At 44.6% G+C, this 554,401-nt stretch overlaps 7 protein-coding genes and 1 long non-coding RNA gene across 21 annotated transcripts; 3 read left to right on the plus strand and 5 right to left on the minus strand.

Annotated features, from left to right (window-relative positions):
- Positions 1-2,444: 2,444 nt before the first annotated feature.
- On the plus strand, positions 2,445-17,529 carry RMND5B (required for meiotic nuclear division 5 homolog B). 3 transcript variants are annotated; one of them, XM_060144359.1, is made up of 11 exons: positions 2,445-2,684; positions 2,843-2,964; positions 7,139-7,285; positions 10,296-10,441; positions 10,570-10,710; positions 13,212-13,312; positions 13,495-13,661; positions 14,619-14,784; positions 16,203-16,305; positions 16,397-16,551; positions 16,639-17,529. In XM_060144359.1, the coding sequence occupies exons 3-11, from the start codon at positions 7,147-7,149 to the stop codon at positions 16,700-16,702; spliced, it is 1,182 nt and encodes a 393-aa protein (XP_060000342.1). In that variant the 5' UTR covers positions 2,445-2,684; positions 2,843-2,964; positions 7,139-7,146; the 3' UTR covers positions 16,703-17,529. The 3 variants fall into 3 exon arrangements, with proteins under 3 accessions (XP_060000342.1, XP_060000343.1, XP_060000341.1); XM_060144360.1 differs by lacking the exon at positions 7,139-7,285 and having other exon boundaries at positions 2,448-2,684; XM_060144358.1 differs by lacking the exon at positions 2,445-2,684 and having other exon boundaries at positions 7,123-7,285.
- A 571-nt stretch (positions 17,530-18,100) lies between these two features.
- Positions 18,101-22,088, minus strand: NHP2 (NHP2 ribonucleoprotein). Its single transcript, XM_060144361.1, has 4 exons — positions 21,803-22,088; positions 21,523-21,592; positions 19,118-19,223; positions 18,101-18,455 (listed from the first exon to the last, which is right to left on the minus strand). The coding sequence occupies exons 1-4, from the start codon at positions 21,960-21,962 to the stop codon at positions 18,330-18,332; spliced, it is 462 nt and encodes a 153-aa protein (XP_060000344.1). The 5' UTR covers positions 21,963-22,088; the 3' UTR covers positions 18,101-18,329.
- A 23,426-nt stretch (positions 22,089-45,514) lies between these two features.
- HNRNPAB (heterogeneous nuclear ribonucleoprotein A/B) lies at positions 45,515-52,444 on the plus strand. 4 transcript variants are annotated; one of them, XM_060144372.1, is made up of 8 exons: positions 45,515-46,020; positions 46,179-46,415; positions 47,153-47,321; positions 48,046-48,204; positions 48,379-48,510; positions 50,614-50,734; positions 51,413-51,553; positions 51,837-52,444. In XM_060144372.1, exons 2-8 carry the CDS (start codon positions 46,201-46,203, stop codon positions 51,905-51,907), a joined length of 1,008 nt encoding a protein of 335 aa, XP_060000355.1. In that variant the 5' UTR covers positions 45,515-46,020; positions 46,179-46,200; the 3' UTR covers positions 51,908-52,444. The 4 variants fall into 4 exon arrangements, with proteins under 4 accessions (XP_060000355.1, XP_060000356.1, XP_060000354.1 ...); XM_060144373.1 differs by having other exon boundaries at positions 45,515-45,935; XM_060144371.1 differs by having other exon boundaries at positions 45,529-46,095.
- A 118-nt stretch (positions 52,445-52,562) lies between these two features.
- On the minus strand, positions 52,563-78,095 carry PHYKPL (5-phosphohydroxy-L-lysine phospho-lyase). 8 transcript variants are annotated; one of them, XM_060144364.1, is made up of 14 exons: positions 78,016-78,082; positions 77,164-77,313; positions 76,835-76,953; positions 75,524-75,683; positions 72,216-72,290; positions 71,358-71,445; positions 71,164-71,280; positions 69,528-69,610; positions 69,048-69,273; positions 56,844-56,998; positions 56,348-56,437; positions 54,360-54,490; positions 53,269-53,346; positions 52,563-52,808 (listed from the first exon to the last, which is right to left on the minus strand). In XM_060144364.1, the coding sequence occupies exons 2-13, from the start codon at positions 77,256-77,258 to the stop codon at positions 53,297-53,299; spliced, it is 1,389 nt and encodes a 462-aa protein (XP_060000347.1). In that variant the 5' UTR covers positions 77,259-77,313; positions 78,016-78,082; the 3' UTR covers positions 52,563-52,808; positions 53,269-53,296. The 8 variants fall into 8 exon arrangements, with proteins under 8 accessions (XP_060000347.1, XP_060000348.1, XP_060000346.1 ...); XM_060144365.1 differs by lacking the exon at positions 77,164-77,313 and having other exon boundaries at positions 78,016-78,095; XM_060144363.1 differs by lacking the exon at positions 78,016-78,082 and having other exon boundaries at positions 77,164-78,004.
- A 4,622-nt stretch (positions 78,096-82,717) lies between these two features.
- Positions 82,718-436,843, minus strand: COL23A1 (collagen type XXIII alpha 1 chain). The gene is made up of 27 exons (XM_060144375.1): positions 436,547-436,843; positions 406,779-406,845; positions 152,709-152,753; positions 128,967-128,974; positions 127,367-127,393; positions 108,184-108,210; positions 106,730-106,756; positions 105,340-105,366; positions 101,879-101,995; positions 100,992-101,027; positions 100,549-100,575; positions 98,773-98,826; positions 97,719-97,763; positions 96,215-96,292; positions 94,113-94,166; positions 93,441-93,485; positions 92,465-92,554; positions 91,095-91,157; positions 90,738-90,794; positions 90,448-90,474; positions 89,465-89,527; positions 89,327-89,380; positions 89,109-89,135; positions 86,520-86,573; positions 86,163-86,249; positions 84,188-84,226; positions 82,718-83,785 (listed from the first exon to the last, which is right to left on the minus strand). Exons 1-27 carry the CDS (start codon positions 436,841-436,843, stop codon positions 83,783-83,785), a joined length of 1,545 nt encoding a protein of 514 aa, XP_060000358.1. The 3' UTR covers positions 82,718-83,782.
- Positions 150,839-153,584, plus strand: LOC132517349 (uncharacterized). Its single transcript, XR_009539714.1, has 3 exons — positions 150,839-150,918; positions 152,730-152,796; positions 153,469-153,584. It is a non-coding gene; the product is annotated as an uncharacterized LOC132517349 (long non-coding RNA).
- An 8,691-nt stretch (positions 436,844-445,534) lies between the features above and the next one.
- Positions 445,535-466,001, minus strand: CLK4 (CDC like kinase 4). 2 transcript variants are annotated; one of them, XM_060144376.1, is made up of 13 exons: positions 465,868-466,001; positions 462,904-463,064; positions 458,112-458,334; positions 456,960-457,050; positions 456,495-456,561; positions 453,573-453,689; positions 453,314-453,480; positions 453,013-453,107; positions 452,633-452,762; positions 449,777-449,859; positions 446,951-447,030; positions 446,136-446,226; positions 445,535-446,054 (listed from the first exon to the last, which is right to left on the minus strand). In XM_060144376.1, the coding sequence occupies exons 2-13, from the start codon at positions 463,062-463,064 to the stop codon at positions 445,914-445,916; spliced, it is 1,446 nt and encodes a 481-aa protein (XP_060000359.1). In that variant the 5' UTR covers positions 465,868-466,001; the 3' UTR covers positions 445,535-445,913. The 2 variants fall into 2 exon arrangements, with proteins under 2 accessions (XP_060000359.1, XP_060000360.1); XM_060144377.1 differs by lacking the exons at positions 456,960-457,050; positions 462,904-463,064; positions 465,868-466,001 and adding an exon at positions 460,874-460,997.
- Positions 466,002-533,031: 67,030 nt separating this feature from the next.
- ZNF354A (zinc finger protein 354A) lies at positions 533,032-536,058 on the minus strand. Its single transcript, XM_060144378.1, has one exon. It carries the CDS (start codon positions 535,113-535,115, stop codon positions 533,505-533,507), a length of 1,611 nt encoding a protein of 536 aa, XP_060000361.1. The 5' UTR covers positions 535,116-536,058; the 3' UTR covers positions 533,032-533,504.
- Between the last annotated feature and the right edge of the window lie 18,343 nt (positions 536,059-554,401).

Consider the following 554,401-nt stretch of genomic DNA (forward strand, 5'->3'; position numbering starts at 1 on the left):
TGGCCTTCCTGGACACACTCTGGGAGGCAAGGAAGGCTGTTTTTCAGGAGAGCACTCCAGGGCTTGTCCTCTCTATCAAGAACCTTTCTTCCCTCCCTCCCTCCCTCCCTCCCTTCCTTCCTTCCTTCTTTGTTATCTAGTATGCTCTTTGTGTACTGGCCTCCCTAACCCCTGCCATTTTTTTTTCTTTTTTCTTTTTGGCGGTACGCGGGCCTCTCACTGTTGTGGCCTCTCCCGTCGCGGAGCACAGGCTCCAGACACGCAGGCTCAGCGGCCATGGCTCACGGGCGCAGCCGCTCCGCGGCATGTGGGATCTTCCCGAACTGGGGCACGAACCTGTGTCCCCTGCATTGGCAGGTGGACTCTCAACCACTGCGCCACCAGGGAAGCCCACCCCTGCCATTTTTAAGGTATAATTTACATACAGGAAAATTCACTGCTTTGACAGTACAGAGAATTGTACAACCAGCCCTACAGAATAGCCAAGATACAGAATAGTTCCATCATCCCCCCCAAATCCCCGTGTACCTCTGTAGTCAGCCATTCTACCCCACCCTCAGGCAACCAATGATCTGCTTTCTCAATAACCTTGTGTTTGTTTTTCTTTTTTGCCCTTTTTGTGAGCAGTGTTTAATCCCACCACATATTAGAACATATTACAAAGTAGTGAGTAAAACAGTATGACATTCGTATAAAAATAAAACTGTGCCTCAGTGGGAAGAATGAAGAGCAAGAAATAGATTTCATTTTGTAGAAAAATCTTAATATTATGGTAACGGGCTTCCAAATGAGCGGGTAACGAAGATTATTTTTTAAGCAGTTCTGGGATAACTGGACAAAAATATGGGGAAAAAAAGTCATATTTTACACCACCCCCTGCAAAATAAAATGGACATGCATTGGGAATTAAATTTTAAAAATCAAATCCTAGGAAACTAGCAAAAGGTAAAAAGACTGTTACTGAGTTAGTGGAGAATAGCTAAGTTTTTCTGCTTTGAAGCAGCCACCCTCCAACAAAATAAAACAAAACCAAACCACACAATCCCAACAAGGAAAGATTGACAAAATCAGCCATGTAAGAAAACATGGTGCAACCTGAAAAGTAACGAAACCATGATGTAAGAAGAGCCACATACTGGGGGAAACAATGACAGACAGAGGTGAAGGAGCCTGACGTATGAGCTGGGCATTCTAAGTTCTGGCAGAAGCTAGGCTTTGCTCACACCCAGTGTAGCTGAGAGGCAGGCTTCCCCAGAGGAAGTGGGGAAGCCTGGGGCATTCGCGAAACCCTGTGAGGTCCTGCTGGCTTGGACTCAGCCTCAACCTCGGACTGTAGCCCCAGGCAAGGCTCACTCAACCCTCCGACCCCCACAACTCCCGCCTGGGCCAGGACCACCCAGGCTCACGGTGCAAGGACAGGCCTCTTCGCCCCCGCGGGCTGCTGGACGGGCTGTGGACCGCCCTCTTCCTTGCGTGTTTCATCAGGTTTGAAACCGGGGTTTCCCCATTCATAAACGGAGGATATCGGCTACTTCAGACTATTTCTGCGCAGCTACTGTGTTCCAAGCACATATTGTTGGGGCTACAGCAGCGGTGAGTACAAACTCCTGGCCCCAATGGAGCTTTTATCCTAAAAGGGAGGGGGGGAGGGGGGAGGTTAGGGGCAGGAAGACAGAATAAACAAATAAACGCTCAAGATAATTTAAAGTCAAATATTATAAGGAAAACAGGGCTGGATTGTGCAAGGGTGTTTTGTGGAGGTGGGGAGGAGGTATGGAGGGTTGTAGGGTAAGATGCCCTGGAATGAGACTGGCCCTAAAAGGAAGCTAAAGTCAGGGAAAAAGAGACCGAGTCTTTTTTCTTGGGCTGTTTCTAGTCCAAGTCCCTGAAGCCTGAGGAGGGGGCGGGAGGCTTCTCTGCCCCTTCCCTGCAGAGCAAGGGGGCCTTGGAGGGTCGTGAACTCAGCCCTGGCCTGGGCTTGGGGTCACCATCTCCTCTCACCTCCTTCCTAACTCTTACCCTTCCTCCTTAGGGCGGTTGTGCAACCCCTGTCTCCCCTCCATTCTGGAAGGAGAGCGACAAATTTAGGGCAGCAGGGCAGGGCCGAGTCCCTCGCAGCAGAATTTAATTGCCCAGTGTGTTAAGTATGGACTTAGGGGAGCAGCAGGGCTGGGGTAGAAAAAAGGGGACTTCTCTTTTAAACATCATTTGATGTTTCAAAAAGGGCATCAAGGAGCCATCGCGGGAAAGCCTAACTGTTGGACCTTACATGCATTGTGTTGTCCAGTATTGTCTTTACTTTGAATGAGGGTGGGAGGGCGCGGACCGGGGGAGGCAGAGTTATTGCTGGTCTAGGGCTTCTGAACGCGGAGCCGCCGCGCGCACCCCCGCTAGCCAGCGAGTGGGTCGCTCCGATTCCTCCCATCAGACGTGCAGAGTCAGGGCCGGGCCGGCGGCCTCGGGCTCCCGGGGGAGCCCGGGCGCAGCCCCGCGACGGTCGGAGGTGCGGTTTTCAGCTGCTGCCCTGACCCTGCGGGCGACTCCACTCGTGCGCAGGAGGGGGAGGCTCGGCCACCCCTCCGCGGAGCCGCGAGTGGGCGAATCCAGAGCCTCGGAGCAACTGTCGCAGGTTCCGGTTCCGTTGACAGCGGCGCCGGAAACCAGGCCACGGGCTGCGGGACCAGGTGAGAGCCGGCTGGCTTCCCTGCCGGGAGTTACGGTCAGAGGGCGGAGCGCGGTGGGCGGCTGCTCGGCTACGCAGGCTCCCAGGCCCCGGGTCTTCTGTAAAGCCGCGGGACTAAGCCCCCTCACCAGTCCACCCTTGGGTTTGTTTTCTCCTCAGACGTCGGCCAGGGCCGGGAGTTGGACTCCTACATTCTCAGAGACCCTTCGGGGAGCCGCCCCTACCTGGGGAGTGGCTCGAACTCACACGTCCCATCCTATTGCGACCCTGCCGAGCCGGAGGTAACCGTTGCGGACGTGGGAGCCAGGCAGGGCATTCGACTAAGGTCTTTTGAAGGATGAGTAGGAGTTTGCCAGTAATATGCATGCTAATGAAGGTGAAACTCCCAGCAGGGGCTGTAGTCCAAGAAGATTGGTGGGCTTTTTCCTCCTTCCAGGTTTGGTTAATGACAGAAGAAAGATTTGAAACTTGAAATAAAGATGTGCAATGAAGAAAAGGAACAGGGTGATATGATAGACTAATAGGTACGGGGTGGGGCAGAGGGGGCAACATTAGATACTGTGGTCTAGGAGAGCATCTCTGAAGAAATGCGTTTGAATCCCTAACAAGGACCCAGTCATAGGGAGATCTGAAAGAGTGTTCAGGCAGAGGGAAAAAGCCCTGAGGTAGAAATAAACTGATGTTCAAGAAATATTAAGAAAACTAGTGTGGTTGGAATATGGCCATTAAGGAAGAGAGTGGTAGGAGATGAAGTTGGAGAGGTGGTTGGGAGTTGACTCACATAGAGCCTTGCAGACCCATCTCCCATACTTATTCTGAGTATGTGGAAATCTATTGGATTTTAAGCAAAGGAGTGATGTGTCAGGTGAAGACTGGATAGAGATGGGGGGTGAAAAGATTAAGTGTTGGGTCGGTGGAGGCTGTCCAGTTCTGTGTCAGGCAAAGGGGACCTTTCTGTGGTTTGCGCAAACTTCCCTTCTTCTCCCCTGGCCCCAGAAGGGGCCCTCTTGTGTTAGGATGTTGAAGACTGGGGACAAAACACCTATGCATGCCTTGGTGGGGATTTCAGTATTGCACTCATGTCTCTTCCTGCCCAACTGAGACAAGTTTGAGCTCAGGGCCCCCTAGTTAGGAAATGGATGTACCCCCCGTGGACCAGGCCCTGGGCTGGGCACTGAGGGGACAGAGGATGAGATTGGACTCCAGCCCTGAGCAGCTCAGTCTAGTGCGGGGAGACAGACGTGTGAATAGGCAGTTTACTGTGCCGCAGTGCTGAGAACTCAGATGTGTGTGGTATAGGCGCCCTTGACAGAGGTTTGGTTTGTGAAGCAGAGGAGGAGGCAGGGAGATTTCATTGAGAGCTTCATGGGCTTCATGATTAAACAGCATCTTGTGTTCTCCGTGCAGAGAAGCATGGAGGGCACTCTATACACAGGAATAGCTTGTGCAAAGGAAGTAAATGTACAATTGCAAAGGGCATGTTATGTCAAACCGTGGCAGTGATGCATAAAGGGGTGACAGGATCTGATGTGTTGTATTGGGGTGATCACCCTGGTAGATAATTTCTGTCCATGTGAGACCTTGGGGAGGAGGGCTTAGGATAATGGAAATGAAACTCCCTGGATTAATCCTGAAGACAAACTCACACTCATCCATCCTTGTGCCTGGTGAAGATGACCGGCTGTGATTAAGGGAGAGTGGCTAACCCTGGACAGGCCGAATTGGCCTCTTGGGCTTTTCGGATGGAATACCTGCAAGCAGTTCTGTTTTCCCATCTCGTTAATTTTATTAAAAAAAATTTATTGAGGTAATCACATTTATCAGTTCAGTGTACATTTAACTGGTCCACACAGGTCCTTTTTCTCCTTTGCATTTATTTACATATTCCCTTTTATCCCATTTTCCCCATTCCCTCCCCCCCACCCAACTGCAGCAAACCACTCTGATGTGTTTGGTACATATCCTTTTATTTGCGTGTGTCCTTGGTTGTATGCATATATTTTTTAAAAACATAAGTGGTATTCTGCCTGGACTTCATTTTGTTTCTTTTTTTTCCCTTCAGTACCGTGTTTTGGGATCTTACTGATGTTGCTGTGGGTATATCCGGAACATGGTTTCTCAGTGCTACCCAGGTTTCCATAGGTGCATCTCCCACATTTTACTTGACTTATCACTTCCCGTAGGCCCCTGGGTTGTCTCAAACTCCCTGCCACAACACAGCACTGGGATGAAAATTCTTGTACCCATCTCCTCCCTCAGCTTTTTAATACAATTTCAAGATGCTGACTTGGGCTTCCCTTTGATAATCCTGGTATTAGTTGATGTCTGACAGGGCCATACTGTTTGACCTTGGTGAGGTTGTAACCTTTCTTGAGCAGTGTTTATTTTCAGTAAATTGTGATTCTGGTTCCCACTCTTGGCAAACATTCTTTTGTACTGCCATCTTTCCTAGCTGATCATCTCACAGGCTCTGTGGTTACTTTCCTGTTTCTTGTCATCATTAATCATTGCTGTACACTCATTCCAACCACAAATATTGGCTGCTTTCCTTTCCTGGTGAGATGGTGGCCTGTTAAGCTGGTCCAGAGAGGACTGTGCTTCAGAGAAGGACTCTGGAGCCTGGAGCCAGACTGCCCAGCTTCGGTTCCAGGTCCTCTACTTCCCAGCTACGTGACCTTGAGCAATTTATTTAATCTGAGTTTCATTTTCTCATCCGTAAAGTAGGTCTAATAATTGTACCTACCTCATAGTGCTTTTGTAAGAATTAAGTGAATTAATGCATGCCAAGTCATTAGAACAGCACCTGTCACATAATAAGCCCCTATAAAATATTAACTATTCATAGCAATAATTATTATTATATTATTTCCAACAGGTATCCCTGTTATATTTTGCCTGTAGTGGTTCATATTCCAGTTATAGGGTATTTCCTCAGGGGGCATGAAGAGGGGGGCATGTCTTCTAGACACCATGATTAACAAATTCTACTGTGATAGTGTCAATCATAGGAGGGAGGGCATAAATACATCTCAAGGCCCTGGGTACCATTTCTCCATTACTCATCCCCTGTCTGATAAGGAGATAGTGGCTATAGGTTGGACCAAGATGATGGGGCCAGGGCTAACAGTACTGGTGGGAATGGGAAGAGAGGCTGGTGAGACTGGGAGAATCCTGATGGTCACTTTGGACACAGAATTCTCTTTGTGATGTTACTCTGTACCCTTCTTTGAGAGAATGAACAACTGGCTAGATTTGAACGTTTGAGAGATGCATTTGACAGAGCCCTCTCACTTTAAATCCCATAGATGGAAAGATGGGGAGCAAAATCAACTCTATCACCAGCATTTTAAGGATTGTCCATGTGTTCAGTGTCAAAGGCTGCTCTGAAATGGAGGGGAGCAGTGGCCCAGTGTTGAAGGGACTTAGGAATGGGACCTTAGTGGTAGGAAAGGTGGGACAAGAAAAGTCAACTTTCTTCAATGGTACCATGAGGAGGAAGAGTTTTACAACCAGAGATGTTCTAGTCTAGTGGGGGAGGCAAGCCCTCAAACAGATCGTTACCCAGTGATCAAAACTGAAATAGAAGGGTGCCAAGTGAGAGTGGAGGGAGCCAGGTGAGAGCAGGCTAGGGACAGCTGCAGAAGGAGATGACCTCTTAGCTGCCTTGGAAAGGATGGGCCAGATTCTCAAGTAGTCCAGGAAGTGAGGGGTGATGGAGAGCATACCAAGGCACGGAGCTGTGAAGGAACAAGGGAATATGAGCTGCCTGTCTGTGGGCAAGCGGCAGGGAGGCTGAGGTAGGAGTGGTGGGCAAGGCCTCTCAGGCCATTGTGGTCAGCATTTGTTCCATAGGCTGTGCTTTCAAGCATCAGCCATTCAAGGACTGCCTTCATGGCTTCTATCACTATAGTATATGGAAAACCAAATCCACTAAGTGAAGAGGTGGCCATAATGAACATATGAAAATACATGAAACATTAGAATATGCGATGTATGTATGGATTTCTACTTAGATAGCATAGATAGTATTGCCTGCTGAGGGCTCTGCAAGGCCTGCTCTCTTTTCCGATTAAAAAAGAGATGAGGGGAATTTCCTGGTGGTCTAGTGGTTAAGACTCCGCGATTCCACTGCAGGGGTCATGGGTTCAATCCCTGGTCGGGGAACTAAGATCCCTGCATGCTGTGGCACAGCCAAAAAAAATTTTAAAAAGAGATGAACAAGGATTCTAATGAAAAGAGTTGAAAACAGAGTAATTTTCTCACCATGATTCAGAAGACCCGTCCTCACGCCTACCTGCACCTCCAATGGGCACCTTGGCTGGAGGTGATGGAAGCTGTGTACAGATATGTTAAGCTGGGAATTTCTAAGCATTGATATATGATATGGGAATGGTGAGGTGGGATCTGGGAGCCCTCCTCACTGTGCCCCTCTGGCCCAGGTGGGGCCTGACACAGTGGCTGCCATGGAGCAGTGTGCAAGTGTGGAGAGAGAGGTGGACAAGGTCCTGCAGAAGTTCCTGACCTATGGGCAGCACTGTGAGCAGAGCCTGGAGGAGCTGCTGCACTACGTGGGCCAGCTGCGGGCTGAGCTGGCCAGCGCAGGTGGGTGTCCCCCCACTAGAGCCCCACACCTGCCTCCCTTGGGGCCTAGGAGACCCCAAGGCTGCTTGATAATAGGGTTCTGGAAGGACGATGGTTAGGGCATTGATACATGGATCCCTAAGCCTCTTCAATGGGGAACAATGGAAGTCTCTGAGCTATTTCAAAAAGCCCAACAGAAATTATTAATTTACCTGAGATTATTTTCACTTACGTTTTGTTTTCAATTTGCTTTTCTATTTTGAGTCTTTAAGACACTTTAAGATCATTTCAAGTTTACAGAAAAGTCCTAAGAACAGTATAAAGAGCTCATATATACCCTTCACCAAGATTCACCAACTGCTAGTATGTTGCCGTATTTGCTTTATCAGTTTTCTTGCATATTCTTACTTTTAAAACCATTAGAAAGTAAGCTGCAGATATCATACAGCTAAGCCTTTGGTGTGTATGTCCTAAGATCAAGGGCATTCTCTTACGTAAGTACAGTATAATTATTAAAATCAAGAAGTTAGACATTAATATTATAACCTAATGAATATAGCTCATGTTTCAATTTGCCACTATCCAATAATTTTTGTAAAACATTTAAATTTTATTTTCCAGTCCAGGATCCAATCCAAGATCAAGCATTGCACTTAGTTTCTTGTGTCTAATCTTTAGTTTTTTAAATCTGGGACATTTCCTCCACCTGCCTTTGCCTTTCATGACATTGACATTTTGGAAACATTAAAGCCAGTGATTTTGCAGAACGTCTCTCGATTTGGATTTGTTTGCTGTTTCCTTATTTTTTTGCATTTTGGGCAAGAGTACTTCAGAACTGATGTGTTTCTCAGTGCATCACATCAGGAGGTACAAGGTATCAGCTTGTTCCATTATGGGTGATGTTAACTTTGATCAAGATCTTTGGTTAAGATGGTGTCTGCCAGGTTCCTACACCCTAAGGTTAATATTTCTTTCTTTAGAGTTAATCAATAAGTAATTTGTGGGGAGGTACTTTGAGACTATATAAATTTCCTGTGCTTTATCAGACTCTGCCCACTGGTTTTAGCATTCATTGATGATTCTTGCGTGAACCAATCATTACAAAATTAGTTGCAACATGGGTGATTTTTCCTGGTCTATCATTCCCTATACACTTATTAGTTGGCATTTAACTATAAGAAAGGAGCTTTCCCTTCCTTCTTTCTTCCTTCCTTCCTCCCTTCCTTCCTTCCTTCATTCCTTCATTCCAAGTTCATACTCATAAATTCTTACATTATTCAATGGGTTATAATCCATTACTGTTATTATTTATTTTGGTGATCAAATTGTCTTAGATTTGACCAGAAAGGAACAGTAACCCCTAGTTCCTTTTTTTTTTGATTGAGCTATAATTCACATTAAAATTCACCCTTTTAAAGTGTACAATTTAGTGGGTTTTTAGTATATTTCCAGAATTGTACAGTCTTTACCACTATCCAATTACAGAACATTTTCATCTCTCTAAAAAGAATCCTCCACCCATTAATAATCACTCCATTTCTCCTTCTCCCCCAGCCCCTGGCAACCACTAATCTACTTTCTCTCTATGGACTTACCTATTCTGGACAGTTCATATAAACGGAATCATATAATATGTGGCCTTTTATATTCTTTCACTTAGCGTGTTTTCAAGGTTCATCCCTATTGTACAATGTACTTCATTCTTTTTTTATGTGCTGGGTCATATGGTAACTCTCTGTTCAACTTTTTGAAGAAAATGTTGGCACACTGTTTTGTGTGCACACTGTTTGGCACACTGTTTTCCAAAGTACCTGCAACATTTTATATTCCCACCAGCAATGTATGAGGGTTCCAGTTTCCTCACATCCTCACCAACACTTATTATCACCTGTCTTTTTGGTTATAGCCATCCTAGTAGGAGTAGGCCCAGCCACCACCTCCTGTTTGTATTTGTCAGGACTCATTCAGTTACAGGTGACAGAAACCTAGTTCAGACTAGCTTAAACAAACAAAGGGGGTATGGTTGCTGGATTTATAGATTCAGGTAACTGAAAGGTCCAGCCCAGTTGGATCTAAGTGCTCATGTGATACCTTCAATCTACACTGGCTTCATTCTCAGAGCAGTGCTCCCCTGAGGTGGCCATGGTGCTCCAGCAACTCCAGTTCACTTTTGTTTGTTTAGCAACCTGGCAGAATGCTTCTCTCTTCCAGGGCTTCTGGTCTTGGAGCTTGAGACGCTCCCTGGCCCTATTGGGTCACGTTCCCTTCCCTGGGTTGTGTTTTCTTCCCTGAACCGAGGTGCTGCCATCTAAAGAAGGGACATAGATGCTGGGCTGGAAGAAGGGACCCGTGCCCTGTCTGCCCTCTCTATTCCAAGCCCCACGTGCTCTTGGTAGTTCGTGTGGCTCATCCAGCCATGGGGGGTGGACACCACTGTAAACCTGGCATCCTGAGCCAGAAATGTCCTTGTGCTTCCCTGGAGGACCCTGGCCTGCCTGGTGTCCTCTGGGTTAATTAGAGGCATTAACATGGGAACAATACTTTACGGTTCAAAGCCTTCCCACAGGGTATCTCCCTCAAGATAATAAGGAGCCATCTGGATGGTGGTGAGGAGCCTGGGCTTCAGATCACTGCTGTGACATCTGGCAAGTTACTGCCTCAGCTTCCTCAGCTGTAGTACAAGATACTAACAGTGCCCACTGCATAGAATGGTGGTGAGGATTAAATGAGCTAAAACCAAATACTTGCCCACAGTAAGTGCCAAATCATCTTCATTTCACAGCAACCTACAAGGCCAGTGCTATCACCCCCATTTTGCAGATGAGGAAATGAAGACTCTGAGAGATGAACCGGCTTGTCCCACTTGACCAATTCCAAGTCATGTAGTTAAAAAGTGGCAGGACCTGTAGTAGAAGCTTTCACTTTGGAGTTCAGGGCTGCTTCCCGGCCTCCATGCTGGCATTTAGAATAAGGAGGCAGGGACAAGGTCTTCTCCTCTGTGTCCTGACTCATTGCCAGTGTTTCTCTGCAGCCCTCCAGGGGACCCCTCTCTCAGCCACCCTCTCCCTGGTGATGTCTCAGTGCTGCCGGAAGATAAAAGACACCGTGCAGAAACTGGCTTCAGACCACAAGGACATTCACAGCAGTGTCTCCCGAGTGGGCAAAGCCATTGACAGGGTGAGCATGTGGGTGGCCCCGGACTGGGGGCGGGAACACCTGCTGCTAGTGTGTAGCAGGGCTTCTCAGGAAGCCAGTGTGAGAAGTGAGACCCTGAGTCACAGGGCCCTGTCTCTTATCCTCGTCAGAACTTTGACTCTGAGATTTGCGGTGTAGTCTCCGACGCAGTGTGGGACTCTCGGGAGAAGCAGCAGCAGATCCTGCAGATGGCCATCTTGGAGCACCTGTACCAGCAGGGCATGCTCAGTGTTGCTGAGGAGCTGTGCCAGGTAACGAGCCCGCTGGGAAGGCACTGGTACCTGCCTGTTCTGCTTTCTACTTGGTAGTTTTCTTTATATTAGGACCCCGTTATTATTTTTTTCTTGTATCCAGACAGATCGGCTTATTTACATGACTTAAATATGTATGTCATCAGCTCTGATTGTCTGATAGGGATACCTCTTCCCAGAGACCTGTTTCCAGTGGACAGTTGGCCTGGCAGGGCATCCTCCCCTCTGGACTGCACATGGGAAGTCCAATGTTTCCTCTAAGATCGCCCCTTAACTTTGCTTCCATTGTAGACCAGCTCCTTTCTGTTGATGCATTCTTTCCTTAAATGGGTTAATAGCTATTTTAAAAATTGTATTTAATTTATTAAAACTAAAAAAAAACAAAAACAGTTCACCCATTTCTCCCACACCCTACCCTGCACCTCTGGTAACCACCAATCTGTTCTCTGTGTTTATGAGCTTGGTTTTCTTAAAAAAAACTTTTTTAGATTCCACATATGAGTTCATACGGTATTTGTCTTTCTCTGTCTGACATTTCATTTAGCATAATGGTCCATCCACAATGTTACCACAAACAATAGGATTTTCCTACTTTTTTAATGGCTGAATAATATTTCATTTTACACACACACACACACACACACACACACACACACACACACCATCTTCTTTATCCATTCATCCATTGATGGGCACTTACGTTGTTTCCTTATCTTGGCTATTGTAAATAATGCTGCGATGAATATGGGGGTGCAGATATCTTTTCAAGTTAGTGTTTTTATTTTGTTTGGATAAGTACCCAGAATTGGAATTGCTGGATCATATGGTAGCTCTATTTTTAATCTTTTGAGCCATACTGTTATCCATAGTGGCTGCACCAATCTACATTCCCACCAAAGGTGCACGAAGTTTCCTTTTTCTCCACATCCTTGCCAACACTTGTTATTTCTTATCTTTTTGATAATAACCATTCTAACAAGTGCAAGGTGATGGCTCACTGTGATGTTGATTTGCATTGCTCTGCCCTGATGATTGAGGTAGAGAATCTTTTCATGTGCCTGTTGGCCATTTTGATGTCTCCTTTGGAAAAATGTCTATTCAGATCTTCTCTCCATTTTTTAATGGTTTTTTTTTGCTATTGAGTTATATGAGTTTTTATATATTTTGGATATTAGTCCCTTATCAGATACACAATTTGCAAATATTTTCTCCTGTTTGGTAGGTTGCCTTTTCATTTTGTTGATGGTTTCCTTTGCTGTGCAGAAGCTTTTAATTTAGTTTGATGTAGTCCTGCTTTTTATTTTTTGCTTTTGTTGCTTCTTTAAATAAATTTTAGAAATCAGTGCCCCTGATATAAAAAGAGAGTAGCTATAAAAATATATACAATGGGGCTTCCCTGGTGGCGCAGTGGTTGAGGGTCCACCTGCCGATGTAGGGGATGCGGGTTTGTGCCCCAGTCCGGGAAGATCCCACATGCCGCAGAGCGGCTGGGCCCGTGAGCCGTGGCCACTGAGCCTGCGCATCCGGAGCCTGTATTCCGCAGCGGGAGGGGCCACAGCAGTGAGAGGCCCGTGTACCGCAAAACAAAACAAAACAAACAAACAAAAAAATATATATATATATACATATATATATATATACACACACACACACAATGGGGGCTTCCCTGGTGGCGCAGTGGTTAAGAATCCGCCTGCCAATGCAGGGGATATGGGTTCAAGCCCTGGTCCGGGAAAATCCCACATACTGCGGAGCAACTAAGCCCGTGCGCCACAACTACTGAGCCTGTGCTCTAGAGTCCGTGAGGCACAACTACTGAGCCCACATGCCATAACTACTGAAGCCCGCGCACCTAGAGCCTGTGCTCCGCAACAAGAGAAGCTGCAATGAGAAGCCCGCGCACCACAACCAAGAGTAGCCCCTGCTCGCCTCAAGTAGAGAAAAGCCCACGTGCAGCAACAGACCCAACGCAGCCACAAATAAAATAAATAAAATAAAATTTAAAATATAAAAAAAATATATATATATATACAATGAAAAGTGAAGTTATTAATTTCTAGGTAGAGTTGGTTGCCAGCCAGAGGTCTGAGTGCCTGGTAATCCCTTTCTTAAAAAGGAAGATTAGTAAAATGACGAAGTAGCACTTGTTAGGTGTTAAAGACACACTAGAAGTGAAAATAAAGGATACTTTCCCTTAATGTAATTAGGGGGATTGAAAAGGAATAATTTTCTCTCCATGCTACTCAGTGTGGGTCTCCAGTACCCCAGCAGGTGGGGTGGGGTTTTCAGTCTGCTCTCTGGGAGGCCAGCATGTAGCACTCAGCCTCCCAGAACTGAACTGGGAATAAGAGGGGTCCAGGTGTCTGGCAAGAGACCATGGCTCCTCATGTAAAACCTGGCCCTCTCTAGCTTGTCTTTGGTGGATGAGGTTTTATTAGGTGTAGAGCAGAGAATTTTGGAAACGCTGTCCTCCAGTGGTGAATTGTTCTCTCTCCCTCTAGGAATCAACACTGAATGTGGATTTGGATTTCAAGCAGCCTTTCCTGGAGTTGAATCGAATCCTGGAAGCTCTGCATGAACAAGACCTGGGGCCAGCACTGGAGTACGTTGGCCCTTGGGTGGGCCCGCGGGGGACAGGGCTTGTCTGTGCTCTTCACCTCACTCAGCGTACTTGACACGTCTCCAGCTCTGTCTCACGGGCCTCACATAGGCTCTTGGAGGCTTTTCCAGGGCCCCTTCTCTCGCCCCACCAGCTCCACACTCAGCTGGCCCCTTTCTTCCCAGATGGGCCGTCTCCCACAGGCAGCGTCTGCTCGAGCTCAACAGCTCCCTGGAGTTCAAGCTGCACCGACTGCACTTCATCCGCCTCCTGGCAGGTGGCCCTAAGAAGCAGCTGGAGGCCCTCAGCTACGCCCGGCACTTCCAGCCCTTTGCTCGGCTTCACCAGCGGGGTACGTGCCCCGAGTTCCAGGGTGGGCAATGCTGGGCTCTGGCGGATATCACGTCTGGGATTGCCCATCCCTGCCCCACGTGGGGCTGCGTGGGAACCCCTCCCCAACTGTCGCCCAGGTGAACTACAAACTCAAGGCCCTTCCTCACCGCCTCTGCCATACCCTCCTAGCTTCATCTCACACCACCTCTGGTCCCCAGCCACGTGCCACACCCCCACCCAGAGCTCACCAGGCCTGCCCACGACACGCGTGCCCTCATGCTGCTCTGCCTCACAGTAGGAATTCCAAACCTCAGTTGTTTGAGCCTCACCTTCCAGATGTTCACAATTAGTAACCACCCGACTACTAGTAACTTTTTTCTTTAGCTCCCCTCACATTTATTACTTCACATTTTATTTAGAGATAAACAACATGAAAGCCCAGCAATGTTATGAAATCTTAGCTAGATACTGCTGCCTCCTGAAACCTTTTTAAGAAGGGAGATTAGGGAATTCCCTTGGAGTCCAGTGGTTAGGACTTCACACTTTCATTGCATGGGGCATGGGTTTGATCCCTGGTCAGAGAACTAAGATCCCTCATGCCGCAAGGCGTGGCCAAAAAAAAAAAAGGCGGGGGTGGGGTGGGGGGATTAGCTAGTGTTGGAGAATAGAGACATGAGCGCTGGCCTGAGCTCACTCCTTGATGCAGCTGAAAGGATGGGAAGGAAACTGAAACCCCTACCTACCTCATGCTGTGGGGTCATGATTGCCACAGAAGCAGGCCTGAGACCCCACTTCCTCACTGGATTTTAGGGAAAACTGGTTTTGCCAGAGGGCATTTTAACCCCCATTTGGTCAGGTCTCGGGCCTGGGAGCCATGGGGCTCATACTGCCTCTGCAGCCCTGCCACCACAGGGCTGGATGCGGAACCCTGGGAAAAGGCTGCCTCCTTGTACCCTGATGCCCCCTTGCCTTGTAGAGATCCAGGTGATGATGGGCAGTCTGGTATACCTGCGGCTGGGCTTGGAGAAGTCACCCTACTGCCACCTCCTGGACAACAGCCATTGGGCCGAGATCTGTGAGACCTTTACGCGCGATGCTTGTTCCCTGTTGGGCCTTTCTGTGGAGTCACCCCTCAGCGTCAGGTACAGCCAGCCCTGTGGGGGCAGCACAGGTGGGAGGGTTGAGGGAAACCCAATTTGCCAAGGCCCTGCCACGTCCAGGAATGGTGCTTGGTGCCTTCACAGACCTAAACTGGCTGTCTTAGTCATTCTTCCAGATAGGAATTACCTTTCTTTCTACAGTTGGAGAAACAGATTTAGAAAGAGTTGTGGCCTGGGATCACCACAAGGTCAATGGCAGGGTCAAGGTTCCCATTTTTTTTTTTTTTTTTTTTTTGGTGGTACGCGGGTCTCTCACTGCTGTGACCTCTCCCGGAGCACAGGCTCCAGACGCGCAGGCTTAGCGGCCGTGGCTCATGGGCCCAGCCGCTCCGCAGCATGTGGGATCCTCCCGGACCCGGGCACGAACCCGTGTCCCCTGCATCGGCAGGCGGACTCCCAACCACTGCGCCACCAGGGAAGCCCAAGTTTCCCATTTTATAGTCTCTTGAGTGAGGTCTGTTTCTCCTGCACCTCACCCCTGGATTATCACAAGACCCTCTGACAGCCTGGCCTTCTTGCCACCTCATCTCTCAAACACGACTTCCCTTCAGGGAGACTTGAGTGGCTGAGTCATATGTGCTGAGAGCTTTCACTCAGAAGACTCCTTTATAGTTAATATTCTTCTCATGGCTTCACAACGAACCAAGGAGTTAGAGGTACTGTTATCCTCATTTTACATGAGAAAACAGGCTCCTAGGGCCTCACAGGGACTAAAGGTCACCTGGACCTGACCCCACCACATACCGCACCACAGTGGTGTATTTTATTTAGGCTGGCTGTGGAATCTCACGCCTTGCCCCACTGTGATAGGCTGCACCCTCCAATTCGTTACCACAGACTCTGGTTATAGAACAGTCTTTCCCAGTGGGAACACCGGTGCCTTAGGACGGTTCTGTTGCACACAACTGCCCTGCGTGTTGTAGGCGTTTGGTACCCAAGGCTCCAGCCAGTCGGCTCCCCACCCCCTGCCCAATCCTTGTGAGGACTGAATCTGCTTTTTCCTGTATCTAAGTGCCCTGGTTGACTGCAGTTACAGAGGTGCACTGTGACAATGGAATGGGGTAGACAGGCAGGATGGGGCCCTTCCAAACATCACTGTCCCTGTCACACCAAGGACTTATCAGTGCTTGGGATGAACAGATTATCTCTCCCCTGGATTTTCCTTTTGTGTTTATTATAGATTCTCAAATTTGGGGGTGCATTAGAATGACTTTTTAGAGTTGGACGCATGACTGCATATGTGGCTTTATGTGTTACCTGAGAGATTTTTAAGTACCGGTTTGATCAAGTGCCACTTTGAAACCTTGTCCCAAGTCACATTCCAACAATGTGCTGGTCCTTCTGTCTGTCTGCTGGGTTCTTGGTCAGGGTCACTCCAGCCCCTGCTCTTTGTTCTGCAGCTTTGCCTCTGGCTGTGTGGCGCTGCCAGTGCTGATGAACATTAAAGCTGTGATCGAGCAGAGGCAGTGCACTGGGGTCTGGAGTCACAAGGATGAGTTACCGGTGAGGCCTGGCAGGGGGAGGTACAGCAGGAGGTGCTGGGGAGGACAGCCGCCATGGGAAGTGGGACTCACACCTCTGCTGGCCTCCCCAGATTGAGATCGAACTAGGTATGAAGTGCTGGTACCACTCAGTGTTCGCGTGCCCCATCCTCCGTCAGCAGACGTCGGATTCCAACCCTCCCATCAAGCTCATTTGTGGCCATGTCATCTCCCGAGATGCACTCAACAAGCTCATTAACGGAGGAAAGTAAGTTCCATGTGCTCTGCTCCACCTTGGCTTGATCCTTCTGCTGGCTGGCCCCCTGAGACATTCTTGGTTCTCCTCCCTTTGTAGGCTGAAGTGTCCCTACTGTCCCATGGAGCAGAACCCAGCAGATGGGAAACGCATCATATTCTGATTCCTGCCTGGGAGGAACTTTGCTGAAAGAGGTTTTTCACCCATGAGCCTTGGTCTGTCTCCGTGGGGGTGGTTGGCTTCTGTGGACTGTGGTTCATTTCAGAGCAACTGGCTGAGGAGTGCCACCACAGGCAGGGGCTGGAGTGGCCCTGTGGCAGAGGCCAAGGAGGGAGATGAAGCAGCCTACATCCGGCAGCTGGCTCCTTGGCTCTAAGGGCAGGGAGACTCTGGCCTCTGTACTCCTGCTCTGTCTCCCCTTCATTATATTTGCTGTTGACTTAGTAGCAACTGACAGAGAAGCAAAGGACTTGGCGGGCACAGCAGATGTCCTCCATCCTGCCCTCAGCCAGGTCTCTTACTGCCACACCAAGGCTTGTGTCCATTCCTCCCACTGTACAGCCTCACAACTGTATGCATCAATTTCCCACTGTAAATAGTCTGGGATAGAACTGAATGCCGTTGTTTTATAACTTTGAGCAAATATATTCACGGGCCTTCTCCTTACTTTGCCCACCTTTAGCTTCACAGGCTAAGAATTACCACGTGCCCACTGCGCACAGGTACTGGGCATGGCCTAACTATTGCTGCTGGTTGGGAGCATGGCAGCCACAGAGCCCAGTCTAAAGAACCCAACCTGCATCTGATTGGGAGAAAAAGCTAGATGGCAGACCCTGGGCAAGGTGCTTTTAGATATACACATATAAAATCGTATTACCTCCTTATTAGAGATGAGTGTGAAGGGATGTAGGAAGATGAAGTGACTTGCCCAAAAAGGCTCACAGCTTATCAAGAAGAGAGCTTGGAGTTTAAACCAGATCCAACCCTCAAGCCCAAGGTCCTTCCAGTTTATTCCGGGGTGCCTGAAGCTTGGCTGCTGTGTGTACTGGGTCCTGTGCTGGGCCTTTGAAAACAGGAAGGCACCATAAGTCTAAAATGTTTGAAGGGATTAGGTTATGGGGCCATTATGCCAAGCAGGAGAGATGGCCTGGGGTTCTGCAATTAACTTCATATATCTATTTAAAATTTACTGTGTGGGTGGGTACATTCCTTCTGTCAGCTTCCCAGTGGCATTTAAGTCTCTTGGGGAAAAAGAAAAGAGGAATGGGGGTGTCCCCGACATAGGAGCTACAGGCTTAGGTGAAGTGGGGCCTGGGCTCAGCTGGCTCGTCCTGCAGCTCCCAGCTACTCTGGAAGCGGGAGTGGAAAGCTCAGGGTGGGCAGCAGGGTCTGTTCTCAGCTTGAGTCTAGCACTGGCTCTGGTGGCCAAGCACTAGCACTGAACATTCTTGAAGTCCTCGGGTCCTCTGAGGAGAAAGGCTGCTTCTGCTCTTTCCTCCCCACCAACTCCTCAGCCCCACCAGTAGCTGCTGCTTAAAAAAACACCCACAGACTCAGCACATTTTAGTTTTAGCATTTATTTCTCCCACGTCATCTTCATTGAAGCTCAACAGAAAATAGCACTGATGGAGAAGATGCTGGCTTTGCTGCCGTGAAGTAGCTGTTGGAGCCACCTGGGAAGAACACGTGCCTCAGGGTACCAGAGAGATGCCATGAATGTGGGCAGCCAGCTGGTGCGCTGCCAATGCAACAGCTTCTGGAGCAGGTGCCCAGGTTGCTGCCTAAGTCCTTCACATGGGCGGGGGCAGGGCCTGTACCTCCTCCAGGCACTCGTCATAGGCCTCCTGGTATTCCTCATGGGGCTTGACCATTATCACACAGGTGGGGCGCTTAGAGCCGGCGGCTGCACCCAGGTCCTGCAGAGAAGGAAATAGAAGGGCTGTTTGGAAAGAAGGCCGCACAACCTGTATACCAGGGAGTCACAAACTGATGATCCACCAACCTAATCCAGCCCACAGACTAGTGCTAGTGTCAATGTTAAGACATGTGCTAGTCAGTCAATGTTAACATTTTGCCACCATTTAAACTCAGCAAACTTTCGAGTTGTGGTCCAGCAACACTGGGCCTACAGTTTCACATGGCAACTGTGAAAGGGCTCCAGCCCAGCAGGGGCTGTCCCCTTGGGCAGTGCCTATGCTTTCCAGGTCCCTGCCATCCCCCACTCCCTGGACCCCAGACCTGGCCTCTGCTGTGTAAGGGTAAGGACAGCTTCAGGTCCCTAGAACATCCCCTCTGAAACTGTACCCACCTAATAGGACTTACATATCCAAGTTCACCTTCTGTTTCATTCCCATAGTCCATGGAGAAGGGGATTCCCATTTTACAAGAAAGAAATGGAAGTGCAGAGAGGTAACTTATCTGCAGTCCCTCGTCTAGGAAGCAGCAGAGCCAAGAATCCATCCAGGCCTGTCTTAACTCCAAAGCTCATGCTCCTTCCCACTATGGCCTGCTGCCACATACCTGATCCCAGACACCCTCCCTCCTGTGCTGACCAAGATCAGGCACACGTGCTCCTTACCGTCTTAGAGGGGATATAGACGTACGGCAAATTCCGGTCTTCACACATAACTGGGAGATGGCAGTATACCTCAATGGGTAATGTGTCTCCTGCCAAAACCATGATCCTGAAATAAGAGAAACCACTGTCATTTCCAGCTTGCTTTTTCCCTCTTTCAGTCGTAAGTGTTGCCTCTGAGCTGGGCCTTGGGGGTACAGAGATGGGTAAGCTGCCCCATGACCTCAAAGAGTCCAATTATTAATGTGTGTCTCCCAACCTTTAGAAATTCATGCAGGTTGGTTTGGTGAGTGCATTCCTCTGGAGAGGTAATCTCTATTGCTTGGCAACAAGTAAATGCCACCAAGTGTGACAAAGCATACCGCGCTGGGACAGATGAGGTATGAGAGAGATGCCAAGGAGTAAGAGCTCAGCTCTCCTTGGAAGATCAAAAAATGAATCAGGAAATGATACTTGAGAGGAAAGCTGAATGATGAACATGTCAGGCAGCCCGTGGAGGGGCTGGAGACAGGGAAAGCATTTAAGGTCGAGAGAATCAGAAGGATACCAGATACACAGGGGCTGGCTATTGCTGGGGAGCCAGGGATGGCTTTGGAGTCCAGGATGGGGATGGGGCAGACAAGACGGCTAGAAAAACTAGTCACATTTAAGGGCCTTGAGTGCTTCCAGGATCATTCCCAGGAGTGACAGGGAAACAGATCCAATGAAAGCTTGCCAGAGAATCCCCAGCTAGGGCTCTTAGCTGGGAAAGTGTTGGGGTTCTGGGACAAGGGCCTCAGCAGCCCTGATGACACAGAGGGAAGGGTCTGTTCCCTAGGGGAGTGAGAGGAAAACACAAGGAAAAAGCTCTTGGTTCAAAGCACTGCATCCACACTCCTCGTTTTCCTTTTGCCTCATATACTCTCCTCCTCTGCAGGCTCCTCTTCCTTTGAGTAGCCTTTATTTTATTTTATTGGCCGTGCCTCACGGCTTGCGGGATCTTAGTTCCCCAACCAGGGATCGAACCCTGGGCCCCCTGCAGTGGAAGCACGGAGTCCTAACTGCTGGACCGCCAGGGAATTCCTCAGTAGCCTTTAAATGCTGCTGTTCCCACAGCCTGGTCCTTGGCTGCCCTGTCAGTACTTTCTCCCCAGCTGACCCCATCCATAACCAAGGCTTCAAGCACCAACTATGTGTTGACAACTCCCAAATCTATTCTTTCCAGCTTGACCCTCTCCCAAACTGCAAACCCTTATAGCCACTTGCCTGTTTGACATTTCTGCTAGGGAGACGGTTCATATGTCTAAAAGGCACCTCAAAAACTTGTCTAAAACCAAACTCATGATCTTCCCATACAAACCCAGCTCCCTCCACTATTCACTATTTCAGTGAGTGTGCCCTCTGTCCATTCGCCTGGAATCCACACCTCTTCACTCCATATCGGAAAGTCCTCTCATCCATCCACTTTAATTCTTTCCATCTCGCCATCACTAACCCAATCAAAAATTGCCCTCGCCTCTACTATGCCACAGTAGCCTCCTATCTCAATTTCCCCATCTATTCTTCCACCTCTGATCCTTTCCAAAGTTGCCAGAAAAATCTTCTTAAGGTGTAAACATAATTATGTCACTCCCTGGCTTTTACCCTCAGTGGCCTCCAAAGCTCTGAGTACAAAAACTAAACTTACCATGGCTTACAAAAACCCCATGCGAAGTTAGCACTTCCGTCCACTACTACCCTCTCCTGCCCTGAAATCCACTTTCTTCTGGCAGAATGTCTCCCCTCCCCCCCAGCCCACAAACTAATTCCTATATCTTCAGACCTCAGCTACCCCACCTAGGTCAGACTCCATAGAGCATCAAATCCCCCCAGCATTATTTATCTCTGGAGCACCTACAATGTACCAGACACTTGTGAAAGTAAAGCAGTGAGAGGCTTTTTCCTATTCTCAAAGAGCTTACTTTCTGGCCCTAGTGGGAGATACAGGGAATAAAAATGCAAGTAAGTTTCAGGTTCTGATAAATGCCAGAAAGAAAAGATGTAGGATAATAAAGTCATTCTCACTGCACCCTGTACTTTTCCTTCATGGTTACCTATGACACTTGTAATTTTGTGTGTATTTGATTACTGTCATTGTCTCGCCATAGTATAGTGCCTGAAAAAGAGGAGTCAGTAAATAGTCGCTGAATGAATGAAACTGGGATCTACCCTAAGTGAGCTGGCTTATACGATTCGCTTCCCCTGGAATTCACTTTCCCCATGGTGTCCCTTTGCGCTCGTGTAAGTGATGTATCAGCATCTGTACGGAAGGGAATTTACCTTCTGCACATGAGGGGGAGTCATAGCTCTTTTACCGACTACCTACTAAGTAGCAGGGATACCTTCGTCATCGTTTAGAAATGCAAAATCCGGCGGGAGGGGGTTCTTACCCTTTCTCGCCTTTGTTGATAAATTTCTGAACTTCCTTCACCCCGCGCCGAATCTGCTTCTGCTTTACGGCTGCAACGACAGAAGAATCGGTCGAGGGGACCTCCGCCCGCCACCCGCGCCCTGCCCCGACTCACCCCGGCGTCCACCCGTACCTTTTTTTTTTATTTTGAAGACGCCACGCGGCTTGCGTAACTTCCCCACCTAGGGGTCGAACCCATGCCCCCTCCACTGGAAGCGCAGAGTCTTAACCATTGGACCACCAGGAAAGTCCCGCCGCACCTTTCTTGATGCATTTGTAGAGCTTCCGCGTGAGGCGGCGAGAAGCCAGAGGCTGCGCGATGGGGTTCAGATTCACCAGCAGCTCATGGTAAGTGCGCTCTCCGCAGCACGCGTCCGCCTGAGCCTCCGGCCCGTCTGGATCTGCCTTTATTTTGGTCATGGCAGCGACCGCGGCAACCGAGTGCCCAAAGTACTAATCCACGCGGCCGGCGCTTCAGGAATCACTTCCGGGTCATGCCGCTCTGCAGGAAGCAGGCAGTACACCATAACCTATTAGGAACTCAGGTCTCCGACTCTGACCAATTCTTGACGCTCAGCTTCTTAAATATACAGCACGGAGGGGCGGGGCCTCGGCCGTAGGGGCGGGGCCACTCCCATAACTGGGGCGGGGCGGGGCGGAGTGGATTAGGGCCGGAGTCAGAGGGTTCAGGAGGCAAGGGGCGGAGCCCTGAGGGATTCGGGGCCTGGAGGAGGTGAGGAGGCTTTGGGACCCAGGCTTGGGCTCTTCTGAGAGTTCGGCGTCACAGAATAGGCGGCGGGAGGAAGAGGAGGAGGAGGAGGCTGTACCTGTAGGGTCGTGACCACATTTAAGGCGACAGGATCCTTGCCTAAAGCGCGGGGTCTGCGACCGGACTGGAAGAATGGGAAGGCTGCTCGGTGTGATTCCAAACCTCCTTAGAATCTGATCCCTTAGGCAGTGCCTAGCCCGGTCAGGTCCCAGGTCCTGAACTGGTCCTGGCTGGTGTAACCTAGGTGTCAAGGTTAAGGTAAAGCCTGACACTGCTAACGATTCCTTCGTTCCAGCACGATTTTTCACACTCTGCTTTCTCTTTCCTGGCAAGGGATGGACCCACTCACTCACTGATTGCCTCGGTCTAGACCGCTGTACCCCAGAGAGCCGGTGGCTCGCTCCCACCCTTCCCGCAGGAATCTGCTCAGATGTTTACCACGGGAGAGGTTCTCCTGACCAAAGTATCTAAAATTGCAGTTCCCGCCAACCTCCCAACGGCATCCCCTAACCCTCTGTTTTCCTTGTAGTTCCTACCGCCGCCTGGCATCACGCCCACGCAAGGCATGGCGGAGACAGCTGGCGGGAGCTGAGAGGGAAGACAGCATGAACACTGGGGTTGAGACTTCGGGGTGTGGTGGGGGAGAGATCTGAGTAGGCGCCCGGTTTGCAGTTAACTCTAGAGGATTAATGGACTGTAACGCTGGGGAGGCGAGCAGGCCTAGACGGGGGTGGATCTTGTACCTCTGACTTACTTCATGTACCCTGTCTTGGAACACTGGATGAATATTAATTAGATCATTGTTACAAATTAGTTGCCTTTGATTATAGGATTGACAAAGGCAACTAATTTGTCAATTAGTCTCGTCATTTTTGTGGTGGCCAAACAGGCCAGAAAGTGGAACTTTAGAAGCCTGCATGTGGCCTTGCCAGCACAAAGCAGTTAAGCCAGCTGAAAACTGACCTTTTAACCCTGTAACCAAGTGCAGTCGTTACATAAAAAACAAGTAGCTTTTAAAAAACTTAGTATTTTAATAAGAAAAAGTAGGATGCAATCCTACTTAGACCCCAAATAATTTCACAAATAGAAAAATATATCAGTTGAACAATGAGAATAGTTATATAAGCAACAAAAAATAATTTGAAAATAAGCAAAGTTTGTATGCACAATGTAACCAAAAATTGACCTTTTAAATGTTTGCACTTTGGAATTTCTTGAGAAAAGATAGTCCCTCCTGAGCTTTAGGACTGGTGGCTACTGTCAGCTTTGCCTTACTGTCCACCACTTTGCTGTACCATTTCTCACCCCAAACCCTCCCCCACCTTCTCCCTCCCCCTAGGTCCTGCAGTAGAAGTTCTGGCCCTCCCTAGGGAACCCTCCCCAAGTGGCACGTGAGGCTGTGAGAGCAGAGCTCCTCTGAACACACAGCTGGCAGGGCTCTGCAGGGTGGTTTTCTTTTCTTTTTCAATCTTAGTATTTTTTTTTGTTTTATTGGAGTATAATTGCTTTACAATGTTGTGTTAGTTTCTGCTGTACAATGTATATGTATATCCCCTCCCTCTTGGACCTCCCTCCCACCCACCCCCATCCCACCCATCTAGGTCGTCACAGAGTACTGAGCTGAGCTCCCTGTGCTATACAGCAGGTTCCCACTAGCTATCTGTTTTACACACGATAGTGTATATATGTCAATCCTAATCTCCCAATTCATCCCACCCTCCCCTTCCCCCACTGTGTCCACATGTCCATTCTCTACGCCTGCGTCTCTATTCCTGCCCTGGAAATAGGTTCATCTGTACCATTTTTCTAGATTCCACATACATGCGTTAATATACGATATTTGTTTTTCTCTTTCTGACTTACTTCCCTCTGTATGACAGACTCTAGGTACATCCACATCTCTACAAATGACCCAATTTCATTCCTTTTTATGGCTGAGTAATATTCCATTGTATATATTTACCACATCTTTATCCATTCATCTGTCGTTGGACATTTAGATTGTTCCATGTCCTGGCTATTGTAAATAGTGCTGCAATGAACTTTGGGGTACATGTGTCATTTTGAATTATGGTTTTCTCAGGGTGTATGTCCAGTAGTGGGATTGCTGGGTCATATGGTAATTCTATTTTTAGTTTTTTAAGGAACCTCCATACTGTTCTCCACAGTGGCTGTATCAATTTACATTCCTACCAACAGTGCAAGAGGGTGCAGGGTGGTTTTCTATTCCTCTTTTAGCCTTGTTGGTTGGGTGACAATGTGTCAGTGTTGCAAAGGGGAAAGGTGCTCCCAGATGTGTGCACTGGGCATGATGAACTCCACAGAGAATTATCATCCCCAGGAAACCCAATTCAAGCAAATGTGCTTGACTGACCTCACCAAGGTCTCAGTTATGAAGACCTCTCAGTTCTCAAATGGAAGGAGGAAGGAATTAACATTTATATGCCAAGCACATTACATGTGATATCTCATCCAGTGCTCACAAAGAATACCTTTATTATTCACAGTTTTCTGAGGCTCATAAAGGTAATAGCTTCATGCAGCTCACACAAAGCTGAATTTGAATCCTTGTCCGCTAATGTCCAAGCTCACGCTCTGCTCATCTCCTGTGACTTGGTATTCAACTTTAGCTCAAAGTTTGTGAAATGTGGCTGGATAGTGAAAGTGTGGGAATCTTGGCTTGGCCAGGTCACAAGTGTCAATTTTTTGAGCCATAAGACAATGAAGTGCCAAGAACAAATCTGTCCTCAGTAAACCACACCGTGTATTTCTAACACCAGTCTCAGAGATCTGTGCCAGATCCAAGGTGGTTTGTGTGACTTCACTGATTTTGTGTGAATGGCCACTCCCACTCACTTGAAGCAGGGTAGAATGGGTGAGAATGTAATGGCTAATGGGTAGTCAGTCAGGGTTCTAAATGACAAATGACAACCTCTCTGGGCTTCAGTGCCTCATCTATAAAATGAGAAAGTTAGACCTAGATGGACTAAGGTCCCTTCTTTTAGAAAACTGGGGTAGATAATTTTTTTAAATTGAGATATAATTCCCGTATCATACAATTTGCCCGTTTAAAGTATATGATTCACTGGTTTTAGTGTATTCACCGAGTTGTGCAGCCATCACCACAGTCAATTTTAGGACATTTTCATCACTGCACCCTTTAGCTATCACCTCTGACCCCCTCATCCTCCCTAGACCTACGTAACCACTAATCTCCCCTTTGTCTCTATAGATGTCCCTGTACTGGACATTTCACAGAAATGGAATCATATAGTATGTGGCCTCTTGTGTCTGACTCCTTTTGCTTAAGATGTTTTCAAGGTTTGTCCATGTTGTAGCATGTGTCAGTGCTCCATTACTACATAACATTCCATTGTATGGGTATACTATATTTTATCCATTTATCAGTTGATGGACTGGGTTGTTTCCACCTTTTGGAAACTGTGAACATTCATGTACTGCTGTGAACATTCATGTACAAGTTTTCATGTGGGCATATGTGGTTTTTTTAAATTAATTAATTAATTTTGGTGGGCAGCATTGGGTCTTCTAAAAAAAGTCCCTGTCTTTTTTTATAAATAAAGTTTTATCAGAAACTCCACACCCATTTGTTTACATACTGCCCATGGCTGCTTTCATACTGTAACAGCAGAGTTAAATAGTTGCAACAGAGATTGTGTAGCCCACAGAGCCTAGAATATTGACTATCTGGTCCTTAACAGAAAACGTTTGCTGACTCATCTAAATCAAATGGACTCTGACACCCAAGTTCTCCCTATCAAGCCCCAAACACTCTCAACCCAGTTTCCTCCCCAGTCTGCTCCACTCCAGCTTGTCTGCCCTCCTCTCTGTCCCTCTTGAAGAAAGAGAAAAATAGATTCCTCCTTCCATGTGTAGAAAAGGAAGGCCCAGATGAAACCGAGTATGGTCAGGTTTCTGTTCCTCCTCAGCAATAGTGGGGGCACAGGACTAGGAAGGGGACCACCAGCTGCTCCCTGAATCCCACCTCTCTCCACCCCCAGCTAAAGACTGACTGAGGGAGAGGGAAGCCTGGTCCCTGGTTTGCTCTGTGGTCTGGGAGAAGTCCCTGCCTCTCCAAGCCTCATCATTCCCCTCCTGTTACCAGAGGAGAGGGAATAGACAGATCCCAAAGATGATTCCAGTTCTCACATTCTAGGACTAGGACCATGACCTCCAAGCCCCTCTCCAAAGGCAAAGCAAGAAACCAGCTGTTAACAGAGCACGGTAATAAAAAGTTCATAAGCCATAGCTGGCCACAATCAATCCTGGTAATTCCTCACTTCTCCAGAGGGTAGGCATACACTCAAAACAGAGGAGATGTGAGCCTGGTCAGACAGGGCTGGACCAGCCCACTTGACAGACCCCAGGCCCAGGGGTTACAGCAGAGCTTGGGCAGTGGCAATGTCACCTGCTTTCTCCATCCTATCACATCCCATGGAATCAACAACTATGGGATAGGTTCAGTGTCTGGAGGCAGCGGCCCTTCTGCAGTAACTCCCAGATCTCCACCTACATCTGGGACCCAGGTCTCCCCACAGTTCCAGCCACACCCACAGTGGCCAACGTTTATCCAGCACTTACTTTCTATGCATTTGATCCTCTCCACAACCTGATGAGGTGGGGATGCTTATCATCAACTCCAACTCCTCCTGGGTGTCTTTTCTCAGCTAGCCTGTCTGACCTGCCCCTCTACCTGTGTTTTCAATGCAGTGAATGATTCCAGCAATTGGTGTGTTCATTTTCTATTGTTGTTGTAATAGATGACCACTTAGTGCCTTAAAACAATATCCTTTTATTCTCTCCCAGGTTTGCAGGTTAGAAGTCCAGGATGGCATGGCTGGGTTCCTTGATCAGTGCTTACAAAGGTAAAAGTCAAAGTTTCCAACTGCTGTGATCTCATCTGGCACTTGGGATCCTCTTCCAAGCTCATTCCTGCTGTTGGCCTGTTTCTGTTCCTTGTGGTTGTAGGATTGGGATCCTAGCTTCCTATTGGCCAGGGATCCTTCTCAGCTTCTTACAGCTGCTCTTTGGTCCTTGTAGATGGCCTCCTCCATCTTCAGGTGCTAGGTTCAAATCTGATTCCCCTTCAGCGAACAGCAGAGGAAGCTCCTCAGGCATACTGTCCATTCCCCTGTTTTCCCACAGTTGCCTGAATGATCTTCCAAAATCATAAAACTAACCAGGTGAACCTGAACTTAAACTCCTGCTCCCCAGTAGCCTCAAGATCTAAAGAAAACTCTGTGAAGTTCATTCATTCAGATGTTTTCTGAGCACTGACTCCCTGCCAGGTACCAGTTCCACAGACAGTCTCTGCCCTCCTGGAGCTTTCTGTGTTGTGAGATGGAGGGACCCCAACAATGAACATGGCTGCGGTAAGTGCTGAGAGTGGCCATTCTATTGGGCCCTGCCACCAGGCTGTCTTCAGCCCTGCCCTCCCCCTTCTTCACCTCCAGGCTTTACCAGCACCCCCTCCCCCCAGCCATTCCACAAATCTCAGTAGGAAGCAGCTTTTTCCCAGATCTCTTCCTAGGTTCCAGTTCTTAGAGTTCCTGATGCTTCCCAGTCATGGAACACAGCAGTAGAGTTCATTTGGAACCCCTGGGGAGGCAAGGACTTTCTCTAGCTCCCTCTGATGCCTGGCACGGTGTTTGACACATACTAGATGCTCAGTACATTTTTTGGAATGAATGGAGAGTCCGATAGGCAATGGTGGAGACACAAACCTCCTCAGCATCTTCTCTACTCCTGACGGTCTGCGAACTCCACAGAAAATGCTGGCAGCAAAAACTCCAGCCGCTCAGAGTTCTAGCCCATGGGTGCCTACGCTGGCATCCTCTGCCCTGGCCTTAGCTGTAAATTGCAGCTGGAGCCCCAGGATGTTGCTGCTTGGGGATCAGCTATTTCAGGACCAGAGCTCACTCCATGGCACGAAGTCTGGCAGGCATGCCAGTGTCAAGTCCAAGGAGAGCAAGGGAGAAGGATGAGATTTTCTGGGCACAAGAACAGAAAATGTGCCCATTAAGCACTCTGCTCAAGAATCCCGTTAAGCAGTGGGAGGCAGCTGGCACCGTGGAGACAGGGCAGGTTTTGCATGCACGTGCATGCACCCAGAAACACACACACACACACACACACACACTCACATCAACACATCACCAACTTCTACCAAAACAGCAAAGAAAACAGGAGAGTCTCCAACAGAGGAGAGATTTCCCTGATTTTTGAGAGCATGCAAAGCCAATGGAAGAGGGTAGCAGATGAAGCGGGTTGGCAGAGCTGCAGCCCAGGAGAGGCTTCGGGGGTGGCGGGGGCACTGCAGAGGGAACTTGCCTTGCATGGCACCCACAGGCCCCGGGACTGTGTGAGTGGGAGTCAGAACTGAAACAGTGGCAGCACCGGCCCGCACCACCTCCTCCTCTCTCCAGGCAGCCCCAGACAAAAAACCCATCTGGGAAAAGCATGGGCTTTCAGTAGGTGTTGGTGGCCCAAAGTAGAGTCTGCCTCAGGCTGCGATTGGGGATCCAGGGCTGACAACGGACTCAGTGGCCACCCTCCCCCTCTCCCCACCACCAACTGGAGCCACAGTCCATGGCCCACAGCAGCTGCCTCAGCACGAAGTGCCCAACCGTAACACAAAGTGTCTCGTGGAACTGTCTCAGCTTCCCATCTGTTAAATGTCTGGATTAGGTGGTCGCTAGGGTCCCTTGGACTTCTAAAAATATCATCCTCCCCACTAGTTTTATCCCTGCCAGAAATCAAATCCACATGCCACTGGCCGCCCCAGGTCACTGGCTGGGAAAGTGGGAAGGAGGGAGAGTCAATGCTGATGCCCTACATTAACCCTAACCCTAACCCTCCTAAGGGCCAGCATTCCCAGTGTCAAATTGTGTCCCCCAAAGCCATCTGTTCAAGTGCTAATCCTTGGTACCTGTGCACATGACCTTATTTGGAAATAGGGTTTTGTAGATGTAATCAAGTAAAGATGAGCTCATTAGGGTGGACCCTAATACAATATGACTGGTGTCCTTATAAGAAGAGGGAAAAATGCCATGTAACAATGGAGGCAGAGATTAGAGAGATGTGTCTACAAGCCAAGGAACACCAGGGATAGCAGTGACACCAGAAGCTAAGAGAAAGGTACAGAACAGATTCTCCCCTAGAACCTGCAGAGAAAGCACAGCCCTGCGGATACTTTGATTTTGGACTTCTAGCCTCTAGAATTATGAGACAATAAGTTTGTATTGTTTTAAGCCAAGCCAGCCCTAGGAAACTAACACACCAAGCCAGTCCCCAGGATATGCTTATTGAACAAATGAATACCTCTCCTCCCCACCCCAATCTATCATCATGAGGGAACAGAAAAGGAAGCAGACCCACCCCTCAGATTGGAAGGGTTCAGGGCAAGAGCATAGATGGAGTCCTGTTCCCTCCTCCTCTATTTCCACCTATCCGTCCCACCCTGTTCTGTATAGTGAGGGACCCACACTCTGTCCACGAATTCCCCCACACACACACCTTGGCCTCCCTTCAGGGACAGCTCTCTCTCTGAATAGCAGATCGAAGGAGAGGTCTGGGCAGGCAGTAGTAATGGACTCAGGGCTGACTGGGCAGGGAATTCCTGGACCTGGAGGATTGGGGGTGGGGAGACACACCCCCTTGATCTTGCAAATGCCTCACCCCAGCCCACTAAAGCTCAGGCCCAGAAGTGAACAGCCACACATCCAGCATGCACCTAACAGCAGCAGGGAGCCCTTTCCTGGCAGCATCTCACTCAATCCTCATTCTGTTTTAAAGGCGAAAAAGCTGAAGCACAGTAAAGTTGAAGAATCTGTCCAGGGCTAAAAAGCTGATAAACTATATATCTGGGATCAAATCCTGATCTGTTTGACTCCCAGACACTTCCTTTCTCCATATAACATGCTTTTCCCTAGACCTGGTTTAATTGGTAAACTGCCAAAACCTTATAAAATAGTTTAAAAACAAACAATTTTTTAAAAAAACAAGCCATCAAAGTAACTTAGTACTAGAGAAAGAATAGAGAGGCTGGAAATAGACCCAAACACATATTAGAATCTAGTATATCACAAAAGCTTTTTAAATAAATGGATGGAAAGGGAAAGAATTCAATAAATGGCATCAGGACAATGGCAAGCCATCTGGAAGAAAGCAAAGCTGGAGCCCTGCCTTGTCGCTCACACTCGCCAGTAAAACTGATGATCAAAATTTTTCATATAAACAATAAAACCACAAAAGCACTAGAAATTTTTCCTTAAAATACAAAAAGGTTTTCCAAAGCACTAAGAGACAACTCTATAGAAAAACTGGACAAGAACAGAACAGAAAGTTCACAGAAAAAGAAACATAAATTACCTATAAAAATATGAAATGTCAGCCTCCTTCTGAACTAAAGAAATGTAAATGAAAACAGACACAACAACCTCCTCCCCCTGAAAAAAGATTGCTAAAACCCAGTCTTTGAAAGCAATGGAGAGACACTGTTAGAACAAGTGTAAACTGCCCCTCTTTAGAGGACAATTGGACCATACTGCATCCATCAAAACATAAATGTTAGGGATTTATCCCCGGAGAGACTCACAAAAGTACCAAAGATAGTGCACAAGATTCACTGCAAACTTGCTCAAAATAGCAAAAACACTAAAACTAAAGTCCTTCAGTAGGGGCTGGTTAAATACATTATAGAAATCCATACAACATGATATGACAACACATTAAAAGAATAAGATCTATCTATCTATCTATGGTGAATAAGATTTATCTCTATCTATGGTGAAATCTATCTAGATTTATCTCTATCTCTATCTATGGTGATTTATCTCTATCTATAGAAATCCATACAACATGATATGACAACACATTAAAAGAATAAGATTTATCTATGGTGAAGTAGAAAAATTTCCCAGCTATATTGATAAGTGGAAACAAGTTGCCAGAACAATATGTTATTTAATGTATATAAACAAACAAATATATATGTATATATTTGCATATATACACGAAAACTTAATAGTGAATATCTCTGGAGAGCTTAAATCAGGGAAGAGGTGTTAGGGAGGAAAGACATTTAACTTTTGCTTTATACTCTTGTGTACTATCTGAAAATGTTTTTAACATAAATATTATCACCTTTAAAATAATACATTTTAAATTCCAAAGCCAAAATCCTGACGCTATAGAAACCCAACTTTCTGAAGAGCCAAGCTGACTTTTCTAAGCTCTCAGCTTTACACAGTAAGGTTTCTCCCAAGCAGTTGTGTTTGAGGAAGCTTCCATCCTCTGGAATCCCACTTGATGATCCCTCTCTCCTTAGCCTCTGTTCTGAAATCTCAGGCTTCACTTTTGGGGAGATACCAACTGCCGCTAAGGCAACTGAACTTCTATTTGAACTTCAGCTCCTAGAGTAAGCATCTAGCTTGATAAATAAAAAGTCAATTAAAAACTCATCCTTAATTTAAAAATGGGCAAGTAAACATTTCTCCTAAGGTATGCAAACAGCCATTAAGCACATGAAAAGTTGCTCAGCATCATTAGCCATCAGGCAAATGCAAATCAAAACCACAGTGAGATATTACTTCACACCCACTAGGATAACTATAATGAAAAAGTCAGATAACAGCCAGTATTGATGAGAATGAGGAGAAATTGGAACACTTGTACGCTGCCGGTACGAATGTGAAATGGTGCAGCCATTTTGGAAAACAGCCTGGCAGTTCCCCCAAAAGCTTAAGAGTTACCACGGACCCAGCAATTCTATTCTAGGTACATACCCAGAGACGAATCAAAAACATATGCCCATATACCCTGAGAAAACCATAATTCAAAAAGAGTCATGTACCACAATGTTCATTGCAGCACTATTTACAATAGCCAGGACATGGAAGCAACCTAAGTGTCCATCGACAGATGAATGGATAAAGAAGATGTGGCACATATATACAATAGAATATTACTCAGCCATAAAAAGAAACGAAATTGAGTTATTGGTAGTGAGGTGGATGGACCTAGAGACTGTCATAGGAGTGAAGTAAGTAAGAAAGAGAAAAACAAATACCGTATGCTAACACATATATATGGAATCTAAAAAAAAAAAAAGGTTCTGAGGAACCTAGGGGCAGGACACGAATAAAGACACAGACGGAGAATGGACTTGAGGACATAGGGAGGGGAAGAGTAAGCTGGGACGAAGTGAGAGAGTGGCATGGACATACATACACTACCAAATGTAAAATAAATAGCTAGTGGGAAGCAGCCGCATAACACAGGGAGATCAGCTTGGTGCTTTGTGACCACCTAGAGGGGTGGGATAGGGAGGGTGGGAGGGAGCCGCAAGAGGGAAGGGATATGGGGATATATGTATACGTATAGCTGATTCACTTTGTGATGCAGCAGAAACTATAACACACAATTGTAAAGCACTTATACTCCAATAAAGATGTTAAAAAAAAAACAAACATATGCCCTGAGGGCTTCCCTGGTGGCGCAGTGGTTGAGAGTCTGCCTGCCGATGCAGGGGACACGGGTTCGTGCCCCGGTCCGGGAAGATCCCACATGCCGCGGAGCGGCTGGGCCCATGAGCCATGGCTGCTGAGCCTGCGCGTCCGGAGCTTGTGCTCCGCAACGGGAGCTTGTACTCCGCAACAGTGCGAGGCCCACATACCTCAAAAAAACCCCAAAAACAAACAAAAAACAAACATATGCCCTGGGACTTCCCTGGTGGTACAGTGGTTAAGAATCTGCCTGCCAATGCATGGGACATGGGTTTGACCCCTGGTCTGGGAAGATCCTACATGCCGTGGAGCAACTAAGCCCGTGCACCACAACTGCTGAGCCTGTGCCCTAGAGCTTGCGAGCCACAACTACATTTAAGCCCATGCGCCTAAAGCCCGTGCTCCGCAACAAGGGAAGCCACCGCAATGAGAAGCCTGCGCGCCGCAATGAAGAGCAGCCCCCGCTCGCCGCAATTAGAGAAAGCCCACACGCAGCAGCAAAGACCCAACGCAGCCAAAAATAAATAAATAAAAACTTATTTATAAAAAAAGAAAGACAGCGGGCTAGATTTGGTGCATGGGCTGTATGTAGCTCACTGTAGTTCCTTGTTTGGATGGTGGTGGCGGTGCTGGTGGTGGCAGCAGCGGCTTCCCCTATCCTCACCTCCTTTTTATCATCAATACCATTATTTGGAACCCAGTTATGGAAGGTTTTAGACACCTAAATAATTTGCTGACAACACAGAGCCATTAAAATATTTTTTAAAAATAGAAATATGATTGTTTTCAGTTTTAAAAAATTTTGAATAAGTAATATATTCACATGGTTCAAAATTATACCGAAAAGTTATACAGTGAGAAGTGTCCCTCCCACCCCTATTTCAGTTACCCATTTTACTAACCAGAAGCAACCAATGAGACCCATTTCCTACTTCGCCTTCTATAGATAGACCATATCTTGTCTATATACAAATGCTTTTCCCATTTTTATAGAAAAAGTAGCATGCTATGCGTAATATTCTGCACCTTGCTTTTTTCAATAGGAGAGTGTTCCTATTAAATGTTTGGTGTTTCTATTAAGATAGCATTAACAAATTATTTTATCACTGTTTACGAGAGGTTTGACATCTTCCTAATGTTGAATCTTCCTATTTGCTCAGATCTTTTATGTGCTCAATATTTCAAATTTTCTTCATCTTTATCTTGATAAGTATATTCCTAGGTGTTTTAGGTCCTTCTTTTATATCTTCTGATTGTCATTGGCATATACAAAAGCCACCGTACTGACTTCTTTTATACTTTAGAATAGTGTTTTGGGCTTTGGGTTTTCCATGTTTATAATCATATTATTTGCAAATGATGATGGTTTTATCTACTCTTTTCCTGTTTTTATACCTCTAGTTTCTTTCTCTTGTCCAATTGCATTAGTTGTACCTCCAGAAAAGGTTAAATAATGATGGAAGAAGACAACTTTGTGTTGTTTCTTACTTTAATGAAAGTGCTTCTGGAAGATGATGTTTGGGTTGTTTTTAATAAATGTTTACCTTATTCTATTTTATCAAGAATGTTTACTAAAAATATGTGTTGGGTTTTATCAATTGCCCTGTTAATATATATTGATAAGACTTTTCCCCTCATTTTCTCTATTAATATGGTGCTTTATATTAGCAGAGTTCCAAATATTAAACCATCCTTGTCTTTTTGGAATAAGCCTTCCTTGTTGATTTAAAATTATTATTAATGTGCTGTTAGATTGTGTTTGCTTACACTTACTAGCATTCGTCCATCACTACCCATAACTGAACTCAGACTGGTTCTCTTGTATTGGTTGTGTCAAGCCTGATGCCTGAGATGGACAAGTGGAGGGAGATGTGGAAGACGTTGTGGGACCTGTGTGTCTGGAGCTCATGGGAAAGGGCCGGACAGAGAGATAGATTTGTGAGTCATTGCATATAGGCGGTATTTTGTGTCAAGAGACTGGATGAGATCACCCAGGAACTGAGTAGATAGAGATGAAGAGAGGAGGAGGGCTGAGACTTGGGGTGCTTCAACATTTTGAGATTCAGCCTCTGACAGGGAACCAGCAAAAGAAGTGGAAAATTATTTGGCAATAAAGAGAAATGAGGTACTGATACACACTATAATATGGATGAACATTGAAAAGATTATGCTAAGTGAAAGAGGCCAGACACAAAAAGCCACATTTTATATGATTCCATTTATATAAAATGTCCAGGCAAATCTATAGAGACAAAAGCAGGTTAGTGGTTGTGGGAGCTGGAGGGAGGGTTGGGATAGGAATGGTCAGGTTAGGAGTTTCTTTTTACATGATGAAAGTGTTCCAAACTGAGATTATGGTGACCAACTCTGTGAATATGCTAAAACCATTGAATTGTACACTGTAAGTGGGTAGGTTTTATGATATGCCAGTTATAGCTCAACAGAAAATATGGGGGAGAAAAAGAAACTGAGAAGTGTCTAGAATGTAGAAGGAAAATCTGGTGACTGGCATGAGGAAGCTGATCCCACCATGGGTCAGGGCTCAAAGCATCACCAGTGGGAGGCTAGTTCTCACCTTTTTGGCAAAATGCAGGAACATTAATTGGGGACAAGAGTACTTGTTGGCAACATGTTCAATTCCAGGACATCGTTCTTTATTGCTGGAAGTAGTTCTGACCTAACAGCCAAAGGGAGGGTCAATTTTAGAAGAAACACTTCCCCAGGAGGAAAAGATTTACTGGCAGGATGTGACAAGGGAAAATATGTGGGCCCTGGGCTAGAGACTAGACTAGCCTAACATAAGCCGGTGACCAGAACGACCTTGACTGGTGAGAGAGCATGAATGGAGTTGGTTCTGGAAAAGCAGAGCCGTTAGGACTGGGCCAGATGGGTAGGGGTGTCCCTGGGAGGAGGCACCGCTGAAACAGGGAGACATCAGGATTAAGATGTCAGATGTCAAAATTGATGAGATTTGAGAATTGATGGAACTCGAGGGGGAAGCTGGCCCAAGCCTCACTAGGCCAGTCTGACGTATTTGTTGAGCCCTTGTGTGTGCAAAGGGCTACTGGGGCTGGGCCTGTAACAGGTCCTCACCTGGAGGGACCAGAGCTGTGCGCATGCCCAGATCACCTCTCGGGCGTGCCGGAAGTGCTGCTGTCAGGCCCGCGGAGGGGCAGAGCTGTGAGCCAAAGGGCACTGCTGGCCGTGCGGGGGTGTCATCTTGGAGGAGACAGAATTTGGTGAGGAAGACGGGAGGCTATTCCAGGCAGAAGGAGGTTTGTGCTGCCAAAGTGATTCAGAAGTCACCAATATGGGGCTCCTGCCAGTGGAGGTAGAGATTGCTGAGGATGCTGGGAGAAGGTGACTGGTGCAGGCGTCACCTGGACGAGGTACTGAGTGAGGTGAGGGGGACTCGGTGGACAGGTGTTGCAGCTGGAGATGTGAAGACTGGAAACTGGAATGAGACTGGAGGACTGGAAACGAGTGAATGAGTGACCAGCTCTATGGTTGGCGCTGGGTTTTCACCCTCTTTACACCCACTTGAGTGCTGACCCGACTTTCAAATGAAGAAAAATGAGGCTCATAAAGGGGAAGTGACTTGTTCTAAACCCCAGAATTGGGACACAGGGGAGCTGGGATTTGAGCTGGCCTTTTGATTCCAAAGCCAAATCTGGAGCTCCTGTATTGAAGTCTAGGGGGCAGGTGAATGGTCTAGAATAGAGCTGGGCAAACTTTCCCTGTACAGGATCAGATAGTAAATATTTCCTGCTATGTGGGCCAAGAGGCAAAATTTAGAGGGTATTAGGAGATAAGTAAAAATATAAGAAGAGATGAAACATATATCCATACATCTTTATTGACAGAATTTAAAACATTACTTATGGACACTAACTTTTGGGTTTCATAGAATTTGTGTCATGAAATACTATTCTTTTGATTTTTTTTCAATCATTAAAAATATTAAAAAATCACTCTTGGGAATTCCCTGGTGGTCCAGTGGTTAGGAGTCCGAGCTCCCACTGCAGGGGACTAAGATTCCTCACGACTCGTGGTGTGGTGCCCCCCACCCCCCCAAAAAAGTCACTCTTTGTTGAGGAGTCATACAAAATCAGACAGTAGGCCAGCCGAATCTGGGCTGTGGGCCATGGTTTGCCAACCCCTGGTCTAGATCTGTGCTGCCCAGTATAGTGACCATTGGCTCCATGTGGCTACTGAACACTCGAAAGGTATGTAGTCTGGATTGAGATGCACTGCAAGTGTAAAATACACAGTGGATTTAAGGCAATCTAAAAAAACCAGCAAAATATCTCAATAATTTTTAATGTTGATTACATGTTGAAATTATAATATTTTGGATAGATTGGTCTAAATTAAATATTATTAAAATTAATTTCACCTGTTTCTTTTTACCATTTTACTAATTGTCTAATAGTCTTTTAATGTGGCTATTAGAAAATGTTAAATTATCCATGTGTTTGCATTTGTGGCTTGCATGTATTTCTGTTGTACAGTGCTGCTCAAGAAGTGAGACTGGGGACATGGGGTGAGATGGCCCCTCCACTTGTGTTGAGGGAGGTGAGAGGAAGTGCAGCCTGGCATTCAGGAGTGGAGTGTGGGGCCATGTTGGGGACATTGGATTTCATTAAGAAGAGGTGGAAGGGCAGGGTGAGGTGGATATGCAGACCAAGGAGGCTTCTGCAGGACTAGGTTGGAGGTGGTGAGGGGGCTTCAGGGAATAGTGGGGTTGAGCTGTTTGGGGGGCAGCTGTGAGAAGCTGGGGGGCAAGGCAGCTGGCAAGAAGCAAGAGGTTCCTGAGCAGTCAGCCAGGTGAGTGTGGGATGAGGACCCTGCCCTGAGGAGCTTCCAACTCTCAAACCCCCTGGATCAGGAGACAGTATGAACTTATCTTCCATTCTGAGCCTACTTGGTGAAGTGGTTTGGCTAGTTCACTGGCAGAATGTGGAGATAGAATGATAAGATACAGCATTCACCCCCAAAATCCTTGCTTTTCACAGCTGGAGAGGGCTCGTGGCTAGAGATCATTCCTCTCTCCTCAGCTATGTGGGCCCCCTCTGCCCAGCATTGGGAGTCCTTTCTACCTGGCCTTGTGCTGGGAACAAACGTGACTGTCAGAACCTTGGCTCCTTGCACTTGGTGTTCATGCCCAGGAGCTGGCTTTGCCTTGCCCTCTGGAAGGAGAAAGGGGTGGGAGGTGCTAAGGAGATGGTACCTGCCTGTGGATTCCTGTTTCTTGGCTCGTAGGAGAAAGGCGGAGTTTCTGTGTTCATATCTGTCATCTCTCATACTCAGCACTTGAGGTGGCAGGATGAAACCCTCAGCATGCCTGTTGTCTCTTGTTTCCCAAGTGCCCGGGGCTTGAGGGAGCGCTAGAGGTGCTGAGAGGACACGGCACATGGAGGCCTGGCTTCTAGGCCTGGTGCCACTGGACATGTTACTCCTTGCTATAGACTGAATGTTTGTGCTCCCCCTGCAAATTCATATGTTGAAATCCTACCCCCGCCACAAGGTGATGGTATTAAGAGGTGGGGCCTTTGGGAGGTGATTAGGTCATGAGGGTAGAACCCTCTTGAATAGGATTAGTGCCCTCATAAAAGAGGCCCCACAGAGCTGCCTTACCCCTTTTGTCAGGTGAGAAGAAGTAAGAGGGAGAAGACAGCCATCTGTGAACCAGGAAGTGGGTTTTGCCAGACACCCAGTCTGCTGATGCCTTCATCTCGTACTTCCTAGTCTCCAGAGCCATGAGAAATAAATTTCTGTTATTTATAAGCCATGTAGTCTATAGTAATTTGTTATAGCAGCTCGAACAGACTAAGGCACTCTCCCTTCTCTGACCTTTGGTTTTCTTCCCTGGTAATGAGGGGTTTGGACTTCATCTTTGAAATGGATCACCTCTTGATCCTTTTCTAGCCATTAGGGACTAAAGTACTAGAAGAAATGGACAAAATAAACTGCGCTGCTAGAGATAGGCATAGGCAGGAAGCGAAGAGTCCGTCACCTGTGGGGGGATGGTTTTCTACTTGAGAGAGGCAGACAGTGCTTCCCTCTGCCTTCCTTGTCAGGCCTGGCATTCGAGGCCTTCCACCTGGTGGTTCTGGTCCAACTTTCCAGCCTTACTGCCCATCCTGCCCCTATGCATGGAGTCAGGGTTGTAACCACACATGTTCCTTAATGTCTCTCATCACCCCCTCCTTTCATGGACCATTGCCATTGCAGTACTCACGGACTTCCTGTTTCCTGTGGATGAATGGAACCCTTTGTCGTGGCATGTAAAGCCCCTGCCCAGCGACACAATCTCAGCTCCTCTCTGTCATGTGGGGCTACTTGCAGTTCTCCAAACAGTCTGTGCTTTCTCAAGAGCTGAGCCTTTGCTCAGTCGGTCTCCTCTGCCCGTACCCACTTCTCCCCCATCCCTGCCTGGAGAACCCCCATTCAGGCTTCAGGGCACAGCCCAAGCGTCTGCTCCTGTGGGAAGCCTTGTCCTTCCTGCCCACTTCCCTAGCTTACTTAGTGTCTCTCCCATGTGTCCCTGTCCTCCTGTACTTCCCTGTTACAGCATTCATCTCACCACGTGGAAAAGTAGACTCCACTCCTGGGGCAGGGGCAGGGGCAGGGGCAGGGGTGGCCTCTGATAGTGGTGGCACTTGGTGATGGTCCCTGAAAGGCAGGTTGACTAAAGGAAAGCTATCCTCTAGAGTCTCCCTTCGCTGTCATTAACATAGAGTTGTTGAAGCCTATTGTGAAAACTAGGCACCCAGTCTGTCCTTGCCTTCCCTGTGCAAGCAGCTCAGCTCGCTTCTCAGAGTCCACGGCAGTAAGGCAAGGCCACCAGAGTTCCAGCCAATGGAAAGTGAGTGAGAGTGACATGTGCCACTTCCAGGCCTGAGCCATCAAGACTCACACCAGCTCCACCCTGTATGTTTCCTTCTGCCAGCTGTGTGCGATGACAAGGCCCGAGGGGCTGGTGGAGCCATGGGAGGGGCCTGGGTCCCTAAACGACCCCATGGAGGAGAGCCGCTTCTCTAGCCTGAACACCACCCAGGACTGTTATCTGTAAGAAACAATCTTCCGTGGCTTTTAGATATATTTGGTACACAGTGTAGCCTTCCCTGACTGATATTCCTGTAGTGCAAACCTGAGTGCAGGTGACAGTAATAAAGGCACGTTCAGGCCTAGGTGATGGATTGGATAGGGGAGGAGTGAGGAGAGGGGTGTTAAGACTGACCCAGTCATGTTCCTGGCCTGCACATGTAGGGTGGTAGAGGCATTCTCTGTGGCCAAGAGCACCGGCAGAGGGTCTGGGCTCAGGGGAATGTAATGTGTTCTCTTTTAGACATGCTGAGATTGTGGTGCCTTGGGGACAGTTCAGGAGAGATGTTGAGGAATAGTGACTCGTGTGGGTTTAGAGTTCAAAAAACAGGTCTGTCCTGAGGGTCATGTTGATGGCAGGCAAAGCCCGAGCTGTTAGTAAATGAGTGAATATATGAATTGTCGTGTAATCAGAAACTGAGGCTCAAAGGGAGAGTCTCCCAGGCCCACCCTGACTTAGTGGCAGTGATAAACCACACACACAGCCCCTCCAGGGCTGCTCTGATGAGCAGGCTGCTGCCTTTCAGCAGGGAGATGGGCATTTCCTGGTTTCATAGGCTCGTCCCCGACCTGGTCAGCAGCAGTGCATCCTGAATCTGTCCCTATCCCAATGCCCCGTGCCCAGCATGCTGTATAAAAGTGAGAATCCAGCCCCAGGGACCTGGGAATCCGAAGTTTTAAAAACTACGCAGGAGATTGTGATATGAAGCCAGGCTGGGCCCCTCTGTATGCCATGTCCACTGAATGCAGCCCTGCAAGCTCCGAGGAGACTGGGAGGTTTAGGTCTGTATGTGAATCACATATTCCAATAAGGTCTGATTCCAGAAGGGTGTCCTAGGCAATTCTGATTGGCCTTTGCTGGGCAGAGGCTGCCTCTGAGACTCAAACTAGGCATGGGTGGCTGTCGCAAGAATGTGACCTTAGCGGGTGTGGGCAGGGCGTTGGCTAGTAGAGCTTCTCCAGATCTTCCACTTCTGTTTTGAGGATTTGATTTGAGACGCGATGGGGAGCTCATCAGCTGAAGGAGTCATCCCTGAGATCTTCTATTGTTACTGTTGTTAGCAGTCCTAGCAGCTGGCATTTATATCTACTACCCGCCTGGTGCTGTGCTAAACTCTTGGCAGACAGTCTGTGAGCCCTGCAGGAGTGCTGAGAGGCAGGTGTTGTCATCCCTGTTTTCAAGAGGAAGAAGCTGAGTTTCATGGAGGCCTAGTTAGGGACTGGCATCCCTAATGCTTTCAGTTGATGATGATGAGTTTAGAGGGCCCAGGAACAAGACATTAGGACCTTGTGAGGGCTGGAGTGAGCTGGACAACACCTGCTCCACCTGCTGGGGGGCAGTGTGACTCAGCTCCCGCTGAGTGTGGACATGTGGGACTGTGGCCCAGTGTGACTTTATCTAAAAAATTTCCAAAGGTACCTGGAAATGTAATGTTTTGTAGAAATATACTTTGTAAATGTTGGCAAATAATTTTTTACGATGTTCAAGACACTGTATAGGCAAGCAAGCACATCTGAAAGTCAGATTCAGCCCACTAGGAACCAGTTTGTCACCTTAGTTAAGAGATCTTTTATTCAGTCTGCAGGTATTGGAGTGCCCACTGGAGGTGTCAGGGCAAAGGAGACAGACCTGGTGCAGGATCTCATTGAGCTCTTGGTCAGTGTCAATATTGTGTGATCTGTGCTCTGAGAGGGGCCCTTCCTTGGGGCCTGACAGAACACTTTCTGGAGGAAGCTGAAGTCTGATGGATGTTGGATTAGTCAGCTAGGGCTGCCATAACAAAGCACTACCAGCTGGGGGGCATAACACAATAAAAATTTATTGTCTCTGTTTACTTGATAACAGGGGCAAGGATAAAAATTGTGAGACAGTAAGTGAATAAATAAACTCAGCAGTACTTGTTTTTTTTTTTAGAAGTTACATTTGGTCATACCCAAAAAATTGCAGTATAAGAATTTGAGGTTATATATCAAACCCAGGTAACAGGAAATTGTACTAGCAAGACACCTAAATAAATGTCTGACAAAGCAGAAAAAAAAGAAAAGAAATTTATTATTTTACAGTTCTGGAGGCTAGAAGACCAAAATCAAGGTGTTGGCAGAGCCACACTCCCTCTGAAGGCTGTAGGGGGGAATCTGCTCCATGCCTCTCTCCTAACTTCTGGTGTTGCTGGTAATCCTTGGTATTCCTTTGTGCTATGGACTGAATGTTTGTGTCCCTCCAAATTCATATATGTTGAAACCCTAATCCGCAGTGTGATTGTAGTTGGAAGTGGGGCCTTTGGGAGGCAGTTAGGTTTAGATGAGGTCATGATGAGGTTTAGATGAGGTCATCATTTAGATGAGGCAGTTAGGTTTAGATGAATGGGGCCCTCATGATGTAATTAGTGCCCTTTTAGGAAGAGACATGAGAGAGCTTGCTTCTCTCTCTGCCCTCTGCCATGTGAAGATACTATAAGAAGATAGCCATCTGCAAACTAGGCAGCAGGTCCTCATCAGACATCTTGATCTTGGACTTCCCAGCCTCTAGAACTGTGAGAAATAAGTTTGTTTTTTAAGGCACCCAGATCATAGTATTTTGTTATAGCAGCCTGAACTGACCAAGGCACTTGGTTTGTAGACTTGTCACTCCAGTCTCTGCCTCTGTTGTCACATGGTGTTTTCCTTGTGTCTTTGTGTCTTCTCTTTTTATAAGGCACCAGTCATATTGGATTAAGAGCCCACCTACTTCAGTCTGATCTCATCTTAACATCTGCAAAGATCCTTGTCCCAAATACGGTCACATGCACGGGTACCACGGGTTGGGAATTGAACAGATCTTTTAGGGGATACAATTCAACCCAAAACAGATAAGTAGAGTAGGCAGGTAAGATTTGGGGAAGAATATTCCAGGTAGAGGGAACAGCAGGTAGAAAGACAGAAGGGTGCAGGTGAGTTCCAGCAAATAAATCAGCACAGCTAGAATGGAGAGCTGGGCCTGAGATGTGACTGGGGTGGCTCGAGCCATGTGGAACCGTCAGGCTTGGCTAGGCTCCAATTAGAGATAAACCCCCAAATCTCAGTGGCTTGACCCAGTACAGGTTCATTTCTTGCTCACATCAAGTCTGATGTGGGCTGAACAGCTCTTCTTTATAATGTAGCTCTGACATGCAGAACACATGGTCTCCAGGGGAAGAGAGGTCTGGGGGAAGCGCCCAGTCTCAACCGCTCAGGCCTGGAAGTGACTCTTCCACTCAAGATGAAGAGAGGTTGGAGGGAGGGGGGCATGGATTTCTGTGAGCCCCATCTGTCCCTCTCACCTGTATTCAGGGTTAAGACTTCATCCTCAGAGTATTGGGAAGCCAGCCACGGTTTTCATGCAGAGTGTGACAAGGTCCAACTTGTGTTTTAGAAAGTTACCTCTAGCTGGAGCCCGTGGAGCTGTGGTGTGGGAAGTGGCCCCCTATGGGAGTCAGCCACAACAATCACAACATATTTGCAGTTAACTCCTGCAATTTCCACCTTGCAGGCTCAGCCAAAATAAGAAAAAAAAGAAAAAGAAAAATTTATGTAATTTAAAAAACTTTCAAAATGCATTTTGTGTCTATCCTCTGTATTCTAGATTGGTGATTGTACACATTCTTACACATATATTGCCTGACAGTCTGAATTCCCAAAGCCATGGGACTTTACTTTGAGGGCCTCTTAAGGGACTTTGGCGGGTAACTGGGCTCCTTGCTGATTTGAGAACCTCATTGTCATAGAAGATGCCCTCAACTCATGTCTGCAACTAGGACCAAATAGCAAGATTCCCTTGTGTCAAAGGGAATTACTGCTGCTTCCAAACAGCATGGTGCCCTGCCTCTGTCAGAAGCACCCTTGCATGCAGTATAAAAGCATTCTGTGCTAAGACTGACCCCTATTTGTCTGCAGTTCTTTACAGTTTATAAAGTATGTTCTAGGCCAGTGCTTTATTTGAGGTTCAAAGTCATTTAATCTCATATGAGATCTAATTTAGACCACGGAACTCAGAAGCTCAGAGCCCCCTTGTCCTAGTCAGGAGTAGTCAGGAGCCCTGGAGACAATGTAGAATTGGAAGTGCTGGCTTTGTGGCCACGATTTCAGCTGTGTGATTTCAGTGTTTTTGTGTATAAACTATGGATAACTGCATAGGAAGGTATTTTGAAGCTCCAAGAAAGCAATGTTGGTGAAAGTATTTTGCAAACTGTTAAGCACCATCCAAATGTTGTTATCCTCAGACTTACATGTCATTGAAAGCATTTCCCAAATTGTGCTAAAGGAATCCATGTGGACAAGAGCAGGAGATTAAGTGAATGTATGCCCTCATTAGTTATGTCCTGTGGCTACACTTGACCTTGATTGCCTGAATTTTCTTCATGGCTTGGGCAGCTGTGCCCATCATTGCCTGTGACCAAAACCCTGGTCCTTATTTCTGTGGGTGGGCAAGGGCTGGGGTGGAGGTGGGGTGGTGAGTTTGTTAGGGACTTCCCTGCAAGCCTCACCACCAGATTTCAGTGACATGACCAAGGTTTTATGGAGATACGTGAATTCCAGTTTATGGAATCTAACCTGAAAGTGAAATGGTCAGGTGAGCCTTGGGATGAACCAGAGGCATTTGCTCATCTTGGGGTGGGTGCTCAGCTCTAGGGGGTTGATACCTTGGGGAAAATGCAGTGTTGTGTGCCTAAATCTTAAGATTTTTTAAAAATTATTTTTTCAAAATGTGAAATTGTGACATTTCACATTCTCATGGCAACTCCACTGGCTGGCTGACTTAGGGAGTGAGCCTTGGGCTGGGGCTCTGGGCTTGTTTTCTCATTTATAAATTAATTATGGTACCACCTTCCATAGGATTGTTAGGAGACCAGATGAGAAAATAGAATGCCCAGCCTATCACACCGGGCCTGGCAGCAGGATTCCAGTGGGAGACGTCAGCTACTTGTGTTCTGCTGTTGTTTGGTAATCCCCAGGCTTCAGAGGTTTTAATCCTGGTTCATTTGGGGCTTGTCACCCATATGATTAAAAGGAATCGTGGGATTACGCAGGCCTTTCAAGCTTGGTGGTCAAGTAGATAAATATTAAGGGGTTTTGTATATTAGAAAAAGAGAACTATTCTTCCCTTCCCCCAAAACTTCATGATTTCAAGGAAGTGGTACATTTCTCTTAAAAATAGATTTTAGCAAAAATAAATGAAAGAGTTTAAGTAATCAAAAGTAAAAATTTGATGTCAGTCGTCAACGTGGTGCCAGGCGACCTAAGATTGGGGAACACCGTGGTCCCACCGTTTCTCCCGCCACATCCCGGCGGAGCACCATTGGCAACAGTCACTCGATGAACTCCGCCCCCTCCTCGCTTCTCACCTCCGGGGGAGGCGGCAGAAGTGGCGGGAGCGCGTGGCTTTGACGGCACCAAGGTCAAGGGGGAGGGCGGGATCCGTCCCAATTTCTCCGAACCAAGCTGAGGGCCTTGGCGGGCACTGCGCGCCCAATCTCGGAAGGCCAGGCTCTGCACTTCCAGTTGGGGCGACTTCGGTTTCCGAGGCTTCCTTGAGTCCAGTTTCCTGTTTTGGGAAACGGAGTGGCCAAGGCTGCCAATGCTGGATTAGGTCGCACCGGGACGAAGGACTACGGCCTCAGAGGGCGAACGGTCAGTAATAAGCCTCTCCGCCCCTGGGCTCGGGCCGCCGGCCGCTCGGGACAGGGTCATCGGACCACCGGACCCGGCAACCCTCTGCAAGGCCCCGGCTCGCGCGAATTCTAAGATGAGGACAAAGCCCGCCTGGATTTACCGTGAGCGCGCCGCCGCGGCCAATGGGGAGCCGGCGCGGGGTTGAGTGACCGGCTGGCGAAGCCAATGAGCATGTGGTTTGTTGCGAGGTGGCCTCGGCTCCGGCATTATAAAGAGCGCCACGAGTCGGCATTGTCAGGCGGCAGCACCGCGCGTGCCTGGTAGAGCTTCTGTGTTGGTGGCTTTCGTGCAGCGGCGGCAGCGGTAGCGGCAGCGCAGGCCGAGGGAGGAGGGCGCGAGGTCGCGGCGGCTCCGTCGGTAGACGGGGGAGAGGCCCGGCGGCGCAAGCGTGAGCGCGGCCGAGCCCGCGGTGCCTTCCCGGCGGGTGGGGACGAGCGGGCCCCGCGGCGTCATCGGCGGCGAGGTGAGCGTCCGGGCCCGCGGGTGGCGGGCGGGAACCCGGGCGGGAGCGGCGCCGGCCTGATGCGTCGTGGCTGCTCGTTGCAGGAGCCGCGCGCCACGGCCTAGCATGTCGGAAGCGGGTGAGGAGCAGCCCATGGAGACGACGGGCGCCACCGAGAACGGACACGAGGCCGCCCCCGAAGGCGAGTCGCCGGCCGGGACTGGTGCTGGCACCGGGGTCGCGGCTGGCGCCGGAGGCGGGAGCGTGGCGCCCCAGGCCGGCAACCAGAACGGCGCCGAGGGTGACCAGATAAACGCCAGCAAGAACGAGGAGGACGCGGGGTAGGTGCGGCCGCGGGCCGACGGGGGGCGCCGCCTTTGTTCCGGGGCCGCCTTTTGTTGGCGCCACGCGGCGGGGGGAGGGGCGGGCGGCCGGGGCCTGCTCGCGGCCCGCAGAGCAGCAGCCCCGCGCCGCCGGCTTTCCGTGCGCGCCGGAGTTTGCAGGAGTTTGTTGGGTCGACTTTGGCGCCGCCCCGGGACCGCTGGCTGGCGCCCGGAAGCGGAGTGTGCTCGGACCCGGGGCCCGGCGGGTCGCGGACTGCCTGAGCTGCGTGGGCGGAGTTGGCGCGCGCCAGGGCCTTCCTCCTCCGCCTCTTTTCCAGGGCGGAGTCACGGCCTGAACTCCGACTCGGCCCCGGAAGCCTTGAGTTCCTTGAGAGCGAGTGCTCGGAGGTGGCAGGGACCGTAGCGTTTTGATACACGGTTGTTAGACAAATTAGTTTCCTTACAGTTGTGAGTGCCCAGGGCCTAGCTCTCCGGCTAGGTTGTGCTTCCTTTTCCCCCACCTCCTTGGGGGTACGGATCACCTGAGGCTTTGTTAGGGTCAAGATTGGGTTTGGAAGGGAAGCGGAGATTTGTTAACATTTTCCAGAGGTAGAACCCTGTGGGCCCTAAGGGTAAACCTTTGTTCCGAATGGTGGCTTTATTTACAATCTTTTCAATGAAAGTTTTGCTAGGGCCAGTCCTTCCGAAATGAGTTTTCTAAGGCTTGTTTCCCTGTTCTCACCCCACCATTTCAGAAAAATGTTCGTTGGTGGCCTGAGCTGGGATACCAGCAAAAAGGACCTAAAGGATTATTTTACCAAATTTGGAGAGGTCGTTGACTGTACAATAAAAATGGATCCCAACACTGGCCGATCAAGAGGGTTTGGGTTTATCCTCTTCAAAGATGCAGCCAGCGTGGAGAAGGTAAGTTGGGTACTTTATAATCAGAAGTCTGTGTATTTTATGAGGATACTATTCTTAGACCATGATTGGCTTATGTGTTTTGCACATGGTTGGGTGCTTTGGGAAAAGCAGAGAGGTTGGGAACTCCTGCTCTCCTTTTTGAATGGATTAAAAGTAGAGATTAAATGGAGGAGTGAGTGGGCAGGAGTGGTCCAGGAAGATTATGGTTGACCGTTTATTATCTTGTGCCTATTCTGGACCCTGCTGAAGCAGACATTTCATTGAGAGGACTAGAAGAGAGTCCAGGGTTGCTAGGAGATAAACATTATTTTACTCATTTTGTAGAAAACAAACCTAAGGCTCAGAAGGTTAAGTAGAAGAGATCACATAGCTAGCAAGGGGTGGAGTGTGAGGATTCCAGCCCTCACAGCCTAGCTCTAGCCTGTGCTTTTAATTATTGCTTTACTTCCGGAGGAGATAGGCCTTAAATTGGGGCTGCCTGGGCAGGAAGAGGGGTGCACGGCATGGGCAAAGACTGGTGGGGGGGGTTGCGGATAGATTTATAGGTGTTTAGGTAAACCAAGTGAAGTTTGGAGATAGGGTTGGGAAGTCAGATTGGGGGTAGAGTTTGAAGGAGGTGAAGCACATTTTGTGTGCCTGTGTTGGAGTCTTGTGGTTCAAAGAGAAGGTTCTTGTTCAGGGTCATGCTGCTGAGTTAGAACCCAGCTCCCTTCTGTTGGAACAGGTTCTAGACCAGAAGGAGCACAGGCTGGATGGCCGTGTCATTGACCCCAAAAAAGCCATGGCCATGAAGAAAGACCCAGTAAAGAAAATTTTTGTGGGGGGTCTGAATCCTGAAGCCACTGAGGAGAAGATCAGGGAGTACTTCGGCGAGTTTGGGGAGGTGAGTGTGTGGCCCCCGGAGTGGTCTGCCAGCTGCACCGAGGTTGCCTTCTTCTTGGTCCTTGGCACCTTGGCTGGCTGGAGCTCTTTTTCACTCTGGTGTTCGTGGACGTTTTCTCCTGTGAGTTCCTTATAGGCTCTGCGGTAGGGTCCTGAGCTTTGCTTACGTTTGCAGATTGAAGCCATTGAGCTTCCAATGGATCCAAAGTCGAACAAAAGACGAGGCTTTGTTTTCATCACCTTTAAAGAAGAAGAACCTGTGAAGAAAGTTCTGGAGAAAAAGTTCCACACCATCAGTGGAAGTAAGGTAAGGTGTCCCCAGCTGTGTGTGCTTGGCATTCTGCTGGAGAGCTGGCCTTTGCAGGCGTGGATTAGGCATTGGGTTACCTCCAAGAGTTCTCCAGGGTATACGTTACTGTTTTCTGCACTGTTTGCTGTCCTCATAGGGGAGGGGCAGGTTGTCCTGTCTTTCACGGAGCTCCTAGGCTGGTAGGACAGGATATGAGGGAGGCAGGAGAATACTGGAGGACGGGAGGCTTATATGGGATAGAGTGTGTGCTGAGTAGCCTCTTCAGATCCTGACTTAAAGGTAGAGGTCATGGTGTTTGGGATGTAGAGTGCAAAGTGTGTAAGTCCTACAGTTAAGGTCTCAGAAGATTCTAAAATTGCCATTTACTGTTTTCTGTGGAGAAGTCTTACCTGCTTTGGACGTTGTTGTAGAGCTTTTATCTTTACCTCCTGCCACAACCAAATCTGTTTTATCTCCATCCCCTTTGGTTACTGGTTAAATTAAGCCCCACCCCAAAGATCCTTTCCAGAGAGCTCCCCAGGGTCCTGGCCACCTTAAATCTAGAGTCAGTTTTGACTTCAAATAAGCGAGAGTCCTGTTCAGTGAGGGGCAACTCTTCCCTCTGAACTCTGGACAGGAGAGAGGGTAGGTAGTTCATGCTCCCTGTGTTCTCCAGTGGCCGAGGCAGTTGGGAGTTGAGGGTGTGGCCCACTGGCAAGGTGTGGCAGGCTCTGCCTGAGCAGGAGTGGCAGCCAGATAAGGTGGGACACATAGGGTGGGGCTCCTGGAAGCCTCAATCCTGGCTGGGAATTTTTGGAAAGATTGGATTTGGGATTGGGCCCCTAAATTTTATGTAAAATGAGATGGGATCATAGGGGCTGTTGGGTGAGACCTCATCCATTAATGGTTACCCCAGTGGACAGTGACATGGAAAGAGATCTTTATCTCTGTGCCATGATGTGAAATGGGCATGAAGAGCCTATTAGGGCACCATTAGTCAAACTGCTAGTGGTTGATCTTGAAATAAGTGTTATTTAGCAGGTTGTATTCAGTATTTTTAACTTAGTAGGATAGAAAACATGAGATCGCATCACTTGATAATTTGCTGATTTTTTGAGTATGCTTGTATGGGGACATCTTGCGTAAAATGGTTTTTTTTTTTTTTTTTTTTTGCGGTACGCGGGCCTCTCACTGCTGTGGCCTCTCCCGTTGCGGAGCACAGGCTCTGGACGCGCAGGCTCAGTGGCCATGGCTCATGGTCCCAGCCGCTCCGCAGCATGTGGGATCTTCCCGGGCCGGGGCACGAACCCGTGTCCCCTGCATCGGCAGGCGGACTCTCAACCACTGCGCCACCAGGGAAGCCCCCTAAAATGTTTTTTTAATTGGTCTTAATGGAGAGGGTTATGTGTCAGTGGACTTTCTTTTAAAAATATACTTAAAGCAGGAGCACTTGAAGGACCCTCATGAGAGTTTTGAGCAAAAAGGAAATTGACTCTCTGGGCCCTAAGAAGACACAGATATCTGGCCCATCCCAACAGCCCACCAGTGGTTGGAGGAGAAAGGGGGAGCAGTATGGCCTTAGGGAAGGCTGCCTTGAGTTTCAGTGGCTTTCTTTATAAGATGAAGGTCAGGTTTGCCACCTCAATAGTGTATTTGAGTGGAATGCTTTTATTTCTTCTGGGGGGGAGAAAAGAACCTTTTTTCTCTAAGATCCCTTACCTGGGAAGCCTTCTCTGACTCCCTTGCCCAAGGTGGCACCAGATTGACACCTGGTGTGGTGTCTTGCTACACTGGACTGGCATTGGTCCAGCTGTCCTTCTCCCACTTGTTAGGGCACCCAAGGGTGACCATCAGTGGACCTATCCCATTGGGTGTATCCCATTGTTTCAAGCACTCTGGGGAAAGGCTTGAGCCAAAAAGCCCATTGTGTGAGTTTTTCGGTCTGTCTAGATTTTAGTTGTGATTCTGAGCTAGTCCAAATGTGGTTTCCTACCCCAGCATGTGTTCTTGAGCAGATAGAGAAGATCTGCCTCCTGAACGTTTGTCAGCGAAGGCCTTCGTGCACACTTCCTGCCCAGGGCTTGTCCCACTGGCATGACCCACTGTTCTCTTGGCTTTCAGTGTGAAATCAAGGTGGCTCAGCCCAAAGAGGTTTATCAACAGCAGCAGTATGGCTCTGGGGGCCGTGGGAATCGCAACCGAGGGAACCGAGGCAGCGGTGGTGGCGGCGGAAGTGGAGGAGGTGAGTGGAACCCAGATGAAGATGAGTCCTGTTTCCCTGCCTGCATGGAGCTTCTGTGCCTGTTTTGGGGGCTCTCTTGGCCTCTGGTGCTTGGTGCAGCAGGGTGGGCAGAATCAGGAATGGTTTTCCTGGGTTGAGGCTATGCTGCTGCTGCTGCTGCTGCTGCTTGGAGTAGAAGAGCCCATTTTTCTCATGTGGTCTGGGGCCCCAGGGCAGAGGGGGCATCTGCATCAAGACGGGGTGTGCTTGGCTCTGTGGCTGTCCTGAGTCTTGGTACACCCATGGGTGGGTGGGCTGAAGGGTAGGGCAAGGCTGTGCCAGGCGCTTAACCTCCTTCCGTCCCAGGCCCCTCTGACTCCAAAGCCTGAACTCCATCCTTTTTAAGGCCAAGCTGCCAGGGAGGGTGGGGGTGAGCAGAGGGTGATTTGAATGAGAGTGAGCTGCCTCGGTTGCCCCAGTGAAGTTAGTTTTCCATCCTGGCCTGGCCTTCTTACCCCCAGCTTGGGTCTCAGGTACAGGGCTGGGCCCAGGGCCCTCCCTCTACACCAGGACAGCAGCCCCTTGGCTTTTCTGAGTTGCCATAGTAACTTCGCCACCCAAAGGGCAGGATTTCCTCCATCCTAGCTCCTGCGTGTGCTAAATGGTCCATGGGCCCCTGTGCCCTGCTCCCCCCCACAGGTCAGAGTCAGAGTTGGAATCAGGGCTACGGCAGCTACTGGAACCAGGGCTACGGCTACCAGCAGGGCTACGGGCCCGGCTATGGCGGCTACGACTACTCGCCTTATGGTTATTACGGCTACGGCCCCGGCTACGACTACAGTAAGTAGGAGAGAGGGAGGCCCCCATCCACTCACCCACCCTGGGAGGCAGGACAGACAGTGCAGGGGCCACTGGCAGCAGGGGCTTTGGAGTCGGACAGGCTGGGCTTTGTGGCCTGGCTTGCTCACTGGAGCTACCCGATTTTGAGCTTTTGGGGCTCAGGAAGGTGGGGAACATGTCCTATCAGAGTTGTTGGCTCTGGTGAGGATGCATATCAAGCGCCTGGCACAGGAGTAAATGCTCAGTAAGTTGTAGCTGCTCTCATTGTTGTTCTTGTCCCTAGGTCAGGGTAGTACAAATTACGGGAAGAGCCAGCGACGCGGTGGCCATCAGAATAACTACAAGCCATACTGAGGCTTTGGCAGGAGTGTCCGACTGACCGCACACGCTTTGTTTGGATATCGAGTGAACACAATTATGTACCAAATTTAACTTGGCAAACTTTCTATGGGCTGTCCCATGTGCGTCTTATTTAAAATTTCCCCCCTGGAAATCACTCTCCTGTTTAATATATCCAGAGCTCTAGTTGTTTTAGGCAGCGTGTGGTGTCTCGAGGCCAGAGCGGCATTATGGGCTCATTTTTATTACCCGGTTACCCGGAGCCAGATTGGAGGGTCTGCTTCCTGCGGCCGCTCTGCAGCCTGGACCTGTGGACCCTGGTTGTAAAGAGTAAATTGTATCTTAGGAAAACAGTGTCACCTTTTTTCACCTTTAATTTTATATTATTTGTGTCATACATTTCCTATAATGGAAGTGTTAATTTTACTGTACTTTTTGGTACCTTTCGGGAATCTAATGTATTGTAAGGTATTTTACACGTGTCCTGATTTTGCCACGACCTGGATATTGAAGCTATCCAAGCTTTTGAAATAAAAATTTAAAAACCCCCAAGCCTGGGTGAGTGTGGGATATACTGTGAAGGGGGGGGGACAGGTGCTCCAGAGCTCCAGTATCCTCCAAGACCACCTAACCTGCATCCTGTCAGGCATAAGCACACACTCTCCACATCTTTGGTTAGTTTCCTTTAATGACTTGGCCCTGCCTAGGACTTGTGCCCCTTCAAAGAAAGTGGAGTGGCTCAGATATTTGGGGCAGCTGTTCAGGGGGGTGAAAACAGTACAGTGAGGGTTACCACCCTCAGTGGGGACACTGCCCCAGTGTCCCCAGGGCAGTTCGAGTCTGGAGCACCTTGGAACACCTGTCTTGACTTGCCATTGGAAATGGGATTCTCTCTCCCAGCAAAGACAGTGTGAACCTAAAGATAAGAGCAGACACACAAAGGGCCAGCTGGATCTGGGCAAGATGGTGCCCCTCCTGGTTGTAACGGCCCCCTGTGGCAGGGCCTATCTGTTGGCCTGATTGGAGCACCCCAAGTCTAGTGGCTGAGGCCTAAGATAGCTAGTTGTAAGACACAGCACTTGGCTGGGGGCTGCAGGTGGATAAAGCCTGCCAGAAGCTCTCCCGTAGAGGAACCCGCTGGAGAAGGGAGGAAATAGCTATATTCTTTGCTTAGCCATCAAATGCAAACTTAAGTACTTTGGAGATTTTTCAGAGATGGGGAATGGGGAGAGCCCAAGGCAGCCAGAGCCTCCCAGTATTAAAACTAACCTGTGGGAAGGGGACATCACTTGGAACAAGAATGTTGAAGGAGCTACTAAATAGGTGGTAAGGAACCCAGTTCTGGTTTTCTAGGAACAAGAAGTAAGGCCACTTACCTAGAGGACACCCCTCAGCAGAGCTGCCTCAGGGCTGGAGCCTCAGTGTCTCGCAACTTCTCACTTTCTCTTCCATGTCTGAAAAAGATGGTCAACCTTTCTCCTCTGCTAAAGACTTCTGCCTTCAGTGTCCAGGCTTCTTGGATGGCAGTGTGGAGACTGGGCCCACTGGCCTGTCCAAGCCCATGTCCCACCCTTTACCCATGTGTACAGGCCACCACAGGGTCAGCAACAATTTCCCAAGAGGATAAAACCAGCCCTCAGATTTTCTGAGGCTTCCAGGCTCAACTGAAGTCCCTTCTATACAGTAACTCCAAGCCAATTCTGTGCCCAGTCAGCTTTTCCTCCGCAGGCTTCCCGAAAATACATTCCCTTCCCCCAGCAGGTTCCGTACCACCTCCAGTTGTGTCTAGTAGGGACTGACCTCAGCTCTAGAGACCTTGTGACAACAGTGAAATAGCCTGGGGGTGGGGTGGGGGTGGTTGTAGCTGGGCTGCTCTGATCTCTATCAGGAAGATAGCATTTTGCCTATTTTGGGGTCCCCCACTGAGCTCTGTACATGCAACATCGCCTCAGTGCATCGATGTGTCCAATTTGGTAATTATAGATTTCCTTGTAAGTGGATTTAGAGGAGAGTTTGACTTTCCTAAATGATAAGGAATGTGCAGAGGGATTTCATTTTGTGTTGAATCAGTCCAGGGTGCACATCTCATTTCAGCCACTTAGCAGCTGAAGAAAGCAAAGCTACTGCCACCTACATCTCAGGGAGGCTTTAAGGACACAATGGAACCTCCCACTAGTTCCGATAGTTGGGCTTAAAAGCCCAGCCCTGCTTCCCTTGTCCTGCATGCCACACTGGTGCCTGCCCAGGCAGGATGGGTGGTGGCTCATTTCCCATCTACCCAGGGCTCAGATTTTGGGGGACACAGGAATAGGGGAGGCCTTCACTTCAGCTCCCTACTCCCTGCACTGTTCAGAGGACACCTGGCTCAGCTGTTGCACCCCTGTCCCTGGGCATGCTGGGAGGTCCTAGCTCCAGGCTGGGTTGTAGAGACACAGTTATCAGCTGCCCCTTGGGTCTCCAGGCTCACCTGTCAGGATGGCATCCAGCTTTGCTACCACGTGTCGTGCGTTGTCCAAGCTGAAACACATCGGGGGCTTGAACTTCAGGACATTCCTTCCGGGGCCGTCGGTGCTCAACAAAATGTAGTTTTCTTTCAGCCTGCAAGGATAGGACACAGCAGGGCCTGCTGCCCACCAGCCAAGGGCACTTCACATGGGCCTTTCAGACCTTCCTCAGCCTGGCTTTGGCCTCGTGGGCGCGACTCCAGCCACACTGCCCTCAGAACCTTCCATAGGCCAGTTCCCACCAGGATACAGCACTGGCCACCCCCTGCCAAACTCCTGCCCAACTTTATGGCCCAGCATCAGAGGCCCCTGTCTGGGGTGCCCTACATCTGGCCCTGAGCCTGCTGCCTGCACCCCCCCCCACCCCCAAGCAGGGGTCTTGCTTCATCCCTCCCTGGAGCCCCAGTTGAAGCCGAGATTGGCCACGGGGCTACAATGTGGACAGCAAGAGTCCTTGCATTTTTCATTTTAACATGGTTTATGTGACATTGTATGGTTTACTTTTTACATGGAAAGTGTCCAACATTCACAAAGAGAGTAGTACAGTGAACCCATGGAGCCCTCACCTAGCTTCTAACTTCCCTGCCAACCCTTTCTCTACTCTGCCCCCAGGTTATGTTGTAACCCCAGACAGGACTATCCAGTTTTAATTTCCAGTTCATTTTGGAAGTTAATTAACATCATCATTGGTATCTAATAATTGTTTTTAATATTCCACATTTACACTTTTAACGTAGGAAGGTATTTTGGCCTCTGAGAGAAGGGGTCTGATGTGACTGTATTTACACTCTCTCTGACCCCCCACTCTCATTCTTTTTTATTTATTCCTTTTATGTAAGTCTTGTCAGGAGCAGGGTGTCCTCAGCCTGCCTCTGGCTCCTTTCTCGCATCCCAGTCTTCCTGGCACTGACAGCATCTGTGCTAGAAAGATCAGGTTCTGGACTTTAAATCCAGCTCTGCCTTTAGCAGGGTGACTGCCACTGAAACACCGTTCCACCTGGTTCCTGTTTCTTCACTGAACTGGAGAAACCACAGGGGTGGTTGTAAGGTGGAGGAGGTCAGGCTTGGCTGAGGATCTGACTCTCTCCTTCCCACAGACCATCCTGAATTTCTGAGTCTTGAGGCTCCCTGGGGGAAAGGGTGGGTGAGCTGGTGGATGTGCCCAACCAGCACAGAGAAGGCAGGGGCTGGGCAGCCACGCAGGAGGGGTCAGCTTCAAAAAACGTGTGGGGAGAACGATTTTTACATCAATACTGTTTACGTGAATTCGAAACAGAATGACACACATTTCACAACTTGAATAAGGACACGCATCAAACACTAGATGGGTTTTCCAAGGTGGGGGAAGGAGGTAGGAGTGAGGAATGGAAATAAAAAGGAAGTAACGAAACAAGAAGGGAAAGGGTCCTGCGGCTTGGGTCCTACCTGGGGTTCAAGTGAAAGAACATGGGAACCAGAACTGGGAGCGAGGGCTCCTGAGTCCTGAGATGCTGAGCCATCCAGACACTCCCCACCCAGACAAGGAACAGGAGTCCTATTTGAAAACCCTCTAGGAATGGAGAGTCTGGTTCTGCCACAGCCTCAGGTATGGCTCTGGAGAAGCTGCTTCCCTCGGGCAGCCTGGGGCTATGAAATGCAGCGTTGGGGCTGCCTGGGTCTGAGAGCTTCTGCAGCTTTGGCATTTTTGGCATAAGTGTCTGCTCAGGCTGGGAACGGACCGCACCCATCTGAAGCCTTTGCTGCCAGGCACTGGGTACAGAGCTGATGGGGCCGCTTTCTCTGTCCGCAGAGCCCAGTCAAAGGGGTGCACAGATTGGCAGCCCTCTAACCCAGAGGCTAAAAGCCACCTCCTTCAGTCAACCCTGTGTGGGCCCAGCGTGCCTGGGAGAGGCAAGAGGGGAGCTCTTTCCCAGTCAGGGCCGTAGAAACAAGTTGTTTCAAGAAAAAATACCTGGACACCACATAGTCAGCCTCTTCGGTTGCTGGCATCCTTGTGGCCTCATCTTTGATCAGATCCACACCAATGAAGAGCCCAACGCCCCTGGAGCAGAAGGTGACATCTCAGGAGGCCAGGCCTGAGGGACCATGGTCCTTGCTCTCACCCTCTGCCTGGGCCTCAGCCAAGCCCCTGTCAGAAAGCCCACCAGGGCTTGCACCTCTGCCTCCTGGGGAGGCTGAGAGCTGTAGGAACCCTTGGAGGGTGCTAAAACAGTTCCAGGAAGTAACTGTGATGGTGAGGGGCCCTCAATGTGACTAGAGGAAAGTTTGATCCTGGCTTCACCCCCCTCCTCCCTCCAGAGGTGCCATCTTGGGCAGTAGCACCTGTAGGTGCTTCAGTTCCTCTGCAGAGTGGAGATAAAAGTTCCCACCATCCCAGGTGGTGATGAAGTGAATGAAGGAATCACACCAGGCCCCTGGGAGGTGGTGACTGCTACCCTGAGCCTCACCTGATGTCCCCAAGGATGGGATGTTTGGCTTTCTGCTGTCCAAGGAGCTCCATCAGGAGGCTGCCCACAGAGGCAGCATGAGCCTGCAGCTGCTCCTTTTCCAAGACATCCAGGACGGCCAGCCCAACAGCGCAGGATACTGGGCTGCCCCCAAACTGAGCCAGGCGACAAAGAGCATGTCAGATGCTCAGCAGAGTGGGCCATGCCTCAGGGACTGTGAAGAGCAGCAGAACTGCCACACACAGTGCAAAGGCAGTGATGAGCACAGGCCTGAACCCCTCAGGGCTCAGCATGCTGGGCAGTAAATGGGGTTCTTCTGAGTCCCCCATGGGTTGTCCCATCTTTCCAGGTGCTAATGTGACTGTAATCCAGGCCAAGTAATAGGATCCCCAAGAACATGCAAAAATCAGAGGAGAGGATGTACTAGGCATTCCCACACAGCTATTTTTTGTCAAAAGGCTTCAGGGCCCCATCTCATGGACTGGACCCAGACCCACTGCATTGCACTGCCCATCACCTCTTTCAAGGAGGGTCAAGAGCAGCATGCCAGAGCCACACCCAGGAAAAGTCACTCTGTGGTTCCAGCTCACAGCTCTGCTGGCTGAGCCCAAGGCAGATTTTAGGGCGCAGACCACAAGCTGCCTGTGAGCCAAATGCGGCCTGAGGATTCATTGTGTTTGGCTTGTGTGGCATAATTAAAAGTTTTGAATTAGGTGCTAATGTCTTAAGAAGAGACTTAACACAAAAATATGTTTGACTTAAAACAAACCTAGCCTATCTGGCTACATTGGCACTACCTGGCCCCTTCAGGCACCCTGAGTGCTTTGACTCACTTCCTCCACCTGGCCCTGCAGGTGTCTGAGGACCTGCATTGCAGAAAGTCAGAAGGAAGGGGTCTCCTGCAGACCATCTTTTTTTTTTTTAAACTATATCTTAAAAAAACCACAAAACTTTATTGAGGTATAGTTTACATACAATAAACCGCATATATTTAAAATGTATGTAGTTCAGTGTGACTTGACAAATGTATCTACCTGTGGAACCTCCACTACCATGAAAATACAAAACATTTCCAGCATTCCCCAAAGTTCCTTGTGCTCCCATCCACTACTGGCCCAGGCAACCACTGACTCTGTCACTATAGTTTTGCCTTTTCTGGAATGTCATGTGAATGGAATCACAAAATATGTAACCTTTTGTGCCTGGCTTCTGCTCAACATGTTTTTAAAATTCATCTATAATGTTGTGTGTATTGGTCGTTTGTTCATTTTATGGCTGCATAGTATTCCATTATATGGACACACTACAATTTGTTTATCCAAATTCCTGTTGATAGACCTTGGGGCTTGTTTTGATTTGGGGCTATTTACGAATAAAACTGTTATAAACATTTATAACAAGTCTTTTTGTTAACATACGTTCTCATTTCTCTTGGGTAAATACCTAGGAGTGGAACTGCTGGACGGCTTGATAAATATATATTTAACTATATAAAAAAGTGAAACTGTTTTCCAAAGTCGTACCATATTACATTCCCACCATTAGTCTATGAAATCCCAGTAGCTCCACATCCTCAAAAACATTTGGAATTGTTGCATTTTTTTTTTTTTTTTTTGTGGTATGTGGGCCTCTCACTGTTGTGGCCTCTCCCATTGCGGAGCACAGGCTCAGCGGCCATGGCTCACGGGCCCAGCTGCTCTGCGGCATGTGGAATCTTCCCGGACCGGGGGACGAACCCGTGTCCCCTGCATCGGCAGGCGGACTCTCGACTACTGCGCCACCAGGGAAGCCCTGTTGCAGTTTTTAATTGCAGCCATTCTAATGGGTATGCAGTGGTATCCTGTAGACCATCTTGAAAATTTGCTTGCAGAACCTCGTACTTGTGATCATAAAAAGCTTCCTAGGTGATTTGCTGTGAGGCAGCTTTCTGATATGTCCAAAGCAAATTATGTGTGGGATGGACACAGGGGATGGATTGAGGCTATTTATTGCATATTATTATCAACTGTGAACTCGTTAAGAGGTCGTGTGTTCTACCCATAGCATCTTTGGTTTAGAATTGTGGCCTGGCCAAGATGCTGAACTAGCATAATAGATAACATAGTTATCTGTTCTGAACTAGTTCAGAAAAGGCAATATACAAACAACAACAAAAAGCATCAACAACAAACCATGAGGAGGGAAAATGATTTCCAATGTTGCCACATTATATTATTTAAAAATGTCTAGTTCTCAACAGAAGATTATGAATCATGAAAAGAAAGAAGAAAGCATGGCCCATATATGGGGTGGTGGTGGTGGGGGGTGTGGATACAATCAACAGAAACTGTTACGGAGGAAGCCCAGATGATGGCCTTATTAGACAAAGACTTTTTCTTTTTTTTTAGACAAAGACTTTAAATCAGATATTATAAATATGCTTAAACACTAAAGGAAACCATATCTAAAGAATTAAAAGCTAAGCATGAAAATGGCGTCTTGCCAAATTTGGAAGATCAATAAAGAAATAGAAATTATAAAAAAGAACTAAATAGAAAGTCTGGAGTTGAAAAGCACTGTAGCTGAAATGAAAAATTAAGAGGCTCAACAGCAGATTTAATCAGGCAGATGAAAGAATCAGCAAACTTGAAGATACGTTGATTGAGACTGTCCAGTCTGAAAATCGGAAAGAAAAAAGAATAAAAAAAATGAACAGAGCCTCAGAGACCTGTGGGACACAAGCATACCAACATATGCAAATAAGAATTCCAGAAGGAGAGGAAGGGGCAGAAAGAATATCTGAAGAAACAATGGTCAAAAACTTACTAAATTTGACTAAAAAAACACCCCAACAACAATCTAAACATCCAAGGAGCTCAATGAACTCCAAGTAGAATAAACAAGTTTCATACCTAGACAAAACATAGCCAAGGTACTAAAAGACAAGAACAAGAGGGTGGGTAAATGGGTGAAGGTCGTCAAAGGTAAAAAAATTCCAGTTGTAAATAAGTCACAGGGATGTAAGGTACGGCATGGTGACTATAGTTAATAATACTGGGGACTTCCCTGGTGGTCCAATAGTTAAACTCTGTGCTTCCACTGCAGGGGGCTTGAGTTTGATCCCTGGTCGGGGAACTAAGATCCCATGTGCTGCACAGCGCTGCCAGAACAAACAAGCAATACTGTATTGTATATTTGAAAGTTATTAAGAGAGTAGACCTTAAAAGTTCTCATCACAAGAAAAAAAACTGTAACTTTATGGTGATGGATGTCAAGTAAACTTATTGTGGTTATCATTTTGCAATACATACAAATATTGACTCATTATATTGTACACCTGCAACTAATATGATGTTGTCTGTCAATTATAACTCAAAAAAAAAAAAAGGACAAAGAGAATATTGAAATTAGCAAGAGAGAAGCAACTCATCATGTACAAGAGATTCTCAACAAGATTAATAGCTGATTCCTCATCAGAAACCCTAAAGGCCAGAAGGCAGTGGGATGACCTATTCAAAGTGATGAAAGAAAAATACTGTCAGTCCATAATTCTCTATAAAGTAAAAGTATCCTTCAAAGATAAAGGAGACAGGAATTCCCTGGTGGTCCAGTGGTTAGGATTCTGTGCCAAGGGCCCGGGTTCAATCCCTAGTTGGGGAACTAAAATCCAACATCCCACAAGATGCATGGTGCAGAATAAAAAAGAAAGGAAAGAAAAGAAAGAAAGAAAGAAAGAAGGAGAAAGAAAGAAAAGAAAAAGAGGAGAAACTAAGGTAGTTCTAGATAATGAAAAAACTGAAAAAATTTGTCAGCAGCAGATCTACTTTACATGAAATACTAACAGTATTTCTTCAGGCTGAAATGAAACGACATCAGACGTAAATCAAATCCACATGAAGAAATAAAGAGCACTGGTAAAGACACAAGTAGGTTGAAAGCAAGAGAGTGAAGGTATGCCATGCAAACAGTAACCAAGAGAGCTGGTGTGGCTGTAGTAATATCAGACATAAAAGACTTGCAAGATTAAAATTGCTATTTAGCAACACAGGAAAACATAATGATAAAAGAGTCAATCTATCAAAATGATATAACCACTACAAATACATATGTACTTAACAACAGAGCCCCCAAATAAGTAAAGCAAAAAATTAACTGAAAGGAGAACTACAGAATTCAATAAGAACAGTTGGAGAGTTCAGTCTCTCATTTTCAATAATAAACAACTAGGCCAACCAGGAAGTAGAAGGCTTGAGCAACACTATAAACCAACTAGATCTAATAGCTATATACAGAACACTCCACTTCAAAAACGCAGTATAAATACTCTTCTCAAATGAACATGGAACATTCTACAGGACAGACTATATATCAATATATTAGGCTATAAAACAAGTGTTAATATATTTTAAAAGTCTGAAATCATAGAAAGTATCTTTCTCACCACAGTGGAACGAAGCTAGAAATAAATAACAGAACACTGAAAAACTAAAAAAAATGTGAAAATTAAATAACATGCTTAAACAAACAATGGGTCAAGGAAGTCACAGGGAGATTAAAAAATATTTAGAGATAAATGAAAAAGAAAGCACAACATACCTAAACTCATGGGATGTGGTAAAAGTAATGCTTACAGAAAACTTCATGTCTGTAAATACTTCTGTTAAAAAAAAATCTCTAATGAATATTTCCACCTTAAGAAAGTATAAAAAAGAAGAGCAAACTAAATCTAAAGCAAAAATAAAGGAAATCATAAAGACTACAGTGGAAATAAATAGAAATATAGAAAAACAATAGAAAAAAATCAACAAAACCAAAAGTTGATTGTCTGAGAAAATCAACAAAATTGACAAACGTTAGCCAGACTGACCAAGATAAAAAGAAGAGTCAAATTACTAAGATCAGGAATGAAAAAGGACATATCACTGCCAATCTTACACAAGTAAAAAGAAGTATAAGGGAATAATGTGAACAACTGTCTGTCAACAAGCTAGATAACTTAGATGAAATGAACAAATTCCTAGAAAGATAAAAAATACTGACACTGATTCGAGAAGAAATAGAAAATCTGAATAGACCTGTGGCAAGTAAAAAGAATGAACTAATAATAAAAAAAATCCTCACAAAGCAAAGCCTAGAACCAGATGGCTTCACTGGTGAATTCTACCAAAATGTTGAAAGAATTATTACCAATCTTTCAGAAAGTCTTCCAGAAAATAGAAGAGGCATGAACACTTCCTGGATCATTTTTTTTTGCAGTATGCGGGCCTCTCACTGTTGTGGCCTCTCCCGTTGCAGAGCACAGGCTCTGGACATGCAGGCCCAGCGGCCATGGCTCACGGGCCTAGCCGCTCCACGGCATGTGGGATCTTCCCGGACCGGGGCACGAACCTGTGTCCCCTGCATCGGCAGGCAGACTCTCAACCACTGCGCCACCAGGGAAGCCCCTGGATCATTCTTTGAGGCCAGTATTACCCTGATACTAAAACCAGACAACGATATCCCAAGAAAACTATAGATCAATATCTCTTAAGAACATAGATGTAAAAATCCTCAAAAATTAAAATAGCAAACTTAATCTAGCAACATATAAAAAGGATTATACACCATGATCACATGGGATTTATCTCAGCAATGTAAAGTTGGTTTGACATGTGAAAATCAAATAATGTAATAAACCATATTAATAGGATTAAGGACAAAAAAAATCACATGATCCTTACAATAAATGAAGAAAAATCATTTGATAAAACCCAACAGCCTTCATTATAAAAGCTCTCAAAAATTAGGAAAAAAGGGGAACTTCTTCAACCTGATAAAAGGCTTCTATGAAAAACTCACAGCTGGTATTATACTTAACAGTGAAAGACTGAATGTTTTCCCCTAAGATTAGGAAGAAGACAAGATGTCTACTCTTGCCATTTGTAGTCAATATTGTACTGGAGGTTCTAGGGCAGTTAGGCAAGAAAAAGAAATAAAAGGCATTCAGAATGGAAAGGAACAAGAAAACCATTTCTATTCACAGATGACATAATTTGGTACACAGAAAATTCTACAGAATCTATAAAAAACTATTAGAGCTAATAAATGCATTCAGTAAGGCTGCATGATACAAGATCAATATCCAAAAATCAACTGTATTTCTATACACCAGCAATGAAGAATCTTAAAGTGAAATGAAAAAAACGATTCAATTTATAAAAGCATGAAAAAGAATACAATACTTAGGAGTAAATTTAACAAAAGTAGTTCAAGACTTTTACAGGGACTTCCCTGGAGGTCCAGTGGTTAAGACTCTGCGCTTCCACTGCAGAGGGTGTGGGTTCAATCCCTGATCAGGGAACTAAGATCCCGCATGTGGTGTGGCCAAAAAAAAAGAAAAAGACTTTTACAATGAAAATTATGAACATGATTGAAAAACAAAGACCTCCATAAATGGACAGATATCTCATGTTTATGGATTAGTACTTAGTACTGTTAAGATGGCAATACTCTCCAAATTGATCTACAGATTCAATGCAATCTCTTATCAGACTCCAAGCTGCTTTTTTGGTAGAAATTGACAAGCTGATTATGAAAATTCATATTGAAATGCAAGGGACCCAGAATAGCCACAACAATCTTCAAAAAGAAGAACAAAGACTGGGGGATTAACAGTTCCTGATTTCAAAACATACTACAAAGTATAGTAGTCTAGACTGTGTGCAACTGGCAGGAGGATAGATTTTTGATCAGTGGGACAGAACTGGAAGTTTACAAATAAACCATTAAATCCATACATTTGGGACTTCTCTGGTGGTCCAGTGGTTAAAGGATCCAATGCACCTTCCAATGCAGGGGACGCAGGTTCAATCCCTGATTGGGGAACTGGAACTAAGACCTCACATGCCATGGGGCAACTAAGCCCACGTGCTAGATCTAGAAAATGCGCACCACAACTACTGAGGCTGTGTGCTGCAACGAAAGATCCTGCATGCCACAACAAAGATCCCGTGTGCTGCAACTAAGACCCAATGCAGCCAAAAAAAAAAAAAAAAATCATGCATTTATGGTTGATTGATTTTTTTAAATTCATTTATTTAATTTTTGGCTGCATTGGGTCTTCGCTGCTGCACACGGATTTTCTCTAGTTGCTGAGAGCGGGGTCTACTCTTTGTTGCGGTGCGCGGGCTTCAGTAGTTGTGGCACAGGGGCTTCAGTAGTTGTGGCTCGTGGACTCTAGAGTGCAGGCTCAGTAGTTGTGGCGCATGGGCTTAGTTGCTCTGTGGCATGTGGGATCTTCCTGGACCAGGGCTTGAACCCATGTCCCCTGCATTGGCAGGCGGATTCTTAACCACTGCACCACCAGGGAAGCCCTGGTTGATTGATTCTTGACAAGGGTGCCAAGACGATTCAATGGGATAAGATATAATAAAGAACAGTCTTTTCAGCAAAAGGTGTTGGGACAACTGGATATCTATATGCAAAGTTAAGTAACCCCACCTCATACCATATTTAAAAACTAGCTCAAAATGGATCCAATACCTAAATATAACAATAAAAACTATAAAATTCTAGGAAGAAAACAGAGGTGTAAATCTTTCTGACCGTTGATTAGGCAATGGTTTGTTAGCTATGACTCCAAAGTACAAGCAACCAAAGAAAAAATAAACTGGACTTCATCAAAATTAAAAACTTCTGTGCTTCAAAGGATACTACCGAAAAAGTGAAAAGACACCTCAAATAATGGGAGAAAATACTTACAAATTATGTATTTGGTAAGAATCTAGTATTTAGGATACATAAAGAACGCTTACAGGGCTTCCATGGTGGCGCAGTGGTTGAGTGTTCTGCCTGCCGATGCAGGGGACACGCATTCGTGCCCCGGTCTGGGAAGATCCTACATGCCGCGGAGCGGCTGGGCCCGTGAGCCATGGCCGCTGGACCTGCGCCTCCGGAGCCTGTGCTCTGCAACGGGAGAGGCCACGGCAGTGGGAGGCCCGCGTACCGCAAAAAAAAAAAAAAAAAAAAAAAAAAAAAGAATGCTTACAACGCAGCAAAAACAGACAGGTAACCCAATTAAAAAATTTGCAAGGGATATATTCTTTGGAATATATATGGCACATATAATGGGATATATATATACACACATACATATGTGTGTGTATGTGTATATATACCTCAGCACCTCTAGCTATGTGTATATATACCTCAGCACCTCTAGCTATCAGGCAAATGCAAATCATAATGAGATATCACTTCACACTCACTAGGATGGCTATAATAAAAGAGAGAAAATAAATGCTGGAGAGGATATGGAGAAATTGGAACCCTCATACGTTGCATGTAAAGTGGTATAGCTGCTTGGAAAAACTTTGTCATTCCTCAAAAAGTTAAACTTAAGAGTTGCCATATGACCCAGCAATTCCACTCATAGGTAAGGTATACGCTCAAAAGAACTGAAAACACATTCCATACAAAAACATCTACACTGAATGGTCAACTGCAGCATTATTCATAATAACCAAGGAGGGGAAACAACCAAACATCAACTGAAGAATGGATAAATGAAACACGGTATACTCATACAATGGAACATTAATCATTCATAAAAAGGAATGAAAGACTGATTCATGCTATAACATGGATGAACCTTGAAAACATTATGCTACGTGATAGAAGCCAGACACAAAAGGTCACATATTGTGTGACTGCATTTATGTGAAATGTCAAGAACAGGCAAATCCATGGAGACAGAAAGAAGGTTAGTGATTGCCAGTACTTGTAGAGAAAAGGCAATGGGGAGTGATTGCTAATGGGTATGGAGTTGCTTTTTGGGGTGATGAAAATGTACAACAATGAAAATTAAGACAGTAATAATGGCTGAACAACTTGGTGAGTATACTATAAAAGACTGAATTGTACTTGAATTAAAAACCATTGAATTTGTATTTGAAAGAGTAAATTTTATAATACGTGAATTATATCTCAACTAAAAAAGAATCAGTGATTTCAGCGTTTTCAACAGCAACACTGCATGCAAGGTGACAATGGAATACACTTTTTAAAAAAAATGAATCCATCAGCACTGACTTTATTTATTTAGGCCTGCTGCATGGCATGCAGAATCTTAGTTCCCTGACCAGGGATTGAACCTGTGCCCCCTGCAGTGGAAGCGTGGAGTCTTAACCACTGGACAGCCAGGGAAGTCCCTGGAATATACTTTTACAGTAACTAGGACCTAGATTCTATTTTTAGCTAAAATAGTTAAATATGAGGGCCTGACACAAATACCCTTAGGCACAGAAGACCTCAGAAGGTTTGCAACATAAAGGCTTCCAGTGAAAGGAATTTGGGATGAAATACTTGTAATACAGATACTTAAATAAAATAGGAAGGATTAAAAGACACAGAAAAGTATGGTAAGCTGAAATTATAAATTAAGATGCTAGCAACAGGCCTAAATACATCAATAGTTACGTTAAATTGAAAGTCATTACTTTGAAGTCAAATATTAACAGATTTGGTCAAAAACCCAAATTCTAGATATATGCTGGTTAAAAGAAATACACCTAAAGCATGAGCACACAAGGTTGAAAATAGAAGGGTGGAAAATAATACATTGGGTAATTGATAGTCAAAAGAAAGCTGACTTAGCTTTATAATATCAGATAAAATAAACTTTAAGACCAAAAACCTTATTAGGAATGGAAACTATTACTCCATATAATAAAAGACTCAATTCTTGAGAAACTGCACAGCCACATGCAAAAGAATGAAACTGGACCACTATTTTACACCATACACAAAAAATTAACTCAAAATGGACTGAAGATTTGAATGTAAGACATGAAATCATAAAACTCCTAAAGAAAACATAGGCGGTAAGCTCCTTGACATTGGTCTTGGCAATGATTTTTTGGATTTGACACTGAAAGCAAAGGTAACAAAAGCAAAAATAAACAAGTGGGACTACATAAAACTAAAAAGCTTTGCACAGCAAATCATCAACAAAATGAAAAGGCAATCAACTGGGAGAAAATATTTGCAAATCATGTATCTGATAAGGAGCTAATATCCAAAATATATAAAGAATTCATGTAACTCAGTAGCAAAAAACAAAGCAATACAATTAAAAATTGGGTAGAGGGGCTTCCCTGGTGGCGCAGTGGTTAAGAATCTGCCTGCCAATGCAGGGGACACGGGTTCAAGCCCTGGTCCAGGAAAATCCCACATGCCACGGAGCAACTAAGCCCGTGTGCCACAACTACTGAGCCTGTGCTCTAGAGCTCACAAGTCACAAGTACTGAACCCACGTGCCACAGCTACTGAAGCCCCACTCGCCGCAACTAGAGAAAGCCGGCACACAGCAACGAAGACCCAACACAGCCAAAAATAAATAAATTAAATAAATAAAATTTTAAAAATTGGGTAGAAATCTGAATAGACATTTTTCCAAAGACGACATACAGATGGCTAACAGGTATACGAAAAGGTGCTCAACACCACTAATCAGGGCAATGCAAATCAAAACCACAATGAGATGTCACCTCACACCTGTTAGAATGGCTATTATCAAAAAGACCAGAAATAACAAGTGCTGGCAAGGTTGTGGAGAAAAAGGAATCCTTGTGCATTGTTGGTGGGAATGTACATTGGTGCAGCCACTATGGAAAACAGTGTGGAAGTTACTCAGAAAACTAAAAATAGAACTACCATGTGATCCAGCAATTCCACTTTGGATATTTATCTGAAGGAACTGAAAATACTATCTTAAAGAGCTATCTGCACCCCTACAGTCATGGCAGAATTATTTACAATAGCCAAGATATGTGTCTGTTGATTGATGAATGGAATGTATATATATAAAATTCAGCCCTAAAAAAGAAGGAAATCTTGCCATTTGCAACAAGATGCTTTCATAACTTGAGGGCATTATGCTAAGTGAAATAAATCTGACAGAGAAGACAAATACCATATGATTTCACTTATATGTGGAATCTAAGAAAACCAAAAACCAAACACCCCAAAAACCCTGAACTTTTAGATACAGAGAACAGATTGGTGATTGCCAGAGGTGGGGGTGGGCAAAATGGGTGAAGGGGGTCAAAAGGTACAAACTTTCAGGTATAAAATAATTAAGTCCCAGGGATGCATAGTGACTGTAGTTAATAATACTGTATTGTATGCTTGAAACCTGCTAACAGATCTTAAAAGTTCTCATCATCATAAGAAAAAAAAAATTGTAACCATGTATGGTGATGGATGTTAACTAGAATTATCGTGGTGATCACCATATATATATATATATATATATATACACATACACACATATATACACACACACACACACATATATACATACACACACACACAAGTACTGAATCATTACGTTGTACACCTGAAATCAATATAATGTTATATGTCAATTATACCTCAATCAAGAAAAAGATTCAATTCCCAATGAACATACAGAAGAAAAAACCATATATACTGGGAATTCCCTGGCAGTCCAGTGGTTAGGACTCCATGCTTTCATTGCCGAGGGCACAGATTCAATCCCTGGTCGGGGAACTAAGATCCTGTAAGCCAAGCAGCGTGGCCAAAAAAACTCAAAAGTGTATATATATACTAGTATATATATTACTTAACAGCCTCACAATATATGAAGCAAAAATTAACAGTATTACAAGAAAAAAATTGATCATTTTTCATCATAGTGTGAGATTTAAACACACAGTTCTTAATTATTAATAGGTTAAGTAGGAAAAAAATAAATCCAGTAAGAATACAGAAGATTCAAACAACACAATTAACAAGTGTGACCTAAGAGACATTCAGGGAGTCTGGCAAACAACATTTAGAGAACCCACGGACATGTAGAACAAGGACATGTAGAACATGTAGGACATGTAGAACAATCACGTACCAGGTCACCTCAACACATTTTACAGAATAAGTATCAAAAGAATAAGTGGCAGTAAGTCAGAAGTTAACAAAAAGATTTGAAAAAACTAGAATTGAATGATAATGCAGTGGTTCTCAAACTTTCGGTCTTAGAATTCCCTTACACTCTCAAAAACTTGTGAGGAAGCCAACGAGCTTTTGTTTATATGGGTTATATCTATTTATATTTACTGTAATATTTACGATAAAACAACTATGTTTACAAAAAAATTAGTGAGTAGTAGTGGCCTTGTTTGTACAGAAGCCACCATGGTGCTTCCTGGCCCTGGAGCCTTCACTCACCGTGTTGAAGTACTCGACGCCGGTGGCTTCAAATGCCCTCGCCACAGCGTGTGTTGTGGCCACACAGGCTACAGGGTGGCCATTGCCAATAGACTTGCCCATGGTGACAATGTCGGGGACAAAGTCTTCCCCCTGCAGCTGGAAGGCCCAGAAGTGCTTGCCTACTCGGCCAAAGCCCACTTGAATCTCGTCTGCAACAAAGACCCCTCCGGCCCTGCGGATGTGCCTGTGGCAGAGGACACACGGCTGATGGGGGACTGTGGTGAGAGGGAGGAGACCAGGAGCTGGGTCTTGGGACTCTGAATCCTGGCTTTGCCAACAGTAAGGTGGGGACCTTATGCAGATAGCTGGCCTTCTTGGAGCCACTATTTCTTCAGGGGCTTTGTCTGACAATTCTGGCAGGAATTGCCAGGCTGAGGTTGGAATTTGGAACAAAGGCTGGCAAACCCCACCCTGGGGCAGCCTCTCCCACCTACTCACCCTGCCACTTCTGGGAAGTAGCCAGCAGGAGGAATGATCTGCCCTCCCACACTGGGCAGAGACTCAGCAAAGAACGCTGCAATCTGTGGAGGAGAAGGGAATGGCACTGCGGAGGGGCTGAGCTGCAAGCTGAGCGCGTCCGCTGATGCTGGCTCAGTGCTGGCTCCAAACATGATGAGTTACTGTCCGCACTGTGCCCCCACTTTGGGCTCCACATCACACCTGAGGGTCTGTGACATAGCTTTTTCAGGCCTTGAACCAATTCTTACCACCTGGATGCCTTCAGACCCCCTGTACTTAGCATGCTCCAGATGAAATCCAGACTTCTCCCCCATAAGCCTGTTCCTTCCCTTCTCCCATATGGTGAGTCCCATCCCTCCCAACTAGGACAGAAATCTGGCCCCATCCTTGATCCAGCCTCCTTCTTCATCTATCAGTCAGCACAGCCTCTGACTCTATCCCTGTAACATTGTCGCACCCACTCCTTCCCCTCCCCGCTGGATACTCCTGCCTCCTGGCAGACCTGCCAGTTTCTGCCTTGGCCTCCTGCCTTCTAACTGGACACATTTTCCAATCCATCCTCCACTGGCCACCAGGGTGATGCCTCAATGTAGACACTGAGCTCATCACTGTCCTGTTTAAAACCCTTCACTGACCCTTTTGCTTATAGCAATGACTTCCAAACTGTGTTCTGCCTTGGAGCTGCTTCAGAGGCTACTGCTGGGATGAAGGAAGGACTGACGGGGTGGGAAACTGGTCACCCACCCATGCTGCCACCACAGGAATCTCTTTTTTGGTTTTATATAAGTAGGTGCAGAGCATCGGAAATGCATGGGCCAGGCTTCCTGGATCTGGCTCTGCCAACCTTTCTGGCCTGTCTTTGCTATATATCCTGTGTTCAGCTGTCACTCCTTCAGCAAAGCCTTCTAGAGAGCCCTAATACCAATCACCAGCTGCCTCCCCTCTACTGCTGCCGTGGCTGCTGCTCTTCCAGGGTATGACATATCTCTCCTGTCTCTGCCCCACAATCCATCTCTACTACGCTGCCCTGGGTGCGTCTCCCCATTGCTCACTCGGGCCAACAGGGCCTCCTCATGTCACCTGCCCTCAGACTGGCCCCATTCAACTGCATCCCCTGGTCCTATTACCTTCTCTCTTAAAACTCTATAAAACTCTATAAAGGTCTCCCATGGCCTCTAGCCCCTCAGCTAAAGGGGCACTTGCAGTCCACGGGCCTATGGTCCTGCCTGCTTCTCTAGGTTCATCTCCTGCCGGCTCAGCCTGGCCCCATACTCACATGGTTCCTGCACAGGCCGCCGCTCTGTTGAGGATGCCTTTCCTTGTCTACCCCGACCCCGCCTTGAATGGCTAACTCCTACTCACCTTGTATTACTAAAATCAGGCAGCACCCCCTCCATGGACCCACCATCACACACACCCCAGCCCAGCTTGGGCCCCTGGAGTCCAGTAACGCCCAGAACATATCTCTACCTAAACTCTCTGCTGAGCACTTAATCCCTCTACTAGACTCCAAAGGGCAGGCCCTGGTTCCAATTTCTCTCAGGGTTCCCAAAATCCAGTCCAGGGCTGGCAACATTTGCTGTTTGCTGGACCAGACCTGCGTGGATGTGGTTACCTTCCTGCCCTTCTCCTGTGCGCTGCTGACCACACGTTTCACCTCGCTGGCATAGGCCACAGCTGGATTGGGGTGGTCCTCCCGGTAGGGGCCCCGGTAGGTGTCTGGGAGAGGTGCCTGTGGGGAGTGACAGCACCATGTCATCCAGGCTGAGGCGCAAGCACCGGCCTGTTGCCCACTTGAGCAGTGCATACCACGTGGACCCACTCCTTCTGGCCATCCAGGTCCCGGAACTTGTAGGGGCTGATGTCGATCAGGGAGCTCAGGTGACCATGATAAGCACTGGGAAGGAGAAGGGAGAGTGGGCTCAGACCCAGGTGGCATGTACTCCCTGGCCTGGCCCTGACAACTGTCTATTCACCTCAGGAAACACTCAGGGAAGACCAACCTTTCAGACACAGCCTGAGTCCTAGGGCCAGGAACGAGCACAGGCCTTGGAGTCAGCAAGCCTTCCTCCAAGGCCACTTACTAGCTATGTAACGGTGGCTAATCGTTAAAATCTTTGGGCTCAGTTCCCTCCTCTGTAAAGTTGGGGGTGGTGGTGTTTCTCCTTCATGGTTGTAATGAACCTTAAATATGATAATGCTCTAACCCTGGGCCTGGGTCTTGTGCACAGCAGATACTCAGTACAATGGGAGCTACTGTTGGAACATTTTTTAATTTTATTTTTTTTATCTTTTGGCCGTGCCACACGGCATGTGGGATCTTAGTTCCCCGACCAGGGATCAAACCCGCGCCCCCTGCATTGGCAGTGCAGAGTCCTAACCACTGGCCCACCAGGGAAGTCCCTACAACAGTTTTAATACCTAATATGTGGGACCAACTCTCACCACCTTATAAAGCATTCTCTGCTCCCCAGAAGCTGCCACCACAGAAGAGACACCCGGGGGAAAGAGCCGCCTGGTGTGTGTGTGGGGGGTGTCTCTGTGGCCAGGTCCTCATGATCCTCTCCAGGCCCAGGCCCCTCATCTTTCCTGCCCAAGGCACCCAAAATCAGAGCCTCACTGATCCCCAATAAGCAGCAGGCCCACGCTTCTGGAAATGGCACTTACTGATCTAATACCACCACGTCCCAGTGTCCTGTGTATTGGCGCGCCAGCCTCAGGGCCAGGTCATTGGCTTCTGACCTATGACAGAAAAAGTGGATACTGCTTGGACAGCTATCCAAGGGCTTTCCCTCCAGGATAACTGCTTTCTACAGAGAAACCTGGAGGGAAGGAAGAGCCCTTCCAGCAGCAAGAAGATTCTTAGGACACCATTCATTAGTCATTCACTTATTCATTCAGTAAACATTTATCAAATGCCTTCAATGTGCTAGGAGCTGGGGGCGAAAATAGTAAGTAAAACAGGCAGGCTCTGGCCCTCCTGGAACTTACATTCTACTATGCGTCACGAAAGCCAAAAAACAAAGACAGAATGATCATTTGGTAAGTGCTACAATGAACACAGGGTACCGAGAGAACCAGGTGGGGCCCTACCTTAGATAAGGGGTGTTATGGGATGAATCGTGTCTCCCCAAATTCATGTGTTGAAACCCTAACTCCCAGTATCTCAGAATGTGATTGTATTTAGCGACAGGGCCTTTAAAGAGGTGATTAAGTTAAAATGAGGCCATCTGGGTGGCCTTAATCCAATACAACTGGTCTCTTTGTAAGAAGATATTTGGACACACAGAGAGACACCCGGGGGTGTGCATGCTCCGAAGAAAGGCCATGTGAAGACAGTGAGAAGGTGGCCACCTGCAACCAAGGAGAGAGGACTCAACGAAACCAAATCTGCCAGCAACTTGATCTTGGATTCTGACTTCCAGAACTGTGGGACAATAAATTTCTGTTTAAGCCACCATGTCTACGGTATTTTGTTACGGCAGCCAGAACAGACGAAGGCCACACCTGTAGAGTCCTGAGGGTGAAGTTTCTAAGCAGAGTGAGCAGCACACACAAAGACCTTGTGAAGGAAAATTGCTCAGGGAACCACAAGAAGACAAGGGAGGCCAGGGGCAGCATGAGAGAGGAAGTGGGGAGATAGGCAGGGCTGCAGAAGGAGCCTGGATTTTCTTCTCAGTGCCATGTGAAGCTACTGAAAAGTTTTAATCAGAGAAGGGACATGATTCAGCTCCCATATGAGGAGGAAGCCTCTCTGTGTATATAATGGAGTAGAAGGGAATTAAAGTGCAAGTGAGGAGACCTAGAAGGAGGACACGAAGGTGAGAGCAGGTGGTGACCACGCAGACAGAGAGAGGTGGAGTTAGGAGACAACCTGGAGACAGACAAGGCAAGCCTGATGCAGGACTGGGAGGAGGGTGCGTTTCTACCTTGAGCAGAGGCGCAGACGGTGCTGCCATTTGCCAGGACAGATAGGGTGAGGGAGGGCCGGTCTTCTTGGGAAAGTCTGGGGTAGGTGCCTGAGAATGTCAGGGAGAGCCAGTGCCATGGTCCCACACCAGGTGTTAGCGAAGACAACTCTTTCTTTTCTTTTTTTAAAAATAAATTTATTTATTTATTTTTAGCTGCATTGGGTCTTCGTTGCTGCGCACGGGCTTTCTCTAGTTGCAGCAAGCGGGGTCTACTCTGTTGTGGTGCATGGGCTTCTCATTGCGGTGGCTTCTCTTGTTGTGGAGCATGGGCTCTAGGCATGCGGGCTTCAGTAGTTGCAGCATGCGGGCTCAGTATTTGTGGCTCGTGGGCTCTAGAGCACAGGCTCAGTAGTTGTGGCTCATGGGCTTAGTTGCTCTGCGGCATGTGGGATCTTCCCAGACCAGGGATAGAAGCCGTGTCCCCTGCACTGGCAGGCGGATTCTTAACCACTGCGCCACCAAGGAAACCTGATGATCAACCCCTGATGTCTTTTGGACAGGTGATGTTAGACCTGTTCCAAAGTCAAGTGGGCAGTTAGAACCTTGAGGCTGGAACACATGGGAAACATCTGGGTTTAAGATACAAATTTGGGGGACTTCCCTGGTGGTCCAGTGGTTAAGACTCCACACTCCCAATGCAGGGGGCCCGGGTTCGATCTCTGGTCAAGGAACTAGATCTCACATGTCGCAACTAAAGATCCTGCACGCCGCAATGAAGATCCCGCGTGCTGCAACGAATTCCTGGCACAGCCAAATAAATAAATAAATTTTAAAAAGATACAAAGTTGGGAGTCACCAGCATGTGGATGATATGTAATACTTGGGAATGGATGAGGTAAGGAAGGCAGAGGGCTCAGAGAGGACCAGCCCTGAGGAATAGAGTAGGAAGAATTGGCATAGGAGACAGGGGGAGTGGCCAGAAGCTGGCAGAAAACAAGAAGCGTGAAATGTTCTGGAAGCAAGACCAGAGAGAGTGGTAACTGTCAATATTACTGAGAAATAGGAAGACAAGGGCAGCAAAGAGACCAGGTCCCCCCACTGTTTCTATGCCTCATAATTCTCTGTACTTTTCTCTCCCAGGCACACTGGGCTGGTTCTGTGTACACGCCATCATCTGCCATTTCTGCCTCCACTGCTACTCCCAGTGTAGAATAACCTATCACCGGTCACTAAACTGGTGCCTAATGGTGTCCATTCTTGCTTTCCTCCAGTCCTGATGACATCACTTACCTGATTAAAACCCTCTGATGGCTTCCCAATGCTCTTGGGATACACAGATTCCTCACTTGACCAATAAAGCCCTGGGTGATGGGCCCTGCCTCCCTCCCCAGTGTCCCCAGGCTCCCACCCTCTGCCCTCCCTCACTGGCTGCCTTTTAGCTCAAGTGCGCTGGGGTGCAAATATTTTTCCTGCCATAGGACCTCTGTACAGGCTGTTCCATGTGGTGACCTTGACAAGAACACTTCCAATGGAGCGGGCAGCACCCTACCTTCCTCCTCATCTAGCTATCCCCTAGTCAGCTCTTAGCCTAACATCACTTCTTCAGGGATGCCTTCCCCGACCCTCTCAGAGCAGGCCAGGTCACCCCACTGCTTCTATGCCTCATTATTCTCTGTAGTTTTCCTCCAGACAATGATTCCTCTTTGTAATTTTGTATTTCTTTGAAGCATCTTTGATGTTTCTGTTCCTTACAGAGCAGGGATTTTGGCTGTAGCTCCCAGCACTGTGCCTGTGTATGCATAAAGCAGAAATAAAGGAACATATTACCTTGGTAAGCCCCAACAATGATCTTAGAAGAGAGGTAATGGCACTCCTTACAAAGAGAACAGGAAAGTGGATCTGACAGAGAAGCAGTGGGGCCTGCAGCTAGGAAGCGTGGGTGCCTGGCCCACTGAGGGCTGCCTCTCCCCACACTCCGTCGGCTACACAATGCTATGCCCATGTGAGCAAATCTCTCCATCGTTGTCTCATCCTTTTGCTGGGGGCTGGCCACAGTGCACTTACCCAGAATTCAGGAAATAAAATACACAGAGCTTCTCCGGTAGGGTCTCGGACAGCCTCTGTGCGTAATCCACGATGTTGTCGTGCAGGTACCGGCTGTTGGTGTTGAGCACCTGGTTCTGTTCATGTGCTGCTTGGACCACGAGAGGGTGGCAGTGCCCAACTGCAAGAGGGCCACCTCCATCACACAGCCGGCCCCACTCAGCCAATCCCTCCGGGCCTCTCCCAGCCCCAATCTGTGAACCCAACTAAAGGAGATGCAGTTATAGAGGCAGAGGTACAGAGGAAAGACGGGAGTCTGAAGACAGAGGGGGTGAGACAGAGGTGCCAGTCTGGAAAGGGAGACCTAGAAAGGAGTCCCTGAGATTCTGGCAGAAGGCAAAGTTCTCTGGCAGAAACCTGATCTCGAAAACCTATGCTCTTTTTTTTTTTTTTAACATCTTTATTGGGTATAATTGCTTTACAATGGTGTGTTAGTTTCTGCTTTATAACAAAGTGAATCAGTTATACATATACTTATAAAAACCTATACTCTTTAGGAAGCTTCTTGAGGCCTTCTGCTCAACAAAGACAGGGGTGTGGGATATGGGGGATGGACAAGGGGTAGGGGTGTCGTCAGTGGCTTGACTTCACCAGGCAGGGGGGCTGGAAGTAATGATGGCCAATGGCCAAGGATTATGATAAGAGAATGAAGATGATTGGGTGCTCACCAAGTGCCAGGCACACTCAAAGCAAGTTACATGAATTAACCCACTTAATCCCCCAAAACATCTGGAGGTGCATACCAAGTATTATCATGTTCATTTTGCAGATGAGCAAACTGAGGCACAGAGACTTAAACTTGCCACAAAGATAGCAAGTGGAGGACAGGGATATGAACCCAGGCAGTCTGAACTCCCTTTCCTTCCACCAGCTCTGGTGGCCTCAACTGGATAACTAAATTCCTACTTCAGTTTCCTTATCCAGGACCTGAGATGATCACATGGACTGAAGCCTTGCCATGACTGCCAGGGCTCGGCCAGGGTCCTGTTGGGTTGCTGGCCATGGCTGGGCCGACTGCTGTTCTCTGAGCTCACTATCAGTCCCAAGTGGAAGTGGACCCTTAGATTTAGGTCTCTGACTCCTGCTGATTTAGCAGAGCTACTGCTTGGAAACTTCTACAGCTACCCCAGAAAGACCGGGTCTCCTCTGCACATGGATGCTGGCTAAGCAGAACCTGAGTTCTCTGTACCTCTCTGAACCTCAGGTTCACCCTTGGACCAGGTTCACAGTGTTGGCATGCTTTCCTGCCCCATCTTGAGGTATGATACTGACCGTGAGCCACATTGTTGATGCAATCGATGTATTCCGCCCCCTGTTCATCATACATGTATTGCCCTTGGCCCCGGACAATCTTAATAGGATCCTCAGGAAAAAAGAGTCTGCAGGAATTGCTGTGGGGACAGACAGCGAATGGACAGCCATGTCTGAAGACCGGAAGGGAGAAATCCACCCATCACAGGCCTCCCCCTACCCTTTCCCAGTTTCTGGAAAGGACAAAAACTTGAAGGGCAAGTTGTTGCGTCCCTGCCTCCACTCCCTCCCCCACTCCACAGGTGGCTGGAAAGGAGAAAAGGATGGGGTAAGAAGTTGCTAAAACAAACTGTTTCTTGGGCTTCCCTGGTGGCGCAGTGGTTGAGAGTCCGCCTGCCGATGCAGGGGACACGGGTTCGTGCCCCGGTCCGGGAAGACCCCACATGCCGCGGAGCAGCTAGGCCCGTGAGCCATGGCCGCTGAGCCTGCGCGTCCGGAGCCTGTGCTCCGCAACGGGAGAGGCCACAACAGTGAGAGGCCCGCGTACCGCAAAAAACAAAAACAAATTGTTTCTTAAGTTATTTTAAGGCTATGTGGCTTCATTCATTCCCACATGTGCCCATTGAGTCGCTCGGGTCCCGGGAAAGGTGGCTGCTCCAGACCCACACGGGCTCCCTAAGGCAGTGTCTCTTTGCTGGGATGAGTGAAGAGGGCACCACCATTTGGTGGCTGGCTCTCGGCCCTAAACAAGTCTTTGCCCTCCAAGCCTGCTGCCCTGCTGGGGGCCAGCCCCAAGCTCTAGCCCAAGGCTGCCTCATGCCCCACGTCCCACCGACAGCCCCTCAGACACAGGTCAAGGGTAGACTTTCTCTAAGGCTGCCTGTGAGCCGACACCCCACCCCACCCTTCGTCTGGACTTTCAGCCCCTTCCTGGGTCACTCTCGAGCCGGGCCCAGGTCCGGAGGGCGGGCCACCACTGGGCGAGGTCCTCCCAGGAGCCCGGCTGCGGGGGTGGATAAGACGCTGCGGGGGAGGCGCGGGATAAGACAGCCGAGACAGGCTGCGCGCGGCGGGGTCTCAGGGGCCAGAAGCGCCGGAACAGGGATAGGTCGTGCGAGGCCGCGGGGGCTGGGGCCTGTAGGCTCGCGCCGGACGTGCGTGCCTTGTGCGCGGCCCCCCCCACCGCGTCGCCATCTCGGTACCTGAGTAGCCGCCTTCTCAGGGCCAGAGTCGCGGCCTTCCCGCGCGGATCAGTGGCCATGGCGCCCGCCAGCACTCGCTCTGAGACACTGCGCGGAGGTCGGGGGTGGGGGTGGGGTGGTCCCGGCTCCGCCCAAGCCCCGCCCAAGCCCCGCCCATGGCAGACCGCGACTCGGAGCTACCATTTGCCCCGCGGCCCCGCCCCCAGGTGGGCCGTTTCGAGTTTGTTCCTTAATTAAGTTGGCTAAAGAGTCTGACGGGCTCCCCACCTCTGCGAAGTTCCTTAGACAACGCCGCGCGGGAGCCGGGTTTGTGCTCGCCTCGCCTAGTGCTGCCCCGGCCCTGGGAACGCACCACGGTCCTCGCCCTCCCGGCCGCTGCTGTTTTCCTCCCCGGGAAGTGACCCCGCCGCTGCTTCAGCACTCGAGGCGGGGGTCTCTGAGCCTCGGCAGGGGCCTCGAGCTCAGTCCCTAAGTCGCCTTCCCCGTGCATAAAATGGGATGAGCCGTAAGCGTTCAGTGGGAACGTGTGACAGGCACCCAGCCTGGTGCACAGCTGGGGCCTCAAGTAGGCGAAGCCCAGGGGCAGGATCTTGGACTTCCCAGCCCCGTGAAGGAGCAGCAGGAAGGGCAGAAGGAGGGCACAAGGCCACTGCTGGAGCTGACTGAGGAGGTCCTGGCGTGACCTCCAGGACTTCTGCTGGAATCCAGGCAGGGTGAACATAAGCTATAGCAACACTAAGAGAATCTTACAGTGTTTAGGTGGGAGGAGAGTTAGGAGGCTTCCTGAGCCTTATACATGGCCAGGAAACGGAGGCTCAGAAAGGGAAAGGGCTTGTTCTTAGACACACAGCAAGTGTGCAGCAGAGGCTGGACTCTTAATTCCAGGGAGTGAGAGGAAAATGCTCCTAAGGGAATGGGAACCCGGGATAGCAGAGAGATATCCCCTCCTGGGACTTTCTGCCTCGGTGAACCCTAGAGCAAGGGTGTAAGACTGCAGCCTGAGCTGGGTGGCCTGGGCAGGCTGGGGAAAGGGAGGCTCCTGTTGTCGCTCCTGTCACTTTTTCATGAGTCTCAGCCCTCTGCTTCACCCCCTCATTGCTGATTTCTTCATCTTTTCCCCCATACAACTGTAAAATGCTTAAGGAATTTTTTTTTTTTTGGTTGTGCTGCGAAGCTTTTGGGATCTTAGTTCCCCAACCAGGGATCGAACCTGGGCCCTGGCAATGAAAGCACTGAGTCCTAACCACTGGATTGCCAGGGAATTCCCGCTTAAGGCATTTATTAAAGAACATTTGGAGTTTCTTTATTGTGGTAACATATATATATATAATATATATATATATATAAAACATAAAATTTACCATTTTAACATTTTTAAGTGTACAAGTTCAGTGGCATTAAGTACACTCACGTGCACCCATCACCACCATCCATCTCCAGAACTTTTTCTTTATTGCACACTGAATGAAGTTTCTTTCTTTTAATTGTAAAGCTGAATTGAACCTTGATTCATGAAAAAAATTCCTCCCAAATTAACCAAGAGAGGTTGCTTGTGGCCTGCACATTTTTTCTGAGGGTCAAGCCCCGCTCCCTGCATGTGAAATGTGAGTGGGAGGTCACTAGTTTTCTCAGTGGATCTGCTCCTCCTCTTTGATAGGGAGACCAATAGGTGTCTGTACATCCTGCAGTTCCAGCTTTTAATGTAATGTGCATGCTTTTGTGTGTGTGTGTGTGTGTGTGTGTGTGTGTGTGTGTGTGTGTAAGAGGGAGTCTGAGAGCTCTCTGTGGGGCCCATCTTTGGCCCTGTCTTGAGCCCAAACACAAGCCTGTCTTGTGGCACAGGCAGCTCAGAAAAGTCAGGTTGGCTCAAGAACTTTTCCTGCTTTAGGGTAGAGGGTAAGAAGGCCGCAGTCAGGCCCAGCTCATATCTCACCCACTCCCGGGATGTCCAGAGTCAGGAGGTTGGAGGTCAGACCAGGCTGGGCCATTTACTGGGCCAAGAGTATCTACAATAGGGGCAGGACAACACCAGGAAGCTTCCCCTTCTTCCTGCTCAGAGAAGCCCAGTCTTTCTTTCCTCTGGCTCTGTGCTAAGCACTCCTCTGTCCATTATCTCATGCCCGACCTTTGAGGTACCATCGGAGGCCAAGAGGGCAGGGGAAGAGAGGAAGTGGCTGAGTCAAGATTTGAAGCCAGGGCACGTCGTTTCTCAATGCAGGCAGCATTGGCATTCTCAGTGAGATGGTTCATCATTGGGCAGGACCGTCCCATGCATTTAAGATGTTTGATGTCCCTGGCCCTACTCACTAATGCCAGGAGTGTCCCCCAATCATTGTGGCAATCAAAAGCATTCCATGAATTTCTAGTAGCATCCTAGGGATTGGGAGAAAGGAGACCTGCGTAAGCTCACTCCTCTCTGGCCTCAGCTTCATCTGCAAAAGGGGAACAGTCATCCTTGTGATTAGTTTAGATGCCATGGCACACAGTGGGGCTCCATAAATGTGCTTTCTTTGCTTTTGAAAGGGGTAGTTTGAGGCATAGCTGCCCTTCTTGGCAGGGGGACGTGAGGCCCTCAGTCCTTAAGGCTCAGCTGTGAGGCAGGGTGCTCCCCTGTGTCTCAGCTGGGACCTTAGCAAGTCACTCTTCTATAGTCTCTTGCCCCCACCCCAAGCTCTTGGAGGACTCTGCAGACTAAATTTTGAAGTTTGCAGACCTGAGAATACACAGCATGAGGCCACAAGGGGGCAGCAATGGGCCATGAATGGCCCTGTCCTGCCCAAAGGAGCAGGAAAGGGACCCCCTTGGGTATCTGGGGAAGGGGGAACACGTGGCTTCTACCCTCATGAGGTTGTGCTCGCCAGTCACCCAGCATCATGGTGCTACCCACAGACTCCATGCTTTGCCAAGCAATTTGGGAAAGATAAATTGGAGGACATCCAAGAGCCTGGGTTCTGTCCCAAGCCTGCTACCATGCATCCTTGAACAGGGGACTAACCCCTTGGAGCCTCACTTTCCCCATATGTAAGATGGAAATAGTGACACCAACCACATAGGCCCTTTACAGGGATGGTGAGGGGATCCAGTGAGTTACCTGGGTGGAGGAAGGAGCAAATTACAAATTGCACAGTGCAGTAGATTTGTGCGGTGATGCTGGAGCTCCAAAGGACACCTGGATGTCCACTGGTCTCCATCAGTCATCACAGCCCCTCTGTGTTTCTGTTCCTTTTCATACTACTGACTTCTCTGGTGACCCACGTGACTGGCTGAGCAGCATGGCCTGCCATTTATTGCCAGCAACTGAGGGAAACAGAGGTGGAGACTTGACCTATTCTTTCTCCTTAGCCAGTGTGTGGCTGGGCCTGTTTTGTTAGTGAGGAGGCCCCTTCTCACTAACACGTAGCAGTGTCTGGGGGGACTACCCATACTGTGGCCTCCTTAGGCCTCAGTTCTTGGAGGGAGAAGGCTGAGACACCATCACTGCAGGCCCCTTCTTGTCTACACCCCTGTGGCCCTTGCTTGGGCTTGGGGTCAGGAGGAGAGAGGGAACTTACAACCATGGTCATTTCCGAGTGCTTGACCTGTCCTAGGTTCTTCGTGTATTCTCACTAAACCACAGTCAGCATGGTAAGCACTGCTGTCCCATTGTACAGATGACGTGGCAGGTTGAATTTTCTAAGATGGCTGTCCATCTCCTATTCCATTTTCTGCTTAAAATATGATGTCGTAAATTTTCCCTTAAATTAGGGTGAACCTCTGATTCTGGCAGGAAGTAACACCATATGACTTCTGAGGCTTGGCTGTAAAAGGTGACACAGCTTCCACCTGGTCCACCTGTGACATTCACCCTGTGAATCCACTAGCTTCCTTCTGAGGAAGCCCAGACCACACAGAGAGGTGTTCTGGCCATCTGAGGTCCCAGAGGACAGACAACATCAACTGCCAGGTGTGGGAAAGCTTGAGTGACAACCGCCCAACTGAGCCCATTACCCCCAGAACTGTAAGAGAGAAACAGAAAGGATCATTGTTTCGTTTGCTTGGCCATGCCGCGTGACTTACGGGATCTTAATTCCCTGACCAGGGATTGAACCTGGGCCCCTGCAGTGAAAGTGCCGAGTCCTAATGACTGGACTGCCAGGGAATTCCCAAGGATCACTGTTTTTTTGTTTGTTTGTCTTTTTAAATTTTTTAATTTATTTTTTTATACAGCAGGTTCTTATTAGTTATCCATTTTATACATATTAGGGTATACATGTCAATCCCAATCTCCCAATTCATCCTCCCCCGACTTTCCCCCCTTGGCGTCCATACGTTTGTTCTCTACAGCTGTGTCTCTATTTCTGCCCTGCAAACTGGTTCATCTGTACCATTTTTCTAGGTTCCAAGGATCATTGTTTTAAGGCAACAAATTTTAGGGTGATTTGTTATGCAGCAGTCATGGGTCATGAGTTCAGAGGAAACACAGGGGCTCACTGACATGGGTGACTGCACAGAAGGCTCAGCTGGTATGTAGCAGGGCTAGGCCTTGAGTCTGTGTCTTCCTAACTCTAAACCCCATCTTTGCTGTGAGCCTGAACTACTTCCTCTGGTTTCTGGGGTGGCTCTGGCCCAAGGAGAGTTCCCTTATCCCTCCCCACCCAGCAAAAGCCAGGCTGAAACCTCACCTAGGTATGGTGCTAGGGGCAGTCTGCAAGGACAGGCATACCCAAGACACACATTTGTTGTTTATTTCACGCAACAATTTCCATCTACACAGAGGGGGTAGGCAAGTGGTTGGGCTGGAGCTGGTGGCCGGGAACCCTTGTCAGAGGTGGGGAAGCCTCTTCTCAGAGCATCACTGGCTCAGGGCATAGGTGCCCTACTTAGGCAGGCCTGGAAGCAGCCCCGAGGCTCTCTTCATTTGCATAGCTCACTCGGAGGACTCATTTTTGGCAGGCTGACCAGAGTTCCCCTGGGTGGAAGCCTTGGGGTCGGTGAGACGCCAACTCTGAGCTTGGGGTCCATCTCCTCAGGCTGGCAAAGTCCCATCAGGTCCCTGCTGTGGGTGGTGCAGAGACAAGAACAACAGACATTCCAGCCTGGGACCTCCACATTTGGGGATCATAGGGCTCCCTGCTGCTGGGTCCATGTGGTAGTTATCACAGTGCTTGGCCTCCACTCCCGGCCAGAGGACACTTGTTCTCACGGAAGGCAGGCTGGTTCCTGAGGCCTACGGAACTTGGCGGGGGCTCAACCCCTTAGGGTGCTTCCCACAGCTCCCCGTGTCCAGCTACAAGTGGTGGGTGGGAGTCCTGTCAGCTGGCTGTGGCTGAGTGCAGAGGCCAGAGAGGCCAGGAGCAGCTGCATTTGCCATTCATGCCCTGAGCCTTTTTGGATGGTGTGGATCCTGGGCTCCAGAGCTTCAGAGGGCAGGCTCTTGCAGGGCAGCGGGACAGCCAGAGTCTCTGCTAATCAGGTGACTGAAGGCCCAACCTGACATCTTTGCAGCCTCTCCTGAGCCAGGCACTTTCACCTTCATCTCCTTCCCGGGAAAGCCAAGTCCTGAGGGTGCCCCTCAAGTACACATTGCCCCCAATGGGCCTGTCCACTTTCCTGGCAGCTTCACGTGCTGATCATTCTGGGGCTGGGCTGGGCACACTCTCAAATGTCAAAAGGCCACAGGTATGGTGGTGCATCCCGTGAAAAAAGATCAATATATTACTGTTTTGTTTTTACAAAAATTAAAAATGTCCACACGGATCTGTACAGGTTGTGAGATGCGTGCTTGGGGTCACTGGAAAAGGAGGGAAAGACTGAAGGTGAGGAGGGGACCGGGAAGCCCCAGAGGCCCTGCCCCTGGTCTGCACGCCCCCAATCCTCTCACCCCAATCTCCTGGATTCCACCCCCTCTCAGGGGGGCGGTATGGACAAAGTCCCAGGGGGTGCTGATGGCTTTGCACTGGCCGGGCCAGGCGTTGAGTGAGCCCTTTATGACCAAGAGGGTGGTCTGTGCACAACCACCTAGGATCACAGCCCTGGGCCTTGGGCCACGTGATGGGAGAGTCAAATCTAGGGTCATCTAGGGGAGACCTGGCTGTTCAGTCACTGTGTGGGGAGCAGCAGGCACCCAGCCCTGAGGCCCCCTGGGCCCCCCACTCCTCCCAGCCTGCCCTGGAGACTCTTCCCTGCAAAGTACCTTATGCCAGCAGCCAGGCACGGGCAGCCCATCAGGGCCCTGGAAAGGAAGAAGGTTTCAATGACAAGGATGGGGGGCTGGTCAGGGCCCTACACACTCCTGCCCCAGGTGTAGGGAGCTGCCACCTCAGGCCACCGGACCCCACTGAGGCAGGGCCCGAATGCCTGCCCTGTCCACCTGGGTAGTCAGGTCATGGGACATGGCAGCCCCTCTCTGTGCTTATTCCAAGTGTGCCCCCATGGGCTTTGCTGGGACATATGTGCTGTAGGCAGAACCAGGACACCATGGAGTACAGGGCATCATGCCAGACATCCACAGGCCAGGAGTAGGGCCTGGCCCTGGTCCTTGCGAGGGGCTGCATGGCTTTCTGTCTGGCAGCTGTGACAGTGGCTCTAACAGCTCACACCGGGGGCCTGAGAGCTCTCAGTCATGTGTCCAAGAGTATTTGAAGGACAGTTTAGGAAATGGGATTCCCTTTTGGCCTGTCCTGGTGCCTGTGTCTGGATCTGAGTGGCAGACAGGGGAGGTTGAGGTCAGGGTGGACACTGGGCCAGGGTGGGGAGGTGTGTGTGTGGGGTTGGGGTGGGGATCGTCTGGAGGCACCAGACACAAGCAGGGGGGCGGGTTTCTTCAGGTGGTCCAGAGGTGGGGAGATGGAGACGGACAAAGGCTGACCCATCAGTCAGCCTAGCGTCCCTGGTGGACGCTGTAGTGGACCACACTTCACTCCGTTCCAAAGCACACAGGCAGACCTCAGGCACGTGGGAGCACACCCCCGGCACTGCCATGCATCCACCAGGGGTAGAGGCTGGGACTCAAAGGGAAGTGGGGAGGAGGGGGAAGAATGGAAAGGCAGGCAGAATGGAGGAAGGCAGGGCAGAGCAGCGGGCACAGGCAGCTCAGAATGCCCAGCACAGCATGGCGCACAGCACACAGCAGGCCAGGCCGCGTACCGCAGGGCAGGGTCTGCTGCCCCTCTCCAGGCCCCTGGAGCCTGGCGCCCCTCGCCTGCCTCCACATTTAAGATTCTCCTGTTTCAAAGACAAAGGCTTAATGACTTGGAGGGAAGTCTTGGCCCAGGGCCCGAGGCTGCGGGGCTGGGCCACCCTGTTCCCCTGCTGTCGCTGGCCCTTTCAGTGTGTGCTTGCCTCCTGCTCTGCTCTTTCTGTTTTTCCCATTGCCTCCTGAAAGCCATCTAGAGCTAGGGATTAGCACCTCCATTGCATGGATGAGGAGATTGAGGAACAGAGGGCCAAATGACCCACTAGAGGTCAGAGGACTGGGCTTCGGGGGTCCCTGCTCCTGACCCCCCTTTGGAAGGGGTACACCACATGGCTCCGTGTCCCTGGCGGGGAAGGCCAGATGTGAGTATCTGGTGAGTTTTAGTATGAGAACTCAGCTGTTTTGTTTTTCCTGTCTTTTCTGAGCTCCACTGGAAGAGTTTGACAAGTAAACCCTCCCTGCCTTCTAGAAAAAGAGAACCAAACTTTGGTTATTTCAGGTACTGAGTCTGGTGGGCCATGAGAGGCTGTTGTAAAGAAGCAGGAGAGGAGAAAGGCTGTGAAGTTCCCTTCACAGATGGGGCTTTGGGGAATGTGGAGGGGATGCAGGGGATGAGTGTGGGGCTACCCAGACCAGCAAAAGCCTCCTCTGGGACGGGAGAAACTCCCAGAGAGGTGAGGGTGGTCCCATCCCCCTTTAGGTCCAAGGAAGCTCTGTCCCTGACCAGGCCTCCCTCTCTATAGACAGGGTGGGTCCTCAGCCTTGCCCATGGAGGGGTCAGGACCAGAGCAAGAGGAGCCACCATGACAGCAGAGACAGCAGGGGTGGCCCTGCAGTGTGGGCCCCCCAGGGTGGGACCCATGGGGCCCCTGGGACTTGCAGCTGAGTTCTGAGTACAGGGAAGACATGGCCCCACCCTGGCAGGAGTCGGCAAAGACCTGGGTTGGGGCTCCCACGTCTCGCCAACACGTACCACTGGACATGGCTGGTCCAGGCCTGGGGGTCCCGGCTCGCCCTTCTGGCCTTTCATTCCTTTCCGACCGGGGACACCGCGCTCCCCCTGTGCAAGAAGGGAGATGGGGTGTGGCGGTGGCTGCCAGGCCCAGGGCACCCCCAATGCCCTTCAGAGATGGGCCTGGGGCCGGCAGCCACCCCTGCCCTGCTGCCCGCATCCCAGCCTTTTGGCCCTATCTCCTCCCGCCCACCTCGCCTTCTCTCTGCTTGCTTCCTGTCTCCCACCTCCTTTCTTTTCTGCCTGCTCTCTCCTTCTCTTCACTTGCCTCCCTCCTTCTTTCCTCCTGCCCTCACCTTCTCTCCAGCTGCCCCTCACCTTCTCTCCACGCTCGCTCCGGTCGCCTTTCTCTCCTCGAGGTCCAGGGAAACCCTGACAAAAGGATTAAAGGTTAAACCTGATGATGAAATTTGAGGTCTGTTCTGCTTATCTGTTCATCTCTGCTCCTCTCCGATCCACCTTTGCCCCTTCCCTCCACGCATATTCGTGGTACAAGCTGGACCAGCCCCAGCTCCTAGGTGACACAGATGCTGGGTACCAGGATGACTTAGAGAAAACATGCATTCAGGACACCAGCACTGCTTCCTCCAAAGTAGAACACTGTTGTTTCTGGATGGAAGCCCTCAGGCAGAACCGCTAGCAAGGGGCTTTCTCTTATGTCAAGTCAGATGCAGCATGCATTGGCCCAGGCTTGGCTGGGGACAGAGACACAGGAAACCCATGTAAGTTTTTATCACCATCTTCAGCAGACCAAGTAATGGTGCCCTCTGTTCTCTACCTTTGGCTCAAACTCATATGCCCACCCACCCATCCATCCATTTGTCCATCTGTTCATCTACCCAACCAACATTTCTAAGCATCAACTAGGAACTGGGCTTTGGGCTGAATGCTGAGGGCAGAAAATCAGATTTGATATGTTCCCTCTTATATTTATTACATTGTTTTTAGAAATATGATACATTGATATCCTCAAAATCTTGCTGGCTAGGGAGAGGCTGCCTCTCCCAGGGGTAGTCAACTCTTACATATAGCAAAGGGCTAGGCTGGGAGCATGCCTTTCAGATGCAAACCAACCAATCCCCCAACTACCCACTCTATCTAACTCACACACCAAGTCAATATTTCCCCTGGCCCAAATCATGCCAGGACCAGGTAGCAGGCAACAAGAGACTATATAGCCCAAAGCCTGCCAGGATTATTTAAACTAGCTAGTCCTAAACTGTTTACTCTGCTCTGCCTTGCTTTTCCCATAGAAACACCAATAAAAGCCCTGGCCTAGGCTTTTTCCTCACTCCTTACTGCCTGCCAACGAAAACTGCTGCGTCTCCATGTGGCCCCATGTGGGACATGCCATTTCCCTGGGAAATGTAAGCTATAAGTTCTTCTGTCAAAGGCATTAGGCCACTCTGTGTCATCACTAAGTCACCCCCATAAATTAAAACCCTGCAGGTACAAAGGTACACAGTCTAACATGGCAGGCAATGGGGTGCAGAAGATGATGATCAATGGTCAGTGACAGGGGTCTGAACCAGATACCATGGGGTCCCAGGGAGAGGGGCTCTTCTGTCCAGGTGTGAGGTCAGGTAAGGCTTCCGAGCAGGCTCCCCATTTCAGCAGGGCCTGGTGGAGTGGGTGCCAGGAGTTTGCCAGGTAGAGCAGGTAGGTGTGGCTTTAAGATGCCACTCTGAGCTCCAGGCCTCCCAGAGAGCAGCTGTGGCCACGGAGTCCCTTTTGCTCCACCCCCACTACCTCCCTGGGTCCACAGCCTGAGCTGGATTCATCAGTGTCTTCTCCTGACCCTCCTCATCGATGTAACGTGGCCCTCCCAGTCAGAAAGTCAGTCTAGAGTTCTTCCTCTTCCTTGTCTGCAGGTGCTTTCCATGGTGACATTTTCTCCTTAAAGTCTAGGGTGGACGCCAGAGCCTTTGCAGCCCTGCCTGCGTCTGGTCACCATTTCCCTTGCAATAGCTACCTGATTTTCCTGGGAACCACCCTCCCTTCTCACAATTCACCAACTCCACCACTAGCTCCAGGATGGAGCATGTGAGCAGGCTGGCCAGTCAGGGCACTGCATTCTTATGGCAAGTGACATTTCAGCATTAACCTAGCTGGGGCCAAGGAGAGTTGATAAGACTTTTTCTCAAAGAGTAGAGAGTGAGGCAAATGCCTTTCTCCAGGATTTGGACCGAGGGGGATGCAGGTCTGGAGCTCTTGGCTCCATCTCATCACCATGTGGAAACTGGAATGATGACTACACAGAGGAAGCAGAGACAAGAGAGAATGAGAGGTTGGGTCATGTTGACACACTTGAGCCCTGGATCTATGTGTCATACATCTGGATTTTTCAGGTATGAGTCAGTTTAAACCAGTTTAAATTGTGCTTTCTGTCTCTTGATCCAATCAACACTGGGTTAATACTTCTCCTTCTCTCCTTCCCACAGTACTGCACTAGCTGAAGCCTCGTCATCTTTCACCAGGATATTGCAACAGGCTCCTCACTGCTATTCCCACCTCCCTACTCCAATGGATCATCCATCCATTCTCTATCCTCCATCCATCCTCCACCATCCTCCATCCATCATCTATTCACTTACTATTCATACATCCATGATCCATGATCCATCATTCATTTACATCCATCATTTATTTATATCCATCACTCATTTACCCACCATCCACCCATCCTTCATCCACCCATCCATCCATCCATCCATCAACAAAGCGCCTACTCTGGGCTGTGTGTTGGACTTAGCAATGGGGACGTGGGCAGAACGAGTCAGTTGTAGTCCCAGCCATGGGGAAGGGGAATACATCCAAGCTAACCAGATCAAGTTACTGTATGGGCAGCATGAGGGCAAAACTTACACATGGGAGGGACCCAGTCACAGTGAACGGTGAAATACTTACATCTAGTCCTGGCTCCCCGGGTCGGCCCTGAGAATAGACAAAGAGGAGATGTGAGAGGGCTGAGAAGGAGGTGCTGGGAACACAGCTGCTGGGAAGTTCAGCTCTGTGAATTGTCCACAGAACCTGAATTCTGGCCCCAGGGACCAGTGAAGTGCAGGGGTTGAGCCCCCAGGACTGAGTGACACGATAGTTGGGGGGCATTAAAGGAAGGATGTTACCTTCTCTCCTTTGGTTCCTGGCAGCCCAATAAGGCCTGGTGGGCCAGCTGGCCCCTGGGTGGAAAAGGAATGGGTCAAGAGGCATGACAGTTATAGAAATTAGCACCTCTAAGGACAAACAAGGCTCATGACACTCACAGGCAGGCCACTGGATCCTCTCTCACCCGACATGCCCTTCTCTCCCTTTGCTCCGTCCAAGCCCTGGAAGCAAAGGGGAGACACCAGTTAAGGGGGCCAGACAGATGGCAGGACAGGAAAGCTTGGGGCCTGTGCGGGAACCGAGGTGTACAGGGCAGAGGGACAGACTCCAAGCTCTGACAGGCCTGGCCCTGGCTCCCTTCTTGTGCAAATAATCAGAATGTGGGTGTGTACATTTTACCTTTTCTCACATGTGGACTTTTTCAGTAATCATGGAAGGTGGTTATGGTCACACCCATTTCACAGATGAGGAAACAGAGGGACAGAGAGGGGCAGGGACAGGCCCAGTTGTACAGCCAGGGAGTGGCAGGGCTGAGTGGCAACTGCATTTCTGAGTCCCAGTCTTGGACCCCATCCCTGACAGCAGCTGCTTCTTCTAAACATGATCTGGGGAGGCCTCGGGACAAAACAGAACCAGAAGCAGCACATCTGGTATGGCCACATGCCCGGCCCTGCTCAGCTCTGGGATTCCATGATTCTGAGGTCCCATTCAGCATCTGAGCTTGGGAAGCAGAGATGTGCTCTCCCCCAGGGTAAACTAGGGAGATGCAGGGAGGCCAGTTGGCCTCTCTGGGACAGGGCACATGGTCAGGCCACACTCACGGCTTTAATTTAAGAGCAGAGGACATGACTTTATGTAATATACACCAAACCCAAGACCTCATATCCAGGTGTGGGCAGTTGAAAGACAGATGTGCACTAGGGGAGGGGGCAAGGAATGGAGAGGCCAAGTGTTGGGTGGGGGGCATCAGCGGGATTATTCTATAGGGGATTGCGAATGGCCAGGCCCTGGGAAGATGCAGGGCTAGTCCAGGGCCGAGCATGGGGCCCTCGCTTTGCCTACTAGCAAGACGTTTTGGAACTGTCCAGGCTGTGAGCCAGCAGCAAGTGGGAGGGGCTCCTACCCATGCTTTAGGACTCACCTTGGGACCCTGGATTCCCTGAAGGCCCTGGAGAAGGAGGGGAAAGCAGGTCAGAAAGGCCATCAGGATGGGTCCAGACCTCCAGGTCAGGCCCTGTTGCGGTGGCCACATAGGCTTGCAGGCCACTCACTGGCCCCTGTGGCCCTGACCTCTGTGGCCTCCCAAGCCCAGACTTGGGCTCTGCCCTCCTTGTCTGATGTGCCCCCCCGCTCTGGGGTATCCTCTCTTCCCCTGGGCCTGAGCCCACCACCCTCTTCGTATCCCAGCTGCTTCAAGCCAAACATTCTTACCATGGGGCCTGGGGGACCAGGGGGGCCTGGGGGCCCTGGTTCCACTATGATCTGGGCCTAGGAAGGGTCAGAGGTGGATTAGTCACCCATCGCCCCGTCATCCCTCACTCACCCACACTTGAGTTCATCGGACATTGGAGGAGCACTGCCTGGGTATGGGCGCCGAGCTCCCTGCTGCCCCCAGGAGGGCTCTGCCTGGTGGGAGGCCCAGTGCTGGCCTTTGGGTTCAAAGACAGGCCTCAGGCTCCCCCTCCCCCTCCCTCACTGCCCTGGGCTTGGTCAGGCCAGGTGGCCCTTGTGTCCCAAGGCTCAGGGCCCCAGCCAGCCCACAGCAGAGATCATCAGCAGCCCCCTTACCAGGCTCTCCTGTAGGTTGTCAGATGCCGGATCTCCCTTCTCCCCCTTGGGGCCGTCGGCACCCTGCAGGATAGGATGGCCTTGAGCCTTTTCTGTCCATCACCAAAATCACCATCCATGGGGCTCAGCACCTCCCCTTCCTTCCCCCATAAGGCTTCTGGGCAGCAGCAATAAGTTGGTCATTGCAGCTTAAAATAGTTTTCCTTAAATCAGTGGGTTTGTTTCCTGTGGGGCGGGGGCAGCCAGGGGCTCTGGAAGTAAAGACCTGGAGTTCAAATCCTGGCACCAGCTCTCTAGCTGAGTAAGCCTCATGGATGGACAATGGGTATGTAGTGGTGGCAGCTCTTCGCACCTAGCCACGCATGACAAGAGCAGTGCTAAAAATGATGGTGACAGAAGGTATTTATCACATGTTAGCCAATCATTCTCAGCCCTGTCCATGTGTTCCCTTGTAGGAGTGGGAGATTATCACCCCCATTTTAATTAAATTAAATTAATTAATTTTTAACATCTTTATTGGAGTATAATTGCTTTACAATGGTGTGTTAATTTCTGCTTTATAACAAAATGAGTCGGCTATACACATACATACATCCCCATATCTCCTCCCTCTTGTGTCTCCCTCCCACCCTCCCTATCCCACCCCTCTAGGTGGTCACAAAGCACGGAGCTGATCTCCCTGTGCTATGTGGCTGCTTCCCACTAGCTATCGATTTTCCATTTGGTAGTGTATATATGTCCATGCCACTCTCTCACTTCGTCCCAGCTTACCCTTCCCCTCCCCATGTCCTCAAGTCCATTCTCTACGTCTGCGTCTTTATTTCTGTCCTGCCCCTAGGTTCTTCATAACCATTTTTTTTTTTTAGGTTCCATATATATGTGTTAGTATATGGTATTTGTTTTTCTCTTTCTGACTTACTTCACTCTGTATGACAGACTCTAGGTCCATCTACCTCACTACAAATTACTCAATTTCGTTTCTTTTTATTCACCCCCATTTTAGAGCTGAGGAAACTGAGGCCCAGGGAGGTTAGGTCACTTGCACAGGGTTCCAGAGTCAGTAAGAGATGGAGCAGAATGCAAACGTGGGCTGTCAGAGCTCCCAGTCTAACCACCAGACACTAGGCGAGGCCTCCTTATTTCACCTTAAGGAGGCCTTGGGAGGTAAGTGGTAGGTCCTTCTACAGAGGAGGAAGTGGGGGCTCAGAGTTAGGGCAGCCCAGAGCTTCCCTTCAAAGGCTCGGTGGGCCAGGGCTGGGCTGAGACTAGGACCGTAGGGCCCCAGCCCCTGGCAGCCACCGTGGGGGACACGCATTCACCTTGGGACCCCTGCGTGGGGCAAGTAGGGTGAGGCCCACCCAGCCACATACCGGGAGGCCTGACAGGCCCATCTCTCCTGCTTCCCCTTTGGGTCCTATCGGCCCAGCTTCTCCTGGGTCTCCTTTCTGTCCTTTGGGACCCTGAAAACCACAGAACAAGGTACAGTAGGCACTTTCCCTCCCCCCAATGCTGGCAGGTCCCCAGAGCTTAGTCCAGGCCAAGCCAGACCCCCACCTCCTCCTTGTGGGTCCTCCCCTCCAGACCAGGTGATGAATGAGCAGAGGGGCCTGGTCGGAGACAGAGAAGGGGCAGCCCCTAGCGTGCCTCACTGCAAGCAAGGGTGCAGGGTGGGGCAGGGTGTGGAGGGGGTAGAGCAAGTGGGACTGGGACTGGGCAGCTACCAAGGGGCGCATATGGGGTTTGGGGCCAACCTTGTGCTCATATCTCAGGAGCCAATGGTGGGAGCCCCACATACAACCAACCATCCCTCAGTCACCCTTCCAGCCACCGTATTCCCTCATTCAACCAATTTTGTAACGTCCACTGTGTGCCACACATGAGGGACCCAGTGCTAAAGCACACCCATGAATGTTAAGTGGTTCTCATGGACACTGTCGAGTCTATGTAGGATCACACACACACATGTACACTTGGAATAATATCAATAATGACAGTGATACTTTTAGCTAACATTCGAAGACTCTTTGCTATTACATGCGGGCACTGCTCTCAGGTGTGTTCCATACACAGTTATTTAACCCTCATGGCAGCCCTGTTATACCATCTTCACCTGTGGGTGAGGAACTAAGGCTGCCAGAAAGTGAGTAGCTTGCCTGAGGTCTACGGGCAGAACCAGGATTTGCACACAGGCTCCAGAGCCCACTCTGTTCTGTTGCCTCTCTCCAACTCTGCGCACACGCACACGCGCGCACACACACACACACACACACACACACACACACACACACACACACACAGTCCGACGCCAAGCACCGGCATCACCAAGGAAATAAAAGGCCCAGAGACCTTCTCTCCGTCGATTCCTGGAGCACCAGGCAATCCGAGTTCGCCCTGGAAGGGAATAGACAGCAAGGGGGGTTATGGTGTCCCACAGCCCCTGGCAGGAATTTGTGGCCAGGCTGCTTCCCCTGACCAGCACACCAGCCCTGGGTTGGGTCCCTGCAGTTGGAGCTTCAAGAAGATGCTCACTGGGTGTCCAGCACAGTGCCAGGCACCAACCACCCTCTCCTCCATTTCCTCAGCACCTATGGGCAGGTGCAGCCCGTGGCTATAGTAGGTTGGTAGGTTACAGATTTGGAAGCTGAGGCTCCAGGCCACACAGCCCAGGGATGATGGCAGAGACCAGACCCTGCCTGATTTCAAAGTCTTGGGCTCCTTCTCCTGAGCCAAGTGGGCAGGTGTAAAGGATGCACGCAGGCCGTAGGAATGCCTATGGAATCTACAGGACTTTGTGACGTCATGAGGGGCCGTTTATGGATTACACGTGTGAATGATCCCAGGGAGAACCCAGGGGCAAGAAGAAAGCACCCAGCTTGGTTAGGAAGGAGCAGGGCCACTTTCTCTGAGCCCCAGAAGCCAGGCCAGGGTGCTGGGAGAGAAGCAGAGGCAGAGGGGAGAGGGGAGGTGGGCCCTGGAGACAGGGGCCTGGGAGGACCACATAGCTACATCTGCACTGACCTTGGCTCCAGGGATCCCTGGTGGCCCGGGGGGCCCCTGTGGCCCAGGAGGACCCTGTGTGTGAAAGTCAAGGGGTCAGTATTCAGGTGGGGCCTCCCCATCACTCCCCACCCACCCCTACATCTGGAGGCAGCAGTGACCCTTATAGCCCCCTTCCCACCTAGTCAGGTCAGGCCTTGTGTCTTGGGGGAGGCCAGGCAGACCGCACCAGGTATCGGGTAAGACGTCACAGTGTCTAATTGCCACGAAGGGCCCAGAATCCCTCTGCCCTCAGTATAGGTTTTGTCACAACACACTACTGCTCAAGATCCTGCGATGGCTCCCCCATTGCCTCTAGAAACAAGTGTAAAACGCTTGCTGGCATTCAAGGCCAGCCAAAGATCACATTCCCACCAGTGGCCTAGCACCGTGCTCTCTGCCTCTCCTGTGAACTCTGGTGCTGTCTGCTGGTCCTGGGCATCCCTCGGTTTCACTGGGAGGAGATGGTGTCTTCACTCCCAAATTCCTGTCCCCACCCAGGTCTCCCACAGGCCCGCCGCCCACCATTACCCGCCATACTCATGCCCCTTCACAAAGGCTGCAGCTGCCCAGCCCCCAGCCCAGCAAGTTCCAGGTCTCTTCCCTCCACCTCCTCTCACTAACCTGCCCCCACTTTTTAACAACTGAGGTATAGTTAATGTACAATATTATATAAGTTACAGGTGTACAAAATAGTGATTCAAATTTTTAAAGGTTATACTCTAGTTATAGTTATTATAAAATATTGGTTATGTTCCCTGTGTTGTACAATATATCCTTGTAGCTTATTTTAAACATAATAGTTTGTACTTCTTAATCTCTTACCCCTATATTACCCCTCCCCACTTCCTTCTCCCCACTGGTAACCACTAGTTTGTTCTCTATATGTATGAGTCTTATTTTTTGTTATATTCACTAGTTTGTTGTATTTTTTAGATTCCACATATAAGTGATATCATATAGTATTTGTCTTTCTCTGTCCGACTTATTTCACTTAGCATAATACCCTCCAAGTCCATCCATGTTGTTGCAAATGGCAAAATTTCATTTTTTTAAAATATCTGAGTAGAATTCCATTGTATGTGTGTGTATATATATACACACACATCTTCTTTATCCATTCATCTGTTGATGAACACTTCCAATATCTTGCAACCTGTGCCTTCTTGTTGGCTCCTCCATTGAGATGCCCCTGGTCTTGCAACCTTCCTCCATTCCACCCACCCTTCTCCAGGTTCAGGCCCAGCACATGCCTCCCTGGTGGCCTCCCTGCCTCTAGCTAACCCCACCTTTCATACCATTCCCTTCACCCATCTGTGTCTGCCCACTGCCCATTGAATCCAGTCATTGTCCCCGGCTGGCATCCAAAATCCACTTCCCGCCTCTCTGAGCTCATAGGGCTTCTCCATGCGGCTCATGCACATGCATGCCCTTGGGCCACGTCACACCACACCACGCCATGCAGGCCTGGGGTGGGCACATTACCATCAGCTTGTGCTTCCCTGAGGCCTGTAGGAGATAACTGAAATTGAAGCTCAGGTGGGATTAGGTGCTGACACCCAGTCTTGTCTCTGAGGACCACCTTTCCCCACCCTAGCTCCCCTCCCTGGTACCTGTGAGCAGCTGGCACCCAACCCCTCACTCTACCAGTGATGGGTCCCAAGTTTGCCCAGCACTGGGGCAGGGCTCAGAGGCCATACATCTCCTGAGCCTCCCAGTACAGGCCTTGCCACACTCTTCTCCCCCAGAGGTCATTAGAAGACCCAGCCCCCTCCAGCCTGTGTTCCCTAGGAAGGCCCCGGGGAGGCCCTGCCTCCTGCTTCTGAAGGGTGAGCTTCCCTTTTTGTCTTGGCCTCTGAGGAGCTCAGGGCCACATGGGCCCCATTTACAGTAGCTCTCTCAGCATCGTGTGGGTCTCCACACAGCGTTGACTTCCATATCAGGCACCTGGTGAATGTGGAGCCTTTTGTTAAGCTGCCACTGGTCCCTTGTGTAAAGAGGTGCAGGACTTATACACAAAGTAAATGAATATTCCCTCAGAAAACAAACAGCAAGGGTGTATCAGGGTCTACCAGGAACACTACCATAAGGGCATCCAAGATCCTGCCATCGTAGTCAATTACCACCGTGTCTCCTTGCTCACCCTTGAGGCCTGGGGCACCCTGAGGCAGAAAGAAGAGGAAGAATTTCAGGGAAAAGCATGGTAGTCATTTCTGTCTTACCCAGAGAACCTAGTAACCAGGGCTGCACACAGGCCAGTGAGCTGTGGGTCAGCTCTCAGCTGTACCCTGGGCGGCCCCAGCATGGTGTCTTCTTGCATTCTCTCAGGCACTGGCACCCTGACTGAGCAATCCAGGGGCCAGGCAGGGGGTGACACAAGGGAAGGGGGATGCCTGGGGCCAACTGAGGAACACACCTCCGCCTAGCCTGGGGGTGGCTGTGATTTGCCTTCACGTGGGAACTGAAGCCCACTGAGGTCCATCCCTGAGTTCTTGAGAGAAAATGGAGAGTCTGATTTTGATGTGAAGTGCTTCAGATTTTTAAATGTTGGCAAACAAACAAAAACACCCAAACCCTCCAAAACACTGCGCGGGCCAATTAAAGACATGCCGGCTGGATGCTGCCCTTGTACCTCAGTTTCTTAACCTCAGGTGGAGACTGCACACACCAGGCACTGACACTCCCATTCGCTCCTGGTTCTGAGCACACCCCCCCCACACACATGTCCACATGTATGTGTTGCACATGCATGTGTTCACACAGGCACGCATCCTCACAGGCATGTGCACTGCTGCTGGAACCTCACCTTTCATCTGAACCTCACCTCCCCACTGGACTCTTCTCTGCTAGGAGAGCAGCGGGGTCTGTGAGCACTTTGGTCAGGCCTGAGGCCATCTGCGCAGGATGGAGAGACCCAGGCCAGGGCATCATTTGCCAGCTGCCTCCACGGTCATGGCCTTCACGGAACTGTAAGGTGTACACTGAATTCCCACACTCAATGCTTAATCCAATTCCCTGGCCACCTGTACGACCAGGCTGTGGGCTTAGACTTGTGTTTTGGAGGAGGAAGGCTGCCTCTGGGAGCATAATGGGGATGTGATTGCCCAAAATCACAGGGCCAATAACAGGGGCTGGGATGTAGTTCTAAAAGTGTGTTGATAGGGGCTCATCACAAAAGATCTGGAACCAGCTGCGGTGGCTGTGCTCCAGAGACAGGGGTGAACGGTGATGTGGGGCTGGGGGAAAGGCAAGGCCCCACAGGGGGAGGGTAATGCCATATGTCGCAAATCGAGGTCTATGTTTGAATACGCCAAGAAAAGAGTCTGGGAGGGCAGACACTTTCCTGGGGAGGAGGAGAAGAGGGGAGAGGACGGGACTCTTATTTTCACATCCATAGTTGAACATTTTACCAAAAGCATGTATTATGAGACTAAAAGCAAAAAAAAAAAAAAATCACTAATGAATTATTATTATTAAAAAAAGACTCCCAGTTCCTGCCAGCTCTTCTGGGGTCTCTGGGGGACAGGGGGCTTCAGAAGGAATCAGGCCCCTGGATCCCACTGGTGTGGCTGGGGGAAGACGGCTTACCCGCGGCCCTGTGGCTCCATCGGCGCCTGGCTGGCCGGGCTCCCCCTGTGGAGACACATGGTTGCAGCCAGGTGTGCAGGGCTGAAGCCAAAAGTTCCCCTGCCCGCTCTAGTCCCCTCTTCCCCAAAGGACACAGGGCCGAGTGGACATGACTGGCATCCCAGGAATGGGGCTCCCTGAGGGAGGGCCTGTGAGACCTTCCTCTGACCCCTCGTTGTGTAGAGATGGGCCACTGAGGCCCAGAAGCCCAAGGCTACACAGTGGAGGCCTCATCACTCACCCAGACCCACTGCCACCCGCCCCCAGGTGGGCTTCTGATTGCCAATCAAACAAGACCCCTGGGCCTGGGACCTCCTGGACTCCCAACTTAAAAGGGCAAATTGGAGGTGAAACTCATCTCCCCCGTGATGGGCCTTTGGGAACCAGAGCAGTGGACTGTGATGTCACCTTGGGCCCCAGGGCTCTGTCCACGCCATTCTCTCCCTGAGGCCCCGCGCTCCCTGGCTTGCCCTGCAACAGAGGCGTGTGCTGTGAGAGAGCGCTGGGGGTAGGCTGGGGGCTGCCTGGGTCTGTGGGCTTCCAGAGTAATTCCTGAGAACGTGCCTGAGCCCAGCCGTGGGCTGGGGGGCATAGGCTCAGTGCAGCCCAGAGGACTCAGGACCAAGGCCCCTTCTGGTTTGGTCTTGGCGTATGGTTGGAGCAGCTCAGGGGCTCAGCCAGTTTGGAGGCAGGCTGGCCAGGATTTGGTGGTTGTCTTAAGGGGTTGGGGAAGCAAGGAAGATACCCAGTTCCTGCCTTGGGGACTGGGTAGAGTGGGGCCACCTAAGATGGGAACCAGAAGACTTGAGGGTGTGAGGGGAGGCAAATGGCTTGGGTGACTTGCCAGGCCCGTTGGTGAGTGGGACCCTGGCCTTACTGCTTGCCTCCCTCTGGCCTGTCCTGGTCATCAACCCATGTGCCATGATGTGAAAGGGCAGCGTAGGGCTTCACCAGGCAGGTGGGAACTGGGGAGGTGGGAGGCAGGGGGACCACTGAGGGAGGGACATGTACCTACCTTGGGCCCTGAGGGTCCTGGGAGCCCTGGCTGGCCTGGTGTCCCATCATCCCCCTGAGGAGAGAACAGTGGAGGCTGCAGCCCTCAACCTGCACACACTGGCTGGGTCCTCTGGCAGTCAGTTGGCCATCCCCCCTCTGTACTCCCCAGCACACCAGTCCACTCCTGGCAGCAGCACTGGTCATACTGGGTTGGGGCAGCACCCCTCTCCCCTCTTTGTAACTCTAGGGCAGGGGTGGGGTCAGATCCACCTCTGTCCCCTGTCCCCACTAGCCCAGAGCACACCTTAGCAGGTGTGTGCAGAAGGAATGGATGGGTGGGTGAAGGAGAGGGAATTCATTCCCTCCATCAGCAAACATCTCTGAGCACCCTCTGCAAGCCAGGCAGATGGGGTCCCTGCTCAATGAGTCAGAGGAGACTGAGGGCAAGGAAATATCCAGATAAATTCATAGCCCCATGCCGGGAAGTAGACAAGAGACTATAAGAGAATGGTGGGATAGAGAGGGACTCAGGGAGAGCATGTGTTTCAGTAGGTGGCTGCGGACAGTCCCCCGGAGGAGGGGGCAGCTTTGCTGAGCCCAGTAGGAGGAAGAGGAGGAGGAGGCCCAGCCATGGGAAGCAATGGGGGAAGATTAATCTGGGTCAGTGGTTCCCAAACTTGAGCACATGTCAGCACCACTCAGGGGGCTGCCTGAACAGAGCACGCCCACCCCCAGTGTCTCTGACTCGGGGCCCCTGGGATGGGCCCCGAACACACATGTCTAATGAGCCCCCAGTGACGCTGGTACTGCTGATCCAGGGATCACTTTTCGAGAACCAATTTGACATGGGAACAAATCTGATATGTTTGAGTAATTGTATGTGTTTGATGTATTTCTCTAAGAGTGAGTGAATGAGTGAATGAATGAATGAATGAGATCCTGGCTTCAGAGACAGAGGTCAGAGCCGCCACCCACAGTCAGGACTTAGGTTGGGTTCCGCCGTGCCCAGCCCCTGCCCTTCTCTCCAGCCACTTCCCACATCCCTGCCAAGAAGGCCATCCACAGCCACCCCCACCTTCTTTCCAGGAACACTGGGCTCACCCTGCAGGGGAGACAGTGGGGATGCAAGAGATATCAGAGCCACCTGGACACCAGGTGCCTGCTCCTCTGGTAGAAGTGGCCCTGATGACCCCCATCCAGCGCAGCCCAGAGACCCCCGAGCCCCTCAGAGAGATGCATGTGGGTGCTGGGGCTGACGGTCTTGGACTCCACTCCGACCCTGACCTGGTCCCTCCCAAGCTGAGTGACCCTGGGCAAGTCACTGCTCCTGTAAGAGGGGCCCTGACTCCCCCAGCCTCAGAGGGTGGTTGTGAGATTAGAGGGAATGCATTGAAGGCCCTTGACTCCCAGCAGGCACTCACTAAAGGGGGCTCCTCTCCCACCTTTCCCTCCTGCTCAGTCCAGGGGCTCTGGCTCCTTCAGGGAGGACCATAGCCTGCCTTCCCACCCTGGCAGGTGCTGCTCAAGGAGGGAAGAAAAGAGAGCTGACAAGCTAATGGATTTTATTATTCGATCCTCACAACTTGCTGTGAAGGAAAGGCAGGAAAAGTTTATCATGACCCCATTTGACAGATGAGTAAACTGAGGCACAGAGAGATGAGGTCACTTGCCTAAGGTTACAGAACTTGGTCTTCTAACCCTGCCACTTTGGCTTCAGTGGGGGTGGGGGAGGGGAAGGTGGTGGGGTGAGGGAGCCCCCCACCCCAGGCTTGAGACAGAAGTGAGAGGAGCTTACCTTGGGCCCTGGGGGTCCACTCGGGCCCTGGAATGAGAGAAGAAGGGGTGTTAAACGTGATCCCAGACAGGGCTCCCGGGCTGTCTTCCATAGCATCCTTGTTTTATAAAGGGTGACACCAAGTCCCAGAGGGCAGGCAGAGCTGTCTCTGGAACCCGGCTGTGCCACCCATTCATATCTTGGACAGAAATCTGCTTTAGATCTCAAGCAGTGACAAGTGGACTGCAGGCTCCCTCCCAGGGGTCTGGGTCTGTGAGAATTCTGCTGGGGCTGGAGTCCTGGCCCATCTGCTCCCCACAGGTGGTGGGGGGGCAAGAGTGCAGGTGTGCACACACATACAGCCGCACACCCAACCCCGATGTGGGTGTGTGTGGGAGAGGGGCTTCTGGGCCTGGAACCACGGTCCTGCCAGCCCGGACCTCTGAAATGCCCTGGATACTGACCGTCTCGCCATCTTGTCCAGCTTCTCCTTTGGCACCCTGAGGAGGCATAAGAGGAGAGCAATGAGGGGAGGCAGGGGCTCACAGTTGACTGAGCCCCCATCTCCCGCCAGACCCTGGGCTGGGGCTGCAAGTACATTTTGTCCTCACCAAACTTCTGAAAAGTGGGCATCACTGTCCCCACCCCACAGACAAGAAAGTTGAGACTCAGGGAATTATATGCCCAACATGATAAGGAATTGGTGAGACAATTGAGTAGCTTCCCTGACAGGGGACCCTGGTGGCAGTTTGGTGGGAAAGTACAGGTTGGAGCCCCTGGGTGAAGGAAAGAGGCAGTACAATGAGATTTGGCCTCCGGTATTGGGGTTAGGACTATGGGAGGACAACTGAGGCTTAGTTAGTAGGAGAAAGAGAGAGAGAGGTAAAGAAAAAGCAGAGAGATAAAAAGAAAGAGAGAGAGACTGAGAGGGAGAGAGAGAGAGAGGGAGAAGAGGTTGGTAGAGATCTGCAGAGACAGCAGCCTCATAGGGGTCTCCGGGTGTAGATTGGGACTGAGACTATAACCAAGGTTAGGGTTAGGGTCTATGAATCTATGTGGGGTTACAGTGTGGGGATAAGAGCTGGGTCAGAGTCTGTAGGGGTGAGAGTTAGGGTCTGGATAACAATCTGAATTGGGGGTGTGGATCTGGATTTGGGAGTGAGTTTGGGGTCAAGGTCTAAATTGGGGTTAAGGACCTGGTTAGTGTCAGATTTAAGGTGTGACTGGAGTAAGAGTCTGGGGGGGTGTTTGGGATAGGGCTAGGGTTGGCATTGATTCTAGGATCAGGGTTTGGAGTTTTGGTAAGTACAGAACCACGTCCTGGGTGGTCCAGCTCCGTGCTCTCTCTTACCACTGGGCCTGGTGCTCCCCTGGGGCCATCTTTCCCAGTGTCGCCAGGAGGGCCCCGGGCCCCAGGGGGTCCTGGGGGCCCTGGAGGCCCAGCAGCTCCATCTTGCCCTTGATCTCCCTGAAAGAGATGGGGCCCAGCATGACTCTGAGGCTGAGGGGAAGGGGTTCTGGCCTCAGAGAGAGGCCTCCTCAGATGGGCGGCAAGATGCCTTCACCTTCCCAGCCCTTGGCAGGCTCAGAGGAAAGGGGTTTGTTATTGGGCCTCTTGCCACTTCTTGGTGGCCACACAAAGGGACAGGTCCCTATACCTCTGCATAAGAGGCCAAGAAGATCTTGTACACTCCACGGCATGCTCCATGTCTCCAGCTCTCAGTGCCTGAAGCCCAGCTACGGTGTTTAGGTGAGAGATGAGACACACTAGGTGTGGGACAAAGCACAAGTGCCCAACCAGCGCCCTTCCTTCTGGAATGGGGACTGTAAGCCTCCTGAAAGACCTTCCTGGTCGGTCAGCTCCTGCTTTATTAAGTGATAGAGGCACACCCTTGGGCATTTGTCCCAGATAAACAGAAACATGTTCACACAAAAGCCCATACATGAATGTTCACAGCAGCTTTATTCATAATAGCTCCAAACAGGAAACAATCCAAATGTCCTTCAATGGTGAATGATTAAACAACTGGGGTACATCCATGTCATGGAATACTGCTCAGCAGTAAATAGAAGGGAACAAAGTACTGACACATGTAGCAACTTGGATGCATCTCAAAAGATTTATGCTGAGTGAAAAAAGCCAATCTCAGAAGTTGGCTACTAGATGACTGCATCTACATGAGATTCTTGGAATGCAAATTTATAGAGATGGAGCACAGATCAGTGGTTGCCAGGGGTTAGGCATGGGGGCAGGGAGGGAGGTAACTACAGCTATAAAAAGATAGCAGGAGGGATCTTTGGGTGGTGGTTGCACAAATCTCAAGGGTGATAAAATTGCATGGAAATAAGTAGACGCACAAATAAGTAAAATGGGTGAAAATGGAATAAGGTTGGCAGATTATATCAGTGTCAATTTCCTGGTTGTGAGGTTGTACTACAGCAATGCAAGATGTCACCATTGGGGGAAACTGGATGATGGGTACACGGGGTATTATTTATTACAACTGCCTGTGAATTCTTAATTATCTCAAAAAAAAAAAAAAAGAGCGACAAAGGACCACACCATCTCTCTCATGCAGCACCAAATCCCTCACTCTTGGCAGTGTTAGTAATGGGTCAGACCTCAGGCAGCCAGAGCCCTCACCTTGTGGCCCCACCTGCAAGGAGGAGAGGAGGAGAGACCACAGTGACCCCAGCACTTCCTGCTGCCTCAGTGGTGCCCGCCCAGCACTGGCTCAGGACACAGTAATGTGGCACATCTGGCTCAGTGCCAGGAGTTCCTAACCTTCCTGTCACCAAGAAAGGAAGAAGCCTTTTGTGGATTGGGCCCCTGCTGTGTGCCCAAGCTCTGAGGAGTGAGGCCTACCTGGAGGTTATCTCACCTAACCCTGCGACCACCTGGCCAGGGCACTGCTATTGTCCCATTTTACAGATGGAGTAGCCAGTGGTCAGAGAATGTAATCATTTACCCAAGGTTACAGAGCTAGGAAAGGCACTGTCTCCTCTGACCACTGAGGCAAGAGTCTCTTTTAGACAGTATTTTTCATCTGTGACCCCACGATATGAGAGAACTTGGTTCTCTAGACCACTGCACTTAAGACATAGCTCACTTGTTTTCCTAATTAAAAAATTAACTGAAGCTCGCAATGTCCACCATGCAGATCTTCTGATCAGTCTGACTCAGCCAGGGTCCTGACCAAGAAGATAGAATTCCAGCCAAAAGACAACTGAGTTTGGTAAGGTCACCCAACCAGAGTGGCAATAGTCGTGGGTCATTTCTGTCTCATTTTACACTGTGTTAGGAATCAGCTGAAGATACTCCGCCCACTGCTGCTCCTTTAATAGCTCAAGGGCTCAGGGTGGGAACCACTGGCCTGGAAGCTCCTTACCAAGGCAGAAAATGGGTGTAGATACTTGAGCAGGTTCTAGAAGAGGTTTAGGGTCTTCTCCTGAGTTACTTGGAATGAGGCTGGTCAGCCTCCTCCTCCTCCTCCCACCAGGATCGGATGGCTGAGGTCTCCCCCGGGAACATGGGGTGAGTCGAGGGGAATGTACACACCAGCAGCCCAGACTCCGCCAGTCTACCTTGAGGATTCGGCGATTGTACACGTGATGGTCTCTACTTATAAATCCTGGACTGAGCCTCGGGAAAACCATCTAGTTGGCAAAGAGGTGTGTGATGAGAAAGGCAGGAGGGTGATTTAGAAACGACCAGGCTATTTCTGGAGGCAAAGCCACTTAACCCCACCTGGAGAGAGGAAGCCTGGTCATTGGAAGTGGCGGAACACATTCTCCAAACATGGGTGCTATCCTTGCTCCCATCCCACGGGCTCCTCTTCAATGGAACCTTGCACTCCCCCAAGAGCTGGAGTCCATTTCTCCACCCTCTTGACTTGGGCGGGCCCTGTGACTGCTGTGACCAATAGAATGCAGTGGACGTGCTACTGTTTCCGTTCTGGAGGTAGCTCTTAACTGGTCTCGTGCCACTTAGAATGCTGCTCTTGGGAAGCCCCTTTAGAAATGCCCCCACCAGCCTGGGGAAAGCCTGAGCTGCACAGAGATCCACGAGTGGGCATCCCCAGCTACGCTCCCCACGAAATTGCCAAGACCTGCTTTGTGGGGCCCAACCAGCAGAGGTCTCCACTCTGCTTCAGCCTCCGTTGAGGAGAACCCTGGTTCGGAACAAGGCACTTCTGGGTGCCTGGACTCAGGGGGCATGAAGGGCTAGAAGTGGGCTGGACAGAGACTCTGATCTACTGTTCCCACTTGGGGTGCCAGGTGCCCACTTTCCTGATTGCCATGAATCTTCACCTCAGTGGCTTGGGGTCAAGGATGTCATCCCCATTCACAGTTGGAGAAACTGAGTCTCAGAGGGGAAGGTGACTCACTCCAGGTCACTCAGCTGGTAAGTGGCAGAGCTGAACTCAGAGCTGGGCTCAGGGCTGCTGGCTACATCCACAGTCTTCCCTCTTCCTGGGTGCCAGCTGCCCTCAGGAAGATCAGTCTCCAGTCTGGGCCCAGTGCCAGCCCCACTGTCTGCCCATCTATGGTGATAAGGGTGACTGGATGTCTGCCAGAGAGTCCCTGTCTGTGCAGGGGACGGCAGCCTCGGCCAAATCAAGGTGTTTGGGGCTTCCACCCAGCGGATGTTGAAGTGAAAACAGGCAGCGAGATAGACCACGGGTGGGGAGGGGCTGCTTGCTCACTTTTTTCTGTGATAAGCATAGGGATCCAGAAGAAACGCTAGGTATACCTTATTATGATATGAAACAAACCATGTGGGATCAGGGGAGGGTCTTGCTCAGTTCTTACCCGGGGGCCAAAGTCTCCTGGTGCACCCTAGGAACAAAAAACAGGGTGATACATCACCACTACTTTTATTACTACTTCACATGTGTGGAGCATTTGCTCTGTGCTCAGTGCTTCATATACACAGTCTCACTTCATTCTACGAATAAAAACATAAAGGTTCTATGTCATCTCCATTTCCAATGAGGAAACTGAGGCACAGAGAGGCTAAGTAACTTCCTCAAGGTCACACAGCTAGTAGATCCAGGGCTTGGAGCCAGGTGGTCTGTTATCTATTGGCAGCCCCCAGACACAGCAGAGTGGAACCCCCGAACCTGGGAATAATGAGGGATGATAACTGATTTACTGTTTTAAGCCACCAAGTTTTGGGGCAGTATGCTATGTAGCAGTAGATGCCAAGACTTCAATTTCTCTCTGTTTTCAAAGCCTCTACCTTAATCATTTCTATGACTCGGTGGCATCAGCCAGAATTGGCAAGAAGGCAATCACTGTACCTGCCAACTGCACGAGTGTCTCATCATCTACAAAGAACATTCAGACGGTTACCTCACGCAGTCTTCCCTATGAGAGGTTGGTTTTAATTTACAGATGGAGAAACTGAGGCCCAGAGAGCTGGGTAACTTGCCAAAGGCCACACAGTTGGTGGTGGAGCTGTAATGCAAACCTGAGGCTCTGAACACCAGATCCTGTGCCTTGCTCAGCCCTGAGGGTGGACCGGAACCCTGGCTGCCCTGACCCATGCGGGCCACATAGCAGTGGCGCAGCCCAGCCCAGCCCTGCCCTGCCCTGCCTTAGAAATGCCCTGTCGGTTCTACCACACCCAGGTCTGTTATGGCCCCTCCCTCCCCTGACTCCACTGTGGGACACACAGGTCTCCCCTCTCTCCTGCTCCCCTCCAAGTCACTTGGAGTTCCCAGCCCTCCAGGAGTCTGACTGTGACATTTAGTGCCAAATGTCAGGGAAGACCTTCTCACAAAGGGCTGCAAAGGGTTAGCTCTCTGCCATTTGTTTTCCTGGGGGGGTGTCCTCCCCACAAAGAATGCCATCAACAGTCAGTGTTCAATTCCACAGGCTCTTCTGGCACCTTCCCCTTTTCAGGATTGATTATTTTGGAAACTCATCATTCTGGGTAGACTGTGCTTTGAGTTTTGTTACACTCTGGTGCCAGGAGAACTCGGATTCAACCCTCCAGGTACTTTAAATTGTCAAATGTAAGCCCTGTAACCACTTTAGGAGGTAGGAACCACTAGCCCCACCTCACAGATGAGGAAAGTAAGGCTCCAGGAGGGGATGTAACTTGCCCAAGGTCACACTCTGGAGCTGGGGTTTGAAGGCAGATTTCTGGCCTCCTTTATCAGCCTACTGCATCTGGACAGCTTCCAGCATCACTTACCTTTTCTCCTTTGGGGCCTGGAAGTCCCTGGAGAAGGAAGATAGAGAAAGAACAGGAGTGAGTGAAGAGCACTAGGCTAGCCCCCTTCTATCTTCCCTGAGGCTTTGAGGGCAGAAGGGCCTGTGAGGCTGAGCAGAGCTGTGGGCAGCTGAGTGAAAAAACATACACGCCTATCAGCCTTTATGAGGGCTGCCTGTGCTGGCCCCAAGGAAGCTCTGAACCTCAGTGCTTGCCACAAGGAGGACAGGAGACTGGGGTGGTCACTGGCTTCCTCTCTGGACAGGGGCACATGTGCTAGTCATTTCCCCCAGAGAACAGAGCCCTCCCTGCTCAGCACCCGTTGTGCCCAGGTACCAGTGAGGAGGTCACTGTCTTCACAGTCTGGGGGTGTGTGGATGTGGAGGTGGCTCCCTGCAGGCCATGATGGCTGCCATCACTCTCTGGTTGCAGGGAAATGTGTCTCTTTCAGTCTTGCCAAGTTACCAGGACTTCTAGGGAAGCTGGTCAGGCCACACACAAGGCACCAACTGTGGAGCTCAGAGACCCTGGGGTGGGGGCCAGGCTGCAGTGGGCCAGCTTGGGGTTCACACTCTTGGTCAGGGACCTCGATCACTGGCCTTCTTCCCAAAACATCCATGTTCCCTTCAGGTAGTGACGGATTCGCTCATTCACTCATCCATCTAGGTAGTGGGTTCTTTCTTCCCCTTTAATAATGCACTCATCATCAGTCAGCTCTTCAATCATTTGTTAATTCACTCATTTTTTTCACTCACTTGTCTGCTCAACCATCATGCATTTATCCATCCACTAACTCATCTACTCTTCCATGCATCCAACTGTGTGTACAATTCATTACCTCATTTGACTCTTCTTCCATCCACCCATCCATTCATCCATCCATCTGTCCATCTGTTCATCAATCTATTCATCCATCTGTCCTTCCTTCCTTCCACCCATATCCAATTATTCATTTTATTATGCTGTCTCTGTGTGCATCTTATTCATTCTGCTAAAGATGCCAGTGGACCATATGCTTCTGGTCCAGGTGTTGAGAACTCTTCAGCCTGATGTCCACCATCTAAGTCTTCAGACTGTATGAGGGGATGCTTTGTGCCTGGGGTCTGCTGGGAGGGCCTTCTGTGTTTTGAGGGCTGACTGGGCACCAGGGACAGTGCTGTTCACAGTTCTTTGCATCCCCAGCATCCCTGTGGGGAGAATTAATATGCCTGTTTGACAAACAGAAGCCTCAGGCTGGGGAGGTGAAGAGGCCTCCTCAAGGTTGCACAGTCAGCAGGTGGTGGAGCTGGATTTAAACTCAAGTCTGATGGTCAAGTAGCTTCTCTCCATGCCAAACCAGGTTCTTAGTGGCCCTTCTCTCTGGCATCCATGGTAACTCCCAACCCCAGGGGCAGCCCCATCCCAGGACCACCTACAACTGCCCTGTTATCACTTACGGGCTTGCCATCCAGACCCAGTGGTCCCTGGAAAACGAGAAAGAGAGAGAGAGAGAGAGAGAGTGAGAGAGAGAGTGAGAGAGCACAGAGGTTACACACAGGAAAGGCATTTCTTCTGTGTTTTACGACCCAGAGGCACAATTGAGTGACAAGAGACCAAAGCCTGCCCCGAGCCCATGGTCTTGGGTACATTTCACGTGGACTCAGGGTGGGGGCATCTCTGTGCTGTTTGTTGCCCAGAATCCCCTCCTCTGATAACAGAGCCCGTTTCTTCTCCAAAGCCACCCCCATCCACCCCATAGGGTTTGGACATGTGACCATATTCCCTCGGCCAGGGTGAGTAGTTCAGGTATGAGTGTCATGCCTGGGACTTTAAATGGTGGAGCTTTAGAAGAAAAAGGATTCTTTTCTCCTGATGGGGCTAATCCTGGAGCTCCTGGGGGCACCACATGGCTTGAGAAAGAGCCAACAGAGAGGAAGGCAGAGCTGAGAGACAGAGAGAAAGGCACGCAAAGGGCCTGAAGCTGAAACTACCTCTGCATACTTCTTTCTGTTTGTCAGCGAATACATTTCTTTCCTTAAGCCAGTTTGAATTGAGTTTCTGTCACTTGTAACTTGTTAGGGACTGAATGTGTCCCCCCCAAATTCATATGTTGAAACCTAACCCCCAATGGGATAGTATGTGGAGGTGGGGCTTTTGGGAAGTGATTAGGTCATGAAGGTGGAGCCTTCATGAATGAGATTAGTGCCCTTATAAAAAGGACCCCAGAGAGCTCTCTAGCCCTCTCTCCCCACCATGTGAGAACACAGTGAGAAGTTGAAAGTCTGCAACCCAGAAGAGGGCCCTCACCAGAACCCGACTGTGCTGGCACTCTGATCTCAGACTTCCCAGCCTCCAGAACTGAAGAGATAGATTTCTGTGGTTTATAAGCCATGCAGTCTATGGTACTTTTTTAGAGTAGCCTGAACTAAGACATAACAAGAAGAGTCTTGAAAGCTCTTTCAGCTCCCTGCACTGCTGTGGTCTTTGAAGGCAAAAGTCAAATAATACAAGGGTGGGTCTAGAGAGCTGGGGCCTCTCAGTGGTCTGGGGGCTTTGTGGTATCTTCAGACGGCTGGTGACCACTGCCCAAAAGCTCCCACTGTCCACCCACCTGACAAAGCCTCACTGGATTCCTCTACACCCTTGTGGAGGTGTAGAGGAACCCAATGGGGGCACCATGGACTGGGTCCACCTGCCTGCTGGGTCCAATGGTAAACAGCCAGTTTCCCTGGCTGGGTCTCCAGACTGCCCTGGCCGACAGCCATCTGCAGATTCCCCAGATGCTGTGAGAGCGACTGCTCCTTGGTGCCCTCACTCAAGGGCCTCACTCCAGGCAGGAAACCAGGGCAATTCTGAAAATTGGTCTCCTAAGTGCTTCTGCCATTCCCTTCACATTCAGTTGAGGGTCTGGATGTCAGGGTGATGGCCTGGGAGCAGCTGGGGTCCCAGGAGAGGGGGAGTGGGGCCATTCCAAGGTCTTGGGGGCCCAGGCTCTGGGGGCTCCTGGTCAGGTGCAGTTTCGGTCCCCGCTATCTGCAGCTCATCAGAAGCTGTCCTAGCTGGCCTGTCTCCTTGGGCCAGCTCCTGGCTGTCCTGACCTGGATCCGTATGAAAAGCCTTTTCCCTTTAGCAGTCCTCTAAAAGTAGGTCCTGCCCCTCATCTACCCCTCCATGCTCAGGCCCTGCTAGGCCTCCTCAGGGCCATGTCCCTCTGGGCATCTCTATGGGGGATGCCTCACCCTAGCCCTCTCAGCTGCCATAACACAGAGGGCCCAGTCCCATCCTGGGTCTCTTCTGGGGGCTATTGGTGGCCTCCACACTCTGCCTGAATCACAACAGAAGCCCTGTGTAAGGAAGGTGTTATCATACCCATCTTACAGAGGAGGAAACTGAGGCCCAGTGAGGGGAAGGCCTGGCCCCAGGCCATGCAGCCAGAAGAAGTGGGGGCTGGAGCCGACATGGCAGGCACTTCAGTTCTGTGTCCACACTACACTCAAGCCACGGCAGTGGTCTTGCCTGGCCTCTGGCCACTCTCCCCTCTTGTCTGCCCTTGCATGCTTCTGTTCAAACCTTCCCTGCTCTGTCCCATTGCCCACTGGATCTCGCCTGTCCACGGGCCCCCAGTCACCTTGTCCAGTGTGGTTGCCACTGCAGACTCTGTGCCCAGGCCCTGCATGTGTCTGTCCATCCTGCTGACCTGAGCCCAAACACAGTGCAAACTTTGCCCCTCTCTATTCTGCATGGATTAAAAAAAGCCATAATGCAGATGGAAATTAAAAAGAGACTAAGATGCAGTTTAGAACTAAGTAAAGCTCCTTCCTTTTCAAGAAGTAACAAGTGTTGGTGAGGATGTGGAGAAAAAGGAAGCCCTGTGTGCTACTGGTGGGAATGTAAATTGTGCAGCCACTATGGAAAACAGTATGGAGGTTCCTCAAATAATAAAGCCACCTTATGATCTAGCAATTCCACTTCAGGGTATTTATTCAAAGAAAATGAAAACAGTAATTTGAAAAGATATCTGTACCCCCACTGTAGCATTAGAAACAACCTAAGTGTCCATCGATGGATGAATGGATAAAGAAGATGTGGTACACACACACACACACACACTGGAATACTATTCAGCCATAAAAAAGAATGAAATCTTGCCTTTTGCAACAACATGGATGGAACTTGAGGTGCATTATGCTAAGTAAAAATGTCAGGCAGAGAAAGACAAATACCACATGATCTCACTTATATGTGGAATCTAAAACAAAACAACAGCAAAAAAACCCACGCTCCTAGATACAGAGAACAGATTAGAGGTTGCCAGAAGGAAGGGGGCATGGGTGTGGGTGTGGGTGTGGGTGAAATGGATGAAGGGGTCAAAAGGTACAACATTCTAGTTACAAGAGTTCTAGGGATGTAATGTACAGCAATGAGGACTCTAGGTTTACACTACTGTATTGTATACTTGAGAGTTGCTAAGAGAGTAGATCTTAAAAGTCCTCATCACAAGAAACAAAACAAAACAAACAAAAAAGGAGACTAAGGTGCAGCTTAGAACTAAATAAAGCTCTTTTCTTCATATGTCAGGAGGGAGAACACAGCAGGCCTCACTGCTAAGTCACCAGCAGCAGCTGTGACATGAGCAGGCCTTGGAACTGGACAGCGTGATGAGTCCAAGGTGTCCCTGATAAAGGCCAGGACACAGAGCAGGGTTCGCTTTGGACTTGACTCTGCATCCCTCACAGGGTTTGCCCTTGCCACAGCCCTGGGAGACAGGTGCCATGCCCCCTCCTGCAGATGAAGAAGCTGAGTCAGTGGGATTGTCCAAGGGCTTGAAATAGGTTCCACTCTCTATGGAGTGCTCCCTCTTCTGCAGCACAGGGTAGTGGGGGTGACAGATGGCTGTCCAGGGAACCTAGGGAGAAGGTTCATAGGCTTTGCCTTCTTTCCAGGATTCCTGGTACATCTGTCTCCCTCACTGAGCAGACCCTCCCTGGGCAAGGGCTCCCTGGACCCTCTTTCACTTTGACCCTCTGCCAGGGCCAGTTCCAGCTGACGTGAAGCATGCAGCGCCATGGTGCCCTGCTTTTCTAGAAGTGTCCACTGCAGAAGGGAGCCTGGGGATGTTGCCTTGGCTTTGACTCCAGAGGGGAAAAAATCAGTGCCACCAGCTGTCTCTGAGAGCGTTAGACCTCAGCTGCCCCTTCCTGAGAGTGAATCCTGCCTTCCAGGCAGGATGCTCCCCTCTGCCAACTCCAAGACTGTCTTCGATGGCACATTGATGGTGCAGCCTTGGTCCCCTACTTTCTCGTTTGTGAGAAGCCCTGTAAGTGGCAGAAAACCAAGTTTCCCACCCAGGGCCCTGCCTGTATGTGGGATCACAGAGCCCTTGCTCCAGGTCTTGGAGTTTTAAAAACATGAATCAAATCTGTAGTTTCTGAATAATGGCAAGAAGGGGCATTAAGAGCAGCAGTCTTGGAAACGCCCATCGCAGGGCTGAAGGAAAGTCACCTCGAATTCCCTGGGAACCCAAGATTGGAGCTGTATGTGGCTAGATATGATGCCAAGAAGATTCCCTTGGCAAACACAGAATGCCCACGTGCAAATGTTTAGAGACCAGAGGGTGCTGGCCCAGCCTTGTGGGTGGAGCTGACCCACAGCCATGGCCTTAGTCTGAGGAGGTGGCTCTGGGCTCACCTCTGGTGACACCTAGGCAAGAAGGCTGTGCCCAGGCCCTTGAATTCTCTCTCTGGGGAAACAGCTGACCCTTGGAGAGGCTGACAGGTGACCAGTGGTGACTGGGAGTCACTGAAGAGGGGACTCACAGAAGGGTTGGGTGGAGGGGGAAACAACCTGGCTTTGGAGTCAGATGGACCTGCCTAGCTCTGGGGCATGATTCTGACCCCTCTTATCCTGGGGGAGGTTGGGCCCTGGGCTGTGAACCTTAGAGGACGGGCCCTGCCTCTACATACTGCCTTTCCCAAACAGGTGTCCAAGGAACAGTGTCTTGCAGGGTGTAACAGGCTTGCCTGGGGAAGGGAATACTATGGTCAAATAAGGGTTTCTTTCCTGCAAGATTTGCCTGAGCCATCATCCTGCTTGTGGGTCTCCCGGAGGGCAATGTTCCCAGCCTCACTGGACTCTCTCATCTCAGGGTCTGGCTGAGTCTTAGCAAAGCAACTCTGATGGCAGGCTGTGTGGACCATCTATGAACCAGGTGTTTCCATGTGTTGGAGGGAGGCCCAAGCCTGGCTCTGGGTGCTCTGAGAGGAGGGAAGGGTCAGGGGCTGGTCAGATGGGAGCCAAGGACAAACATGGGGTGGGTACAGTAGTCAGGCTGGACCAAGGCAGGGCAAGGTCTAGGCTGAGTGCCCCAGCAGCTGACAAGCTGGTTCTGGGAAGCCAGGCCATCTGGATGAGCAGAGCCCCAGACTGGGTGGAGGTATGGCCTTGGTGGCATGGGGTCTTATTCCATCAAGGCAGCCCTCCCCTTCCTCGACCATCAGCCGCTCCAGCTGCTCCTCCCCCTGGGTCGCTTACCAGAGGAGCGGAAGGAACGACACTGGGCAGCCCATGGAGTGAGGGCAGGGCTTGGGCCTTCCCTGGGTTCAGATCCCCTCTCTGAGCCTCAGCTTCCACAGAATGGGTGATCCTGAGAGTCAGATGCCACAGCACTATGCCTGGAGGTGCTCGGTTCCTGCCGGCTGCCTCCCCTGCCTGATCAAAGCTGTGGAATTCACCAGAGGTTTTCATCCCCTTCTGCCCTCCACGGAGCCCCACAGCTGTTTACAAGCCTGGGTTCTGCTTTAAATCACTCCTCCCTGGTGCAGATCAGCTGAGCTCCAGGATGCTTTCGGATGTGTGGAAGCAAACAAAACCCTGTGGTGCGCTGAATCGCATGCCAGGAGGACAGAGCCCCCGTGCTGGCCCATGCCCCTTGCCTCGCTCAGGGACCCGAGCAGCCCAGAGCCTCGGTTTCCTCAGCCATAAAATGGAGGTCTTATCCTTCTCTCAAATGACAAGTTCAACATGGGTCCCAGGTTAGTCTCCTTTGTCTCCTCTTTCAGACCAACCCAAGTCATGAGACCCTACAGGGAAGTGGACACAGAGGTAGAGTCTGCACTGGCTCTCGGGTGGGCAGTGCTAGGGAGGGACCTTTGTGTGGCCTTCCTAGTGGCTGGCAATGGGACGCCAGGCTGTGCCACTGCTGTCATCTCTTACCTTCATGGGTTTGCTCCCTCCCTCCGTCACCCTATTGGTTATTTCCTAAGCAGGGTTCCATGGAGCCATCTTATGAGAAATATTAACTATGGTAAAAGAGGGGAGGTTTCTTGGGGAAGTAAGTATGGGCCATGGAGTATGCCGACTCCATCACTGGAGCTTCTCAATGTTCATCAGGGAACAAAGCCTCGGAGGAACCCTGAGGCAATGAAGTTGTGTCAACCATTTCCTCTGCACAGGGCTGGCTGGTTCTGTTCCTCCCTGTCAGCTATGGCTCAGCCCTCCCAATTGGCAAGAGTATCTGTTGAACTGAAGTAAATCAGTACACTGGTTGTGTTTAGAGGGAGACAGGAGTAAATGCTCAGACTGGCCGGAGCTGGGTGACTATCTTGTTTTCTGTTTGTAATTAATGCTGACAGCTCCCCTTGGGGAATGGAGCCCTCCAATGCACCAGAACAGGGCCCCTGGATGAGGGGGCTTACCAGGATTATCGGTCCAGGGCCCAGTAATTATGGCCCAGATGTTGACAATTCATCAAATTACAAGGCTGTTGGGGCCTGGGGTCCCAGCCTGGGACGTGCACATTCCTGTGCAAAGGCTGTCTCATTAGGGCTGTCCAGTGGGCAAGGGGGTGGGTGGGAAGCCCCCTTGGGCAGGTCAGCACCATGCGGTTCTGATTTCTCAGGCCAGGCTGTTTGCACACACATGGGCCACAGCAAGACTGTCCGGGCTTAGCAATTTCCCAGACTTGGATTCCGCCGTAGGGTAAGGGAAGAAAGGACCCCCAATTTTTACGCCCAGCCTGGCTGCAGCTCGTGCCTTGGTGGCGGCACAGGGTTCCTCCTGGGGATCCCCTTCCTGGGAGCTGGGGCCCTCTGTAGAGTGGGCTCTGCAGTCACCTACTGCATCTAACTCATAGCAAGCTGTGAGGGCTTTAGCTTGGTGGGGACCTAGGAGCCTGCTGAGGTCAGAGCCCTGCCCTTCACTTGCTCCTTGGCCTGCCCACGCTGCCCCCTTCCACTCCTCGTCTGTACAGGAGAGGGCAGGGCTGGCCTGGAGCCAGGTTTGGTTCGGTCCACGCACTTAAAAAAAAAAAAAAGCAAAACTAACCGAATTAGTTGCAACATTGAAAAATTGTGACATTTCACATAAACATCTGGAGTATGGACTTTCCTTGAAAAGTTGAAGATCTTGCACCCTGGGTCCACGTGCTTGGCAATACCTGCTGGGTCAAGTGTTCCTTTAGCTGGGCACTGCCCCAGGGCTACAGGCTCCACCCCACCCTAGTGCCTCACACCTGGCCTGCTATCCTGCTGAGGTGACCTGCCAGCTCTGTAGGGGCATCTGGGTTTGTAACCCTTGGCCTAGAAAATCTCTAGGTCCCTTTAGGTCTATGATTCTGTGAGGCCAGAAAGCCAGTTGGCTTCTATTTTGCAGAGAGGGCATGCTCAGTGAATATCTTGCATATGCACTGGAAGCAATTACACGTATGTCCGTTATACATCGTGGCTAGAAGAGATGGTGCTATGCCTTTGAATTGATCCCAAACTACCTGCTTAAATTACACATTTGCCTGTTACATGATTACCCTGTTAGGTATCATGAAAAATTGTTCCAGGGTGGGGTGAAGGGTAGTGATGGACCTGACTCCCATTGGGTGTGGGAGGATGGAAGCTGGATCAGTGAATGGAGCTTGTCTGCTGAGAGCTGCCTCTAGCCTGGTATCTCCAGCTCAGGCACATGGGGCTGGTCTGATGGAAGGCAATGGAAATAGCAGACAGGCTGAGGCACCCATTTTGGTGGCAGCCTCTGCTAGGGTGAAGATCTAGCAGGATGGATCAGAAGGGTGACGGTCCCATTGTGACTGGAACTACATGATGGAGGCAGTCTAAAGGGGAGTGGCCTGCCTAGGACAGCCCAGCTCAGGCGGTGGGACTGAGACACAGCATTACCAAGACACCAGGGGACAGAGTGACTGAGAGAACTCATAACAGACACAGAGGCGACAGCGGGTGCTCTGCAGGGACCCCTGATGCCCCAGGCCACACTCCTGATCTGCCCTTTTGCCCTGAGCCTTAGTCTGTGGTTCCACTCGCCTGCTTCCTCCCATCCTCACTCATGTTTGAATTTCCAGCCTCTCTGAAACCCTGGGCTTTGGGGTAGGCCCTGTTTGGTTTCCATGGATGACACAATTGTCACCCACTGTTCATGGATTGGTTGGAATCCTTAAGAATCCAAAGATTTTGTATAAAACTTGTATTTCTATCTTCTCTCTCTTTTTTAAAAATAAACTTATGTCTTCCTTCCTCCCTCCCTCCTTCCCTCCCTCCCTCCCTCCCTTCCTCCTTCCTTCCTTCCTTCCAGGCTGCGTTGGGTCTTTGTTGCAGTGTGCAGGCTTCTCATTGCAGTGGCTCCTCTCGTGGAGCACGGGCTCTAGGTGCATGGGTTTCAGTAGTTGTGGCACGTGGGCTCAGTAGTTGTGGCTCGCGGGCTCTAGAGCACAGGCTCAGTAGTTGTGGCGCATGGGCTTAGTTGCTCCGTGGCATGTGGGATCTTCCCAGACCAGGGATAGAACCTGTGTCCCCTGCCTTGGCAGGCGGATTCTCAACCACTGCACCACCAGGGAAGTCCCTCCAGCTTCTCTTGATATGTTAGGAGATGTGGTAATGATCGACCTGCTTGGGCTGAGCTGCAGCACCCCCTTTAGATGGGGCATGTATCCCCCCAGTTCATCCCAAGCCCAACTTTTCCTTACACTCTCCTGCACCCAGCCAGTTTCCCCTATTTCTTCACCTGGCTGGCCCCTGGAATGTATCAATGAGCTTGTGAGCCTGCAATTCTAGCTCTGAACCATCTCTCCAAACCATGTCCACATCCAGTCCCCCACTCACCCCTGCCTAGGACTTGGCCTCTCTTCTGGACCAGTCTCCACCAGCCTCCCTGCCTCCTATCCCCACATGCCCATCCTTCCTACACAGTGAAGGAGTGGGGGTCATTCTGATTGTTTTGTTTTTACCTGGCAGACCTTGGAGTGAACTGCTTAACTTCCCTGGAGCCTGTTTCCTCCTCTGGAGAGTGGGTGTGGTGTGGATGGAATGGTTTCCTATAGATGACAGTGCCCAGCCTGGAGCTTGGCACACAAAAGGGTTGAATGAGTGTGACTGTAATGTGCTGGGCCAGTTTTGGGGTAAGAATCCAGGAAAAGGGGTGGAACTAAAAGACATACACATTTGCCTTCTCATCTGGATGTCACTGACCCTGAGCACAGCCCTGTTAGGCAGGTGCCATTATTACCTCCATTCCACAGATGAAGAAACTGAAGCTTGGGGAGGCCAGGCATGGCCATCTTGGCCTGGGCATAAGCCTAAATCTCCTGCCTAAACCCCGCATGCTTCCCACCTCACCATCCCTCTCTGGCTTCATCAGCACCTAATACAGCCTCACCCCCACCCTCAGGGCAGAGCCGCAGTGCCCCTTGGCCTGACATTCAAGGACCCCTCCTCTGCCTCCATGGTCCTCCTTCCAGACTCACGTGTAACCTCTGAGAAGTCTTCCTCAACTCCCCCTCATCCCACATAGTTCCTCCGTTACTGACCCTCTACTCTGTCTTTCCAATGCCTCCCCTCCCCACTGTGACTGTCCCCGAGGCTCCAGTGCCCACTAGAGGCCTGGCTCTGAGGGATGTCTGTGAATCTTTGAAGTGCCACCTTCCCCGGCTGGGCTCGTGCCACCCTGTCCCACTGAGTTTGGGTCTAAGTAGCCCAAAAGGGAGGACCCATTAGTGGAAGAACCCGCTCTTGTACGGAAGATGACCCACTGGGGCCAACCTCTCCCTAGATGCCCCTCCTGAAAGGTGGGTATGCAGCCCTGGCTTGTATACCTCCAATGACGGGGAACTCACTGCTTCCTGGGCAGCCTGATAGGTTTGCAAAGTTTTTGTTTAAGCCTGGACCTTCCCAGGTTGGATGCTACTGCAAGTTTCCTCCACCCTGTGGTCCCTTAGGGAGGCAACCACTTGCTCAATGAAGTTGGGTACTCCATGGCTGCTGGCCCCTGACCCCACTCTCCTGTTCCCTCCCAGCCAGGCCTGTCTTGGGTGTACCCTCTCTCTGGACATTCCCCCAAAGCTCCCATTTGTCAGCCCCTACTTGGCCTTCCGACCTCGGCTCACACCTCCCTTCGTGGGAGTCGGTACCCCGACTCCCACCAGGCCAGGCTCAGGTCAAATACACTCGCAGCAACCTGTTGTTCCTTCCTGGCCCTGAATTTTGATTCTCTCTCCCACTCAATCACAGCCTCCATGGGGGGAGGGACTCCAGATGTATTTCTCACTAATTGTATCCCAAATGCCAAACAAAGTGCCTCATAAATAGTGAGAACACAGTAAATATTTGTTGAGTGAACCAGCTGTCAAGGGAACTCTTCTGTGAATGAATGTCCAGTTTCCTACTGATGCCTGTGCCTGGCCTGGGAGCACCAGAGGGCACTCTTGACCTGTTGACGGCTGTCATAGGCACCCGCTGACTCCTGCCCTCTGGGCCACATCCTGGGAGCTGGGCACTGGGGACACTCAAGGGCTCCCCCTGATGGGGTCAGTGATCATCACGGTGGCAAGAACTGTCACTGAACCCAGCCTGTATGTCCAGTGTTAGGGCTCTCATGGAGTCAATTACCTGGCTCCCCCAATGGCTGAAGAGGGGTTAGGGACATGCCTGAGATCACACGGTCTGCGGAGCCCCACAGCCCACTCTTTCTTCACTGCATGGGCAGGACAGGGGGCCAATCCCTGATTTCAGGAGGAGCTGGGTGGACCAGTTTCATACCCCAAATAACTGCTTTCTCTCAAATCTATTTACTTGGAAGACCTGAGTTTGTCCCAGTGGCTTAGTGCAGGTCTGTGAACATGTTCTTCCTGTGGGGGGGGGGGTGAGGGTGCTTTGCTGCCTGGGGGAAGTGGGAAGAGGGGCCAGCAAAGATGTTGTCACAGTCACACCTGCAAAGGGCAGGACCAACTTCTGCTGGCCCTCCATGGCCTGTCCCTGCTGATAGCAATCCCAGAGCTGGATGTGGGAAGATGGCACCTCCCTCGGAGCTTTGTATCTGGGGCTGGGGGCTCCCGGGCCACTGCCAGGACGATGCAAAAGGCTGCCGAGGGTAAGCAGGGCATCTGGGAACCGGGGGCAGGAGCAGCAGCTCAGCCCTCTGGTCCTTTGGTTGCCCCACATGTGACACTTGAGGGACATGGGATAAAGCATGGGCCCAAGGCAAGGAGCCTGGGTGAAGGAGCACCTGTCCTGGGCTTTCGAGGGACCCTGGGGAGGAGGGAGGAAAGGTCAGCACGGTGGCCTTTCCCTGGGGCCCGGCTGTGGCTCCCCAAGGTTCCAATCTGGGGGCCATTAGTGGGGCTTGGAAAATCTGCTTTCATCCCTTCCCTGCTCCACCCAGAATCTGGGGAGATGGGGAGAAGCACTGCAAGGCTCAGATGAAAATGAGATGTAGGATGTTGAAATCTAAAAACAGATGAATTTGGGATATTACAGATGAATCATTTAACTAATTATATTATTACAATCAAAGCTGTTTTTGAACTATGAGAGTGCAAAACAGCATATGAATGTGTGGTGCCCTGTGGTCCTTTTTTGTTCACTTGATTAACTCCAAACAGTCTGAGTTATTCATTGCAAAACTGGTCCCAGGCAGAGGCCCTGTCTCATATCCCACATTTCTGCACAGAGCTTATGCTGTCCCCCCGGGCCTAGGCTGTCGATGCCCCCATGACTGATTCTGGAGACAACGTGCAGCTCTGCCTGGCCCCCGCCCCGCCCCAGATAGGTGGTGCTTGGCTCTGGTCCCTCAACTGTCAGAGCCAGCCTGCAACTCCCGCCAGCCCTCATTTCTCCAGTCTGCCCCTTTTACTCCATCCTTACTGGGACATTCTTATTTCAGTGCCTGATATTATTGTAGCTGCCTTCTACCTGGACCCCCTTCCTCCAGTCTCTGCCCTGTAGCCAGGGAGGCCTTTCCAATATACACTTCTGCCCACACCCCTCTGGGTGGGTGGGGGCCCCTCACTCAACATCATCTTCCCACCTTTCCCTGCCCTCCCTCAGAGTCACTGTCCACTAGCACATGGGACCACATCTCACTCCCTGCCGTTTACATTGTGCCTGTGCTGGTGCTGCATGGAATGCCTCCTACCTTGTCTTCGTGCCAAATTCCTACTCATCCCTCAAGACATGCCCCAACTGTCCCTCTTCTATGAAGCCTCCCCTTGTCCCAGGCAGAGTTAGCTCCTCCTTCCTCTGTGGGGTCCGAGGCCCTGTCTGGATGCATTACAGGGTTACCCACTGTGCCATAAATGTCTCTGTGTGGGAAGGTCTAGGGAGTCTTCAGGGGGAAGCCAGGCCCCATGTGCTTGTCACTGTGAGATCTGGAAAAGTGGCATGGCCACTCTAAGCTTCAGTTTTTCAGTCCACAAAATGGGCACAAATCATCATGTCCAGGGATATGATGTACTTTGAAACTGTGAAAAGCTGCACAGATCCAATCCCTAATGTTTTCATCCAGGCCAAGCCTCACACTGCAAATGTGGACAGAAGGGCTAAGTGACTGCCTACCAGCAGGGGTGGAAAGGGACTTGATCATGGCTGTGGTCTCTTTGCTTCACTCAGCTGCTCCTGGCCAGGGAAACGGAATTGGACATTTCACCACGAGGGGGACCCTAATTTCTAATAATCGCTATGATACAGACACATGGATGAGGAATAGGAAAGAAGGTGGAATGAAGAAATTTTCTTCTTCATCTAAGTTAGAACTGGTTTTCTGTTTTTGTTTGTTTGTTTGTTTTTTTAATGGAAAGCAGGAAAGGGTCTTAACAATTTGATAATGGGGGTGGAATGGGGAGAGAGCTCCAGGGCCAGATAAAAATAGGGATGAGGAAGAGAAACAGAAAATTCACCCCAAATAATCTGTTTCTCTGGGTGGTGAGAGGAGAAAGACCCTTCTGCCAATGCACAGACAGTCTGAGCCCTGGTCTGCTGCCACAACCTGCTTACTGATAGGGTGGCTGGTGTGATGGAGAGTCTTCAGGCTGCGTGCTAATCCGGGCTTTGCCATTCAGGTGGGCCTCGTCTCTTGGCCAAGTCCTATCAATGTCTGAGCCTAGCTTCCTCCTCTGTCCAGCAGGGCCGAGACCATCAATCTCCCAGGGTGGGAATGCGGGCAATCACGCCCCCAGCAAGCACTTGGTCTGTGCACTTGTTCCCAGGCCCATTGGAAAGGCTTCTGGGGGATGAGAGTGGACAGTCCTTTTTTCTAGCTCCCTTGGGAGGAGAGAGACTCCCCACCCTTGTCAAGGCAGCTGTCTCTGTGGACAGGTAGTTTCTGTAAACACAGAGCCAAGTTTCCTTGGCCTCCTGCCTGGGTCAGCCTCTCACCGTGGCCTATAAGATTCTATCCCACAGAGCCTTGGAGACCTCTCTGACTTCCCCTTCTACCATTTCCTGGCACTTGCTCGCTCACTCGAGCCACATTGGCCTCGCACGTACCCTGGACACACGATGCTTGTTCCTACCTCATGACCTGTGCACTTGCTTCTTCCTCTGCCAGAAGCATTTCTCAACCCCCCTCAAAGATTGCTACATCTTTTCATCATTTAAGTCTCACCTCAAATGTCATCTTCCCCAAGAGACTTCTGATTATTTAATCCAAATTATACCCACCCATCCACCCAGTCAGCCCTCTCATCACGTCCCCTGCTTTATTCTCTAGCACATTTTACTGCTTGAAGCTATCTTGTTGGCTTATTACTTGTTTGTTTCTCTCTTCCTCACTACAGGGAGGGGCCTTGTCACTCCTGTTTGGTGCTAGTCCAAAGACTCAGAAAAGCACCTGGCACAGAGACAATGACCGATAGTGTTTCTGAAGTGGGCATGCTCTCCCATTCCAGGGCCTCTGTACCACTGGCCCTCACTGGGTTTCATCATTTCTATGTACCTCACAACCTAATACTCTCCTCATACATTCAAATACACAAATCTTAAGCCCTGGAAGATTTACCAAATACACATTTTTCAAAAATGTTTGAATTGTATTCTGAAGGTGTAAAACAAATGCGAAAGTCACTAAAGCTCAATGCTGAGTCAAAAAAGTCCAAATACCAAAAAAGAGGAAATGTGAGGATTTCGATGTTGTAAATAGGAGATGATGAGACTTTTTCTGTGCCAAAGTCAAGATGTAGGCAATACTGAGCCTTGCGTGACAGACAGGTCTTTTCATCCTAGACAGAAGCCACATTTTGGAGTGCAAAAAAAGAGTTTGTGAGAAGAAACCTCTAGGAAGGTCACAGTGACTCCAAGTTGTCCCTCCCTCTCTATCCCATGGTAAATTGGCTGTTGGTCCCCCTCCCCCATAGCTCCCCAAAGGCTGCAACTGGGTCTGATTCTTTTTGTGCTACCCTAGTACACAATACACCTTCTGTATTTGTTGAACAGAGCCAAGCCTGCTATTTATGAGATGGCAAAATCACTTTATCAACATAAATGCTGATTACTACCCTCTAATGTAAGAATGCTGGGCCCAGGGCTCCTCTGCAGGTCCCACCTTGGACTGACAATGTTCTGAGTTCAAAATTCTCCCGTGTGTGTCTGATTGCATGATATCTGCTGTCCCTGGATCAATTGGAATCTGAAAGCTCTCAAATGCTGGTGATCTCTTTAAATTCTATACCTGCAATTCCAAGTTCTACCACCAGATGGCAGTTAGAATTACACAATATTTATCAACACTAGTTTAATCTCTGAGACTGTGCTTCTAACGAAAATACACCCTAAATTAAAACAAGATACATACGTATATCCATAAATTTTTAACTTATGTTGTCATAGATTTAAAAGTATAATACCCATGATTGGCCAGGGCTTGGGGCAACATGCAGCATTCATGAGCTGTTGGTGTGAATGTAAATTAGCACAGCTTCCGGGGGGGCAGTTTGGCAGTACACATCAAAAGCCTTAAACATGTGCAAACCCTTTGGGCCAGCAATTCAACTTCTAGACATTTATTCAAAGGAGATAATCATTTGGCTTCCCTGGTGACGCAGTGGTTGAGAGTCCGCCTGCCGATGCAGGGGACACGGGTTCGTGCCCCGGTCTGGGAAGACTCCACATGCCGCGGAGCGGCTGGGCCCGTGAGCCATGGCTGCTGAGCCTGTGTGTCCGGAGCCTGTGCTCCACAACGGGAGAGGCCACAACAGTGAGAGGCCCGTGTACCACAAAAAAAACACCAAAAAACAAAAAACAAAAGAAACAAACAAAGGAGATAATCATGGAAATAAGCCTAGATTAATTCCCACGACGTTGACTACAAGGGTGAAAGATGGTCAATATAAATAATATAACTTGGAGACTGGTTAAATCAATTATATATGTGATAAAATGCTATGCAGCAGGCTTCCCTGGTGGTGCAGTGGTTAAGAGTCCACCTGCCAATGCAGGGGACACGGGTTCATGCCCCGGTCCGGGAAGATCCCACATGCCGTGGAGCGGCTGGGCCAGTGAGCCATGTCCCCTGAGCCTGTGCGTCTGGAACCTGTGCTCCGCAACGGGAGAGGCCACAACAGTGAGAGGCCCGCATACTGCCAAAAAAAAAAAATGTTATGCAGCTATTACTTTCTATAAGAATTCTTAATGATGTGGAAAAATCTCATGCTATGTTAAGTGGAAAAAAATAGGCCACAAAAACGTATGTCCACTGTAATCCCATTTTTAGAATAATAACTATAAAAACAAATTTGTACACAAAAAGTATGGGAAGAACAAATGCCAAAATATTGAGGGGACTTATCTGTGGGTGGTAGGATTATGGACGATTGCTTTTTCTTTTTTTGTGCTTTTCTCTATTTTGGGAAGGTTTTATAAAAAAACATGCTTCTTTTGTCATCAGCAGAGAGCTATTCATGAACCCTTGGCAGCAGAAAAGGACAGGCTGGCCTCTGTACAGGGAGGCTGTGGACAAGGTGACTGAGGCCCTTTTCAGTCCACAGCCTGCCCCACAGACATGCTTAGCTCCTATGGCCCTGTCCCCCTACAGCCCCTATCGGGTCCATATATGGACCTGGTTTCAGCAGGTCTCCTTACGGGGTGAGGGGCCACACTGGATTAATCCAGAATATGAGGCCGGCACAGTCTCTACCACAAGCATCTTGCTTGACTCTTTTCTTGCTCTTACTTCCCTTTAGGAAGTGACATGTTTTTAGCACAAAGGAAAAACATAACAGAAAACTGCCTGAAGCTGGTCTTGAAGTTTAGTTCAAGAAAAAGAAAGGAGCCTCAAAAACTTTTTCTAAAACTGACTGTTCAAAGCCATTTTCTTTTCCAAATGCTGCCAATGTGTGTTGGTGGATCAGAATGATTTCCTAAGCCTGTCTTTCCTTCCCTCGAGGTTTTGTGGGGTGAGGAAAGATAGAGGTATTATCAAGGGGCTGCCACCTGCCATGCTGCACTTGGGCTCTGCGTGTGTTCCCCCCTTTAAGTCTCCAACTCTGTAGGTGTGATCTCCCCAGGTTCTAAGAGGCCAAGTACCCAAGACCGCACAGCTGAGCCAGGATGGGACTGGGGTCAGACAGACTCAAAGTCCGTGAATACTCAGTACACGAGGTGCCTCTCAGGTGGCCAGGCCCCTTGTGCTGCAGGGGTTGCCCTAACCCTGGGATAAGCGCATGGACCCGTCTGTCAGCAGAGCTTGGGCTGGGAGCCAGGCCCTCTACAGGCTGAGAGAGCTGAATTTCAGCTTAAAACACATGGGTGCCCTGAGCCTACAGAATTCCCTCCCAACCTCCGCCTGCCCACATGGGCCTGCTTCCCTCCTTTGGGGAAAGCCAGGCGGAGTGTCACTTCCACCCTGTATCCCTCCACCGAAGGGACAGCCTGTGCGGCCTGATGGAACAAGGGTGCTTGGAGGCACACAGCTGGGTGAGTCGGCTGGCTCCTGGCACTGGAGGCACAAACACCTTGAACTCAGCAGCAGGCAAGGCCAGCCCAGTCAGGGAAGATGCCCAGATCTGTGTGGAAGTGGAGTTGCATGCAAACTGGGGTGGGCGACCTCAGGAAAAGGGGCAACCCAGCCCTGGGGTAATTGTGGGTATGATACCAGCTTCTCCTCACCCCTCACCGGGCCCAGCCTTCTCAGGGCTGCCAAGTGATGAGAAGCTTAAGGGGCCAAGGGCGTGGGCTGCCAGTGCTGTCTGCAAACGGGCAGTGGGGAAGGCTTGCTGGGCCCTAACCTGCTCCCTTCCCAGAAAGCTCCCAACTTCATACCAGGTGGACACACTGCATGCACATCCCTCCCTTGGCCTCCCCACCCCAAATTCACAGAGCCCTGTCTCTGACCCAGGCTCAGTGCCAAAAACCTCATACACTAAACACCAGGCTTAATTCCCTGACAGCCCTGTAATGGCCTTAGTCACCTGACCACCATTTGCTGTGACCTCACTTTACCTAAATCCCAGCTCTCTTCTTCACATGGAAGGAAACAGATTTTAGGGCTGCTGAGGGTCTTGCCGCCAGCTTCACAGCTTGTGAGGGGATTCAATTCCCAGCTGCCTAACTCTGAAGGAGGACTCCTACTCATCACCCACAGAGCCTGCTGGCCACCCCCCAGCCTGCTCCGTCCTGGGAGGAAGGGCAGGGATGGTGGCAGAGGGGAAGAAGCTCTGTGGGAGGTAGACTGGACCCCTGGCAGCTGGTCTGGAGTCCCCTGACCCTCGCCCAAGGAAAATGATTCCCACAATCAGCCAGCAGCCTCTCCGATGCTCACAGCCTGGGTCATGTGTGCTCAGAGGAGACAACAATGCGCAAGAGGGAAGAAATCCACTCACCCACCCACTCCCCTTTGGACACGGGCACCTACAATCAAGAGTAACCCTGGAGTATAAAAGGTAACTAGGTAATCCCAGGAGTGGTTCTGTCAGGAAGTTTCCAATGCTCCTGAGCTATTGAAGCGAGCAGGCCCAGGACACGAGGCTGAAATGTTCCAGCAAAAGCCTGTGGTTCCCCAAGACTCTAGCTGCCATGTCTAGGAGTGTGGGCCAATCAGGAAAGGCTGCTGGGAGGTGGCGGTGCCCTGATACCCTGTGTGCTCCTGTGGGGTGAAGGTGGATCATGGCCGGCTTCGCATTTCGTTCTTACCCCACACAGAGCAGGATGTTTCTGGTCTGAGGGGCTGGGCTGCTTGCTGCTGGGGGAGCTGCCCTGGCTGCCTGGGTGGGTGGAGCACAGACCACTCGAGACATGACGTAAATGCCCCCCAAAGTTTCCACCAAGAATTGTAGGCTGGGTTTGTGACCCATTTTGTGTAGCCATCACCTCCTCAGTCTTAATTAATCCCAACTCCAGTGCTGTTAGGGAGGCCTTGCATGACCCCATTTCACAGAACAGGAAACTAAAGCACAGAGAACGCCAGAGCCTTCCCCAAGGTCACCCAGCTAGGAGGCAGCAGGGTTGGAATCCATGCCCAGGTCTCCCTGATGCTCAGGGCTGGACGGCCCTCCACAGCCTTCTGGGAAGGTGGCTCCTGCAAGACTGGGGACACCCACCCCCTGACCCCGCCCTCCACTGCCAGCCAATCCTGACTCTGGACAGAGCTGGCCACTAGAGCGTCCTCTGAATCCATCAACATTTCCCTCCCTGAATCCTCCTGGCCTGTGGCACAGAACAAATCTCCCAACAGGATGGTCCTGCCATGCTCTCCTTCACCAGGCTTACCCTCTGCTCTTTCTTTATCAGGATTTCTGCATGCTGCTATCATGGGCCTTAATCTCCGTGCGGGACTGGACAGTGGCACAGCCATATTTCACCTTGCTTCTGAAGTGGTGCTCACTCAGCCCAGGCTGGGAAATCCATTCCAAGTATAAGCTAACTTTTAGGTTTAATTGTAAAAGATCTGAGAAGTAACGACACCAAAAAGGCCAAACTGGAACTAACCAGTCTCTCGTTCTCGAGTGGTGACAGGACATGGTGGGCTGGGACAGGGAGTCTTCTGTCCACTGGAAAGAGTCTGGCAGCCACGCCCACAGGAGGGCACTCACTCCACAGCCAAGGGCTGGACCCTGGGCTCAGGGCTGACACACTGGCCAGGAAGAGCAGTGTTGGGTGGACTCAGCACGCCAATGAGACTCTTTCTTGGAGGCTATTTGATTTGTCTGCAAGGCAGCTAGAGCTGCAGACAGTTCCCTCCAGGCCAGGGCCCTGCAGATCTGCACATCCTGCATCTTCACAGAGCTAACGCTACTCCCTCCACAGAGAGACCATAGCCACTGAGGAGCAGAGGAGGAGGAGGAGAGGAGTGCAGACAGGTAAATAAAGGCACAGAGGAAGAATACTGGCTTGAGAGTAAAGGGCAAAGAGAGCAAAAAAATATATGGCAAATTACCGGGTAGCCATCTCGTCCTGATTGCCCCTGTGGTAATTAATACGTCATTAATAATTAGACTTTCGGCAGAAAACCATATGGCAACACTTAGAACTCAGTCAGGGCCCCAGATCCCCCCAATATCTGCAGGGTTTGCAGCAGAGGCTGCTGGCTAGTAACTGACTCCTTCAAGCGGGGGGATGCAAGGCTCCAGTGGGTTTGGGGGATGGTGCACCCATTCCTCACCTCATAGGGCCAGGCTGGAGGGGCCCCCAGGGCACATACCACATGTGTCCTCCCCACGTCAGCCAAGGCACATGGCAAGGACCTTGTGGGATTGTGGGCTTCTGGAGGGTGGCATCACAGTTACCATGGAAAATGCTCCTTAAATGGGGCCTGATCTGGGGCCTAGTGAGCAGGATATGGGTTTCCCGTCTGTTGCCACTGGGATGGGGTGACCTGAGGAAGACAGCCTTGGAAACCAGAGATATGGGGGCACGTTTACTGCTACTGGATGCTTCTCTGACCCCATGTGCTCGGAGCAGTGGCTGTCCCGCCAGTGTCCCATACATTGGCATCCATCTCAGGTTGCAGCTTGAGAATTCTGCATTTGTTTAATCCACTTAGTCGTTTAAAAGCCAAGTTTAAAGAAAAAAAACACAAAAAACCAAATTTTCTCCATAGCCCTCTGCATTACACACTTCGGCAAGTTCACGCAGGCTAGCCTCCATGTGACAGTCAGGAAGGACTCAACTGTGAAAAACTGCTCGTAGCCCATAAATCTAGACATTCTCACTTTCTGGCTCAATGTGGTGCTGCTACATGCATCAAGAGGTCCAGATTCTGAAGGGTGCTGATCGGGAAATGAATCATGGTAAGTGGAAGTAAAACGAAGCTGCTCATCTGAAAGGAATTCCTTTAGAAGGTTAATTTTGGTTCAAGAGGACTGTCAATGCGCTTTTTGAATTCATTCATCAGGATTTATCAGGCTCTGAAAAACTGCCAAGATGAATCAAAGGCAGACTTGTCACGTGTCTTGGAGAAGGAATGGGATTTCCGGGGCTGCTGTGGATTGGGCACCAATCACACGCTTCTCAAACTCAGCACCCTCACTGGCCAGCTGTTCTCTCAAGGTCTCTGTTGCCCAACCCAGAGAGTCAAATATTTTGGCAAAGAAGGAAAACGGACCCCAGGATCTAGTGGTCAGGCGCAACATATTCCTGGCATAACTGCCTGACTCCAGAGCTCTTTCTGCCAAAGCATGTGAGACGAAAATGTTTACACAGATCAACTGCTGCTGAACATTTAGGAAATATGGGCATGGTGCTTGCATTGCTGTGCATCAAGCTGAGCCAGAGATTTGGTGAGGAGCAGCCAGGCTCATGTCAGCTCTCTTGCAGGGAAAACAGTCACAGGATGCTTCACTGGGCAAGTCAAGCCCATGGAATCCTGTGCTTGCATTCATCTACAAATCACAAAAAAATATGGCCCTGTCTGGGACTGAATTTAACTTTAAGGACAGACCACTCTAATCAAATATTATTTTCATGAAAGTGCTACACAGAGAGAAAACAAAATGTCTTATCTTTCAGGAGCAGAGAGCATAATCCAGGACACTTACGGGAGGACCTGCAAAACACAAGCAGAGAAGCCACAGTCAGCATCAAAGGGAGAGAGGGTCCCCTCGCCCAGGCCGGCCACTCTCTCACACAGCTCCTGGCCACCCCTCCTAGCAAGGCTTTGATGCTGTCATTGGCCCCAAAGCCAAGTGGCAGGGCAGAGGGAGTGCCTCTGTCCTTGGAGTGGCTGGGTGGGCGTGTGCCTGGTAAAGACAATCCAGCAAGTTTTGGTTCCTGCATGCATTACATGAGGCTGCTGCTGCTTCTTGCTTGGGGCCCATCCGTGTTGGGTTTTGGCAGGCAGTGTAGGAATCAGACCTGTTCCTGCTTGAAGAACAAATTTTGGAACTCACTAGGGGTTGGTTCATTTCCGTGGAAAGGGAGAGACTTGAGAAAGAAAACATTCTGGGCGGAGGTGAGAATACTCCTAGGTGCCCTGGATGTGTGAGTGTGTGGCTGAAGCTGACATGTAGGGGGTCGGGGGCCCATAGCCCAGCTCCAGGGTTAGCGGTGCCGAGCCTGGCTGCGCATGGGGGATTTGAAGGGGGCGAGTCTGGAAGCACAGGTGGCTGCTGCAGGGAAGGCTGGTGCAGCAAGCTGAGACTTGCCCCATGGAGAACACTCAGGTGTTCCTCACCTTACAGTGTGCAAGCCATATTGCATATCTATGACAGCATTTGACCTTCTCAACAATCTTTGAGGTATGATGAACATACCCATGTGACAGATGACCACACAGAGGCTCAGAGAGAAAGAAATGACTGGTCGAAGGCAACATAGTTGGTTAGGGGTGGAATTTATCCCCGAAGGAAATCTCCTGACTCTCAAATCCTACACATTTTCCACTAAAGCCATGTTGCTGCCAAACAAGTGACTCCTCTGCTCTCTCCTGGCAGGCCCCAGACCTCAGTCTGGAGAGTGAGGCCGGCACAGGGAGGCGGCCCTCGGCAGTCAGCCAGCCCACACATATTTACGGATCGCCACTGGGTGCAGGTTAATGGGACCAATGGTGAAAGGCAAGATCTCTGACTCACAGAATTTTCCTTGGATGGATCAATACTTAAGAAAACAACGACACAAGGAGGAAGCACAGGAAGCTCCCAGCACGTAATGAGGGGCCAGAGCCAGACTGGGCCGACTCAGGTCGGGAGGCTAGGCTGAGTTCAGAGGGTGAGGAATAGTTATCGGGGAGAGGAACAGGGAGGGAAGCCTGTGGCTAGGAGGGAAAAGCTCTGAACACGCCAAGGTCACTGGGCATCTAGGGTCCAGGCGAAACTGAGCGGGCTGCAGCAGAGGAGAGCCTGGGAGAAGGCAAGCCAGCCAGACCACAGCATCTCGTTTCCACGTCATTGTCCAGCGGAGCATGATTTGAAGGACAGTGGCGGCCACTGAAGAGTTTTGCACAGAGGAGTGATTTGAGGGAGTGTGAGTGGGCATGAGGATGGGTTGCAGTTGTCCCCCTGTAGGTGACAGTGGCCTGGACTTGGGGGCTGGCAGTGGAGAAGAAGAGAAGTGAGTCAGATGGTAATTATCAGTGAGGACAGACAGGACTTACTTGCTCATGGATTTAATGGTGGAGGATGAGTGGAGAGGTGCATCGGGCATAGAGGAAGGAGAGAGATGAGATAATGATTTTTCGCTTGAGAAACTAATGCATGATGGTGCTAATGCCTGAGAACGTAACGTGGCGGGGGAGTGGGCTGTGTGTTCCCTAAGCCTAGACTAGGGGCCGGGCAGGTTGTTGGCCACGTGGACATCCGTACAGCTGGCATCTCTCTTTCAGCCTGCTCTCTGTTTTACAAAAAAGATAAAAGCCACCAGATGGACTTGCCATTGCCTTTCTGATGCCACACGTCCACACCTGCCTGTACCTGCACCTGTGCCTGGCCTCTGCTCCGTGCCCCTCAGGCTAACTCTGATAGAAGAAATGTTCACATATTGAGGTATGGGGAAGTCATTCTGGCTTATACATGAGTTAACTTGGATTTTCTGCTAACTAAAACATCCTGTTTGTGGCCTATCAAACATACACTGTACACCTGCTTTAATTATTAAAGAAAAGGGCACATTGACCAGAAGTAAAGAATGTCCATGTTAAAAATAAAGATTAAATGCCTCCCTTCCTGGGACACCAATGCTGGTACTCCTTTCATGATAAGATTCCCTTCCCAGGTGCCAAAGCCATACTGACTCACTGTTTACTTGCTGATCTGTTTTTTTGAAACCTTGAAGGAATGTATCCCTGACTTGTTTGAGGTTCTTTGTTCTGACAAGACATAAAACTGTGCTGAAAACCATGCTTCTCTAGAGCAGTTTCTCAGAGTTATCTGTGAGGCTGGCTTCTGGGCTATATTCCTCAGTTTGGCTCAAGTAAAACTCTTTTCTATGCCTTTTATAGATTGTTTATTGATTATTTTCATTGACAACTCAGAGGAGATGACCCGCCTCCTCCTTTTGGGACCCTGCCGCCCCCAAGCTCCCCTGGTCAAGCCTGCCCTTCAAGCATATCCTTTCCCACAGCTCTGAACACGAGAAACCATCCTTTGTTCCACACCCTCCTCTGTTCCGGCCCCAGCTCCTCTCTCCCTCACAGCTGCGCTGCTGGAAGGAGGGGGTCTCCTCTCACTCACCTTCCACTCACCTCATGACCCTACGGTTTGGATTCCATTCCTATCCTTCTACCAAAATGGCACTCACCATGTCTCCAACGACCTCCTCCAATCAATAAGCCTGACAGGATTTCTTCTCCTCCTTGGACTCATCTTCTCCCTCCTTCTAGAAGTGCTCTCCTCCTTTGGCTTCCAAGATGACAGACACGTCCTCCCACCTCCCTGGCTATTCAGCTGACTCAGTCTCCTCTCTCAGCCTCACATGCCAAGGTTCCTCAGGGAGCAAGTCTAAGCTTTCTTCTTTTCAGTTCCCTGCTCATCAGTCTCCTCTCTCCATCTTTCCCAAGGAGCTCTTCCATGCTCATGGCTACAATAGGTGGAAGTGTCCCAAATGTAGATCTCCAGTCCTGACCATGCCTTGAGGCCCAAGCTCCCTTTTTGAGCTGCCTGCTTGATTTCCCCTTGAATAATCCCATGATTCCTCAAACAGGGATGCACAGTCACACTCACAATCTTCTGCCCACAAATGTGCTCCTCTCCAGCTCCTGGTCTCTGTGGATGGCATCCCCTCCTGCCCAGCTGGTGAATGGGAAAATGAGGAGTCCTTCTCGACATGCTCTATTGGCACATCCACTGTTTGTTGCTCTGAATCCCATCCCCTTGGGTCTCTCCCCAATACCACAACCTCATCCATGTTACCAGCATCTCCTGACTTGCAATAGCTTCTTCACTCATCACCCTCTTCACTTGTCCCACAGACATTCACTGAGTGCCTACTGTTCTAAATGTTGTTCTGGGAAAGTGGGATACAGCAGTGAACGTGACAAACATCCCTGTCCTAAGCATCCCTGTCCTCTTCTAGTGAGAGGACAGCTGAGATACAATAAACATAATAAACAGTACATCACCTGGAAGGCGATAGTGTCATGGAAAGAGACAGGCAGCAGAGCAGGGTAAGGGGCACTATTAGTGCTGGGAGGCAGATTGGGGGGGCCTTGTAGGTGATTTGTAGGACTTTATCTTCTTTCTGAGATGGGAGCCCTTGCAGGGTTTTGAGCAGAGATAATATGACCTGGTTTATGTTTTAAAAGGGTCATACCATGTGGGGCAGCTATTGTAGTGATGTAGGGGAGAGGTGATGGTGGCTTGCAGCCAGTGGAAGCGGCTGAATTCTGGATTGATTCTGCAGGTAGAGCCAAGAGGATTTCTCTAGACTGTGGAGTCGAAGAGACATGAGTCAAGGAAGATTTTGGCTTGAGTGACTGAAAGGATGCTGTTGCCATCAACAGAGGTGGGGAGACTGTAGGTTGGCAGGTTTGGCTGGAAGTATCAGGAGCTCAGCTGTGCACCCCTGGCCCTCGGGGGCACTCCAACAGTTACAAGGGGGTGCAAAAGAGAAGGAAGTCCTGGAAGCTGAGTGGAGGGAGTGCATCAAGGGGGATGGCAAAATCCCCATGCTGATCAGTGCTGACAGTCATGTGAGGTGAGGACTGAGACCTGATGGCTGGGCCTAGCAATGCAGAGGCCACAGACAGGAAGGGTGACAGGAGTGGACATCTGATGGGAAGGGGAGGGGAGGAATGTGGACAGTGAGAGCTTTCTAGGAGTTCTGCTGCAAAGGGGAGCAAAGATGGAGTAGTTGCTTTGGTGGCGTGGAGTCCAGAGAAGGGATTTCTTCAGGATGAGAGGCACAGCAGCATGTTTGCACAATCAGCTGGAAGGGGAAGACTCGATATGTTGGAGAAAGGGGGATTCCTGGAGTGATGCCCCTGAGGAGGCAAGAAGGACTGGCCCTGGCATAAGAGGTGGCACTGGCTGTGCTCAGGAGCCTAGATAGTCCATCTGTGGCAATAAGCAGGGAGGCAGTGCATGCAGGTGTGTGGCTGTGCAGGTGGGGTTTGTGGAAGTTTTCTTCCAACTGCTCCAACTGTGCCAGTGAAGTAGGAACTGAGGCCGTCAATCACGAGTGAGGTGTGAGAGGCCAAGGGTATGAGGGGCTTCTATGCGGATATCAAGATCCCTAGGAGTTCACCCAGAAGTGGTGTTGGAGAGAGGACTGGAGACCCAGGAGCTGAAACCCACTAGCAGTGAAAGGGATGTACCTGGGATCAGAGATGGCTTCCAATATGCTGGCCCAATGCTCTCCAGTCTCCATTCGGAGGCTAGATGCAAATCTGATCATGGCACTCCCGTCCCGCCACTCCTCACTTTCCCATTGTTCTTAGGACAGAGGCTCAAATCCAAAGCCCCATCTATGCTGTGATCTGCCCTTGCCCCTATGCCTGAGCCCCTCGAACTGCTGGGATGAGAACTGTTATTAATAGAGGGTGGTGGGCAGGCCGGTGGTTATCAGGACAAAGTCAAGTTGGATTCATACCTCCTCATGAACCACGATAAATTCCAAGAGGATCAAAGATTTACATGCCTCAAAAAAATCATAAAAATCCTAGAGGAAAATTTCCTTTCTAACCATGGAGAGGGGCAAACTTTCCCAAGTACAGTTCATAATCTAGAAGCTATGACATAAAGTCTGATCCAACCATACAAAAACAAAAATGTCTGCAAGGCAGAAAGCACTGTCGACAAAGTCAAAAGCCAGAGTGGAAACATATTTCTGACTCATGTCACAAAGGCTAGATACCTTGATATAAAAGTGCTCCTACAAATCAACTCTAAAAACATCAACAATCAAATAGAAAAATGGTCAAAAGATATGAATAGAGAGTACACATAAAATACAGCCCTTTAGGTTGCAAAACAAAAGGAAATCTTCATTCACAATAAAAGAAATGAAAATTAAAACTATAATCATATCAGATTAGAAAGAGTGAAAAAAATCTGATAACTTATATCAAGGGAAATGAGGACAGTCACCTCACACATTGGTTGAAAGGATAAATTGGTACATTCTCTACAGAGAGTAATTTGGCAATACTAATTAATATTAAAAATTTTTGTGCCAATTGCTACAATGATCCTCCTAGAAACGTATTCCATAGATATATTAACAAATATATAAGATGACAGGTGTATAAGAATACTCATTGTAGAACAAATTGAGATGATAAAGACATTAGAAACAGTACAAGTGGAATTGCTTAAAAGAAGGGATGGGGCTTCCCTGGTGGCGCAGTGGTTGGGAGTCCGCCTGCCGATGCAGGGGACATGGGTTCGTGCCCTGGTCCGGGAAGATCCCACATGCTGCGGAGCGCCTGGGCCCGTGAGCCATGGCCGCTGAGCCTGCGCGTCCAGAGCCTGTGCTCCGCAACGGGAGAGGCCACAACAGTTAGAGGCCCGCGTACCGGGGTGGGGGGGGAAGAAAAAAAGAAGGGATGGGAGGCTTATCTAAATGGGATACTATGCAGCTGTGAAAAAGATTAAAGTAGTTCTGTATTTCTGATACGGAATAATCTCCCAGGCATATTGTTACATTTTTAAAAAGGCATGTCTTTTAACTGGCAGCCATTTGTGCTAAAAAAATCGGTAGACTTTTGTTTGTATAAACATGGAACATCTCTGGGTGTGGAGAGAAGAATGTGGTCATCAAGTTACTTCCGAGTAGGGGAACGGGATGGTGGGAGGACAGCAGTGGCAGGGGAGACTGACTTTTCACCATGGACTCTTTGATGCCATTGGATACACGTGTATAGCTACCAAGTCAGACAAGGCAATAAACTTTAACTTGAAAACAGCTGGAGTAAGCGCTGTGTTTCTGTCTGGTCCTTCAGCTTTTGCTGCCTTTCCTCACACTCACTTCCAAGCTCTCTCCAAGAAAGCTCAGACTGCGATTATCATTCTGAGGACCTGGGGTCCTGAGAGTGGAGTCCGGGGCCTGGTGTGAGGTGCAGCTCAGGAGATGAAGGAGGAGCTGCAAGAGTAACCATCACTCACTTAGGGCTCATCACGCACTGGGAATTCCACCATCAGCTTTCATTTAACCCCTGCTGCAACCTCACCAGCACATTTTACAGATGAGGAAACTGAGGCTCAGAAAGGTTACCACGCCCAGGGTCACGTCCTGCTGAACCCAGGCATGACCCAGGCAGTTTGACTTCAAGCCTAACAAAGTGCAAACTATTTTGGCAGAAAGAGCTCTGACATTCACCGAGTGTCCCCTGAGGTCTCCGGGAGGGTGCGTGGCATGTCTGAGGTCACCTAGCTAGTGGGGAGCAGTTCAGGATGGAAGCAGCGCTGTGGGACCCCAAACCTTCCACCTTCCACTTCCCCAGAGGGGTGTTCAGAGTGGGAATGGCAGCATTCCAGAGACTGATCCCATCACTGGTGGGACAGGACACATCTAGCCCATCTAAGAGATTCTAAAACACACCAAGCCACCACCTCTCTTGAGCCCTGCTGGCACCATATCACCAGTCACCACCACTTGGCATTGGCACCATCCTTACAGCCTCCTTCTTCTTGGCACCTCAACCCCACCAACCAGAGGGGCCTTTTAAAGATGCCCACCCCTTCCCAGGGCTTCCCATTTAAGTGGAATAACATCCAGACTCTCAGGAGGCACAGCGCTCCCATGTGGCCCTGCTCCTTGCTCCATCAGCCTCGGCTAAGCACTGGGTCCCTCTTGTCTCTCTCAGTTCCCCAAGAGGCCAGCCCTCTTCTGCCCCAGGACATTCACACCCCCCCTTTGTGACTGCCCTCATGACCCTGAAACTGAAGACATCTCCTCACCCTTCTCACGCACTTGTTTCCATCACAGCTGGCTGCTATTTCCTTCCAAGCACATATCAGTCTTTACTCCTGAAATCCACTTATTTGTGTTTTGTTTATTTTCTGTCAGCCCCACCAGTACGGCAGTTCCCTGAGAGCTGGGGCCCTTTGTGCCTGGCTTCCCGCTGCTTCCCCGAGGCCTAGAACAGGGCCAGGCAGGCACGAGCACTTCGTAAATTCGTGCTGAATGGACGAGAGGGGAGAAGGGAAGGAGTGCTGAGCCCTTGGTTTCTGGGAAATCGGTTCCATGACTCCCCAGGATACCCAAATCCAAGGATGCTCAAATCCCTTGTATAAAATGGTTATATTTGCATATAACCTATACAATCCCCTGTATATTTTAAATCATTTCTAGATTACTTATAATACCTCACACAATGTAAATACTATGTAAATAGTTGCTGGTGCACAGCAAATTCAAGTTTTGCTTTTTGGAACCTTCTGGAAATTAAAACAAAATTCTTATACGTGGTTATTTGAATCCACGGATGTGGGACCTGCAAGTACAGAGGGCCGACTGTACAGGGTTTGTGCTGTGGCTGCCGGAAGCCTCCGGATATGGACTTGCTGGCCAGCCAAGAGTGACACATGGGACGGAGGGCTTGGCTCAGGTTGTCCAGGGGTTCCCTGCTTAGAAAGTAAGGCTGGCTTCAGGGCCTCCAGGAGGCCACGTGGTGGTCTGGCCATGGCCCGCCCCATTCTGCACACAGCTTTCAAGCATGTGTTCCAGGCACCGGCTGGATCTGCTGCCTTTGCTGTCAGGAATGTGGGAGCAATTAAATAAGAGCCAGATGACTTGGAAGATAAATAAAATGGGTCTGAGGGAGTAGGGGGTTCAATGATTCTGGATCCTCTTTAACTGAACTGATGTGGCCCGACAAGGATAGCGTTTCCCAAACTGGGAGCCAATCCTCTCACACCTCAAGGTTCGGAGGGTGCATGAGCTGCTAGTTGACAGGTAAGCAGAAGTGGGTGGAGGGTCTGGGGCCTACAATGCCTCCCTAGAGCTCTTAGTTCTTCTGGGGATGATCTTTTCCTGAGTGTTTCCCAAAGCCTATATTCCTGGAAGAGCAAACTGGGAAGAATTCCCACAGCCTGGCTAGTTTGCAGCCTGCACTCTTGGAGTTGGGGGCTGGCCTTAGTGCCTGAGGCTGCTGGGGTCATTGTCCCTGCTCACAGCCCACACCTGCCCCTCTTGGGCTCTGCCTAGACTCCTGACTCCACTGTGCCTGCTCCCTGATCTGCCCAACAGGCCCTGGCTCAGATCTAGCCCTCTGCCTCTTCCCACTCAGCCAGCTTGGGTTACAGGGTCCTGGCTCTTGACCCTTGGAAACCCACTCACCCATGAGGAAATGACCTTCAGCCATGCTTCTCTGGGGTTTCCCCAGTGGAGCAGAGTAGGCCAAGGCTTTTCAACTGAGTTTGCAGGTAGATGAAATAAGGCTTAGAGGTTAGCAAATCCAGAGCCAATACTGAGTCAGCGAGCCAGACACTTAGGTCAGGCCTCAGGCCCTGGATTTAATCAGGCCGATACTGCCAGGGAGTGTTGAGGCCTTAGAACCTGGCTCTCCAGCTGATGAGCTCTAGACCTTGAGCAAGTGCCTGTTCTCTCTGATGCAAAGTCTGCTTCTGGGAAACGTGGGGAGTAACAATCTCTGCCTCTCTGGACTGCTATGAAGATTGAGTAAGATATTGTGTATACATAAAGTGCCTGGGACAACAGTGGCACATAGGAGGCACCAAAACCCAATGCTGGCTGCAATCACAGTATAGCATTCTTTCTCTTTCTCTGTTTCTAACGCACACACGCATTCTGTGCAGACACACACACACACATGCAGAAAGAAGAGAAACACAGATGGTGGCTTTCCATTGTTTGGCTTCATGTTGCCGAACAAACCCTGACTACACAACAGGTTTGAAGAGTCTCCTTTTGAAATGGCACCTCAGATGGGCCTCCAGCATTTTGGCTGTGATGACTCTCAGGTACAAGGCTGTATCCCTGGAATTCCGGGTCAAGTTGGCCAGCCTTGGCATGGAGGTTTGCTCTGGCAATCACCCTACTCAGACACTGCAGGGTAGACAGTGGTGCTGATTAGAAGCCTAAGTGAAAAGTAAACTCATTGGATTAAAAAAAACCCCAAAAAACTAGTTCTATTGAGATGTAATTCACATACCATGAAATTCACTCTTTTAAAAGTATAAACTTCAATGATTTTTGGTATATTCACAGAATTGTGCAACCATCACCATTATGTAATTTTGTTTATCCTTCATTTTTGAAAGAGAGTTTTACTGGACATAAGATTCTAGGTTCTTTTAGTCCTTTGCATAGGTCAGGTCATCCCACTGCCTTCTGGCCTCCATTATTTCTGGTGGGAAGTCAGCTGTTAATCTTATTGGGGTTCCCTTGTATGGATGAGTGATTTCTCTCTTGCTGCTTTCAAGATTTCCTCTTTGTCTTTGACTTTCAGCATTTTACTGTAATGTGTCTGGGTCTGTATCTCTGCATTTATCTTACTTATAGATCATTGAGCTTCTTGGATATGTGGATTAATGTTTTCAGCAAATTTGGAAAGCTTTCATCCATTATTTCTTCAAAACTTTTTAACGCTCCCTTCTCTTTTCCTGTCCTTCTAGCACCCCCACTGTACATATGTTAGTGTGCTTGAAGGTGTCCTACATTTCTCTGAGGCTTGGTTTATTTTTCTTCATTCCATTTTTTCTGTGTTCTTTATATTGCATACTCTCTATCCATCTATCTTCAAGTTCATTGCTGGTTCAAGTCTACTGCTGAAACTCTCTAAGGAATTTTTATTTTGGTAAAGTCCAATTTATTTTTTTGTCACTGTGATTTAGGTGTCACATCTTAAAAACCATTGCTTAACCCAAGGTCATGAAGAGGTGATGTTTTCTTATAAGGACTTACAATTTTACCTCTTAAATTTAGGTCTATGATACATTTTGAGCTATTTTTTGTGTATCGTAGGAGGAAGGAGTCCAACTTCATTCTTTTGCATTTAGTAGTCCTACCGCTATTGAATTGTCTTGGCATTCTTGTAAAAGAAATTTGATGGTAAAAGTAAGAATTTATTTCTGGAATCTCAATTCTGTTCTGTTGATCTATTTTTCTATCTTTATTCCAGTACCATACTATCTTGATTACTGAAGCTTTGTATAAGTTTTAAAATTGGGAAGCATGAGGCCTTTACCTTTGTTCTACTCTTTCAAGGTGTTTAGACTATTCTGGATTCTTTGCATTTCCATATAAATTTGAGAACCAATTTGCAATTTCTAAAAAAAAAAATCCAAGTGGGATTTTAATACAGATCGCATTGAAACTATAAATTAATTTGTGGAATATTGCCATATTAACATTTTATTGTCTTCCAATCCATGAATATGGATGTCTTACCATTCATTTAGGTCTTCTTTAATTTCTTTCAACAATATAGTTTTCACTATACAAGTCTTACACTTATTTTGTTAAATTTATCCCTAAATATTTTATTATTTTCCAAGCTTTTATAAGTGAAACTGCTTTCTTAATTTCATTAAAAATTCTTCATTGCTAGTGTATAGAAATATGATTGATTTTTATATATTGCTCTTGTATCATGCAATCTTGCTAAACATCTTCATGAGCTCCAATAAATTTTTTGTGGATTCTTTGTGTAAGTAAATAAATAAATAGCATAATCCAAAAGACATTCAACATCATTAATTATTAGGGAAATGCAAATCAAAACCACAATGAGATATCACCTCACATCTATCAGAATGGCTACTATTTAAAAACAGAAAAAAAAAAGACAAGTGTTAGTAAGGAAGTAAAGAAATTGGAAACTTTGTGCACTGTTTGTGGGTTTACTTCTGGGCTCTTGATTCTGTTCCATTTGTCTATGTGTCTGTTTATTACTATAGCCTTATAGTACAGCTAGAAATTAGGAAGTATGATGCCTTCTGCTTTGTTCTTCTTTCTCAGGATTGCTTTGACTATTTGGGGTTTTAAAAATCCATTTACATTTAATGTAATTGCTCAGAAGGTAGGATTTATGTGTGCCAATTTGGAATTTAATTTCTATATGTCTTATACCTTTTTTATTCCTCTATTACTCCATTACTCCTTCTTTTTTTGTTAACTAGATCTTTTCTAGTGTAACATTTAAAAACTTTTTTATTGGAGTATAGTTGATTTACAGTGTTCTGTTAGTTTTAGGTGTACAGCAAAGTGAATCTGTTATACAAATACATATATCCACTCTTTTTTAGATTGTTTTCCCATACAGGCCATTACAGGGTATTGAGTAGAATTCCCTGTGCTATACAGTAGGTACTTATTAGTTACCTATTTTATGTATAGTAGTGAGTATATGTCAATCCCAATCTTCCAATATATCCCTCCCCCTGTAGTGTACCATTTTAATTCCTTATTTCTCTTATATTTTTTGGAGTTATTTTCTCAGTCATTGCCCAGGGGTTTATAATTAGCATCTTAATTTAAAATAACCTGGTTTGGATTAATAGCAATTTACTTTCAGTTGTATACAAATACTTTGTTCCAATATAGCTCTGTTGTTATCTCTTCTTAGTACTACCATTGTCATAAATTACTGTTTTATACATTATAAGCCCATCAACACAGTTTTATCAAAATTGCTCTATGCAATTGACTTTTAACTCAGAAGAGAGAAAAGAGTCACAAATAAATACATATTTTGGCCCTGAACCAAGATGGCAGAGTAGAACGATGTGCTCTCACTCTCTCTTGCGAGAACACCAGAATCACAATGAGCTGCTGGAAAATCATTGACAGGAAGACACTGGAACTCACCAAAAAAGATACACCACATCCAAAGACAAAGGAAAAGCCACAATGAGATGGTAGGAGGGGCGCAATCACAGTAAAATCAAATCCCATAACTGCTGGGTGGGTGACTCACAGACTGGAGAACACTTATACCACAGAAGTCCACCCACTGGAGTGAAGGTTCTGAGCCCCACGTCAGGCTTCCGAACCTGGGGGTCCGGCAACGGGAGGAGAAATTCCTAGAGAATCAGACTTTGAAGGCTAGTGGGATTTGATTGCAGGACTTCGACAGGACTGGGGGAAACAGAGCCTCCACTCTTGGAGGGCACATACAAAGTAGTGTGTGCATCGGGACCCAGGGGAAGGAGCAGTGACCCAATAGGAGACTGAACCAGACGCAGCTGCTATTGTTGGAGGGTCTCCTGCAGAGGTGGGGGGTGGCTGTGGCTCACCGTGAGGACAAGGACACTGACAGCAGAGGTTCTGGGAAGTGCTCTTTGGTGTGAGCCCTCCCAGAGTCCTCCATTAGACCCACCAAAGAGCCCAGGTAGACTCCAGTGTTGGGTTACCTCAGGCCAAACAACCAACAGGGAGGGAACCCAGCCCCACCCATCAGCAGTCAAGCGGATTAAAGTTTTACTGAACTCTGTCCACCAGAGCAACAGACAGCTCTACCCACCACCAGTCCCTCCCATCAGGAAACTTGCACAAGCCTCTTAGATAGCTTCATCCACCAGAGGGCAGACAGCAGATGCAAGAACTACAATCCTGCAGCCTGTGGAACAAAAACCACATTCACAGAAAGATAGACAAGATGAAACGCAGAGGGCTATGCACCAGATGAAGGAACAAGAAAAAACCCCAGAAAAAAAGATAAATGAAGTGAAGATAGGGAACCTTCCAGAAAAAGATTCAGAATAATGATAGTGAAGATAATCTAGGAGCTCAGAAAAAGAATGGAGGCAAAGATCGAAAAGATGCAAGAAATGTTTAAAAAAGACCTAGAAGAATTAAAGAACAAACAAACAGCGATGAACAATACAATAACTGAAATGAAAACTACACTAGAAGGAACCAATAGCAGAATCACTGAGGCAGAAGAACGGGTAAGTGACCTGGAAGACAGAATGGTGGAATTCACTGCTGTGGAACAGAATAAAGAAAAAAGAATGAAAAGAAATGAAGACAGCCTAAGAGACCTCTGGGACAACATTAAACACAACAACATTCACATTATGGGGTCCCAGAAGGAGAAGAGAGAGAGAAAGGACCAGAGAAAATATTTGAAGAGATTATAGTCAAAAACATCCCTAACATGGGAAAGGAAATAGCCACCCAAGTCCAGGAAGTGCAGAGAGTCCCATACAGGATAAACCCAGGAGAAACACACCGATACACATAGTAATCAAATTGGCAAAAATTAAAGACAAAGAAAAATTATTGAAAGCAGCAAGGGAAAAATGACAAATAACATATAAGGAAACTCCCATAAGGTTAAGAGGTGATTTCTCAGCAGAAACTCTACAAACCAGAAGGGAGTGGCATGATATACTTAAAGTGATGAAAGGGAAGAACCTACAACCAAGATTAAACTACCCAGCAAGGATCTCATTCAGATTCGATGGAGAAATCAAAAGCTTTACAGACAAGCAAAAGCTAAGAGAATTCAGCACCACTAAACCAGCTCTACAACAAATGCTAAAGGAACTTCTCTAGGTGGGAAACACAAGAGAAGAAAAGGACCTACAAAAAAGCCCCCAAAACAATTAAGAAAATGGTCATAGGAACATACATATCGATAATTACCTTAAATGTGAATGGATTAAATGCTCCAACCAAAAGACACAGGCTCGCTGAATGGATACAAAAACAAGACCCATATATATGCTGTCTACAAGAGACCCACTTCAGACCTAGGGACACACACAGGCTGAAAGTGAGGGGATGGAAAAAGATATTCCATGCAAATGGAAATCAAAAGAAAGCTGGAGTAGCAATACTCATATCTGATAAAATAGACTTTAAAATAAAGAATGTTACAAGAGACAAGGAGGGACACTCCATAATGATCAAGGGATCAATCCAAGAAGAAGATAAAACAATTATAAATATATATGCACCCAACATAGGAGCACCTAAATACATAAGGCAACTGCTAACAGCTATAAAAGAGGAAATCAACAGTAACACAATAATAGTGGGGGACTTTAACACCTCATTTACACCAATGGACAGATCATCCAGAATGAAAATAAATAAGGAAACAGAAGCTTTAAATGACACAAAAGACCAGAAAGATTTAATTGATATTTATAGGACATTCCATCCAAAAACAGCAGATTACACTTTCTTCTCAAGTGCGCATGGAACACTCTCCAGGATAGATGACATCTTGGGTCACAGATCAAGCCTCAGTAAAATTTTTTTTTTTTTCTGTACATGGGCCTCTCACTGTTGTGGCCTCTCCCATTGCGGAGCACAGGCTCCGGACGCTCAGGCTCAGCCGCCATGGCTCATGGGCCCAGCCGCTCCGCAGCATGTGGGATCTTCCCGGACTGGGGCGTGAACCCATGTCCCCTGCATCAGCAGATGGACTCTCAACCACTGTGCCACTGTAGAAGCCCAAGCCTCAGTAAATTTAAGAAAATTGAAATCATATCAAACATCTTATCTGACCACAACGCTATGAGATTAGAAATGAATTACAGGGAAAAAACGTAAAAAACACAAACACATGGAGGCTAAACAATACATTACTGAATAACCAAGAGATCACTGAAGAAATCAAAGAGGAAATCAAAAAATACCTAGAGACAAATAACAATGAAAACACGATGATCCAAAACCTATGGGATGCAGCGAAAACAGCTCGAAGAGGGAAGTTTATAGTTATACAAGCCTACCTCTAGAAACAAGAAAAATCTCAAATAAACAATCTAACCTTACACCTAAAGGAACTAGAGAAAGAAGAACAAACAAAACCCAAAGTTAGCAGAAGGAAAGAAATCATAAAGATCAGAGCAGCAATAAATGAAATAGAAACAAAGAAAACAGCAAAGATCAATAAAACTAAAAGCTGGTTTTTGGTTTTTTGGTCCAGAGCACAGGCTCCGGACGTGCAGGCTCAGCGGCCATGGCTCACAGGCCCAGCCGCTTCGCGGCATGTGGGATCTTCCCGGACCGGGGCACGAACCCGTGTCCCCTGCATCGGCAGGCAGACTCTCAACCACTGCGCCACCAGGGAAGCCATAAAAGCTGGTTCTTTGAGAAGACAAACAAAATTGATAAACCATTAGACAGACTCATCAAGAAAAAGAGGGAATGGACTCAAATCAATAAACTTAGAAATGAAAAAGGAGAAGTAACAACTGACACTGCAGAAATACAAAGCATCCTAAGAGACTACTACAAGCAACTCTATGCCAATAAAATGGACAACCTGGAAGAAATGGACAAATTCTTAGAAAGGTATAACCTTGCAAGACTGAACCAGGAAGGAATAGAAAATATGAACAAACCAATCACAAGTAATGAAATTGAAACTGTGATTAAAAATCTTCCAACAAACAGAAGTCCAGGACCAGATGGCCTCACAGGTGAATTCTATCAAACATTTAGAGAAGAGCCAACACCCATCCTTCTCAAACTCTTCCAAAAAACTGCGGAGGAAGGAACACTCCGAAACTCTTTCTATGAGGCCACCATCACCCTGAGACCAAAACCAGACAAAGATACTGCAAAAAAAGAAAATTACAGACCAATATCACTGAGGAATATAGATGAAAAAATCGTCAACAAAATACTAGCAAACAGAATCCAACAACACATTAAAAGGATCATACACCATGATCAAGTGGGATTTATCCCAGGGATGCAAGGATTCTTCAATATACGCAAATCAATCAATGCGATACACCATATTAACAAACTGAAGAAGAAAAACCATACGATCATCTCAATAGATGCAGAAAAAGCTTTTGACAAAATTCAACACCCATTTATGATAAAAACTCTCCAGAAAGTGGGCATAGAACCTACCTCAACATAATAAAGGCCATACACGAACAAACCCACAGCAAACAACATTCTCAATGGTGAAAAACTGAAAGCATTTTCTCTAAGATCAGGAATAAGACAAGGATGTCCCCTCTCACCACTATTATTCAACATAGGTTTGGAAGTCCTAGTCATGGCAATCAGAGAAGAAAAAGAAATAAAAGGAATACAAATTGGAAAAGAAGAAGTAAAACTGTCACTGTTTGCAGATGACATGATACTATACATAGAGAAGCCTAAAGATGCCACCAGAAAACTACTAGAGCTAATCAATGAATTTGGTAAAGTAACAGGATACAAAATTAATGCACAGAAATCTCTTGTCCTTCCTATACACTAACAACGAAAGATCAGAAAGAGAAATTAAGGAAACACTCCCATTTACCATTGCAACAAAAAGCATAAAATGCCTAGGAATAAACCTACCTAGGGAGACAAAAGACCTGTATGCAGAAAAGTATAAGACATTGATGAAAGAAATTAAAGATGATACCAACAGATGGAGAGATATACCATGTTCTTGGATTGGAAGAATCAATATTGTGAAAATGACTATACTACCCAAAGCAATCTACAGATTCAATGCAATCCCTATCAAATTACCAATGGCATTTTTTAAGGAACTAAAACAAAAAATCTTAAAATTTGTATGGAAACACAAAAGACCCCGAATAGCCAAAGCAGTCTTGAGGAAGAAAAAGAGAGCTGGAGGAATCAGCCTCCCTGACTTCAGACTATACTACAAAGCTACAGTAATCCAGACAATATGGTACTGGCACAAAAACAGAAACATAGATCAATGCAACAAGATTGAAAGCCCAGAGATAAACCCATGCACCTATGGTCAACTAATCTATGACAAAGAAGGCAAGGATATACAATGGAGAAAAGACAGTCTCTTCAATAAGTGGTACTGGGAAAACTGGACAGCTACATGTAAAAGAATGAAATTATAACACTCCCTAACACCATACACAAAAATAAACTCAAAATGGATTAGAGACCTAAATGTAAGACTGGACACTATAAAACGCTTAGAGGAAAACATAGGAAGAACACTCTTTGACATAAATCTCAGCAAGATCTTTTTAGATCCACCTCCTAGAGAAATGGAAATAAAAACAAAAATGAACAAATGGGACCTAATGAAACTTAAAAGCTTTTGCAAAGCAAAGGAAACTACAAACAATACGAAAAGACAACTCTCAGAATGGGAGAAGATATTTGAAAACAAATCAACGGACAGAGGTTTAATCTCCAAAATATACAAACAGCTCATGCAGCTCAATATTAAAAAAACAAACAACCCAATCCAAAAATGGGCAGAAGACCTAAATAGACATTTCTCCAAAGAAGACATACAGATGGCCAAGAAGCACATGAAAAGCTGCTCAACATCACTAATAATTAGAGAAATGCAAATCAAAACTACAATGAGGTATCACCTCACACCAGTTATAATGGGCATCATCAGAAAGTCTACAAACAGCAAATGCTGGAGAGGGTTTGGAGAAAAGGGAACCCTCTTGCACTGTTGGTGGGAATGTAAATTGATACAGCCATTATGGAGAACAGTATGGAGGTTCCTTAAAAAACTAAAAAGAGAATTACCATATGATCCAGCAATCCCACTACTGGGCATATACCCAGAGAAATCCATAATTCAAAAAGACACATGCACCCCAATGTTCATTGCAGCACTATTTACAATAGCCAGGTCATGGAAGCAACCTAAATGCCCATCGACAGATGAATGGATAAAGAAGATGTGGTACATATATACAATAGAATATTAGCCATAAAAAGGAATGAAATTGGGTCATTTGTTGAGACGTGGATGTATCTAGAGATTGTCATATAGAGTGAAGTAAGTCAGAAAGAGAAAAACAAATATCGTATATTAACGAATATGTGTGGAACCTAGAAAAATGGTACAGATGAACCAGTTTGCAGGGCAGAAATTGAGACACAGATCTGTCTCAGAGAACAAACGTATGGACACCAATGGGGGAAAGCGGCGGGGGGTTGGGGATGCTGATGTGATGAATTGGGTGATTGGCATTGACATGTATACCCTGATGTGTATAAAATTGATGACTAATAAGAACCTGCTGTGTAAAAAAATTAATAAAATAAAATTAAATATATATATATATATTTTGGGACTTCCCTGGTCGTCCAGTGGTTAAGACTCTGTGCTTCCCCTGCAGGGGGTGTGTGTTCGATCCCTGGTTGGGGAACTAAGCAAGGGTGCAGCCAGAAATTTAAAAAAATAAAGACATTTATACTGTCTTTCATATTTACCTGTGTAGTTACCTCACTGAAGCTCTTTATTTCTGTGTGTGGATTTAAATTACTGTCTAGTGTCCTTTAATTTCATACTGAAGGAGTCCCTTCAGTATTTCTTGTAGAGCAGGATGCTAGTGATGAATTCTCTTCATTTTTGTTTACTTGGGCATGTCTTAATTTCTTCTTCACTTTTCAAGTATAGTTCTTCTGGCTATAGATGTCTTTTTTGACAGTTTTTCTTTTTTTCATCACTTTGAATATGTCATACTAACTGCCTTTTGGCTTTCATGGTTTTTGATGAGAAATCAGCTATTAATCTTATTGAGGATCCTTTTTCTGTGATGAGTCATTGTTCTTTCGCTGCTTTTAAGATTCTTTCTTCTGTGCGTGTCGAGAAGTGGGAGGATCCAGCTCTCGGCCATGGAAGTTGCCAAGGTCAGTGGTGAAGTGGCCACCATGGTGTTTTTTAAAAAAAAGATTCTTTCTTCATTTTTTTCCTTTTGGTAATGTGGCTATGATGTACTTAGATTTGGATCTCTTTGAGTTTATTCTACTTGGAGTTTGTTGAGCTTCTTAGATGTGCAGATTAATGTTTTCTTCATATTTGGGAAGATTTTGGCCATTAATTCTTCATATATTCCTTCTGCCTCTTTCTCTTATCCCCTACTGAGGCCCCCATTATATAAATGTTGGCACACTTGATAGTGTCCCACAGATCTCTGTGATTCTGTTCATTTTTCTTCATTCTTTTTTTCTTTCTCTTCCTTAGACAGGATCATCTCAATTGACCTGTCTTCAAGTTTGCTGATTCTTTCTTCTGCCAGCCCAAATCTGTTGAGCCCCTTTAGTGAATTTTTCATTTCAGTTATTGTACTTTACAGCTCCAGAATTTCTATTTGGTTTCTTTAAAAAATACTCTCTACCTTTTATTGATAATCTCCATTTGGTGGCACATAATTCTTATGGTTTCCTTTAATTCTTTAGACATGGTTTCCTTTAGTTCTCTGAACATATGTATAATAGCCAATATAAAATCTTTGTCTAGTAAGTTCATCTGGGCTTCCTCACTGACAGTTTTTACTGACTGCTTTTTTTCCTCTTTTTTTTTTTCATTGCCATACTTTCTTGTATCTTTGTGTGTCTTTGTTAAAAATTGGGCATCAAATAATCTAATATGGCTACTCTGGAAACTAGATATCCCTCTTCCTTTCCAGGGTTTGTTGTTGTTGTTGTTTGTTCAGGGGCTTTTTTGAGCTAATTCTCTGAAATGTGTACTCTTTGTCACGTGCAGCTACTGAATTCTCTGCTTGCTTTGCTTAATTGTCAGCTTAAGACAGAGGTTTTCTTTAATGCCTTGATCTGGTAAGTCTCCCATTCTGTTCTGAGGGGCTCTTTGTGTGTGTTGAGCATAACTTCAACACTCTATTAGGTTACAACTCTGCTTTTGCCTTTACTTCTTGCTTGAGTGGAGACTCAAGGTCAGCCAGAGGTGAGAGACTGGGGCTGTTTTAGGTCTTTCCCTGCATGGGCATGTGTCTTCTAGATCCCCAGGTATATGGGAGCATTTCAAAGCCCCTTTGGACAGCTCATCCCCTAGATTTTCATTTAAGTTTTTGTGTCAGCTTCTTGTTTGCTCCAACTTGTATTGCCACCTCAGGCAGCTGCAAAGTTAAACAACTGCTGCTGAGTGTATTTAGCAAGCACTCTGGGGATAGGGCTTTTCCCAGTAAGTGAGCTCTGCATCAGGTCAAAAAAGATGAGTTTTGTGTATGGGCTTTTCCAGGGAGCTAACAGACAGTGACAAGTTTCAGAGAATGAGCATTTGGGGAGCTTCAAAGTTGTTCTGCCACCTCCAACGGCTGCTAGTTTTCACAGGTACTGTGATTGTGAGGCTGTGATGGTTTTTAAGGCTACCATGGGGCTGGGGAGATGGGCAAATTAAAATGCTACAAACCTCACTGTTCTCAGCAAGTTTCAGACCTTTTTCTTAAATTAACATTTCTTAGGTTGTTACCAGATGTTAATTTCCAGGATTCTGAAAAGGTCAATTTTTCCTAGTGTTCTTGCTGCTTTTATGGAGGAGCAGATTTTCAGAAGTCCTATCCCTACCATCCCAGTAGTGATTCTTCCACTGTATTTTTAGAAAGGGTTTCTTGGGGCCAGGGTGGATAAAAAACCCTGACACTAAAACTGCTGACCTAAGGCTGGCGGCTGCAGAGATTTGGTGAGTACCTCCTTTTGTCTCTGTAGCTTTAGCACAAGCATCAGCCAAGCAGGATTTGATTGTTTTCATCCTTGTCTCTTCCTGCTTCCTAAAAAGTCCCTCTTTCTCTCTCCCTCCTCCCTTCCCTCCCTCTTTCCCGTCAACAAGCATTTGTTGACCATATCTTTAGTGCCTGCGGGTCAAGCTCCTTCTCTGAGGAGCCTGTGCTTTGGTGGAGAAGGACATGTTTGCAGAGCAGACCACCAGCACTGCAGGGAGTGCTGCGACTGAGGGAGGGATCTAGGGGGCTGGGGGAGCCAGGGTAGAGTGATGGATGCTCTTGGGGAAAGGGAAGTCTGGAAGGAGAAAAAATACTGTCTAAGTTCCCTAGAAAGGGAATACCAAGGGTAGTGCTCGGTTTCCCCAGCTGAGAAATAGGCCAGTGGGGAGATGAAAAATCCACTCCACTACAATAGAGACACAAAAACACTGTAGGACCTGTGAGCCATATTCCAGACAAAGGCTCCCACTGGGAGCTGGAGAGAACCCATCCCCACAGGCGGGCAGGGTCGGCTCTGTCTGCAGGTCTGCAGCAGCAGCAAGAAGCCATCTCAGCCAGATATTGTCCCACCAGGCAAAAAAGAGCCTTTCTCCCTGGGGCGAAAAAAAGCCTGGTTTGTACAAGGAAAGGGCCCAAAGCCAAGAGGTGCATGTGTGTGAAACTATCTAGAAATAAACACAAGGCCCAGCCAAAGCTAATCAGAGAGGGACATCTGCTCTGTGCTACTCACACCATTCTGTGACAGGCAGAGAATCAGGACATCGCGTGGGAAAGGGCAGTGAAGGGGAGGAGATGCTGCCCATCCCTTGCCCAGCAGCTGACCTTAGATGAGACACTTCTCCCCTTGGAGCCTCAGTTTCCTTATCTGCAAAATGGGGATAATAACATATTTTTATCTTTTGCAGAGCTCTGTGAGGATCACGTGAGATGAAGGACTTGAAAGGACCCAGGGCAGTGTCAGGGGCCCAGTAAGTCCTTGTCTTTCTTTGACTTTTAGATCAGTTGTAAATTGGAATCATAATTCTAATGGGTTTTTGAGTAAGTTGAGTAATATTATACTTTGTCCTAAAAAAAGTCACTATGTATTCCTCATCTTCTTCCAAAAAGGACTTCAGGAGCTTACAATAAAAGGCAATAAAACATTTTACGAGGGCAGAAATAAGAACTGAGTGATGAAGTGTGTATTTGGCTGATGGTGCAGGTAGGTGATTACACACAAAATCCATTGCAATCAAACACAAAACAGTCCTCAGCTTCTGGAAGTCAAAGCAAACAGAGTGCCAGGAAAGGTGTTTCCTTACAGTGAACTCTGGGGAGTTTATCTGGAGGGCTTCTATGTAGGGACCTAGATAGCGCAAGCACGCAGCAAAACGAGAGGACAAGAGGCCCAAGCCCAGTTTCAGGAAGAAGAGTCTGAGGTTCAGAGAGAACCTGCCCCCTTTCTCCCAGGCTCAATCTGCCTTTACCACCATGCTCTCTTTATGAATTTGCTTAGGGGCTGAGCACATGTGTATTCTTTCATTCATTCACTGTTCTGTGCATTTCCATTCCCTGGAGCCTCCTCTGCACCAGGCTCTTGGCTGGGTTGGTGATAGCCCCAGCCAGAGGGATTAGATATAAGCCTTTCTGGAGGAGATGCTTGAGCTAGACTGAAAGGACAAAGAATAGTGAATTTGGGGTAAGAGTCCAGGTAGAGGAGGAGACATTCTGGGGGTGGGGAGGACATAGGAGTACAGGTTCAGAGTGGGAGGGCCCCAGACATCCACAATGAGGCTGGAGGTAGGGGACATGGGAGGAACAGTGGTGAGAACTGCAGGAGGCTGTGCTGATGAGGACAGTGCTGTGACATACTGAGGAGGAGGCTGATGGGGATTTGGTGGGGGAGTGGGGAGGGAGGGATTAAGGATTATGCCCTGGTGTCTGCATAGGGAAGCAGGCGGCTGGAGGCCCCCTCCCTGCAATGGGGAACTAGAGGAGAGCAGCTGGGGGAAGTGCTGGGTTCACTGGGGCCAGGTCCAACCTCTGGGTCCAGAGGAGATGACTGGCTGGAGGCAGGAAGTGGGGGCGTCATCAGCATTATGGGGGCGCCGGAGCCACAGGGGTGGGAGAGAGAGAAGAGGGCCAAGGGCAGATCCATTTAAGAGGCAAGTGGGCCCCATAGGAAAGGCATACGAGAAGGGGTCAGAGATGTGGGAGGAAACGCAGGCAAGAGTCAGAGGGGGACCCAGGGGAATGGCCAATGTGAGGCCCAGGAAGAGAGACAGCAACGCATCTGTGTCTGCTGGTACGGCGATCAGGTGGTCAGTGGTAACTTTGGTCAAAAGGATGTGAGTGGCGTGACAGTGAGAAGAGACTGGAGGGGCTGGGAGGAGTGGAAGGCAAGGCAGAGGAGATGGGAGTGGGGTAGGGGTGTGTAGCCTCTGAGGGAAGCTTCACTGTGAGTTGGGGGAAGGGCACACGCAGAGAGAGTGCATTTTGGGTGAAATGAAGGTGGCAGGAGGGAGGCTGGCGGTGAGTACAGGTGAGTCTGCAGGTTGCATGGAAGGTATGGAAAGGATCTTCTCCTGGTGCCTCTGCCAAGGGAAGGAGACAGGCCATGTCAGGGGAGGGATGGGGACACACAGGAGAACCATCTTGTGTTGAGGGACCCACAGTAGCGAGTCCCGCAAAGACAAGAGGCCGTTTCAGAGTGGGAGACCAGGGATTAAAGTTTCTGAGGCTGATAATGAGATTTGGGAGGTGGCCAAGGGCATAGAGGGGACTGTCACTGGAATTGTAACACTGGAATGGTGTCAAGAAGCCAAGAAAGGCAGCACTGGGCACTGCAGCTCTGGGGACAGTGGCTGGAATTGGAGGGGACACAAAGACCTGGCCCAGGACCAAAGGTCCTGAGTTATGGGGTGGTGCAAGGATTGGCACCTCCAGCCAGGTCCCAGGTCAAGGGCAGACTTCCAGGCCTGGGTTTAGTAATTAAGAAAACCTGGGACTCACCGGGATCACCTCTTCTTCCAGGCTTGCCACGCCGTCCAGGGGGGCCTAGACAGGAAAACAAGGACGGACTCATTAAGAAAGGAACCCAGTGAGCTTGGGCACAGCCTGCCTGCTGCCAGCACCACCGCATCACCACCCCCCAACCCACACCCATAACAGCAGCCTGGGGGCAGCCAGCTCACCACCTTGCTGGCTGGGGGAGGGGAGAGGAGTGGGGATAAAGCGCCATCTCCTGCGCCTCCCCCCCCCTGCTCCTCTGGATCCTCCCCTGTTGGCTGCGTTCTCATCCCTCACTCATTCATTTAGTTATTCAATTAACTGTTCATTATTTCATTCCCAAGTCCTTTCCCATTCAAAAAGGTTTACTACCTAGAAACTCTTGAGGCAGAAGAGTTTTGCCACTGAGAAACTTCACACTTTCAAGAAAAATAAGGCTGAGGGTGGGAGTTAACTTACAAAAGCCCGGACAAATGCTTTTTAATATTCACTAAAATAAAACAACAGAGACAACGCACCACATAAAGACACTATCATGGCATCTCAAATGTTTAAACTCGGTGGTAACAGGCTCTATCCTATCCATCTACTTCCTTCCTTTTGCTCACTAGACCTTTTGGCACCTCTCTCCCCTCCCCCACAGCTCCAGGGAGCCGCTTATAAATTTCTTGTGATTTATTGCACATAATGTACACTCCAATGCACATTCTTTTCCGCATCCAGTCTTATCCATACATTTTTGCACTTTCTGAATCTGATGCAGATCATCCTGCCTCTGCCTTCTGCCCCTCGGCCCATGTCAGCCCCCGAGATCTGAGTGACTGCGATGCTGAAGAGGAAGAGGGCTCTGGGTCATGGAACCCAGAACCTGGCGGCAGCAGGGCCCAGAGCACAGCTCGCCTGGCCTGGGAGTGGAGGGCTGAGGCCTCAGCCAGCGCACCCTCATCCCGGCGCCGCTCCTGGAGCCCTGCTGCAAACCTCCCTGACGCTCCCTTGCCTTCCCCTCCCTGCCTCCGTTTTCACTCCCTGTTAGTCTAACTACCCCTGATTCTTCCTCCTGTTTTCCTTCTCTGTGCAGAAGTTTTAAAGCTTGATGTAGTCCAATTTGTCTATTTTTGCTTTTGTTACCTTTTTGACCTTTGAGTTAATTTTAACCTTTTAACCTTTTGAGCTAATTTTTGTATATGGTATAAGGTAAGGGCCCAACTTCATTCTTTTGCATGTGGGTATCCAGTTTTCTCAACAGCATTTGTTGAAGAGACTATCTTTTCCCCATTGTGTAGCCTTGGCGCCTTTGTCTAAAATCATTTGACCATATAAGTGATGTACCCCTGAATTCTGGGAGTAGAAATTCATGCCAGTTACATAGCCCTTGACTTTTCCCGAGACCAGACAGAGACCTTGAGTTTTATGCTGGAATGGCTCAGGGCTGTGTTGATTAGCGAGGCTGAGATTCTGGCACCCCCATAACAAACAATAGCTCCTCACACCAGTGTAACAGCTTATGAAGAGCCTCCAGGTCAGTGATCTCAGCCAAGGCCTGCAACACCTGCAGTGCATGGACAACTGCTTTCAACACCTCCATGTGGGTGTCTCACCAACATCTCAGACCCCTCACGGCTAAACATGCATCCTGCTCTCCTCCCGGCTCCTTCATGGGGCTGACAGCGCCTGGAAACCTCGTGAGGCTGGCCGGTGTTTGGCCCGTTCTATCCAGGCACATCTGTTTTCAGGGTGAGTGAGGGTGTGGGAAGAGGGACCCCAATGGCATACCCAGCATCATGCTCCTTTGGTTGTAGGAGAGAAGAGGCCCAGCTTTCACTCACAAGGTCCAGCAAACTGGTCCCTGGATTCTGTGCTCTCACCAGGCTATAAAAGGCCTGTGCTTGGCTCAGCAAGGTCGCTCACTCGCCCTGGGCCTCAGGCTGACGTATGGGGCGTGGCAGGAAAGGGGCCCAAGAGTGGGAGAGTAAGCCAGGCTCTTCCTGGACATGAAAGCTAAAGCAGCGCCATGGTTTTCTAACGGTCATTACTGGGTACGACTGTAAAATTCTCCATCTGGGAAACTCAAGCCAGATGAAGACATTTACTGCCGCTGAGGTGGCTGAACTAATGGATTTTTCGGGGTTGGTCTCCTGGGTGGCATGGTTAGGCAGAAGGCCCAATGAGGAAGATGCTAGCAAGTGGGCAGCTGCCCAGGCAGGGTGGGGTGCCCCGCCTCCCAGGGCCTTTGGGGGAAGCTCCCAGCAGGCCTGGACTGGGTGGGGGTCCTGGGGGCTGCTGAGTGCACAGGGCCTGTGGGGCTGTAGCCCTGGCAGGCTGGACAGGACTCCCAACTGAAAGGGCTTAAGTAAAGGAGACTGAGGCTTGTGAACTCTCTGCAGGCCAATTCAAACCAGATCCTGGAGGCCTCTGTGTGAACAGCTCACAAACTGACAACTGGTCAACCCACTCTTCTAAGGTTCATACTCATCAACTGTCTCCAAGATAATTCTATTGAGAGGCAACATGTCCAAACCCAAAATCATCTCCCAATTCTCCGTGTGCTCCCAACAGCGTTCTCTTCTCTCCTAGGTGTAGGTATGATCAGTACCCACAGAGCCAAGCCAGAAACCACCTGGGAGCTGTCCGAGGCATCCTCTTGCCCCACACTTAACTGAGACCCCTTCCTCCTTGGTGTCAGGCAAAGGCTGCCCCCACACTTAGCCTCTTCCACCCACCCTTCCTGCTGTGATTCGTTTGTCCTCCTCCTAACAGAAGGTAGTCCACTGCAGTGTGCAGTCCGCATCTTGTGCAGCCTAAGGTCCCTCTTTACCATTTCTTGGCAATCTCTTTAAAAGACTGTCAAATCTAACCAGATCCATGGCTTAGAAGAGATGCAAGACTATCTTATTTGATGGGCAAAGCTGTTGAGATGAAAGATACTTTCTCTCCTTTCTCCCTACGGCAGGTGATGGAGGTGGTGAGGCCTGCCAGCCTTGATCAAATAGAGGCCCTGGGAGTGGGGAATGCCAGAGCTGAGTCCCATGCTGACCACTAGGCTCCCTGTCTGCTGCTTTTGCAAACAGAGAGGCCTTGCACACACAAGGCCTGGATTGTGGAACCTGTAGTGGGGAAGGCAGGAAGGACGGCCTTTCATGAGTTTCTAGATTGTCAGGTGCTGAGGGCCGGCCATGGGCAGCAGCCCTGGTTCAGCATCTACTAGGTGCCAGGCCAGCTACTCATCCAGCAAATAGGAACTTGGAACCCTTTGTGCTCCAGATCTCCTGTGGCTCATCCAAGGAGCTCATCTATTCCCTACTCAGCCCTCTGAAGAAGATGCTGGTATGCCCTGTATAGAGGGGAACTCTGAGGCTTAAGTGAGGTGAAAAGGTTTGCCTAAGGCCACACAGCTGGCGCCTTGCAGAGCCCTTCATCATCAGTCTGTGATTCTTAAGGTGCAAGGGCAGCTGTGCCAGATATGTCGAACCCCCAGGCAGGCAGCCTTGACAATGGAAGGGGTGGCCACCCTGGGGCGAGCAGCAGGGCAGATGGGTTGTGGCCCTCTGGCATCTGGGCCAGGCCTGCAGCAGATTGATCTGGGCTCCCAGGGATAGCCTGGCCAGCTGGCTGCAGCTCAGATGTTCTCCGAACAAGCAAAACCAGGCTCCTGGCCTAGCAGTTTGCCTCAGAGCTCTCCGCTTCTTGGTTTTCTTCTGTTCCTTCCTTTCTACAGTGGCAGAATGTTTCCCACTTCTGGCACAGACTCAGACACTCAGGCTGCTCTGGAAGGCACCTGGGAGTCTGTCTTGATCGACCTGCTGATGTATAGATGGAGAAACTCAGGTCTTGCCCAAGGATGCTGCTGGAAAAACCGTCCCAGCTGGAGAGTCTCCAGGTGATGAAGACCAGCTCAGGCTGTTCTCACCTCTGTGTGACCCACACGGCTCTGGGTCAGGGGCTGGCAGCCATGGGGACGCTGGTGTTTCACAGTGGGTGCTGCCATGGTGGCACCTGCAAAGTTTCCTTCCAGAGGCTTTGAGCAACAGATACCAACAGGTGATGCTGGTGCAGAAGGGGAAAAGACATGACTGAAAGGAAGCTGTTTAACCTGGAGCAAGTTACTCAACCTCTCTGAGCTTTGGGTTCCCAATCCGTGAGGATAAAATTTTAGGGGTGATGGCAACTATACCTGCCTTGCAGAACTGTTAAACAGATGAGCTGGCAGCAGACACACCAGCTTGGGGGCACAAAAGAGGGGCCTATTTGGGACCCCAAGAAATAACTGGCTGCAGGGGCCTCTGGGCCATTAGAATTTGGGGACTTGATGTACATTGGTTATGTGCTTCCCAAGGTGGGTGAAGCCTGAGACAGGGCAGCTATATTTCAGTATAGCTCAAGTACGGTATAGAGGGCAGGGTTTGAGTCCAGAGGCTGGCGAAGCCCTCATTACACCCTGACCTTGAGCCCACAGGGGCAGGGACAGTCTGGAGCTTTTCCAGGTCCCTAATCACAGTCTGTCTGTGGACCTAGGGATCAGGATGCCCGGGCTGAGTGGTCTGGGAATGAGATTTCTCAAAGAAATCCTGAGGTTTCAGGCATCGCATGGGCTGTTGAGGGCTCCAGCTCGCTGCTAAATTACCCTTGTGACAACCATCTGCACATTAAGTAACTCCAGGGAGGATGATGCTTTTCTCAAGCACTGTTCGAGGCCAGACAAACTGGAACCATTTCTAACTGATAAAAATCTCATCTCTGGTTGGGCTGGAGCCCTCATGTCACTGACCAACTCCAAAGGGGGCCTGAACGCCAACAGGCTCCAGGGAGGCCTGAGCAGTGAGGACCTGGTTCTCGCAGTGGTGGTCTCCCTCAATCCTTCCCGGCACCTCCCTCCCCTGATGATACCTCCTTCAGCAACGCTTGCTTTATTGCTGTCCTCTCACAACCCTGGGGCCAACCGGGGGACAGCCTGCCCAGGCCCCTCCCTCTCCCTCTTCCCCTGGCTCCAACAGTCACTCAGCAACCCACCCCCTCCCCGCCCATACCCCAGCCCCTGCTCCTCCCTCCTGCCAGCCCCTAAGGGCAGGAGCTTTTGTGCAATTTATCTAATTGAATCTATACTCAGTTCTGAAAAATGCTTTAAACCCTCTCCACACTTTTTTCTCTAAAGATTGGGGAAACTGAGGCTCAGAGAAGTCAAGAAAGGCTTTTTTATAACTTTTAAAACTTTTTTATCTTTTTGAGCAAAGAACTATTCCAGGTGCCTCTTACAGTCTTCCAGGGAATTGAAAATTTTTCCATTAAGAGAATTTTTTTTTTTTGGCTGCATTGGGTCTTCGTTGCTGTGCGTGGGCTTTTCTCTAGTTGCGGCAAGCAGGGGCTACTCTTCGTTGCGGTTCGTGGGCTTCTCATTGCGGTGGCTTCTCTTGTTGCAGAGCACGGGTTCTAGGCATGCAGGCTTCAGTAGTTGTGGCTCGTGGGCTTAGTTGCTCCGCAGCATGTGGGATCTTCCTGGACCAGGGATCGAACCTGCGTCCCCTGCATTGGCAGGCGGATTCTCAACCACTGCACCACCAGGGAAGTCCAAGAGAATTTTGTAAAGACCAAAATGAATGGAAATCCGAAGGTGCAACGTCTGGTGAATACGTCAATGAATCAGAACTTCCCAGCCAAGCTGTAACAGTTTTTGCCTGGTCATCAAAGAAACATGCAGTCTTACCTAGAGGGGTGGGATAGGGAGGGTGGGAGGGAGATGTAAGAGGAAGGAGATATGGGGATATATGTATATGTATAGCTGATTCACTTTGTTATAAAGCAGAAACTATGTATAGCTGATTCACTTTGTTATAAAGCAGAAACTAACACACCACTGTAAAGCAATTGTACTCCAATAAAGATGCTAAAAAAAAAAAAAAGAAACATGCGGTCTTGCATTATCCCGATGGGAGATTATGCGTTTCCTTATTGACACTTTTCATCGACTGTTGCTTTCAGTTGGTCTAGTTGGGAGCAGTACCTGTTGGAATTAATCGTTTGGAAGGAGCTCATAATAGAGGACTCCCTTCCAATCCCACCATATACACAACACCACCTTCTTTGGATGAAGACCTTTATTTGGTGTGGTTGTTGGTGGTTCATTTCACTTGCTCCACAATCTCTTCCGTTCCACATTATTGTACAGTATCCACTTTTCATTGCCCGTCACAATTTGTTATAAAAATGGAATGTTTTCATTACGTTTAAGTAGAGAATCGCATGTGGAAATACACTCAAGAAGGTTTTTTTCCGCTTAACTTACGTGGAACCCAAACATCAAAGTGATTGACACAACCAAGCTGGTGCAAATGATTTTCAGCACTTGATTTGGTTATTTTGAGTATGTTGGCTCTCTCCCATGTGGTGTAACGTTGATTGTTCTCAATTAATGTCTCAATTTGATCGCTATCAACTTCAACTTCAACTGGTCTACCTGACCGTGGAGCATCGTCCAGCGAGAAATCTCCATGAAACTTTGCAAACCAGTTTTGACACGTTCCATCAGTCACAGCACCTTCTCAATACACCGCACAAATCTCTTTTTTTTGCATTCCAGTTGCATTTTTATGCTTCTTGAAATAATAAAGCATAATATGCTGAAAATGTTGCTTTTTTCTTCCATCTTCAATATTAAAATGGCTACACAAAAATTCACCAATTTTGATAAGTTTTTAAAAAAATGCACCGATATGACAGCTGTCACAATACAATCTAACAAAATTGTTTTGAATGAAGTTAAAGACAACTAAGCGCTACTGGCTAGAGCCATCTTACGGAAAAAACAGAGCGAAATTTTGGCCAACCCAAATATTTTATTTTTTTAAGCTTAAAAGCCCTTCATGTGAGCTTTGATTTCCATGAGAATTTCTCATAACCTACATGTTAAAAGTCCAGTCAGAAGGTCCTAGAAAAGAGCAAGTGAGGCCTTCAGAGCATGGCCAGCACGCTGGTGGACATGGACTTAGGAAGTGACCCTCAGGGAAAAGCTGGCCACTCAGCTTATCCCACCTATTCCAAGGCAACTTGACCCTAAGGGCGCTGGACCCAGGCCTCCCACTCCTGCGAACAGGAGAACAGAGCTCTGCTGAGGGAAAGGCATGCCAGCCCCCAGAAGGGCCTAGGGTACTTTCACTTCCGCATCCAGGAAATAAGGGAAGCAAGTGGGCACTAGTGTGACCAACTATCCCAGTGTGCTCAGGACTGAGGGGTTTCCTGGGCCTTTTGGTGCTAAAACTGGGACAGTCCCAGGCAAACCAGATGGTTGGTCACTTCAGTGGGCAGCCTGTGAGCAAGGAGGCTCTCCACACTGCCCCATCTCCCACTGTTCCCCCTCACTCCCCACCTACACCCTCTGCCACACAGCCTTCTTTCTGCTTCTCAAGCCAGCCAGGCCGGTCCTAACTCAGGGCCTTTGCACCAGCTGTTCCCTCTGTCCTGGGGCTCTCCTCGCATGGCTGGGGCTATTCTGCATGGTGGACTCTTTGTTGAGCTTCCTGGACACCTTCACTGATCACCCTCTCTGGCATGTTTTCTTGTTTTATTTTCTTCCAGTCACTTATCTCTAGCAAAATTACCTGGTTTATTTATTTTATTTGCTCTTTAGTGTTTATGGTTTCTCTCTCCTCACTAGGATGTCAGCTCCCTGAGGATAGGGCTCCTGTGTGCTGGTTCATAGCTATCGCCTGATAGGCAATAGTGACACATGGGTTGGTGCTAAACAAATGGTCAGAGCATGAATGAACTCTGTTCTGGTGGTAGGAGGGCACCAAGGTGTCACTGATGAGGTACCTGCTGCCATCACCTGCTGGCACCTCACATAATTCTTGCAGCAGACCCATGAGGCAGGGACACCAGCGTCCCTGTTACAGAGTGGGAGAGGGGCTGCCCAAGGTCAAGTGGCCCCGCAGCTCGGGCTCCTCTGCTGCCTGCTGACAGGACTTTAAGTTCTGAGGAAGCTGCTCCAGCTTCACTGACCACACACCCCAGAGCAGCCAAGAGGCTGAGTGGAAAAGTTCTGCAGAGGCCCCTGCTGGGCTGCTCCCGGCATCCTGGCCCGTGAGGCCTCACACAGTTCCCTGCACTATTGACTCACACTCCCAAGGGGCCCAAGTGAGTCACCATTTGTTTTTCTTGACCTCCAGGGCCAGGGCAAGGACCACGGCTCCCACTGGAGAGTGTCAGCAGTCAAGAGCTGGGTCTGAATTCCCTGGCCCTTGTCCACTGAAGACAGGCTGCTAGGGGGCAACTCTGCCATCTTCCTGCTCCTCCTTCCCTAGTAAAGCAGTGGCTTCCTGTCCTTCAGCCACTGGCCCCTTATGGGGGCCTGGGGGTCCCATGGCCCTCCCCGCACACTCAAATGCTGGGGTGTGGGCAGGCCCATGTGCTTCAACATCTGCAGTTCTTTATCCTGGCCCTGGAAGGGTCGGCACACTGTGTCCAGCAGTGTTATGAGCAGCATAATTTTTTAAAACAGCTTTACTGGGATATAATTCACATACCATATGAACCACCCAATAGTTTTTGGTATATTACATTATATTTTAAAAAATGTTAATATTTTTTAAAAATTGTGATAAAATATACATAAAACTTAGCATCTTAACCATTTTGAAGAGTACAGCTCAGAGGACTTCCCTGGTGGTACAGCGATTAAGAATATGCCTGCCAACGCAGGGACACAGTTTCAATCCCTGGTATGGGAAGATCCCACTTGCTGTGGAACAACTAAGCCCGTGCACCACAGCTACTGAGCCTGTGTGCCACAACTACTGAAGCCCACGCGCCTAGAGCCCGTGCTCTGCAACAAGAGAAGCCACCACAATGAGAAGCCCTCGTACCGCAACGAAGAGTAGCCCCCGCTCGCTACAACTAGAGAAAGGCTGCACACAACAACGAAGACCCTATGGAGCCAAAAAAAAAAAAAAAAAAGTACAATTCAGTGGTATTAAGTACTTTCACACTGTTGTACGACCATCCCTATCATCCCTACCTCCATAGCTCTTTTCATCTTGTAAAACTGAAACTCCATACCCATGAAACAATAACCCTCTATTTCCCCCTCCCCCAGTCCCTGGAAACCACCAGTCTCCTTTCTGTCTCTATGAATCTGCCTACACTAGGTACCTCATATGAGTGGAATCATATAGTATTTGACCTTTTGTGTCTGGTTTATTTCACTTAGAATAACGTCTTCAAGTTTCATCCATGTTGCAGCTTGGTTATAGACTGAATATTTGTGTCCTCCCAGAATTCATATATCAAAATCCTAACTCCCAATGTGGCAATGGTATTAGGAGATGGGGCCTTTGGAAGGTGACTAGGTCATGAGGGTGGAGCCATCATGAATGGGATTAGTGCCCTTATAAAAGAGACCCTAGGGAGTTTCCTCATACCTTCTGCCATGTGAAGATACAAGAAGATGGCCATCTATGAACAGAAGTGGGCTCTCACCAGATACCACATTTGTCAGTGCCTTGATCTTGGACTTCCCAGTTTCCAGCACTGTGAGAAATAAATATTTGCTGTTTAAGGCACTCAGTCCATGGTATTTTTCTCATAGCAGCCTGAACGGACTAAAGCAAGCATGGAGCAGGACTTCATTCCTTTTTATGGCTGAATATTCTTCCACTGTTCACCATTTTGTTTATCCATTCATTTGGTGATGGACACTTGGGCTGTTTCCACCTACCCTGATGCTTCAGTGAACACTGATGTACAAGTATCTCTTTGAGTCCCTCCTTGCAATTCTTTTGGGTATATATCTAAGAGTACAATTGCTGGGTCACATGGTAACTCTGTTTAGCTGGGCAGCATTTTTCATTTCTAGCAGAAAAAAGGCTTGTCCTGTGCTTGGTGTTCCTGTTCATTCCTGGTCCCCTTGGGAGAAGATAGCCCTCCTCTCCCTCTCTGTCTTTCTGGGATCATAGGCCACGCCCTACCAGGCTGTCTTCCCGAGCAGCTGTGGAAGGGTATAAAACTCAAAAGACTGATTTCATCCCCTGTACCTTTATAAACAAGACAGACAGGGTCCCTACCATCACAAAGCCTGTTTTCTAAAGAAGAAGGATTGTGTTTGTGTCTTAGAAATTCTGCTTTCACTAGTATGGCCTGGAGCAAGCCAATTCCTGCCTCAGGGTGTCTGTCTCCTCACCTTTGGACTGGAGATAGTGACCCCAGGTCCTAAGGTCCTTTGAGATAACACATGACATTTAACCTCTCAGACCCTCAGTTTCCTAGGCCCCAAATGGGGATTTGAATACCCAATCCTCAGTCTGTCACTCAGGTAGTCATTCCCGAAACATCCACTGGAGGCCCTGCAGGCACTGGGAATCCCGTGATGGACCCGGCATGGGTCCTGTCTCTGGGTTCTGTGGTCCAGAGATACCGGCCCACTGAGGCGCTAACCATGACACAGTGTGACAGGGTGGGGACTGGCTACGTCGCCAGTGGGACCACCCCATGACACGCTGTCCCTGCAAGCTCAGGTGTGCTCATGCCCTAATTGTGCCACTCTCTATCTGTAAGGACCTTCTCTGTGCCTGGAAACCAACCTCTCCAGGACCTGCTCGACTGTCCCGTCCTCCCCACAGCTGTCTGGAGTCGAAGGAGGCTGGACAGGTCTGCTCCCTGGCTGGCTGGAGGACGTTGGGGTGGAGGACGTTGGGGGTGGAGGATGTTGGACTTATGTGGCACTACCTGAGAGGGAGGCACTGGTGGGCAGGGGCCTGTGGGCTGGGGCAGCTGAAAGTGGGGTGTGGGCAGGCCAGCTGTGCACAGCCATCAAGATTCCTAGGCTCACCTGGTCCCCAGGGCCCCTGGCTGTGGGGACATTGGGGACTCCCTGGGACCATCTCCCATCTATTCAGATGCCACAGTCTGGCCAGAGAGGCCTGGTGTCCTCAGACACAAGTGGCCCCTTTCTTTCCCTCCCGAGGTTCTGTGCTGCTCTGGCTGGGGCTGGCCTTATCTGGAGGGTGGCCCCTGGGTAGGGCATGCAGGAGCCCTGCCTGGGAAGCTGGAAGTCCCCTGCTGAGAGTGGCAGCTCCCATACACAGGCCCCAGCTCCTGCCTACAGCTCCAGGTCAGACTTCTGCCGTGGGGAGACGTCACCACCACTTTGGCTGTTCCCAGAGCTCTGGAGCAGGGTATTGGAATGCCGTGGGAAGCAAGGAAGGTGCTCCTGCTTGTGGACCTGCAACATGCCAGGCATTGTGCTCAGGGCTGTACAGGTGTTCACTCTTCTGTTCTGCTCAGCACCCCTGCCAGGGAGGTGGCATCTACCCTACCCTACAAATGGAGTACAAGAGAAGGGACTTGTCCCAAGTCATACACCTGGTGTGTGGCAGAGCTGGGATTCAAACCCTGCTGTGTCCAATTCCAAAGCACTTGCCTTTTTTCTTTCTTTCTTTCTTTCTTTCTTTCTTTCTTTCTTTCTTTCTTTCTTTTTTTTAAGGAAAAGAACTAGGGACTGCCTGGGGCTTCTCCCCTCTATCCAGATGCCATCATCTGGCTAGAGACGCAGACACAAGGAGCTCCTTTCCCATCCTAGGTCTGGTACTGCTCTGTGGGTGCAGGAGGGCCGGGTCACCCTCCAAAGTGCTCAGGAGTCCTCGGCCCCACCCTTAGTTTCAAATTCAGTGGCGCTGGAGTGATCGAGAATTTGCATTTTTAGTAAGTTCCCAGGGGATGTTGTTGCTGCTGGTCCAGGAAACACACTCAAAACCCAACTGTTTTCTTTCTCTCTCTCTTTAAATATTTTCTTTCTTACGAAAGACTTCAAGCCTTGTACTTTCCACATTACCTTCTGTGTGCTCAGGGGATGGGGGGTTGGAGCCAAGCTGTGAGTTTACAAAACCCAAGGAACACCAGTTCTGGGTTCATAAACCACCAGCAATGATTTCCACTACAACCACCACCGCCACTACTACTAGGACTACTGCAGTGCACACTCACTTAGAATTTACTGTGTACCAGGTGGTGTTCTGAGCTCTGTCATGTCAATCCTCCTGTAATTTTCACAGCCACCCTTCATCTCATTCTATTGAGGAGAAAACTGGACCCAGAGGGGGCAAGTCACTGGCTTGGGGTCACACAGTATCGGTGGCAAGGTCAGGACTTGACCAGGTGTTCTGGTGCCAGAGATCATACTCTGAGCCACAGACTCTTCTGCCTCAGGATTAGATGAGGTGGGACAGAAGCTCCTCACCACTCCTAGTAGAAACTGGCTGAATGGCCTAAACCGAAGTCCTTATCCCCTGCCCCACCAATTCTCCATCTGAATTCCCAGTCTCTGTGAACAGCAACACCATCCACCCAGTAACCCCCAGGAATGTGGGTGGATCCATCCCATTCACACTTCCTGAGCACCCCCTCCAAATACAAAAGACGACAAGCCTACTGGCTGACCATGTCTTGGCCCTGTCCTGGCATTTTACGTGGATTACCGTGCACCACACAACAACTCCATTCGGTGGGTGCTATTATGCCCATTTTACAGTAGCAAGAGGTTAAGGAACACGCCCCAAATGACAGAGTCAGAAGAGAAAGAACCAGAGTCTGCCCCTCTCTATCCGCACCAGGTCTGGTACCAGCATATCTCCCTGGGTCAACGGTCACGGCCTCCTCCGTGGCTCCCTTGTTTGATTTCATTCTCTGCCCCACAGTCAGTGCAGTCCTTCTAAACCACAAATCTGATCATGCCACTTCCTTTAAAGCCTTTCACAGGCTTTCCACTGACCTTGGGCCACAGTCTGAGCTCTTTGGCCAAGGCCCTTCCAGGTTGAGTCAGACTTCCCTCTTTGGCCTGCTCTGCCCATCCCCTACTTGTCCTCCATACATCACTCCTGGCCCGGAACACACCACAGCCCCATGTGTTGCTCATGTCTCCAATGTCATTTCTCCCATTACTTGCCAGAATAACTCCTACTCATCCTTCAAGACCCAACTAAGACATGGACCCTCCCCTGGGAAGCCTTCCTGGCTGCCCACCCTTGGGCCAGGGGTATTTACTTGCTTCAGCACTTAGTGCACTGGGATGGAGCTGTCTGCCCAGCTCTCTCTCTCTCTCTGCTAGACTGTGAGCCCCACAAAGTGGAGACCATATTCAATTTGCCTTGGTGCTCCTGGCCCTGGCTCAGGCCAAACCCAGTTAAACTGGACTAAGGTGGATGGTCACCAGCAGCAATGCGAAGAGGCTCTGGACTCTAGGGTGTCCATCAGCAGCTTGTCTCCGGGTCTGATCTTTGCTGGGCATTAGGAAAGGGAAAGATGTGATCTTGTCTTCTTTATTATTTAGCACATGTGCCTCATCTCTGCCCACTGGGGTAGGAAAACACCCATTGATGAACCAAGGGCAAGCTGCCACAGTCTTTCTAGCTGGGGCTGTTGGAAACCACTTGGGGCAGATTTAGCCCTAGTAAACTGCTCTTAACCACTCTCTGAGGAGATCCATGGGCCCCCAGATAATTAGCCGCATGTGTGTGGGAGACAGGTCTATTTTTTCCCAAGGATTTATGAGAAGGGGGAGTATTCTCATTGACCTCCATTTCAGGAAAGGCCTCTTTCTGGAACTCTTGCCGAGTATTCCATCAACAGTACAGCACATATGCTTGCAGTAAGCCTGCTTGACATCATCATACTCAGCATATGTTTCTTGTCTTATACGCATTTTAGCACTTGCTTTGGGGACTGTATGTATTTCTGAGGGTCCCTAAACACAGCTCCGAATGAAGCACTTATAATTCATCCTTCATGAATGTCACCACTGCTCTTTCTAAACATATTTGGAAGTGGATTCAAAGTTTATTTAGAGAAAAAAAATTTTTTTAGTAGACAGAGAGTGTTTGTGAATTCTTCTCCGGACCCCCTCCCCCTAGGGACCTTGGGAACAGCTCCTTCAGCTCACAGACACTGACATCCTCAGAGGAGACCGTGAACGTGTGAACATGGGCCGTCTGTCCGCCCAGGCATTTCTCCAGTTCCTCCTCGGTTTATTCACCTGTTATGCTGTTTCTCCCTCCATCCAATTTCTTTCTTTCCTTCTACTCATGTGCTCATCCATATATCCTGCTGTAGAAAAATTACTCACTACATAGTTCTGAGTGAATGAAAGACTTTATTCACCCAGACAATCAAATATTCACCTAAATATTTGTTCATCTATTCACCCATCTGTTAAGTTATCCATCTCTGTTTCAGTCATCCTTTTGATCACCCATCCTTCCATCCATCCATCCAACCATCTATCTGTCTATCTGTCCATCCAACATTAACCCACTCTGTGCCAGGCACTGGGGATATTCAAATAAATACATCTGGTTCTTGTTCTTGCGCAGCTCACGAGGAGCTGGGGGATGATATGCAAACAGCCAATTACAGCCCAGCATGGGAAATGATCTTAAAGAGATGTGCAGGCACTGTGGGCGTCTGGGGAAGGAGCATGGATGCCTGGAAGCAGGGCTGGTACAGAAGCAGAGATAAAGCCATCCACAAATGGAAAACCTGCCCGGCCTGCCTATAGCCCAGAACTAATGAGGTGGCAGCTTGGGGTGAGTGGAGTCAATAGCTCCTCTAAGCCTTGAAATTCCACCTCTGCCTTGCAGATATTTTCTGTCAGAAACAGACTTCTTGATGGGGCCCACTCAGATTTATCACAGTCTAGTGATCTTTCATCCCCATTCTGCAGAGGACAACCAGGGACTCAGGAGAGGGGACAGGCAGAGAAGAAGCAGCAGAACCTCCATATCAGAGTCTGAGGACTGGCGGACAATCCCTGTAGGCTGCTGCAGCTGTTGGCCATTGGGGAGCCCTCAGGACAGCACCAGCCACTGGCCTATCTGCTCCCACTTTGAAAGCTTCCATGGTGCTTGGGACCTGGGCCTGATCATTTGGGATCAGGGCTCTCCCTGTACACCATGTGTCCCAGAGTTAAACAGAAACCCCTGGCAGGTAAGTTGTGATCCCTCTCTGGGAAGCAGAGAGCTCAAAGGACCCCTCAAACCCTGATATTTTAGCACCTCCCTTCTCCTGTTCCCATGCCAAGGGCTGAGAACAAGGACCTTGCTTGCAGAGCAGGGACCATGCCTATCAAATTCTAGGCTCTGGCCAGGCCTTAGGCTCTGGAACATGCAGAGAGTGGCCATGGTTCAACAACCATCATGGGAGCTGGACTGACCGACACTGCCTTACCTGGGTGACGATGGCAGGGCCCTCCACAGGGTAGGGCAGTCCCTCTGCCCTCTCTGGCTGAGGGTTCCCCCTTCATCACAGGTTCATCTTCCATGCCTCCCTCTTCCACACACACCCATTCAATTATAAGTCCTGCCCATGGTCTCTGTAATCCCTGTCAAATGGGCCCTCTCAGCCTCACTGCCTTCAACCATCTGCAGCAGCCTCCTCATACGGCCTCCCTTCCTCCAGGCTGGCTTCCCCATCTGACCTCTTCCCTGGTCCCCTCATCCAAGGCACCTTTCTAAATCTGGGCATGCCACTCTTCCCTAAGAGAACAAAATCAAAGCCCATGGCAACTTCCTTAGCACAGAAGCAGGATGGTAAAAAGAGATCTGGGTTCAAATTTTGCTCTCTCACATACTATCCAGTGAGCTTGGGTAACTCTGGGCCTCAGTTTCCCCATCTGTAAAATGGACATATTGATACCTTTCTCACAAAGCAGTTTTTGTTAGAATTATGGCTGTAATATAAAGTAAAGCTTTTTCCCAAAACAATGCCTCAGAAAGGGAGGAGTCATTTTATATTCAAGTCTTTACAGAAGTCTTTCATTTTATATGGTGTGTGTTCAATAATTTATTAAAAAAAATAACAACAAAGTACCATTTGGTGAAAACACACAACCTAAACCAATCCTAATCAACATTAGTTCTAGATGTTTATAGAGGTAACCCAAGGGATCTATTTAAAAAAAAAAAAAGAATCCAGGTATTTAAGGATGGGAGATGGAATGTATACATTTATCTCTACTACTTCCAGAAACCTGAGCTCCAAGGGCAAACAGGTCAGGAGAGGAAATACTAGCAACAATATTTAGGAACCTGGGAAGTAGACAAATGAGGGATTACTGCCTGTGCAGAAATGGGACAGCCAATATATATATTTTTAAACATCTTTATTGGAGTATAATTGCTTTACATTGTTGTGTTAGTTTCTGCTGTATAACAAAGTGATTCAGCTATATGTATACATATATCCTCATATCCCCTCCCTCTTGCGTCTCCCTCCCACCCCTCTAGCTGGTCATAAAGCACCGAGCTGATCTCCCTGTGCTATGTGGCTGCTTCCCACCAGCTATCTATTTTCCATTTGGTAGTGTATATATGTTAATGCCACTCTCTCACTTCGTCAGCCAATATTTTAAGCCAGGATTGGGGACACCTCAAGAGCAACCCAACCTACAACACAGAACAAACACCCAAAGCCCAGGAACTGGCAGCACCAGGTATCTGATGAGCTGGAATCTAGACCAGAGGTCTCAAGCCATGGCCCACGGGCCAAATTTTGCCCACCCTCCATTTTTGTAAATAAAACTTTATTAGGACACAGCCATATTCATTTGTTTATGAACCGTCTATGACTGCTTTTATGTTACAAAGGCAGAGTTGAGTAGTTGTGACGGAGATGGTATTGGCAACTAAAGAGCCCATGTGTTCTGGAGCCCGCGCGCCACAACTAGAGAGAAGCCCGCGTGCCTCAACGAAAGATCCTGTATGCCGCAACTAAGACCAGATGCAGCCAAACATAAATAAATAAATATTACAAACCCCATGATAGCAAAGATTAAAATTCCACTGGAAAGAGTTGTGAGAGAAAGGTTGGGGGAAGTCTCCAAGAAAGGAGAACAAGACAAAGAGATGCAGATGACTGGAAAGAAGAGATAAGAAAATCAGTCCAGAAAATCATGATTAGACAAGGGACTGTCCCCCCTCTCCTTGCCCCTCAATAAAAAACAAGCAAACAAAACAAAACCAAAAACACCCACCCAACCAACCAACCAAACAAACAAAAAAACTTCAGAAAAAGGGAACAAAGAAATTTGCAGGAGAAATTGTTAAAAAAAAAAAATTCAAGAAATTTGGTTTTCTGAGAGTCCAGCTCAGTGAAAGAAAACAGACCTTGGTAAGGCACTTCAAGTTGAAATTTCAGAACTCTGGGGTTAAACAGATGATTCCAAAAACATCCAGAGAGAAAATGGCAGGTTTCACACAAAGGACTGAGAAAAAAGGAAGGCTTTGGACTTCTAATAGATAATGCCTAAAATTGAAATATCAAGAAGTTGCAGGATATTCATGTTATTTAGAGGAAAGTGATAATTACCAACAGATCCCCTCTATTTGTCAGATGCTATGCCAGGAACTGGGGATAAAGTGGGAGTAAGATAGCATAGCCTCCACCATCATTACAGACTAGTGGGGGAGACAGGCACTGGTCCAATAATGTACCAAATTACAAACTGGTAAGTGCTATGAAGGAAAAGTATGGGGACCTCTTACAGTATATGATAGGTGAACACAACCTGACCTGGAGGGTCTGGGCTTCCTTGAGAAACCTATGCTTAAGATGAGGTCAGAGAGATGCCCGGAGCTGACTGGGCAGAGAGGAAGGGCATTGCAGGCAGGAGGAACAGCAGGTACAAAGGTTCTGCAGTGAGAGGAAGTAGCAGGGCTTCAACTTTGCACCCCCATCGGAATCACCTGAAATGATCTTGTAACAGATGGCTGGGTCTCACCCCCAGAGTCTCTGATTTAGTAAGTTTGGGAATTTGAAATTCCAAAAATTCCCAGATGATGTTGATGCTGTTAATCCAAAACCACAGTTTGAGAAGCACTGACCTAAATGTCTGCAGAGCCTAATCGTAAGGAATTTGTATTTTATCCTTCAGGCTAGTGGTTCTCAAACGGGAGAATCGTCTGGGCACTGGTTGAGCTTACAAATTTCCAGGTGCCCCCCCCCTCCCCCTTAGGCTGGGCAGGGCCTGACAATGGGTATTGACTTGGATGCCCATGGTCCCAAAGGCCACTTGAGGGCTGGGGGGCGGTGGGACGGGCAGGCACCTCTTGCAGCAAAGCAGTGAGGAGAGGATGGGGCCTCACTAACCCCAGCAAAGGGACTCAGGTGGAAAGGGCAGGATGGTTTCTCGAGACAGACAGGGCAGGCCTGAATATATAGCTTGAGGACAACAAAAGCCGAAGAGTATGTAGGAACCCAGCCAGCCCGGAGGCTCTGGCCTTGGGGGTCCCAGATCAGATTTCAGGCTCCCCAGCCAAAAAGCACTGTTAGCTTTTTTGTCAGTCACAAAGCCCTCCTCTAGGTGGCCAATTTCAGGTTTCAAGTGTCAGCTGGATTTCTGCTCCTGGTTCCCTCAAACCCTCCTGAAAGTTCACTGCCAAATTGATTTCCAGATTTTGTGAAACAAATTTATTCCCAGGTGAAAACTACTCTATCTGATTTCTTCTGTGGATGACTCAGCCAAGATAGAAATCTGCTGTGTCTGACTTCAGAATCCACCAGAGTCAGCTTCCATTTCTAAGACAACTGGACGAAGCCTCAATTCCAACTGTATCTTATCAGATGGAGTGGGCCAGCCTTGGCCTCTCCAAGACCCAGGCCCCAGGATCCTCCTGCCAGCAAGGAGGGAGTCAACTGCAGACCCTGCAAAGCACTCAAGCCTCCCCAACTTCCCACTGGGAGGGGCCTGCTATTTCTTGGCCAGAATAAGAGCCAACAAAGGTCCAAAAAGGCCCCACACCCATGAGGCCTTTATTGACCCTGAGTCATGCCTGCCCCTTGGACCCTCCCTGGGCAGTCTCAGTCCACCCACATTTGGACACAGGATGAGGCTACAATGAAAGGCTGCCCACATAGCTGCCCATGCGACATGGTGCTATCAGGAGAAAGTTCCAGTAATTGGGGGCCTGTGCAATTCCTCCTGGCTGGCTGGTCCCAGGAGGGCATGTGTTTGATGGGAGATGTGGTTCCTGAAGGCATCTCAGGGACTCTGGGACCCACATACTGCTGTCCTCCCTCTGCAGGGCCTGTGAGAGAAGGGCCTAGGGACTCCTGCCATTTTTAAAGGCCCGCCCCCACTTTATAAAGCACCGACCTCCCTCCACCCCCAACATAGTGTACTTCTGTGAGTTTTGAACTCCTTCTGTTTCTTCAATCCTCAGAGCAACCCTGTGCAGCATTACTCATGCCTTCTATGCCACTTAGCGTAGGTCCTTCTCCTGCTCAAGTGCTCCAAGTCTTCCTCTGCACCCAGGTCAAGACCCGTCACCTTGCCCTGGCCTAACCACACTGTTGAATCTGTCCCATGGTTACATCTTTGACCTCATTTCAAATCCCCCCAGTAAACCACACAGGCCTCCTTCCTGCTAGAATGTAAGCTCCTCAACAGGCCAGATCTTGTCTATCTTATTTCCTAGTGCTTGGCATAGAGTAGAGCTCAGAAATATTTGTTGTGCAAATGAAATGAGAAAACGAAGGCCCACAGAGAAGTGACTTGCCCCACATCACAAGCTGACAGAGGCCTGTCAGGCCTGGGCATTGGCCCAGTACTGGCTTGGCCAGCTTGGGGTGGCTCTGTGTGGCCAAGAACTCTGATGAGTGTTTCCTGGTCAGAAGAACCTTGTGGAAGGCAGAAATGCTGCTTCTGGGCTTATCTTGCAGAGACAGTGGTTGCAGAGCCTGCAAACCAGGTAACAGAGTGCAGTGGTCATGCGCAGAGACTCTGAAGCCAGACAGACCTGGGCTGACCCCTAGCTCTGCCACTCCCTGGCCAAGTGGCCCTGGGAAGGTCACCTAATCTCCCTGAGGCTCAGTTTCCCAGTCTGTAAACCTGGGATCACACGGCATCTACCTTCTCGACTTGTAAGGCTTATGTAAGACTTGGAGTATCAAGCACTGAGTACAGTCCTGGCCCTTAATAACACTGCAGTGAAAGTGAAAACGCTGCTCTGCCTGCCAGGGGCTGAGACATGGAGCTCACAATCCAGGCCACGTGCCGCCAGGGCTCTGTAAGTGGTCTACAGAGAATCAGCAGCCCCCAGAGCAGGCAATGGTGGCACATTGGGAAGGGTCCTTAGGGGAGGGCTCCAAGGACAGAGACAGCCACCAGCAGGAGGGTGGGGCAGGCACAAATGCCACAGGCACAGGAGTGTGGACACATACACTTGGTTTCTCAGTTTCGGGCACAGCTGGGACATCCGCATGGTTTTTCATCTTTTAATTCCATCTGTTATTGGCTGCTGGGAAATAGCCAAGCCCAGTCTCCAAGCTGGCAGAACTTTCCTCTGAATTCCACAAAGAGAACAAAGAGTTCTGAAAGAGTGACACAGCTGTCCAGACTGGCAGGGGCAGGGCCAGGCTGGAGGAAGGCACATGAAAGCCAAGCAAACTCACTTGGCCAGGAGGATGGGCACAACTGCCGGGAGGCTGACCAGCTGGCCTGCCAGGGACAACCCTGGGCTCTGGGACTTCAGGAGTCTGGGAGGTGTCTTCTCTTTGAGGAATACCTTTTGTGTTTGGGAACTCAGGAGGCACCTGGTGGTGTGAAGTTCCTGGTCCAAGACCACCCCAGAATGCAAGGGGGGGTGGGTTGGCTAGGTCCCCTCTGGGTGACCTCCCAGACACCAAAGCTACCCCCTTTCCCAGAGCTTGGAGTAGTCAATGGTCATTGGTGGCTGCTCTAAACCTTCTGATCACCTCCTCACATTTGGATGCTTTCCCACAGCATAAACCCAACTTTCCAACACTGGTTACAAACTTCTCTCCTTTCTTGGGGTTAGGGGTAGGTGAGATTTACATTCCACGGCTCAGACCCATCTGACTCAGAGCTGAGTTAGGTGAGGGCAGAAGCAGTGCTCAGGGCTTCCGATCTGCAGGTGGAGGTAGTGTGATTCTAAGCCAGCAGCCTTGAGGAAGCTTCCTGATCTGGTGGGAGTGCTCCTGGCAGGCTGGTTCAGAGGTGTGGTGCAGGGACCCATTCCCAGAAGCTCCTCCTCCTAGGGCTTCGTATCCCTTAATAAATCTTTTTCCTTTCTTCTTAAATTAGCTAGAGTGGATTCATGTCTGCAACCATGAATTCTAACAAACTCTTCCGACGACTCCCTGTCAGAGTTTCAAGCTCTCCTGCCTATATGCATAAGCAGGTTACAGAGATAGACTCATTTAGCAAAAATCACCAGGTTGCCATTTTGGTCTATATTTGATTTTTTGACAGAGATGTGCTTCAAAGTAGGCTTTCTTTACTAGGAGAAAAGAGAGTGCAAGCTGCAGAGTAAATGGTGACTGACAGTCAATTTCAGGGCCAGAGAGACAATAAGGAGTGGTGGGGACTGTGGCACACTGGAGATGGTATACTCTAAGGGGGCAACTAATACGCAGTCACAACAGACTGTTTCCAGATCCTTCCATTTTCTAAGAGAAGGAGGAAATCAGGATTTTTATGTAAGATGTCCCATATCTTTAATTATTTTGCAAACAGAAGGAAGGTCAAAACCAAAAAAACCCCAGAAGCAACACATTTAAATCTGAGTTTGGCCTGTGGTTGCCCCTTTGTGACTATAGGATTAAGTTCCAGCCTTTTATTATGGCATTTAAAGTTCTTTACATAAATCCAGCCTCATTTCCTCCCACCCGTTCCCTTCCTCCCCTCCCCCACCTCTGCATGCACAGACCCCTTACCCTGTGCCCCATCCTTTCCTTATTCCCCTGCCTGGCAAAACATCTACGCATCCTCTAAGATTATCCGAGTAATCAATCCTTTGTGAAATGCACCCCCATCTCTTGAATCCCAGATATCCAGTCTTGGGGCTCCCACAGTCCCCTATAGGTCCTTTCATCCTGATGCTTCTCATCCTGTGAGAATCACCAGGGCCTCTGTGTCCCCAGCCCAGTGCCAGGAGCGTGTCCACCTTTAGAGAAAGCCCAGGTGGTGGGCTGGCCCTCTGAGGAGGTGGGCTGCTCCCACGTCTCAGAGCATGCCCATCCTAGTGGAATGGGGTGTGTGGGGTTCAGTTTAGAGAACCCAGCATGGGGAAGGCAGACCTGCCCTTCTTCCTGCCTCAATGACATGGGGATCCCCACACCTGGGTGGGGACCTTGAGGGTAGCCACAGGGCAGCTGGCCTCACTGTCTGATGAGTGAGCCCCTGGCCAGCCCTCCTTCCAGAGCTTGGAAAAATCTGAGCACCTTCAAGGAGAGCGTTTCCCTTTCTCCTCTGGGGAGAAGCTGGGCCAGCACATGGCCTTGTCCCTGTCCTCCACCGGCTGCCCTCAAGCTGCAGCCTCAGCAGCCATGTCCCTTCTCTGCCTCCCTCTCTAACTGCAGATTCGCTCTCCTCCTGTTCTGCTGAGTGGGCTGGTGATGCATTTCAGTTCACCCAGCTCTAACCAGGCTCACCTCATATTCATTAAGCTCCGACTCTGTGCTTGGCAGAGTGCTGGGTGTGCTCATATCTCAGGGAAGCCTCACAATGACGCCTGACGTTGGTTTCATGCCTGTTTTACAGACATGAAACCCAGGCTCAGAGCGGTGAAGTGACCTACCCAAGGAGTGCACCTGACCATGGCCCTGATGCCCATTCTGCCCTCTTTCCAAAAGAAATGATTCCCAGCTGTGGGGCAGGAAGGGAGCCACCAGGAGGACTGGCCCACCTCTCCGTGTCTCCTGCTCCCGCACTGAATGGAAACGAGCTCATGGGAACATGTCCAGGTCAGCATTTCATGGGGTGTGGCTCCATGATCGCCACCTGCACATGTGAGAGCCTACAGCTGGGGAGCACTACCTACGTGGCATCCCCAGAGTGCTTTTCCTAAGTTGAGCTTTCTCTTGAACGTGGGAAATCTGAAGGGAGGGACGCTACCCTAGAAAAGCACTACTGGCCCTTGACCTTAACTTTCCTCTGCATTCAGACAACAATGAACCTCACAGATGACAGGAACCAGGAGTCTAGGGTAGTGCCAGTATTTTCAAATGTTGTTTCCTCGAACTCTTAGAAGGTGCGGATATTATTACTAATTTTACAGATAAGGCGATAGAGCCCAAAGAGGAGGCCTTCCTGAGGCCTTACACATGCCGTAAGAGATGGCGATGGGACTCCCAACCGGGGGAGTGGACCTCCAAGCCCATGCCTTCCCCACAGATCCCCAGATCCCCGGACCTGGATCAGCCTGGGCACAGTCCCAATTTTCTTCAAGGCAAGAATTGCTCCCTCAGTAGATGGAGATGGCACCCCCTAAGGCAAGGGGGCTTGGCTGGTGGGAAGGCCCTATGCCAGACCCAGAGCTGGTCATGGCTAAGGACAGATGGAACAAGATGGGAAGGTGAGGCTTCCGATTCCTGAGGGCCAGCCACTGTGCACCAACAAAGAGGGGCTTTCAGAAGCAAAAAGTTTTCTAATTAAATGAAAGGTGGGATTTCACAGGAATGTCACATTTTGAACCTTCTACTCACTCAGACCTTTGAATAAAAATTATGTGCTCATAATTATTTTGGAGTAGATAACATAATTTCCAAATCAAAACTGTGCTTTTTGACTTAAAGTGATAGAAGAACTTTCTGTTACCTCTTGGTGACTAGGAATCTCGTGGGGGCATAACGAAATTTTCATCCAGTGCCAGAGGGAGAACGTGCCCCTTGAGCAGGTGTAAGGACCAAGGAAGACAAAAATTAAGGCGGAAAAAAAAAAAAAAAAGGCAGCAGATGCTGAGATCACATGAATGAACTGGATATACTTGGGCACACACTGGTTATTCCCTCCTGAACCTCTGAGCCAGCGCAAGTGGTCTGGTCTACATTTAATATATGGAGGTCCTCATGCTAGAATTTGCCAATGCTTCCAGACATATATGAGATGGCAGCTTCAGTATATCTCTAGAGAAGAGAAGAGAGTTCAAAAGGAGTTTCTGCCCAGCTGTTGTCAGTACAGACTGACAAATCAGGGGGGAGGGTGTGAAGAAGCCTGGAGGAATCAGAATTACCGTTTGGACACTGATAATTTGCAAAGTTATTGCAAAATGCTAGTTTGCTCATATTATGTGAGCTATAATTAATCTACCATGTCTTTGTAAAGAATTCCAAATGATCCAGAGTGTGCAACTAACTCTCACCTATCATCAGCTTTTTAGGTGGCCATGTCTGGTGTCTGGTTCTGAGCTTTGTGTTGCCCTATACGAGCTGGTACGCTAATCAGGAAAAAAGCCCTCTGTGACATGAGCAGGATATGCTGAGAGGGGCACAGAGTTTTGGTGCTCTGGGGAGGGGAAGGTGAAGTCAGGACTTGGTACAGTCTGTGTCTTAGTCTGTTTGAGCTGTTATAACAAAGATACCATAGACTAGGTGGCTCCTAAACAACAGAAATTTATTTCTCATGGTCTGCAGGCTGGGAAGTCCAAGGCCACGAGCCAGCAGACTGAGTATTGGTGACAGCCTGTTTCCTGGTTCATAGACAGCCATCTTCTGCTATGTCTTCACATGGCAGAGAGAAAGGGTGAGGGAGCTCTCTGGGGTCTCTTACAAGGGCACTAATCCCAGTTTTGAGGGCTCCACCCTCACCACCTAATTGCCTCCCAAAGGCCCCATGTTCTAATACCATTACATTGGGGGTTAGGATTTCAACATATGAATTTTGAGGTGACATAATACCTTCAGCCTATAGCAGGCTAGCACACACACTAGGTGTTAAGTAACATCTAAAAGAATCCAGCTGTTCCTAAAAAAGTTAAACATAGAGTTACCGTAAAACCCAGCAATTTCAATCCTAGGCATATAGCCCAAACAATTGAAAACTAGCATTCAAACAACTGCTTCTACATGAATGTTCATAGCAGTATTATTCACAATAGCCAAAAGGTGGAAACAACCCAAATGTCCATCAATGGATGAATGGATAAAGTGTGGCATATCCATACAATGGGATATTCGGCTATAGGAATGAAGTACTGATACACAGTACAACGTGGATGAACCTTGAAGAGAGCTTGCTAAAATAAAGCCAGACACAAAAGGTTACATATTGTATGATTTCACTTACATGAAAAGCCCAGAATAGGCAAATCTAGAGACAGAAAGTAGATTAGTGGTTTCCAGGGAGTAGGGATGGGGGGGGTAGGGAGTGACTGTTAACAGGTATGGGGTTCCCTTCTGGAGTGCTGAAAATGTTTTTGTACTAGATAGGAGTGATGGTTACACAACACTGAATTGTTGTGTAAATCCCACTGAATTGCTCACTTAAACTGGCTAATTCTGTGTTATGTGAATTTCACCTCCATAATTAAAAAGAGAGAATCCAGCCAATAGAGAGAATCCAGCAAGAAGTTCATCTTGCTTCTGGCAGTGCAGCCTCTGTTTCATCTCTGGCCTAATGATGCTTTTAAAAATAAACAAAAATTAAACTGGGAGAGGGGAACTGGCTAGGATAGAGTGTAGAAGGAAGAAAAGAGCAAAGCCAAAACAAGTGCAGCTTCAGTGCAGCTGGTTTTCCAATCCCTCTGTTTTCCTGAGGGATGGTTTTCACTTGTAAAGAATAAAAATACTTCTCTGGAAAGCCAACGGCTCAGATCAGCAGATACAGGAATCACGCAGATCTCTCCCCTCTGTTGCTGCCCACAGTGGAACTCGATTTTCCAGGGGGGGAGGCCCAGAGGACATCAGGAAATCAGCAGCCTGCAGGGTGCAGCCTCTGGGGGCTGCGCTTCTCAGAGGGGTCTGAGTGTGGAGACATGGGTGTGTGGCGAGAAGGGCTCCTCGGCTGCCTGTCTCGCTGCCAGCTCGCAGGAGGTATGCTTCGTACATAACGGGTTTCTACCACTTTTTCGCACTGGAGGCAGGCTCTAATGGCAAAGTCCAGACATCATCTCTCCCCAGCTTTAAGATTAGTTCCATAAAATGGAGTGAATTCAAACACATGAGACCCTTCCACAAGCTGGGCTGGCTGCCAGGCTCTCCAGAGCTCCAGAGTGGGAGGTGCATCCTTCCAGATCCACAAGCCCCTGCTCTGGGGTATGTGGGTTCTGCAGGGTGGGGGTGGCACTGCGGGGTAGGGAGCACTGAAGGGACTGAGGGCACTGCAGGGTTGCAGAGTTGCACTGCGGTGTGGGGGGCATTATGGGGTGGGGGGCAATGCAGGGGCTCTCCGTGGCACCCGAGGATTGGAGGTGTCTTCCCTGCCCCAGAGACTGGGGCTGCTTCCCCGACTCTCTTCCTCTGGGCACAAAAGCATCATTCACTGTCGACCATTAGTTTTCGGTGATGAAAAGAGGTTCACGGGGTCATGGAGGAGTCAAAATAATAATAATGAGAATTAGGGTACCTGATATTTTTTAAGCAGTTACCATGCATGCGGTGGGCACCGTGCTAAGTGCTTTGTGTGGATCGTTGCATGCAGGCTTCCAGAGAACTCCATGAAGTAGGAACCATTATCCCCCTGTTATCATTGAGGAAATTGAGGATTGGGGAGGTTGAGTGAGGTACTCGGGGTCCTGAATCTTGGGCTCAAACTCCTGAGGTGTGCGGCCCAGGTGTGCGTCTGGCTGATTCCAGGTGGGGGGGGGGAGGGGGTGGGGTTCCACCCAGGCAGTCTCTCTCCAGGGGCCTTGCTCTTAACTACAACTTTCTACACCCAGAACCCTTGGTGCTCCCAAAGCTTCTTTGCACACCACCCTGGAGGAAGCCAGACAGTGCAGAGAGCATAGGCGAGAAAGCCATACAGACCTGCCCTAGGGGGACAGTGACACCTCAGCTGGTCACTCTGAGCCGAACTTCTATGACACTGGGAGGTGCAGGGAGATAAGAAAGGCTAATCAAGCATCCAGATGTACCCCAGGCACAGACACGTGTCCCCCGCTCTTCAGCCTGTGCAACTAACACCAAGGGAAGGCTTCCCCAAACAGTGTGGTGCAGTGGTTTAGATCCAAAGGCAGCAAGTCAGGCAAAACGAGCCATGGCTGAAATCCTCTTGGGAAAGCCTAAGGAAGATGTCCTGCTTGAAGCAGCATCCAACCCCTTAAGGAGAGAGACCAGCAGGCTTTTCCTCCCTGAGCTGGTTGCTCCTGGGTGTGCACGGACACCAGATGAAACAGTCGCTTCTTTCTGGTGGAAACCATGTATTTAAACCCTAAATAATCCCTTGGGACCATACAGAACAAACCCAACCACCCCTCACAAAGGCTCCAAATTGACAGGCAAAGCCACAACCCTAGTTCTGCATCTCTATGAGATGTGTGTTCCTCAACCCTCTGCCATCCTGGAAGCCTTCTTCTAGCCCTGTCCCATCTAATAGCATCCTTCCCTCTACACTGTGGTTCCCAGAATTGAGTCCTCAGGGCAAGCTTCAGAGGGGAGCAGGATAACCTCCCTTGTTGAAGATATTATGCTCCTGTTATTACAGCCTCAGATCCTGCCCTAACATGCAGGCAGTCAAAGCCAAGATGAGTTTCTCACCCAGCCTTTATGCTGCTCCTCTCCGGCTCTCAGCTCATCCATATGTAAAGTGTGCACAGGTCTGCCCTGTTTCTGTCCAGCTGATCTGGTATGGGGGTATGAGTGGGAAGGTGCAGGCTGTAGGAGTGAGCCCCTTGGCATCCCTGGCTGTGCAGTGGAGATGCATTCTCACTAACTTATAGCCAACTAGACATGGTTGGGAGGGTAGACAAGAGATATATGACTTAAAATACCAAAGATTCACTAATGTGCTAGAGTAAACATGAGCTGGGGCCGTGAGTCTGCCTGCTCCTTAGTGGGCCTCGATTTCCACAGACCTGGTGTGGTATGAGAGCCTCCAGCTGGGCTCCTGAGTTTGGTGGCTAAGGACTTTCTAGCACTCAAGGGCTCCTGAATGCAAGCTCAGGCTGTTTTTTATTTTTCCCCCCCAGCACTGGAGCGAACACTTGGCTCTGTGGAGTTTCAGAGAGATGGTGCATTCTGGCATCTTATGGGTACCCTGAGGGATTTTCAGGAGAATTTGGACCATGCAAGATTTTTGCCTTATGTAATTACTTTAGAACAAAAATCCCACCTAAAATGTGACTTTGTAACAATGACTTATTTTGTATCTGCCCCCTGGCAAGGCAGGGGTCTGGGTATTTTGGTTACTCATATCTCTAGGGCACAGTTTAGTCACTGGGATGTCTCAGGAGAAGGGCTGGCTGGCTGGGTGCATGGATGCGTGATGAATGGATGGGTGGGGGATGATGGAATTGGAGCTTGAGGCAAGGATGGGTCTGGCTGAGAATGAGACACCTCTCTGACCAGCATCACCAAAAATGCACCCACATAAGAATAGACAGTTTTCCGAAAGGCGTGTGTCAGAACAGCTTTACTCGTGTCTCCAGAGTGGAAGTCATACAAAAGGTAATGAAAGCTGGTCGTCTGGGCAGTTAACTTTCACTCCCGCTTTTGCCTCGGAGGCAGGAAGAGCCCCACTCAATACATGCACTACAGCAACAAGCCGGCTTTTGGCTGCAGTCGGGGTTGCTCCTCCTCTGCTTTCCCATCCTCTAGGTCAGGGCCTCTCAAACCCATCTGCGGATCTTGTTAAAATACAGGGTCTGGGGCAGAGGTCTGAGGCAAGGCCCCAATTTTCCCAAGAGGAGCTGACGCATGGCTAAGGGCACAGGGGGACTATCTACCAAGATTCCAGGAGTGGCAAACAGTACGGTGCAACTGTGAGTCTCACCCAGGTGAATTGAGAGAGTCTAGTCTCCGAGATAGAGGTGGACATGCCCAGCTTTTCCTAAAAGATGCTCCCACCTTCCATCTAAAAATTCACACCATCATTGTTCTTTTTTTGAAAAAGGACCGTGAGATAAAGCACCCATAGCTGATGTGTACTGGTCAGGGGAGCCGGGATGAAAGTCTGGATTCAAGTCAGACTAGACGTCTCGCCAACCATGCCCACTAGCTCTACTCCTCCATTCTGATGACAAGGAAGCTAAGTCCCTTGTGCTGAGACACTTGGGCTGACCTCCCCCAGGCCACACAGATGGTGAGCAGGGCCTGGCCCCATCTCCCTACTCCCTGTCCCCTGCTCTCTCTGCTGGTCTTTACAGAGAGAATGGAAACCTTGACTGGGGAACAGAAGACAGTTCCTGCTTCTCACTGAAAACAGCCCTTACCCACCCTGAGCCGAGACCCCCTGGCAGGCCCTGCAGTTGCCCAAGGACCACTGGCCCCTCTCCCAGACTCCAGCCCGAATGGCGCTGCAGAGCATTTATAAGCCTCTGCCCCACTGTGCCACAGAGCCCACATTTTGTTTTCAAAACCTACACGTAAACATAGACAGCTGACAAAGACAGGGAGGCAAATGTTTTTCCATGTAAGGCTGTGCTTTGGGCTTTGCTCCAGGTTCTGGGTGGGGGAGGCTGGGGGAGACCATGAGTGTGGACGCTGGGCCCCATGTGTGGCCTGCCTGTGTGACCACAGGCTGGTCCCTCTCCATCTGAGCCTGAGTGATCTGGGCCTCTGTTATCCCCTGACCCCACTGGCCACCACTTGCCTCCCCTCTCCCTCACCTCCAGCACATTATTCTCTGTGCTGTTCCTCTAATACAAGGCACCCTCTCCTACGTCAGGACTTTGCACTCGCTGTTCCTGCTGCCTGAAACACTCTTCCTCCAGATGGCCACCTGGTGAATTCTGTCACTTCCTTCACTTCTTTTCTCAAATGTCACCTTCTCGTTGAAAACTGTCACGTCCTCCCCCGCAGCCCCCCGCCCCAGCACTCCGGCCTGTCTTCACTTTATTTATTTATTTATTTATTATAATGCACTAACCTTCCAGCATATTGAAACCTTCTATACTGCCTATCTTCCCCAACCAGAATACAGCAGGGATTGCTGTCTGTTTTGTTACTATCTCTCCAGGGCCCAGACCTGTGCTGAGCACACAGTAGGCACCCAATCAGTATTTGTTAACAATACCTGCCTGTGATGCCCACATGGTCACCTCTGGGAGTTGACGTTTGTGAACCAGATATAAGAGCCAGAAGGTGTGAGCATGTAAGGTGCCCCGCACGACACGGTGTTGTGTCAAGTATGTCCAGCACTAGTGAGTAGCTGATCTGGCACAGAAAAGGTCTGGGGAGGGGGTGGTAGTTCCCACGTTAAAAACGTTCGATGTGCAGTCTCATTGCGTTGTGCCTGCACTTGGTGGAGTGAAGCTGCCAAGCCCAGCAGGTAGCCCCGGACTCTCCAACCAGTGGGACATGGGAAATGCAGCATCACTCAACCTGGAGCAACGAGCTGTGCTTCTGCCTAGGGCACCCGCAGACATGGAGGGGGCCCTTGCACCCCTGCTTGGGCTGCCCCTGCCTGGCTGGATGGACCTGGGCAGGCATGACCAGGAACAGAGCAGAGACCCGCAGCATCCTGGGAGGCCACCTGCACACCAGTGGGGGCCAGGATGGTGAGACCAGGGGAAACAGGCTCAGGGGGGTAAATACAGGAGAGGTGGTATGGCCCAAGGAGAAGGATGCTTGCTGCTAGAGATTCCACAAAGTGGAATTTCTAGAGGCTGTAACCTGGCCAGAGGGTACTCCTCATACCAGGCCTGCCACAGAGCTCCAGGTGAGAGACACTGTTCTCAGTGCAAATGTCCCTTTGTCTCAGGTCATGGGGGAACCAGAGTGATACCCAGCAGCCCTCAGCAGAAGCAGCTCAGCAAAGGAGTCAGAGAACTTCCACTCTGACAGTCCCCTGCCAATCAAAGAGCTCAGCTGATGGAGTCAGGAGGACAGAGGTGCGTACCCATCACTGCCCATGTCCAGTTGTGTGACCTTGGACAGGCCCTTCACCTCCCAGTGCTGTACTCTCTTCGTCTGCAAAGCAGGACCTAGTATGAGAGGCTGATGTGAGTAGTAACAAGAAAACCCCCACATAGAACCAGCACAGGATGAGGATGGAGCAAGCTCTTGGGAACATTTATTTATTTAAAAAAAAGAAGATGGCTGTGATATGCCTATAATTCTCAACCGTTTCTTTTTGCAAGTCCCCCTTTCTATTTATACGTACGCTTATTAAATAAGAAATCAGGCTTTATTAATATATAATATGTAGACCGCCAATAGTACCTGTAGGAGGAAATGATTAAAACACAGGGGAAGGGCTTCCCTGGTGGCGCAGTGGTTGAGAGTCTGCCTGCTGATGCAGGGGACACGGGTTCGTGCCCCGGTCCAGGAGGATCCCACCTGCCGCGGAGCGGCTGGGCCCGTGAGCCATGGCCGCTGAGCCTGCGCGTCCAGAGCCTGTGCTCCGCAACGGGAGAGGCCACAGCAGTGAGAGGCCCGCGTACTGCAAAAAACAAAAACAAAAACAAAAAACACAGGAAATAATAGAGACAGATTTCCAGAATTAAACAAGATGAACGCTCTCAGATTGCAAAGGCCCACAGAACACCAAATAGAGTTAAGAAAGAACTCATACCTCAACATGTTATAGTGAAACTGAAGACTATCAGAGACAGAGAGAGGCCTAAAAGTCTCCACAGAGAGCAGAGCATGTGATAAAGGAACAAAACACCACCAGATGGACACCACCCTTTCCAACAGCAGCATTGCCTGCAAGATGATAAGGGAGCAATGGTTTTGGGAATCAGTGTGAGTATTGAAGCACTAAGTACTGAACTTTGAACCTTGAATTTTACATCCAGTCAAACTGGCATCCAAATGTGAGGAGATGACCAGGACATTCTCAAACACATAAGGCCCTAGATGGTGTGCCACACAAAGACCCATGTGGGAAACCATCCTGGAGGAAGATCTCAGACAAGAGAATAGACAAACCCAAGAGATGCCCCAAGAGTCGTGATCAAGGGGTGGTCAGATTCCCAAGAAAAGACTGTTGGCTGGCCACCCCTCCCCCACCCCACCACCTAATTAGCTAAGACCAAGAAAGAAAATAGAGGAAGCATGTCCATAATAACATGATGGAAACTGGGTGGAGGGGACATCAGGCACGTGAGGGCACAGTACATTTCTTGTCTTGACAGAGGCACATATGGATTACAATTTTATTTACAAAAAGGAAGGATTAACAAAGGAGCATAGAAAAAGCAGAGACAAACTGAAACCATAAACTTCTCAGTAAAAAAGGCAGACAGTCGATTGGCTAAAACACAAAATCCAGCTAAGGCTTTTTACAAGACAGACGACTAAGCCATAAATCAAAGTAATGAAGAGGAGAAGGGGATATGGATGGGGTAGATTTGAAATTCATTGGAGCTGGATGTGGGTCCATGGGAGTTCATTATGCTATTGCTGTCTATTTTGCAAATGTTTGAATTCTTCCATTACAAAATGCTTTTTTTTTTTTTTTTTTTTTTTTTTGTGGTATATGGGCTTCTCACTGCTGTGGCCTCTCCCGCTGCGGAGCACAGGCTCTGGACGCGCAGGCCCAGCGGCCATAGCTCACGGGCCCAGCCGCTCTGCGGCATGTGGGATCTTCCCGGACCGGGGCACGAACCCGTGTCCCCTGCATCAGCAGGCAGACTCTCAACCACTGCGCCACCAGGGAAGCCCTGCTTTTTTTTTTTGAAGCACGTTTTTGACCAAGATTTCTCTCTTCTCCAAAAGTTCAAGGCAGCTGTAAATTGCTTATTTTTGCACTGTGCCATCACTTGAGCTTTCAGAAATGGTTAAATAGAAATGAGCTCAGGGCTTACCTGGTGGTGCAGTGGTTAAGAATCCACCTGCCACTGCAGGGGACATGGGTTCCAGCCCTGGTCCGGGAAGGTCCCATATGCCGCAGAGCAACTAAGCCCTTGCACCACAACTACTGAGGCTGTGCTCTAGAGCCTGTGAGCCACAACTACTGAGCTCACGTGCTACAACTACTGAAGCTCGTGTGCCTGGAGCCCATGCTCCACAACAAAGAGAAGCCACCGCAATGAGAAGCCTGCACACTGCAATGAAGAGTAGCTCCCGCTCGACACAACTAGAGAAAACACATGCGCAGAAATGAAGACCCAACGCAGTCAAAAATAAAACAAATAAAACAAACAAACAAAAAGAAATGAGCTTAGAGGAACTGGTTTTATTGAGTAATGATATAGTATACCCATTGCCTTTGGAAAAGCCCCCAATTTCTATTTAGAAAGATCATTGTAAATTGTCAGGGATGTTTTGTGTGTTTAAGTTGTGTGTATAAATTGATCTTTTAAAATTAAACACAGATATATACATACATTTAAATACCATACATTTATGCATATTTCTATGTGTGTACCCTCATGCATTCCCCAAAATCTGAATCTTGAGGCTATCAACAAGAATGCTAATAATGGTTGCCTCTAGATGGTAAAATCACACAAGCGTCCTTTTTATTATTCTCCTTCCCCCTGAAAGGATCATGTGTCCCAAGCCGTGTTTATGTACTAACAGTTAACTTATTTTCCCATCATTATTAATCAGAGTTATTTGCAGCTGCCAGTCAGAGCCTCTGATGGCTGCAGATAGGCAGACTCCCACATCGTTGAGAGAACTCTGGCTAAAAGCCAAGAAACCTAGCGTTGGGTTGGCCTGAGAGTCTGATTCCATGCAAGGCATGACTTTCATCAAGTTTTGTTTTTTGCGGTACACGGGCTTCTCACTGCCGTGGCCTCTCTCGTTGTGGAGCACAGGCTCCGGACTCGCAGGTTCAGCGGCCATGGCTCACAGACCCAGCTGCTCTGCGGCATGTGGGATCTTCCCGGACTGGGGCACGAACCCGTGTCCCCTGCATCAGCGGTGGACTCTCAACCACTGCGCCACCAGGGAAGCCCATCAGTTTTTGAAATAGCAAAAATCATCGGTGGATCCCAATTATGACCTCTGGGGACCTGAGAAGGGGATCTGGTTCACGTCTCCTCTTGTTCCTCACTTACTGTCCACTGAGGGCACTCTGGAGGAGCACTGCCCCAGAGAACTTTCTGTGATGATGGACATGTTTGCCAAGCTGTACCATGTGGAAGCTGAAAGCCACATGTTGGCTTTTGAGCGCTTGAAACGTGACCAGCTCAGCTGGAGAGCTGAATTTTTAATTTCATGAACTTTAAATTTAAGTAGCCATGGATGACACTTGAAAACATTATGCTAAGTGAAGGAAGCCAGGCATAAAAGGCCACACACTGTATGATTCCATCTGTATGAAATGTCCAGAAGAGGACTCTGGATTTACAAAGACAAAAAGTAGATTAGCGGTTGCTGGGAGTCGGGAGAAGGGGGGATTGGAAGTGACTGCAAGGGTTTCTTTTTGTGGTGATGGAAATGTTCAGGAATCAGGTAGTGGAGATGGTTGCACACTGTGAATACGCTAAAAACCACTCAGTTGTATACCTTAAAAAGGTGAATTTTATGTTGTGTGAATTACATCTCAATTTTAAAAATATGAAAAAAAATCAATAGCCACACGGGTTAGTAGCTACCGTATTGAATAGCACAGTTCTAGAAGCTGTTAAAAGAGGGGTCCAAGCCTTTGATCATCCTCTCCTGCCCCAAATTCATGCCTCCTAGCCCTAGTGGGGCCATTGGGGGGTCTTCCCTGCCCTCCATGGGCTCCCCACTGCCTCTGTTCCCCTCACACCCCCTTGCTTCCACTCTAGCTCCAGTTGCATCTGAGCCCTGATCATGCCCCTGGGCTCCTCACCTGCTGCCCTTGGCTTGGAAAGGCTCCTCCCACCAGTTCTGCCTCACCTTCAAGTCTACTGCAAAGACATCTGCTCCTGCCGTACTTGGTACAGACAACCTCAGCTACCATCACCTGCCACGTTCTTCTCATTATTTTGCTCAAAACACCCCCTCCCAGTGCTATTTTCCCCTTTGTGCTTACTGAGGAGACTGAAGCCAGGAAGTCACCCTAAACTGGCCCTGGCTAGGTCAAGGCCCTCTCTGACTCCCTCAACCCATGCCCCCTCCTCACTGGAGCCCTGGTCACATTGCTTCCTGATCCAGATCCTCCACTGGTCAGGAGGGGCCTGCTGGGTGTGTGGCCTCAGCGCTCCTCACAGCCTGGGACAGGACGGCATCGGCTCAGATTTGCTGTCAGACAATGGACAGCAGTGATGACATTGTCATGGCTGGTTAACAGTACACAAGGCGCCTTCACGTCCATTCATTACTTGGCTTCTGGGCTGAGCTCTCTGCCCTGGGAGGCGAGGGCTCTCCTTCCAGGACCAGCCCTCATGGATGCTTGATGGCTCCTGCATTCCTAAGCTTAATTTGGGGAAGGGCTTCCTAGAGGTCCCAGGTCCTGCTTGCCACATGCTCCAAATCCAGCATTTCCTATCTCAGACCCCTAGGCGTGCACTGCACAGGGCTCAGTGGGGGGACCATGGGGCCGCTGACTATTGGCAGGAGGGAGGCCCAACTCCACGTTGCAGCTCTCCTCACTGCAGAGGGTCAACCCCCCTGTCGGCACCAGCAGGACAGGCTGACTCCCAAATCCACCTGAATCCAAGCGGGAGTGGGGGTGAGTGCGTGCAAAAAGGTGCTTCACTAAACACACAGAAGGCGGCATTGTTTCCCTGCATCTCGTCAGGCAAAGTCTGGAAGGGATTCTTGGTAGGAGCTCTGATGAGGGCTTACCAAATTCTCAGCACAGCAAGGATCCGGGTGATTGATGTGGAGAAAAACATTTTCAACAGCCCCCTCATCTGGTTTGTATTAAGAGGTTTCCATGCCTGGGTTTTTTTTTCCCCAAGGTAAAAACCCATGATGAGTTGGGAGCAGAGAAAGAGCAAAGGAGACAGGCAGCTGGGTGGTGGTGGTGGGGCGGGGGGAGCTGCGGGGAGCCAGACTGAAAGATGTGACTGAGGTGGAGGGAAGCCCCTCACTCTTCAGGGCTAGTGGGAAACAGAGGCCCAGAGGGCGGGTAACCAGTGATGATGGAGACCCTGGGACTGGCTTCCTTTCTCACATTATTAAGGTCCCAACGGAATTGGCAGCAAAAAAAGTGGTCCCTAGCAGCGCTTACCCCATGGCAGTGCCACCCCCGCTCCTCACCCCACACCTGGCCTGCCATTTCCTCTCCCTTTCCTACCTTATCTTTCTCCCCAGCACCATGGGCATCAGATGTAACTAGAGGTTGTTTTTTGATTTCTGTCTCCCTGCTGTAGCAGGCAAGCCCCACAGGGATGCGGGATCGTTGACTGCATGAATGAATGAATGACCAAGTCCTACTGTTGCCTTTCCAGCCCCCACCTGGGCACCAGGGTCCTCCTCCTTGGGTGGGGTGTCTCATTAGTGGGTGTGGCTTGAAGGAGGCAGCCCCCTGCAGTGGCCCTGATGGGGGTGAGCCTCCAGCTTCCTCCTGGGTTTTTCTCCCTCTTAGGGCTGGAGACGGTGGGTAAAGTTGGGAAAAGCCCCCACAACCCAGTGAAGCCAGGGCACGCCCACACAGGGATCCGGCTCTAATGGTGTCTCTTGGCCTTCTAGGTCCTCAGGCTCTCTGACTCTCCTCTCCAGGTACCCTAGGATCAGGTTACTAAGCAGAGTTGGCTGAACCCCCAGAGACTAGGTCTGGGACCCACTATTCCCCTGCCTAGAATGACCTTGAGAACTTTCCCACTTAGCTAGCCTCAGGGCAGAGTGCTTACGTCACCTCCTTCAGGAAGCCTTCCTGGTCCTGCCCGTCTGTTCCTCCTTGTTCCTGGAACCACCTTGTTCTGAAGCATGGCCTATTTCTTCATCACAGTCCTTGGTCCTTGGATATCATTGGCTCACCCAGTGACAGCTCCCTGGGATCCCAGAACCCATCACAGCATCTGGCACATAGCAAGTGCTCACAGAGGGTCTGCTGGGCTGATGCATGAAAAAGGAGAGTGGCCAGCACAGTGCTCCAGTACCTGGCATGGGGTCAGGGCAGAGCATGGGGCAGAAAACATGACTGGATGAACAGAGGGAGAACTGGGTGGGCTTCCGGCCACCACTCCCTCCCCTGGCCTGTTAGGTCTGTGCATGGCCTGCCCTCTCTGCCTCCCTGGCCTTGACTGAGGATGGCTTACTTCTTGTCCAAGGGCACCTGCTCACAGCTCAGGTCTTTCCCTCCAGTGCTCAAGTGGCTCTCCCTGACCATGGGCTCAGCTGAGTCCAACCCCCATTTTTAAAATACTGAGTGGCACAGCAGCTGCTTGCATGATCACACTGCAGGGCCCTGTCCAGATAGGGACAAAGCCAGCTGTGGCCGTCTCCAGGGGTGCCAAGAGGACCAAAGCTGCTTCGAAGCTCCATGACCTGTCCAGACAGTTTGGTGCAGGAGTGACCTCTGGCCACACAGAGCCTCGGTAACCAGCTGCCTGCACAGCGTGGGACCGTTCAGTGATAAACCAAGAGAGAGACACACAGTCAGCTGCAAAGATGGGGCAAGGAGGATTCTGACTCTAGGTAAAGAAGGAAGGGAGGAGAAACAAAGCATGATAAGGACTGAGGAAGGACAGCTCTCAGCTCTGGTGCCAGCAGTTAACCAGCAGTTTGAGATGAAGAGGGAAGAACTACATTTTCTGCCATCACAGAAGCGAGCCTTCAAGTGAGCAATAGCGTGTGTGCACAGCGTGAGTGGTCTGAGAGCAAGCACCGCCTGAATATCCACTTTGTGCTAGCCCCTGTGGGATCCTGGGGACACATCTCAGTGGGCCTCTGCCCAGGGAACTTAGCTCAGTGGAAAGACATCCCAGATGGTACAAGTGGTGCCCAGAAGGATGTGCATGGGGCTGTCAGGGTGGGTAACCTGGGGCCTGACCTGGTCTTGGGGGTCAGGAAGACCGTGTAGGGTTTGGATAAGGTGAGGGTATTCTGGGTGAGGGATACATGTGGGGGCAAGAAGCAGGAGAGGGTATGGTCTGAGGGTGGATCTGAGAGAAAGTGGTATGTCCGCAGTGTAGGGGAGGCACGAGGCTGGCAGCACAGTCAGGAGCCCAGTCTGGGATCACAATGGGGACCGTGGATTTCATCTCACTGGGGTAAATGCTGATTTCATGATGCTCAGCCTGTGGGCTGCATTTTGTGTCTTAGGCTGTTAGGGACAAAATTGTGTCCCCTCCCATCCCCCCAATTCATATGTTGACGCCCTACCCCAGTGGGCCTTCAGGGAGGTACTTAAGGTTAAAGGAGGTCATAAGGGTGGGGCCCTAATCCATAGAATTGGTGTCCATATAAAAAGAGACAGAGATACCAGAGATATCTCTCTCTTTCTCTCTCTCCATTACGTAAGAACCCAGCAAGAAGGTGGCCGTCTACAAGTCAGGAAGAGAGCTCTCACCAGGACCCGACTCTGATGACACCTTGGTCTTGGACTTCCAGCCTTTAGAACGTGAGAAAATAAATTTCTGTGTTAAAGCCCTCAGTGTGTGGTATTTTGGGATGGCAGCCAGAGAAGACTGATAACGCAGGCCCCAAGTTAGATACTTTCACGCATGCTTTTCTTCTCACTTTCCAGGCAGCCCATTGTCTTCACTGTCCTTGCTCTGAGCAAGGAAGCCAACAGACTTTGAGGGGTCAACAACTTGATCAAGTTTGCAGAGCTGGTTGTAAAAACACAGTTTTTGTGTTTTTAAAACACAAAAGGTGTAAAAACACCTTTGTGCTTTGGGTCTTTTCTCTCTTAAATGGAGAGAGACAATGGCTACCTTTAAAATTAGCAAGATGGAAATGCTATTAAACAAATTTCACAAATAAAAATAGACATCAGCTAATGATGAGAGAAGTTCTGCTAAAGAGAGTGAAGATGAAGGGGGAGGGGATGAGACAAAACCTCAATGGTCTCAAGTATTTATAATGATTACTCTTAAAATGTGTAAAAAGAGCAATAATTCAGTATAAAGAAGGCTTTTAATTAGAGGTAAAATATGGAAGTGCAGTTCTTTCAAACTTCTGTCTCTTTCCAATACAACATGAAGACAAACCTCTTCACTTTCTCCTCCAGAAAGGAAGGCAGCATCCAGCTAAGAGATAAGGGGCATGGAGTTTCTTGTGGCCCAATAGACAATTTATGCTAAAATCTTTTAAAGACATGTTATATATTTGATATTGTCTTTTTGAGGGCAGCCACAGGCTGCCCATCAGGTATCAGGATAAGACAGACACACTCACTAGGCCAGCCTGCTGAGGAAAGTCTCTATCCCAAACATTCCAGCATGTCTGCTTGTCCATTGTCCACACACTGAATATTTTGAGAAGAAAATAAACAAAGATGTTTCTCATTAAAAAAAAAAAAGAGCTGGCAAGGCCTCTCATATACAACTGGAAGGAGGAACGCAGGACAACCTCTTTGGAAAGTAATTTGGCAATATGTTTCAAAATCTAAAATGCACGTACTCTTTGATCCAGCAATTCCACTTTTAGGAATGCCTCCTCAGATATGCTTCCACATGTGCACCAAAGTATCATGTACGAGGGGATTCACAGCAGCATCACGTTTAATAGGAAAAGACTGGAAACAAGCCATATGCCCAATAGCAGAAGAATGGTGAAGTAAATTATGCCATACTCATACAATGAAACTCTATGCAGCCTCTAAAAAGAATGAAGCAAATGAAGCCAAAAAAGTACTAAAAGGAGCCATAAATTTCTTTTATAATCTCTGATTTGAGGAGACCCTTCTATATATGACACATACGTCAGAAGCCATTTAATAGAAGGCTGATAAATGTGACTTACATTAAAAAATTTTTTGCATGCGGGACTTCCTTGGTGGCGCAGTGGTTAAGAATCCGCCTGCCAATGCAGGAGACACGGGTTCGAGCCCTGTTCCGGGAAGATCCCACATGCTGTGGAGCAACTAAGCCCGTGCGCCACAACTACTGAAGCCTGTGCGCCTAGAGCCCGTGCTCCACAACAAGAGAAGGCACTGCAATGAGAAGCCCACGCACCGCAACGAAGAGTAGACCCCGCTCGCTGCTACTAGAGAAAGCCCATGTGCAGCAACAAAGGCCCAAAGTAGCTAAAAATAAATTAATTAATTAAAAAAAAATTTTTTGCATGACCCAAAAGAAAAATAATAGAAAAACCAAAAGCAGTCAAAGAAATAGTATAAAACTGTGAAAAAATATTTCCAACTCATATGACAATTTCCTTAAAGCAAATCAATAAGAAAAAGAACAACCCAACAGAAGAATGGACCCAGGATAGGATCAGGCCATTCGCTGAGAAGAAAATAGAAGTTTCTCTGAAATATACGAAAAAAATGCTCAACCTTAGTCAAAGAGAATTGCAAATTAAAACTCTTCTGGGATATTGTTTCTCATCTCTTAGAATGACGTACAGTGGAATAGTACCATGCTGCTTGGGCAGGTCCTGGAGGAGCATTGAGAAATGAGGGGGGTGGGTGTGGAAGGGGATCAGCACTCTCTCCACAAACGCTTTAACCCAGCAATCCCACTTTTAGGAATTCATTGCTCAAATGTAGTCACCAGCATGCAAACCATTGAATGCAGGCATTCAAAAGAATGAGGCATTCAAAAGAATGAGGAAGCTCCGCCTGAGAGACAAAAACACTCAGGTATTCTATTAAGTAGAAACAAGGGAAAAAACAGTGTGTGTTTTGTTATTACCACTGAGTTAAAAAAGAGCTGGAAAAGACTCTATTTATACATGTGTTTGTTTGCATGGGCCAAAGACACCCTTCAAAGGATGCAGGAGAAATGACTAGGGAGGGGTTGCTACAGGACAGAGGTGCAAGGACTTTCCTCCCTGAATACCTTTTTATACCGTTGGAATCTTGAATTATAATATCTTGCCTACTCAAATTACTAGAGTAAAATCAAAAGAATGAGGCAATGTATAGGTAGGTGATTTATATGTTCTGATATGGGATGATTTCCAACTTATCTTGAAGTACGAACAGCAAGGTGCCCGAACATGCTACTACATGGCTAAACTTTGAAAACATGCTGGGTGAAAGAAGCAGGCACAAAACCCCACATATTGCGTGATCCCGTTTATATGAAGTGTCCAGAACAAGCAAACCTATAGAGACAGAAAGTGGATTAGTGGTTTCCTAAAGCTGGGGGTGGGTAGTGATTACTAATGGGTCCAGGCCTTCTTTGGGGATGATAAAATGTTCTAAAATTGATTGTGGTGATGGTTGCACAATTCTGTGAATAGCCTAAAAAACCACCACTTGTGCACTTTAAATGAGTGAATTGTATGGTATATTGTATGGTATGTGAATTATGTCTTAATAAAGCCATTATTAAAAAAAAAGGGGGGGCTTCCCTTGTGGCGCAGTGGTTGAGAGTCCACCTGCCGATGCAGGGGACACGAGTTCATGCCCCGATCTGGGAAGATCCCACATGCCGTGGAGCGGCTGGGCCCGTGAGCCATGGCCGCTGAGCCTGCGTGTCCAGAGCCTGTGCTCCGCAACGGGAGAGGCCACAACAGTGAGAGGCCCGCGCACCGCAAAAAAAAAAAAAAAGGCTAGGTGCAGAACAGTGTGTAAAGCACACACAGCTTGTCTAAAAGAGGGGAATTTGTTTGTGTAGTTTGGTTTGGCCACAGGAAATATATAGGTAGGTGATCCCATAGCAGAGAAGGAGAAGGCAGTCATTTTCCACAGGCTATGAGAGCCCACTGAGCCCAGAGATTGGCTGCAGTGATGGGAGCCGCAGAGGGAAAGCGTGCCCATTAAGATTCAAAATGACGATGACCTTTTCCAGCAGGGTTAAAAAACGGGGCTCTGCTTGCTGTTCCAGGCATGGCACAGTGTGTAGTCTACAGTTGCAGGCCTTCCCCCGGACCCCTACAATAAGAGTGATAAGGACAGGGTACAGACAACGGAAGCTCAAGGAGGTTAGATGACTTGCCCAAGTCACACCAAAAATTCAGCACTGACCCAGCACGCGACACAAGTCTATAGACTCAGAGCCCAAGCGTCCATGCCACTGAAGCCGCCCTCCAGTTTGCAGACATTAACAGGGTGCAGAGGAGCAATTAAACAACAGGTGTGCGCCCCGCTGCTTCAGGAGCAGGCCCTGACATGGAGGGCACCAGAAAGAGGACCGGGCTACCTGCCTCCCATCAGAGCGTGCCTGAGTCACTGTCCCCGCTGTCCTCCTCTTCCTCCCTCCCCACCTTCATCTTCATCTCCCCTTCTCTCCACCTCCTGCTACACAAGCAGCAGCAGCAACTAGCACTCCTCAGCATGCACTACATGCCTGACACTCGGTACCCACTGCCTTGCTCACCTCCAAGCCTTCATGACAGGCCTTGGGAACATCTCACACAGAGCCCAACATTTGCAGTCAAGGCCTCCACTTCAAGGTATTCGGGAGAAGCTGTGTGAGTCAGGACTTCTGGGAGAGTGGCAAGGAAGTCAGTGATCTCAGGCATGGAGTACCTTCATGGCTGTCTAGGTCAGTCTCCCACCAAGCAGGAAGTGTGTCCATCCATCTACCCAACACTTATTTATTATGTACCATATTGTTAAGCAGCAGACTTTGTGCCAGAGATACAGCTCAGAATTGGCCCCACTCATGAGGCCAGTTTAATGGGGTCCAATTCAGCATCCTTTCTATAATGGGTATTCAGCCTATTTTTGCTTACTTCTCAGGTGGGGGAACTCACCACCTGGTAAGGAATCACATTCCATCTAATGGAACATTTGGACTATTCATCCCCTTCATTTACTAGTTGAGGAAACTGAGGCCTAGGAAGAGGAATGGCATGGCTGAGTTAATACCGCATTCCAGTGCAGAGCTGGACACTTGACTCAAGGCTGCTTCCTCCAGCTTAAAGCTCCCCGAGAGAGAGTGGTGTGTTGCCTGCAGGGACTGTTTGAGATACTAAAGAAGTTTACATTGCTGACTCAAACTTCTATTTAGCATTTCACACAGTGCACTGATGGCTGACTGTTTTAAGTCCAAAGTCAGACAAAAGCAATTTCTCTTTTTGTTAAAAAAAAAAAAATTTTTTTAAAGATTGTTTCTTTTCATCTTATGGAGAAGGAACCATAATGGACCAGGAGCTCACCTCCTTCACTTTGTGATCTTGGTCTCCAGCACCGGGCCTGGCCCGTGGACTTGCTACAGAGCAGGAGAAAGAGTTTGGGCTTCCAGCCTCAGGTTCTGGTCCTGGCTAAGGCCCCAGCCATCTGTCCACCTAGCCTCTATTTCTAAACCAGGAAACTTGTGCTCAATTCTCCAACTAATCTGAGATACTGTGTATCTAAAAAACAATCTAGCATTGAACCTGACACTAGTAAATGCTCTATAAAACAGAGGTTGGGTTTTTTTTTTAAATGCTCTAAATCAAATTATTGTCTAAATGAAGGTAAAGATTTAATTCCCTTTACAGGGTGCTGCCCATTCCCTTCTGCTCTTCCTAAGTGCATTAAGCTCGAGTTCCCTCCCTGGTGACCCTGGGCTGCCCAGCAGGAAGTGACTCTGAGGCCTGCCTGCCTAGAAATCTGCTCTCTGAAGTCCCGGGTGATGTGTCCCCTCAGATGTGACCTTTCCTTCTCACAGGCTTCCTTGTCTGGCCCGGCCTGGCTCTTGGGAGAATGCCTTTTCTGTGCTTTTACAAAAGACTGACCACTTCTGAGCTTGGAGTGGGGAGAAGCAGGCCTGTGCCCCCAGAAGCTGATCAGTGTGGCTGCAGGACTGGGGTTGTAGCCTCGTCACTGACAGCATTTACAATGAAATGAGGGTAGGCAGGGTCAGGCCAGGGAGAGATGGGGGTCTTGCTGGGAACAACACACATTGAGGAATTGTGCCCATCTGAGGTTTTAACTGTCTGCTGGGGAAACTCTTTAGTGAGTTCTTTAAAGGAAAACATATTTTGGAATTTTCTCTGAATGATAGCACAAGGGCAGGCAGTCTTCAGAGGCCAGCCTTGACTCCAGGCTAGAGTTATGCTAATGATGAATATTCCCCTCAATTTCAAAATGTTAGCCCCAAAAGTAAAAGAAATTGCCCACCAGCTGAAATTCTTAGTTTCTATTTTGCTAAATGTCATGTCAAATTTAAAATATGTGAATGTGTGTGTATGTTGAAGCATGACACACCCATGTCAAATTTAGTATATGTGTAAAAACCCACACACATATAAAATATCTACATATATGATATATATATATATATTTTTTTTTTTTTTGCGGTACACGGGCCTCTCACTGTTGTGGCCTCTCCCGTTGCGGAGCACAGGCTCCGGACGCGCAGGCTCAGCGGCCATGGTTCACGGGCCCAGCTGCTCTGCGGCATGTGGGATCTTCCAGGACCAGGGCACGAACCCGTGTCCCCTGCATCGGCAGGCGGACTCTCAACCTCTGCGCCACCAGGGAAGCCCTATGATATATTTTTAAAATGTCTGTTTCTTTATGGAAGTTAAAGTGAAAAAAATATTTTAAATAAAGGGAGAAAATGATTTATGATTCCATTATCTTTACATGACTATGGTTAAAATTCAGTGTGTTTTGTTCCAGGACAGATGTCCCATCTATCTAATAAAGACTTCCCATTTGGTTTGGAAGAGTAAAGGGTGATCTATAGGGAGAGACAGTGCAGAGGGTGCAGCTGTGTGCAGGGTGGAAAAGCGTGGGTTTTCTAGGAGGTTGGACCTGGCTTTGATGCCAGCACTGCACTAATTATTAGTGTGACCTTGGGTAAGTCATTTAACCTCTGTAAGCCTCAGTTTCCACCAATGACCCAGCTGATTTCTGGGGAGAAGATGGAGCAGGGCTGGAATGCTTCCCAGAAATGAACCTTCTTCCTCAAGGGGTGGAGGGAGGAGAGAGCAGAGGGGCTGGATGGAGGAAGAGGGGAGCTGTGGAGAGGGGTCTCAGGGAGCAAGGGTGGGGTTAAGGGTGAAGTTATGGAAGCAGAAAAGCTTTTCCTGAGGCTGGGGCCTCATGTGAGACATGCAGCCATGCCCTCAAAGTCACAGGGCTATGGCGACAGCTCCAATTTCACAGTTCTCTTTCATGGTCCCCATAAACTGCCCAAATGTCCTGGGATGCCAGCCCTCTGACATGTAAACCATGTCTCCCAGAGAGCCCATCCTGCCCAGAAATGGCCTCAAATTCTTTGTTAGACCAAGGGTAGGTTTTTCTGCTTAGGAAAAGTAGTCACTGTGAAGGTGGAACAAGAATAGGAACTGCTAAATTATTTTCAGGGAAATGTACGTTTCTTTATCAGATTACAAAACCTTTCCCCAGTGGGAACAGGTCAATTTAAAGTGGCTGCAGTTATGAAGGGATGACGCACACACCCAGGTTCTCCCGCCTTTGTAAACCATGCAACTCCTGGGGAGCCTGGCTGGGCCTCATGTGAGAGGGCTGGGGTCCCGCACGGGAGCTGAGCCTCTGCTCAGGCAGAGGCCACACACTGCCAGGCAAAGAGCATGAGAACAGGCGGCCTGCAACATCTGAATCCCTCACACAGTCTGCTAGCTGTGTGACTCCAGGCAAGCACCTCTCTGAGCTTCAGTTTTCCCACCCTAAAAATAGGCATAATGATAATATGTACCTAGACGGGCTATAGAAAGGATCAAATGAGAAACATATGAGAAACTGGCACACAATGCCTGGTCCATGGAAGTGTTCAGGAAGTGGCGTCCTTGTCATACTCAGGGCAGGTGTTTCCATTGACTGCTTCTGTTTCTGCAGTGAAATCCTTTGGGAACCAGTAACCTCAAAGAGCTACAGATGTTCTAGGCCCCTGAGCTGGAAATTGGCCACCAGAGCAATGATCTGTGGTCTTTACTAGGTCAACAGGCTAGTCAAGGACAATGGAAGGAGTTTTTGACACTCAGCTTCAGAGTCAGTAAACAGGACTGGACTGAACTTCTCCAGGACAAAATTTGTTCCCATTTTGCCATATCCAACCAAGCAAAGGCTGCCAGGAGCTGCTGTGAGAGTCTCTTTCTGGATATTTAATCATTCTTGTGCCACCTGCACCATCTTTCTAATCTTATTTTTTTCTTTAAACTAGGTTTTCTTACTTAAGTAAATATGTTTGGAAATGAAATTCTATCTCTACCACAAAAGGAAAACCAGTCTTCCATGCCATAAAATGGTTACTGTTAAAAAAAAAATACAATGAAAGCTACACAGTACAACAAAGTTCTAGCCAAAACCCTTGCCTGAAAGTGCTTAGCCTAAAGTCTATTCTCTTTGCAAAAAGGGAGATTAACAAGTATTAAAGGGATGTTAAAGATATAGTAGGACCAAACTGAGATGATCTCTTAGGCCAACTGGAAGGATTGAAAGAGATTTGAAGAAGGGCTTTCTGATATGGAGTCAATGTCTTTCATACTGAATTAATGCTCTTGTGTCCTTGCTCAGAGAAGCTGCCCTGAAACTGTCCTGGTGTAAATGTGGGCACACACGGCCTGAGGGATGTATAAACAAATGCTCTTGGATTCTCATTCATCCTACATCTCCTCGCCACTCCTCTACCATCTCCATCTCCCTCTTATTAGGTTCTTCTCCCCACCTCTACCCCTCAGTCCAAAACTTGGACCCTCATCCTTGCCTCCCTCACACACCTGCCTGCAGAACACATTTCCTCCTGCAGCCTCCACTGGAACCTCAGCGCTGAGCATTCCTGTTTCTCCTACCTCTCCACCCTGCCCCTCTCTCCATTCCTGGGGTCACCCACTCTGTGCTGGATCCTTGTCCTCTTCAGGTACCACAGTCACCCCAAAGACAGATGCTTTCACATATGTGTGTTCACACCTGTGCATGAGCTCTTACTGTTCCCTTCTACAGATGAGAAAAGTGAGGTCCAGTGAGACTAGCTGACTGGTGTGGGTCCCGCAGTTGGTTGGCAGCCAGGTGGTGCCACATCCTGACTCCCGTCCTCCCTCTGGGGTCTTCCCACCATGTCACTCTGGACCTCTCTCTGCAAACCACAAGCTGAAATAACACAGGGAGCCACAGGCATTGCGTAGAAAATACTGAGTGGGCGATAAAAGGGTTTTGATATTTACACAAAGGTTTCCCTCTTCCTCCCAGAGGATATGAGGCCATTATTATTGGCATTGAGGAAGCTTCCTAGGTCCAGCTTCTTCTGGTTGACACACTGTAGGTTTGCAGGAACATGCAGTGGGAAGCATGCTTGGGTGCCCCTTCTGCAACTGACAGCCAGCTGGCTCCGGACAAGCCTTCAGAGCCAATCCTCCTGTCCCTGACTGGGGTCAGTAGGTGGAGACACCTGTCCCATTTCTACCCAGAGCCTGAGGGAATGGAGGGAACCTGAGTTTGGAGCCAGATGGATAAGGGCTTGAATCTCAGCTTCACTGTCGACACAGGGCCAAGAAGAGAAAGATAGGAAGCCTCTATGATGGAGTCCCAGCCTGGAGGTAAACCCGAGGGGGGAGGGTGTGTCCCACCGAACCCTGTGCCCACAGAATCCAGGCTAAGCCACGGCTAACCTCACATTGGGGGTGTCTGGTCTGCCCAGCAGCCATTCTTTCTTTCACCTTTAGCATCTCAATTTTCCTTGGAGAAATCCCTACTCTCATCCCTCCCTACTCTCAGTTCAATGGATTTGGTACGTCTTGACCCCCCACATACACCCTGGCTTCTGGCATGTAACTTTGGCCTGGCCTATCAGCACACTCTTGTTTTTCTGGCCACAGTGATTGGGTCAGAGATGGACATGCCACCAAGGAGACTCAGTCACGGGACTTCTGCTGGAACTGTTAGGAAAGAGAGGTTCTCTTTGGTTGAGCTACAAGAAAGGAGTGAGCTTTGAGGGCCCCACTTTGTGAAGGTAAAGGCAGCATGGAGCAAAGCAGACCCAAGCACTGGGGACAGGGGGTTCTAATGCCACCAGGAGAGCACCCAGACCCGTCCTACTGAAGTCAAATCAATGATCCACCTTTTTCTTCTCTGTTGGCTTAAACCAGTTTGAGTTGGATTTCTTTGACAGACAACAAAACATATCCTAATAGGTATAAGTGGAGTTTTGGCGGGGACCCACATGGCACAACTATCTCACATTAATCATCAGTCCATTACCTACAGTTACAGTTTATCAAGGTTTTAGTAAATTTTAATTCTGTCTTCTGCTACGGCTACTATCGTTGTCTTGTCATATGCAAATGTGATCACTGGATACATTTTACGTCTCCAAGTTGTTAAAAACCATGAACAGGGTAGGCCTAAGTATGAACCTATAGTCCAAAAGAAGAAAATTACCTCCTGGCTGACAGTGGCCCACTCATTCATTCATTCACTGTTTATTGAGTCCTCCTATGGGCCAGTCATGCTGCGATTAGACTGCTGTGACTATTAACCATCTAGTTACACTCCCAGCTTGACTGCAGTCCAAATGACTCCTCAGACAAAAAGACTGGGCATTTTGTCAACCCATCTGAAGTACAAATGCGGTGAGATTAAACACTCCCTTGACCCGCGGTCATGCAGAAGACCAGCTTGGTGAATGGTTTGTACCTGGTGGGCCATGATGCTCACTGTCAGCTAGTCACAGGGCTCATGGACCCTTTGCTTCCTCATCTGCTTGAGACAGCAGCTCCAGGTCCCTGTCTGTCTCAGCCACCTGGAGTTTCTAGAAACCATCCTTCTGAAAATGGGACAGTTCTGACGTTACACCCCATCCTCTATTCATCCTTAAAGACAAGGCCACATTTCTACGATCACACTAGCAAGTTCTTCCTGTGCTCCAGGCACAATTCACCTGGATCTAGAGACTCAAATTCATGCAATGGGATCCATCAAATGCTTTTGCACCTGCCTTGTGACAGAGCCTCTCACAACCGTTCCTGCATGACCCCCTCACTGCTCTCCATCAGATGCTCTCTACCTGGAGCAGAAACAGTAACACAGGACCCGAGCCATCGTCTCTTCTCACTGCTGCCTGTTAATTCCGTGTCTTCGCTCCCTGGCCACATGTCTGGCTCTCTTTTCTTCTCCTTGTGCCAAACAGACTTTTAAAAGCCGAGTGTGCTCTTCTGCACATTTTTGCCATCACTGGGACTGTTCTTTTCTGGGCCACTTCCCTGGCCCTGCTTCTGTTCCTCTTGTCTACACACACACCCTTGCTAAGTCTGAGAAGTGAGTTCTGCACAACCCCCACCCTTGGGAGATGTTCTTCTTTTTCCTTCAAACATCTTGACATCTGCTTTCCCGACTTCCAGGATATAAACCTTTCGGTTTGTGGGATGGCAGCTCCAGGTCCCCAGGATGGTGCACTAAGGGTGGAGGGGGCCCACGAGGGGGCCCCGCTGTGTGGAGAGGTCACAGCCTTGCCCCTGAAATGCAGGGGCTCCTTCACCCTGTAGGGCTGAGGGTGATGCTGGTTCCTCACAGGCTATGTCTCTTTGATCCTGCCCCTCCCATCTCCAACGCTGGGAGACACTGGATTATGGTTCTAGAAGTGGGGAGGAGGCCCTTGGAAATCACCTGGTCCAGCAGTTGCACCTTAATTAGCAAAGTCACCTGGAGGGCTTTTCCTGTCTCTATCCCAGAGACTGAGCCATGGGGTTTGGGGTGGGTCTCAGGCACCTGGATCTATAAAAAGCACCCCCAGCCGCTATGATTCTGCTGATGAGCATCATTGGGAGCCCCCTCACCTGCGGGGTGGTAGGCACCTGGCGCAGGGAACCAACCACTAGGGTTCCAGGGTAAGCTCCCAGAGCCTGCCCAGGACCCAGGCTCCCATGAGTCCAGCCTAGTATTCCCATTACCTTGTGCTGACTGCAGGCTTGGGAACCGGGGCTGGGGGCTGCTTACTTCCACAACCCTCATAAATACAGCCTGGGCTTATTAAGCAACAGGCACCATACAGTCAGGCCAATAAACATATGTACAAACAGATAAATCAATGAAGCAATAAACAGAAGGGGCCACAACGACCTTTTTACAATTCCTCTTTGGGGGTGGGCTTTGCAATGTTACTTTGTTGTTGTTGCTTTAATAAGCAAAATTGTTTTCTTGGGACTCCATCCAAGAACATTAGCTAAATAACTGTGATCCAGCCCCAGCTGCTCACAGGAAACCCTGTTCAGGCAGAGTGTGGGAGAGGGAGGCTGGGCTTTGATGTGCAGTGTGGGGGCGTCCTGGGGGCACCAAGGCCTTTGTGAGAGGCTCAGGCTCCACCGTCTCTGGCTTAGCTTCCCAGTGGCCTCCTTCTTCCCCTCACATGGGTTGGATCTGACTAGGTGCCTCCCCCTTCACCCAAACCCTCTTGTGTCCTCTTGATGCCTGAGGACCATGTACAAGCCTCTTGGCAGGTATTAAGGTCTGGCCTGCGCCTGCCTAACTGCTTCCCAGACTGTACCGCATGGTCCGAGTTCGGCACACTGATCACTCAGCATCCACTGGGGTGTTCGGTGCCCTTTTTCCTCCTCCACGGCTACAGACCCATGTGTTTCCTGTTCTCCTCCTGGACAGCCAGGCCCCTCATTCTCCAAGCCCATCTCTTATGTCACCATCCTCCCACCCTGCCTGGTGATGGTTTCCCTGCCACAATGGGAGCTCGTTGAGGGAGGAGCCTGGGTCCTCTCAGGCTGAGTCAAGGACCGAGGCAGGAAGGGTAGTGGTCAAGGCGGCAAGGGCTTCGGAGACAGACACACTGGGTTTAAACCCTGCTCACACTCTCACCAGCTGGGTCACTCTTTAAAGCCTGCAAGATGATCCGCGCTGTGACAAGCATCATCTGGCACCATGTTTCCTCCACGCCTGGTCCCTCCTTCCGTCAGAGCAGGTATCCCATCTGCTCAAGACCCATCTTTCTGACCATCTTCCCTGTGAGTCCCCACAACAAGGCTGGGTCCAATTCATCTCTTCCCTCCCAGCTGGCCCCAGTGGGCCACTCAGGAGCCCTGCTGGCTGCAGGGGCTACTCTCAGCTCAGCCCAGCTGCCTGGAGAGGAGGTGAGTCCGTGCCTATGCCCAGAGCTCCCTCTGCATCTCATGATGGGCATCGCCTCCTCCGTCCTCTAAGGCACTAGTCACTTTTACTCTGAGCCCCTGCTCATCAGCCCCACCCAGCTTCTGTACCTCTGCTGCCCCTCCTCATCTCCTGAGCTGGCCCCCATTTGGTCCCATCTTCTGTCACATACACTTCCATCCACAGCCTCCTCTGTACCCGTACCCTACCTGACCCCTCCAGCCATTTTCCACCCTGCCCCCGGGAGCGTGCTTTCAGAGCACCCCTCCTCAAAAACCCATCACCACGACTAGAACAAGTCCCGACATCTCTCTATCTGACCCCCAACCACTTCAGCTTCACCTAGAACTGAACAGTGCCCTGCCCCCGACCCATGGTGCAGCCACTCTGAGCTACTCCTGCCTTCCTGGAAGCACTTCCCTCCTCCTTGTCTGTCCCCATGCTTGTCAACATCATATCTATTGTTTAGGCCCAGAGCAGATGTCATAAAGACTTTTCTGGCTCTCTCCTTCACCCAGGGAGCAGGTCTTGCCCTCCTCTGTGGCCCAGGAGACCCATTTTGCGTCAATACTTGGTGTGCCAGGCTTCCTGTCCATACAGCTGGGCCATGCTTTCTGCACCACAAGGCGTCTCATCCAGGTCCGGAATGGGGTGGGCACTTTGCGAGTGTTTGTTGAAACTGAATTTTACACGGTGTGCGTTTAAGACCCTTCTCTGAATGGGTTTTGGTCTGACTATTAAGCAGGCCATTTGCTATCAGACAAAATTCAGTTTGTGGTCAGGTCAAATTTTTTCCTATGGCCAAATCGTTATGCAAGGGTACTGCTGGAATATAAATCAACACTATCTTGATCTGCTTGGAAACAACCAATGGCATTGGCTCCAAGTTGTTTGATGATGTCCAGATGTGGGCTGCTGAAATGCATTTTCTGTAACTGAGCTGACAGGAGCTCCAAGTCTGACAGGGGTGCTTGGCCTTGAGCAGGTCACCCCTCTGTGTGCCCCTGTTTCTCCTCTGTAGCAGGGAGGGAGCACAGCAGGCTTATCGGCAAGTTCACAGAAAACATGAAACAACCTCCATTTTCCTGAAACAATCTACACTTTGAAATCAAGTATTCTGTACATTCACATGGAGCTCCGAGCCCACTGCAGACTGGGTGTGCTCCTTCGTGGGCTTCAGCAACTGGTGTCACCACCATGTTGAATGGAGGGGACCCAGAGGTGGATATTAGATCCTGCTATATAATACAAGCCAGGAGCCCCCAGATGTTAGGGAGGCTGGGGGGCCAAATCTGAGGCCAAGCAGGCTGCAGAGGACTCGTCCTCTTCTGGTTCAGAACAAATGCAGGCTGCCATCCCACAACCATGTCTTTTCCTTTTTTCCCACTATCCAAATGCACCCTCTTCCTACTTTGGGAGACTTCTTGCTCCCAAATTCAGAAACCATACTGGGGCACCAGCAGGTAGATGCACACCTGCGTGCTAGTACAGGCTTACCAGGGGTACACCCACAACTCTCAGGGAGAGTGGAGATGGATGAAACCAAGGAGCTCCAAGCACTGAGGAGTTCAGGGCCAGGCCAGGTGGCAGGCTGTGCATGCAGGAGAACCACTCTAAGGGAAATGCCACAATGTGCTAAGGAAATTTCATGGGGTCAGCGGGCTTCATTTTTGCACAGAGGGGCTCAAGGAAGGCCTTAGCAAGAAGGCAGTATAGGAGCAGGGCCTTGAGGGTGAGAAGGTCTTAGATTTGCTGAGAGAGCAGGCAAGGAACAGCCGTGGGGACAGTATGAGACGAGGTATGGAAGCAGGTAGGCCTGGATCAACTCGTTTTTGTCTAAAACTTGCGGTGTGAGAAAGGTGGATTGGGAAATCAAATCTGCCTGGCCAGGACAGCAGGCTAAGGAGGGGGAACCTCACGGGCTGAGCAGAGAGGATCTAGTGTTTTGTGCTGGGAGCAGCAGGGCCGAGCTGGGCCGTCAGAAGCCATACTCCTCTAAAGTAGCTCAACCAGCAAGCATCGCAGAGGTGAAGTTCCTCCAGAGAGACCTGGTGCATTTGGCATCACTCCAAGCCAAGTATGGCTGTTTATTTGGACACCAGATGCTTTTTTTTTTGCGGTACGCGGGCCTCTCACTGTTGTGGCCTCTTCTGTTGCGGAGCACAGGCTCTGGACGCGCAAGCTCAGCGGCCATGGCTCATGGGCCCAGCCGCTCCGTGGCATGTGGGATCTTCCCGGACTGGGACACGAACCCGTGTCCCCTGCATCGGCAGGCGGACTCTCAACCACTGCGCCACCAGGGAAGCCCGACACCAGGTACTTTTTATTGCTCCTGGGCTATAAGGTCATGAACATGCTTTTCCCCTGACGTGGCCTTGCCTGCTAACAGATTCCCGCTGGCAGACACATGCACACCTGGCACACAGGGGCTGCCCCTCACTGCAGCAAACCCTGACCGGTACAACCTGAGAGATGGAGTGGTAACACAGATGGGCTGGTGTGGGGAGAAGAAAGAGAAATGAAGAACTGCTCACATGTTATGACCCTTCAAGGTTTACCCTTTTGAGACATGGGCCCCCAATTTACAGAGTGAAGTGGATATGGAAAGCCAGCCATTGAAACCTTTTACAACATATATAGCATGAAAATGAACCAGCAGCCCAGGAAAAGCACAGCTAGTCCCAGCACTGAGACCAGAACCCAATTGATGCCAAGTGTCCCCACAGTAGGATCCTACATCAACATCCCTGTGATGAGCACAACATCTCTTGGGCGCAGCCCTCACCAGCCAGGCGGTGCTAAGCTAAAGGAATCATGAAGGGCACATGGGAACATCTGCTAAAAAGACACCCCCCCCCCGCCCCTGCAGGAGTGTGTGGAGCCAGGCTATAGACCTTGAGCATGATTTTTTTCTCCTTATGTTTAAAGTGTCAAAGGAAATGCTCTGTGCAGACTTGATGAGGAGTCAGAACCTGAAACTCACATCCAAGTGTCTGTACTTCCTTATCCTAAGTGGTTCAAGCAGCATCACCAGGAAGCAGCCCCCAAACCAAGACAGGTGCCGGCATCTCCTGCTCATAGGCTGAGAGGGGCAAAATGACGTGCCCAACCAAGTTTACATAACTGGTCCATTTACTCTAAGACCTTTACATTAAGGGATGCTGAGCAGGGAGGACAGCCGAAAGAGGGACAAGCTGTGGGCCTTGTTTTTCTAACTGCAGGTGATGGGTCAGATGGGTCTCCAGGGATTCAGCTCCAGATCCAAGTCCCTGATGCCCCCTGGCTGAGCTAGGTGACGTCAGGCTGGCCAGGGTCACACTGGGAGGCCAGGACCCGAGCAGCCCAAGCCTCCTTCTGAGGTACCCTGGCTTCCTGGGCTGACTGACCCCACCACCCACCTTGCCCTGACTCACAGCTCTCCCACCCACCTGCCTCTCAACGGAGAGCCCCGATTCCGTGGTCCCTTTTGGGCGGTCTGTCTCCTACCAAGGTGGAAACGTCTTCCCCTCCTTGGATCTCTGAGCCCCCAGCTGAGCCTCTACTGTCCTCTCCACACAAAGCCAGACCCCACTCCACCCCACTCCACCAGGGGGTTCCATTAAGTCCAACTGTGAACCTGAGGCTGAAAATGTTTCTAAGTGTTAATTTTATAGCTATTACCAACCTGAGTTAACTTCTTCTGATTTAGCTTAAACTCTGGAACTACAGTTCTGAAGATCTAATAAGTTAGTTAAGAAGGATTTTAAGGAAAAAAGAAAACTGACTAACTTTAAACTAGGAAGTCCAGTAAAAAAATTTTAGATTAGAGGTTGCACAATGATAGCCCACAGACATATTTTGTATGGTCTGCAGAGAGTTTTAAAAACATGTGAATTAATTGCTCAGAGTTAAAAGACAATTTTGCATACAGCTCAGGATTTCTGGTTCCTCTTTAAGAAATAAGTTGGGCAGCAGAGGCTAAACCTCTGAGGATGGGGACTGACTCAGGAGGGTGAAGGTGGGTGCTGAGACGTGGGGCAGCCCCACCAAGCTCGGGAAGCACTGAGGGAGAGTGTTGCTCATGAGAGAAGTGGCGCTGAACATTCCAAGTTCCCAGCACAGACCTGGCTTGGCTGTGAGCCTTGGTGTAATTTACAGACTTGGCAGGAGAGCCATTTCCTCCAGTTTTCTGTTTCTAATTAAAGCTTTTAGGCAAAAGGCTTAGTTGCTGATTTTGGTGCCAGAGTTAGCCCTGGCCTTATTAAATAGAAATATACAGCCAAGAGGAAATGAAGGAGGAAGGACAAATGATGCCAAAGGGGAAAAAATGGGACTAAGAAACCAGAGCAGCATCTATAGGAATAAAATATCAGGGGGTGCGTTTGGGGGGGTGCTGGTAGAAAGAATGGGATGGGAAGCAGGAGCTACAATGACTGCAAGGGGCAAGGAGTATCACAGCTTCAGATTTCTTAGAACTGAAAAGTACTGTAGCAGCAAGAAATCAACCTCCTTGGAAAGAAACAAAGGCTTAAAAGATCCCCAAAACTTCTGACCCAGTTCGAGCACCAGGGCTACGCTCACCAGCTGGCTTTGTACTCTCAGGGCCCGGGTGGATTGGGCACCTCTCTTAGTCTTGATCTTCTCAGCTATCAAATGAGCACAGCAACAACTAGACAGGGGTTGCTATGGGGATGAGATGAATGCATGATGTGAAAGCCCACCATCACCTGAGCGGTGGGATTCGGGTCACTTCTCAGGGGCGGGGCCCTCGCTCTGCACCTGGGTGTGGCAGAACTGAGTCTGCTGTTCCCATCACAGCTGCCTCCAGCTGGAGGGAGCCCTCCAGGCACCAAGCTCCACAGTTTGGTCATATGAGATCAATCTGCACAAAACCCATTTGAAGGCACAATCCCACAAATACTTCTCACCTGTTCTGTTGGGGCCCCCTCCCATGGGAGGGTGAGTACCAAAGTCACCACCTGGGGTAAAAGCGGAGCAGTCGGAGGTACCTTTAAATACAGCTGAGCAGGATGCTCACCGGGGGAGAGGTGTGGCCAGCTCAGGGGCTCATCTGTTGCTTAGGCAGGAGCAAATCTCCTTCTCACCCTCACTCACTCTAGGGACTCCAGGGAGCACGCTGGGGGCAGGAGGGCGAATGGAACGCCAGCGCTAAATAACGTCTGTCTTGATTTTCTGTTGGTCGCACACGGACGAGTTCACTTAGGCTGGGTTCGCACATATGAGTCCTCCATATGCTAGGAGGTCTTCAAATAACTTGTTCACTTATTTTATAATCAGGTGGACCCTGGAGGGTATAATTCTCAGCACACACTGGCTTCTAGTGGAACTGAAATATCTGATCTAAAAATATTCTGCTGAAGTGGGTAACAGAGTAGTAGGATTGTTACGAGGAGGTGGCAAGGGTCTGGCCACTGATCCCCTGAACCAGACCTCTGCTCCGCACACCCCTCTGCTCCTGCAGTGTCCTTCCAGTCACCTCTCTCCACTTGACACACTCCTACTTGCCCTTCCAGGCCCACTTTCACTATCATCCCCTCTCTTCCTCGATACCTCATCGTCCCCACAGGCTTTCCCACACCCCTACACCAGAGCACCTATGGAGTTATCCTGTGGACAGAAGTTCACAGCGTGTCTCCCACTCCTCTGTAAGGTTTTTGAGCACAGTCAGGAACCACACTGCCTGGGTTTGCATCCCAGCTCTGCCCCTTGTGACCTCTCTGTGCTTCAGTTTCCTCATCTGGAAGGTGAGGCTGGGAGCAGCACCTCCTCGCAGGGCTGGATGAGCGAATGTACTAAAGGTGTTGACAGCATCCAGCTTTAGCAAGCAGTGAAAACCTGTTAGCTAAACCCACAGTGGGTACCACCTCCTACCCCTAGGATGGCTAGAATCAAGAAGTCAGATTAATAACAAGCGTTGGTGGTTTGGGGAGAAATGGGCAATGTCATACCCTGCTGGTGGGAATGCACGTTACACGTCCCACTTGCCTTCCTCTATCTGCTCTTTTCCATAGCACACGCCATCTTCTAAAATACTATTCGATGTACTCGTTCTAGTTCTTATTTATTGTCTGTCTCCTGCTAAATGGGAGCTCCACCGGGTCACAGTAAATCCTCTCAGATCCAAGTGGTAAAAACAGTGCCAAAGAGAGGGTTAGAGCTGGAGGTAATTAATGCCAGTCCGAGAGGGAAAAGGCAGCTGTGGAGTTGGGAGAAGTCCCCGTGTGACGATGAGAGTCAGGAAATCTGTCAGGCTTGGGAGCGGGGCTGGGAGACAGCCTGAAGGATGTGTAGGGACAGGCTGCCCTCCCCAGTCCCCACACCACACTCCCTTCACTGCCAGCCCCCAAAGGCCGGGAGAACAGAGACAGTGAGACCAAGGACCGGAGGTGAGGGGACCCTGCCTCAGCTGCGTTTGCCCAATAGAGCTGGATGCGCGAGGACTCCATGCAGAGGCCTGAAGCCCTTGTCTTATTCCGAGTCCCAGAAGCTCTAAGCAGAGACGCTGTGTTCGATTGCTGCAGATTCATCTGGAGACAAGTCAGACTTTATGTGAGGCTATTTAGAGACTTAAGTTATCCCACTTTGGGGGCATGTTTATGCATTTCATTGCAGAAATGTTAGCGTGTCTGATTACGGGTGTTGCCTCGTATACGTCCAACCTTACCTTTCATTATAGAACAGTTTTGAATTCTGACACGTCAGGTCCCAACGGGTGAGATAACAGACTGTGAACGCCTACTAGGGAAGGTTTGATTAAATTACTGTACATCTGTCTGGAAGTCAAAAACAAAACACAGAAAGATCTCTAAGACATGGAGGCAAGTTAAAAAAAATAATTCAACCATGCAACAAAAATTTGCGAAGTGCCTAATGAGTTAGGCACTTTTCTAGGCACTGCTATTAGAAAAGTGAAAAAATGTAAAAATACTAAATAAAACTCTCTACATGCACTGTGCACACATGTGTATATAAATGTATAGAAAAAGGCCTGCATGCACCCACACGAATCTGGTAATAGTGGGACCTGAGGGGACAGAGATCACACAGGGATGAAGGTGGATTTTGACATTTTATTTGCTACACTTTGGTACTGTGTGTATATATAAATAAAATCTATTTGTATATATGTCTATATATTGTACATTATTTGGTATTGTATATATTTGATATATATATTAAAGTGCTACAGACTGAATTTGTGTCCCTCCCAGATTTCTATGCTGAACCTAACCCTAGTGTGATGGTATGTGGTCTTTGGGAAGTGCTTAAGTCATTAGTGTGGAGCCCTCAGGAACAGGATTAGTGTCCTTATAAGAGACCCCAGAGAGCTCCCTCACCCCTTCTGCCTGCCCTTCTCGCTGTGACGGTCATCTATGCACCAGGAAGCAGGTCTTTGCCAGACACCAAATCTGCTGGCTCCTTGATCTTGGACTTCCAGTCTCTAGAACTGTGAGAAATAAATGTCTGTTGTTCACAAGCCAGTCTATAGTATTCTTTACAGCAGCTCAAACAGACTAAGACAATAAGCAAGAGATCATGTATTACTCCTGTAATTAGCAGAGAAAAAAAACTAGTACTATAAAAACAAAAGTAAAACAAGGGGAAAAGAAACCATGCATTGAGTCCAACCTGCTTGTTTTACAAATGGAGAAGCTGAAGCTCAGGGAGGCCCCATGGGCTCAGGTCCAAATTAGAACCCAGATCCATAGAGTCCCCAGGGTTAGCTCCTGAACCCATGCTGCCCGCAACACAATCCCCCAAATAATACAAAGGATGTAAATGTGCTTTGTGAACTGGGATGAGCTCTGCGAGCCGTGTCACCTTTTGAGGGGATAGAAAATTCTTTCTTTTTTTTTTTTCCAAAGTCCTTTTTACCACCAAGGAACCACTCTATTTGTTATCTGTAGTAGCCACAGGAAAGAGGCTTTGAGAGCAGGGGAAGGTCTATAGGTCAAAGGCTGCCCAGAGTCGGAGCAAGATAAATTCTATAACTGGATGGTGGGACCATGACCCTGGGTCATAGGTGACCTTGGGGAGGGAGCCCCAGTGTGCGCTAGTGTAGCTGTGTAAAAATTAACATTCTTGGATTTCCTGCGCATACACTATTTTTTGCGGGTTTCTTTTTCTCTGTTTGCTTTTGCATTTCTCTCCTATTTTCTTTCTTTTTCTGAAAGGGGAAAATATGTTGCCACCCATCACACCTAATTTTAAGCTCTAAGCTTTGACTTTGCAATTGCAGTTGATTTCATTCATTATTCATTATTTTTAATGTAATGTATTAAGTTTTTACATCGAAACATTTTTTTCCAACATTCTGAAAACCAGAAGGGGTGAATGAAAGGCAACATTTGAGCTGGGCCCCAAAGGAATGGCTGGCGGAGGAGGCCAGCCCTGGTAGAGAGGACAGCCTGGACAGCATGGAGGTCCAGGTCTGTGCCAAGTTTGGGGACCAGCCCCAGTGGGAGGGAGGACATAGGACGCAGAGGTGTGGACTCTACCTGTCCCTGAACGACTTTCACATGGACGTTAACATAAGTGCTAGAGACAGGGGAGACCCTCCTAAGGGCAGTGGACGTGGAGACTGAGATGAGGGAGAGTATGGGACGACCATCAGGGGAGAGGCAAGGCAGAGACTGCATCCTGGGGTTTGGCTAGGCCCACTGCAATCTGTGACCAATGCTGTGAAATAGGGCAATTTCACGTTAAAGTCCTGATTTCCTGCTTGAAAAATCAGAAGCTCTGGCCTTCCTGGGCCTGCCAGTCGGTGTGGCCACATTCCCTGAAGTGGACCCAGGCTCTGACTCCTTCTGGTCCCTCACTCACCAGCAACACCCATCTGAGCTGGTGATGTCTGCCTTTAAGAAATAGTTAGGAAGTGGCTTTTATAGGCTCCTTTCAACTCCAGAGGGAAGACAGTACGGTCGGCAGCCAGCTCTTGCCAGGACTTAGGGAGGTATGGAGGCTGCATGAGGTGGGTGCTGCCAGCTCACCTCATCCCCACCTCTACTGGGTAGGCAGGGAGGGCACACAGCAGGCTCCCCTGGCTACCCCCAGACAGACATGGTGAAAGCCCTGTTACCGGGGGATTAGCACCAAAAGGGGCATGTGAGGGGGTGGCTGGGTTAATAATTACCTGGAAAGTTCCTTATACTGCCCAGAAAGTGCAGTGGCCATGGATAATACATCTCTCCAGCACTAACCAAACGAAGGGTGCCCTGGCCCAGGTTTCTTTGATCAAATTGGCACATTCTCTCCTATGGAGAAACCAGGGACTTCCCGGGAGCAGCACAGTCTTGACCCTGGCTCTCCACATGACATGGTCTGACCAACACAGAGATGCCTATTTTGGGGCTTCACACTACACTGGAGTCTTTCTGGAGGAGAATGTGGTTCTGGCGCAGTCCCTATGGGGCTGGGGTTTCTAAACTAAGAGGCTGAAGCCCAGAGAGATTGGGTTGTCTTCCCAAAGTCACACAGCTGGCAGGGACAGAGCCATGGCATCAGCTGTTTGGGGCCAGAGAGCACCTCGGCTCTTGATCAGAGGCACCTACATTGCCTGGAGGGAAAGTCAGGTTATTAGGGTGGGAAGGAAAAGCTCAGGAAAAAAAAAAAAAAGGTCAACTTCCACGTTTTTTGTTTGTTTCCAAATTGGTTCTTTTGGGAATCCAATGCAGGCCTATGAGTTTATGTCATAACAGTGGAATGAGGGTAAAGTTGGGAACCCATCTACTCCATCTTCCTCGTGTGATAGGGACTAACAGGGGCACGGGGTGGGGGAGGATGTGACCCTGAGGAGGTGGAGGCCTCAGGGGGGGAATGGATGCTCCACTGGTGGCCACAGTCAAGGAGCCTGTGGAGCCCCAGCCGAGCTCAAAAAGTCAGGGTGAGGGGCTTTGCCAGTGTGCCCTGGGCTTTACTGAGTCTCATGGAAACTATCTCCACCCAAGGTATCAGTATGTTCTTAAGCCACAGGGGTGTGGAATGGAAACCAGAGTCCAGACCCAAGGACTCAGGTGGTACTGCAGATGGAGAAGCCCAGCCTGGCTTCTACCACTGGGACCACACTCCTCCCACCCACCTCCTCCTAAGAGCCCCTCCACACCCCTGCACCCCCTCCCCCCCACTCCCCGGCTCCCGGGGGCCGGGGAAGTTGTAAAGCTGAATGTCAGTTGTGATTTAGGGCAGCCTTACTTCTCCGCTGGCTGGGAAGTAAGTGGATCCAGCTGGCAACCAGGGCCTGCCAGGGGGAGTGGGGAGGGAAGCGGGAGACGAGGAGATGGAGGTGCACCTGAGTGCAGACCTGGGAAGTGATGAGACCAGGCGGCTGGCCTCAGCCTCTGGCCTGGCTCCTAAAAAACTGGCAGGAGCAGGGAAGGTCTCTGTGATCAGGACTGTTGGCCTCCAGTACAGGGTTCTCAGACTCAAGATGCGTCAGCAGGATCACCTGGCAGACTTGTTCACACACACAATGCTGCCCCCTCAACCTGACCCCCCACCTCCTAGCTAGGTGTGGATGGAGCCTGATAATTTCCAATTCTAATTTTTGGAACCTTCCCACCCCAGGTGATGCTGCTGCTGCCACTGGTCTGGGGACCACACTTTGAGAACCACTGCTCTAGGCCTAATGCTCCGCTCAGGCTGGAACCAGCTCGTCCCACAGGGACTGGTTGTACCTCACCCCTATCCCACCTGATCAGAATTTTCCAACCAAGAGCCCAGCCCTAACCCCACCTGTGTCTGTGTCAGGGAACCCAGGACAAAGTCACTCAGAGGGCTTGAGCCTGGCTTGTTCCCCAGTTTCAGCTGTTCCCTTGCCCTATCTCTGCAGGCCCAGGACTCTGCATGGGCTGGTGGCAACCTTGTCCTCCAGGGACTCTGTCAGCCCTAGAAGACTGTCCTGTTCTTTCTTGGTAGGTGGGCTGGGGATTTCAGAAGTCCCTGCTCAGCTGTGACCTTGGGCCCCAGGACTTTCTGTGGAAACCTGGGCCCCCAGCCCGGAGGCAGGTGAGAGTGGAGGGGGCACATGAACCCACCCCTGACTTCTCGAGGAAGGATCCTGTAGTATCTTCCACACTCCCCGGTTGCTCTTCTGGGTTAGAGCAGAGGTGAGTTTGGACCACTTTCAGGCTGAGGTATGCTGTACGTGTGACTTGGGGGCAACCCTAAAGCTGTTGGCATATTGGAGCCATGAATAAAAGGCCTTGACGAAACAATGTAACTGCTATTTTAGCGTTTTAAAATATAATATGAATACTGATAGTTTAAAATAAAGGAAGTGGGGGAAGCAAAAGTAGAGAAAGAAATGCCAATTTCAGTCCAAAGCTTTATTTGCTAAGTTTTCTTAGGATGAATTTTACCAGGTTATAAATTCTTGTAAGTAGAATCTATAATGGAAATACTGAGAGACTTTTGCCTGAAGTGGCATTATTGGATGCTGCTGTGATGCTACTGTAATGTAATAAATTATTAAATTGTTGCAAAGTGCTGTTTTTTGGCCTTAAATTTTTTTTTTTAGATGTTGGGGGTAGGAGTTTATTAATTAATTAACTTATTTTTGCTGTGTTGGGTCTTGGTTTCTATGCGAGGGCTTTCTCTAGTTGTGGCAAGCGGGGGCCGCTTTTCATCGCGGTGCGCGGGCCTCTCACTATCGCGGCCTCTCTTGTTGCAGAGTACAGGCTACAGACGCGCAGGCTCAGTAGTTGTTTGCCTTAAATTTTTATTTCGTACGTCTTGAAAACTATAGTATTAAAGATGTTGAGATTGTGCAAATGCTGGAAATGCTTGGCATGAGGTCATCTGTTGTTATTTTTACAAAATTGTAATATAACTATGCAAGCGTGTTTATTAAAAGGACACAAACTAAAAAAAAAAAAAAAAAAGAGGCCTTGAGGGTAGGAGACATCAGGACCAACCTCATTTCGCTATCGATGCTCCACCCATCAGCCATGTGATCTTGGACAACTTAATTTCTTTGTACTTCAGTTTTCTCACCTTACAATGGAGATCATTACAGGACCTACCTGATAGGGCTCCCTGAGGTTAAATGAGGTGAGCGGTCACTGTGGCATTACTCACAATAGCCAAGAAGTAGAAATAACCCAAATGTCTCTCAACTGATGAATGGATAGTGGTCTGTCCATCCAGCAGAATATTGTTCAGCCATAAAAAGGAATGAGGTGCTGATACAGGCTACACCATGGATGAACCTCCAAAATGTTATGCTAAGTGAAAGAAGACGGACACAAATGGTCATGTATTATATGGATCCATTTATATTAAATGTCCAGAATAGGACAGAGACAGAGGCAGAGGCAGATCAGTGGCTCCCAGGGGCTGGGGGGAGGGGGTGATGGGAAGTGAGAGCTGGATCTCCCTTTAGGGAGATGAAAAGTTCTGGAACTACATAGGGTGATGGCTGTACAACTCTGTGAATGTCCTAAATGCCACTCAATTATACACTTTAAGATGTCACTGAGGAAGATCTCACCTCTCTGCAGATGCTCCTTATTTCTAAAAGGGAGTGATTTGTAAAGTGAGGCTGATCGGTGAGAAGACCCAGAGGCAGGGTCGGGGGGTGGGTTTAGAAATAACAGTTGTTTTTAGTGATGAGAGGGGTGTCAACCTGGTCACATCAAACACACTGAGCTCGTGACTGCAAACCTACTGCATTAACCAACTCAGGTAGCTTCAAATCCAGCCCCCTCACCGCCTCCACCTGGACTGGCTGTTTTCTCATAAAACAGTTTTCACGAGGTGTTGGCTCCTCTGTCTTGACGTGAGACGAAGCCTCAGGAAATCCCGGAGATGTTCGTCTGGGTCGTAAACAAGGCCATAGCTTTTCAAAGACCGATTTCTCCTCCCTTGCTCCCCTGAGCCCTCGGTCGTATGGAGACCACATGGACGGCTCTGGACCCCAGAGCAAGGGCCACAGAAACGACCCCTCATCCAGACACCCTGCAGGGTCCGTCGCGCCGACTCCACACCTTCCCTCGAGGCCAGGGTTTGCAGAGGGGGAACCAAGGCTCTGGGGGAGTGCCAGCCAGCTGGTGGGAGGCAGAGCCATGTGTAGATTTCAGAGCTGGAAGCTTCCGGGGGCTGTGGCCACCAAGACACAGAGTAGGCGCCCATGGTGGGGAGTGTGGCCGGGCCACCTTGTGCCCATGTGAAAGTGGCCCAGACCCATGCACCACTGTGGGAATGTCCTAGCACAGTCTGGGGCTTGGAGTCCCCAAGGATGGAATTCTCTGTGCCTTGTCCCACAGCAGCAGAAAACTCCTAACAGAAAACCTGGTAAAATCTGTTAGGAGGAAGAGACTGGCTACAGAGACTTGTGTCCTGAGGTGTGTCCAACCTTCCCCGCCAGCCCCAACTGAAGCCACGCTGACTGAGGTGTCCACCCCATCCCCTGCCAGGGGTTCCAGCCCAAGAGCCTGAGCAGGTTCTGACAGGGGTGGGACCTCTGGGACAGTCTGCGGGTGGCTGGACTTGTGCCCACAGCCTGGCAACAACTGGCTGAGGTGGGGGGTTGTCCCTCGAGACCTTCACAGAAGCAGCTCCTGTTTCACCCACAGCCTTATGGAGTGTGGGTCTCACTCTCCCGGGGGTCGCCCTACCCAGGAATTGAGCCACAGCCTCTCCTGCTCCTGCAGCCCGGTTTTCCAGAGTCTTCTCCTGTTCAGGCAAGGGTGGGAGGTGGTAGGGGACCCCATTGCACTGCTGATGCTTCCCTCCCCTGGGGCATGGGCACCCCAGATCTTGGTGACCTGTGGGGGCAGGAAGTTCAGGGAGGGAAGCAGACCCCCACTTTATCAAACATCATCCCTCCACCCATGCCCACACATCTTCGTGTCAATAGGCTGGAAGCAAATGTCCAAAAATGGAAATATTTGTACTATTTCTCCCTCAGTTACTCCTTCCAGGAGTGTGAGCCTAATCTGCCCCAGACTCCTGGGGCTCCAGGAGCCTTGCCTGCCTCCGCCCTGAGGGTGGTCCCAGAGCCTGGATGGCCACACTCTTCCTGCCCTTCTGAGAGCAGTGTGGGCCCACCCACAGGGTTCCTAATGGGAAGTTACTCTTGGGCTCTTCCTCTGAAGCTTTCCACAGATGGGCCATTTGCTATTTGTGGACTCTACCCAAAGAATCTGCTGCAACTTCTTGGTTCACACCTGTGTTCGCAGAGTAAACTAATTTAGGAAACAGTAAACCCAATGTGGCCACTCCCCAGAATCTGGGGCCAGGCTCACCACACCCCCTTCAAAGGTATGGATGACAAAACCAGGAAGGTGGGGTCAGAGTGTCTGCATTGGTTGCCAGGATTTTTAAGAGACATACTCAATCCATTTCAGCCTGGATTGCATATAATATCTTACCAATTTTCCCTACATTCATAATAAACCTGACATTTCTTGGGAAATGAAACTCTGTGTGCCCTGACCACCTAGTATCAAAGCAAGGCACGCAGAAGTTACAAGTTCGTAGCTACGTTAATGGCACCTGGAAAAATGAAAGCTCGTGTGGCTGGCTACATAATACTGCATTTGTATCTAAGGCAATATATTATTCCAGGAAATTTTAGGAATAAGACCCACCCACAATCCCACCAACCTAGCATAAATATTTCCATTTTTGGATATCTGTTTCCAGCCTGTTGACATGAAGACCTGTGGGCATGGGCGGAGGGATGATGTTTGATAAAGCAGGGGTCTGCTTCCCGCCCTGATATTCCTGCCCCTACAGGTCACTGAGGCTTGGGGCGCCCGTGCCACAGGGGAAGGAAGCATCAGCGGCACAGAGGGGTCCCCCCTACCTCTCATTCCTGTGCCATCAGAAGACTCTGGGAGGAAACCTTGGGCTCCGGGAGCAGCAGGGACTGTGGCTCACTTCCTGGGTAGGGAGAGCCCAGGAGACAGTGAGACCAACACTCCATATGGCTGTGAGTGAGATGGCCTTGTTCTTGTTTTTTTTTTTTTTTTTTTAATTTCTACTTCTGTATGCACTACAGTGTGCTCACCACCAAAAATTTATTTTTAATTTTTTTTGAGACAGCCTTCTTTTGCTATAACATTTAATGGCTCCATACTCCACCCTGTAATTTACTTGGCCATTCCCCCTCACCAGACATTTAAGTGGCTTCCATTATTATATTATCAAAATGGGTGCAATAAATGTCCACATGTGACCTTGGTTTTGCCCTTAGACTTCAGCTCTGGTGCCCATCTCTGCTCAGGGTCTCCTGCTGTCGAGGTCTCTGCATCATCCTGATTCCTTCACTTACTGTGGAGGCTTTCCCTCTCCCCCTCTGGCGCTGACATTACCCTAGTCCCTCTTTTCTCTTTCATTTTATCCAGCTTGGTGTTGACAGTCATAACCACCCTGTCCAAGAACCTTCAATGGCTCCCCACAGACAGCCGCCTGCACAAAAGCCACACTCCTTGGTCTGGCGATCAAGCCCCCAACTCCCTGGGCCCAGACTCCCCAGCTCTCATCTCCTTCCACATACCCTTCAAATTTCAAGCTCTGGTCAAACCAAACCACTCACATCTCCATAGACACTGTGCTCATCCAAGCCTCCATGCATTTGCACACACAGATTCCTCTGTTGGGGGTATTCCTCAAATACCCCCAACAAAACCCGCCCACCCACCTTCCTACTTCTCTCCTCAAATCTCAGCTCCAGCGTCAGCCCTGCTCTGCCTCGTGTCCACGACCTCCCTGTGGGATCAGGAATCGTCTGCAGTGTCTCAGTGCCCTATGCACACAGTCCTTTCATGCAGCTCCTCATAGGGACTGTATTTTGGGGTTTACTCATCAGCCTACCCTCCTGGACCAAGAACTCCCAGAAGCCCATCCCTGTTCTTTTATCCTCAACACAAATACAAAGATCAGGCCAAATATCACACTCAGTAAACACATGGTGAATGACTGAATAGAGGAGTGAGTCTGAGTTCTCCCCACTATGTGGGACCGTCCCATCTCCGTGGCATTCCAGCCGAGTGTCCCGCCCCTCTCTCTCCCTGCTTTCACACCCAGGGAAGGAAGCAGGTCTGTGGAGGCCATCAGAAGCCTTGAAGAAACAGAAAAATAGAAAACAATGGGACGTAAGCAATCTGCCTTTGAGGCCTTCTCCCAGGATTTCAGAGCTAGAACAGCATTGACAAAAATTGCCATAATTAAGAACAGAAAACATTAAATGGAAGCAGAATAACGCAGCAAGCCTCCCTGTGGCCTCGCCTCACCCACACCTTTATTCTGCGCACTCCCACCAAACCCACTCTGTGTGGTACAACACTTCTGTGAGGCTGCTTGTGAGGATTACAGCTGGATATTCAGTTCCCTGTCTTGGAGTGTCACATGTTCCCTGGCTTGAAACATACCTTACAGACAATTATTCAGAGATTCTTAAAATGTGAGCCTCCTGCCAACAAGTAGGTCCAATTAAAATGCAAGAAGTGTTTTTAGTGCTGTTCTGATAATCCCATGAGAGGTTCAGTTCTCCACCCCACATAAGAATTTAGAGGCTGGGGTGGCAATGGGACGTATCGCTTTTAATCCTATGTTTTCCCTTTTCTTGAAAGGTGAAGAAAGGCAAGATGTGCCCTGTTGGAAGCAGGTGTCCCCTGGAGCCTTCAGGGGAACAGCTCGGGATACATGACCTGCACTTACGGAACATAAACACACACACTGGCAGTAAGTAAGGACTTTCCAAGTCCTCAGAAGATCCCAGGGGACTGTGGCCACTGACAGCTGCAAGAGGAGGGAGGCTCTGGGATTTAGCATCAACAGAGTCTGGAGACGGTTTCTGCCTTCTTGCTTGCCTTTCCCACCCTCTGTGGTTGACTCTTTCTGGGTCCTTCTCAGACACTGAGGTAGCTACTGAGATGGACCCTCTGACTTAGCCAGTGACCAGCACCCAGTGGTGTCTCTGCCTCCAGCATGGGCCAGCCGTCCATCCCCATCACTGGCATCTGATCTTGTCACTCCCTTGCACTGAAATCTGCACTGGCTCCCTACTGCCTGAGCTGTATGTACTTCCTTTGAAGCACAAAGGCTACCGGATGGTTTAAGGGAAGCCCTGAGTAATCACCCAGAAAGGGTGTTTACTTCAAGACTTCTCAGGACCTTTAGTATGCTAACATTCCTTGCAACTCTCAAAGGTGGAGATTTGGGGGCAGGAGGGAGTTGTATGTGAGATTTCCCAAACTTGTGTGACAGTGGAACTCTGTCCCAGCAGCATACCATGAGTCAGGTGTTCCAGAGACACTGATTTGGGAATCACTAACTAAAGGCTAAAATTCACATTCTTTACCAAGGCAATTGAAGCCTGCATAACCTGGCCTCACCTTATTTTCCCCACAGTCCCACTGCCTCAGTACCTGCTTTATGGTTCTGCTGCCTGGAAGCTCCACTAGGCTCCCTCCCTCCTCCCTCCTCCCCCTCCTCCCAACATAGCTCCCTGGGCACCTCCTCCAGGAAGCCCTTTCCCACTCCCCTTCTGCACCAGGATTTTGCTGCACTCTCTCCAGTGTGACAGTTACACTGAGTTAGACCTTGCTGCGACATTTGCTTTTAGGCACGTCGACTCTTTGGTTTGCATTTAAAGAGCAAGCTGTATGAAAACTTTAGCCCTCACTCAGGTGGTCAGAGGTTCACATGGGCTCTCAGGAGCTGATGCCCACTGTGGGGACTGCAGATTCTTATCCCTCCCCACGGAGGAGACCTGCTGGCAGGGCTTAAATTACTTGTCTCTATTTTTTGCTATTCCATCTGGACTTTTTTTTGGCCTAGTTATATCTAAGTTTGCATAAGTGTGAATATAACAATATTCTGGGGTGTGGGGAGTGGGAAAAATGGGTAAAAGGGCTCAAAAGGTACAAACTTCTAGTTATAAGGTAAATAAATCCTAGGGATGTAACGTACATGTAATATGCATGGTGACTATAGTTAACAATACTATATTGGATATTTGAAAGTTGCTAACAGAATAGATCTTAAAAGTCCTCATCAATACACAAAAAAAATTTTTTTGGAACTATGTGTGGTGATGAATATTAACTAAACTTATTGTAGTAATCATTTCACAATATATAACACATCAAATCATTATGCTGTACATCTAAAACTAATACAATGCTATATGTCATTTATATCTCAATTAGAAAATTCATTAAGAAAACGAAATAAAATATAGTAAAATAAAAGAGCTGACCAAGTGAAAAAGCAAACAAACAAAAACCATATTCCTTCCTGTGTGGAAGTGCCTTTCCCCTCTTATCTGAGGGGTCCTCCCAAGGTGTCTTATTCATCATTTAGGGGCAGGTGAGTAACATGGAGCTGCCACAACATGTGGCTTCCCCGTGAGGCCATGGGGAGCCCAAGGTGGGTGTGAATAAATAAAGGCTGACCACACCCTCAAGGATGGGAACAGGCACACACAGGTAGCGTGGGAAGGGACAGCCACATTTGGCCCTCCTGACGCTTTCTGAAGCAGAGCTGGCAGCCTGGGCCAGGACACTGGTAAGCTCTCTATCGGGGTTAATCGCAAAGACTCCCAGACATTCTGAACCCAAGCCCTTGTTCTATGACTAGGGTGACTGTATTGTTTATCATCCAAACCAAGATATTTTAAGAGAGAAAGAGGCTGATTAATAATTATTTGGGGGACTTCCCTGGCGGCGCAGTGGTTAAGAATCTGCCTGCCAATGCAGGGGATATGGGTTCGAGCCCTGGTCTGGGAAGATCCCACATGCCGCGGAGCAACTAGGCCCATGCACCACAACTACTGAGCCTGCGCTCTAGAGCCCGCGAGCCACAACTACTGAGGCCGCGTGCCATAACTATTGAAGCCCGTGCGCCTAGAGCCCATGCTCCGCAACAAGAGAAGCCACCGCAATGAGAAGCCCGTGCACCACAACAAAGAGTAGCCCCCACTCGCCACAACTAGAGAAAGCCCGCACACAGCAACGAAGATCCAACGCAGCCAAAAATTTAAAAAAATAATTATTTGGGAAGAATAGGCATACATTGGGACTGTCCCAATATAGTGGGACACATGGTCATTTTAGCTATGACCAGCTTGAGGAGGGTGGCGAGGAGCAGTGAGGCACCTGCTCTGCAGCAGGCCACCTGTTTGTGCTCTCCAGGCATAGTGCAGCATCCCCCTGCCACAAATGTGTCCTTCCTAGGCACAAAGGTATAGCCATGTCAGGGAAGAGATGACAGCATCCATTCTAACCAACTCCCCTCCCAAGGGTCTTCCAGCCCAGACCCCACTCTGCCCCCCACCCCAAAGTGCACAAAGCCCCACAAAGGGCTTTGTGGGGCAGAGACAGCTCAACAGAGGGCCCTGTAAGGACTCCCAATGCTATGTGCACCCCAGGCTACCCGTGGGCCATGTCACTGTGGCTGCTGTCCTACACTCAGTAAGCCTCTTACAACCTGTTTGTTCCGACAAGAGTGCCAAGACAGTTGAATGGGGAAAAATCTGTTTTTCAAAAAATGAGTCTGGGACAACCAGACATCCAAGTGCAAAAGAGACACCCATCTCACACCATAGGCAAAAGAGTAACTCAAAATGGATCAAAGACCTAAATATAAGAGCTAAAACTATAAAAATCTTATTAGGAAACATAGGTGTAACTTTTTGTGACCTTGGATTAGGCAATGTCTCTTAGGTATGACCCTAAAGCATAAGAAACCAAAAAAAAAAAAAAAAAAAGGATAAATTGGATTTCATCAAAACTGAAGAAAACTTTTGTGCCTTAAGATACCATCAAGAGAGTGAAAAGGCAACCCACCAACTTATATCCAGAATATATAAAGAACTCTTACAACTCAATAAATACAAATAGCTTACAACACAAATAGCTCAATTAAAAAATGGGCAAAGGACTTGAATAGTCATTTCTCAAAGAAGATAAACAAATGGCTGATAAGGACAATACAAGATGTTCAGCATCATCAGCCATCAGGGAAATGCAAATCAAAGGACACAATGAAGTACCACTTCAAAACTACTAGGATGGCTAGAATCAAAGAGACAGATAACAAACGTTGGCAAGATGTGGAGAAATTGGAGCCCTCAGATACTGCTTGTGGGAATGTAAAATGGTGCAGCAGCTTCTCAGAACAGTCTGGCAGTTCCTCAAATGGTTAACCATAGACTGCTACATGATCCAGCAATTCCACTCCTAGGTATTTACCCAAGAGAAATGAAACATATGTCCACACAAAAACTTGTATACAAAAAGCAACATTGCTCATATTAGCCAAAAAGTAGGAATAACCCGTGTCCATCAACTGATGAATGGATAAATAAAAGGTGGTCTATCCATGCAATGGAGTATTATTTGGAAATAAAAAGGAATGAAGTACTGATACATGGTACAACTTGGATGAACCTTGAAAATACACTAAGTGAAAGAAGCCAGTCACAAAGACTACAAATTATATGATTCCATTCACATGAAAGTCTAGAGCAGGGAGATCTAGAGAGATCAGTGGTTGCCTAGGGCTAAGGGGTTTCTGGGATAATGGGTGTGGGCTCTCTTTTCAGATTGACGAGCTGTTCTAAAATTTGTTGTGGTGATGGATGCACAACTCTGTGAATATCCTAAAAACAGCTGAAGTGTACACTTTCAATGGGTGAATTGTATAGTAAGTAAATTAAATCTCTATAAGGCTGTCACACAACAAAACCTGTCTGAAAGGCTGGGCCAGCATGGAGGTGGCATCATGCTCTGCCCCTCAGGAGTCTCAACGCACATTCATCTCCTATCTTTCCAACAACACACCTATTGCATTTCCCTCCTTCTTCTAAAACATTAAAGAAACTGTATCTATGGGACACATCTTACAACAAACAAACAAACCCCAAACAGGATTGCTCATGGGCACAGGCCACCAATGACTGTCAAACCTGAGCAATTTTTAACACAGGCAGAAGCACAAAGGAACGGAAACTACAAGTTCTCTGCCTTCTACTGTGCTACATGAGTGTAGGGTGACGAAGCATGGGTTAGACAGCATAGTTGATGCTTGTATAGTCAACAGCAGTCCCAGCTGGTCTTCCCGAAATAAGTAGGGAGAAGCCAAATCATCCCACTCAGGACTTCAGTCCCTGATCCCGGTGCATTTAACAAGCAGATCACCTGCCTCTCCAACTGATAACAACTATCAATCAAGACTCTCTTCCTTCTCTTCAACCACTGTCCCAGGGTGCTGAGGAGTAGGGAGGACCCACCGCCCTGCCCACCATGGTCGGTGAGGAAGGAGGGACAGGAGATAACCCCTTTGTTCCAAGGCAGCAGGCGCATGGTGTGGCCACAGATCACTTACACTTGGAGTGAAAGACCTTGGAGGGTAGGAGCGGGGGCTCCAGGGGAGGAACAGAGAGGGGACAGGACCTGCCTAAAGGACAAGGATATCCCCAGGGCTGGGACAGGCAGGGAGGTGGCTCAAGGTTTTGACACCCGCAGAGCCCATGACCATTACCTGCTCATGTCCATCTGACCTGCAAGGCTTGGAGATTCCTGGGGTCAGGCCCTGTGCAGGGTTCACCCCATGCCCTGTGCTTAGCCCAGGGCTGGCACAGAATGGGCTCCTGGCACATGCTGCTCAGTCAATTACTCATAGCAAATCTGCACTCTGCTGCATGTTGCTCCCCCTGGGAAGGCCAAGGCAGGCCTCTACCCACCCTCTCCCAGCTCACTTCCCAAAGATCTCCAGCTAATAAAACTGTATTTACAGGACTGGTTATTATTATGCTCCAAGAAATTAATTCATTTCCAAAGCCTTGGTGTTCTGTCCTAAATGTGGTGTCCCGGTTGTTCAAAGGACCATGTGGCCTGAAGTTTCACATTTTTGGAAAACAGGAACTGAGCCTGAACTAGCAATTCTCACTCACAGGTCAGCTCTTGCTTCCTGTGCCCATCTTGACAAGGAGAGGGGAGTGTAGGCAGCCTTACCCTCTCAGGCTACAACCTGGAGAGATGAAGTGACTCCCTGAATTACAAGCTGCCCAGCAGCAGGGCTGGAATTTCAAGCCCCTGGCTGTCAGGCAAGGGCTGAGGGAGTCAGCAGGGCTGAAGCCCGCTAGGCTGTGCTGGGCTCTCAGCTCCACCCACCCAGGCTGTGGTGCCCCCATGAGGCTCTCTCCCCACAGGCACTCTGAGCTCCGACCCAGCGTGGTTTGGCATGCACTTCAAAGGAGCAGGACAGCTGAGCATCTGGGGCTTCCCTGGGGTCCACTGAGCGAATGCCAAAGATGCAGGCTGTGGGGCCACCTGTCGCACGGGTGGAGGCTTTCTGGGACCAGCCCATCCTGCCCAGCGGCAGCTGTGCCCATAGGCTCCATGAAGGGGTGAGCTTCTGCAGCACATGGCCAGGCTGGCAGGACCATCGAGGGGCCCAGGACCGAGTTCAAGACCCAGTCTGGAAATTCACAGAACATGACTCTGGGCAGGTCAGTGACTATCTCTGAACCTCAGTTTCCATGTGAAGATGGAGGCAGAAACCAGAGGGATTTCATTACAAGCCAAGGAATGTCAAGGATTGCTAGTAACTACTAGAAGCTAGGAAGAGGCCAAGAAGGATTCTTCCCAGGAGCCTTCGGAGATAGCATGGCCCTGCCGATAGCTTGATTTCAGACTTCCAATCTCAAGAACAGAGAAAACACTTTTTTTTTTTTTGTTTTAAGCCACTAAGTTTGTGGTACTTTGTTGTGGAAGTCCTGAGAAACTAATACCTACAGCAACAAGACTTTGCAGATGCAATTAAATTAAATATCTTGACATGGGGATTATATGCTGGATTACCCAGGTGGACCCAATGTAATCACAAGGGTCCTTATGAGAGGGAAGCAGGAGGTCAAAGAGGAGAATGAGATGTGAGGACAGAACAGAGACTGGAGTGATGCAGCCACAGGCCAAGGAATGCAGGCAGCTTCTAGAATGATTTCTCCTCTAGAGCCTCCAGACCAGCCCTGCCGACACCTTGATTTTAACCTCTCAAGACCTATTTTGGACCTCTGACCCTCTAGAACTGTAAGAGAATAAATTTGTGTTGTTTTAAGCCACCAAGTTTATGGCAATTTATTTCAGCAGCCCCAGGAAACAAACATAATTAAATTAAGTCACTTGACAGTGCTGGTGTACACTGGAGGCAACCAACTCCACCCCGATGGGTCTATACCAGGCTAGGTTGCTTCAACTCCTGGGGTGGTTTGTTAAGAAGTGCAGACTCCTAGATTGTATTATAAAGCTACAGTCATCAAAACAGCATGGTACTGGCATAAAAACAGACACATAGACCAACGGAACAGAATAGAGAGCCCAGAAATAAACCAACTCACTTATGGTTAATTAATCATGACAAAAGAGGCAAGAATATACAATCTTCAATATGTGGTGCTGGGTAAACTGGACAGCTATATGTAAAAGAGTGAAGTTAGAACATTTTCTCATAATGTATACAAAAATAAACTCAAAATGGATTAAAGACATAAATGTAAGAATAGAAACTATAAAACTCCTAGAAGAGAACATAGGCAGAACATTCTGTGACATAAACTGCAGCAATATTTTTTTTGGATCTGTCTCCAAAGGCAAAGGAAACAAAACCAAAATAAACAAATGGGATCTAATTAAACTTACAAGCTTTTGCAAGGGAAAGGAAACCATCAACCAAGTGAAAAGACAACCTGCTGAATGGGAGAAAATATTTGCAGATGATATGACCAATTAAGGGGTTAATATCCAAAATATATAAATAGCTCATACAACTCAATATAAAAAAACTGATTAAATAATGGGTAGAAGACCTGAAAAAACATTTTTCCAAAGAAGACATACAGATGGCCAACAGGTACCTGAAAAGATGCTCAACATTGTTAATCATCAAAGAAATGCAAATAAAAACCACAATGAGATATCACCTCACACCTGTTGGAATGGCTATCATCCAAAAGACTGCAAATAATAAATGTTGGAGAGGATGTAGAGAACAGGGAACCCTTGTGAACTGTTGGTGGGAATGTAAATTGGCACAGCCACTGTGGAAAAGTGTGGAGGTTCCTTAAAAACTAAAAATAGAACTACCGTATGATCCAGCAATTCCACTTCTGGGTATACATCAGAAAAAAATAAAAACACTAACTAATTCAAAAAGATACATGCACCCCAATGTTCACAGCAGCATTATTTACAATAGTCAAGATATGGAAGCGACGTAAGTATCCAACAGATGAATGGATAAAGAAGATGTGGTATATGAAATACTACTCAGCTATAAAAAAGAATGAAATTTTGCCATCTGCTATTTGCAACAACATGGATGAACCTGCTATTTATTATGCTAGTGAAATAAGTCAGACAGAGAAAGACAAATACTGTAGGTTATCACTTATACGTAGAATCTAAAAAATAAAACAACTAGTGAATATAACAAAAAAGAAATGCATTCACAGATATAGAAAGCAAACTAGTGGTTACCAGTAGGGAGAGGGAAGGGGGGAGGGGCAAGATAGGAGTGAATGATAAAAGGTACAAAATACATAAGCTACAGCACAGGGAATACAGCCAATATTTTATAACAGCTATAAATGGAGTGTAATCTTTAAAAATTGTTAATCACTATGTGTACACCTGAAATTTATATAATATTGTAAATCAACTATATCTCAATTAAAAAAAGAGAAAAAGACAAGGAAGAAGAACTACAATCCTGCAGCCTGTGGAACAAAAACCACATTTACAGAAAGACAGACAAGATGAAAAGGCAGAGAGTTATGCACCAGATGAAAGAACAAGATAAAACCCCAGAAAAACAACTAAATGAAGTGGAGATAGGCAACCTTCCAGAAGATGGATTCAGAATAATGATAGTGAAGATGATCCAGGACCTCGTAAAAAGAATGGAGGCAAAGATTGAGAAGATGCAAGAAATGTTTAACAAAGACTTAGGAGAATTAAAGAACAAACAAACAGAGATGAACAATACAATAACTGAAATGAAAACTACACTAGAAGGAACCAATAGCAGAATCACTGAGGCAGAAGAACGGGTAAGTGACCTGGAAGACAGAATGGTGGAATTCACTGCTGCAGAACAGAATAAAGAAAAAAGAATGAAAAGAAATGAAGATAGCCTAAGAGACCTCTGGGACAACATTAAATGCAACAACATTCACATTATAGGGGTCCCAGAAGGAGAAGAGAGAGAGAAAGGACCAGAGAAAATATTTGGAGAGATTATGAGATTATAGTCGAAAACATCCCTAACATGGGAAAGGAAATAGCCACCCAAGTCCAGGAAGCGTAGAGAGTCCCATACAGGATAAACCCAAGTAGAAACACACTGAGACACACAGTAATCAAATTTGCAAAAATTAAAGACAAAGAAAAATTATTGAAGGCGGCAAGGGAAAAATGACAAATAACATACAAGGGAACTCCCATAAGGTTAACAGGCGATTTTTGAGCAGAAACTCTACAACCCAGAAGGGAGTGGCATGACATATTTAAAGTGCTGAAAGGGAAGAAACTACAACCAAGATTACTCTACCTGGGAAGGATCTTATTCAGATTCGATGGAGAAATCAAAAGCTTTACAGACAAGCAAAAGCTAAGAAAATTCAGCACCACCAAACCAGCTCTACAACAAATGCTAAAGGAACTTCTCTAGGTGGGAAACACAAGAGAAGAAAAGGACCTACAAAGACAAACTCAAAACAATTAAGGAAATGGTCATAGGAACATACATATTGATAATTACCTTAAATGTGAATGAATTAAAGGCTCCAACCAAAAGACACAGGCTTGCTGAATGGATACAAAAACAAGACCCATATATATGCTGTCTACAAGAGACCCACTTCAGACCTAGGGACACATACAGACTGAAAGTGAGGGGATGGAAAAAGGTATTCCATGAAAATGGAAATCAAAAGAAAGCTGGAGTAGCAATACTTGTATCAGATAAAATAGACTTTAAAATGAAGAATGTTACAAGAGACAAGAAAGGACACAATAGAATGATCAAAGGATCAATCCAAGAAGAAGATATAACAGTTATATGCATATATGCACCCAACATAGGAGCACCTCAATACATAAGGCAACTGCTAACAGCTACAAAAGAGGAAATTGACAGTAGCAGAATAACAGTGGGGAACTTTAACACCTCACTTGCACCAATGGACAGATCATCCAAACAGAAAATTAATAAGGAAACACAAGCTTAAATGACACAGTAGACTAGATAGATTTAATTGATATTTATAGGACATTCCATCCTAAAACAGCAGATTACACTTCCTTCTCAAGTGCACAGGGAACATTCTCCAGGAAAGATCACATCTTGGGTCACAAATCAAGCCTCAGTAAATATGAGAAAATTGAAATAATATCAAGCATCTTTTCTGACCATAATGCTATTAGATTAGAAATGAATTACAGGGAAAAAACGTAAAAAACACAAACACATGGAGGGTAAACAATACGTTACTAAATAGCCCAGAGACCACAGAAGAAATCAAAGAGGAAACCAAAAAATACCTAGAGACAAATGACAATGAAAACACAACGATCCAAAACCTATGGGATGCAGCAAAAGCAGTTCTAAGAGGGAAGTTTATAGCAATACAATCCTACCTCAAGAAACAACAATATCTCAAATAAACCACCTAAATTTACACCTAAAAGAGCTAGAGAAAGAAGAACAAACAAATAGTAGAAGGAAAGAAATCATAAAGATCAGAGCAGAAATAAATGAAATATAAACAAAGAAAACAATATCAAAGATCAATAAAACTAAAAGCTGGTTCTTTGAGAAGATAAACAAAATTGATAAACCATTAGCCAGACTCATCAAGAAAAAGAGGGAGAGGACTCAAATCAATAAAATTAGAAATGAAAAAGGAGAAGTTACAACAGACACCACAGAAAAACAAAGCATCCTAAGAGACTACTACGAGCATATGCCAATAAAATGGACAACCTAGAAGAAATGGACAAATTCTTAGAAAGGTACAACCTTCCAAGACTGAACCAGGAAGAAATAGAAAATATGAACAAACCAATCACAAGTAATGAAATTGAAACTGTGATTAAAAATCTTCCAACAAACATATGTATAAGTGATTCACTTTGTTATAAAGCAGAAATTAACACACCATTGTAAAGCAATTATACCCCAATAAAGATGTTTAAAAAAAAATCTTCCAACAAATAAAAGTCCAGGACCAGATGGGTTCACAGGTGAATCCTATCAAACATTTAGAGAAGAGCTAACATCCATCCTGTTCCAAACTGTTCCAAAAAATTGTAGAGGAGGGAACACTCCCAAACTCATTCTATGAGGCCACCATCACCCTGATACCAAAACCAGACAAAGATACTACAAAAAAAGAAAGTTACAGACAAATATCACTGATGAATATAGATGCAAAAATCGTCAACAAAATACTAGCAAACAGAATCCAACAGCACATTAAAAGGATCATACACCATAATCAGGTGGGATTTATCCCAAGGATGCAAGGATTCTTCACTACACACAAATAAATCAATGTGATAAACCATATTAACAAATTGAAGAAGAAAAACCATATGATCGTCTCAATCGATGCAGAAAAAGCTTTTGACAAAATTCAACACCCATTTATGATAAAAACTCTCCAGAAAGTGGGCATAGAGGGAACCTACCTCAACATAATAAAGGCCATATATGACAAACCCACAGCAAACATCATTCTCAATGGTGAAAAACTGAACGCATTTCCTCTAAGATCAGAAACAAGACAAGGATGTGCACTCTCACCACTATTATTCAACATAGTTTTGGAAGTCCTAGCCACAGCAATCAGAGAAGAAAAAGAAATAAAAGGAATCCAAATTAGAAAAGAAGAAGAAAAACTGTCACTGTTTGCAGATGACATGATACTACACATAGAGAATCCTAAAGATGCTACCAGAAAACTAGTAGAGCTAATCAATGAATTTGGTAAAGTTGCAGGATACAAAATTAATGCACAGAAATCTCTTGCATTCCTATACATTCATGATGAAAAATCTGAAAGAGAAATTAAGGAAACACTCCCATTTACCATTGCAACAAAAACCATAAAATGCCTAGGGATAAACCTACCTAGGGAAACAAAAGACCTGTATGCAGAAAAGTATAAGACATTGATGAAAGAAATTAAAGATGATACCAACAGATGGAGAGATATGCCATGTTCTTGGATTGGAAGAATCAATATTGTGAAAATGACTATACTACCCAAAGCAACCTACAGATTCAATGCAATCCCTATCAAATTACCAATGGCATTGTTTTACAGAACTAGAACAAAAAAATCTTGAAATTTGTTTGGAGACACAAAAGACCTTGAATAGCCAAAGCAGTCTTGAGGGAAAAAAACGGAGCTAGAGGAATCAGACTCCCTGACTTCAGGCTATACTACAAAGCTACAGTAATCAAGATAGTATGATACTTGCACAAAACCAGAAATATAGATCATTGGAATGGGATATAAAGTCCAGAGATAAACCCACACACCTATGGTCAACTAATCTATGACAAAGGAGGCAAGGATATACAGTGGAGAAAAGACAGTCTCTTCAGTAAGTGGTGCTGGGAAAACTGGACAGCTACATATAAAAGAATGAAATTAGAACACTCCCTAACACCATACACAAAAATAAACTCAAAATGGATTAGAGACCTAAATGTAAGACCAGACACTATAAAACTCTTAGAGGAAAACATAGGAAGAACACTCTTTGACATAAATCTCAGCAAGATCTTTTTAGATCCACCTCCTAGAGAAATGGAAATAAAAACAAAAATGAACAAATGGGACCTAATGAAACTTAAAAGCTTTTGCAAAGCAAAGGAAACTACAAACAATACGAAAAGACAACTCTCAGAATGGGAGAAGATATTTGAAAACAAATCAACGGACAGAGGTTTAATCTCCAAAATATACAAACAGCTCATGCAGCTCAATATTAAAAAAACAAACAACCCAATCCAAAAATGGGCAGAAGACCTAAATAGACATTTCTCCAAAGAAGATATACAGATGGCCAAGAAGCACATGAAAAGCTGCTCAACATCACTAATAATTAGAGAAATGCAAATCAAAACTACAATGAGGTATCACCTCACACCAGTTAGAATGGGCATCATCAGAAAATCTAGAAACAATAAATGCTGGAGACGGTGTGGAGAAAAGGGAACCCTCTTGCACTGTTGGTGGGAATGTAAATTGATACAGCCACTATGGAGAACAGTATGGAGGTTCCTTAAAAAACTAAAAAGAGAATTACCATATGACCCTGCAATCCCACTACTGGACACGTACCCAGAGAAAACCATAATTCAAAAAGACACATGCACCCCAATGTTCATTGCAATACTATTTACAATAGCCAGGTCATGGAAGCAACCTAAATGCCCATTGACAGATGAATGGATAAAGAAGATGTGGTACATATATACAATGGAATATCACTCAGCCATAGAAAGGAACGATATTGGGTCATTTGTAGAGACGTGGATGGATCTAGAGACTGTCATACAGAGTGAAGTAAGTCAGAAAGAGAAAAACAAATATCGTATATTAACGCATATATGTGGAACCTAGAAAAATGGTACAAATGAACCGGTTTGCAGGGCAGAAATGGAGACACAGATTCAGAGAACAAACGTATGGACACCAAGGGGGAAAGTGGCGGGGGAAGGTGGTGTGATGAAGTGGGAGATTGGGATTGACATATATACACTTATACGTATAAAATGGATAAATAAATAAATAAATGAAAAAGAAAAAAAGAAATGCAGACTCCTGATCCCCACCCCAGTCGACTGGAGGACAATCTTCTGGAATGGTGTCCAGGAACCTGTGTTTTACCAGCTCCTGGTGACTCTCATGTTCACATAGGTGTGGGCACCCTGGTCTGGAGACCACAACACCCCATGGAGGCAGAGGGGACCCACTGACCCTCATTGCTCTGGCCGCTGGGAGCTTGGGAAAAAGTTTTAGGCTCAAGTGCTAAAGCTTTCCCTGGACTAAAATGTGAATATTTTTACTTCTCCCTGTTTTCATTTTAATTGAATAAACATTCTGCATTTGGCCTTGGGGATAAACAAAGAGTCTGGTGAAGGAGGAAGATATCCCTCAAGGGCAGCAGTGGCATGGTGGCAACCAGGCCTGTGGGGCCTCAGGAAGGAGGAATCAGCCCTGCCAGGGTGGACAGGGAGGACTTCATGGGGGGAGAGACCCTTGGTGAGGGGATCTGGAAGGAGGAGAAGTCAAGGGGGAGGGTGTTCCAGGAGAGGGGAAGTTGTGAACTAAGCTACTGAGATGTGAACCAGCATAGGCCAAGTGGGGAAACAGTCAGAAATAGGACTGGCCAGGTTGGGCAGCTTGTGGAGGCGCTGTGGACTGTGCAAAAAGCTCAGACTTTGTCTTAGGGCCTTACTGAAGGGGTCCTGAAGGACTGAGATTGGGCAGGGGTGTAAGGAGCTAAGGTTGCAATGGATCAGATTTATGTTTCAGGAGAAAGAAACATTCTCAGGCACTGTGCAGGGGGTTCTCACATGACAATCCCATATCTGAGGCTTCACGGAGAGAAACGAAAGTATCACAACACAGAAAGAGTGAGAACTATGCCGATCCTTTATAACCCAGCCCCTGTCAGGCGCACCTGCCTGGTAGCACGAGCGCCTCGGCCCACTCATCCTGTCCCTGTCTTTGTTAGGCTGTGTCTGCATGACACCTGTTTGTTGTAAATGCACCTGCTGTTTGAAGTAGTTATTTGTGACTATAAATAATACGATGCAAATCCACTGCAAGAGGAATTGCAAACCTTGTCAAAAGATGCAGACTTTGTGAAGAGGAGAGGGATTTATCTTCCTTGAGTATTTACAAGAGCTATTTAGTAAGAGATGCTGTAAAGCAACAGAAATTGAAATTAGTAAAGGCAAATATTTCATAGAAAAATCATACAATGTTTAAGAAGAAAAGAGAAGTACTATTTGTTTATCATTTACTATGTACTGATTTCTAATAAATAAAATCTCATTTATTTCTGTATTTTAGTTATCATCACCTCATTTTATAGAAGAGACTTGGAGAAATCCAGGCTATTATGCTAATAAATGTTGGACCTGAGATAAGAATCAAAAAAAAAAAAAAAGATGCAGACTTTCATGAAGTGATGAGAGTGATGTTGGAGGACTGCTGGGATTATATGTCCGCAGATGGGGCTGGCTCTGGCCAAGTCAGCCCGGTAATGACTGAAGCAGAGAAACAAGCCAAGGATAAGGACAAGATGGCCGCTTCAAAAGAGGGGGATTTGGGTAAAAAGAAGATCAAGAAAGACTTATGGGAAAACTGATTATGGCAGCCCTTGAAGACTGGTGCACGAATGATTCTCTTTATTAACATGCTGTGACATTCAAATGTGAAAAAAACTTACGGTGCTTTCACATAACTTTACTGGTAAAATCCAACCAAAAAAGAAAAAGAAAAATTCTTTTTTATTAAAAAATTCTCCCAGAGTTGAAATTATAACTTCAACATAGTTAAATATGAGATAATATTTTTTAAATGAGTTTATTTTTGGTTTCTGTTTTCAAGATTTAGTTCCAATGAAACCTTTTTTTCACTCTACTATGGAAATTAAAAGGCCTTTTTCTGGGCCACAGTATCTTTACATAATAGCACCTCCTGAGCGTGCCTTTTTCTGCAGATCTGTCTCTCTTTAGACCATGCTCTCTGAGCAGGTAGTAACATTTTCATCTTTATTCCTGGGCCCCAGGCAGCCTGGCACTCCTGCAGGGTCTGTTAAGCAGATGAATGAAAAAGAAATGGAGAAACAACTGCATTTTTGTGTCACTCTCTCTGGGATGTTTGCTCAGTCATGATCTAAAGAAGTGGGCTTGGACGGTTCCCACGGGGTGGCATGGGGGCTCCGGGGCTTGTGGACTTAATTAAGCACTGTTGCTGTGTTGAGAGAGAGAACTTGAGGAGGGAGGGAGGCCTTTGCACAAGTGAGTGGTACACACAGGCAAGGGCAGGCAGAAGGGGCCTGTTCCCCTGTCGTGCATGTGGATGCCGGCATCCAAATAGGTCCTAACAAATTGCTTCTCATGAGGAAAATCATGAAAGGAAAATGACCACAGGGAGTGTGGTCAGCTTCCCTAGTGGCTGGCTGAGGAGCTGTGGCTGTGAGTGGTCAGCACAGAGGAGAGAGGCTGGGAGTCAAAGGAAGCACCAGGACCCCGGGAGAGAGAAGGAGGAAAAGACAGAGATGGAGAATCCTAAAGATGCTAATTAGACACTGGATCCAGCCATGCCTGAAGCTAGACCAGCCTGGGCCTTTAAGTTCCATGAGCCAGCACCTTCTCTATTCTGTTGAAGCCAGCCTCTCTCACTTGTAATTGAACTGTCTCTTTTATCTGATCTCTGTGAACATGGGAGGGAGAAGCTGACAGCAGGCTGAACACAGTGGCCTGGAGGACAAGACCCCATACCTTGCCTTGGAGAAGGCCCAGGAGGCTCATGGAAAGTGCTCAAAACATGGGCTGTTTTCCTGGGGTGTTTTTTTGTTTTTTTTCTTTGCGGTTCGCGGGCCTCTCACTGTTGTGGCCTCTCCCGTTGCGGAGCACAGGCTCCGGACGTGCAGGCTCAGCGGCCATGGCTCACGGGCCCAGCCGCTCCGCGGCATGTGGGATCTTCCCGGACCGGGGCACGAACCCGTGTCCCCAGCATTGGCAGGCGGACTCTCAACCACTGCGCCACCAGGGAAGCCCTGTTTTCCTAGTTTTAAAACAACAAATGCAAACAAAAACCAGAGACGGTTTTTAAAACCAGAGCATCAAAAGGAGGCGGATGTGAAGGGCGGCTATATAAACATACTTATCTAAAAAATGATAGTAAAACATCTAGAGCCATGAGATTTCAGAGTTGGTCTCCAAGGGAAAACTTACTGGCATGATTTTTATCAAAATTATACTAAGACACATTGTTCTCATCTCCTCCTGGTCAGCTGTCTCAGGATCCACCCCATGTCCATTCCTGGGGTTCCGGGGACACAGGTTCTTAACACTGTGCCAGTGCACAGGTGGAGTTAATAAATATTCATTTGTTAAATGAAACAGTATGAAGAGTCAGAGCCCAGCTGGAAGGCCTCTATCTTTTTTAAAATTTAATTTTAAATTTACATGGAGTAAAATTCATTCTTTTGGCGTACAGTTCTCTTGACTAATGAATAGTCATGTGACCACAATGACAATCAAAGGCACAGAATAGTTCCATCATCCCCCAAATCTTCTTATCCTACCCTACCTCTCACCCTTAATCCCTGGCAATCACCGATGTGTTCTCTGTCCCTATAGTTTTTTAAAAACTGTGGTAAAATATTCATAACACAAAATTTACCATTTTAAATGTTTTTAAGTGTATAATTCAACAGCATTAAGTATATCCACAATGCTGTGTAACCATCACTACAGTCCAGAACTTTTTCATCATCCCAAACAGAAATTCTGTCCCCATTGAACAATAACTCTTCATCCCAGCCCCACTCCAGCCCCTGGTACGCACCCTTCCACTGTCTGTCTCTATGAATTTGACTCCTCTAGGGACCTCATATAAGCAGAATCATACAGTATTTGTCTTTTCGTGTCTGGCTTGTTACATATAATGTCCTCAAGGTTCATCCATGTTGTGGCATGTGTCAGAATTTCCTTCCTTTTAAAGGCTGAATAATATTCTATTGTAAGTATAGACCACATTTTGTTAATCAATTCATCTATTGGTGGACATCTGGATTGTTTCCACCCTTTCAATATTATGAATCATGCTGCTATAAACATGGGTGTACAAGCATCTGTTTGAGTCCTTGCTTTCGATTACTGTCCCTACCCTTTTGCCTTTTATAGGACGTCACATATATGGAAGCATGCAGGATGCAGTCTGATTTTTTTTTAATTATTTTATTTTTTTATTTTATTTTGTATTTTTTTAACATCTTTATTGGAGTGTAATTGCTTTACAGTGGTGTGTTAGTTTCTGCTTTATAACAAAGTGAATCAGTTATACATATACATATGTTCCCATATCTCTTCCCTCTTGCGTCTCCCTCCCTCCCACCCTCCCTATCCCCCCCATCTAGGTGGTCACAAAGCACCGAGCTGATCTCCCTGTGCTATGCGGCTGCTTCCCACTAGCTATCTATTTTATGTTTAGTAGTGTATATATGTCCATGCCACTCTCTCACTCTGTCCCAGCTTACCCTTCCCCCTCCCAGTATCCTCAAGTCCATTCTCTAGTAGGTCTGCATCTTTATTCCCGTATGATTTGTTTTTGAGTCCAGCTTCTTTATCTTAGCATAGTGTATTTGAGATTCACCCATATTGTTGCATGTAACAATAGTTTGTTCCTTTTTTATTGCTGGATGAGATTCCACTGTACGGATATACCACAGTTTGTTTTTCCATTTTTCATTTGAAGGGCAATTGGATCATTTCTAATTTTTGGTGATTATGAATAACTCTGCTACAAATGTTTGCATACAGGTTTTTGTGTAAACATAAGCTTTCATTCTTCTTGCATAAATACTTAAGTGTGGGACTGTGGAGTCATATGAGAAGTGGATGTTTATCTTTGTAAGACACTGGTTTCCAAAACTGTTTTCCAAAGTAGCTGTACCATTTTGCATCCCCCACTGGCAGTTCTAGGTGCTCCACATCCTCGCCAACACTTGGTATTGTCAGTCACCTCTGCCTTTTTTAAACCCATAAAGTGTCTGTTAATTGCCAGATCTAAGTACTAGTAGTAAGAAGTAAGTGAATGAATGAAAACTGCAACTTACTGAGATATTCTATAAGTCAGACACACATCAAACTATTACTGTGTGCCAGACATGGTCCTCCAAGTTTAAGTATTATCTCACTTAATCCTGATGTTACCCCCAATTTACTGAAGAGGAGACTTAGACCCAGAGAGGAGAAATAACCTGCTCGAGGTCCCTTGGCTAGGAATGCTGAGCCACACTTGAATCCAGGCTCCAACCCACCATGTCATGTACCTGCCTCACATATAGATGGGTGCTAAAAAATGCAACTTCTCCCTCCTCCCCTTGGAGAGTTTAAATGCATTGTCCCTATTGTTGCAACACCCCCTTGAGAGGAGGATTATTCCTCCCATTTTATAGGTGATGTTCACTTGCCAGTGAGAGGCACAGGCCCTGGAGCCTGGGTCACCTGCCTCCCAAGGCCCAGTGCCTTTCTATGGCATGCCATGCTCACAGCGTGCAAACCACTGCTTTCAGACACAAGGCCTGAGCATCAGGTCTGCCCACCAGAAGCAAAGGCCGAGACAGTGAAGCCTTAGAGCCCCGAGTGGTCCCTGTGATTTGTGGCCGGTATGCCTCTCAAATGTACAGTCATTGTTTGAAGACGCTTCCTTGCACCAACTTTGCCCAACATCTGCAACACTTTCCAAGAAAATGTGAGCCCAAGGGAAAGAAAAGAACAAATACTTCTGTGAAAAAATGCACAGATCTGAAGGCTCCTTCTAGCCTTTTGAAGCAACCCAGAAAGTGACAGATGTGGGTGGCTGCCACTGAGGCCTTGAAACCACAGTCTCATGCTACTTCTCACAATGAAAGTCTCAACGAACAAGAGATTTTTCTAAAGGCAAGTTTAAAGGTCTTTTCTTGCCTTTGGTGGGATTCCTGGAGACAGAAAGGCAAAGAAGACAGAGGCTCAGATTGGGGTGTTGTGAGCCCTGTGTCCCATGGCCCTCCACTCACCCTGCCTCTATTCACGTGGCAAGCAGTCAGAACCGGAAGCTATGGCAGTCATTCACTGAGAGCCTACTGTGTGCCAGGCAGGGTCTGCCTCCAATTTTGGGGTTCTCTTCCAGATGCCCCTGGGGATACCGTGCCCATCAGAAGGAGTGTACTGCTGGGTGTTGGCACCCTAGTAATGCGCTAGGTCATAATGATCATCATTCATTCATTCACTTACTTCATTTAACAATGAAGGGTCATGGTCCAGTAAGGGACATGGAGGTGAGTGCAGTGCAGGCAGGGAGTAGAGGCGGGCACCAGGTTTGTGGTAGCACCAGGAGTGAGGAATCAGCTTTTCGGGACATTGCACACTTCATGGAAGAAGAGACTCTTGAGCTGTGTCTGTGAGAAGGAGGAGTTTGCCAGGAGGAAAAGGGCATCCCAGGTAGAGAGAACAACATATACAAAGGCACTGAGGTATGGAACAGCAAGAAATGTGTGGGGAAATACAGGTCATTACTTACGGTGGGAGTATGGGATAAGGAAGGGGGCAAGAGGTGAGCCCAGACCAGCCCCTCCACTGGCTCCTGTGACCCCTGATCCCTACGGCACACAGTAGGCACTTAGTAAATTTATGCTACAAGGGGCACAAAGACCATTGAGAACAAGACCCCTTGCTTCCTCCATCCCCCAGAACAGATGTTCACATGTTGTTGAGGGTGGGGAGGCTCTCAGGGTTCACATGCAGACCTGGGCCCACACCCTCTGCATTCCCCTGGGGGCACCAGCTGTAACTCTCTCTCTCCTCCCTCTACTACTCAGGAAAACATACAAGGACACGGTGGGTGTGAGAATGAGGTCACTATGCTGCTAACTTTGACTTTGCTTTAATTTAGAAAAGAAAAAGGAAATCATTCACAAACCTTGGTCCTTTCGCTATATTGATGCCACATTACCAACAGTGCCCCACTCCAGGTGCCTCTGTCTCGGTGGTCCCTCCCTGAGCTCGACACTCTGAGCATCCCTTACAGCCTGTCTTTACCTCCCTCACAGGCACCACAGGCCACAAGCACTGGCCACAAGCAGCCCTAGGGCCAGAAGCAGAGTGTCCGGTTCTGTGTTTGCTCTGGGAAATCATGATGGACGAATTATGGCCATCCTCTGAGGCCACCTGCACCCTGATGTTTCTGCTGCTTGGTTTTGTGAGTCAATAAATCCCCCCTTTTACTCAAGCTAGTTTAAGTTGTTACATGTTCCAACTTAATACTTCTGATTAATACAGCTCTGTTCTTATTTAGATTACTCTCTAAACACACTGTGATTCAACTTTTGTATTTTCTTTCTGACCCAACAGTTATGTAAGAGAGTGTTTTAAAATCTTCAGATGGCAAAGTTTGTATATGTTTAAACTCTTGTTTTTATATGTTTAAACACTTGTGTTATTCTTATCACAATGAATAACATTGTGATAAGAATAGAAATAGATTAGTCCTTTCCCCTGCGTTATTAAAAAAAAAAGTATCACAAACCACAGTCCAACATGCTACCACACCTAATGCTGAAACACTGAAAGCACCCCCATTAAAGTCAGGAACCAGATGAGGATGTACCACCACCACTTTTTTTTTTTCGTTACGCAGGCCTCTCACTGTTGTGGCCTCTCCTGTTGTGGAGCACAGGCTCTGGACGCGCAGGCTCAGCGGCCATGGCTCACGGGCCTAGCCGCTCCGCAGCATGTGGGATCTTCGCGGACCGGGGCACGAACCCGTGTCCCCTGCATCAGCAGGCATACTCTCAACCACTGCGCCACCAGGGAAGCCCCACCACCACTTTTATTGAACAGTTTTCTGGAAGGCCACAAGAAAGGAAGGAATGCTAATGCTGAAGTGGAGCATGAAAAATATAATTATTTATACACAGTATGATTTGATACCTCAGATGCATGAGAACAAACGAAAAACCACTAGAAATAATGAGAGAATATACTGAAATGGGTAGATGTACGTTTAATATATAAAAATGAATGGCAGAGAAAGACAAATATCATATCACTTATATGTGGAATCTAAAAAGAAAAGATACAAATGAACTTATCTACAAAACAGAAATAGACTTACAGACGTAGAAAACAAGCTTATGGTTACCAAAGGGGAAGGCGGGGGTAGGGATAAATTAGGAGGTTGAGATTAACATATACACACAACTGTCTATAAAATAGATAACCAACGAGAACCTACTGTATAGCACAGAGAACTATACTCAATATCTTGTTATAACCTATATGGGAAAAGAATCTGAAAAAGAATATATCTATAAAGCTGAATCACTGTGCTGTACACCAGAAACTAACATGGCATTGTAAATCAACTATACTTCCATAAAAATAAATAAAATAAAATATATTGAAAAAAATGAATGGCATTCCCATATACAAAGCATAACCAGTTAGAAGGCATAATGGAAAAGTGTTCCATTTATAATAGATACAAGAAAAGGATAAAACACTGAAGAATAAACTCAACAAGAAATCAAAGGATCTATAGGAAGAAAACCTAAAATAACTCTACTGAGGGATACTGAGAATGCAAGCATACTGGAAAGTATCCTAGTTCTTGGAGAGCTAAACAGATATTCAACATTGAAAAGATGCTTATGCTCCTTAAATTAATCTATAAAACTGATGAGATACCTGCAACCATATCTACACTTATTTTGGAACTTAAAATAATATTAGGGCTCACCTGGAGAAAATACATAAAATAGCTTTGATAATTCTGAAAAAGAAGAGTAATGAGTGAAGAGTAACCCAACGAGAAATTTAAAGCATGTTATAAATCTATAATAGTTAAAAGTTTGGCAGAAAGATGGAATACTCCTCCCGCTAAGGACAGCTGGAAACCCTGGGTGCATATATGTGTGTGTGTGTGTGTGTGTGTGTGTATATATATATATATATATAATTTTATTGCACTTTGCTTTATTGCGCTTCACAGATATTGTTTTTTACAAGTTGAAGGTTTGTGACAACCCTGTGTTGAGCAAGTCTATTGACACCATTTGCTCACTTCATGTCTCTGTGTCACATTTTGCTAATTCTCACAATACTTCAAACTTTTTCATTATTATTATATTTGTTGTGGTGATCTGTGATTGGTGCTCTTTGATGTTATTATTGCAAAAAAATTACAACTCACTGAAGGCTCAGATGATGTCATATTTTAGAAATAAAGTATTTTATTTTTTAATTAAGTACATACATTGTGGGTTTTTTGTCTATAATGCTATTGCACACTTAATAGACTATGGTATAGTGTAAACATAACTTTCATATGTTATGAAAGTTACATATGAAAAAAGTTCATGTGACTTGCTTTATTGCAATATTCAGTTTATTGCATTGGTCTGGAAGTGAACCCACACTACCTCTGAGGTCTGCCTGTACACATGAGGAAGACTCTGGAAGATGGAGAGAAGAAGCAGGATAGCTAGGGACCTTGGGGCCTGAGAAATGACAGACAGGTGAGCCCACCTGTGTGTGTGTTTTTTCTTTTACTTTCTTTTGTTTTAGTTTCATACATCCTAAACTGGGTGCCAGGGTGCTGGAGAAACTCAGAAACCCCAATGGATGCAAACAAAAATGTCCTCAAGAAAAGCCTGCCAGAAAAAGGAAGTAGAACAACTACTCTACACCAGGCATATAGCACAGAACAAACTGAGGCCCCACTCCTACCTGCCTCTGCAAAGGCAGAGTGGGGAGCAGACATCCCCCTTTGTCAGATCCCCACTAGGGTGGTATCAGAGGAGGCTGAGTGGGGAGCTGGGACCTTCATCCTCCTGCCATGTGATAATGAGGCCAGACCCCAAGGGGTCAGTAGAAGCCACATGGGGAGCAGTAAAGAGGCACTCCTGCCCCTCCCAGCCAGGGTGGTATAGAGGAGGCTGAGTGGGAAGCCAGAACTCTCACCCCCTCCCAGGGGTAACTCAGAGCCCCTCCCCACCTTGGGTGTCATGGAGGCTCAGTAGAAAATGTCGACTTCCACTCCCACCTGGAAGTAACAAGGTGGTACCCCCTGCCCTCTACCTGACAGCATGGGATGTGAGGAGGCCAGCTAAAACACGAGATTTAAATAAGATCCCAAGTCTCATAATGTAATATCCAAAATGTCCAGGATCCAACTGACAATCACTCATCATATCAAGAACCAGGAAAATCTCAACTTGCATGAGAAAAGGCAATCAACAAATGTGAACACTGGTATGATAGGGATGTTAGAATTATCTGACAAAGATTTTTAAACAGACACTGTAAAAATGCTTTGATGAGCAATTATGAACACACTTGAAACAAATGAAAAAATAGAAATTCTCAGCACGGAAACAGAAGATATAGAAGAACCAAATGGAAAGTTCACAACTGAGAAATACAGTAAAGAAAATAAATAACTAAGTGGATGGGTTCAACAGGAGAATGGAAAGAAAAGAGGCAAGAATCAGTAACTTGAAGGGAGAACCAAGAGAAACTACTCAGTCTAAATAACAGAGAGAAAAAAGACCAGAAAAGAAAAATAACTAGAGCTTCAGGGACCTGTGGGACGGTAACAAAAGATCTAACATTTATGTCATCAGAGTCCCAGAAGGAGAGGAGAAATAGCATGAGGCTGAAAAAATATTCAAAGAAATAATGGCTGAAAAATTTCCAAATGTGGCAAAAGACCAAAACGTACCCATTTAACATGTTGGGTAAATCTCAAACAGGATAAATCCAAAGAAACTCACACCAAGAAATGTCATAGTCGAACTGTTGAAAACTAAAAACAAAAACAAAAATCTTGAAAGCTGCCAACGAGGAGTGACACCTTACTTACAGGAGAAAAATAATTCAAATGACAGCAGATTGCTCAGCAGAAACCATGGAGGCCAGAAGGAAGTGGCACACATTTTTTCAAGTGTTGAAAGAAAACCCAGAATTCTATACCCAGTGAAATTACCCTTTAGGAATGAAGGGGAAACCAAGATATTTTCAGCTGAAGGAAAATTAAGAGGATTCATTGCTGACAGACCGACCCTGAAAGAATGCCTAAAGCAAGTTCTCTAAATGGAAAGGAAATGATGAAAGAAGGAATCTTGGAACATGAGGGAGGAAGAAAACACTGTCATCAAAAGTCTGGGTAAATACAAGAGGTCTTCCTTCTATTGGGTTTTCTAAATTGTGTTTCTAAATTGTGTTTCAGGATCGAAGGAAAAACTATAGCATCATTTGATGTTCTCAATGCATGTAGAGGAAATAGTTAATACAGTTGTATTATAAATGGAGAAGGGTAAGGAATATAAAAGGAGGTAAGATTTACACACTTCACTCACACTAGTACAGTTGCTCTGGAAAATATTTTGGCAGGTTCTTAAAAAAAAAAAACAATCAAATTGAGAGTCAGATAAACCCATACATCCATGGCCTATTAATTCTTCACAAGGGGTCATGGGGAAAGAATAGACTCTTCAACAAATACTGTGGGAGAACTGGATATCCACATGCAAAAGAATGAAACTGGACCCCTACTCACAATGTATACAGAAATTAACTCAAAACAGATCCATGGCCTAAATATAAGAGCTAAGACTATAAAACTCTTAGAAGAAAACATAGGAATAAACCTTCATGATACTGGATTTGGCAGTGTACTCTTAGATCTGACACCAAAAGCACAAACAACAAAAGAATAAATGGATAAATTGGACTTCATCAAAATTAAAAACGTTTGTGCATTAAAAAACATTATCAAGAAAGTAAAATGACAATCTACAGAATAGGAGAAAATATTTTCAAATCATATATCTGACAAGGGTCTAGTGTCTAGACTACATATCCAATATAAAAAGAACTCCTGCAACTCAACAAGAAAATGACAAACAACCCAATACTAAATGAGAAAAGAACTTGAGTAGACATTTCTTGAAACAAGATATACGATGGCCAACAAGCACATGAAAAGACACTCAACATCATTAGTCATGAGGGACATGCAAATCAAAATCACAATGAGATACCACTTCCTGACCACTAAGATGACTATAATAATAAACCAGAAAATAACAAGTGTTGACAAGGATATAGACAAATTGGAACCTTTATACACTTGGTGGGAATGCAAAATGGTTTAGTCACTGTGGAAAACAGTTTGGAGGTTTCTCAAAAACCTAAACATAGAATTACCATGTGACCCAGCAATTTTACTCCTAGATGTGTACCTAAAAAGAATTGAAAATAGGTACTCAAACTAATACCTATATATGAATATACACAGCAGTACAAATAGCCAAAAGGTGGAAACAACCCAAATGTCCATCAGTGGATGAATGGATAAACAAACTGTGGTATATACATACAATGGAATATTATTCAATCATAAAAAAGAATGAAGTATTGATACATGCTACAATGTGGATGAACCTCAAAAAAATTATGGTAAGTGAAAGAAGCCAGACACAAAAGGTTACAGATTGTATGGGTCTATTTACATGAAATATACAAAATAAGTAACTCCATAGAAAATGGGCTAGACTGATGGTTGCCAGGAGCTGAGAGTAGGGGGGAGTGGGGGAGTGCTGCTTTCTGGGTATGGGGTTTCTTTCTGGGGTGATGAAAATGTCCTGATATTGGATAAGGTGGTGGATGTACAACATTTTGAGTATATTAAATGCTACTAAATTGTGTATTTAAAAATGGTTAGTTTTATGTTAATGCAAATTTCACTTTAATAATAAAAAATTGTTCAATCTCACATATAATAAAGTTATTAAAATCCAATGAAAATACTATTTTTGCCTATAACATTGGTAGAAAATTAAAAATTTAATAACACCCTGTGCTTATGAAGATATGTGGAAGCAGGAACTTGCACATAATGTTGTTTTAGGGTAATTTGGCAATAGCTATCAAAAATGTAAAGTGATGTATTCCCTTTGACCTGGCAAGTCCACTGGTAGAATTTTTCCTTATAAAAACATTAATAAATGAACACATATTAAATTATAACATTGTTTATAGAGGCAAAAATGGAAACAACTTAACAATACATGATTTAGGGATTGGCTAGATGTTATAGTACATTCATTCAATGGAATACAATATAGCCACCAAAAGGAGAAAGCTCTGTATGTGACAACTGGATCTCTAAGACATATTATTCTGTGAAAATAATAAGGTATAAATGGTGTGATCTCATTTGTGTAAATGTGTTTAAATGTAGCTAGACATTTGTTTCCTGGAAGAATATACAATAATCTGTTACCTGTGGTTACTTTTGGGAAAAAGCACTAGAGATAGAAGAAGGGAGAAGAAATCTGTATTTCATTTTATATTTTTCTGTACTGCTTTCTTTTTACCATTACATACAAATAAATCTATACTTTTCTAATTCTCAGAGTCAAGAACAAAATAATTTCTAATGTTCACTCCATACAATAATGATTTTAGGATTCTGCATACGTTTATTTTCCATGCCCCTTCCTTAATTTCTCAGTCTTTATTAATTTAATATGTATTACAGAAACCATATTATTATTATACAGTTCTTATTTATTTATTTTTAATAGACTTTATTTTTAGAGCGACTTTAAGTTCACAGCCACCCTGAGCAGAACGCTGAGTACAGAGATTTTCTATATACACTCTGCACCCCCTCACGCACAGCCATCTTCATCATCAACATCCCCCAGCAGAGTGGGACATTTATTACAATGATGAGCCTACATTGACACACCATAATCACCCAGTCCATCATTAACTTTAGGGTTCACTCTTGGTGTTTTACATTCTATGGGTTTGGACAAATGTATAATGACATGCACCTATCATTGTCTTATCACACAGAGTATTTTCACTGTCTTAAAAATCCTCTGTGTTCTGCCAATTCATCCCTCCCCCCCCCATACCCCCTGGTGGTGTAGTTCTTTTTTGATTTTTAGTAAAGTATAATATACATAAAAGTGTACATATCACAAGTAGTATTATACAGCTTTTAGCATTCTACTCTTCTTTTGAAAAACTGTTTTGGGATTTTGTATTCAGTTTTGTGATTATAATTTTAAATTATTTTCAATGTCTCATATAGCTTTTAATTTACTTGACTTTAAATCAATCAGACAGCTTTTCCTGTCCAGATCCTGATTTTGATCCCTTTCTTCTTTCATTGGCATGTATGCTGGTGTAGCTTTCTTAGACATAATAATATAGTACCTGAGACATTGCATATCTGGAAATGTTCCTTTTCAGTCTTCACCCTATATATGGAATTCTTGAGTGTAAACTTTTCTACTCAAATTCTGTGGCCACAGTCCCACTGTCTTCTGATCCTCAGAACTGTGGAGAGGTTTGAGGCAATTCTGCTTTTTGACACTTTTCAGATATTGGTCATGTGATACTTTCTATGGTAGCTTTTTCTTCCTCCTTTGAATGTGTGTGTGTGTATATAACCATTTTAATTAAAATACTTTGCCACATGAAACCTACATGAAGTTTTTCAATTTACCTTGAATTCAGTGAGTCCTTTGACACACAGAATCAGAACTTTAAGTACAGAAAACTTCTTATTTATTCAATTATTGCTTATGTTCCTACTGCTCATGGTTCTTTCCCATTTATTCATCATCAAACAATGTCAGAGGCTCTACTTAAGTGTCAGGCACTGAGAAAGCAGGAGTAAGTCAGACAGACATAGTCTCTGATCTCACTGGGCTTTACTTTGGTGGGAAAGGCAGATATGTGATCAAATAATTATAACAGAGTGATGTCAGGACAGGAGGGAAGTCCCAGAGGTGATGGATCACAGGCAGGGGGTTTCTCTCAGCCTGGGGTAAGGGAGAAGGTCTCATGAGCCTACCTGGGGATGGAGAAGGTGTTCATGTGTAGAGACAACCCTCCTGTGCCGGGCCAGCATCAGGCGACTTTGGTTACTCCCACAGCAATAGCAATGCTATTAAGTGAGCATCTACCATGTGATTCATCTACTAGAGTGTGAGCTCTCTGAGGGCAGGAACTGTACTCTGCATCATCGCCACCCAATGCATCGCCAGCACGGGCCTGGGAGAGTGCTCACACTCTGGCATTAACTACTAACTATTCTTTAAAAAAAAAAAAGAACTAAACAATTTCCCTCCCCACTTCCTGCTTCCTCGAACGGCAGGTAAATGTCTTTATGTGGAAACGGGGAATCAGGAAAGCAGAACTCCCTGCTTGGGGTCTACTTCTCAGAGACCCCAACACAGCTAAGACAGCCACGATCCACAACCCATGACCCTGCCTGAAGACAAAGAAAGATCACTGAACCCACCCAGGTTGTGTGGTGTGTGAGGGGAGGGCCAGGCTTCTGGAATCTAAAATTCAGCTGTTGCTGATCTGCTTTCTCTGCTCCCAAGAAAAGGTGAGGGCTGGTTGTTGAAGAATCTCCCCAGTTTCTCTACTCTCCCGCAGCAAACAGAGCTACTTGGATTCAGCCTCTGACCCTCTCAGGAAGGAGTTAAAATCCAGTCAGTGATGCTGACATCTGCTTGGTACAGTTACACACTCTTTTCTCTGACTGGGGTGCTCATTTAGTTGGTTACGTGGTACGTGGTGATGACCCTGCCTTGCAGGGTGAGTGACATGGTTTGTGCCAGCAGTGGAAGGGCTGCAGACCCTGAGTCCACCGTGCTGAGCTAGCTCGGGGTTCCAAACGAGTCGCATGTCTAAAAGCAACCACGTGTCCCCACACGCTCAGGGCTCAGGCTGCCCGCTTTGTCAGCCTCTTTCCCCCAGGGCGAACCCGTCCTGGAGCACCACCTGCCTCCTTCTTCCACAGTGCACCTGCTCTGTTTAGATCTCACCTCCACAAACATCTAAGCTGAACTCTCCATTGCCAGGAGGATGCACAGACATTCCTTACAGACACACTGCAAACGGATTCACTGCTTGCATAAGATATGTTTACTGCTGCTGGGAGGGTCTTGGGGATGAAAACTCGAGGATAGTTCTGTTCCAGACTCCGCTCTGTCTCCACAAAGAGTGAGGGTTCCTTGAGGGCAGTCAGTGAGGTGGCCAGTCAGCAGATGCTGTGATGCCACATCTGTGCGAGAACTCCTGTGGGACAATTCGACTGTGAGCTCCTGGAGATCAGGGCCTCAAGAGGGGGCCCTGCCGCTGCAAGAGAGGAGGGTGCTGGGTGGGGCCAGAGTGAACTTCCCGGAGAGGGAGATGTCACAGCCGACAGGTGGGTGGAGAGGGGGCAAATAATCAGGGCACACCAGGGTCCCTCAGCGGTGGACTGGAGACAGAGGTTCAGAGGCAATTTGCCAGGTCATGAAATTCTCAATTCTAGGATGTGGGGCAAGAAGGCAGAACCACACCTCCGTGATGGACAGCTCTTCTGGACACACACACACACACACACACGTGCACAAGACATGCATGCACACAAACACACAAACACAGTCATACACATGCACCTGTACACCATAAGAGAATGCAGACAGACATATATACACATGCACACAACACACTCAAAGACACATGCACACAACACACTCAAAGACACTCGCACAAACACATGCACATCTAACTTTGGGGGCTTGATCCTATTGACTGTTGCCTTCAGATTAATGCTGGGAAACTCTGCCTCCTTGCTGTGTGTACCTTTTAGTTACTGCCAATATTTTTACAGGTAAAGAATCTGACCTCTTTCCAATAGCAGACCTGTGCTTCCAATCACTGCCCAAGAAGGGAAATCAGGCATGCAACATTCTGGATTCTCCATCTGGGAGAAAACCACAGCACTGCCCCCTCATTCCATCCCACATTCCCCCAGTGAGATATCATTATACAGCAGAAAACCATGGGGTCTGTATCAGAGGGAAATCCAACCCTTGATGATAAAGGGACATTTGAAAGAATGCCCAGGGACACCAGCATCTGATCAGACAGTTTTTATAGGTAGTTATGCCCCTGCCCCTTTGCTGCCCCTCTTCATCCAGGCCAAGGAGACTGGATTCATTAGCAGAACAGATGTGGCCTGTCTCTACGATGAGGATAAAGATCACAAACTACCTGCAGAAACAAGGACATTCTGAACCTGGGCTGCAGCAACAACATCTGACTTGGGCCCAAAGAAAATTGCATTTTTCCCTTCAAGTTCAATTAACAAACATTTATTCAGGGCCTGTTATTTATTCAGCTTCATGTTTCAGTCCTGGGCTTCTCTGTCAAGGCTGCTTCCTAATCCTAGAAATCAGCCCTGAGGAAGCCCTTAGGCTGCCAGCAGGTAGGACTGCAGGAAGTCAGTCCTGTGTGGAGGACCCAGTGTCTGGAGGGCCTGGCACCCATGTGCTCACTGGGTTAAAATCTTACCTCTACCATTTAGTAATCTGTGTGACCTCGGATGTTACTTAACCTCTCTGTGTCTTGATTTCATAATCTGTACACTGTGAACAATGATAGCACCTACCTCAGGGTTGTGACGATTGAATGAGATAGAACACATAAAGTACAAGACTTTTATGCCCTCAGTAAGGGTTCGCTATTATTATTACTAACATCTAGATAATTATTATCAAGTTAGCTCAGCTCGCTTGTCTGAGCTCCAGGCCTCAGCTTTCTTTCCCTGTTATACTTAGACTTAAACTTCCTCCATGGACTGGAGCCCTTACCTAAATTTCTGCGCTCCTGGTCAGACTCTGACCCTGTTGCCCCCTTTAATGAGAAACTGGAATCAGCCACTGTGCCCATCTCAGCCATGCACCTCAGCCTTGGCTGCATGCCTGACTCCAGCTTGAGTGCTGCTTGTCCCTGGCTGCCTGGTCCGGCCTGCTGCCCTAGGCAGAGCCTCCTACCTCAACCCTCACTTAAACCCACTGCAGCTTGGGTACCAGTCAGCTGGCTAACTCTTCAGTCAGTCCTCCAGCCCCACAATGACCCAATCTAATGCTGAGTCTAACCTCATGTCCCACCCAAGCCCTTTGGAGGTAGCAGGATGGAGATGAAAAAAATCAGAAAGAGAATCTGAAAATAAGCCTCAGGCACATTTATCAGTCTTTGCTTGTCTGGGCCTGGAGGAAGCCAAGCCCTAAATCCTTGGTTGGAGATGGTAAACCACATGGCTTCAGTTTTAGCAGGACTGCAGAGACCTAGGTATTATGCAAAGACTAGATCATGAAATTGCAGATTTAAACCCTCCCTTCTTCTCTCTAGGATGTAAGCCCAGGAGAACAAGGACCCTGCCTGCCTTATTCACTACTTAGTGCTCAGAATGATGTCTGACCTGTAGTAGATGCTCAAGAAAATGGAAAATGACAGAAAAGAATACAGTTGCCCTTATACTGCCTGCTCTTTGCCCCCTTCTATCCAGCCCTCGGCACTAGTTTTTAAGGTGAGTGGCAATGCCCACTGTGTCCAACTTGGCCATGGCCACACCATGGGTCACTGCCCCAGGACAAGGGGAGACCAGCAAAGCTGAATGAGGCAAGCTTCCAATCCTTCAATGCCAGGGCATTGAAGGTATTTTGATACAGCGTCATTGATACTGACACTAAATAGGTACTGAAAATCTGTTCTGTGCCAGGCACGGTGCTAGGAACCATTAACCTGAATTACCTCCTTTAATCTGTACAACCCTAAGAGGGAGGTAGGTATTATTATTACTAACATGCCATTTTGTAGATTAAGAAGAAAAGCACCAGGAGATAAGCAACAGCCCAAGCATAGGGCTGTAAGTGGCAGAGCTGGACTTGAACCCAGGCAGCGGGATCCAGACTGGGCACCATCTCTGATGCTCTGCTGCCTCCCCCAGTGCACCGGCCCAATCCGCAGGGTTGGAGGGTCTCAGCCTTTTCTCCCTGCCTTGCTTGCAGTCTCAGGGAAGGGCTCAACAAAGAGACCTGTTGTCAGTGAGGCTGAGTGTATACCCCAGTCCATCTGGTAGTCCTGCTACCAGAGGGAAATCATGTCACGTTCCTCAGTTTCCTTCTTGGTGAAACAGGGATAATAAAGAACTTCTGTGCAGTTGTGGTGCAGATTAAACAAGCAGCACAGGGCCTCGTACTAAATAGGTCCTAATTCCTTCTTCCCTGTTGTGAGATGCTACTTCCCTTTTGGCTACAGCACAAGGGGAATGTGGACTTTGGGCCTCAAAAGGGCAAAGAATGTCCCAAACAACGGGAAACACTGGGCTCTTTGGGGGTCATCGTGCCCCCCGGGGGGAGGGCTGAACTCAGAGGGGCCTTAGTTGTTTTCATTTTATTTGTAGGACATGAAACAGAATTCCATTCTCAAGGAAAACCTCCATGGAAGCAGAAATAAAAACAGAACACCCCTCCCCCAAAGGGGGGGTCACAGAAACCCAACCCCAGGGAGCCACAGAATCCCAACCCAGGAGAGGATAACTGTGTTGTTTACTGGGAAACTTAAAACACTATCTGCTCCTTTGTTATCATTTTCTCTTAATAAATAGTTTAGGCTGGGAAAAAGGTCCCGCAAGTGTTAAAAATTTCCACAGTGTTAACGGAAACCATTTTCGAAGTAATTATCAATAACCACAGTCACCATCTTACAGATACAGCTTGACTAATGAATACATTCCATAAGGAAAATGTTTTTCTGTAGAAGAACAAACATGTTAGAGAGTCAGCTGAACAGACACCGGACTCTCCTGGAAGGGCCTGGATTTCCAAGCCTTTACCAGCTGTGTGGTCTTGCTTAGGACACTCAGGCTCTCTGAGCTTTGTTTTCCTCCTCTGTAAAATGGAGACAGTTATATCTGCTCTGGGAGCTGAAATGTGATGATGGGTTAAAGTCTCAGCACAAGGTGACCCTCCTCTGGCGTCACACACTTTTGCAGAGGCTCCACCAGCTGCCCTTTGTTAGCAGGTTGCGAGACTCACTGCATTGGCAGGACAGACTGGGGGCAAGTCTGAGGCCAAGTGCTGTGGGGAGACAGCACACAAATGGGGCAGGGGCTGCCAGGGGCTTGTCCTGCACTGACAGTTCCTTGTGATAACCATGGGCTCACCTCTTCCCTCCAGGTCTCAGTGCCTCCTCTACAATGACGACCTGGGCTTGATCTCAGGGCCCTCCATGCTCCCCAGTCCTAAGGCTGTATAAAAAGCTAGCAAATCCCATGCCCATGTCTCCATCACGATTTAGAAGCACACAGCATTTAAGTAACATGTGAGCCCCTTGTGCTCCAAGAGGGGACAGCCCCCAGCTCTGTGAAGGACTATGCTGTCTGAAGGGAGTTGCTGAACACTTACTAGGCACCTTCCAGGTACAAAGGTGGAATCCTGACACTTCCCAGCTGCATTTGCTCCAAAGCCATATCAACTTTTGCTGAAAACAAGACAAAAAACCAGGCTTGAGAGGAACAGAGTTCCCAAGCAACTAGAAGCAAAAACCAAGTGGGAGAAGACATTCAGCTCTGGGAACTGAGGGACAGAAGTGCCAGCAGGCAGTGGCCACGTGGATGACTCAGAAGCAGGCTATGCCGAGTGTGGCCCACTTGGGAGGTGCACCAAGTCACAGCTCCTGGGAAGTGGTTGAGCAGGGCCTGTTAACCTCCCAACCCCTGCCAACTCGTCCCTGACAAGCTTGTCCATCCTATCATCACCCCAGTGGTAACCAAGGATACTGGGAACACGGACATTCTGCATTTCTGTGTTGTGCTTGCCACTTGCCCGTCAGCACTTACCTGAATATGTCATCATGACATGAAATAGCACTTGTGGCATTTATAATTAAATGGTGATTATATATAAAAATGCAACCACAAACACACTTGCAAAGCCCTAGCACGGTGGTCCTGTAGGGACATTTACCATCCTTCTTGTACCAGAAGGGGACTGAGGCAGCGAAGGCTGCCACAGGGCAGGCACCTGGCATTGTGTCTCACAATCGTGCTCATCGTTAAGGTCAGGATGTTCATTCCCTCCGAGCAGAGATGTCCGTGGACTGCAGAGACAGAGGTGTGGGGAGGCGTGTAGCTGGGGCTCCCACCCTCCTGATCTAGCAGATAATCCAGGAGCGCTGAGGACCAAGATGTGGGAAAAGCCCATTTTACATGAGGAAACTGAGGCTTGGCAGAGTTAAGTGACTTCCTTAACGTCACACAATTAAATATCAGAACCCACAGCCTTCTCCTGTTTAGAACGGTGATGACATCGTAGTTGGAAGAATTTCCTGCTTACTCCCTGGCCCGAGGTGGTGGTATGGAACTAAATCATGCAGCCTCACTAGCAGGCAAACAAATGTTCACTCTAGCATCATGCATTCATTCACTCACTCACAGTGACTTCCTCTGTGTTAGGTGCCAAACAATCCTCTCCATGACAAAGGCTATGAAACTGCTTGTTAAAGCAGCTTCACTGCACTGGGCATGAAATGTCGGGTGAATCTAAAATCTGGCCCGCTTGCCCAGGGTCCTAGGGTGAGCGCTCCTTCCACTGGACCCAGACAGAATAGCGAGGCTTCAGGGAAAACCCTTTGATCCAGGTCCAAGTCATGTCCTCTGCTTTGCTGCTGCCCTAGAAGAGGCAGTAAAATGTACACATCAATTGGAGAGAGAACATTTAATGTTCTTCTCTGGAGGCAGTGCTAGGGCCAGGACAAGACATCCCAACAGCTCTCGGAACTGAACTATCTTGGCGGTTGTAGTCACTCGGTGTTCCACAGGTTAGGACTATGGGTCCTCCACTTTTCTTCCTTAAAATAACAATTCCTCAGTTAAACCTGAATGGTCACAGTTATGGCTCCGGTTCTGATACTGCCAGCTAGGCCACCCTGGCAGGTTATGTATCCTCTGAGCTTCAGACACAGCATCCATAAAATGCTGATTATAATCTCTTCCCCCGCCCACTCTCCCAGACCATCTTGAGGATTCAATGAGATCACGGGTGTAAAAATGGTGTACAGTGCAGTTTCAGCAAATGAAGCTAAGGTACCCCTCTCATTCCAGGAAACCAAAGAGAAGTCCTTGCCCTCACCTCCTTCTCATGATGTAGTATCAGGGCAGCAAGAAGCAGAACTGGAATCCAGCTGGGAAGATTTGAGTCTATCTTCACTTACTACTTATTGGCCTTGGGGCCCCTTCTTCTTTCTGACCCTCAATTTCCTCCTTTGTAGAGATTCTAATGAATTCCCGGCAGGACCACTTAGAAAACCAGAAGAGAAAAATGTGAAGCTATCTGTAAAGTTTAAAGCACTGTGCAAAGGGGTACTGTTTCCCAGTCTCACTGCTTGCCTCAGTTTCCTCTCTGCAAAATGGGGATATTCATGTTGACACCTCAGGCTGTTTTGAGATGGGTGAAAATTAAATGAGATGACAGCTGTGGAAACAGCTAGCACATGTCTGGCATGCAGTGGGTGCTCAATTAATGTAGAGTTTGGGTCTGTAGGCAGCCTGGGAGGAGCAGAGATGAAATACGCTGAATTATGGGGTGGAGGTGGGGTCCATCTGCAATTTTAAAGAACACAGGAGCCTACCATCAGTGCCTGCCTCCAATTACCAGTTTGTCTTCCAGTCTCAGCTTTTATTAGGAAAGATGCTTTGATATCGGCCAGTTGGGAAAGCATGACAGATTTGTGTCCTGAAAGCACAGTGGCACACTGGCCACAGGTGACAGAGGGCAAGAAGCCAGCCCCTCACGTACTTCCCGCTCCCCTGAATACACCCCCAGAGAGGCCCCACAGCTCAGGGGCAGGAACTCCCTCCTCTGTTCTCTCCAGAGCATGGGGTTGCAACCAGGGGGTCTCCCATTACTGGCTCTTTCCTCAATGCCACTGTAGAACTCATGGTTTAGCATGGTCAGGAATGGCAGCAGAAGCTTTAGGAATCTGTTGTTTTAAAATAAATAGTGGTCATTATAAACAATGATCTATAAGACCATTATCCTTCCTTTGGAAAATAGAAAGGAGGAAAATCCACTTTCAAGTCCATCGACCCAGCAGAACTCTTGGTGCTTTCCTTTCTAGTCTGTAACCTCATGCACGTGAACTCCCAGAGTTTTCATTGGAGCTCGCGCCTTTCTGTGGCCTGTGTTCTCTACTTCATCATCTGGTGACTCACATTTTCCCACATTGCGTCCTCATCTTCATAAATACCATTTCTAATGGAATACTAATTTCATGAGGAATGCCTGGGGCCACGGTGTTCTCATGTGCCTACCCCATGAACACCCTGAGTGCTGAACACGGGCCCTGCTTGCATCTGCTATCACACTCAGTGCTGAAATCAGGGCGTAGATCTTGGTCTTGCTTGGACACATCCCTTAGGGACTGTCAAAAGTTGTCGAAGCCACATACTACCCCCTGCAGCATGTGACCCTGCCAGCTTCCCTACTGGGCAGGATCTAGAGCTGCGATTTAGAAATGGACTGTCAGACAAGCCACTGACTGGGAGAAAATATTTTCAAGACACATCGGATAGAGCACTGTTACCTGAAATATACAAAGACCTCTTAAAACTCAACAGTAAGAAAACAAACAATCCAATTAAAAGATGGGCTAATGACCTTAATAGATACTTTGAGGAAGACGCACAAATGGCAAATAAGCACATGAAAAGATGCTCCACATCATACGTCAGCAGGGAAATGCAAATTAAAACGACGAGATACCACTGCACACCTATTAGAATGGCTGAAATACAGATCACTGACAACACCAAATGCTGGTGAGGATGTGGAGCAACAGGAACTCTCATTCACTGCTGGTGGGAATACAAAATGGTACAGCCACTCTGGAAGACCGTTTGGCAGTTTCTTAGAGAAAAGTATGTTTACATACTTTTACCATACAATCCAGTAATCATGCTCCTTGGTATTTACACAAACGGGTTGTTACATTCACACAAAAACCTGTACACAGATCTTTATAGTGGCTTTATTCATAATCGCCAAAACCCGGAAGCAGCCAAGATGTCCTTCAGTTGGTGGCTACATAAATAAACAGTATTATATCCAGACAATGGAGTATTATTCAGTGCTCAAAAGAAATGAGCTATCAAATCGTGAAAAGACACGGAGGAAACAAATGAATATCACTAAGTGAAAGAAACCAATATGAAAAGGCTATGACATTCCGAAAAAGGAAAAACTATGGAGATGGTAAAAAGATCAATGCTTGCTAGGGGCCTGGTGGGGATGGAGGGATGAATAGGCATAACACGGATTATCTTTATAACGCAGTGAAGCTACTCTGTATGATACTATCATGGTGGATACATGTCATACATACATTTGTCCAAACTCATAGAATGTACAATATCAAGAGTGACCCCTAAGGTAAATTATAAACTCTGGGTGATAACTATGTGTCAATATATGTCATCCATTATAACAAATGCACCACTCTGGTGGGGGATGTTGATAATGGAGGAGGCTGTTCCTGTGTTGGGGTGGAGGGTCTATGGGAAATCTCTGTACCTTCCACTCAATTTTGTTATGAAACTGCTCTAAAATAACAAAATCTATTAAAAAACAGAACAACAGGTCAAGGAGGATTCATTTTCCTTCCTGGTCATAAACTGATTTGGTGGTGCCCGCAGTGGTCATGGGGGTTTCCCACAGTAAAAGCCATCTCTGGGGTGGACAGCTGAGAGAGGTACCACAGTTACCAGCCAGCCCAATGCCTTAGGGCTAGAGGCCCCTGGACAAGCTCTGCTTCCATCCACAGCTCTGCAGCCAAGCCCTCTGGTGTCCACATGAGCTGTCTCACCCCAGTGCCAGGTCACTTCCGCATGGGGTGGGAAGTGAACCACAACCCTGAGATGCTCAGAGGGAGGCCACCAACCTGTGCCAGCTGGTGATGACTGGGCTCCCATGTCACAGAGGGGCAGCACCAAGAACCCTGACTCCATCGCCTACCTCCCAGCTCTGTGACATCGGTCAGGAGACCCATTCCTCTGGTCTCCTGTCCTACATTGGAATCAGGGAGGAAATTTTGCTCATCCCCAAATCTGGGGACCTGCACTAACATCCTCTGATGATGGATGGGTTCATCTTTGATGCCTCTGCAGGAGTTGGTGATGGATGGGCCAAAGTGATCCCAATATGACCCCCGTGAGGGAAGGCAGGCCAGACTCCACAGACAACACTGTGCTCACATTTACAGTCACCCTTGCTCTGTGCTGGGAGCTGAACATCCCAAAGCTCCACCGTACAGCAGCCACACAGGTGAGTTTGTCCAAGATCTTCCTGCAGCCTTCTCATGCTCTGTTTCCTCTGGAGTTTGCCCTGGAACTGGGACCAAAGACAGGAAGTGGTACCCCCCAGAGTGGAACCGAGTTCCACTGTGCCAGGTGGATGAGGTATCATCTGGCAGAGGGACCAGCATGGAGGGAGGTTCCCACCTGCATTTTCACTAAATCATTTGCATCCTCCAGCTGCCCCATGGAGTCACACCATTAAGCCCATTTTTAAGGTAAAGAGACTAAAGGCTGGGGTAGTTTACTGATTTGCATCATGTCAGACAACTGATTAATAAGAGAACTGAACTCAGACATTGTGAGTCCAATCCAGGGCCCTTTCCTCTTGATTCCAGCACGGGAGAGAGAGAGGCACTGCCCCTGTCAGAACCAGCCATCAGGGCATCCAAGGCTGAAGGCCCTGCAGCATCAGGGCCCAGGAGGAATGACATTGGTGAGGAGGGGAAGGGTCACTGCAAACCTTTTGGGAAGGCACAACAAGCTCCTCAAATGAGCAAGGCTGACCTAGCAAAGTGACTGAGCTTTCCACTGCTGGCTCCTTGAGGCATTGCTGGGGGTGGGGGAGGCCTCTGGCTTCCAAGCCAACTTCTGTCCTGGCAAGAAGGTGCCCGGGCAGCTGCCAAGGCTGGCCACCTCTGCCAGAAGCTGAGGGAAACCGGGCCAGCTCTTTTGCTTTTTAAATTGAAGGGAAAAGAATGTTAAGGAGCCATCCTCAACCAAAAAACATTCAAGATCGTTTTCTTGTTAAAAACCTCAACCATCCGGACACTGTGGGGCCAGGACAAGATAAGTCTCACAAGCCTGCAGGTTTCTCATTATTTTTCCAAAACATAAAGCAATTCAACCTAATTACATGGAGTCATAATGTAAAAGCTGAACACAATCTTCAGTAGTTTCTGGACAGAAACCGTGAAACTGGAGGGACAAGAGGCTTCGGGTTTACATGCTGAGGCCTCAGCACATTGGCCCTGGAAGCCTGGCTGGGTGCACACAAGCCAAGCTCAGCGTGGGGTCTGTACCCTCCAGGGAACCGGGGCAGCCTCGGGGGCCCCTGCCTCATTCTGTTCCTCAGAACTCCTTGTGAAGTGGACTGAATGAATGTTCCGGACACACTACCCAGCCTGGCCTGGGCTCTGTACCCAGGAGCCGCTGTAGGGCGCTACAGCCTGGCCTACTGGATGGCTTCTCAAGGCTGGCAGCCCGGGCCTTTTCAGCCCTTGAACCAGGACAGCAGCCATTTCTCCTGACCTCCTTACATCAGCACCAAGATGGTGAGTTAGGGCTGGGCTGGGGACAGGATGTGTCCTGCTCCTCCAGGACACTGTCACTCTCGGTGCCCAAGGCAATTTACTTCAGCGCCTCATTTTGTTCCTGAACTAGGGCCAGCATCCGGATTTTAACCTCTCAGCTGCCAAGATGCGGGCTGTGGAAGCAGAGGCCATGAGCCCATCAGCTCCAGGCCTCAGGTGCTCCGGTGAAGGTGAGGGGCTGCTGATGCGCCTACATCGCTGCCCAGCCAACTCCTTTCCCACACCCAGGGGCCCCGAGGGCCAGCATGCACATGCAGCAGACCCGTGGTGAGCTTCCTGAGACCCTGCCGCACCCCAGTCCCACACAGGCCTGCATCCTTCTCACTGGTATTCATCAGAGGTGCTTGCTCCCTGGCCCTGGTGCTGGAGTGAGAGGGGCAGGCAAATATGTAGGAACATTGGCCTGTACTGGACACCTGGCGATTTCAGTGGCTGTAACACTCACCCAGCCTTGGGAGGTGGATGTCATCCCCATTCTACAGATGGTGGGGTGGAGGTCTGAGTCCCCCAGGAGGTACAGTGATGCATCCCAGAAAACAAAGGGCAGCCGGGGTGACCAGGCCTGCCTGCCTCAAGCCCATACTCCTGCTACCACACCACAGCTCCCCCCTTCAACACCCCAAGAGTACAGTGCCTTTCCTCTCCTTTCCTCTGCTCTCTTGATCTGAGCTTCATGTTAGTCCAGGCCCATGGGGCATCCATGCTGGCGGTGACCCAGAGTTCCTATCTAAGCCCACATCTTCTTGGTGAGGCCATATGGTCTCTTGCCTGGACACTGCAAAGACCCCCAGCTGTCTCCCCCAGCCTGTTTCCAAACCGATGACAGAGGGACCTTCTGAGCTTGTGGCCCTGACCGTGTCCCTCCCTCCCTACTCTAACCTCCAGGGCTCCTACTGGGTGCTGTCTGAGTGTCTCAGCCTCCCATGAAAGGCTCTCACTGGGCGGGGTAGTTCTACTTCTTTCTTCTGGCCTGTGGCCTGGCTGTAAGCCCACCACCCTCTTTTCCCCTCCAAGGTACAGCTAGAGCTCAGGTTCAGTCTGTCCCCACTGACTGAGCCCTTCCCTCTCCTGGTGTTGCCCTTCCACACCCCTTGTCCAGGTGGGCTCTGGAGTCAGCTTATACCTTGTGCCCTCTCGTAGGTGTTGTTCAGTCAGGGAGGTCAGCCAGAGGTCAGGTCTCCCCGCAGAAAGGTCAGATCTCCACCCAGAAAGACATGTGTGCAATGGTTTGCCACCATGCTGAATTTTAAGAGCATTAAACACTTATGGGTGGAACTGTCACTTTGAGTCCTTAAGCCTGATCTTAGGGTGCTTAATCCAGAATGTACTGCATTATCTCGACTGTACATTCATTTCCTATCTCCTGAGAGCTGGTGTCTCCTGCTGGGAATAAGTGATCACACCCCATGAGGAATTTCTTCTATGCAAGCAATTTACAAAGACACACAGGTGACCTCACCAGGGTCCCAAGTTCCGGGGCCTCCGCCCACTGGAATTCTGCTACTTGTGGCCAAGAATTCCAGAAGTGGGTTCTGATTTCCCAAGTATGTGAATGGCACTGGTTGTTCGCTGGAAAGGACAAAATGGGTCCTGGGAATACAAGGGAAAGAAGACTAGTTCTGTTTTCTTAAAAGATGAACTTGGGAGTTCCCTGGTGGTCCAGTGGTTAGGACTCCACGCTTCCAATGCCGGGCTTGGGTTCAATCCCTGATCCAGGAACTTAGATCCCACAAGCCACGTGGTACAGTCAAAAAAAAAAAAAAGTGAACTTTATCTATTCCTGGGGGCTGTCAACCCCCTGGCTTGTCCACCTGTGGGAAAGGTCCACGTGTGTGCACATATTATAAACACACATGCATGTGAGTGTGCAGGGAATACTGGGGCTCATTCCTGACCTCCAGGCAGGATATTGAGAAAGGAAACTAACAGAATTGCATGGTTCCTTTAAATGGCAACTTGAGAACTAGCACATTCTGATGAAATGAGAACAAGATCATCTGTTCGGCTGAATCAACACAACTTATGTTCCATGAGTGTCTGCTCTGCACCAGGCCCCAAGATCCAGGTTGTGGTTCATGCACACGTGAGCCTTGGGGCTGCCAGGTCTGGTGGGCGCAGAAGTGAGTGAGCATGTCCCTACCTGGAGAGTCAGGCAGCAACAACTCTGCTGTGATGCCCTGGGTGCATCACTGCAGACATGGACACGAACAGTGTGCTGCAGGAGCACAGACCAGGGGGCGTCAGAGAAGGTGGTGGTGGGGACGGGCCTGGAAGGATGAGCAGAGCTCTCCGGGCAGAGGAGGGAGGCAGGAGTCCCAGGCAGCAGGAGCAGCACCAGCAAAGACACAGAAGGTGAACGGTCAGTTTATAGAATGACAAGTAGTGATCCAAGGATGCTGAACAACAGTGGTGGAATTGCGAGAAGACCAGTGGACTGTAACTGCTGAGGAGCTGCACTTGGGCCTGCAAAGCTCAGGAACCACCCTTCTGTTATATACATATGGTCTCCTGGTTGGAAGTATTTTGGAAAGCTTGCTCTGGGGGTAGAAATCTATTCATGCAGAGAAAGTTCTGGAATACAGCTGCCATGATGAAGTTCTGAAAGACACTATGGTTGGCTGAATAGTGGCCCCCAGAGATATCTATGTCCTAATCCCCAGAACCTGTGAATGCTACCTAATATGGAAAAGGAACTTTGCAGATATGATTATGTTAAGGATGTTAAAATGGGGAGATTATCCTCGATTATCCCAGTGGGCCCTAAATGCCATCACAAGTGTCCTTATAAGAGGGGGGCAAAGAGAGATTAGATACGGAAGAGGAGAAGGCGATGTGACCACAGAGTAGAGACTGAAGTAATGCAGCCACAAGCCAGGGAATGCTGGTGGCTACCAGAACCTAGGAGAGACAAGGAACAGATTCTCCCCTTCAGAAGGACCAGCCCTTCTGACCCTTGACTTTAGCCTCGTAAGACTCATTTTGGACTTCTGGCCTCCAGAACTTTAAGAGAATAAATGTATGTTGTTTAAAGCCACCAAGTTTGTGATAATTTATTATAGCAGCCATGGGAAACTAATACTTGAATTGCTACAAGTTGCCAGCTATGAAAACATCTCACTTCGAGAAGGATTATATCGAAGTTGTCTGTGGTAACTTCAGCTAAGAAAAACATGGGATTGCGAGAAAAATCTTTTTTTTTTTTTTTTTGGCAGTACGCGGGCCCCTCACTGTTGTGGCCTCTCCGGTTGCGGAGCACAGGCTCCGGACGCGCAGGCTCAGCGGCCATGGCTCACAGGTCTAGCCGTTCCGCAGCATGTGGGATCCTCCCCGACCAGGGCACGAACCCGTGTCCCCTGCATCGGCAGGCAGACCCTCAACCACTGCGCCACCAGGGAAACCCGAGAAAAATCTTTTACCTAAACTTTCTATAGGTAGAGAATAGAAATCAATCAGAAATCCATGAAAAATGAGAAGTAATTTACAAATTCTGATTAGAAACATAAGTTAAAAGTCCTGCCGAAAAAGAAAGGGGTTTTTACGATGTACTTTTAAGGTCTTGAATAAAGAACTGGCATTTCCTTGAGTGTTTGAGGACTTTGGCTGCCACTAATCACTGTTGAGACTTTCAAAGCAACTTCTAGAACACCTTCCTTTTACTTTGAAGGCTTTAGAACAAAGTCTTGACACTTATTCATGTAGACAGGATCTAACTAAGAAAACAGAAACCACTACAAGTATTTACAACAGAGGGAATACAATGCAGTGAGCTAGTTACACAGGTGTTGGAGAAGTTGAGAAGCCAAAGAGATGACACTTAAAATAACCCAAAGTTTAGCAACAGCAGGAAGCTACTAGCACCCCTAGGTGAAAGTGACAAACGAGAGGGAGGGCTGTGTTACCGGAGCCCAGGGACTGAGGTCACCGACAAAAGCTAGACCTGCGTCAGGCAGTGTAACCCATGGCAGGGAGGGAGGCGGAGAAATACCCTGGTTTCTCTCTTCTCCCCACCCTCTAATCTTCCTCCTGCGCTCTCATTGGCCAAACCCAGCAGGAAGTCAGGAGAACCCAGAGCCAGGGGAACACAATCTGTGGGGCTAGGTCGTCCTGTGATCAGATCAGAGAAAGAACAGGCTAATTGTAAACAGGCACAGTCATTTACTCACACTCTCAAATATCCAGAGCTGGGTCTATGGATTTGTACCCAGTGATATCGGTGTCACCCTCCCACTAAAGAGATTCATGCCAGGAAGGAGGGACAGAATGCTGGGCAGAAGTGGAAGGAAGACTGCAGGCAAGTCCCGTGGGCGGGGGGCAGCAAGGGCCCCCACCCCACTGGCACAACCGAGGCCTGAGCAACTCTCTTGGCTGTGTGCTCCTGGCTTCTCTCTGGCTCTGCCAACTCTGTCCTAGGCACAGACTCCCATTTCCGCTATTCTGCCGCTCTGTTTAGGGCCCTTACCCTCCTCGTACTAGTTGCTAGTGCCCCCCAGTGCTCCCCTCACCCACCAGCCAACTCAAATCTTAAGGACCATCACCCTCCAACCCCCACGGGGGCCCTGAACTGCTGAGACCATCAAAACTCAAGCTTACTGGTTTTCTTACTGAGAGGTTTTTGCCCTCCCGACACCAAAAACGTGGTGTCTTTTCCAATTCTGCTTCTCCAACTTTCCAACAACAACTGGCTGTATAACAATTCAATTCAATTCAGTTCAATTCAGACACTAACGGCAGGAGTTAGCACACAGACCCCACAGGTTTAAAGGCTCAGTTCCACAAGACTGCGCCCACTTCCGACACCAGTCACGAGTATTGGACCATCTATACTTCCAACCGACTGGCTATAAACTGGGGGTCCCCATAATCCACCCCCAAGGTTCGATGATTTGCTAGAATGGCTCACAGAACTTAGGAAGCCACTTTATTTATGTTCACTGGTTTACTGTAAAGGGTACAGATGAACAGCTGGATGAAGAGGCTGTACACAGGGCGAGGTCTGGAAGGGTCCTGAGTGCAGGAGCTTCTGTCCCACGGAGTTGGGGTGCACCACCCTCCTGGCACATGGATATGTTCACCAACCCAGAGGCTCTCTGAACCTGGAACCTCATGGTTTAGGGTTTAGGAGGTTTCATTACAGAGGCAGGATTGATCAAGTCATGGGCCAGAATTGATTGCACTCAACTTCCGGCCCCTCTCCCTTCCCCAGAGGTGAAGGAAGGGGTAAGCTGAAAGTTCCAATCCTGTAATCCTGGCTTGGTCTTTCTAGCAACCAGCCTCCATCCCAAAGCTATGGAGGGGCCTCCCAGCTACCAGTCATCTCATTAGCATACAAAAGACTCTTACCACTCTGGATATTCCAAGAGTTTTAGGAGCTGTGTACCAGGAACCAGGGACAAAGACCAAATATTTATTTTTTATATACCATACTCTCCCTCTTTTAACCCTTTGTTATGGGCTGTACTATGTTGCCCAAAATTCATATAGTGAAGTCCCCACCCCCTAGTACTTCAGAATTTGACTGTATTTGGAGATAGGACTGGTCAAGAGATAATCAATTAAAATGAAGTTATTAAGGTGTTCCCGCATCCAATGACTTCTGTCCTCACAAGAAGTGGAGACCAGGACACAGACAAACACAGAGGGAACACCATGTGCTATCATAGGGAGAAGGTGGCCATCTGCAGGCAAAGAGAGAGGTCTCAGAAGAAACCGAACCTGCTGACACCTTGATCTTGGATGCCCAGTCTCTAGAACTGTGAGGAAATAAATTTATGTTAAGCCACCCAGTCTGTGGTACTTTGTAATGGCAGCCCGAGTATATAAATACACCCTCCCAACACCCCCAGGAGGCAGGTAATATTACTATCTCTGCTTTACAGATGGGGAAATCAAGGTTTACAGAGGCTAAGTAGTGTGCCCAAGGCCAAGCACTCATGCCCAAGGCTATGCTGTAGGAAAGCAGTGGGGCATGACCTTGCCCACTCTGCAGCTTTGCCAGCATCTCCTCATCACACTCTCAGTGGCCCCAAGTGGCCCCTCTCTAGGCAGATGCTGTGGCCACATGTGGTCCCACCAGCACAGCACCCCACAGCACAGTGGAGTCAGGAGAAATGCCTATATCTCGACTTGGATGTCGGGTTCAGCCACGTGGTGGCTGCGTGACTGGCGGTAATTGAACTTCGCTCCTCATCTGTAAAATGGTGAGGCTGGGTGAGGGCAGCAGAGGCTGCTGAGCCCAGAGACCAGCCTGGGCTGAGCCTCAGCCCAGAGTAAGTGTCCATTCTGGGGGCAACGCCCTGGGACCCCAGCCTGGTGACCTCACCTTGTCCCTCATGTGGGCAGTTCTGGGCAAGGGACTCTGGTGATGGCGCTGTTGAAGAGGAGAACTGTGCTCCTGGAGAGGCCAGGCACCTCACCCACATGTCCATTTCACAGCCCAGGAAAGCTGAGGCCTAGGCTGATGGCGGGGAGAGGATATAATCTTCTCAGGACCACAGAGTTGGAACTTAATAGAGGTGGGATCAAACCCAGTCTGATTTCAAATCTTCTGGCCCTTCCTGAAAGGCAACTATTCCCTTCTGAACTGCAGAAAGCTCTGCCTGGCCTGTCACGTCTGTCCCCGTGCCCACAGTGTGGCTCATACAGGGCACCCCACACTGACCCTGCAGCTGGTTCCATGGACCCCAAGTTTCCCAGGAGCTCCGGCCGTTGAGGGAGGGGGTAGGCACAGATCCAGAGCAGCTCGCTGGACTCTGAACGGCACCGGATACAGGCACTGCTTGCCCAGCAGGGTAAGCGATAATCTTTTCGTCTATTCCTGGCTCCTGGAGATTTGCCTCTCTCTGGGGAAATTATTCTGGGGTCACAGAGAAATTTCTTTGACAGCTAATAAACTTTCTGTTTCTGGAACCAGATCCCGCAGCCCTCGACCCCTGGGGGAGGTGTGTATTGTATTTTTTCTCCTCCCTTTTAATCACCAGATGAAGTGGAAAGGGGTAAGGGCGAAAGCTTGGAGCTGAATTACCTCCTCAGCCAAAGTTCACTCTGAATTCGTAATTTGCATACATGGAGCCCAGGGACCAGGCTGTCTCCACTAGGGCCTGCAGTGACCTTCAGCTCTCTGTGAGGTGGTTCAGGAGTTCAAAGTTCAAACCTCAACTCAGCAAAGCTGAGCCTGGCGCCGAGTCCTGAGCTGGGCACACAGAAAGGCAGTTGAGGCCCCTGAATTCAGACCACAGGCTTATGGTGGCTGATACGTGGGATTCCAGTCCCAGCTCTGCCTTGTGACCTGGGGGTGGGAATTTCAGCTCTCTAAGACTCAGTTTCCTCATCTCTAAGATTGGACAATAATAGGACCCATCTCCCAGGCCCTGGCGCTCCAGAATTTCTCATTAGGAAAAGCTTAAGGGAGGGAGGTGATCTGGTTTCACAGTGGTGAGGTGAGAGCTGCTTTTGAGGTATCAGCTGCAAAGGAGGGAACTGTTTTTCCTTAGATGGTATGTTTGGGGGTGGCCCTGGAGAAGGCTCCCGTTAGCCCCCCGCAACTTCCCAGCCCTGCTGCAGAGGAATGAACCACATCTCGTATAAGAATTGCCTAGCACAATGCTTGCCACCTAGTTAGCACGGAACTAGGTGCTGCCTACTAGTGACTGCCATTCTTTTATTGTTGTTTTTGTTGATAACAGGATATGACACTTGCCCCGGATAAGTTCACAGAACAGCAGGAGAGACAGCTATACTACTGGCCATTATAACAGCATCACAGTGTGCCAGGTATTATGGGAGGGCAGAGAGAGCCTGTTTTATTCTTCCTGGGCATCCAGGGTAGACTTCACAGAGCCGGTGACATTTTTTTTTAACATATTTATTGGAGTATAATTACTTTACATTGTTGTGTTAGTTTCTGCTGTATAACAAAGTGAATCAGCTATACGTATGCATATATCCCCATATCCCCTCCTTTTTGCATCTCCCTCCCACCCTCCCTATCCCACCCCTCTAGGTGGTTACAAAGCACCAAGCTGATCTCCCTGTGCTATGATGCTGCTTCCCACTAGCTCTCTGTTTTACATTCGGTAGTGTATATATGTCCATGACACTCTCTCACTTCGTCCCAGCTTACCCTCTCCCCCAACCCCGTGTCCTCAAGTCCATTCCCTACATCTGCATCTTTATTCCTGTCCTGCCCCTAGGTTCTTCAGAACCTTTTTTTTTTTTAGATTCCATATATATATGTTAGCATAAGGTATATGTTTTTCTCTTTCTGACTTACTTCACTCTGTATGACAGGCACTAGGTCCATCCACCTCACTACAAATAACTCAATTTCGTTTCTTTTTATGGCTGACTAATATTCCATTGTATATATATGCCACATCTTCTTTATCCATTCATCTGTCGATGGACACTTACGTTGCTTGCATGTCCTGGCTATTGTAAATAGTGCCGCAGTGAACATTGTGGTACACGACTCTTTGAATTATGGTTTTCTTAGGGTATATGTCCAGTAGTGTGATTGGTGGGTCAGATGGTAGTTCTATTTTTAGTTTTTTAAGGAACCTCCATACTGTTCTCCATAGTGGCTGTATCAATTTACATTCCCACCAACAGTGCAAGAGGGTTCCCTTCTCTGCACACCCTCTCCAGCATTTACTGTTTGTAGATTTTTGGATGATGGCCATTCTGACTGGTGTGAGGTGATACCTCATTGTAGCTTTGATCTGCATTTCTCTAATGATTAGTGACATTGAGCATCCATTCATGTGTTTGTTGGAAATTTGTATATCTTCTTTGGAGAAATGTCTATTTAGGTCTTCTGCCCATTTTTGGATTGGGTTGTTTGGTTTTTTGAACTGCATGAGCTGCTTGTATATTTTGGTGATTAATCCTTTGTCAGTTGCTTCGTTTGCAAATATTTTCTCCCATTCTGAGGGTTGTCTTTTCATCTTGTTTATGGTTTCCTTTGCTATGCAAAAGCTTTTAAGTTTCATTAGGTCCCATTTGTTTATTTTTGTTTTTATTTCCATTTCTCTAGGAGGTGGGCCAAAAAGGATCTTGCTGTGATTTATGTCATAGAGTGTTCTGCCTATGTTTTCCTCGAAGAGTTTTATAGTGTCTGGCCTTACATTTAGGTATCTAATCCATTTTGAGTTTATTTTTCTGTATGGTATTAGGGAGTGTTCTAATTTCATTCTTTTACATGTAGCTGTCCAGTTTTCCCAGCACCACTTATTGAAGAGGCTGTCCTTTCTCCATTGTATATTCTTGCCTCCTTTATCAAAGATAAGGTGACCATATGGGTGTGGGTTTATCTCTGGGCTTTCTATCCTGTTCCATTGATCTATATTTCTGTTTTTGTGCCAGTACCATACTATCTTGATTACAGTTGCTTTGTAGTATAGTCTGAAGCCAGGGAGCCTGATTCCTCCAGCTGTTTTTCTTTCTCAAGATTGCTTTGGCTAATAAAAAGAACCGAAATTGAGTTATTTGTAGTGAGGTGGATGGACCTAGAGTCTGTCATACAGAGTGAAGTAAGTCAGAAAGAGAAAAAAAAAATGCCGTATGCTAACACAGATATATGGAATGTAAGAAAAAAAAAAAAAGGTCATGAAGAACCTAGAGGCAAGACGGGAATAAAGACACAGACCTACAAGAGAATGGACTTGAGGATATGGGGAGAGGGAAGGGTAAGCTGGGACGAAGTGAGAGAGTGGCATGGACATATATACACTACCAAACGTAAAACAGATAGCTAGTGGGAAGCAGCCGCATAGCACAGGGAGATCAGCTCTGTGCTTTGTGACCACCTAGAGGGGTGGGATAGGGAGGGTGGGAGGGAGGGAGATGCAAGAGGGAACAGATATGGGAACATATGTATATGTATAACTGATTCACTTTGTTATACAGCAGAAATGAACACACCATTGTAAAGCAATTATACTCCAATAAAGATGTTAAAAAAAAAAAAGATTGCTTTGGCTATTCAGGGTCTTTTGTGTTTCCATACAAAATTGGGAAATTTTTTGTTCTAGTTCTGTGAAAAATGCCATTGGTAGTTTGATAGCAATTGCACTGAATCTGTAGATTGCTTTGGATAGTAGAGTCATTTTCACAATGTTGATTCTTCCAATCCAAGAACATGGTATATCTCTCCATCTGTTTGTATCATCTTTACTTTTTTTCATCAGTGTCTTATAGTTTTCTGCATACAGGTCTTTTGTCTCCTTAGGTAGGTTTATTCCTAGGTATTTTATTCTTTTTGTTGCAATGGTAAATAGGAGGGTTTCCTTAATTTCTCTTTCAGATCTTTCATCGTTAGTGTATACGAATGCAAGAGATTTCTGTGCATTAATTTTGTATCCTGCAACTTTACCAAATTCATTGATTAGCTCTAGTAGTTTTCTGGTAGCATCTTTAGGATTCTCTACATATAGTATCATATCATCTGCAAACAGTGACAGTTTTACTTCTTCTTTTCCGATTTGGATTCCTTTTATTTCTTTCTCATCTCTGATTGCTGTGGCTAAAACTTCCAAAACTATTTGAATTATAGTGGTGAGAGTGGGCAACCTTGTCTTCTTCCTGATCTTAGTGGAAATGGTTTCACCATTGAGAACGATGTTGGCTGTGCATTTGTCATATATGGCCTTTATTATGTTGAGATAAGTCCCTCTGTGTCTACTTTCTGGAGAGTTTTTATCATAAAATGGTGTTGAATTGTGTCAAAAGCTTTTTCTGCATCTATTGAGATTATCATATGTTTTTTATCCTTCAGTTTGTTAACATGGTGTATCACATCGACTGATTTGCATATATTGAAGAATCCTTGCATTCCTGGGATAAGCCCCACTTGATCATGGTGTGTGATCCTTTTAATGTGCTGCTGGATTCTGTTTGCTAGTATTTTGCTGAGGTTTTTGCATCTATGTTCATCAGTGATATTGGCCTGTAGTTTTCATTTTTTGTAACATCTTTGTCTGGTTTTGGTATCAGGGTGATGGTGACCTCATAGAATGAGTTTGGGAGTGTTCCTCCCTGTGTTATATTTTGGAAGAGTTTGAGAAGGATGGGTGTTAGCTCTTCTCTAAATGTTTGATAGAATTTGCCTGTGAAACCATCTGATCCTGGGCTTTTGTTTATTGGAAGATTTTTAATCACAGTTTCAATTTCAGTGCTTGTGATTGGTCTGTTCATAATTTCTATTTCTTCCTGGTTCAGTCTCGGAAGTTGTGCTTTTTAAAGTATTTGTCCATTTCTTCGTGGTTGTCCATTTTATTGGCATAGAGTTGCTTGTAGTAATCTCTCATGATCCTTTGTATTTCTGCAGTATCAGTTGTTACTTCTCCTTTTTCATTTCTAATTCTGTTGATTTGAGTCTTCTCCCTTTTTTCCTTATGAGTCTGGCTAATGGTTTATCAATTTTGTTTATCTCCTCAGAGAACCAGCTTTTACTTTTATTGATGTTTGCTATCGTTTCCTTTATTTCTTTTTCATTTATTTCTGATCTGATCTTTATGATTTCTTTCCTTCTGCTAACTTTGGGTTTTTTTTTGTTCTTTCTCTACTTGCTTTAGGTGTAAGTTTAGGTTGTTTGAGATTTTTCTTCTTTCTTGAGGTAGGATTTTATTGCTATAAACTTCCTTCTTAGAACTGCTTTTGCTAGAGCCGGTGACATTTTAACTGAGCCTCAAAGGACACACCTGGGCTCAGGGCAGGGCCGGGTGTTCAGATAGGGGTTGGCGTGAGTGAGGAACGTACAGCAAAGAAGCCACCTGAGGCAGCCAATGGCCCTGAATGCCATCCTAGGAGGGGGATTCTGAGTCCCAAACTCAGATACCTGGTGTTTAGCTGTGTTGACAGTGTGGAGAGACAGAGATGGAGACAGGGAGACAGGTTAGGAGTCTGCCAGTGACATCTAGGGCCCAGGTTGAGGCAGGGAAGGAGGCTGAGAGGACAGAGGGCCTGGCGGATCAGTGTGGCTGCAAGGGCAGGAAGAGCAGGGGAAGAGGGGCAGACTGGGTGGTGACTCTGTGTTTCAGAGAGAGACTGCACACAACACCATCTCTGCTGAAAACCACCTGGAAACGCTGTGTTTGCTTTTCCCAAAATGTACCATAATCAAGGATTCACCAGGGATGCCTCAGAACAAAGGCACCAGAATGGTGGACAAGCTGCTGCTTTTCTTATGGTGTCATTGTATGGCCTCTGGTGACATAGCTAAGCCGTCCTTACTGAGCAAAGAGGGTGGGAACCTAGAGATGAGCCCTGCTCATCTGAGTACCTGTATAGGGCACAGAACTAATAGCTAACATTGACCAGGTACTTACCTGTGTAGAAACTGTGCCAAACTCCTGGTGGGCTCAACTCATTTAATGCTTGAGAAGTAATACCCCCATTTTGCAAAGGAAGAGGCTGAGGGTCAGAGAGCATACACCCGTCAGTCAAAGTTGCACAGTGGAAGGTGGTAGAACCAGGGTCGGTCTGGCCTGCGCAGTTGACAAAGCACTCTCAGAGCCTCATCTTCTGGAGACTCCTTCTTTCCCAGCTGTCTCCCTCCTGAGGATCACCATGCTCTCAAGTGTCAGAAAGGGTACTTGAACCTGGGACGTCTGTCTCCAGGTACAATGTTTCTTAAGACAGTACGATGGCCTCCACCTCAGTGGACAACAGTCTTGCTCTTTCATCTCATTGCTGGTGGGTGGTGGGCTGGTGGTGATGCCTGATCATAATCCCTTCTGGCTTTTTATGCTCTACCTTGGATGAAACAGGTCTAGGCAGAGGGGACAGGTGAGGAAGCGAGCACAATTACCAGAAGCAGGAGGGCACCAGCAGCTGGCCCATGTCTATGGCATCCTGGATCTAGCATGAGCCTCACCCTCGAGAGTTCCTAGTGGAGGAGTGAATGTGTGGTGGGGTGGGAGTGGGGGCAGTCCCTTGTGGGGGAATCCAGCCTCTGAACCTATAGCCCTGCTGCTGCTCTGAGTTCCGAGGAACCAGGCCCTGAGGATACCACTGTTCCATTTGGGTCCCCCTAGCTGAGGCCCTGTGCTCTCCATCCCTCACCTTCCCCCTCTGGGGCCAGCCTCAGTATCATTTCCATCACTCAAGATGCAGAAGTCAAGAAGCTGACCTAGACCTGGGGGCACTGGGAGACTGGACTTAGGGGGAGGGAGGATGGAGGGTAGGCCTCAGCTGAGTTCCTGGGCTGCTGATGCCTGGGGGGCCTAGTCTACATGCCCACTATGGGCTTAGTGGTCCCTGATGGCCATAGTGAATAAACCTGAAGTTGACCCAAGGCTGCTGGTCAGGCTTCAAAAAATCTCAGCCAGTATGTCATAATCCCAGAGCCGAAAACAAGCAGAGGCAAGACCCCTCTGTGGCACCTGCCTCCACCCTGAGACTCTGCTCTGGTTCACACCAAGGGATTAAGTTCAAAGAATGAAAACAGTACCTAGAGAAATTAACATGCCAGGGCACTTAGTAAAACAGTCCAACTTTAAAAAATAAAACCATCTCTGGCCTCCTCCTTAAGTTACTGCTGTAAGATTTAAAAGATACTTGAGTTTCATGGGTAGGAATACACAAGTGCCAAACACCTGGAGGAACTAAAAGGTACAAGCCATCATTCTTGTTTATTTAATTTATTGTCTGAAAATATTTAGGCAAGAAAAGTATGCATAAATGAGCTTTCCAGTATGGTCTGGGATCCCGGCAAAATAAACTGTTTTACCTATAGTTACTCAGTTCATCATATGTGTCTGATGTGTATTTATGTATACATGCACTGTGTAGACCACAGAGTAGGCAACATACAGCTAATATGCTGGTTCCTTACCCACAAGTATCTTTAAATTCCTTCTGTATTTGTATTTGTAAATATGTTATGTAAACCAGATGGATTTATAGAACTGGAATCTGGTTTTATTTTTTAACAACATGTACTATAAAATGCTTTGGGAAAATGATCTGTACATTTGAAAGGGGAAAAAAAAGATATCTTGGTCTACTTCTGAAATGGCAAGAGAATCAAGAACACACATAGGAAATGCTGGCATTGGAAGCATCTGCTCAGAATTGACTCTTGGGTCCAAATAAACTGCCTAGAGCAGCGGTTCTCAAACTTGGCCTCACAATATGATCACTTGGGGAGATTTTAAAAGTTCTGGCGGTCACCCTTTGCCAATTACACCAAAAGCTCTGGGTGAGACCCAGGCACCTGCAGTTTGTCAAACTCCCCAGGGGTTTCCAGTGTGTGTACCAGAGTCTGTGAACTTGCCTTGGAGGGTGGTTCTTGCCAAGGTGCACACTGCACTCACCTGGGAGCTTTAAACCTTTCCACGTCCAGGTTGTGCCCACGATCAATTACACCAGGACCAGCCAGCAGATCTTAGAGTTTCCCAGGTGACTCAAATGGAAGCCAGGGCTGGAAACCACTTCCCTCAGAGGATTTGGGAACAGTCCTAAGGGATGTGACAGCTGAGCCCAACTTACTTAATGGAACTTGAGATGGGCCAGGGGCTTCAGTACCGTCATCTTAGTCCGGATGCAAGTCTTGCTTTCAGGTCACCTCCATCTCTCTCTCTTATTAATTGTGTGACCTGGAGCCAGTTCAAGAAGTGCTCTGTGGCTCCTGTCCCCCTGACTCCTGGCCTTGTCAGACACATCTCTCCTCTCCAACCATCCACAGCCTCAGCTTGAGTGCAAGTCCTTGATTTCTCCCTCTTGCCTCTGCCTTGCCCCCCTCCCTCTCTCTCCCAGTTAACCCCCACCCTGCAGCTGGAGCAGTCTCTTTAAATGCAAACCTCATCCCATCTCTCCTCTGTTCACATCCTCCAGCAGACGTGGAGACCCTGGAACCCTTGTAGGCTGCTGGTGGGAATGTGAAATGGTGCAGCCACTGCAGAAGTCAGTGTGGCAACAATTCCTAGCGATTCCTAGGATCTCCCTGGAGAAATGAAAATAGACATCCACACAAAGACCTGGATGCAAAGGCTCACAGTGCCCCAAACTGGAAGCAATCCAAATGTCCATCAGCTGGCCAATGGATAAACTGTGGTATATCCAATCAATGGAATACTAATACATGCAACAACATGGATGAATCTCAGAAACATGATGCCATGGGAAAGAAGCCAGACACAAAACACATGTAGTGTATGATTTCATTTGTATGAAATTTCTAGAAAAGACACATCTACAGAGACAGAAAGCAGATCAGTGGGTGCCTGGGGTTGGGGATAGGATTGGGGATTGACTGGAAATGGGAACAAGGGAAATTTCTGGACTGATGGAAAGGTTTTAAAACCGTATCATGGTGGTGGTTGCACAACTATATAAATTTACTAAAAATCATGGACCTGTACACTTAGAATGGGTGAATTTCATGGTGTATAAATGATACTTCAAATTAGACTGTTTAAAAAAACTTCTGGTGGCTTACACAGGATAGTGAAGGAGCTCCTTGCCATGCTCCTTGCATGCAGAGCCCTCCACCATACATTCATCTACCTTTCCAGGACAACTCCCCAGATGCCCAGGTCCCACGGAACGCTCACCTTTCCCCAATCACAGACATGGCACCTGTGTCTGGAATTCCTCATTTCCACAGCCAGCTTCTCACCCTGGCAAACTCCTCACCCTTCAGGACTCAGAGCAGATTAACACTCATCTGAGAAGTCCACACCACCCCTACCTATTAACAAAATATTATTTGCTTACACATCAGTCTCTCCCATTACAGCAGTGCTTTTAAAACTTAGGCTAACGGGTTGTGAAATCAACTTCATGTGGTACAACCAGCATTTTTTAAAAAAAATGAAACAGAATAGAAAATAGAATGCACTGTGTGTAGTAAACACACTGTCCTATTAAACTATTGTTTCACCTTTTCTGTATGGGTATTCGTATATGTACTAAGTTGCTTTTTCCATACTCTGAAAAACACTTAATTAGACAGGGAGTTCCTTGAGGGCAGGGGTTGTGTGTGTTTCTCTGTATTCCTGTGGTCAGCACAGGGCTTGGAACTCAGAAGTCACCTAAGTTTGCTCAATGAAAGAGTGGTTTGATGTGAATGTAAAACTTCCCCCCAAAACTCGATTATACATCCACTTGTATCTTATATTTTTTCCACTCCCACAACCCGTACATAGTTTTAAAAAAGTTGTGTGCTGGCTCACAGTCCACGTTCTCCTACAGTTAGACTGGCAGCAAACCCCAGCAAGAAGTTCAAATAATTGCTGTAAGTCTGAGTTATAAACCTGACTATAATTGTCAAGTACATTTTTGACAGGTAAGATACACAACATAAAAATAAAAATGTAATAGCAATAATTCAAATCTAAAGCTCCAGACAACACTTGCTACATAATTTGCAGAGTCTGGTGCAGAATGAAAATTTGGGTCCCCTTGTTCTAAAACTATTAAGAATTTAATGACAGCAGAGCATTAAACCAAAGGGAGGCCCTCTAAGTGCAGGGCCACAGGATCTCACCCATGAAGACTGGCCCTGAACCCAGATCACAAAGACCTAGATCTGGGGTAAGGGGGCGTTTAAAAGTGTTTCCTCCTGGGCTTAATTGGGGGGGGACACAGAAGATCGCATTTAACTCCTGATGTTTAGAGAAACTGGGGTTCAAAAATGCTTTTGAAACAAGCCAAAAAGTAGCCCAGGAACCTCTAACTGAGGACACAGGGCTGGCAGATTCAGCATTCAGCTTTACCACAAACTCTGCTTCCTTGTCTTCAGGGTTTTTTTTTTTTTTAATATTTATTTATTTATTTAATTTGCACCGGGTCTTAGTTGCAGCACATGGGCTCCTTAGTTGTGGCATGCAAACTCTTAGTTGTGGCATGCATGTGGGATCTAGTTCCCTGACCAGGGATCGAACCTGGGCCCCCTGCATTGGGAGAGCAGAGTCTTAACCACTGTGCCACCAGGGAAGTCCCTGTCTTCAGGTTTAACACTCGGCACCGTTCGCCCAGATTGCAGGAGCCAACCCACCCCAACGTGTGGCAATGATGAAGGAAACTCATCGAATGTCTGACAGGGGCCCCAAATCACCCGTATCAGAAGGATTTGGGCTTCACAGAAGAAACTGTACTTGGTAGCCTGAGCATGACTGGGCAGAGGGACCATCAATAAGCCCATGCTTCAGTTTCTCTGCTCCAAATCCCCATCTGTTTGGCCAGGGCTTTGACTGTCAACCTGAGCCCCCACTGGCCTGGCCTTTTGGGACATCCAACTGATGCCAAGTCCTGCAGCCTCATCCCTTCACCCAGCTTGGCCCTTGCTTTCTCCTCTCCTCCTTGGCCAAAATCTTCAAAATTATGGGAAAAGAGTCTGAACTTGGTCTGTCTTTGTCTTATGAGAGCCCAGGGTGGGAGCTGCGTGTGGTCAAGAAAGAGGAAGAAGCTTAGCTCAAGAGCAAAAGTACTATGTACTGGTAATTCCACAAAGAAAATTGCCTTCGACTTGTATGTACAAACAGGTAGGCAAATTTAGACGGGAACATTTTTTAAAGATCACCCTCCCCTCCACACAACTCAAAATGTCATCACATTTAAATTATTTGGAGCTTCATTTGAGATACTTTCTACCCCTAAGCATGTCAAAAGCAATTTCCCAGAGTGAAGCCTTCATGAATCCAGAATTAACAGGACTGTATGTCTCCCTCACTGAGCGCTAGGGTCAGGGTCCACAGCTGGGGGAGCAATAGCTCGCTTCTTCCTGACTCAGGGAACCACAGGGCATCTACGGAATCTTACAGATCCTCTGGTCCTGTAGTGATTAAACCTTGTTTAAAGCAGCAGAAGCCACTCTTTAAATAGAAGGCATCTTGCAGAGGCCCAGTCTATAAAAGAATCAGAGTGGAACAACTCTGGCTATTGCTTGGCACAAGGAACCTAGGCCTGACTTCCTGCATCCCTTTCGCCACCCTCCCTGTCCCCTCTCACCCCCAGAACTCGACAGAGCCCAGTTTGAGAACCCCTGGTCTTTTCTGCTCCCCCAGCCCCATTCCTATTTTACAAGCAAAGGAGACCTCCCACCGTCTCACCAAATCTTCCCTTGTCTCCAGGGCAGTGATGTTTCCAGCACCCCAGGCTGCTTCTCTGTTTCCTTTTAGTTGCCGGGAATTTCTGGGCCTTGAAAGATTCGAAGCAGCTTGTGCATTTGTGTGGTCCCAGAGGAGTCTCATCTGAGCCACTGCATTCACTCAGGCCTGTGTGGAAGCTCGTCCGCATGTCCACACCCTAACCCACCTACGGCATTTCCCTGAAACCCATTAGAGGCACAGAAGTTGTACCCATGTGAAAACACTTACCATGTGCCATTTTGGTTTGAGGCAGCAAACAAACCCCACATTTAAAGGGAGCTGAAATTTGAGAGGCTTGAGCATGCTACCAAACCAGGACTGAACCCCCTGCTTTGGAAGGTGTTTCAACACCAGACACACAGGAGCCAATGCCCTGTGGCCACTTGCCTTCTCTTCGTTCAGATTCTGGCCAGAGTTTTAAAAATTTAAATATGAAAAAAAAATTTTTTTTGAATGTACAGTTCCATGAGTTTTAAGACATGCATAGATTCTTATAATTGCCACCACTAACAGGATAAAGGACAATCCTCCCCGTCAAAACCCCAAAATTCCCTCATGTGATCCCTTTGCAGTCAGACCATCCCTTGCGCCTAACGCCCGGTGACAACTGATCTGTTCCCTATCACTACAGTTTTGCCTTTTCCAGAATGTGACATATTAATAAATGAAATCATACAGTACGTAACCTTTTGAAACTGGTTTCCTTCACTTAGTATGTAGCATATTTAAGATTCATCCAAGTTATTGTATGCATTAATAGCTTGCTCCTTTTTCATTGCTGAGTAATATCCCATTATATGGACATACAACAGTTTGTTTTTTAATCCATTCACCCATTGAGGGACATCTGGGTTTCTTCCAGTTTTTGGTGATTATAAGTAACGTTATTATGCATATTCACGTACAAGGTTTTTGTGTGAGCGTACATTTTCATTTCTTTGAGATACATGTCCAGGAGTAGGATCACTAAGTCATTTGCCAAGAATATGTTTACCTTCCTAAGAAACTGCCAAACTGCTGCCAGAATGGCTCAACCATTTTGCATTCTGACCAGCAAACCAGATGCTCCACATCCTCATCCACGTGGCATATTGGTATTTTCCTAGCTACTCTAATAGGTGTATAGTGGTATCTAATGTGTTTTTTTTTTTTTTTTTTTTTTTTTTTTGCGGTACGCGGGCCTCTCACTGTTGTGGCCTCTCCGGCTGCGGAGCACAGGCTCCGGACGCACAGGCTCAGCGGCCATGGCTCATGGGCCCAGCTGCTCCGCGGCATGTGGGATCTTCCCAGACCGGGGAACGAACCCGTGTCCCCTGCATCGGCAGGCGGACTCTCAACCACTGCGCCACCAGGGAAGCCCTCTAATGTGGTTTTAATTTGCATTTTCCTAATGACTTATGATGTTAAGCATCTTTTCATGCGTTTATCTGTCTTTCGTATAACTTCTTTGATGAAGTGACTTTTGCCTATTTATTTATTTATTTATTGGCCGCAAGGTATGGCTTTTGGGATTTTAGTTCCCCGACCAGGGATCGAACCCAGGCCCTCGACAGTGAGAGCGCAGAGGCCTAATCACTGGACCGCCACGGAATTCCTGCCTTTTGCCTATTTTTAACTGGGCTCTTCGTTCTCTTATTGTTGAATTCTGAGAGTTCTTTGTATAGCCTGGATACAAGTCCTTTGTTCGGTATGTGATTTGCAGGTATTTTCTCCCAGTGTGCAGGCCATCTTCTCATTCTATTTAGGAAGTCCCTTGCAGAACAGAAGTTTTACATTTTGGCTTATGTCCAACTTATCAGTTTTTTTAAAATGGATCGTGCTTTTGTTTGTCACCTCTAAGAGCTCGTTGCCTAATCCAAGATCATGAAGATTTTCTCCTATGGTTTCTTCTAAGAGTTTTAAAGTTTTATGCTTTGCATTTATACCTCTATTTTTTTTTTTAAACCCCACATTTGTTTATTTATTTTTGGCTGTGTTGGGTCTTCGTTTCTGTGCGAGGGCTTTCTCTAGTTGTGGCAAGCGGGGGCCACTCTTCATCGCGATGCGCGGGCCTCTCACTATCGCGGCCTCTCTTGTTGCGGAGCACAGGCTCCAGACGCGCAGGCTCAGTAGTTGTGGCTCACGGGCCTAGTTGCTCTGCGGCATGTGGGATCCTCCCAGACCAGGGCTCGAACCTGTGTCCCCTGCATTAGCAGGCAGATTCTCAACCACTGCGCCACCAGGGAAGCCCCCTCTGATCTATTTTGATTTAATATTTGGATATGGTCTGAGGTTTAGGATGAGGTACACATTTTTTTGCCTATGGATGTCCAACTGTTCAGCACCATTGTTGAAACCACTATCCTTTCTTCAATGAATTACCTTTGTTCTTTTGTCAAAAATTAGTTGACTCTATTTGCCTGGGTCTATCTCTGGGCTCTCTATGCTGTTCCACTGACCAATGTGACTATCCTTTTGCCAATATTACCTAGTCTTGATTAGTTTCCTCCAACTTTGTTCTTCTTTTTCAAAATTATTTTCACTATTCTAGTTCCTTTGCCTTTCCATATAAATTTTAGAATAAACTTCTTGATATCTACAAAGAATCCTGCTTAGATTTTGATTGGGGTTACATTATATCTATAGATCAATCTGGGGAGAATTGACATCTTAACTATATTGAATCTTCCAGTTCATGAATCAGGTGCGTCTCCCCATTTATTTAGTCTTTCCTTGACTTATTTAATCAACTTTTATAGTTCTCAGCACACATTTTGTTATATTTATGCCTAAATATTGCATTTAGGAGGGAGTACTGTAAATGAGGCTGCTTGTTAAGTTTCAGTTTCCAATTGTTTGTTGTTGGTTTGTTTTTTTAAATGTTGACCTTATATCCCATAAGACAGCTCATTTATTAGTTCCAAGAGCTTTTTTCTTTTTTTCTGATAGTTCGTTTGGATTTTCTATGTAGGCAATCATGTCATCTATGAGTATGAATAGTTTTATTTCTTCCTTTCCAACTTGAATGCCTTTAATTTCTCTTTCTTACTTTATTGCACTTGCTAGGACTTTCAGTACAATATTGAATAGGGATGCTCTCTCTGATTATTGGAGAAAGCATTCAACCTTTCACCATGAGGTATGGTGTTAGCTGCAGATTTTGGTAGATGCTCTTTATCAGTCATTCTAACCCCTGACCCGTAACCCTGGAGACCACTGATCCATCATCACAGTCTTGCCTTTTCCAGAATGTCATGCAAATGGAATAATACCTTTTTTGAGATTTATCTCTTGTTTCAGGTTAAAGGCATTCCTTTCTGTTTCTGAGAGTACCTTTCTACTTCCCTTCTAGTTTGCTAAGAGTTTTTATTGTGAATGAATGTTGAATTTTATTAAATGCTGTTTCTGCATCTATTGATATAATCGTGTGCTTTTTCTTATTTAGTTGTTAATGTACTGGATTTCACTGATTGATTTCAGCACGTTGAATCAGTCTTACCTGGCCAGAAAGTTTTAAGCATGACATGTATTACTTTCTACCATGTAATAAAGTTGTTTAAATGTGTGCTAGCTCCCCATGAGGGTATAAGGCTTCATTTTAATCAATCAACTCGGGTGTTCTGAATGCCCACTAAGTTTCAGGTAACTCTCAAGGTAAGCTCAGATACATCGTCTTATTTAATTGTCACAGCAGCAGTAGGAAGTAGATATCATTATCCTCATTTTACTGTCAAGAAAACCGGAGGCTGGAGAAATTAAGAGACTTATATTACTGCCACCTAGGTCTCCTAACTCCACATCCAGTATTCCTCCTGCTGTAGTAGCAGCCACTAATTTATTTTTTAACCCACATCAAGTTCAGCATGGTGATGGCACACAGCAAAAGGCCAGTAAACACTGAATCAGTCAACCAAATGATCATGCCTCCTTGCATGTGCACGAACTGTAAAAAGCCCCTCTTGCCAGGTTTCAGTGTAGCATGGGCTTTCTTATACCTTACCCAGGAAACATACTACTAAAACTAACTTCCAACGACCTAGCCCCAGGACCTTTAGCAAATTTTTACCTATTGGATCTCAATGAAAAGAGCAACTCCACTTAGAGGCTGCATCTCTTATCTCTACTCTTTGACTCATAGGTGATACTGAGGAAGGAGGATATAAAGCTAGAGATGACTGGGTGAGCTGCAGGGTGAACAGACCCAGCAGACACAAAACTCCTGAGTCCAGACAGTGGTGAGTCCTGGAGGTGCTGTGGATCCTTAAGGACAAATCGTTACAAACTAGCCACATTTTGGTTCTCAACAGTGAGGTGAATGTCATGGGCATAGTGTAAGCAGAATGTCCTCTATTTATCACATCTGGACTGATGATGAAAGTCTCTCATAATATCCTTGTATACTAGATACATTGGTGCCTCCTGAAAAGGCTGCCAACCATGTTCAAACATCTACCCATGTCTCCTTCCCACCTCCTTCACCAGCTGAACTCAATTTGGTCAGGGAGGACATGGAGATGCCTCAATTTCATGAAAGGTAGGTCTCCACCCTGGGTCCCAGGCCCGTATGGCTCTTGCTCTGAACTTGGAGGCACTAGCGCTAGCCAAGCATGGCTGCTTCTCAGAGACAAACCACAAGTAACACTTTGTCTCTTAATCCTCACATGATGTAGGTACTGTGCTATCCCCATGCTACAGATGGGGAATTGAGCAGGAAGAGGTTAAATAATTTGCCTAACATCTAGTAAACTGTAGTAAATTGTAACGTCTAGTAAACGTCTAGTAAAATATTTGCCTCTCATGTCAAAAATAAGAGACATGGAAAGAAAAATGTATTAATTACACAGATTCAAAGTAGAAATTTCAGGAGAGAACAGAGGAAAAGAACTATGAAAGAAATTGAGTCTTAAGCTCAAAAGGTCTCACTGAGTAACAGGTAAAATGAATAAGAAGAGACCTACTTTGATATTTTCAGAAATGTATTGACATTTTCTTTCTTTCTTTTTTTTTTTTTTGCGGTACACGGGGCTCTCACTGTTGTGGCCTCTCCTGTTGCGGAGCACAGGCTCCGGACACGCAGGCTCAGCGGCCATGGCTCACGGGCCCAGCCGCTCCGCGGCATGTGGGATCTTCCCGGACCAGGGCACGAACCCATGTCCCCCGCATCGTCAGGCGGACTCTCAACCACTGCGCCACCAGGGAAGCCCGACATTTTCTTTATATCTGAACATAATATATTTTTTATAGGTGTTCATATATTAAGTCACAATATAGTTCCAATATCAGAAAGGATATAGGCTGACCATTAGGTTATACAACTAGAAGTAAATAGTAAAGGTTTAAAAGTAAAAATAGTTTAGAATTAAAAAAACAATCCTGTTAAAAATGCTTAGATCCAAAAGAAAATAAAAGCTTCAATTGCACAGAAATAAAACACATATATTTTTGGAAAGCCTATTTAAGAATAAATAGAGTAAAAGCACTATACTTAACAGCAAAGGTTAGTGGTATGGGAGACAGGAAAATGTTGTAGGAGAATACTACATACAACTCAAAAAACATTAAAAAAATTTTTTTATTGAAGTATAGTTGAATTATAATGTAGTGTTAATTATTGCTACAGCAAAGTGACTCAGTTATAGATATATAGATTTGTTTTCATATTCTTTTCTATTATGGTTTATCATAGGATATTGAATATAGTTCCCTGTGCTATACAGTAGGGTTTTGTTGTTTATCCATCCAATATATAATAGTTTGCATATGCTAACCCCAAACTCCCAATCCAACGCTCTCCCACCCCCTCCCCCTTGGCAACCACCAGTCTATTCTCTATGTCCCTGATGCTGTTTGTTTCATAGATAGGTTCATTTGTGTCATATTTTAGATTCCACATATAAGTGATATCATATGATATTTGTCTTTCTCTTTCAGACTTACTTTACTTAGTATAATAATCTCTAGTTGCATCCATGTTGCTGTAAATGGCATTATTTCGTTCTTTTTTTATGGCTGAGTAATATTCTGTTGTATATATGTACCACATCTTCTTCATCCGTTCATCTGTCGACGGGCATTTAGGTTGTTTCCATGTCTTGGCTATTGTGAATAGTGCTGCTATGAACATAGGGGTGCATGTATCTTTTTGAATTATAGTTTTGTCTGGATATATGCCCAGGAATGGGATTGCTGCCTCATATGGTAATTCTACTTCTAGTTTTCTGAGAATCCTCCATACTGTTTTCCACAGTGGCTGCACCGACCTGCATTCCTGCCGACATTCCCTTTTCTCCACACCCTCTCCAGCCTTTAAAAGACCTTTTTGAAAAGAAAAATAAGTATTATCAAAATTGACTAGCCTGGGGTTCGACTGAGGTTTTAAGCACGTTGCTTGAGCCATTTAAGGAACAATTTTTAATTACTCTAACCTTTTTCACATCTTAAGAAATATGGGAAGCTTCCTAGTTCTATTTACTAAGCTACTGTCATCCTTCATACTTTGGGTAAATATTGATCAAGTGTCTACCATGTGAAAGACACATGGCCAGGCACTGAGCTTTTAGTGGTGAACTAAATACAGACATGACACCTACCATCATGGTACCAAAAGTCCATGGGGGAAACAGGAATAAACCAAAAATCGTATCAATAATTAGCTATATCACCTCACGCCTCCCCAAGACCCCAGCACAGTCAGCTGGGCTCCTCATCAATAATTAGTTACAATAGAGGTCACTGCTATAAAGAAACTTCAAAGAACTATGAAAGAGAATAACCAGAGGAAACCTAACTACTATATGTAGGTTGGTGATTTAGGTAAGAGATGAGTCACACTTAACTGGGTGATGTGGAACAAGAGGAGATATAGAAGGTAGTGGGAAGAGCATGTGCAAAGGTCCTGGGGAAGTAAAGAGCTTGATGGGTCTGAGGAGACCTCAAATTGAAACAGGAGGGAGGGGGCAGGGCACAACCTTTAAAAGAGTGATAGAGCCATTGTGGATACAACAAAAACTGGTTAAAGCCGATTACGCCCAAGATGGTGGAAGATTTGACTTCCAGTAGACTTTGAGCCTCATTATATGCTCATCTAAATACATTAGCAAGCTAAATGACACACTCACAGGCACCATGACAGTTCTGAGGCTAACCATAAAAGGCCAAAAAGTGAGTGGTGGCCCAAATCCTGGAAATCCTTGCCCCTTCTCCAAAAGAGTTGGAATAATCCTCACTTATTAGCCTATGAGCCCCTAAAAACTAACCACCTCGTATTTCAGGGCAGCTCTTGCCTTTTGAGACAGACAGCATTCTGTCTATGGAGCTTGTGAACTGGATATATACATGCAAAAAATGAAGCTGGGGCTTCCCTGGTGGCGCAGTGGTTGGGAGTCCGCCTGCCGACGCAGGGGACGCGGGTTCGTGCCCCGGTCCGGGAAGATCCCACATGCCGCGGAGCGGCTGGGCCCGTAAGGCATAGCCGCTGAGCCTGCGCCTCTGGATGACTGTGCTCTGCAACTGAAGAGGCCACAACAGTGAAAGGCCCGCATACCACAAAAAAAAAAAAAAAAAAAAAATGAAGCTGGACACTTACCTCACACCATATACAAAAATTAACTCAAAATGGATCAAAGATCTAAATTTAAGAGCAAAATTTAGCTATGTTTTCTTAGCAGAAAATATAGGGGAAATTTTTTATGACCTTGGATTTGGCAATGGTTTCTTTTTTTCTTTTCTTTTCTTTTTTTTTTAAGGAATCTGCAGTGTTTATTGTAAGGCACCAGACAAGGAGGGCAGGGTAGCTAATGCTCAAAAAACTCAAACTCTCTGATCATTTTCAGTGAACAGTTTTAATAGGCAAAATTTGGGGGGAGGTCTGCAGGGTGTGTGACCTTCCTCTGATTGGTTGGTGGGGAGATAACAGGAATCTCAATCATCAGCCTTGTGGTTCCAAACAGTCTGGGGTCCAAGTGCTTGTGCTCAGCCTGAAGTTACCATCCCCCACCTGAGTGGGGGTCTTAGTTTCTGTAGAAGAACTCAGAGGTTTGTATCAGATTGTTATGTATATCCCTTGAGGAGGAACCAGGCCCCTGCTCATCACTGAACTATTGTTTCTTGACTGCCTTTCCGTTGTTTCTGTATTCCCTCACTCCTCTAATTAGTAACTGTTTGAATCTGGCAATGGTTTCTTAAATATGACATGAAAAGAATAAGCAACCAAAGAAAAAATAAATTGGGCTTCATCAAAATTAAAAATTTTTGTGCATGAAAGGATACTGTCAAGAGAGTGAAAAACACAACCCACAGAACGAGAGAAAATATGTGTAAATCATATGTCTTATAAGAATGTAGTATTCAGAATGTATAAAAAACTTTTACAACTCAACAACAAAAAGAAAAATAACCCAATTAAAAGATGGGCAAAGAATCTGATTAGCCATTTCTCCAAAGAAGATATACAAATGGTCAACAAACACATGAAAAGATGCTCAACATTATTAGTCATCAGCAAAATGCAAATCCAAACAATGAGATATTGCTTCATAACCACTAGAGTGGCCATGATTTAAAAAAAAAAGAAAAGAATAAGTGTTGGAAAGGATGTAGAGTCAACTGGAACACTCATACACCGGTGGTAGGAATGTAAAATGATTCCACTGCTTTGTAAAAATAGTTAGGCATTTCCTCAATAAGCTAAATATAATATTACCATATGACTCAGCAACTCCATTCCTCCATTGAAAACAGGTCCATTGTTTGAAAACAGATACTCAAGCAAATACTTGTACACAAATGTTCATAGCAGCTTTATCACATGAATGGATACACAAAATGTGACATATTCATACAATGGAATATTATTCAGCCATAAAAGAATGAAGTACAGATATATGTTATGACATGGATGAACCTTGCAAACATTATGCTAAGTAAAATAAGCCAGCCACGAAAAGGCCATGTACTGTATGATTCCATTTATATGAACTATCCAGAGTGGGCCAGATCCATAGGGAGAGAGAGCAGATGAGTGGTTACAGAGGTTGGAGGTAGGGGAGATGGGAAGTGACTGCTTCGTAGGCATGGGATCTCCATTCGGGGTATTTAAAAAGTTCTGAAACTGGATAATGGTGATGGTTGCAAATACTGTGAAAATACTTAATGCCACTGAATCATACACTTTAAAACAGTTAAAATGGTAGTTTTATGTGTATTTTACCTCAGTAATAATATTTTAAAAATCTAATTACTCAACTTACACTTTCATTGATTATAAAATTTAACAAACAGACATTTTAGGTTAAAAAAAATCACTGTGACTGTTATGAGGACAATGGGTGGAGCAGAAGCCAAAGTGGAGGCGGGGAGCCCAGGGAAGTGCATCGGAGAAAGAGACAACAGATAGCTTGGTGAAATGCGGGAGATCTGATGATTCTGGATTCCTGGCAAGATAACTTGGGGAAGGAGGAGGATGTTTAGAGACATCAGGTCATGAAATCAGTTCTGATACCCAAACTTTATAGCTATATGGACCAGTGTCACTTACCAGTGGCACCTAATGTCCTAAATAAAACATCAGAAATCCAATTTAAACATGCACTAAAAGAATAATACATGGTGTCCAAGTAGTATTCATTCTAGCATTGTAAGGGATGGTGCAATATTATAAAAGGTGTTAATATTATAACTCATAACATTAATAGTCAAAATCATTCACTTAAAAATCCTTTCTTTTCTTGCTTATCTGAACTACTTTACTCTAATGATATGCTATACTAAATTATTTTATATACTTGGGTTTCAGAAATTTCTATTGTTTCATTGGTTTGTTTGTTCCTATACTGATTACATACTGTTTTCATTTTCATTACTATACCTTTATAATATATTTTAATAACTGATAACCTAAGTCTCTCCTTTTGAAGCTTTTGCCTTTTAAAATTTTCTTGGTTGTTCTTAAAATGTTTATTCTCCTAGATAAAATTTAGACTCATTTTGTCAAATTCCCAAAATATCTCATTAAGATTGATAGAAATTATACAAAATGTACAAATTAATTTGAAAAGAGTTGACATCTAAAGTAACCAGGCAGTGATCTCTATGACATTACCATTTTGAATTCCTCACTACCTATTTGGAGAGGAAAAGATTATAATCCACATTTACCATCTGGCTAGATGAAGTATAGAGAGTTTAAAGATTTAGGTGTAGAAAATTGAACCTTAGAAGTACGTAGAAGAAAATATTTGTGATGTTGGGAGGCAAAAGACCTTTCCAGGACATGACAATAAACATAGGTGTAATGAAGGACAAGATTTAGAATTAAAAAACAAACAAAAAACCCAAACCAGAATAAATAAAATTGGAAGGTGGCTAAAAAATTGAAAAATATTTTGCAATATAGGAAAGAGTTGAAATATCCAATGGAAAATTTAAGAAAGTAACAATAAACAATTCACAAAGGAAGAAGTACAACTGTCCAATAAGCATACGAAAAAATCCTTTACCTCTTTAATTACATGAGTTACAAGTCAAACAAGACAGTTTTTTAATTAAAAATTTCCCAATATGTATCTTTGTTAACATTGTTACAAATACCCAGTGCAGAAGACACAAGTCAGGGGTGTTCTTACATACAGGTGTCTTAAAGATTTAGTTATAAACATGGTCATATTATACTATTTAAGATAGCAGAAAACTGAAAATAATGTACATTTCCAAAAATGGGGAACTGTGTGAAAACAATATTTAATGTCCTAAAAAGATGTTCACATAGCATAAAACTGTTATGTGAAAAATATTTCTAGCCAATTAAAAAAAGGAAATAAAAAGAAAAGAAAGAATGAAAGGCAAGGAAATTATATATACATTTGTTTAAAACTTCAGATGGAATACAGACCATAATATTACCAGTGTTTATGGTTCACTGAGGGCAAAATTATAGCTGATTTTAGTTTTCTTTTGGCTTCTCTAATTTTAAACATGCATTACTTTTTCCAATAAGAATAAAACAAATTTTTTCCATGGACCATTTCACCTTTTAAAAATTCAGAAAGATCATGTTACTCACTGTTATCATAGGTATTGCAAAATTTTCAAACATTGCTTATGGCATTACAAATTGGTATAAAACTTCTGAACATCAATTTTGCAATATTAAAGGCTATAAAACTTCATTTCCTTTGAACTTGTGAATCTACCCCAAAGAAATAATTCAAAATACTGAAAAGGTTATGCACATGCAAATTAAAATGTTCACTGCAATGCTATTTGTAAGTGTGAAAAATTAGAAGCCAACCATAGTATCTCATAATAGGAGAGTCGTAAGATAAAAGATGATACATCTACAGAAAAACTGGCTAGAAATTTTTGGAAAAGGCTTTGGAACCCATTGAGAGAAAACTGAGATAAAAGTCTGTTTATAAACTATAAGTAAAATTATGAGAATAATTATGCTTATGATTAAAAATACTAGAAGTAGGGACTTCCCTGGTAGTCCAGTGGTTAAGACTCCACGTTTCCCATTTGCAGCAACATGTATGGACCTAGAGATTATCCTACCAAGTGAAATAAGTCAGAAAGAGAAGGACAAATATCATATGATATCACTTAAATGTGGAATCTAAAAAAAGATACAAATGAACTTATTTACAAAAGAGAAATAGACTCACAGACATAGAAAACAAATTTATGGTTACCAAAGGGCAAAGGGAGGAAGGGATAAATTAGGACTTTGAGATTAACAGGTACACACTACCATATACAAAATATTCAAGAAGGACCTACTGTATAGCACAGAGAACCATATTCAATATCTTGTAATAAGCTATAATGGAAAAGAATCTGAAAAAGAATATATATATATATATATATATATATATATAAAACTGAATCACTTTGCTGTATACCTGAAACTAACACAACATTGTAAGTCAACTATACTTCAATTAAAAAAAAAAAAGAAATGCAAAAAGACCCCGTGCTTCCAATGCAGGGGGCATGAGTTCAATCCCTGGCCAGGGAACTAAGATCCCACATGCCGCAGTGTGGCATAAATAAGCAAACAAACAAACAAACATTAAAAAAATACTAGAAGGAAATGTAAAAATTGATGAGAGCTGTTACAATGTAGAATTATACATGATTTTCTTTTCTGTTTTCCAAATGTAGTTATATTACTTTTATTCTTTTAAAAAATTGTATATGGAAGAGAAGAAGAAGAAGAGGTAAGTTAGGTGGCTAGACAGAGAATGTGATGGAGGCAGGAGAATGTGAAGGGTCTGAAGTGAGGCAGGGAGGATGCTGATTGGCCTAGTGGGGACCCTTGGAATGTGGGGTTAAAGGGACTGACACAGTCCCTTTCTAGCTGGGGCAATGAGCCGATGGTGACACCTTAAACCTCAAACGAGGACACAGTTTGCATGCCATGTCAGTAAGAACCTATATGAGGAAATGTCACGCTCTCAAGAGGCTGATCCTGCCTCCCCTGCATCCAGCACTGTTTTCCCACATGTCTGCCATTGGGAGATGGTCATGGGAAGAGGAGGACCCGAGCCAGCCTGAATTCTGTGATTCCTTGATAGCAACCAACTGTTACCTTCTGGCCAAGGCTCTGATATGAGGTTTCTGGCTCAGAGTCACTATAGACCCAGCAGTGATGACTATGTCTTTCAAGCTTAGTGAATAAAGCTGTTTTATACACTTGGATGCAAAAATCACTTTTTTCCCCTTTGAAATGAAAGCATTAAAAATAATGCTCATTAAAGTCAACTCAGACAGGATAATTACAGGCACAACTGTCCCAGCCTAAATACAGCTTTCAAACTGGAAAGATGCTGTACCTCCCCCACTCCACCCCATCTCTTTACTTACTACTTTTCCTAATTAGAGAAGTGGCCTGAGAGACAGGGAAGGTTTTGTTGTCTGGTCTTAATAAGAAGATTCATACATAAGGCATCCTCTTCCACAACTCCTGAGATAAAAGCATTGGCACATGATCACATCCAGTGCTGTTAAGCAAGTGATGTGAACTGAGCTTCATTGTTTGTGTCCAAATGATCCGTTCACTAGAGTCAGTCTAGTAGTCATCAATCAACATGTATGGGTACCTACTGTATGTCTGGCACTGTCCAGGCACTGAGATGGTAGCAAAAATGATCTAGGTTTGACTTCTACCAACAGTGTCTACCACACCTTAGCAAATATCAAGACAGCTGAATCTAGGTTATGCCTCATCACCATAAGATCCACTTACCATGAAAGGGCAGCCTCCCAAAGCAAGTCCCAGAGAATGAGCAAGGCTGATCTGGATATGGTAATTGCATACCCTCATGACCCTACAGTTAAATAAGACACAATACCAGATCCTGAGCCCCTCCTGCACCTGCAACCCCCCACACACCAAGGTGGGTCACAAACGGGCTCAGATACAGGGACATCTGGTGGTATGTGGGAAGTGTCATTTTCATATACCAATTATGGCTCCAATTGCTAGTTGCCCCCAATGTTCATTTTAGAAGGGCATAAACCCTACATTTCCCAGTTTCCCTTGCAGTTAGGAGTGGCCATGTGACTAGTTTATGGCCAATGGCACATGAGTAGAAGTGATGTGAGCAGCTTCCTGGGCGTGATCTTAAAGAGAAGGTGTGTGAACCCTGCCTTCTCTTTCTTACTTCCTGCAGGCTGAGGGATCAGGCAATGGTGAGCACTGCAGCAGCCTTCTGGGACCATGGGATGACACTACGTGTTGAGAATAGTAGAGCCACAGAACACTGGGAACCTCTGTGTCCAATACCTCGGAGCAACTATACCAGTGCTTGTACAGTTACACTAGTGGAAAACACATTTCTATCTGCTTAACTATAGTATTTAGGAGTCTATGTTATAGTAGCCTGATCTGTATCTTAACACACCAAGGGTGGCTTAAATTAACAGATATATTATTAATAATAGCCACCATTTGTTGTATATAAGCCATGTGCCATGCAATGTGCTAGGTGCTCTCAATATTCATGATCTCATTTGATCCCTCACAGCAACCCTGTTAGGTAGTTATCATCAGTCCTATTTTATAGATCAGGAAACTGAGGCCCAAGGAGGTAGACAACATTGCAATGAACTGGTGACAGAGCCAGGGCTTGAACTCAAGTCTTTGAACTTTCGATTTCAGGCTCCTCCCATTACCCTGTGCTGGGTACTGGCTCTAAGTTAGGTACTTTTTCTCTCTACCAGATTATTTTTAAGGATATACTACTTCTGAAGTCAAACTTTCTGAGCACAAATAACATAAGGAATTATAGATCTTTTATTAAAACTAAATCCTGTCAACACTAACATTTCAACTTTTATTACATTGACTTTGTTTTCAAAGCAAGGTTTTCTATTAAGAAGAAGAAAAAAAGGAAACATTAAATCTATTGAACAACTATTTATGTTTTAAGAATTGGTATTTTCAAGATACAGTCTCCCAAAGGAGAAACATCAGTTCACTTAATTCCCAATTTTCTTGTTAAATCAGTATGATTGTTATCTATTTTCCTTCACTATCTGAGTTCTCTAGAAATCCCAAGAGAATCAGAAACAATGAAAGAATTCAGTAATATGGTGACACAGAAAGTTAATATAAAATAAATAGATTTCCTATATTAAAATGATAACCAAGTTATAAGATATAATGAAAGAAAAGATCTTAATTCTATTTTATCCTATTCTAAAATACAAGATACGTAGAAATAGATTTAATAGGAAATTTACAATATGTACACGAAAAATCTTAAATCTTTTAAGAGATGCAAAAGAAGACTTGAACCACTACAGGAGCACACCACATTCTTGGACAGAAAAACTCAACATCATAAAGACGTCAGTTCTTCCTGTGTTGATCTGTAAATTTAACACAATTCACACACACACACAAGAATACCAGCAGAATGTTTCTTTGAACTAGGTAAACTTATTCTAAAGTTCCTATGGAAAGCTAATCATGCAAGACTGACCAGGACAAACTTTAAAAGAAGAGTAGGGCTTCCCTGGTGGCGCAGTGGTTGAGAATCTGTCTGCCAACGCAGGGGACATGGGTTCGAGACCTGGTCTGGGAAGATCCCACATGCCGCGGAGCAGCTAGGTCCGTGAGCCGCAACTACTGAGCCTGCGTGTCTGGAGCCTGTGCTCCGCAACAAGAGAGGCCGCAATAGTGAGAGGCCCGTGCACTGCGATGAAGAGTGCCGCAACTAGAGAAAGCCCTTGCACAGAAACGAAGACCCAACACAGCCAAAAATAAATAAATAAATAAATAAATAAATTATAAAAAAAAAGAAGAGTAATAAGGCAGGATTAGCCCCACCATATATTAAAATGTATAATAAAGTCTTGATAATTAAGTGTGGCATTGACACACGAATAGAAAGATCAATAGAATATAATAAAAAGTCCAAAAAATAGAATTGATAAAATGGACTACGATAGTTCCTCCCTTATAATGGGGGATACATTTCAAGGCCCACGGTGGATGCCTGAAACCTAGGATGATACCAAACCATATATCCATATTTTTTCCCTATACATACATACATGATAAAGTTTAATTTATGAATTAGGCATAATAAGAAATTAACAATAACTCATAATAAAATAGAACAATTACATACAATTACTGTAATGAAAGTTATGTGAACTCTTTCTCTCTCAAAATATCTTAATGTACAAATTTAATGCCTTTTCCATCTTAAACTAAGCATTTATCACACACTGTGGCCATAACTTTTGCAGTTTGAGGTGCAACAGCAAAACTAGCACAATTTCCTTTTCTTTCTTCACAATTTCACAGATAGAAGATTCGTTCTTACTGTAGATCTCAGCAACCTCAGCATACAATCATACAATTTTTTGCTTTCCTTATTAAGTTGAGAACTTTTCACATTTTCACTTAAAGGAAGTACTTTATGATTATTCTTTGGTGTATCTAAATTATCAGCACCACTACTCTTGCACTTTGTGGCCATTATTAAGTAAAATAAGGGTTACTTAAACACAAGCACTGTGATACTGAGATCTGATCTGATAAGTGGCTACTGAGTGACTAATGGGCAGGATACGCTGGACAGAGGGATGATTCATGTCCTCAGCGGGATGAAGCGGGACAGTGTAAGATTTCATCACGCTATTCACAGTGGCACACAACGAAAACTTATGAATTGTTTATTTCTGGAATTTTCCATTTAATATTTTTGAACTGCAGTTGTCCTCAGGTAACTGAAACCATGTAAAGAAAACCTGGGGATAAAGGAGGACAACTGTATATAAAAATAAGAATGTCACTGTATATAAAAATAAGAATGCTTGCAGACCAAAACACTACCATAAGCAAAATCAAAAGACCAATGACACACAGGGAAGAAATATATTCAACTCATTTAACAAAGAGCTTATTTCCCTCATCCATAAAGAGCTCCTACAAATTGTTAGAAAAAAGCCCAATAACCTAATAGAAACAAAAGCTACAATGACACAATTTACAAAAAGGAAATGATACCCAACCTCTCTCATAAGAGTGCTAGAAATTAAAACTTCTCTGAGATACCATTTTTTCACCCATGAGAATGGCCCAGAACCACAGCACACTGATAACACACTGAAGTGAGGGTAAAACCAGGCAGGAGTGTAAAATTATGCAACCTTAATAATAGGCAATTTGTTAACATCCAGCAAAATTAGCAATGTGTGTGTCCTTGACCCATGATTTCCACTAGAATTGGTCAGATGGATGTATTATCTGTATGGGAAATGATGGATACATGAATTTATTCCATGGTATTTTTTTGCAAAGGCAGGAAAGTAGACACACCTAAATGTCTATGAGCAGGAGACTGGCTAAAGAAACTAGGGCACATTCATGCAAAGGAATACCATACAGCTAGAAAAATGAATGAGGAAACTCTTTATATACTAATAGGGAAATATCTCCAATATGTATTCTTAAGTGAAGGAAACAGGTCTGCATGTGCTACGTGTTCACATGTTGTACAAAAGTGGGAAAAAGAGATACACAAATATATGCTTTTATATGTATGAAATACCTTTGGAGGGATATAAAATAAAGCACCAGTGTTCTGTGGGGAAGATAACCGCACATCTGGGCAACACTATACACAGTACACCCTACATACCTCAGCATTTTTTGACCATGTGAGTGGATTACCTAAAAAACAAACATGTTTTAGTACTTTTCTTCTTATCTCACTGAACCACTCACTTTCTGGGTACTTCCTATGTACCTGATGCTGTTATAAATGCTGTGGGGAGACTGTAATGTGGATTTGGAATTTTGCTCAATTGTAGCTATTAATTGCAATATTCATCCTTAAGCACCCAAGCTCCAGCTGGACATGAAATATGCCCCTTAATTAAAAACTTGCAACTTTGATAGAATCCCAGAGCACAGAGCTAGTAGGATTCTTTTTTCTTAGTATTATTTATTTATTTATTTATTTATTTATCCTTGTCTGCATTGGGTCTTCGTTGCTGTGCAGGGGCTTTCTCTAGTTGTGGCGAGCCGGGGCTACTCTTCGTTGTAGTGCGAGGGCTTCTCATTGCGGTGGCTTCTCTTGTTGTGCAGCATGGGCTCTAGGCATGGGGGCTTCAGTAGTTGTGGCACACAGGCTCAGTAGTTGTGGCTCATGGGCTCTAGAGCGCAGGCTCAGTAGTTGAGGCGTATGGGATTTGTTGCTCTGCGGCATGTGGGATCTTCCCGGACCAGGGCTTGAACCCATGTTCCCTGCATTGGCAGGCAGATTCTTAACCACTATGCCACCAGGGAAGCCCTGAGCTAGTAGGATTCTTAAGACTGGTCCACAGTATACTTATTAGGGGTCAGTTCATTTGTTCAATCGACTAATTTGCCATGATGAAGACAAAAGCAAGGATGGATTTTATTCCCATTTCACAGATAATGAAACTGAGACACAGTGAAGGGAAATGATTTGCCCACAGCCACCTACTTTTCCTCTAGTAGTGACAGAGTAGGAATTTAAACCGAGGGAGTCTGTTTTGCTTGCTTCTCACCATGATTCCATACTGACTCTCCAAGCCCCCTCTATGTCATGCCTGGGCTGAACTAGAGATATTAAAATAAAAGAAAAAAATCATCCCCAATATTTCAGGAGCTTCCATTTAGGAACAGGGGTATAGGTATTATTTGTGGCCAGGTAACTATAGAATAAAGCCATTTCACAGAGTTCAAATATCACACTCTCAGAATAAAGAGATATTTATCTTTGTCTTTGCAAGCCTTCTTTCTCTCTGCACAAAATGAAACACAGTAATTATTACATTCAAACTCAACATTTGGGTAGTTAAGTAACAGCCCTGAAAAGTGATCACAGATGAAGTTGAAAGGACTTTTTTTTTTAACACGCAGCCCTGCCTCCCCGCTTCTCCCCCCACCTCCATCCCACCTCAAATACTGGGTTAACAAACCCAGGCAATGTTTGAGAATTACTGACATGAAATACAAAAGCTCATAATAGTACTTCATTCAAACCAGTTTCTAAATTTAAAAGCCTATAAAAAGCAGCTCAGGGCTTCCCTGGTGGCACAGTGGTTGAGAATCTGCCTGCCAATGCAGGAGACACAGGTTCGAGCCCTGGTCTGGGAAGATCCCACATGCCGCGGAGCAACTAGGCCCGTGAGCCATAACTACTGAGTCTGCGCGTCTGGAGCTTGTGCTCTGCAACAAGAGAGGCCACGACAGTGAGAGGCCCACGCACCGCAATGAAGAGTGGCCCTCGCTCGCCGCAACTAGAGAAAGCCCTCGCACAGAAATGAAGACCCAACACAGCGAAAAATAAATAAATAAATAAATAAATAAGCTTTCATTAAAAAAAAAAAAAAAGCAGCTCAAATCAAAAAGTGAACAAATGGCCACTTTATGGTTCTCTAATGTACTAAATGCACTAATAACCTAGCCCATAGGCCTGCATGCTGTCCGCCGAAAAACATGTGTCCAAGAGCAGGATCCCCACACCCCCAAGCAATGACAAGTGGGCAGGGGTACTCAGCTGGGTATAGCCAGGAAGTAGAAGAAGGCTGAAATCTTTGGGCAAGACATTTCATGTCTGTGGGCCTCAGTTTCCTCCTCTGTGAAATGGAGATAATAATACCCTTTTTACAGAATGGTGAGGCTCAGATGAGCAAACTTGTTAAGGATTAAGGAGCTGGCTCCCAGCAGGGGCTCAGCAACAGGAATTCCCTTTCTTCTTCCCAACTCATGTGATAACTATAGACAACACATCCTCCCTCCTATGAAGGCAGGAATCACTCCAGCCTCTGCCTCTGTCATTACAGGGCATTCTCCCTGTGCCTGTCTTCACATCATTGTCTCTCTTCTTAGAAGGACATCAGTCATAGTGGACTAAGGGTCCACCCTACTCCAATATGACCTCATCTTAACTAATTACATTGGCAATGAACCTATTTCTAAATAAGGTCACATTCTGAAGTAGTGAGGGTTAGGACTTCAAGAAATCTTTTGGGGGAACACAATTCAGCACTGAGCAATTCTTTACTGAGTCCACCAATGTAAGGGTGACAAAGAAGACCAAGGGCTTGCCCTAGACCTTTTCTGCTCAGGGTCTCTTTGGGGAAAAGAGAGTCTGGCACAGAGTGATGGTGAGAGGGGCCAGGCAATGGTCACCGTGTGTGAGGATCAGCCCCAGCTTCGGCAGATACAATAGGTTGTGAATCTCAGGGCCACCATGCGCACCTTGTGTGACCAGGGTAAATCATTCCCCGATGTGAGCCGCAGTTCCTCCTATGTGAAAAGAATAATAACACTTCACCATCTGGATAAACACTAGCACATATGCATGCCCAGAGCATGGAGACCATTTTTTCTCAAATCACAAAAGCACAGAACCTTAGAGCCATTAATCCTATCTTGGTGAAAAGCACCATGATCTACCCCAGTTGACCAAATGGGAGACTAAGGGGTCATCCTAGATTCCCTTCTGCTCCAGTCTTCATACCCAAGCACAACGTCATCCCTCTCCTTACTACCTCTTTAAGGTCCTTCCTCTGTGACATTCCAGCCAGAGACTCTAGCATCTTTCTCCGGGAAAGCTGTAGCATCTTCTACCCATGCCCCACATGGTGTCAGATTGGAGGAGCCATGGGAAACACAGACCCCAACACATCACTCCCTTGTCTGAAACTTGCCTCGGTTCAGCACACCCATCAGGAGAAAGTCCAAACTCCATTTAAAGCCGTTCCAATCATTATTGGTATAATTTGACTAAATAATTCTCATGTATATTTAGAAGAATAAACAGACAAGAACTGGCTAAGGCATTTTTGAAAAAGAAATATAACAAGAAAGTACCCTGAGTTGTTAAGGAATATTACATACCACATGAATTAAAACAAATTGGAACTGGTACAGATTTTGGAAAAAAGATGCTTATGTACCAAATAATTTCTTGTACAATTCAAGAGAAAAATAGATTGCTAAGCAAATGGTTTTGGGATAACTAGTTATTGGGAAGATCCTCAAGTCAGATATTCTCCCCACACTGTGTACCATAATAAATTACAGATTAAAAAAATAGTTAAGTATAAAAATAAATGAAGACTTCCATATCTCCCATAAGCTTTTATAATTCTATAGCAAACATGTATTCCTTTTGTAATAAGGGGAAAGAAGCAATAAAGGTGGAAAAATACATGAAACAGTGTATAAACTTGAAGGAAAGAGGTAAGCATTTAACTGATATCAGGTGGGACTCTAAGCATAAAAGCAATGAAACAGTCAACAAATTTGATTACTTTATAATTTTCTACTTTTATACATCAAACCTCCCCATAAAATTGAAAGTCAAATGCCAAGTGAGAAAAACATTTGCAACAAACATAACATAACAAAGGATTGTTGTCCTTAACATATTAAAAATATCTTGCAAATCAGTAGGAAGAAAACACTAAAACTGGACTTCTCACCCCAAAGACAATTCAAAATAGAACTACAACTATGCAATAAACATATGACTGATAATAATTTAAAAAAACATTAACCACGAGGTACCCTGTTTTGAATCTGTTTGGTAACATAATAATAACATTAGTTATTATTAATAGTAATGAAAAATGTTGATCAGGGTGCAGGGATGCAGGTCCTTCCAAGCACAGCTGGTTCTGAAAAAGGCACTGGGTACTATGTGTGGGGGGCTTAGACACATCCACCACCTCTGACTGTCTCATTTCACTCCTAGAAGTCTGGCCTAAAGAACTGATTAGAGGGCTTCCCTGGTGGCGCAGTGGTTGGGAGTCCGCCTGCCGATGCAGGGCACATGGGTTCGTGCCCCAGTCCAGGAAGATTCCACATGCTGCGGAGCGGCTGGGCCCGTGAGCCATGGCCGCTGAGCCTGCGCGTCCAGAGCCTGTGCTCCACAACGGGAGAGGCCACAACACTGAGAGGCCCGCGTACCGCAAAAAAAAAAAAAAGAACTGATTAGAAATAAAAGACAAAGGCAAGGATGTTTACCACAGAATTCTTTATAAGTGCAAAAATTTGAAGGCAAGCTTAATGCCCACAAGTATAGAAACTTCTACATCATGTCATGCCCCCATCAAAAAGGCTTTCCTAAAGGACCAAAAGAAATGCTAAAAAAAATTGTGTTTGATAATCCTATTGTTGAAGTCAGTGTGACACGATATTCTGAGACTGTTGTATGTGTATGTACTGCATGTGTACTTGCATGTGTATCATAGGATAATCAAGTGAATTTGGCGTGTGTTGTTGAGAGGCAGGATTTTCAGCATAAGAAAAAGATCACATTAATAAACAAACAAAACCAAAATAAATGAAAAAACAAACATGTAGATACAGAGAACATAGTAGTGGTTACCACAGGGGAAGGTAAGTGGGAGGTCAAAATGGGTAAAGAGATGAATTGTACGGTGACACGGTGACTAAATTGTTGGTGGTGAGCACACTGTAGTGTATACCGAAGTAGAAATATTATGCACACGTAAAACTTTATATAATGTTATAAATCAATGTTAACCTCAATAAAAAATAAATTTAAATAAATACAAACCTGTAGCCTTGAATTTAAATTGGAATTAGCAGCATGTGTTCAGGATACATTTTATCTTAGAAACAGAGAGACATTTTCTAGTTCTGTCTGCTGTCAAGGCCTAAAAAGAAACGACTAACCAACAGGTACCCGCAATGCCCAGATTATGGTCTCTATATATTTCCTAATTAAAGGAATATATAAGATGAGTCTGGACATAGTCATAGTAAGAGCAAAGAACTGTCAGAAACTACAAGGGTCATATCAAAAGGACTCATGACTCAACTTGAAGAGGTTCCCACTGACTAAATATGGGCCCCTTCAAGCATCAATAAAAATAACTGCAATGGATTAAAATACACCAAATATGTTTGAATGCATGTGGTCATAATGGTACTGAAAATAAAAGCCAGTGGTCACCTTTGGAGGATGATAAGGAACCAAGTCACTATTTTGAAAACCGGTAAATAATTGGAAAAAAAAAATCCTGCTGTTCTTAAGTGAACTCTACCACAGAGTAATCGAACAGTGTCTTCATATAAGTATTGTGGATAATAAACAAAGAAGAATAGCAGAACTAGAATATCACCATTTTACAAATCCCTAATAAAATAATGGATCTGGGCAATAATCATCAATGGCTGTTCACATCATAAAAGAAACACATTCACTCTGTGCTTCCTGGTGGGAGCACACACCACCACTTAGGAAGTATTCTTACCCCAAACCAAACCCGAACCCTATCAAGCCTCTAGCTCTACCCGTTAATTTACAGGAAATACAGAGGCAAAAGAACATATTAAATGACACAGCAGGAATGCAATCATCAAAATCCAGGCTGTGGGAAACTCTGCAGGACAAATGACCAGTTTCTTCAATAAATAAATTGCAAGGAATAAATGAATGACGAGACACATCCTATAGACTAAAAGAGACTTGGACTCATCAACCAATTACAATAGATGAATCTTATTTGGATCCTGATTCAGACTGTTAAAAAATTATGAAATAATTGTGGAAACTTGAACACCAACTGGATATTTAATTGGTATTAAGCATTTTTTAACCTTTAAATTTTTTAGGTGTAATGAATAGTATTTTGGTTATGTGTCTTAAAAATGCCTTTGAATTTTAAATATTTATACCAAGATTCTCCAAAAATGATGTGATGTCTGCAATTTGCTTCCAAATACTCCAAGTGGTTCATAGGTCTAGATGAAACAAGACTGGTTGTGATTTGATAATTGCCAAAACCAACTGATTGGTACCTGTGGGTTCATACTATTCTCTCTACATCTGCAAAATGATTGAAATTTTCTAAAATAAAAGATTTAGGAAACATTTAAAATGAGATTTTTCTCAAAACAATGTAATGACATGGAGAAATGCTCATGATATGGCAATGATGGAAAAAGCTACAAAACTAATACAGAGTATTATCACACATAAAGAATTCGGAGGCAAAAAGAAAAAAATTCAACATAATGTTAATAACAAGTGTTCTCTCTTTATAGTGGTGTAATGGGTGGTTTTTACTGCCTTCTTTATATTTTCAGTTTTCTGCAGTTAGTAGGCCTTACTTTATAATTACAGAAATATATTTTTAAAAGCATTTAACTTGGAATTTATCAGGGAAAGCCAAGTTATTATGTTCGTAGGGTGTTTATTTCTGCTTTGGCCTAATCATTTCCAACAGCCACTGGAACTGCCATGAACCCAGAGACTTTCCCTGTACAGAGAGAGAATCCCCAGGCTTAATAAAATAAACATTGTACAGTAGCCCTAATACAGAAGCACCTTTCTCAGGCCGAGAAGGCTTTACAGAGCCCATAATTTTTTACCTCAAGGGAAAAAGCAGAAAAAAATCCTCTGTAAAGATGAGCACAGCAGTGCCCCTCCCTGTAGGGGAGAGCTGGCCCTGGCCTAGGGCCCAACAGCAGTCTGCAGCCCACAGGGACAGAGCAGTACCAGGCAGTAGGCTCATGACCATTAGCCATGATGGGCATGGGGTCTATGCCAACACACAAAAAACCTGTAAGGAAAGTTCTGTCAAGTGAAAAAACCAATCCCAATAACCTGCTAATTCCAACTAGGAGACCTAATTTGGGCTGTCAGAAGAGGCTCTGTGAGAGGGTGACACAGTAAAGGATGTTCATTGTGTGTGGCAAATCTCCCCACTTTAAGATTCAAAGTGTTGAGAAAGTCTAGTTTCCAAAATGCTCCATCATCTAGTCTAACAAATATCTACCCCCTACCGAGTTGCCTTGTGTTCCAATGGAAATGGACATACCCATAAAACCCATTTTCTTTCTTTTTCTTGCCTTATACCTGCTCCCATGGGAAAAACAAATGTATATATTTTTTGTCCTTCACATTTTAAAAAAGGTCTTATCAACTTTACCAACCATATGTTTTTAGGACATATAGGGGAAAAAAACCTAAGTCCCAGACCTTGCTGATATGTTTGCAGTCCACTGGGGGAGGAAAGACGGATACCCAAGATCTCCTGGGCCCCCTCCCCCTATTTTGTGATATTTGAGTTTTGGGGGCCTGTGAGTGGGGCATCTCATTTCATACCAGCACTTTTTTTTTTTTTAACTTAAGGAAATAAACAGGAGAAATTCCCATGGGAAAGTCTGGATGGTGGCACCACCTTTAAGAGAGCCCTTCTCTAACGAAGGCTGGGGAGCAGAAACAAGCCACTTTGCGGTTTTGGCAGCAGGGCCAGGTGCCTTCTGTGTGATTGGGCAGAGATGGGAACTAGCTGCAGCCCAGAAACTGAATTCCTGGTGCTGCCTTTCCCCTAGGGAGCAGGTCATTTTCCCTGACAATACAGCCAAAAGGACACTCCAGAGAGCTGCAGCATGTGTTTCCAGGCTGGTCACTGTTGAGAATTGGGCAAGCCATCTCCTGGTCACCTCTCCTGACTGTAATGGCTTTACACCACAAGGGGCAGCAGTGGCAAAGCTGGCCCACCTCCCAGTGCAGAGAAGAGGGGGTCTGGGTGGAGGGGGCCAAGGGACCTGCCACTCCCCTGTACCTCCTGCTTTCCCCAACCGGGCTTGAGCAGGTGCTGGGCCTGGATAACCACAAGGTGATTCTGCCCAGGCAAGGGCTACTCGGTGGCAAGGTGAATGAATATTGCTCTCTGGAAACACAGAAGCAATTTTGAGTAGCTTGGACACTGTGGGAATGTTTTCAGATATTTTAAAGAATTTCTCTACTTTGGAGAGATCGGGGTAGCCAACTGGCAACAGTTTATACAGAGGTGCCCCATCCATAAGTTCCTTCAAGCTCTGTGACCTTGGGCAATTTGCCTCACCTCTCTGGGCCTCGGTTTCCTCTTCTGTAACTCGAGGAAGACAACAGTATTTTCCTCATAGGGAGTTTGTGAGAGGAAGAAATGAGGGAATGAGTATGAAGCAGTCTCGGCAACCATACCATGTGATCTCAATAAGTACTAGGGACAACTGTTGTACTTTTTTCCTATTCGATATAACAGGAGTGCAACACACAGAGAAAACATTAGAAAACACATACAGAGAATTCTACACCAGTTCAACACAGGACTTCAGGTAAAACGTCAGGGGGAGACACGGACAAGCTGTATTTGAAAAAGCTGCTCCAAAAGTTTCTGCCCAAGCAATCACAGTCCTGCAAATTTGGTTTTGAATCGCTCAGCACTGCATTCTTGGCCCCTAGCATAGCTCCTGGCAAATAGTAGGAGCTTATTCAACATTTTGGAAGAAATTATGATAAAAGCAGCCATATATTCAACACTTGCTCTGTGCCATGCATGGTAAACATTTCCACATAATTTAACTCTTGTTTTATTACTACCATTTCACAGATGGCATTGTCTCTCCAAGAGGTTAAGTCAGAGGTTTTTTCCCCAGCAATCAGGCCCAATTCCCAACACAGCTTTTAAACAAAAGCAGCTGAGCCATTTACCCGGGTCAGTAATGAAAATTCAACATTCTTCTGTCATTGATATAACTTACAGGGAGTTTTTCATATTGATTCCTTTTATCTTTGCATTTGAGGCTAAGATAAACCTGTATGCATTTAACTTATTTCAGTCATTTAAAGAAATAAAGAACAAAAGAGAAGAATCTGTATTAAATCAGGTAAAATAAGAGGAAACATTTTTAACAAAATATTATGTTAAGAGCTTCAGGTTTCTATTAATCATCCCCATCGAGCTCTGAAATCCCTAAATTACTATTGTTGGGCTATTCAATATTCCCTATCCATAACAGCTGATGAAAATACAAAACCAGGCCAAACACAAAGTTGGAAATATTTTTAACTTAATTTTGACTGCATTACTGGAAGAACAAAAACACAAAAAAATCGAAACCTTCCAGGATTTAACAAATTTAACTACAAATTACACATCAGATCCTTTCAACAATTAAATGCTTGTATAAAAAGAATGGTTCCCAAATCAAATTTCCCAGATTTTTCATTAACAAATGTCCCCATGGATCCCTCTTCAGAACTAGAGCCAAAATGGAAATTGGTATGAAAATTAGTGAACATTTATGAACAGCAGACAACTGCAGAAAAAGGAGAGAAAAAGGAAGGAGCATTTAATATTTATTTGGAATAATTAGCAAAGCAGAACCAGCTGAAGGCTGGTAAGGTGTACCTTGCCTAAATGCTGGGGAGGATGAAATGTTCAAAGGGCCTAGTAAGTGGATGGTTAGGTGCAATTTCACGCCTCACTGCACAGCTAAATAAAGGGAAATATTTTTTTAAGTGTAATTGAACTTTAGCAGCCTTAATGGACTGTTTTGCTTTGGGATTCCAGTGATTTTGAGAGCTGCACACCTTTTAGCCACGACAAGGGTTTTTTACAGCAGGCTAGGTAATATGTGAGTGAAAGACAGATTTCTTTATGTACCAACAAAGAATAACAAACATTCTGAATTTTAAGTGTTTTCAAAAAATCTGCTTTTCATTAAATGCGTGGAGATGAGTTTATTTTCTCAGAGAGCCCAAGATGTCCGTGGATTTGGCTTTCTTTTCTCGAGCTGTTGCTGGAGGCTGAGTAAAACTGTGTTTGGAAAAAGGCAGCAGAAACAAGAAGGGAAAAAAGTCAGGAAAAGAGGGAGGAGAATAACGCTAATAAACACACACTGCGAGCTTGCTGCTGCATGCACTGTTCTGAGTGCTTTGCAAACATTCCGTGAGAGGGGGCCCTCTGAGCTCGGCATTGTTAGTTTCTCTGTTTTACAGATGAGGAAACAGGTAAGAGAAGGTAATGAACTTCCATAAGGCTCCACGGCTAAGAGGGGAGCGGTGAGCGCCTGAGAGCACTTGCCCAGGGATGCTTCCCAAATGTGCACAGCCACCCCCAGCCCTTTCTGTCGTGTAAACACAGAGGGTCTGGATCAGAACAGACATTTCGTTTATAAACAAGGAAGAGCTCAAACATCTGGTCCTTCCCTTGCAGCCTTGGACACTGTGCAGGTACGGGCCCTTTGGCCTGCCTGGGCCATGTGGCGTAAATACCAGGAGGCCTCCCATCTTTGGGAAACCAGCCTGGTTAGGGAGAGGTCAGGGAGAGAAGCATGTCTCTAGTTTCATGGGGTTTCCAATAACTGGCGTGGGCAAGAGTGCAGGCTGAGGGGCTGAAATTGATGCCCCAGTCTGTGGGCATCACTTAGCAAATCATGCTCAAGTATTCCCCTGCCTTCTATTTTGGTAACATACACATAACATAAAATTGACCATCTTAACCATTTTAAGTGCACAGCTCAGTGGCATTAGGTACACTTACACTGTTTTGCAACCATCACCACCATCTATCTCCAGAACTTTTTCATCATCCCAAAGTGAAACTCCTTACCCATTAAGCAATAACTCCCCTTTGCCCCTCCCCCAGCCACTGGAAACCACCATTCTACTTTCTGTCTCTATGAATTTGACAACTCCCAGTACCTCATATAAGTGGATCATATGATATTAGTCTTTTTATGTCTGGCTTATTTCACTTAACATACTGTCCTGAAGGTTCATCTGTATTGTAGCATGTGTCAGAATTTCCTTCTTTTTAAGGCTGAATAATATTCCACTGTATGTACAGACCATATTTTGTTTATCCACTTATCCGCTGATGGACACTTGGGTTGCTTCCACGATGATGTACCCCTTTTAGAAACAGTATGTATCTTCTCCTCAATGTAACATGTGATTATAGCACATCACTATAAGGCACTGTCCCTCCTGGGTTACATGTGAAAGGCTTTGGCTGTCACTCAGCCTTAACTGTGAAAATGCAGGAGTGCCAGCTGTGCTGCTAGAGCTTCCCACTTATTAAAGAACATGGAAAGTGTGATTTTTAAGGGACATCTCCTATATTTTTAAACTCATACTGTAAATGCTTTAAAAACAACGTGTCCTGTAGATCCCCCATGTGACCAAGGCTTTATAGCAACTCCGTGCAGCAAGTATTGTAGACAAGGAAGCATAGCTCAGAGAGGTTAAGAGAGTTGACCAAGGTCACACAGCAGCACCTGTACTTGAAGAGAAGTCTTCAGCTCTAAGCTCAATCTCCTTCCAAAACACCATGTGTTGCATTTTCCCTGTGAAAATGATTCATAAATGACAACATGGGCCACATATTTAATGCATTATTGTTAACATGAGTGAAAAAGTGACTTTGAATAGAGCCCTAAAAGTTAATTAGATTTGGAAAGCATATCCAAAGCCCAGATAACAGGTCTTATGGAGTGCTCCTGACCTCCCGGTGGCAAAAGAAAACATGACTTCCTTACAATAGCCAGGACATGGAAGCAACCTAAATGTCCATCAACAGCAGAATGGATAAAGAAGATGTGGTACATATATACAATGGAATATTACTCAGCCATAAAAAGAACAAAATAATGCCATTTGCAGCAACATGGATGGACATAGAGATTGTCATACTGAGTGAAATAAGTCAGACACAGAAAGACAAATATCATATGATATCGCTTATATGTGGAATCTAAAAAAAAGGGTACCAATGAACTTATTTACAAAACAGAAGTAGAGTCACAGATGGAGAAAACAAACTTATGGTTACCAGGGGCTAAGGAAGGGGGGGAGGGATAAATTGGGAGATTGGGACTGACATATACACACTACTATATATAAAATAGATAACTAACAAGAACCTACTGTATAGCACAGGGAACTCTACTCAATACTCTGTAATGGTCTGTATGGAAAAGAATCTAAAAAAAGTGGATATACGTATATGTATAACTGATTCACTTTGCTGTACATCTGAAACTAACACAACATTGTAAATCAACTATACCCCAATAAAAACTAAAAAAAAAAAGAAAACATCACTTCTACCTTCACGAACTCACACAATGTGTACCTGGAACCCCTCGGGAGATAAGCATTGCCTTCTGTTAATCAGGACCCTGACAGGTGGTGAGCTTCTGAGGAGGCTGGGCTTCAGAGATCCTGCTGAGATCTCTGAGACTTACAAGATTCAGGTCCTGGGAACACCAGGCTCTCGTTAACCCTTGGGGCCCAAGGGCCAGAAATTCTCTAGCTTGACCCCACTTCCTAAAACGCCAGATGATAGGGCTCCTCTCATGCAAGAAGGGGTTAAACAATGCATCTGTTTTCTCTCTCAGAAGGTCAAGAACCCAGACATGGGTTTAAAAGCATTCTTCACACAGCCGCAGATAACCCCCCTGACACCGGGCTCCCAGCAGGCCTGCTGTACAGCATGGCTGAGCCTGGCTCACAGGGACAGCTCCCACATGGTCCACCCTGGGGCAGGAGAAGAGGCCTGGTCTGGCCTGGGTGTGCTTTCTGGACCCTACAGCATATTCTAGCAGGTTCTGAGCCCCTTAACGCTGGGAACACAGCAATGAACAGAACTGCAGGGAGACCTGCCCTCGTGGAGTCCACATTCTAGCAGGAAATGGGGGGGAGGAGGGCAATGTGATAACACCAAATACATATCTAGTAAGTACTATGAGGGATTTGGAGTGCTGAAGGTAGGGAGATTTGTGGTATTAAATATATTTTTTAAACCACTTTTTTGAGATATAAATGACATACAAAAAGCTGTGCATATTTAACATATAAACTTGATTTTGGAGGTAAGTATACGTCTATGAAACCATCACCACAATGTATGCCATAAACAGATGTATCACTTCCAAAAGTCTCCTCTTGCTCTCTTTATTAATTATTATTATTATTATTTGTGTGTGTGTGTGATAAGAACAGTAAACATAAGATCTACACTCTTAGCACAATTAATGTATACCACACAGTATTGTAAGCACTGGCACTGTGCTTACTATGGTGCTTACATGTGGTGTGGTAGATCTCCAGAACTTATCTTTCTTTTTAAAATTTACTTATTTATTTATTTTTGGCTGCGTTGGGTCTTCGTTGCTGCACACAGGCTTTCTCTAGTTGCGGTGAGCGGGGGCTACTCTTCGTTGCGATGTGCGGGCCTCTCATTGTGGTGGCTTCTCTTGTTGCAGAGCACAGGCTCTAGGCATGAAAGCTTCAGTAGTTGTGGTGCATGGGTTCAGTAGTTGTGGCTCATGGGCTCTAGAGCACAGGCTCAGCAGTTGTGGTGCATGGGCTTAGCTGCTCTGCAGCATGTGGGATCTTCCTGGACCAGGGCTCAAACCCGTGTCCCCTACATTGGCAGGCAGATTTTTAGCCACTGTGCCACCAGGGAAGCCAGAACTTACTTATCTTGCATAACTGTAACTCTGCACCCTTTGGCCATCACCTCCCCATTTCCCCCTCCCTCTAGCCCCTGACAGCCACCATGCCACTCTCTGCTTCGACAAGTTTGACTATTTAAAATTACTAATATAAATGGGATCATGTAGGATTTGTCCCTTTGTGTGATACTAAATATTAACCAGTGACTAACACGGGGACCCTGGTGACCTTGGAAACAGTCCAGCTTCCTGATCAACTCCAGACCTTCATGTGCAGTGCATACATCAGAAAACAAGACACCAGAAAACCTAGGAGAAAGTCTCTTACACGTCCATACCAACCCACTCCTCAGGCCTCCCTGCTGCTCCATTGTGGATCCCATCTCAGTGAAGGATAACACTCATCTGTCTTCCAAGCAATGAATCTCAGAGGCACTTGAACTCGACATGTGAAGTCACCACTGTCATCAACCATCCCCAGGGTCTGCCTGGCCACCCTTCTAAACTCCTCTCCATCTCTTCCCTTGCTTTGCCTGTTTCCACATCATTAAAACAGAACATGAACAGGACTCGTGGGCTGCTATGAGGACCAGATGAGCAGACACACCTGCGTGCTGGCCGTTAGAGGGAGGAGAAGCAGCTGTTGCCACTGTCCTTGCCGTTGGAGTAGCTTGTTTTTTAAAATTGAGTTTTGTCTTTTCTTTTTCTATAGCTGCCACAAAAGAAAGAGCTGACCTTTCTTCGTGTGATCACTCTGAGGGTCCCAGTGCTTCCAAACACAGATGCAGAAAACTGAGACTGGCCTGGGTACCCCCGGCTTTGTGCTTTCCAGGGGCTGGAGTGCAAGTGACAAGGCCACATCCTTGTCCCCAGCCCAGGTGTCAGGGTCCCCTGCTTCTGGGTCTCGCCAGTCCATGGGCCAAAGAGTTTGCTGTTTCCTGTGTCCTTGTAGCTGGGGGTGGTGACCCTGCACCTGCTGCCCCTTGGCCACACTGGAAAACGTCAGAGCCACCATCATAGTCCATTTGGAACTGACAGTGTGTCTGTATGGGATCCATAATATTTCCTGCTACCCAAGAGGGGCTGTCAGAGCAACTCTAACCTTGCCAGCCCAGGCCAGGTAGCGTGCAGCCTTGTCTGAAGGTTAGCTGATGACACAGCAGGCCGAGTGGGGCAGCAGAACAGGTGTGGGAACCAGGAGAAGGCAGTGTGTGTCCCTTTTCTAGCTGCACAATAGTGGGGCAAGCTAGAGCCTCAGATTTCCCAGCTATAAAATGGGGATAACAGTCCCTCCTCCATCAGGGGCTTATTCTGAAGAATAAATTTAAAAACACATGCAATATATATATATATATATATATATAACTGAAAATGCCATGGGAATAATACTACTGTCATTATTATGAGATTAAGTTGAAGAAGCGCATAATAAGGTGAGTTGAGACATGGACTAAATTAATCCTGATTTAAAGGCTGAGTTGGAGTCCTTTAGTTGAGTTTCAGTTACCTCACTTTCACAGGGAACTCACTGTTCCCTTCCTGAACTGACATCTTTAGAGTCACAAACAGGAGTTTCTGCTGCCCGGACCAAGGGGGTCTTTGGGAAAGAGAGAGGTCTGGGAACGCTGACCTCTTACAGAAACGCCGGGGGCTTACAGGTCCCTGCTCCTGAAAGGAGACCCTTCCACCCCTGTCAGCCAGCAGCCTTGAAGTGACAAACATTCCCTGATGTCTGCTCTGGGCCGGCTCTGAGCTGGAGGCTGGGGGCCCAGCAAGGGCCCCGCCTTGTTCCCTGTCTTAGGAAGTGTATTCTTTAGACCTACAAAGACGCAAGTTCCATACAGTGTGACACGTGCCATGGACATCAGCTGCTATTTGCGCTGTCTTGTTTGTGGGGTGGGACGTCAGGGAAAACTTAAGCAAGCACTTGGAGGAGGTGTAGAAATTCCTAGGGTGCACCCCGCTGCAGACCCCCCTCACGATTCCTGCCAGAGCCACATGCTTCTTCTCGTATTACTGATTTAATATTTCTCTTTAAACTGATTCAGGTTTTCTTCACTAAAAGCTACTTTAAAAGTAAATGTTATATACTACAGTAAATAGAAAACCAGTTCCATTTGCCAAAAATAGAAAGAAACCCTAAAAATAAATACAAGGAAAGGAAGTTATTAAATTATAACCAGACACTGCAGCTTGCTGGAGTCTCAGAGTCAGCGAGAGTTAGACAGGTGTTAAGGACACACCAGCACAAACATGAGACTTTCTCCTCGACATCCTCCAGAAAGAACCAGAGCAGGGCAACATTCTCCAAAGTGAGATGATGTTATCTAATGCCCCAGGTGTGCATCCCACAACATCCTCTCCTGAGAGTGCGCACCCCTTACTTTGGGAGTAGTTGCTGAGCTGGAAAAGGTGGGGGACTGCTGGAGCAGCTGTGTGTTTGGGGAAGAAATGGACAACTCAGAGGGTGAGGGGAAACTGGTGCAGATGACCGTGAGCGCAAGGATACCAAGGACAAGTGTAACTCAGCTTTACTGATGGCTTCCTGGGGGTCAGGCACTGCCCTCAGGGCTTGAGAGTATCATTTCACTTTAATCCTTTCTGCGCCTCGGCCTCAACGGGGAGAGACAAGGCGGTAGAGGAATAGGGGAATAGTACTATCTGACTGTGAGAGACCTTGTAGTTCTTGCTCTTGAGCTTCCAAGATCGTTTCCAACACTGCCACCCCCTCTCCGTGAAAGCCTCCAAAACTGTGCCTGCACTTCATTCACCCCATGCATCACACACCCCACCCAAGTTGCCCCCCATGAGTTGGGCAACTGGGGTGGCCAGCAGTGCCAGGTGAGGGGGAGATGCTGACTGCGGAGCTGAGCGCTCACCAGCACCAATGTTCACCCTCCCTCAGATCTCAAGGTGCCTCTGCAAACGGACCTCTCCGGACCTGTCCCGCCCTGTCCCATCGGCCAGGGAGGCAGCTCAGAGGGAAGGGCCGTGCAGGGGTCATGGAGCCTATGGCACCCCTCCAAGGTGTGCTTGGGGACAGGACCTGATGTTTAATTTATAAATTCCCAACTTAAAAAACATTTTTATTGTGGTAAAATATACAGAACATAAATTTTACCATTCTAATCACTTTTAAGTGCACAGTTTGGTGATTAAGTATATTTACATTGTTGTGCAACCATCAACATCATTCAGAATTTTTCCTCTTGTAAAACAAACTCTGTCCCCATTAAACAATAACTCTCATTCCTCCCTCCGCCCCCGCCCCTGGTAACCTCCATTCTACTTTTTGTCTCTATGAATTTGACTACTCCAGGTACCTCGTATAAATGCAGTCATACAATGTTTGTCCTTTTGTGACTGGCTTATTTTACTTAGTGTAACATCTTCAAGGTTCACCCATGTTGTGGCACATGCTGAAATTTCCTTCCTTTTTAAGGCTGAATAATATTCCATTGTATGGATAGACCACCTTTTACTTACCCATTCATCCCTCAATGGACCCTTGGGCTGTTTCCACCATTTGGCTGTTGTGAATAATGCCGTTATGAACAATGGGTGTACTCGAGTACACCCATTGCTCGAGTCCCTGCTTTCAAGTCCTTTGAGTATATGCCCAGAAGTGGATAAATTCTCAGCTTAAACATGATCAGAAAGGCCCTCATTATCTCTAGACACTGCCCAGAAGTTGGCTCCCTCCGTTCCTTTCCTGTCCATCCCTCCCTGGTCCCAGCTTAGTCTTCCTGGGCAGTATTCACATCCTTCCTCTGAAATCTTGTTTTATAAGCCCCACCATATTCTACACATTCAACACATTCTATACACACATGCTGAAGACTAAAAGCCAAATTCTGAAGGTGCACCAGTTCCAGGAATAGGAGATGGTCCTCCTGCGTTAGCAGGACCCTGGAGAAAGGCCCCACCCACGCACCCCTGGGGGAGCCAAGTGCAAGGCAGGTAGCCAGGACCGACGATTGTGTCTGCCAGCATCTCTGATACTCTGATAGACCTGGAGAGTCCTGTCATCTGCTGCCCTCTTCAGAGAGCCCCTGCTTGTAGACAGAGCAGTCAAGCTGCCCATCTCCTGGCCACATTGGTGGAAACTGGTGATAAGCATGCTGGGTCATGGGAGGAGAGGGCACGTTCTTTCCTGAGAGTCCTAGGATGGATAGGACCTTCTAGTCCTAGAAGCAGGGATGGGCCACAAGCATCTCATCCTGCCAGCTCACTGTGCAGAGGCCCAAAGTGGGCTTTCATCACACTAACATGGTTTTATTTTCGTTTTATTAGGCATCTCCTCTCACTAGCCTTTCTTATAGGAATCACAATATGGGCCATTCATTTAAAAATATTCCCCCCTCCCCAGTTTGTCTAACAGGGCAAGTGGTCACTCCAGGCAGCTGAATCACTTTAAAATTTACCCTTCACTTCATCCCCTCCACTTCCAGAGACTGGAGGTTCAACGTGCGGACATCTGCCTGACAAACACACAGCTGCTGTCAGGCCACACTCACTCATAAATTAACAGAAAGTCCTGGTTGATCAACCTCTGGCTCAGCCCTTCCTCAGGCCCCTCCTCAGGACTATAGCTTGCTCTGAGCTGACAGCCCAGGCTTTGTGCCCTCCTTCTCTGGGTCAGCTGCTACGGAGCTCTTGGCTCCCAGCTGGGCTCACTCTTCTCTGCCCCTGAATCCTTCTTTAGCCAGGAGCCAGTGTCCACGGGCCAGCTGAGAGGGCTTGGGCTCCTGTGATTATGGGTCCCTGCAAACCCAGCCCACCAATTAGTACTGTCTTCCTCGCTCTAGAGCCTGCCTAGAAGAATCTTCCAAAACCAAAGAGCTGGGCAGCACCCCCAGGCCATGAAGGCTCCAGCTTCTCACCCCAACCCAGAATCCAGAATCCATGGCAAGCCCGAGTGCGGAGCAGCAGGAGATGCCGGGAGGAAGATGGGGAAGGTCTATGTTCACTAATAGACCAGAGGGTGGAAAAGACCATGAAAAAGCAAGACAGGAAAGGGGATGGACACCGTAATGTGGATCAAAGATGAGGCCTGGCTCATGCTACAGAACCACCCCACTCGGCAGGAAATTGAGAAATGTCCCCAGTGTTCCTGGGCACCTGCTCCCTAGAATCATCCAGATTCTCACAGAACTCTCACTGAAAGTAGTTCTTCCCTCAGAACACTGGACCTAGACAGCCCCTGTCCCAAGGCCCTGCCTGGGACCTCAGAGAGCAGCTGCCCAATCCAAAACCCTGCTAGGAGAAGCTGGTCTGGGGTCTGCAGTGGAACCCAGGAACCTCAGGAACCCCTCCTCATACCCCCAAAGCCTGGGAAGCCTCAGGAACCCCTCCTCATACCCCCTGGGAAGCCTCAGGAACCCCTCCTCATACCCCCAAAGCCTGTGCTCCTGTCCATTTCCGGCTGCCGCACGCTGCAGCCATCCCCGCGTCTTCCTTCCACATCTACATACTGTGAAGACCTAACCCGACCAACTGAGCAGGCTCTGCACACTACCAGCTTCATGCATGCATGAGGTGATTCTGAAAAACCATCTGCGCTAGCAACCAGCACATCAGGATCATCTGTGGGCCACAAAAAATACTCAGTTCTTTATGTGTCAGTCAGGTCCCTGGCAGGAAACAGAGCACTCTTCAGGGGTAGTTGGAGGAGACTTTAATAAAAAAACTTACAAAGCTGTGGGCAGGTGATGGGGCAGTTCCCAGGGGCTGTAGTTACCTATATCTCCCTGTCTTTTATGTTTTTTACATTTTATGACACTTTGACATCTGATGCTTTGCTGGCCAGGGAGAGACTACCCCTCTCAGGGTTTGCTAATTCCCAGAGATAGCAAACAACTTGCCTTCAAGCATAATTTTCATATGCAAACCAACCAATCCAAAGCCCATATCCCCTACCACCTCTTTTTTTTAAAATTTTATTTTATTATTTTTTTATACAGCAGGTTCTTACTAGTTATCCATTTTACACATACTAGTGTATATATGTCAATCCCAATCTCCCAATTCATCCCACCACCACCACCACCACCACCACCACCCACTTTCACCCCTTGGTGTCCATACGTTTGTTCTCTACATCTGTGTCTCTATTTCTGCCTTGCAAACCGGTTCATCTGTACCATTGTTCTAGATTCCACATATATGTGTTTTCCTCTTTCTGACTTACTTCACTCTGTATGACAGACTCTAGGTCCATCCACGTCTCTACAAATGACCCAGTTTCGTTCCTTTTTATGGCTGAGTAATATTCCATTGTATATATTTACCACATCTTTATCCATTCATCTGTCGTTGGACATTTAGGTTGCTTCTATGTCCTGGCTATTGCAAAGAGTGCTGCAGTGAACTTTGGGGTACATGTATCATTTTGAATTATGGTTTTCTCAGGGTATATGCCCAGTAGTGGGATTGCTGGGTCATTTGGTAGTTCTTTTTTTAGTTTTCTAAGGAACCTCCATACTGTTCTCCATAGTGGCTGTATCAATTTACATTCCCACCAACAGTGCAAGAGGGTTCCCTTCTCTGCACACCCTCTCCAGCATTTATCGTTTGTAGATTTTTTGATGATGGCCATTCTGACCTGTGTGAGGTGATACCTCATTGTGGTTTTGGTTTGCATTTCTCTAATGGTTAGTGATGTTGAGCATCCTTTCATGTGTTTGTTGGCAGTCCGTATATCTTCTTTAGAGAAATGTCTATTTAGGTCTTCTGCCCATTTTTGGATTGGGTTGCTTGTTTTTTTGATATTGATATGCTTGAGCTGCTTGTATATTTTGGAGATTAATGCTTTGTCCATAGATTCGTGTGCAAATATTTTCTCCCATTCTGAGGGTTGTCTTTTGGTCTTGTTTATGGTTTCCTTTACTGTGGAAAAGCTTTTAAGTTCCATTAGGTCCCACTTGTTTATTTTTGTTTTTATTTCCATTTCTCTAGGAAGTGGGTCAAAAAGGATCTTGCTGTGATTTATGTCATAGAGTGTTCTGCCTATGTTTTCTTATAAGAGTTTTATGGTGTCTGGACTTACATTTAGGTCTTTAATTCATTTTGAGTTTATTTTTGTGTATGGTGTTAGGGAGTGTTCTAATTTCATTCTTTTACATGTAGTTGTCCAGTTTTCCCAGCACCACTTATTGAAGAGGCTGTCTTTTCTCCATTGTATATTCTTGCCTCCTTTGTCAAATATACAGTGACCATCTGTGCGTGGGTTTATCTCTGTGCTTTCTATCCTGTTCCATTGATCTATATTTCTGTTTTTGTGCCAGTACAATACTGCCTTGATTACTGTAGCTTTGTAGTATAGTCTGAAGTCAGGGAGGCTGATTCCTCCAGCTCCATTTTTTTCCCTCAAGTCTGCTTTGGCTATTCGGGGTCTTTTGTGTCTCCATACAAATTTTAAGATTTTTTGTTCTAGTTCTGTAAAAAAAGCCATCGGTAATTTGATAGGGATTGCATCGAATCTGTAGATTGCTTTGGGTAGTATGGTCATTTTCACAATATTGATTCTTCCAATCCAAGAACATGGTATATCTCTCCATCTGTTGGTATCATCTTTAATTTCTTTCATCAATGTCTTATACTTTTCTGCATACAGGTCTTTTGTCTCCCTAGGTAGGTTTATTCCTAGGCATTTTATGCTTTTTGTTGCAATGGTAAATGGGAGTGTTTCCTTAATTTCTCTTTCTGATCTTTCGTTGTTAGTGTATAGGAACCCAAGAGATTTCTGTGCATTAATTTTGTATCCTGCAACTTTACCAAATTCATTGATTAGCTCTAGTAGTTTTCTGATGGCATCTTTAGGATTCTCTATGTATAGTATCATGTCATCTGCAAACAGTGACAGCTTTACTTCTTCTTTTCTAATTTGGATTCCTTTTATTTCTTTTTCTTCTCTGATTGCCATGGCTAGGACTTCCAAAATTATGTTGAATAAAAGTGGCAAGAGTGGACATCCTTGTCTTGTTCCTGATTTTAGAGGAAATGCTTTCAGTTTTTCACCATTGAGAATGACATTTGCTGTGGGTTTGTTGTATATGGCCTTCATTGTGTTGAGGTAGGTTTCCTCTGTGCCCACTTTCTGGAGAGTTTTTATCATAAATGGGTGTGCAATTTTGTCAAAAGCTTTTTCTGGATCGATTGAGATGATCATATGGTTTTTATTCTTCAGTTTGTTAGAATGGCATATCACATTGATTGATTTGCACATATTGAAGAATCCTTGGATCCCTTGAATAAATCCCACTTGATCATGGTGTATGATCCTTTTAATGTGTTGTTGGATTCTGTTTGCTAGTATTGAGGGTTTTTGCATCTATATTCATGAGTGATATTGTTCTGTAATTTTCTTTTTTGTAGTATCTTTGTCTGTTTTGGGTATTAGGGTGATGGTGGCTTCATAGAATGAGTTTGAGAGTGTTCCTTCCTCTGCAATTTTTTGGAAGAGTTTGAGAAGGCTGGGTGTTAGCTCTTCTCTAAATGTTTGATAGAATTCACCTGTGAACCCATCTGGTCCTGGACTTTTGTTTGTTGAAAGATTTTTAATCACAGTTTCAATTTCCTTAGTTGTGATTGGTCTGTTCATATTTTCCATTTCTTCCTGGTTCAGTGTTGGAAGGTTATACCTTTCTAAGAATTGGTCCACTTCTACCCGGTTGTCCATTTTATTGGCATAGAGTTGCTTGTAGTAGTCTCTTAGGATGCTTTGTATTTCTGTGGTGTCTGTTGTAACTTCTCCTTTTTCATTTCTAATTTTATTGATTTGAGTCCTCTCCCTCTATTTCTTGATGAGTCTGGCTAATGGTTTATCAATTTTGTTTATCTTCTCAAAGAACAAGCTTTTAGTTTTATTAATCTTTGATATTGTTTTCTTTGTTTATATTTCATTTATTTCTGCTCTGACATTTATGATTTCTTTCCTTCTACTAAATTTAGGTTTTGTTTTTTCTTCTTTCTTTAGTTCCTTTAGGTGAAAGGTTAGATTGTTTATTTGAGACGTTTGTTGTTTCTTAAGGTAGGATTGTATTGCTATAAACTTCCCTCTTAGAACTGCTTTTGCTGCATCCCATAGGTTTTGGATTGTCGTGTTTTCATTGCCATTTGTCTCTAGGTATTTTTTGGTTTCCTCTTTGATTTCTTCAGTGATCTCTTGGCTATTTAATAATGTATTGTTAACCCTCCATGTGTTTGTGTGTTTTTTTTGTTTTTTTCCTTGTAATTGATTTCTAATCTCATAGCGTTTTGGTCAGAAAAGATGCTTGATATGATTTTAATTTTCTTAAATTTACCGAGGCTTGATTTGTGACCCAGGATGTGATCTATCCTGGAGAATGTTCTGTGCGCACTTGAGAAGAAAGTGTAATCTGCTGTTTTTGGATGGAATGTCCTATAAATATCAATTAAATCTATCTGGTCTATTGTGTCATTTAAGCTTGTGTTTCCTTATTAATTTTCTGTTTGGATGATCTGTCCATTGGTGTAAGTGAGGTGTTAAAGTCCCCCACTATTATTCTGCTACTGTCGATTTCCTCTTTTATAGCTGTTAGCAGTTGCCTTATGTATTGAGGTGCTCCTATGTTGGGTGCATATATTTTTATAATTGTTTTCTCTTCTTCTTGAATTGATCCCTTTATCACGTAGTGACCTTCCTTGTCTCTTGTAACATTCTTTATTTTAAAATCTATTTTATCTGATATGAGTATTGCTACTCCAGCTTTCTCTTGATTTCCATTTGCATGGAATATCTTTTTCCATCCCCTCACTTTCAGTCTGTATGTGAACCTAGGTCTGAAGTGGGTCTCTTGTAGACAGCATATATATGGGTCTTGTTTTTGTATTCAGCGAGCCTGCATCTTTTGGTTGGAGCATGTAATCCATCCACGGCTAAGGTAATTATCGATAAGTATGTTCCTATTACCATTTTCTTAATTGTTTGGGGTTTGATTTTGTAGGTCCTTTTCTTCTCGTGTTTCCCACTTAGAGAAGTTCCTTTAGCATTTGTTGTAGAGCTTGTTTGGTGGTGCTGAGTTCTCTTAACTTTTGCTTGTCTGTAAAGCTTTTGATTTCTCTGTCGAATCTGAATGAGATCCTTACTGGGTAGAAGAATCTTGGTTGTAGGTTCTTCCCTTTCATTACTTTAAATATATAGTGCTACTGCCTTCTGGCTCGTAGAGTTTCTGCTGAGAATTCAGCTGTTAACCTTATGGGAGTTCCCTTGTATGTTATTTGTCATTTTTCCCTTGTTGCTTTTAATAAGTTTTCTTTGTCTTTGATTTTTGTCAATTTGATTACTATGTGTCTTGGCATGTTTCCCTTGGGTTTATCCTGCCTGGGACTCTCTGTGTTTCCTGGACTTGGGTGGCTATTTCCTTTCCCAAGTTAGGGAAGTTTTTGACTATAATCTCTTCAAATATTTTCTTGGGTCCTTTCTCTCTTTTTTCTCCTTCTGCCATCCCTATAATGAGAATGTTGGTGCATTTGATGTTGTCCCAGAGGTCTCTTAGGCTGTCATCCTTTCTTTTCATTCTTTTTTCTTTATTCTGTTTCATGGCAGTGAATTCCATCATTCTGTCTTCCAGGTCACTTATTCATTCTTCTGCCTCACTGATTCTGCTATTGATTTCTTCTAGTGTATTTTTCATTTCAGTTATTGTATTGTTTATCTCTGTTTCTTCTTTAATTCTTCTAGGTGTTTATTCTTTAATCTTCTAGGGCTTTGTTAAACATTTCTTGCATCTTCTCAATCTTTGCCTCCATTCTTTTCCCGAGGTCCTGGATCATCTTCACTATCATTATTCTGAATTCTTTTTCTGGAAGGTTGCCTCTCTCCACTTCATTTAATTGTTTTTCTGGGGTTTTATATTGTTTGTTCATCTGGTACATAGTCCTCTGCCTTTTCGTTTTGTCTATCTTTCTCTGAATGTAGTGTTTGTTCCACAGGCTGCAGGATTGTAGTTCTTCTTGCTTCTGTTGTCTGCCCTCTGGTGGATGAGGCTATCTAAGAGGCTTGTACAAGCTTCCTGATGGGAGGGACTGGTGGTGGGCTGAGCTTACCACCTATTTTATAGACTCACACACCAAGCTAATATTCCCCCTGCCAGGTACCCCAGGGCCAGGTACCAGAAATCTAGGAACATCCCTTTAGTCTAGTGCCTGCTGAAATTATTCAAACCAGGCAACCTTAAATTTACTTGGCTTGCCTACCCTGCCTCACCACTTCCTTCCCACGATAACCACAGTACAGGCTCTGGTCATGTATCCCCTGGCTCCTTCTGCCCTCTGACCAACCCTGGTGCTTCTCTGTGTGGCCCTCCATGGCGAGTGGTGCCCCCTCCTCTTGTGAACTGTGAGTATTAAACTTTTCTTTCAAGTCAGCTGTCTCTGTGTCTGTCATTTTACCATCCCTAATTAGAATAAAATCCTGGGTACATTTTAAAACAACCCCAAAGACTAAAAAGTCTGGGAGAGGGAGCAGCTATCTGAACCAGAAGAGGAAGCCATGTGGAGATGTTGTGTGATTGAAACTCAAGGGACATTCCTGTGCTTGAGGGACACACTGGTCCACAGTGACCCTTGGAAGGCCAACTGAGACCCAACTGGAAGCCACAGGCCACACTGGTCAGCCACCTGGGGCCGAGAGCATGGTGGACAATGGTGTGGGAATGGCTGAAGAAGCAAATGACAGATGCCTGGCAATGCTGGGAACTACTCAAAGAAGTCTGATTCAATAGTTCTTGGGTGGGGCCTGGGAATTTTCCCTAAATTCTTCACATATATTTCTGATACACAGCCAGATATGGCATTACATTACAAAATGTAAGGTATTGTCAATATTAATAATATTAACAACAGCAGCAGCAGTAATAGCTACCATTCACAGAGCAGGTGCTTGTAATGCATAACTCCTATTCTCCACAACAACACTTAAAAGTATTATTATTCTCATCTTATATAGATGGAAAAAACTAGGCTCAGGGTGGTTAAGTAACTCACCCAAGGGCACATAGCTTGTCAGTGGGAGAGCTGGGATTTTGACTCTGACCCTAAAGCTGGTACTGTTTCTTCTGTTTTTTTCTGACATTCACCTCTGAACAGTCAAGGCCACAGATGATTAACAATACCCCTGCACCTCCCAAAACCTCACTAAGTGGCCATCTCATGACTCTTACCCTGTTATTCAGCATCCCTTATGGGCTTTTGTTTTATAATTGTTTAAAAAAATATGTGCCTTGAGAGCTTTGAAAGAAAGATGCTGAACAACCACACAAGGTTATTCATTTTGCATTTAAACAACTTTACTTCCCTTAATAAGATCTAACCATTTTTATTTCACTAGAACTTAAAGAAATGATGTTCAGCTTTGATGTGTAGGTGCTGCCCCCATCTCACCCCAGCCAAAGGAAAGTGGACCTCAGCAAAAGGACTGGGGTCAGTTCCAGTCAAGAACATGGACTTGTTCTGACAAATTCTTCAGAACAAGAGTTCTTAACCTTGGCTTCAGCCAATCCTCAAACCCTGAAATTACATGTGAGACTTTATATGAATGGGCACTTCTGTCTAAGTCCTTAGCTTTCATCAGATTTTCAAAGGAGCCCCCTCAAAAGTCACAATTTTGTTTCAATTTCTTTCCTAATTAACCTTAAGAGTTACCCTTCTGAGTTCCCTTTTTCTTGTTTTCAACGAAACTATGACCTGCTCCAAAAGCAGGCAGTAAGTGAAATTTAGTTCACAAAAATTTTATGGTATATATTACAGTAGGCTACATAAAAAATAAATTTCAAATGGTTCCATTCCTTTATCTTATTCATAACTAAATGACTATTTTCTTGGATTTCATGTCTGAGGTTTTTATTGAAAATATTTTTTTTCTTAAAGATTCAATATCTTCTCTTCCCCTATGAGAAGTAAAAAAATATTCATATTGAAATAGATCAGTGGAACTTGCCGTTTTTCTTTCTTAACCTTTCTAAATGTAGAGGAATGTGGAATAGAAAGGATTTATATCATGGACACTTTTTTTTTACTAAAAAATATTCATCAATTCACTCAGCACATTTTTATTAAGTCCTGATTTAGGTACAGGGGGTTCCACTGGGAACAAAAGAAAGTCAACTGCTCTCAAGAAACTCACATTCCAGTGGGGAACATAGACCATAAACTAGATAGATAGATAGATAGATAGATAGATAGATAGATAGATAGATAGATAGACAGACAGATAGATGAAGAGCACTGTATTGGTATCCTGTGGCTGCTGTAATGGATACCTACAAACTTGATGGCTAAAATAACAGAAATTTATTGTTTCACAGTTCTGGAGGCCAGAAGTCTGAAATCAAGGTGTCGGCAGGGCCACACTCCCTCTGAAAGACCTAGAGGAGGATTCTTCCTTGCCTCTCTCCTAGCTTCTGGTAACTGCCAGCAATCCTTGGTATTCCTTGGCTTGTAAAAGCATCACTTCAATCTCTGCCTCAATTGTCACATGGTGTTTTCCCCATGTGTTTGTGTGCTTAAACTTCCCTCCTTTTGTATGGATACCAGTCATTAGGTTAGGGCCCATCCTAATCCAGTATGATCTCATAACTTGCTTACATCCACAAAGATCTTATTTCCAAATAAGGACAAATTCTCAGCTAGGACATCAACATATCTTTTGGGGGACACAATTTAACCCACAACAAGTGTCATGAAAAAAATTAAGTGACTGGGAGACAGAATGTGATGGCGCTGGCATGTTGGGGGAGGTCTCTTGAAGGAGTTGCTATTGGAGCAGAGACTTAAATGAAGTGAAGGAATGAGCCATGAAGACATCTGGGACCCTAAGGCAGAGGCACCCAATTAATCTGCATTCCTGACTCTCAGAAATTATGAGATAATAAATGTTTGTGGTTTAAGCCATTAAGTTTTGTGTTAATTTGTTTGCAGCAACAGATAACTAATATGGTCACCCCGCAGCGGCCTTGCCTGTTGTATCAGTTTTCTATTGCTGAAAGCAAATTACCACACACCTGACAACTTAAAACTCAACTCATAGTTTCTGCAGGTCAGAAATCTGGACCCTCTGTTCAGGGTCTGTGAGCTCTGGGAGGGTTGATAGGGCTATGTTCCTTTTTGGAGCTCAGGGCCCCCTTTCAAGTTCATGAAAGAAATGTTGCTGTTGGCAGAATTCAGTTACTTGCAGTTGTAGGACTGAGGCCCTCATTTCTCATTTGCTTTTGGCCAGGGTCCACTTTTAGCTGCTAGAGGCCGCTCACACTCCCTGGCCACATGGTCCCCTCCAAAGGCCTCTCATGCTTCAAATCCTCTGACTTCCGTCTCTGACTTCTAGATCCAGATTGAAGGGGTCTGTGTGATTAGGTCAGACCCACCCAGATGATCTCCCTTTTGATTAATTCAAACTCAACTGATTAGTAACCTTAATCACATCTGCAATAGCCCTTTGCCATCTTAATGTGGCATAATCCCAGAAGTAATATCCCATCATATTCACAGGTTCTGCCCACACTCAAGGGAAAAGAATATAGAGCTGTACACCAGGGGCAGGAATCTTGGGGCTATCTTAGGATCCTGCCTGCCACACTCATCTTCCACTCAATGCTGTAACTACCAGTGAATTGCATGAGTGCTCTGTATGTGCCTGGTGTGCACCTGTCAACAACATGAGCAGAGCTGCTTGAGTACCTGCCTCTTTGCCACGGACCTAACAAGAATAAAGGCAGAGGGGCAGAGCCCATGTGCTTGTGCCAGCCACCATTCTAGGGACTTCATATGTACAACTTCATCTAATCTTCCTTTCAGTGCAGGCATTATTAATTTCTCTGTTAAACTGATTAGGAAACTGGAGTTCGAATGACTTAAATTATTTCTCTAAGCTCCTAAATACCAAGGTAGGGCCAGGATTTGAACCCAAGGTGTCAAAAAATCAGGAATCCAGTTCTAGCTTTATTACTTTCTACCTGTGTCACCCAACTCCTCTGAGTCTCAGTTTGCCCATCCATATACTGGAGTTAACAGAATATCTGTGCCTCCTTCCTATCAGGACTAGCCTCTAAACAATAAGGGCTGAACTGCATCTTCTAAACAGCAAAGGCCATAAAAGGCTAAGAGACTGTGGCTGTTGACATTACTTTTAAGCACTTTTACTTCCATTTACTGGAAGAAACTGTTTTCTAGGCAACCCAAAGGTTCAGAAAACAGCCAAACCATTAAGTCATCTTGATTACAAAGCTCTGAGCAGGAGAAACAGAGACTGGGGTTTGGGGGAAGTCATCAGTTCTTCGGCAAAGGCAGAGTGGCTGGGCAGGCTCAAAGCAGACACAAGTGAGCAGAATCTTCCAGTGTTACCAGTACTCATGCAGGGCACTGAATCACCCATGTACCCAGCAATCCATCTTGCCTGCAAACAAGTGGTTTGTTTAAATGAAAAGCAGATAGTATAAGCAGAGCTGTCTCCAAAGGAGTGTCTCTTATGCTCCTCATTAGGCGCCACTAGGTCTTTTAGACAATCTGGCCCCAAAGGGAGGGGTGGTTAATCACTGTGCATGTTGCCTAATTGGCAAGCAAAGACTTTGAAGGACACATGTGAAGGCTCCTTTAAGAAATGAAAAACAGCTTGAACCCTCTTCAAGTGAAAACATGTATGTTTACAACTGTCAACATATCCCCCCTCCTTCCCTCTCTTCCCAAGAGAACATAAAATACAGTGGAGAAAAATGTTCCGAAGTACAGCAGACAAGTAATTTGTTTTACACAGTAGGACGTTTTGGATGTTGATTCTAATGGGTGAAGCTTGCCACTCTGATGCAGTCCTGTGAGATAGGAATGATCATCCCCATTTCACAGGTGAGGAAACTGAGGCCCAGAGAGAACTAAACATGAGAAAGTAGGTGCCAATTACCAGAGGAGCAACGTCTCAGGGCCCTCATTTTGGCTGGGAGGTCTCAGGGTGAGGACCTAGCTGGGCACACTGGGCATGGGGCTGAGGAGAAGAGACTCCAGCCATGGTGGGGAGTAGGTGGGAAAGCAACCAGGGCTGGGGGTCTGGCAGGGTTCAACCCAGTAGAGCCAGATGGTGCCTGTGGGCACCCTGGCAAGCCCCACTGAACCCCACTGGGGCATTAAAGGTGAAAACTCTTTCTGAGCCCTGTTCAGGCAGTTTACATATGAGATGGGAAGATACCAAGGTTTGGCCAGAAGAACCAATGGTTGCCAAGGTGCCTGGGGCGGTCAGGAGAATTCAGTGAGGTTTTGGGACACAATGGAAACAAACTAGGATTATTCTGGGCTAACTGGAACAAATGTTCCCCTGGGCTACATGTCTGACTACTGCAGGAGGAACGGGACTCCAGACTCAGAACAATAGCTGTTGTTTCTTATATAATCTACCTGCTCTTTCCTTCCAGCACCCTCCATACCAGCGTCAAGGCCCACAGCATGGGGTATATCTGGGTGGGATCCCCTAGAATGGGTCCCATCTGGGTGGTGGCAAATATTTCCTGTGCCAACCCCCTCCCTTCCTGTGTCCATGGAGAGACTGTCTGGAAGAATCAAATTAATGTTTTAAATTAATATTTGGGAAAGATACCCAAGGCCAGTTTTTTTATCTTTGAAGCTAGATATACTTGGGTTGAAAGAGAAGTAGCTACAAAAGATGATGTGGCCCTTTGAAGGTATCAGTGTCTTCCATTTGTCCCCTTGATTTGGAGAAGACATTGTCCAAAGGCCTCCCCCAGAGAACAAGAGCAAAAGAGATCCCAGAGTCCTGAAATGCAAGCTGGCACAGAGACTCTGCCAGAATTTCTGGACTTGGGCACCATTCTGGGCATCAAAATGCCACCGGTGTTCCAGGAGGGACCACTCTTCAAAACACTGGGTTTCCTTGTAACCCTGGGTTTCCCGGGCCATGGTAGGGCCAGGTCACCAGCCTCAGTGGCCCGTGATCTTCATCAGGATAACAATGATCACCCCAATAAGTATGATGGTGATGACACTGTTGATGACAACAGTCAGCCTTCACTGAACACTTTAAAAGCACTGTCAGGTCCTTTATGTGCATTATTTAATATGAAGGAGGTATTCTTATCATCCCTATTTTATAGCTGAAGAAATGGATGTTCATAGAGGTAAAGCCACCTGCCCAAGGTCACACAGGTATTGGGGATGGGTGCCAGGACCTGAACACAAGTTGTTTTACCCGAACCCCCCGCTCTTAAACACACACATGCACATCTCGAGCTGCTGGCTCCCCTTCCTTCTTGGCTCTCCTACAGGCAGCCTCACTTGTCCTGCCACTGGGGACACCAGTTTGTCCCATGGCCACCTCCCCCGACACACACAGGTGTTTTCAACTCTTTATTACACTCCAGAAAGAATTCTGGCTCCTTCAGGCCAGAGGATGTGGAACTAGTTCTCAGGAAGTGTCCGGAGGGAGTCAATATCATTTGGGAAAATTAGAGAAATCTGAATTTGGACTGAAATTATATGATATTCAGGATTCATATTCATCTTAGGTGTGATAATGGTATTGTGGTTATGAGGGGGAAAAATTCTAATCCTTGAGAAACGCACTATGAAGTACTTGCAAGTGAAATATAAGGTGTCTGGGATTTGCTTAAAATACTCCAGAAAAAAAAAGGTAGGAGGAGATAGATGAAACCAGATCAAATTGTGATAAGTGTTGAAGCTGGGGGGATGGGTTGATGGGGGGATTGTAGGATTATTCTCCAAACCAAAATTAAACTATAACTCCCTCAGACGGGGCAAGTTCCAGAACTAATTCTGCCATCCTGGGTCCACTGGCCGCCCCAGACCCCTCACTGCTGTTTCCCCAGGAGGCTGAGGGAGTGCTCAACCAGCTGGACCCTGGCCCATACCCCAGTTCCCAGAGCTCCTGAACTGGATGCACTCCACCCCCATCCTAAAAGCCTTGCCATACCACTGCAACCCATTTAAAAGCACCAGGCCTGTGAGCACTCTTCTAAAAATGACCACATAGGTATTTTCAGTCTCCTGCTTTGAATGATATGTCTTTGCGTTGCAATGCAATCAGCAGCAGGGTCCCAGTTATTCTGCATTTGACGGTCCAAATGCAAAAGGAAACTTCACAGTGGAAATTCCCACAGTAAGTCAAAGTTTCTATTTATCACAGATAATATCTTGGTTTCTAGTCAACAAAGATGTGAATGTGTGACTCCATCTTTGTATAAGATGTCAGGGATATTCATAAACATTCTTAATATCAAAAACGAATGTGGGGCTTCCCTGGTGGCACAGTGGTTGAGAGTCCGCCTGCCGATGCAGGGGATGCGGGTTCGTGCCCTGGTCTGGGAGGATCCCACAGGCTGTGGAGCGGCTGGGCCTGTGAGCCATGGCTGCTGAGCCTGCGCGTCCGGAGCCTGTGCTCCGCAACCGGAGAGGCCACAACAGTGAGAGGCCCGCGTACAGAAAAAAAAAAAAAAAAAAAAACGAATGTGACCATATACAAAAATTAACTCAATATGGATCAAAGACCTAAACTTAAGAGCTAAAATTATAAAACTCTTAGAAGAAAACAGGTGAAATTTTTCATGGCATTGGGTTTGGCAATGATTTCTTGGATATGACACCAGAAGCATAGGCAACAAAGGACAAAATAAACCAGATTTCATCAAAATGAGAAACTTTTTTGTGCATCAAAGGACACAATCAATAGAGTGAAAAGACAACCTTCAAAATATGAAAAAATATTTGCAAATAATATATTTAATAAATGATTAATATCCAGGATGTATAAAGAACTCCTACAACTCAACAACAACAAGAAACACAATTAAAAATGCACAAGACTTGAATAGACATTTCTCCCAAGAAGACATACAAGTGCTCTGTAAGCACATGAAAAGATGCTCAATATCATTAACCATTAGTGAAATGCAAATCAAAACCACAATGAGATACCATGTCACATGTGTTAGTATGTCTGTGATTAAGAAAAAAAAGGAAAATAACAAGTATTGGTGAGGATATGGGGAAATCGGAACTCTCGTGCATTACTGGTAGGAATGTAAAAGGTAGTGCAGCCACTGTGGAAAATAGTTTGGCAGTTCCACAAAAAGTTAAATGTAGAATTACCATATGACCCAGAAATTCCACTCTTAGGTATATACCCAAAAGAAACGAAAACAGGGACTCAAAACAGATGCATTTACACCAATGTTCATAGCAGCATTATTCACAATAGCCAAAAGGTGGAAACAATCTAAGTGTTCATCAACAGATGAATGGACAAACAAAATATTGTTTATACATATTGTTTTAGTCCATTCAGGATGCTATATCAAAATTGCTTAGTTCATTCTGAGTGGCTTCTAATTAGCAGAAATTTACTGCTCACAGTTCTAGATCAAGGTACCTGCATGGTCAGGTTCTGGTGAGAGCCCTTCTTTGTGTTGCAGACTGCTGACTTCTTATATCCTCACATGGTGGAAGGGGCAAGAGAGAGCTCTCTCAAACCTCCTTTATGAGGGCACTAATCCCATTCATTAGGGCTCTGCCCTCATGACCTAATCACGTCCCAAAGACTGCACCTCGTAATACTCTCACTTTGGGGATTAGGATTTCAACATATGAATTTTGGGAGGACACAACATTCAATTTATAGTACATAGGATGGGATATTATTCAGCCATAAAAAGGAATGAAATTCTGATACATCTACAATACGGATGAACCTTGAAGACATTATGCTAATGTGCTTACAAAATAAGCCAGACACAAAAGAACAAATATGGTATGATTCCACTTATATGAAGTATCTAGAGTTGTCAAATTCATAGAAACAGAAAGGCGAATGGTGGTTGTCAGGGCCTGGAAGAGAATGAGGAAGCTATTATTTAGTGGGTTCAGAGTTTCAGTTGGGGAAGATGAAAAAGTTCTAGACATGGGTAGTGGTGACAGCTGCACAATGTAAATGTACTTAATGCCACCAAACTGTACACTTAATAATGGTTAAAAAGGTAAATTTTATGTTACATATATTCTACCACCATTAAAAAAAGCAAACAGGGCCAATAAACAGGTCACTGATAACCACTTTGGTACAATGGTAAGGCTTGTAAATTATCAATTTTGAGCTCTTGAGACACTTAGAGTTAAGCATTTGCATGTAATTTATCGTAATTCGCCTTCAAAATGTATTATTAGGGAGACAATTTTATAGGAATTTATTAGAGAAGGCACTAGATGCCCCATGAAACAGAAATTATTTTTAAAAAAAGACTCTCCAAAGGGTGAGACCTTGGTACTGGAAAGCATCCCCAGTGAGATGCTACCGAAATTCAGCCCCAAGGAACAAGGGGCTGCACAGGAATAAACTACCTCAAGACACAGAACTTGTAGAAACTCTCTGTTCATATGTCCCCATCTCCTGGCTTTCCAGCACCTTGACTGACTGCAACTTAGAAGTGGGAAGACACATGTGAAAAAATAAGAAGTATGAGGTCCGGTTTTCAAAAATTATTTAGTTTTTCATATTTTAAAATATTTACATGTTTGCAAAGTCAAATATAAAAACCACAAGGCATATTCAAAAAAGTTTAGCTTTTATCCCTATGCATACAGATCCCTCCCTTGCTTGTTTTGTTTTGTTTTCCTCTGATTTTGTTTTGGTTTGGGTCTCTCCTTCCAATATTAGGTTCAGTTTGATTTGTTTGTGGGTTCCAATTCTAACTTGACCATCGTTACCCCACAAAGTGGTAAGCAGCACTGAGCAACAAGGCTTGCCTTTAAAAGGAAACTTTTATACTGTAGTTAGTACGTGCACAAAAGGAAAGGAGTACAGACTCAGCAATGCCCACTTGCTTCCCTGTATTACAGAACACATTGTACTGGGCACCAACTCTGTGCTAGGCAAGAGATTTTCAAAGGGAGTTTGTTTTCATTCTTTTTGTTTGAGGGATAATTCTAATGACAAATATATTAAAATGAAACAAAACAAAAACACCAAACAAAAGGAAGAGCACTTTATCAAAAGAACTAGGACAGGGTCTCACACAAGGCCAGCTCCGGGGTCTCCTCCGTGAAGTCCTTCCTGACTTGGGCAGAGCTTCTTGTCCCCCATCCCATGGACCTTGTGCAGGAGACTACTACTAACAACCATGTGACATTATGGCTGCTTATATTTCTAGCTCCCCGAAGTCTAAGCATCATGGGGCCAGAAACGATGCTTTATTTCTTTTCAGTGGATAATAGAATGTATTTGTAAAGAGTTCAGCACAAAGGGGGTGCCCTTAAGATGTCAGACTCTGGCCCCATGGATCAAAGTGAGCACAGTGAGCATCCAATAAACGTGGGTGAATAAATGAAATGGATGAAGAAGACCTTGGCAGGTGATACGGAATTACAATATGGCTCTGGCAATCCGACCTTCAAAAAATTTTCTGAATTTAGGAATTTTATTCCTAAAATTCCAACAATATGATATTGGTCAATTTATGCATTTACCTTCTCACCCCATTCCAATAATATGAATTGGTATAGTTTTATTTGTAAAGAAATATCAGGACCAGTAAGCTAAGAGAATATATAAAAATTGATATTAAAAAGGAAATCTGCCAGCAACCTGAGCTAGTCAATAGAACTTCAACCCCCAAGTGTTTATTGCATTGGGCAGTGGTGATGATGGTTGTGATGTGATGGTGGTGGGGGAGGAACTTCGCATAAAAAAAGAATCCCAACAGCAAGAAATATAAATTGTATATTCCTAAACCTTTGAAAGATGGTAAAAACTTCTGCCCTCATGCTGCCTTAGGTAGCTAAAACTGTTTGAAATGACCTGATCACTTTATGTACACCTAAAGAACAACAGTTAGTTAACAGTTAGCTATATTGCATAGGTGCAGCATAAACGTAAATCTAGGTCAAATTTGACTATTAAAAACTTCAACCACATAATTTCAAAGCCACTCTTGATGTAAATAATCTTGAACATTCTGAAGATCTGGGAATGTTCAACAAGATTCAGAAAGCTGCAAAGTTATACTCAGGTGACATATACAGGTTGCCAAGACCCCTCACCCAGAAGAGCAGAAGGGTCAGGGTTTCAGATGCGTCCCTTGGTTGGTAACACAAACAAGATCCAGCACAGAAAATACCTGAGGGTGAACCATAATGAGAAGTCCAAGAAGTCCACCGTGGAATTGCCAAGATTTGAAAGCAAAATTTTGACAAACATGATCATTAGTAGGGGAAGGTAGAATGAATGGTTAAGAGGCGAAGCAGCAGAAGGAAACTTGGGGGCTAAAAAAAAGAGGAATAATTGGCAAATTCAAAGAGGCTATTTTCAGGGAGAGACAGATGGTTGTGTTAAAGGGGAGATAACTCCACGTCACAGGGATGAAGCCCACAGAAAGAAAGGATGAAAGGAAACAAGAAGCTAGACAGCCAAGGGAAAGCCAAGGTGCTACAAACACATCAATGCAAAGAGGTCTTTGTGTGGAAAAGAACCAAGGTGAATAGGACCAGTTGTACACCAAGGTACACTTGAGAATGTAAAGAAGATGCACAGAAATCTACCTTGCCTTGGACTTTAAGAAGGGTGCCATCAGGACAGTGTTTCACACCCTGAGCAGAGAACTGTGGGATCAGAGGGGATGTGGTAAAATAAAAAATCCCATTTCTGGTCTCCTGGCTCTAATCTCTACTATCAGCCACATCTGTTGTACAGAATTTAAATTAGATGCTGCACACCAGATGTTTCAATTTGAATCCAATTTACACCTGTGAGCCTGGGGCTTACAAATTCTACAACTGACCCACACATAATGTGTCGCTCCCCCCAGTGCCTCTGCAGGCGCAGGTGACCCTGCAGGTGATGCTCTTGGAATCCAGATGCTCCAGGGCAGGGCCGTGTCTGATTCCCAATTTATACGCCATCTACAGTGCAAAGTAGGGCTTGTCCATTCAATCAGTCTCTGAAGGTAGCCATGATGCCTGGCTTAGTCTTGTTTTCTGGAAGCATTTAGAGGAACTTGGGGTGCAGTGTGTATCTTCTCCAGGGTAGCCAGGCAGTCATGGGCCCTGGAAGGGTCCCAATGTGATGCTTGCACTGGGAATGACTCCGGAATCTTGGCACTCGACTGCCTGGGAGTCTCACATCCCTCCTGGGGGGACTGGTAGGACTGATAAATGACGGCAAAGGAAGGGAAGCTTCAATTCAGCTAGTCAGCATTTCCTCTAGCTCTTTCATGGTAACTACATACCCCAATTCCAACCAAACTTGGAACTGAGCACCAAGACCCACTGAAAACCCTGCCTCACTGGGCCAGGAACATGTGAGCCACATTTAAAATCACCTCTGCTCTAGGTCATACATTGTTTTTCTAATTGAGATAAAGTTGACATATAACATTGTCTAAGTTTAAGGAGTACAATGTGTTGATCTGATACATTTATAGATCAATATGATTACCACCATAGTGATAGCTAACACTCCACCATGTCACATAATTGTCATTTCTTTTTTTGTGGTGAGAACATTTAAGATCTAGTCTCTTAGAAACTTTAAAGTTTATAATTCAGTACTGTTGTCTAAAATCACTATGCTATGCATAGATCTCCAGGACTTGTTTATTTACTAGTTCCCAGTTTGTAATCTTACACAACATCTCCCCAATTCCCTCACCCCCAGCCCCTTGTAACCACCATTGTACTCCCCATTTTTATGGGTTCAAATTTTTCAGATTCCACGTACAAATGATCTCACACAGTATTTGTCTCTTCTCTATCTGACTTATCTCATGTAGCATAATGCCCTCATGGTACATCCAATGTTGTCAAACATGGCGGGATTTCCTTCTTTCTAATGGCTCAGTAATATTCCATTGTATATTGGGTCATACTCTATGAGAGATAATTTAATGTTCCTCCCCCATCAGCTCTGTGCAGAAGGGCTCATTGTGGGTAAGGGTTAAGAACAGACACTCCTTGCTGTGAAACCCTGGGTAGATTATAGAACCTCCCTGAAATTGTAAAATAAGGACATTAAAGCATTACTTCATTGGGCTCTTGTGAGAACTACATGAAATAATGCAGGGTGCCTTGTGCACACTGAATACTGTGTCAGCAACTGTTCTCACTCTCCATCAAGAGAGGACAAACACGAGAATAAGCTGTCATCTGGCAGGGCTTGGGGGATCTACTTCACTCAGCCTCTCAATTTATATGAAATCAGAATTGGATTAAGGGAGGAAGGCTCTGCCCTGAGAAAAGTCTGCCATGGATTTGCCGGGGAAGAGCCCACTTGTTAGTCACCTTCGCAACATGGAAACACTGCATTCCTATTCCTGGAACTGATGCGCCTTCAGAATTTGGATTTTAGTCTTCAGCACGTGTGTATAGAATGTATTGAATGTGTAGAATGTGGTGGGGCTTATAAAACAAGATTTCAGAGGAAGGATGTGAATACTGCCCAGGAAGACTAGGCTAGGACCAGGGAGAGATGGACAGGAAAGGAACGGAGGGAGCCAACTTCTGGGCAGTGTCTAGAGATAATGAGGGCCTTTCTGATCATGTTTAAGCTGAGAATTTATCCACTTCTGGGCATATACTCAAAGGACTTGAAAGCAGGGACTCAAACATATGTTTGTACACCCATTGTTCATAACGGCATTATTCACAACAGCCAAAAGATGGAAACAACCCAGGCGTCCATTGAGGGATGAATGGGTAAGTAAAAGGTGGTCTATCCATGCAATGGAATATTATTCAGCTGTAAAAAAGGAAGGAAATTCTGACCCATGCCACTGCATGGATGAAACCTTAAAAACATTATGCTAAGCCAAATAAGCCAGTCACAAAAAAAGATAAATATTGTACGACTCCAATATCTAGAATAGGCAAATTCATAGAGACAGAAAGTAGAATAGAAGTTACCAGGAGCTGGGGCAAGGGGAAAATGGAGTTATTGTTTAACAGGGACAGAGTCTCAGTTGGGGAAGATGAAAAAGTTATGGAGATGGACAGTGATGAGGACTGTGCCAAATTGCGAATGTAATTAATGCCACAGAACTACACTTAAAAATGGTTAGAATGGTAAATTTTATCTTATGTATATTTTACCACAAGAAAAAAATGTATACCAAAAACTCACAGAATTGTGGACAGTAAAACTTATGCAATAGTAATTAGAAAATTTAATTATTGTTTACTTAGAATGACATTAACAAAAACATGACAAGTTGCGAGACTGGTGAAGGAAGAAAGTGAAAAGCTTTATATTTAGCTATTTATAATAACACCTTTCTCCTGATTTAGAATAAGGGTCTGTATCTTTATTTTGTACTGGGCCTCATAAATGAGTAGCTGACCTTGCTGAAAAGTTAGAATTTTCAGGCCACATGGAATTTTTACTGTAATTGCATTAAATTCCACTTTTATTCTAAGATCAATAATAAACATTAGAGTTTTGAGAGAAAAAAATTCACAGAATTGAACAACGAAAAGGGTGAATTTTACTGTATGTAAATTATACCTCAATGTGCTTGACTTTTATAAAAAAAAATCACCACTTTCAATCCTTTTTGGACCAGTTAATAATTTATAATAATTTGTTCCTTCCCTCTCCTTCATCACCCCGCTGAGCTTTAAACAGAAACAGGGAGATAAAGAAAGAGACAGAGAGAGGGAGGGAGAGATTTCTAAAAGACAAAGTGACGTTTCCCCGAACTCAGGGACCTATCCCTCATTCTCATGGCCCCCTTCTCCCTTCTTCGCCAGCCTCTCCCAATCACACAGTTCAAGCCGGTCCAGGCCCCGGGAGGAAGACTTTCCTCCTCCTCGTCTCAATTACAAACTGCCTGAGAAGGACGGCCCCACCTGCATGAGCTCCCAACCAGGGACAATCAGCTTTGGCCTGTGGCAGGGTCACCCAGCAGACATGGCTTCCCATGGAGGAGGGGGATTTGTGCACCAGGTAGCCACCCGCTGCCTACAGACAAAGGCTAAACCCTCACAACCACATTCAAGGATCTGCAAGATCTGGCCCTAACACTTCTGTCTAAACCAAAGATGGAAACTGAAATGTAGGCAGGTAGCATCAGTGGGCCGGGAGCAAGACCACAAAGGGTGGGAGTGACTGGGGCAAAGTGGGGAGTCCAAAAGGCATTCTGATTAAAAACAAATATTTTGATTATTCGGCCATGAAAAGGAATTTAAGTGCTGACACATGCTACAACATGATGAACCTTGACAACATTATACAAAGTGAAAGAAGCCAGACACAAAAGGCCACGGACTGTATGATTCTGCTTACACAGAGCAGGTTAATTTATACCCAGAATAGACAAATTTATAGAGAAAAAAGCAGGGGCTTGGAGGAGAAGGAAATGTGGAACAACTGCTTAATGGGTACAGGGTTTCCTTTTGGGGTGAAGAAAATGTACTATGACTAAACAGAGGTGACATTTGCACAATGTTGTAAGTACACTTAATGCCACTGAATCATATACTTTAAAATGGTCAATTTTATATGTATTTTACCACAGTATAAAAAAATAATTTTGTGACACTGTGCAAGCCAAAAAGGGCCACGCTTGGCTGCCCGTTTTTCCCCTATTTCCACTCACTGGCGGCCAGGTCGTTGCACACATGCTCCATCCCAGACACACAGCTCAGTCCCTGCTCCCGACAGGCAGAGCTTCAAGGCCTCCCCACCTCAGCAAACGCGTGCCTCGACTATGTCTTCCTGCCTTCTCCCCACCGGACAAGCTCTTTTATTCCAGCTCAAGACCCCCATCCCAGTCCCTGGCCAGTGTCAGCCACCCCTCCCCCTCAGAGGCCCCAACTCACTACAGGGGATCCTGAGGGGTCTTTGGCTTGGGGGTCAAGAGCACGGCCCCAAGAGCCTGGCTATGTGCAACAGAACACCAGCCCCAACATTTACTATCTTTTGACCTTGGTGAAGTTACTGAACTTCTCTGTGCCTCAGTTTCCTCATCCGTAAAATGGTGATAATAGTAATGCTTATCTCACAGGGTTACCGTAAGGATAGATGACTTAATTCATGTAAAGTGTTTAGAATAGTGCCTGGCATTTAGTAAGCACCACATGTTATCTATCCTATAAACTGTTAACTGGTGCTATATGTGTAGGTCTCCCACCCTTAAAATATAAATTTCTGTGGGCAGGGACTCTGATTTGGGATCCCCATTTTCCCGCATTTCACAGGGATAGGCACTGAATGAATGAATGCTCTGCTCCTCACTGGGAGGGAAAGGAGATGATCTCCAGGGGCCCTTAGCTCAATGTTCTGTGGATCTTGGAGCCCAAGAGATTTAGAAATACCTTCCACACCAGAAACCCTCCCTTATCAATCTATAGATGCAGACCAAATGGAACCACTCCTCCCAGCTCCACAAGCAGGGGGTTTACCAGGTCTCCAGCTTTTCTTTGATAAGAACACACACTTTGTAGTAAATTCGGGGCTATTCCAATATTGCAAACTCAGTTCTTACCAAAGGAGCCATGGGCAAGCAGGAATTCCTGCCCCACGGGAGGGCTCTGTCCACAGGGTCACCCAGCCTCTCGCATGGCCAGCAGCACTGCCCCTCTTGGGCACAACCTTCACGTCAGTATTAAAGTGACTCTGCGGGAGTAGCTTCTAGAGACCTTGGGCCCCACAGCCCTGCCAACCCCTCTGGCAGTCCCCACATTTCAAGGGTTCCAGAGAGGCAGGTTCAAGGAAAAACCTTCTTCCCTGTTGGCCCATCTGGACCTGGGTGGGCCAGAGGTGACCAGCGGATCTGACATCTGGAGCCACAGGGGCTTCAGGCAAAGGATCTCTGGTCCTTCCAAAGCACAGCTGCCAACCCCAGGGAGCCATCTTCCCTGGGCTGGTGGGCTGAGCACCACCAGCATTTGGCAGGGTCTTCTTCAGGAGGAACCAAACCCTACCAGTTAAGGCCCAAGTCTGCAATCATGCCAAGCCACAAGTCACTGCCAATCTAAAACCCATTTCTTTCACAAATCCCAGAACAGACTTTTTTCAGGTATAAGTTGCCAATGTGAACATAATTGCCACTACTTAAAAAAGTACAACTTAAGCCCCCCTTTCCTGTGGGTGGAAACAGGAGGGTTTGTTTTGGCAGTCTGGTCTGTTTCAATCCAACTATTAGAGAAACCACAGCGAGGCAGGGGTGAAAGGTATATAGGAGTGGGGATTAGGTCTGGTTTTTTAATACCCCAACGGGTCTCAACTATATCAAGAGGGGACTGTGAAGATCTTAAATCATTCTTCAGCTAAAATTAGCTTTCATTTGCGCACAAGGGCACATTCGGTTTTGATTCAGTAGACATTTATGAAGGGTTGACCAAGCCAGACATCATTGAGCCCTTCATACGAGAGGTGAGGGAACAGGCAGGGGGGTGGCTCAACAAAGCAGGTCACATGCCATGAAAGTGATGGGTTGGGAGGGTAGTTGGCATTATGGACTGAATTGTGTTTCCTCAGAATTCATATCTTGAAGCCCTAGTCCCCAGTGTGACTGTATTTGGAAATGGGACCTTTAAGGAGGTAGATGAGGTTAAATGAGGTCATAAGGTTGGGGCCCTGATCCAATAGAACTGGTGTCCTTATAAGAAGAGTAGGAGATGCCAGAGGACACTCTCTCTCTCTCTCTCTCTCTCTCTCTCTCTCTCTCTCTGGTGTGCACAGAGGAAAGGTCATGTGAGGACACAGCAAGAAGGTGAAGAAGGTGGTTGTCTACAACAAAAGGAGAGGGCTCTCACCAGACACCAAACCTGCTGGCACCTTGATCTTGGACTTCCAGTCTCCAGAGCTTTGAAAAAATACAATTCAGTTGTTTAAACACCCAGCCTGTGGTGTTCTGTTATGGCAGCCCCAGCAGATTAATTCAGTGGGTTACCACTCCAAAGGGGGCAAGCAGTCAGACTTCGGTGGCCACGCTAAGGCCACCTCTGCCTCAAAGGCACTGGGCAAGGGACACAGGCATCAAACACAGTGACCTGCTTCCCACTGGCACTCCAAATAAGAGAGCTCTGCTCCCTGGTACATTCCTAACACCTCCCAATAGTCCCACTTTCCACCTTATCCACCAATATTCAGTATCCTGTTAGCCACTGTGGTTCCTATCTAATCCCTGCCCCCACCATCAGGATGGATTCACAAGGATAACAATGAAGAAAGAATTTTTTTTCCTATCACCTGCATACACAGGTCCCAGTAAATCTAGAAACACATGTGGGTGGCATCAGAAGGCAGATGGCGATACTGAGCCTTTGACATCAATAATGGTGTGCCCATAGTCAAGGCTGGTCCTTGAAAAACTGGGGTCACCAGAGACTCTCCCAGGGTCCTGGCCTGCCCTCCTCCTGGCCTGCCCTCCTCCTGACCCTGCCAATTTGATCTGAGATTTTCCCAGGACTCAGCACATGGGCAGTGATCAGCCATCAACCTCTCCCTAGGCATGAGGCTGTGTACCTTGTACCACAGGCTCTCTGGGCCCATCCATCAACAGCAGGGACCCCACTGTTGCTAAGATGTCAAAGGTACACCCTGGTACAACCTGGGATAGGACCACCAAGTAATTCAGAGAAGTTGGATTTTGGATTAAGTGGGCTAAATACTCTACTCATGGGGAGAACCAAAAATGGCCTGAATCAAGAGTGAAGAGAATGGTCTGATACAACCACAGACTTGGAGGGCCAGTCATGAACCTCAGAGGGGGAAGAAGCCTGAGGCATTACTGACTTGAATGACTGAATGAGTGAATAAAATGTTTTAACTGAGCAACATAAATCCTCTGGAAGGATGCTAGATGCCACTCTGAAATGGGGAAGAAAGACGGAGAGGTTGACAATGAGTGGGATATAGGGTACTGCTGCCCAGAGGTATGGCTGGGAAGGAATTCGCAACCATCAGATTATGGGAGAGCCTGGAACCACGAGGGTGGATGAAGTTGGCCAAGTAGAGTGGAAGGGAAGGGGAAGGAAGGGAGAGAGGGCACACAGACCAAGACGGCAGCAAGTTGCAATAAGAAAGTAGTGGGTCTGAGCTAGAGATGCCCAGAGGATAAGTTCAGTATAAGATTGGTAAAAGTCCCCAGAATGTGACAGCTGGCGGGGCAGGGGTGGTGGTTCCAATGGTCACTTCTGTGTGCAATGTAGTCCCTACAGCAATAATACTTTTAAAAAGTAGTAATGATAATGGTTAACATTTGTGAGTGTTTTATATATGTTCTAAGCACTTTTCCCATATTTAATCTTTTAGTCCTCATAACAACTCTGGGGCACAGATATTATTACTCTTCCTATTTTACATACGAGGAAACTGAGACACAGAGAGGTTAAGTAACTTTGCTAAAGGTCACACAGTAAGTATATGGTGAGTGGTGAAGGGATATGAACCAGGCAGTTTAGCTTCAAAGCCCATGTTCTTAAGTACTTCATTTCATGTCTTTGCTCAGAGGGAGTGGTCAATAACTGTGACTCAGATGATGGGACAGGGCAGGAGTGAGAACTCAGAACGAGCTTGTCAAGGGTATCTCAGGTCTTCCATCTATAATATGGGGATGAAAATACCTACCCTTTTCACCTGCTGTGAACAGAATGTATGTTAGTCCACTCAACTCTTCTGGGAGAATGTCTTAGAATACCCAAGGTCTAGTTCTTACTCTTAAGCAGGGTGAAGCCCCAGGACAACACTCTACCCTTGGTCCACAATGAAGGTAAGCAGAGAATCCCAGTTCAGAACAATCTGGGCACTGCTGCCCAGAAGAGAGGGGAGCAATGGGAGGAATGCCTTTCTGTTCTACGGGAAGTTACGTTCACTTACTCATGGCTTGGGCATGAAGCTTCAGAAGTTGTAGCCAGATCAATATACATAAATATTTCAGATTACGTCTTCTCTTTAGATATTTTAAGAACACAAGGGAAGGAAATGTAAATGTAAAATGTTTATAAACTTTAACTTAATTTACTTATAACTTGCCTCTTTCCATAAAAGAGATACAGAGGTAGATAAGCTATACATACATACAAACCAGAAATCATGACTTTGAGAAAGAAGAGGAAGCCAGTCCTAATGAAACAGGAGGGAAGGGGGCAGAGCACCATCTTTAAAAGAATGACATAGCCCAAGGACATGACATAAACCGATTAGAACCAAATAGGTCCAAGACAGCAAACGGACTAGTTGACTTCCACTAGACCTTAAGCCTCAGGATATGCTCATTGTAACACATCAGCAAGCTAAATGACACACCCCCAGGTACCATGACAGTTCCAAGGCCAACCATAAAGGTCAAAAAGTAGGTGGTGGCCCAATTTCTGAAAATCCCCACCCCTTTCCCAAAATAGTTGGAATACCCCTCCCACTCATTAGCCTATGAAATTACCCACCCCTATAAAAACTGACAATCCCATACCCTGGTGCTGCTCTTGCCTTCTGAGATGGCCCACACTCCATCTGTGGAGTGTGTTTCTCTCTAAATAAATCTACTTCTTACCTATCACTTTGTCTCTCACTGAATTTTTTCTGCGATGAGACATTAAGAACCTGAACTTCATTAAGTCCTGAGACCAGGTGTGTGATGTCAATTAAAAGACCATGGGTTCAAGTCCCAATCTGGATTTTGGACCAATTCAAGTCCCAGTGCGTGGGTTCAAGTCCCAATCTGAGTTGCACGGTTTCAGAATCTCAGAGACAGAGTTTTGGGTGAAGTAGGAAAGGATAGCTTTATTACTTTGCCAGGCAAAGACGGACACAGTGAAACCAAGTGGGGCCCCATGAGGCTCTCTGGCACGGAGGCCTCTTTTTTTGTCCCCCATTTTCTTATAGGCAAGACTCCAGCCTCTATGACCTTCCCTGGTTCCAAAGAGCAGATTTGAATGGTTGTTAATCAAGGGAGGAGCAGCCAAGAAACAACCTGAGGCAAGATTACAGGGACCAGAGAAGCTCATCAAGATGAGGAGACCCGGGGCTTCCCTGGTGGCGCAGTGGTTGAGAGTCCGCCTTCCGATACAGGGGACGTGGGTTCGTGCCCCGGTCCGGGAAGATCCCACATGCCGTGGAGCAGCTGGGCCCGTGAGCCATGGCCGCTGAGCCTGCGCGTCCGGAGCCTGTGATCCGCAACAGGAGAGGCCACAACAGTGAGAGGCCCACATACCGCAGAAAAAAAAAAAAAGATGAGGAGACCCAACTGAGACCCTGCACACACCCTAATCTTGTCAGCAACTCCACCCTTGGGAAGCATTGTTATAAAACTCCTTATCAAATCTTCCTGGGTTGTGGACACATAGTTTTTTGAGGCAGGAGCCTGCTGTGTCCCCCTTTGCCTGGCAAAGTAATAAAACTATCCTTTTCTACTTCACCCAAAACTCTGTCTCTGAGTTTCAGCACTACTGTACAGAGAAGCTGAGCTTTTGGCATCAAGACTATGAGGAATTAACAGAAGTTGCAGGGGAGAATGTAGCTTCTATACATGAAAAATATAATGGCTGAAATAAAAAACTCAATAGATATGTTAAACAGCAGATTAGATAAAGCTGAATAGAGAATTAATAAAATGGACTATATACACAAATATATCACCAAGAATGTAATTGCATAAGACAGGGTATGAGTACAAATGTGCAATTAAGAGATATGGAGAACAGAATGAATCCTCAAAAGAAAGAATAGAAAAAATGGAGGAGAGGAAATATTTTTAAAAGATAATGTCTATGAATTTCCTAGGGTCAACAGGAAAAAAAATTAATCCACAACTCTAGGATGCAAAACATATTCCAAGTAAGATAAATAAAAAGAAATCCACACCTAAGTAAATCGAAACCACACAACACCAAAGGCAAAGAGAAGATTTCAAAAGTATCCACTTAAAAAGGCAGTTCACCTTTAAAGGAATGACAGTAGATTTTTCAACACAAACATTGGAAGCCAGCCATATCTTCAAAGTGTTAAAAAAAAAGACAAAAAAAACTGATGGTCTAAAATTGTGTGTTCAGTAAATATATCAAGCCATACACTTAGTTTGTGCATCTTACTACTTACTAAGTTTACTTCAATTAAGAAAAATGAGAAGAATAGTAGTAGAGTGTGTATATTATAGACTGGTAGGAAACAAATGAAAAAAGAGAATATAAACAACAAAATAAATAATTAAACAAAAGGTGCAAAACAGAAAAGTCTAGAAAAGGGAGGCAATTAGAAATCTTTTAAAGAGATAAAAGAAATAAGTCCAAATATCTCAGTAATTAGTACATATATAAGTAGAACCAAATTCATTAGTTAAAAGAAACAGATGAAAAAAAAAAAGAAACAGATGGACAATTGGATCATTAAAAAATCCAACTGTGTTCTTTTTATAGAAGACATGCCTAAAGCATAAGGACATGGAAATATTAAAAGCAAAAAACTGGGAAGAGATATACTTGACAAATACTAAAAAAAAACAATAACAACAAAACACACTGAAACAAATATCAACACTCTCAGAAAGATAAGAAAAATGTATCCACGAAACAGGGACAAGATGCTATTTTAAAAATTAGAGAATAAAGAGAGCTCTTTTTATGGAAATGGGAAAAAAGAGTAACTTTACAGTGGGTAAACCAGACACATTACCTCAACCAGGTGATCAAGATTAACAACCAGAAGTAATGTCAATAGCATGTACCCTTGATATAATGTGATGAGAATGGTACTTTACCTTGGTGGTCTCCCTTCCAAAAATCCACAACCCAAGTCCAGTCACTAGAAAAACATCAAATGAATCCAAGTTGAGGGACATTCTATAAAATACATGACCATTACTCCTCAAAACTTTCAAAGTCATCAAAAATGAGGAAAGTCTAAGAAGCTGTCACAGGCAAGAGGAGCCTAAGGTGACATGACAGCTAAATGTAATATGGTATCCTGCATGGGATCCTGGAACAGAAAAAGGACATTACGTAAAAACCAAGTAAATCTGAATAAAGTTTAGAATTTAATTAATAATAATGTATCAATATTGGTTCACTAAATGAACAACTGTACCATCCTAAAGTAAGACATTAAAATAGGGGAAACTAGGTGTGGGGTACATGTGAACTCTCTACACTATCTTTGCAATTCTTCTGTAAACTAAAATCTATTCTAAAATTAAAGCGTTTATTACAAAAAGAGCTTTTTGAAATTCAAAGAACAATAGCAGGATCAAAAACTCATTAAAAGTGTTGAAAAATAGAGTTAAGATAACATCTTAGGAAATAGAGCAAAAATAAAAAGCTACTGAAAGCAAAATAGTAAAGATAAGCAACTTAGAAGGCAGTCCAACATCCAAATGATAAGAGTTTCAAGAAGAAAAAAACAGAGAAAAAAGGACAAGAAGAAGTCATCCTCTAAAATGAAATGAACTGAAATGAAATAAAATAAAATAAAATAAAATTTCCCAGAACTGAAGAATACAAATTTCCAATCCACTGAGTACTCAGCATAATAGGTCCTTTTAGAACACTGGGGACAGAGAGAAGACCACAAAAGTTTAAACTTCTCAACAACACTGAAAGCAAGAAGATACGGAGTGATTCATTCAAAAAGTGGTGGGGGTGGGGGTGGGATGAATTGGGAGATTGGGATTGACATATATACACTAATATGTATAAAATGGATAACTAATAAGAACCTGCTGTATAAAAAAATAAAATTCTAAAATTAAAAAAAATAATAAAATAAAATAAATAAGCAAAAAAACAAACAAAAAACCCCCAAATGCTGAAGGCATATGCTTTCTAATCTAGAATTCTAGACCCAGCCAAATTACCCATGAAATGTCAAAGTAAAATAATGATCTTTTCAGACATAAGAGATGTCAAAATGTTTTACTTTTTTTAAAAAAATGAAGGTTATTCTCCACCGAAATGAGAGGGTAAACTAAGAAAGATACAGGCATGAGATCCAGAAAATAGGAAATGTAATACAGGAAAAAAAATAAGGAACTCTCCAAAATAAAGACAAAACACTCTGGGATAATGACAGTTACCAAATATAAAGGGCAACCAGTCCAGATTGGAACAGAGTTAATGGCCAGGTGAATGAGATGTATCCATCATTATGCTTCTCACCACTGTACTGCTATTTAACCTGATGAAGCTCCTGGAGGATATGTTCCACAAAAGCAATGAAATAAATGAAGAAAGAGAAAGACACGAGACCCAAAGAATAAGACAAAAAGGGAATGCCATTGGATAACAATGTGGGAAGAATTAGCAACAGATACACACACAGACAAATGAACGAAATACAAATCCCAAGCAAATATTAATTTCAAGCAAAACAAAAAGAAACCAGGACACATTCTGAACTATAAATAATACTGGCACAGACTTAATAACACTAAATATTGATTTAAGTGAAAATTACATAAAAGCACATAGAAAGATGCTCAATATCGTTAGTCATTAGGGAAAATCACAATGGGATATCACTACACTACTGTTAGAATGGCTAAAATGTGAAAGGCTGACCATACCAAGTGTTGGTGAGGATGTGGAGGAATGGAACTTTCATACACTGCTGGTGGAAATGTATGATTACATTTACATAAAAATCTCATAAATTCATTCTAATTTAGAGTAAAAGAAAGCCAAACAGTGGTTGCTTGGGGCTAGAGGGAAGATGGGGAGCTGGAGGGAGGAAGGATTATAAAGGGGCAGGAAGAAACTTTTGGGGTGATGGATATGTTCATTTTCTTTACTGTGGAGATGGTTTCACAGTGTTCACGTATATATGTCAAAACTTATTCAAATGTACACTTTAAGTATGTTTTCTTTATTGTACATCAATTTACATTCTAATGAGGCTGTTTAAAAACATGAAATTGGGCCTCTACCCTATAACATACACCAAAATCAATTCCAGGTGGATTAAGAATTTAAATGAGAAATAAAAATATTGAAAAGTTTAGAAGGAACTATGAAACATTATCTTTCTAAACTTGGGATAAGTAGTTATTTCTTAAACAAGAAACAAAAAGTACTCACCCTAAAAACAAAAAAGAAAGAAACAACTGATAAGTGAAATTACATTGAAATCAAGAACATCTGACAAAACAGGTGTCAAAAGCACCAAAAAGGGCTTCCCTGGTGGTGCAGTGGTTGAGTCTGCCTGCCGATGCAGGGGACGTGGGTTCGAGCCCCGGTCCGGGAAGATCCCACATGCTGCGGAGTGGCTGGGCCCGTAAGCCATGGCCGCTGAGCCTGTGCATCCGGAGACTGTGCTCCGTAACGGGAGAGGCCACAACAGTGAGAGGCCCGCGTACCACAAAAAAAAAAAAAAAAAAAAAAAAAGAGCACCATAAAGAAATTTTTTTAAAAGCCCACAAACTAAGAAATAATATTTTCAATATTATTATACAAGGAGTGTTGAACTCCTTGACTAAGGATTAGTATTCAGAATAGATAAAGAACACTTACAAGTCAATAAGGATTCCACTTCTAGGAAGACATGCTTCTTCCTAGACATGCTTCTAGGAGTGGACATGCTTTTTACTATTTCTTCCACTAAGAACAATGAAAAGCCCTGGGCATTATATATAAAACAATTCTATAGAGAACATAAGAAGCCTCTTACAGTGGAGAGAAGAAGGAAGACTAGCAAGGTACCTCGGGACCCAAGGAACAACATAGTGGTGAGTTCCTGGGTTTTCTTTTTGCCTCACAGATCCCAGACTTGGAGCTGGAGAAGCCAGCAACCTAGAAACACCAAGGGGCACAGGCCAAAAAAGCCTCCAGCAGAAGCCTACTCTCTGTAGCCAAAGGACCAGGAAAGGGGCAGCCTGGCATGACAGAGGACTTTCAGACAACCCCTCTCTACTCCAACCAAACACTACAGGAAAAACAGTGACTCTACTCTCACCATTGCCCTCGAGGGCTGAGTGGGGAGCCTAGATTCCACCCTCACAAGGCCATGTATAAGGAGGCACCAACACCCCTGCTGGGGTGGTAGCAGAGAAGGCCAAGTAGGGAGCCAGGACATTCACCCAAGCCGACCAGTAATGAGCCCCCACCTGGGGTACTGCTGGAGTCCACACTGGGTACCGGAACTCCCACTGAGCTCAGCAGTCACATGGAGCCCCCGCCTCGGGTGTCAAGAGAGGCAGAGAAGGGAGGGCCTGACTTCCACCTCCACTCCCCTTCCCCTGCCGGGGCAGTATGAGAAAGTGAGCTAAAACAGAAGTGTAAAGGAATCAAGAATTTAAAAACAAACAATCTGATGGGAAAATGGGCAAAATACATGAATAGAAAAGAGAAAAATAGTACTACCTCATTAGGCTGTTTTTATGATTAAACAATGTGTGTGCTTAAAATAGTTTCTCACACAATGAAAGCTGTAAACTAGAGGTGGTATTGTTATTATTACTATTGCTGTTTCACAGGAAATGGCATACATAGCTTGAAAAACATGAAAAGATGCTCAACATGATTAGTAATCAGAAAAATGCTAATTAAAACCATCATGAGACAATAATTCGCACACTTTGCATACATTAGGTGACTAAAAATTAAGAGTCTACAGGAACACTTGCTCATTGCTAGTAGAGGATCAGTGACCACATCCACTTTGGAAAACAATCTGGAATTATCTTGAAAAGTTGAACATTCCCATAGTTGATGATCCAGCAACACCACTTCTAGATAAACTCTAAAATTCTCACACACGTGCCAACAGATGTTCAGGAATGTTCCCAGCAACACTGTCCACAGTAACAAAAGACTGGAAAAACCCAACTGTCCATCAACATGCAAATATAATGGTAGTATATACACACGATGGAACAACAGCCAGCACCAATGACAAGTGAATTACAGCTACATGCAACAACACAGGGAGCCTTACAAACATAATGTTAAATCACAGAAGAGCACATTCAGAAACAGGAAGACCATAACCACTCAAACTAGAAAGAAGCAGTGTTCTATTTTTTTAAAAAGGAGGGAGAGATTAATTCATACAATGTCAATGTTATGAAAGATATAGAAAGTCTGTGGAAATGTTCCTGTTTAAACAATGCTAAGGATACACAGCTATTGTACATCTAGCACTGGAGGGAAAACATGTTATAAAGTGCATTATTAGGTCAATTTACTGAAGTTAAAAAACTGCAATGTGTTTAAGTAATAGAATACTCCTATTGTTAGAAAATACATATTGAAGTATTTAGGGGTGACATAATGTGACAGCCTCAAATGGCTCCCCAGAAAAACTCTGTGTGTGTGTGTGTGTGTGTGTGTGTGTGTGTGTGTGTGTGTGTGTGTGTGTGTGTGTGTGTAGGGAGGGGGGAGAAGCAGGGAGAGAGAGAACAAGATCAAATGATAAAGAAAACAGGGTAAAATGATAACAATAGGTGAATCAGGGTAGAGGCTAATGGGTGTTCTTTGCACTCTCTTTACTTTCTCAGATTTTCTGTAAGTTTGAAATTATTTCCAAAATAAACAGTTCAGAAGAAGAGGCGAAAGGGCAATGTTAAAATTCCGGATAACAATGACCTGAGGTGGGCCGGGCAGAGGAATGGGCTCAGTTAGGAGGGATGGATGCAGGCTTCCATTTGTGCTCTGAATCTTTATTTGGTAAACAGGTCCTCAGGAGTTCATTATATTATTATACTTTATAACTCAGGCATTGTCATTTGTATGTGATCAAGCATTACATTTGAAAAGATAAAAAAGAAAAACATCTCACCTCAGGATAGACATTTCAGGCTGATACTGACCGGAGTACTGAATATATACTTGATACCTAGAATCTTTTCATTGTAAGGATAAAATGCTTTATATTTTTCTGTTTTGCATATTCTACAACTTCCTATCTTATTCCCCCTTTCAGATATTTTTATGTTGGGGCAGGAGGAGTAAAAGTGTAAGAGAAACTGGGAAGTGGGACAGACAGGTCAGTTTACTGCCCTTGAGTTTTAAAATGATAATTTTTAAAAATATACCTTCCTTTGGTGAAAGGGCCAACTGTTGGGTCTGGGACACAGTGGGCAGTGGTGTAGGTCAAGAGGGCTGGCCTGGATGCTAATATACTGTCCACCATGGGGGCAGGCCCCCGGAGCAGCAGAAACACAGGAGCTGGGGATGACGGGGATGGCAGTGGGTGGGGTCCATGCAGGGAGAAGGGTTGCCTCCCAGATGGAGAGCAAAGCACAGGGTTAGGGGAACTGGGCACAGGCAATAGGCTGGAATCTCAGTGGGTGGTGGTGACAGCTGCTGTTGGAGAAGTGGACAGGGGGTGGGTGTGGGGAAAGGAGGAGGTGCAGTCCCAGTCCTGGAGGTATTGGAGCAAAGATCAGAAACTCAAATGTCTCATGGGGCCAGGCCAGTCCCCTGTTGAGTGAAGCAAATGCATCCGAGGAGTGGGGGGGAGAAGCTCCTTGTCTTTATTACATATGTGCCTCCACATGCACTGAGTTGGCTTTAGGATCTGTAGCCAACAAAGGGGACTCTGCTCCAGCCACCTGTGGCCAAGCAGGAATGACCTGGAGTTGACAGATTTTTCTGATTTTTGGAATCAGAATAGCCAGAGTTGTTCTGATTTTTCAAGAGAAACTGGAAATCTGAATTTTACATGAGATCTACGGATTTATAAGTGTTGGCTCAAAGCTTTTTAAAACAAGAGGCAGGCCTGATAAATATGTGATGGCCACCATTTAGTGCCTCCTTACTAAGTTTATTCATTTTCTGGGACTGTCATAACAAAGTACCACTGACTGGGTGGCTTAAACAACAGAAATGTCTTCTCTCAGAGTCCTGGAGGCTGGAAGTCCAAGATCACGGTGTTAGCAGGGGTGGTTTCTTCTGACTGCTGTGAGGTGAATCTGTCTTGGGCTTCCCGCCCAGCTTCCGGTGGTTTGCTGCAGTCTTTGGTGCTTTTCTTGGTTTGTAGATGTGTCACCCTGATCTCTGCCTTCATCTTCACATGGTGTTCTCCCTGTGTGTGTGTGTCTCTGTGTCCAAATTTCCCCCCCTTTTTAAGGATGTAGGCAAATTGGATTAGGGTCCACCCTAATGACCTCATCTTGATCATCTGCAAACACCCTATTTTTAAATAAAGTTCCATTCATGGGTCTGGGGATTAAGATTTCAACATCTTTTGGGAGGACACAGTTCAACCCATAACACTAGAGGAAATCAGCAGATGATCAAAGCAGTGACTGAGGCCCAGGAGGGTCATGGTAGGACCAGAGGGTGGTTCAGAGTGGGGCCTGGACTCAGGGATGGAGTGTCCAATCATTGGAATGAGATACACAGAAGGACCTGTGCTAGACTGAGTCTGTCCACAAGGGCTTGGACACCTCCTGAGGCAGCAGCCCCACAGACAGAAGCGTATAAGAGGCCAGGAAGCCTGGCAGATTGTGACCCTATGCTAAGTCTCAAAGATGCTGAGGAGCCACAGGAAAGCCAAAGGTAATCCAAAGGCCCCTCAAATCCATGCCTCCAGGGCCTCTGGACCCTGAATGAGGCTTCTGATGGGACATACCCACCCAGCACTGCACCCAGAGCCTGCGAAGCACATGTGTGGCCAGATCTGCTGAAGGATTTGAGAAGTTGGATGGAACAAGTAAATAAACAAAGAAAGATTAAAAAAAGAAAAAAACAGCAAAGGCCTGTTTCTTGACCAGGACTGAATTTCCCTGTCACTCCCCAGGGCTGAAGCCTGTCCTTGCAGTCAGGGCTCAGCCTGGGGGTGCTTCCAGTCCTTGGTGAGGGTGGTTCCCAGCCTGCCCAAATGACTGACAGTTCTTTGAGGCCACAGGTTCCTGAGTGCCCCACACCACTGCGGCCTGCACACATGAGCAGCAGCTGGTGCCTGTACTTGATCAGGAAAACCAAGGGACCCCAGGGCACATCCTCCAAACAGACTTTGGAGCCACAGAAGCCATGGAAATATTCATCCCCATCCATCCAGGGAATATCAGCCCAGCCAATCATGTGTGACCATAAATGCCTAGGACAGAGGGGGAAATGGAGGCTCAATGGGAGGTTGGAAGGAGGGTCTGACTCAGGCAGGAGACCTGGTGTGGGGCTCCAGTTGTTCCTGAAAACATTAACACAATTACTTATGGAATACAGCAAGTACTTCATATTGTTGTTTCCAATTCTTATTAATGATGACAAGACTTTACTTAATTTCCAAGATTTTATATTTGCACCCCTTCTCTTACAACAAAAACCTTGGTTCCCCAAGACATTAATATAATTACTTAAGGTTAATATATATATGTTAGCTTCACAAAACAATACTTTTTTTTTTTTTTTTTTTTTTTTGTGGTACACGGGTATCTCACTGTTGTGGCCTCTCCTGTTGCGGAGCACAGGCTCCGGACGCGCAGGCTCAGCGGCCATGGCTCACGGGCCTAACCGCTCCGCGGCATGTGGGATCTTCCCAGACCGGGACACGAACCCATGTCCCCTGCATCGGCAGGCGGACTCTCAACCACTGCACCACCAGGGAAGCCCAAAACAATACTATTTTTATTACCAACAGCAAGACTATGGAATGCGATTCAGGTTTGGTGTGTGTGTGGTTCTGTCCCACTTGGAATGCACAAATTACTGTTTCGAAGTCACGTGAAACAATTCTCTGTGAGGTTATGCCATCAATTTTTTTTTTTTTTTTTTTTTTTTTGTGGTACGCGGGCCTCTCACTGTTGTGGCCTCTCCCGTTGCGGAGCACAGGCTCCGGACGCGCAGGCTCAGCGGCCATGGCTCACGGGCCCAGCCGCTCCGCGGCATGTGGGATCTTCCCGGACCGGGGCACGAACCCGTGTCCCCTGCATCGGCAGACGGACTCTCAACCACTGCGCCACCAGGGAAGCCCTATGCCATCAATTTTGCATACAGGATCATTTGTCTCAGTTTGTTTTCGATGTTAAGAGATGGCTTTCACTCTTTTTTGGTTTCATTTTGGTTTTTAGTTATGTAAAATGTTTACATGGTTCCAAAGCCAACTTATGAAACAAGGCACATTGCTTGGTTTGTAAACCTGTCATTTGTTCTTCTGTTGTTTCTATTTCAAAATATAAGCAAATATATATATATATATATACACACACACACATACACACCTATATACCTATAGGTGTATATATATGTATATGTATATGTGTGTGTGTGTATTCCTATTTCCCTCCCTTTTGCTTATATAAAAGGCAGCATACTATATAAACGGTTCTGTACCTGATCTTTTCCTGGTCAGTTAGCAATATATCCTGACAGTAACTTCACGTTGATACAGATCCTCCTCATTCCCTCTCACAGCTCCACACTACACCACTGTGCAAATGTACCATACTTTGTCCAGTCAGTTTCCTTTGGATGAAGTCTTGGGAGATTCTCCATCTTTGGCTTTGCAAATAGTGCTGCAAATTATAGCCTTGTGCATATGTAACTTCATTCTTTTGAAAAGACTCCATTTTGAATCCTCATTCTCTCATCAATGAACCCTTTGGATAGTCACTTAATATTCCAAACCTCAGGCTCCTCATCTGTAAAATGGGGATAATAGTAGTAACTATCTCACAGTTCAAAATGAATTAACATGATTTAAAATACCCAGCACAGGGTCTGGCACATAGTGAACAGTCAATAAATGTTTGCTATTGTTGTTCCATCTTATTAAAAAATAAATTTATTTATTTTATTTATTTATTTTTGGCTGTGTTGGGTCTCCATTGCTGCATGTGGGCTTTCTCTAGTTGTGGCGAGCGGGGGCTACTCTTCGTTGCAGTGCACGGGCTTCTCATTGCAGTGGCTTCTCTTGTTGTGGAGCACGGGCTCTAAGGGCGTGGCTTCAGTAGTTGTGGCATGCGGTGGGCTCAGTAGTTGTGGCACGCGGGCTTAGTTGCTCTGCGGCATGTAGGATCTTCCCGGACCAAGGCTCGAACCCGTGTCCCCTGCATTGGCAGGCGGATTCTTAACCACAGAACCACCAGGGAAATGCCTCCATTTTGTTTTAATTATTCATAGCCTAGGACTTTAAAAGTTCACTGTCTGGGGCTTCCCTGGTGGCGCAGGGGTTGAGAGTCTGCCTGCCGATGCAGGGGACACGGGTTCGTGCCCCGGTCTGGGAAGATCCCACATGCCGCGGAGCGGCTAGGCCCGTGGGCCATGGCCGCTAAGCCTGCGCGTCCAAAGCCTGTGCTCCACAATGGGAGAGGCCACAAGAGTGAGAGGCCCGTGTAATGCAAAACAAACAAACAACAAACAAACAAACAAAAAAGTTCACTGTCTAGAAGGAGAGAGAGAGATGTAAATTTTTAGTTACCTAATGGGGTGTTGAGTGCTACCAGAGGTATAAGAAAAAGTCCTGTTGGAGCACAGTGGAGAGGCTCAACAACTATGCCTAGGGATCAGAAAGGCTGTCCATGACAGTTGATTTGTCCATTCCACCAACCCCTTTCCAATGAGGGTCAGCCCTGGAGCTCACCAGGGACTATTAGAAAAGAGGCTCTCTCATTTTCCACCAGAATGTAAATCTCATTGAATATAATCCTGGAACTGCCAAGGGCCAACACACGGCAAGGGAGAATGTGAAGAAATCAGAGCTAAGAGGTGGAGAAGGACAGATTCTCAACATTGTCTCTTGGACACTGGGTATTTCAGTTAGGTGGGCTGAAAGAAAGCCCTTTTCTGACTAAGCCAGTTTGAATTGGGTTCTCATCTACATTAAGAATGCCAGATAGACAGAGGAGGCTTGATGCCTGAGGCTTAGTTACTAGGGGGATAAGGAAAGGAAAGACCTTCTGGCAGAGAGAAAATCATGTGGTAAAGTCCTGTGGAAATGTAGCAGTCAGCCTCTTCTGTAGCTTTAACTAAAGCAAGACCTGTGGGCTGATGCCCATCATCTGAACAAACCCAACTTCTCAGCTGGAAGGCTAAGCTCCAGATCCTGAGGAAGGGCAGGGAATTCTCATCTGGACAGTCGTCAGCCAGGTGATGTCAGAATCAGATAAGAGCATGCAAATGAGTTGTTGGTGGTGCTGGAGCCTCCCCAGATGCAGATTGGGGACATTGTCCATGCCCATCATAGTCTGCAAGATGTTCTCACAGGCATTCTCTCCACTGCCAAGTGTAGCCTTAACCAGCATCTGCATTTTACCCAGGGGCCTCCACTTCCCTCCATGGTCCTGCCTGTTACATTGTGGCTTTGGTTTCTGAAGCCTCCTATGCTCTAGAAGCCCGTCTTCTCATGTTCCCATGTTTTTGCTTGATGCCACTTTTCCATACTGAATCAGCTAATGAAGCTTCACAGGGTGCCTTTACTGAAACACACCATATAACAGCTTGTGCTGAGCAGGGCAATAGGGCCAGGCTGTGCACCTCTGGCTTGGAGCTGGGGGCATGGGGTGGTGAGACTGAGAGACTGGAATTTGCTACTTAGAGGCTTTTTTAATAAAACTTTTTATTTTGAAATAATTACAGATTCATAAGAAGTTACAGATAGTACAGAGAAGTCTGTAGTGCTCTTCACCCAGTTTCCCCCACAGTTACTTCATACTTAATTATAGTGCAATATCAAAACCAAGAAGTTGACATTGATGCACTGTGTGTGTACACTTCTATGTCATTTTATCACAGATGTAGATTAGTATTATCATCACCGCAATCAAAATACAGAAATGTTCCGTCATTATAAAGATCTTCCTTACATTACCCCTTTACAATAGTAAATGTAGATTTGTCTATTTCTCCTTTTCAGCTTTTTTAGTTTTTGCTTCACATATTTTTTAGCTCTAGCCTTTGGAGAATACATTCAGGATTTTTATCTTTTGTTGGTGGATAAACCCTTTTATCATTATATAATGTCTCTCTCTGTCCCTGATAATTTTCTTTGCAACTTTATCTAATATTAATATAGTTAGTGTTTTTATTTATTTATTTGGCTGCACTGGGTCTTAGTTGCGGCAAGCAGGATCTTTAGTCGTGGCATGCGGAATCTTTAGTTGCGGCATGCAAATTCTTAGTTGTGGCATGTGGGATCTAGTTCCCTGACAAGGGATGGAACCTGGGCTCCCTGCATTGGGAATGCAGAGTCTTAGCCACAGGGTAGTCCCTAGTGCTCTCTTTTGATCAATGTTTACATGATTCATCTTTCTCCATCCTTTTGCTTTCAATCTAACTACACTCATATATTTTAAGTGAGTTTTTGTAGGCAGCTTATAGTTGTGGCTTTTTGTTTGTTTGTTTTGATGTGGACCATTTTTAAAGTCTTTTTTGGTTTTTTGGCTGCAAGGCATGTGGGATCTTAGCTCCCCAACCAGGGATCAAACCCGCACCCCCTGCATTGGATGGCAAAGTCTTAACCACTGGACTGCCAGGGAAGTCCTCGCAGCTCATAGTTGGATCATAGTTTTTCTTTAATCCATTCTGACAATCTCTGTCTTTTAGTTGGTGTATTTAGACCATTTACATTTAATGTAATTACTTATGTTAGGGCTTAAGTGTGTACTTTTAATTTTAATTCCGTTTGTCCTATTTTTTATTTCTCTGTTTTACTTTTACTGCCTTCCTGTGGGTTATTTGAACATCTTTTTGGAATTGCATTTTGATATATCTCTAGTGTTTTGAGTATATCACTTTGTATAGCTTTTTTAGTGGTTGTTCTAGGTATTACATCATACATACATAATTTATCACAGTTTACTGATGTTGTCATTTTACCAGTTTGATGACATATAGAAACCTTACCTCCTGCTAAGTCCCTTTACCCTCCTCCACTTATAACTGTCTTAACTATTTCCTCTACATACATTTAAAACCACATCAGACAGTGTTATATTTTTCCTATAGCTTTTTTTTTTTTTTTTGCGGTACGTGGGCCTCTCACTGTTGGGGCCTCTCCCGTTGTGGAGCACAGGCTCCGGACGCACAGGCTCAGCGGCCATGGCTCACAGGCCTAGCCGCTCCGCAGCATGTGGGATCTTCCCAGACCAGGGCACAAACCCGTGTCCCCTGCATCAGCAGGCAGACTCCCAACCACTGTGCCACCAGGGAAGCCCAGACAGTGTTATATTTTTGCTTCAACTGTCACACTTAGAAAATTCAAGAGGAGAAGAAAAATGTTTTTACTCATTCTGTTGGTCTTCTTTCCTGATGTTCCAAGATTCTTTCCTTTAATATTTTTTTTCTCTAAGAGAATTTCCTTTAGCTATACTTTTAGGGTAGGTCTGCTGGCAACAAATTCTCCTAGTTTTCATTTCATCTGAGAACATCTTGATTTCCCCTTCATTTCTGATGAATATTTTTAGTATAGGATTCTGGGTTAATAGTTCTTTTATTTCAGCACTTGAAAATGATTATGCCACTTCCTTCTGGCCTCCACGGTTTTTGATGAGAAATATACAGTCATTCAAATTGTATTCTTCCTTTAGGTACGCTGTTGCTTCTCCCTGCTTGCTTTCAAGATTGTTTCTGTGTCATGAGATTTCAGAAATTTGACTTGTGTCTTGGTGTAGATTTCTATGGGTTTATCCTGTTTGGGATTTGCTTACTTTCTTGAAACTGTATGTTTATGTCTTTTGCCAAATTTGGAAAGTTTTCAGCCATTATTTCTTTGAGTACTTTTCAACTTGCCCTCTTTCTCCTCTCCTTCTAGGACTCCAAAAACATGAATGTTAGATCTTTTGTGGTAATCTCACAGGTTCCCTAAGGCTCTGTTCATTTTTGTTTGTTTTGTTTTTCTATATTTCCTCTGATGTTTAGATTGTGTAATTTCTATTATTCTATCTTTCTGTTCACTGACTCTTTCTTCTGTTATCCCCATCCTGCTGTTGATACCATCTACTAAGTTTTTAATTTTGGTTTCTGTATTCTTCAGTTCTAAAATCTCCATTTTGTTTTTCTTTATCTCTTCTATTTCTTTGTTGAGACTGTATTTTTTTTCATTTGTCTCATGCATGTTCATAATTGCTCACTGAAGCATTCTTATGATGGCTGCTTTAATAGTCATTGGAGATAATTCTAACATCTCTGCCATCTTGGTGCTGGTGAGCATTGATTGTCTTTTTCTATTCAGATTATAATTTTCCTGGTTCTTGTTATGATGAGTGGTTACCAATTGAAACCCATACATTTTGAGTATTATATCATGAGATTCGAGATATTTAAATCTTCTGTTTTAGCTGGCTCCCCTTACAGCACTCTGGCAGGAGAAGAGATACCTTTTCATTACTGCCAGGTAGGAGTAGACTCCAGGTTCCCCACTTGGCCTCTGTTGACACCCAAAGTGGGGAGGGTCTCCTTGGTACTTCTGGGTGGGAGTGGGAGTTCCATCTTCCCATTCAGCCTCTACTGATCCCATCCTGGCTGGGTGGGGCTTCTCCTCAGGCAGCCTCTACTGACACTATTTGGCTGGAATTGAGCAGTTATTATCTAAACTTTTCTCTCTTGCAAGGCTTCCCCTTTCCTGTTCCTCTGGCTAGAGGGAGTAGGCTTTTATTGGGAGCTCACCAATGTCATTTCTTGGATCCTGAGGTCCCTTCTCTCCACCATAACTGTCTTCTTATGTTGGTTTCATATATAATATCCATGGCTTTTGGTTGTTCTTAGCAGGAGGAATAGGAAAAAAGTATTTCTCCTTCATCTTTCCACAAGTGAAAGTTACTTGGATCATTTTAAAGTATGTTTCATAGAAACAGTCTCACAGGCATAGAGAACAGATTTGTGGTTGCCAAGGGGAGGGGGGAGGGATGGACTGGGAGTTTGGGACTGGCAGATGCAAACTATTATATACAGAATGGATAAAGGACAAGGTCCTACTGTATAGCACAGGGAACTATATTCAATATCCTATAATAAACTATAATGAAAAATGAATATATATATTCAACTGAATCACTTTGCTTGCATCAGGGACTAACACAACATTGTAAATCAACTATACTTCAATAAAAAATAAATTTAAAACATAAATAATGTTTCAAATGCCAAAGTGGAGCAAAAGTAAAACAGTCACCGTGCCTGAGGCAAACACTTTAACACCTTTGATGGCACTGAAGGTGGCGGTGAAAGGTCATGGGTGTGGGGCTGGAATGACCAGAAAGAACACTAATTTGACCTTGGGCAAACTGCTTTGGCTGTCAGAGGCTCAGTTTTCCTTCTGGAATATAAAAACCAAACTATTTATTATGTAGGGGTGTCATGAGGAGAAAGTGAGATAAACTATGTCAAGTACATGGCATTGAGAACATATGTCATAAATAACTTCTTTACTTTTCTCTATCAGTTCCAACATTACATCCTAATATTTCCTAAACAAATCCTGAGGTGTAGCTCAAATTGTTCATAATCCTGCTGCAGCTGGGACTCAGTTTCCCCATCTTTAAAAGGAAAGGATTGGTCTAGATCACTGCTACTCAATGGATGGGCTGCAGCAGTCCCTGGGAGCTTGTTAGTAATGCAGAATCCCAGGCACCACACCCAGCCTACTGAATCAGAACCTGCATTTTAAGAAGCCCCCAGCTTAGTCTGGCATAGGGAAGTTTGAGAAGTGGTGCTCTGGGTGACCTTTAAGGCCACTATCAGCTCTGACCTTACCTATCTTGGGCTTTCCCACCTCTGGACCACTGAGCTATTTTAAGCAATAATATTTACTGTGTGATTCTATTTTGTGGGGAAAGACTATCTATATATCTAGATAAAGATGTGCATGTACCATGTATAGGATATCCAGTCTGAGAAAGAGAATATTATTTATGGACTTTTCTTAACTTTTCTTAGTATTTCCTGGGTGTCCTGGGTGTGAATGGTGAATTAACATGTCTCCTATCCCTTGGGGGAGAGACCTATGCACAGAGAGTGGCAGGGGAAAGGTTTCAATAGAAAGGCCCATGGGACATGCCACTATGTGCCAGGGACTCAGCAGCCCTTCCCAGGCTCTAAAATGAACTGTGGGGGTGGGGAGGGCAATCCCTCACACTGTATCTTGGCTTAGAGAGGATGAAGAGCCTTGTGGCTGGAGAGGAGCAGAGGGGCTGCTCTCAGCTCTGCTGCAGCTGCAAACCCCCAAGGAGATGCCTCCCCCTCCCCTTCACCCAGATCCAGCAGGCTGTGGGGCTTCTGTTGGGACAGCTGAGAACTCACTGAGTACCAGTGCCCAGATTGATGAGACTAACATTGACCTGTGCCTGCTCTGTTCTTGTTGCAATTACATGAATCTTTTCATCCACTCCTCCCACCTTGATGCACGTTTCCAGAGTCATACAGCCAGTAGGAGGCAGATCTGAGTTAGTACTTGGAGCTCAGCACTCACTGCCCTGCACCACATCCAGTGCAAAGGGGATGGAGAAATAGTAGACTGTGTGTTCCAGGAGCTCAAGCTGGAGAGGAGGGGCACACCCAAGAGGGAGAGATGGAAAGAAAGAAGAAAGATGCCACTGAGTAGTAAACTCCCTCATTTCAGAGGGCGAGATGGGCATCAGGTGAACCCTGGAGGATGGCAGCACATGACAGGACCCAGGGGAGAGTGATAATAGTGGTGGTGACAATAACAATAGGAACATGTGTTGGTTTACTCTGACGCCAGGCACTGCACTAAACACTGTACCGTATTAACTCACTTAAACCTCTCTACAACCTACGAGGTGTGTACCCTCAGGAACCCAATTTACCAATAAAGAAACTGAAGCACAGAGCTTAAGAAACTTGACCAAGACCACACAGCTGGAAAGTGATAGAGCCAGGATTCCAACCCAAACAGCCTCCCCCAGCCTCTACCTGGCTTAAAACAACACAAACTAATTATCCTAAGAGTTCTGTAGGTCATAAGTCCAGTATGATCTCATCAGACTAAAATCAAGGTGTCAGCAGGCTATGTTCCTTTCTGGAGGCTCTAGGGGAGAATCTCCTTCCTGCTCATTCAGGTTGTTGGCAGAATTCAGTTCCTGCGGTTGTAGGACTGAGGTCCCCATTTCTTTCTGGCTGTGAAATAAGGGTGGATACCAGCTTCTAGAGGCTGCTGCATTCCTTGGCTCATGGTCTCCTTCCTCCATCTTCAAAGTCAGCACTGGCAGGTGGAGTCCTTCTCACAGTGTATGTCTCTGACTTACCTTTTTCAATTGTCTTCCACTTTTTTGCAAAAATTATTCTTGTAAATTGCAATAACATATATATATAACATGAAATTTACCATTTTAACCATTTTTAAGTGTACAGTTCAGCAGCATTCACATTGGTGTGAAACCATCACCACTATCCATCTCCAGAATTCTTTTCATCTTGCAAAACTGAAATTCTATACTCAAACCATAATTCCCTATTTTCTCCTCTCCCAGTTCCTGGCAACTAGCATTCTACTTTCTCTCTCAATGAATTTGACTACTCTAGAAACCTCATATAAAAGGAATCATAAAGTATTTGTCCTTCTGTGACCGGCTTATTTCACTTAACATAGTGTCCTCAAGGTTCATCATATTGTAGCTTGTGTCAGAATTTCTTTTCTTTTTAAGGCTGAATAACATTCCATTGTATACCATGTTTTGTTTATCCACTCATCCACCCATGGACACTTGGGTTGCTTCCAACTTTAGGCTATTGTGAAAAATGCTGCTACGAACACGAGTGTACAAATATCTCTTCACATCCCTGCTTTTAATCCCGTGGGGTATGTGGAACTGCCACAAGTGGAATTGCTGGATCATATGGTAATCGTGTTTTTGATTTTTTGAAGAACCTCCATACTGTTTTCCAGAGCAGCTGCACCATTTTACATTCTGAATGCAAACCTCTTAATCTACAGCCTATGTCCTTAATTCTATGCTGTCTGAGGAAGGGTGCTCTGGGTACAAGGACCCAGGGATAAAGATGCAGAGGCAGGGTGAGCAGATGTGTTTGGAGGGCAGGGAGGAGCCCATCCTGGCTGGCATGGAGGCCCCAGAAGTGTGTCAGGCTGAGACATTTAGACTTGATGCTGAAGAAACAGGGAGCCACTGAAGGTTCTGTGAAAAAGAAGGCACTGTGAAGACAGGGTTTCATTGGGAAGATTGTTCATATGGCTTAGATTGAGGGGGTGAATGCTGGTATGAAACAAACCCTGTAGCCTATGGTTCTCTTTGAGGAGCCCAGAGATTCCTTTTTTATACATTCATTAGTTCATCCAACAATCCATTGATCCCAAATCCATCACCACACTCAGTGCCACATCCTGGGGCCACAAAGGCTGAGGCCACAGACATGAATTGACCTGGGACTCACAGCCCAGTGGGGAGGCTGACACAGCAGCCTACTACCCCCAGCAAAATACAAAGGGGACACTTTGGGAATTCAGGGATGTGAGCCAACACAGAAAATTCACATTTGTCACTGACATGTATGGGAGGAAAAACACATTACAGAGACTGGTCACATTTTCGCAGCCTCAGAACCCCAGTTCCTCATAGGGTACAGGCTACTCTCATGCACAAATGCATAACACTGGCTATAAATTCAGTTACAGGACAACTACATGTAAAACAATGAAATTAGAACACTCCCTAACACCATACACAAAAATAAACCCAAAGTGGATTAAAGACCTAAATGTAAGGTGAGATACCTCACCTTACACCTCTTAGAGGAAAACACAGGCAGAACACTCTATGACATAAATCACAGCAAGATCCTTTTTGACCCACCTCCTAGAGAAATGGAAATAAAAACAAAAATAAACAAATGAGACCTAATGACACTTAAAAGCTTTTGCACAGAAAAGGAAACCATAAACAAAATGAAAAGACAACCCTCAGAATGGGAGAAAATATTTGTGAATGAAGTAACCGACAAAGGATTAATCTCCAAAATATACAAACAGCTCATGCAGCTCAATATCAAAAAAAAAAAACAACAACCCAATCAAAAATGTGTGGAAGATCTAAATAGACATTTCTCCAGAGAAGACATACAGATGACCAAAAAGCATGTGAAACGATGTTCAACATCTCCAATTATTAGAGAAATGCAAATCAAAACTACAATGACATATCACCTCACACCAGTCAGAATGGACATCATCAAAAAATCTATAAACAATAAATGCTGGAGAGGGTGTGGGGAAAAGGGAACCCTCCTACACTGTTGATGGGAATGTCAACTGGTACAGCCACTGTGAAGAACGGTATGGAGGTTCCTTGAAAAACTAAAAATAGAACTACCATATGATCCAGCTATCCCACTCCTGGGCATATATCCAGAGAAAACCATAATTCAAAAAGATACATGCACCTCAATGTTCATTGCAGCACTATTTACAATAGCAAAGACATGGAAACAACCGAAGTATCCATCGACAGATGAATGGATAAAGAAGATGTGGTACATATATACAATGGACTATTACTCAGTCATAAAAAAGAATGAAATAATGCCATTTGCCACACATGGATGGACCTAGAGATTGTCATACTGAGTGAAGTAAGTCAGACAGTGTAAGACAAATATCATATGATATCGCTTATATGTGTAATCTAAAAAAAAATGATACAAATGAACTTCTTTACAAAACAGAAACAGACTCACAAACTTAGTAAACAAACGTGGCTACCAAAGGGGAAAGGTGGGGGAGAGGGATAAATTAGGAGGCTGGGATAAACATATACACACTACCATATATAAAATAGATAACTAATAAGGACCTACTATATAGCACAGGGAACTCTGCTCAATATTCTGTAATAACCTTAATCTGAAAAGAATTTGATAAAGAATAAATATGTATATGTATAACTGAATCACTTTGCTGTACATGTGATATTAATACAACATTGTAAATCAACTGTAGTCCAATATAAAATAAAAAATTTTTAAATAAAACATAAGATATGTTAATAAATTTAATTTTTTTCTTATTAAGAAAACCTCAATGAGGTATCACCTCACACCTGACAGAATGGCTATCATCAAAAAGAACACAAATAACAAATGTTTGCAAGGATGTGGAGAAAAGGGAACTCTCGAGCACTGTGTGAATGTAAATTGGTGTTGCCAATGCAGAAATAGTGTGGAGGCTTCTCAGAAAACTAAAAATAGAACTACCATATGATCCAGCAATTCCACTACTGTGTATATATCTGAAAAAAATGAAAAGACTAATTGGAGAAGATAATGCACCCCAGTGTTCATAGCAGCATTATTTACATTGCCAAGATATGGAAGCAACCTAAGTGTCCATCAACAGATAAATGGATAAAAAACAGGTGGTGTAGATATACACAATGGAATACTACTCAGCCATAAAAAATGAAATTTTGCCATTTGCAACAACATGGATGGAACTTGAGGGCATTATGCTAAGTTAAAAAGTCAGTCAGTGAAAGAAATATACTGTATTATGTCACATACATGTGGAATCTTTTTGAAAAGCCAAAAGTATACAAATAGAGAATAGAATAGTGGTTCTCAGGAGGTGGGGGATTTGCGGAGATGTTGGTCAAGAGGTACAACCTTCCAGTTATAAAATGAATACGTTTTGAGAATCTAAGAGAGCGTGGTGACAATAGTTAACAATTCTCTATTATATCCTTGAAAGTTGCCAAGAGAGTAATTCTTAAAGGTTCTACCACAAAAAAAAAAGGTAATTTTTGAGGTGATGTTAACTAATCTTACTGTGGTAATTATTTTGGAATATATAAATATATCAGATCATTACATGGTATACCTTAAATGTATACAATGTTACACGTCAATTATATCTCAATGGAACTGGAAAAATACTATAAAATAAAATGTACAACATGTAGAAATGAAGGAACCATATAAAAATTGAGTACATACTGTTTATTCATAATTCAAGAAAGTGCAAAATAATCTTTCTTTGTTTTGTATATAATTGTGAAGACCTTAATCTCCCTGAGCCTCAGTTTTCTTATTTCTGAATGTAATGTAGGATACTAAACAGAACTTCACATGTTTGTCTGGAGGAATAAAAAAAATGTGTGCAAAAAACAAACAAACAAAAAAATTCAGTTACAGCTCAGTATTTTCAGAGCGTGGCTTAATAATTAGAGTCAAAGCTGAGTAAAGGGACCAATTCCTGTTTGTGTTTCCTGCCGAGGTTCTCATTTTTAGAGCTATTTCCCCCCAGAGTCCAATGAAAATAAAGTCATTCTCTTTGAAGCAAAACTTTTCCATGCAGAAGAAAGTTGCTGCCTGTTCTAATGGACACCCAAGAGCCATGTGCTGCACAAGTTTCTTGGAGCAGCTGAGCTGCAGATGTGGAGGAGGGCTGGTCAGGCTTAGCTCCCAGCCAGCCCTCCTGGGCATGTCTGCTACGGGGGACTTTTCTCAGGAAGCCACATTGCTCTTGGCCTCTTCTGCTCCTCTACGTGCCCCGCAGCAGCCCCAGCCTCCAGCCTCCAGGCCCACACAGGCTCCTTCTGCAGTTTGCTCACCTGGGTGGGGATGGGACCAAGCCCGGGTGAGTATCTGCTGTGACCCTGCTAGGCAGGGCCGGCCCAGGAGCAGCACTGGTCCAGAATCGGTGCACTGCCTTCCAGGGGATGGGGGCCCTAAGCAGCCAGAGTGGGGGGCAGTGGTGAGGAAAGCCATGCCAGGTCCACAAATCATCCACAGCCCTTGAATGCCTAGAATCCATTCTCCTCCTGTCCAGTCTCCTCAACCTCTGACCTTTGCAGATTCTGAGGAGCTCAGCATGCCACCCCCTTCATGGAGGAAACAGAAGCCCCAGGGGCAACTTTCTCAGCCTCCCAACCCCCACCTGTCCTTCCTCGTGGCCTTGCTGCCCACCTCCTTCTACCTCTTCAGGGCGCTCGACACTGTACTTGCTTCAGCCCTCTGGTCTCCCCTGCTCTCCTGGCTGCTCCACTGTCGCCCACACTAATATTCCTTCCCTCCTGAGACCCTCCCAGCACCCCGTGCCCCCTCCCAGGTGCTGCCCACTCAGTCTCACCTCTTCCTCTCTTCTACACCTCCACCCATTCCTCAACCCACTGCCCCCAAATAACACCCACCAAGTTCTAAAATGACCTCCTTGTTGCCGAACCCAGTGGACATATTTTGGTGCTTGGTGTCGCCTGACCCTGGTGACCTGCTCACCTGGCTCCTCCAACCTACTTACAGACCTGGCTTTCCTCCCCACCCTGCTTCTGTCTGCTACCTCTGCAGCCCTCTCTTCCCATGCCTTTCACTTAAATGGGGTTTCCCTTCATTTCGGTGGGTTCCTCAGGCTGGCTGACAAGCGCTCTCCTCTTCTCTCTCTGTAGAGTCCTCTTCAGAGATCTCACCTCCTCCCTGATTTTTTACTGTCAATCCCGAGTCTCAGAAACAGATCGTGGGCACCCCCACCATGATGTTCTACCTGGTCAATCCTCTCTTCCACCCAACCTGTTCCTCCTTCCTGCTCCTCACGGCTACCCAGACCAGCAACCAAAGGGCCCTCCCACGCCCGCCCCTCCCTCCCTCCCCTTTCACAGCTAATGAAGCCCAAGCCCCAAGCAATTCTACTCCTAAACACCAGGAGAAGAATCAGCTACCACCTACTCCTCTTGCCCCAGACTCCTGAGCAGCCTCCCAGCTCACCCACCAGCTGCTGCCCGAGATCTGGCCCCTCAAATCCGTCCTCACCCAACTAGAATACCAAAGTGCTCAATGCATCCCCAGCTGAAAACTCCCCATGGGTCTCCCTGGCTTTTAGGATAAGTTCAAACCCCCGACTGTGGTATAAGGACTAAATGATCTAAATGCTGATTAACTCTCTTTCCAGTCTCATTCCTTTCAAGCATCACTGCCCTGCCTGCCTTCCTACCCCCACCTTCCCCAACTCCCATATGTACAAACTCCACTTTCTAACCATTTTGACTGAGCTCTTATATTCTTGAATGCTCCAGGTTAGAGAAGACTTTTGTGGTTCCCTTTCCCAATTCCTACTTACCCTTCTTAACTTAGGTGTCACTTCCCTTCAAAAATGCCCTGAGCCTCAGGCCTGGATTGAGAGTCTGTTAAGTCAAACACCCAACCTATCAACAAGGTTCCTTTCTCTCTCTCTATCTCCCAGCGGCTCAGGCTCTCAGTGACAGCAGCCCCTTCTTTTGAACAGCATGTTACAGTCTACAGATCTTTTTTAGCTCCTTTATCATCTTCACCTGTCCACATCAACCCTTATTTTGCAGATGAGGTAATGGCAAGTTCAGGGGCAGAATGTGTTGGAACAAAGTCCAGGTCTTGGGCTGGGGTAGACTGTGAGGCCAGGCAGTGGCTACTGCAAACACTTCTCTAGTGAGGGGCACAGACCCAAAGGCCTCTTGGGGCCAGGCATGCAGTGTGGTCCAGGTACAAGACAACAGGCAGTGGCCAGGGCTGTGGTGAACTAGAGGTCAATGCTCTGCACAGGGCTACACAGCTCTGGCCGGCACTGCCATGTAGCAAACTGGGCCCTGGTGTTGTCTGGTCTTCCAGTTTTTCCAAGAGAGTCAGGAATCAGAATTTTAAAATAAAGTTTCCTGACTTTTAACACATTATACTGGTTGGATCTATCCTCTATTGAAGTATGTTTACCACTATATCCAAGAACCTAGAACAGGAGCTAGCATCCATATTGTTGCAGGCCCACAACAAATATAATCTAGATGGATGGATGGATAAGTGGACAGATGGATGGATGAGTTAACAGATGAATGGATGGATGAGTTAACAGATGAATGGATAGATGAGTGAATAGGTGGATGGATAGATAGATGGATGGATGGATGGATGGATGGATGGATGGATGGATGGGTAGATGGATAAATACATGGATTCATGGATGGTTTCATGGTTGGATGGATAGGTAGTCAGAAGGGAGGGAGAGAATGAATGTGTGACCAGTAAGACTGGATAGTCCCCGACTTTGCTACCAGAGCAGAGAGCTCAGTGAGGTAGCTGGTCATTGGTTCCACAATTGCAGTGCAAATAGATATATCAGTTATTCAAAGGCCTCTTCCAAACTCCCCCAACACCTCCCTATGAGCAGGTACTCATGTGACTCTTATATACTCTCCCTCATCACTTGAGTTGATAAGAGATACACTAAGGCCAAGGGACAAAATCTGGGTCATTTTGGACCAGGGCTTGAGGTTCTGTTGATGCATTTGGGAAGAAGGCATCTTTGCCACATCTCTAAGTGTGACAAAGTGCCATGAACAGTTTGTCTCCATGATTAATGAGAGAGAACAGACAGGATGGGAACATGTGGATTTGGGAGTAAGGGGAACCAGCACTCAAAGCTCAGCTCAGCCACACACTAGCTATGTGACCTTGAGCAAGTCCCTAATCCTCTCTGGGCTTCAGTGTTTTCATCTTCAAAATGGGATGATAACATCTACTTCATACCATGTTTGTGAGGATTAAATGAGATGACACTATGTGCATGGCCCTGCACAGAGCCTGGTTTATAGAAGACAATCAATAAATGTTACTTCCATTTTATCTATACAAGAGTCCAAGTGGTATTATGAATGAAGACTTTATAGTAATAAAATTTTAATATTAAAATTACTCCCCATAACTGTTCAAGATGAAAACTTAAGAATGAGGAGGCTCAAATGTCCATCAATTGATGACTGCATATACAAAATGTGGTATACACATACAATGGAATATTATTCAGTCATAAAAAGGAATGAAGTACTGATTCATTCTCAAACATGGCTGAACCTTGGAAACACTGTGCTAAGTGAAAGAAGCCAGACACAAAAGGCCATTTATATGAAACACAGAGACTAGGCAAATTCATAGAGACAGAAAGTAGATTAGAGGTTATACCAGGGGCTGGGGTGGGGAGAAATGGAGAGTTATTGCTAAATGGTTACAAAGATTCTATCTGGGGTGCTGAGAAAGTTTTGGGAATAGAGAATGGTGATGGTTGCACACCATTGTAAATATAATTAATGCTGCTGAAATGTAGACTTAAAAATGGTTAAAATGAAAAATGTATTTTACTACAGTAAAAGAATTTTTTTAAAAAAAGAATAGGAAGTCTTGGCAAAGTAACAATTCTCCTAGTTTGCTTTAAAAAAAGGAAAGAGCTGGGCTTCCCTGGTGGCGCAGTGGTTGAGAGTCCGCCTGCCGATGCAGGGGACACGGGTTCGTGCCCCGGTCCGGGAAGATCCCACATGCCGCGGAGTGGCTGGGCCCGTGAGCCATGGCCGCTGAACCTGCGCGTCCGGAGCCTGTACTCCGCAACGGGAGAGGCCACAACAGTGAGAGGTCCGCGTACAGGAAAAATAAATAAATAAAAATAAAAAACTAAAGAGCTACATGACTTTGTGTTGTATAAACATTAAAAACTCTCAGAGTTAACTAGATGAAGGTGTCTTTTGCCCTTTGAGACCTAAAATGTGTTTTCAGTTTAAGAAATGAAATTTGGAAACATGACCTGGATGTTTTCTTTCTGTAATTTGGGGTCAGGAGAGTGGAGAAAGAGAAAAACTAACCAGGCAAGTTACTGCCTTTGGAAGATAATCAAACATGGAATAGGTTTTTTTTCCCTGTCTCAAATTAAGATGTATATATCTAGCCCACATGAATTCCAGTCAGAACATATTTTAACAGGGACAACAGTTTGGTCTCAGTAGTCTACCCTGGGACTGGGAGAGGCCTCACCACCTTCCCCAGGTGTCTGGGAGATGGTTTGAAGGCTGCACAAACCGTAACCTAAGTCATCCAGCAAGGAACACTGGGGCACTCTTAGCCATCTTTAGCCCATGAGCTGTATCCAGGAGTACTTTGAGAAAGAATGTGCCCAAGGGGAGGTGATGACCTAATAATATTTGAGGACAAGGGGGTAGTATTGGAAGGCAGGATGGGGTCTCTGATGACATAGCCAACACCACAAGGCATAACCCAGGCAGGCACCAAGCACCCAGACATGGGCACTGTCCCAGGACCAGAGTCAGCTTACAGGGACTGCTGATTACTTCTGCCAAATGGCATCCTTACTCTTGTCTTGCAGTCTCCACAACCCCCTACCCTGGCCTGAGAATAAGAAGGTCCATCTTGAACCCTTGGACACTAGTACATTTCACAGTACAATTCTGGCACAGTTTTAGTAATGAGCCGTGAACCCCTGCCCTATATTATACATCTCTAGCAAAGCCTCCTATCTAGGTCCAGACATGAATTTGAAAAAACTGCATGATGTGGATTCTCAGCAATCCACGTGACCCAGAGTTGAAGATGCGTCACTGGAACTGGCCCAGGAAGAGCAGCTCCAAAGCTCTGTTCCTGTTTAACCACGGATGGAAATTCTCATCTTCTGTGTCCATGGAAGCACTAGGGCGGGTGCTTTTATATCATTTTCTTTCTTTTACCGCCTTGCTTTATCAGTGCAGGTAATTATTTCCACTACCGAACCAACAGCACGTGTGAAATACGAAACAGCATACCCAGAAAAAACTAAATGAGACCTTGAATGATGAACAATGGGAAGGAAACTTTTCTCAATGTGGTGAACACACGTTCCAGATTCTGTTGCTGCTGAGACTGAGCCACAACACGACACTGCACTGTTACTGAGAATGAGACAAGTTCCGGTACATGGGCTGTGAACACAGCTTTCACTCACTGTGTTATCGATTTCCTGAGAAACTCTCCTGCCCTCCTGTCTATAACCGTTTATTTGCATGACCTCTGACCTCAAAAATGCAAATACCCATGGAAGTGAGCATCAATATGGAAACCAATTGTGTGTCATATGGCTGGGATCTCTGGGGAACAACTGCTTTCAGTAGTGCAGTATATCAGTCAGGACTTTTATCTTTAAAGGTCAGAAGAGGGTCAAATTAATTTTAAAAACAAAGAATGCATTGCCTCTCTTAACTGAAAAATCCACAAAGGTTCAGGTCCGGCTGGATTCAGGTGTTCCTCAGGACTCTCCTTCCCCACCTCTCAGCTCTAGTTTCTCTGTGTTGGCTTTATTTATGGCAGGGATGTGTGGATGCTATCCATACTGTGGCCCCCAGTGGCTCCAGGCCCACATTCCATCACCTGTGCAACCCCAGTGGAAAAAGACCCTCTCTATGCCAAAGTTTGCAGGAAAAGTCTGAAATCTGCCACTTCTGGGGACGACTGGGTCATGTGCTAATTACTAGATGGTGGGGTCAGCCTACCCCAAGCCATAGCCTGGGACTAGAAAAGGGGGTTTGCCCAAGGAGAACCAGGGTGCTCTCACCAAAAGAAGCAGGGACAGATGCAATGCTGCCCAGCACAGGCAAACATCCTCATGATGCTTGGCCTTGACCTGACCAGCTCCTGGACCTTACCAGCCTTCTCCTCCCCATAAGATGGGGCCACCTGACCACACCTGCTGACCCTTCTGCAGACCTGCCCAGCTTCTAGACCATCCTAGCCTAGGGCAGGCAGCCATGGGCTGGCTCTGGTCCTGCTGTCTATGCTGAGGCTTCCTCCACACCATGAAATAGGGTTCTCTTTTCTCATAGAGTTCCCTGTCTAGAGTCCTACAAGCTGCGTGGCTCAACAACTAACTGACCAATTCATTCATTTATTCACTCATGCATTCATTTAGCTGCTGTTTATGAGTCCAGCACTCTGCTAGGCATCATCTTCATATACGCTGCCCATTCAAGCTGTGTAACTGTAAAGTAAATGTTCTCCACATTGTAAAGATGAAGAAAGTAAGGCAACAAGTGGTTAAGTAACTTGACTAAGCTCACAGGGCAAGGAAAGACAGGCTACAACAGTGGTGCAAACCCTAGGACCCTCAAGCTTTGCCTAATAAAACTGGTGCAAAATGGGAAAAGATAGTGTGTCCAAGGCTCACAGGAAAAGCTTCATCAACATAGAAAAATAAAGATCAGGTTAAATGTGTCTGTGAGCATGGCACAGTCTAGGGGCAGAAGCACTCGAGAAAAGTCCAAAGCATTTTACCATACCAGCTGCCTTAAGGACGTAGATGTCTTAGGTCCTGCCCTCAAAGACCTCACAATTCATGTGGGGCAAAAATCCAAACATCCACATAAAAAGCTGAACATGGTAACTGCCTGAGGTAATAAACAAACATTGCATAGGCAGGCTGGACAAAGGTGAGTGTCTGAGGGGTTCTGGGAAGAAGAAAGCACAACGGGCTGGTATTATCAGACATGGCTGCCTGGAGGAGGTGAGCTTGGGAGAACCTAGAGAGAGGCTGGAGGGCAGATTCAGGGCTGGGGTATGAGAAGGAAAGGTACCCAGGTGGGTGTGGGCATTGGAGTCAGCATCTATGGGTTTTGCCTTCCCAGTGTCCCTCCCATTCTTTTACTAGCATCCCAAGTTCCTCTGGGGAGCCACCCCTTTGCCATGCTCAGCCCATGTGAGTGTGGATGGGGTTGATCCTATCCCCTGACTAGAGGGTAGGCATATGACCCAGACCTGACCAAGCAAAGCTCCACATTTTCTCAGCTACAGTGACAGGTTTGGGGAACACACGGCTGTGCCTAGACCAGTAGAAGTCCTTTGCAGGATCGGGGCAGTACAGCTGACATGATGTGCACCTGGATCTGGCAGGGGCTATAACCACCCTCACAGAAGAGGCCACCTGAGAATGAAGCCAACAAAGGAACACAGAGCCGAGAGACAGGCAAACCCACCAGGAGGATGTCGACTGCTCCTGAAACCAGAATTTCCCAGAGCCCAAAAAAGTTCCTTTGATGCTTAAGCCAGTTTGAGCTATGCTCCCATCAATTGCAATAAAAGGAGTCCTGATGCAAGTGTGGAGCTTTGGGGGGCAGTGAGGGGCCAGCTGGTGAGTCTGCAATGGGGTGCTTCCATTGCTGAGTTTGGGGGCCAGTGATACAGGGGGGTCAGGCTGACCACAAAGGGCTTGAACCCCAAAATGTGGGTTCAGACTCAGAGCTGCTGTCCGGTGCTCCCGCAGCCATGTGCCTCTGCTGCCCAGATGCCCATGGATAAACGGCTGCTGTGAGGGTTAAAGAAAGATTCAGTCCTGCAGCTCCTTGGACTCCTGTTTATTATATTAAACAACGTGTAAAACTGCTCCTATTCTCACTCATCCTCAAATTGCTGTCATTAAGAAAGTTGGCCTTGTTTGTCCCAGTTCCCCAGGACGCAGAGACTGCCCGGGCCACTTAGGACCAGGCAGGGAGGGTCAAAGCCAAATCGGAAAAGGTGTGGGTGCTGGTCACCAGAGTTGCAGCCAGAGGGGTGTGGACAGCAGGGTCGAGGGGGTGGGGTGGGGAGAACAATGATGGGGTCGAGATGAGCAACAGTGGCCAGGAGGATGCCCCGGCGCTGGTCTGAGCCGAGTGTCGCTCACCCTGAGACCTGTCCTTCTGCACCAATCCCTCCCAGCCTCCTGACTCCCCATACGAGGAGCAGCCGTGGTGCTCTCCACGTGCCCATCTGTCTGTCCTGAGATAAGCGGCCGACCCCTCCTCTCCTGTTCCTGGGTGTCTGCCAGCTCCAACAGGCCCCCGGGGCACACCTCCACCTTCTACAAGAACAGCTCCTACTCGCTTCTATTTCCAGGAGGTGCTGGCCCTGATGGTTAGTATGTCACAAGCTTGAACTGGGCACGTCACTGGGTACAAACTGTCCTCATTCTTTGGTGACCGACTGGGCTGAGATGGGGGGGTGGGGATACCCGGTCTCTGAAGAGCTGAGACAACTGTGTGTCCTCAGTAGGCTGCAACCTGCTCTGGGGCAGCCTCCGAGATCTCCCCTGGGGCCGGCTGCCTGCAGGCTGCAAGCTGCCCCTCAGAGCCCCTGCTCGGCCCCCTGAGCAGCCTGGACACTGAGGCCTCAAGAGGGCCCCTGCCGTACCTCTCTGCTGCAAGCCTGGGACAGCTGAAGGAGGCTTGGCCCCAGCCAAAGGCAGCCTCTCACTCCTCAGATAAACAGTCTGAGATGGCAAGCGCCGAAATGAAACGTTTGCAGGATTTCTTGGACATTAAATAGTTCCCCACATTCTCTCTCTCTCCCTCTCTCTCTCTCTCTCTCTCTCTCTCTCTCTCTCTCTCTCTCTCTCTCTCTCTCTCTCTCTCACACACACACACACACACACACACACACACAGATGATTTAAGTGTAAATAAATCAGAAACACCTGGACACTTTTCTTAAAATACAAGTGAATTTTTAATTCAGGAGGAAAATCCTACACAACACATTTGGAGTCTCGGCAAACAAAACAGCTTTCAGCTAAGACATCTGGCCATCTCAGAGTGCAATGCCTGATCTGTCCAGCATCCTTATCCAGCTCCCATTTACCCAGAGCTTTAATTCCCGCCTCTGGGCCTTCTTCTATCTCCTGTTCTACCCCTCAGCTTGCCTGACACTTAGAAACCTTTGTCTCTTACTCGTGGTAAGTCCTGACTTAAATATTGGCCCTTTTAGAAATTCTTCCTCAACTAAGCCACACTCATGATTATTCATTCACCCTCCTCACCAATTTAATGCGCTCCCCCGTGGAGGTTATCTGTTGATTCTGACTATTAAGTCTCTGCTCTCCCACTTTCTGGTAACAATAGCCTCATTTTTCTCCCTTCCCTAACCTATCCCAGTTCATGGATTGGGTGGGACTGACCCAACCCTCCACTAGCTACAAGGATGGGCACGAATCTCTGGCCTGGTCTTCACCTCCTGGCCACAGTGACTGGTTCCAAGATGAGCAAGCTACTTGCGTTAGTTAAATGAGAGTCAATCCCATGGAAAAGACGTACTCTAGGTCCACTGGGACGTCTGAGCCTGGAGTTGTTGGCAGCTGTTTTGCCAACACTTAGAAAAGGTGTAGTAGTTTTATCTATGGCCACGTAACAACATGACCCAAAACCTAGTATCCTAAAACAGCCATTTATTATTTCTCATAATTCTCTGGATTAATTGGGCTGAGCTGAGCAGTTTTGTTACCACGGTGATGGCTGAGGTCACTCATGTGGCTGCATTTAGTTGAGAGCTTGTCTGAGATGACTAGAATGTCTATGATGGCTTCATCCTCAAGGTCTCTCTTCATGTGGCCTTTCATCCTTCAATAGTCTAGACTTGAGCTTCTTCACAGCTGGGTGGCTGGGTTCCAAGAAGACCAGCCCCAGTGTGCAAGCAGCTTATCAAGCCTCTACTTGCATCACACCTGCTAATGTCCAATTGGCCAAGCAAACTGCACATCCAAGCTCAGACGCAGTGTTGGAAGGGGCTATACACAGCGAGAATATTAGGGAGCTTGGTCCACTGGGGGCCACCCAGTGGACCAAGTAACAAACACACAGGTGTAGGGGAAAGGTTTTTTATGTCACCACTGTAGTCCTGGGACCCACGTATGCCTGAAGTCAGATATCTACCCCTGGTCTCTTCAGTTATACAAACCCCAACATACAAAAAAAATTTTTTTGTTTAGCCAAGTCATTCTGAGGCAGGTTTCTGTCACCGACAAACACTGTAATCAATGCCGCCTCTGTGCCAAGCCCAGGGTGGACACTGGGGACACAGACTGAAATCGGATGCAGCTGACTTAGCTAGGTGGGGGTGTCCCCAGTTGTCTGTCTCCCCAACAAAACCACAAATTCCCAAGGGATGGGACCAGCTCTCAGGCCTGATTTATAACTCATGCCTAGCACAGTGCTGGGTACTTAAGGAATGGTCAGTGAAAGTGTGTTGATGAACTGTCATCATACTATACACTTTCAAGTGCTGCTGGACAAGTATCCTCAAGTCTCATGTGGCCAGGGAGTAACTCTCAAAATGAACCAGGTATGGGCTTCCCTGGTGGCGCAGTGGTTGAGAGTCCGCCTGCCGATGCAGGGGACACGGGTTCGTGCCCCGGTCCGGGAAGATCCCACATGCCGCGGAGCGGCTAGGCCCGTGAGCCATGGCCGCTGAGCCTGCACGTCTGGAGCCTGTGCTCCACAATGGGAGAGGCCACAGCAGTGAGAGGCCCGCGTATCGCGCAAAAAAAAAAAAAAAAAAGAACCAGGTATCATTCACGTTTAAGACTGAGGGAGGTTCCAGTCCTGGTCCCAGTGGGGTTGGGCCGGGGCTTTCCAAAGCAGCCCAAGACTAGCAAAATCTTTTCCTTGACAGTTTATCTGCCGTCCTTGCACTGAGAGGCAGCCTCTCTTGTCTTGTAGAATAGTGAGAGTAAAGCACAAAAAAGAGGGAACACTGAACTTGAAACCTACAGGTGCATGATGGTTTTAAACAGGTCCACAAATTCTTTGATACTCCTCTTTCAAAAGGCAGATCTGACTTCTGCCTACTTCTCTTGAATAGGGGTTGTCCTTAGTGACTTACCTCTAATGAAGAGAATGTGGCTGAAGTGATTTTGCATGACTTCCCAGACCAGTGAGAAAAAGCCACTCAGCCTCTCCTGGCTCTCTCTTGGGACATTCACCCTTAGAACCCAGTGACCACGTTGTGACGAAGCCAAGTAGCCACTTGGAAGTCCAGGAGCAGATGTCCTGGCCAAGCTCCAGCTGAGGTCCCAGACAACACCCAGTACCCCTGACAGACATGGAGTGAGCCTTCAGACAATCCCAGCCTCCCAGCCAGCAATGAGTGGAGCAGAGACCAGCTGTCCTCGCTGAGCCCTACCAAAATTGCAGATTCATGAGCAAAATAGACATTTTAAGCTATAAGGTTTTGAGGTAGTTTATTAAAAAGCCACAGATAGATAACTGGAACAAGACGGAAGAGACTTTAGAGATAATATAGTTCAACTTGCCCATCTGACAGGTGGGGAAAAAGTCCAGAAGATGGAAGTGACCCTGAGTCAGACGTGGGCCCAGATCTCTGGATATCAAGTAGAGTGCTCTTTGCACCATCTGCCTGGGGCTGACCAAGTGCTCATTTCGACTCCCTTCTCCCTGACCTCTCTGTGAAGATGAAGGCCTGCCACTAAGGATGGAGGGATGGAAAGATAAAAAGACACTGGGTTCCGGAAACATCCCTGAGCAGCTGCACCAGCCCTGGACTGCCTACCTCCGGAATTATCATGCAAGGAAAATAAATCCTCATGCACTGAAGTGAGGGTTTCTGTTATCTGCAGCCAAATGCATGCCTAACTGATAACACTGGCTTTCTAACTGCCCTGGATTCAAAGTTCCTACTGTGTTGTTTCGAACTTATTTTGCTACTGTTGCCAAAAACCCTGTAATTGAGCTGTAACTCCAGGGGCCAAGTTGAGAAAGCTCCCTACTGCCCCACTTGCTGCCAGAATTGCTCATCTATTCACAGCAAGATGGCCCTCGCTCACCCTCAGCCTTCTAAGCTGACCCAGGCCTGCGCTGGCATCCTGCACACTCCCTTTGGCCAGTGAAGGATAAAAGAAAGGTGCCTGGTGTTTCTCTCAGCCCTGCAGTCACTGAGCTACAACACCAGACTGACCATGGGCTGCCAAAGCCCTCACAGATGTGACTAGACAGATTACACAGCCCCAACTAACAACCAGAATGGGGAGACCCCCAACAAAAGAGTGTGGCCACACCCCACACACAGGTGACCATGCATGCAGGCTGGCTGCTGACACGATGGGTAGGCTCACTCAGAGACCCCCATTGCGGGTCCTGCTCCAGTCAAGGCCTGAGGTCACCCCATGCAGAATCAAAAAGCTGAGGGCTCCAACCTGGGCCTTTACAGCAGGCACATTTTTGGCTGAATCTGTTTACCTGGCCGTGATTCAGTATTATCCCTTTAAAAATAATCAGTCATTAAGAGGAACTTCCAATGCCCCTGGGAGACGGCTCACTTTGTGGCTGCCTTAATCTAAAAACATCAGAATGGAAAGGGCCCTTTTAAGGAGCAGCCTTGCAGAGATGGAGCAGCAGGAGCATCCCCCCACCTAGTGCCACATGCATTCAGCTAAAAGGGACTCCAAGGTGCCCTGAGAGGAAAGCTCTGGAAACACAAACTCAAGCTGATCTCAGATAAGTCTAAGCTCCCCGAGTTGCAGCTTACATAGGTGTCTGCACCTGTCACTTAACTTGAGTTATATCATGACCCCATACGAGTGGGCTGGCTATTACTGTCCCCTTTTACAGATGGGGAAACTGAGTCTCAAGGTGTTGCAGGGGCTTGCCAAGGCCACGTGCAAGTGAGTAGGTGTTATGGACTGAATGTTTGGGTCTTCCCCAAATTCATACGTTGAAGCCCTAACCCTCAATGTGATGGTATATGGAGGTGGAGCCTCTGCAGGTGATTAGGTTTAGATGAGGTCAAAGGGTGGGGCCCTCATGATGGGATTAGTGTCCTTATAATAATCAGAGACTGAACTCACTCTCTCTCTACCATGTGAGGACATAGCAAGGCAGCTGTCTGCAAGCCAGGATGAGGGTATTCACCAAAACCCGACCATACTGGTACTCTGAGACTTTCAGACTCCAGAACTGTGAGAAATAGATTTCTGTTTTGTAAGGCACCCAGTCTATGGTACTTTGTCATTGCAGCCTGAGCAGACCAAGACAGTGAGGTACCCAGGTAGAAGCCCCTCTGGTGCTCTCTCACTTAACCCCTGTATCACTGGAGCAAATCACTTACCCCCTCTGAGACTAACTTTCCCTGTCTGTAAAATGGGGAAATGCTCATCCTACAGGGTAGTTGTAAGGATAAATGAGATTGTGACTACCATGGTGACTGGAGAACTAAGAGGCTCAGAGCTCATATAAATGAAACATTTTTTTGTTGTGGTATTAAAACATATGTAACGTAAAACTTACCAATTTTAAGTGTACAGTTCAGTGGCACTACATACATTCACACTGTTGTGCAACCATCACCACCATCCATCTCCAGAACACTTTCATCACCCCAAACTGAAATTCTATATCCATTAAACAAGTTCCCATTTTCCCCTCCCCACAACACCTGGCACCCACCATTCTACTTTCTGCCTCTTATAAGTTTGCTTACAGTGGGGACCTCATATAGGTGGAATCATAGTATTTGTCCTGTTGTAGCTGGCTTATTTCGTTAGTGTAAGGCCCTCCAGGTTCATCCATGCTGCAACACATGTCAGAATTTCTTTCCTTTTTAATATTGAATAGTATCCATCACATGTAAATACTGTATTTTGTTTATCCGTTCATCTGTATTACAAATTATCATTCTCATTCTTGAAGAGGAACTGAGGTGAGGAGCTCCCCCTTCCCCCTCACAACCTAGTCCCAGACAGCTTGTTCTTGTCTTCTGAGTGTGGCTTCAGGCCACCATTCCCACAGAAACACACATAGACAAGCAGGTGTACCACCTACCTGTAGTGGAGGGTCAGTTGTGTTTTTTGTTCTAACTTCCAGTTTGTCAGGGACCAATACTTTTGTGAAATACAATAAAATTATGTAGAAAATAAAAACTTAAAAACCAAAGCCATAAAAGTATTGGCCATTTTTTTTTAATTTTTAGATTCGACAGACATAAAACTACTGGTTAAAAGGCTAGAAAAGTTTCAAAACATTCTCAGTTTCTATCTAAATCTTGTTACGGATCTGTAACAAACATTTCAAGGGCCTGGCACCCATCTGCAAACCACATTTTGAGCAGCACTGCCTGGAGCACTCATTAACAGCAAAAATGAAAACATCTAAATGACCATCAATAATGTAGTTGTTAAATACACTTTGGCATCTCCATATTATGGTTTAGCAATAAAATATAATGAAGCATATGAGTCAGCATTTCCACTCCTAAGTACATAAGCAAGAGAAATGAAAACATATGTTCCCACAAAAACTTGTACACAAATGTTCATAGCAGCTTTATTCACAATAGCCAAACAGTGGAAATCCAAATGTCCATCAATGGATGAATGGATAAACAAAATGCGGTATATCCATACAATGGAATATTACTCAGCCATAAAATGAATAAAGTACTGACACATGCCACTGGATGAACATGGAAAACATTATGCTAAGAGAAAGAAGCCAGACATAAAAGCCCATATATTTATGATTCCATTTATATGAAATGCCCAGAATAGGCAAATAGAGAGAGATAAAAAGTAGATGACTGGTTGCCAGGGGCTGGGAGTGATAGAGGGATTGGAACATAATGGCTAAGGGGTACAGGGTTTCTGAGTGGAGTGATGCTCTAAAAATGATTCTAAAAATGATTGTGGTGATGTCTGCACAATTCTGTGCATATACTCAAAATCATTGAATTGTACACTTTAAATATATGAATCATATGGTATATAAATTATATCTTAATAAAGTTGTTATTAAAAATGAAGCAGAGTCTGAATTTAAAACATACAGCAGGTAGGACGTGCTCTCACTCCCTCATGCGAGAGCACCGGAATCAAAACTAACTGCTGAACAATCATTGACAGGAAGACACTGGAACTCACCAAAAAAGATACCCTACATCCAAAGACAAATGAGAAGCCACAATGAGATGGCAGGAGGGACGCAATAATAATGAAATCAAATCCCATAACTGCTGGGTGGGTGACTCAAAAACTAGAGAACACTTATACCACAGAAGTCCACCCACTGGAGTGAAGGTTCTGAGCCCCATGTCAGGTTTCCCAACCTGGAGGTCCGGCAACAGGAGGAGGAATTCCTAGAGAATCAGACTTGAAGGCTAGTAGGATTTGATTTCAGGACTTCAACGGGACTGGGGGAAACAGAGACTTCACTCTTGGAGGGCACACACAAAGTAGTATGTGCATCAGGACCCAGGGGAAGAAGCAGTGACCCCATAGGAGACTGAACCAGACCTACCTGCTAGTGTTGGAGGGTCTCCTGCAGAGGCGGGGGGTGGCTGTGTCTCACCGTGAGGACAAGGACACTGGCAGCATAGGTTCTGGGAAATGCTCCTTGGCGTGAGCCCTCCCAGAGTCTGCCATTAGACCCACCAAAGAGCCCAGGTAGGCTCCAGTGTTGGGTTGCCTCAGGCCAAACAACCAACAGGGAGGGAACCCAGCCCCACCCATCAGCAGTCAAGCGGATTAAAGTTTTTCTGAGCTCTGTCCACCAGAGCAACAGACAGCTCTACCCACCACCAGTCCCTCCCATCAAGAAACTTGCATGAAGCCTCTTAGATAGCCTCATCCACCAGAGGGCAGACAGCAGAAGCAAGAAGAACTACAATCCTGCAGCCAGTGGAACAAAAACCACATTCACAGAAAGATAGACAAGATGAAAAGGCAGAGGGCTATGTACCAGATGAAGAAACAAGATAAAACCCCAGAAAAACAACTAAATGAAGTGGAGATAGGCAACCTTCCAGAAAAAGAATTCAGAATAATGATGGCGAAGATGATCCAGGATCTCGGAAAAAGAATGGAGGCAAAGATCGAGAAGACACAAGAAATGTCTAACAAAGACCTAGAAGAATTAAAGAACAAACAAACAGCGATGAACAATACAATAACTGAAATGAAAACTACACTAGAAGGAGCCAATAGCAGAATAACTGAGGCAGAAGAACGGGTAAGTGACCTGGAAGACAGAATGGTGGAATTCACTGCTGTGGAACAGAATAAAGAAAAAAGAATGAAAAGAAATGAAGACAGCCTAAGAGACCTCTGGGACAACATTACATGCAACAACATTCACATTATAGGGGTCCCAGAAGGAGAAGAGAGAGAGAAAGGACCCAAGAAAATATTTGAAGAGATTATAGTCGAAAACTTCCCTAACATGGGAAAGGAAATAGCCACCGAAGTCCAGGGAGGGCAGAGAGTCCCATACAGGATAAACCCAAGGAGAAACACACTGAGACACACAGTAATCAAATTGGCAAAATTTAAAGACAAAAAAAATTATTGAAAGAAGCAAGGGAAACACGTCAAATAACATAAAAGGGAACTCCCATAAGGTTAACAGCTGACTTCTCAGCAGAAATTCTACAAGCCAGAAGGGAGTGGCATGATATACTTAAAGTGCTGAAAGGGAAGAACCTACAACCAAGATGACTCTATCCGGCAAGGATCTCATTCAAATTCGACAGAGAAATCAAAAGCTTTCCAGACAAGCAAAAGCTAAGAGAATTCAGCACCACCAAACCAACTCTACAACAAATGCTAAAGGAACTTCTCTAAGTAGGAAACACAAGAGAAGAAAAGGACCTACAAAAACAAACCAAAAACAATTAAGAAAATGGTCATAGGAACACACATATCGATAATTACCTTAAACGTGAAGGGATTAAATGCTCCAACCAAAAGACACAGGCTCACTGAATGGATACAAAACCAAGACCCATATGTGTGCTGCCTACAAGAGACCCACTTCATTGTAGTTTTGATTTGCATTTCTCTAATGATTAGTGATGTTAGCATTCTTTCATGTGTTTGTTGGCAGTCCGTATATCTTCTTTAGAGAAATGTCTATTTAGGTCTTCTGCCCATTTTTGGATTGGGTTGTTTGTTTTTTTGTTATTAAGCTGCATGAGCTGCTTATAAATTTTGGAGATCAATCCTTTGTCAGTTGCTTCATTTGCAAATATCTTCTCCCATTCTGAGGTTTGTCTTTTGGTCTTGTTTATGGTTTCCTTTGCTGTGCAAAAGCTTTGAAGTTTCTTTAGGTCCCATTTGTTTATTTTTGTTTTTATTTCCATTTCTCTAGGAGGTGGGTCAAAAAGGATCTTGCTGTGATTTATGTCATACAGTGTTCTGCGTATGTTTTCCTCTAAGAGTTTGATAGTTTCTGGCCTTACATTTAGGTCTTTAATCCATTTTGAGCTTATTTTTGTGTATGCTGTTAGGGAGTGATCTAATTTCATACTTTTACATGTACCTGTCCAGTTTTCCCAGCACCACTTATTGAAGAGGCTGTCCTTTCTCCACTGTACATTCCTGCCTCCTTTATCAAAGATAAGGTGACCATAAGTGCGTGGGTTTATCTCTGGGCTTTCTATCCTGTTCCATTGATCTATCTTTCTGTTTTTGTGCCAGTACCATACTGTCTTGATTACTGTAGCTTTGTAGTATAGTCTGAAGTCAGGGAGCCTGATTCCTCCAGCTGCGTTTTTCGTTCTCAAGATTGCTTTGGCTGTTCGAGGAGAGACCCATTTCAGACCTAGGGACACATACAGACTGAAAGTGAGGGGATGGAAAAAGATATTCCATGCAAATGGAAATCAAAAGAAAGCTGGAGTAGCAATACTCATATCCGATAAAATAGACTTTAAAATAAAGAATATTACAAGAGACCAGGAAAGACACTACATAATGATCATAGGATCAATGCAAGAAGAAGATATAACAATTATAACTATATATGCACCCAACATAGGAGCACCTCAATACATAAGGTAACTGCTAACAGCTAAAAAAGAGGAAATCGACACTAACACAATAATAGTGGGGGACTTTAGAACCTCACTTACACTAATGGACAGATCATCCAGACAGAAAATGAAATAGGAAACACAAGCTTTAAATGACACAATAGACCAGGTAGATTTAATTGATATTTATAGGACATTCTATCCAAAAACAGCAGATTACACTTTCTTCTCAAGTGCGCATGGAACATTCTCCAAGATAGATCACGTCATGGGTCACAAATCCAACCTCAGTAAATTAAGAAAACTGAAATCATACCAAGCATACCAAGCATACCATAACACTATGAGATTAGAAATCAATTACAGGGAAAAAAACGTAAAAAACACAAACACGTGAAGGCTAAACAATACATTATTAAATAGCCAAGAGATCACTGAAGAAATCAAAGAGGAAACCAAAAAATACCTAGAGACAAATGGCAATGAAAACACAACAATCCAAAACCTATGGGATGCAGCAAAAGCAGTTCTAAGAGGGAAGTTTATAGCTATACAAGCCTACCTTAAGAAACAACAAACATCTCAAATAAACAATCTAACCTTATACCTAAAGGAACTAGAGAGAGAAGAACAAACAAAACCCAAAGTTAGTAGAAGGAAAGAAATCATAAATATCAGAGCAGAAATAAATGAAATAGAAACAAAGAAAACAATAGCAAAGATCAGTAAAACTAAAAGCTGGTTCTTTGAGAAGATAAACAAAATTGATAAACCATTAGCCAGACTCATCAAGAAGAAGAGGGAGAGGACTCAAATCAATAAAATTAGAAAGGAAAAAAGTTACAACAGACACTGCAGAAATAGAAAGCATCTTAAGAGACTATTACAAGCAACTGTATGCCAATAAAATGGACAGCCTGGAAGAAATGGACAAATTCTTAGAAAGGTATAACCTTCCAACACTGAAGCAGGAAGAAATAGAAAATATGAACAGGCCAATCACAAGTAATGAACTTGAAACTGTGATTAAAAATCTTCCAACAAACAAAAGTCCAGGACCAGATGGTTTCACGGGTGAATTCTATCAAACATTTAGAGAAGAGCTAACACCCATCCTTCTCAAACTCTTCCAAAAAACTGCAGAGGAAGGAACACTCCCAAACTCATTCTATGAGGCCACCATCACCCTGATACAAAGGCCAGACAAAGATACTACACAAACAGAAAATTACAGAGCAATATCACTCATGAATATAGATGCAAAAATCCTCAACAAAATACTAGCAAACAGAATCCAACAACACATTAAAAAGATCATAATCAACTGGGATCATCAACTGGGATTTCAACCATTCAACCATGAAATGGATTTCAACCATTTCAACCATAATCAACTGGGATTTATCCAAGGGATGCAAGGAATCTTAACTATACGCAAATCAATCAATGTGATACACCATATTAACAAACTGAAGAAAAAAAACCATATGATCATCTCAATAGATACAGAAAAAGCTTTTGACAAAATTCAACACCCACTTATGATAAAAACTCTGCAGAAAGTGGGCATAGAGGGAACCTACCTCAACGTAATAAAGGTCATATACGACAAACCCACAGCAAACATCATTCTCAAAGGTGAAAAACTGAAACCATTTCCTCTAAGATCAGGAACAAGACAAGGATGTCCACTCTCACCACTATTTTTCAACATAGTTTTGGAAGTCCTAGCCACGGCAATCAGAGAAGAAAAAGAAATAAAAGGAATCCAAATTGGAAAAGAAGTAAAACTGACACTGTTTGCAGATGACATGATACTATACATAGAGAATCCTAAAGATGCCACCAGAAAACTACTAGAGCTAATCAATTAATTTGGTAAAGTTGCAGGATACAAAGTTAATGCACAGAAATCTCTTGCATTCCTATACACTAATGATGAAAAATCTGAAAGAGAAATTAAGGAAACACTCCTATTTACCCCTGCAACAAAAAGAATAAAATGCCTAGGAATAAACCTACCTAGGGAGACAAAAGACCTGTATGCAGAAAACTATAAGACACTGATGAAAGAAATTAAAGATGATACCAACAGATGGAGAGATATACCATGTTCTTGGATTGGAAGAATCAATATTGTGAAAAAGACTATACTACCCAAAGAAATCTACAGATTCGATGTAATTCCTATCAAATTATCAATGGCAGTTTTTACAGAACTAGAACAAAAAATCTTAAAATTTGTATGGAGACACAAAAGACCCCAAATAGCCAAATCAGTCTTCAGGGAAAAAAACGGAGCTGGAGGAATCAGACTCCCTGACTTCAGACTATACTACAAAGCTACAGTAATCAAGACAATATGGTACCAGCACAAAAACAGAAATATAGATCAATGGAACAGGATAGAAAGTCCAGAGATAAACCCACACGCCTATGGTCAACTAATCTATGACAAAGGAGGCAAGGATATACAATGGAGAAAAGACAGTCTCTTCAATAAGTGGTGCTGGGAAAATTGGACAGCTAGATGTAAAAGAATGAAATTAGAACACTACCTAACACCATACACAAAAATAAACTCAAAATGGATTAGAGACCTAAATGTCAGACTGGACACTATAAAACTCTTAAAGGAAAACATAGGAAGAACATTCTTTGACATAAATCACAGCAAGATCGTTTTTGATCCACCTCCTAGAGTAATGGAAATAAAAACAAAAATAAAGAAATGGGACCTAATGAAACTTAAAAGCTCTTGCAAAGCAAAGGAAACTACAAACAAGACGAAAACACAACCCTCAGAATGGGAGAAAATATTTGCAAATGAATCAATGGACAAAGGATTAATCCCCAAAATATATAAACAGCTCATGCAGCCCAATATTAAAAAAAACAAACAACCCAATCCAAAAATAGGCAGAAGACCTAAATAGACATTTATCCAAAGAAGACATACAGATGGCCAAGGAGCACATGAAAAGCTGCTCAACATCACTAGTTATTAGAGAAATGTAAATCAAAACTATAATGAGGTATCACCTCACACCAGTTAGAATGGGCATCATCAGAAAATCTACAAACAACAAATGCTGGAGGGGGTGTGGAGAAAAGGGAACACTCTTCCACTGCTGGTGGGAATGTAAACTGATACAGCCACTATGGAGAACAGTATGGAGGTTCCTTAAAAAACTACAAATAGAACTACCATATGACCCAGCAATCCCACTACTGGGCATATACCCTGAGAAAACCAAAATTCAAAAAGAGTCATGTACCAAAATGTTCATTGCAGCTCTGTTTACAATAGCCCAGAGATGGAAACAACCTAAGTGTCCATCATCGGTGAATGGATAAAGAAGATGTGGCATATATATACAATGGAATATTACTCAGCCATAAAAACAAACGAAACTGAGCTATTTGCAATGAGGTGGATAGATTTAGAGTCTGTCATACAGAGTGAAGTAAGTCAGAAAGAGAAAGAAAAATACCGTATGCTAACACATATATATTGAATTTAAGAAAAAATTGTTATGAAGAACCTAGGGGTAAGACAGGAATAAAGACACAGACCTACTAGAGAATGGACTTGAGGATATGGGGAGGGGGAAGGGTAAGCTGTGACAAAGTGAGAGAGAGGCATGGACATATATACACTACCAAACGTAAGGTAGATAGCTAGTGGGAAGCAGCCGCATAGCACAGGGAGATCAGCTCGGTGCTTTGTGACCACCTGGAGGGGTGGGATAGGGAGGGTGGGAGGGAGGTGACACAAGAGGGAAGAGATATGGGAACATATGTATATGTATAACTGATTCACTTTGTTATAAAGCAGAAACTAACACACCATTGTAAAGCAATTATACCCCAATAAAGATGTTAAAAAAAAAAAAGGACATACAGATGGCCAAGAAGTACATGAAAAGCTGCTCAACTTCACTAATTCTTAGAGAAATGCAAATCAAAACTACAATGAGGTATCACCGCACACCAGTTAGAATGGGCATCAGAAAATCTACAAACAACAAATGCTGGAGAGGGTGTGGAGAAAAGGGAACCCTCATGCAATGTTGGTGTGAATGTAAATTGATACAGCCACTATGGAGAACAGTATGGAGTTCCTTAAAAACTAAAAGGAGAATTATCATATGACCCAGCAATCCCACTACTGGGCATATACCCAGAGAAAACCATAATTCGAAAAGACACATGTAGGGGCTTCTTTGGTGGCACAGTGGGTAAGAATCCGCCTGCCAGTGCAGGAGACACGGGTTCAAGCCCTGGTCTTGGAAGATCCCACATGCCACGGAGCAACTAAGGCTGTGCGCCACAACTACTGAGCCTGCACTCTAGAGCCCGCGAGCCACAACTACTGAAACCCACATGCCTAGAGCCCGTGCTCCGCAACAAGAGAAGCCACTGCAATGGGAAGTCCATGCACCACAACAAAGAGTAGCTCCCACTCGCCGCAACTAGAGAAAGCCCGTGAGCAGCAACAAAGACCCAATGCAGCCAAAAATAAATAAATAAAAATTAAAAAAAAAGACACGTGCACCCCAATGTTCATTGCAGCAGTATTTACAATAGCCAGGACATGGAAGCAACCTAAATGCCCATCAATAGACGAATGTATAAAGAAGATGTGGTACATATATAAAATGCAATATTACTCAGCCATAAAAAAGAACAAAATTGGGTTATTTGTAGAAACGTGGATGGATCTAGAGACTGTCATACAGAGTGAAGTAAGTCAGAAAGAGAGAAACAAATATCGTATATTAACGCATGTATGTGGAACCTAGAAAAATGGTATAGATGAACTGGTTTGCAGGGCAGAAATTGAGACACAGATGTAGAGAACAAATGTATGGACACCAAGGGGGGGAAGTGGGGGTGGGGTGGGGTGGTGGGATGAATTGGGAGATTGGGATTGACATATATACACTAATGTATAAAATGGATAAGTAATAAGAACCTGCTGTATAAAAAAATAAATTAAATAAACTTCAAAAAAAATGAAGCAGAGTCCTATAGCTATTAAAACAATTTAATTGTTCAAAACCTAAAGAAAATCCTAGGTCTGGATGTTTTCACTAGTGATTTCTTCCAAACATTTAAGAGAGAAGCAACACTAAATCTTACACTAATTCTTCTAGGTAACAGAAACCAGGGTAACATTTTCTAATCATTTTACAAGACCAGTATAACCTTAATAACCAAAACCTGACAACAGAAGAAAGCAAAATTACAGACCATCTCTCTATGAAGACAGATACAAAATCCCTAAGCTAAATGTTGAATCCAGCAACATATTAAAAAATAGAGCCCCTCCAAGTGGGGTTTATTCTGGGGTAGTTAACATGTTAAAATCAATCATCATAATTCAGTATTTTGAGAGAAAAAAAGGGAGAAATATCATATGATCATCTCCTAAATGTACAAACATCACTTGACAAGTCTTAACACCCAATCATAACTTTTCTTAAAAAAAAACCTCTCAGCAAACTAAGAAGAGAACTTATTTAATTTGATTGATATCTACAAAAACCTAAAGCAATGGTCATACTTAATGTTTCTTCTGACTTCACTTATGAAACCAGGATGCCTGCAATAGAATTGGTAATAATTCTCTTCAGCACACTGAAGGTCCTAGCCAAAGCAATGAGTAAAGTAAAAGAAATAAAAGGAATAAGAATAGGAAACAAAATTCTACTTATAGATGACATGATAGAAAATACACGAAAAATCTAAAAGACTATTAAACTATTAGAATTAAAAAGTGAAGTAGTGGGACTTCCCTGGTGGTCCAGTCGGTAAGACTCCGAGTTCCCAATGCAGGAGGCCCAGGTTTGATCCCTTGTCAGGGAACTAGATCATACATGCATGCTGCAACTAGGAAGCCCACATACTGCAACTAAACATGCCACAACGAAGATCCCACGTGCTGCAACTAAGACCTGGTGCAGCCAAAATAAATAAATAAATAAACAAACAAATAAATATTTTAAAAAAGTGAAGCGGCAAAAACACTGAAAACAAGGGGAACATGAAAAATCATCAGCAACCAACAGAAAGCAAATTTTTTAAATATTATCATTTAAAATAGCATCCAAAAAAACATTAAATTCCTAGGAATAAATGTAACATGTACAAGACCTCTACGCTCAAAACTATAAAATACTGTCAAATAAAATTACCCCAATAGAGCGATACAACATGTTCGTAAATTGAAGCCCTTGGTATTGTCAAGATGTCATTTCTTCCTAAATTATTATCAATATTCAATGAATCTCATTCAAAGTCTCAGCAGGGTTGGGGTTTGTTGTTGTTTTTTTGTTGTTGCTGTTGTTGTTATTTTAATAGAAATTTGCAAACAGGTTGTAAAAGTTGTATGAAAATGCAAAGGCCCAAGAATAGCAAAGGCAATTCTGCACAAAACACCACCTGATATCAACACTGAAGCTTTGGTAATTAAAATAATGTGGTAATCACACATGGATAGACAAATAGGATAATGGAGCAGAAAAGGCAGTCCAGACACAGACATGCACAGCCACCAGGATGGCTAAAACAAAACAGACAGAAAATGCCAAGTGTTGGTGAGGACATGGAGCACCTGGAATTCTGGAATTCTCATACTCACTTGGTGGAACTATCACCTTCTTTGGAAAATGACGTGGTACTAGTTACCAAAATTTAACATCTGTATATCTTATGCCCAGCGATGCCACTGTAAGGTATAAACACAACAGAAATGCATACATATGTTCCCCAAAACACATACACGATTGCTCACAACAGCACTGCCCATAATAGCCCCAAACTGGAAACAACCCAAATGCCCAACAATAATAAAATGAATAAATAAACGAACAATCCATCACTACATGCAGCAACAGATAAATCCCATAACGCTCAACTAAAGACACAAAAGAATCTACAGTGTGTGATTCCATCCAGATAAAGTTCAAAAACAGGCAAAGCAAGTCTATTATGTGAGAAACAGGGACAGTGGTTACCCTCAGGTAGCTGGGGGTCTCTAGAGGGCAGTTCATGTGCTGTTTCTAGACCTGGACACAGGTGTGTTTTGGTTGTGGAAATTCATCAAGCTCTAAACTTAGGATATGTGCTCATGCCTGTAGTAAGTTCTATTTTGACAAAAAGTTAAAACAAATAATGAGGCAGACATCAGAGGCACATATATGTTGATGTTATAGTGACAAAAGCTCTTAATGGTTGCAGGCACACAATATTAAATGTGAACAGATTCACTGCCTTTCTAGCACCTCCTGCAGAAGCCCCTGCACTTGCCCACTTGTGACCATGGCTTCAGATGGGCTGACCAGGAGAAAGGACAGAAAGGACAGGAGCAGAAGGAGCAGGACACATACTGAGAGACTTTTATGCTGGAAAGAGTGAAAATGATTGGTGTGGAGGGAAATGTGGAAAAAGTCCAGAAAGGCAGGGGAGCAAAAAAAGACCAGAGCTCAGGGGATAGAGGGGGAAGAGAGGAAGGAGTGGGCTGGGAGCCACAGCAACCACCTTGAGTCACATCCTGGTGTTTATTTGAAGATAAGAATGGTCCACGGGCCCCTGGAGCCCATTCAGGTTGGACTGACAGGGAACAGTACCCTCATATTGTGAAGTTAAAAAGAACTACAGGAGGAGGAGTCAAGATGGTGGTGTGGCAAGATGCAGAGATAGCGTCTCCCCACAACTAGGGCGCCTGCTGGCCACTGGTGGGGGACTCTGACACCCAAGGAGACGGGAGGAACCCCAGAGTGAACCAGTAGGACGTAGGGGGAATGAGGGGGGAGGAGAAGTGAAGGCCAGACAAGATCGGAGCCCCTGAGGCCAGGGAGATCAGGAGAGGCATGTGGGAGGGACTCTCCAGGAAGAGTGGGGAGAGGAACAGAGGGTGACTGCCTGGCCCACTTGGGCCAGGGAGCCTGCTGAACTCCCAAGTCGCTTTCCCTCCCTCCAAAGCCCCATCCAGGCTCCATGGGTCCTGGGGGCATAGGAGGGAGGCCAGGGAGATCAGGAGAGGCAAGTGGGAGGGGCCTTCCCAGACCCCAGACCGGAGGAGCAAGAGAGGAGAGGAGGGCAGTTTGCCCCACCCACTCGAGCCCAAGAAGCCTTCTGGGCTCCCAGGTGAGGTTCCCTGCCCTCTGAGACCAGGGTGGGGGGCATGCCTGGGCCCCTTCTTTTCCTTGAGCCTAAGCCCCACCCCTCACAGACCCCAGGGCCTTTTCTAGCCCTGTGGGTCCTGAGCACTGGCCCCACCCACTGCCCAAACCTCACCCTTGTTTAGGCCCTGTTCTCCACAGCCAAGGCCTCCCCCTCCCCCCTTTTTTTTTCTTTTCCCTCCTCCTCTTTTTTACTGTTGTGGTACTGATGTACCTTCTGGTTGTTGATTCATCTATAGTTTTACTTTCACATTCTTTCTAACATATCTGTTAGTTTCCTAGTCTAATTTTATTTTTTACTTTGTTATTGTTCTCTCTCTTTTTTTTTTTTTGCCACCCCACATGGGAGCTCCGAGTCTGAACCACTGGACTAACAGAGAACCTCAGACCCCAGGGAATATTCATCAGAGTGAGGTTTCACAGAGTTCCTCATCTCAGCACCAAGACCCAGCTCTACCCAATAGCCTACAAACTCCAGTGTTGGAAGCCTCAGGCCAAACAACCAGTAAAACAGGAACACAATCCCACTCATTAAAAAAAAAATGAGATGGCAAAAAAATATGTCACAGATGAAGGAGCAAGGTAAAAACCTACAAGACCAAATAAACGAAGAGGAAAGAGGCAATCTACCTGAAAAAGAATTCAGAGTAATGATAGTAAAGATGATCCAGAATCTCGGAAATAGAATGGAAGCACGGGTTGAGAATATACAAGAAATGTTTAACAAAGATCTAGAAGAACTAAAGAAAAAACAAACAGAGATGAACAACACAATAACTGAAATGAAAAAGACACTAGAAGGAATCAGTAACAGAATAACGGAGGCAGAAGAATGAATAAGTGAGCTGGAAGACAAAATGGTGGAAATAACTGCTGAGGAGCAGAATAAAGAAAAAAGAATGAAAAGAATTGAAGACAATCTCAGAGACCTCTGGGACAACACTAAACACACCAACATTCGAATTATAGGGGTCCCAGAAGAAGAAGAGAAAAAGAAAGGGTCTGAGAAAATATCTTAAGAGATTATAGTAGAAAACTTCCCTAACATGGGAAAGGAAATAGTCAGCCAAATCCAGGAAGCACAGAGAGTCCGATAAAGGATAAACCCTAGAAAAACACAACAAGACACATATTAATCAAACTAACAAAAATTAAATTCAAAGAAAAAATATTAAAAGCAGCAAGGGAAAAACAAAAAATAACATACAAAGGAATCCCCATAAGGTTCTCAGCTGATTTTTCAGTGGAAACTCTGTAGGCCAGAAGGGAGTGTCAGGATATGTGATGGATAAGTGTCAGGATAAGTGATGAAAGAGAAAAACCTATAACCAACATTACTCTACCCAGCAAGGATCTCATTCACGTTCGATGGAGAAGTCAAAAGCTTTTCAAACAAAAGCTAAGAGAATTCAGCAACACCAAACCACCTTTACAACAAATGCTAAAGAAACTTCTCTAAGCGGGAGACACAAGACAAGAAAAAGACCCACAAAAGCAAACCCAAAACAATTAAGAAAGTGGTAATAGGAACATACATATCGGTAATAACCTTGAATGTAAATGGATTAAATGCCCCAACCAAAAGACACAGACTGGCTGAAAGGATACAAAAACAAGACCCATATATATGCTGTCTACAAGAGACCCACTGCAGACCTAGGGACACCTACAGACTGAAAGTGAAGGGATGGAAAAAGATATTCCGTGCAAATGGAAATCAAAAGACAGCTGGAGTAGCAATATTCATATCAGATAAAATAGACTTTAAAAGAAAGAATGTTACAAGAGACAAGGAAGGACACTACATAATGATCAAAGGATCAATCCAAGAAGAAGATAATGGACAACCACGAAGAAATGGACAAATTCTGGAAAGGTACAGTTTTCCAAGACTGAACTGGAAGAATTAGAAAATATAAACAGACCTATCACAAGTAATGAAATTGAAACCTTAATTAAAAATCTTCCAACAAACAAAACCCCAGGACCAGAAGGCTTCACAGGCAAATTCTATCAAACATTTAGAGAAGAGCTAACACTGATCCTTCTCAAACTCCTCCAAAAAATTGCAGAGGGAGAAACACTCCCAAATTCATGCTAAAAGGCCACCATCACCCTGATACCAAAAACAGAAAAAAATATCACAAAAAAGAAAATTATAGATCAATATCACTGATGAACATAGATGCAAAAATCCTGAACAAAATGCTAGTAAACAGAATCCAACAGCATATTAAAAAAATCATACACCATTATCAAGTGGGCTTTATCCAAGGGATGCAAGGATTCTTCAATATACGCAAATCAATCAATGTGATACACCATATTAACAAATTGAAGAAGAAAAATTATATGATCATCTCAATAGATGCAGAAAAAGCTTTTGACAAAATTCAACACCCATTATGATAAAAACTCTGCAGAAAGTGGGCATACAGAGAACCTACCTCAACATAGTAAAGGGCATATATGACAAACCCACAGCAAACATCATTCTCAATGGTGAAAAACTGAAAGCATTTCCTCTAAGATCAGGAAAAAGAAAAGGTTGCCCACTCTCACTGCTATTATTCAACATAGTTTTGGAAGTTTTAGCCACAGCAATCAGAGAAGAAAAAGAAATAAAAGGAATCCAAATCAGAAAAGAAGAAGTAAAACTGTCACTGTTTGCAGATGACATGATACTACACATAGAGAATCCTAAAGATGCCACCAGAAAACTACTAGAGCTAATCAATGAATTTGGTAAGGTTGCAGGATACAAAATTAATGCACAGAAATCTCTGGCATTCCTATACACCAACAATGAAAAATCACAAAGAGAAATGAAAGAAACACTCCCATTTACCATTGCAACAAAAAGAATAAAATGCCTAGGAATAAACCTGCCTGAGGCAAAAGACTTGTACTCAGAAAACTATAAAGCACTGATGAAAGAAATCAAAGATGACATAACAGATGGAGAAATATACCATGTTCTTGGATTGGAAGAATCAACACTGTGAAAAAGACTCTACTAGCCAAAGCAATTTACAGATTCAATGCAATCCCTATCAAACTACCAATGGCATTCTTCACAGAATTAGAACAAAAAACTTACAATTCGTATGGAAACACAAAAGACCCCAAAGAGCCAAAGCAATCTTGAGAAAGAAAAACGGAGTTGGAGGAATCAGGCTCCCAGACTTCAAATTATACCACAAAGCTACAGTAATCAAGATGGTATGGTACTGGCACAAAAACAGAAATATAGATCAATGGTACAAGATGGAATGCCCAGAGATAAACCCACACACATATGGTCACCTAATTTATGACAAAGGAGGCAAGAATATACAATGGAGAAAAGACAATCTCTTCAATAAGTGGTTCTGGGAAAACTGGACAGCTAGATGTAAAAGAATAAAATTAGAACACTACCTAACACCATACACAAAAATAAACTCCTAATGGATTAAAGACTTAAAGGTAAGACCAGACACTATAAAACTTTTAGAGGAAATATAGGAAAAACACTCTTTGACATAAATCACAGCAAGATCTTTTTTGACCCACCTCCTAGAGTAACAGAAATAAAACCAAAAATAAACAAAAGGGACTTAATTAAGCTTAAAAGCTTTTGCACAGCAAAAGAAACCATAAACAAGACAAAAAGACCTCCCTCAGAATGGGAGAAAATATTTGCAAATGAAACAACAGACAAAGGATTAATCTCTAAAATATACAAACAGCTCATGGAGCTCAATTTAAAAAAAACAAACAATCCAGTTAAAAAATGGTTGGAAGACCTAAATAGACATTTCACCAAGGAGGACATACAGATGGCCAAGAGGCACATGAAAAGATGCTCAGCATCACTAATAATTAGAGAAATGCAAATCAAAACTACAATGAGGTATCACCTCACACCGGTCAGAATGGCCATTATCAAAAAAGCTAGAAACAATAAATGCTGGAAAGGGTGTGGTAAAAAGGGAACCCTCCTACACTGTTGTTGGGAATGTAAATTGCTACAACCACTATGGAGAACAGTATGGAGGTTCCTTAAAAAAGTAAAAATAGAACTACCATATGACCCAGCAATCCCACTATTGGGCATATACCCTGAGAAAACCATAATTCAAAGAGACATGCACCACAATGTTCATTGCAGCACTATTTACAATAGCCAGGACATGGAACCAACCTAAATGTCCATCGACAGATGAATGGATAAAGATGTGGCACATATATACAATGGAGTATTACTCAGACATAAAAAGAAATGAAATTGAGTTATTTGTACTGAGGTGGGTGGACCCAGAGTCTGTCATACAGAGTGAAGTAAGTCAGAAGAGAAAAACAAATACCATATGCTAATGCATATATATGGAATCTAAAAAAAAAAAAGGTATGGATCAACCTATTGCAGGGCAGGAATAAAGAGGTGGACATAGAGAATGGACTTGATGACATGGGGTGGGAGGGCGAAGCTGGGGTGAAGTGAGAGTAGCATCAACATATATACACTACCGAATGTAAAATAGTTGGCTGGTGGGAAGCAGCAGCATAGCACAGGGAGATCGGCTCGGTGCTTTGTGATGACCCAGAGGGGTGGGACAGGGAGGATGGGAGGGAGGCTCAAGAGGGAGGGGATATGGGGACATGTGTATGCATATGGCTGATTCAGTTTGTTGTGCAACAGACACTAACACGGTATTGTGAAGCAATTATACTCCAATAAAGATGTATTAAAAACAGAACAAAAGAAAACAAAAAACTACAGAATACCTCACATTATTTTATTTCTATAAGTATTTAAATGTATGTACTTGTTGAAGCACAGAAAAAGGTCTGCAGAATGCAAACTAAACTGGTCAAATAATTACATCTAGGGCTCGGGATTGGATAGGGTAGTGAGGTGGGGGGTACAAGAGAGACTTTTTTTTGAGGAGTGGGATGGTAGGATAATTTTAAGAAGCATAGTTTGCTTGTATAATAATAATTTTTAAAAAATAAAAGAAGGACTGCCTGCTAAGACGCCTGGAAGGGGGGCCCTGTGGGAAGGTGGGGACCTTCAGAAAGAAGAAAGTGGTGTGTTCTAGGTAGGAAACGAGCTTTTCTCAATAATCCTAAGAGAGGCCCTAGAGACCAACTGAGTCGGCCCTCAGAGGATTCTGGCTAGAGGATCTGGAACCTTCCCACAGCCAGCCCTGGGGGCTCAGAGTCCCTGCCCCCATGGGGGCAGGACAGGTACACCGGGGTTCACGCATTGCTCCCCCACTTCTCCCCACTCCCTCACCCACCCCAATCTAACCTGCATTCCCTACCCTCTCCTGCCTGAGTTCTTCACCCTCCCCGCCCCGTGCCCCAACCCCTTCCTCCTCTTTTCTACACCCACTTCCAGCAGTGAAGGGCCAGTGTCCAGGGTAACAGAAATCGATGCTCACAGACCCTCCACAACCCAGCCCCTGACGGAGCTCCTGGATCCCGAGGGGTAGGGGCAAGAGGAGAGGGAGCACCCTCAGGGAGCAAACAGGCATGGGGCAGCCTGAGGCACTGCCCTGACCTCCTAGAAATTAAGCCCAAGTCCTGCCTTGACGGGCGGAGGGGGGCGGCCGGGGTATCACTCCTGGGCAGCTGCTCCTGGCCTTCCTCAGAGGCAGCGCCCTGTCCTCTCAGAGCTCCCCTCCCCGCCACACACACAGAAAGCGCTAAGACCACTCCCCCTCCCTGCAGGGTACTGTGAGGCCCACAGTCACAGCTAATAAATATGCTGCTCCTGGGCACAGCTGACCCTTCAGCAAGTACTTGGGCCAACATGGTCTGCCTCTATCCCCACCTGTGTGACAGTCAGTGCCAAGGATGGGGGTGACACCCAGGGGTAAAGTCACTGTCCAGTCCTTCTGTGGGTGGCACAGCCCATTCTCTGCTCTGCCTCCAGGTCACCTACTGCCGCCACCCATCCAGGGGCACATATAGTCTCATCTCTGCATTTTACTTTTTTTCTTTTAATTTATTTATTTTTGGCTGCGCTGGGACTTCATTGCTGCGTGCAGGCCCCCTCCAGTTGCAGTGAGTGGGGGCCACTCCTCACCACGCTGCGAGGTGGCAGTGGTGGTGGCGGTGGCAGTCCCCACCCCACCCCCACAGCATGGGCTACAGGTGCACGGGCCTCAGCAGTTGCAGTACGCGGGCCCAGCAGCTGTGGCTTATGGGCTCCAGAGCGCAGGCTCAGTAGCCCTGATGCGGGGGCCAAGCCTCCACAGCTCGCGGGATCCTCCCCTACCAGGGCACGAACCTGCATCCCCCTGCACAGGCTGGCGGACTCCCAACCACTGCGCCACCAGGGAAGCCCCACTGGACCCATTGTGACATCAATTTGGGTCAAAACTCCATTTTCCCCTGACTCCATGAGCTCACATTCTGAGCACAGTCATACTTAGCATCCCCAGGGATTAGAGTTAGCACAGAGCCAGTGTCCAATAATACTCTAAATGGCTGCCCTTTCCCCACTGCACAGCTACTCTTGTAGATGTTTGCATGTTCTCTTGGGAATCATCTCTGCATTTTAAAAGTACATTCTTCACAATGCACCATGAAGGCGTGTGCGCTTCTAATGGGGGAGCTGGCCCATCCTCCACACCATCCTTTGCTTTCTGGACTTTTCCTTAGACCCCCCCTTCCCCTCGGAGCCTTAGCCTCCGGTGCTTTGAATTTCTTCCTGTGCTAGCTTGTGAGTGGGCCACACAGGCTATTTCTAAGGAAATGACCAGACAACAGGCCACCTCAAGCCTAACAGTGTCATGAAAATCATGACCTCGTAGGGAAGGCAGCTTAGCCGCATTCATCCTATTTCTAAAGCCAGGACTAAACAAAAATGTAAAATAACATTGGATCAGGGCAGAAGAAGTCTTTGGTGGATCAGGAAGGAAACCCCAGGGCCACCCAAGAGAAAAGGGCTTTACCATGCTGCCTGCTGACAATCTACAAGGCAGCAGAGGGAATCCCAAGTTCAAGGGCTCCCAGAGGAGCCAGGAGTTGCTCTTTCTCCATCTTTGAGCAGAAGGTTCGCTGGGGGATCCTGGCACTAAAGGAACCAAGAGACTAAGCAGAAATGACATTCTTTTCTGCAGAGGAGGCAACAAAAGGAAAGGGCTGGGCTTGCTTACTAAGTACCCTCTCCCCACCCCCAAAATAATGATCTGTGTCTGACTCTCACCTCCTGAGGACCACAGACCACTTTCCTTAGGGATAAATGAACAGACATTACGAGATGCCTAGGGTGTGCCAAGCACTTCCACATACACTTGTCTCAGAATATCCTCAAAACAAACCCCCGAGGTACATAATGTTTTCCCATTTTACACACAAGGAGATGGAGAGTTTAAAGAATCAGGTCACTTGCCCAAGCTCACAGAGCCGGTGGGCAGCCACAGTTGGCATTCACTGCCAAGTCCACCTGTATTAAACCCAGACTCCCCTCCCCTACACTGTGCAGCATCCTGGCACCTGTGGGGGAGGTGCTCTTCCCTCTCAGCCCTGCCCTGGAAGCCACAGGCAGAGGAATGGGCACAGGGGTCAGACCTGCCCAGTAGGGCTCTCTCTCCTGAGACCCTGAACCTCAGGCAGAATGACACGCCAAAAAACAGTTGGTGCAGACACATCCAAGCGAGCTCTAGCTCCCCGGGGGACTGCCCCTCCGTTCCTGCTGCCTAGATTCCCGGAACTGCCCCGCATCCTGTCCTTTCCCAGCCTCCTTCCTCAGCATGCATTTCGTTTCTGTGAACCCCCTATTCATCTCCTTTGCCCATTCTTCCACTAAAATATTTGATTTTTCCTTATTCTTTTGCAAAAGCACTTTATATCTCATGAATATTAACCATGTGCTTGTTATATACGCTAAGTTTTCAGTTTGCCATTTATCTTTAAACTTTAAGGTGGAATTTTCTTTCTAGACAGAAAGTTTAAGCTTTTAAGCTTAAATCATTTAAGAAAACATTTATTCTATAGAAGAGTTTTTCAACATTGGCACCACTGACAGTTGGGTGGGATAATTCTTTATGTTGGGGGCTCTCCAGTACATTGTAGAATGTTTAGCAGCATCCCTGGCCTATACCCACTAGATGCCAGTAGCACCCCACCCCTCAAGTTGAGACAAATCAAAAATGTCTCCAAACATTGCCAAAGTCCCCACAAAGCAAAATCATCCCTGGTTGAGAACTGCTGCTTTATGGTTTCTGACTTCAGTACCGAGCTTATAAAGTCTATTTCTACCTATAATTTTAAAAAGTGACCTGTTGTATTTTTGTCTTGCCTTCCATGGTTTTATTTTTCACATTTAAATCTTCAATCCATGTGGAATATACTTTGGCATAAGAAGAGAGCTAAGAAACAAAATATTATGACTGCATTGAACTTACCCCTGGGAAGAGGCGGTCCCACCATGTGAGTAGCTCTTGATATGCGAGACATTTAATAATCCCAATGTACAAAGTTACACGACACCTCACGGAGTGAAGAGTTGCACCTGTCATCCAACGGCTGGCATAGAGTTGGCCAAGATGGGATCTTCCCACAGCTTCAGGGAGTCGCTACTGGGTCTAAACCAGATGTGCTCAATAAATTTTGGGTGAGTGGGAATGTGCTTGCTAGTTGCTATTTTACACTTTGCATAATCAACAACACCTTCTGAAACCAACAACACACCACTCTATTCTGGAGCCATCTGGAAAATTCTCAGTGATCTTCTGTTTTAGTAGAAAAAACAACAGAGTGAAAGGCTAACTTTGTATTTCATTGCCCTTGGTTTGAACTTTTGTGTACTTTCTAATAAATTTTTTTAATATTAATTATCATTTTTAAAAATTCCATTAGATTTCTACAGAATTTAATGAATATAGTGGGCTCCCTCTAGTGGTCACAAGAAAATCTCCAATTCCCAAAGGTCAATGCATAACCTCTTGTAAGAGTCTGTAATTTACATTCAGACTTCAATGCAAATTTTTGTGAACGTCCCCTTGCCAAAAAGTTACATTAAGATTGGGAAAAAAGTTTATATATCAGTGCTAATAACTTCCTAATATGCAAATAGACATATGATAGCTAGAAAACACAAAAACTTATCTGAAAGCAACTAATTTTGTTCTTCATGGTTTTTTTCCTTACAGTTCACTGAGAATGGCATGTGTATAAGTGGTTTAATTTGTGTATCTAAGCATGTTAATGTCTTCTTAATAAATATTCTGTATTTAAACAAACAAAATTAACAAAACGTCTTGAGCGCCCTCAAGACGTTTATTTACAGGACACAGTACATTTTACAATTAATAGGTTCAGAGTGGCTAGATGATGCCTTAAGAGAAGACTTCTAATTATTTTCTTCCATTCATCAGTGGGTCTACAAATTGGTTCATAAGGCCACTGTCCAAAACTATGCTTATCATCTTCCCTTCTAAATCCCTCTTTGGGGATTTCCTGTTTCTGTTCAGGATATCACCTTCCCACGGGCTTCCAGCTTTGGGCACCTCTGTCCCCTCCCGTGCCCATCCATCCTGTTTGTGAGTTTTGTCCACCACATGGCCCAGTGCCTCTCACAGCTGTTCCCTGCCATCAATTCTCATGGCCCTCATTCAAGTTCTCATGACCTCTCCTCCAGGGCAGTCATTCAGCAAATATTTACCACCCTTTCTCCACATGCCCAGCACTGTTCTAGGTTCAGGGGACGCATCGGGGAACAAGACAAGATTGTCCGCATCCAGAGCACCCTCTCAGTGGGCTTCTCTGCTGAAGCAAACTTGTGATCCAGTCCATCCTCCATGCTGTTTCTAGAGTCCTCCTCTTAAAGCTGAACTCTACTCACATACCTTTCAACTGTGTCCCATGGAATGAAGCTCACATCCCTCCATAATCAAGACCCACCCTCACCTCTCATTAACACCTTCCAACCTAACAGAGCTCCCTGATGCTCCCAGAGCTCCCCTCTGCCTCTGCTCAGTATGCCAGGTCTTGTGGAATGTGTCCCCCATCCCAGCTGGCTAAGATGTCAACCAGTCTTCAAAACCCTGCCCAACTGTCATCTTCCCCCACCCAGGCCTCCTTGATCTGAGGTGATCTCTCCCTCCTTTCAATTTCTGTGGGACATTTTTCTTAGGATTGTTCCCATTCTCAATATATTATGGTTCCTGTATGTGTGCCATCATCCTCTAACAACTGGGTCCGCAATTCCTCTAACAATCTTAGTCAATATCACCCACAGGACAAGCACAAAATAGGGTAGAGAGAGATGAATGTATGAACGAATGAATGAATTCTCCAGAGAATTCTGGCAAAAAAAAAAAAAAATCAGACACAAATTATCTTCTTCAACTTTGTACAGTCTGACATAATGGGATAAACTGCCATTAAACTACTTAGTTTTACCATGAACACAAGTCAACTAGGATTTAACACATTAAAAAAAGTATCATTTTAAAAAATTCTACAAATAAGAAATAACTCAAAGTAGGATAACCATTTTTTGCTTCAATGTAGTAAGAAAGCACCCCCCACCCCCTCCCCGCTGCCTTAAGCAAATTCCTAAACCTACAAATACAGTAAACAGGCTGAATAGAGTAACTGACCATTTCTGTTCCACTCTGCAACATTTGCCATAAACTGTCAATGAAATGTATCAGGTTCTGTATCATTTCTGCATTGTACTTCATGTCCTCCTAAGCAGAGTTTCACTCCTCTGCTCAAACTCCCAAACATTTTCACAGAGCAGCGAATTTCTAACTCTGATAAATCTGTTTATTAATTTCTGGAAAGTCACCCTACACTGCAAGCACAGTCCCTATCATTTGGAAACCACACGCCATGTCTCTGGGATATTATGCAAGAACACAAAAAGGCACAAAAAGGAAACGAAAAGTATTACTGTTTTTCTGAAAAGATCCTAATACTCTCCAGGGCAGGTTGAGCCCAGTTAGAAACCAGTGCAAACTGTGCAAAGGGGCAGAGCCCCAGGTTTTGCATGATGAGGCCTTCCGGATGCCGTTAGTGGCTGACAAGAGTTCACAGGCCACACGTTTTCTTTTCCTTTCCGGTTCCCTCACTTCTGGGCTCTGTCACCAGCATTTTCTCACCCACATCCCAGAAGAACGTGCCAAGGAAGTCTGTCAGGCCTTTGTTCCTTCCCTCCAGGATATTCCCAGCCAACCGCCAACTCTGAATCGCCTCGTCCCTACCTCTCTGGCAGCCCTGGCAACAATCAGGAAGGTAAGAGGCTGCACACAGTGAGTCTGGACTGGCCTGGGGGCAAGGGATCTCGGTTCCTGGTAACCACTAACTCACTTTCAGGAAGCAGTGCCAGGCCCTGCTACAAACTCTCTACAAGCACATTCAATCCTCGCACGATTCTATGAGGTAGGTAGTATTAGAAACCCCACTTCACAGATGAAAAACTGAGGCACCGGGAGGATAAGTTCGAGGTCATGGAGTTGGTAAGGGACAAAGAATTTGTTTTTTAATTTATTTTTGGCTGCATTGGGTCTTCATTGCTGCATGTGGGCTTTCTCTACTTGCAGCGAGCGGGGGCTACTCTTCGTTTCGGTGTGCGGGCTTCTCATTGTAGTGGCTTCTCTTGTTGCGGAGCATGGGCTCTAGGCACACAGGCTTGAGTAGCTGTGGCACACAGGCTCAGTAGTTGTGGCGCATGGGCTTAGTTGCTCCGCGGCATGTGGGATCTTCCCAGGCCAGGGATCGAACCTGTGTCCCCTGTATTGGCAAGCGGATTCCCAACCACTGCGCCACCAAGGAAGTCTGGGACAAAGAATTTGAATCAGGCAGTCTGGGTCCAAAATTCAAGTGCTTAATCACTGAGCTGCACTGTCTGTTGGACCAGCTCAACAGAGGGAAGAGACTTATGTGCTTGAAGTGGAGGCAAGCCTCTGGTCAAACTCAGGGTCTGTCCATAGTCCCCACTTAGGACCACCTGGACATGTCTAGCCAGCTGCCCCCAGAGCTGGACTGAAGTGGTCATCTATTATTTATGTCTGCCCAGCTGCATCCCTTTTCTCTTTTTCTGGGAATAGCACCCTACTTTTTCTTGAGGTAACCACCCTTCCCCACTCTCAGCCTACATGATTCTGGTAGTGTCAACCCTCCCCCACAACGGCCTCCCCCCAGGTCCAAGACTAGTCACATGACCCAGACCTGGCCAATCAATGTGTCCCATCCTCCAGGAACAGCAATTAGTACAAGGAGAGGCATCTGCCCCAAGCCAGGCCAATCAGGGTCAATGCTGGGACTTCTTTCTTTAATCACAGTAAAATACAGACAAAATTTAAATATCATTTTAACCATTTAAAAGTGCACAATTTCACGGCATTTAGTACCTTCACAATGTTGTATAACTATTGCCACTATCCATTTTCCAGAACTTTTCCATCTTTCCAAACAGAAACTCTGTACCCAGCAACAATAACTCTCTGTATTAGTCTGCTTGGCCTGCCAAAACTAAGTACCATAGTTCGGGTGGCTTAAACAACAGAAATCTATTTTCTTACAATTCTGGAGGTTATAAGTCAGATATCAAGGTGTCAGCAGGGTTGGTTTCTTCTGAGGCCTCTCTCCCTGGCTTCATGTCATCTTCCCTCTGTGTGTGTCTGTGTCTTAATCTCTTCTTATAAGGACACCAGTCATAGTGGATGAGGGCCCACCCTAATGGCCTCACTTTACCTTATTTACCTCTTTAAAGACCCTGTCTCAAATACAGTCACATTCTGAGGTACTAGGTGGGGGTTAAGACTTCCACATCTGAATTTGGAAGGGGATACAATTCAGCCCATAACACTCCCTATTCCCCAATGCTGACACCTTTGAGAAAGGGGAGTGCTCTATCTGCTGGGGTTGATGAGAAGGTCTGATACACTGCTGGGACTGTTGGTGGCCACTTTCCCACCCCAAGGAGACAGTGTCTGAAAATGACTCAGGGAAGAGCTGAGAGGCGGAGAGAGACCCCTGAGCCCAGACATACCTGAAACTGGCTGCACCTCTGACCTCTCTATTCCAGTTGTGTAAGCTAATAAGTTTCCTTTTCGTTTGTTTATTTTATTAATGTAATTAAAAGAGTTAGTTAAGGTAAGGAGCTTTTACACCAGAATGGCCCATATCTCCAGGATGTGCAGGATGTGCCCACTCGGTGGCTGTTTAAGCATCAGAGTCAAATGCAAACCTCTCAGGCTCCAGGGTGCTGGCCCCGACCCATCCCTTGGGATGCTCAAATGTTCACAGCACAATGGGGACTGGGTCGTGCCAGAGTCTCCCACAGAGCAGACTTCGGGGCCACCCCCTGCAACATTCCAGAATTGCTGCTCTGGTGGTGGCGCCCCAAACAGACTGAGGGCTCCTATCCTTTCAGCCCAGTGACCCAAAGCCCTGCAGCAGTGCCTGGCTCATGACGGGCTTCAGTACAGAACATGAGGAAGGCAGGGAACCGGGCAAGACAACAGTCCTCCTTCCCTCCAACAGTTCCCTGAAGGACAGTCTGTAAGAACACAGGATGGGAAACAATTCAAACGTCCTTGGGGTGTGGACTGGCCAGGTACCTCACAGGACAGCCCAACAGGATTTTGTCTTTTAACCCAAAACAAGGTAACACCTGCTCTCTGATACATGGAATGATTCAGACCATCTCAGAGGGAAACTGCAAACCGAGAAAGCAACACCGGGACAACAACATATACCATTTGTGTAAAACCAGGAGGGGAGCTTCTCACTGAAATGTATCTAAATGACCTCAAAAACCTCAAAAAACTGTCCTACACCATAACCACCAGCCACACGTGGCAATTTAAATTAAGATTAAACAAAAATTTTTTTTATTGAAGTATAGTTGATTTACTATGTTGTGCCAATCTCTGCTGTAGAGCAAAGTGACACAGTTATACACATGCATACACTCATTTTTATATTCTTTTCCATTATGGTTTATCACAGGATATTGAATATAGTTCCCCGTGCTACACATTAGGACCTTGCCGCTTATCCATTCTAAATTAAACAAAAATTTTAAATTCAGTTTGTCAGTTGCACTAGCCATGTTTCAGGGGCTTGGTAGCCCCACATGGCTAGTAGTGGCTGCTCGATTAGCAGAGAGATAGAATATTTCCATCATCACAGAAAGTTCTATTGGAAAGGGCTGCTCAGAAGGACATCAGCAAATGGGTAAAGGGCCCCTGGAAAGAGGAGCAGGAGAACCGGGGGAGAGGAGGGGAGGGGAATTAGTTTTCACATGTAATCTTTTGTAGTACTTGAATCTTTCATCACATATTATTTCCTATTCAAAAATAAACATTTTAAAACTTTAAACACATTTTAAAACAATAAGTACATAAGTAACATAAGAAGACGTTGGAATCCCCAGGTACATGGGTAAGCCACATGAATCTACAGCCCTGAGTTCTCCGCTGAAGGAAGAGAAGTCTCTTTTGAGGCAGGTGTATGAGGAAGAGCCGCATGAGGGGGCTCCCAGGTGGCAGCCCCACACACCTGATTCAGACCTGGTGGTGTAGGAAGTTCCTATGTCCCCCACATTTTGATTATCTCAGCAACCTTATAATTAGGGTGATTAACGGTCCCATTTATTTTAGTTTCCTAAGGCTGCCACAACAAATGACCACAAACTAGGTGACTTAACATGACAGAAACCTAGTGTCTCACAATTCTGGAGGCCAGAAGTCCAAAACCAAGGTGTTGGCAGGGCTGGTTCCTTCTGAAAGCTCTTAAGGAGAATCCCTTCCACACCCCTGTCCAGCTTCTGTGGCTGCCGGCAATCCCGGGTGTTCTTAGGTTTGTAGATGCATCACTCTGGCCTCTGCCTCCGTCTTCCCATGGCCTTCTCCTCTGGGTGTTTCTGTGTCTCAAATCTCTTACCTCTTGACTCTTATAAGGACACTCATCATTGGATTTAGGGCCTACCCTAAACCCTGGATGATCTCATCTCAATATCCTCAATTATCCTCAATTATGTCTGCAAAGACCCTATTTCCACATAAGGCCACATTTACAAATACCAGGGGTTAGGACTGGGACATATCTTTTGGGAGGGGGGGGACACAATTCAACTCACTATACCGTTTTATAGACAAGAAGTTCAAGGTTCAAGGGCCTCTCACTTGCCTGAGGTCACAGGGCTAGTTCAGAGCACAGCTCTGCCAGTCCTCCCACCACTGACTCCAGCAAGAGAAGAATCTTGACCTTCCAGCCCGAAGCCTGCCCCTCCCTTCAGCCTCAGAGCTCCCCGAGCACCCACTTCACAATGGGTAACACACACAGAAGAGCCGCCCCCTTCTCTGGCCTCGCTTATCTGTCTTGCTGCATCCTAGGATCTGACAAAAGATTACACTGTCCTCTGGGCCGTGGGAAGGAACTGGGCTAGGGGGATCTGCGGGTATCTTAGATGAGATGGGGTATCTCAAATGAGGGTGGTCTGCATGTCCAGACTCCAAAAGTCTGCAGGGCAGATCAGAGCCAGGGAGAAAGGGAATGAGGTAAGGCTTCTGGTATTGGAGAAAAAGCCCTCTGTGCTTTTTATGGCAGAGGAGAATGTGCCAGCCTATGGGGTTTTGCACTGATAAAGGGCTCTAGTCTAAAGTGCTCAAGTGAGTTCTCCAGCTCAAGGTGACAGGAGAGAAAGAGCAGATGTGGACATGGGTGTGCACTGGGGCCTGGCAGAGGCTGCGGTGCTACACCCCCTGGGCCACGCTGACCATACCTGCCAGGACAGCCTGATCACAGCCACAAGCCCCTCGGACAATGACAGCACAGCACTGACTGCTGGGCACCCCCAGAGTCTCAGTGGAACTGAGGATTCTGACCAGGCTTTTGGCCTCCATGGTCATCCCAGAGGCCTTCTTGACACCTCTCCTGGTGAGTCAAGAGACCTCGAGGGAAGACAAACACAAGACTATCTCCAGGTCCTGGGCTTTGTATTTCCTCCATGACATCAAAAAGCCTACAGAGCCCACTCCAGTATTGGTATCATTTATTAACACAAACAGTAAGTGGCTGACCAAGATCTGGACCTGGTCTGGATTTATTCAGGAGCTCCATGTCCCCTCACTGCCACCTCCTCCCTCTCCATCTATCATCTGTATTGGTGGTTTTCAAACTTTCAGTCAGCAACCCACAGCAGGGAACCCGTTTCACACTGCCATTTACAAATATAAATGGCTGACACAAATACTTCACTCCAGTATTTTTTATTCCAGTCTCTGCTAGTTCAAAATTTCAGAATGCTGGCTGCAACCCACATAACTGATTTCATGTCTCATAAATGTGTTGTGACTCCCAGGTTTGTTTGTTTGTTTGGCCGCGCCACTTGGCTTGTGGGATCTTAGTTCCCCAACCAGGGATTGAACCCGGGGCTTTGGCAGTGAGACTGTACAGTCCTAACCACTGGACTGCCAGGGAATTCCCAGTGACTCCCAGTTTAAAAAACCCTCATCTACATAACTCACATGAATTTACAACCATTCAATACTCAGAAAGAAAGAGCAGGGGAGGAGCAAGAAGAATTGTTTTACACATTTTGCAGATCAGCCAAAAATTCATTGGTGGAACTGATTTTTTTCCCCCCACTGAATTGCAATTTCTGACTTCCTGATCTGCTCATGACATCATTACTTATCATGTCCTTTTCCCTCCTATTAAAACCTCAGAGTTCCTATGAAAGGCTAGCTCAAGCTCGACTGTAAAATCCTCTTCCACTGGGCCCCCAGAGACTGAATTTTCACACCATGGGTCCATCTTTGCACAAATCTCAGGGCATCTCCCAATCTGGAGATGTTAATCATCAATAAGCTTGGTTTCTGGACCAGGTGAAGTGGTTTCGGAAATGCCAGACAACTTGGCTAATGGAAGGCATGACAGCAAGGAACAGGGCCCCTGGGTTCAGCTCCCATGTTCTCTCACCTTGTCCGGCATGGTGGGTCATCTGGGAATTGTTACAATTTTCCACTCATTCACTGATATTACATACTGTTCTATGAGAGGATAATTCTAACCCTGAAAACACTGGGGCTGAGACTATACCCCTAAATTCTCAGTCATAATACATGCAAAGCTCCAATGAGGACAACTAGAAGATCGATATGAATCAGGATTTGAGCCACATGGATTAGGAACCAACAAATCCTCAATTCTAGTCACAGCCGTCCTGGTCTACACCATCAAAACCCAAGACACATGATTATTTGAACAAATCAGACCACGTTTCCTGCTCCTTTCCTCTACCTCCACCAAAGAAATGAAAACCAAGAAAAACTATATTTGCCAGATTATTCCTCTACCCACCACCCCTCATGTTCGAAAGAGAGCTAGGGTCACAATGTTAACACTGTTCGGATGGCTCATGTCTGTTTCTCCATCTTTAAAAGGGGATGGCTGCTACTTTCCTAGCATCTAAGCCTTTATTGTAAGTCATCTTGAAGAGTTTCTTAGCTCCTCCACCAATACCACCATCCCCATCAAACCAAGTCAGTTAATTTTGCCAGAATCTTTAATGACACACCTACCAGGGAAGATGATGTAGGAAGAAAGGCCCCAGGACAGTCCACAAGGTACCACAGACAGCCTGAAACCCACGGTGATTCTCTTGACCATGGCCTTGGCAGTTTCGGGTAGACAGGAGAGAGAAGACCAGGCCTATGGAAGTCAGGCGCCAGCAACAATCGAACATCCACTTACCTGGGGGACAGACACAGTCCGTCGGTGCTTCTCGAACTGTCCGGAGCTTGACTGGTCCCTCCATCTTCTGAACCAGGAAGAAAAGGGGGGAAAAAATAAGGATGAGTTTTGGAGCGGAGAGGGGTAGAAGCGGAAAAACAGCAAAAACCAACATATATGAAAGATCTACAGTGGTGGTGTTGGTGCTTTCAAGAACAGTTTTTAAAAGGTCATTAAATTCTACAGGCAGTTTTAGAATGGGAGGAGAAACAGAAATAAACATTAAGCAATTACTTGGGAGTCCCTGAATAGAAGACGACAGGTTTATGCTTTGTTAACAACATTTTCAAATACAAATCCAGGAATGACAAAGGGACCCGGTAGTCCCTGGTGTGAAGATAGGAGGGCAGAGCAGAGGGAGGCCAGGTAGGGCCAATCAAAACTTGCTCTTGAACATCTTTCCCTGCTCCGGAGACCACCCCTATCCAACCCCAGGGAGCCCAAGAGGCCCCTTGGCTACAGCCCCTCCAAGCCCACTGGCTTCAGACCCAATGGCCCAGGGCTAATCCACCCTGATGACATTTTCCTTTCTTCTTACCAGTGGGGATCCTAGGCCTAGAAAATTTAGTTCAGTACAATTTAACAAGAATCTCTACACATGCCCAGCCCTGTGCTAGATTTGGGTGAAGGGAAAAGAACTACCACAAAAATGTAGTCAAAAGTCACAGCTCTGCTATTATGACAACTCACAGTACAGCCCTGGCATAATCATCACCTTATGTGACACTTGGGTAACCTCTGAGGCCTGAATTATTGTCCCTGCCTCACAGACAGGGGATACAAACTTGGAAAAAATAAGAAATTAATCCCCAATCCCAAATCTAGGTTTAGGGGAGTGAAGCAATTGGCCCATAATCCCCAAACTAGCCAAGACTTGAGTCCTGACAAGAATATACAAAGTATTAACCTTTCTCTAGGAAAAAACAAAACAAAAACAAAAAAATCTTCCTAAAAGCAAAACAAAGCAAATCTCAAATGTGTTAACTTGAGTTAAAAATGCATACTACCGGGGCTTCCCTGGTGGCGTGGTGGTTGGGAGTCCGCCTGTCAATGCAGGGGACACGGGTTCGTGCCTCGGTCTGGGAGGATCCCACATGCCGCGGAGCGGCTGGGCCCGTGAGCCATGGCCGCTGAGCCTGCGCGTCCGGAGCCTGTGCTCCACGGCGGGAGAGGCCACGGCAGTGAGAGGCCCACGTACCACAAAAAAAAAAAAAAAAATGCATACTACCACTAAAAGGGTTACTTAAGGTTCAAACCTAAAAATGTAATTTTTCTCAATAAAAAACATAGTAAAAATGCAAATACAAATACCTGGAAAATAGCACAGCAAACAAACAAAAATGTAATTTTTAAATCACTGTTTTAGAGGAGGTGAGAAGGCACTCCCAGTCTTGAGCCCTTGATCACCAAGCCTGGAATTTTCACATAAGGGGCTGAACAGGGAATTCCCTGAAGATCCAGTGGTTATAACGGACTCCACGCCGAGGGCCTGGGTTCAATCGCTGGGCAGGGAACTAGGATCCCAGAAGCCGTGTGGCACGACCATGAATGAATGAATGAATAAATAAATAAATAAGAAAATAAATAAATAAATAAGAATGGGCTGAACAGCCCAGGACCAGGAGCCTGAAATAAAAAATGTAACCAGGGGAGGCTCTGGCCCCTGCAAAGTACTTCCAAGTTCCACCTCCACTCCAATCTGCCAGCCTTGCCCTCACTTTCCAGATGGGCCACAGAGGCTGATACTGACAAGAGATAGAGTTAAGGCCAAGGTTTTAGACAACTGGAAGATGTATGATTTTGAACCCTGTGGTGGAGGTGTTTGTGAAAGCAGTACCACAACAGAACTTTTCTATCCTCCCCACACCTCTTAAACCACCCCCCAAGGCCTCGGCTTGTCCCAGAAATCAGAACCTGGCTAGGCCTCTTGGCCCTGGGCTCTCAGCTCCTGTCCAGACCCACACCTGCCACTCACTCCTGCTTAAGCCTGGGGCACTCTTCCCTAGAACTGCCCACCGGGCCCAGAGCCACCCTGCAAGCAGTGCGGGCCGGCCCTGAGCCTCCAGAGGTTCCCGCCTCCGCCCCCGCGGCTGCCACAGGCTCCTACCAGGTGGGTGAGACCACAGCAGCAGCAGATACCACCTCCACCCCCACCCGACCCCAGGCCATGTGCACTGGAGTCTGGAGCATCCCAGCCATGCCCATCCTCACTGTACTGGAACGCTGCAGTAGGTGCCTGCGATGCAGGTGTGAGCAGGACCTCAGAACTCACTTTTCCCCCATTATACTTGCAGGTACTATTACAGAGTTCAAAATTCACTTGGAAAAAGAATCCAGCCTTCTAGTTTAAGCCAGTCAATTTGTATGAGAAGCTCTCAGCTGTTTTTATCATTTCTAGAAAGACTAGAAGCTACGCTAATTTCCTTTTTTAAAAAAAATGACAAAAGCATTTAATGCTAAAAAACAAGTGCTTTCAACAAGTGCTATCACATCTGGGCAGCTCCCCTAAGGGGAAGGGGGCTTTATCAAATACTGATAGGAAACACAATTACTTTTAAGCTACTCTTATCTTCAAACAAAAACTAAACAGAAAACTATTCAAGAAAGGAAAAAACGTATTGTTAATGCTAGTAGATGGGATCATAAATAACTGATTGAGTTTTTGTTTCGTTATTTATTCTAACTCCTTTTATGCATTTGTTTTTCTGGATTAGATAGTGAATCTGCAAAGTTTTATCTTAGTCCTCTATCCTCCCCCCCACCCCCCCAACCCCCACCCCCAACTCTGGAGTTGAAACATCCCTACTAGGAACACAAAGTGAAATGTCTGTATTAGAAACCCAGTCCCGCGAACTTTATTTCCATGCCTTTTTTTTTTTTTAATTCTAAGAAAACATTCTTTTGTGTCCTGGTTTGTAAAAATGATTCAAAAGTCTCAACTTTTTACATTCAATTATCTGGCAGCACCCCTAGCATCTGCAAACAATATGGTCCTGGTTTTACATATGCAAACAAGTCCTGACTCCAAAAGTAAATAAAGAATGAGTTTCTGAGAAATGACCGGAGACTTTGGGAGTGTTCCCTCCAGAAGTACTGAGAAGGAGAACTTGGAGTTGGTGGGGCAAGAGCTGAGAGAAAACTAATCAGAGAAAATCATGGTTTCCAAAAAAGCATTACATGGTCAGATGATAAATTTATCAATGATCTGTTGAAGCATTAGTCTCAAACTCTTCACCAGATATTTGATCACATCCCTGAACAGCTGTATTTTGATGAAATATAGATTAATATACAAAAAAGGATGTAATGTTTTATTTCTGCAAAATGCTACAGATAAAGCCACAAAGACATTCCTATCCTTTGACAGAAAATTCCTACTCTAGGGAGTATATCCCAAGGAAATAAATCATCAGGAGCAAAAAATTGATATTCATGAAGTTGTGCCACAAAACAGTGGGAGTACTTTAGTGAAGGATGGTGAATCCCGTTCATGAAACTGTCACATCTTCATCAAAAATCATTATGAAGACTATGTAGCAACAAGGAAAAATGTTTATGATACAATAAATAATGTTTACATGTGTGTAAAAATGCAGGTGTGGGATGGCAGCAACTACCAAAACATCAACCCACTTGGGTGTAGGGATTACAGTGATTTACTTCTTTAAAGTTCTTTCTGTGTTGTAATATCATCTCAGCGGAAAAAAAAAAAAATCCTGGGGAGGAGAAAAGCCAAAATGAAGCCCTAAAATCTCCCTGCCTAGGGCAATTTTTGAATGACAGACAGATGATTCTGTCTCCTCAGGAAGCTGTAACTAACTCCAGGATCAACCCTGAAAATACACACAGGCACCACAAACACCAGAGGAAGACTTTCGGAGGATCAATCCTGCCCTGCTACAGTCACATCCTCTCTGCCTTCTTTCCATCCCCTGTAGGGAAGGGCCCATGTGTACATTCTTATGGCCACCAGCAACTCAAGACGGCAGCATTTCCTGGCCTCTTTAATATTCTTTTTTCATATCCCACCATGGTGATGATGAGGATAGCAAATATAAAGTATTATTATCATCAAGTTTATTGATTACTTACTATGTGCCAGGCACTGTACCAACAACTGTTATCTTATTGAGTCCTCCCAAGAACCCCCATGAGGCTAGGACTATTTTTTTTTATACTCATTTACAGATGAGAAAATTGAGACTCAGGGCAATGTAAGTGTCAGGACTGGACTTGAATCCTGGTATCAACTAACTTCAACCACAAAGTAAGAGAACCTCTGCTTACCAGCAATTTTAATATCTAATAAATTAAAGAGTTGCTACAAAAAAAATCCAGGCCATACGAAACTATAGGGACTGAAATTAGGTCAGTGGTTGCCAAAGGTTGAGGGAGTAGGAGGAATGAAACACAAGGAGACTCATGAGGAGCTGTGAGGTGATGGAACTGTTCTGCATGGTACTGGGGTGATGGATATACTCCAAGCATTTGTCAAAAACTATTGGACCATACATCATAAAGAGGAAACTTTAATGGATACAAATTTTAAAAAATAACCAGGATGCTGGAAAATCCCAGGGTGGAATGCAGGCTGAAACAAATTAATATAACTATATTAAGATTACGTGACATAACCTCACTGAAGGTAGTGGGGAAAAACATGTAACTGACCTAAGTCACTTTGCAAAATACTGTTTCAATTGAGAACTGTAAGGCTGAAGACCAAAGGAACTGTCCATAAATGCTATACTCTGATAGGTACAGTTGTTTCACATAGGGGTACAGGGTAGCAATTTTGAAATTACTATACATATATATTGGGGTTGAACAAGTGAGTAAATAAACTATGGGTAATGAGAGCCTGGTTTCTCACTGTCCAAGAAAGAAGTTATAAATAAGCAAAGGGGGAAGCTGGATTAGTCAGAGACATTACTATGAGGTCATGTTTATGTTATGCACACAGACAGATGCATACAGAAATAATTACAGTTATGTGAATATAGAGTGAATAATAACCCAAGCTGCCTGCAGAGAAGACCTACAGCCAATGACACCCTAGTAGCAGCAAGCACATTCAGCACCTAGATCTTGGTTTCTAAATACCATTCTCCAATAAAAAGAACCATGACTCCTTGGAGAAATGACTGATTCTAGAGTCAGGGCAGGAAAAATACAAGATAAGCCTAGAGTATCTTGCAATGCCAGAAAATAAGGAAGTGCTTTAAAAAAGGGGGGCGGTACATCAAAGAAACAAAACCAAAGCAAAAGAATTCAGAATGGCAAAAGCTGGAGCAACTTAAGCAACAAAATAAATGATGTAGTATTGAATTATTATCCAAAGAATAAATTAAATATCCATGAGTCCATAATGATATAAATGATTAGATAAATAAATACATACATACATAAATAAATAGGGAAAAGAGACAAATCTTCCTTACAGAAGAATTCCAAGTAATTTATGTAGATACTTCCCTCTCCAGGAGGTGGAGCTAAATTCCCCTCTCCTTGAGTATGGCCTGGACTTACTTAGTGACCTACTTCCAAAATGTAGAGTAGGGAAAGGAAAACAGTAACTTTATAATGCAGAAATCTAGCAGATACCACTTTAATCAAGTGATCAAGGTTAATGTCACCAGTGATAGGTCATGTTGACATCATAGACCACTGACATGATGTCATGATAGTGTCAATCCACGTGAGTGGTATTCTTCCCAAACACTAGTAACCCAGTCTAATCATGAGAAACATCAGACTAGCCCAAATTCAGCAACATTCTACACAATACCTGACCAATATGTCTTAAAATTGTCAGTCATAAAACACAAGGAAAGACTGAGGAGGAGATATGACCAGTAAATACAATGTGGTCTCCTGGGTGGGATCCTGGAATAGGAAAAGGACATTAGAAGAAAAACTGGTGAGAAGATCTAAAGTCTGTAGTTCACGTTAAAAAATGGATAGCAGAATTACAAAGTCATTTACCACTGATTAAGATATAACTTTGTTATTTTATATAACAGATTATTCTTTTTTAAAAAGTTAAGGTCAAACTCACATAGCATAAAATTAACCATTTTAAAGTGAACAATTCAGTGGCCTTTAGGGGATTCATAATGTTGGGCAACCACCCCTTTCATGTAGTTCCCTCTATCTAGTTCCAACACATTACCATTACTCCAAACGGAAATCCTGTACCCATCAAGCAATAGCTTCCCTTTCCTCCCTCCTCCTAGCCACCAATCTGCTTTCTGTCTCTATGGATTAACCTATTCTGGATATTTCATATAAAGAGAATCACACAGTATGTGACCTTTTGTGTCTGGTTTCTTTCACTTAGCAAAATGTTTTTGAGATTCATTCACTTTGAATCATGTGTCAGTATTTCATTCTTTTTTACGGCTTAATAGTACTACATTGTATGTACATACCACAATTTGTTTATCCATATATTCCTTGATGAACATGTGGGCTGTTTCCACCTTCTGGCTATTGTGAATAGTGCTGCTATGAACATAAGTGGACGTGCATGCATTGTTTTAATACCTGTTTTCAATTCTTTTGGGTATATACCTAGGAGTGGAATTGTTGAGTCATATGATAATTCCATATTTAACATTTTGAAGACCCACCAAAATTTTCCACAGTGGCTGAACCATTTGACATCCCCACCAGCAGTGTATGAGGGTTCCAATTTCTCTCCATCCTCACCAACAGATCCTAATGGATGTGAAGCTGTATCTCATTATGGGTTTGACTTGCATTTCCCTAATGACTAATGATGCTGAGCACCTTTTCATGTACTTGTTGACCATCTGTATATCTTGTTTGAAGAAATGTCTGTTCAAGCCCCTTGTCTATTTTTAAATTGGGGTGTTTGTCTATTTAAATTGGGTTGTTTCTCTATTTGTTCATGAGCTATTTTTTGATGAGTTCTTTACATATTTGGATACTAAATCCTCATCAGATATATGATTTGCAAATATTTTCTCATATAATAGATCCATTCTTGATCAGAATTCTAACCACCTCCAACTGAGACACAATATGAGAGTGTGAAAATCATCTTGAAAACTGGAGGTGACGGGAGTGGTCCATGGCTTCATGCTCGTCTTCACATTAGTCATTTTTTTTTCACATTAACCTTTATTGAAATCTTGCTAGATGAATAGTGGGTTATTATTACTCATGAATTTGACCTGGTTCTTTTTAGTTAATAGTAATTATATTCATTTTCCATTGTTGCATAACAGATTTCCACCAACTCAGCAGTTTAAAATAACACAAATTTACTATCTTATGGTATTTGTGATCGGAAGTCTAGACACAGATGAACTTGGTTCTCTGCTCAGGCTCTCATGAGGCTAAAGTCAATGTGTCATCTGCGGGTTTCTAGAGCTCTGGGTCCTCTTTCAAACCCATGTGGTTCCTGTGGTCTGAGGCCCCCATTCTCTAACTGCTGGCCAGAGGTCATTCACAGTTCCTTGCCATGTGGTCCCCTCCACACACCCTCTCATGCTTCAAGGAAGGGTCCAGTCTTTTTTAAGGACTCACCTAATTAAGTCAGGCCCACCAAGGATAAGCTTTTTAACGTAACTCAATCATAGGTTGAGTAACTCAATCATATCATCATAATCACAAGTTCTGCCTACACTCATGAGGAGGGAGTTATACAAAGTGTGTACAGCAAGGGGTGGTAATCTTGGGAGCGATCTTAGAATTCCACCTGCCAGAGTATTGTATCACAGTTAATTTTTTACTTTTGACAAATGTACTATGGTTATGTACATATGTACATAATATGTTTCTATACAACTAAAATTATTCGAAAAAATTTAAAAGGCTACATCATGGATTTCAACTTTCAGGCAAGACGGAGTAGCAACGACTAGATTTACATAGGTACATAGGTACAATATGTTTCTATAAATCTAAAATTATTACCCTAAATTTAAAAGGTCACATTATGGTTTTCTACTTCCAGGCAAGAGGGAGTAGTAATGACTAGATTTACTCTCCTGCCCAAAACAATATCAAAAACCGAAACAAAAATAGAAATCCCACAAATAAGATATATGAAGCAATGGTTTTGAAGATATAGGGATCAAGCAAGGAAAGAGATTGATCCTCAGAGACACAGAAAACGATTACTCTGGCTTCCTGCCTGGGGGGAGTTTCCAGGATGTGGCAAAGGGAGAGGAAATACAGGTGGAACCTGGCAACTGTGAGTGCAGGGATGCCAAGGTAGTTAGAGTTTGCAGAGCAGAGGACCTGGTAGGTGAGAGCTGCACACAGAGAACCATGGAGACCTTTAAGGGTCCTCACGGGGTATTCCACAGAGGGTTGATCAGCACGTGTGTGAAGAAACAACCTGAAGCCAGGGAAAGGATTAGAGGGAACAGTGCCCAGCTCTCACACAGGGCTGGGAAGAGCATCTGTTCAGACACTGAGCAGGGTACCAAGAAGGGTCCTGCCTCAGTGGTAAGGAATAATCAACCCTATGCTAAATATAGCTCTGATTCCAGCTAATGGATCTTAAAAACAAGATCCAAAAGGATCAAACTATTACAAGTAACATCTATGACATAACAAAGCTCATGAATATTGATAGAAATATAAAAATATCCAGCACCCAAAGAGGTAAAATTCATAAATGTCTGGCATATAATCAGAAATTACCAGCAGGAAAATAGACCCCATAATGAGCAGAAAAATCAATTAATTGAAAATGACCCACAACTGCCACAGGTGTTAGAATTAGCACACAAGGACCTTAAAACAAGAAATATAACTGCATAGTGTATGTTCAAAAGGTTAAGTAGAGAGAGCAAAGATATTAAATGACCTGAACTGAAATTCTAGAGATGAAAGGTATCATGTCTGAGATGGAAAATAGGGTAGAAAGGATTAATGGAAGATTAAACATTGCAGAGGAAAAGATTAGTAAACAGCAACAGAAACTATCCAAAATGAACACAGAGGGAAATTATTATTTTAAAAAGAAAGCATGTCAGTGAACTTTGGGATTCAAGTGGCCTAATACATGTGTAATTGCAGTCCCAAGGAAGAGGAGAAAAAGAGCAGAACAGAAAAAAATATTTGAAGAAGAAATGGCCAAGAAGTTTTTCAAATTTTGATGAAAACTATAAACTCACAGATTAAAGACTCTTAATGAAACTTAAGCAAAATAAACACGAAGAAAACTACACCAAGCCATATCATAATTGAATTGCTTAAAACCAGGGATAAAGAGAAAATCTTAAAAGCGGCCAAAGAAAAAAGACATTATATGAACAAATGAAACTCGCATATACTGCTGATGGGAATGTAAAATGATACAATGTTTTTGAACAATGGTTTGGCAGTTTCTTAAAAAGTTAATCACGATCCCGCGTGCTGCGGAGCGGCTGGGCCTGTGAGCTGTGGCCACTGGGCCTGCACGTCTGGAGGCTGTGCTCCGCAGCGGGAGAGGGCACAACGGTGAGAGGCCCATGTAACGCAAAAAAAAAAAAAAGTTGATCACACATCTATCAGATGGTCAACCATTCCATTCCAAAGTATTATACCCAAGAGAAATGAAAGTATATTCCATACAAAGACTTGTACATGAATGTTCATGGATGTTTATTTGTAACAGCCTCAAACTGGAAATAACCCAAATATCCATTAACAGGTGAATGGATAAACAAATTGTGGTATAGCCATATAATAATACTCGGTACTGAAAAAGAATGAACTAACAATGTATGCAAAAGAATCAAAGAAACTCTCAGTAATTATACTGAGTGAAGGAAACCAGGCTCCCCTCCCCCAACAAAAAATACATACTGTGTGATTCCATTCCTACAAAAATCTTAAAAAAAGGAAAGCTAATTAATTGTGTAGAAATCAGCAATACTTGCATGGCAGGTGGGAAAGAATGGAAGGGAGAGAATTCAAGGGGGAAAGAGGAAAGTTTTGAGGGTCATGGACATGTTCATCTGTGGGGATTTCACAGGTGTACACTTATGTCAAAATGTAGCAAATTACACATTTCAAATATGTGGAGTTCAGTGCACTTCACGTATAACCTAACAAAAGCCAAAGGACAAGGGCACCCAGGTCCTGGCTCCCACAGGCTTGGCCAGCTGGTGGGGCAGGCATCCTGGGCTTGGGAAGCATCAGTTCACCACCCTGAGCCTCAGCTTCCACCTCGGTGTCAGGTAAACGTCACAGCAGAGCCAGCTGAAGACAACCAGTGAGAACAGCTAGCCCAAACCAGGCATCTGGCAGGAGCTCAGAAACTTTTCTCTTAGGAATGTGGGTTTAATCAGTGACTCCCATTGGCATGCTGAGTGACTCTCTTCTAAACCACATCGGCAAACATTTCCTTAAAGGTCCCTGTTCAGTCCCAAAATACAGAAGTGTGTTTTGAAAGGTTTGGTCTGCAAACAAAATGCAAGTCTTCAGTAATCGTTAATTCATGTTCCCATTCATTATTTTTCAAGGACGCACACATGACTTCCCATCAGAACCCGCTTTCTAAGGTTCATCACACTGGCCTGACAGAAAGAAATCCCATCAACAGCCATGGGAGGGGAATGAACAGTTTCCATCATGGTTTCTTTTTTTTTTAGCCATACAGAGTGGCTTGTGGGATCTTAGTTCCCCAAACAGGGATTGAACCCGAGCCCTCAGCAATGAGAGTGTAGAGTCCTAACCACTGGACAGCCAGGGAATTCCCTCCATCGTGGCTTCCGACATGTTGAGGAGAGCCCTCAGGCTGCTCCCATGTGTGGCCTCCAAGCCTCCTCCATGCCACAGCCCAGCTGCCATGTCAGGCCTGCTTGAATCCCCACACTGGGCTCCAACTGTTCCTGCTGGCCCCTGCCCTCTTCATCCTGCCCACAGTGAACGTCTGGAGTTTCCCTGATGTGTCAAGTCTGATTAGATGGTGGTATGGGCTGAATCGTGTCCCCCACCAAAATTCATGTGTTGTAGTCCTAACCCCTGATCCTTCAGAATGTGGCTGTATTTGGGATAGGGTTTTTAAAGAGGTAATTAAATTAAAGTGAGGTCATTAGAGTGGGCCCTAATCCAATATGACTGGTGTCCTATTAAAAAGAGGAGATTCAGACGCATATACACACAGAAGGAAGACCATGTGAGGACACCAGGAGAAGATGGCCATCTGCAAGCCGAGGAGAGAGGCCTCAGGAGGAACCAACCTGCTGACACCTAGATTTTGGACTTCTAGCCTTTAGAATTACGAGAAAAGAAACATCTGTTGTTTAAGCCACCCTGACTGTGGTACTTTGTTAGGGCAGCACCAGCACACTGACACAGATGGGGTCCCTCAGACACCCCGACCCCAACCCCATGCCTCCTTCAGATTCCCCACCATCCCCAAGTGAACTGAAGTGAGAGAAGGCTGAATGGACCTGGGGCCTTGATGCCAGGCAGACTGAGAAGTTTTCACCTTACCAGCCCACAGGTGATGAGAGGCACTGAGGGTTGATGGGGTGAGGAGAGGGACACAGCGCTGAGAATATTTAGGAAGATGAGTGAGAAGAATGCGCAGTGGCCAGACCTGCCTATGGCATGGACTCAGAGAGGCAGCGCTAACTGAACAAAAGCCCAGGAAGAGATCATCAGCAGAACCAGGACCGGCTGGGCTGAGTTATACTATGGTGCTTCTTCCAGCTCAACTCATTCAAGGCCACGCCTAAGGTGTGAGCTTCATCATAGGAGCCGGAAGGAGGAGGAGGAACTGTCCCCAGGAAGGACCTGGCACTGATGTTAGCAGTCCTGACAGCCCCGAAGCTAGGATTAGCCAAGTGGGGAGTGGTTAAGGAGAGAACTCCTGGCCCCTCACTGTCCAGGGCAGTCCTGGGAAGGGGCCTTACTCCATCCTCACAGAAAAGCAGTGAAGCAGACACCATCACCCTTTTTCCAGAGGAGGAAGTTGAGGCTTGGAAAGCCAACTGATTTGTCCCAGGACACAGTGGCCAGTTTAGAGGCAGCTCCAGGCTCAAACCCAGGTCTCCCAGATCTGGAGCAACAGCATGAGCTGTGCCAGGCCCAGTCAGGGGGTCTTCAAGGTGGGACAACTTCTGTGGGGAGGCAAGAGGTCAGGCTGGTCTCACCCTTCCTGCTTCCTTCCCAGCTCCTGTGTGCACATAAGTGTGCATATGTGCATGCACACACCCATACACACCCCCACATATGCACACACTTATATTCATATACACACTTAGACACATGTGTGCACTCACATATATATACACACTCACATACAGGCAGCATGCTCACATGTGTGCACACTTGCTCTCACACGCATACACACCCACACGCATGCACACTCTTGCGCTCTCCCAGCCCTCGCACTGGCTCACCCTCACACACACATACTCTAATCCCATTGCCATGTGAACTTGTCCTTCGTTTGTCTGAACCACAAGATGGATCTGAAAACAAGATGCTGTAGATGATAACAGCCCATATATCACACAAAAAGGCACATTTAAATAAATGGACAGACCCTGGTTTTTGTGTGATGATCCTCCTTGGAGGCCCAAGTTAAGTAGATTTTATTTAAATTGTCTTCTGAAAACACCAGAATTCTTTCTAACTACTTTATGATTTGTTTCACAACATAAAGTTGGAAGCAAATTCTGTTTTAAAAGTTCATATTACCCATTGGAAGGCACTTTCCCCACCCAAGGTTTTGTGGCTACATCAGAAAAATAAAGGTTTTCTCATTTACCAATATGAACAGAAGTGTGTGAGGCCTCCAATTCATTAGTTTAATCATGAGCATTTGGGAGTATTTGTGCTATATTGCATAACCACAAAAACAGACTAACATTAATTAAAGCAAATTTATTGGCTGTTTGAAAAATCCATATAATAATTTTCATGAATAATTAGATTTTTATTTTGGTCAAAACTGAAATTTTTTATTTAAGTGGAAAATCTCATTCTGCTCAAATGAGAGACTGAAAAAACATGGCTATGAAGCTAATGCAGTCTTTGTCTTTCTTCAACAACCAAGCCACATTTCTCTATCATTGACTCAGAGACTGGACATGTGTTAATACCTTTTTCGCTTCTGTATGGCCTTAACAGGATGGCAGAACCCCAGTGGTAAAAAGATCTTAAGATCATCCTTGTAACCACAGGACTTCCTATCCAATTAGCAAACAGAGACATTCTTTCTGGATTCAGTCAAAGAAGAATTCCAACAAGAAGAACGATTTTCAGGATGTGTACGATGCACTGAGCTCTTCGGACATATCAACTTGTTTAATCCCCACAGAAACTTTATAAGGCAAGTACTATAATCCCCATTTAACAGATGAGCAAACTGAGGTTTGGAAAAACAGCAATTTACCTGAAGCTACACAGCTGAGAAATGACAGAGCTGGGATGTGAACCCAGTTCTGCTTAAAGCTAAAGTCTTCCCCACCACCCTCCACATTGGACACCTGTGGAGGATGTCCACACTGGCAGAAAAAGCTGCCACTGCTCCAAGCTCAAGTATTGTTTCCATGGGGGGCTGCTGTGAGGCTGCAGAAAGGGCTCAAAGCTAGGAGTCAGGTCACCCAGGCTCAGGCGCACGCTGCCACCTGGGGCTGGTCACTGTCACTTCTGGGAGGGTGAAGCCTATCTCTCAGGGGTTGGGATGGGGCTGTTAAGAAACACCACAAGGAAGAATACGTGACCCTTCTGTCCAGGGCGGACACTTGGGAGGCCCTCAACTGTTTCCCCTGTAGTCTCCAGGAGTACAGTGACATGGCTTTCTTTAAAACTATATCTGCAGGGAATTCCCTGGTGGTCCAGTGGTTAGGACTCCGCACTTTCACTGCCAAGCACCCGGATTCAATTCCTGGTTGGGGAATTAAGATCCCACATGCCATGCAGTGCAAAAAATAATAATAATACATAAAATAAAATCTGGTAGGGGAGACATAATATATTTTTTAAAAAAACTGTATCTGCAAACTTATTTTTTCTCCCAGTGGTTGGTGCTTAGTACTGAAATATGTTTCCAGACATGATGAAGGGATGTTTTCTAAGTGTCTGTGTCAACAATTAAAGATTAATCCTGATCCTACACATGGAGAAAATCGATTGGGGAGGAGCTGGAGGTCGTGTGTGGCCACAGAGAAGTTTACCGAACAGAGTTACATTTGCTCACAGAATTAGAAGTCGCAGCACAGACCAAGTGCAGTGCCCGGTACTGCAAAACACTACTCAAGGAGGGTTCTGCACCAAACCAACAAATGAGCCTAATTCTGAGATGAAATCTTCAGAGTTCTTCCAAATCTTACGTTAAGACTTATCATTTGCTTTTGCTTTTGCTTTCAAAAACAGCAACAGACCCAACTGAAATGAAAGTTCAACCAAAAGACAGATTGAATCCCCTTTTCCCATCATAAAACTTGAAGCATGATTTCACAGTGGTGCAACAGTTTTGGAATTCCACAGGAGGATGAACATGTATGTCATGGACAAACTTGGATGGTCCAAAATCAAGACAAAAAACAAAGCCCTAAAAATGATCCTCTTTAGGCAGGTACTCTACATCATAAAAAATAACAGAAGTAAGAAACTTTCCCCATAAAACCATCAGCTGTCTGTGCCAACGAAGATGTGGAGAGGCCTAGATGCCGTGTTGACAGAGGGATGCAGATTCCACTGATGGAACCCTATGTGGTCATGAAACATGACCATAAAGACTGCAGCACCTGGAAAAATGTGTTTGATAAAAGGTTGGAATATACAGGAGCAAGGTGTAAATGGTGTGTGCACTTAGGTACACATAAATCTGTCCATCCATATAAGAATTGGAAGGGATCGTGCAAAATGTTAAATGTCCTTGTTTTAGAGTGATGGGATTATCAATAACATTAATCATGTTAAATTGACATACATCTTGGTTATTTCAAGTTTAAAAAGGGAGGAAGGGGAAGGGTTGCCAAGCAGGTGTGCTATTTCCCAACATTGGGTCTAACATCCTAAAGGAGGTGGCCACAGTCCAGGAGCAGTGGGAGCTGGGGAGCTGCTGAGCAAAGAGAAAAGGGTTTGAAAGAACTCTGTCTCCCACCAACACCTAACAATGCCTAGTGGGGGGCAGGGGTCCGAATAATTAAGGCAAAAGGGGGAAATGTGTAGAAATCTGTGGTGAAGGAGAGGTCTCCCTGAAGGTGTAGGATTACACCAAAGGCCTTTGGGACCCTGACACTGAAGAACAGCAGGATCTAGTGCTCAGAGCTCACCCTGGGCTGTACAAGCTACTCTGTCCAGCCCTCCCTTCTCTTCCTGAATCACCCTGGCCCCTCCCCACAGGCTGAGCAGTGCTCTCAGCCCTGCCTCATGCATAGAGAACTGAGGCTCTGGACCAGCCTGGGCCACACAGCCAGCAGGTGGTGGCTGCTACAGACTGAATCATTGAGCCCCCCGCCCCCCTGTAATGGGATTAGGTGATGGGGGCTTTCACAGGTGATTAGGACATGAGAGTAGAGCCCTCATAAATGGGATTAGTGTTCTTATAAAAGAGACCCCAGAGAGCTCCCTCAACCCTTCTGTCTGCCATGAGAGGACACAGGGAGAAGACCGCCTATGAACCAGGAAGCGGGTCTACACCAGACACCAAATCTGCTGGTGCCTTGATCTTGGACTTCCTAGCCTCCACAACTGTGAGAAATAAATATCTGTTGTTTAAGCCACCCAGTCTGTGGTATTTTGTAACAGCAGCTTGAACAGACTAAAGACAGTGGCCTTCTGATTCCTTGTCCAGAGCGCTTCCTCTTCAAACACAGGTCCCTCAAGGCCACCCTGACACACAGCACCAGGCAAAGCTGGGCAACCTCCTGGCCTCACTGCTCCAGGTCACTGGGACTCAGGGCACCCCAACAGATTCCTCAACCAGTCCGGAGAGGAGCCTCCTTTTGCATGAGTACACTCCTATGGGGAGAACACTCCCTGGGAAGCAGATGAAAATGGGCTGAAGGGGGACTTCCCTGGCAGTCCAGTGGTTAAGACTTCGCCTTCCAATGCAGGGGGTATGGGTTCTATCCCAGGTGGGGGAGCTAAGATACTATATGCCCCACAGCCAAAAAACCAAAACATAAAGTAGAAGCAATATTGTAACAAATTCAATAAAGACTTAAAAAAAAAAAGAAAAGAAAGTGGGCCTAGGAAGGTGGGCCCCAGGAGCAGGCGGCCCTGACTGCCCTAGGGTGGACATGAAACTCATATAAAGGGTGGAGAGAACACACCTGTCCTTATCACTCCTCCTTCCAAGGCCTCCTGCTGACCTGAGGGAGCTCAGGCCTGGCCTGTGTGCCTGGAACAGGTCATGGCCTCCCTCTTAGTGACATTTCTCCCTTGTAAAACAAGGACAATAACCTCTGTCTTCCACGATTCATGATGCTGTTGTGGGAAAGTTTTAAGATTTTAAGTTATCCTATAACTTGTTAAGCTCACATTTTGTGAGCACATTATATTCAGAGAGAAATACAGATTTTGATCCTACAGATAAACCCAAATTTATCAATATACATAAACACCTGCAGAACAAACACCTACCAACCTACTGCCTAGCCCATTAGATCAGAAATCCTTTAGCTGGATTTCAAGCCATTGAGGAAGAATTTCTCCAGAATGTGGCTCCAGTTTATTGCCCAAGCCTCTCTCTTGTTATTCCTTGGATGGTCATCTACTTGGTTTTACCAGCCCCCTGTCTTCTTTCCCTTCTAATAACAACACTCCAAATTGTCCTTTGGGGACCATCCTCCACTCCTGGTCCTTTCAGCTCCAGTGGGGTACACACAGATGTGCACAGGTGCACAGAACCTCCCCCCACCACAGAGATCAGAGATGCTGCCTGGCTCATCTCAGTGACTGGTGCAGGTAATCCATATTGACCACTGGAGTGAATCAGTGGGACTACTGGGAAAGAGAAACTCTAATGCTGAGGACATGGACCTGGAGCTGCTGACAGTTGCCCTGTCACTTCATGGGAAAGAGTGAGGGCATCCTTGACAAATATGGAGCCAACACAAAGAAACACAAAATCAAGGCACCTCTAGCTGTGCCTGAGCAGACATTTCCCTGGGCATTTCGGTTAAATTCCCTTTTTAATTAAGCCAGTCTGAGCTGGGGTCCTGTCACATTGCTATTTGAAAGTATAAGGATCCAAAGGCAACTAGAAAGGTGGAATCTAATGAGATGATGCTCAATGAAGGTAAAAGAGACACCCTGCTCTGGGGACCATGATTCTTCCATGATCTCTGGAAGGGGATTTGGAGGCCACAGTGAGATATGGCTGTTGAAAAAGCCAAGGGGGCCTATGGCTGGGATTGGGGTGAGGAGGGGGAGCAGAGCTGCCTAGGCACACCTGATGGGTATAGGGCACCACACATGTTTTCAGGTATACTGATCTCCTTGGTCCTCAGAGTGGCTGGGCCAGTTCCCTCCAGCCCGAGCAGCCTCTTCCACTTACTGCAGGGTGATGTGCAGGTGTCGTTTTTTGTGTATGCCACGATGTGGAAAGAGTTGGAAAGCAGGACCCTAGAGTGCCATCGCCAATAAGGAGGCCACTCCAGTCAGTCACTTTGGGATCAGAACAGCATGCACTTAAGGGTTAAAGACCACAAACTACAAAGCATCGGACTGAGCCAGAGAGAACCCCAAATGCATCAACCTTGCCTTTGACTACTATGGCTAGATGCAGGGCTGGAGAGCAGAACCCTGAGGGAAACAGAAATTTTGCAGCTGGAGAGTGTTCCCAAAGTGTGGAGCAGTGAAGGGGGTATGGTCATGAAAACTGTGGCAGGACAATGGATGACTTCCCCCTCCCTCCACCCCCGCCCTGTCCTCCTCTAGGGTAACATTCTAGGGCACCCATTTGACACTGTTAGTTGCTCCCCAATAGCCATTCCTGGGCTCACAAAGCTACAATTTTGTTCCACTGACAACATGCCCAGACTCAGAGGATTCACCAAGCTTGGCCAAAGCCTCCTGTGGCAACCCCAACACTCTTGACAGGATGATGGTGATCACTGGCCCTGGTTCTGGCTGGTGGCTATAAGGAAAGTTCCCTAACTCAAATAAAAAAGAAAGCCTCTCAAGAAGATAGCTTTTTCCTGCCCTCTTCCCTTCTACCTTGGCTATTCTTGTGTGAAGACATGTGCTTGGAGCTGCAGCAGCCATCTTGTGACCATGAGGAAAGACCAAGAGAATGGCAGCACTGTGTCTGTGTCGAGGCATCAGGAGGACCTAGATCCGTGCGCGGCGCTGCTTCAGCCAGCCTGAGCCCCAGAGTCAGCTCCCCTTGCTTGCCCAGCACCCCAAGGCCACTCCCAGGGCTCACGATACACCAGAAATACATCTACACGTGAAACAACTCCTACAGAACACCTACTGAACGCTGGCAGAAGACCTCAGACCTCCCAAAAGGCAAGAAACTCCTCACGTACCTGGGTAGGGCAAAAGAAAAAAGAATAAACAGAGACAAAAGAATAGGGATGGGACCTGCACAAGCGGGAGGGAGCTGTGAAGGAGGAAAAGTTTCCACACACTAGGAAGCCCCTTCGCGGGCGGAGACTGCGGGTGGCGGAGGGGGAAAGCTTCGGAGCCGCGGAGGAGGGCACAGCAACACGGATGCGGAGAGCAAAGCGGAGAGATTCCCGCACAGAGGATCGGTGCCGACCGGCACTCACCAGCCCGAGAGGCTTGTCTGCTCACCCGCCGGGGCGGGCGGGGCTGGGAGCTGAGGCTCTGGCTTCGGTCGGAGCGCAGGGAGAGGACTGGGGTTGGAGGCGTGAACACAGCCTACAGGGGGTTAGTGCACCACGGGAAAAGTCTGGACCTGCCGAAGAGGCAAGAGACTTTTTCTTCCCTCTTTGTTTCCTGGTGCGTGAGGAGAGGGGATTAAGAGCGCTGCTTAAAAGAGCTCCAGAGACGGGCCCGAGCCGCGGCTAAAAGCGCGGACCCCAGAGACGGGCATGAGACGCTAAGACTGCTGCTGCCACCACCAAGAAGCCCGTGTGCGAGCACAGGTCACTATCCACACCTCCCTTCCGGGGAGCCTGTGCAGCCCGCCACTGCCAGGGTCCCGGGATCCAGGGACAACTTCCCCGGGAGAACGCACGGCGCGCCTCAGGCTGGTGCAACGTCCCGGCGGCCTCTGCTGCAACAAGCTCGCCCCGCATCCGCACCCCTCCCTCCCCCCGCCCTGAGTGAGCCAGAGCCCCCGAAGCAGCTGCTGCTTTAACCCCGTCCTGTCTGAGCGAAGAACAGAAGCCCTCCTGCGACCTACACGCAGAGGCGGGGCCAAATCCAAAGCTGAGCCCCTGGGAGCTGTGAGAAAAAAGAAGAGAAAGGGAAATCTCTCCCAGCAGCCTCAAAAGCAGCGGATTAAAGCTCCACAATCAACTTGATGTACTCTGCATCTGTGGAATACATAAATAGCCAACGAATCATCCCAAATTGAGGAGGTGGCCTTTGAGAGCAAAATTTATTATTTTTTCCCCTTTTCCTCTTTTTGTGAGTGTGTATGTGTATGCTTCTATGCGAGATTTTGTCTGTATACATTTGCTTTCACCATTTGTACTAGGGTTCTATCCATCCGTTTTTTGTGTGTGTGTGTTTTTTTTACTTAAAAATTTTTTTTTCTTAATAATTATTTTTTTATTTTAGTAACTTTATTTTATCTTATTTTGTTTTATTTTCTTTCTTTCTTTCTTTCTCTCCCTTTTATTCTGAGCCGTGTGGATGAAAGGCTCTTGGTGCTGCAGCCAGCAGTCAGTGCTGTGCCTCTGAGGTGGGAGAGCCAACTTCAGGACACTGGTCCACAAGAGACCTCCCAGCTCTACATACTATCAAATGGAGAAAATCTCCCAGAGATCTCCATCTCAACACCAGCACCCAGATTCACTCAATGACCAGCAAGCTACAGTGCTGGACACTCTATGCCAAACAACTAGAAAGACAGGAACACAACCCACCCATTAGCAGAGAGGCTGCCTAAAATCATAATAGGTCCACAGACACCCCAAAACACACCACCAGACGTGGACCTGCCCACCAGAAAGACAAGATCCAGCCTCATCCACCAGAACACAGGCACTAGTCCCCTCCACCAGGAAGCCTACACAACCCACTGAACCAAATTTAGCCACTGGGGACAGACACCAAAAACAACGGGAACTACGAACCTGCAGCCTGCAAAAAGGAGACCCCAAACACAGTAAGATAAGCAAAATGAGAAGACAGAAAAACAAACAGCAGATGAAGGAGCAAGATAAAAAACCACCAGACCTATCAAATGAAGAGGAAATAGGCAGTCTACCTGAAAAAGAATTCAGAATAATCATAGTAAAGATGATCCAAAATCTTGGAAATAGAATAGACAAAATGCAAGAAACATTTAACAAGGACCTAGAAGAACTAAAGATGAAACAAGCAACGATGAACACAATAAATGAAATGAAAAATACTCTAGATGGGATCAATAGCAGAATAACTGAGGCAGAAGAACGGATAAGTGACCTGGGGGATAAAATAGTGGAAATAACTACTGCAGGGCAGAATAAAGAAAAAAGAATGAAAAGAACTGAGGACAGTCTCAGAGACCTCTGGGACAACATTAAACGCACCAACATTCGAATTATAGGGGTTCCAGAAAAAGAAGAGAAAAAGAAAGGGACTGAGAAAATATTTGAAGAGATTATAGTTGAAAACTTCCCTAATATGGGAAAGGAAATACTTAATCAAGTCCAGGAAGCACAGAGAGTCCCATACAGGATAAATCCAAGGAGAAACATGCCAAGACACATATTAATCAAACTGTCAAAAATTAAATACAAAGAAAGCATATTAAAAGCAGCAAGGGAAAAACAACAAATAACACACAAGGGAATCCCCATAAGGTTAACAGCTGATCTTTCAGCAGAAACTCTGCAAGCCAGAAGGGACTGGCAGGACATATTTAAAGTGATGAAGGAGAAAAACCTACAACCAAGATTACTCTACCCAGCAAGGATCTCATTCAGATTTGATAGAGAAATTAAAACCTTTACAGACAAGCAAAAGCTGAGAGAGTTCAGCACCACCAAACCACCTTTACAACAAATGCTAAAGGATCTTCTCTAGGCAAGAAACACAAGAGAAGAAAAAGACCTATAATAACAAACCCAAAACAATTAAGAAAATGGGAATAGGAACATACATATCGATAATTACCTTAAATGTAAATGGATTAAATGCTCCCACCAAAAGACACAGACTGGCTGAATGGATACAAAAACAAGACCCATATATATGCTGTCTACAAGAGACCCACTTCAGACTCAGAGACACATACAGACTCAAAGTGAGGGGATGGAAAAAGATATTCCATGCAAATGGAAACCAAAAGAAAGCTGCAGTAGCAATTCTCATATCAGACAAAATAGACTTTAAAATAATGACTATTCAAAGAGACAAAGAAGGACACTACATAATGATCAAGGGATCGATCCAAGAAGAAGATATAACAATTGTAAATATGCACCCAACATAGGAGCACCTCAATACATAAGGCAAATACTAACAGCCATAAAAGGGGAAATTGACAGTAACACATTCATAGTAGGGGACTTTAAGACCCCACTTTCACCAATGGACAGATCATCCAAAATGAAAATAAATAAGGAAACACAAGCTTTAAATGATACATTAAACAAGATGGACTTACTTGATATTTATAGGACATTCCATCCCAAAACAACAGAATACACATTTTTCTCAAGTGCTCATGGAACATTCTCCAGGATAGATCATATCTTGGGACACAAATCAAGCCTTGGTAAATTTAACAAAATTGAAATTGTATCAAGTATCTTTTCTGACCACAACGCTATGAGACTAGATATCAATTACAGGCAAAGATCTGTAAAAAATACAAACACATGAAGGCTAAACAATACACTACTTAATAACGAAGTGATCACTGAAGAAATCAAAGAGGAAATAAAAAAATACCTAGAAACAAATGACAATGGAGACACAACGACTCAAAACTTATGGGATGCAGCAAAAGCAGTTCTAAGAGGGAAGTTTATAGCAATACAATCCTACCTTAAGAAACAGGAAACATCTCGAATAAACAACCTAACCTTGCACCTAAAGCAATTAGAAAAAGAAGAACCAAAAAAACCCCAAAGTTAGCAGAAGGAAAGAAATCATAAAAATCAGATCAGAAATAAATGAAAAAGAAATGAAGGAAACGATAGCAAAGGTCAATAAAACTAAAAGGTGGTTCTTTGAGAAGATAAACAAAATTGATAAACCATTAGCCAGACTCATCAAGAAAAAAAGAGAGAAGACTCAAATCAATAGAATTAGAATGAAAAAGGAGAAGTAACAACTGACACTGCAGAAATACAAAAGATCATGAGAGAATACTACAAGCAACTCTATGCCAATAAAATGGACAAACTGGAAGAAATGGACAAATTCTTGGAAACGCACAACGTGCCAAGACTGAATCAGGAAGAAATAGAAAATATGAACAAACCAATCACAAGCAAGGAAATTGAAACTGTGATTAAAAATCTTCCAAACAAACAAAACCCCAGGACCAGATGGCTTCACAGGCGAATTCTATGAAACATTTAGAGAAGAGCTAACACCTATCCTTCTCAAACTCTTCCAAAATATAGCAGAGGGAGGAACACTCCCAAATTCATTCTACGAGGCCACCATGACCCTGATACCAAAACCAGACAAGGATGTCACAAAGAAAGAAAACTACAGGCCAATATCACTGATGAACATAGATGCAAAAATACTAGCAAACAGAATCCAACAGCACATTTAAAGGATCATACACCATGATCAAGTGGGGTTTATTCCAGGAATGCAAAGATTCTTCAATATATGCAAATCAGTGTGATAAACCATATTAACAAATTGAAGGAGAAAAACCATATGATCATCTCAATAGATGCAGAGAAAGCTTTTGACAAAATTCAACACCCATTTATGATAAAGACCCTGCAGAAAGTAGGCATAGAGGGAACTTTCCTCAACATAATAAAGGCCATATATGACAAGCCCACAGCCAACATCATCCTCAATGGTGAAAAACTGAAAGCATTTCCTCTAAGATCAGGAACAAGACAAGGTTGCCCACTCTCACCACTCTTATTCAACATAGTTTTGGAAGTTTTAGCCACAGCAATCAGAGAAGAAAAGGAAATAAAAGGAATCCAAATCGGAAAAGAAGAAGTAAAGCTGTCACTGCTTGCAGATGAAATGATACTATACAAAGAGAATGCTAAAGATGCTACCAGACAACTACTAGAGCTAATCAATGAATTTGGTAAAGTAGCAGGATACAAAATTAATGCACAGAAATCTCTGGCATTCCTATATACTAATGACGAAAAATATGAAAGTGAAATCAAGAAAACACTCCCATTTACCATTGCAACAAAAAGAATAAAACATCTAGGAATAAACCTACCTAAGGAGACAAAAGACCTGTAGGCAGAAAATTATAAGACACTGATGAAAGAAATCAAAGATGACACAAATAGATGGAGAGATATACCATGTTCTTGGATTGGAAGAATCAACATTGTGAAAATGACTCTACTACCCAAAGCAATCTACAGATTCAATGCAATCCCTATCAAACTACCACTGGCATTTTTCACAGAACTAGAACAAAAAATTTCACAATTTGTATGGAAACACAAAAGACCCCGAATAGCCAAAGCAATCTTGAGAACGAAAAACGCAGCTGGAGGAATCAGGCTCCCTGACTTCAGACTATACTACAAAGCTACAGTAATCAAGACAGTATGGTACTGGCACAAAAACAGAAAGATAGATCAATGGAACAGGATAGAAAGCCTAGAGATAAACCCACGCACATATGGTCACCTTATCTTTGATAAAGGAGGCAGGAATGTACAGTGGAGAAAGGACAGCCTCTTCAATAAGTGGTGCTGGGAAAACTGGACAGGTACATGTAAAAGTATGAAATTAGATCATTCCCTAACAGCATACACAAAAATAAGCTCAAAATGGATTAAAGACCTAAATGTAAGGCCAGAAACTATCAAACTCTTAGAGGAAAACATAGGCAGAACACTCTATGACATAAATCACAGCAAGATCCTCTTTGACCCACCTCCTAGAGAAATGGAAATAAAAACAAAAATAAACAAATGGGACCTAAAGAAACTTCAAAGCTTTTGCACAGCAAAGGAAACCATAAACAAGACCAAAAGACAACCCTCAGAATGGGAGAAAATATTTGCAAATGAAGCAACTGACAAAGGATTAATTTCCAAAATTTACAAGCAGCTCATGCAGCTCAATAACAAAAAAACAAACAACCCAATCCAAAAATGGGCAGAAAATCTAAATAGACATTTCTCCAAAGAAGATATACAGACTGCCAACAAACACATGAAAGAATGCTAACATCATTAATCATTAGAGAAATGCAAATCAAAACTACAATGAGATATTATCTCACACCAGTCAAAATGGCCATCATCAAAAAATCTAGAAACAATAAATGCTGGAGAGTATGTGGAGAAAAGGGAACACTCTTGCATTGCTGGTGGGAATGTGAATTGGTACAGCCACTATGGAGAACAGTATGGAGTTTCCTTAAAAAACTACAAATAGAACTACCATATGACCCAGCAATCCCACTACTGGGCATATACCCTGAGAAAACCATAATTCAAAAAGAGTCATGTACCAAAATGTTCATTGCAGCTCTGTTTACAATAGCCCGGAGATGGAAACAACCTAAGTGCCCATCATCGGATGAATGGATAAAGAAGATGTGGCACATATATACAATGGAATATTACTCAGCCATAAAAAGAAACAAAATTGAGCTATTTGTAATGAGGTGGACAGACCTAGAGTCTGTCATACAGAGCGAAATAAGTCAGAAAGAGAAAGACAAATACCGTATGCTAACAGATATATATGGCATTTAAGAAAAAAAAATATCATGAAGAACCTAGGGGTAAGACAGTAATAAAGACACAGACGTACTAGAGAATGGACTTGAGGATATGGGGAGGGGGAAGGGTGACCTGTGACAGGGCAAGAGAGAGGCATGGACATATATACACTACCAAACGTAAGGTAGATAGCTAGTGGGAAGCAGCCACATAGCACAGGGAGATCAGCTCGGTGCTTTGTGACCCTCTGGAGGGGTGGGATAGGGAGGGTGGGAGGGAGGGAGACGCAAGAGGGAAGAGATATGGGAACATATGTATATGTATAACTGATTCACTTTGTTATAAAGCAGAAACTAACACACCATTGTAAAGCAATTATACCCCAATAAAGATGTTCAAAAATAAAATAAAATAAAACAAATGTCATGATGCTCTCAAACAAAGGCATAACTTGATATATGAGAAATAAAATGCACAATCCAAGGACAAAAAAAAAAACAAAAGACGCAGACCTACTAGAGAATGGACTTGAGGATATGGGGAGGGGGAAGGGTAAGCTGTGACAAAGTGAGAGAGAGGCATGGACATATATACATTACCAAATGTAAAATAGCTAGCTAGTGGGAAGCAGCCGCATGGCACAGGGAGATCAGCTCGGTGCTTTGTGACCACCTGGATGGGTGGGATAGGGAGGGTGGGAGGAAGGGAGACGCAAGAGGGAGGAGATGGGAACATATGTATATGTATAACTGATTCACTTTGTTATAAAGCAGAAACTAACACACCATTGTAAAGCAATTATACTCCAATAAAGATGTAAAAAAAAAAAAGAAAGTAAATGTAAAGTTGTGAGAGAAAATAAAAATAAAGTGACAGGGAAAACAAAACAAAAAAAAAGAGAATGGCAGAGAATGACCTGGCACCCAGTCATGGCCAAGTCATTGAACTAACCCAGGACCTGCAGGCTGACTTCCAGGATTCTCAGGTTATGCAAGATAATTCAATGACTGTACTGTTTAAGGAATCACACTTGGGGATTTTGGTACTCACCATCAAAAGACTTACTGACCAAAACTTTCCTCTACATTATCTTATTTGCTCATCAGTACACAGGTAGTTGTGACCATCGTATTAGGGAAGAGGAAGTTGGAGCTCAGGAAGTTGAAGAGGTTAGATGCCAGGACTAGTAAATAGTGGGACTGAAACCCCATTTATCATCTACCCCTCTCTGCCTGCTGGTCTAAATTCATTCAGCTTTCAGATCCCCGAACTTCAGGAGCACTGCTGCAAATCTTCAAAGCTAATGTGTAAAAGTCCAATTCAACAATTCCAAAATATATCTGTGAAAGGAATGCCCCAACAGTCGGCTCATTCTAAACATGCTGCTATTATTATAAAGCTCTCCTAAACTTCTGAAAAAAAACAAGGAAAAAAAAAAGAGTGGAGAAATAAAGTGAGCATGCCAGGAAGTAACTGTAAACTTTTTTGGTTTGGGAGCCAGGAAATGTCAAGGAAACAAATGTAGCTATGATTTATACTCCATCTCCAGTTGTGCTATGGGACTCAAAAATTGCCATTTTTATTAAAGCATACACCTTAGAGCAGTCCTGATAAGTGACAAGCTGACACAGAGGCCAAAAAAAGCTACATTTGATTCCTGATTTGGGTTTTATGGTAACTTAGTCAATATATATAGTTGATGGTAGGGAAGGAAAGGGCTTGAATTTTACCCTGAGTCTCTGGGCTTTTCTTGTTTTCAAACTGATTGGTCTGGAGAATGGAAGACCAACAGCCAACAATAAATCCATCGTAAGCTGAAAATAGTTTCCTCTGAATACAACTAAATATTTCTTTAATCCTTGCATTAAAGTTTTTACTGTGGTATAGCAGCTATTTTATTTACTCTAAAATTAAGCTTTTGTAGTACTGTAACTATAGGTATAACTAATGGGGGGGTTGATTACCGAGGCAAGCTCTTTAAAGCACTTTAAAAGCATAATATCATATGCTTGTTTTGCATTTATATTTTTGGGTCATACTGAAGATACTATTGTTAATGACTCTTGCTCAAAAATCTTGCTTTTATTTTCTGAAAACCATTTCTTTATTCTGTACCATGGGAAGGGTCTTTAATAATCATGAGTTATCATGAATATTCCTTTTTTGTAGCTTCTATATCTACATTATCAGGCACATCAGCCAGTCCCAAAGAAGTTATTTCACAGTTCTGTTCCCAAGGGAACAAAGACAGTGGGTCCAATATTAACAGTGGCTTCTGTTGGCTTATTTTTTATTTTTTTCTGACATTAAAGTTGTGTATGGTTGGCAAGGATTTCTATTCTCTGAAAACAAGCTTGTTGGTAAAAGGACAAGCTGCAGGCATCCTCACATACACAGCTACTTCAGCACAGGCTGAAAGGATGCTTCACTGCGAACAAATTAGAACTGAAAAACATGTTCAAGTACAAAGGTTCTTTCTTTAAGAGATTTTCAGTTCATTATTTATTTGTCCTTCATATCAAATAGTTTTTCTAAATTATCTTCACATCTATTTAAACCCAATTACCAACTCCCACTATGCACCTCCCATGAGTCCCCTCATCTCAGCCAGGGACTCTCAGGGTCACTGGCCAGGCCATGTACATTTCCCATCCAGTGACATTTGTGAGAAGAATGGCTAGGAGCAGGAACAGACTGGTGCCCTGGGAAAGAGATGCCTTTTCACAGGGACACTGAAACAGTCAGAAGCTGAACCCCAACTGCATTCATAGTGTGGCATCTCAGATGCTCCAAGTAGAGACTCCTCAACACCAAACTTGGTTAGCTAGTAGCACAAGCATTAGGATGTGTCCTATGCTAATGATGTAGCCTGCAGAATGGTATAGCAAATTTCAAGTGGCAATCCCAGGATTTGAAATTTTCCCTTCCCCTTACTAATGAAGAGGAAAGAAGTGGGGGGGGGGTGGTATGGAGAGAGAGAGAGAGAGAAACAGAGAGGGAGAGAGAGGGGGAATACTCTGCCCAATAACTCCTTGGAAGCAGGATGAAGCCTCCTATGATCTGCATAGTTCAGGACTCGAATCTCAGCAGTGGCTGCTTTCCCAGCACTCTCCTCCCTATTAGAATGGACACAATTTGCAAGTTTCTTCTAAAAGGTTTTACTGGGATTTCTGATTTACTCAATCAAAGCTTGCAGTTTATTTTTTATTAAGTAAAAGGGGCCCCCCATTCGAAAGAACAGCCACAGTTATAGGACTAACAGGTAGAAATTTTACTGGCCCTCCATAAATCAATTCAATACCCTTGTCTCTAAGGATTTGCCAAAAGGCAATGGGCTGCAATTATGAAACCATCACCAGGAGTTGCCAGCAGAGATTTCTAAAGTCTGCAGGCACTTTCAAGAGGAACATAGGAAATCATTTCATGAAGCAGCAATTTTGCCCAAAACCAAGTTAGAAGAGATGTAACACTGGCTTAAATTAAAGTGACTAAGAAATAGGTATGGTGAACACAAAGGCATGGTACAGTTTTCTCCCATTCACCTTAAAGAATCCAAATTAACTAAAAAATGGATACACAGCTACATTAATAAAGATCACAGCTGGGCACAGTTCAGGGGAAATGGTAGTAACAGCCCTGCCCATCTTCTCCTCTACCTTGAAACACTGTGGTGCTATTCATACTACAGTTGAGGATGCCCTTTTGGGGAATATGCTTGTGATCTTGGGGTAGCTGCCTTTCCTAGGAAGAAGAGGATGGCTCAGGCAAGGGAGGCCAGCACAAGCAGGGGCGCTCTGGCCAGTCTACCACCACTGTTCTATGGGGAGGTGCCCTGCTGGAGGTTTTGATCAGCATGATGGGTGAGAGATTTGAAGTCTCACATGTGGCTCCTGCTTTGAAGACACATAGCAGCAACCTTAACAGAAGTGTCAGAGAGTCTCATATGATGCTTCCAGCAAGGAAACTCAGCATCTGCTGTGTCCACAATGCCCAGGTGGCATCGCCTAGGTGGCGTCGACCGAATCCAGAATCTGTACTTTTTGGCCCGGACTGTTTTTTATTCCCCTCACCCTGCCGAGCTGATGTTGGCACCCCCTCAGGTCTGGGTTGCCCTGGGTGAGCGCTGAGCCCAAGCAGCCCCAGGCACAGCACAGCATCTCCAAGATGGAGCTGTTCTGAAACACTTTCCTGAGGGGCCGGAGGGTGGACAGCGCAGGCTGGATTAACCATGCCCCTCCAAGGGCCCCGGCCAGGGTCTGACTGAGGTTTCCTGCCACCAGGAAACCTCCGGTCTGCTGGGAGCCCCACACCTCTGCAGGTATATCAGCGTTGGGAACAGTAGCTGCTACCAGTGACAGAAGTCACCACATACTTCCCGCAAAAGCTTCTTCATTATCCTGGCACAGGTAGGAAGGCAGGCGCTTAACGCAGGCGGGAAGCCACCGGTCCGAGCGCACACACCCGTGGAGACCCGCCCCCAGATCTGTTATTTCAAAGTTCTCAGTCTTTCCTCTTCCTCCCCCTGCTCGTCCCCGAAACAGCACTTCTAGGTTGTTTTTCACGCAGGCCGACCCTGAGGCTGGAGCGGGAACAGCAGGACCCCTCGGCCGCCAGCACCCCAGCCTCCCTCAGCACCCCACCCCACCCCCGGCCCCGCGCAGGCTGCTCGGACGGACTCGGGCGCTCACGGCTGGCGAGCGACCTTTCCTCACCGCAACGGCTCCCGGCGCACGGACACTCCCAGCCCTGCGCTCGGCGACTTACCTCGCGCAGCAGGCGCTCCAGTTGCGGCTCGGCCCAGGCGACCAGGGTGTCCGGCGACCCCGCGCGCCACAGCAGCTCCCGCTCTTCCTCGAGCGCCGCCACCCGGCCCTGCAGCGCGGCCGCCTGGACGCCCAGCAGCAGGCAGGCGGCCGCCGAGCCGGCGGAAAGCAGCAGGCACAGCGCGCTCACCGCCCAGGCCCCGGCTGCCGTCGCGGGACGCCCCGCGCCGCCGCCGCCGCCGCCGCCCGTCCGGCAGCCCTTACGTGCGTCGCCGCCGGCGCCCTGGCCTGGACTCATGGTGTGCTCGTCGCGGGTGGACTCTCAGAGGGGACGGTGCATAGAGCCGGGGTCGCTGGCTGAGCGTGCTGGAGCGTGCTGGAGAGCCCGAGGCACGAGGTCGGCCCGGCGCGGGGCTTGGCCTCCAGGCAGCAGCGGACCGCGGCGCACGCCCCCTTCCCTGCAGCCAGCTCCTCCACAGCGGCCACTTTGGGCAGTTTCCTCTATGCAAATAGACCCTGCCAGAAAAGGAGCCGGGACCCACCCAGGGGAGGAGCGGCCAGGCCTGCCCCGCGCGGCGAGGGGGCGGGGGCGGGGGCGGAAACGGAGCTGGCTAGCCCCACAGCGCGTACCTGGCTGACCCCGCGCGCAGCACGCACCTCCGCCCTCACCTGGACGCCAGGCTGCACCCTGGACGCCGGGCTGCACCCACTCCCGCGCATGCACCTCTGCGACTCCTCAGCCCGAGTTCCAGCTGCGATCCCAAGAGGTCTGTGGTGCACCCAGAGACTCAGAGCGCCTTCTGCAGCCTACCCCTGGCTGCGGCATCATTCATTTGTTGGGAAAATTCCCCTCGACTTGTAAATTAACCTGACACTTTGAAGTGTCAGAAGTTTTGAAGTACGAAACTTCAAACCCTGTGGAAAACTTAGTGAATCCTTTCTAGATGGTGCCCTAGCGCCGCTTGGTGGTGGAAAGCGACCTCTTGTGCATTCATACGCAGTCAGGGTCGGGATTGAGCCTAGTAGAAGGATGCCTCTTAGAATATTTAATACTCTCACCATTTATTATGTGCCAGACAGGCGGTGCTGGAAACAAATTGTAAGACCTTGTTCCTGACCTAGAGAATTCTTTCATTTGAGAAAATTTAGGCTTTAACAAATGCAAAAGATAGGGAAAAAGAACTCCAACTTTTGATGAGCTGATGGCTTAATTCTGTACTGGAAACACAACTTGGCCAAAAATAATCATCTAGTATGCACCACATTTAACCTATACTGCGATTCTGATGCAAATGTACACCACAGGGTTAAAGTAGGAAAGCCTGAATGAGAATCAAATGGCCGGAACAGTCTTTTTCAAGAAAGGGGGGCAAGGCTGGAAGTCAAGCACATTCTCTGCTGGCTCAGATTCCTACCAGGCATATTGTATCCTAAAATGGGTCCCACATAACTCTCCCACTAACTCCAGTAATAATCAAATAAAAACAACAGACTTGCTTGGACCTTTGTAATTTGGGCAAATCCACAGCCGGTTTTGAAAAAAAGACCTGTTATATCTTCCCACCCTCTGGGTATCTTTGGATTTATTAGCGTCTTTGGACACTGTTGAGGACTTTCAGCTGACATATTCCTCCTTAATCCCTTAATTTGGAGGGGAAAATTACCTCCAAGATTGGAATAAAACAAGTGGTTGGCATCTCACCTCTGCAACTTTGTAGCTGTGACCTTAGGTAACTTGGGGTCACAGTTAAGTGGTTATACAGAGATAGGTCTTGCTAAGATCTAGCATATGCCCAATAAGTAGTTTGAAAAGTACTTGCTCAGCAAACTGGATTGTCTTCTTTGAAAAGAGGCCAACACCATATTACAAGTTGGCACATCATTCTTGCTACAAACACATAGGCAAATTGCCCATCACCTGCATGTATTGTTCACCATATTCCAGAAGCTTCTGTGTATTAAACAAGCCAAGCTCATTGGTCTCTTTGGCCTTTGCCCTTGCCTACAGCCTCACTATCTGGAATATCCTGCTCTCAGATCTTTGAGCAAGCTCCTCCTTCAGGTCAAGGTCCCAGGTCCTCAAACCTCACTATCTCCAAAAGACCTGTCCAATCTAAGGAGGCTTCACTCGCAGTCCTCAGAAGGATTACTCAGGAAGATAATTTATCACTGTTTGAAGTTACCTTTTTATTAACAAGACAAAGTTACCCATTTGTCTTGTTCGCCCCTGTTTTCTCAAAGAGCGGTACAGGATCTGGCAAATATTTGTCAAGTGAATTAAGGAAAGGCGAAAATATGTTTACTGCCTACAGCTTAATTTAAAAGACAAGGCAGAAAATACTCTATTTTGTAAGCTGAGGTCCTGGAAGGAACAGATGGCATCCTCAGACTGAAGACAGTCTGACTGTAGAGACTGTCTACATGGTGGGGCAGATTAAGGGAAGCCAACAGGGGATGTTGAAGAAGCACTCTGGAGTATAAACAGTGGGAGGCCATTACCATCTCTAGCTACAGGGGGGAGAAGGAGGAACTGTGTGAGAACCCTGTGAATGCTCGGAGCTAGACAAAGGTCAGCTCAACAGGAGCTGTGGCCTTTGGTCAAGGGATACCACTTCTGCAAAACCATGGCTTGGAAGGTAAGGAGCTGGGGGATAATCTCTCTCTCCTCTTAACTCTCTGATCTGCTGGTCCTCCCACTGACCAAACCTACAGGGCAAGGGAGCCCAGATGATGCAATGCAAAGAGGTCAGCCTCCTAAGGGCAGAGGGCTGAGTCAGAGTGGTGGAGAGCAGATCTGGGGGGTGGGCAGGAATCCACTGCATTCCCTAACATGCATATAGATTACCAAGGTCAATCTAGCTACTGCTGCCTCTGAAATGGCTAACCTGTCAGCGATAGGCACTAGTCCTCAGGCTACTTGGTGGCAAATCAACTACTTTGAACTCTCTTCATCCCAGAAGGGCCAGCAATTTGTCCCTCACAGGGGTGGATAGCTATACTAGGTATGGGCTTGTCTTCCCTGTTTGCAGAGCCTCAGCCAGCACCACTATCCATACAGATTCCCCATTCCACAGGTATGGAGTCCTATATAACAGAGCATCTGACCAGGGAACCCACTTTACAGCAGAGTCAGAGGGGGAGTGAGCCCATGACCATGGAATCCACTGGTTGTATTACATCCTGCACCAGCCAGAAGCAGCCAGCCTCACAGAACACTGGAACTGCCTTTTGAAGGCACAGGTGAAGCACCAACTCAGAGTATTCAGAAACAATATGCTAAAAGACTGCAGTGCCATCTTTCAGGATGTGGAATACACATTAAGAGGGACCTCGGGCTTCCCTGGTGGTGCAGTGGTTGAGAGTCCGCCTGCCGATGCAGGAGACACGGGTTCGTGCCCCGTTCCGGGAAGATCCCACATGCTGCGGAGCAGCTGGGCCTGTGAGCCTTGGCCGCTGAGCCTGCGCGTCCGGAGCCTGTGCTCCACAACGGAAGAAGCCGCGACGGCGAGAGGCCCGCGTACTGCAAAAAAATAAAAAATAATAAAATTCAAAGCTCATGATAAAAAAAAGCAGCACTGTTTTTTTTTAAGTTAAAAAAAACCTTTTCATTTATATTTGTAATGGGAAACATTTTAAGTCACTGGGAGGAGGGGGTGCATGGGAACTCCTCCAAATCTACAATTAATCTTTAATCTCATTACATGTAACTGCTGTTGATAGTATCTAAAGATCTAGACCTATGAGGTGTCTGCTCCTTTGGGATATTTAGGATGGTTTCAAGTCTTTACAATTAAATCTATGCTAAAGTCTTTTAATTATATATAACTTCTCCCCAGAATTGCAACATTTAAAAACAAACTAAAACCAGGAAAGGAGTAAATGTAAGAAAATACATCTGAATAGTTGACCATTCTTGATTGGTTAAAAAAAGAAAAATTCTTTGAAAATTCTATTCCCCCTTCCAGTTTCAGTGAAATGTAGCAATAAAAACTGCTATGATAGGGAATCAAAAGTAGAATTCTTGGGCTTCCCTGGTGGCGCAGTGGTTGAGAGTCCGCCTGCCGATGCAGGGGACACGGGTTCGTGCCCCGGTCCGGGAAGATCCCACATGCCGCGAAGCGGCTAGGCCCATGAGCCATAGCTGCTGAGCCTGCGCGTCCGGAGCCTGTAAAAAAGTAGAATTCTTGATAGTTTTGTAATTCCTGGTGCCCTAAAGAGGAACAACCAACATTACTGGGAAAATTTTAAAAAAATATGAAGTCACCTGGGTTAAAGCATTTATAGAAAGTAAAGTAACTGCTATTTACTAGGGGTTAACGCATTTATAGAAAACAAAGTACATAACTGCTATTGACTAGTGGGACTACTAAAAGCCAGGTAATCTGCTAGATTAAAAAATTAAAAAAAAATTTTTGGCTGTGTTGGGTCTTTGTTGCTGCCAGCGGGCTTTCTCTAGTTGTGGTGCGCAGGCTTCTCACTGTTGTGGCTTCTCTTGTTGCAGAGCACGGGCTCTAGGTGCATGGACTTCAGTAGTTGCAGTGCGTGGGCTCAGTAGTTGTGGCGCACGGGCTTAGTTGCTCCGCGGCATGTGGGATTTTCCCAGACCAGGGATTGAACCTGTGTCCCCTGCATTGGCTATTGGATAACAGATATTATCCCTAAGTAATTCCAAGTAAGGAAGTGTAGTTACTTTAAAGTAACTTACTCCTCCAAACACAAAGACCTGGGACTAAAGTTGAAACCATGCTGGTAAGAAGTCTGAGCTCTTTTAATTCATTGAACTGCTATCCCAAAGAACTAACAGACAGGTAAGAAATGAACAAAAAGGGTCGGGATGCTTCTTTATATTTCAATTTCAATCTACAGGCTTGACTAGATCCAAATTCAATTTTTTTGTTTTAAAGGCAGTGATACCCCACAGGTGCTGTGTATTTCCTACTGCATCACCTCAGACGCATATCAACACATCCATCTGGTTGCCAACCTGAGATTCAGCCTGATCCCTTCATTATAAAGTTCTCCATCAGTTTTCCCCTCATGGTTTTAGCATCCACTGATGATTGGTGCCCAAATATATTATTTCATAAAGAGTAGCAACATAGTGTATTTCTAACATCCCTTCTGTATTTATCAGAAGGAATACTATTAAAAAACTTCATTAACTATCAGTTTACAGGATAAGTGGGGACTAGAGGAAAGGACACCACTCCAATGAAATATTGAGTATGGGAAATTCTCTCAAGACAAATGACCAAGTTTCAATTAGCAAAGAAATAAAAAGGGGAGAAAAAAAGGCACATAGTGGTTAAGAGATCTGAGACAAATTAGCTATGTGTGGACCCTGACTCGGTACTGATTCAAACTAACTTAAAATAACTCTTTAGACAATCATGAAACTTTATAGACTCTACCAGATAAGGAATTATTTTGTTAGGTGTGATACTGGCACTAAAAACTCACGTTAAAAGATATACAGTACAGAAATATGGATGAAATGGTATCTGACATTTGTACTTAAATGCAACAGGAAAATAAGTTGGGGAACTGATGAAACAAAATTTGCAAAATGTTTTTAATTTTTTAAGCTGGGCTATATATAGAGGTTCATTATTCAACTTTTGCATTTTATTTTTAATAATCACTAACATAAAACTGGCCGCAAAGGCTGGACTGGCCAAGGAGTTATAAAGCCAACCTGACTTAAAACTTTACCTTCCCTCTATAAAAATATGGAAAAAATAAAACCAATTAACCAACTAAACTTTAGATTAAGGATTTAGCTGGATATAGCAACTTCTCAAAAATCGTGATCAAATGATCAACTTTTAAGAATTAAAATTATTTCTACCTATTTATTTGCAAACGTGCAACCTACTAAGCCAACAATTACTGATGTTATTAATACTGTTATTGACTCATGAATTCTTCTGTTCTATTTGAAAAGGTCGCCTTTTTTTGTTGTTGGCTGCTTGGCATGTGGGATCTTAGTTCCCTAACCAGGGATTGAACCAGTGCCCCCTGCAGTGGAAGCAGAGTCCTAACCACTGGACCACCAGGGAATTCCCTGAAAATGCAGTTTGTTAAACAAAGTACTAGATGTTCAAATTTACAAAATTTTTAAAACTTATTTATTTTTGGCTGTGTTGGGTCTTCATTGCTGCGTGCAGGCTTTCTCTAGTTGCGGTGAGTGGGGACTACTCTTCGTTGTGGTGTGCAGGCTTCTCATTGCGGTGGTTTCTCTTATGGAGCATGGGCTCTAGGCACGCGGTCTTCAGTACTTGCAGCACAAGGGCATGCGGTCTTCAGTACTTGCAGCACATGGGCATGCCGTCTTCAGTACTTGCAGCACATGGGCTCAGTAGTTGTGGCTCTTGGGCTCTAGAGCTCAGGCTCAGCAGTTGTGGCACACCAACTTAGTTGCTTCACGCCATGTGGGATCTTCCTGGACCGGGGCTCGAACCCGCATCATCTGCATTAGCAGGTGGATTCTTAACCACTGCACCACCCTGGAAGTCCCTGGATGTTTAAATTTAAAATACCTTACTTGCACCAAATTTTGTGGGAATCAGAAATTTCAAACTGGAAATGAGTTAAAAAGCCAGGCCACGCTGACAAAGTGTTTCTTCATTCCAGGATGTCAAGATAAGTTTAAATACAGGTTATCTGCCTATCTACTTAAAACAGAGTATATTTTCAAATTATCATACCATTTTAACCATTTTGATGGTTGAAGCTATGTATCAACTACTAAAGAAAAACGTGAGAAAAACTGAATCCAAGTAATTAAACTATTAGCCATTACATTCATTTCATCCCATTTCACAGAACCATGAACAAGAATCAAACTTAAGTTTTTAACTCAGTAAGTTGTATTATCACAAGAATGCACAATGCTAGAATCTAGGATACCTGAGTTTAAGTCACAATTCAGCCACAATTATTAGGAGTCGTGGCTGAGTCACTTCTAATTTCTCTAGCATCTAGCCCTTCAAGATTATTCAGAGGAATAGTTTTCAGTTGTACGAACTACAAAACTTCACTGGGTATTTTTCTACTGTCAACTGGATAAGTCAATTTTATTCGTCTACTCCAAAAATTTTGATGAATGCATGGATGAGAACACCTGAGCTATAAGCAGTAGCAGAAAACACTGGAAATAACCTATTTAGCTGCACTTTTAAAACTAGGTTTGACGTCAGTGGAATTTCTAGAAATAGTAATCTATGAGACATCAAATCATGAGGGAAAATACGCAGTTACAAACGATCCATATTTATACACCGGCCATTCTAAACGTTTCCTGTTAGTGCTGAAGCTCCCAACACTGTCAAATAAAAACCTGGCACTTTCAGAAATTGAGTTCAGAAGTACAAGGAAAAAGGCAATTAAGAGTAGGAACCTGAGAGTTCACAGAAGATGGGAAGGAAGGTTAGCAGTAGACACTCATATGATACCAGAGATACCATCCTCACCACTAAACTTTTCTTCTATCCTACCTAATTCACTGAAGTTTCACTTTAATTCCTAAACTTCCATGAATTAGGCCTAGGAACTAGCAAATACCCTTAGTGAAGAATGTAAATACTTTTCAGCAGGGAAAGGGGTTAGCAATCATTAACTTCTTAGTAAGAAATAGTGTGGATATTTTTCTTTCCTCCTATATCCTGAGATCAGCTACTCCAAAGGAATGAGTTTCTGATGGGGGAGAAAGTAAACATTAATTTGGGAACTTGGAGCACTTGTAGGGAAAGGTCAGGAGGCTTAGGTAGTAGAGTGGCACCAGCAGTATGGAAATGGAGAGGAAAATAAAGGATGGCTGACTTCTTAATCTCTGTAACGACATTGCTGTGTTAAGGAAAAACCTTTTCTTTACATCAAATGCTCCTTTAAAAAAACCTTATAACATATAACATAGTTATATAACATATAACATATGTAGACTGTAGTTATATAACATATGTAGGCTGCATCAGAGCCCTAAGCATAATTTATGCAGTGATTCTACAGCAAAATTTCAGCTTTCTTAAATTCCTAGTCAACTTCAGGAACATAGCTTTACTATATGTGCAGATGCTACCAGCGGATCATGTAGAGAAACCCACCTTGGTATCACTATTTGTCATACCAAAAAATTACATGCATTTTATGTTCAGAATACAGATAAAACTCAAATCTTTGGTAATGCACTTCAGAAATGGGAATACTTTTAACAAAAAACCTTTATCTGGATAATCAATCATGAATTCTACAACAAAAAACATTTTTACCTGGCAGACTGATCGATAGTTTTTGTTTTTTTTTTACTAAATTAATATTTACCATGTAGTTTTTAATGTGAAAACAGGTAAACAGAAAAAAATACCTACAAACAAAAAGTTCATTATGTTAACCAATCAGGGTCTGGAAATTTCTGCAGTTTTCTTCCCAAGTGTTCTCCAATCAAATCTTTTCTTTTTTTTTTTTCCAGTAAAGAGTAACATAAATACAAATTGTTTAATAATAACCTTAAAGTCTCATAGGCTGAGGTTTAAGTATTTATACTTCATATGGTAAGGAAACAGATATTGGACAATTTCTAGACTCCTGAAGATTTGGCATTAAAAACAAAAACCTCAGTCATCAGAATTCCTATTTCTACATTTGTGACTAACTACATAAATAGCCATTGGAAAACAGGACTTTCCAAGCTAACTTTCCAGTTAGACTTTAATCTTAAACGAAGTGTGTATGTGGTTTTATTAACCTATTACGATGCACAAGTTGGATGTCTTTCCATGAATGCTACTTACCACCACTGACATCACCCAATGAAAAAGAACACAATACTTACAATTTAATGAAATTCCAACAGCAAACAGTTCCTATGGGTTTTGGTTTCTAATACCTGCCTACCTAGAGTTAATAATACTTATTACCTGTTCAACAATTACAGGAAAAACTTTTAAAGCTAAGAAAAGTTTGAGGTAAATAAAGAATATTCTTTTAAGAATGAAGTAGCCAAGATTTCCTTTTACTCAAAAAAAACAAAAAACAAAACACAAAAATCACTTCCAAGAGTCAACCTCCATGTACAAAAAAGCAAGATCAATCGCATTTATCGCTGGACACAAAAGATATTCCAAAGGTCTTTAAAAATGGTAATTAATCTCAAAAAAGGAAAATTAATTTTAGCTTTTATATTTCATTCATTATCAAGACCATATTTGCTTAACAAGATAATTATGCTATTGATACAAAACATACAGCATTTACACTTAACTGTACAAAATAATTTAAGGTTTACAAAAATATTAGAATGTTTAGAGTTGACTGACACAGTCTTAAATAATCTCTTCTAGAGAAGTATAGTAAGACCACTGATTTCCATTTCATTTCTTTTTTAATAAGTCAAAGAAAGGATGCTGCAATGCTTCATCCAAGGTAATTCTTTTCACTGGATCATATTCTAACATTCTTCGAATCAGGTCAAACAGTTTCTCATGTTCCTCATCATGACAAAGCATAAATTCCTGAGGGGAAAAATGACTTTGTTTAAGAAAGACATTAAAAAATAGTTAAAACAGTTTCTTTTTTGTTTTTTGTTGTTTTACCTTTAATGGTTTGCAGCGTCTCCTAACATATCTACCAGCAGAACTATGTTCCTCCCAATCTAGCTGATTATGATGAAAATACTTGTGTTTCCTATAGGAAAGAGACGTCTGGATTAAAAAAAAAACAAACCCCCCAAAATCCCACATGCTTGCCCTGCCCCCACCAGGGGATTGGGGGAAAAGATGGAACCACAGACATCTTTCTATATATATAAACATACAATTTCTAAAAATCTCAGCAATAATTATATCGGCTACCTTATATGATATTTTTCCTAATCTTGTACCCTCTGAAGTTTTAGTATCCCACCTAAGTTGTTCCCAAATACCATAAGTGAAACAATGCCAGCTTCAAAAACAGAGGTTCCTAGATCCATTCCTGTAAATTCTGATTTCACTAGATCTGGTATGGGGCTGGAAATCTTTAACAATTCCCTGGATGACTTCTGTGGTGAAGCTATGTTTTGAAACCACTTATAGTATTCTTGTCCAAAGACATACATGTGGTTTGCAACAGTCTGGAATTCAAACTTAGATATGACTCCAAAATCAAGCTCTTTTTACTACTCTATGTATTATTTTTAAATCAACGTAGGAAAACACTTATGCAAAGGTTACCTTGAGTATAAAAACACCACTTTATTTACTGGATCACAAAGTAAATATTGCATTACTTTTCAAAAACGACTTCATGAAAAAAAATTCAAAATCTACAGTCTTTGGAATAAGCAATAACAACAAAGATGGGTTTTCTATAGTTTGAATATAGGCCACTGCATGTACCCAATATAGGGCTTTAATCTTAAAAAGCATACCGTGTTTTCTGAATCATGCGTGTTGGTATGGGTCCTAACATACGTTCCATCATTGCCAGGTGCTCTTTACTATCATGAGTCTAAAAAAATAGGAAAAAGAAACTTAGCACTTTCCATTTCCCTACATGCACATAAAAGGAAAACACAAGAAGATAGTGTTTCCGGGACTTCCCTGGTAGTCCAGTGGTAAAGAATCCACTTTCCAACTAAGCCTGCCCACCACAACGAGAGAGCCCGCGAGCTGCAACTACAGAGCTCACACACTCTGGAACCTGCACACCACAACTGGAGAGAGAAAACCCGCGCACCGCAACGAGAGAGAAGCCCACGTGCTGGAATGAAGACCCAATGCAACCGAAAAAAGTAAATAAATAAATGTTAAGAAAAAAAAGAAAATAGTGTTTCCATAAAAGGACTAGATTAGACAGCTATACAATTTATATTACACTCTACTTCAAAGATGGAAAAAAACTGAATGAGCTATACTGATTGTCCGATTTCTGAAATGGATTGGTAAGGTCTGTATAGCTGATTGAGGAACAACTTTTTAAGTATATTTTACTGAAGTACAGTTGATTAACAATGTTGGAATAATTTGTTTAATGTAAAACAGAACAGATTTTCCTTATTTGTATTACTTGCACTGTGTAACTGAGGGATGACTGGGGAAGATTACCAAAAACCTGGCTACTCATTTTATCGGTTGCTTAACTAACCTCCATTACCCAATGGATAGAAACTTCGTAACACTAATCCTAGACAATAAAAACACAGTCCCAATAATTCTTACAACAACCTTGAGCTAGGAATGTGGGAACATAACTTTCAAAGAGGTTAAGATACTAGCTCAAGCTCACATAGCTCATCAATGAGGAAACCTGAGCTGTGAACCCAAGTCAAAACTCATATTCTTAAATTACACAGTAACAGAGCTTTGGCTAAAGTAGAATAAATTGTTAAACTAAATGGTACACTCCTAAGCAGAGGCTGGCAAACTTCTTATGTAAAGGACCAGATAGTAAATATTTTAGGCTTGGATGGTCACAAATGGTCTCTACCACATATTCTTTTTCGTTTTTTAAAGCAGGCATCAGACAGGATATAGTTTGCCAATCCTTGTTCTGAAGAGCAGAGTCTATGTGCAATGCTTTTTAAATCCATTAGCTACTGTGCCTAGCACACTGCTTTCAAAATGTTCTTAATTCGTGACAGGAATAAATAATACAAGCTCCATTATCTTCAAAAAGTTCCTTAGTTGAAGACTATTTTGGAGGGTAGAATTAAAATATAAACCACATCTCAAACCAAAGTTAATAATCGACGCTTAAGATCTCAGAATGATTTACCATAAAACCATCTGAAGGATTTTATATGTGTCAGAATGAAGAAAGCATGCACTGTGCTCAACTTTTTCCTTGACCCTATAGCTTACTACCACAAAACCAGACACCACCCCCTAGAAATGACCGACAGCTATGTTCTAGATATCAAACTTGTCTACAATCTCAGAGTACTTTTAACAGATCTCTACAGAGTAGACAGAAGTTTGGTGAGGTGCCCCACAGCAGTGAACACATATATTCTTCAACAGCCACCTAAGTGACTTATAATTCATCACAGCTTCCTCCCTCCTCATCCTGCATTGCCATAACCTCAAATCAACCTTGATAGTATTAGCCAGGAACTCCCTATCCACCCTCACCCCATCTAACAACACACCTTGATCAAATCACAACCCTCTTAAAGTTCTTCAATGGTTACACCACTTGAAGCTTTCAAGACTTCTAGTTTTCTGACATAAGCAAAATTATGAGGAAAAAAAGTAGAGACCTAAATAACATTTTCTCCTTTTTGTTCTGCCAAGTAAGCCAATAACTATTACCATTTCACAGAAACAACATCTTAATACCAAAAAACCAGGAGAGATAATTTCTAAATGAAAGCCAGAATGGCAACCCTACAAAATCATTTTCATTTTAGACCAACCAGTCTACATTTGGAAACCACTGACTCCTAGGATAAAACAAATACCTTTCTATGGCAAACAAGTCCATTATGAATCAGTACTTGCCTACTGACACCATTTTCCTATTTATCCAAGACACTCTTGACAGCACTATTCATCCTTCCTCAACTAGAGTAGCTTCCTTTATGCCTGTTGCATTTATGAATACCATTTCTTCCTGATATGGCCATCACACACTCTAGTTTTCTGACAAACTCTTACTCTTCCTTATAGCATGGATTAAACTCCCTACTCCTCAGTGATGCCTTCTCTAAGGAAACTTAACCGTTCACCTTTTCTGGGTTCCCTTCTACATTGTTCCATTATAGCAAGTATCACATTGTACTGTACGTTTTCCCATGTCTATCCTGTGTATGACTTCCTTGAGGACAGAGATGCTGTCTTTTAATTTTTATACACATAGTGCTTAGAAATGTGCCTAGGGTGTCACAGATGCTTAATACAACTTACTGTTTCTGAATTCTTTTAATAAAAGTGCAACATAACCAGAGCCGAATTAAAACTGACCATAGTAACACTAATGTAAATTTATGAAGGAGCACCACAATAAAACAGATCATATGAAGTCAATATGAACCATGTGTTTAAAAGCTCCACATGCAGAATGAATTATGACCATTCACTGGGAGTATTTCATTCAACTATGGTTTTAGAGAAGGATGACTATTTTGCACATGTAAGTTTTAATCTTAAGAATAATGACACTATGGCAACTTTCCAATATGGAAACCAAAACTTTAACATGCCTTTAACATTAAAGCTCATAATGAATCAGTAAATAACATTTACTAAATACATACCTGAAAGACTGTGAAACCAAGGTAATATTCAATAAGAATGCAACCTATGCTCCAAACATCACAAGGCTGAGACCAACCTAAAGCTATTTAAAAACAAAACCAAACATTGTATTATGCAACAATTTTTAATTGCCAATACACAATATCTTTTCCTATGTGGGTGCTCTCTTTATATAGCCTATTTAGGAGAATATGATAGTAAATTCAGGGTTTACATTTTTAGTTTTATATCAAACATTATTCACTATGCTTTCAGTGCTCCATATCCTTGTATCAAATTACAGTATTTTAACCTGGGGGAGGAAGCATTTTACGTAAAATAAGAAGGATTAGCATATATTCCATAGTCTCTGAATTGCTTGTGCAATGAGGAGCACTGTTATACCCAGTTAACGGTTGTTCTATGAAATTTTACATTTTATTAGTGCAAACATAGATCAATAATTATCCTCAGAATGTAATTATTAACCCCTCATCAATTACCATCAGCTTGATATCTGAGTTTATTTCTTCCATTAAAAGAAATAGTAGTGTCACATAAATTATGTAAGAATTATAATGGATATTATAAGCAGTGTCACCCATAAGCAGAATTATATAGCTATTTAAAGTTCACATAGAGAGGTATCTATATATGTACTTTCAGGTTGTCTATATATGATCATATATACTTTCTCCTTCAGAATTCTCAAGAGTAACATTATTCAGAAAAGAAAAAAACACCTAGCCTTAAGTCTATATCTAATTAGAAAGGAAAAGAGTAAACCATACAGATGTTTTAACCTTTTAAAGATTAAGTTTTTAATAAAACAATAATGTACAAATAAATCCTACTTTAAAAGACATTTCAATTACTTTCAGTAACATTACTGAATTTAAAGACAAAGGAAGAAACAATATATTCAAGGAACTTGACTATGATTTAGCCATTTTTGTTAACCCTCATGGTACTTATCACTTGAACAAAAGGATAATGGAGCATGGTTTCTACTTACAGTAACACATACAAAATCTGCAAATGACAGAGCCTGGATCTAAGATGAAAGTTTTCTTTTCCAGCCACTCCTGTCTCCCAGTCCAGCTTTCTCCCAAGTGACTGTAAATTACCTCATTCTCTTATGCGTCAGCTCTCATACTCTTTGGAATTTCACATCATTCACTTTTACCAACTTCTGTTTACTACCAACACCCAAGACATGAGACCAACTGCCCTCCTCAATGGTAGCAACTGACAACATCTTCCTCTTCAACCTAATTCTGCCTTAATCCTCAGGAGTAACACTTCACAAACACACAAAGAACCCTTCTAATCTTCCCATCTGTTCATTTCTTTTCCTAAAGACCAATAACCCCAATTTCAGATTTATATCAACTATCCCCAGCCTGGCCACGCATGGGACTGTATTATTACTAAGAATCACTGTATCTTACGCAATCTAGGAGGAGGCCATTAACTAACTGTAAGATACACCACTGTTTTACAAACCAATAACAAAGAAAAAATGCCAATTGTTTTATGTTATGTTCCCTCACATGTTAAAATGTAGAGAAAAATCTTCTTCTTAAAATTGATAAAACACAGCAAGTTATCTCTTTTTAAGCTCTGAAAATACATCTCTGTCCACAATCTCTTCCCACACTCTTTTCTTTTACCTTCATTGCAGCCTTCAGTCCTCAACTATGAATACACTTTCTAAACTACTGCAACACAGCAGCTTCTTTCAGACCATACTAAGCAGAAATCCTAGTAACATCAATCTCAAAGATGAGCTCCAAACCTGTGCTATCCTATTTGGTAGCCACTAGCCACATGTGGCTATTTAAATCTAAAATTTAAATTAATTTAAAATTCAGTTCCTCAGTCACACTGGCTATACTGAAAGTACACAGTAGTCTACGTGTGGCTACTAATTGCTACCATGTTGGGTAGTGCAGATATAGAACATTTCTATCATCATGGAAAGTTCTACTAGCCAGCACTACATAATATTCTTAATTTCCTGTCCCTTTTACTAATTCTCTACTCTAGGTAAACATCATTAGTTTGCTTTCACATTCATATTCTGAACTACCAAGTCCTCTTAGACAAAAGGTAAAAAGTGGAAAAGACTGATTCCACAAAGATGTTTTACTATCCAACCTCGGTTGAAACTTACTTTTGGTGAAGTAATATGTTTATACCATTTAACTATCTCCCAATATCACCTGATCTGAATTTTTCCCACTGTCTCCAAGCCCCCAAAGCCATTTCTGACTTCCTTGCTCTATCAACATGACTTGGTCTCGAACTTTTAAATTTTGAGGCATAAGACGCGCTCTCCCTCATTGAGTTCCCTTTTATTAATATTTAAAAACCCTGCACCTTAACTAATTTTCCTTTCTATGCTTTCTCATGTCAAAGATGATCAAAGAAGCTCTCCTCTTAGACTAGCCCCTCTTTCTTCTCCTCTTAACCTCCATCCACCCTACATCTAGACGTCTGCCAACCCAATCTTTAGCATTTTCACCAGCACCATGATTTGTGATGAGACGAAAAGAGGTGCCCACATTGCTTCAAAATCATACTGCTGTCATGTACTTAGCCAATACAGCTTGTTCTCTTATGATCTTGTAAGACTGACTTGTTCAAAAATAACCACAACCTGGAATATCTTTACAGATGATATCACATTTTTCCCACTCAGGAAAAATATTTATAGCAATGTCCAGACAGCTTTTATGAAAACAGAAAACATTTTCTGTACACTGCTAAGAAAATTACAGCTATCCCCCAACTACCTGCCCCCCAATAAAAGCTGTAGAGAACAAAAAATCTCTTTTTCAATTAAAATATCAGGAAGTCTGGTATCTACTAACCCAAAATGACCTCTGGAGCTCTGTAATGCCGTGTAGATACCAAAGTACTATGATGTTCATCATCGTATGTTGCACTTCCTAAGTCAACAACTTTGATATCTGTGTTTTTCAGTGTGCGTTCATCACGTTTCTAGAGATACAGTTAAGTAAACACAAAGATCAATAAAGATATGAAATATTTTATAGCACTATCCAAAAGGCTTGCACATGAATTATCTTTTTGATTTTCAAAATAACCCCATGAGAAAGGCAAAGGATTACCCTTTTTGGGTTAAACATCAGGATATAATAAGCCTCAAAGGTAAAATTCCTCATCCAAGGATCACCAAGCTAAATTAATTTTAAAGACAACTACCAAAATTAAAACAAGTGTAACTTACCATTTTTGAATTATACTTGACTACATAGTCAGACTTCACAAATAAAATATTTTCAGGCTTCAGATCCGTATGGGTTAATTTATTATGATGCAAAACTACAAAAGAACAAAAAGACATTATTAGTTTCACTTACAAATTTAACCTGTACCGGAAGACAGGAGAATTAGTAGTAGAGGTAGGGATCAAAAGTGGTTTCATCTTTACTTGCAATGTGCATTTTTAGTGACAATGTTTTGATATGTTGCTTGTACAATAAAACCTTTAATTTACTGGTATTTAAAAATTTAACAAGTATACTTACAATTTATTGACTGACAGATCTGATATGCCATTTGCCTGATATGGTCAATTTGAAATGGCAGAAAGCTGTTTTCTTTAATGAAATCATAGGTACTAAGTCCCAGGAGTTCAAACACAATACAAACATGACCATGATGATCAAACCATTCTAGCATCTGGACACATCGGCTAAAACAGATCAGAATAAAAATAATTCAGTTCACAGAATTCTGATTATTTCATGTAACATAATGGATCACAGTTCCAAGTTTATTACTTACAAGACACTATTGGGATCAGTACTATTTAAATGTTCTAATACTTGGATTTCTGAACGAGCTGCTTCACGGTATCGTCCCACATTTTTTATGATTTTCACCGCTACATGCATGCCACCCCTTAAAAACAAAATGAAAATGGTAAATGTACAGAAGGGCACTGAAGACATGTATCCTCTAAAGCAGCTATCCCCAACCTTTTTGGCACCAGGGACCGGTTTCATGGAAGACAATTTTTCCATGGTGGGGGGAGGGTGTGATGGTTCAGGTGGTAATGCAAGCTATGGGGAGCAGCAGATGAAATTTCACTTGCTCGCCCACTGCTCACCTCCTGCTGTGAGGCCCAGTTCCTACCAGTCCACAGCCCAGGGGTTGGGGACCCCTGCTCTAAAGCATAATCTTATTAAGTACCAATCATTCTATGCTATTTTCCTAAAATAATCTTTCAGGGTATATTATAGCAGATCTATAAACATTTTTTCGAAACATTTTGACAAAATATACATTATACGGAGTGATGATTTCTCTTAATACTTATCAACGTTAATGTTTGTTTCCAAAAGTTTAAATTTACCTAGATTTTATAAGTAGTTTTTTTTTAAAAAAAGGATAAAAATATAAACCTTGAATAGAACATACTACTGCTGAAAGCATTCACTCATTCACCAGGCTAGCGACTGTGCCAGATGTTGCATTGGAATCAGTGTTAAAAAGGGCTTGTCCCATGTACCTCACAGTCTAATGGAAAAGACAGACACTTGAACAACTTATCATAAGGTTAGAAGTGCCTGGTATAAGGAGTAGAGAGAAGAAAGAGCCTAACCATCAGGGTTAGGGGAGCTTAGACTTCTTCAGAGAAGACAGACAACTATCAGTTTGTTAGATAATTCCGGCAAAGGAGACACCAATAAGTCATGAAGCCAAAAAAATGTTTAGTGCATTCACGGATGCGAATAGGTATAAATAGCAACAATGTAGGGCAGCGTGTTTTAGACCAGGACATCTGTAATACTTCCTAAAAAGTACAGAGGGAATTCCCTGGTGGTCCAGTGGTTAAGACATGAGCTTTCACTGCCGTAGGCCCAGGCTCAATCCCTGGTCGGGGAGCTGAGATCCCGCAAGCCACGTGGTGCGGCCAAAAAAAAAAGCCATAAATGATTTTGAGGAAAGGGATTTCCAAATCTTCAGCTTCCTTCTGTCCTCTTTTCTAAACCTGATCTTCTTGAATACAAGCCAGCAGTCAACCCTGCATTTTTCACTATGGCCTTCCCACATTACAAAAGGGAACCCCATGCACACGAAATTAATATGGTAAGGTTTGTGCCCTAGGCTGTTTATAAAAACAAAAAAAAATCTTTGAGGCAAACAAATTTTTCTAGTGGTTGGATAGCAAACCTATTCCAAACTCATTTCTTTTGACAAGGCCCCAATGAAGTTGTGGGCTGATATATAATCATCAAAATAAATTTTTAATGATTTATCTCCCTATGATGTATAGCATATATCTCAAGACTTACAAGAATTACTATAAAACTGCTGTGACAAAACTTCTTCTAGTCTCATCTATTTAATCATATGGCCAAGTTTTCTAACTGCTAATAAGCTATAAAAATGAACAGTGCTAATAGCTATAAAAATGAAAAATGGATAATGGTGTTAGCTAATGCTACTATAGTAATCATATTGCAGTATATAAATGTTTCAAACCAACGTTATACACCTTAAACTTACAAGCTTTCATATTACTTGTCAATTAAAAAAACGAAAAATGGAAACTTAATGCTAAAACAGTAAGATTTATCTATGGACACATGAACTCATTTTTTAAAGGCCCCAACCATCCCAATAAAAGATATATTTTCAAACTGTATGTTTTAGGTCTAATAAGTATCAAAATTTGTAACAGATTTGTACTTGATCAATTGAATACTATTCATTGGAATATCTCAAATACTCAAGTCTTAGAACCTCAAGAAATTTTTAAAAGACCTTAATGGGACAACTAGTGAAATGTGAATCAGGTCTGTAGATGAGCTGGCAAAACTTGAAAATACATATAACATGTAAATATAGAGAATGATTAAATACTGTAAAATGTTAACATTTGTGGAATCTGGGTGAAGAATATATGGGAATTCTTAGCAACTTTCCTAAGTCAAAGTATTTCAAAATATCTTAAAATTTTACTTTATGTTCACATTTTTGTCATAGAGAGGAAAGGGTGATAATAAAAGACATTTAGGATAATATTCTCTATGAAAAATGAAGTAAAAGTAAGTTCAAGGATACAGCATTTCTAAGTATTCAAGAAAAGTTTGTTCATGGATGACAGGAGGTATCAAGCTGTTGTATTTAGATTCCTCCAAACATTTAAAAAGAGAGATATGTTTTTTTTTAAAAAATCAGCATTTACAATAAGCTGGAAATTACATCCTCAACTATTTTATGAAGAAAAGTTTAGATGTCAATTTAGAAATGTGCAGTTTCCACTAAACTGTTTTAAGACATTCACTTACATAAAAACTTGCAACCACAGAATAGAGATCCTAGAGGAAAACATTTCCTTTGGAAATAAAAGTTTCTGAACCAAGAAGATTAGACATGCTAACTTATTGTCTCTGCAATTCAAAAGTAGGGTAAAGCACTCTAAATCTCTTATAGAAAGCTAAGGACCTAAGTTCTAGGAAACTCTTCACTTGAACATTCACATTAATTTCAATGAACTCCATCTGATAAAAATTCTTAGCATTCTTGATCAAAATCCATACTTACGGTAAATAAATCATACACAGTTCAAGAACTTTTGAATACTTATACCTCCCAGGAAAACACATAGTTACCACTTAAATTCCAGTTCATTTAAATTATGGATCCTTCTCCACCAAAAATATCAGAATGTTCAAAAAAGAAAAACAACAAACTTACATGCCATGATCAATACACTCTACAACTTTGCCAAAGGCCCCTTCTCCCAAAGTGTCCACGATTTCATCTAAAGTGAGGGGGGAGAAAGAAGTGTAAGTACCTGCGTACAAATTATCAGTTATTCAAATAATGAATGCTTAAGTGTGGAATATTTTCAAATGATCTCTATTAAAGCATAATTAAGGTTCCAGCAGTCAAATTATTTTATTTTCAGCTGCTACAAAAATAATTTAGATAGAGCTATCATTCTTGCTCTAATCTCAAATTCCACTGATTATTTTGGAACTTTAGAGTAGAAATATTTAAACTCTATAGAAAAGAAGAAATACAAAAGAACAACAAACAAACCCACGAAAAACAAAACAAAAAAGCAATGAAGAGTTCTTTAGCCCCCCGCTGACAAACTATTCTTAAAAAGATTATTCTGTCTGAAAAGTTTAAAAAGTGTTGAAAAATATTCTATACATCTTGCTCTTAGAACGTCTCCACTTTGACAGATCAGGTGACCCTCCTCATCATCCTCTATACTCCTGGATCTTTTCCTTCGGTGGCTCTTCTGGAACGGCAAGTGGGCAGCACCAAGATCATCCAGCCAATCAATATATCAGAGTGAATTCAGGGCAGAATACGCAATTCATTCAGCGGGGAGATATTCAGGCATTCAGATAAGCACCAGGCCACGAACAGTTGGCAGGAGCAATTTCAAATTCAGTCCCCAGAAATTCACAAGGCACAGTTTATGTTACAGAAGAAAAACATGGCAAGGAACAGATTTTCAGATAAGATACTTAAAGTGGCAATAGAAAAAAACAACACAATTGTCTCTTTAAAATACTGACTTAATTGAAGTCTGAAATTTAAAGAATGCAATGTCATGATCTATTAATCTCTTGTTATAAAATAGCCTATGCTGTGAGTTGAGATGTCTAGTTTGTCAGGAAAATGTTTTAAAATGTCAAGATTAGTTCAAATTGATATTTAGCAATATTTTTAAACATAATTAAAATAAAAGGGGAAAATAAAGGCTAATGTCAATGTTCGATCTAATCAATGATAGTTCTACTGAAGAAAACTTGGGGAGGAAAATAATAATTCATAGTTTACTGCAAACAAGTGAAGATTCATGAGTGTAAAAAAAAAAAGGGCAGGCTTTCTGGACAATAATTTCCCCTTCAGCACCCACTTTCAGAACTCCAATGGAACTAATTGGAGCCTGTGCTATACACAGGGTAAGTATCCGCCAGTGCAACTTTCTATATTTGTCTCCAAGTACTGGGAAAGGGGTTTCTTTTAAAGTAAAAAACGTTTAAGATGAAAGAAAAGATGGGTGCTTCATCTTTTCGTATGATTATGTTATAAAAGATAAAAATATTTTTAACATTAAAATCAAGAAACTCATGATCTGGTCTGCAGAAAATGAGTAAATGTGGGCAAATGAGGGCTAACTAATAAATACAGATTAGTTGTAAGAATTTGGAAGTTTCCTTTAAGGATTCAAGTAATATAAACACAATTATATTCATATAGTATTATAAACTTTTTCAAATTTATTGGCTCAGTAAGAGCTTTTACACACAAATAAGTATCCACCCAAAATAAAAACAAAATCAGTCATACCGAACGTGACTGATTACTTGAACAGTGTCTATTACGCTTCCTTTTAGGACTGCTTCTCCTGCTTCGGAGTGAAGATTTCCTGCAGTGGATTCGATAACTGCTTTCAACATCTCTGTGATAATGTCTAGGAACATATCTTTCGCAGTAGTCATTTCTGTATTCATCAATGTATCTCCGGTCCCGATAATCTCTCTCATTCAAGGACCCTGCTTCTAAATAATGACTGCAAACACATTAAAGGATTTAAAATTACTCTCTTCATTCTAGAATAACGTGGTTAAAATAAAACATTCTCTCAAGAATTCCTGGTTTAAAACAGCTAACTCAATAAAAGAAAAAAATACAAATTGATGAATTAGAATTTATATTTAACTCACAAAACTTAAGAAGTAATTTTACTTTAACCAACAAGTAAAGGGGAACATATCTCTATTAATATATACTGCTATGAAGGAACAAAGCTTGGGTCAAATCATTCAACATATTCAGTGTTTACTTGATTAAGTGTCCCTTTACCTTCTGGGGAAAGTTAAGACCAAAAATTCACAAAACTGCTCTTCTGAAATTCATCAATCTTGTGATATATGCATCTGTAACTAAGCTCTCTTCCTTTTTTTCAGAGCCACACACAATATGAGGCAGGCAAAACAGGATTCCTTTCCTTCTTAATGTAAGTTAGGTATCTCTGGCACACAGAGTTCTTTCATGAAAGGTGTATTAGAGCTAAAGGAATCTTAAATATATTTCAGGTCTCTCATTTTACAGATGACTAAACTGAGATCCCTAGAAGGAAAATGATTTGCCATGGTTGTAGAGCACATTCTAAATCCTATTGTATGTGCCAGTATTATTATACACACCACCTATTCCATCTCCTCTCCTCTATTTCGAGCTTCCTGTATCTCTCTGAGAAATAGACAACACAGCTTTTGAAGGCTGCTTCATGTGCCAAAAATATCTAAAATATATCCCCCTCAAATGAGAAAAGGTTCTTGTAATTGCTTGCTTAGGATTTCCCAACCCCCTACTTCCCTTTGCATTTTGAATTTGTCACTCCTGCTTGTGAAATAAACAAGAATTCAGGAAAAACAGCATCATCTGGTGCCATAGTGCTTAACTTCTGAATCTACAGATCCCTTTGAAAATCTCATTGAGAGATATGGACCCTCTCCCCTAAGAAACGCACAAATGCGTAAACAAAACTTGGCAAGGAATTTCAGAGGTCATGGACCTCAGGAAGTCAATGGATTCCAGTTAAGCAGCCTTGATCTGATGGAAAGAAAAAGATTCAATTGGCCCAGTTTCCCATCCCCCTCTCTACCTGGGATGAGTGTCCTTTTCAACAGAGTGTAAAGCTTCTAGAGATCCCTCAGTGCACATGGAGCACTGAGGGAGAGAGGGGACACCTGCCCAGTCAGACACACCAGCTAAAATAATCCTGACAAGCAATGGAGTGACAGATGTTAACCAGACTGCCCTCACTAACCTCTTTCTTTTTCCCAGAATATGTTGTCATTTGTTTTCTCAGGAGGCTGGTTTACACAGAAATAAAGGAGAAGCATCTCTAAAACTGCTACTCAACAGGGCTGGCATCAAATCCAGGCTGGGGAGATGCAGAAACCCCCTTTCCCCAGTGTCAGCCTTAAGTTCTAGCCATTGGAGAAACAACTCAGGATATTAGGGTCTAAATCTGGGTCTAAGTCAGGGATCTGATCAGTTGCTTGGAACCGTTAAGGGAGAGATCTACAATACGTCAAACTAGAAATTACCATACTCTAAAGGGCATCTGTTTAATTCTGTAAGGCATCCTTCCCATAAAAGTCTAAAATTTATCGGAAAACTCTAACACTAATAATCCTTAGCTGGACTAGTGCATGAAATTAGAGCTGCTGATAATCCATAAATAATCTAAAGAATAACAAACATAGAATGAAGTAATACCATGAGGATAAACTAAAAAGATGAGGACCTCTTCAACCTACAACAACCAAGGCTTAGAGATTATATAAACAAAGTCTACAGAATTATAAAGGCTATATGGACACAGTGAACAGGATGAACAGACTGATTTAATTTCTAAAAATATTCACTGAATGTCCAGTGAATATTTCACTGTAGTTCTTCAAAACAGCCAAGACTAATGAGGCTATGGGCATTTGTTTTTATTTCCACACAGGTCCTGTGGAAGGTAAAAAATATATATGAGGCAAAATCCCTGCCAACAAATAACTGTTCAGTTTGAGATTACTCATACAAGAATAAAACAAAACTCAACAATGCAGGAAATGTTGAAAGCCTGGATATGAGTGCTTAGGAGAAAAAACTCAAAATGCTTAAAATGGTCAGGGAAGATTTCATGAAAAAGAAGGGAACAGTTGCATCTTAAAGGGAAATCAGGATTTGGGCAAAGTGGGAAGTAGAAGAAATGCCAGGAAAGAAAAATGGCATATTACCATCTTACATTTATAGAGTACTTTTAGCCAGAATGGCTTAGAGATGAGTTTGTCTACATGTTACTTAGGAAATAGTAAGTAGACAATTTCAGCAAGAGCAATTTTCACATAGGGGAACATAGGCAAATAAATAAGCTGGGAATAGATCATCCAAAATCTTGTATGCCGGGCTAAAGGGCTTAAAACAGTGTTTCTCAAAGGGTGGTCTGTTTATTAACAATATCGAAATATTGAATTTTTAAAAATGAAGATCCCTGGACCCCAGGTCAGACTCACTGAATAATCTGGTAATATGCATTTTAAACATACCTCCAAAGTGATTCTATTCACACTAAAGTTTGAGAATCACTGGTTTAAGGCTTGATACTCTATGTTACAACAAGACATTTAAGGATATAAAATGTGTTCACAGCCACATCAGTCTTCCTGTGTAGAACTGATTAAGCCTGTAGGAAGGGAGAAATTCACAGGCTACTTACAAATCATAAAGAAAAGACACTCTGAAATATATATGAAAAAAGGTAAGATAATTGATAACCAATAAAAGCGCTGATAAATCATAAGAAAAATACACTTTAATAGAAAAAATAGGCTAAGAATACAAAAATAATGTTCACAATCAAATATACTTCAATTAAAAAAATGTTCAAGTGTTCAATAAGCACATGACAGAGGACAAATTCAGCAGAAATTTAAAAATTCAAATAAAACAAAACACTATTCTTGGCATTTCAAAATAGGCAAGACTGGTGACAGCATGTCGTAGGAGTGTAACTTGGTACAAACTTTCTAGAAAAATATGTGAATATGTAGCAAGAGCCTTATAAGAGTTCACACCCTTTAACTTGAAACTGTCCCTTCTTAGAACCTATTTTCAGGAAATATTCAGAGGCAAAGATTTGTATACAAAAATATTTTTCAGAAGAATAAGAAATAACTTTACATCCAAATGGGGGACTAGCATCCTACCAAGCGTACCTTCTTTATACGCTTCTGTATTTTTCATTTTTTTCCAATAATTTTACAAAAAACACTCTTGTAAAGTTTTGAATCTTGAAAAAGATTATTAGATTACTCCAGATTAGAGAGCAATTACCACCAGACATCTCTGGTGCCAATATCAAAGAAGAAACTATTGGCCTAGTGGTTATTGCACTGACTCAGTAACATCTTTATGTGGTTAATTATGAATATGAATTCATCATTCATATCATTCATCATTCATATCACTTCCTTTCTACACATACAATGCATAATAAATCCATGAATGGTTAGTACTATATGTTAAGCCTTACAGAGTATTTTGTATTTATCTTAATATAGGGTACAGATATTCTTGTATAATACATTAATTAGCTCAGGTCATTGAAATCCTGGCATAGATTCTCCCTCTTCCCTCCATATGATAGTGTGTGAAGAATGATTAGTCTGCACTGATTACCAACAAGCTCACCGTTCTACAGAACAAGTCTGTTTTGGCATGGAGAAGGAAAAAAATTACATATTGTTTTTTAAAGTAACCCCAGTTGGCTAATTTAGAAAGCAATCTGGCAAACAGTCCCAGTGGAACATCTGCACAAAACAAGGAGAAAACATAGAACCAACAAAAACAAATGAGAGAGGGAAATTAATGGAGGACAGAATGAAAGAAACTCTATTCACCTAGGCTTTGTTTAATCATTTAGGAACTTGAAAAATTCCTTCAATTCTATATAAATGTATTACCTCCAAATTTTACACTGGTAAGAATACAATAGAACAGGACACATGCCATTGGAAATTTTTATTGAGGCCCTTCTTACAACAGCCAAGCTTCTAAAAATCCCAAACATATCTACTGGCCTTATCTACAAATATAACCTGTAGAATACAGTATAAGCAACTAATCCCCAACACACTTTAACATTCTCACACACCACATGCTATTTTTCTCATCTGGATGAACTCTTCCCCACCCTTCATTATCTCTCATTTGTGGAACCCTAAATAAGTGCCCCAATGTACAGCTCTCCCTACTACATACAAGTTAAAGGCACTCACTGGTCCTTTAATCACTTACTTAACTTTTGTGTGTCTCATTTCCCCCAACTATATTACTGGCAGCTGGGACTCAATCAACTGTCTCCTACAGCTCCGAAATGGACACAGATATGTGAGGGTAGGAACTCTGTTCTATTCACAGCAGTGTCTAGCATATAATAGGCACTCAGTAAATATTTTCTGAATGAGTATTTGTTGACTGATTTATAAAACAATCTGACAGATGAAAGCTATATAAGCTAATGACAAGTCATTAAAACTATTAGTGTTAAAATGGTACTAGTTCAAGCGTAATTTACCAATCAGATTCTTTAAGCTGGTGATGTGGTTTACAATGTCTGTTCTCTTGTGTACTACTGTGGGATCTCCTCTTCCGTTTGTGACTTCCACTGTAGCTTTCATGTCCCCAGCTTTCTCTGCTATCCCAGTCAGGGCAGTGAGTTCTTTTGGAATGCCTCATCTGTTAATGGAAATGAAAAGTGAGTTGTGGAATTTACAGATGGTTATATTTAGTAAATAAAATATTTCACATTAATATTAAATAGAAAAACCCCAGCACATAGGGTTGTACAGGTTCTAAAATCTTCGTAGGTAATGGTTCCCAGGGCATGGAGGCACTATCCCACTGGTATGTCAGATGATTCTAAGTGGTATACACACCTAGTACTAAATGATAACACTGTGAGACCTTAATACATTTTCTTTCAATTCTTCTGGATAAATTCTCAGCTTGGTGCATATCTTCAACTAACACTTGCTAACTGCCATTTTAAAAAAAGAGTCAGGATTCAGGCTTAGAGCCTTCAGTAGACAACAATATCTAGCTAGAAATTAATAACTTTTTTGGTTTTATTTTTATTATTACCTTCTTTCTATGGTAAATTATTACTAATCTCTTAAGTTATTGATATAATCAAATTATTAAGTTATTGATGTTAACTTTAAATGTGAACTAATTTAAAACAAATATCACAAGTGTCATGCAGCTTTGTCGAAATACTGTGAAATACTGTGAATAACTGAAGTCAGAGAAACACTTAGGGATACTGAATATAGGAGATGACTGTTTATTTTCAGATCATCCTGCAGCCATTCTTAAATTAAACATATTTGTTGTAGATCTGGGGTGACTAAAGAAATGAACCTATAAGGATGAATATGGTCACACTGAAATCAGATAATTGTGACAATTCCCTGACTCCATCTACATCCTCACAGGTTCCATTCAGGATCAGGATCTGTGTTCTAACAATGTCATCCCTATCTGCCTCTTCCCATCTTAATTCTTTCACAAAGCAGTTAAGTTTTTAACAGTGATGTCCAAACTGTTGAAGAGGGTGAGGTTCACAACTCAGCAAGGAGCTGAAAACAGGTAAAATGGAGCAAAACCAACTTAGTTAACCCCCTTCAGTTAGCCCAAATGACTCAATAACAAGCAAACAAATTCAAGTAAAAAATTTAAAAGACTTCAAATGAATTAAAAGACTTTAAAATGAGGCATCTCCTGGGAGGTATTCCCTAAGAAAATGTAGGTATCATGCCATCAGAGCCCGAAGCCACCAAATATTCAGATCTTTTAACTCACTTCTCTTGTTGATTCTTAGGTCCAACAAAAATCCTAAAACTCTACTCAGGGCTCTCACTGGAAATTGATAAGTGAGCATTCTGATTTACATAGTCATTTAAATATGGGAAACTGAAATAAATGACATTACAAATTAACCTGAGCCAAAAGACCATCAGAAAAGCCATCAAAAAAAAAATTATATTTCTAGTGGAATTCTTCTGACCCTTCAATTACCCAAATTGTATTTTAACCACACAGGAACTCTTTAAACTTGTTTAGTTAAGCATTCTTAAATCATAGCAAGCAAAATTACAACATCTGATGACTGAGGTTTATTACTATGACTATTATGCAGTTTTTGCAAAACATGTGTGTCTGCTTCAGTTCTGTTTTTTTCCTTCTACTGTCAGTAGGCCATAACTAGCTCACCAAGGCAGAATTCTTAAATAACCACAGTTATCAATATGCAAATATTAAAATAAGCATCTTGGGAGAGCCAAAGGTTTTTATTTCTCTAGCCAAGTTCATTACTTTAAATTTAATTCAGCTGTTAGGAAGCCATTCCCGCCCCGCCCCCCCGCCGCCACTACTGTTCAGAAATATTTTCTCAGGAGGCCAAGAGAAGAATCCCAGATCCAGGTTACACAGATTAGGTTCCTTCGCATACAAAAAAAAGAAAAACTATCTAGAATTATCACACTATTTCTAATTAACAAAGAATCCTACATGTTAGAATCATCGGACATCCTTCAATAAAAACATCAGATACAATAAACATCGGATGTTTATATCCATCTTAGAAACCTGATTCTCTACTGCCCTTTAACACCCTGTATTACCCGACAATTTTACGTTATCTATATTAAAATATCTATATAGGTTAAAGTTATGATTAGATGGCTCCAAGAGTACTGTATGTAACGGATAACAAGAAGCCTGTGGGTGTATGTATGGAGCACAATCATACAAAGATAGCTATAAAATAAGACCAGGTGGCTGACGTGGTCAGTTTGGAGCGCTGTTTCCTAAGAATAGTATAAGCATTTCACGGTTAACTTAAGTAATCAAGGACAGTGTGATGCAGAAGTATCAGAAATGCAGACCTGATGCAACAATACTATGCTCCACTTTAGGAAAAAAACAGTTCGCACAAAGGATGAGCCTCTCCGTATTTACCTCTCACAAGCACGAGCTAAATTCCACCACCTGGACTCGCAAACTAGCAGTTCCTCGGACGCCCAGTCCCCACCCCCCGCCTCTCCGCCAGGGCACCTGGTCAGGGCCTTTGGCGCACTCAGAGGCATAAGTCTGACCTCGGAAAATCCCAGAATGCTACAAACGGCCGAGGCCAGGGACCCAGAATAAGGCTTGATCTAGGACAACACTTGCCCCAGGAGGCTCTCGCAGGGTCTCACCCTGATCGGCGGGACGAGTCACGGGCCTAAGGAGCCGTGATGTGAGTGACCTGGCCTCTCTGAGAAGAGTCAGCAGCAGAGCCGAGGCCTTTCCGCCCTAGGATTTTAAATCCACCATGACACCTGGGCAACTTTAGGTTTCAAATGCCACGAGCAGAGCTGTGCCCCGAAGAAACCCCCGTTGCCGAGGCCCCGAATCCCGTCCTTTTTCCGACACGTGGCTTCGAGACCTAAAAGACTGGGAAACCGCCCAGCCCAGAACACCCTATCCGAAACCTTACCTCCGCAAAAGTAAAAGGCCCTTTGGCCAGTAATTGTCACCAAACCGCCGTCTTCTCTCCCAGTCGCTGCGACAAACATCCTACAAAATGGCGGCAACACCCTCTCCCTACACCCCCACCGTCGGCCTCTAGCGCCATTTATAAAGGACGAACGCGCCTGCGTAACACAGCTCACGCGCTCCCGCCTCTCCCCTAAGGGGCGGAGCCCTGTGTGACGTCAGGGACGGGCCCCGCCCTCCACCACGCGGTTGCGCGGGAGGAGCAGTCCACGCTCCGAGACATGTGGTGGCTGAGGCAACTCCCTAGATTGTTTTCGTTGTGGGAGAACCTGGGTGAAGCCGGGAGGAAACGCCCTAAGCCTGTGGCACGTGTCTGCTGCTACTCGAGGGGTTATTCTGAATGCAGCACCTCTCAGCAGAGGCAACCGTGGCTCCGTTTCCTGCTCTCCCGCCCCAGTGGGCCGCACCACGGCTGAACTGCAGGCAGAGCCACCGCGCAATAGACAAGCCGCAAACCGGCCCAGGCTGGTGCTGGCGTTAGCTCAGTGAACGCGATTGTGTAGTCCAGCCCGCTTGGAACGTCCTGTCTAAAAATGGATTCCGATAAATAGGATGTCTTAGGAAACAAGCTCAGAAGTGCTTATCTTTTTAAGGCCTGTGTTCCTAATAAAAAACAACAAAAAAATAAGTTTCAGTTGAGACTCCTTACAAAATTTTTCCTGTTGTGGTCCCTGCCTCCTGGGCAGATTCGGTAGCTGGAAGTTTCCCTAACAAACTTTTCCCCATTATTTATTCCTGTGAGTCAGTTTTATTTAACCAAGGCAGAGTAATGTCTGAGAGCTAGTGAGCCCCGTTAAGGGGCTTGCTTACCTCAGATAAGGTATTTCGCAGTTATAAGGATCCCCAGACAGTTTCCCGTTGTGAGCGTGTAGAGTGAGAAGAGAGAAAAAGGCCAAAATCTGAGCCCTGGGGAGCACTTAAGGGACAGAGGAAAAGAGTCTGAGAAGGAATGATCAGAAGGAGAGGAGAACCAAGAGTGCGGTGTCAGAGTAAGCGAGAGAAGGGCTTAAATGAGGGAAAGGCTGACAGTGACAAATGCTGGGAAAGAGTCAGGTAGGGTTGGTCCTGAAAAGTGTCAAGGGGATTTTGTGTTCTGACAACCATTCGATGGATAAAAGAGAAAGTCAGAAATCAAATTTGGGAGGGCATGGTTGGACTGTTGCGGGCATAAATCCAATAGCATGTGGGTTTGTACCTTGTACCTTGTTAGGAGGGCACTGTCATTTCATGACCTAATACTGTAGAAAACTTGTGCCACCTACTCTGGATAAATTGAATTGTTATGGAGATTGTACCCCATGTTAAGAAGTGAAGTGAAGTTGAAAAGATAATTGGAAAATTGGAAGTGAAAATTCTTTATGCTGTAGAATGAAACAGACGTTATTCTTCTCACCTGGAATAGCCACCATTTATGCATCTACAATTTTAAATCTTACCCATCCTTTGAGGTCTGTCTCTAAGATGCTATCTCTGACTACATCAGTTCCCACCCATCTCCCTGCTGTTGACTACTCTGGTTAGAGATGAGGTCCTTAATCAGTTGGCCAAGGCACACTGGTGTGCCTGGAACCACCAAAATATGATGACCAATTTTGCCCATAGTGTGAAATGTATTGGTTCTACAATTGATTACGCCTACTATTTCAGGGACATCTATCAGTTGGAATGTTTAGCTGAGTAGACTGGGCCATCTTGCGAGGTAAAGTGGGACTCAGCTTGAAGCATATAGAGGCATAAATTAAGCTGGCAGCAAAGAAAATTTCCCCTTTTTTGCTGGCACATGAAAGATCTTTGTCTTGTGAGGCTAAAAGAGAATGTGGTCAGGACAGTGCACAGTTTTGTTCAAACAGCAATATAAACTTAAAAGACAGCCAAGTGGAAAGGCCCCCCACAGAGGGATTTATAGATATCACAAAACAATGTTACCCAGTAGTGCAGTCTGCTTTGTAGTTGCTGCTATCTTATTTTAGTGTCATTTTGAATATTTAAGTTTGTCTGCCACTTAAATATTAAGGTCTAATATTTGAAAGTGTGTCATGATCAGGAGGAGGTCGACATGTATGGTGCTCCTATTTACTCTCTGTGGCTTATGAGCTTTGACTGGAGACAAGGACCTGATTTATATTATCTTTGGTATCTCAGTGGCTACAACCCAGTACATATTTGTAGGTTGTTTATGGAAGCTGCTGTTTTGCTCAGTTGGGTTAAGTTGGACTAAATCAAAGGTTGAAATTTACTGCCAGAATCCCTGGGCCAGTTGGCTTAATAATCTTACCTGACACCTTAACCCTTTCTAATAAGTCAGTTACCTGGAAAATGAACACCTTGTGTCGGAGGACTTAATAAAAAGTCTGTCTAAATTTCTCAGAATCCACTATTAACACCAGAAAAACTGTCTAATCTGGTAGCTTCATCTCAACACAGAACAAGTATGTTGCAACAAAAAGAATAAAATATCTAGGAATAAACCTACCTAAGGAGACAAAAGACCTGTATGCAGAAAATTATAAGACACTGATGAAAGAAATTAAAGATGATACAAATAGATGGAGAGATATACCATGTTCTTGGATTGGAAGAATCAACATTGTGAAAATGACTCTACTACCCAAAGCAATCTACAGATTCAATGCAATCCCTATCAAACTACCACTGGCATTCTTCACAGAACTAGAACTAAAAATTTCACAGTTTGTATGGGAACACAAAAGACCCCGAATAGCCAAAGCAATCTTGAGAACGAAAAACGCAGCTGGAGGAATCAGGATCCCTGACTTCAGACTATACTACAAAGCTACAGTAATCAAGACAGTATGGTACTGGCACAAAAACAGAAAGATAGATCAATGGAACAGGATAGAAAGCCTAGAGATAAACCCACGCACATATGGTCACCTTATCTTTGATAAAGGAGGCAGGAATGTACAGTGGAGAAAGGACAGCCTCTTCAATAAGTGGTGCTGGGAAAACTGGACAGGTACATGTAAAAGTATGAGATTAGATCACTCCCTAACACCATACACAAAAATAAGCTCAAAATGGATTAAAAACCTAAATGTAAGGCCAGAAACTATCAAACTCTTAGAGGAAGACTTAGGCAGAACACTCTATGACATAAATCACAGCAAGATCCTCTTTGACCCACCTCCTACAGAAATGGAAATAAAAACAAAAATAAACAAATGGGACCTAATGAAACTTCAAAGCTTTTGCACAGCAAAGGAAACCATAAACAAGACCAAAAGACAACCCTCAGAATGGGAGAAAATATTTGCAAATGAAGCAACTGACAAAGGATTAATTTCCAAAATTTACAAGCAGCTCATGCAGCTCAATAACAAAAAAACAAACAACCCAATCCAAAAATGGGCAGAAGATCTAAACAGACATTTCTCCAAAGAAGATATACAGGCTGCCAACAAACACATGAAAGAATGCTCAACATCATTAATCATTAGAGAAATGCAAATCAAAACTACAATGAGATATTATCTCACACCAGTCAGAATGGCCATCATCAAAAAATCTAGAAACAATAAATGCTGCAGAGGGTATGGAGAAAAGGGAACACTCTTGCATTGCTGGTGGGAATGTGAATTGGTTCAGCCACTATGGAGAACAGTATGGAGTTTCCTTAAAAAACTACAAATAGAACTACCATATGACCCAGCAATCCCACTACTGGGCATATACCCTGAGAAAACCAAAATTCAAAAAGAGTCATGTACCAAAATATTCATTGCAGCTCTATTTACAATAGCCCGGAGATGGAAACAACCTAGGTGTCCATCATCGGATGAATGGATAAAGAAGATGTGGCACATATATACAATGGAATATTACTCAGCCATAAAAAGAAACGAAATTGAGCTATTTGTAATGAGGTGGATAGACCTAGAGTCTGTCCTACAGAGTGAAGTAAGTCAGAAAGAGAAAGACAAATACCGTATGCTAACACATATATATGGAATTTAAGAAAAAAATATGTCATGAAGAACCTAGGAGTAAGACAGGAATAAAGACACAGACCTACTGGAGAACGGACTTGGATATGGGGAGGGGGAAGGGTGACCTGTGACAGGGCGAGAGAGAGGCATGGACATATATACACTAACAAACGTAAAGTAGATAGCTAATGGGAAGCAGCCGCATGGCACAGGGATATCAGGCTCGGTGGTTTGTGACCGCCTGGAGGGGTGGGATAGGGAGGGTGGGAGGGAGGGAGACGCAAGAGGGAAGAATTATGGGAACATATGTATATGTATAACTGATTCACTTTGTTATAAAGCAGAAACTAACACACCATTGTAAAGCAATTATACCCCAATAAAGATGTTTAAAAAAAAAGAATAAAATTACAAAAAGTGACATTAGCAACCATTCTAGAAGAAGCACACAGCCTCTGTAGAAATACAAGTAAATTCGCTCTTTTTCCTTAAAGGAGCATTCAGTGCATTTTGTTCATTTTTACAGTAATGAAAGAGAGTGCCCTTCAGTCAATTTTCAGGACCTGGTACAAATTATTATATTTTCTCCCTTTAAATGTCAAGGTCAAAAAGTGGAGGGCTCCCCCGCCACCCAGAGCCAAGCGCCTGGGCCAAGAGTGGGAGCTGAAGGATCCCCTGTGCTCAGAATACAGGGGCGCCCCGCGAGGCCCCGGGTCCGCGCCTGGCGCGGGTCCCCGGCCTGGCGCGCGCAGGACCTCGTGCCCAGAGGTTCCGACGCCCCACGAACCGTCCCACACCCCGATGCCAACGGTCGCCTCAGCGCCGTAAGCTTCGCGTCTACAGACTTCGGGGCCGCCCAGAAGCCAAAGCCCGTCGAAGGTCCGACCCCGCTGACCCGCGAGCATGGGCAGCTACCTGAGCATGTACCTGGGCACGGCCAAGGCCACGCAGCCAGCCCACGCCCGGAAGCGCCGGTCCCCATGGTTCCCATGGACCGGGCCCGCCCGCGGCACCTGCCTCCCGATGGGCCGGGAAGGGTGCCAAATCCTGTGCTACCGCCGCCGCCGCCAGGATCGCGGGCTCTGGTTCCGCAGCAGGCGGCCGCTCCACGCCGCCCTGCGCAGCTGGAAGTACTACCCGGTCCGCGGGTCCTCGGCGCCCCAGGGCTGGAGGCGCCTTCCCAGCGGGCCGCCCCTCCGCACCTCCTCGGGGCTGGGGTTTTCCGGCCATGGCAATGGTTTCACGATGAGGTCCCAGTGGAACGCCCGCCTCTCCTGCCACACGCAGAGCCTGGTGGACATCCGTACCGCCCCCGTTGAAAGCTTAAGCAGCTTGTCCACGTGTCCGCCCAGCCAGGAGTCCCCGGACCCCTGTGCCAAGGAGACCGCGCTGAGGGCCCTCAGCCGATGCGAGGAAGGACAAAGGCGGCTCGACGGGGCCTCTCAGGTCTGAGAGCCCCAAGCCCAGGCTGTCGGCTTTCCGGCCCGTGATGACGAATGGAGTGGTTCCTGTCTTTGTGCCCAGGCCGGGGCCTCTGAGAAGAAGCATCTGCTCCGGGTGCAAGCGCCTCCGAGAACAGGACACTGAGCCCCGGCCTGACCAGCAGCCCTGCCTGAGCTTTCCCTGTCTGCCGCCCACCCTGCTGTGAGGCCCCCCCACCCCCCACCCGCCCAGGGCACAGTCACAGAGCCTCGCTGGAGAGATGGGGGCGGATCAGCACTCCCAGGCCTGGGCCTCCTGCAGCCTGACGTCCCCCTTGAGTCCTGAGAGCCAAGGCCACCACCTCCTGACACTTAAACCCACATTTCTTTTACCCAGCTGACCCCTGCCCTACCCCTGCCTGAGTCACTGGCACGGACCACCAGGCCAGCTCCCTCCACTCCAGCCAGGAGCTGCCAAGCCCCAGAGCCACCTCTCCTACCTGCAGAGCCCGCCCCGAGGAAGCACCGCTGACGTCCAGGCCTGCACTCCCTCCTGCCCACCCACCCTTGCTGCCTTTGCCCCTGAGAAGACCCTTCTCGGAGGACCCTTCTCAGGAAGGTGTGCTTCTCCCCTATTGCCCACTTCATACGGTTTAAAGGTTGTTCTTATTTTAAATAATACTAAAATAGCTTCATTATCCTAAGGGGAAAAAAAAAAGTTTCTCAGAATACTACTTCCATCCAAATCACTGTTCAAGAATACATGTTTTTTAATACTTAAAAAAAAAAAGAACAAGTATGTCTAAGAAAACCTTAAGTTAAACCATATAGAAAGAAAATCTTAGCTTTGAAGAGCAACCAGAGGAATATTCTTATCATATATTCTAGCACAGATATTCTACAAGTTTATCTTCAGACATAGGAAACAGTCATCTCTGAAAGCAGAGTTCCAGAGTAAAAGTCTAAATTGTTGTGTAAATTACGTTTAACAAAAGATTGTCAGCTATATGGAGAAACCTTTACAAAGGTATAAACCTTTATGGGTTTATAACTTCTAAGTTGCTATTACTGATAATTACCAATCTGTATTTAATTAGATTTTTTGTGTGTTTTTAGCTATCAATTAAATACTCATTATGTGCTAACTACTTTGTATACATGATCTCATTTAATAATCTAAACAACTCTGTAAAGTGATCATTGGTTACTTGCTTGCAGTCAAGTTATCAAGTACCAGAACCAAGATTCAATCTCAGGACTTACTTGCTCCAAAGCTCTTGTGTTTAACCCATTCTACTGGCTGCTTCAACTCGTACAGCAGTACAAAGCAACTTACTTTACTTAGTCATTAGGGAAACCAGGCTGAGTTCATCTTTCAGCAAGATCAAAGGAGTTTGTCTTAAAAAAAGCACTTTTCGGGACTTCCCTGGTGGCGCAGTGGTTGAGAGTCCGCCTGCCGATGCAGGGGACACGGGTTCGTGCCCCGGTCCGGGAAGATCCCACATGCCGCGGAGAGGCTGTGCCCGTGAGCCATGGCCGCTGAGCCTGTGCGTCCGGAGCCTGTGCTCTGCAGCGGGAGAGGCCACAACAGTGGGAGGCCTGCGTACCGCAAAAAAAAAAAAAAAGCACTTTTCAAGGTGATATATCATCAAGGGCTCCTCATGATGAAACAATGACTCAGTTTATCTCCAGCACATCAAGGTCATCAAAGGTCCCAGGGTGCCTTATTCACTGTTCAACAGCAAGTCACAAAGGGTCTCCCATGCATCCCATGCTGCCTAAGATGGATAACATCCCAAGTTTCTCCAATATTTCCTGAGACTGGTTGTGAGGAGATTCACACAGCACACCATGTAGCAGGATCCAATCATCAAACAGTGCCAGAAACATTCCCTGATACACAGTGCACTTTGCAGTATATCAAAGGTGGGGAGTGGAGGGGTGCCAGGAGTGATTTAATTCAGAGGTTCTGTTGGGAATAGGATAAGCTGATCTTTCCAATCTCCCTGTCAATTTTCACTACCTCTAATGAAAGGGCTTTGGAACTAGGTTAATAAATGAGTTTCTCAACACCTGCTACCAATAGTCTCAACTATCAACCACCCAGTGAAACCACTGAAGGGAAAATATATTTGCCTAAGTAAATACCTAAGTTCTAAATTTCCTATGAATATTGTAGAATCCTACATAAGCATATGAAAATATGTAATATATATTTGTCTCCAAATCTTCTGGGGTTACCTTTTATTTTAATGTATAAATATCAAGTTCCTAATTCATGTAATTGTAGGAAGTACAGTATCCTTCAGACTATTCTGATGACTTCTATAGAGGTATTAACTTCTGTGGTGGCTTCCTGTCACCTCTCAATCTAAATTCCCATTCCTGGCTCTATCCCTCAGTTCCCTTATACCATCTCATCTGCAGTTGCTGTCCTTACTTCATAACATTTTGTACCAAGTATTGACACAGACTTCTTCTCCTTGATTCTCCAAAGACTATGTAGCTTTTATGAGGAATAGGCTTAAAATTTTGAGAATACCAGAGGGTGGGTACAGCACAGAAACAAAAAGAACTTAAATTTTGTATCAGAATTCACAATTCTAAAGGTCCCAATCATTTATCACAGATAATTTCTTACTGGCTTTCATCTCCTTAGGACTCAACTAGGGGAATGGATATAAGTAAAATGGATATATACTACACTACACATTAGTTAAAAGCAATGAACAATTTTGCTAAATTTATGCTAAATTTACATATAGCAATATAAATAGACCTAAAAACTTAATTCTGAATGAAGAAGAAAATGAGATTTATAAAACAATATCATTTAGGCAGATATTTAAAAACTGCAACTGCACCACATGTTTTCGAGGATACATATACACTTAAATAAAGGTTTGAGAGTAGATTGGAAGGACAATATATTAAATACACTAGAGATGTGCTTCTCAGAGTTCTGAACTTTAGCATAGGAGACCATTTAGGCAATGCACTCAGTTTACTTTGTAGCTTTGTTGCCCTGGGTCTAATTTTCAACAGTCTTCCCTGTGGCTACAGGAGACAACTGACTCAATAGTGAGCCTTAAGTTGACAGATGGCTGACCTGATCTTCTCAGTTTCCTTTTTCAGAGCTTTTAAAACAACTGACCAAAGGCAAACAACTCAATAACTCTTACAACTGCAATTGTCCCCATACTATTCAAGTACCTCCAGCTATTGCATAAGCCAATGTTTCACCTCCATCTGAACCTCATCCCAGTTCACCACCAGTGAGAGTTTTTTCCTGGACCCAAAGGGCTATGTTCTTTATTCTGTTTCACCACCTTCTCTCTCTTAGAAGCAATGATAAGGGACATCCTTGCTTTATTCCTGTTTGTAAAGGGAATGCTTCCAAAGTTTTAGTTAGGTTTCATGTTTTAACTTTTCTTCTCAATGTATTGTGGAAATAGGTCCATACAAATAAATACTTATATATAACCAATCCTCATTATTGGTGGATTCAGCTACTCATTAAAATGTATTTGTAACCCCCCAAATCAATACTCATAGTGCCTTCATGCTCATTCATGGGCATGAGCAGAGGAGCAAAAAATTTCTCAACGTGTACACTCCCAGCTGAAGTCAAGCAAGGCAATGCTCTGCCTTCTTTTCCAGTTCTCATATTGTAAAAAAGTGGCTTTTTCACAGTCTATTTAATAGTACATTTTTGTGCTTTTTCTTGGTGACTTCACTGTTTAAAATGGCCCCTAAGTGTAGTGCTGAAGTGCTATGTAGTGTTTCTAAAAGCAAGAAAGTTATCATGCACCTTATGGAGAAAAAATGAATGTTAGACAAGCTTCATTCAGACATGAGTAATAGTGCTTTTGGTCATGAGGTGAATGTTAATGAATCAACAAGGTATATTAGATAAGGTTTTTTTAAACAGAAAACCACATTTCAAAAATTATGGGCTGATTGGCTGATGAAAGTATTGTGAACCAGAGGCTCACAGAAACCCAACCTTATTTCTCCTAGGAGTGATGAGTAACTATTCACCAATTCAGTGTTTTCAGCAACTTTATAAAACCTAATTCCTGCAAGTAATGAGAATCAACTACATATATTAAAATAAAAGAAACTTTGCATGGGACATACTTCTACTACAAAATTATTTATTATTTATCTGAAACAAACTCTACATATCTAAATTACATCTCTTTAATTATGTTTCCCGGATGATTTGGATCTCAACAGTTCCTTGTTTTGTAGATACAAATACATTTATTGCAGTTATAATCTGTGTTCCATTTAAATTGTTACATAACATTTCATTTTTTTAAATTTTTTTTAATGTGGACCATTTTTAAAGTCTTTATTGAATTTGTTACAATACTGTTTCTGTTTTTGGTTTTATTGGCTGCAAGGCATGTGGGATCATAGCTTCCCGACCAAGAATTGAACCTGCACCCCCTGAATTGCAAGGGGAAGTCTTAACCACTGGACTGCCAGGGAAGTCCCTAATTTCATTCTTTTGTCCACTAATATTCTTTAGTGAAAAAAGACTCTCATAATCAGCATTATGACCCACTATGCTGAACATGTGTTGGCATAAAATCGATAACTGAGAATTGACCTTCCAATTTGATTTGTTGAAGCGCATAATACCATCTTTCCATTCTTCAGTATTACTTAGCATCTCTTAATCAAACTCTAGGTAAAAAAAATCAAGTTCTTCAAGTAATAAAATCCATTTCAAAAGATAGTCATGGCAAGTTTCATAAAAATTATCTACATCAAATGAGAAATTCTTTTTCATTTTTATCAGGTCCCTTTTAAAAAGTGTCTTGACACTTAACACCCCAACACCATACACAAAAATAAGCTCAAAATGGATTAAAGGGCTTCCCTGGTGGCGCAGTGGTTGAGAGTCTACCTGCCGATGCAGGGGACACGACTTCGTGCCCGGGTCTGGGAAGATCCCACATGTCGCGGAGCGGCTGGGCCCGTGAACCATGACTGCTGAGCCTGCGCATCCTGCGCGTCCGGAGCCTGTGCTCCGCAACAGAAGAGGCCACAACAGTGAGAGGCCCGTGTACCGCAAAAAAAAAAAAAAAAAAAAAAAAAAGGATTAAAGATCTAAAAGTAAGGCCAGAAACTATCAAACTCTTAGAGGAAAACATAGGCAGAACACTGTATGACATAAATCACAGCAAGATCCTTTTTGACCCACCTCCTAGAGAAATGGAAATAAAAACAAAAATAAACAAATGGGACCTAATGAAACTTCAAAGCTTTTGCACAGCAAAGGAAACCATAAACAAGACCAAAAGACAACCCTCAGAATGGGAGAAAATATTTGCAAATGAAGCAACTGACAAAGGATTAATTTCCAAAATTTACAAGCAGCTCATGCAGCTCAATAACAAAAAAACAAACAACCCAATCCAAAAATGGGCAGAAGATCTAAACAGACATTTCTCCAAAGAAGATATACAGGCTGCCAACAAACACATGAAAGAATGCTCAACATCATTAATCATTAGAGAAATGTAAATCAAAACTACAATGAGATATCATCTCACACTGGTCAGAATGGCCATCATCAAAAAATCTAGAAACAATTAATGCTGCAGAGGGTGTGGAGAAAAGGGAACACTTGCACTGCTGGTGGGAATGTAAATTGATACAGCCACTATGGAAAACAGTATGGAGTTTCCTTAAAAAACTACAAATAGAACTACCATATGACCCAGCAATCCCACTACTGGGCATATACCCTTAGAAAACCATAATTCAAAAAGAGTCATGTACCAAAATGTTCATTGCAGCTCTATTTAAAATAGCCAGGAGATGGAAGCAACCTAAGTGTCCATCATCGGATGAATGGATAAAGAAGATGTGGCACATATATACAATGGAATATTACTCAGCCATAAAAAGAAACGAAATTGAGTTATTTGTAGTGAGGTGGATGGACCTAGAGTCTGTCATACAGAGTGAAGTAAGAAAGAGAAAAACAAATACCGTATGCTAACACATATATATGGAATCTAAGGGGAAAAAAAAAGGTCATGAAGAACCTAGAGGTAAGATGGGGAAAACAGACACAGACTTACTAGAGAATGGACTTGAGGATATGGGGAGGGGGAAGGGTAAGCTGTGACAAAGTGAGAGAGTGGCATGGACATATATACACTACCAAATGTAAAATAGATAGCTAGTGGGAAGCAGCCACAAAGCACAGGGAGATCAGCTCGGTGCTTTGTGACCACCTAGAGGGGTGGGATAGGGAGGGTGGGTTAGGGAGGGTGGGAGGGAGGGAGACGCAAGAGGGAAGAGATATGGGAACATATGTATATGTATAACTGATTCACTTCGTTATAAAGCAGAAACTAACACACCATTGTAAAGCAATTATACTCCAATAAAGATGTTAAAAATTAAATAAATAAATAATTTTTTTTAAAGGGATAAACTTTTCATCAATTCTTAACACATTCGACAAATTTCTTTATATAGTAAGAGTACTTCAGTGACAGTGTTTACTCTTCAATTTGCATAATCCTATTGATAGATGTTAAAAATTATAAACAAGAAATAAATAAGCTTCACTCACTGGATTGTTGAAAAAGTCAACAAACATTTTGAGACTTTTTCTTCAGAATTAAATAATGATTTCTGTGCTTCAAATAAACTGAGGATTCTCCCAACTGCATTTGTTAAAGAAAGCCAATGGGTTTTTCAATTCAAGAGAATGAATAATACTGAATGTCAACAAAGTCACAAAATCTTTTAATCACTCAGTTCAAATAGAGTAAATGTTGACTTAAGAGAAGGATTTAATGACAGTTGCTTTAATGTCAATAGAAAGACATAGATGCTGTTTGAGCAGCATTATGCAGAATATGGGCAAGACAACCAGCACATTCCAGAGAATTGTTTATGCTGCTTCACCTCTGAATAAATATTGCTTGCATCTTTATGTAAAAACCCACTAAAATTTGGATTTGTATTATCTCCACCAGAAGTTTTTTTTATTAACTCCTAACCCAATAAGATAATCTCTGCAAAAATTTGCTCTTGTTTCTGAAGTCTCACCTAGAGTGGATCACACTCAGCCTTATAAGCAACTTTTTTCATGAGAAAAAAACTGGTCATCTGAAAATGTGCTTGCAATTTTAAAATTAGAAAATTCTCTGAAAGCAGTATTTTTTAAACATCTTTATTGGAGTATAATTGCTTTACAATGGTGTGTTAGTTTCTGCTGTATAACAAAGTGAATCAGCTATACATATACATATATCCCCATATCCCCTCCCTCTTGTATCTCCCTCCCACCCTCCCTATCCCACCCCTCTAGGTGGTCACAAAGCACCGAGCTGATCTCCCTGTGCTTTGTGGCTGCTTCCCACTAGCTATCTATTTTACATCTGGTAATGTATTATGTCCATGCAACGCTCTCACTTCGTCCCATGAAAGCAGTATTTTTAAACAGTTCATTTGAGCTGAAAATCTGATGTTGATATACAGTGTGGAAAGCCACCAATTACAATTTTTTCTGTGATTATTTTATCTTCATCTGAATTTCTCTTAATCAGAAAGTGTGTTATTTTATCATTTTCTTTGATATCAGTTGAGGAAATCATAAATGTCTTACACTTAGTGCTTAGAATATGCTGGTTTATATGTGACTTTCCACCATTTTTTATATTAAATGAAAAATTGCATACAGCACTAAGAGCTTCAAAGGAATTTTTCCTTGTTTAGTAAATTTCAATTGTTCAGAAAATTCATCATATAATTTATACTTGTATTTTGACATTTTGGAGTTCAAATATATATGAATAAAAAACAGATAATAGCAATCACCACAAAAATTGGAAAGACTGAATTTGATTATCTCAAAACTGCATTAGTGCATCTGTCACTCACAGTCTGAACTAATAACCAATTGTAAACTGGAGTTGAACCAGAAAAGAGTTGTGAACTAACAACAAATTGAACTTGAAATTTGATGCAAAAAAAGTGAACTTCTGGTTTGCTTGCAAGGGAGAGCTGTACTTGTGAGGGATATCATCCCCAAATAAAGCCAGAGCTGATCTTTTATAAGGTTTTGGGAATCTGGCATTTAGGCATTGGTGGATTTCAGAAGCAGAGGTATTTAGGAATTGATGGACTTTCAGCTATGCTAGTGTGGCTACTGGAGTGAAGCTGCAATAGTTTTCTTGTAATTATCTGGCTTTGCTGTTAGGGTAATTCTGGCCTCCTAGAATGAGCCAGGAAGCATTCCTTCCTACTCTATTTCATGCAAGAGTTTGTGAAGTATCAAACTATACCAGTGGAGTCATCTGGGCCTTGGCTTTTATGAAAAGATTTTTTTTTTTTTTTTTTTTTTTTTTTTAGCGGTACGCGGGCCTCTCACTGTTGTGGCCTCTCCCGTTGCGGAGCACAGCCTCCGGACGCGCAGGCCCAGTGGCCATGGCTCACGGACCTAGCCGCTCTGCGGCATGTGGGATCTTCCCGGACCGGGGCACGAACCCGTGTTCCCTGCATCGACAGGCAGACTCTCAACCACTGCACCACCAGGGAAGCCCTATGAAAAGATTTTTAATTATTAATTCCATTTCCTTACTTGTTATAGGTCTATTTTGATTATCTAGTTCTTCCTGAGTCAGTTTTCATAATTTGTGTTTTTCTAGCAAGTTTCCCATATCATAGAAGTTGTTTAATTTGTTGGCATACAATTGTTCACTATATTTCCTTATAATTCTTTTAGTTTTTCTAGGGCTAATGGTGATGTCCCTGTTTCATTAATGATTTTGGTGATCCCCCCTTCTCTCTGTTGGTTAAAGGTTTTTCAATTCTGTTGCTCTTTTTAGAGAACCAACTTTCATTTTATTTTCTCTATTGTTTTTCAATTTTCCATTTCATTGATTCACACTCTAGTCTATGATGTCCTATTTTCTACTTGACTTGGGTTTAGTTTTTTCTTCTTTATCTAGATTTTTAAGATAAAAGCTTAGATTATTGATTTGAGATCTTTCTTCTTTGCTACTATATGTGTTTGTAGCTATAAATTTCCCTCTAAGCACTGCTGCATCCCATAAATTTTGATATATTGTGATTTCATTTTATTCAGTTCTAAACACTTTCTACTTATGATTTCTTCTTTGATTCATGGATTATCTAGAAATGTATTTTTAATTTGCAAATGTTTATGGATTTTCTAAATTTTCTTTTATTGTTGATTTCTAACTTATTTCCCTTACAGTCAGAGAATTACTTTGCATTATTTCAGTCCTTTTAAATTTATTGAGTTTTATGGCCTAGCATAAATAAGACATATGATTACTTACATAATAGATAGATTATGGTCTATCATAGATAATGTTCTGTATGTACTTGAAGAAAATGTATATTCTGTAGTTGGGTAGAATTTTCTATAAATACCAATTAAGTCAAGTAGATTGACAGTGTTCTTCAACTCTTCTGTATCTTTGCTGATTTTATACCTAATTGTTTTACCAGTTATTGAGAGTGGAATGTTGAAGTCTCCCTTCAACTCATTCAGTTTTTGTTTCATATATTTTAGGGTTCTGTCGTTAGATGTATTCTGTTTATAATTGTTTTATCTTGTTAATGAATTATCCCTTTTAAAAAAAGGGATAAAATATTCCTCTTTTTCTGTAGTAAACTTTTTCCCCTTAATGTCTATTTTCTCTGTTAGTAGCATAGCCATTATAGCTCTCTTTCAGTTACTGTTTATACTGTATATCTTTTTTCTATCCTTTTAATTTCAACTGTTTGAATCTTTGAATTTAGTGTGTCTCTTATCTACAACATACTTAGATTCTGTTTTATTTTGAAACCCAGTCTGACAATCTCTGCCTTTTTATTGGAGTGTTTATTAATCCATTTACATTTTGATATGGTTGGATTTACATCTGCCATTTTGCTATTTGTTTTATGTTTTGTTTTTATTGGAGTACAGTTGCTTCACAATGTTGTGTTAGTTTCTGCTGTAAAGCAAAGTGAATCAGCTATACGTATATATATATCCCCTCCTTATTGGATTTCCTTCCCATTTAGGTCACCACAGAGCATTAAGTAGAGTTCCCTGTGTTATACAGTAGGTTCTCATTAGTTATCTATTTTATACATGGTAGTGTACACATGTCATTCCCAATCTCCCAATTCATCCCACCCCTCCTTTCCCCCCTTGGTGTCCATACAATTTTTCTCTAGGTCTGTGTCTCTATGTCTGTTTTGCAAATAGGTTCATCTGTATCACGTTTCTAGATTCCACATATACATGTTAATATATGACATTTGTTTTTCTTTTTCCGACTTACTTCACTCTGTATGACAGTCTCTAGGTCCATCCATGTCTCAGCAAATGGCACAATTTCGTTCCTTCTTATGGCTGAGTAATATTCCATTGTATATATGTACCACATCTTTATCCATTCCTCTGTTGATGGACATTTAGGTTGCTTCCATGTCTTGGCTATTGTAAATAGTGATGCAGCGAACATTGGGGTGTATGCATCTTTTGGAATTGTGGTTTTCTCTGGGTATATGCCCAGGATTGATATTGCTGGGTCATATGGTAGCTCTGTTTTCAGTTTTTAAAGGAACTTCCATACTGTTCTCCATAGTGGCTGTATCAATTTACATTCCCACCAACAGTGTAAGAGGGTTCCCTTTTCTCCACCCCCTCTCCAGCATTTATCCTTTGCAGATTTTTTGATGATGGCCATTCTGACCAGTGTGAGGTGATACCTAATTGTAGTTTTGATTTGCATTTCTCTAATAATTAGTGATGTTGAACCTCTTTTCATGTGCCTATTGGCCATCTGTATGTCTTTGGAGAAATGTCTATTTAGGTTTTCTGCCCATTTTTTGATTGGGTTGTTTGTTTTTTTGATATTGAGCTGCCTGAGCTCCTTGTATGTTTTGGAGATTAATCCCTTGTCATTTTCTTCGTTTGCAAATATTTTCTACCATTCTGTGGGTTGTCTTTTCATCTTATTTATGGTTTCCTTTGCTGTGCAAAAAGTTTTAAGTTTAATTAGGTATCATTTGTTTATTTTTGTTTTTCTTTTCATTATTCTAGGTGATGGGTCAAAAAAGATCTTGCTGAGATTTATGGCAAAGAGTGTTCTGCCTCTGTTTTCCTTTAAGAGTTTTATAGTCTCCAGCCTTACATTTAGGTCCTTACTCCATTTTGAGTTTATTTTTGTGTATGGTATTAGAGAGTGTTCTAATTTCATTCTTTTACATGTAGCTGTTTAGTTTTCTCAGCACCACTTATTGAAGAGACTGTCTTTTTTCCATTGTATATTCTTGCCTCCTTTGTCATAGATTAGGTGATGGTAGGTGCGTGGGTTTATCTTGGGGATTTCTATTCTGTTCAATTGATCTATATTTCTGTTTTTGTGCCAGTGCCATACTGTCTTGATTACTATAGCTTTGTAGTATAGTCTGAAGTCAGGGAGCCTTATTCTCCAGCTCCGTTTTTTTCCCTCAAGATTGCTTTATCTATTCAAGGTCTTTTATGTTTCCATACAAATTTAAAATTTTTTGTTCTAGTTCTGTGAAAAATGCCATTGGTAATTTGATAGGTATTACATTGAATCTGTAGATTGCTTTGGGTAGTATAGTCATTTTGACAATATTGGTTCTTCCAATCCAAGAACACGGTACATCTAGCCATCCGTTGGTGAGGTCTTCAGTTTTTTTCATCAGTGCCATATAGTTTTCTGAGTACAGGTATTTTGCCTCCCTAGGTAAGTTTATTCCTAGGTATTTTATTCTTTTTGTTTCAATGGTGAATGGGATTGTTTCCTTAATTTCTCTTTCTGATCTTTCATTGTTAGTGTATAGGAATGCAAGAAATTTCTGTGCATTAATTGTGTATCCTGAAACTTTCCCAAAATCATTGATTATCTCTAGTAGTTTTCTGCTGCCTTCTTTAGGATATTCTATGTATAGTATCATGTCATCTGAAAACATTGACAGTTTTACTTCTTCCTTTCCAATTTGTATTCCTTTCATTTCTTTTCCTTCTCTGATTGCCGTGGCTAGGACTTCCAAAACTATGTTGAATAATAGTGGTGAGAGTGGACATCCTTGTCTTGTTCCTGATATTAGAGCAAATGCTTTCAGTTTTTCACCATTGAGAATGATGTTTGCTGTGGGTTTCTCATATATGGGCTTTACTACGTTGAGGTAGGTTCCCTCTATGTTCACTTTCTGGAGAGTTTTTATCATAAATGGGTGTTGAATTTTGTCAAAAGCTTTTTCTGCATCCATTGAGATGATCATATAGTTTTTACCCTTCAGTTTGTTAGTATGGTGTATCACGTTGGTTGATTTGCATATATTGAAGATTCCTTGCATCCTTGGGATAAATCCCACTTGATCATGGTGTATAGTCATTTTAATGTGTTGTTGGATTCTGTTTGCTAGTATTTTGTCGAGGATTTTTGTGCCTATGTTCATCAGTGATATTGGTCTGTAATTTTCTTTTTTTGTGATATCTTTGTCTGGTTTTGGTATCAGGGTGATGGTGGCCTTGTAGAATGAGCTTGGGAGTGTTCCTCCCTCTGAAATTTTTTGGAAGATTCTGAAAAGGAAGGGTGTTAGTTCTTCTCAAAATGTTTGATAGAATTCACCTGTGAAGCCATCTGGTCCTGGACTTTTGTTTGTTGGAAGATTTTTAATCACAGTTTCAATTTCATTACGTGTGATTGGTCTGTTCACATTTTCTGTTTTTCCCTGATTCAGTCTGGGAAGGTTGTACCTTACTAAGGATTTGTCCATTTCCTCCAGGTTGTCCATTTTATTGGTGTATAGTTGCTTGCAGTAGTCTCTTATGATCCTTTGTATTTCTGTGGTGTTAGTTGTAACTTCTCCTTTTTCATTTCTCATTTTATTGAATTGGGTCCTCTCCCTTCTTTTCTTGATGAGTCCAGATAAAGTTTCATCAATTTTGTTTATCTTCTCAAAGAACCAGCTTTTAGTTTCATTGATCTTTGCTATTGTTTTCTTTGTTTCTATTTCATTTATTTCTGCTCTGATTTTTATGATTTCTTTCCTTCTACTAGATTAGGGTTTTGTTTGTTCTTCTTTCTCTAGTTGCTTTAGGTGTAAGGTTAGGTTGTTTATTTGAGAACTTTCTTGTTTCTTGAGGTAGGATTGTATTGCTCTAAACTTCTCTCTTAGAACTGCTTTTGCTGTATCCTGTAGGTTTTGGGTTGTTGTGTTTTCATTGTCATTTGTTTCTAGATATTTTTTGGTTTCCTCTTGATTTCTTCAGTGATCTCTTGGTTATACAGTAGCATATTGTTTAGCCTCCATGTGTTTGTGTTTTTTACAGTATTTTTTTCCTGTAATTGATTTATAATCTCATAGCATGTGGTCAGAAAAGATGCTTCATACTATTTCAGTTTCCTTAAATTTCCTGAGGCTTGATGTGTGACTCAAGATGTGATCTATCCTGGAGAATGTTCTGTCTGCACTTGAGAAGAAAGTGTATTCTGCTACTTTGGAATGGAATGTCCTAGAAATATTAAGTCTATCTGGAATAATGTGTCATTTACAGCTTGTGTTTCCTTATTAATATTCCGTCTGGATGATCTGTCCTTTGGTGTAAGTGCAGTATTAAATTCCCCCACTATTTTTGTGTTTTTGTTGATTTCCCCTTTTATGGCTGTTAGCATTTGCCTTATGTACTGAGGTACTCCTATGCTGGGTGCATAAATATTTACAATTGTTATAACTTCTTCTTGGATTGATCCCTTGATCATTATGTAGTGTCTTTCTTTGTCTTTTTTTAACAGTCTTTATTTTAAAGTCTATTTTGTCTGATATGAGTATTGCCACTCCAGTTTTCTTTTGATTTCTGTTTGCATGGAATATCATTTTCCACCCTCTCATTTTCAGTCTGTATGTGTCCCTAGGTCTGAAGTGGGTTTCTTGCAGACAGCATATATATGGGTCTTGATTTTCTATCCATTCAGCCAGTCTGTATCTTTTGGATGGAGCATTTAATCCATTTACATTTAAGGTAATTATAGATATGTATGTTCCTATTACAATTTTCTTAATTGTTTTGGGTTTGTTTTTGTAAGTCTTTTTCTTCTCTTGTGTTTCCTGCCTAGTGAAGTTCCTTTAGCATTTGTTGTAAAGCTGGTTTGGTAGTGCTGAATTCTTTTAGCGTTTGCTTGTCTGTAAAGCATTTGATTTCTCTGTCAGATCTGAATGAGATCTTTGCCAAGTAGAGTCCTTGCCAGGTAGAGTAATCTTGGTTGTAGGTTTTTGTCCTTTCATCACTTTAAATCTATCCTGCCACTCCCTCTGGCCTGCAGAGTTTTGCTGAAAAATTCCCTTGCATGTTATTTGTTGCTTTTCCCTTGCTGCTTTTAATAATTTTTCTTTGAATTTAACTTTTGTTAGTTTGATTAATATGTGTCTTTGCATGTTTCTCCTTGGGTTTATCCTGTATGGGACTCTCTGTGCTTCCTGGACTTTTGTGGTTATTTCCTTTCCCATGTTAGGAAAGTTTTTGACTATAAGGGAAGTTTTTGAGTATAATCTCTTCAAATATTTTCTCAGACCCTTTCTTTTTCTCTTCTTCTTCTGGGATCCCTATAATTCGAATGTTGGTGCATTTAATGTTGTCCCAGAGGTCTCTGATACTTTCCTCATTTCTTTTCATTCTTTTTTCTTTATTCTGCTCCTTGGCAGTTATTTCCACCATTCTACCTTCCAGCTCACTTATCCGTTCTTCTGCCTCCGTTATTCTGCTATTGATTCCTTCTAGTGTATTTTTCATTTCAGTTATTGTGTTGTTCATCACCGTTTGTCTGTTCTTTAGTTCTCCTACATCCTTGTTAAACATTTCTTGTATTTTCTTGATCCACGCCTCCATTCTATTTCCGAGATCTTGGATCATCTTTACTATCATTATTCTGAATTCCTTTCCAGGTAGATTGCCTATTTCCTCATCATTTATTTGGTCTTGTACATTTTTACCTTGCTCCTTCATCTGTAACATATTTCTCTGTTGTCTCATTTTTGTTGATAGGTGGGGCTATGTTCCTGTCTTGCTGGTTGTTTGGCCAGAGGTATCCAGCACTGGAGTTTTCAGGCAGTTGGGTGGATCCAGGTCTTGTTGCTGAGATGAGGACCTCCAGGAGAGCTCACACTGAATAATATTCCCTGGGACCTGAAGTTCTCTGGTAGTCCAGTGGCTCAGATTTGGTGCTCCCATGACAGGGGCTTAGGCCCCACCCCTAGCCTGGAAACCAAGACCCTACAAACCATGCGGCATGGCAAAAAACAAAAAGAAAAACAAAAACCAAACCCCCCTCCAAAATAAAACACTGATAAACAAAGCCTAAGGCAAATAGTAAAAGCAAAACTGAGCAAACAAAAACAAAAACATAGAAACACACATAAAAGAAAAGAAAAGAGAACAAACAGGCAAATAAAACCCAAGACAAATAATAAAAAGAAATCCAAGCAAACAAAAAACAAACCAACAAGCAAGCAAGCAAACAAACCCAAGGAAGAAAAAACAAGAAGACATCCAAACAAACAAGAAAGCCCCAAAACCAAAACAGATAATAAAAATAAAACTAAACTAAACAGAAAACAAAAAATAAAAAAACAAACTAAAAGAAAAGCTAAGTGAACAAAAGACAAACACACAAAAACGACAAAAACAAAAACTAAAAAAGAAGATAAACACAAAACCAACCAAAATAAAAAACAAAATGAAACAAAACAAAAATGTCAAAAGAACCAACAACAATAACAACAAAAAAGACAACAAATGAAGAGCAGAACAATTACAAAGAATAAAAAATAAAATAAAATTAGAAAATAAAAAATATATTAAAAAAATAAAATGAAATAAAACAGAACAGAAAAAAGAATACAAAAATTAAAAAATTAGAAATAAATATATTTTAAAAATAAAAGTAAAAAATAAAATTAAAAGATAAAAAAATTTAAAAAGTAAAAATTTCCCTGGTGCCTCTGCTATTATTGTCCTTGCCCCCACAGAGAGCTACAGTCAACCCCTGACTCCCCAGTAGGCCCTCCAAGAGCTCTAGGTAGGTCTCTGGACCTGCTTTGTCGGCCCCACCTCTGCGTGTGTTCCTCTCACCAGCTTCTGCTCCTGAATCTGGCCTGGAGCATGTGTGCTGGCGTAAGCCAGCTGGGGCGCAGGCTTCCATGGGCATGGCCACAGGGGACGGCACAGCCCACTGGGACCTGCATGGCCAAAGGAGGCTTTGGAGGGGGACGGTGCTCAGCCCACTGGGGCCTGCATGGCCAAAGGAGGCTTTGTCAGGGGCAGCACGCAGGCCACCAGGACCTGTGCTGCCTGGAGGAGGCTTTGACTGGGGTGGGGTGGGGGTGTTCCTGGTATTTGTTTTGTATATATCTCAGATCTTTTTTTGTGCCTCTGTCCTCTTTTACTTTCTTCTTTTGTGTTAAACAGATATTTTCAAGCAAGGAATAAAACATGCATTTTAACTTAAAAAAACAATTTCAGATTAATATTAACTTAATTCCAATATTACACAGAAACTGTTCAAATATGTTTCTCTTCCTACCCCCTCCTTGGTGCTATTGTCATGTAAAGTATATTTTTAACATTATGAGCCCAACAATAAGTTTTATAATTGTTTCAGTATACGTGCTGCTGAAGTGAGCACTATAATTATTGTTTTATGCAATTGTTTTTAAAATTATTTGAGGAGAAAAGGGTATGCATCATATCAATAGAATAAAGGACAAAAACCACTTAATCATTTCAGTAGACACAGGCATTTGACAAAATTCAATGTGATAAAAGCACTCAAGAAACTATGAATACGGCTTCCATTGTGGTGGTGGTTAAAAATCTGCCTGCCAATGCAGGAGACATGGGTTCCAGCCCTGGTCCGGGAAGATCCCACATGCTGTGGAGCAACTAAGCCCATGCACCATAACTATTGAGCCTGCACTCTAGAGCCCGTGAGCCACAACTACTGAAGCTCATGTGCCTGGAGCCCATGCTCCACAACAAGAGAAGCCACCGCAATGAGAAGCCTGCACACCACAACGAAGAGTAGCCCCCACTCACCGCAACTAGAGAAAGCCCGCGAACAGCAATGAAGACTAAATGCAGCCATAAATAAATAAATAAACAGAAAGAAACTATGAATACAGGGAAGCATCCTCAGCCTGATAAAGAGCAGCTATGAAAATTCATGGTTAACATGATACTGAATGGTAAATGACTGGATGATTTCTACCTAATGTCAGGAACAAGACAAGGATGTCTGTGCACATCATTTTCCTTCAACATTTTACTGAATGTTCTAGTCAGGGCAATTTAGACAGGGAAAAGATATAAAAGGCATCTGTATTGAATAAGAAGAAGTAAAACTATATCCATTCACAGATGACATGAAATTATGTATAGAAAATCTCAAGGAATCCAATAAAGCATTATTAAAACTAATAAATGAGTCCAGCAAGGTCATAGGATACAAGATCAATAAAAATCAATTGTATTTCTATGTACTTTAAATGAATAATCTAACAATGAAAATAAGAAAATTCAATTTATAACAGTGAAAGGAATAAAATTCTTAGGTGCTAATTTCACATAAACAGTGGAAGACTTGTATACTGAAAATAACAAAACATCATTGAAAGAAATTAGAGGGTCTAAATAAATGGAAAAATATCCCATGTTCATCAGAAGATGAAGAGTATTGTTAAGATGACAGTACTCCCCAAATTAATCTAATGATGCAATGGAATCCGTATCAAAACCCCAGCTGGCTTCTTTGTAGAAACTAACAGGCTGATCCTATAATTCACATAGAATTGCAAGGGACCTTGAATAGCCAAAACGAGCCTGAAAAATAAGTTGGAGGATCCATATTTCTCCATTTAAAAACTTACTACAAAGCAATGGTAACGAAGATGGGGGAAGGGTAAAGGCATACAGGTAGATATCTAAAACAGTAGAATAGAACTGAGCATTCAGAAACTCATAGGTCCATACTCAACTAATTTTTGACAAGGGCATCAAGGCCATTCAATAGAGAAAGAGTAATTTTTTCAATACGTGATGTTGGAACAACTAGATTACCACATGTAAAAGAATAAAATTGGACCTTTACCTCATAACTTACACAAAAATTAACACAAAATGTATCAAAGACCTAAATGCTAAGAGCTAAATCTATAACACTCTTAAAAGAAAACATGGGGGTATATCTTCAGGATTTCAGATTTGGCAATACATTCTTAGACATGACATCAAAAGAATAAGCAGTAAAAGAAAATAAATTGGGCTTCATCGAAACTAAAAGCATTTGTGCTTCAAAGAACACTATCAAGAAAGTGAAAAGGCAATCTCAGAATGGAAGAAAATATTGGTAGATCATATATCTGATAAGGGGATTGTATATAGAATATGTAAAGAACTCTTACAACTCAATAATAAAAAGACAAATAACCCATTTAAAAAATGGGTAAAGGATCTGAATAGACATGTTTTCCAAGGAAGATATACAAATGACTGATAAGCACATCAAAAGATACTCCACATACTTTCAAGATTCTCTCATTGTCTTTTGGCAGTCTGATTGTGATGTGTCGAAGTGTTGTAACATTGATTATATCCTATTTGAATTTCATTGACTTCTTGGGTGTGTAGATTAATGTTTTTCATCAGATTGAGAAATTCCAACCATTATTTCTTCAAATATTTTTTCTGCCCTTTTTTCTCTTGCTTCTCCTCTGTGACTCTCATTACATACTGGTTGATATGCTGAATGGTATCCTACAAGTCTCTGAGACTCCATTGATTTTTTTTCATTCCTTAACTTTCTCTTCTTTAGACTGAATAATCTACATTGATCTACACCACATTCAGCTGATCCTTTCTTCTGCAGCCTCAATTGTGCTGTTGAGCCCCTCTAGTAAAATTTTCATTCAGTTATTTTACTTCTCAACTCCAGAATTTCTATTTGGTTGTGTGCGTGTGTGTGAATTTTTGTCAAGCTTTCATTTAACTCTTTAAATATGGTTTCACTTAATTCTTTAAACATATTTCTAATAGCTATTTGATGTCTCTATGAATTGCACCCAATATCTGGGCTTCCTTAGGGACAGTTTCTATTGACTGCCTTTTTATCTTGGGTATAGCCACACTTTCCAGTTTATTTGTGTGTCTTATTTTTGTTGTTGTTGAAAACTGGACATTTTAGATAATATATTGTTCTGATACCACCTCCTGGGGTTGTTGTCATTTCTGGCTTCCTAGGGATTACCCTAGGTCAGTGTAGCTTAGTAGTCAGTCAGATTGAATGCTGCTGAAACCGCACTCCTTCTTGAATGTGACTCGAACTCAGCCAAAACTCAGATTGGGACTTGAACCCATGATCCCTGACTTAGGAGAGGACTCAAACCCATTGTCTTTTAATTGAAACTGCTCACCTGGTGTCAGGACTTACTGAAGCTCAGGTTCTTTTTTCTCAATGCAGAAAGAATTCAGTGTGAGGCAAAGTGGTAGGCAAAGAGTGAGCTTATTTGCATAGGATGCTTGTGAGAGATACAAATGGGCAGGCAAGGGAGCACAGCAGCCCCAAGAACAAAGCAGGCTATGTTTTTATAATCAAAGAAAAAGTGGGGAGGGAAGAAGACCACCTTCTTCCTCATTTTTTGGTAGACATCAAGGCTTACATCATTAGTTCCTCCTTTGGCCCTATATGGTCTAAATGGGACTGTCATGGCACTATTTAAACATACGTATATTAGCAGAGGGGTGGTAACATATACTAAAATATGGTACTTCATATCAGGTTTCAGTATAATGTTCCCTTTCACCTAGTTTTTTTCCCCTTTCACCTATATTCCTGCCTTGGCCACATGCAGAAATGCTACTCTTCAAGGACCATTAACTCCCTGAATTCATGTAACAAGATTCAGAACCCATATCTATTGTCTTGCATTTTAACAATCAGGACTTGTGGCTTGAGTGTGCCTGGTGCTTGAATGTGCCTGGTCTTCCTTCAAGTAGTGTAGATTGTTGCTAGGTTACTGGATTCTTTTCTTGCATGGTCATTAGCTTACAACAGTCTTGCAAACTCCCTTAAAATCCTCTCTCTGTCTTCAATCCTCCAGTGGGATACTCAAATTAACCATTTAATTATCCTACTCTATCACTTTGAGTTGGTTAGGCTTCCATTCAGTGCAAAGGTGATCTATGTATGGGTTAGGGAATGCATTCAAAATTCAGGGAGTTAACAAGTCTGCCTGGGCTTTCACTTCTTGCTTGCACAGGGTCTAAATGTCAGTCAGATATGAACAGTAGACTGGAGTCCTCTCTGGTGTTTCCTGTGTGTGAATCTAGCCCTACCCATGTGTACAGCATTCCAAATCAGCAGGAAAAAGAGTTTTCATATCCTTATTTGAACTGTCTTATTCCCTTCATTTTAAACTTTTGGCTGGTCTCTTGCTTGCCCCAATTGTTATTACAGCCTTAGGCAGCTTCCTTGTTGGCCTTTGACTGTTTGCTACCAAGCACTATTGTTTTTAACAGAGCTGTGGACATGGGGCTTTTCCTTGGAACTCCAAATCATATCAATCCCTTCTGGCACCAGCAAGGCATAATACCATGTTGCTGAGTCGGGAAAGTGAGGATGGAACAAGTTCCAAGTTAAAATGTCACAGACCCTATTGTTCTTACGGAGGCTCAGTAGTTTTTCTTGAATAAATGTTTCTCAACTTGTCGTGTACCTTTAGTTAATTTCCAGAGTTCTGAAATGGTTGTTTCTAGTAATTCATCAGTTTTTTAGTTGCTTCTTTTGGAGAAAGGATTTGTCAAGGTCTTCTATCTGCTCTTCTGGAAACTCTTCATGAGTATAACTAAAATTTTTCTAATATTTACGTTTAAAACATAAAAAGAACAGGTAAAATTAATATTAATTTTTTAAATTTAATCCAATATATCAAATTATCATTTAAACATGTAACTTGTATAGTTTTTCCAGCTTTATTGAGATATAGTTGACATATAACATCATGTAAGTTTAAGTTGTACAATGTGATGATTGCTACAAGTATATATTGTGAAATGATTGCCACAATAAGGTTAATTAACACATTCATCACCTCATATAGTTACCATTATTTTTTGTACAGTGAGAACATCTAAGATCTAACTCTCTTAGCAACTTTCAGGTATACAATATGGTATTGTTAACTACAGTCACCATGCTGTACATTAGGTCCATAGAGCTTATGTACCTTATAACTAGAAGCCTGTACCCTTTGACCAACATCTCCCCATTTCCCCTACTTCCCAGCCCCTGGCAACCACCAACCTACCATTTTTTTTTCTGTGAATTTGGCTTTTTTACAGTCCATATAAGTGAGATCATATAGTGTTTGTCTTTCTCTGTCTGACTTATTTTACTTAGTTAATGCCCTCAAGATTCATCCATGTTGCAAATGACAGGATTTTCTCCTTTATTACAGCCGAATAATGTTCCACTGTACATATATCAAATTTTCCTTATTCATTTAAATTTTGAAGGACACTTAGGTTGTTTCTATGTCTTGGCTATTTTGAATAATGCTGCAATGAACATGGAGGTGCAGATATCTCTTTGAGACAGTGAATTCATTTTCTCCAGATATATACACAGAAGTTGGATTGCTGGATTATATGGTAATTCTGTTTTTAATTTTTTGAGGAACATCCATAGTGTTTTCCATAGTGGCTGCACCAACTTACATTCCCACCAACAGGGCACAAGGATTCCCTTTTCTCTACATCCTTGCCAACACTTATCTCTCTCGCTCTCTCTCTTTTTGATAACAACCATTCTAACAAGTGTAAGGTGATATCTCATTGTAGTTTGATTTGCACTTCCATGATTAGTGACGTTGAGTACCTTTTCACGTACCTGTTGACCATGTATATCTTCTTTGGAAAAAAAAAAGTCTATTCAGGCCCTTTTCCAATTTTTAAGGTGGATTATTTGTTTTTGTTTTTTTGCTATTGCATTGTATGAGTTCTTATGCATTTTGGACATTAACCCCTCATCAGATATATGGCTTCAAACATTTTCTACCATTCAGGAGGTTGCCTTTTTATTTTGTTAATTTTTGTGTGTCTGGTGCAGAAGCTTTTTAGCTTGATATAGTCTTATTGGTTTATTTTTGCTTCTGTTGCTTGGTACTTTGGTGTCAAATCCAAAAACTCATTGCCAAGCCATGTCAGGAAGATTTTTCCTATAATTTCGTCTAGAAGTCCTATGATTTCAGATCTTAAACTGAAGTCTTTAATCCATTCTGTGTTAACTTTTGTGTAAGAGGGGGGTTCGATTTTATTCTTTTGCATGTGAATATCCAGTTTTCACAACACCATTTATTGACGAGACTATCCTTTCCCCATGAATGTTCTTGGCTCTCTTGTCAAATATTAGTTGATCATATACATGTGGGGTTATTTCTGGGCTCTTGATTCTGTTCCCATGAGTCTCTGTGTACGTTTTTATGCCAGTACCATACTGTCGTAATTACTGTAGCTTTATTAGTATAGTTTGAAATCAGGAGGTGTGATGTCTCCAGCTTTGTTCTTCTTTCTCAGGATTGCTTTCGCTATTTGGGGTCTTTTGTGGTTCCTTATGAATTTTAGGATTGTTTTTATCTATTTCTGTGGAAAATATTATTGAAATTTTGATAGAAATTGCATCAAATCTATATGGCTTTAGGTAGTATGGACATTTTAACAATATTAATTCTTCTGATCCATAAACATGGGATATTCTTACATTTATTTGTGTTCTCTTCAATTTCTTTCATCAGTGTCTTATAGTTTTCAGTGTAGAGATCTTTTACCTCCTTGGTTAAATTTATTTCTAAGTATTTTACTTATTTATTTATTTTGGCTGTGCCTCGTGGTTTGTGGGATCTTAGCCCCCCAACCAGGGATTGAACTTGCACCCTCAGCAGTGAAAGCACAGAGTCCTAACCACTGGACCACCAGGGAATTCCCAATATTTTGTTTTTGATGCTATTGTAAATGGGAGTGTTTTCTTTGATTATTTTTAGCTAGTTTATTGCTAGTGTATAGAAATGCAACTGATTTTTGTATGTTGACTTGGTTATATAAATATTATTAATAAAGTACATTACATTTTTTAAAATACTGTCTTTGCAATCTGATATATATTTTACACTTACAGCTCATCTTAATTTGGATTAGTCACAATTTAAGTGTCTAATAGCCATATTGGCTAGTGGCTACTATACTGAGCATGCAGCTCTAACATTTGTTAGAGTAGAGAAAAGCAATTGATTTTTAATATCAATCTTATGTCTGGTCACTTTGTTAAACTCTCTTGTTATGTCTAATTTTCTGTCTTTGGATTCTTTTAGATTTTCTATACATAAAATCATATCATCTGCAAATAATAATGGACTTGTTTCAGCTGTTCCAACCGTTACACCACTTATTTTTCTTCTGTTACTGTGATGTCTAAGACAGTTATAAATAGAAGCAGTAAGAGTAGGCAACACTGTTCTGTCTGATTTTACAAGAAATATTTCTAACATTTTGCCATTAAGATAGATATCTATAACAGGTTTTTGGTAGCAACTTTTCACTAGATTAAGGTGGTTGCCTTCTATTTCTAATTTGCTTAATTTACATACACACACATTCTTGGTAGGCATTTACTTTGCTCTTTATGCTTCTTTTGACATGGTCATATGCTTTTTATAGTAATATAAAAATTATATTTAGATATTCTCTAACTTAAGCTACCTTTGCATTTCTGATAAAACTTTCATATCTATACATTTTGGTCATTGTTGTTGTTTGCAAACTTTTTTTAAAAAGGATTTTTGTATCTGTGTCCATGAAATAAATTGGGTCTCTCTCTACTCTCCTTTAATTCATTATCCACACAGAAGTTCTAGTAATCTTTGAAAAATATTAAACTGATTATTTTACTCTATATAAGGCTATCAATAATTTTAAATTTTAATTAAAAACAAATCCAAATTCATTACTATGACCTATAAGGCTTTAAAAAATCTGGCTGCATCATATGCTATTCTCCATTGCCTTAAGCTTTTTTCAATACTACTCAATATTTTTCTGGAGATCCTAGCACATCAAAGCAAGAAAAAGCAATAAATGAATTTCAAAGGAAGAAACAAACTATCATAATTGTGGATGTTAGTGTATATATGTAGAAAATGCAATATAACCTATAAATTATGAACAAGTCTGATGGATGTAAAATCATGTAAAAAAAATCAAATGTTTCTATATGCAATTAACAAATTGTTGGAAAGTTAAATTTAAAGGATGCCATTTTCATTAACATAAAAAATCAGGTAGCTGAGGGACTTCCCTGGTGGTCCAGTGGGTAAGACCCCATGCTCCCAAGGCAGGGGGCCCGGGTTTGATCCCTGGTTGGGGAACTAGATCCCACATGCCCGCCGCAACTGAGTCCACATGTTGCAACTACGAGTCGCATGCTGCTGCAACTAAGAAGTCTGAATGCTGCAACTAAAGATCCTGCGTGCCGCAACTACGACCCAGCGCAGCCTAAATAAATAAAATAAGTAAATATTTTTTAAAAATCAGGTAGCTGAGAGTAAACTTAACACAATATGTATAAAACCTCTATGGCAAAAATGATAAAAACTTTACTAAGATACATTTTGAAAAACCTAAATAAAGATATACCAAATTCACTGGGTGAAGGACTCAATATTTTTTTTAAAAACTGCCAGTTCTTTACAAATTGACCCATTAGGTTCAAAGCAGTCACAAGCAAAATCAGAATGAGACTTTTTGTGTACACTGACAAGCTGATTCTAAAAGATATATGAAACTACAAAGGGCCAAAATAGCTAAGTGACTTGAAGAAGAATAAGGTAGGGGACATGTTCTAATATTATAGTAAGTCTATAGTCATTAACACAGTATGATATTGGCACGAAGGTAAGTAAACCAATGGAACAGAATAGAGAGCCCAGAAACAGAAATCTATACGTTGGGTTCCCCAGGAAACAGACCCTGAGACTCTGAGATTTGTGGCAAGAAGTTTATTAAGGAATGTTTTTGGGCATAACATCTCTAAAAATGTAAGAGAAGCAGGGTTGGGTGGAGGTGATCTTCAGCTGATCCTCTTAGGAAATCTAGTTCTGAAGTCACCTTTCACAGTTGTCCCAGTTGAGTCCAGATATATATGTTCACACATTGACTAGCCATTAGAAGTAGGCTGACACCAGGGAAAGCATGTAAATTCAGATAAGAAGCTTCTTTTGGCTGAGGGCATTTTCTGGAGAGTGAATGAGTTATAAGCCAGCAAAGCCCAGACTTTCTGGCAGCTGGAGGAACGAGTGCCTTGGTCCTGAAGTGGGATCTGGGTAGCACTCTATCCTCTTCTACTACTCAGATCCACCTCCTTCATATAAATCCACTCCATCCAGAACAACTCTTCCAGGATTCTGGTTGTTCTCTTCTCCTGAAAAATAGAGGTAGGCTAGTGGGATGAAGTATATATAGCACCTTCCACTACAGCTGGTTCCCAGGTCACAGCTGGTACCCATGTTCTCCTTCTTCCACAACTGGCTGAAGTGTTTCAGTGCAGCTGACTTTTATGACTCATGTTCACATTGTTCACATACCAGGTAGGAAAACAGAGATTTCACAAAGGGGAAAAGAAAGATTCTCTTCGTCTTTGGCTAGCTCCTTTACTGGTCTTGGTGACTCACCTGGTGAAGTAAGTCAGACCCTCAACCCTGTGTGGTCTGAGCCCCTAGTCACTGTGTCCTTCTCAGGTCATTGCTGCTATACTTGTCCATTTACTGTCAAGACTGGAAAATAGAGTCCCAGGAGCACCAAGTGGATCATCTCAGTATCTAACATGTTATTCCTGTCTCCATCGTGTAACAGCAATCCTGCCTCCTCCTAATGGTCGGGGTCAGTATTCTGACTCACTTCTTTCCCTCTTGGCACAAGCAGCACAAAGGGAATGGGCGGCAGTTGTAGCTTAAAGTTTTATGGGACTCTTTCTGTGTCCATGTGGAAGCACTCTCCCTCTGAGAATGAAGACCTCTGGAACAACGGAGCATAGAGTTGTGGGGAAATAGAGCACAAATTTCCCTCATAACATATTTTTCCCCACCACAGGTACCTCTAATACCAATAGGTCAGCCAGCTTGTATAGCCCAAATGGCAGGGCTGTGTACACCAAAGCCTAGACCTACTACATAGCCATTTCCTGCTCTGAGCTCCATTTCTGAATAACTTCTTCTATGGCAGTGCTGTCACTGGAGGATATTCACCACTGAGCTTCTTGGTGATGCTGGTGACCCTCTCAATAGCACTTTCCTTATCACTTTGGTAAATGCAGCATCCTCCAGGCCCTCCTACAACACGTAGTCAGCTGATGAGTTTTCTGGTCTTATAGAATATGTCCCCTCTAGCATGCCCACTTCTAGGTCTTTTGATTCCTTCCTCTACCATTTTCCACAGCATTTCCAGCATTTGTACTTTACATAGTGTGAATGGCATTTTTTCTAAGCTTCTAAGAGCAATTCTAGAAGCATACTAGCTTTGTCTCTCAGGGTCCTTGCCAGGATATTAAAATCCTGTGTCACAGGTGAGTGCTCCCATATTTATAAACTCTCCCTCCTCCAAGCTTCTGTTTCACCCACCCACTCACGCTGGCCTCTTTATCTAGTACCTTGAGGATCCAGGTCCATATATACTCTTTCAGCTCTTGCCAGTATCTGTTGGCAAGGTCCTGGAGGTTCTTTTTCCCACAGTCCCTTTCTTCACTTAACAGGCCTAGGACTTCCCTGGCCAGGTTAGTTGTTGGTCACCTGAGGGGAGGTGTGGGAGGGCCCTGAGTAAGGCGCATGCTGACTTGTGAAGCAGAAGTCTCAGTATCTTCAAGCATGGGGGCAGCACTGGCCTTTTACAGGGAAGAGTAGGCTACTTCTGCATACCCAGAAGGCTCAGAGCATTCTAAGAATTCAAGATACTTGAGTGCATCAACTCAGATAGCCTTATTCCAAGTGTCAGGTCCTACCCCTTCCCACATAGGATCCTGACCCTGGCATAGAAGACTTACTGGGGTTGAGAAGTCAACCTTTGAATTTCTACTACTCTTATAATTAAGTCCTGTGAATGTTGGCTAAGCACTCTTTCTGGACTTAGTGATTGCTTATGTATTTGCCTTATGAGTTTTCTTTACCCTGGGTATTGGCAAACTATGGCCAGGGAGGCCAAATCCAGCCTGTTTTTTGTAAATAAAGTATTATTGGAACAGTGCCATGCTTGTTCACTTACATATTTTCTATAGTGGCTTTTGCACTATAACTACAGAGTTGAAAAGCTGTGACAGGCTGAATGATCCACAAAGACGAAAATAGTTACTATCTAGCCCTATACTGAAAAAGTTTGTCAACCCTGCTTATACATTTCTTTTTTTTTTCTTCTCAGATCTTACATTTGCTTTTATACTTATTTCGTTGATTCTGTGATACATTTTTTTTCCAATTTGGGAATATGATTTTTTAAAAACATAGCAATAATCCCTGTAACGAAATAATTATACATTGGTCAGATTATTTCCTTGGGATAACTTCCTGGAAGTGGAATTCCAGTAGAAGTGTGTACACATTTTTAAGACTTTCTGATACAAATTCCAAAAACTTTATATCACAAGATGATATTTTTTAATGTTTTCCAATTCAATAGGCAAAAAATATACCTCACTTCTAAATGAACATATCTGTTACAAGTTAAAAACCCCAAATATTTCAAAAACCTTGCTTATACTTTTCAATATGTTCTTTTCTGTGCATGCATTATATCTCAAAATTTAAAAAGAAAAAAAACTTTTCCGTTATCTACATAATCTGAGAATGTATATATTACATTCAACTATTATGCTTTCATGTTAATAATTCTTTGTTGGTATAAAAGAATTATTGCTGCAGGCTAATTCATCAGTCCAAGGAGCACCACAAGATAGCTGTCTGAGGGTCATCAAAAGTGATCTGAAAAGTTCTTTTCTGTATCTGAGACATGACCTTGGGAATAAGGCAACACTGGGGAGAGTTACCAGAGGTGACTTGTTCAAGGGAAAGGTGATATGTGTTTACCATTCGGGGGCATAATACCTTTTTAACAGTTACCATGGGAGTGTAGGCATGTAAAAGAGCAGATGGGTCACTGGAGATCTTTACCTAGACATGAGAAGATTGAATAGGTTTGTGCATGAACATATTCACTAACACACAATTCTGGTTATGTGTCTAATACAGGGGTGGATTCTTTGGGGAATGATAAAGAGGTGGTAGCTACAGCCCCCTCCTCCATGTTTGTGTGTGTGTGTGTGTGTGTTTAATGAAGGGGGAGTGATATGTCATGGTAATGCATGAAGATATTTTGCAAGGGTGATGGGAAAACTGGCCTTTTTTTGCATCCTTTTTGCTGTGGTAGATCTATATTCTTTTTTTCTCCCTACTCCTCTTCCCCCTTCCCTGCTTTGTTAAAAGTATTGCCTTTTTAAGCAGCTGAGAAGGAGGGTGGGGGTAGTGTCATATTTTGAGCTGAATCACAGGGAACTCAGGCTCTTAGGCACATATGGAAGGGGTGGCATTCTGAGAGATTTAGGGATAGGATATTTCAGAGGGGGAGTTAAAAAATTCAGTGAATGGAAGCTCCTGAGAAAAGTTTTTGAGCTGGCTGGTGACAACTTTAGGTCTTCTTGGTCTCAATCAGGTTGAAGCTACCTTTTTGAGCCAACAGCCCACTTTTCCTTATTTTTGTTCTCTTTCTTATAGGGTAGAGAGTATTTTGTGGAGAAAAATAGATGATAGAACTGGAAAATATAACCGCTAGAGTGAGGTGTAGGCTTCCCAACTAGAATATTAGGAGCCATATCTGCATCTAGTGAAGGGATGGGCCCCATTCTTGGTTAACATCCTTAATATGAAGTTGCATTATGTCACTTTCATATTATTTTTCTTAAATAAGAAATGTGGCTGCTTTTGGCCAAGAATTCTGTTAATGCTGATTGTTTTGTTCATGTCTTCATGTGCCACGTAGGTTGGGACTAGATGTCTTCAGTGACCATATTTTTCCATAACTTCTGTTTTCTTAAGCCAATCCCAAGCTGGGGAAAGTTTACCAGAGAGACTTTTCAGAAAAATTAAATCAACATAAGCATAATGATTTTTTTAATTAAAGATACATGTTCTCATTTTATTCCAATGTAAAATGAATCTAGGAATAGTAATATTATATTAATTTTCAGGAGCTATAGTGGAATGTTCTGATGGTAGGGGTTCATTTTCCCTTTTACCTGATATTCGTTTTTTAAATTATTGAGGTATAATTGACATATAACATTATATTAGTTTCAGGTGCACAATGTAATGATTTGATGTTTGTATATATTGCAAAATGATCACAAGAAGTCTAGTTAACATCCATCACCATATGTTGTTACACATTTGTGTTTGTGTCATAAAACTTTTAAGATCTATTTTCTTAGCAACTTTTAAATATGCAATACAGTATTATTAACTATAGTCACCATGCCGTATGTTACATCTCCACGACCTATCTATTTTATAATTGGAAGTTTGTACCTTTTGACTCCTTCACCTATTTTGGCCTTCCCCCCACACTGTGTTTCCCCCTCCCCACCTCTCACTCCACCTTCACCTCTGGTAACCTCTAATCTGTTCTCTGTATCGATGATCTGTTTTTTTTAAAAAAAAAAAACATTCTACATGTGAGATCATATAGTATGTGTCTTTCTCCCATAAAAATAGCTTACTGATACAGGGAATGCTAATTGTCCCTAAATCTACTCTTTCCTACTTCCTCAGTAATAGTTCTCCTCCCCAATATTTAGCAGCTGATAGTCAGACTAAAGACTCTATTTTGCCAACTCTGTTGCAGATTGGTAAGGCCTTGTAAACAAATTTCAGGCAATGATAAGTAAGTAGAAATGTTCCTAAATGTTGAAGGTATACATTTCTATTCTCCTTCCTCCTCCTGCTGGCTGTGATGCAGATGTCATCACATCTGCTAGAGCAGGAATCCACAAAGTATGACCTGCGGGCTGGCTGGCTGTTCTAGAAACAAGGTTTTATTGGAAATCAGCCTTGCTTATTTATTTACATATTGTGTATAGCTGCTTTTGCATTACAAAGATGGAGTGATAAGTTATGACAGAGACCATATGGCCAGTAAAGCCTAAAACATCGAATATCTGGCTATTTAAGCAAAGTTTACTGACTCCTGGGCTAGAGCATGAATTGCCTTCTTGGACCACAAAGACACTGAGAAAACAATACGTTACAACTTAATGTTCTTTTATCTGGGGATTTCTTTTAATATTTAATGTTATCTATGTAGCTATTTTTAACTGATAGCTTGATGAAGGGATCATATCACTAATTATAGTTTATAATATTTTCTGTGCATCTTAGCCATGAACGTTTTATTAATATTTGATTGAACTTTTAATTGGGTTTCTTATTAAAGCTAATTTAAAAGTAAATTTGGTATTAAGACCTGGAAAGTATATACATTCCAAAGTTCCATCTGGGTGATGGTTGGAGGCACAGGCATGGACAGGGTCAGTGGATGGACAATGGAGGGACATGGGCAGGGGTGAGGATGGAGTCCTGGGGGGCAGCAGAGTTTATGGGGTGGGTGTAAGAGACAGTGAAGGAGACTAAGAAAAAGAGGCCAGAGATTCAGGAAGAGAACCTGGGGTGAGCAGCAGATCTCAGGCACCATATAAGGGGAGAGAATTGAGTTGTGTCAAGAATTGTGTTAAAAGCTGAAGAAAGGACACATTGGATAAAGAATGAGGAAAAAATGAATTAACAAGTTAGGAAGTCTTTAATTTTCAAGGGAATGCAAATTAAAACCATAATAAGGTATGATATCACAGCCCCTAGGATGGCTAAAATCAAAAAGTTAGAGAATAACAAGTCTAGTGAGACATGTAGGAACTGGAACCCTTGGCCACTGCTGAGGGAATTAAAATGGTACAGTCTGATAGTGTCTAAATGTTAAATATGGAGTTACCATATGACCATATGACCTAGTAATTCTACTTCTAGGTATATATCCACGAGAAATGAACACATGTTCACACAAGAACCTGTTCATGAATGTTCTCACCAGTGTTATTCATAATACCCAGAAGGTGGAAATAATCCAGATGTCCATAAACTAATGAATGATGAACAAAATGTGGCATATCCATACAATGGAATATTATCTGGCAATAAAAAGCATTGAACTACTGATACACGCTGCGACATGGGTGAACCTTGAAAACATTATGCTAAAGAAAGTAGCCAGTCACAAAAGGCCATATATTATAAGATTCCATTCATATGAAAGAAAATAGAGTGACAAGAAGTAATTAATGATTGCTCAGGGCTGGTAAGGGGTGGTGGGAAGATGTGGGGTGATAGCTAAAGGGTATGGGGTTTCTTTTTGAGGTGATGAAAATGCTCTAAAATTAAGTGGTGATGATTGCACATATCTGTGAATATGCTAAAAATGACTGAATTGTGAGCTTTAAGTTGGTGAATTGTATGGTATGTGAACTATATCTCAATAAATCTGCTTTAAAAATTAGGATGTCACCAATAGCTTTTGAGGAAGCATTTTAAATAGAGTATAAATTGGTGAGGATAGAAGACTGTGGCATGTGAATGGGAGGTGTGGAGCCATGTAGGGGAAGCAGTTTTGAGAGAAGGTTATTTTAGGTTTGGGACAGTGTGAAGTCGCTTGGAGAGCAGCAGGAAAATCCTGTAAGTGTAGAGGAAGAGTAGTGACCAAGGGAGAGAAGTGATGATTGATGGGCCAAAGGAAGTTCTTAGGAGATATAGAGATGGCAAGGTGAACTTTCTGAAACCTGTTTTTTTCCAAAATGTGAGAGAAGAATCCTGGGAGCTCATTGAAAAGAGGAACGGCATCAGATTTATTTTTGTAATCTCAGTATCTAGTTAACTTAATGGTAAAGGCACATTTATTCATTCTCTAAACATTTAACAAGGGCATACTCTGTGCCAGGTACAGAGCTCATGGCTGGGGATCCAGCAGGGAGGCCTAACAGACAAATCTCTCATAGAAGTCACATTCAAGTTTGTGGGGTAAAACAGTGCATGGGTTGTGGAGGAGACAGTGTTCACTGAATATTCATGTGCTCCTCTCTTTTTCCCAGCATTCCTTGCAGTGAGGTTGGAACCATGTGACTAAATCTGGCCAATGGACTGTGGGCATGCATCGCTTTCTGGTTTAGGCTGTATAGAGCCAGTGTGCAACCTCCATATCTCCTCCTCTGCTATGGTTACCTTGGAAACCACATGCTCATGAAATAATACTTATCCATATTAACTGCAATATGCTCTCATATCTCCTATTTGTTTTGATTCGCCTTCTCTCCATTTCTCTTTCTGTCTCCTGCCATCTCTTCTTCCATCCCCCTGTCTCGATTTTTCTTTCAAGGGCTGGTTCCAACAGCTTAAACTGATTTCATGAGTGATTATTAGGCTCTTTGAAAAAAGTGTTGTAGATCAGCATTTTCAACATTTAATCTGTACATGAATCATAAGGGATCTTGTTAATGCAGATTCTGATTCAGTAGGTCTGAGTTAGGGCCTGAGAGTTTCTAAAAGGCTCCCAGGTGATGATGGTGCTTGTTCAAGGACCACACTTTATTTATTTTATTTATTTATCTTTTTTTTTGTGGTATGCAGGCCCCTCACCGCCGTGGCCTCCCCCACCGCAGAGCACAGGCTCCGGACACGCAGGCCCAGCGGCCATGGCCCACGGGCCCAGCCGCTCCGCAGCATGTGGGATCCTCCCAGACCGGGGCACGAACCCGCATCCCCTGCATCGACAGGCGGACTCCCAACCACTGCACCACCAGGGAAGCCCAAGGACCACACTTTAAATAGCAAGGTTCTAGAGGGTATTCCTGAACTCTGGTAATGAAATTTCTAACAAAAATTTATTTCTCTGGAATAATGCACACATGCACATGCAACAGATTTGTATGTATGCATACAAATGTATGCATATGTATGTATATGTGTCCTCACAGTTGCTTGACAATATATCTCCTCCCAGGCACCCTCAATGGTACCTTTCTTCTTAAAGACAGGATATGTTCAAACTTTTGTTTATTAACTGGTGTTTTAGTAGTGTGCCATTTCATTATATCTGTTGAGTGGGTGAACACACATAGTCATTCTTGAGAACAGTTATGAATGTCTGTGTGTGGAGGAGAGATGCTAGGGGGTTAGGATATCAAAACCCTATGAGAGATGAAGCAAGCTTCTTGTGCCTGGCGGAATTCCCACTCCCTTGCTTGGCTTCTTCCAATCTCTGTTACTCATGAGAGCTCTTTTAGGGACATCAGAACATGTAATTCCTGCTGTCTGTAAATGTCTCCTTTGGTTTTCATCTCCTAAATGAAGTTCATCTTCTTTGTGTCTGTTGACATGTGCCATAAGTCTCATCACCTTCCAGTCTCTTAAATCCTCTGCCCTTATTTGCAGGACCCTACACTTATGTATGTATTATTATCATTGGCACGGTTGTTTTCATGACAATACATCAACATGTTTGCTAACAGTGATGAATCTTGGGGAACAACTGATACAAAAACATGAGATTTACAGAGAGAAGAATTAGCTGAAAGTACATAAATCATCAACATTAATACTATTAAAGTAAGAGCTGACTGTAAGGGCCTCTGTACTGCCATAGCAGCATTTAGTGTTTTGATGGTAACCTTTACATATACACTAATTTTATGTCATTATAGGAGTAATGTTTATGAGAAAAACAAAACAATCTTTCTTCAAATATGCACCATTAAGAAATACAATAAATCCTTGAACATCCTCTAATTTAGAGTCAAAAATGCCTTACATTTCCAATCTACTCTTTTTCTTTTCTTTTTTAAAAATTTAATTGAAAAAACTGAAGTATAGTTGCTTTATAATGTTGTGTTAGTTTCTGGTGTACAGCAAAGTGATTCAGTTATATATATGTGTGTGTGTGTGTGTGTGTGTGTGTGTATATATATATATATATATATTCTTTTCCATTATGGTTTATTACAAGATATTGAATATAGTTCCCTGTGCAATACAGTAGGACCTTGTTGTTTACCTATTTTATGTACAGTAGTTTGTATCTGCTAAACCCAGACTCCTAATTTATCCCCCACCTCCCCTTTCCCCTTTGGTAACCACAGGTTTGCTTTCTATGTCTGTGATTCTGTTTCTGTTTTGTAAATAAGTTCATTTTGTGTCATATTTTGGATTCCACATATAAGTGATATCATATGATATTTGTCTTTCTCTGTCTGACTTACTTCACTTAGTATGATAATCTCTAGGTCCGTCCATGTTGTTGCAAATGGCAATATTTCATTCTTTTTAATGGCTGAGTAATAGTCCACATTATATATATATATATATATATATATACATATATATATGTATATATATATACCACATCTTCTTTATCCATTCATCTGTTGGTGGACATTTAGGTTGCTTCTGTGTCTTGGCTATTGTAAATAGTGCTGCTATGAACATTGGGGTGCATGTATCTTTTTGAATTACAGTTTTCTCCAGATATTTGCCCAGGAGTGGGATTGCTGGATCATATGGTAACTCTATTTTTAGTTTTTAAAGGAACATCCATATTGTTTTCCATAGTGGCTGCACCAATTTACATTCCCACCAACAGTGTAGGAGGGTTCCCTTTTCTCTACACCTTCTCTAGTATTTATTTGTTTATTTAAAGAATTAATTATTTTTTTAACATCTTTATTGGAGTATAATTGCTTTACAATGGTATGTTAGCTTCAGCTTCACAACAAAATGAATCAGTTATATACATACATATATTCCCATATCTCTTCCCGCTTGCGTCTCCCTCCCTCCCACCCTCCCTATCCCACCCCTCCAGGTGGTTTTAAATTTTATTTTATTGTTTTATTTATTTACTTTTTGGCTGTGTTGGTTCTTTGTTGCTGCATGCGGGCTTTCTCTAGGTGTGGCGAGTGGGGGCTACTCTTTGTTTTGGTGCACAGGCTTCTCATTGCAGTGGCCTCTCTTGTTGCAGAGCATGGGTTCTAGGTGTGCGGGATTCAGTAGTTGTGGCACATGGGCTCAGTAGTTGTGGCTCACAGGCTCTAGAGCGCAGGCTCAGTACTTATGGCACGTGGGCTTAGTTGCTCCGTGGCATGTGGGATCTTCCCAGACCAGGACTTGAACCTGTGTCCCCTGCATTGGCAGGCAGATTCTTAACCACTGCACCACCAGGGAAGTCCTCTCCAGTATTTATTATTTGTAGATTTTTTAATAATGGCCATTCTGACTGATGTGAGGTTATACCTCACTGAAGTTTTGATTTGCATTTCTCTAATAATTAGCAACATTGAGCATCTTTTTGTGTGCTTGTTGACCATCTGGATGTCTTCTTTGGAGAAATGTCTATTTAGGTCTATTTAGGCCCATTTTTTGATTGGGTTATTTGGTTTTTTGTTATTGAGTTGTATGAGCTGTTTGTATATTTTGAAAATTAAGCCCTTGTTGGTCACATCATTGGCAAATATTTTCTCCCAGTCCATAGGTTGTATTTTTGTTTTGTTTATGGTTTCCTTTGCTGTGCAAAAGCTTTTAAGTTTGATCAGGTCCCATTTGTTTATTTTTGCTTTTATTTCTATTGTCTTGGGAGACTGATCTAAGAAAACATTGCTATGATTTATGTCAGAGAATGTTTTGCCTATGTTGCCTTCTATATTTTTCTGTTTTTCCTAATCTCTTATGTGTCTGCTGGCAAAAATGTGAGGAGAACAGCACATGAGCATTTTACATGGACCCTTGGTTCTGAGCAAAGTTGGCTTCCCCATGCACTAATCTCTGTGCTTTAGCCCACAGAGACCAGCATTAGGCATGGCTTTGAATTCTGATAATGACATATTTCAGCTGATTTGTCAACCAGAACTGTCTGTCAGTGGCCAGCCTCTTTAAGTGGCATAAGGAATCCAGTAAAACAGAACCTTAAATCAGAATTCTAATGATTCATAAAACATAAAACAAACCTTAAATCTAAAGGGTACTTGAGTACCATCTTTTGGCCATGAGGCCACATACTACAAATTAAGGCAAAAACTGAAAACCTGGAGCGGCCTGATGTATGAGAATAGGAAAGTTGTCCACAGCCCCAAATAAATGGCAGACCACACAATTCTGCCTCCAGAATGGTTAATAATGGTGTGTGGAGGCTCTTCTCCAAAGATGGCCTTCCAATGAGGCATGCCTCCCTTGACAGACTTTCTGGCAGGTGGGTGTGCCAACAGATGGGTGTTCAGACACACACGTGTTCAGATGTTACTGGCAAACTTGGATCTACACGCCCTACATGTAGCAAAGCCAATCTACTGACATTGGTTGTAGTGAAGGAAAGTAAAGTGCTTATTGCAAGGCACCAAGCAAAGACAACAGACAGTTCTTGCTCAAAAGACCAGAACTCCCTAATGGCATACAGGGAAGTGTTTTTAAAGGCAGCACTAGGGGTGTGGGTTTCAGGGTGTATGATCAGCTCATGGACACTCTTCTGACTGGTTGGTGGTGAGGTAACAGGGTGAAGTTTCAAGAATCTGAATCATCAACTTCTGGTCCCAATGAGTTCAGAGCCTATGTACTTGTGGTCAGCAGTTTCCATCTGGTGGGAATCTGGTTTCTGTAAAAACAACTTAGGAATGTGCATCAGACATTATTATCTATGTCCTTCAGAGAGAAATGGAAGGTCTGGTGACTCTGCTATATGGCTGATCTATTGTTTAAATTTTTACCAGTTTCCCTGCCTGACAGCTATTCTTTGTTTCTACATGTTCACATTTTCCTAATCATTAACTCTTGAGCCAGCTTTTGAGACTCAGGGGAGCCTGAAGCAAAGCCTTTTACTTAAGAGAGAGGGAGCACAGGGTGGTAGGCTTGTATACCTGAGAGGGTCCCAAAGAGTCCTGCTTGGTATAACAGACAGACAGATGTTCAGACTGATTTCAACAGATTGACAGATGTTCTGACAGACAAGTGTTTGGACACATGGACATTCAGACACACGATTATCAGACACATGGACAGGGGTTCAGACAGACGTTTGAACAGACTGACATTCAGAAAAATGAACAGATGTTCAGACAGATGGTTGGTTGGACAGATGTTCAGACAGAGAGCCATTTTTGCAGATAAGCATGCAGACAGATGGATGTTTGCACAGACAGACTGATGTTCGGACAGTGGGTGTTCAGACAGATGGACATAAGTTAAGAAAGATAGACATTCCAACAGATGGACATTGGAACAGATTGATACACATTCAGACAGATGGGCATTCTGACAGATGGGTGTTCTGACACACAGATATTCTGAGATGGACTTTCTGAAAAATGGATATTCTGATAGATTCACATTTAGACAGATTAATATTCAGAAAGACATTCTTACAGATGGACATTCAAACACATGGACAGACATTCTGACAGAGAAACTTTCTGGCAGACAGACTTTCTGACAGATGGGCATGTGGACAGATGGGTGTTCAGACAGACCAGTGTGCAGATGGATGGATGTCCCCACTAACTCACAGTTAGGCAGATGAACAGATATTCACAGAGAGGGAAGTTCAGACAAACAATTCTTCTGACAGACATTTCAGCAGACAGGTGTGCTGACAGATGTTTGGTGGCAACCCTGGATGAAGTGAGTCTATTCGTGCCATTTTTTCCAATACCATTTACTCACTCAATGTCTCTGTATCACATTTTGGTAATTCTTGCAATATTTCAAACTTTTTCATTATCATTTAATTTGTTATGGTGATCTGTGATCAGTGATCTTTGATATTACTATTGTAATTGTTTTGGGGTGCCAAGAATGGCACCCGTACAAGATGGTGAACTTAATTAATAAATGTGTGTGTTCTGACTGCTTCACTGACAGGCTGCTCCCCCATCTCTTTCCCTCTCCTTGGGCCTTTCTCTACCTTAAGACACAACAATATTTAAATTAGGTCAATCTAGAGGCCTACAATGACCTCTAAATATTCAAGTGAAAGGAAGAATCACATGTGTCTCACTTTAAATCAAAAGCTAGAAATGATTAAACTTAGGGAGGAAGGCGTATCAAAAGCCCAGATAGGCCAAAATCTAGGCCTCTTATGCCAAACAATTAGCCAAGTAGTGAATGCAAAGGAAAAGTTCTTGAAGGAAAGTAAAAGTGCTACTCCTTTGAACACATGAATGATAAGAAAGTGAAACAACCTTATTGCTGATATGAAAAAAGTGTTAGTGGTCTGGATAGAAGATCAAACCAGCCACAACATTGCCTTAAGCCAAAGCCTAGTCCAGAGCAAGGTCCTAACTCTCTTCAATTCTATGAGGGCTTTGAGTAGTGAGGAAGCTACAGAAGAAAAGTTTGAAATTAGCAGAGGTTGGTTCATGAGTTTAAGGAAAGAAGCTGTCTCTACAACATCAAAGTACAGGGGCTGATGTAGAAGATACAGCAAGTAATCTAGGACATCTAGCTAAGATAATTAATGAAGGTGGCTATATCAAACAACAGATTTTTAATATAGCCTCACATTGGAAGACGATGTCATCTAGGACTTTCATAGCTAGAAAGGAGAAGTCAATGCCTGGCTTTAAATCTTCAAAGGACAGGCTGACTCTCTTGTTAGTGTTTAATGCAGCTGGTGATTTGAAGTTGAAGCCAGTGCTCATTTACCATTCTGAAAATCCTAGGGACCTTAGGAATTATGCTAAATCTACTCTGCTTGTGTTCTATAAATGAAACAACAAAGCCTGGATGACAGCGCATCTGTTTTCAAAATGGTTTACTGAATATTCTAAGCCCACTGTTTAGATCTTCCACTCAGAAAAAAAGATTCCTTTCAAAATATTACTGCTCACTGGCAATGCACCTGATTATCCAAGAGCTCTGATGGAGATGTACAACAAGATTAATGTTTTCATGCCTGCATCCGTTCTGGGTCAAAGAGTAATTTTGACTTTCAAGTCTTCTTATTTAAGAAATACATTTTGGAAATTCCCTGGTGGTCAGTGGTTAGGACTCCATGCTCTCATTGCCAAGGGTCTGGGTTCAGTCCCTTGTTGGGGAACTAAAATCCCACAAGACACGCAATGCAGCAAAAAAAAAAAAAAAAAAGGAAAGAAAGAAACACATTTTGTAAGGCTATAGATGCCATCGGTAGTGATTCTTCCGATGGGTCTTGGCAAAGTAAATTTAAGAACATTCGTGATTCATGGGAAGAGGTCAAAATATAAACATTAACAGGAATTTGGAAGAAGCTGATTCTAACCCTCGTGGACGACTTTTTGAGAGGTTCAAGACTTCAGTGGAAGAAGTAACTGCAGATGTGGTGGAAATAGCAAGAAAACAAGCACTAGAAGTGGAGCCTGAAGATGTGATTGAATCGCTGCAATCTCATGATAAAACTTTAATGGAGGAGTTGTTTCATATGGGTGAGCAAGAAAAGTGGTTTCTTGGGATAGAATCTACTCCTAGTAAAGATGCTATGAAGATTGTTGAAATGAAAACAAAGGATTAAGAATATTTCATAAACTTAGTTGATAAAGCAGTGGCAGGGTTTAGAGGATTGACTACAATTTTGAAAGAAGTTCTACTCTTGGTAAAATGCTACCAAAGAGCATCGTATGTTACAGAGAAATTGTTCGTGAAAGGAAGTCAATCGATGCCACAAACTTCATTGTTGTCTTATTTTAAGAAATTGCCACAGCCACCCCAGTCACCTTCAGCAACCACCATGCTGATCAGTCAGCAGCCATCAACAGTGAGGCAAGACCCTCCACCAGCACAAAGATTACAACTAACTTGCTGAAGGCACAGATGATGGTTAGCAATTTTTAGCAAGAAACTACATTTAAATTAAGGTATATACATTATTTTTTAGACATAATTCTATTACACATTTAATATACTACAGTACAATGTGAATGTAATTTTATATGCACAGGAAAACCAAAAACTTCATGTGACTCTCCTGCGTTGTCTGCTTTATTGTGGTGGCCTGGAACTGAACCTACAATATCTCCACAGTATGCTTGTATTCAGACACAAAGACCTACGTTGAGGCATATGAATGTTCCAAAGGGTGGACAGACATACTAACAGATGGCTGTTCTGACACATGGATGATCAGACAGAAGGACAAACCTCAGATGACTGGATGTTTGGACAGATGGACAGAAGATGTTCTGCCAGATAGATGTTCTGCCAGAAAGGCAAAATTACAACTATTTACAGAGAATCTATTGATGAGAATTACCTAAAGACTAGCCAAAAAGATACTCCATAACAAAATACATAAAGAAGGAACCACAATGAGATGGGCAGGAGGGGTGGAGACAAGGTATGGTCAAGATCCACAACCAACAAACTGGAAGATAATCATAATTGCAGAGGGTCTCTCAAAGGAGTGAGGGGTCCAAGCCCCACATTAGGCTCTTTAGCCTAGGGGTCCTACACCAGGATGATGAGCCCCAGAATGCCTAACATGGAAGGCCAGTGGGGCTTGTGTAAGCAAGAGTTGGAGGGCTGTAGGAAACAGAGACTCTGTTCTTATACAGCGCATGAAAAATCTCACATGATTCAAGACCCAGTGTGGGGGCAGTAATTTGAAAGGAGATTGTGTTAAATCCACTTGTTGATCTTTGAGAGCCTCCTGGAGAGGCAAGAGGCAACTGGGACTCCCTCGGGGGACACAGACACAGGTGAGAGCCATTTATGGAAGCTCGTTCTACCATGAGGACACTGGTGCAGGCAAGCCCCATTTGGAGTCCTCCCTCAGGCCTATTAGTGCTGGGAGCTTACCTGTCCACCAACTGGTTGGCACCAGTCCCAGGACTCCCCAGGCTCAGAATTCAGCCATGAGGGACACAGCCCTGCTCACCAGTGGGCCAGCACCAGTCCTGGGCCTTGTCCCCCAAGGCTCACAGCCAGCTGCTGGGACCCAGCCCCATTCACCAGTGGGTCACCACAGCTCCAGGTCCCCCAGGCCATGCAGCCAGCCACACTGAACTGATGCCACCCATCAGCAAGCCAGCAGCCTCCACACAAAGCAGGGCCTAATAGCCAAGTAAGCCCAGGGGCTAGCCCTGCCTACCAGCATGCCCACAGTAGTCAGCCCCATTACAATAGAAGGGCCCACACAGCCCACATAGGGGGCACCCCTAGAGCATATAGCTCTGATGTCCAGAAGGAAGGGTGCTGCTGGACCCCATAGGACGTCTCCTACATAAGGTCACTTCTTCAAGATTGGGAAACATAACTGACTGCCTAATACACAGAAATAAACACAGAGAATTAGGCAAAATGAGGAGATAGAGAAATGTGTTGTAAACAAAGGAACAAGACTAAACTCCAGAAGAAGAACTAAGTGAGGTGGAGATAAGCCGTCTACCCAATAAAGAGTTCAAGGAAATAATCATAAAGATGCTTAATGAACTTAGGAGAAGAATGGTGAAAATTCTCACACAGTGAGAATTTAACAAAGAGTTAGAAAATATAAAGAAGAACCAAATGGAGCTGAATAATACAATAATCAATTTAAAAAAATACGCTAGAAGGAAGCAACAATAGATTAGATGATACAGAAGAATGGAGCAGTGAACTGGAAGTCAGAATAGTGGAAATCAACCAAGCTGAACAGAAAAAAAGAATTAAAAGAAATGAGGATAGTTTAAGAGACCTCTGAAACAGTGTCACATGTACTAACATTCACATGATAGGGGTCTTAGAAGGAGAAGAGAGAGAGAAAGGGACTGATAACATATTTGAAGACAAAATAGCTGAAAACTTCCCTAACCTTGGAAAGACAACAGACATCCAGGTCCAGGAAGCACAGAGTTGCAAACAAGATGAACCCAAAGAGAGCCACACCAAGATACACTGTAATTAACATGGCAAAAATTAAAGATGAAGAGAGAATCAAGAAAATCAACTAGTTATCTACAAGGGAACTCCTGTAAGACCACAAGCTGACTTTTCAGCAGAAACTTTGCAGGGCAGAAAGGAGTGGCATGATATATTTAAGGTGATGAAAGGAAAAAACCTGTAACCAAGAATACTCTATTTGGCAAGGCTATCATTTAGATTTGAAGGAAAGATAAAGCATATTACAGATAAGCAAAAGCTAAAAGAATTCAGCACCACTAAACTGATTGATAAGAATTGTTAAAGGGATTTCTCTAAGTGGAAAAGTAAAGACCACAACTAGAAATATTAAAATTATAAAAGGAAAAACCTCATTGGTAAAGGCAATATACAGTAAAGGTGTAGATCAACTACTTATAAAGCTAGTAGAAAGGTTAAAAGACAAAAGTAGTAAAATCATCTATACCCATAATAAGTAGTTAAGGGATACACAAAACAAAATGATGTAAAATATGATGTAGAAAACAGTATATATGGAGGAGGGGAGTAAAAATTCAGCATTGTTAAGTGTGTTCGAATTTAAGAGATTTTAAGCTTAAAATAATCATATATATACATATATATATATATATATATATATATAGGTTGCTACATATAAACCTCATGGTAACCACAAACCAAGAATCTATAATAGATACACACACACAAAAGAGAAAGGAATCCAAACATAACACCAAAGATAGTCATCAAATCACAAGGGAAGTGAGGAAAAGAAGAAATAAATGAAAAAGAACTACAAAACAACCCCCAAACAATTAAAATGGCATTAAGTATATACCTATCAATAATTACTTTAAATGTAAATGAACTTTTTGCTCCAATCAAAAGACATAGAGCAGCTTGAATGGATAAAAAACAAGACCCATAAATATGCTTCCTACAAGACATTGACTTCAGATCTAAAGTCACACATAGACTAAAAGTGAGAGGATGGAAAAGAGTATTCCTTGCAAATGGAAATGAAAAGAAAGCTGTTTTAGCAATACTTATATAATAAAAATAGAGTTTAGAACAAAGACTGTAATCAGAGACAAAGAAATTATAAAGATCAGAGCAGAAATAAATGAAACAGAGACTAAAAAACCAGAACAAAACAAAACAAAAGATCAATGAAATGAGAGCTGGTTCTTCAAAAAGATAAGCAAAATTGATAAACCTTTAGCCAGACTCATCAAGAAAAAAAGAGAGAGGACTCAAATTAATAAAATCAGAAATAGAAAAGAAGTTAAAACTGAAACCACAGAAATATGAAGGATCATAATTAACTGATATGAAAAACTATATGCCAATAAAACGGAAAACCTAGAAGAAATGGACAAATTACCAAAATGTACAATCTGAAACAGAAAGAAATAGAAAATGTGAACAAATTACCAGTAATGAAATTGAATAAAGAAAAAATTTAAAAACTCCCAACAGGGACTTCCCTGGTGGTGCAGTCGTTAAGAATCCACCTGCCATTGCAGGGGACACAGATTTGAGCCCTGGTCTGGGAAGATCCCACATGCCGCAGGGCAACTAAACCCGTGTTCCACAACTACTGAGCCTATGCTCTAGAGCCCGGGAACCACAACTACTGAGCCCACGTATCACAACTACTGAAGCCCATGTGCCTAGAGCCCATGCTCTGCAACAAGAGAAGCCACTGCAATGAGAAGCCCATGCACTGCAATGAAGAGTAGCTCCTGCTCATCACAACTAGAGAAAGCCCGCATGAACCAACGAAGACCCAACACACCAAAAATAAATAATTTTATTAAAAAAAAAAAAACTCCCAACAAACAAAATTCTAGGACCGGACGGCTTCACAGGTGAATTCTATGAAATATTTAGAGAAGAGTTAACACCAATCCTCTCAAACTATTCCAAAAAACTGCAGAGAAAGGAATTCTTCCAAACCTGTTCTATGAGACCAGCATCACCCTGATACCAAAACAAAAAAAGGTATCACACACAAAAAAGAAAATTAGAGGCCAGTATCACTGATAAACATAGATGCAAAAATACTCAAAAAATATTAGCAAACTGAATCCAACAATACATCAGATGGATTATACGCCATAATCAAGTGGGATTTATCCCAGGGATACAAGGATTTTTCAACATCCACAAATCAATGTGATGTACCACATTAACAAACTGAAGAATAAAGAACTCATGATCATCTCAATAGATGCAGGTATAGCTTTTGACAAAATTCAAAATCTGTATATTATAAAATTTCCCCTCAAAGTGGGTATAGAGGGAACATAATTCAACATAATAAAGGCCATACTTAAAAATTATGTATTATATAACATAATACTCAATGGTGAAAAACTGGAAGCATTTCCTCTAAGGTCAGGAACAAGACAAGGATGTCCACTCACACCACCTTTATTCAACATAGTTTTGGAAGTCCTAGCCACAGCAATCAGAGAAGAAAAAGAAATAAAAGGAATACAAAAGGGAAAGGAAGAAGTAAAACTGTCACTGTTTGCAGATGACATGATACTAAACATAGAAAATCCTAAAGAAGGCAGCAGAAAACTACTAGAGCTTATCAATGAATTCGGTAAAGTTGTAGGATACAAAATTAACATACAGAAATCTCTTGCATTCTTATCCACTAACAATGAAAGATCAGAAAGAGAAATTAAAGAAACAATCCTATTTACCATTGCATCAAAAAGAATAAAATACCTAGGAATAAACCTACCTCAGGAAGCAAAATACCTGCACTCAGAAAACTATAAGATGAAAGGAATCAAAGATGACACAAACAGATGGAGAGATATATCATGTTTTTGGATTGCAAGAATCAACATTGTGAAAATGACTATACTACCCAACGCAATCTACAGATTCACTGCAATACCTATCAAATTATTAACAGCATTTTTTACAGAATTAGAACAAAAAATTTTACAATTTTTAATGCAAACACAAAAGACCCTGAATAGCCAAAGCAATCTTGAGAAAGAAAAACGGAGCTGGAGGAATCAGGCTCCCTGACTTCAGACTATACTACAAAGCTACAGTAATCAAGACAGTATGGTACTGGCACAAAAACAGAAATATAGATCAATGGAACAGGATAGAAAGCCCAGAGATAAACTCACACACATATGGTCACCTTATCTTTGATAAAGGAGTCAAGAATATACAACGGAGAAAAGACTGCCTCTTCAATAAGTGGTGCTGGGAAAACTGGACAGCTACATGTAAAAGAATGGAATTAGAACATTTTCTCACACCATACACAAAAATAAACTCAAAATGGATTAGAGACCTAAATGTAAGGCTATAAAACTCTTAGAGGAAAACATAGGCAGAACACTCTCTGACGTAAATTGCAGCAATATCTTTCTTGATCCACCTCCTAGAGTAGTGAAAATAAAAACAAAAATAAACAAATGGACCTAATGAAACTTAAAAGCTTTAGCACAGCAAAGGAAACCATAAACAAAATGAAAAGATAACCCACAGAATGGTAGAAAATATTTGCTAATGAAGTGACTGACAAGGGATTAATCTCCAAAATATACAAACAGCTCATGCAGGTCTATGTCAAGAAAACAAACAACCCAATCAAAAAATGGGCAGGGGCTTCCCTGGTGGCACAGTGGTTGAGAGTCCGCCTGCCGATGCAGGGGACACGGGTTCGTGCCCTGGTCCGGGAAGATCCCACATGCTGCAGAGCAGCTGGGCCCGTGAGCCATGGCCGCTGAGCCTGCGCGTCCGGAGCGAGAGGTCCGCGTACCGGAAAACAAAACAAAACAAAAAAAATGGGCAGGGGCTTCCCTGGTGGCGCAGTGGTTGAGAGTCCGCCTGCTGATGCAGGGGACACGGGTTCGTGCCCCGGTCCGGGAAGATCCCACATGCTGTGGAGCGGCTGAGCCTGTGAGCCATGGCCGCTGAGCCTGCGCATCCAGAGCCTGTGCTCCGCAACGGGAGAGGCCACAACAGTGAGAGGCCCGTGCACCGAAAAAAAAAAAAAAAAAAAAAAAGTGCAGAAGATGTAAATAGACATTTCTCCAAAGAAGACATACAGATGGCCAAAAACCACATGAAAAGATGTTCAACATCACTAATTATAAGAGGAATGCAAGTCAAAACTACAATGAGGAACTAATGAGAACCTGCAGTAAAGCACAGGGAACTCTACACTTCTACTGTGTACAGTAAAACTAACACAACATTGTAAAACAACTAGATTCCAATAAAAAAAAAAAGCTACAATGAGGTGTCATCTCACACCAGTCAGAATGGCCATCAAAAAATCTACAAACAACAAATGCTGGAGAGGGTGTGGAGAAAAGGGAACCCTCCTACACTGTTGGTGGGAATGTAAAATGGTACAACCATTATGGAGAGCAGTATGGAGGTTCCTTAAAAAACTAAATATAGAACTACCATATGATCCAGCAATCCCACCCCTGGGTATATATCTGGAGAAAACCATAATTTGAAATGTTACATGCACCCCAATATTCATTGTAGTACTATTTACAATAGCCAGAACATGGAAGCAATCTAAATGTCCATTGACAGAGGAGTGCATAAGAAGATAGAGTATACATATACAATGGAATATTACTCAGCCATAAAAAAGAATGAAATAATGTCTTTTGCAGCAACATGGATAGACTTAGAGATTGTCATACTGAGTGAAGTAAGTCAGAGAGAGAAAGACAAATATCATATGGTAGTGCTTATATGTTGAATCTAAAAAATGGTACAAAGGAACTTATTTACAAAACAGAAATAGAGTCACAGATGTAGAAAACAAACTTATGGTTACCAGGGGGCAATGGGGGAGGGGACAAATTGGGAAATTGGGATTGACATATACATACTACTATATATAAAATAGATAACTAATAAGGACCTACTATATAGCACAGAGAACTCTACTCAGTACTCTGTTATGACCTATATGGGAAAAAAATCTAAAAAAGAGCAGATATATGTATAACTGATTCACTTTGCTGTACAGCAGAAACTAACACAACATTTTACATCAACTATACTCCAATAAAAATTTTAAAAACAAACAAATTAACAAAAAAAAGTTTCTTGTTGGAGAACATTCCAAGGACAGGTGATATTATATGCATAGGTCCTGAAGTGGTATGAAGATGATCTGTTCAATGTATAGAAAGAAACCTAGAGGCAAAGGGCAATGAGGATTTAAAAAATATTATAGTTATGTCTTATTTTTTCCCTGAATTTTGTTAAAAAATGGACAAATAAATTCTTTCCCCAAGTTCAATGGTTGTTTTGGGGGTTCACCATATATAAAGGTTCATGATGACAACCTTCTTCCTCTGAGCTATTATACATGAATTTTTAAAAAATAATTAAAATTGACAGCATTTGTCTCAGTTCAAAAGTAAAATACTTCAGTTCCAACAATAACAAGAATAAATTAATCAATAGAAGCATATCCAGAGAAGACACTGATGACCAAATTAGACAAGAGCCTTATACATCAGTTATAAATATACTATTTCCTTTGTACAGGATAGAGGAAATTATGAGCGTAGGTCAGCTGCTCCTGAGACACATCCTAAAATCTAGGGCATCTTGACTCCCCTGACTGGTTTCTGGGGGAATGTGGGGTAAGAGGTGCCCTTGACTTCTGGGTCATCATGCCAACAGGGCATCATGGTATTCCACTGAGGCTCCTGGAGACTTCCATGCCCTCAAACAGTGTGAAGTTGTTGCTAGCATCCTGTGGCAGATGGGGAACAGGGAGAGGGGGAATGAGGGTTAGGGTCATTCCATCCCAGGAAGCTCCCTGCCCATAGATGAAAACCCCAGTGGCAGCCCCCAGAGCCCTTGGTGAGCCTGGGTCTGCTTCTTCTGTCTGCTCTCTGGAGGAGAGCCACTGAAGGTCTTGGCATCCTTGGGGGATCTGGAGCTCTTGGGCATCTACCTCAGGGCACAATGGCTCCCTTCAGCACCAAGAGTTAGTCCCATGGGGAAGGGCCACTGAGCCCAGGTTGGAGTGCTACAACCACATCTTGGTATGCCAGTGACTACACTTTCCTAAGTGGCCTATCAACGTGTCCTTGGCACACACCCAAGGGACCTGGCAGAGCCCCACCAATCACCTGGGATTTCCCAAACAAGCCCAAAGATCTCGACCTCCTCGAAGGATTTTTCACCTTCAGGACTAGTGAATGGAACCCTATAGTTGGCCACACATTCAAGTGAAGTTCTCACAAAGCTCATAATCTCCCCTGGAAAGCAATATTGGACAAGTGATGCAATTCTCATATATTTTTTGCCTTATATTCTTTATTGTTAGAAAAGTGAAAATAAAGTGACATGTTTGTGTGTGTGCATGTGTGTGTGTGTGTGTGTGTGTGTGAATGACAGTAAAAGTTAAGAGGAAGACTTGTGAAAGTGGGATCGACACAGAGAAGTGTTTTCTTTTTGACAAATACCTCCTAGGACATGTGCAGAAAGCAATGAAAGAGACACAGAGATAATAACATGTTATTATGTTATGTTATGATGGTCAAAGAAACTGTGAAGGAAGAAGCACCTGCTGCAACTTTGCCAAGAGGGACAGGAGGCCCAGTAATGCTCAATCAAAGGATGATGATGCCTGTAAAAATTAATAAACAGGGGAATTCCCTAATGGTCCAGTGGTAAAGAAATTGCCTTGCAATGCAGGGGACGCGGGTTTGATCCCTGGTTGAGGAACTGGGATCCCAGACGCTGCGTGGCAACTAAGCCCGCATGCCACAACTTCTGAGCTCATGCACCTCAACAAGAGCCAGCGTGCCGCAAACTACGGAGACCACATTCCCTGGAGCCCATGCACAACTAGATAGAGAAAACCCGCACACCACAACTAGAGAGAAACCCGCGCACCACAACGAAGAGCCCGCACACTGCAACGAAAGATCCCACGTGCCCCAAGCAAAGATTCCACATGCCGCAACTAAGACCCGACGTAGCCAAAAAAAAATAAATCTTAAAAAAAATTAATAAACAGAAACCTCAACTAAAATAGAGCCAGGAGGCCAGAAGGGGGAGCTCTCACACTCTACAACCATAGTGGAACCCCGAACGAAGACTTCCTCCTCTTGTCTGGCAAGAGCTCAGCCAACGAACGATTGTCACAATTCAGTCAATGAGAAGTCACTATACTCTTAATTCTCAATTCCTCCAAGGAACTCTTTGTTTACTAAAACCCTCCCAACTTCCTTTTCCCCTCTCTCCTTATGTGAAAGACTTGCATGTGGCTTGCCATGGTTGCAGACGCGAAATTGCAGTTCTTTGATGATCATGAGTAAACCCATTTTTGCTGGAGAAATAACTTGCAGTCTATTTAAGGTCAATATTTTTGGCCCCCACAGGGACCCAGAGAAGACCCCCAACAACTGGAAGGTGGGCAAGCAAACAAGTGTGATACCAACCCTAACCTCATTGATGCTTGCTGGGACTCTGGGGTTTGAGGGTAAGTCTTTCTCCTGGATCTGAGCTTCTGCCCTCTTTGCTTTGAGGATCTCCAGGTTTTATTCAGGATCTATATTAAGGCTTTGTCCTTTCTGATTAAAGCCTTGTTTATTTGGCACATTGACCCGGCTCTTGAAATCAGGCTGCTCCAACTGGAATGCCCTTGCCTTCAGCCTGATTCCCATTGGAACAGGGGCTCTTCTGTTGGATCTATGCTGTTAAGCATTCGGCCTGAGTCTTTCAGAACTAGGCCGTGCCCTTGGAACTGGCTGGTGTTAGGCCTGCAGGCTGTTTTAGCTGTTAGGGTTTTTTGTAATTTATCCTTCTATTCTAGAGAAAGACCTCTGGGAAATAGGATCCCAGTTATCTAAACATTTTGAAGGAGCATTTCCCCCCCATCCCTCAACCACAGGGACCCTGGCTGATTTTATGTTTAAAATCTGTGGTCCTTCCTCATGTGCATTTCTACATGGACCTGAGGCAGGAGATAGATGAGCCCCAGGCCAGACATTTACAACTAGCCTCCTGTACATATTTCTTGAGGCAGGGTATAGATGGGCTCCAGATTAGACATTTACAGCCAGCCTCCTGTTTATACTTCAAGATAGAAATAACAACAGGAATAGGCTAAGCACTGCCTGGGCAAAAGATCAAGAGGTCACATATTTCTCATCCTTGGGATCAGGGAGATCTTGACCGCACATGCGCAGATAGGATCCTTGGGGGTCAAAAAGGGAGGGGACACCAGACTATACTAAGTTTTACTAACATCCCAAAGGTCCTTGTGCTAAAATCCATCTTGGCTAACGTATGCGTGTGCACATAGGGGCGGGCCCTGAGTCAAAGGACAAAGCAGGATGACTGGCCAGAGAAAAACAAAGACCTGGAAGACTGCCCCCTTAAAAATGATTTAAACTTCCCAGAGGCGTGACTTTTCTCTGAAATCAACCTTGCCTCTGTCGGCATGTACTCTGCTTTTCTAATATACGCCTACTTTCCTCTCTACCTTCTGTCTCCTTGTCAAAATTTTTTTCAAGGCAGACAAGAAATGGGGCTCAGAATTTATCCACTGGCCCTCATGGTCTAGTGGTTAAGATTTGGCACTCTCACCACCGCAATCAGGGTTCAATCATGGTCTTGCTTCCAGCTGCTACTCACTGCACTCTGAAATTAGACTAACCTAACCAAAGGCAGTTACGGGAAACCTTTGAAATCCCCAAACTTACCTTTCTTAAAACCCAATTGGACAACCTTACCTATAAAACTTCTAAAACTGAACAAAACACTTATTTTTATTGGTATTTTGAGGTTTCCAAATGTTATCAGGAGCCTAAAATTGCCTCTCTGCAAAATAAGATTTTAAGATTAATTGAGGCAAACAAATGATTAAAGAAGGATAAAATAGCTTCTGAAGCCTCACATTCTTCTTCTGCAGCCTCTTTGTCTCAGGCTCTGCCTTTAGCACCATCTTGTTCCCTTCCTCTGGGACCCTGTGCTCAGGCCCTGCCTTCAGGGCCATCTTTTTCCTTCCCCTTTATACTGCCTATTCCTCCTCTGTACCCTCAGTTCCTCCACACTAATTCTCTCGCTGAACTTCCCTTTTCCCCTGAAAATCTCCTCACCCCATTTTCCTCTGAATCTATCAGAACCTGTCCCTTTAGAATTTAGCTTTCTGAGGATCCAGAGGTTAAACCCTTAATTTTAAATATTCCTTGGGCTAAAACTGAACTGCGATCCATAGTTAAAGAGTTTCCCAAAGTAACCAAAGATCCTCACAGATTTGCTGAGGAATTTAATATAACAATCTTACTAATCTTGTTCTCTGACTTACATCAGCTAGGTCATATGCTTGTTGGTGAAGGCCACGCCCAGCACTGGATGAAAATTGCTGACTGGGAAAGTCCTGAAAGGTCTCTAGAATTACAACAAGGAAAGCAACCTGCTAACTTATATGGTCAGGCCAAGGCAATTGCTAGGTGACTTCATCGGGCAATTTCTAGGGCTTTTCCAAAGCCTACTGATTGGAATAAAATTCAGGCTTACACACAAAAAGCTGATGAATCTGTTCATAGCTATTACAATCAACTTCAGATTATTTTAAAGAAAATTCTGGTCTTCCTTCAGATGTTGATCCCACCCAGGTAGATTTAACTCTATTTATTAATGGTCTGAACCAGGGTCTTTCCTTTCTAGTAAAAAAGAACAGGATGGAATGGGAAATGATGTCCACTCCAGATTTAGTTAATCTTACAAACCAGCTCTCTCACACTCTAGATGAGTCACCTAAAAGGAAAACTGCCAAAATTCTTAATCTTAAACTTCAGCAAATAAAGTTCCCTAAATGAAACAAAAACCTCCTAGTTTCTGCTATTAGAGCAAAGAGCCAGGGCATTGGAAAAGAGATTGTTACAGATTCAAGCCCTTCAGTCACCATCAGCCCTCTAACCAGGCTTTCCAACTTCCTCCCAATTCCCAGTAGTGGGGCTCCAAGGAACTACAGGGGCTCTTCCCAATTCTCCCTCTTAATCAGCTTGGAGAAACATTCCTTCAGATTTGGGATGGATCTCTTCTCATCCTAATTGACACTGCAGCCACACTCTCGGTGCTCAACCCCACTACTGTAAAGCAGCCCCTGCCTCGGAGTACTAATACAGTTCCAATAGTGGGGATCTCTAATGAACCTCAAGAGGTTCCTGCCTGTGAACTGATTCCCTTTTGTTTAGGCCCTTTGAGAAACACATACTCTTTTCTCCTTAGTTCCTCTGCCGCTATCCATTTATATTAGGCTAAGACTTCTTACAGAAGCATCATGCTAAAATTTCTTTCCCCTGAAAGGGGAAAATAATTTTGGAATTAGACAGTAGTTATCAAAGCAGCCAACCAGATGAATTAAATGACTTTGACATCTTTTATCAGCTCTGTCTCTGAGCTGATTCTGGAAACACTGATCATTTGTCCCTATTGAATCAACAACCACCCCCCTTATAGGCAAAATCTCCAACTGATATTGGCAAAATTCACAGTGCATCAATTCAAATAGATCCCTCAAAACCTCCCCCAGAATTAATCAATATCCTATAAGTAAAGAAGCCTTTAATGGCATAAAGCCCATAATAGGACATTACAAGTCTCAAAGACTCATTATTTCTTGTAATAGTACCTGCAATACCCTTATTTTACTAATGAAGAAACCCAAGGGCTGAGGGTGGAGCTTTGTTCAGGACCTCAGAGCAATAAACAACATTGTCATCCCTCCACACCCTGTTGTTCCTAATCCTCATACTTTACTAACATCCATTCCCACTGGATGTAAATTTTTTACTGTAATTTGATTTATGCAGTACATTCTTTAATATTCCAGTTGATGAAGATGGACTATTGTCTATCGTTTTTGCCTTCACTTGGAAGAAAAACAATTCACCGCGACAGTAATGCCTCAGGGTTTTACTGAGTTCTTATTTTTCAAAAATTCTCAAGGCTGATCTGGATAATGTAAAGTTCCCAGAAGTTCTATTTTGTTGCAACATGTGGACAATTTGCTTCTTTGCTCTCCTCAGACCTCTTCACAGGAAGACAGCACCCACTTCCTAAAGCTTTTAGCCTTAAAGGGACACAAGGTTGCCAAGGAAAAATTGCCATTTGCCCAAACCCAGGTTTGATATTTGATATTTAGGGCATCTGATATCAGAACAAGAGCTATACCTAGTTCCAGATAGGCTTCATGGTGTCCTGAGTTTCCCCAAACCCCAATCTAAGCATTGACTGCAAGGTTTTCTCAGGCTAGTCAGTTATTGCTGAAAGTGTATACCAAATTTCTCTATTTTTTTAATTTAATTTAATTTATTTATTTTATACAGCAGGTTCTTATTAGTCAAATTTCTCTCTTATAGCCAAACCTCTGTATGTTTTACTCAACAACAACAACTCTGACCCAGTTTTATGGGAAGAGCCAAACAGCATAAACTTTCAGGCCTTAAATGAGAGCTCGATAAACCCACCTGCCCTTGGGAATCCCAGTTATCAGATCCTCTTTTTCTTTTTTGTATATGAAAAGGAAGGGAATGCCCTTGGGATACTCACCCCAAAACACAGGGACTACCATTGACCCATAGGGTATTACAGCCAGCAGGTGGACCCTGTGGCACACCTTAGAGCCATTAGAGCCACTGTCCTTTTGGTTGAGGCCACCAAGAAAATCATTGTGGGATTCCCTTTAATCATCCTTGTACCTCATGCAGGAGAAGCCCTCCTGAATTCTCATCACACTCAACATTTCTCAGTTAGCCACCTCACCTCCTATGAAGTCCTTTTGTTAACTGCTCCTCATATAACTCTTTTATGTTGTAATAACCTTATCACTACTACTCTTTTCCCCTCCATCATCACCAATGAAGTCCCTCACAACTGCTTAACGCTGAAGGATCTCCTCTTTCTCTTTTTTTAGAAATTTATTTTATTTATTTATTTTTGGCTGCATTGGGTCTTCGTTGTTGTGAAAGGACTTTCTCTAGTTGCGGTGAGCGGGGGCTACTCTTTGATGCGGTGCACGGGCTTATCATTGTGGTGGCTTCTCTTGTGAAGCATGGGCTCTAGGAGCGTGGGCTTCAGTAGTTGTGGCACATGGGCTCAGTAGTTGTGGCTCACTGGCTCTAAAGCACAGGCTCAGTAGTTGTGGCACACAGGCTTAGCTGCTCTGTGGCATGTGGGATCTTCCTGGACCAGGGCTCGAACCCGTGTTGCCTGCATTGGCAGGCGGACTCAACCACTGCACCACCAGGGAAGCCCTGAAGAACCTCCTCTTGACTCCACTTGATGATTTGCAGGAAATTCCTTTGGGTAACAGTGGTTTCTCATGGTTCACTGATGGTTCTTATTTAAAAGGTGACAGTGGCAAATATCGTGCTGGGTATTCTACTGCAACTTCCTTTGAGATTGTTGAGGCAGCGTCTTTACTTATGGGTAATTCAGCCTAATAGGCTTACACAGGCTTGAGCTCTTACACAGGCCTGTACTTTGGCCAAGGGAAAAACTGCCAATACTTATACTGATAGTAGATATGCTTTTGGTGTAGCTCATGCTTTTGGAATGTTGTAGAAGCAACATGGTTTCTTTACTTCCAGCTGAAATAAAATTTAAAATGGCCCCTATGTTTAGGTGTTATTGGATGCAACACTTTTACCTGCCACTTTAGCCATTAAGATTTCAGGACATTCTAAACTTGACTCTCTAGAAGCTAAGGGAAATTTATCTTACTGACATTTCCACAAGGAATGCTGCTATTAAAGGGACTAAAACAAGCCAAACCTCTGTCATGGTCCAAAGGGACATTTCCCCAAATGATAACTGAGGAAAACTGGACCAGAGAATTTCAACAATTGGCCTCAGAAAAGGAAAAACAAGATTGGAAATTCAATAATTTTTTTGATAACAAGAGAATGCTCTGGTTTGGACCAATAACAACCCAGTCTTACTGAAGACTCTAAAATTCCCACCCTGGCTGGACCTGCACATCATCTGGTGACCTGAAAGTAAAGATTTCCCAGAATTGAAGCAGATGATGTCTGAGTTCTACTTCTCTATTTGGGGGACTTGCATGTGACTTGCCATGGTTGCAGACCCTGAATTGTAATTCTCTGCTGAATAAACCTATTTTTTCTGGAGAAATATCTGGCAGTCTATTTGTTTTCAGTCAACACAATTTGGTGACATTTAGTACAACCACTTTTGCACAACCCTCACCACTATGTAGCCCCAGAACATTTTCATCATCCCCCAAAGAAAACCCTGTACCAATTACGCAGTCACTCCCCATTCATCTGTTCCCCAGCACTGGAAACCACTAATCTACTGTCTCTTGGATTTGCCTATTCTGGATATTTCACATAAATGGAATCATACGTGGTCTTTGTGTCTGGCTTCCTTCACTTAGCATAATGTTTACAAGATTCATCCATGTTGTGGCATGTATCAGCATTTTATTCCTTTTTCTTGCTGAATATTTCATTGTATGGATATACTATATTTTGTTTATCCATTCATTGAGTGATGGATACTTGGGTTATTTCCATCTTTTGGCTATTGTGAATAGTGCTTCTATGAACAATTGTGAACAGGTTTTTGTGTGAACAAATGTTTTCAATTCTCTTGGGTATATACCTAGGAGTTGAATTTCTTGGTTTATGGTAATTCTGTATTTAACACCACCAAACTGTTTCCCACAGCAGCTGCACCATTTAACATTCCCACCATTAATGCCAAAGGGTTCAATTTCTCCACATCCTTACCAACATTTGTTATTTAAAAAAATAGCCTCCTAATGGGTGTGATATGATATCTCGTTGTGGTTTTGACTTGCATTTCTTGCATTATGACTAATGATGACAGACATCTTTTCATTTGGTTATTAGCTATTTGTATATCTTCCTTAGGAAAATGTCTATTCAATTACTTTGCCCCTTTTTAATTGGATTGTGTTTTTTACTTGGATTATGAGTTAAAAAATATTTCAGACATGAGGCTTTTAGAAAATATTTGCAAATATCTTTTTCCATTCTGTGAGTTGTCTTTTAATTCTCTTGATAGTGTCTTTTGATACACAAAAATTTTAATTTTGATGATGTTCAATTTATTGACTTTTTGTTTGCTTGTGTTTTGTGTCATATCTATGAAAATGTTGCCTTATTCAACGTCATGCAGAGTTTCACCTATGTTTCCTCTAAGAATTTTATAGTTTTTAAAATAGTTTTAGCACTTACATTTAGGTTTTGATTCATTTGGAGTTAATTTTTGTATGTGTTGTGAGGTATGGGTCAGATTCATTCTTTTGCATATGGATATCCAGTAGTCTCAGCACAAGTCATTGAAGAGACTATATTTTCCCCCATTGAATGGTCTTTTTAGTCTTGTCAAAAATCAATTGACCATAGACATGTAGGCTCTCAATTTGATGCCACTGAGCTATATGTTTTTCTATATGCCAATACATAACAAATACAATACATAACAAAAACAATACATTGTTTTGATTACTGTAGCTTTGTAGTAAGTTTTGAATCTGGGAAGCGTTCTTCTTCCAAAAGTGTTCTTCTTCTAAATTATTTCCACTATGTGGGACCCCTTGCAATTGCATATGAATTTTAGGATCTGCTTTTCCACTTCTGCAAAAACGCTATTGGAATTTTGATAGTGATTTGCATTGAATTTGTAAATCATTTTGGTGGTATTTTAACTATACTATGTCTTCCAATTCATGGATATCAAATATCTTTCCATTTATTTAGGTCTAGGTCTAGATCTTCTTTAATATATTTCAACAGTGTTTTGTAGTTTTCAGCGTGCAAGTCTTGGACCCACTTGGTTAAATTTCTCCTTAAGTATGTTATCATTTTTGATGCTATTATACATGAAATTGCTTTAATTTCCTTTTAAATTTTCTATTACTAGCATATAGAAATAAAACTGATTTTTACATGTTGATCTTATATCCTGAAACACTGCTAAACTCATTTATGAGTTCTAATTGAATTTTGGTAGTTGTTCAGCTTTTCTATATATAAAGTCATGTCATTTGCAAATTGAGAAAATTCTTCCTTTCTAATTGGGATGCCTTTTATTTCTTTTCCTTGCCTAACTGCTCTGACTACAACTTCCAGTACAGTGTTGAATAGAAGTGGCAAAATCAGGCACCCTTGTCTTGCTCCTAATCTTAGGGGGAAAGCTGTCAGTGTTTCACTATTCAATATGATGTTAGCTGTGGATTTTTCATTACTGTACTTTATCATGTTAAGGAAATTCTCTTCTATTCCTGGCTTGTTCAGTAATTTTACATGATTGGATTTTGCATTTTGTGAAATGCTTTTACTGCATCAAGATGGTTTGTGTGTGTGTGTGTGTGTGTGTGTGTGTGTGTGTGTGTGTGTGTGTGTGTTTTGCCCTCATTCTACTAATGCAATGTATTATATTGATTGCTTTTCTTATGCTGTACACATCTTCAATTTCTGGGATAAATCCCACATGTTCATGGTGCTTTATCCCGCTAGATTTAGTTAACTTGGCTAGGAGTTAGGCAACCATAGGTGCCAGAGACTTCAAATTCCTCTAGTATCCTTGTTTTTGTCTCCACTATTGACAAAACACTAAACACTCCCTAAACACTCCTCCTCAAGGAGAGTCTGTATCTCTCTTTCTGCTGTAATCCAGTGTTGTTGGTGTGTTGGCAAGCTGTGGGGGTGGGGGTGGGAGTAGGGGTGGGGGAGGAGGATTCTATAATCTTCCAATTAAATCTCAGTCTTAGTAGGCCTATGTCTAGAGCAAATGTTTATCGGGTGGTATAGCTTTTTCCCAAGCTCCTTGCCCTATATTCCCTCCTCTAGTTGCAGCATTCCCAATCTTTTTCCTTGAATCCCCCCCCCCAACCCCATCTCTTTGACCGTTTTCTCCTCCTTAGTGAGACACGAAGGTTAGAGGGGCTAAAGTGGGAGGAATGTCCTTACCTCAGCTAGGACAAGACTCTGAGAAACTCTTTTCCCCAGGAGAGTAGGCATTTTTGGTAGAGAAGACTCTGAGTGTATTTCACAATGGTTACCCTTCCTCCACTAGAGCCCTGAGGGAATATTTCTCAGGTCACCACCACGCAAATCCAACCGGGTTTCTGGATCTAATGACAATGGAAATGTGGGGGACTCTTAAGACTGTGGCCCCCCAGGAGTTTCTCACTCTCAAGACAGTCCACACAACCTTCAGCAATTTATCAAAATGAGCATTTAAATATTTCTACCAGTTTATGGCTCCAGTAATTTCTGTTCCAGGTGAGCAGATCTCAGCTATATCTTTCTGGATATGCCTGTCTCTCCAGATTTCAGTGTTGCAATTTGCCCACCAACCTCAGTTCTCAGGAAGATAAAAGAAAAGTCACTGATTTTCAGCCTGCTCCAATTTTTCTTGTTGTAAGGATACAAGCTATCACTTGCAAGCTGTTTACATGTCATAGCTGAAACAGGAAGTCCAAACAAGTTTTTGAATGCTAGAAAGTTGAAGATTATGAAATGCAAACAAAATCACAAAAATTCTTTAACTGCTCAAATGTTTAAATGCTGAAGTAATGCAACAGTTTCACAATAAGTACTCCAGTGTCAACAGAAAGAATATCACGGGTTGTCTATGCAGAATTATGCAGAAATGCAGAATATGGGCAAGATAGCCAACACCCTGCATAGAATCCATTACACTTTGATTCAACTTTGAATAAATTGTTTGCACTTTTGCACATCCACCATAATTTGCATTTGTATTATCTCTATGAAAAGCAGTACACTTATTAATTCAATAAGTGAGCAGCAGCCTTCTAAGCAAGTCTTTTTCACGAGAAGAACATACAAGCAAAGGGAATTTTTTTTTTAGTATTGTGATTACTTGCATCTTGGGCTGTGTTGTAAAAAGACAAGGCATTTTAGATCTTTAATAATCTCTGTAATAGTAAATAGAACTATTACATTTTTTATTATTGCAGCATTTTATCCTGGCACTTAAAATTTGTTTGCAATTTTAGAATCAGAAAATACTCCTGGTATGTTTGATCAGTCATTTGTGCTGAAAAGATTGATAATGATGATACACAATGTGGACAGTCATTAGAACTTCTGCTGTGATTATTTTCATCCGAATTTGTTTTAATTAGAAAATGTATTTTATCTGTTTATAGCTAAGATAATCATATATCTCTTAGGTTTAGCTGTTAATAGATACTGGTTTATAAATGACTTTCTATCACTTTTTTTATATTGAATGAACAGTTTCATGCTGTGGAAAAGGTTTCAAAAGGATTTTTTTCCTCATTTAATAGATAACCAATGTTCTAAAAATTAATCATGAATTTACATTTGCATTTGGGATTCAAATACTAGATGATAGCAAACACCACAGGAATTGAAAATATTGAATTTGATAGTCTCATGGCATCATTATTATGTTTGTCACTTACGAGGCTAAAGTTATAACAGTAAATTGGGGTTGAACTGTAGAAGTTGTTACAAACTAACAATAAATTGAACTTTGATATGTGATGCGGAAAAGGTGAACTTCATGTATGGCTGCAAGTGAGAGCTGTATTTGCAAGGAAGAACCTCCCCAAAGAAAGCCACAGCTGATCTCATACAAGGTTTTGGGAAGCTTGGTTCAAGGATTGGTGGATTTTCAGAAGCAGGAGTGTTTATTGGATTGACAGACTTTCAATTATGTTAGTGTGATCACTGAAATAAGGCAGTTATTGACTGGCATACTTTCAGAAGTATGGTCACTGGAGTGAGGTATCTGCTGACTTGTCTACAGGCATGGGATTGTAACAAATTGGCTTTCAGAAGCTGAAGTCTCTTTAACTTGCTAACTGTCAGAAGCATGGCCACTGTTGATTTTCAGAGCATGTGTACTGATCCAAAGTAATCTCTAATTAATGGTGATTACTTGCTTACAACTTGAGACTTTGACAAAAAGAAATCTTTTCTTTTCTTTAATATGGAAAAGAAGACTTTCAATTCTCATTTACCTTCTCCTACCCCCACTCGGCCCCCCAACTTTGGTCTTTCCTCAGCCAAAAATATGAGAGAGACTATAAGGGACTGTTTCAGTCTTTGTGGAGACATAATTTTCAGCTAGCATTGCCACCTAAGTAATTTAAGTGCCAATTATTGAAGCAGAAAAATAGCTTCAACTGCTCGATTTTCATTATTGGGTAAAAGCACAACTGATTACAATAAGGGTGACCTGACAAAATCAATACAGGATGCAGTTCAAAATCATTCAATACGAGACATATCCAGTATACAGAGGATACCTGGCGACCCTACCTTCGAGTCAGCTTAGCCTTCTCATTCACCAACCTCATCTGTTTGCTTGTGAACACCATGTCTTATTTCTAATACATTATCTTGTCTCCTGTTCTCCATATATGCTGTCCCGGCTTGAGTTTGGACTCTCATTCACCTATCACTTGAATTACCATAGCCCAGATTTCTAGGCATCAGTCTATACAGCTTTAATATATACTAAATACACCCTCTACACATCGTTACCAGAACAATGTTCCTTGCTTAACATTTTTAACTGACTCCATCAATTTCAGGATAAAATCCAAACTTTTCAAGGCAAATAGGCCCTTTGTTATCTGGCCTCTGCCTTCTACTCAGACTTTAACACCTGCCATTCTCCTGCTCATTAGTTTTATACTTGAGTTTCCATAAAGGTGTCATGGTATTACTCACTTCTACCCCTCCTATTTGGAATGCTTATCTCATCCTCTGGAGAGTTATTATTCTTTCAAAACCTGGCTCAGGCATCATTGCCCCTGGAAAGCTTTCTCTGATGTCACAGGTTTCCTTGGTTACATTCAATCTCTCCTTCATCATGTCTAAATCTCTACAACATTCTTGCACTGCAACATATTGTCACAACCTATCTATTTGCCTGTTAAAACAACCACACTTACATACAGTGACATAATAATTTGCTTTACTCATCTGATTGTCTCTTAACTCCATCCCTTTTCCTCCATTCATGGTTTCCCGAAGGCCTGTGACTTTTTTCTTAAAATTCCCAGTGTGCAGTATAGTACTTGCCCCAAAGCTGGGACTCAAACAACCAACCAACCAAACTACTGAGTTGTTTATAAATTACTCCTTTTGTTTTCTTAAAACTGTTGGACACTACAGAACACCAAGTAGGAAAAACATACGCTTTATTTCATGAAGTGATTGATGTACCTTTCAATATTTTGGCACATATGCTAGATTCATTAAACTACTTTTGACAGCCCCTTCTGTTGTGAATTTAGAATATATGTTATTAAATATATATGTATAATATATATTAAATATACATTTAATAGCCTTAAACTTGAAAATCACTTATTTTTCCATTTAATATACTTAAGATGACAGCTCACAGTATATAGCATGTATAATTTCATAATAAATGACTTCAGAGCAAAAAAAATAATTCTGAGAACAGAATTAAAAATTGGGTAGAAAATTTTCAATTCACAGCAATTACTAGAAGAACAAAGGAAGAGAACACTTTTATTTCTATTTTTAAATGAAATCCATGCACAAAGTTTGCCATCAAGTCAGAAAAAGGAAGAACCCCAGAAAGTGAGAGGTAGTTTACATTCATTTTAATCTTTTATTTGGTCCTTTTCTCTAAAAATGTATAATTTCTTTGACCACATCTTTTATATACTATTACAATGTCAGTTATTTTTTAAAAAGTATTAAGTTTACAGTTTAACAGGAAATCCAGTGCACACTTCCCTTCATCACCCAGATGTTTATAACAATTACATATGATATGCAGCATATGATGCTGTAGAGAAAACAATTATTTTACAAATGCCCAAAGTCAATGTCTCCAGTCAGGAATTCTTCATTTTAGGTTATTATAAAGTGTCTGATAGGACTGAACAATTTCCACTTTCCTCATTATCTATTACATAGGTTTACACTTGGAATTTATTATTTGATGACTAAACCATAGAATAGCTTTTCATATCCATTACATTTATTACATCACTTTCATGTATTCTGATGAGCTTTGGTTTCAGAATTTCACACATGCAAACCTACTTTCTAGGGGTTCTCTTCAATATGAATTTTATAATGATTAGTAAGAGATGACCTGTGATTGAAAAGTTTCCCACATGTATTACATTCATAGGGTTTCTCTCCAGTATGAATTCTCTGATGGGCAATACGTGATGAGCTCTGTCTAAAAGTTTTCCCACATGTATTACATTTGAAGGGTTTCTCTCCTGTATGAATCCTTCGATGTTGAATAAGAGCTGAACTTTGGCCAAAAGATATCCCACATTCTTCACATCGATATGGTTTCTCTCCTGTGTGAATTCTCTGATGATTACTAAGGGATGAGTTACACCTGAAAGTTTTCCCACACTCATTACATTTATAGGGTCTTTCTCCAGTATGCATTCTCTGATGTTGAATGAGAGCTGAACTTTGTCTGAAGGCTTTCCCACACACTTTACATTTACATGGTTTCTCTCCAGTATGAATTCTTTCATGAATGATAAGTGTTGAGTGGGAACTTAAGGCTTTACCACATTCATTACAATTATAAAACTTCTCACCAGTATGAATTATTCGGTGTCTGTTAAGTCGTGAAATAGAAGTGAAACCTTTTCCACATTCATTACATCTATAAGGCTTTTCTCCAGTGTGAATTCTTTCATGTTGAATAAGAGATGCACTCTGACTGAAGGCTCTCCCACATTCACTACATTTAAAAGGTTTCTCTCCTGTGTGAATTCTCTGATGATAACGAAGGGATGAACTAGACTTAAAGGTATTGCCACATTCATTACATAAATAGGACTTCTTTCTGGAATTCATTCTCTGACATCCAGGAAGGGATGTGTTGCAACTAGATGCCTTCCTACCTGGATTATATTTATAGGGGTTTTCTCCAGCATGGATTTTTTGATGTATAAAAAGGCCTGACCTTCTGCTGAAGGATTTACCACATTCCTTACATCTATAGGATTTCTCCACAGTGTGTGTTCTTAGGTGTTTATAAAGGGATGTACTGAGAGTGAAAGCTTTCCCACATTCTTTACATATATAGGGTTTCTCTCCAGTATGAGTTATTTGATGTTGAATAAGAGCTGAACTTTGGTTAAAGGCTTTCGAACAGTCTTTACATTTAAATAATTTCTCTCCACTATGGTTTTTCTCATGTTTACGAAGGGATGAAGTATTAATGAAGGTTTTCTCACACATACTACATTTATAACGTTTCCCGGCTGTGTTGATTTTTTGTTGATTAAGTAAATTGGAATTCTGTTTGAAGCTGTTTCCTTGTATTTCACATTTTGGTGGGGTTTTTTCTCTGGGAACCATCTGTTGCCTAACAAGGACTGACTTTAGGCTGAAGTTTTGGCCAAATTCAGTATTTTTATGTTTTCTTTCTACAGTGAAGATTTTTTTGTGAGTGACTGAAACTATCTGAACACTTTGGTTTTTCTTCTGCTTTTTCTCTAATCTGTCTTCATATTTGCAAGGTTTTTCTGATTTGAAGTCCCAGGGTCCATTCCTTTTGGATCTTTTCATTATCATCTCCTGAAATGAAGAACCTTGTGTTTGAGTTGACTTTGTGGTTTTATAACTGTTCTTCCATCCTGGAAGGGACAGAAAAAACTGGAGATGTTTCATGTGATACAGCATTTGGTTACTGAGACTAAATGTATAGACTGAATATTGATGGTATTTAAATAAGGTCTTGGGGGACGAGGGGAAGATGGCAGAAGACTAAGACGCGGAGATAACCTTCCTCCCCACAGATACACCAGAAATACATCTACACGTGGAGCAACTCCTACAGAACACCTACTGAATGCTGGCAGACCTCAGACCTCCCAAAAGGCAAGAAACTCCCCCACGTACCTGGGTAGGGCAAAAGAAAAAAAGAAAAAACAGAGACAAAAGAATAGGAATGGGACCTGCACCAGTGGGAGGGAGCTGTGAAGGAGGAAAGGTTTCCAAACACTAGGAAGCCCCTTCACGGCTGGAGACTGCGGGTGGCGGAGGGGGGGAGCTTCGGCGCCACGGAGAAGAGCGCAGCAACAGGGGTGAGGAGGGCAAAGCAGGGATATTCCCACACAGAGGACTCACCAGCCCAAGAGCCTTGTCTGCTCACCCGCCGGGGCGGGGCTGTGAGCTGAGGCTCGGGCCTTGGGTGGATCGCAGGGAGAGGACTGGGGTTGGCAGAGTGAACACAGCCTGCAGGGTTAGTGCACCACAGCTACCCAGGAGGGAGTCTGGGAAAAGGTCTGGAGCTACAGAAGAAGCAAGAGACTTTTTCTTCCCTCCTCGTTTCCTGGTGCACGAGGAGAGGGGATTAAGAGCGCTGCTTAAAGGAGCTCCAGAGACGGGCGTGAGCCGCGGCTAAAAGCGCAGACCCCAGAGATGGGCAGGAGACGCTAAGGCTGCTGCTGCTGCCACCAAGAAGCCTGTGGGCAAGCACAGGTCACTATCCACACCTCCCTTCTGGGGAGCCTGTGCAGCCCGCCACTGCAAGTTTCCCGGGATCCAGGGACAACTTCCCCGGGAGAACGCACGGCGGGCCTCAGGCTGGTGCAACGTCACGCCAGCCTCTGCCGCCGGAGGCTCACCCCGCACTCCGCGCCCCTCGCTCCCCCTGGCCTGAGTGAGCCAGAGCCCCCGAATCAACGGCTCCTTTAACCCTGTCCTGTCTGAGCGAAAAACAGATGCCCTCTGGCGACCTACACGCAGAGGTGGGGCCAAATCCAAAGCTGAGCCCCTGGGAGCTGTGAGAACAAAGAAGAGAAAGGGAAATCTCTCCCAGCAGCCTCAGAAGCAGCAGATTACAGCTCCACAATCAACTTGATGCCCCCTGCATCTGTGGAATACATGAATAGACAGCAAATCATCCCAAATGGAGGAGGTGGACTTTGAGAGCAAGATTTATTATTTTTCCCTCTTTCCTCTTTTTGTGAGTATGTACGTGTTTGCTTCTGTGTGGGATTTTGACTGTATACCTCTACTTCTACCATTTGTCCCAGGGTTCTATCTGTCTGTTTTTTTCTTTTTTTTTAATAATTATTTTTTATTTGAATAACTTTTATTTTACTTTATCTTCTTTCTTTCCTTCCTGCCCTCCTTCAGACAACAAAACATCCCAAATTGAGGAGGTGGACTTTGAGAGCAAGATTTATGATTTTTTCCCCTCTTCCTCTTTTTGTGAGTGTGTATGTGTATGCTTCTGTATGAGATTTTGTCTGTATAGCTTTGCTTCCACCATTTGTCCTAAGGTTCTATCCGTCCGTATTTTTTGTTTTTAAAATTTTTTTTCTTAATAATTATTTTTTCAATTAAATAACTTTATTATATTTTACTTCATTTTACTTTACCTTCTTTCTTTCTTTTTCCTTTTTTCCCTCATTCCTTCCTTCCTTCCTCCCTCCCTCCCTCCCTTTCCTTCTTTCCTTTTCTTCTTCCTTCCTTCCTTCCTTTCTTTCTTTCTTGCTTTCTTCCTACTTCTACTAATTCTTTCTACTTTTCCTCCCTTTTATTCTGAGCCTTGTGGATGAAAGGCTCTTGGTGCTGCATCCAGGAGTCAGTGCTGTGCCTCTGAGGTGGGAGAGCCAACTTCAGGACACTGGTCTACAAGAGACTTCCCAGCTCCACATAATATCAAATAGAGAAAATCTCCCAGAGACCTCCATCTCAATGCCAGCACCCAGATTCACTCAACGACCAGCAAGCTACAGTGCTGGACAACCTATGCCAAACAACTAGCAAAACAGGAATACAACCCCACCCATTAGCAGAGAGACTGCCTAAAATCATAATAGGTCCACAGACACCCCAAAACACACTACCAGATGTGGACCTGCCCACTAGAAACACAAGATCCAGCCTCATCCACCAGAACACAGGCACTAGTCCCCTCCACCAGGAAGCCTACACAACCCACTGAACCAACTTTAGCCACTGGGGACAGACACCAAAAACAATGGGAACTACGAACCTGCAGCCTGCAAAAAGGAGACCCCAAACACAGTAAGATAAGCAAAATGAGAAGACAGAAAAACACACAAAAGATGAAGGAGCAAGATAAAAACCCACCAACCTAACAAATGAAGAGGAACTAGACAGTCTACCTGAAAGAGAATTCAGAATAATCATAGTAAAGATGATCCAAAATCTTGGAAATAGAATAGACAAAACGCAAGAAACATTTAACAAGGACCTAGAAGAACTAAAAATGAAAGAAACAACAATGAACAACACAGTAAATGAAATTAAAAATACTCTAGATGGGATCAATAGCAGAATAACTGAGGCAGAAGAACGGATAAGTGACCTGGAAGATAAAATAGTGGAAATAACTACTACAGAGCAGAATAAAGAAAAAAGAATGAAAAGAACTGAGGACAGTCTCAGAGACCTCTGGGACAACATTAAACACACCAACATTCGAATTATAGGGGTTCCAGAAGAAGAAGAAAAAAGAAAGAGACTGAGAAAATATTTGAAGAGATTATAGTTGACAACTTCCCTAATATGGGAAAGGAAATAGTTAATCAAGTCCAGGAAACACACAGAGTTCCATACAGGATAAATGCAAGGAGAAATACGCCAAGACACATATTAATCAAACTGTCAAAAATTAACTACAAAGAAAGCATATTAAAAACAGCAAGGGAAAAACAACAAATAACACACAAGGGAATCCCCATAAGGTTAACAGCTGATCTTTCAGCAGAAACTCTGCAAGCCAGAAGGGACTGGCAGGACACATTTAAAGTGATGAAGGAGAAAAACCCGCAACCAAGATTACTCTACCCAACAAGGATCTCATTCACATTTGATGGAGAAATTAAAACCTTAAAAAAAAAATTAAAACCTTAAAACCTTTACAGACAAGCTGAGAGAGTTCAGCACCACCAACCAGCTTTACAACAAATGCTAAAGGAGCTTCTCTAGGCAAGAAACACAAGAGAAGGAAACGACCTACAATAACAAACCCAAAACAATTTAGAAAATGGGAATAGGAACATACATATCGATAATTACCTTAAATGTAAATGGACTAAATGCTCCCACCAAAAGACACAGATTGGCTAAATGGATACAAAAACAAGACCCATATATATGCTGTCTACAAGAGACCCACTTCAGACCTAGAGACAAATACAGACTGAAAGTAAGGGGATGGAAAAAGATATTCCATGCAAATGGAAACCAAAAGAAAGCTGCAGTAGCAATTCTCATATCAGACAAAATAGACTTTAAAATAAAGACTATTAGAAGAGACAAAGAAGGACACTACATACTGATCAAAGGATTGATCCAAGAAGAAGATATAACAATTGTAAATATCTATGCACCCAACATAGGAGCACCTCAATACATAAGGCAAATACTAACAGCCATAAAAGGGGAAATTGACAGTAACACATTCATAGTAGGGGACTTTAACACCCTACTTTCACCAATGGACAGATCATCCAAAATGAAAATAAATAAGGAAACACAAGCTTTAAATGATACATTAAACAAGATGGACTTACTTGATATTTATAGGACATTCCATCCAAAAACAAAAGAAAACACATTTTTCTCAAGTGCTCATGGAACATTCTCCAGGATAGATCATATCTTGGGTCACAAATCAAGCCTTGGTAAATTTAAGAAAATTGAAACTGTATCAAGTATCTTTTCCGACCACAACGCTATGAGACTAGATATCAACTACAAGAAAAGATCTGTAAAAAAAACAAACACACGGAGGCTAAACAATACACTACTTAATAACAAAGTGATCACTGAAGAAATCAAAGAGGAAATAAAAAAATACCTAGAAACAAATGACAATGGAGACACAACGACCCAAAACCTATGGGATGGAGCAAAAGCAGTTCTAAGAGGGAAGTTTATAGCAATACAATCCTACCTTAAGAAACAGGAAACATGTCGAATAAACAACCTTACCTTGCACCTCAAGCAATTAGAGAAAGAAGAACAAAAAAACCCCAAAGTTAGCAGAAGGAAAGAAATCATAAAAATCAGATCAGAAATAAATGAAAAAGAAATGAAGGAAACGATAGCAAAGATCAATAAAACTAAAAGCTGGTTCTTTGAGAAGATAAACAAAATTGATAAACCATTAGCCAGACTCATCAAGAAAAAAAGGGAGAAGACTCAAATCAATAGAATTAGAAATGAAAAAGGAGAACAACTGACACTGAAGAAATACAAAAGATCATGAGAGATTACTACAAGCAACTATATGCCAATAAAATGGACAACCTGGAAGAAATGGACAACTTCTTAGACATGCACAACCTGCCAAGACTGAATCAGGAAAAAATAGAAAATATGAACAGACCAATCACAAGCACTGAAATTGAAACTGTGATTTAAAATCTTCCAACAAACAAAACCCCAGGACCAGATGGCTTCACAGGCGAATTCTATCAAACATTTAGAGAAGAGCTAACACCTATCCTTCTCAAACTCTTCCCAAATATAGCAGAGGGAGGAACACTCCCAAACTCATTCTACGAGGCCACCATCACCCTGATACCAAAACCAGACAAGGATGTCACAAAGAAAGAAAACTACAGGCCAATATCACTGATGAACATAGATACAAAAATCCTCAACAAAATACTAGCAAACAGAATCCAACAGCACATTAAAAGGATCATACACCATGATCAAGTGGGGTTTATTCCAGGAACGCAAGGATTCTTCAATACACGCAAATCAATCAATGTGATAAACCATATTAACAAATTGAAGGAGAAAATCCATATAATCAGCTCAATAGATGCAGAGAAAGCTTTTGACAAAATTCAACACACATTTATGATAAAAACCCTGCAGAAACTAGGCATAGAGGGAACTTTCCTCAACATAATAAAGGCCATATATGACAAACCCACAGCCAACATCGTCCTCAATGGTGAAAAACTGAAAGCATTTCCACTAAGATCAGGAACAAGACTAGGTTGCCCACTCTCACCACTCTTATTCAACATAGTTTTGGAAGTTTTAGCCACAGCAATCAGAGAAGAAAAGGAAATAAAAGGAATCCAAATCGGAAAAGAGGAAGTAAAGCTGTCACTGTTTGCAGATGAAATGATACTATACATAAAGAATCCTAAAGATGTTACCAGAAAACTACTAGAGCTAATCAATGAATTTGGTAACTTGCAGGATACAAAATTAATGCACAGAAATCTCTGGCTTTCCTATATACTAATGATGAAAAATATGAAAGTGAAATCAAGAAAATTCTCCCATTTACCACTGAAACAAAAAGAATAAAATATCTAGGAATAAACCTACCTAAGGAGACAAAACACCTGTATGCAGAAAAATTGTAAGACACTGATGAAAGAAATTAAAGATGACATAAATAGATGGAGAGATATACCATGTTCTTGGATTGGAAGAATCAACATTGTGAAAATGACTCTACTACCCAAAGTAATCTACAGATTCAATGCAATCCCTATCAAATTACCACTGGCATTCTTCACAGAACTAGAACTAAAAATTTCACAGTTTGTATGGAAACACAAAAGACCCCGAATAGCCAAAGCAATCTTGAGAATGAAAAACGCAGCTGGAGGAATCAGGCTCCCTGACTTCAGACTATACTACAAAGCTACAGTAATCAAGACAATATGGTACTGGCACAAAAACAGAAAGACAGATCAATGGAACAGGATAGAAAGCCCAGAGATAAACCCACGCACATATGGTCACCTTATCTTTGATAAAGGAGGCAGGAATGTACAGCGGAGAAAGGACAGCCCTTCAATAAGTGGTGCTGGGAAAACTGGACAGGTACATGTAAAAGTATGAGATTAGATCACTCCCTAACACCATACACAAAAATAAGCTCAAAATGGATTAAAGACCTAAATGTAAGGCCAGAAACTATCAAACTCTTAGAGGAAAACATAGGCAGAATACTCTATGACATAAATCACAGCAAGATCCTTTCTGACCCACCTCCTAGAGAAATGGAAATAAAAACAAAAATAAACAAATGGGACCTAATGAAACTTCAAAGCTTTTGCACAGCAAAGGAAACCATAAACAAGACCAAAAGACAACCCTCAGAATGGGAGGAAATATTTGCAAATGAAGCAACTGACAAAGGATTAATTTCCAAAATTTACAAGCAGCTCATGCAGCTCAATAACAAGAAAACAAACAACCCGATCCAAAAATGGGCAGAAAACCTAAATAGACATTTCTCCAAAGAAGATATACAGACTGCCAACGAACACATAAAAGAATGCTCAACATCATTAATCATTAGAGAAATGCAAATCAAAACTACAATGAGATATCATCTCACACCAGTCAGAATGGCCATCATCAAAAAATCTAGAAACAATAAATGCTGCAGAGGGTGTGGAGAAAAGGGAACACTCTTGCACTGCTGGTGGGAATGTGAATTGGTTCAGCCACTATGGAGAACAGTATGGAGGTTCCTTAAAAAACTACCAATAGAACTACCATATGACCCAGCAATCCCACTACTGGACATATACCCTGAGAAAACCATAATTCAAAAAGAGTCATGTACCAAAATGTTCATTGAAGTTCTATTTACAATAGCCCAGAGATGGAAACAGCCTAAGTGTCCATCATCGGATGAATGGATAAAGAAGATGTGGCACATATATACAATGGAATATTACTCAGCCATAAAAAGAAACAAAGTTGAGCTATTTGTAATGAGGTGGATAGACCTAGATTCTGTCATACACAGTGAAGTAAGTCAGAAAGAGAAAGACAAATACCGTATGCTAACACATATATATGGCATTTAAGAAAAAAAAATGTCATGAAGAACCTAGGGGTAAGATAGGAATAAAGACACAGACCTACTAGAGAATGGACTTGAGGATATGGGGAGAGGGAAGGGTAAGCTGTGACAAAGCGCGAGAGAGGCATGGACATATATACACTACCAAACGTACGGTAGGTAGCTACTGGGAAGCAGCCCACATAGCACAGGGAGATCAGCTTGGTCCTTTGTGACTGCCTGGAGGGGTGGGATAGGGAGGGTGGGAGGGAGGGAAACACAAGAAGGAAGAGATATGGGAACATATGTATATGTATAACTGATTCACTCTGTTATAAAGCAGAAACTAACACACCATTGTAAAGCAATTATACCCCAATAAAGATATTAAAAATAAAAATAAATAAATAAATAAATAAGGTCTTGGTATATGGCCAAAAATAGTAAGAAGAAAAATTCAGGAGATTTAAGTGGTACATAGAAACAATCAACAGGAGCTGAGAAGAACAGAGTGAAGAAAAGATTAAACAAACCCATTTAAAGAGGGTGAGTGTAAGAGTGATCAGAAGAATTGGCTAATGGAAAATGGAGAAGAGGGATTCAAAGGGGATCCATGAATTGGAAAAGGCAGCCTGGGATCAGAGTCCAAAGCCCATGATAGAATCCTAAATTTTCTTCATGACATTTTTCTTCTTTCTGTAATCATTCCTAATCTGGAAAGTCTTCATCCCTTTTCCCTCATGCCAAATTCCTTTGTATCCTTCAGATTCAGTTCAAAAGTTAACTGAGTCCTTTCTTGACTGTGAGTTTCCAGAGTGCATTTCTCTTATTACAGGCACTCACCAGTGTAAAAAAATATATATATATATTCTATATATGTAATTATATTTATCTATATCTAAATATTTTTCACCTTCCTTTTCTACTCTAATGTTCTCTGCAAGCAGATTAGCATGCCCTATTAACCTACAGATCCTCCTAATGGCATCTGAATTATACACAAAATGTTTGTTTTGTTAACCTTCCTTAATAACTTACATATACCTAATTTGAACAATGTCAAATAATCTCTATTATTTTTATATTAATTTCATACACACACACACACACACACACACACACAGGATTCAAGCACTTGTATGAGAAGTTGCCTTCCAGGACAGTACATTATACAAGCAATGGAAGGGTTTCAGAGCCAGTTCAAACAGGAAGTAATTTACTGAATTAATCTACAGAGGTGCCAACAGGTAGGCATGAAGCCAAAAGTTGCAAGATAAGAAAGCAGCCTTGCTCATGCATCAAGCAGGAGATGCTATGCAAGTGGCATAGAAAAGAGTCAAAGATCAGTAAGACAGGAATAAACATAAAAAGGTAAAAAGGGCTAACATGATAAGGTGGTAAAAAACAGAATTCAATTCAATAAATTTTAAAATGGGGTAAGGACACAATTCATTGAATATTAAATTCTGTCAGGGAATAGGTACACATATAGTTTGGCATTTTCTCCTGGGCTAGAGTAACCATTTAAAGGGCTCCTTTGCAACTCACTGTATTTTGAGATTCCTATCTGACATTCACTATCTCACCTGTATACAGATTCTCTCTGCTTGGTGAACATAATATATTCTGCTTTTCTCTTTTCTTCTACAAGTGTTAACTTCTCAGTTTCCTTCATGGGTAACTTTTTCTATTTCCACTTTAAAAATTGCTTTCCCTAAGGTTTGGGGGTTTTTCCCCCCACTCTACACACCCTCTCTTTTTTTTTTTTTTTTTGCGGTACGTGGGCCTCTCACTGTTGTGGCCTCTCCCATTGCGGAGCACAGGCTCCGGACGCGCAGGCTCAGCGGCCATGGCTCACGGGCCCAGCCGCCCCGCGGCATGTGGGATCTTCCTGGACCGGGGCACGAACCCGTGTCCCCTGCATCGGCAGGCAGACTCTCAACCACTGCGCCACCAGGGAAGCCCGACCCTCTCTAATTTTATATGCACCCATCTTTACTATTTTTTTTTAAGGCACTGATATTTGCCAAGCAGAGCAAGTGAGAATAAGACTCATTTTAAAATACATACATAGATAAGTATCAATAAATCACTCATTAAATTAGGAACCACATCTTCTGGAAGAGCCCATAATGTGCATTCGTGTAATAGCTCTTCTTCACTTAGCCAATCACAAAACCTATCTGCTCTCTAATCTTTACTATTTGTTGTAACAGAAAGAGGAGTTTTTTATTTTCTGTTCAACACCTTTCAATTTCCTTGTCCATCTAAGTCTTGCTTAAGTGATCCAAATTTCAATAACATTATTTGGGCAGAAGTGTGGGAGGCAGTGGCAAAAATGGAGTACTTTCCCTGTGAACATCAGTCACTGGTTCTAGGTTACTACATGAGCTGGGAAGAAGATAGCAAGATTCCGAAATTTTGGATTGTAGTTTATAAGGCAAAGTTAGAGACCCTGCCTTAGGTCTGTATGTAAAGACTGCAGTTTTACAACCAACAACGTTACTAGAGCCCTGAGCACTGGGCTCGGGTACCTAAATGGTACTCTGTTTCTCATGCTTTACTGTTCCACCGTAGTCTCCTAACTAGTCTCCCCACCTCATATCTTGCTGTCAATTCAGTCTCCACACTGTAGCCACAGTAATCTTTCTAAAATCCACATCTTACCATGTTGCAAACTTCTGTAAGATCCTCCAACTTATCTTCAATGATTTGTATATAAGTAAGGTCCTGAGTACTTAACATGGTCAACAAGGTGTTTCATGATCTGACCTTCATTAACCTCGGTACTCATCTCCCTACCCTGGTTTCTTGCCAGGTATGCTGAACTGCATGCAGTTTCTGGAGCACTACATGTTTTTATCTTATTTCGTTATCTTTGCATATGCTGGAGACATCCTTTCCATTCACAAATATTTATTAACTGCCTACTATGGACCAGGTAATGTTCTAGGGAATGCAGAGAATGTGATAAGACAGAGTTCCGGTCTTTGAGGAGCTTATACCTTGGTTTTGTGTATGTGTATTGTGTGTGTGTGTGTATGTGTGTGTGTATGAGGGAGGGATGGACTGACAATAAGTAAACAAACAACCATATGGATGTGTGAAGCAAGAGCTTCCTGGGCAAAGAAAACAGCAAATACAAAAGTGTGGTGACTTCTGAGGAACAGCAAAGAGGCTGTGTGGCTAGAGTGCAGCGAGCAAAAGAGAAAATAGTAAATAACATTGGAGGAATAGGTAGAGGCAAGTCATATAAGGCCTCAGAGGTCATGTAAGGACTCTGGAATTTTATTCTAAGTATCATGGGAAGTCACAAGGCAATTACATGCTCACTCAAGTTGGCTACTGTGTAGAGAACAGACTGTTGGGGCACAAGTGGAAGCAGGGAAGATTAGGAGGCTCCTGTAGTTAAGTAGGTGAGAAATGGGTTAGAGGTATATGGTGACTGCATCCTTATCACATACTAACAGAACTGAAATTGCTGGAGGACTCTATGTGGGGTGCTGAGAGGGACTAAAAGAGTTAGGGATCACTCCTAGGTTTCCAGCCTGAAAATGATGAATGCTGGCACAAGCTACTGAGAAGAAGACTAGGAAAAGGGCAAGTCTCAGGGGTTATTCTGTTTCAGATATGTTCATTATGGCTGAAATGCCTTAAGAGACACTGAAGAAGATACTGAAACATTTTTTATGTATTATTTTGGAGATATTTTTAGATTATTTTGGAAAAGGTTAAAGCTACATTCAGGTGTTTAGGAGTCATCAGTAGGTAAGTTTTATTTAAAGCTTAAGAACTGGGCTTCCCTGGTGGTGCAGTGGTTAAGAATCCGCCTGTCAATGCAGGGGACATGGGTTTGAGTCCTGGTCCAGGAAGATCAACTTAGTTGCTCTAAGGAGCAACTAAGCCCGTGTGCCACAACTACTGAGCCTGCGCTCTGGAGCCTGTGATCCACAACTGCTGAGCCTGCGCACCTGGAGCCCGTGCTCCGCAACAAGGGAAGCCACCACAATGAGAAGCCTGCGCACCGCAACAAAGAACCCCCGCTTGCCGCAACTAGAGAAAGCCCACGCGCAGCAACAAAGACCCAACGCAGCCAAAACAAAAAAACAAAAAAAAACTTAAGAACTGAAAAAGTCACTTAGGCACTGTAATACTAGAGGGCAAGAAAAGGAAGAAAAGCAGAAGAGTATGGTGGTTCAGAAGCCAAAGGAAGAAAGTACTCCAGTGAGCAGGCAATGATCAACTTTGTTAAACAATTTAAGAATTAAAAACTTAACCCTGATTGTGCCAAGATGGAGACTGTCTGGGATTTAATAACTGCTTTTCATGGAACAGTAAGGAAGAAAGCCCCACTGGAGTGCACAGAAGAAACAATGGGAGGTGAGAACATGGAGACATCAAGTATAGAAATGCTTTTGAAAAGTTCTGTTTAAAGGAGAATAGAGAAACAGGACATGGGGAGTTTTCATTTTTTAATGGAAGTAATTATAGCTACAAGGGTCCATACCAATACTGTGAAACTCACCTCAACTCTACTTCAAGTGCCAATGCCTTAGTCCAGAATGGGACTAATAACTTAAAACAGTCATGTTTCCCAATGAAGGGGACATGAGTCCTGGATTATGGACATCCTAACTGTTCTTTATGGTCTGCTTAAAGTTTTCTGTAGGTCTAAGATATGTCTCCTGAAGTGCAGTTCAACTTTTGCTCTCTCCCAGAATCAAGCCTGGGCCTGAGCTAACTCATGAACAAGGTTATGACTTAGGTCAGAAGTTTAGAGACCAGGTGATCTTGCCAATGACCACCACCCTGACTAGTTCCTGTCATTAGGTCTAGATTCTCCTCCCTTGGTGCTTATGAAACTCTGTGAGTCTCTCTTCAACCTTCTCTCCCTAGATGATTTCATCCACTCCCACACCTCCTATCTGAATGACTATCCTGACCCTCAAAACACTTTACAGAGGTATTTCCAGCTGCCTGCTAGACTCTTCATTTGAGTATTTTTCTTCAAATTCAGCTTGTCCAAAGCCGAATCCAGTGCGTTCCTTTCAAACTCTTTTTTGTGTTTCTGAGTTATGAATTATATCATAACTTCTTCAGCTCCTTTGCCATGAATTCTCAGTTTCATCTCAGAATCTTCTCTCCCCTGCATTCCAAGTCTAGTCAGTCATCAAATTCCCTTGAATCTCTTCACTAAGATGTCTCTAACAACCATCATTAATACATCCAAGTTCAGGATCTCCTTACTCAATAGTGACTATTGCTATTGACCTTCAATTTGATCCTTTGACCCGTTTCTCACCTTTCTAGCATTACTTCCCACTGAATTTAACCTTCTTACTGTATAGAACTCCTCTTATTATTTCAAAAAGCATTGACTGCTCCTTATTTAATTCATTCATCAAATACTTAAAAAGCACCTACAATATGTCAGCCTCTATCCTAGGCATGTGATCCACAAAACATTCCAGATCTGGTAATGAAAAGAAACAGTTAACTTCTTTAAGGAGCTCGCAGTTTGGCATAAGAGACAAAAAAGGAGAAGTGTGATAATTTATACAACAAAAACACAAGACAGAAATGGATGAAAATGTGAGCTTACAACAACATCCAAACTACCCTCAGATAGTAGCAAGTGCAAGCTGGGAAGCCGTACAAGTGTGGCCAGAATTTGGGGGAAGGAATGTCTAAAATGGGATTTTAAAGGATTAGCCATAGATTAGATGGAGGGATAGTGTGAGGGCTAAAGGCAGCATCAAAATCTTTGAACCCAAGCCAACTTTCCAGACCTATATCCTTCCCACCTTATCCTACAGGTGGTCAGATTCAAAATTATTCCTATAAAAATGTCACATGCATTTGCAGTCTCATAAAGTTTTCTAGAGTCAGAGAATTGAGGGAGCTATATGCTGAGAATTACACACAACACCACCATGGGGGCAGAACTACACATCTGTAAATGTATTCCAGAATGCCTGTGTTGGTGAAAAAGAGAAATGCTGTTTTAGAAATTCTGTTGTTGGTAATTCTGATTTTTAAAGCTTTTTATTATGGAAAATGTTCAGCATGTACAAAAGTAGAATGAATTGTACAATGAATTGCCAAGCCAGCATCAACAATCACTAATGCTGTTTCATCTATTACCTTATTATGGGTTGAACTGCATCACCCAAAAAAGATATGTTGAAGTCCTAATTTCCAACTACTTAGAATATGACCTTATTTGGTAATAGTAACTTTGCAGATTCAATCAAGTTGAGATGAGGTGATTAAGGTAGGTCCTAATATGACTGGCGTCTTTATAAAAGGGAAATTTGGACACAGGCAAGCACAGAAAGACCATGTCAAGATACCCCAGGGGAACACCAAGTGACAAGAGAAGCAGAGACTGGAGTGATGCAGCTGCAAGCCAAGGAACAAGGACCACTGGCCACATCCAGAAGGTAGGGAGAGGCAAGGAAGGATTCTACCTGGAGTTTCAAAGGGAGCATGGTCCCACGAAACTGTGAGACAATAAATTTCTGTTGTTTAAAGCCACACAGTTTGTGGCACTTTGTTGGAGCAGGCTGAGAAAATTAATACAACTCCCTTACGTCTCTTTCATTAGCATATGCTAAAGTACGCTAATTCCATATTATATCATTTCATCAATAATATTTCAGAACACATTTCTCAAAGATAAGAACTCTATTTGTAAACATAACCACATATTTTTATTATACCCACCAAAATCAACATTATTTTTGAAGTTATTTTTGCCTTACAGGTACTAATTACATGTTCTTCACCCAATTCCAATGTGGTGGGGGGGGAGCGGTTTCCACATCAATAATAAGCAATTCTTGGATACCAACTTGGTGTCCTACAATTCAGCTCAACTCTGACATTATCTACCTGGAGATAGCATCATATCCCACAGGTTAAGGGTTCAGTCCTACAAGACTGCCCCCTGCCTCCCTCAGACACCAGTCACAAGCCCAGGTTATCATCTGTACTTCTGACCAACTGGCTATAAATCAGAGGTTCCCACGACCCCCTTCTTAGGTTTGGTTAATTTGCTACAGTGGCTCATGGAACTCAGAGAAACATTTTGCTTACTAGATCACCAGTTAATTATAAGAGGATATAACTTGGGAACAGCCAGATGGAAGAGATGCACAGGGCAATGTATGGGGAAAGGGCATGGAATTTCTAAGCCCTCTCCAAGTACACCACTCTCCCCAGATCTCCACATATTCACCAACCCAGAAGCTTTCTGAATCTGTCCTTTTGGGTTTTTATGGAGGCTTCATTATACAGGCATGATTGATTAAATCATTGGCCACTGGCAACTAATTCAACCTCCAGTACCCCTCCCCTCCCTGGAGGTCAAGGGGCGGTACTAAGTTTCAACCCTCTAATCACATGATTGGTCCTGGCAACCAGGCCCCATCCTAAGGTAGGGTCCAAAAGAAACCTCATTAACATAACAAAGACACCTTTGTGGCTCTCATCACCTAGGAATTCCCAGGGTTTTAGGAGCTCTGTACCAAATATATATTTCTTATTATAAATCATAATATTTATATAAATCACTAAGGATCTTTATTCAAGCTGCTGTGATTTAAAAGCATTTGAGATAATTTTTCTCTATGTGACTAAGCCAGCAACCTGAAACAAAATTAGGGTCATTTGTTTCATTTTGCTTTCAATATTTATGGAACACTTTTTCGTTTTTGTTTAATCTTGTTTTATAATTTATAAAACATTTTTATGGTTCCAAAGTCAACATTATAAAAACAATGTACCTTAAAAAATTGTGCATTCTATCCTTGTTCTCTCAATCCTTTTTCTTTTTCTTCCTTCACCTTATAGGTAACCATTTTTATAGATCTGCTTTTGTCCTTTTTTTTTTTTTTTGGCTTCTCTATTTTTTTTTTAATATAAGCAAATATACACTTTTTATTTTTTGGTATTTCCTCCTTTCTTTGATAAAAGTCCTACTCTCACTGTTCTGTTCTGCACTTTCCCCTACTTAGTAATATTATCACCCCACAGTGGAATTTACAGAGTTCTTCCTCATTCCTTTTTACAGTGAGAATTCCACTGTGAGAATGTCCCTCAGCTTATTCAACCAGATTCCTTTGATGGACAGTTGGATTAACTCTAACTGTAATACACCAGGACATCATATGGGTACACGATAAAGGTACAGCTTTAAACCAATATCCATATTGCTAATTAGAAGTCATAGCATTTATAAAATTCTAGCCCAAACTGGACCCACTGGGCTAACATTATCCAAAGCCACATACAACCAAAATCACCTCTTCTGCCAGCCAAGAAGAGAGCCAGCTGAAGGCTGTAGAACTACTCCTTAGAATGAAGAAGCTCTTTATGTACTGACATGGAAAGAGTTTCAATATATATCAAGTGAAAGGGGCAGAATAATGTGTGCTGTATAATATAATTTGAGTGGACAGAGGAAAAAAAAGAAATATTTGTTTATATTTGCATAGGAGAGCTCTCCAGCTACTGCCTCCTTGTCACATCTTACTTTGTCGTATCCCACACGTATTCATGTCCTCCTGCTCACTCACCCCTCATGGGCTCCATTCTGGCTTCTGTCCTTACCACTACTCTCTCTAAGGCAACCATGACCTTCATGTGACAAAGGCAAGATGCTCTCTTCAGTCCCCACCTAACTTACCTCTCAGCAGCATCTGATAGTGACCCCTCATTTTCCTTCAGATGCTCACTACCTAAGCTACGGTGACCCTGAACTTGCCTCCAAATTCTTCTCATGTTCCACCACCTTCAATCTCCTTTGCGGCTTTTCAATCTTCTTTGTGCGCTCATTTTCCTCTACCTGATCTTTAATCCTTGGAGTTCCATAGGGTTGAGTCCTAGGCCCCTGATTCTTTTCACTCTGTACCCTTTCCACAGGCCAGCTTCATCTATAAACATACTCTAGGCAAGACTTCTCTCACTCTCCATACCTAATTATACAACACCCTGCTCAAAACAGCAACTTACATGTTTCAAAGACAGCTCAACTGAATTTATGATTATTTCCTCCCCCAACCTGTATAACCTTTTTGTCTCTGTAATTGGCACCAGTTCTGAATCGAAACTTTAAAAGGCATCCTTCACACCTCTCCCTCCGCTAATCAATTACCAAGACTTGTTTGTTCTGCCATCTAAATATGTCTCAAGTTCATCTACTTTTACCTACCTCTACTGATACCATCCTTTATGAGACTTGACTTCAATGACACTAGACTCCTGAGTTTCCTTCTACAGTACACCTTACCTTGTCTTCCCTACGGGTTCATTTCTCTCTGCCTAGCCATGAAATGCCAGAGTTCCTCAAGACTGAGTCCTAGGCTCTTTCTTGCTCTTGCTGTACTCTGAATCCACTCCACAGGCTAACTCAAACTCAACCACTGTTTCAATTATCTTTAGTGACAGGGTCTCCCAAATTTACATTTAATGCCCAGGGTATATTATAAGGGGTGGAACTCCAAATCAAACAGGCTATTTGACATCTCCACTTGAATAACTGGGTCAACCAAAGACAACTTAATTTAATTCATCCAAAACCATATTTATACCATCCCCCAAATCTGATCTCCTAGCACCACTATCTCAGTGAATGATATCACTGTCCATCCCAGAACAAGCCACAAACCAAGCACGCATCCTTGACAACTCCATCTCCTCTATCTTCCATATCTAAACCATCTCCAAGTCCTGTTGCTTTTATCTGCCAAATATCTCTGCAACTGGTTCCCTTTTTTCTGTCTCCATCACGACTACCTAACCAAGTCATTCGTACATTCACTAACTGGAAGCTGACTCTGACCAGGCACTATTTTAGGTACTGGGGACATGGGAACAAATGAAACAGACAACCCAGCATGAGGGAATTTACAATCCAGAGAAGAGCTGATAATAAATATGTACTATTTTGCAGTAATAAGTACTCTGAGAGAAAATGAAGCATGGTGAGGGGATAAAGAATGTGGAGGACAAAGGACCTGTGTCCTGTGGAGGACAAAGGACAAAGGATGAGCTGTGTCTAACTGACAAAGTGCCATCTGAGCAGAAACCTGTATAGTGTGAGGAAGTGAGTCAAGTGGGCTCCAGGCCGTCAGGAAGAAGAATGGTCCAGGAGAGGAAAAAGCAAGTGCAGAGGCCCTGAGGTGGGAGCCTGCTTGGCCTTCCTGATGAACTACAAGGAGGCCAGGGTGATTAGAGTTCTCCTATGAAGGGCAGAGAGGAAGGAGGTGAAGGCGAAGAGGTAGCTGGGGCCAGACCACAAAGGCCTCTGAGGGCCACGCTGGGGGCTTTGGATTGTGTTCTATGTGATAGAAGCCACTAGAGGTTTTGAGCATGGGAGTGAGATGACCTGATCTATCTTTTAAATAGACCATTCTGGCAATTACAAGGACAGTAGATGTTGGTGGCAGGAGAGGAGCGCAGGGGATGAGAACAAGACTAAATCAAACATAGTAAACAGGGCTACAGAGCATTTGGGCTCAACTTTCACCTTGTAAGAAATTCACTCTTTAAAATTACTGCATGTTATTTCATTAGGCTGCCGCTATAACCCCTATAGCACCTTTCTGCAAATTAGAAAAAGACCCCTACTCTCTGTGCAGATGCAGCCCCAGCAAATCTCGGTGAGTGGAAGGCAGCCCACAAGCAACCCCTCAGCTGACCACCCTTCCAGGTTCAGTCTGCCCTGAATTCTTGTATAAATATAACAAAGGAAGAGAAAAAGACAAAGAAAGAAAAACACCTTTACATTGGAGGTAACTGTTAACCTAGATCATCCCTGGATTTTTAAATTTTTGAATAAAAGAATATTTTCATGTTAGGTGTAAACCAAACTCATGAGACGTTCAAGTTGACTTAATCACATTATTCTTATTTTATATATATATATATTTTATATACATAATATGCCAGAATAGTGATTAGACTTTGGACTCATTTCTTAAGTAAGAGACTCAGATGAGACTGAGGGAAGTGACTGTTCAAAGGGTCGGTTTTTGGTTCTGGTCTAGAGTTAATGATCAAGGTGCTTCCAAGAACATCCAGGTCCTTCACCTGAGCTCACAGGGAAGTGAGCTCCCCTTGGAAGGGAAACTGTTCCGAGGGCACCTTAGTCCAGGTAGATGGGAGATTCGCCAGGGGTGCAGGAGAGACACAACCACAGGCCAGCACTCCCAGGACGCTCCATCTGACTGTCACCTTTGACCAAAGAGAGGAGGTTCATCCCATCAAGAGAAACACACACACTGGTTGGCTCTGATGTCCTTACTTCCTCCAGATACCCACTCAGAGTTTTCCTTCAGGGACAGCTTCCCAAACCTGAGAAGGACTTGACGTCACCACTAGGTGCCTTCAGGGTCTCTCTGGACAGCTTTCGACTCCAGTCATACTTTCTATTCAGTTTAATCCAACTAACACTTCACTCAGGAAGGGGGATTCCTCATGGATCAGAGGCTCCCAAGGCTCTGATTGAAATGGAAAATGGAAGGGGAACAATTCTTCCTTTGATCTTCCACGCCATACTCAGTCCACACCTGACGCCCCTCCTAAACTCTCCACTGGTTCCCTGCTGCCTGTGTTCTCTGTTTACTTTGTGGTGGTCTCTAGCAATTCCCACAAAATCAGAATATTTCTCCCAAGGGACAGTTAAAAGATATAAGGAGAGATAAGTGTGGTTCCCACCTCAAAAGATCTCACCTTATACAGGGAAGAATGAGCTCTACTAAAGGTGTGGGCGCTTTAGGGATCGAGACAGCCTGTCCCACAGCCCTTCTGCTGGGCCCCCATTGTGTGGGGGCATCACTGACTCGTCTGGGACCCAACAGCAACCTCAGACAAGTCCTACCACGTCTATGCCAGGTGGCTCCACATTGGTTGCAGGCTGATCCTTGCAGAATATAAACCTGGGCCCGTGGCCAGGGTACTTCAACTCCTCAGAGGCTGTGCCTGGCTCTCAGGTCCCGGCCCCCTCTCCCCGCTCCCGTCTCCACACGCCGGCTTCCTTTGTCTGGACTCTCGGACATGCTCTTCCTGTGCCTGAACGCTTTTCACAACGTGGGATCCAGCCCTTCCTCGGGAAGCCTTGCCCACAGTACCCCTCCTGTTCCACGTTCTC

This window comes from Lagenorhynchus albirostris, chromosome 3 (assembly GCF_949774975.1).
Source record: "Lagenorhynchus albirostris chromosome 3, mLagAlb1.1, whole genome shotgun sequence".
NCBI classification, from domain to species: domain Eukaryota; kingdom Metazoa; phylum Chordata; class Mammalia; order Artiodactyla; family Delphinidae; genus Lagenorhynchus; species Lagenorhynchus albirostris.

What these genes read in the sequence shown, in the direction of transcription:
- CLK4 (XM_060144376.1), bottom strand. Translation starts at nt 463,064, where the DNA reads ATGAGGCATTCCAAAAGAACTCACTGCCCTGACTGGGATAGCAGAGAA. An exon ending in GAGTGTATTGATCATGGCAT is followed by an intron (nt 453,690 to 456,494) that starts GTAAGTTTGTTG and finishes TTTGTTTTTAAG; the next exon opens with GGGTGGCATGCATGTAGCGG. An exon ending in CGCATGATTCAGAAAACACG is followed by an intron (nt 446,227 to 446,950) that starts GTATGCTTTTTA and finishes TCTTTCCTATAG; the next exon opens with GAAACACAAGTATTTTCATC.
- ZNF354A (XM_060144378.1), bottom strand. Translation starts at nt 535,115, where the DNA reads ATGCTGTATCACATGAAACATCTCCAGTTTTTTCTGTCCCTTCCAGGA.
- NHP2 (XM_060144361.1), bottom strand. Translation starts at nt 21,962, where the DNA reads ATGACCAAAATAAAGGCAGATCCAGACGGGCCGGAGGCTCAGGCGGAC. An exon ending in CTACAAATGCATCAAGAAAG is followed by an intron (nt 21,593 to 21,802) that starts GTGCGGCGGGAC and finishes CTGTCGTTGCAG; the next exon opens with CCGTAAAGCAGAAGCAGATT. An exon ending in ATCAACAAAGGCGAGAAAGG is followed by an intron (nt 19,224 to 21,522) that starts GTAAGAACCCCC and finishes CTCTTATTTCAG; the next exon opens with GATCATGGTTTTGGCAGGAG.
- COL23A1 (XM_060144375.1), bottom strand. Translation starts at nt 436,843, where the DNA reads ATGAGTCCAGGCCAGGGCGCCGGCGGCGACGCACGTAAGGGCTGCCGG. An exon ending in GGGGAGCACCAGGCCCAGTG is followed by an intron (nt 101,028 to 101,878) that starts GTAAGAGAGAGC and finishes ATGCCTCCTCAG; the next exon opens with GGTGCCAAAGGAGAAGCTGG. An exon ending in TGGGCCTGTCAGGCCTCCCG is followed by an intron (nt 91,158 to 92,464) that starts GTATGTGGCTGG and finishes CCTATCCTGCAG; the next exon opens with GGTGCCGACGGCCCCAAGGG.
- PHYKPL (XM_060144364.1), bottom strand. Translation starts at nt 77,258, where the DNA reads ATGTGGGGTCTTCCCGGACCGGGGCACGAACCCGTGTCCCCTGCATCG. An exon ending in TTTTATTTCCTGAATTCTGG is followed by an intron (nt 72,291 to 75,523) that starts GTAAGTGCACTG and finishes TTTCTGTCATAG; the next exon opens with GTCAGAAGCCAATGACCTGG. An exon ending in AGAAGGAGTGGGTCCACGTG is followed by an intron (nt 71,281 to 71,357) that starts GTATGCACTGCT and finishes CACTCCCCACAG; the next exon opens with GCACCTCTCCCAGACACCTA.
- RMND5B (XM_060144359.1), top strand. Translation starts at nt 7,147, where the DNA reads ATGGAGCAGTGTGCAAGTGTGGAGAGAGAGGTGGACAAGGTCCTGCAG. An exon ending in TGGGCAAAGCCATTGACAGG is followed by an intron (nt 10,442 to 10,569) that starts GTGAGCATGTGG and finishes TATCCTCGTCAG; the next exon opens with AACTTTGACTCTGAGATTTG. An exon ending in AAGCTCATTAACGGAGGAAA is followed by an intron (nt 16,552 to 16,638) that starts GTAAGTTCCATG and finishes CTCCCTTTGTAG; the next exon opens with GCTGAAGTGTCCCTACTGTC.
- HNRNPAB (XM_060144372.1), top strand. Translation starts at nt 46,201, where the DNA reads ATGTCGGAAGCGGGTGAGGAGCAGCCCATGGAGACGACGGGCGCCACC. An exon ending in ATGCAGCCAGCGTGGAGAAG is followed by an intron (nt 47,322 to 48,045) that starts GTAAGTTGGGTA and finishes CTGTTGGAACAG; the next exon opens with GTTCTAGACCAGAAGGAGCA. An exon ending in ACACCATCAGTGGAAGTAAG is followed by an intron (nt 48,511 to 50,613) that starts GTAAGGTGTCCC and finishes CTTGGCTTTCAG; the next exon opens with TGTGAAATCAAGGTGGCTCA.